The sequence below is a fragment of the Chelonia mydas genome, chromosome 5, assembly GCF_015237465.2.
Source record: "Chelonia mydas isolate rCheMyd1 chromosome 5, rCheMyd1.pri.v2, whole genome shotgun sequence".
Classification (NCBI taxonomy): domain Eukaryota; kingdom Metazoa; phylum Chordata; order Testudines; family Cheloniidae; genus Chelonia; species Chelonia mydas.
This window is the reverse complement of record NC_051245.2, coordinates 1,899,622-2,375,392: the sequence shown is the minus strand read 5'-3', so window position 1 is coordinate 2,375,392 and position 475,771 is coordinate 1,899,622. Positions and strand designations below refer to the sequence as shown.

At 44.7% G+C, this 475,771-nt stretch overlaps 1 protein-coding gene and 1 long non-coding RNA gene across 11 annotated transcripts; one reads left to right on the top strand and one right to left on the bottom strand.

The window, feature by feature from the left end:
* Nucleotides 1–31,553: 31,553 nt before the first annotated feature.
* Nucleotides 31,554–53,481, bottom strand: LOC122466067. Its single transcript, XR_006291288.1, has 2 exons — nt 52,869–53,481; nt 31,554–31,944 (listed from the first exon to the last, which is right to left on the bottom strand). It is a non-coding gene; the product is annotated as an uncharacterized LOC122466067 (long non-coding RNA).
* Nucleotides 53,482–56,091: 2,610 nt separating this feature from the next.
* Nucleotides 56,092–453,414, top strand: UNC13B (unc-13 homolog B). 10 transcript variants are annotated; one of them, XM_043546786.1, is made up of 42 exons: nt 56,092–56,359; nt 122,528–122,557; nt 125,631–125,730; nt 134,066–134,183; nt 135,358–135,481; nt 150,243–150,316; nt 152,501–152,558; nt 202,949–203,171; nt 209,810–209,935; nt 221,327–221,665; nt 224,653–224,743; nt 294,812–294,858; nt 305,496–305,574; nt 306,175–306,180; nt 307,193–307,267; nt 307,862–308,081; nt 323,170–323,397; nt 324,187–324,328; nt 337,833–338,002; nt 343,524–343,639; nt 345,899–346,062; nt 348,290–348,440; nt 349,770–349,838; nt 363,428–363,517; nt 365,225–365,359; nt 366,250–366,383; nt 367,343–367,428; nt 383,419–383,545; nt 390,133–390,229; nt 391,008–391,151; nt 391,786–391,863; nt 395,466–395,543; nt 406,521–406,609; nt 411,874–412,026; nt 420,499–420,622; nt 428,856–428,912; nt 440,405–440,485; nt 440,870–441,017; nt 445,259–445,315; nt 448,093–448,185; nt 449,934–450,093; nt 451,490–453,414. In XM_043546786.1, the coding sequence occupies exons 1-42, from the start codon at nt 56,338–56,340 to the stop codon at nt 451,773–451,775; spliced, it is 4,989 nt and encodes a 1,662-aa protein (XP_043402721.1). In that variant the 5' UTR covers nt 56,092–56,337; the 3' UTR covers nt 451,776–453,414. The 10 variants fall into 10 exon arrangements, with proteins under 10 accessions (XP_043402721.1, XP_043402722.1, XP_043402723.1 ...); XM_043546787.1 differs by lacking the exon at nt 306,175–306,180 and having other exon boundaries at nt 56,094–56,359; XM_043546788.1 differs by lacking the exon at nt 209,810–209,935 and having other exon boundaries at nt 56,096–56,359.
* Nucleotides 453,415–475,771: the final 22,357 nt, after the last annotated feature.

The following is a 475,771-nucleotide window of genomic DNA, read 5'->3' as shown; positions in this document are numbered from 1 at the left end:
CCACCCCTCCCCCCAGCCTCGCCCCGCAGCCCCTCCCCCCTGCCCCTGACTGCCCCTCCGCCTTCCCTTCCCTCAGCCCCTGACTGCCCCTCCTCCTACCCTAACCCTTCCCCCTCCCTCGCCCCCTGACCGCCCCTCCCCCTCCCCTCAGCCCCCGACCGACCCTCCCCCTCAGCCCCTCCCCCTCTGCCCCCGACCGACCCTCCCCCCTGCCCCAACCCTTCCCTCTCCCCACAGCTCCTCCTCCTCCCCTCCCCCAGCCTCGCCCCGCAGCCCCTCCCCCCTCTGCCCCTGACTGCCCTTCCCCCTCTTCTGCCCCAACCCTTCCCTCTCCCCACAGCTCCTCCCCCTCCCCTCTCCCCCAGCCTCTCCCCGCAGCCCCTCCCCCCTCTGCCCTGACTGCCCCTCCCCCCTACCCCAACCCTTCCCTCTCCCCACAGCTCCTCCCCCTCTCCTTTCCCCAGCCTCGCCCCGCAGCCCCTCCCCCCTCTGCCCCTGACTGCCCTTCCCCCTCTTCTGCCCCAACCCTTCCCTCTCCCCACAGCTCCTCCCCCTCCCCTCTCCCCCAGCCTCTCCCCGCAGCCCCTCCCCCCTCTGCCCTGACTGCCCCTCCCCCCTGCCCCAACCCTTCCCTCTCCCCACAGCTCCTCCCCCTCTCCTCTCCCCAGCCTCGCCCCGCAGCCCCTCCCCCCTCTGCCCCTGACTGCCCTTCCCCCTCTTCTGCCCCAACCCTTCCCTCTCCCCACAGCTCCTCCCCCTCCCCTCTCCCCGAGCCTCGCCCCGCAGCCCCTCCCCCCTCTGCCCTGACTGCCCCTCCCCCCTGCCCCAACCCTTCCCTCTCCCCACAGCTCCTCCCCCTCTCCTCTCCCCAGCCTCGCCCCGCAGCCCCTCCCCCCTCTGCCCTGACTGCCCCTCCCCCCTACCCCAACCCTTCCCTCTCCCCACAGCTCCTCCCCCTCTCCTCTCCCCAGCCTCGCCCCGCAGCCCCTCCCCCCTCTGCCCCTGACTGCCCTTCCCCCTCTTCTGCCCCAACCCTTCCCTCTCCCCACAGCTCCTCCCCCTCCCCTCTCCCCGAGCCTCGCCCCGCAGCCCCTCCCCCCTCTGCCCCTGACTGCCCCTGCCCCAATTCTTCCCTCTCCCCACAGCTCCTCCCCCTCTCTTCCCCCAGCCTCTCCCCGCAGCCCCTCCCCCCTCTGCCCTGACTGCCCCTCCCCCCTGCCCCAACCCTTCCCTCTCCCCACAGCTCCTCCCCCTCTCCTCTCCCCAGCCTCGCCCCGCAGCCCCTCCCCCCTCTGCCCCTGACTGCCCTTCCCCCTCTTCTGCCCCAACCCTTCCCTCTCCCCACAGCTCCTCCCCCTCCCCTCTCCCCCAGCCTCTCCCCGCAGCCCCTCCCCCCAACTAGGCACTCCCCCTCCCTGCAGGCCCCCCTCCCCTTCCCCCAGCCTCTCCCTGCATCCTCTCCCCCCTCTGCCCTTGACTGCCCCCCTCTCCCTCCCCCTGCCCCCAACCACCGCTCCCCCTCCTTGCAGCCCCTCCCCCACACTGCCCCGACCGCCCCTCCGCCTCCCCTTCCCCACGAGCCCATCCCTCTCCCTGCAGCCCCTCCACCACCTGCCTCCAACCTCCCCCTCGACTCCAGCCCTTCTCTCTTCCCACAGCCCCGCCCCGCCCCCGTATTCCTATTCCCCCACCTCCAAACAGAGCGGCTGGGGGGATCCCCACTCAGCTGGGCTCAGGTGCTGGAGCTCCCAGGTGAACCTGGTCGGCCTAGGGGCTGGGCTGGGCTCCGCCTGGCACGGGGCGGGGGGGAAGGGAGCTCCCTGGGGTAGCCTGGCTACTAGGCTGACCAGGTTCATTCGGGAGATCCACCCCCTAATGCCCCTCCCCACGGTGGGGTTCGCCCCACCCCCATTACCCCCGGGTTCCTCCCACCCTCATTACCCCCAAACTCCTACTTCCTCCCCCATGGTGGGGTTTGCCTCACCCGCATTGCCTCCAGACTCCCAGCCCCTCCCCATGGCAGGGTTCACCCCAGTCCTATCAGCCCTGGGCTCCCCACCCCTCCCCATGGCGGGGTTCACCCCAGTCCCATTAGCCCTGGGCTCCCCCCCTTTAGTCGTCTCTTTTCCAAGGTGAAAAGTCCCGGTCTTATTAATCTCTCCTCATATGGAAGCTGTTCCATATCCCTCATCATTTCTGTTTTCTGAACCTTTTCCAATTCTAATAGATCTTTTCTGAGATGGGGCAACTACATCCGCACGCAGTATTCAAGGTGTGGACATACCATGGATTTATACAGAGGCAACATGAGATTTTCTATCTTATTCTCTCTCCCTTTCTTAACGATGCCCAACATTCTGTTCGTTTTTTAACGGCCGCTGCACGTGGAGTGGATGTTTTCGCAGAACTCTCCACAGTGACTCCAAAATCTTTCTTGAGTGGTAACAGCTAATTTAGACCCCACCATTTTCTATGTATAGTTGGGATTACGTACAGCAGCTGTACAGCTAAGGACAGTTACTGGGCAGAAATACGCAAGCAGGGAACAGCTTTACTGGTGACATGCTCTGCTTCGGGGCCTGATCCAACGCTTATTGAAACCAGGGGAGAGACTGCTCATAAGGGCAGTGAGCTTGGAAACCAGCCCTAGAAAAATAGCCCCCACAGATGACAAGCACTCAGCCCAGTGCTCTAGATAGATAAGGTTATAGTCAAGAGATTGCAAATACAAGAACTTTCTCAGAATTGCTGCTGTCAAATGATAAATGCAACTAATACTGTCTCTCTCCTGCATGTTCGTAGAGCATCTAGAAAAAATGGAGCCTTGATTCCTTCACTGGGGCCTCTGCTGTAGGATAAATAATTTTTAGCACTTAATGCTGCCCCTTAAAAGGAAAGATTTAGATACCAAAACCAAAATAGCAAAAATGCCCTGAAAGCCTTCTCTGTGGGTCAGAGTTAAGGATATTGTGCTGTGGTGAAATATGCATTTCTTTGTCCTGGATAAGGATAATACATTCATGTTTATTGGGTGGGCAGTGTAAGGTTTGTGACACTTGTAGTTATTAATTTCTATGCTTCTAAATGCTTGGGTTTCGTGGTGATGTAATGGGTGAGTAAGCTGTTGTCAGCTAAGGTTGCTAAGTGACTTTTTTAAAAACATGTTTTTGGAATTAGGACAGGATTAAGGAGACTGGCTTTAAAAGCCCATTTTAATGGGATGGGTGTGACTGCTGAGTTACATCTCCTGGCTTTGTTTCTGGGCTCTTTGTTCCCTCTTCCTGAGCACACTGTAATTAGCACTGTATCCCCTCAGCTGCCCGTGGCCCTCACTCTGCTGATCTTCCCAGGTCTTTCTGCACTTTGCATTCCCCTGTTGCTTGGTTGCTCCCATTCTCATTCTGGTGCCATCCACAAATTTGATCCTGGTTGACTGTATGTTGCGCAATTAAGCAAACTAAGCTGCAGCCATGCAGGGAGCAGGGAGCTGCTTGGGAGCATCTGCAAACTTTGAGGGACAGGAAGAGTCATTCCTTAAAGCCTGACAGCTGCTCCCCGGAGCCCATTTACTGTGGAGTACTGTGTTTCTCCAGGACAATGTAGCCGGGGCAGCGTGTGCTTCCGCTTTCAGGCTGTTGCCAGCAGGGCTTCCCTTCGAAGGGCACGTTTGGTGAATGACACCATCCTGATGAGTTCGTCACTGGGTTAGAACCGCCCTGGAGCCGCCAGCACAGCCCTGACTGGCCTCACTGAGTCTTTTGGTGGGGTTGGGCGGGAGTTGCTCAGCCGGTTCTCCGGACCTGCCCTCCTGGCTTGCTGTTCCAGAAACTCATGCTGTAGGTTGTAGAAGGAGGGGATCTCCTAGACCAGGGGTGGGCAAACTTTTTGGCCTGAGGGCCGCATCGGGTTTCTGAAATTGTATGGAGGGTCGGTTAGGGGAGGCTGTGCCTCCCCAAACAGCCAGGCCCCCACCCCCTATCCAAGCCCCCCCGCTTCTCACCCCCTGATGGTCCCCCGGGACTCCTGCCCCATCCAACCCACCCTGTTCCCTGATGGCCCCCCGGGAACCCCTGCCCCATCCACCCCTCCCCCTGCTCTTGGTCCCCTGACTGCCCCCAGGCCCCGCCCCTAACTGCCCCAAGCTGCCCCATACAACCTCCCTCCTCCTTCCTGACTGCCCCCCAGGACCTCTGCCCCATCCAACCACCCCTTCTCCCTGACCACCCCCGGACAGGCAGCCGTACCATGCCGCGCAGCACAGAGCACTGGGTCAGGCCGGGTTCTGCAGCCCCGCTGCCCAGAGCATTGTGCCACGTGGCGGCGTGGCTGCAGGGGAGGGGGGACAGCTGGGGAGGGGCCGGGGGTGAGCCTCCCGGGGCAGGAGCTCAGGGGCTGGGCAAGATGGTCCTGCGGGCTGGATGTGGCCCGCGGGCCATAGTTTGCCCACCTCTGTCCTAGATGACCTGATCAGCTGCTCTAGGAAGGGCTGAAACCACAGAGGCTTGTGCCTTAGGCCTGGTCTGCCCACAGTTCTTGAACCAAGGGGTGATTCTTTTATTCAACTCAATAGTTAAATCAGCACATAGTTAACTATTGGCTGTTAGTTTGTTTGGTGGTGTGCTTGCTTGCCACGTGCCCGCTTGATTGAACTGTTTAGTGTGCTCCTTTTGGGGGGCTGTGTGCCCAGCGGCCTGCTCCACGAGGTTAAGCGCTTCCTAAGGAGGCTCTAGCCTGCCTTCCTTTGATCCCTGATCCCTTTCGGGTCGCTGGACAAGGGGGCGAGGCTAACGCTGGAAGAATGGGGGTTTAAAAAGCCTGCTTGTAAACAACCAAAGGAGCTAGCAAACAGGAGAGCTTTGTGAAGGGGTGTGGAGAGGGAGCTGGAGAGCCAGATAAACGTAATAAACATTCTCTAAACTTAGGCCAATAACGCCTCCCAAACAAAGCACACATAAAGAACAATAACCAAAACCAAACAAACAGACTTCTGCAAGTCTAATAAAGCAGGCAGGAGTCCAGCAGCAGAGTGGGGGCAGTCCAGTTTATTGCACTGAATGCCGCATGTAGGATTATCTGCCTTGTGGGCAGGTGCCGTTTGTGTGTGCATTCAGTGCAAGCAACTCATTGCCCTTCAGAAACCGAGTACAGGCGGGGCTGAACTGGAATAGCGAAGGGAGATGGAGAAGTACATAGACGAGACTTTACGGGACACAGTAGAACAGTCCCACCAGTGGTCTGACAGCCTCTGTGCTGCTGAGGAGAATGAAAGTCTCGGAAAAGGAGAGCATCACGTTGGTGCAGAGGGAAATTATTCCAGTTGGGAGTCTCCTTCCAGATGATGTCGTGGTATCCTCTTGCAGTGAGGGTACCTCACTTATTAGGAAGAGACAGGAAATAGTAATGGGGGATTTGATCATCAGAAGCATAGATAGCTGGGATTGCGATCATAGAATAAAAGAATCACAGAATATCAGGGTTGGAAGGGACCTCAGGAGGTCATCTAGTCCAACCCCCTGCTCAAAGCAGGACCATTCCCCAATTAAATCATCCCAGCCAGGGCTTTGTCAAGCCTGACCTTAAAAACCTCTAAGGAAGCAGATTCCACCACCTCCCTAGGTAACCCATTCCAGTGCTTCACCACCCTCCTAGTGAAATAGTGTTTCCTAATATCCAGTCTAAACCTCCTCCTTGTTATGTCACCTGGTACCACTGAGATCAGTTTAGATCCATCCTCTTTGGAACCCCCTTTCAAGTAGTTGAAAGCAGCTATCAAATCCCCCCTCATTCTTCTCTTCTGCAGACTAAACAATCCCAGTTCCCTCAGCCTCTCCTCATAAATCATGTGCTCCAGCCCCCTAATCATTTTTGTTGCCCTCCGCTGGACTCTTTCCAATTTTTCCACATCCTTCTTGTAGTGTGGGGTCCAAAACTGGACACAGTACTCCAGATGGGGGCTTCACCAATGCCGAATAGAGGGGAATGGTCACGTCCCTCGATCTGCTGGTAATGCTCCTACTTATACAGCTCAAAATGCCATTGGCCTTCTTGGCAACAAGGGCACACTGTTGACTCATATCCAGCTTCTCGTCCACTGTAACCCCTAGGTCCTTTTCTGCAGAGCTGCTGCCTAGCCACTCGGTCCCTAGTCTGTAGCGGTGCATGGGATTCTTCCATCCTAACTGCAGTACTCTGCACTTGTCCTTGTTGAACCTCTTCAGATTTCTTTAGGCCCAATCCTCCAATTTGTCTAGGGCCCTCTGTATCCTATCCCTACCCTCCAGCGTATCTACCTCTCCTCCCAGTTTAGTGTCATCTGCAAACTTGCTGAGGGTGCAATCCACACCATCCTCCAGATCATTAATGAAGATATTGAACAAAACTGGCCCCAGGACCGACCCTTGGGGCACTCCACTTGATACCGGCTGCCAACTAGACATGGAGCCATTTATCACTACTCATTGAGCCCGACGATCTAGTCAGCTTTCTATCCAGCTTATAGTCCATTCATCCAGTCCATACTTCTTTAACTTGCTGGCAAGAATACTGTGGGAGACCATGTCAAAAGCTTTGCCAAAGTCAAGGAATAACACGTCCACTGCTTTCCCCTCATCCACAGAGCCAGTTATCTCGTCATAGGAGGCAATTAGGTTAGTCAGGCATGACTTGGTGAATCATGGCAATTAGATTAGTCAGGCATTCACTTGGTGAATCCATGCTGACTGCTCCTGATCACTTTCTTCTCCTCTAAGTGCTTCAGAATTGATTCCTTGAGGACCTGCTCCATGATTTTTCCAGGGACTGAGGTGAGGCTGACTGGCCTGTAGTTCCCAGGATCCTCCTTCTTCCCTTTTTTAAAGATGGGCACTACATTAGCCTTTTTCCAGTACTCCGGGACCTCCCCTGATCGCCATGAGTTTTCAAAGATAATGGCCAATGGCTCTGCAATCACATCCGCCAACTCCTTTTGCACCCTCGGATGCAGCACATCCGGTCCCAATAGTCTTGTGCTCATCCAGCTTTTCTAAATAGTCCCGAACCACTTCTTTCTCCACAGAGGGCTGGTCATCTCCTCCCCATGCTGTGCTGCCCAGTGTAGTAGTCTGGGAGCTCACCTTGTTCGTGAAGACTGAGGCAAAAATAGCATTGAGTACATTAGCTTTTTCCACATCCTCTTTCACTAAGTTGCCTCCCCCATTGAGTAAGGGACCCACACTTTCCTTGACCTTCTTCTTGTTGCTAACATACCTGAAGAAACCCTTCTTGTTACCCTTAACATCCCTTGCTAGCTGTAACTCCAAGTGTGATCTGACCTTCTTGATTTCACTCCTGCATGCCCGAGCAATATTTTTATACTCCTCCCTGGTCATTTGTCCAATCTTCCACTTCTTGTAAGCTTCTTTTTTGTGTTTAAGATCAGCAAGGATTTCACTGTTAAGCCAAGCTGGTCGCCTGCCATATTGACTATTCTTTCTACACATCGATGAGCGGGAGAACCGCAGAGTGACTTGCCTGCCAGGTGCAAAGGTTGTGGGCCTCTCAAGACATCTAGATAACTTATGTGCAGTTCTGGGGAGGAGCCTATGGTCATGGTACATATAGGTACCAATGACATAGGGAAGGACAGGAGAGAGGTTCTGGAGGCCAAATTTAGGCTGCTGGGAAAGAGATTAAAATCCAGGACCTCCATGGTAGCATTCTCTGAAATGCTTCCAGTCCCATGCGCAGGGCCAGTTAGACAGAACTGCAGAGTCTCAATGTGTGGATGAGACGATGGTGTAGGGAGGAGGGGTTTAGGTTGTTTAGGAACTGGGGAACCTTATGGGAAAGGAGGAGCCTATCCAGGAAGGATGGGATCCACCTAAACCAGAATGGACTCAGACTGCTGGCATGTCAAATTAAAAAGGTCATAGGGGTGTTTTTAAACTAAGGGCTGAGGGAAAGCTGACAGTTGAGGAGATGCAGTTCAGACAGACACATCCCTTAGGAGAGGATTTATTGAAGAAGATGCTCTATACCCTACTAAAGAGGAGAGTGCAGTTGATAAAGTACAGTTAGGAACTGAAGAGAAACAGTCAAATGAAAGATAGACCCATTTGGGTGTTCCATTTTAACAAGTCTGTTCATAAGTCTGTTCTCTATCCCATTTATTTGATCAAATTAAAATAACAGCCCAATAATGCAAAGTGGGAAAGTTCTGGTGGTCCAGTTATCAACTGGAATAGTGAAATAGTTCTTAAATCTGTGGCTCCCAACTTTATGCTCCTCATTTACTTGTATTAAATTCAAGAACTTCACTGTATCCTACCTTTAGTTTGAAGTCAAGCTGTGGGATGACAGATAGCAGTAAGCGGGGATCAGTGGCAAAAAGCTCTTGTATTAGATCAAATACATGTTCTGACAAGTCACTTACTGAAGATTTTCCCAGTACCAGACCCTGGTTAAAAAACTAGAACACACACAACCACCAACCAACCAACCAAACAAACAAAGAAGCAAACAAAAAATGCTATTATTCTCTGCATTCTTTACCCATTTATTCAAGTACTGAAATTTTGTGGTTTTAAAAAGTATTCTGCCGATCATGTACTGGGCAAGAAAATGGCAGATGAAATTCAGTGTTGATAAATGCAAAGTAATGCACATTGGAAAGCATAATCCCAACTCTACATAGAAAATGATGGGGTCTAAATTAGCTTTAACCACTCAAGAAAGAGACCTTGGAGTCATTGTGGGTAGTTCTCTGAAAATATCCACTCATTGAGCAGCGGCTGTCAAAAAAGGGAACAGAATGTTGGTTATCATGAAGAAAGGGAGAGAGAATGAGACAGAAATATCCTATTGCCTCTGTATAAACCCATGGCACGCCCACAGCTTGAATACTGCGTGCGGATGTGGTCGCCCCATCTTGAAAAAGCTACATTGGAATTGGAAAAAGTACAGAGCAAGGTAATAAAAATGATTAGGGTTACGGAAAAGCTTCCATATGAGGAGAGAGTAAAAAGTCTGGGACCGTTCAGCCTAGAAAAGAAACGACTAAGAGGGTGTGTAAGAGAGCTGTATACAATCGTGACGGGTGTGGAGAAAGTGAGTAGGGACGTGTTATTTACGCCTTCATGTAACACACAAACCAGGCGGTCACCCAATGAAATGAACAGGCAGCAGGTTTAAAACAAACAAAAGGAAGTATTTCTTCACACAATGCACAATTAACCTGTTGTGAAGGCCAAAAGTATAACTCAGTTCAAAAAAGATAAATTCATGGAGGACAGGTCCACCAACGGCTATTAGCCAAGATGGTCAGTGGTGCATCCCATGCCCTGGGTGTCCCTAAATCTCTGAGTGCTAGAAGCTAGGACTGGACGATGGGATGGATCACTCCTTAAATTGCCCTGTTCTGTTCATTCCCTCTGGGGCACCTGGCATTGGCCACTGTCGGTAGACAGGATACTGGGCTAGATGGACCATTGGTCTGTCCCAGTATGGCCGTTCTTATGTACAATCCACACTGTGGACATGATTTACTGACATAAAGGTGCTTTATATCAGTATAGCTTATTCTCCCAAATGGGGATTAAGCTATATCGTGTTTATCCCGGTATAACTGCATTCACACTAGAGGGTTGTATCCCTTTAATTGTGTCAAACCAGGGTAGTTAAAGTGGTACAAAAGTTGTGTGTGGACGAGCCCTTGAAAGAGGCTGAAAGCTGCCGTGTAAAGGCGACCCATACTTGCTTCTCAGCAGCAGGAGAGGGAAGCTGGAGGGTGGTGGGCAATGAGGGAGGATGAGGAGATGGGAGGTTCATGGAGAAGCTAAGTATCCAAGGGAGGGTTTTGAGGGGTAAGAGCACAGGATGGGGACAGATCTTGAACCGCCTCTTACTGTAGTCCCGAGGAGTCAGCTGTTCTTTGGGGGTTGGGTTCCCTGATGGGTTGGGTTCCCTGATGGGTTGGGTTCCCTGATGACTAGATAAACAAGTGACCACTCACTCCTGTGGGCTGGACAGGGTCAGTGCCCCCCGCCCCTCCAGTGTCTATAGGCTACACCCAAAGAGGAGGTGTCTTTAGGAACCACTAGCCTCTGTAATGAAAAGTATGGCTCCTGCAGCCACCACTCTGCCCTAGAGCCAGCACTGTCCCCACCTCTCTGGTCTTCATTCTTCCCTGAGCATGAGGCTGGTGGTTGCATCCAGCACTGTCCCAGCAGAGCCAATTTGCCCAGCTGAGGTGGTGGCTCAGGGACAGTGCTTCTGTCTGGAGAGCTCAAACTCTTAGCCACCAAGCTTTGGCTGTCAGCTTTCCGACAACCAGGGACCAGCCCCCAGAAACAACGTCATGGGCTCTCCCTGCTTTCTGTCACTAACCCTGACACAGCTGGGCTGAAACCACACGAATAAGCTGCCCCTGGCGTCATCATGGGGCAACTGGCAGGATTTAATGGCCCAAGGGGCAAATATGGGGTGAGGCGTGATCAACATTTGTCGCCAGAGACAATACAGCCGCTCACCAAGACAACGTGCAACTCCCTGCAGTTATAGTAACTCTCTAGCATCACCTAATTCCAGACAATTTGACATAATTTAATTTCATGGTGATGGCGAGGGGCAGCTGGAAAAGGAGCATGTGGAATTGCCAGTTGGGATGAAGGGATTTGCATCTAATCTGACTAACAAAATTCCAGGTCCCAGTCAGAGTCATTAGGATTCAGAATGGGAAATGAAAAGGGGCCGTGCTATAGCCCAGCTCTGCCCACAATCCCAGAATTCCCCACACCACAATTTGTCCTTTTTTTACATTATTGTGACAAACACTCATTACTGCAGCTGGCAGTGCTGCTGGGCAAGAGGCAGCCCCTTTCTTCACTCTTGCCTGTAATAAGAGTGTGGTTTACAAAAGAGCAGTGGCAGATTCCAAGATTAAGATCCCACACAGTTTGGAAGAACTGGGCAGGCTACTGGCTCGGAGGCTATAAAGTGGCTGTAAGGGCCTCTCAGGGCAGGCAGAAAATACTTAGGGAATAGTCTAAGATTTAGCCACAGTTCCCAGACTGTCTAATCAATACGGTAATGTATTAGCATGTCTGTGTGCACGTCATACTGCCATCTTCTGGAAGAATCAGAACTGACCACATGTCCTTGTCCCTTTGCTGCGAACAAGTGGGGAGGATTTTCCTTCAGTTCAAGCGACCAGGGCCTGTGTGTGTGGAGCAGGAGGATTCCCACCACTTCTGGGAAGGCTGGAGTGGCCCTGGTGTGCGGCTGGCCCCGCTCGTGACGTGCTCGCACGTCAGTGAAATGCACAGGAACCCCGTGCTCAGGGCAGCTGGCTGGAGCATGCTGCTGTTCTGGTCCTGTGCCCTGCCCCCTGCTCTGCTGCACGAGGCGGCTTTGGGGAAGCACAGCTGGTGCCTTGCCTGTTGCTCGGGTGCTGGGTCTCCTCTGCAGGGCAGGAGCAAGGGCTCTCTCCTTTCATGTCACCGGTCCTGTGATTTCCCAGCGGTGCTGATCTCAGTGACCACGTGGGGGCGCTTGTCCCCAGGAACAGCCTTGTGTTCTCACCTAGGACAGCGAACACAGGCACTCCCACGGGGAAATCCTGGTGCAGGGGAGACAGTGGGTAGCTTTAACGCTTGTCAGTGGACTGAGCTGCAGACTAGAGGGAGCCTGGACCTGCCACTCACGTGAAAAGCCTCACACTGCCTTGTGTGAGCCAGCAGTTTCTCTGGGCTAGCTAGCACCAGATAAGAACGCCCCTCTTTCCCAAGTGGGGACAAGGCCAAGGAGGCCAGGGGGAGCAGAGGGGGAGCAGCCGGGCACGCGAGGAGCTGGGCAGTGCCAGCTGGAGGAGTGTCCCTGTGGGGAGCAGGTTGATGAGTTGATCACTGTGTAAAACAGCTCTCCCGGCTGCGTTGGCTAAGGGGGAGGGACCTTTGCCTTGTTCAGTGCAGGGGGGTTGTGCTGTCGGGGTTCTAGCCTGTGCACTGTGTCCACAAACCACGGCAGAGACTGACCTCCTGCTACCGAATCACCCCACTGGGGCAGCTGATGCAGCCTCCTGCCTCCAGCACTCTCGGATGGGGACAGCTGTGAGCCTTCGCTTGCTGTTTGGTGGGCCCTGTGAGCTGACCCTGGTGGGTCCGTCCGGTGCCTTGCGGGCAGGTGTCCACACGTCACAATCTCCACCGGTGCTGCTGGCAGCATCAGCAAGGACAGAATGGGCCCTGGAGACCGAACTCCTCTGCCGGGCCAGCCGCGGTGGGAGTGCCCTGGCGCGGGGCACAAGGCACCATCCCTCCCTCACCCCCTGCTCGCCGGTCTCGATTCCCCGCTGCGGCTCAGGCTGCTCCTTTGCTCCCAGGTTTTTCTTCCTTGGGGTTGGGGGTGAGGGGAGCCCCGCTGTACCTGCTGCTGAAAACAAAAGGGAGGAGCAGATGAACTCCATTCGCTGCCTGAGCCCGTGTCTGCCCCAGCGGCCGCGCTGCGAGGAGGCCGTGCTTGTCAGCGCTGCCTGGAGACATCCCCTCCCCGCGCACAGCCCGCCCCGCAGCCATCAGGCCAGGCCAGGTGCAGGCAATCAGTGCTGGACAGCAGTGAAAGGCAAACATCCCCTTGACGTCAGCCGCGCCCTGAGGTGACAGAGGCTCCTTGTCTGCGTTGACAGACAGAGGCAATAGATCCCCATGCAGAATAAACAGAACTGCCGCCAAGCGCCGCGGACTTCGCCCCGTTCCCTTTCACCTTTGGCGTGCCAGGGCACAAGACGGGATTCTCCATGGCTGCCGCATGGCTCTGGGGACCTGGGCGTTGGCTCTGCGGGTCGGCTGACGCGCTCCGTTGCCCCTTCAGGGGCGTGTATGGACGTCACCCTCTGGCACTACTCGGCTGCTTCGCGGCCTGGCCAGTTCGTGAGGCCTCGCAGTCACACGCAGGCGCCAGGGCGTTACGGTCGCATTTATTCTTTTGTTACAGAGCATCAGCGTGCACTGGAGGCTTCCTGCAGCCTTCGCTCCTCGGCCCAGGCTCCCCATCTGAGCCCCACCTTCTTCCCGTCCCTGGCCCAGCGATTACCACCCAGGCGCTCAGCAGCCCCCGACAGAAAGGTTCAAGGCCTCCAGCCGGGCCTGCCACCTTCTCCAGGCTGAGAGCACTGTCCCCAGGGGTATTTCCTGCACTGCTGCACACACCACCCGGCCGTGTGCGACTGGGCACAGCTTTGGCCACCTCGCCCGTGTGACTCAGTGGCCAGTTCAAAGCCCAAGGCTTGACCTCAGAGGCCTATAATGAGCTACCACAGGGTTCCCCCCATGGGAATAGTTTGTGGGGGCAGGTGGGATGTTACCTCTCCGAACTGGGCCGGCCGTATGGGTGGGTGACCACCCAGGGCGCTGTGTCTGTGTGTGTGTGTGTGTGGGGGGGTTAGGTTCAGTGTATTTAACTTAATGCACCAGAATGGGCCCCTGCCACTAGCCCCCTGACCCCTGACTTCCTCCTCACCCCCCTGCAGCCCAGGATGGTGGCTGTTTGGCGGTGCCGGTGGAGCCCGCGCTGCCGTGTGTCTCTGTGCAGCGTGGCAGGGAAGCAGGAGCCCAGCAGCCCGTGTCCCCGGCCCCAGGAAATCCAGCAGGGGCAGCCGCAGCAGCACCAGAAAAGCAGCAGCCTCAAGGCCAGCTGTGGCAGCCGGTTCCAGAGCAGCTGCAGCGCCCACGCTCAGGTCACCACAGCAGACAGCAGCAGGGGATGCCCCGCTAAACCAGCCAGTCCCCTGCCCCCCTTGCAGGACCAGCTGCCCAGGTAATGCATAGCCCGTTGCAGCACCCACCACGCCAGACCGGGGAGGGAGCCAGCGAGCCAGGGGAACTTGGCTTCAGCGTGTGTGAGCCATGCCGTGTGTGTGTGTTTGTGTACGTCGCTGGGTCAGCCCCCTCACACGCTTCGCATTGCTTGCACACTCACGGACAGGGACACACCCAGACACACGCACAACTCCACTCGCTTATCCGGTCTTGGCATGAGGAGCTACACCCACATAACCAACGGGAACGGAGACTGAGCCCTCAGGGTCCCTGGGCGAGACCCGGACAAACACTGGGCCAGTGCTAACCCCATGGTGGCCCAGCACTGCAAGCCTGGGGCAGGCATGGAAATTGTCCCCCACAAGCGGCTCCGTTGGCTTGGCTGGAGCTCCCCTGCCCCGAATATAGTAATCAAACGAGGCCTATGTTCCCCTCTCCCGCTGCCACAGCCCGGCAAACGCTGGAGATAACGTGTTCTCCGTCAAGGCTGGCACTGGGCGGGGCCGAGCTGGAGCCATTCAGAGCACCCGGCAGGACTTGCCTTGCCACAAAAGCCCCCATAGCGAAAGACGAAGCGTTCCAGAAATGAGAAAGAGCTGCCAGGCCTGGTGGGGGTGGGGAGCAGGGGCTGCTCCAGAGCCAGCCATGGGCAGCTGGGTGTGATCCTTTAGCGGTGACTGCGGCACTGGGCCCATCGGAGTCTGCCATGGACGCCCAGGCTCCCCCTGCCCAGCGTGCAATCCATGGCCTGCTGCAGCTGTTCCAGAGAGGGGGGCAGCAGACACCAACACATCGAGGAGCAGCATCAGCTTTGCTGGCATGGGAGGTGAGAGGGCTGGAGAATAAGGTCGGTGACGCTTGGTGTGGTTACCGAAGGGCCTGCGTTGGCACTGAGCTCTCTGGGTTGGGGCTCTGCAGCTCCCAACGCACAGTCCTGGGCACTAAGGAACAATACGCACGAGTGGCGTGACCAGACAGCCAGTGTGAAAAATCAGGACACTTTTTTTGAGGAGGAGGAGGGGCAGGTATACTGGCCTATGTAAGACAAAGTCCCTAACACTGAGACAGGCCTGATAATATTGGGACATCTGGTCACCCTGCATATGAGTGCGATGAACCTGGACTGGCCAGTAGGAGACCTTTGTTACCAGACTGCTAGTGTATTTATTGCCTTGAGCTGCGTGCAGGTAATAGGCTGACCAGATAGCAAGTGTTAAAAATCAGGACAGGAGGTGGGGGGTAATAGGTGTCTGTGTGAGAAAAAGACCCAAAAATCGGGACTGCCCCTATAAAATCGGGACATCTGGTCACCCTAGCAGATAATGGCTCTGGGGAGAATATGCCATCGTCTCAGAGGGCCCGGTCCGCCCGTGCTCTGAGTTCTTCTGGAAGTCCGGCCCATGCATGTCTTTGCCTGAGAGCAGAGGCTCCCGGACTGGCCCGGACGCCTGGGCCCTTTCGGGATGGTGTAATACTCTCTTGTGGCTGCAGGTGGCAGCATGTTCCAGTGTATTTAGACTAGGTCCGTGTATCTGAGGGCCCCTTGGGGAACTCCTCATCGCTTTGCTGTGCGGGCACAGGGCCTGCGGACCGATCTGCCCTGAGCGTCTTGCTGCAAAGCACTGCTCCCCCTCCTCCGCTCTGCCTGGAGCGTCACAGAGCTCTGCGCAGGGCGCACTCTCCGTTAAAGACAATGGGGTGGGGGGTGGGCATGTGTGCACAGAAGGGCTGGGGAGATGCTCTATCTGGACTGGCCAAACTGGCCCGGAGGCTATAAAATTGGTGCCTGGAAGTGGAGGGAGACTTGCACTGCAGCCCAAACTCCCCACAGCCACCCCCGGGGAGCACCCTCCCCCCGTACAGGGAGCCCTTTGTCACTTGACTTAGTGCAGTCGCACGTGTTTTCCCTGGGCTGGGATGTCCTGGCTGGGCCCAGCCAAGGGCCGTGCGGGCTGCTTGCCTGGAGCCTGAGGCTGGCACATACGTGGGAGCAGAGCACAGTTGTCCTCTGGCAAAAGGCAGTGCAGACCGCGGACCCTACAGCTCCTGGCACGCAGTGCTCCCACAGCGCCATCCGAGCGGAGCGCCCGGTGCACCTGCTGCCCACAGCGAGGCAGGCTGGCTTACCCCCGGCCTTGCTGGGCTTGGAAACCCCAACGGGTCCTGGCTGGGGTATGGCCGAGGCCTCCCTTTGGAGCTGCATGCTCTCTGATGCCATATGCCCTTGGGGGGGGGTGTGACCCCATAGGCTGCAAGGGGGACTTGTGCTTTGGCGGTGGTGACCCCCACCCCCGGAATGAAACTGTCCTCAGAGCGTCCGCCTCAGCCCAACCCCCCTCACTTGTGTTCCCAAGGGGGCTTTGATGCTATCTACTGGCTGCAGGGGCTCTGCTCCCCACCTTCCCCCTCGAGCCGTTCTGTGACTCCACTGGCCCTGGCCTTTCAGCACAGCTGCCTCGGGCTTGTTTTGTGCTACAGCTGCTGAGGGGAGCCTTTATCAGTGAAATTAGCGGGGGCGGGGGGGGGGGGGGGATAGAAATCGGTGCTCCACGCTGCAGCCCCCAAACCCATCGTTCCCCACAGGGAACGCTGCAGGAGCTCGGGTTTCTGCTTCTGCTCTGAGCTTGGCTGGGGTCCCTCCTGCAGCGCACTCTGGGGTTCAGCCTCTCCGTGCACGAAGAGTCTTGTGCACAGGGACGTTCCACCAGCCCCGGAGGATCTGCCTCCTCAGGCATTTGGTCCCGGGAGCTCCCAGGGCTCAGCTGCTGCATGGAAAATTCTGCCTGTGGAGGGCAGAGCTGAAGCCAGGGTGGCTCCTGCGCAGCGCCAGGCACTGAAATGTGTGAGCTGGTGAGACGGCTCCAGAGAAAGCCACTGCCTCAGCCAGCAAGGCCCTGCCCAGGGCACCATTTCAGATTCCAAAAGCTACTTGGGCACCTGAAAACTTCCTTGGGTTTTTTTTTTTTGCAGATGACAACTTCGATACAGTGCTCCTGGCAGATAATAATTTCTAATTCCTATATAAAGAAAGAACATTAAATAAACATTAGCCCCACTCAGCTCTAATACAAGATGTTCCGACATCTTGTGGCAATTCACTTAACGGACACTGGTTAGGTTTAAAAAACAAAAGTTATATTCTTACTTTGTTACTAACTCTTGAATACAACCATTGAAACAATTGTAGAAAAGCCTGGGTGACTTTCTATCACTTTTTTTGCAGTTCGTCAAGCTTGGAATAGATGATTTAACTTTTGGAAACATCCTACTAGGGCAAGGCACCTTGAGTTTATACTGCACCTGCCTGGGGCTGGAGGGGTGTTACCTCACTACACACAACAGACTAGAAAATGACTTTAAACAGGAGTGAAACTGACATTTTCAAGTCACTTTCACAGGATTGCCAACCGCAAACCTTCAAAAATCAAGAATCAGGCTCACCAAAAATCATGAGATTATGTAAAAATACTAGATTGGGTGTTCTTTTTATTTACATTCTGCTTTTTGGGACTTTAAGGAGCACTGGGGTCACATTTTGAAGCTTTCTCCACAGCCAGAAGGACTAGAAACTTCATTTTTCTTTAAGAAGGAAGGCTGAAATCATCACCTATCGCTTGACTCCAGGAGCTGGGGCTTTAAGGAAAACAATAATCATGAGAGTCATGACAAAATCATGAGAGTTGGCAAGACTAGTTACTTTCCAGAAGGCTCTTAAACACAACACTACAGTGACTGAGTTGCAGTTTTCACAGGAGAATATTTTAAATCAAACACCAAGAAAATTCCATGTTTTAAAGTTGGGAAAAAAATGGAGACTTCTGCGGTCTATCAGGGCAAATGGAGGCAGGAAAGGAAAATAAATAGGCACAGGAGCTCTGGGCAGCTCTTCCTTTTGAAAGAAAGTTGGAGGGTCAAATCTTCTAGTCCTTAATCAAGTAAAACTTCTATTGTCACCAGTGCCTTCACCCAGAGATATCAGGATCACAGTGAACGTGTGATAACGTGTGGTCAATAACTATACACTTCATACTTAAATATCTAAGCCATCTTATATGCACTGGCTCAAGGACCGGATTTTCTGGCATATTCTGAACAGTGCTGAGCACATAAATCATGCCCAGTGAATAAACACAAATCATGACAATAATGGTCATTTTTATGGACTCTTTTCAGAGTAGCAGCCGTGTTCGTCTGTATCCGCAAAAAGAACAGGAGGACTTGTGGCACTATAGAGACTAACAAATGTATTTGAGCATAAGCTTTTGTGGGCTACAGCTCACTTCATCAGATGGTCTGTAGCCCACAAAAGCTTATGCCCAAATAAATTTGTTAGACTCTAAAGTGCCACAAGTCCTCCTGTTCTTTTTATGGACTCCGTGGATGCAATTTCTGTTCTTTGTTATGGAATTGGCCTGAATACAGCTGAAACCCTAAGAATTTGAGGCATAAACACATCGGATACTCATATGACACTTTCTTATTCCTTCCTTTTCTCAAACTCAGAACAAAAAAGGACCAAGCAAAATGGTTTTCAGTTAAAATCTAAAACTGCACAGCAGGTATTGCTGTACAACCAGCCTGGGGCAGAACCTGCCACCCCTGGGGAGTTAGGTGCTCACCTCTCATCTGATTCTCATTCTCTTTCTTTCTTCAGCCTTCCTGACCTCTGTGCTGCTTTTGATACCGTCAGCCACGACATGGATCCCAACGATCTGGGCCGTGGGCTGGCGGCTCGGGGGACGGGCCGCGCCTTGGTTCTGCTCCCATCCACCAGAGGCCTCTTTTTCGCAGCATGCAGCAGAGAGAGCGGCTGGTCCAGTGGATTGGGAGCTAGCCCTGAGAGACCTCCCCAGCCCCCCCGGACTTCCTGTATAACCTCAGGTCAGTGCCTTAGGGACAGAGCTTCAAAGGTTTTTAGGCACCCAAAGATGTAACTAGGCATCTAGTGGGGTTTATAAAGCACCGAATCTTCTCGGTGCTTTTGAAAATCCAACTAGGTGCCTAAACAAGTCTTTGAAAGTCTGGCCTTTAGTCTCATTGTGCCTCGGTGCCCCATCTGTACAATGGGGATAACAGCCCTGCTCTAGCTCACCGAGGGGCTGCGACGTGAGGTGCTCAGATACCACAGTGATGGGGCCACAAAAGTACCACAGATAGCGTGGGAACTTCTCTATGCCACTGCTAGCCCTCCCCTGGGTTTTAGCCCTTTCTTTTCACCCTCACATCTCCCTCTGTTCTGAATGTAACCTTGGCTCAGAGGACTTGGCTGTATTTCTTCTGAGTCCGCTGCATTCAACTCCCACCCGGCAGAGGGATTCCTGTTGTACAGGTTTCAGAGGAGCAGCCGTGTTAGTCTGTATCCGCAAAAAGAAAAGGAGGACTTGTGCCACCTGAGAGACTAACAAATTTATTTGAGCATAAGTGAGCTGTAGCTCACGAATCCTTATGCTCAAATAAATTTGTTAAGTCTCTCAGGTGCCACAAGTCCTCCTTTTCTTTCTGTTGTACAGGTTCACTTCCAGATCCTTAATTTAATTACCAGCCTTTTCTTATCTTAATCACCCTGCCACTGTTTGTAAACAAAACATGGACTCCCTGCCCCAGGGGCACCAGCTGGGAGAACACACAATCCACACTTGTTGAGAGCTCTGCCTGGGAGCACACCTCCTGTATGAAAACGGGGGGGGGGGGGGGGCAGCCCCCCACTGCCCTACCTAATTGGTGTCCTTGGCCCTGCCCTCCAGGGATTCATCCCATGCCTATGACCATGGTGGGCAGGGTCTGACCATCCCGCCCCCCATCTCCCAAGATGCTCCGACAGCCCTTCCCTGAATCCCCGTGCAAGGGGAGGGGGAAGCTGAATTTAACCCCATGGTTACCAGGGAGTGCAATAATCCGGCTGTCACAGTTGCAGGACTAACTGTATCTCTTAGTGCATCCCTTGTGCCTTCACCTCTCCTGGGTGGAGTCACGCCCTTCTCCCACTCAGGTTGGACCTTGGGCTACTGCACCCTGTGTATCCAGTGGGGCTCGGTCCCTGCAGTTCCTCCCTGCGGGAGTCTGTGGCCAGTGGTGAACACCATGGCCCGGCAGCTTCTTACACCAAACTATGGTTTAATCTGAACAGCAGGAACAAAGCACAAGAGAAAAAGGATTTTAAAACAGTCTGTGCGCAGGTCCCCCTTCCCAAAAGCCCTGCCGGCTGTAGTGGGAGTCTACAGAGACCTAGCTTCTTCAGAAACCTCCAGCTGTGTCTGTGTGTCAGTCTGTTCCCAGAAACAGCTCTCCAACGCCCTCTCTCACCTCCAGACAAAGAGAGGCTTTTTAATGGTTTATGGTCCTGTCCGTCTGTTGGCTGTCAACTCTGGGAAAACAAGCTGTGTAAGGTGACTGGCACGCAGCTCATAGGAACTTCACAGGTAATAGCTCAGGTGTTGTCTCTTAAACACCTGGACGTGTTTCAAGGGAGGTGCTTTATCTTGAGTCATTGTTTTGCTGTCCTGTTTTTTTCTCCATAGCCCTGTTGATTTCACCTGTACATACAGTCATACACTGAATGCTCTGGTAACCAGGTCCCCTACACTGTTCATAGATCAGTACCGAGCGGCCCCATTTCCGTCACATCAGCTGCTATGCAATCTCCAGCCATTGGGAGGTCAACGCCTGCAAATAAAAGCCAGGAAAATTATCTGGGAAAAGTCACTGTCCTCCTGTGTGGGAACCCAGCTCAGGTACCAGCATCTGTCCACATCTGTTATCCCCACCCCTTCCTTCCACCCCGCCCGACGGCCCCCAATTCTTTCCTGTGCTGCTAACACGGTATCCCTCTTCAGCCTCCACACACGGTTCCCGGCCAGAGGCAGGAACACAGCGGGCTGCCGGGGGTGGTGGCACCAGGCTGAGGCCAGAGTGTCCTGTGATCACCGGTAGCGCAGTGCTGTGAAGGTGCAGAGAGAAGAGGATGGTAGAGTGACCACGGGGTAATAGTAATTAGCAGGCAGAGGGGAGCGTGACACATCGAATGGAAACAAAACTGCTCAACTGTGGCGTAGGCCCCAGGGGGCAGATTGTCACAGGCACCCACTTCCCCGCGACGCACTCCTGTCTGTGCCTTGAAACCTTCCCTCCGCTGCTAACAGAGGATCTTGCTCAGCGTGAGGGGCTGAGTCCGTGCGTTGGAAGTTCCAGGTTCTCGCCTCCCCCGGTGTGGCTGTGCTCTGCAGGAGAACGAGACGCAGAGAGACTTGCGGGACCGCAGAACGGAGAGTGTTTGTATCTACTCTGCTCCTTGGCACAGACGTTTCCCTTCCTCAATGTACTAGGACAACAGCCGCTGTCCAGCTCAAGGAGCAGGTTCTGGAGTAGTCTTTGCAGGTTAAGGGTCACAATACAATCATGAGTTTATTCAAACTGCTCCCAGCTTGTCTCCCGACCGTACAGGTCCTGTGTGTGCCCACATCCTGAGAGGATGGATACAGCTCCTGGAGCCAACCAGAGTCCCACCTACTTGTCTTAGAAAAGGCTTTCCCACCACCCGAGTGATACTCCCAACACCGATGGCCCTTTCTGCCCAGCAAACCCCCACCAACCAAAGAGAGGAAATTAATAACAACACGCCCGCCCCCCCACCGGCGGAACTGTTACCCTGACAAGGGGGAAGAGCCAGAGACTCCATGGAATCTGCTGGGGACTTTGCTATTGCTGTTGATTTTTGTGGCAGGTACCCAGATACTGTGGTGATGGGCGCAACAGAACCCACTGAGACAGAGAGAGAGAAATGGGTGCAGAGCCCAGCTGAAAATCCGCCCCGTAGAGCTGGTGCTTGGACTCTGCTTCTGGCTCCCAGGGTTTTGCTGGGCAGGGCGGGAGGGGAATCGCCTTGACTACTGCTCCCATCTGGATGTCCAACGATCATGATTGGTTCCAAGGCAGGTTAGAGGGCGTAGAAAGGGACGAATCTCTATGCCTGTTTGTTAGGGGGCTTATTCCTTCACCCACTTACTTCCCTGGTCCTTCTCGCATGAACAGAGAGCAACAATACCCGAAGTCCAAAGGTGCAAACAATTCGATGTTTATTGGGGTGAACTTCCAGCAAGCATGATTCCAGTTTCCTTCCTTAGTATCCTCCTTCCCAGCTCTGACACCAGAGCCTTACACCTGTGTCCTTATTCCCACTCCTGCCCTTAGCCAAACATGATTCCAATTTCCTTACCCCCATTCCCTGTTCCCATCTCCCCCTTTAGCAAAACATGATTCCAATTTCCTTACCCACATTCCCTGTTCCCATTTTCCCCACACACACCCACCCCCTCACTTCCTGATTGACTGCAGACTATATAGTAAAACTTGAGTTCTGCTTTGCTATACCTTAACCAATCATTTTCCTGAAATTTAACTAACCAATCCTAACATATTGTAACATGATTATGTAACCAATTATATCCCACCACTTTAATTAGTTTACACCCAGCAAAATTAATTATACAGCAGACAGGAACAATCACAGAACCAGACAGAGATTATACACACAAACAATAGCAAAGTGGGAACTATAATGACAAAACAATACAGAAGTGAGGATTTCACATCCCAGCTATTGATAAGTGAGTTCTTGCCAGACAGGATGCTATCAAACTAAGTTTCCTTTTACATCTTCTAGGCACTTCCCTTTCTCTGGAGGTGATAGGCACTGTCAGGACAGGACTGTATCCTAACAGCCCAATAGCACCTTCTTTCAATGAGACTAGTTTGGAATGTGAGGAGGTGACCGGTCGCTTCCCAGCTTATGGCTGCCTCTTCTGCTTAGCCAAAGGCCTTAGCCTAAGCACAGGGCCTCAAACTGTCACAGTAAGAGAAGGCCCTTACACCGGCAGACAGTGATTTTGATTCTTTCTTTTGTACCTCTATAACTAGCCAAGTGATAAGAATACACCTAAATTCTTAGAGTATAGGCCTTTACAGACAGGCCTGAATATCTATATCCTAACACTGTTCCTGAAATGCAGCCGCCTGGAGAGTAGATCAAGGCAGCTGGTTAACAAAGCACAGCAACACCAGACAGCAGCATAGGCCAGGAAGGGCAGGATCCATATCCCCATAGAGAGCTGGTGTGGGAGGGGGATGCGTTAGCTGCATTTCCACCTCCCTATCTCCATTGGCAGCTGGCCAGAACACCAGGTTTAGCACCTGTCTTGTGTGCAAAGTGCCCTGTGACTTGCAGTGCTTGGGGGAGGGGGCAGTGCCTTGCTTTTAGGTCTCCTCTAAAAGAGGATGAGAATGCCCCTGACTAGCAAAGCAGCCCCCCACTGTGCAGCTAGGCAGGGTGGGGAGTGGGGCTGGAGGCCCCAGTCTCAGCCCATCCTGCGCCAGAGGCTGGGAACACCCCAGTTCCAGCCCCATGTCATGCTGCCATTCTGTGTGGCGTCTGGCCAGGTCGGACCCACTGCTGGCCGGCTCCCTGACTAACTGCGCTGCTAGGCAGCCAGTGAGCCCCGCTGCCCTGCCTGGGAACCGAGAGCCTGGCCACAGCCCCGGAGCGGCCGCCGGGGTGGCAGCCCTGCTTATAAGCCCGGCCCCCACAGCAGCTCAGCAGCTGCTCACCATGTACCGCACCTATTGCGCGCTTGCCCTTGTTCCAGCCCCTGCTCCCCTCATGGCTTCGATCCATGGCTTACAGCTCCTGCTTCCTCCCAGCTCCGGCCTCTGCTTCTGTCCCTCTGGTAATGACCCTCAGCTTGTGTCCTGGACTTTGCCCACCCTGGACCCATCTCTAAACCAGTAGGCCAAACTCTTGCTTCCACCACTAGGCCTGACTGCCCACAGCCAGTTGGCTACACATTCGTCCTGTCCTCTGTAAAGGATATCTATGGCTTGTGTGAGGCTCCTGGCCTTGGACACTCAGGCTATAGGGTGCCTGAAAAATTCCTCACTTGAGCCAAGCCTGGGATGGTTCCTTTCTTTCCAGTGTCACTCATCTAGACACTGGCCCGGTCTGAGGCTCAGACTTAAAGGCCAGACAGGACCATCATGATCATCTAGTCTGACCTCCTGCACACCGCAGGCCACGGAACCTCGCCCACCACTTCCGATAACAGACCCCCAACCTCTGGCTAAATTACAGACGTCCTCAAACCAAGGTTTAAAGATTTCAAGTTACAGAGAATTCATCATTTATTCTAGTTCAAACCAGCAAGTGACCCATGCCTCACACTGGAGGAGGCGGCAAAACACCTCCAAGGTCTCTGCCAATCTGAGCTGGGGGGAAATTCCTTCCTGACCCCAAATCTGGGGACCAGTTAGACCCTGAGCATGTCAGTGAGACCCACCAGTCAGACACCTGGGAAAGAATTCTCTGCAGTAACTCAGAGCCCTCCCCAGCCAGCGTCCCACCGCCAGCCGTTAGCAGTCGCAGGTGGGCCATAGGCCATTGTAGGCAACCTCATCATCCCATCCCCTCTGTAAACTTATCAAGCTCACTCTTAAAACAAGGTAAGTTTTTCACCCCAACTACTCCCTTTGGAAGGCTGTCCCAGAACATCACTCCTCTGATCAGCTCCGGCGCCGCTCTGTACCTGCCTGAGGCTTGCAGTTTGGGGGGGCAATGCCACCCTCTGGCTCCCAAACTATGCCCACGTTAAAAAGTGTGTGTGGGGGCGTGACTCCATGGCCCCCATGGTTCTGGAACCGGTGGCCCACCCACTTCTACAAAGGTTCTGGAGCCCCTGTCTGGTGGCTGCATTTCTACTCCTCATTCTGTTTTGCTGCGTTCCCTCTCCCTGCATCAGCTTTCCTATCTGTAAAGTGGGACTCTGACTCAGCGAAGAGCCACGAGAATGATCAAAGAGACCGAGCTCCTTGTGTCTATTGAGCTTAAGAAAGAGAAGGTTTAGGGGTGACTTGATCACAGTCTACAAATACCTACACAGGGAACAAATATTTGACAATAGGCTCTTCAGTCTAGCAGAGGAAGGTCTAACCCAAGCAATGGCTGGAAGTTGAAGCTAGACAATTCAGACTGGAAATAAGGGGCACCTGTTTAAGAGTGAGAGTAATTAACGATTGGAACAATTTCCTAAGGGTCACGGTGGATTCTCCATCCCTGGCAATGTTTAAATCAAGACAGGAGATTTTTCTAACAGCTCTGCTCCAGGAATTATCGTGGGGGCAGGTCTCTGGCCCGTGCTATGCAGCGGATCAGACAGGATGATCGCAAGGGTCCCTTCTGGCCTTGGAATCTCTGAATCTCTACAAGTGCTTGGACTACCACAGACGTGCTAAGTGTTGTTAGGGTGGGTGCTTTCTCCTAGATTTACAGTTGTCTCCCCCATTCGGCCCACTCACCTCCCTGCCTCTGTCTCCATAGCCTGAGCATTGTCAGTGCACCAGCTCCGCTACGCAAGAGGCTCTTCTTGGCTAGATATTGATGATGCACTCAGCGTTTAATAAAGTCACCAGTGCCGAGGGGAGACAGCAGCAGAGTCCAGAGCCCTCTCAGGAACCGTGGCATGTGAGACCGCAGCAGGACACGGCAGAGTGTGGAACGAGGTTTGAATGGTTGCTGTTAATCAAAACCTTAAAATCCTGGAAGCAAAGCAGCAGCGGCACAGAGCGGGGATGGGGACAGGGCTGCTCCCGTCTCTTCATAGCCCGGCATGACACAGGTGTCTAGTTTCTGAATCTATCTCTTGAAGATAGTTTTTCCCCACAGGCTGTGAATAGGAACCTGCTCCAGCTTTAACAGGAGGCTCTGGGGAGAAGAAACATCAGCAGTTATTTGGTCTTAAACCTGGGGCATGGTGCTACTCAAGGAAGATGCCAAGGCCAGATGGGGCCCAGGAGAAGCAGAGGCAGGGGGCAGACTGGGAGGAGGAGTTCCATTAACGGCCACTGGTAAGAAGTTTTTGATGGGTGGGATTCCACCCAGGAGAGAGACACTTACAGTCTAATGCTCACCTGAGCAGTGGTGACATATTCCAGCCAGGATCTGGCAGCGGAGCGTGAGCAGCTGCAGTTACAGACACACGCACATACGCATCCCCACTGTCGCACACGTGCACAGACATGCCTGAATATGCATGTGCATGAGCACGTCTGCATGCAACACACACTCCCCGTGCGCACACCCAGACACGCGCGTGCGCAGTCACGGACACACCTGTGCACACACATGCACGTGCTAACACTACAGCAGATACCAGCTGGCTTATGGAACAGGAGGTCTCATCACAGATCAACTCCACAAGGCATTTAGCCTCCCCTAACCTAAACCTGGGACCCAGTGGGCTTTATTCTGAACTTTGGGCTGCCCTGGGGTCGTGGTCACCCTGGCTCTCTGGTGCCGGTGCTTCCCTAGCACCTACGCGCCTCACGACTCTTTCCACAAGTCATTCCCTGACGAAGGGAAACAGCAGCAGGCACCTCTCTCCCTGGGTGGCTGCAGCCCTTGCTCCGGTTGTGCCGAGTCCCCATGTGACTGCCCTTCATTTCAGCGAACACACTCAATCCCCTGCTCAGAGCCAGAAAGGATTGAGAATTAAACACCACAGAAATCCCCGCCAGCTGCCCCCCTGCACCCTGAGCTACTCCCCTGTCCACGCGCAGCCCCTAGCTACCCCCTGCACCCTAAGCTACACCCCTGTCTGCACACACAGTCCCTAGCTACCCGCTCCCTGCACCCTGAGCTACCCCTCTGCCCGCAGACAGCCCTTTTGTGGTGGTGATTTTACTTGTTTCCATGAGCTCTTATCAGAGAGGACGGTGGCCAGGTGGCTACTGGCAACAGATTCACTATATACAGCTCCCAAAAACTATGTTGGGGTGGCCAGAGTGGAGCCCACAGGCCCAATCCAGCCCACTGATTTCTACAAGGTGGTTCACGGGCCCCCTGACCTGGGAGGGGCAGTCTGTAAGGACTACAGGCCCCAGAACACCAGCAACGCCGCACCTTGATCTGAGCACTGGCCCCGGGATTCAAGTGGCTGCCCTCAGAGAGGACTGCAGCTGTGACCTCTTCCATTTTAGTTAAGTCAGGTGCGGCTGGCAGGCCCTTTTAGCTACGTGAAAACCCAGGGCTCAAGACAAGACAAGTTCTTACCCAGGGCTCAAGACAATGAGCTTGTCCTCCTCTCATAGGGAACTCCATTGAAAGCTAAAATCGCTAGCATGCTTTCCTGCCAGCCCCGACGTGGCAGCAAAAGTGCGTAGAGAGAAGAGACCCTCCTAAAGTCAGAAAAAAGAGCAAAAGCCTAACACCTGGAGTGTGGGTCTGGTACCACTACAAATGGGTTAAAATTCAGCCACCTGTTTGACTGGCCGCGCGGGGACAGGCATGGAACGACAGGAGTGGTCCACAGGAGAAAGCAGTGCCTCTCCCCCCAATCGCTCCTTTGTTTTCTAGAGAAGTTTGATCTTTGCTTTTCACCTTTGTGACCCCTGTGAGAGCAGCGAATGCTCAGAGAGCGTCCTGCGGTCAGGGGACAATGCGAGATTGCTAGTCCTTTTGGAGTTCCAGCTTTCTGGGACTTCCCTCTTGGCTGCATTTGCCTCCCATCTTTCTGCTTTGGCAGGGCTCTTGGGGACAATGGGATTAGCAAAGGGCTCGCTCCGGCCCCTCCAGTCCGGTTCAGCTTTCCTGCAGGTGTTGCTGCCAGGAGGACAACTTCCACTTTCACTCAGCAAGAGGAAATTAGATCAGTGGATTTCATGGCACTGGGAAAGCACAACAAATGGGACCTTTATCTCTGTCAAAGCTCAGACAACACAACTGAGATAAAGACCAGAGCGTAGAGAAACACACGCAGACTCTAGGGATAGGCACAATGTAGAGACTATTAACTATTCCCACACCCCAGCCTACGGCACAGACCCAGCATCATGTGATCTGTTACTCAGATGTCTCTGGGACTGCTGCACAGATCCTCACTCTGTTACCCTGAAGTTCCTGGAATAATTTGTCATGGGGTATGTCGGGGGTTTACTCACTCCTGGATGCCCCGGGTGGCTGCATCTGGGGATTAGCTCTGCCTGGTCTGACACCCTCTTCCTTCAGTTGCTTGCATCACCGCCCCTCCTGTTCTCTAGGAGTCACAGTGCTTCCTCTTCATGGCTTGGCCCTCCAGCTTTCCTCTTCTGGGGGTAACACAGTCTCACCGGCACGCTGTCCGGGTGCCATTCCAGGCTGTCTTCCAAATCAATACTGCCCCTTTCCCAGGGACTAGTAAGGGAACCAAGACCTACCCACTGCTCTGGATGCCAGCCCAGGGACCCTACAATCAGCAGTCAAGGTCTGCACCATCTCAATCTTCACGGCCATTTCCCTGGGCTTCTTCCTACTCCACCTTCTGCAGGCTTTCTTCTCCACCACCCCTCTAGGCAAACCCCTGCCCTCAGGGTCAGGGTCCCAGGGCTTCTGTCTCACCCCAGGTTTCCTCCTTCTCTCCTCACTAGGTCCAGAGAGCGACTGCAGCCAGCTCTTCCTGGCTTTACACAAGCACTGCCTATGCCTGCCCAGATGGGCTCCAACACCGTAACACTTACAACTGCCTTCCCCAAACAAGGACACTCCACTAGAGAAGTTAATCACATCATGGAACGAGCCACCTAAATACCCCAAGAGAACCTGCTTCAAAACAGAAATAACCCCCCTCTGAGCATACAACCCTACCTGTCACCTAGCTCCCCAGGCCGGGTATAATGAAGCAATTACAACCCATCCTCGATGGGGACCACATCCTGAAAGAAATCTTTCCTGAAGCCCCTCTTCTGGCCCTCAAACACCAGACCAGGACACACCAACTCAAAGCAGCCCCAGACCCTGACAGAACAGATGCAAAAGCTGCAGACATAACACTCTCCCTCCGCCCTGCAATACACCTTTCAAGATCCATGTGTCCTACACATGCCTATCACAACATGTGGTATACCTCATCCAGTGCATTAATTGCCCCAACAACAACTATGTGGGTGAAACCAGACAATCACTGTGCTCGCAACAGAACTCTCACAGGAAAATGATAAAAAACAAAACCACCCTGTCACCGGTGGGTGGACACTTCTCACACAGCGATCACTCCATATCTGACCTCTCAGTCCTCATCCTCAAAGGAAACCTGTGCAACACCTTCAAAAGAGGAGCCTGGGAGATTAAATTCGTAACTCTACTAGACGCTAAAAATCACAGACCCGACACTAGATTTATGCTTTATTACAATAATCTATAACCCCCACCCCTGCCATGACTTGAGGTGTTAACGGGCCACTTAATATGATTTCAAGGGACCATTCCAGGTGAATTACTTTATGCTTTTTGTGTGTGTTAGTCTAAGTTCTGTGTGAGCCCAGGGAAGGGGGGCAGGCACAGCTCACCAACACAGGGAGGAGGATCTCTAAGCAGACTGGGATTGGTTACTTCGCTGGAGATCAGCGGTTCTCAGACTGCTGTGGGACCCCGTTTTAATGGGGTTGCCAGGGCCAGCGTTAGACTCGCTGAGGCCCGGGGCTGAAGCTGAAGCCGAAGCTTCAGACCAGGGCAGCAGGGCTCGGGCTCCGCCCTCCCTGTTCTCTTTTATTAGAGACAGGGAAAGGAGAAAAGACAAAGCCTTTGAAATGTAACTTGTTAAGTGAGGCTTTTATTTTAACATCTTTCTTGCTTTTAGCTGTAGAGAGCTCATGTAGGGGGAACCCTCTGCCTGACCAGCCTTTCAGATGATATTACATCAGATTTTAACTGTCCTCTGCTGGAGGGGGTAGAAAAGGTGAGTTGAGCTGGAGCTGAAGTCCAATCCTTTTCCCTTCAAAATACAAGACCAACACACGCAAGAGGGGAGAGAAAAGACAGAAAATGCAGCTGCAGCCTCACCGCTGGAGAGACACAGGCCAAGCACACGGTCTGCGCCGTCTGTGATCTGGCAAACTTGGCCCAGCAGTGGGCTGTGTAAGGGATAGCTTTTAGCTGTCTTTCTGGTCAAGGGCTTGCAGCAGTGTTGCAAAAGATGGAGTTGTCTTGGCAGCTAAGCCAGACTCTTATTAAACAGAGGCAAAAGGAGAGAGAGAGAGAGAGAGAGGAGAAATAAGGTAGGAAAATGACACACACAGGAGGGGGTGACAGCCTAAGTTCCCTCTAAGCTGCACAGCCGGCTATCATGGGCCACGCAGGCAGGGAGATGTGCCTCTCCCCTGGCCCCAGAGCTTTCACGGCCGGGGAAAGGTGCCTCGCCCCAGGCTACTGTGGCAAGAGAGGGCTGGGGTGCATCCTCTCTGCCCGCTGCAGCCCTGGGGCAGCCTGCACCCCAAACCCCTCATCCCTGGCCCCACCCCAGAGCCCACACCCCCAGCGAGAGCCCTCACCCCCCCCAGCACTCCAACCCTCTGCCCCAGCCCTGAGCCCCCTCCTGCACCCCAAACCTCTCAGCCCCACCCCCACCACATGTCACCTCCATATTGGTGCATATAACAAAATTCATTCCACACATGGACGTAACCGCCAGCAGGGCCTAAAGCTCATGTCCCAGGCATAGTCATCGACTTCTGCTCGTGCCGGTGGGTGCTTGACCCCCCTCTGCCCCTAGCCCCACCCTGACTCCACCCCGGCCCCACCCCCCCCCATTCCAAACCCTTCCCCAAAGTCCCTGCCCCAACTCTGCCCCCTCCCTACCTCTATTCCCACTCCTTCCCCAAATCCCTGCCCCGGCCCTGCCTCTTCCCCGCCTCCTCCCCTGAGCATGCCACATTCCCACTCCTCCCCCTCCCTCCCGGAGCTTGCTATGCCGCTAAACAGCTTGGTGGTGGCAAGCACTGGGAGGTAGGCGGAGGAGCGGAGACGCAGCACACTCGGGGAGGAGGTGGAGGCAGAGGTGAGGTGGGGAGGGGAGCTTGGCTGCTGGTGGGTGCAGAGCACCCACTAATTTTCCCCCTTGGGTGCGCCATCCCCGGAGCACCCACGGAGTCGGCGCCTATGTTCCCAGGTGCTGTTCAGGATTTAACTGAAGCTGGTGAATGTGGCGATGTCATCAGTTCCCTCTGTCTGGCCCAGTGTGGTCAGGGTCCCTTTCAGGGGCAGGACAATGAAGGGCTGGGAGTCTCCTGGGAAATCCCAGGGTCCCCTGATGGTAAAGCATGCACCTCCCAGTCCACTCATCCCGCTGCTGCCACATGACCAGTGTCCTAGAACAGGTGACAGCCTCATCCCCTAAAAAGTAACCAATCAAAACACATGTGGGTGATTTCATCTGCAAACATTCCCTCCTATTTCTAGACTCTTTCAGCTCATTGGCATGGCAACTCCTGTCTCTGCAGGAGCCTTGCAGTCCCCTTATCACACTTCAAGTTAAACATCCACTTTGGACCAATCTGTTTGTCTCCCACTTTTGCTGACTTTCGTAAACGGTAACAGGCTAGTTGGACTTCTCTTACTGTGGACAGTGCAGAGTACAGAGCTCTGCGGAGAAAAAACATCTCATGCCCTTTTCTTGCTGCTTTACGAGGAATAAAGAAGGCCTGAAAGGTCAAGGTTTTCTCCTCCTTATTTCATACATTCGACACCCTGGCCTTGCCTGCCCTACTTTTCCCAGGGGACTGCCCAGATGACTCAGCTAGGTCTGGTATGGCAGCAGGGGTCAGTGGCAGTGAACCCTGAGAAACGGAGGAGGGAAGAGGGGGGTCGCTCATTTAAAACGTTGCTTTTTGTATTTGTTTTTGCTAACACATGTTTCACTCAAAGGCCGAGCAAACAGTTTGAAGACAAGGTCCCAAATTCACCTGGTACAGTCACCTTTAAGGACACTTATTACTGAATTGCAATAACGCCCAAAAGCCCTCATCATGGGCCAGGACCCCATTGTGCTGGGTTCTGTACAAACAAGACAAAAAGATCGCCCTTGCCTGTAAGATCTCACTTGGAAATATCCTGCTGAAAATTTCAAAAGGATCATATTTTCCAACAGACCTTGCTTTGGCTGGATCTCAGACTTACACAGATGTTACAGGGTTAAATTCATCTGGGTAACTGAAGTGTGGTGCACAGACCTATTCAATGCTGAGCTGCAGCCCACAGAAACGACAGATTCCACCTTGCAATGCTGCATCTTCTTCTGAACAGCGTGTGGGGACTAGTTTTCACAAACTCTGACCCAGTATTTAAGTCGATGACCGCTGCAATCTGCATGTGGAAAAAATGCAGGATGATGTACTCATATCATGTGAGGGTGATGAACTAATTTCCAATCCCTTAGCAACTAAGGAGGATGTTAAATAGCACCTACGAGGGATAATAATTTCCCAGTCAGATGGCCTAGAAAACTTGTACCAAGAGTCCTAAAAGAGTTGACTGATATCACCTCTGGCCTCTGATGTTAATTTATAAGAAAACTTGGAATCCTGGGGAAACTCCAAAAGACTGGAAGAGTGTGAATGTTGTGCCAATATTCAAAAAGAGCAAGTGGGATGACATGGGTAACTACGGGCCAGTTAACCTGACATCAATCCTGGGCAAAATGGAAACACTACTTACTCCTGACAGAATTCTGCATCCCTGCGAGGGCGCAGAATTCATAGGGCCCACATATTTCTGTGCCCCCCACCCCCGCCACCGCACAGAAAAATGCAAAAAAAAAAGAAAAAAAAAGAGTCTGCCAGGGGACATGCGCCTCTTCCACAGCAACCCAGGCAGAGTGTCTGTTCCAGCGTGCCTGGAGCAGCTGCAGAGACAGAGGATAAAACCCAGTGAAAGTTTTAAGGCTCCTACATTGCCAGAATGATGTAAAGGAGCCTTATTACAAAGGATAGGAAGGGAATCCTCAGCTAGGAAGATCTGTGGGCTTTCTCACTTTTTTCCTGTTCCAAAGTGGCACAATGGGGTTAGATTACAGCTCAGGATTTAGGTTACTTACCCATTAAAAGAAAAAAGAGAAAAAAAAAAAGACTTTTGAGGGCAAATAAAACATTTACCAAGCAGTCAATAAAATGTCAGAACAATCAGAACTAAGCACTTCCCAGAGTACCCAACCAGGTCCAGGACGATGATGAGCAAAACTGTATGACTCGTGTGAAAGTCTGAGCAATTTTAAATAACATTCAAGTTTTTTTCTGAGGGGGGGAGGTGGCTGTCCGGTGTTCTGTACTGTAATTTAAATGAAAATCCAGGATTAGATTAATAGAATCATAGAAGATCAGGGTTGGAAGGGACCTCAGGAGGTCATCTAGTCCAACCCCCTGCTGAAAGCCGGACCAATCCCCAATTAAATCATCCCAGCCAGGGCTTTGTTAAGCCTGACCTTAAAAACTTCTAAGGACGAAGAGTCCACCACCTCCCTAGGTAACCCATTCCAGTGAAAAAGTTTTTCCTAATATCCAACCTAAACCTCCCCCACTGCAACTTGAGACCATTACTCCTCGTTCTGTCATCTGCTACCACTGAGAACAGTCTAGATCCATCCTCTTTGGAACCCCCTTTCAGGTAGTTGAAAGCAGCTCTCAAATCCCCCCTCATTCTTCTCTTCCGCAGACTGGGAACAATCCCAGTTCCCTCAGCCTCTCCTCTTAACTCATGTGTTCCAGTCCCATAATCATTTTTGTTGCCCTCCGCTGGACTCTTTCCAGTTTTTCCACATCCTTCTTGTAGTGTGGGGCCCAAAACTGGACACAGTACTCCAGATAAGGCCTCACCAATGTCGAATAGAGGGGAACAATCACGTCCCTCGATCTGCTGGCTATGCCCCTACTTATACATCCCAAAATGCCATTGGCCTTCTTGGCAACAAGGGCACACTGCTGACTCATATCCAGCTTCTCTTCCACTGTAACCCCTAGGTCCTTCTCTGCAGAACTGCTGCCGAGCCATTTGGTCCCTAGTCTGTAGCGGTGCATTGGATTCTTCCGTCCTAAGTGCAGGACTCTGCACTTGTCCTTGTTGAACCTCATCAGATTTCTTTTGGCCCAATCCTCTAAATTGTCTAGGACCCTCTGTATCCTATCCCTACCCTCCAGCGTATCTACCACTCCTCCCAGTTCAGTGTCATCTGCAAACTTGCTGAGGGTGCAATCCACACCATCCTTCAGATCATTTATGAAGATATTGAACAAAACCGGCCCGAGGACCAATCCTTGAGGCACTCTTCTTGATACCGGCTGCCAACTAGACATGGAGCCATTGATCACTACCCGTTGAGCCTGACAATCTAGCCAACTTTCTATCCACCTTAGATTAGAACTGGAATGCAAGGTATTAGTTATAAAGAGTATGTAACTTAACTTTCATGTGTTTAGGAAATCATAGAATCATAGAAGATAAGGGTTGGAAGAGACCTCAGGAGGTCATCTAGTCCAACCCCCTGCTCAAAGCAGGACCAACCCCAACTAAATCATCCCAGCCAGGGCTTTGTCAAGCCGGGCCTTAAAAACCTTTAAGGATAGAGATTCCACCACCTCCCTAGGTAACCCATTCCAGTGCTTCACCACCCTCGTAGTGAAATAGTGTTTCCTAATATCCAGCCTACACCTCCCCCACTGCAACTTGAGACCATCACTTCTTGTTCTGTCATCTGCCACCACTGAGAACAGCCCAGTTCCATCCTCTTTGGAAGTCCCTTTCAGGTAGTTGAAGGCTGCTATCAAATCCCCCCTCACTCTTCTCTTCTGCAGACTAAATAAGCTGAGTTCCCTCAGCCTCTCCTCGTAAGTCATGTGCCCAGCCCCCTAATCATTTTCGTTGCCCTCCACTGGACTCTCTCCAATTTGTCCACATCCCTTCTGTAGTGGGGGGCCCAAAACTGGACACAGTACTCCAGGTGTGGCCTCACCAGTCCTGAATAGAGGGGGAATAATCACTTCCCTCGATCTGCTGGCAATGTTCCTACTAATACAGTCCAATATGCCGTTGGCCTTCTTGGCAACAAGGGCACACTGCTGACTCATATCCAGCTTCTCGTTCACTGTAATCCCCAGGTCCTATTCTGCAGAACTGCTGCTTAGCCAGTCAGTCCCCAGCCTGTAGCGGTGCATGGGATTTTTCCTTCCTAAGTGCAGGACTCTGTGCTTGTCCTTCTTGACCCTCATCAGATTTCTTTTGGCCCAATACTCCAATTTGTCTAGGTCACTCTGGACCCTATCCCTACCCTCCAGAATATCTACCTCTCCCCCAATCTTAGTGTCATCTGCGAACTTGCTGAGGGTGCAATCCATCCCATCATCCAGATCATTGATAAAGATGTTGAACAAAACTGGCCCCAGGACCGACCCCTGGGGCACTATGCTTGATACCCGCTGCCAACTAGACATCGAGCCATTGATCACTGTTAGGATATAGATATTCAGGTCTGTCTGTAAAGGCCTATACTCTAAGAATTTAGGTGTTTTCTTATCACTTGGCTAGTTAGAGAGAGATAAAAGAAAGAATCAAAATCACTGTCTGCCGGTGTAAGGGCCTTCTCTTACTGTGACAGTCTGAGGCCCTGTTCTTAGGCTAAGGCCTTTGGCTAAGCAACAGGCAGTCATAAACTGGGAAGCCACCGGTCACCTCCTCACATTCCAAACTAGTCACATTGAAAGAAGGTGCTATTGGGCAGTTAGGAATACAATCCTGTCCTGATAGTGCCTATCACCTCCAGAGAAAGGGAAGTGTCTAGAAAATGTAAAAGGAAACTTAGTTTGATAGCATCCCGTCTGGCAAGAACTCACTTATCAATAGCTGGGATGTGAAATCCTCACTTCTGTATTGTTTTGTCATTATAGTTCCTACTTTGCTATTGTTTGTCTGTATAATCTCTGTCTGGTTCTGTGATTGTTCCTGTCCGCTGTATAATTAATTTTGCTGAGTGTAAACTAATTAAGGTGGTGGGATATAATTGGTTACATAATCATGTTACAGTATGTTAGGATTGGTTAGTTAAATTTCAGGAAAATGATTGGTTAAAGTATAGCTAAGCAGAACTCAAGTTTTACTATATAGTCTGCAGTCAATCAGGAAGTGAGGGGGTGGGTGTGTGGGTGGGGGAGATAGAAACAGGGAATAGGGGTAAGGAAATTGGAAACATGTTTTGCTAAAAGGGGAAATGGGAACAGGGACACAGGTGTAAGGCTCTGTGGTGTCAGAGCTGGGAAGGAGGATACTAAGGAAGGAAACTGGAATCATGCTTGCTGGAAGTTCACCCGAATAAACATCGAATTGTTTGCACCTCTGGACTTCGGGTATTGTTGCTGTCTGTTCATACGAGAAGGACCAGGGAAGTAAGTGGGTGAAGGAATAAGCCCCCTAACAATCACTACTCATTGAGCCCGACAATCTTGAGTGGGGTGCCTAGAGTCAGGCATCCTAGTCAGCGTTTTGGCACCTAAGAGACCAAATTCTCAGAGGTGCTGAGCCCCCATAACCCCCACTGGCATTCATGGATCTGGACGCCTGACAGTAAGCACCCACATTAGCAAACACTGGCCTGGCCTTGGCCACTGAGCATTGGATGGCCCGTCTATACCAACGGAAAGATAGGAATTAAAGCTCTAGTAAAATAGAATTCCTGGGCCTACTGCTCCTAGTGCTGTTTGTACAGCGAGAGCGGTCCAAGATACAGGAATGCACAAGCTTTGTAGCACCACAAAGACACAACTGCTATTAAAGGAGCATCCCAACATCACTGGGGTGAGGGCCACATTGGCTCCACATGATGTGTAATAACAGGGTTGTGCAGCTGCCCTCATTTGTAACGCAGAGGTGCAGCCTGTGGGAAGTATGAGTCCCAACATGCAACAAGGGCCAGACTGGCCAGACCGCGATGGAGGATCACATGCTTGGATCTGTAGTTTACACAAACTATGGACCATGCTGTGGAGTTCATAGGTCAGACACGGCTCATAAACTGCTCCCGGCTAACCGCTGGATACTTGCGTTATATTGTGTTACCTGAAAGACTCCTGTCATGAGATCAACAGCAGCGGCAGGAAGTGAAGGTTCCTGCCCCAGTGCAGGTAAGCCCTGTGTTTTTGGAGTTTAGGATAATTGCACTGGGAAGAGTAAAATTCTGTTGACTCAAACCTGAATGGTTAAGAGTCATCTTTTGCTACCAAGCAGTTGTAATGCAAAGGTCAGCTCCTATGCAAGCCACTCCATTATGTTAACAGGTTTTCTCCGAGATGAAAGGAGCTGCTCTTGCCCAGCCTTTTGGAGCAGAGATTCATAATCCAAAGGCAGGCAGACTGCCTTGTGTATCTATCTTCTATAGCCATTGTATCAGAGTGCCTCACCATCTCTCACGTATTTACCCTCAGCACCCCAGGGAGGCAGGGAAGTGGTGTTGTCTCCATTGTACAGATGAGGAATTGAAGCACAGAGAGTAAGTGACACAGGGAGTGTATGGTGGAGTGGGAATTTAACCTGGGTCTCCTGATGCTCAGCTCAGTGGCCTAAGCACCATCCTTCCTCCCAACGTCACAAACTGAGCAGTGTTTGGTTTGGGAAATATCCAGATGGGAGAACTAGAAGGCAAAACCCAGCTGCTACAGGTCACAGAGCCATCTGGATCATTTGATAAACTGAGTGCAAGCAAACATGCATTTTAATATAGCTAAACGGAAGTGCATACACCTAGAGACAAAGAATGCAGACCACGGGGGACTGAATCCTGGGAGGCAGGGACTCCCAAGAACTGGTGCTCCTGGAGGATAGTCAGCTGAACATGAGCTCCTAGCTCGGATGCTGTGGCCAAAAGAGCTACTGTGATCCTTGGAAGCATGAACAGGGAAATCTCAAGCAGGAGCAGAGAGTTTATTGTAATCTCTGCATTTGGCACTGGGGTGACACTGGCTGGAATCAGTGTCCACCTGAGCACACCATTGTGGCCTCTGCTGTGCCCTGCCCCTGTTTCCCACTTCCCCAGACTCCATGGTCTCTTTCAGTCACAGCCCTGCATAGGGTCTGGGTATTTATTAAATGAACAAAGTTCTCAAACAAACACAAAACCGTCCATTCGCTCTTTCCCTGGTTCCAGCGACCCGCTGCACCTCCCTCACTGCAGGAGCTTCCCACTGCCTTTTTCCCTGGGACCATCTGATGCAACCCAGATGTGGCTTGTCCTGTGTAATCAGGGCTGGCTTAGCCCCAGGCTCTCTAGTCCACTGGCAAGCCACCCTGTTACACATCCCTTCTTGCCTGGGAATCTAGCTATGGCTGCGGCTTCAGTAAAGGCTGCCCTTCCCTCTGATTTAGCACTGAACTAATGGCCCAGGGTGCTGTTCTGAAGAGCTGGAGTGTTAAGCCCAGTGTTTTGGTCAAACTGCAACAGAGAACTACATACATTCTGCCTCCCTGCACTTCCATTTGTCTACGTTGGTTTTCACTTACTGGGCTTCGCTGTTGGAGGTGCTATTCTGTATCGGTGGTGATCTACACTGGAGGAGGGTTCAGTGTTTCAGTGGTTGGTGGAATGATCCATGTGTATAGCAGAGACAGTGTATATCCGTGTGGAGAGGCCTTTGAGGTCCTCTGAGTGTGCTAGAAATAGAAGGTTGCATTACTAAATAAATGGGGTAAAAATACCAGCTAAGCATGCTCACCATTTCCTTCCAATCTGTGAAGTTAAATGAGGGCTGTTTCACAAGATTTCTCTTCCCACAATGCTATTAGTGTTAGTAAAAAGTTTAGCTTACATTCAGCACTGAATTCCTGCCAAATGTCATTGGGTGAACGCAAAGGTTTTTCATCTTTAGAGCTTAGAGCAAAAAACTGGTCTGAAATGACTTTTTTGGCAGTTGCATAACAGGAAAAGGGTTTAACAGATGTAAATGCTTTTTGACTTAAAAATAAAGCCTCCTCTGGGATATGTTACATGCCAGGTTTCAGCCTGATCCATTTTTATAATGACAGAGCCATTAAATCCATAAAATAGAGGGTAACGGGGGAGGGGGGGAGAGAAGGAAAGGACAGTTTACCTCAAACCTAATGATAGCTGCACGACAGCTGCTTTAGTAAAGAAACTTTGTCTGGTCTACGCTAGGAAATTAGGCCAGGGTAACTGGCATAGGCAGTGTCTTCACTGAAGCACTACTGTGATGCAATTTTGCCACTATAGTGGTTTATGTGTAGACATACCCTTAGTAAACATGCAGCTGTAAAACAGCTGGCAAAGCAGAGTGGGTGGGTGCCACCTTTTCGTAATGAAGATGACTTTTTCAGCAGCAGTTGATTGGGGTCTGGTTGGTCCCAAATGATTAATTATGGCTGCTAGAGAAGATGAAGTGGGATATTGTTATAGGAATGCCAGTGATGAAGAGCCACATGATGAAGGCCAGAAACGTAGGGTTTTTCTCCCTAAACTATCTGCTCTGCAGCATGCATCTGAGGATCCTACTTAGACACCTTGGGCTAAATTTAGACTTGGTGTAAGCAAGAGTAACTTTCCTATTCTCACTGCAAATCTGAATTTGGCCCCTTATAGCCAGAGCCGTGTGTGTTGGCAGTAGTCATATTCTGGCCCCTATGGTTACAAGGGAAGCCTTAAAAATGAACCAGAATTACAAGTCACACATAGTTGCTTTCCTGAGTCAGCAGAGTGCGTGAAACAGTAGCTCAAAGAAGCGTGAGCTGCCCAGTTTATCTCACTGGGATGTTAACTCTGAAACCCAAAGAGGACAATTTAAATGTCACCACTGTTAATATTTCACTGCTGGTCACTTTGGCAGAAACATCCAGCTAATGTGCTTCTTCAGCAATCCCAAGCTGCCTTTCCATTCTACCACAGGTGCCAAAAGCCACAACTGCCCCCTACTCAGCTGCCAACACTTCCAGCTTCCCCACGACAACTCCCACACTGCAGTTAAACACAATCAAAGTAAAGATCTGTGGTACACGGAGGACTGAGACGTGTGTGTGTGCACATGCACGCAACCTAAAACGAATTGCATACAAAGTCAATATAGGGGGGACGCTGGGTTGATTGTATTATCTATTTTCATAATTAATACAGTAAAATCCTCCATTTTTTTAGTTTATATGAAGCTACCACAAAATTTCCAGCCTGCTGCACCAGAGCACAAGAGAAACCAGGGGGGCCAGGTAGAGAGTTTAGTCTAGTTTGCTGCAGTAGCATACACAAGGCCTTGCTTGTAGCTAGGAATGGTCTAGGTCAGCAGTTCTCAAACTGTGGGTCGGGACCTCAAAGGGGGTCATGACCCGATTTTAATGGGGTCACCAGGGCTGGCTTAGACTTGCTGGGGTCTGGGGTTGAAGCCTGAGCCCCACCGCCTGTGACCGAACCTGAGCTCCACCACCTGGGGCTGAAGTCCAAGGGGTTCATCCCTGGGCAGCAGGGCTCGGGCTTTGGCTTCAGCCCTGGGTGGCGGGGCTCAGGTTACATGGCCCCTGCCTGGGACTGAAGCCCTCGGACTTCGGTCCTCCTGCGGCTTTGGCCTCTCTGCTCGGGCCAGCAGGCTCAGGAGGGCTCGGGCTTTAGTCCCCCGTCCTGGAGTCATGTGGTAATTTTTGTTGACAGAAGAGACTCACGACGCAATGAAGTTGAGAACCCCTGCTCTAGGTATACTTAATCCTGTCTCAGCGCAGCGGGACGGACTAGATGACCTCTTGAGGTTCCCTCCAGCCAGACGTTACTATGAGCCTAAGAGTTTATAGACTGTGGTTTATCTTTCTGTGGATTTTATGGAGCCAGGATGGGAAAGGTCTTCATTGTTTAAAAAGTATTTCCCAGTTAGGGGAAGCATTTTTTCGTATTGCAGAGTTTGTATTGCTAAATAATGCCACCTTGTGTGAGAGCAAATCTGGGATTGGGCGACTCATGGGAGGGACACAAAGCAGGGCACCAGCTAAAGGGGGGCACGTGACCTCCCCATGTCTCCTCCTCATCTCGCCCCCAGCCTGGGCCTCTGCCCTCTCCCCAGCCCACGTTACCACAGGTGGGGGTGGGGGCTCTGTCCTCCCATTGCAGTGGATATGGATTTCAGGCGAAAGGAGGGCGGCCCCATGCCAGCAGCTCCTCCAGCGCGGCTGTACTGCCCCCAGCTCTTCCAGGCAGTTGTGTCTCCTGGGGTCTGTACAGCCCCGCAGGAGGACAGGGCTGGGGGTGGTACCGGTACCGCCACACCGGAGGAGCTGCTGGCACGGGGCGCTGGCTCCTGGCACTGGCGATCCCACGTTCTGCTCCTTTCGCCACTGCAGTTCCCAGGAGAGCCCTGCAGTTCAGTTCAGTGCCACGGGGCTCTATCGGGAACTGCAGTGGTGAAAGGAGCAGAACGTGGGGCCACCGGGTGGCCCCATGCTGGCAGCTCCTCTGGCATGGCTGTACCGGTACTGCCCTCGCCCCCAGCCCTGTCCTCCGGTGGGGCTGTACAGACCCCAGGAGACACAGCTGCGTGGAAGGGCTGGGGGCAGGGTGGGGGGCAGTACAGCTACATCGGAGCAGCTGCCAGCATGGGGCTGCCCGATGGCCACACGTTCTGCTCCTTTCGCCCCTGCGGTTCCCTGCTGAATGTGCCCCCCGCAGGCATCTGGGGAGGGGCATGTGACCCTTCTTGCCCCTCCCAGGTGTCGCCTTCAGGAAAGAGAAGAGAACGTTAAATAGATTTTGAAAGTCATATTCACCCCCTTGATGCTCCCACAACTATTTGTCAGTAATGCTCTAACCCCTCTCCCAGCCTCTGGTCATGGAAAAGATGAAGGGGAAGGACAGGCTTGTGGCTAACACACAGTCTTGGGAATCAAGAGCCAGTTGAGCAGAACTGTTGTTGATATGGAGAGAGCTCCATAGGTTCACGTGACTAGCTATAGCCTGTTATGACTTCCTGGCCCCAAAGGCCTTCCCTAATTTAGATTGCCTGTGCCAAGCCTGGAACAAAGATTTGTATAGATCCTTGAATCCTAGTCAATGGGAAAGTGCCTTGCATGACATCAATAGAGAGTTTTTAATCTATAATTAAGGTAATCCCGCAGAAAATTATATTTCATTCACACTGATCCCTGGATAGGTTACCGTGCACGGGCATTGCAAAGAGACTGCTGCTGCAGATGTGGTCTCTTGGAGCCCCACTGGCGCATGGCGTGGGACCGTCTCTGGATACAAGCCTTTCGGCTAGAAGTAGGTAGGAGGATGAACGTGATAAGGGATACTTCCTTAAAAGCTACTTTCCAGCGCTGTGGTTTGGGATACATCCAATCAGTTTGGAAACTCTCCAACTCATGAAAAGCTTGGTTTGCTGGCAGACTGTGTAGCCAAATGACTCTTGTCTACACAGCCCTGCAGACAAGAGTCATTTGGTTACACACACTGCCAGCAAACCATGGGGGTGTGAACTGTAGTGTGCACCAAAGTGCTACTCTTACTCTCTTGTCTGGACGATACGGGTGTGAACTAAAGGTACCTAGTTCGTGTTAATGCACTCCACAGGTCTATGAACTAGGTACCGTTTAGTTACACCCACATGGGAGAATTAGAGTAGCACTTTGGGTGCGTGCTGCAATTCACACCCTTGGAGTCTGAACTGTGTAGACAAGCTCCCAGAGAGCTTAGCTGGAAGAGCAGACTGCCTGCTCAGGGACAGAAGCTTGGCTCATTGACTTGCCTGACTTGACAGCTAAAGAGCAGGCAATGTTTCAGAGAAGGGGGAACTCAGACATATTTAAACAGATCTGCCTTCCCATTGTTTGTTCATTTGTCTTTGTTTTTTGTTCTCCTCCCCCACCCCCCCAAAATGAGAACACGCATTTTTTAAAAAGAGCCGACTGAACCACCTGAGGATACACATGGTATCCTCTGCACAGACAAAATGAGTCAGCGTAACACTATTGCATCTACATGTAAACTGCATGGAGTTTATTACACCTATCATAATCCCAGTTATAGCCGTTATTGTCTGTGGCGGTGAGTGGGGACGGCGAAATTCCCATATATCAAAATGGTTGTGCTGTATGACTGTGGTGATAAGTATCGTGGTACCAAGATGTGTTGTAGTTTCAAAAACTGGGCAGCATCATTTGGCCATTGATCTGTATTAAAGCAACGCTCACAAACTTCATTCCTAGTGGGGTCTCCTTGTGCTACGAACACACTAAATGACAATCCCCACCCCAGAGAGTTTACGTTTAAACTCAGGCCATGTCTACACTAGCGGGCTTACAGCGGCACCACGGGACCGATGCGGTTGCACTGCTGTAAGATCGCTCGTAGAACCGCTCTGTGCTGATGGGAGAGAGTGCGCCCGTCACCATCCTAAGACCAGCTCAACAAGCGGCGGTAGTGATGTTGGTGTGAGAAGCTCTCCCGCCGACATAGCGCCGCCCACACTGCCCTTTATGCCGATGAAATGTATGTTGCTTGGGGGTTGTTTTTTCACACCCCGAGAGACATACGTTTTGTTGACATAAGTGGTAGTGTACACATGGCCCAAGACACAAGTTGGTTTTTACAAACAAGCAGAGGGAAGAGGGTGGAAGAGGGTCAGATGATGGCAGATTAGCAGCACAATTTGTAGGGTTTTCCTAATAAAACAGGAGAGGAAGAATGGAAAAGTGGCTAAGGCTTGGTCTATACCACAAACTTATGGCAGTGTAACTATGTCTCTCAGTGATACGGAAAATCCACACCCTGGAGAGACGTAGTTATAGCAACCTAATCTTTGATGTTGACAGCACCATGGCAACAGGAGGGCTTCTCCTGTCAACAAAGCTACCACCTCTCGGGGAGTTGGAGTACCTAGGCCCATGGGAGAAGCTCTCCTGTTGGCATAGGCAGAGCCTTCACTAAGGGCTACAGCAGCGCTGTATGTGTAGACAAGCCCTTCGAGTCCCTCCCTGCAGCTGCACTGGGCCTCCGGGAGCAGACCCTCGATTGGTGTAAATCACCATCGCCTCACTGACTTCAAAGCAGCTCGACTGATTTGCACAGGGCTGTGGATCTGGCCCCTGTCTCTAAGATACACAGGAGCCAGATTATAAAAGGCTTTTTAGAATAATACCTTGAACTTCACTTGGAAACGGACTGGAAGCGTGGTATAGTGCACAGAGGGAACATGCGCCGATTACGGGCTGCTGAAAAGGAGGGGTTGGAACCCAGCCTTCACAATGATACATCCTTCACTACCGCCTACTGCGACACTTGATAACGGAACAAATCAGCACAAGACCTGTTACGTGCTTTGTGAAAGTGATGTGTACAGTGACTGTTGTGTGGGGGCAGAGGGGTGCTCCCATGCTCAGCTACCTTGCCACTGGCACAAAGCCTCCTGCAAGACACACTCCCAATGCATACAAAGGACAGCCTAAGTCCCCTATCCCTTTACATGCACCAGATATCATTAGCTCATCTCCCACCTTGTTTACAGGAACATTTCAGTTCTTCCCTCTCAGCATCCGGGAGAGAAGTTTAGTCATTGACACATACTCATGACAGACATATCTCTGTGAAGCAAACACAGAGTGGAGGATACTGTAGAATATGGGGCAAAAATTAACCCTTCTTTTACGTGTCCTGCACTTCACAAGAGTTTTTGTGTGTGTGTAAGGATTATCCAGTTACACAGCCCATTCTCTATATATAGAGCCCAGTATGTTCCACATTTAATCACCAGAGAGAACTTATGCTACAATTTAATAGTTTATAACTCAGTTTTTATATACAAAAATCTGTTGTTCCTCCTCAAATGCTCCATTCCAAACCTGAAACTTATTCTGCCAAATTGTGGTTATTAATCTCTTGGGATGATAAAACAGTGCTTTGACCCTGCAGTGACAAGTACAGTATAAATGCCTAGAATGACAGCGTGAGGGGTAGCCTGCCCCTTGAGGGAAGTACTCAGCGCTTAATTTGTGCCAGGGATGAGCCCCAGCACCTCTAGGATTGTCAGTTCACAGCCCCGGTGCCTTGGTCTTGCTGCATCAGTGATGGATGTATAAAAATTACTTGAGGCCCAGCACCTAATTGCTTGGCCCTGGCACTTCTTTCATTACAGATTAAACACTGGAAGTCCTGCCTGCTGGTCAGTCCACCCTGTCACTTGGCAAGGCTCTTTTGTTGAGAGGTAGGATTATAGATGCAAAGATCTGGGAGATATTGATAAGAAAAAAAGCAGTCCCAAGAGCAGCTAGGGATGGGGTGGAAACCCTGGTACTGTTTCTTTAAAGGCCCAGAGCCAGAAACCTTGCAACTCCTGAGGAAGCTCGTAGAAGGAAGGTAATATGGATGGGGGGTGTTCAGCTGTTGTGACCTGCACTGGATGTGCTATGTTTGTCTTTCTTCCACAGGACAGATGCGACTTTGTACAAAGTGCAAGCTGGTCTCCATACTGGAAGAGAAGGTTCAAGGTCTGGAGCAACAGGTATCGACCCTGCGTTGCATAAGAGAAACTGAAGATTTCCTGGACGAATGTCAGGATATGCTTCTACGGGCACAAGGTTCTGAAGATTCAGAGCAGGCTGCACATAGGGGACAGAAGGATGGTGAAGAAATTTGGCATCATGTGACCTCCAGAAGAAAAAAGGGGAAAGTCCATGTACCAGCACGGCAGATACAGGTAAGTAACCATTTTCATGTTCTCTCCACAGGTACTAATACGGAGAGTGGACCAGATGATACGTCTGAGGGAAGGGAGCAGAAGGAGACTCCGCTGTTTGGAAGGCATGGGATGCACTGTCCTAGGTTTGGGGGTTCCATGACCACCGCTCCCAAGAGAAGGAGGCGGGTGGTGGTGGTCGGGGACTCTTTCCTCAGGGGGACTGAGTCATCTATCTGCTGCTCCGACCGGGAAAACCGAGAAGTCTGCTGCTTGCCAGGAGTTAAGATTCGCGATGTGACGGAGAGACTGCCGAGACTCATCAAGCCCTCAGATCGCTACCCCTTCCTGCTTCTTCACGTGGGCACCAATGATACTGCCAAGAATGACCTTCAATGGATCACTGCGGACTACGTGGCTCTGGGAAGAAGGATAAAGGAGTTTGAGGCGCAAGTGGTCTTCTCGTCCATCCTCCCCGTGGAAGGAAAAGGCCTGGGTAGAGACCGTCGAATTGTGGAAGTCAACGAATGGCTATGCAGGTGGTGTCGGAGAGAAGGCTTTGGATTCTTTGACCATGGGATGGTGTTCCAAGAAGGAGTGCTAGGCAGAGACGGGCTCCACCTAACGAAGAGAGGGAAGAGCATCCTCGCAAGCAGGCTGGCTAACCTAGTGAGGAGGGCTTTAAACCAGGTTCACCGGGGGAAGGAGACCAAAGTCCTGAGGTAAGTGGGGAAGTGGGATACCGGGAGGAGGCACGAGCAGGAGGGCATGAGAGGGGAGGGCTCCTGCCTCATACTGAGAAAGACGGGCGATCAGCAAGTTACCTCAAGTGCCTATATACAAATGCACGAAGCCTGGGAAACAAGCAGGGAGAACTGGAAGTCCTGTCACAGTCAAGGAATTATGATGTGATTGGAATAACAGAGACTTGGTAGGATAACTCACATGACTGGAGTACTGTCATGGATGGATATAAGCTGTTCAGGAAGGACAGGAACGGCAGAAAAGGTGGGGGAGTTGCACTGTATGTAAGAGAGCAGTGTGACTGCTCAGAGCTGTGGTATGAAACTGCAGAAAAACCTGAGAGTCTCTGGATTAAGTTTAGAAGTGTGAGCAACAAGGGTGATGTCGTGGTGGGAGTCTACTATAGACCACCAGACCAGGGGGATGAAGTGGAAGAGGCTTTCTTCCGGCAACACGCAGAAGTTACTAGATCGCAGGCCCTGGCTCTCATGGGAGACTTCAATCACCCTGATATCTGCTGGGAGAGCACTACAGCGGTGCACAGGCAATCCAGGAAGTTTTTGGAAAATGTAGGGGACAATTTCCTGGTGCAAGTGCTGGAGGAACCAACTAGGGGCGGAGCTCTTCTTGACCTGCTGCTCACAAACCGGGAAGAATTAGTAGGGGAAGCAAAAGCGGATGGGAACCTGGGAGGCAGTGACCATGAAATTGTCAAGTTCAGGATCCTAACACACGGAAAAAAGGAGAGCAACAGAATACAGACCCTGGACTTCAGAAAAGCAGACTGTGACTCCCTCAGGGAACTGATGGGCAAGATCCCCTGGGAGAATAACATGAGGGGGAAAGGAATCCAGGAGAGCTGGCTGTATTTTAAAGAATCTTTATTGAGGTTACAGGGACAAACCATCCCAATGTGTAGAAAGAATAGTAAATATGGCAGGTGACCAGCTGGCTTAACAGTGAAATTCCTGCTGCTCTTAAATACAAAAAAGAAACTTACAAGTGGAAGATTGGACAAATGACTAGGGATGAGTATAAAAATATTGCTTGGGCATGCAGGAGTGAAATCAGGAAGGCCAAATCACACCTGGAGTTGCAGCTAGCAAGAGATGTTAAGAGTAACAAGAAGGGTTTCTTCAGGTATGTTAGCAACAAGAAGAAAGTCAAGGAAAGTGTGGGCCCCTTACTGAATGAGGGAGGCAACCTAGTGACAGAGGATGTGGAAAAAGCTAATGTACTCAATGCTTTTTTTGCCTCTGTCTTCACGAACAAGGTCAGCTCCCAGACTACTGCACTGGGCAGCACAGCATGGGGAGAAAGTGACCAGCCCTCTGTGGAGAAAGAAGTGGTTTGGGACTATTTAGAAAAGCTGGACGAGCACAAGTCCATGGGGCCGGATGCGTTGCATCTGAGAGTGCTAAAGGAGTTGGCGGATGTGATTGCAGAGCCATTGGCCATTATCTTTGAAAACTCATGGCGATCGGGGGAGGTCCTGGACGACTGGAAAAAGGCTAATGTAGTGCCCATCTTTAAAAAAGGGAAGGAGGAGGATCCTGGGAACTACAGGCCAGTCAGCCTCACCTCAGTCCCTGGAAAAATCATGGAGCAGGTCCTCAAGGAATCAATTCTGAAGCACTTAGAGGAGAGGAAAGTGATCAGGAACAGTCAGCATGGATTCACCAAGGGCAAGTCATGCCTGACTAATCTAATTGCCTTCTATGACGAGATAACTGGCTCTGTGGATGAAGGGAAAGCAGTGGACGTGTTGTTCCTTGACTTTAGCAAAGCTTTTGACATGGTCTCCCACAGTATTCTTGCCAGCAAGTTAAAGAAGTATGGGCTGGATGAATGGACTATAAGGTGGATAGAAAGCTGGGCAGACTGTCGGGCTCAACGGGTAGTGATCAATGGCTCCATGTCTAGTTGGCAGCCGGTATCAAGTGGAGTGCCCCAGGGGTCGGTCCTGGGGCCGGTTTTGTTCAATATCTTCATAAATGATCTTGAGGATGGTGTGGATTGCACCCTCAGCAAGTTTGCAGATGACACTAAACTGGGAGGAGTGGTAGATACGCTGGAGGGTAGGATAGGATACAGAGGGACCTAGACAAATTGGAGGATTGGGCCAAAAGAAATCTGATGAGGTTCAACAAGGACAAGTGCAGAGTCCTGCACTTAGGACGGAAGAATCCAATGCACCGCTACAGACTAGGGACCGAATGGCTCGGCAGCAGTTCTGCAGAAAAGGACCTAGGGATTACAGTGGACGAGAAGTTGGATATGAGTCAACAGTGTGCCTTTGTTGCCAAGAAGGCCAATGGCATTTTGGGATGTATAAGTAGGGGCATTGCCATCAGATCGAGGGATGTGATCGTTCCCCTCTATTCGACATTGGTGAGGCCTCATCTGGGGTACTGTGTCCAGTTTTGGGCCCCACACTACAAGAAGGATGTGGAAAAATTGGAAAGAGTCCAGGAGAGGGCAACAAAAATGATTAGGGGACTGGAACACATGACTTATGAGGAGAGGCTGAGGGAACTGGGGATGTTTAGTCTTCAGAAGAGAAGAATGAGGGGGGATTTGATAGCTGCTTTCAACTCCCTGAAAGGGGGTTCCAAAGAGGACGGCTCTAGACTGTTCTCAGTGGTAGCAGATGACAGAACAAGGAGTAATGGTCTCAAGTTGCAGTGGGGGAGATTTAGGTTGGATATTAGGAAAAACTTTTTCACTATGAGGGTGGTGAAACACTGGAATGCGTTACCTAGGGAGGTGGTGGAATCTCCTTCTCTAGAAGTTTTTAAGGTCAGGCTTGACAAAGCCCTGGCTGGGATGATTTAGTCGGGGATCAGTCCTGCTTTGAGCAGGGAGTTGGACTAGATGACCTCCTGAGGTCCCTTCCAACCCTGATATTCTATGATTCTAAGGTCGGATCAAGGGTCCCCTCTCCCCCAACCAATTGGGGAGGAGATTGGAGAACGGGACCAGCATAAATCGTGGTTTCCAACAAGTCCTCCCTCATAGCAGAGTAGATGCCTGCAGACAGAGAAGGGAGTAAGAAGGCTCCTACGAGGCCCTGATTTAGCAGGGATCAGACACCAGGAGAAGCCTGCTAAACCCTCTGAGCCTGAGGACTCAGTAAGGGCCAGTGAGGGACACAGATTGCAGCCCAGCTCCAGGAGGAGAGATGGGGATTCCTGCCATAAAGAGAAGACACAAAGAACCCTGAGGAGACTGGGAATGGAGCTAGGAGGGCAGGCGTCAGAGGAATGCTGAAAGCCAGAAGCACTTTTCATTTATTTGGGACACTTTGTCATTGCCCCTTTTGCATGAGATTTTGTAATATACAACCCCTAAGGAGGGTATTATTGAGTCAAGTATCAAAAGTGCCTGAAGTTATTGGCTTCCTGAGAAGGGAAACTGAGGCAGGAAGTACCTGCAGGGCCACAATAATTCAGCAGGAGGTGCCACAGGGCAGGAATGCCCTATGAAAGATACCGAAATATAGGCAGGATGTCATACGTGACCCTTTCAACAGGTTCTGCCGCACCCTTCTCACAGGGGCAAAGGGCCGTGGGAACAGCACACCCACATCAGACTGTCCCTTGCCCACTTTCATTTTGGGCAGCATGAGAGCCAGGGGTCTTGCCTATCCATATTAGCCCAACTGACTGGCACCACTTCAGCAAAAATAGTGCCTGCTGTCCTTTGCCCACCACTCAAGTTCATCACAGAAGTAAAAGCAAATGTAAAACAGTTTAACTGACAAAGCACCCAGCAGCAACTCCCCAAAAGGACCTTTACCCTCTTGTAAGTGCACTTCAGTGAGTAGCTTAGGTAATGTCATCTTGTCTCCAGAACTTACATATCCTGCGTTTTGTCCTTTTTTGATGTTTCAATCTAGCAACTAACCTGCAGCCACACCACTAGGGCTAAGGTGGGCCATCACTTGGGAACGAAGTGGCATTGGCCGGGTAAGTACACGTATATAGGAGATTTCCAAGACAACCCTAGAACGCAGCAGTAAGGGGTGGGCATGCTCCTTCCTCTGACTCATGCCCTCAGCAGGGTGCTAAATGGTATTGTGCAAGGGAGCAGGGGCAAGGGGGTATCTCCACGTGAGATGTAAAACTGAGGTCCTGACCATTTGTGGCTGTGCAAAGCGCCAAAGGATCATTCATAAGAGCAGAGGTGTTAATTCTGCTATCCAGTCCAAATTCCATTGTGGGTAATTACCAGACCTGTGTTAAATCTTTTGGCTTACAGCGAATTGTGTTTTGTGAAGCTAAACTAGTTAATTCACTTTGCACTCCTTGAAGGACTGCCTGGAACACAAACCAAATCCCAGACTTCTGAGAGATGTGGTGATTTCCACAACAAACCTGGATTCCCTTAGCAGAGGCTGCAGTGGCCTGGTGCCTGCTCTTTTGCAGCCACGAGCAAGTCATGTTTGGCCCACATGTCATATGTGAAGCTTATATAAATCAACTGGGGTTTCATTCATATGTTTTGAATGTTTTGCTTAACTTTGTTTTTTTTAAAGAGTACTTGTGGCACCTTAGAGACTAACCAATTTATTTGAGCATAAGCTTTCGTGAGCTACAGCTCACTTCATCGGATGCATCCGATGAAGTGAGCTGTAGCTCACGAAAGCTTATGCTCAAATAAATTGGTTAGTCTCTAAGGTGCCACAAGTACTCCTTTTCTTTTTGCGAATACAGACTAACACAGCTGTTACTCTGAAACCTTTGGTTTTTTTTATTTGCTTTGCCAACAAGAGGAACTGCAGTGAAAAGCAAATAGGAAGAGATAGCAAAACAGAGGCTCCATGCAGGGCTCCATCCTGCTCCTCAGGAAGCCAATAGGAGTTTTGCTCCTGATTTAATTGGGAGCAGGATCAAGCTCACCCTGTACTCTTACAGCTGGGGAGCCCATTAGCTCAGTGAATATTTTAAACACAATCTTCTCTCAAAGGACTGGACTATACAAAGAACCCTCACATAATAGCATTACCATAAAATGAAATTATCCTCCTTGCATTAGAAGCCCCACTGGGAGAGATGGTCAAAATTAGATTAGAGAAATGCTCATTATGCATATTATGAATAGCTGTAAGCTGCTTAAATAATCTTACATTCATCTAACACCTGGAAGGATCCCAAAGCCCATTGCTTTTGCTATTTTCATTTCCTTTAGTACAGTTTTCTCTCTGTAAAGTGCGAGGGTGTGGACTAGCTGGTCAATCTGTACCTGCTCGCCACAACCCAACTCACTTCACTGCATGTATTTAGGAACTACTCTGTCTGTTGGAGTCAACATTGTGCCATTGTTGCCAAGAAGGCCAATGGCATTTTGGGATGTATAAGTAGGGCCATTGCCAGGAGATCGAGGGACGTGTTCATTCCCCTCTATTCGACATTGGTGAGGCCTCATCTGGAGTACTGTGTCCAGTTTTGGGCCCCACACGACAAGAAGGATGTGGAAAAACTGGAAAACATCCAGCGGAGGGCAACAAAAATGATTAGGGGACTGGAACACATGACTTATGAGGAGAGGCTGAGGGAACTGGGATTGTTTAGTCTGCGGAAGAGAAGAATGAGGGGGGATTCGATAGCTGCTTTCAACTATCTGAAAGGGGGTTCCAAAGAGAATGGAGCTCGGCTGTTCTCAGTGGTAGCAGATGACAGAACAAGGAGTAATGGTCTCAAGTTGCAGTGGGGGAGGTTTAGGTTGGATATTAGGAAAAACTTTTTCACTAGGAGGGTGGTGAAGTGCTGGAATGGGTTCCCTAGGGAGGTGGTGGAATCTCCTTCCTTAGAGGTTTTTAAGGTCCGGCTTGACAAAGCCCTGGCTGGGATGATTTAGTTGGGGATTGGTCCTGCTTTGAGCAGGGGGTTGGACTAGATGACCTCCGGAGGTCCCTTCCAACCCTGATATTCTATGATTCTATTCTTTCTGTAACAGAGTTGGCAGCTCTAGTATTTGCTCCCTTTATTTTCTGCCATTGCTAGTTTAAAAAAAAATCTTAATTAGCAGGTATGTGCACGCACATATTTGGGAACTCCATACAGGTGAGAGCCTGTATGGACTAACATAGCAAACTACTGTCATTACATTAACAATACAAAATAGGGCATTGTCTGGTGTGTCTTCTGCCTCTGCTCCCACCTTGTGGTCCATGGAGAACCTTACCTCTTATCTGAAATGTTTGTGTTGCCAGAGCACTCATGGTGACACCCCAGTGGTGGGAGCGTTCAGAATCAGTCACACGATATAATTACTCACATGTAACTGTTAAACGTCTGAAGGCAGAAACTAAGAGTTCCATGTCACTTGGTCTGTGCTTCCAGCAGGAGATCAGGCTGGACCAGCCAGAGCTACAGAACGTGATTCTTCACGGCTATGCCCCCTGTGCCAAGTGGGTGTAAAACAGCACCATTCTGTCTTACATGCATTTCACTCCCACTTCGCATGGGTGGAAGTGTCTGTACACTGACCAGGGAGTCAGGCTCGTAGAACTGAGGGCTACACGCATTCTCTTCCCTTGGCAACAGATGAGTAGATATAGCTCCTGCTGAGGTAGAGGGGGGAGGTATTGTAGTGGGAAGGGGAGCACTGCTTACCAAGCACCCCATCATGGCCAAGGATTGCTTTGCAGGAACCTTTCCCTGTTAGCCCCCTCATGAACATCCATTAAGAGCTCCACAGAGGCTCTCTTGTGGCTATCCGCACCCCCATTCAGGGCTGACTTAATAACAGAAGAGGCTCAAACAGTCCTCAAGCCCCTTAATAACAAAAATGGTCCAGAAAGTCCCCCAAATAAAATCCATAACACAAGTGTATACTCAGCCCTGGTTCTTCTACCTCACACAGACCGCTTCCTCTGCCCCAGCAGAAGCCACCAGTCCTAGTGCTTTCTGGCCAGAGCTCAGCCCTCTGGACCTGGCTTCCTTCTTCTGTCAAATCACCTTATGCAGCTTCCTGCTGTTCTGTATAAGAAATCCCCTGCTCCAATAGAGGTGTGCTTCTCCGGGTGTGGCTATCCTCTGTGGTCCATCCCTTAAGGGTGGAGCCACGCTGTTATAGCCATAGAACCTGTTAAGTGCAGATTTAAACAGTGACTGGGGAAGGGGTGATCAACGCTTCAATTGCTGTAAGAAACAAAGCAGCGGAGTTCCAACACAACTATAGCAAAATCCCACACCTCATGTAGGTACACAGTTTGCAGGAGAGTCTGGCAGAACAGGTACTGAAATCACAAGAGAGCAGATTAGTGCTGAGTCTGATGCTGTAGCTAAACTGTGAATGCTTGGAGCCAAACATGAACAATGCTAGGCCAACAACTAGAGTGGTCAGACAATTAACATGACAGGATTCTAATAGAAAAGCTTGACTGTGGAACCAGCTGCAGAAGAAGGAAAAGTGGAATGGGTCTATCAATCATTTTGCTTGATTCAGCTGAAGACCTAGGCCTGGCCACAAACTGTGGGCTGGCTGCTCGATCACCAACTCCTATGGCATTGCCTTTTATCAACAGAGGAAATGCACCCAAGAGAATGTTAGGACTCAGTCCTACTGCTGTCAGCATGCAGCACTCTAAAGCATCCAACTTTTGCTCTCTCTGAGCAGGCTGACATCGAAGGGGGTTTCAGAGTTGGGCAATCTGCGCGTTTTCAAAAACGTGTTAAGTGGTTTGCTGTGGCATCACCACTCCAGCTTCCCTTCAGTGTGTGAGCAGGCACACTGGGGGGAGTGTTCAAATACTGGTGCAGCTGCCACTGGTTCAGAGATCTCAGATGGAAGGAATTATAAGACAATTGCTCTTCCCTGAAAAAGACAGGCCACTGATAGAAAGCGATCTGGATGGCTTGGTAAGCTGCGCACAAGCAAACAATACACATTTCAATATGGCCAAATACAAAGTTATACATCTAGGAAAAAAGAATACAGGCCACAATTACAGGCTGGGGGACTCTATCTTGGGAAGCAGTGAATCTGAAAAAGACGTGGGAGTCATGATGGATAATCAGCTGAACATGAGCTCCCAGCAAAAAGCTGTGGCCAAAATGGCTAGTGTTATCCTCAACAGTATAAAAAGGGAAATATGGATGAAGAGTAAGGATTCCCTTGTATTCGGCACGGGTGTGAGCACTGCTAGAATACTGAGTCCCGTTCTGGTATTAACAAATCAAAAAGGATATTGATAAATGGGAAAGAGGTGAGAGAAGAAGCATGAACATTATTAATGGAGTGGAAAATATGCCATACAGCGAAAGGCTCAAAGAGCTCGATCTATTTAGCTGACTGAAGAGAAGGTTAAAGAAGTTGAAGCTAGACAAGTTCAGACTAGAAACAAGACATACATTTTTAACAGTGAGGGTTATTAATCATTGGAACAATTTACCATGGGCTGTGGTGGATTCTCTATCACAGGCAGTTTTACATCGAAGATTGGCTGTTTTTCTAAAAGATCTTCTCTATTTCAAACAAATGAATGCCAGGAAGTCCTGGGGCGTGTGTGACCCACGTCAGACTGGATGATAACAATGGGCCGCTTGGGCCTTGGAATCAAGGGCAAACATGTGTCACCTGGCAAAATCCAGTCCCTTTAGGATTTGGAGCACAGGGGTGATCCCACAGCCTTGCTTCCCAAGGGAGAGGCTAACCCCACAGCTGCAGCCCTAGGGGGTGGGGTGGGGGGTTGGGATATCCATACAGCCCTGCCCTGTGGTGGTGGAGAATAGTGCCCCATCCACACCCGGGGGGAAGAATAACCTACCCAGCTCTGCCCCCAGAGGAATAATCAATCAGTTATTAATGTTAAAATACTGCTTGAGCCTCCCCAGCACCTCTTTCATTACAATTTAAGCAGTGGGAATAACCACAGGCCTGCCCACCCTCTCCAGGGAGAGACCAGACACCACTCACCCCCAGGGTAAGAATACCCACTCCCCCACCAGTATCCCCTGGGTTGGACTTAAAGCCTCTGGAGCTGTGGGCTACACTCCCAGGGGGCAGGGAGGTTGTTCTCCCAAGTCAGGGCTCCCAGGTGCAAGATGGGGAGGGGCTGCATCAGGCGTGTTCTCTGGAGCAGTGGCTCTCACCCTTTCCAGCCGACTGTACCCCTTTCAGGAGTCTGATTTGTCTTGCGTACCCCCGGGATTTCACCTCACTTAAAACCTGGTTGGCTTACAAAATCAGACATAAAAACACAAAAGGGTCACAGCAGAATATTACTGAAAAGTGATTTTCTTTCTCATTTTTGTGGTACAATTATCAGTCAGTCCATTGGACTATAAATATGGTACTTACATTTCAGGGTTTGGTCTACAGAGCAGTACCAATGAGTCCCTGTCTGCAGGAAGGTTTAGTTTGTACGGACTGCGCTGGCACTTTTCATGTCACTGGACAGGTTGGAAAACCCGGCAAACACCAGGTGAGTTGATGTGACCCCTGGAAGACCTCTGGGTATCCCGTGGGTACCCCTGCTGGAGAGGGGTGAGCCTGGGATGAGAGTTAGGGGGCAGCGCCAGGGGACAGGGCTTGGGTCTCCCTGAGCCTGGGGCTAGGGCGGGGCCAGGTTGTCTGGGGGCGGGACCGGGTGAGGAGTGTCCTCTGGGGGCGGGGCTGGGGCGGGGCTAGGGCTGAACCGGGGGCGGGGCCACGTTAGGATTGGTCTCCGGGGGGCGGGGCTGGGGCGGTGTCAGGGGCGGGGCCGGGTCAGGAGCCGTCTCCGGGGGGCGGGGCTAGGGCTGAACCGGGGGCGGGGCCAGATTAGGAGCGTTCTCCGGGGGGCGGGGCTGGGGCTGAACGGGGGGCGGGGCCGGGTTAGGAGCGGTCTCCGCGGGGCGGGGCTGGGGCGGTGTCAGGGGCGGGGCTGGGATACGGCCGTTCTCCGGGGGGCGGGGCTGGGTCAGTGCTGAGGGCGGGGCCGGGCTGGGGGGGGGGGTGTGTGTGTGTGTGTGTGTGTGTGTGTGTGTGTGTTCTCTGGGGGGCGGGGCGAGCCCCAGGTGGGAGGGGCCGACTCACCTGTCCCAGCCCCGCCCCCTCGGGCCGGGATTGGCCGCGGCGCTGCCCTGTGGAGCCGGCGATTGTCCCCGCGGCGCCGGGCGGCCCCTCCCCCGGGTCACGGCGCCGCCGCCCGCCCGGCCCCGCTCCGCGCCCTGACGCGCCGCGCCCCGGCCGGAGGGGAGGCGCTGCTGCTGCGGACGGTCCGGAGCCGCCGTGCCCGGGCAGGGGCATGAGGAGAGCGCGGGGAGCGGCGGCGGCGGGCGGCCTCGCGGGGCCGAGCTGAGGCGGGCCCGGCTGAGGGGAGCCGCGCGGGGCCCGCGCCATGTCCCTGCTCTGCGTGCGAGGTGAGTCCGCGCCGCCGCCGCCCGCCCCCGGACCGGGCTCGCGGACCTGCCCCGCTCGGGTCCCCGCTGCCCTGTGGGGGCCCCCCCGGCTCTCAGCACCCCCCCCCCCGGGGTCTCGCGGCGTCTGCTCGCGGGGCGCTGCCCCACCTGCCTGCTCCGCCGCGGGGGGCCGCAGCCCCTCTCCCCCGGCGGCCCCAGCGACCTGCCCCCCGGGGCGGGGGGAGCTCCGGGCACGGCCCTCTCCCCCCAGCCGTGCGCGGGCGGGGGGCGCGCGGGAAGGCGGGGGGCGCCTCTCCCGCGAGCCGGCTCCGGGCGCGTGCGGCGCCGCGGGCGGGGGGCGGCAGCGGGGCGCCAGGAAGAGGCGAGCTGCGCCCGAAGCCGCCGCCGCCGCGGCGCGGGTGTGTACGCGCCGGGGTGCAGGGACCCTGCCTCCCTTGGCCTGCGCGTCGCCGCAGCGCTGGTTTGGACAGTAGCGACTATGAAGACGAAACGGCAATCCTCATCAACTGGCTTCAGATGGGTCTCTCGCTCCATGCTGTACGGTCCCGGTCAAGCCCAGTCTCTGAACCGGCCCGTCCAGTGATTATGTAACACAGGGATTCTTCTTTGTGGCTGCTCTTTCATTGAGTGGTTGGTGTGCGATGTTTTTACACAATACGGTTTGCTCCGCTAGTCTGCGGGGTGGTGTGCTTGGTGATTCTTATTTGCATAGGAACAGTTTTCTCTCTTGGTAATAATGATCCATTGTTTTCTATTTGTGGTTGTACTTTTCAGTATACTACTTTCTTTCTTTCTTTCTTTCTTTTGTATTACTGGCTAAACACTGGCTGCTTGTACCTAACTCTGTCCACCGAGGACAGAACAGAAATGCAGCAAAGTGTTTGCCTCACCAGAGTGTTACTTTAGATTGAAGGTACGTTTGGTCAGGAGAGGGGCATGTTACTTCCACAGTGTTTAAAATAAACATAAGGTGAAACTCTAAAAATGTTAGGGGATTGAATATGCTCTGGTTAAACCAAGGAAATTTAGAGTGAATGCTGACACTGCCCTGAAATCTTTAGTAGTTCTAGGGCCCCATCAGTGTCCTATCTAAGCACAGTTCCAAGCATGTCACAAACATTGAGCGACTGTGAAGATTAATTGATTAAAGAGGTAGAAAACCAACTATTTCCCCCTATGTTATAGAAGGGAAAACTGAGGCAGAGGCATGAAATTCTCTTGTCAAGACTTCAAAGAGAGCCCCTGTATGTTGGGATTAGAGTGTAGGACTTCCTGATTCCTGGTCACTAGTTTAAACTGCTGGAAAATAGCTCTCACAAATCACTTTATTGTGCCTAGGTAGCAAAGCACAGATGGCTCAGTTCTGCTAAATTGATAGGAAATATACCAACCTTGAAATAAGAGAAAGATGATTGTCACTCTTAACTCTGGATTTCCTTGTTGCTGTTCCTTTGTGTCAACATCTGACATCATTTTATTAAATAGCTTTTTCATTTAATTTCCTTGTGGCAGTAATTTGAGTAATAAAAACTAAAATAAACAAAAATCTACATGAGTAGCAATAATCATTGTGATAGGTGTGTCTTAGTTCATTATTGCTGAGCTATCTCCATGCACCCTGTTATTTCTGCTTAAAGGAAAACAAACCTTGGTTGGCCTCGCAATTCATTCTAAATGTAAAATTCATCTGAATTTGGGTTTCTGAGCTCAATAGCTTGCTCACTTCCTGAGCTGGTAACAGTATAAGGTGGTGGTCTCATGCCTTGTGAAAGAAGCACTCTCTAGTATGCACGTAATCAACTACCTTTTTGCTGAAGGAGTCCCAGAGAGGTGCCAAAATATTCATATTTTGTATGTGGCAATTTTGTGCACTCTTATCAGACCCTTTGATTCATATGCTGTGTAAGACACTATTGACAGGGTATTTGAGCCTTATGCAAATGTAGCAAATATCTCTCCTATGATCTTTCATTGTGGCAATATTAGATATGAAAATTAGGTGTTAAATTTGGCTTCACATCTCTCTCAAAATAACAAAGCATCACAAAAATGTTCAGAAAACACAAACCTCTAAATTTGATCTCTGAACCAGTTTTTTGTTTTTGTTTTTAAATCTTTTTGAACATTAAAGCAGTATTTAAAACTGAAAGCTTCCCCAGTAATCTAAGCAAGGGTTGGAGGTGGCATGGAAAGTAAAGCCCTCTTCCTGCATACATTTAGTTAAGCATGTCCATTAATGTTTGCAGGGTGAAGGTCTTAAACTGTCTAAATACAAAGGCCATCATGACCCCAGACAATTTAAAGATGATGGAAACTTTCCAGGTATGAAAATATTAGAGGTGAGTCAGAGGAAACTGGAGTGGGAGAGGGCTGCTCTTCACTGTATGGGGCAAACCCTTGAAGCAGGAAAAAAAAATATTTTAATTGCTTTTTATAGTTCAGCTGGGTGCACATTAAAACAGTGATGGTGTTAACCCCTGAAAAACAGGATTAATTCTAAGGACTTGTTGCTGTCATTAACTTCAGTTCTGCTGCTGTAATACAGCATACATAGTTGGCTGTAATGAATGAGTAGTATTTTTTTCCGAACTGGCTACAAAAAATTTGACAACTGTTAAGCTGCTAGCATGCTGTGACTATTGTCTATAACCAGTATTGTCTCAATGTTTCTGTGTGCTCCCCCGTCCACCTGTCTCCATCTGTTCTCTTCAGAACAAAAAGACAGTCCCTGCCATGTTTTTGTACAGCACCTCGCACAATAATGGGGTCCTAAGATCACCCATTAGTTTGTCATTACCATGTTACATCATAGCTGTTGTCTCATATTAAATTGTAATTTTTCACTTTCTGAGGGTGGATTACACCGCTTATCAGATTTTCAGGCTGGCTTTTAATTTTATTCTGTTGGGCCAAAAAGACTGGAGGTGCCAAGAGGGTGAGTAGCTCCTTGATGCATCCCCTTTGAAGCTCTTCACTTCACACTCTTCTCTGTTGGGACCTTTGGATTTTCTCCTGCTGCATTCATATGCTAAAGCACAGAGAGAGACAGGGATTCTGGCTATCTGAACAGGCTTGATGGTCAGACTGGCTTTAAGTAGGGAAGAGAGATGACTTGATCAGCAGTAGTTTCTAGGTGTAGCTGGAGTGCTTTGTACTGAGGCTCCTGTTCTGGCCCTCAGAGTTAGTGCTGCCAGTGTGGCCGAGTTGTGGCCTCTGTGATGGAGCCTTATGTGCCTTTTGTAACAACGGCTTTGGCCCCAGCCAGTATCGGTGACTATTTTTGAAGCTCTGTCAATGCTCCAGGCCCCCTCATCTCAGCCCCTTCGGGAGAGGCAAATAGAAGATCAAGGTGCTGAGAGTTGTAGTAGTCTCAGAGGAGCTGGAAAACTCCCTTGGAAAATGTTTACTATGAAGGAGTACAAGGGCAAAGACTTCACAGGAAAGGACACAACCTTTCCTTGGTCCTTGCAGAAACCTTCACCTGTCTGAGCCGAACTTGTGAACTATCTTTGTCTGGATTCATTTGGTTGCTATTTCAGTGGCATCCTGTTGTGGACTAGTCAAAGTTTAGACTGGTGTCTCATCAGTCTCTTCTCCAGTTGATTTGGGTCTAGAGGCTTTTAAATATGTTAATTTAAAAAGCCCCCTGTGCTGTGCGATGCTATTGAGTCTGGCAAAGCAGATACAGTAACTCCTCGCTTTACATTGTAGTTATGTTCCTGAAAAATGCAACTTTAAGCGAAATGATGTTAAGCAAATCCAATTTCTCCATAAGAATTAATGTAAATACGGGGGTTAGGTTCCAGGGAAATTTTTTTCACCAGGCAAAAGTCTCTCTCTCTCCACACATATATATATACATGCACACAGTATAAGTTTTAAACAAACAATATAATACTGTGATGCTTGATTGTGAAGCTTGGTTGAGGTGATGAAGTCAGAGGTTGGGATATTTCCCAGGGAATGCCTTACAGCTAAGTGATGAACTAGCAATTACTGAGCCCTCAAGGGTTAACTCGTTGTTAATATAGTCTTAAACTCTACAAGGCAGCACAAATGGAGGGAGGGGAGACAGACATACATCCTGTGTGTGAGAGAGAAATGCACATTGCTCCTTTAAGTATGCTGACCCCACTCTTAAGTACACTGCCTTTTTAAGTTAATCAAAAAGCTGAGATGGTAGCTGCTGCCAGGAAGCTCCCTCCATCCTGAGCCCTGTCATGTGTCCCCCCTGCTCCATTAAAGTGGGATGAGTGGGGTGCAGGAGCAGGGGGGAGGGGGACACCCTGACAACCCCCTTTTCCAGCCCCTCACCCCACACAGCAAGCAGCAGGCTCCGGGGAGCAGCTCCAAGGTAGAGGGCAGGAGCAGCACATGGCAATTGGGGGAGGGACAACTGAACTGCTGGCAATTGATAGCCTGCTGGGTGGCTGCTGCCTGGGGAACGGGGAGCTGATATGGGAGCTGCTGGTCCACCCTGGTTCCAAGCCCCCACCAGCTAGCTGCAACTGGCTGCTCTTCCTGCAAGCAGTGGACAAAGCAGGTGGCTACCAAATGATGTTATAAGGGAGCATTGCACAACTTTAAATGAGCATGTTCCCTAATTGATCAGCAATGTAACAACGTTAACCGGCACGACTTTAAGTGAGGAGTTACTGTAAAAGCTAATTTTGAATCACTCTTCCTATGAGTGTAAGTTTCTAAAATTGAAGGTCATTTTCCTGATGATTGTGACTTCAGCTCATGTAGCAAGTAAACTTCTGGCTCCAGTCACTGATCAACTTTATGCCAGTTTCTACAAGTATAAGATAGTGTTACAGACTTATCAGAAAGAAAAGGAGTACTTGTGGCACCTTCGAGACTAACCAATTTATTTGAGCATAAGCTTTCGTGAGCTATAGCTCACTTCATCGGATGCATCCTGCGGTTACCAGCCAGTTATAGAAACCCGATAAACCTGTGATGTAATGTAGATAGTTCCTCCCTTTGGTTCCCCAAAGTTCAGGGACCATTCTTATCTGTGCCAAAGATTGCCAACTTTTATGCTGACATATTTATAACTGATTATACCTTTTGCTATATAGCAGATCTTACTGGATCTTACAGAGTGGTAGGCTACTTGCATTTCAGCAAAGCTGCTTATTAGGAAATACATGCCTCAACACATCTTAAATTCCAAAGAATTAATACTGATAAAATATAAGAATGAAAGATTTTTTTCAGAAAAAGAAACATATTGATTGATACTGCTGGATGGATTAGTAGAATATAATAGCTAGCAAAATAATCCTATGGGCTACAGGCTGCATGAGCACAAAGCTGCTCTTTGGCCCCTTCTTGCCTGGTCAGGGCTTTGTACACCCTGTCATGGATGGTGAGCGCTCTGTTTTTGCAAAGCATTATTGCTTGGATTTGGTCTTCGGGAGTGAATCCAGTTTCAGGCTGTCTATGCTCCAAGATAGGAGAGGCCAGTCCCCTTTGAAGGTTAGTTTAATTTTGGGATGTCCTTATTTAAATTGACTTGCTTTGATTTCTGACCAAATTACCATTCCCTCTAGCAGACTTGTGTTCTGAAGGTTCAGGCAGACTGTAGTCTTTGTAGATGTATGTGTATATAACGCTCATACATCCCTTCTTCTTCTCATTGTTGGCATTGGCCTTATACTACTATCCATTGGGATGTTGTTGCAATTATTATTTATCCAGGATGATATTACAACACCAATTTAACTATAAATTCTTTTATTATATCCAAAGGCCAGATGGTATTTATATAATTGCTAAACATGCCTAAAAGCCTAAATAATAAGCAATTTACTACATCCAAATAGTAGTAAAACATTTATAAGCATTTGATCAAGATACTTATGAACAGGCTAAACCCCTACTGGTCAGTTCCAGTGTGGTCAGGCTGTTAATACAGTTTGTTAATACTGTTAAGAGTTTACTTTTTTATACCCTTTAACAAACAAGCAATGGCATTGCCAATTATCAGACTATGGCTAAGGCCAGATGAAGCAATTTCTTATATAGCCAATTATTTACTGCATGTGGTAACCATGTTTTATTTCTATTACTTCAGCCCCAACCTTAAATAAGATGACACTGATATTTTGAAGGGTCACGAAGTTTGAACGGTTTCAGAGTAACAGCCGTGTTAGTCTGTATTCGCAAAAAGAAAAGGAGTACTTGTGGCACCTTAGAGACTAACCAATTTATTTGAGCATAAGCTTTCGTGAGCTACAGCTCACTTCATCGGATGCATACTGTGGAAACTGCAGAAGACATTATATACAGAGACCATGAAACAATACCTCCTCCCACCCCACACTCCTGCTGGTAATAGCTTATCTAAAGTGATCACTCTCCTTACAATGTGTATGATAATCAAGTTGGGCCATTTCCAGCACAAATCCAGGTTTTCTCACCCCCCCCCCCTTTTTTTTTTTAAAAAAAACCACACACACAAACTCACTCTCCTGCTGGTAATAGCTTATTCAAAGTGACCACTCTCCTTACAATGTGTATGAAAATTGATTTTGCTGTAGCTCACGAAAGCTTATGCTCAAATAAATTGGTTAGTCTCTAAGGTGCCACAAGTACTCCTTTTCTTTTTGCGAATACAGACTAACACTGCTGTTACTCTGAAACCTGTCACTTTGAATAAGCTATTACCAGCAGGAGAGTGGGGTGGGAGGAGGTATCGTTTCATGGTCTCTGTGTATATAATGTCTTCTGCAGTTTCCACAGTATGCATCCGATGAAGTGAGCTGTAGCTCACGAAAGCTTATGCTCAAATAAATTGGTTAGTCTCTAAGGTGCCACAAGTACTCCTTTTCTTTTTTTAGAAGTTTGAAATAACTCTTTTTCATGATCTCCCTTTTTTTGTCACATGGTTTGGGCCTATTGCTCATGCAGATATCCCAACTCAATTTAAAACCATAGTTCACTTAACTCTAATGTGGGTCTGTATTCCTACAGACATTCTTCGAGCTTCAAGAATGAGATCCTCACAGGTGATCGCTGCAGACTAGTGAGGATACTTCTACGGCAGATACATTAACTTGGCATTCAGGTTAATCTTTACAACCACAGAGGTTATAAAGTTAATTTACTTTGGAAATTAAAGCTTACATTTCATAGCTATTGATTGTATTGGCCTCAACACTCACCAGGGAAAACTTCCTATTTGCCAAGTAGATGAAGAGATATTAGTGGAAACTCTGACCTTGGTGGATTCATAGTAACTTTACTTCAAAGTTCAGGAATGCTGTTCTTATCACTGTGTAGCTTGATATGTTCATTCATTGCTTCCTTTCCCCCCACACTCCCAGTAGAAAAATGAAAGCCTTCTTGATTTGGTGGTGTTAGAGGCTGTTACTTTTCTTCCATCCCTTTAGAGGAAAAGTTTCTAGAAGGAGCTGAGGTACTAGCAAATGGAAACTGCAGACAGGGGTTTGCACTCTGCTATAGTACCTCACGGGGTAAAATATCTGAGAGCTCTTGGCCTGTTGCCCTGGAATGACAGATCCAAAACTGGGGATCTGGTGAGGTGAAAGCTTCAAGAACTGTTGCAGGTAAGGGATTTCTTTGATGCTGACATTCACTAACACTTATTGGAGGGTGCCAGTACTTATAAAGAAAACTTCTACTTTTTGTGGAACTGCTCTTATATGTAAAAGATTAAAAGGTGGGGGCAGGGAGTGTATCTTCCAATGTATTTGTACTGGGATCCTGCTTGGGTGCTATCATGAAGCGAATAATAAATAAAAGCTGAAATGAATAAATGTTCATTTAATCCTTGACAATTGCATCATATCCCAGGTATGTAACAAAACAAAACATGCTGTATGACTTCACATACTTACTATATCTGAGAATACTGGCACTTCAAAGAAAACTTCAGTATACTCTTGTCCAGCAGCAAACATGGGAGACAAGCAAAGTCCCGATACACAAGTACCACTGATAATTGGCATTAGAGACGCTGTGATTTAGACATGATTAGCATGCCAAAATCTGTGTGTGGTAGGTGAAAGGAGATGTATACCAAATTGGCAAATTATGTTGAAGCAGAAGCAGTCAATGTTCATGGATTGAAGTAAGGAGAGTGTTGGGGACAACTTCCTGGTGCACGTGCTAGAGGAACCAACTAGGGGCCGTGCTCCTCTTGACCTGCTGCTCTCAGAGAGGAAAGACTTGGTAAGGGAAGTTGTCAAGGTTCCTCCCCCACTCTGAACTCTAGGGTACAGATGTGGGGACCTGCATGAAAAACCTCCTAAGCTTATCTTTACCAGCTTAGGTCAAAACTTCCCCAAGGTACAAAATATTCCACCCTTTTGTCCTTGGATTGGCCGCTACCACCACCAAACAATTACTGGTTACTGGGGAAGAGCTGTTTGGACACGTCTTTCCCCCCAAAATACTTCCCAAAACCTTGCACCCCACTTCCTGGACAAGGTTTGGTAAAAAGCCTCACCAATTTACCTAGGTGACTACAGACCCAGACCCTTGGATCTTAAGAACAATGAACAATCCTCCCAACACTTGCACCCCCCCCTTTCCAGGGAAATGTTGGATAAAAAGCCTCACCAATTTGCATAGGTGACCACAGACCCAAACCCTTGGATCTGAGAACAATGAAAAAGCATTCAGTTTTCTTACAAGAAGACTTTTAATAGAAATAGAAGTAATTAGAAATAAGAAATCCCCCCTGTAAAATCAGGATGGTAGATACCTTACAGGGTAATTAGATTCAAAACATAGAGAACCCCTCTAGGCAAAACCTTAAGTTACAAAAAAGATACACAGACAGAAATAGTTATTCTATTCAGCACAATTCTTTTCTCAGCCATTTAAAGAAATCATAATCTAACGCATACCTAGCTAGATTACTTACTAAAAGTTCTAAGGCTTCATTCCTGGTCTATCCCCGGCAAAGACAAAATATAGACAGACACACATACCCTTTGTTTCTCTCCCTCCTCCCAGCTTTTGAAAGTATCTTGTCTCCTCATTGGTCATTTTGGTCAGGTGCCAGCGAGGTTACCTTTAGCTTCTTAACCCTTTACAGGTGAGAGGAGATTTCCTCTGGCCAGGAGGGATTTTAAAGGGGTTTACCCTTCCCTTTCTATTTATGACAGAAGTAGAATTTGGTGGCAGCCTGGGCAGCAGTGACCATGAGAGTGTTGAATTCAGGATCCTGACACGAGGAAGAAAGGAGAGCAGCAGAATATGGACCCTGGACTTCAGAAAAGCAGACTTTGACTCCCTCAGGGAACTGATGGGCAGGATCCCCTGGGAGAATAACATGAAGGGGAAAGGAGTCCAGGAGAGCTGGCTGTATTTTAAGGAAGCCTTATTGAGGGTGCAGGAACAAACCATCCCGAAGTGCAGAAAGAATAGCAAATATGGCAGGTGACCAGCTTGGCTTAATGGAGAAATCTTTGGTGAGCTTAAACACAAAAAAGAAGCTTACAAGAAGTAGAAACTTGGACAAATGACTAGGGATGAGTATAAAAATATTGCTCGAGCATGCAGGGGTGTTATCAGGAAGGCCAACGCACAACTGGAGATACAGCTAGCAAGGGATGTGAAGGACCTTACTGAATGGGGGGAGGAAAGCTAGTGACAGAGGATGTGGAAAAAGCTGAAGTACTCAATGCTTTTTTTGTCTTGGTCTTCACAGACAAGGTCAGCTCTTAGACTGCTGCACTGGGCAGCACAGCAAGGGGAGGAGGTGAGCAGCCCTCAGTGGTAGAAGAACAGGTCAAGGACTATTTAGAAAAGCTGGACATGCACAAAATCCATGGGGCCGGATCTAATGCCTCTGAGGATGCTGAGAGAGTTGGCTGATGTGATTGCAGAGCTATTGGCCATTATTTTTGAAAACTTGTGGCGATTAGGGGAGGTCCTGGACGACTGGAAAAAGGCAAATATAGTGCCCATCTTCAAAAACGGGAAGAAGGAGAATCCAGGGAACTACAGCCTTACCTCAGTCCCTGGAAAAATCATGGAGCAGGTCTTCAAGGAATCAATTTTGAAGCACTTGGAGGAGAGGAAGGTGATCAGGAACAGTCAGCATGGATTCACCAAGGGCAAGTCATGCCTGACCAACCTGATTGCCTTCTGTGATGAGATAACTGGCTCTGTGGAGGGGGGCGAAGTGGCGGACATGATATACCTTGACTTAAGCAAAGCTTTTGATATGGTTGAGGATGGGGAGTAGGTGGCTAGCCCTCTGTGGAGAAAGAGGTGCTTAGGGACTATTTAGAAAAGCTGGACGTGCACAAGTCCATGGGGCCGGTCGCGTTGCATCCGAGAGTACTAAAGGAGTTGGCGGCTGTGATTGCAGAGCCATTGGCCCTTATCTTTGAAAACTCGTGGCGAATGGGGGAAGTCCCAGACGACTGGAAAAAGGCTAATGTAGTGCCAATCTTTAAAAAAGGGAAGGAGGAGGATCCTGGGAACTACAGGCCAGTCAGCCTCACCTCAGTCCCCGGAAAAATCATGGAGCAGGTCCTCAAGGAATCAATCCTGAAGCACTTACACGAGAGGAAAGTGATCAGGAACAGTCAGCATGGATTCACCAAGGGAAGGTCATGCCTGACTAATCTAATCGCCTTCTGTGATGAGATTACTGGTCCTGTGGATGAAGGGAAAGCAGTGGATTATTGTTTCTTGACTTTAGCAAAGCTTTTGACACGGTGTCCCACAGTATTCTTGTCAGCAAGTTAAAGAAGTATGGGCTGGATGAATGCACTATAAGGTGGGTAGAAAGTTGGCTAGGTTGTCCGGCTCAACGGGTAGTGATCAATGGGTCAATGTCTAGTTGGCAGCTGGTATCAAGGGGAGTGCCTCGGGTCGGTCCTGGAGCTGGTTTTGTTCAACATCTTCGTTAATGATCTGGATGATGGGATGGATTGCAGCCTCAGCAAGTTTGCAGATGACACTAAGCTGCGGGGAGAGGAAGGTACGGTGGAGGGTAGGGGGAGGGTAGCAAGAGGGTCCAGAGTGACCTAAACAAATTGGAGGACTGAGCCAAAAAAAATCTGATGAGGTTCTACCAAGATAAGTGCAGAGTCCTGCACTTAGTGCATGGGATTCTTCCGTCCTCCTACAGGCTGGGGACCGACTGGCTAAGGGGCAGTTCTGCAGAAAAGGACCTGGGGATTACAGTGGACGAGAAGCTGGATATGAGTCAGCAGTGTGACCTTGTTGCCAAGAAGGCTAAAGGCATATTGGGCTGCATTATTTGGAGCATTGCCAGCACATCGAGGGAAGTGATTATTCCCATCTATTCGGCATTTGTTAGGCCATATCTGGAGTATTGCGTCCAGTTTTGGGCCCCACACTACAGAAAGGATGTAGACAAATTGGAGAGAGTCCAGTGGAGGGTAATGAAAATGATTAGGGGGCTGGGGCACATGACTTATGAGGAGAGGCTGAGGGAACTGGGATTGTTTAGTCTGCAGAAGAGAAGTGAGGGGGGATTTGTTAGCAGCCTTCAACTACGTGAAGGGGGATTTGTTAGCAGCCTTCAACTACGTGAAGGGGGGTTCCAAAGAGGATGGAGCTCAGCTGTTCTCAGTGATGGCAGATGAGAGAACAAGAAGCAATGTTCTTAAGTTGCAGTGTGGGAGGTCTAGGCTGGATATTAGGAAACACTATTTCACTAGGAGGGTGGTGGAATCTCCTTCCTTAGAGGTTTTTAAGGCCCAGCTTGACAAAGCTCTGGCTCGGATGATTTTAATTGCGGTTGGTCCTGCTTTGAGCAGGGGGTTGGACTAGATGAGCTCCTGAGGTCTCTTCCAACCCTAATCTTCTATGCATCTAAGGGAGGAACTATATAAGGAGTGTGTTTAGACCACTTAAGCACAGAAGTGGAAGAGCAAAAAATTAGGAGAAAGATTCCAATAATGTGAAAACTAAATCAGAGTTACTGGAAGCTTTAATTACTTTCAAAACTAAGTTTCTTGCATAGGTGTTGGAACTATGGGTGCTGTGTTGAAGTGGTTTCCATCATATGTAGGGTTTGAAAAATTGAAGTATTAGCTGGAATTGGGATAGAGGAAGGAAGGAAACTGAATGCTAAAATCCAAAATGCAGCCATTTTACTGCAACTTGAAAAAAGATGTTTTGAAAAGCCATGTAACTGAAAAAAGGAGGCAATTTCAAGAGCAGATGAATGCGGACTGTTAAACATAGAATGGAGACACACATGAGAGGTAGGCTAAATTAAAAAGGAAGCAAACCAGGTCTTATAACCCAAGGGAGGAAATAAAATGGCAATGGGAGGTAAGTGAGTGAGGTGTCTAAAAAGGCCCACATTTTGAAGTGGTGTTTTTGCTTGGTGTTTACCTCAGTGAAAAGGAAAATGTATGAGCAAACCTTGTGCAGGAAGCAATAGGATTAGTAAATAATAGTTGGAGGGGTCAGAAGCAAGTAGTTTAAAAAAAATATATATGAGAAGACTAAACATAAAAATCAGTGCTGGATGAAATGCACCTGAGGTTTAAAAAAAAAAACCTCCTGAAAGGAACTCCAGAGTACCTGGAAATAATATTTAATTAACCATGATTCATCCTTGTCACACTTTTTTTTTAAACTAAAAATTCCATCAGTGTTGTACTTTCTTTGCCTGATTCCACTAAACTCCCTTGGTTTTCCTACCTTTCATTCCCCAATCTTGGCTATCTACAATACTGCAATTTAAACTCCTCTTCTTTTGCCCTGACTACAGCTGCATCCCCTCCAACACAACCCTTGAAATCCCTTTAGTTACCATCTTTCAGTACATCACATCTTGGCTCCTATCTGTCATTTCAAAATGTGGCATAATTTCCCCTTACCTAAATTAGTGTGTTTTCTCTCTGTACAGTCTTCCTAATCCTCCTACCCTATGTGTTGTGCTGGTTTATGTGCTGCCTACCACTTATGGGGCGAATTAACCGTCTATCTCTTGTCTACCCAGTTCCCTCCCCCATCTTGCAAATATTTCCTTAAAACTCACCTCCTCTCCTCTCCTCTCTTTTCTATGCTGCTCACCACATCCATCTGCATCAGAACTGTTGCTTTGTATATGATATTATTGCATCAGTTACTTTGTATATGATATTAAAAATCTTCAGGTAGGGACTTTATCTTGTTTGTGTGTGTTCTGTGAAGTATGTATATTTTGCTGCTAAGGAGGGGTAAAATGTCTCTCAGTAGGTGAGATTTCCATTTATATCAAAATTAGCTAGGGGTGTTGGAATATCTTACTCTTTTTTGTTTTTATACTGTACAATATTAGCAAAAGTTAGTACATTAATGCATTTGTACACCTGTTAGAACCCCATGTGAAAATTCTGATGATGGAAGCAAGCATTGAAAAAATGGAAATGGATCCTTTTTAATTTTGCATTACTGAGCAGGACCGTTCACTCTGTTAAATCCCTTCTTGAAGTGGTATAGTGTTTGCTTTCAGTTAAGAGGAGAACTTTGATGCTCTTTCTCTCTTCTGTCATTGTGATGTTTGGCCATAGATTCTTCTATAGCCCATTAGCAAGCTTTTCAAAATAGACAGAATGAGGTCAGTAGTAACCTGTGTTCCATTTCAGGGGCTGAATCCCGCACTTGCCGTTTTTGCTGGCTTGGGAGTGAAGGTCTCTTAATTTGGGTCTCCAATGTAGCATGTTTATAATTAGCACTTTTAATACTAGCTTGTTTGAACAGATATTTTATTTTGAAGATACTCAAAATAAATACTACAAATTTTCTTTCTTGTGGAGATTAAAAGGGAAATAACAGTTGGACTCTAAAAGCATTGACAGAGGCAAGATGTAATTGAGACAAATAGGCGTATGAAAGAATAGCATCTGACAAAGTTGCTAGTGTACTTCTTACATGCCTCTTATCTTGAGGGAGGTCACATATTAGTCCTAAAATTACCTATTTTCCTACTTTTATTGGGAATTATCTACATGGAAAATAGAACAATGAAACTGAGGTATACGAAGTCCTTACAGTAAAGGACCAAATCCCATATTATTTCAAGTTTCCTGTCACACAAATGTTTCTGATATTTGGACCTTGGCAAATTGGGCTATGGTGCTAGAATGATTTGGAAAATAACTTCTAAAGTGTCAACTATTTTCATTCTGTCCTTAACAGAACAAAAGCAGAGTACTAACTGTTACAAATGGAATCTGGCTTCTGATACACTTTAGCTACAGGAAGTACAAAAATATATTTGTACATGTCTTAGGATGACTAATAAGTATTAACCTCTGTCAGGCCACTTTCACTCCTTTTGTTATTTAACATTATCATACTGGGGATATGGTCCTAACTCTCCCATAGAGCAGCTTGTCCTTTATCCTTTGATACTTTGACTTTCTTTTAGTAGGATAAATGGAGAAAAGATAATTAATCCTGTATTTTACAGTGTTATATCCCTGAACCAGTGTAATACCATGTACCTTTCTGTTACTGGCGGCTATAACTAGGTGCCTGTTCAAATGACCTTAGTTGGGACTTACGGCAACCATTTTTATTAAAACGTGTATATTACACACCCTGTTTAACTCAGAATTATAATCTGTATTTTTCTGCCTGCTATAAATTCCCTGTTCTGATTTGGTTTAAAAAAAAAGCATAAAGGTTTGTAACAAATGCGTGTTTTGTCATGTGAAATCTAGGCAAAATAAGCTCTAACTTTTATTTATTTATATATATGAACATTCCTCAGGGTGAGGTTATGCTAGCACCTATGATGCATTGAAGAGGGTGATGGTTCTGGGGTGTGTTTCATGCTGCTTGTGACCTTTAATATCCTTTTGTAATAGAGCACACCTGAACAAAAGTAACAGGATATTAGGAAAAAGATTATGATCTCTGCGGAACCTCATTAGAAACACGCACATTTGATGATGGTTCCTCATTGACAACCACTGTTTGAGGTCTGTCAGTTAGCCAGTTCTTAATCTATTTAATGTGCCCCATTGATATTGTGTAGTACTAATTTTTTCATCAGAATGACGTGTGGTACTAAGTCAAAAGCCTTATAAAAGTCTTAAGTATATTTCATCTCCTCAGTTATCTTTATCAACCCAACTTTGAATCTCATCAAAGAATGAAATCAGGCTTGCTTGACAAGACCTATTTTCCGTAAAACCATGTTGATAGCATTAATTATATTCTTATCTCTTAATTCTTTATCAATTGAATCCCATATCTGCTTTTCCATTATATTGCCTGGGATTGATGTCAGGCTACCAGGGCCTATGATTACCCATGTTGTTTTGCTTGCCATTCTTTGAATATTGGACATTAGCACTCTTCCAGTCCTCTGGAATTTCCCCCGTATTCCAAGGTTTATTAAAAATTATCAGTCGGCCAAATACCTTCTCCAGCCAGCTTTTCTAGAACTCTTGAGTGCACATTTTATGAGCCTGCTAATTTAAAAATGTTTATCCATAGCAGATATTGTCTAACATCCTCCTCAGTTACTAATAGACTGGAAGATAGTTCATCAAGCTCATATGATACAAGTACATTATCCAGCTTCTTTCCAAGTATAGAACAAAATTATTCGTTAAATGCTTCTGCCTTTTCTGCATCATTAACCATTTTACCTGTTTTCCTCATCAAGAAGATGGCATTGCCAGCAGTGGTGTGTCTTTGAACACATTACTGTGGCAGTCTCAAATTCACAAAGAGAGACTGCCAGTTAGTGAATCCCAGACATCTCTTCAGTTCTGTACAGTACACTTCTTTGCAGTAATGCTGTCCTTAATGTTTTGTGAAGGTGGTGACTTGGGGAAGAGATTCAAAGGAGTCCTAAGGAAGTTAGAACTCCAGCTCCCATTGAAATTCAGTGGGCTTTTGGGTACCTAATTCTGTTAGGTAGTCTAGAAAATCCCAGCGTCCACAACTGAATTTATTCAGTCATGGTGCTTTTTTCCTGTTCTGTCTAGTCAGAGGTGGGTCATCCACTGCAATTGCACAACTGATGGAGCAGACTTACTTTTAGGAATGTCACAAAAATAGCTTGTGCAAGAACTACCTGGGTGCAATTCAGCTGACAGAGATTCTCTTGTATTGGTGAGAGGGGCGTGTATATAAGAGAGACAGCATGACAGTGAGGTTCCAGAAGTCCTGCACTGAACTTACACCCCTGATTCTTTTTACTGAAACTGAGTAGGATTCTTATGAATTTAACTTATGTTTATTAGAACAGAGTAGTGGTGCAGAGCAGGAGGACGTGTCCTGTTCCAGTCTATCTGCAATCCAAAACACAGTGGATAAGTAACAAAAATTTGGCTACCAGCCTGGACTGTGTCCCTTTAAGGAATACTGGTTTTAACCTTATTACTTAAAGCTCCTGTGACTTAAACCTCTTAATTCTTTACAGCCCAATACTGTTTTCTAAACTGAATCTTGAGCATTTATACTGCTGAAGGAGAAGATTCTTGCACTTGAAACTTTTTGCAAAATTAGCAAAAATCCCTGTGCATGTTCTGTCAAAGTATTTGAAATGCTTATTTTCTTGCTCCATGTCAGAGTCCATCGCTTTGGGCTATTATTGTGGAGATGGAGGCTGTTTAAAATCTGATGTTCAAAGACTTACCAGGTGAAAGTACTCTCCAGTCCAGTTTTCCTCCAGATTAAGTCTAAAGAGTTAACTTCTTGCTCCCTTCTTCAGTAGAATGACTTTCCCAGAAAGAGAAGGAGTACTTGTGGCACCTTAGAGACTAACCAATTTATTTGAGCATAAACTTTCGTGAGCTACAGCCCACGAAAGCTTATGCTCAAATAAATTGGTTAGTCTCTAAGGTGCCACAAGTCCTCCTTTTCTTTTTGCGAATACAGACTAACACGGCTGCTACTCTGAAACCTGTTTCCCAGAAAGGAGAAGGGAAGATGACAGACTCTGGGTCTGAGGAATCTGAAGAGCTCTGTGTAAGTGTGAGGCTGATGGCAGTTCTGATCAAAATTGTAGGGTCAGCTGAAAACTGACAAACTCACAGCTGAAAGTCAGGCCAATTCACTTGTGTATTAGCAGAAGGTCAAAAGAGGCTGTAAAATGTATGTGCATGGGTTTGGTGTTTAAACTTAATAGAATTAATGAAATTTTGCAGGCACCTTTTTCACTTATCTGTATCTTGTTAACATTTTGCATTGTATATGACCCCCTGTATTTAAATGACCCTCCAAATGTGAAAAAGCCTTGTGTAATGCAAATGAAGGACTCTTTTATTAGAAAGGTAATGCATCTCAGGCACTTCAAAGCAAGTGGTCATTTTGTAGAGCATTCAGAGTTCAAAGACTCTAAAAGCATTCCCCTCTCTCAGACATCAAAGAAGGAGAAATCACATGATAGCTGTCCTGTCAGATTGTTCTAAGAGAATGAATATAAATATTGATACGAAGGAAAATCCTTCCTCTTTGGACTGTTTCGATTCTAAAGGGCAAAATGACTGAACAAGAATTCAGAGATCCCCAGAGTTATTCTGGGTAGCCCTGAGAGACTCTTGGAAACTAGTAGATTACTAGATCTCTGCTACCATTTTGTATTATAAACTGTGACTCACCTGTACATATTTTATCCCCTTTAACCTCTCAATAACTCTCATTTCTTTTTCTTAGCTAACAAACCTTTAGTTAGGTTTCAGAGTTACAGCCATGTTAGTCTGTATTCGCAAAAAGAAAAGGAGTACTTGTGGCACCTTAGAGACTAACCAATTTATTTGAGCATAAGCTATCGTGGGCTACAGCTCACTTCATCGGATGCATACTGTGGAAAGTGTGGAAGATCTTTTATACACACAAAGCATGAAAAAATGGGTGTTTACCACTACAAAAGGTTTTCTCTCCCCCCACCCCACTCTAGTGATCACTTTAGATAAGCTATTACCAGCAGGAGAGAGCAGCAACTGTCTCTCATGGAGAGGGCGATGGAAAAAAGAATTCTGGGAATTTCAATCTGTGACCCAGTCCCCAATGAAGTGATCAGAAAGCAGAGTGGAGTGCAGGACGTCGTTGTTGAGAGCAGGCATATAGCGAGGCTCACTGACAATCAATGGACTGCAGCTGTCACCGACTGGTATCCACAGGAACTGAAACAACCATTCGGCTGACCTCCAAAGAGATAGGAAGATTTTATTGTGAAAAGACATGGCCGCATGTGGAGAAGGAAGGCCAGTCGGGGTGAGAGGAAGAGAGCCAGAGCTCTGCTGTTGGAGGGGGTGTGTGTGTGTGTCCCCACCACCCGCTGCCACAATCGGATCCCGTCCGCAGCCCCAGTGACTCAGAGCTCCATGTGCCCCTGTGGCAGCTGATGGCTCTGGGTGCCCCAGGGCTGAAGCGGAAAATGTCCTAGAGGTCTATGAAAGTCATGGAATCTGTGACTTCAATTACCTTCATGACATAATCTCATTCTTACTAATTATAGAAAATACTGCCAGTTTGGGGTGTCTGCCCTGCTTTTGTTGGTCTGACCTGAGATCGTCACTCGTGGTCATTAGCCATTCCAGATGGTTTGACCGTAAGCTTGTCATTTTTGCCAACAGGAGTTGGCCCAGTAAAAGATACTCATCCACCTAGTCTCTCACCCACCTAGTCTCTCTAATGTTCAGGATCATCTTCTCTGAATATTTTAAAAGTGTGACTTAAAAGGGTATCTTAAACTCTAATAAACTAGAAATATTTTTTCTTTTGATGCTGTGCTACAAGATATTGTTAGAGGTGAATAGGAATGTCTGAGCAAGATAGAAGTGACCAGGCAGATAAAGTAATGTGTAAGACACAAAGGTCTGTTGAAAGACATGGGTATAGTATTGCAGTTTCCTTGGCCAAAATCATGGTACTCTGAAGGTGATTGTTTCTCTGTAAACTTAAGTAATGGTAACATCCATGTTCTTGGATCTGTGGCAGATTTCTTCATAGCCAACTATAGTTCCATAGTAGATTTCTCTTTTCTTTCCCCTGTTCATGCTTTCTGTGAAATGTGTTGTATCTCTACAAGGCTTAGATCCTGGCTTTTCCCACCTCAGAAATTTAATGCAAGACTCCAGGGGTTGTTTGAACTATAGTACCCAATCAAGATGCCTCATTGCTCTTGGTATTGTACGAACTCGTATGGCATGGTTCTTTTGGATTCTCTTCATTCATAAGCCTTTCAGAGTAATTTATCCACCATTCCTTAATCTGGTTCCCCTTGATCTCCGTCATTAAAGATGAAAGTGGAATACTTCAATCAATGACTTCAGGTCTCTTATTGCAGGTCTGTGCATTCATATATTTTTTTCACCCTCCTTCGTTTCAAGGCGGGCATATGAACCTTCTATGGCTTTAGCCTTCGCAGTTGCCACCTCTTTCTTTTGCTATCTTTTTGGGGTTTTTTTACTCCTGAAAATCCTGCTGTTGGAAAATTGTTTGCCAAAATTAAAGCACTTGTTTTCCTTCATGGCCTCTCAAAGTTTCCACCACCAGATTTCCCTAGGGAAGAAAGGCTCTTGCTTTTGTTTCACCAAACAGGCTTTTTGCACATTCTTGAACTTTACTTGCAATATTATTCCACCATTGATTCATATTCTCAAGAGCTAGCTGAATGAGAATTATTCTGTCACTTATCCTAGCCACAGCCACTACACGTTCCTGCATCACTTTGTCAAAGCTATATAATAATTTCTTATTCAACACACAGTATAGTAGCTTATAGCCATCACCAGTATCTCTTGCCTTTGCTTCCTTCCAACTGGCCTCTTGAGTGCAGGCAATCTGTACTTTCCTTTTCATCAGTGTCTGAGCCAGCTTTACACTTTGTTTCCAGTTAATGTCCTTATATTCCAAGATAACAGTCTTATTTTCTGGATTCTTCTTTGACTGTATTTGTCCAGAATGATGCAGTAGTCACTGCAGTAGTACTCAGATGAGGACACTTTGCTTTTGGGGAACGTTCTAGTTGTCATATAGGGCGTATAAAATACTAAAGCTTTCTTTGGTAAAGCTTTACAGCATTCTGCCACCCTAATGCTTGCCCTCCTCCTTTTTCAACTTAAGGCTGGTTATGTTGGAGTTTTTGTACACACAGTACTGAATTTATTTACAGATGGTCTGTTATCCTAGGATGTATTAGATCATTGGTTTAATGATCTATCTCCTTTGTATCTAGAAGTCTGGGTGAGAACGGAATTGGATTTAACTGACTGTTAGCCTATGCGATGAAACTAACTGAAAGTTTAATTCAGTTTTGAAGTTGTTGGACAGTTTACATTTTGTTTTTTTCGTTGTTGCCAATTTTTTCTTTAACTTTTGTGATGGCTTGAACTTTTTAGTGGATTCTTTAATAAAACTAGGGAAATACAGCACTTAGTCTGAAGTCATACAACAGATAAACTCCATAAAGCAAAGAAATAAGAGATCGTTTGGACTACATATTTATTTTACAAACTCCCTTAAATTGTATTGTAATCATAAATGTGGATTACACCAAAGCCATTCTATCCAAGACTGCTACAGTGTAAACCTGAAGACACTCAAATTTATAACCTAAAATACCTCTATAATTCTAGAAAAACAGGCACCAGTACCGTGTGGTTTTACGCTTCTTTTTATTAACCCCCCTCTCCTTGCCTTAAACTTTCTCTGTGGTGATGAGGGAAGTTCTGAAATTTGACTTCAGTGTTCTCTCCTATTTTAGATTATGTCCTGGCTCATATATTTCAATGTTATGAAGACAATGATCTAAGAAACATTTCTTTTCCATGAGGGACAATCTCATTAGGGTAACTTTAATGAGCTACATTTTAAATGAGTCAGGCTCCTTTATGTGTATGCAAGGAAATGGAGCGACCAGGTACTTGGCATTTCTATAATGCTTCTTGTTCAGGACTCTCAAAACACTGAAATAGCATTTCTTGCAACTTCTTTGAGTGGTATATAGGCATCTCCAATATACAGAAGGGGCTGTGGAAGCTAACAGAGGTGCACTGACTTGGCCTAGGTCACATAATGTGTCAATCACAGAACCATAGGATTAGAAGCGGCCACAAGGGTCATCTAGTTTAACCCCTGCAAAGATGGAGGATTTGTTGTCTAAACCATTCAAGACAGATGGCTATCCAGCCTCTTTTTGAGCTTTTCAATGGCAGGGCTTGCAAGGTAGTCAGAGCTCTGGAGTTCTAGAGCTGCTAGACTTGTTGCTGTTCTCTCTTCTGGAGTCACTTGGTGTGTCATAAATATGTGGGACTTGAGGAGTGCTTTACACCTTTCTAACACTTCCATGTTCTTTCATGTTATCAGTGCCCAACAGAAACCTATACGTGCACTGGTATTCACTGGAGGCAGTGGAGAGACCAATCGATCTCCTGTCCCAATGGTATCCACTATAGTCGTGACTGAGCAGGTCTCCCCAGAACACTGGGCCCCTCTCGTGGAAGAGGACTTGGCCTTCTCAGTGTCCTTGGAGGATTGTAGCAGATCATCCTCTCCTGGCGGTGACCCACCTCTTCTGCAGATAACCCAATGGGACACTGAAAGGCAATAATTTTGACAGCTAATATTGAGTTTTCTTTTAAGTATTTGTTGTGATTTAACAACAACAGTTAGAGGAATTCCTAGGGAGGAATTCACATGAGGCACCTGCACATCAGCGAGCTCTGCTCAAGAGCCCCCTAACTAGTATACATCCTCCTCACTATTCCTGCCAGCCCTGCCCATACTGGGCCCCTTGGAGGAATAAATATACATTCAGGAAACCAGCTGCCCAGATGACGTCCAATTAAGGTAGTCTTCACCTAAATGCCTCCCACGGTTGGCCATGGTACCAACTCTTCAACAAGCGGTAGTGGAGCAAGAGCTCAGTGAGGAAGACTCAAAGCACCAGTAACTACTTTGTCCCTGGATGAGGCAATCAAGCATCCATTCATTCCCTCTGCAGATTTACTCTTTTAAAACCCGATGAGATGGCTGGCAGACGCTCTGTTGACCTTCCCTCTCAATCCTCCAGGAAGAGGCAGCACAAGCTGCTAGGCATTTGTCAGCCTCTCAATTGGGCAGAATGGAACTGCCCATTAACGAAGGGCTTCTAGAGCCTGCTAAGGTCATTCCGATGTCTATCCCTGCTGCTTCTGTAAGCATATGGAAAAAAGTATGTAGGTACAGGCAAAGGGGTTTTGAGTACTTTTTCCAGCATCCCACTTTGGATCTTTGATCATCCATGCCACACAGGAATGATCTAAATGAGATCTGAGTGACCCCATGAGCAAAGGATCTGAAGAAACTGGACAATGGTATGGATCACTTGAAATTGCTCTGTTCTGTTCATTCCCTCTGAAGCGTCTGACACTGGTCACTATCTGATGACACTGAGCTAGATGGATCATTGGTTTGACCTAGTATGGCTGTTCTTATGACCTTTTTGGATGCAAAATACACTTGTCAGTGAGTTTACAATTAGAGTTGCCAGCTATCAGGCGCTCCTTGCTAAATACTGTCTGTCTTCTATGAGGCCAATTGTATTAATTGAGGTACAAGCTCGCCAATGACTATCAGGGGAAACTAAAATCCATCTTGACAGGATAGCTTACTGCCAGAATAGTGCTCCAGGAAGAACTGGACCTGCCAGACTTCTTGCCGCTGTGTGTGACATCTGTGATGACGACAATGAGATGCTCCTCCTAGCTATAGGTGTCAGGTGTTCCTTGTGAGGTCCAGGACCTTTCTGTGGTGCTTCCTAGGGGTAGCCAGGTATCTCCACAGTACCTCCTCGAAACTGTCAGCCTCTGGCAGCACAAGCACTACATTTTAGGCCCGTGCAAGCCTTGCTCTGTCTGTACAGCTAGAGATAAGTGCATGCCAATCCCCGAATACTCAGATCATGCCCTGCAACATCCAGCCCCTTATCCACTGAACGCTCGTGGAATTACCAGGCCTACTATTCCTACAGGAACAGCGCACACATTCTTGTAAGATTGAACTCAAGACCATCACTTGGCTTAACACCCTACCACTTGGATATATTTATAGTGAAAACAAGAATAAGTCTATCAAAAAATGGAGATTCCAGTAGTAATGAGTAAGCATACTAGAAGCAAATGGTTATGTGTAAAACAAAATCATAACATGCTTTTTAGAGACTAAACTTAACTAACAAGTTATTTTCTTGTCTAAAGAAACGTACCTCAACTGAAATTCTCTCCAGCATTTTCAGCCAAGCCTGGTTGAGATCCCTCTTTCATGAAGCAAAATTGCTACACTTCCTCAGTGAAGGGTGCCTGATCATCCTCTGTCTCCCAAATATAGAGGAGGAAACCTTTGATATAAATTTCCACATAGGATTTTCTCTCCCCCCCCCCCCCCCCCCCCAGCTCTCTATTTTTCTCTTTCTGATAGTTGTTTTCTGAAGTCCCCCTGCTCTTTCACTTACTTTCAGTTCAGATTGGTGATTGGTGACCCATTGTGAATGAGACAATACTTAATTTACATGTAAATGAATAGGTGGATAAATGTCTCTTGTCTGATAGAAAACCTGTTTTCACCTTTGCTGGTGACCAGTACCTTGACACAGACTTCAAGAACATATTTTCAGTGTGTATACTTAACTCCTTTCATATCTGTACATACACATTATCAAATCATTGTGAAATGTGACACACTGGCTTTCATCTGAGACCTCACATGACATTCTTTGGTGCACCAGAAGGTACATATCAGGCTCAAGATATTGTGTAACCCCTCTTCGCCCCTTGCCAGTTGGCATTAAGACGTTCTTGGGGCACACTTCCATTTCAAGGGAATGACTCCTCAACCCTGACCCTGACAAGGTGCTCGCTTTGTTAAAAGCTGCGAGAACAAGTCTCTGCTTGCCAGGGATGAGTCCCAGAGCTGATGTGTAAAAAGCACCTACAGAGGTCTCAATCCTTGTTTATGTACAGATCCCAGCAATGATGCCAAGAAGGTCCTTTGTAACAACTGAGGAAGTGCCAATGGTTCCTCTAGTTGCACTCATCAATTTCATCCCCCATAGCCCCACAGCATAGACAAGTTCTGAGGAAATAGATTTGATGGGACAGTCAAGAGCTCGTGTGGATCTAGCACCTTTCTTTCTGTTTGGCAATGGCCTTTACTTCAAATAAGCTTGGTCTGGGATTACCTTGGACCAGTGGGTCTTCAAGATTGTGAACAAGGGGTATTCCAGACAGTTTTCAGACTGTTCCAACTCCCTTCCCATCCCTTTTCAGAGACTTTTCTCATGAGGCGTTGCTTCAACAAGAATGTGACTCCCTATTACAACTGGGAGCAGTGGAAAAAGTTGCTCAGGAATTGAGAGGAAAAGACTTCCTACCCATGGGTGAGGAGCACACCTGAATCAGCTCCGGATCCATGGGAAGTGGTTTGCTCTCAAGACTTTCCTTTTGGTTTGATCTATCAGTGCAGATGGGTTCAAATAATATTTTAATTGCCATGTTTTGTTGATGCAAGGTGCCTCTTTGGCTATCCATTGTTTTCTGAAAAGAAACTGTTTCCTTATTACTGCCCAGAAGACTGGGATTGGATTTAGAAGTTACACCCAAACACAAAGCCTTAAGGATTTGGATGTGTGTATTGTCAGTTGTATTGTGGAAACGGATTAATAGAATTTAAGGCCAGAATGGGGCCATTGTGGTCATCTAGCCTGATATGCATAGCATAGGGCAGAGAACTTCAATGAATTAATTTCTGTTTTCAGGTTCAATAGCTGTGGTTGAAATATAGCAGATCTTTTGGAAAAACATCCATTCGTGATTTAAAAATCACCAGTGATGGAGAATCCACCACAGTCCTACATAAATAGTTCCAGTGGTTAATTACCTTCATTGTTAAACATTTGCATCTTTATTTCCAGTCTGAATATGTCTAGCTTCAATTTCCAGCCATTGGACCTTGTTAGCTGTGTGTGCTAGACTGAAGAGCCCATTATCAAATGTGTTCCCCATGCAGGTAATAACAGATTATCAAGTCACCCCTTAACCTTCTTTTTGGTAAAATAAGTAGATTGAGCTCTGTGAGTCTCTCATTGAAAGGATTAGAAAACATACCTTAAATCATTCTTGTAGCTCTTCTCTGAACCCTCCAATTTATAATGGACATCAGAATTGGACACAGTATTCCAGTAGTGGTTGCACCAGTGCCAAACGGAGATGAAAATAACCCCTCTTTCTACTTGAGATTCTCCTGTTTCTCCAAGGATTGCATTAGCACTCCTGGCTGTAGCATGACTCCGGAAGCTCATGTTCAGCTGATTATCCACTATGACACCAAATCTTTCATCCTCACTGCTTCTGAGGCTTAGTCACCCATCCTGTAATAAGGCCTACATTCTTCGTTCCTCGATGCATACATTCATAATTGGCTGTATTAAAATTAGGCTTGGAAGGATTGAGTTTTTATCAGTACATGTCGGTAAACATAAATTTTGCTACACACACTATTTCCTTTGATAATTGAAATGTACAGCTAGGCAAAATAAGAAATGTTGCTTGAGAACTTACTAGTTTGACTTAAGGAAATTTATTTTGTATATTTTAACGTGATGACAGTTTGTGTGTTAATGGTTACAAAATTATTTGAAAGTCAACATCTACTAAATAACTATTGTCTGACCCTCCCATGCTTCCTGGCAACTGTGAAAATGTAAATAGGAAAAAAATGCTTAAATCTGTAATTTTGCACAACTGAATAACTGTTGTTAAATCAATAACAAATACTTAAAAGAAACCTCAATATTAGCTGTCAAAATTATATAAAAATGTGAATTCTGCCAAGCCTAATTAAAACGCACATTATGATACATATCACTCTGTATCAGTGACCTGTCCTCTTCCTTCTTTACCAGTCCACCAATCTTTGCATCATTTACAAGCTTTGAGTTATTTTATGCTTTCTTTCAGGTCACTGATAAAAAATTTTAAATCGTCTAGAGCCAAGAACTGATTGTGGCAGGACCCCACTAGAAACACACCTGCTCAGTGATGATTCCTCACGTACAAGGTCCATTTTGAGACTGATCAGTTAACCAGTTTTTAATGCATTTAACATGTGCCATATTGGTCTTTTATTCGAGTTTTTTAATCAAAATGTTGGGCGGTACTAAGTCAAATGCCATACAGAAGTCTAAATATGTTCCATCAACATTACCTTTATCAATCCAATATGTCTAGTTTGACAGGATTTATTTTCCATTATCCCGTGCTGAGTGGCATTCATTATATTGTATTAGTCTCCTATAATTCTTGGAACAGCTGATATTGCACTCAATTATTTGCCTGGGATAGAAGGCAGGCTGAAAGGTCCATAACTACCTGGGTCATCCCATTTTAAATATTGGTACAACATTAGCTATCTTTTAATCTTATGGAACTTCCTTGTTGTCCTAAAAAGAAAAGGAGTACTTGTGGCACCTTAGAGACTAACAAATTTATTAGAGCATAAGCTTTCGTGAGCTACAGCTCACTTCGTCGGATGTATACGGTGGAAAATATACTGGGGAGATTTTATATACACAGAGGATATGAAACAATGGGTGTTACCATACAGACTAACAAGAGTGATCAGGAAAGGTGAGCTATTACCAGCAGGAGAGCCGGGGGGAGGGGGCAAGGGCAGGGAGACCTTTTGTAGTGATAATCAAGGTGGGCCATTTCCAGCAGTTTACAAGAATAGGAGGGGAAATAAACAAGGGGAAATAGTTTTACTTTGTGTAATGACACATCCACTCCCAGTCTTTATTCAGGCCTAAGTTAATTGTATCCAGTTTGCAAATTAATTCCAATTCAGCAGTCTCTCCTTGGAGTCTGTTTTTGAAGTATTGCCACTTTTAGGTCTGTAATCAAGTGACCAAAGAGATTGAAGTTTTCTCCAACTGGTTTTTGAATGTTCTAATTCTTGATGTCTGATTTGTGTCCATTTGTTCTCTTACATCGAGACTGTCCAGTTTGGCCAATGTACATGGCAGAGGGGCATTGTGGCACACGATGGCATATACCACATTGGTAGATGTGCAGGTGAACGAGCCTCTGATAGTGTGGCTGATGTTATTAGGTCCTCATTAGGTCCTGTATTTCATGTCTTCTGTGTATATAAAATCTCCCCACTATATTTTCCATTGTATGCATCCGATAAAGTGAGCTGTAGCTCACGAAAGCTTATGCTCTAATAAATTTTTTAGTCTCTAAGGTACCACAAGTACTTCTTTTCTTTTTACGGATACAGACTAACACGGCTGCTACTCTGAAACCCCTCCTTGTTCTAAGACTTATGAAAAATCAACATTAATGGGCCAAAGTTCCTTGGCCGTCTCCTAAAACTCTTGGATGCAAGTTACTTGGACATGTTGATTTAAAAATGACTAAATCCAGTAGCTGCTGTTTAACAAACTCCTGAGTTAATGTTGGACTAGAAAATACTTCATCGTTGGATATGAATAAATCATCTGTTTTTCCCCAGATACAGAACAGAAATATTTATTGCACATTTCTGCCTTTTCTGCATTATTATTGACCGTTCTACCATTTCCAACTAGTAATGAACCAATACCGTTAGTTTTTTTTTGTTCCTAATAAACTTCCTTATTATCCTAAACTCTGCTAGCCATAGATTTTTTTCTTGTGTCTGTTTCCCTTATCAGTTGTCTACAAGTAAATGAGCACTTGTGAAGGTGAGGAGTCTGAATACTTCTGTGTGTTATTTTGTATCCTGGAAGCCTTCTGGACAGGGATCATGCCTCTTTTCTTGCACAACACCAAGTGCAATGTGGGTAGTGTTGGACACACATTGTTGATGCTTCTTTTTGATGGCAAGAAATGTAACGTGTGGTTGCTCTGGTTGTTAATAGTGCCTTAATTTAAGTTTTGATTTAGCATTTAAAAGGGAATACACTTTAGCAGCTTTAACTCTAAATTAATGACATTTTCTGTGTGGGTTATAGAGTACAACCAGATGCAAATAACCTCTGACAAGTAGTTGCCTCGGAAATAAATGTGTGTCAACAGGTATAAACTAATAAGAAAACAAACCATGGGGAGGAAAAACTTGCACATGCAAAATACAGCTGGAGGTGTGTTTATTTTTTGGATTAGTCATTGAGTTTGTCACTAGGCAAATTGGGATTTGATGTAGGTGCAGTTTATCTTTTTATCTACACTCTAATTTTTCAACATCCTTTTTAAAATGTACACACCAGAACTGGACACAGTTTCCAGTATCTGTCTCACCAGCGCCGGATGCACAGGTGAAATCACCTCCATGCTCTTTAGCCATTGCAGGACGCTGGGAGATAAACTCCCTAAATTCCTCTCTTAGGTGGTTTCAGAATTCCATCTCTACCAGCCCATCCATTTCCCATTCTTATCGCCCAAACTTCAAAACGACAAAGTAGACCCTAAAGATGTCAAAAGGGCATTGTTAGCTCAAAAACTTGGGGACTTTCTGTGTTCAGGGATGTATATTCATCCCTATTGTGACCGAGCACGGGTTTCAGAAGGAGATGGTCAGATTATTATTTGTATTGCAGTAATGCCTAGGAGCCCCAGTCATGAACCATGGCCCCATTGTGCTAGGTGCTGTATGAAAGTGTAACAGATGGCTCCTGCTCCAGAGAACTTAGTTTGTGTAGAAGGCAACAGACAGAGGGTGGCTAGTAGAAAGACAGTGGAGGGGAGCTCAAGGAAATAATGAGACAATAAAGGTGAGCATGAAAGGCAGATTAGCTGCCTATGTGTTAACATTCTTATCGGCACCCTAGCAAAGGAGGACAGTGATGTGGCTTGTCAGATGTAAGCAGCTTCCTGATATGCTTGGAAGATGAGCAGTAAAACCTCAGATTTATGAACACCAGAGTTATGAACTGATGGGTCAGCCACACACCTCATTTGGAACCAGAAAATTGGGCAGCAACAGAGACCACACAAACACAAAAAAGGCAAATACAGTACAGTACTGTGTTAAACATAAACTACAAAGAAAATAAAGGAAAAGTTTAAAAAAAAACAAAAAAACCCAAACCTGACAAGGGGCGCAGGCTGGGTGGATGGCCTGGGGCTGTCAGAGCAGCGACCCGGGAAGCTGGCTCCTGGGCTTTCCAAGCTGCTGGGATGGCCCTGGGCTTAGCTGCACCTGCTGCTGCAATCTTTACGGAGGTCATGGAAAATCACGGAACCTGTGACTTCCCTGACCTCCATGAATGATTTGCGGCCTTAGCTATAACCCTTGTGCTAAACGTAGTGCCCTGTGGGTTTTCAGTGTTAAGCTGAGAGTCAGTTTATTTTTTGTCACTAGTATGTTGCCTTTTTCTCTTACTCATGAACTTAAGCAATTAATTTTAGTATTTCAGACTTGGGATATCAAGACACTTATTAATGAGTTTTGATGATGTCAGCGTTCAAAGTAAGCTGCTATTTTAGGGCTTTCTGCTGGTTCATTATTTGCTCTGAAAAATAAAGCAGCTGCTGCTTTTCCCCGAAGAGCTTCTCAGTTGCCATAGTACAGTGGAAAGTAACAAGGCGTTTGTCTCTGGCTCTGTGGCGGTTTCAGTAATGTTTACAGGTGGTGGTTGCCCCTTTTTCTTGGTTTTGTGTAAAAAGTTTTGGGATTCAACTTGATTTTATATATGCTTTAGAAAAGTAAAAGCCAAACCAAGTTTTTTGTTCAGGGGTATCTTAATTCAGTATATAATATAATGTGTACATGTTTGCCTATGTCAAAGATGCTCAAGAAGGTGTCAGGGTTGTGCATCAGTAGCTGTACCTTCATGTCGGAGAACTAATGGGCTCAGCGGATAGGCCTCTCCCATTGAAATGCAATATAATTCACTCAAACTAAAATAATGCGTAGGGGTGGTAGCACTGCCTGGCACTTCCAATTTGAAGACCCTGTTTTCAGTTGCTTATAACTTTGCCAAGCTTCAGCTGTTTGGGCTGAAGTTTTCCATGCTAGGTGTCTGCCTCAGGCTGAAGTTTTTAGAAAATCTGAGCCAGAATGGTTCAATTGTTTCCAAGAATGAGGCTAATGAAAACTACATTGTTTTACCCATGTTAAAAGAATTGGAGTGACGCCTTCTTCAGAAGGCTTGTACACCCCCATGCTTTGGAGCAGGGGCTTGACATTTGGCAAGGGGCGGCTTTAGTGTAAGGGATGTGCCTGTTGCCATTCCTGTGAAAATCCACCTAAATTTGGCCGTTACTTTGCAAAGTCTTATTGAGGTTTGCACGTGCTCAGTAGAGGCTTCCTCGATTTCAGGAGCTAAGTTCCCCCAAAATTCCTTCTGGTCTGAGTATGCTCCAGCCCAGGGCTCAACAGGACTTTCCTGCAATTGCAGCTCTGGGCTGAAGCGGGCTGTGCTGGATACAGGCACTGGAACTGAGCTGTAATGATTCCGCAGCTGGGCCCAGATGGTGTGGAGGAGGAAGCTTCCTGATTTGAATGCAGAGGGGACAGGAGCCAGGGTAAGTAGATTAGGACAAAGGAGCCTGGGGTTGGGGAGCTGAAACTTGAAATAAACTGGGAGTTGGGGTGGGAGTTCTGGGAATGGTTGAGCAAGAAGCCTGGGATGGGAGGCAAAAAGGGGGTGCTAAGAGGTGGAGGAGGAAGACTGAGATTGGATGAGGAGTCAGGGGAGACTGGGACAAGGAAGTGGGGGGCGGTAATTGAGATTTGATGAGTACCCTGCGGGGAGAAATTGGGGCTAGGAGCCAGTGGGAAGGGGCTGCAAATGGGGGTTGGGAGAGGGGGAAACACAGTTTGGATGAGAAGCTGGGAGGGTAAATGGGATTGGCAGGGCAAGGTGACTGACTGGGATGGAGAGTCTGGAGGGATGAGACTAGTGCTGGGCAAGGAGACTGGAAAGAGAAGCAGAGACTGGGACTGGCTAGGCGAGGAGAATGTGGACCAGGATGAGGAGTTAGGGGTGGGCAAGAGACAGAATTGGGACCAGGGCAAGTTGGAAGGAATGGGGAGAAGGGCTCATGTGTAAGGGGAAGGGGCAGAAGAGTCTCTGCCCACGAGAACGTACTCCCTAACAGAGGAATGACTCTGCTGTCAGCACATATCTGTGAAATCCCCTGGACAGGTGTCCCATCCTTTCTGTAATGCTAGAGGGTGACAACCCACTGCTGCTATCAGTTACTCCATTAACTCAAGTGGCAGAGGTCTGTGCGGTGGATCAAAAGGTTCCAATGCTCCTGCTGATCCATGTGGGTGTCAATATGAAACATGATGGAATTTGTTTTTTCAGTCTGCTTTTTAAAACCTAGGAAATTACACACACTGTAAAACTATATTAAAAGAACATTTAAGGTCACCAAGTCAAGCATTCCAGTTAGGAAGTGTCAGCATTAAGGTTACCTGTACTACCTTAATTCGGCCCCCTTGTGAATGCATTATGATACAGTCTTTAATTACATGATTCCATGCTGTTTTTTCCACGGGACCCCTGCCTCATTCAGAGCTTGACTTTACAGCATTAATAATCTTTGAACTTAGTTTTTGTGTGTGTAATATATGGGTGTGAATACACAATGTTTTGAAGTGGTATAATTGCATTGGCATGCTTTTTTGGGGTGGGGAGTGGGAGAGGTTGACACCATTGTCTGGGTTGTGAAGCTGCAAATGAGTTACACAGCCCATGCCAAATGACTGCCAGTTGACCCTACCACACCACAACATCTTGTATTCTTGATGTGCCATGCTTCACAGAAATATTGGTAGAAATGTTTAGAATATTTTAAACTTTTCACCCTTGGGGATTTCTCAGCTCTAAAGCCAGGTGGCTTATTTTACTGAATCTAACAGTAACAGTGCCCAGAGGTAACCTTCCAGAGCCTGAGGCAAGTGCAGTGTGTCCCATTCAAAATCTGGGAATCTCTCTTTTTCAGTGGTACAGATCTCCTCTTTCTGTCTCTGAAAGGTCATTAGATATCTCATCTTTAATCTTGGCACCGATGCAGGATTGGAGAGGCTATCTATCTTGGCATTAAACCAATGAAGTGTTTTGCGGGGAAGTCTTTGGTCTGCAGGGTTGTCAATCAGGTTTTTTCATGAGCAGGGAAGCCTTGAAAACAAAGGGATTTAAACAAAATCTAATCAGAAATTTCTCCTGAGGGGAACTCTTAAAGCACAACATAATTTAAGAAACAAACTCACCCACTTTGACTACAAATAAATTCTGGGGCAGCGTATTTTTTGTCTGATTTTTGACATCCAGGTTTGCCCTTTTATACATAGTAATTTGTGTGTGTTGTAACCTTTGTTCATGAATGCAGAATTCTAGAAAGAAACATTGCTAAATTGTTCAAATTCCTCTCTTGTGTTTGGGGAACCAGGTCACCTGGTAGAGTTGTCGGTTTGTGTTGCCAGCATCAGTAGGATTAACATCTCATAATCTCAGTGATTGAGTTAGAGATTTTGTTCCTGTCCTCACTGCTCAGTTTAAAGCAGCTGTTGGGCAGAAACGTAATAATGATTTGTGTCCCCTTCAATTGCACAACCAGAAATAAATACTACTTTTAAAAGAACTTGTCAAACACACAGTGAGGAAAACTTTCTAAGGTTTTCAAATGTTATCAGGTTAGAAATGTGGGTAATTTATATGGTAGTTTATATAGCCTATAATGAATTACAGGCTATATAAAGTGGGAGGAGTGGTAGATACGCTGGAGGGTAGGGATGGGATACAGAGGGACTTAGACAAATTAGAGGTTTGGGCCAAAAGAAATCTGATGAGGTTCAGCAAGGACAAGTGCAGAGTCCTGTACTTAGGAAGGAAGAATCCCATGCACTGCTACAGACTAGGGACCGAATGCCTCGGCAGCAGTTCTGCAGAAAAGGACCTAGGGGTTACAGTGGACGAGAAGCTGGATATGAGTCAACGGTGTGCCCTTGTTGCCAAGAAGGCTAACAGCGTTTTGGACTGTATGAGAAGGAGCATTGCCAACAGATTGAGGGATGTGATCATTCCCCTCTATTCGGCATTGGTGAGCCCTCGTCTGGAGTACTGTGCCCAGCTTTGGGCCCCACACTCCAAGAAGGATGTGGAAAAATTGGAGAGAGTCCAGCAGAGGGCAACAAAAATGATTAGGGGGCTGGAGCACATGACTTATGAGGAGAGGCTGAGGGAACTGGGATTATTTAGTCTGCAGAAGAGAAGAACGAGGGGGGATTTGATAGCTGCTTTCAACTACCTGAGAGGGGTTCCAAAGAGGATGGATCTAGCCTGTTCTCAGTGGTAGCAGATGACAGAACGAGGAGTAATCGTCACAAGTTGCAGTGGGGGAGGTTTAGGTTGGATATTAGGAAAACCTTTTTCACTATAGGGTGGTGAAGCAGTGGAATGGTTTCCCTAGGGAGGTGGTGGAATCTGCTTCCTTAGAGGTTTTTAAGGTCAGGCTTGACAAAGCCCTGGGTGGGATGATTTAGTTGGGGTTTGGTCCTGCTTTGACAATGGGGTTGGACTAGATGTCCTCCTGAGGTCCCTTCCAAACCTGATATTCTGTGATTCTAGGATTGCTAACTGGGAGTGCTGTAGAGAAATTGGGCAAGCCTGCTGCATTCTTATTTAGTTTTCTAGCAAATATGCAGTTGTGCCAATATTAATTTAGTAATTGCAAGCTTGTCACTCACTTCAAAAAACATCTAAACCCCCTCTTCTTTTAAGGTAAATCTCAGAAGAAATTATGTTCTCAGGATTTAAAAGCATCTCAAAATATCAGTGTGCATTCACCCTCCTTCCTCCTCAGAAAAAGTAAGGAAACCTGGGTGAAGTTCTCAGGAGGTCTGATTAGACATAATTATCCCTTCTGCCCTTGAGATTTATGAAACACATTGGTGAGGACAGACTGTAGTAATGACGGAGGCAAAGCTTAAAAAAGCCTCATCATGTCCCACCCCCACAATTTTAGAGGGACCAGAAACTTCAATGCTGTGTATGTTAATCACGTATCTTAGTTCAAAATAACACAACAAATAATACTTATTTCTGCCTTGAGTGCAAGGGAATGCACTAGAAGATCTCTTGAGATTCCCTTCCAGTCCTATGATTTTATGATTCTAAGTCAAAAATTCCATCAATCTAGCAGTTTATGAAGTTGGGGAAGGAGGGAGTAACCCCACTGAAGGGCATAAAGGTATTCTGCGAACACCTATACTCTTTTTATGAATTGTAGCTGAAAAAACCTCATGTTCTGTCAATTCACTAAGGGGATGTCTATAATCACCCCTTCATCTGCTGTCATGTGGGGAGATATACCTGTGCTAGCTTTAATACAGCTTGGGTGAAACACAGTTACAGCGAGGACATGGCGTCATGGGTAGCATTGTACAAGTAGCATGTACTACGATGATCTGAGCACTGAATGAAGCAAGAAATAAATATATAGTTATCAAGACCGGGGTCTTGTGGATCTGCAATTTGAACCAAATTCTGTTTGCATTTACTTCGAAGCAAATGTGAAGTAAGGGGCAGAACATTATTTTTCATTTGTATTACCACAGCGTCTAGGAATCCTAGTCATGGACCAGGGCCCCATTGTGCTAGCTTCTGTATACAAACAGAACAAAACCAAGGAAGTTTACAACGTAAGAATAAGAGGACGACAGATACAGACAGGCAGGCGTACAAGAAAACAATAAAACCCTACTGGTCAACATGATAGGCAGTGATATCTGCACACCAGCAGGCTAACCCTTGTCTAGTTTTTTTTGTAGACTACATGGCAAAGGAGTTTTAAGGACGCTAATGAAGAAACTTTGCTGATGTTTACAGGGAGTGCTTCTCAAGTGTATGGGAGAAAGCAGGAAAGTGCTTATTTGAAAATGGATCAAGTGGGCAATGGAAGTTGGCATTGTGTGCTGATCAGAGATGAGCATTGACAGCTTGATGGGAGAGGTGCCAGAGAGATGATCGGAAGGGAGGGGGTTGACTGAAAGCCTTGAAAATAGACAAGCTGCTTTCCTTTGATGTGATAGAGAAAGTGGAGTCAGTGGGGTGGGGGGATTCAAAGAAAGGGGTGACACAGTCAAAGGGACTGTCTAGGAAAATGATCTTTGCAGCTGCATTCAGAATGGATATGAGCAGGGAAAGTTTGCATTTGTCAAGGCCCGAGACAAGGATGTTGCAGCAACTGAGCTGAGAGTGTGGCTGAGAATTTTAGCTGTATGGCTAGATAGGCGAGGGAGTATCTTAGATGTTATCCAGAAGGAATTGGCAAGTTTTAGACAGTCTGGTTGTGAGAGAGTGAGAGGCCTGGGTTGGACACTTAATAGCAGAATAAATTGATTTAAATCACCAATTTTTAATCCTGATTTAAATCAGCAAGCAGGAAATCTTGATTTAAATAATAGATTTTAATCCTGTTATGTATTTGTACTTAGTTATTTTCCTAAGGAAAGGTTGATTCTCATTGGTGGTAATCATTAAAACATGTTGATTTACAACCAAAGATAGGCTTTACACTAATTTTGGTACTGCTTTTTGTTAACCATGAGGATACACTGTATTATACAGCTGAATATACATTTATTCAAAATTTTAATTTTTACATTATTATGTTAGATCAGAGGTTCTCAAACTGGGGGTCGGGACACCGCAGGGGTTGTGAGGTTATTACGTGGGGGGGTCGCGAGCTGTCAGCCTCCATCCCAAACCCTGCTTTGCCTCCAGCATTTCTAATGGTGTTAAATATATTAAAAAGTGTTGTTTTTCATTTATAAAGGGGGTTGCACTCAGAGGCTTGCTATGTGAAAGGGGTCACCAGTACAAAAGTTTGAGAACCACTGTGTTAGATAATGGTGAATGATGTATTTTTTACTAGATTAATTGTTTTACTTGTGATTTGTGTCAAGCACTATCTGGATGGAAATTGGAATTGAATTAAAATGTACAAAAACAGCATTCAAAATTTATTAAATAAAACTCAGTGTGCTGGATACATAAGGAAAAAAGTTTATGAAAACATGTTTTGCATTTAAAACTGATTTATTAAACAAAGGAAGTATTCTCTGTAGCTAGTGATTGCACTGGTTGTTTCTGGTACCATGTCCTTCAGGATTTTAGAACTGGTTGATCTCATCCTCTCACACCTCCATTTTTATTCCTAGATTAAAAGAATAAAGCAAGCTCTCCTTTTCTTTCAACTCCTAATTGCTTTCTCAACTTTGAATGAACTAGTCATTGGATCGAGCTAATCAACTGAAATGAAGCAAACATTTTCTCTGCACTTGCAGAAAAGGTTACTGCTGTCAAAAGCTGGATTAACTCTAAAACTCTCTAGTTCCAGATGCTTATTCCATAACTGTCATGAGTTCAGTGGTTTGACTTCCTTTAAAACTTCAACAGCAAACATGTGTTGCCTAAGTATTATTTATGTAATTTAAAATTATTTTAATAGATTATAGAATCACAGAATCATAGAACTGGAAGGAACCTCAAGAGGTCATCTAGTCCAGTCCCCTGCACTCAAGGCAGGACTAAGGATTATCTAGACCATCCCTGACAGTTGTTTGTCCAACCTGCTCTTAAAAATCCCCAGTGATGGAGATTCCACCACTTCCCTTGGCAATTTATTCAAGTGCTTAACCACCCTGACAGTTAGGAAGTTTTTCCTAATGTCCAACCTAAACCGCCCTTGCTGCAATTTAAGCCCATTGCTGCTTGTCCTAGCCTCAGAGGTTAAGGAAAACAATTTTTCTCCCTTCTCTTTTTAACAACCTTTTATGTACTTGAAAACTGTTGTCTCGGTCTTCTCTTCTCCAGACTAAACAAACCCAATTTTTTCAGTCTTTCCCTCATAGGTCATGTTTTTTAAACCTTTAATCATTTTTGTTGCTCTTCTCTAGATTTTCTCCAGTTTGTCCACATCTTTTCTGAACTGTGGTGCCCACAACTGGACACGATACTCCAGTTGAGGCCTCTCTCTCTCCACGGAGTAGAGTGGAAGAATTACTACTTGTGTCTTGGTTACAATACTCCTTCTGATACATTCCAGAATGTTTGGTTTTTTTGCAATAGCGTTACACTGTTGGCTCATATTTAGCTTGTGATCCACTATGACCCCCAGATCCCTTTCCGCAGTACTCCTTCCTACGCCGTCATTTCCCATTTTGTGTGTGTGCAACTGATTGTTCCTTCCTAAATGGAGTCCTTTGCATTTGTCCTTACTGAATTTCAGACATATTTACTTCAGACCATTTTTCCAGTTTGTCCAGATCATTTTGAATTTTAATCCTATCCTCCAAAGCACTTGCAACCCCTCCCAGCTTGGTATCGACTGCAAACTTTAAGTGTACTCTGTATGCCATTATCTAAATAATTGATGAAGATAGTGAACAGAACCTGACCCAGAACTGGTCCCTGCGTGACCCCACTCATTATGCCCTTCCAGCATGACTGTGAACCACTAATAACTACTCTCTGGGAACGGTTTTCCAACTAGTTATGCACCCACCTTACAGTAGCTCCATCTAGGTTGTATTTCCCTAGTTTGTTTATGCAAAGGTCATGCGAGACAGTATCAAAAGCCTTACTCAAGTCAATATCTACCGCTTCCCTCCATCCACAAGGTTTGTTACCCTGTCAAAGAAAGCCCTCAGGTTGGTTTGACATGATTTGTTTTTGACAAATCCATGCTGACTGTTACTTATCACTTCATTATTTTCTAGGTGTTTGCAAATTGATTGCTTAATTATTTGCTCCATTATCTTCCCGGGTACAGAATTTAAGCTGACTGGTCTGTAATTCCCTGCTGTTGTCCTTATTTCCCTTTTTATAGATGGGCACTATATTTGTCCTTTTCCCGTCTTCTGGAATGTCTCCCGTCTTCCATGACTCCTCAAAGATGATTGTTAATGGCTCAGATATCTCCTCAGTCAGCTCCTTGAGTATTCTAGAATGCGTTTGATCAGGCCCTGGTGATTTGAAGACATCTAACTTGTCTAAGTAATTTTTGACTTGTTTTTTCCCTATTTTAGACTCTGATCCTACCTCATTTTCACTGGCATTCACTATTTTAGACATCCCATCACCATCAACCTTCTTGGTGAAAACCGAAACAAAAGTCATTGAGCACCTCTGCCATTTCCACATTTTCTGTTATTGTTCCCCCCTCTCCCCCTCATTGAGTAATGGGCCTACTCTGTCCTTGGTCATCCTCTTACTTCTAATGTATTTGTAGAATGGTTCTTTTTATGTCTCTTGCTGGTTTGATCTCGTTTTGTTCCTTGGCTTTTCTAATTTTGTCCCTACGTACGTGTGTTGTTTGTTTATATTCATCCTTTGTAGTTTGACAGTGTTTCCACTTTTTGTAGGACTCTTTTTTGAATTTTAGATCATTCAGGATCTTCTGGTTAAGCCAGGGTGGTCTCTTGCCAGACTTCCCGTCTTTCCTACGCAGTGCGATAGCTTGCTCTTGTGCCCTTAATAATGTCTCTTTGAAAAACTGCCAACTGTCTGTTTTTCCTCTTAGACTTGCTTCCCCTGAGATTTTTACCTACAAACTCCGTGAGTTTGCTAAAGTCTGCTTTCTTGAAATCCATTGTCTTTATTGTGATGTTCTCCCTCCTACCGTTCCTTAGAATTGTGAACTCTACCATTTCATGATCACTTTCACCCAAGTTGCCTTTCAAATTCTCAACCAGTTCCTCCCTATTTGTCAAAATCAGATCTAGAACAGCCTCCCCTCTAGTAGCTTTCTCCACCTTCTGAAATAAAAAATTGTCTCCAATACATTTCAAGAACTTCTTGGATAATGTGTGCCCTGCTGTATTATTTTCCCAACAGATGTCTGGGTAGTTGACGTCTCCCATCACTACCAAGTCCTGTGCTTTGGATGATTTTGTAAGTTTTAAAAAAACTCCTCATCCACCTCTTTTTCCTGGTTTGGTGGTCTGTAGTAGACTCCTACCATGACATCACCCTTGTTTTTTACCCGTTTTATCCTTACCCAGAGACTTTCAACAAGTCTGTATCTTATTTCTGTCTCAACCTCAGTCCAAGTGCATACATTTTAAATATATAAGCCAACACCTCCTCCCTTTTTCCCCTGCCTGTACTTCCTGAGCAAGCTGTATCCTTCTATACCAATATTCCAGTCATGTGTGTTCTCCCACCACGTCTCCATGATGCCAGCTAGGTCATAGTTGTGTTTATTTACTAGCATTTTGAGTTCTTCCGGCTTGTTCCCCATACTCGCATTAGTATACAGACATCTAAGATACTGATTTGATTTCCCCCCCACCAATTCTGTCTGGTCTCTCCCTTAGTTCTGCTCTAACAGCCCATGCTCCCCCCTCAGATTCTGACCCTTCTCCCAGGTCTCCATGTTTTTGACTGACTTGTGGGCTTTGGTCACCTGCCCCTGTTGAACCTAGTTAAAAACCCTCCTCACTAGGTTAGCCAGTCTGTAGCCAAATATGTTCTTCCCCTTCTTTGATAGGTGGACCCCATTTTTTAGCTGTCCTCCTTCCTGGAACAGCATCCATGGTCAAGGAAGCCGAAGCCATCCTCACAGCCAGACATACTCCTCCAGGATGCATCTGTCTCTTCCCAGGCCCCTACCCTTGATGGGAAGGATTGAAGAGAACACTACCTGCGCTCCCAGCTCCCTCACCCTTACTCCCAGAGCCCTGTAGTCACTTCTGATCTGCTGAGGGTCATACCTTGCACTATCATTAGTGTCCACGTGGATGAATAGCATGGGGTAGTAGTCAGAGGGCCAGATGATCCTCGACAAATCCTCCGTAACATCTCAGATACGGGCCCATGGTAGGCAGCATGCCTCTCGGGATGCCGTGTCTGGGCGACAGTTGGGTGTCTCCGTCCCCTTCAGAAGAGAGTCTCCAACCACCACTACCCTACGTTTCCTCTTGGGAGTGGCGGCTATGATCCTCCCAGCCTTGGGGGTACATGGCTTCACCTCTTCAACCTTTGGGGGTGAATCCTCATCACTCGTTGCCAGGGCAGCATAACGGTTCTTCATCACCATGGGGGGGTGGGTTGGGAGTAGGGGTGGCGCACTACCTGCTGCCAGAAGTAACCAGCAGCCAGTGTCCTCCCTGTACCGGAGCTGCCGCCGCCGCCTCCTCCCTCAGTGGCATAACAGCAGTCCTCTCTAGCTGGAGTTTAAGCCTTAATATAGGTTGTCATAACTTCAAATTTTGTTTTAATAGATTTATTTTAAAACAGAAAAGTATATTTAATATTAAAAAAATCCAATTTTGATTTAAAAAAAATCATTGTCTATCCTACTCATGGGCAGAATGAATGATGTGCAGGAGTGTGCTCATTGAACAGTGAAGACATAAAATAGATACTGAATAGTGCTTCATTCATTCTGCGCCATTCAAATTGTAGTGAATGAGGTAGGAATCCTATGGGGACAAAAGATACATGACGACGTAAAGACTGTATTACAGACAGAAATTAAGGCTGTGTCAGCAATCTTAGCTTTGCCGTTTCCTGGCTTTTCAGCTTTAAGGTTCCTTAATGTAGTCTTCTGTATAGATTTTACTCAAAAGTAAAACTGCACAGAAATGTCATGAAAAATCACTTTGTCTCCTATTAAAAGGAGAGATGTCCTTTCTAAAAGTGAAAAGAAAAGGAGTACTTGTGGCACCTTAGAGACTAACCAGTTTATTTGAGCATGAGCTTTCGTGAGCTACAGCTCACTTCATCGGATGCATAGCATATCGTGGAAACTGCAGAAGACATTATATACACACAGAGACCATGAAACAAAACTTCCTCCCACCCCACTCTCCTGCTGGTAACAGCTTATCTAAAGTGATCATCAAGTAGGGCCATTTCCAGCACAAATCCAGGTTTTCTCACCCTTCCCCCCCACCCCCCCCACACATACAAACTCACTCTCCTGCTGGTAATAGCCCATCCCTCTTTGAAACCTCTCTTTATAATGCGCATGATAATCAAGGTGGGTCATTTCCAGCACTAATCCAGGTTTTCTCACCTACCCCCCAAAACCCCTCCAACGCATTATTAAGGATCTACAACCTTTCCTGAAGGATGACCCAACACTCTCACAAATCTTGGGAGAAAGGCCAGTCCTTGCCTACAGACAACCCCCCAACCTGAAGCGAATACTCACCAACAACCACATACCACACAACAGAACCACTAACCCAGGAACCTATCCTTGCAACAAAGCCCGTTGCCAACTGTGCCCACATATCTATTCAGGGGACACCATCACAGGGCCTAACAACATCAGCCACACTATCAGAGGCTCGTTCACCTGCACATCCACCAATGTGATATATGCCATCATGTGCCAGCAATGCCCCTCTGCCATGTACATTGGTCAAACTGGACAGTCTCTACGTAGAAGAATAAATGGACACAAATCAGATGTTAAGAATTATAACATTCATAAACCAGTCGGAGAACACTTCAATCTCTCTGGTCACGCAATCACAGACATGAGGGTCGCTATCTTAAAGCAAAAAAACTTCAAATCCAGACTCCAGCGAGAAACTGCTGAATTGGAATTCATTTGCAAATTGGATACTATTAATTTGGGCTTGAATAGAGACTGGGAGTGGCTAAGTCATTATGCAAGGTAGCCTATCTCCCCTTGTTTTTTTCCTACAAACCCCCCCCAAGACGTTCTGGTTAAACTTGGATTTATGCTGGAAATGGCCCACCTTGATTGCTGTGCACATTGTAAGATGAGCTATTGCCAGCAGGAGAGTGAGTTTGTGTGTGTGGTTTTTGGAGGGGTGTGTGTGTGTGGGGGGGTGGGTGAGAAAACCTGGATTAGTGCTGGAAATGACCCACCTTGATTATCATGCGCATTATAAAGAGAGGTTTCAAAGAGGGATGGGCTATTACCAGCAGGAGAGTGAGTTTGTGTGTGTGGGGGGGGTGGGGGGGAAGGGTGAGAAAACCTGGATTTGTGCTGGAAATGGCCCTACTTGATGATCACTTTAGATAAGCTGTTACCAGCAGGAGAGTGGGGTGGGAGGAAGTTTTGTTTCATGGTCTCTGTGTGTATATAATGTCTTCTGCAGTTTCCACGATATGCTATGCATCCGATGAAGTGAGCTGTAGCTCACGAAAGCTCATGCTCAAATAAACTGGTTAGTCTCTAAGGTGCCACAAGTACTCCTTTTCTTTTTACGAATACAGACTAACACGGCTGTTACTCTGAAACCTTTCTAAAAGTGGATTTTAAACTACGATTTGCAGATTTTAGCTTGGCATATGATAGACATTTCCATCAGTTAGTGCATCAGTAATGGATTTAACCTGAATTTGTTATCAGAAATTGAAAAAATGAACCATGTGAACATAATGTATAGAACATAACATAAGAACAGCCATACTTGGTCAGACCAAAGGTCCATCTAGCCCAGTATCCTGTCTTCCAACAGTGGCCAAGGCCAGGTGCTCCAGAGGGAATGAACAGGTAATCATCAAGTGATCCATTCCCTGTTGCTCATTCCCAGCTTCTGGCTAACAGAGGCTAGGGACACCTTCCCTACCCATCCTGGCTAATAGCCATTGATGGACCTATCCTCCATGAACTTACTTAGCCCTGGTCTACGCTAGGACTTTAGGTCGAATTTAGCAGCATTAAATCGATGTAAACCTGCACCCGTCCACACGATGAAGCCCTTTATTTCGACTTAAAGGGCTCTTAAAATCGATTTCCTTACTCCACCCCTGACAAGTGGATTAGCGCTTAAATCGGCCTTGCCGGGTCGAATTTGGGGTACTGTGGACACAATTCGACGGTATTGGCCTCCGGAAGCTATCCCAGAGTGCTCCATTGTGACCGCTCTGGACAGCACTCTCAACTCAGATGCACTGGCCAGGTAGACAGGAAAAGAACCGCGAACTTGTGAATCTCACTTCCTGTTTGGCCAGCGTGACAAGCTGCCGGTGACCATGCAGAGCTCATCAGCAGAGGTGACCATGATGGAGTCCCAGAATCGCAAAAGAGCTCCAGCGTGGACTGAACGGGAGGTACGGGATCTGATCGCTGTATGGGGAGAGGAATCCGTGCTATCAGAACTCCGTTCCAGTTTTCGAAATGCCAAAACCTTTGTCAAAATCTCCCAGGGCATGAAGGACAGAGGCCATAACAGGGACCCGAAGCAGTGCCGCGTGAAACTTAAGGAGCTGAGGCAAGCCTACCAGAAAACCAGAGAGGCGAACGGCCGCTCCGGGTCAGAGCCCCAAACATGCCGCTTCTATGATGAGCTGCGTGCCATTTTAGGGGGTTCAGCCACCACTACCCCAGCCGTGTTGTTTGACTCCTTCAATGGAGATGGAGGCAACACGGAAGCAGGTTTTGGAGACGAAGAAGATGATGATGATGATGATGATGTAGATAGCTCACAGCAAGGAAGTGGAGAAACCGGTTTTTCCGACAGCCAGGAACTGTTTCTCACCCTGGACCTGGAGGCAGTACCCCCCGAACCCACCCAAGGCTGCTTCCTGGACCCAGCAGGCAGAGAAGGGACCTCCGGTGAGTGTACCTCTTTAAATACTGTACATGGTTTAAAAGCAAGCATGTGAAAGGATTACTTTGCCCTGGCATTCGCGGCTCTCCTGGATGTACTCCCAAAGCCTTTGCAAAAGGTTTCTGGGGAGGGCAGCCTTATTGCGTCCTCCATGGTAGGACACTTTACCACTCCAGGCCAGTAACACATACTCGGGAATCATTGTACAACAAAGCATTGCAGTGTATGTTTGCTGGCGTTCAAACAACATCTGTTGTTTATCTCTCTGTTATCCTCAGGAGAGTGAGATATCATTCATGGTCACCTGGTTGAAATAGGGTGCTTTTCTTCAGGGGACACTCAGAGGAGCCCATTCCTGCTGGGCTGTTTGCCTGTGGCTGAACAGAAATGTTCCCTGCCGTTAGCCACGGGGAGGGGGGAGGTTGAGGGGGTAGCCACGCGGTAGGGGGAGGCAAAATGCGACCTTGTAACAAAAGCACATGTGCTATGTATGTAATGTTAACAGCAATGTTAACACACTGAAAGAGTGTAGCCACTGTTTTATAAAATGTCTTTTTAAATACCGCTGTCCCTTTTTTTTTCTCCACCAGCTGCATGTTTCAATGATCACAGGATCTTCTCCTTCCCAGAGGCTAGTGAAGATTAGAAAGAAAAAAAAAATGCACTCGTGATGAAATGTTCTCTGAGCTCATGCTGTCCTCCCACACTGACAGAGCACAGACGAATGCGTGGAGGCAAATAACGTCAGAGTGCAGGAAAGCACAAAATGACCGGGAGGAGAGGTGGCGGGCTGAAGAGAGTAAGTGGCGGGCTGAAGAGAGGGCTGAAGCTCAAATGTGGCGGCAGCGTGATGAGAGGAGGCAGGATTCAATGCTGAGGCTGCTGGAGGATCAAACCAGTATGCTCCAGTGTATGGTTGAGCTGCAGCAAAGGCAGCTGGAGCACAGACTGCCACTACAGCCCCTGTGTAACCAACCGCCCTCCTCCCCAAGTTCCATAGCCTCCTCACCCAGATGCCCAAGAACGCGGTGGGGGGGCCACCTGCCAACCAGCCACTCCGCCACAGAGGATTGCCCCAAAAAAAGAAGGCTGGCATTCAATGAATTTTAAAGTTGTAAACTTTTAAAGTGCTGTGTGGCATTTTCCTTCCCTCCTCCACCACCCCTCCTGGGCTACCTTGGTAGTCATCCCCCTATTTGTGTGATGAATGAATAAAGAATGCATGAATGTGAAGCAACAATGACTTTATTGCCTCTGCAAGCAATGATTAAAGGGAGAAGGGGAGGGTGGTTAGCTTGCAGGGAAGTAGAGTGAACCAAGGGGCGGGGGGTTTCATCAAGGAGAAACAAAGAGAACTTTCACACCGTAGCCTGGCCAGTCATGAAACTGGTTTTCAAAGCTTCTCAGATGCGCACCGCGCCCTCCTGTGCTCTTCTAACCGCCCTGGTGTCTGGCTGCGCGTAACCAGCAGCCAGGCGATTTGCCTCAACCTCCCACCCCGCCATAAACGTCTCCCGCTTACTCTCACAGATATTGTGGAGCGCACAGCAAGCAGTAATAACAGTGGGAATATTGGTTTCGCTGAGGTCTAAGCGAGTCAGTAAACTGCGCCAGCGCGCCTTTAAACGTCCAAATGCACATTCTACCACCATTCTGCACTTGCTCAGCCTGTAGTTGAACAGCTCCTGACTACTGTCCAGGCTGCCTGTGTACGGCTTCATGAGCCATGGCATTAAGGGGTAGGCTGGGTCCCCAAGGATACATATAGGTATTTCAACGTCCCCAACAGTTATTTTCTGGTCTGGGAATAAAGTCCCTTCCTGCAGACAGACCAGAGTTCCTGAAGATGCGAGCGTCATGTACCTTTCCCGGCCATCCCACGTTGATGTTGGTGAAACGTCCCTTGTGATCCACCAGAGCTTGCAGCACTATTGAAAAGTACCCCTTGCGGTTTATGTACTCGCCGGCTTGGTGCTCCGGTGCCAAGATAGGGATATGGGTTCCGTCTATGGCCCCACCACAGTTAGGGAATCCCACTGCAGCAAAGCCATCCACTATGACCTGCACATTTCCCAGGGTCACTACCCTTGATATCAGCAGATCTTTGATTGCGTGGGCTACTTGCATCACAGCAGCTCCAACAGTAGATTTGCCCACTCCAAATTGATTCCCGACTGACCGGTAGCTGTCTGGCGTTGCAAGCTTCCACAGGGTTATCGCCACTCGCTTCTCAACTGTGAGGGCTGCTCTCATCTTGGTATTCATGCGCTTCAGGGCAGGGGAAAGCAAGTCACAAAGTTCCATGAAAGTGCCCCTATGCATGCGAAAGTTTCGCAACCACTGGGAATCGTCCCAGACCCGCAACACTATGCGGTCCCACCAGTCTGTGCTTGTTTCCCGAGCCCAGAATCGGCGTTCCACAGCATGAACCTGCCCCATTAGCACCATGATGCATGCATTGGCAGGGCCCATGCTTTCAGAGAAATCTGTGTCCATGTGCTGATCACTCACGTGACCGCGCTGACGTCGCCTCCTCGCCTGGTATCGCTCTGCCAGGTTCTGGTGCTGCATATACTGCTGGATAATGCGTGTGGTGTTTAATGTGCTCCTAATTGCCAAAGTGAGCTGAGCGGCCTCCATGCTTGCCTTGGTATGGCGTCTGCACAGAAAAAAGGCGCGGAACGATTGTCTGCCGTTGCCCTGACGGAGGGAGGGGCGACTGACGACATGGCTTACAGGGTTGGCTTCAGGGAGCTAAAATCAACAAAGGGGGTGGCTTTACATCAAGGAGTATTTCAGGCAGGACTTCACGGAGGGCTCCAATAAGAAATGGTGCACCTAAGTTATTGTTCTTATTGGAACAAGCAGGTTGGTCTGGCCTCTGATTGATACATGGCTAGATTTACCTTGGTGCACCTTCTCTGTGAGTGACTGCGTGTGACCTAGAGGAATGAGTCCCCTAGACGGGGAGGGGAAGCAAATGAGTACAAAACAAATCTGGTCTATTTCTTGTTTTGATCCACTCCATCTATCTTTTACATCTTTGGCTGGCAGCAGACGGTGCAGAAGGACTGCAAGCCATCCACATCTCATGGCTGCTTGGCAGAAGACAGTACAATAGGACTGCTAGCAATCCGTATCGCCTGCCTGCTCACCATAAGACGGTTCAATAGGACTGACTGCAGGACTAAAGAGAATGACCTGGTCAAGTCACTTCTAATGTAGTCCCTGCACTCATGTCTGCCCAGGCGCTCCTGGCCGACGTGGCCAGGAGCACCTCGGACATGACGATGACGGCTACCAGTCCTACTGTACCGTCTGCTGCCACAAGGCAAGGGGTTGCTGCTGCTGTGTAGCAATGCAGTACCGTGTCTGCCAGCACCCAGGAGACATACAGTGACGGTTACCTGAGCGGGCTCCATGCTTGCCGTGGTATGGCGTCTGCACAGGTAACTCAGGGAAAAAAGGCGCGAAATGATTGTCTGCCCTTGCTTTCACGGAGGGAGGGAGGGAACGGGGGCCTGATGATATGTACCCAGAACCACCCGCGACAATGTTTTAGCCCCATCAGGCATTGGGATCTCAACCCAGAATTCCAATGGGCAGCGGAGACTGCGGTAACTGTGGGATAGCTATCCACAGTGCAACACTCCGGAAGTCGACGCTAGCCTCGGTACTGTGGAAGCACTCCGCCGAGTTAATGCACTTAATGCACTTAGAGCATTTTCTGTGGGGACACACACACTCGAATATAGAAAACCGATTCCTAAAAAAACGACTTCTATAAATTCAACCTGATTTCGTAGTGTAGACATACCCTTAGTTCTTTTTTGAACTCTGTTAGAGTCTTGGTGTTCACATCACCCTCTGGCAAAAAGTTCCACAGGTTAACTGTGCATTGTGTGAAGAAATACTTCCTTTTGTTTGTATTAAACCTGCCGTCTATTCATTTCATTTGGTGACCCCTAGCTCTAGTGTTATGAGAAGGATTAAATAACACTTCCTTATTTACTTTCTCCACACCAGTCATGATTTTACAGACATCAATCATATCCCCCCCCAGTCATCTCTTTTCCAAGCTGAAAAGTCCCAGTTTGATTAATCTCTCCTCATATGGAAGCCGTTCCGTACCCCTAATCATTTTTGTTGCCCTTTTCTGAACCTTTTCCAATTCCAATAGATCTTTTTTGAGATGGCGCAACCAGAACTGCAAGCAGTATTCAAGATGTGGGTATACCATGGATTTATATACAGGCAATATATTTTGTCGTCTTATCTATCCCTTAATGATTCCCAACGTTCTGTTTGCTTTTTTGAAACTATGGAAACTTGTCTTCAAAAACTATAAACATTTTTGTATAAAGTATTAGACAAAGGTAAAACATAATCTCTTATGTACAAGTACACTCCCAGTGGGTGAGTGTGTGCGCGCGCATGAACACAAGGTTATCCAGTGGGAACAAAAGTCCCAGTACTAATTTTGAAGGACAGTAGCAAAACCCAGCAAGGACAGTAGCTGGTCAAATACTTGAAAAGACATTTAACTTCCATAACTTCATAGTCTTATTCCTGTAGACTATCTTTTCAAATGAATGGAATCGCTGCATGCACATGACTATCCACTCATAGTAGATAAGATCATTCTCTTACACCTGGTAGGGGGAACAGAAGTAAAAAATTAGTGTTGGCATTTAAATGGCCATAATTAATTTTGAAAACTAATTTTTCAGCATGGTTGCTGGGGGATGCATAAATCTATGTTCCTGCTGTTTTTGTTGTCTGAAGATTCAGACAGCATTAATACTGCTTGCATTTTTAAACAAGATTGCTAAAAACTTCAATTAAAAAAAACCCAGCTTCTGTAGAAAATCTGCAATAATTCTACAGGAAGATGCTTAATAATCTAACTCCTGAAATTGCCTCACCCATGGAATGTTACTCTCCATTATAAGTATTTTGAATCACTTTAAGCAATATTTCATGTAGTGGAGATTTCTAGCTAGTAGTGGGGGAAATCAGAGTGCCATATCAAACTTTTTTCAATCAAGAAAAACAGTGTATCACTGAGCTGGTGAGTTAAATCAAATCTAGTAGCGGATTAACCCATAAACACAGTCCCAGATGTCTCTCCAACTGTCTGAATTGATTTAATCAGTGTAGGCTTTCTGAACACTTCTATATTTTGTGATTCTAATTGACTTCTGAACAAACCATTCCAGAAAATAGAGTTGTTTTCTTATCACTTTTAACTAGGCAGGTAATCAGAAGTATCCATATTTTTTTTTCACTGCAAAATATTTTTGTAGAAGCAGGGCCTCTATTTAAAGCCTCTGTAGTGAGAACTGAGTCTCAAAAACCTCACCACCGCTATTTTCCAAACTGTCCCTTTTTCCAACTGTGCTTCAAGGATAAAATCTTGATTTCTTGTGTTGGAGACTACAAAAGGTTTCCCACCTGGGATTTAAATTCTGGTCTACTTAAAGGGATCTAATAATCTCATTTACATTAAGAAAACATACTAATAAGATAGTTATCAATTAACAATGAAATTATATTTAAAAAAACTATTTAGGTGGCTTGTCAGGACACAGGTTATGGCATCTGGTTCTCTTTATTTAATCTAGATTTTCAAAAGGCGTTTAGACAAAGTTCCGTCATAACGTTAAGGAAACTAAACCGTTATTGGTGAAAGGTAAAATACTGCCATGAATTAGAAATTGGTTAAGAGGTGGAAAATAGGAAGAAATGATCAATTTTTGTCATGGGTTGGGGGAATTTAAGTAGGGTATCACAAGGTTCTATACCAGGACCAGTGGTGTGGAATATACTTACCAAGTTCAGGAAAATGGGTGAGAAAAGAGGTGGCAACCTATGCAGATGGCACAAAATTATTTAGGCTAGTAAAGAATGTGAAGAACTTCAGAGGGATCTAATCAAGTGAGGTGACTGGGCAACACAAATGGCAGATAAAATTCTGTGTTGACATATGTAAAGTAATGCACCTCGGAAGAAATAACTTCAACTACTCATATTAATTACTGGGATCTAAATAAATTATAATTCCTCCAGTTTTCATAAAACTTTCCAGAGTGATACCTGGCTATGTTTCCTATGTTTTGTGTGTGATGGCAGTCAAAAAACTAAATAAAATATTAGTAATATATAAGGAAGGGGATAAAAACACTGACGACCTTATGCTTTTATATAAACTTACTGAATGTTCTCACCTGAAATGTGCCATTCTATCTTCACAAGGATATCCTAGAAATAAAGGGTGTTCAAAGGTGAATGCTGATCAGATATTAAAGTGATAAGAACAGATATAACTTAGATAATTTTTTCACCTCAAGGTCTCAGAGACACAGACATGATTTTCATCTTGAGGCCAAAAGACTAAAAACATCAAGACACTTGATCACGGCCTTGGATAGGCCAAGAGACTACTTCCACTTGATCTTAGCCAAAGGCCACACTTGATCTTAGCCAAAGGCCCCACTTGATCTTAGCCAAAAGGCCGATAGGCAGAATAAGGAGACACTCATGTAAAGAAACAAGATGAATGAGAGGGGATATGATAGAGGTATATAAAATAATGAATTGTATAGGGAAGGTAAACTGTGTTCCTGTTTACCCTAGTAATACAAGCACAGACTCAGTGAAATTTAAGTGCAACACTTTAATACTGATAAAGGAAATGTTTATGACATGATTTATAGTTCATCTATTGAGTTTATTGCCACAAGATATCACTGAGGCCATACATTTATTAGGATTAAAATGGATTAGATATCTATAGATAAAGAGAACAGCCAAAGTTACATTAGATAAGATAAATCATGTAAATAGTCCTGTTTCAGAGAATAAGCCAACCTCAAAGTAATGGGGGGTGGGGGTTAGGAAATAAATAAGCATCTGCTGGTTCACTACATCTTATGAAGCATCTGGTTGATTGGGCAATCTGACAGAATACTAGACTAGATTGATCCCCGATCTCATCTGGACTGGCCGTCCTGTGTTCCTATGAAAACCTAGAAATCACTTCCCCTTATTCCTTAAATTGTCTGTCTGTTTCTAGATTTGAGCCTCCCGTTAGACTAGATCATTAGGAGTTGAAGGTCCTTCCATATCCTTATAATTCAAACTATTTTTCATGATTTGGAACAAGTTCTTGGATCTGAACTTGATGTTGTGAGTTGTATGTACTAGATATATCCCTTCTGGCACAGATACCTTCCTTGGGGTATATGTATTGTACAGGTACCTCCCTGGGTTGTGTGTAAGCTAAACTAACTTCTCCTTCAAAACCCTTCTTAAAACTCTTTTTGCCACAATGTCTACAAAATACTTGTCAACAGTTATGCTGCTGATGTGCTGAAACAGCTGCTTAGCTTGCTGATCAATAGTGTACTTTGCTTCCTTGTATGTATCCATCTGTTGTCTATCTAGGGACAGGGACCATCTTGTTTGTTTGTTTTGTACAGCGTCTTGCAAAATAGGGTCCTGTTCCATGACTAGGGCTCCTAGGCATGATGGTAATACAAGAATAGATAATATTATAATATACAAGTGGCATAGTCTCTCTTTTCACACTAAGGGTTCATTATAATTCCACAGAGGGCTTTGCCTTAGACAGTGACACCATCTGATGGGTTCAGATGCCATTTTTGTTGTTTTCATCTGTATGCTTTTCACTCAGATTGGGACCTCCCCAGAGTAAAGTTTATCTTCATGATGTATTGATTGAAGTGTTGTAATGTCCTAATTGGGGCTTCTCTTTAAGATGGCTCAGAATTTACAGCTGGGACAGAATTTGCTTGCTTAGGTATTAGGCAGTATTAACAATAGGAAACATTTTATATCACTTCTCCACGGTCTTAACTGGCCTTCCATTTGTTTCTGGGCATAATTCAAGGTATTGATTTCTATTAATGGTCTTAGATCCTGGATACCCAGGACTTTCTGTCAGCATGTACCTCAGTTGACCTTGCGCTAACAGGTGCTAGATTTAAATGTGTGGGACCTGGTGGCAGAGTGATCTTAATGTAAGGCCATTTCTCTGGAGTTTGTTTTCCCCCTCTCCTGTAGGTCCAGCAAAGCCAAAGTCTAACTGTAAGGGCATGATTAAAGCCTGCTGCTCTCCTCCAGTTGTAGGGGATGGTTCTTGGATGAGAAGGGTTTTGTTAGCAGAATTTTTTTGTTTTTTAGATATAGGCTAAGTTGGCTTTGCATGTTATGTGTATTCCCTGGTATAGAGACGGTGTGCGTTTTATATTTGATAGTATTATAGAAGATGTTTGTATTCCTTGAACTTTTTTTACTTTTGTCATTAACATACAAAAACTGAAAAAACATTTAGTAACAACCTACTAAACTCTCACTTCTGCACTAGTGTCCATAACTGTAAAACAGCTTTCACGTATCTCGCCTACTAATTCCACCTTCTTTAATCTGCAAAGAATCAAGAGAGCTGTAAGTCTCGAGCATCCTTTAGCATCTCGATTGTCCAGTGGCCCCACTGGTTGTTTGTTAAACTATTTAATGGGTAGGACAATAAAATCCCAAGATTAAATAAGAGAATTCTGTGTAGACCCATTCTTGAAGGGGGATTGACAGTACCAAACTTAGTAAAATATTGAGCAGCTCAGTTAAGATCACTATCCGCCTAGTACTGTGGTAACTCCAGTAAACACAGGGTGAAAGTCTAAGGGCTTGTCTAGACTGGAAATTTTACAGCACCATAGCTATTCTGCTGTAGTGCTTCAGTGCAGATATGACCTACTGACAGGAGGAGTTCTCCTACCACTCCTACACCACTCAGGGTGTGGATTTTTCACGCCCCTGAGCAATGTAGTTAAGCCAATTCAATTCAATTTTCTAGTGTAGACTAGGGCTCACAGGACTTTAAATATAAAGTTAGTACATTGACTTTTTTGACCTTAAAGATTTAGACCAACACAAGAGAAAACAATCCAGGTGTCATAATTAAGGCTACGATTTAGTCACAGAGGTCACGGAACTCATGGCTTCCAAAGACCTCCATGACTTCAGCCCTGGCTGCTTCCAGCCACAGGCGGTGGTGGTGTGGGGGGTGGCCTGGAGCTCCCAGCTACCCAGCATCTGCCCAGCCCCTTCCCATTTTATCATGGATATTTTTAGGAAAAAGTCAGGGACAGGTCACAGGCTTCTGTGACTTTTTCTTTATTGCCCATGACCGGTCTGTGACTTTTACTAAAAATATCCATGACAAAATCTTAGCTTTAATCATAATGAAATTTTAGATATGGAATTTGATACAGACAAGAGGTAGTCCCTTCCCCTCCTTGTGTATATCCATCAAACACAATCCAGAATTTATTTGTATTTTAGTGACTCCAGAAATTCCCAATGAGGATCCATTTTGCTAGGTGCCATTCCATACAAACCCACAGGAAGGCATACAAGGACAGAAAGAAGGGAACAGCCTTTAACTATCTTTAAAAATAAGAAGGAAACAGAATTTCATATCTTGGAGTTCAGAATCTTTTTTTAAATCTGTCTAAGCCACTGGTCTTCAGAGAGGCTGAAATTGTTTTGAGTCTAGAAATCTGGATTTCTACATGCAGAATTTGTTTAAAAATATTGTAAAACATTCCAGCACTATGTATAATATAAGAACTAGGGGCCACCAAATGAAATTAGTGGGCAGCAGGTTTAGAACAAATAAAAGGAAGTTCTTCTTCACACAGTGCACAGTCAACCTGTGGAACTCCTTGCTTGAGGAGGTTGTGAAGGCTAGGACTATAACAGGGTTTAAAAGAGAACTGGATAAATTCATGGAGGTTAAGCCCATTAATGGCTATTAGGCAGGATGGGTAAGGAATGGTGTCCCTAGTCTCTGTTTGTCAGAGGGTGGAGATGGATGGCAGCAGAGAGATCACTTGATCATTACCTGTTAGGTTCACTCTCTCTGGGGCACCTGGCATTGGCCACTGTCGGTAGACAGGATACTGGGCTGGATGGACCTTTGGTCTGACCCAGTATGGACGTTCTTATGTAACTGGCACAGTACTGGTATACATTTGGTAGCTTTCTGTTTGCAGACTTTCACTAAGAAATACCTAAGTGTTTGTAGTAGATTAGTGTCTGACCTCAATCAGAGTGTCTGTTGATCCCTGTATTACGTTGATGTGTCTGCTCTTTAAACATAAAGGTCAGGCACCTATGAATTTTTTTCTTATATAAATCGGAGTATAGGGGAACATTTGAAAGGTTATTTTTCAAGTGTGTTAAAGGCTTTGCTCTCATTCTGAGAGGGTAGGGATAGGATACAGAGGAACCTAGACAAATTAGAGGATTGGGCCAAAAGAAATCTGAGGAGGTTCAACAAGGACAAGTGCAGAGTCCTGAATTTAGGATGGAAGAACCCCATGCACTGCTACAGACTAGGGACCGAATGGCTAGGCAGCTGTTCTGCAGAAAAGGACCTAGGGGTTACAGTGGACGAGAAGCTGGATATGAGTCAACAGTGTGCCCTTGTCGCCAAGAAGGCCAATGGCATTTTGGGATGTATACGTAGGGGCATTGTCAGCAGATCGAGGGACGTGATTGTTCCCCTCTATTTGACATTGGTGAGGCCTCATCTGGAGTACTGTGTCCAGTTTTGGGCCCCACACTACAAGAAGGATGTGGAAAAATTGGAGAGAGTCCAGAGGAGGGCAACAAAAATGATTAGGGGGCTGGAACACATGACTTATGAGGAGAGGCTGAGGGAACTGGGATTGTTTAGTCTGCAGAAGAGAAGAATGAGGGGGGATTTGATTGCTGCTTTCTACTACCTCAAAGGGAGTTGCAAAGAGGATGGATCTAGACTGTTCTCAGTGGTAGCAGATGACAAACGAGGAGCAATGGTCTCAAGTTGCAGTGGGGGAGGTCTAGGTTGGATATTAGGAAAAACTTTTTCACTAGGAGGGTGGTGAAGCAGTGGAATGGTTTCCCTAGGGAGGTGGTGGAATCTCCATCCTTAAAGGTTTTTAAGGCCTGGCTTGACAAAGCCCTGGCTGGGATGATTTAGTTGGGGATTGGTCCTGCTTTGAGCAGGGCGTTGGACTAGATGACGTCCTGAGGTTCCTTCCAACCCTGATATTCTATGATTCTATGAGGACAGCAACTCAAATGGCAGTACTAGAAGAAAAATCTTTGTTTTGGAGTTTGATTTAATTTTAATTATTGTAGCATTAGGTAGCCGAAGAAATAAGATGAGACCACATCATGTTAAATTCCCACAACCTCAATGCAGCCAGAGCCATAACTCATAACTAGAGCCCCGTGTTTTTCACGAATGTGAAACAAAATGAAATTAAAAAATTGTATAACAAAACACCACCCAGGTTTGGCTTACCCATCCCCCTGTCATTAGAGGGGCAGGAGGCAAACTCGAGCAAGTGGTGTTCCGACCTGGTGCACAGGGTCACAGCGCCACTTGTGTGTGACACGGCTGCCCCCGCCTCATGACATCAGGTCAGCTGGGCGAAACCTGACGAGCGCTGCAAGCCCACGTGCCAGGAGAACAGAGCCAAGCCCAGCACTGACAGGAGCCTGCACAGTTTGGTGAGGACAGGACTGGCTCACTCTCTAGTCCCCAGCTGCTCCCAAGCCCTGCTCTCGAAACTGGGGTGGGCTTGCTCTCCAGGTGCTCCAGGGTCTCCCAGATTCCTTCCAGGGGGCATAAAACAAAATAACAAGAAATTTCCTTTAAAATATTAATTGTATATAAAAAGAAATTTCAAGGGGCTCTGCTTATAACTACATAAGAATGGCCATACTGGGTCAGACCAAAGGTCCATCTAGCCCAGTATCCTGTCTTCCAATAGTGGCCAATGCCAGGTGCCCCAGAGGGAATGAACAGAACAGGTAATCAAGTGATCCATCCTCTGTCGCCCATTCCCAGCTTTCGGCAAACAGAGGCTAGGGACACCATTCCTGCCCATCCTGGCTAATAGCCATCGATGGACCTATCCTCCATGAATTTATCTAGTTCTTTTTTGAACCCTGTTATAGTCTTGGCCTTCACAACATCCTCTGCCAAAGAGTTCCACAGGTTCACTGTGCATTGTGTGAAGAAATACTTCCTTCTGTTTGTATTAAACCTGCTGCCAGTTCATTTCATTTGGTGACCCCTAGTTCTTGTGTTATGAGAAATAGTAAATAACACTTCCTTATCTATTTTCTCTACACCAGTCATGATTTTATAGACTTCAATCATATCTCCCCTTAGCCGTTTCTTTTCCAAGCTGAAAAGTCCCAGTCTGATTAATCTCTCCTCATATGGAAGCCATGCCGTACCCCTAATAATGTTTGTTGCCCTTTTCTGAACCTTTTCCAATTCCAATAGATCTTTTTACAGATGGGGTGACCACATCTGCACACAGTATTCAAGATGTGGGCATACCATGGATTTATATAGAGGCAACATGATATTTTCTGTCCTATTATCTATCCCTTTCTTAATTATTCCCAGCATTCTGTTCCCTTTTTTGGCTGCCACTGCACATTGCGTGGATGTTTTCAGAGGACTATTCACAATGACTCCAAGATCTTTCTTGAGTGGTACCAGCTCATTTAGACCCCACCATTTTATATATATATATATATAGTTGGGGCTATGCTTTCCAATGTGCATTACTTTGCATTTATCAACATTATATTTCATCTCCCATTTTGTTGCCCAATCACCCTGTTTTGTGAGATCCCTTTGTAACTTTTTGCAGTCAGATTTGTATCATACTGTTTTACACCAGGGGTAGTCAATAGGTGGACCGCGGACCACATCTGGACTGCCAGATGCTTTTGAATGGACCCAGAAATCTTTTTATTGACTAATTATCATTATTGTTTTTATTATTTATCCTGGAGTCTGGACCTTGACTATACATTGACCAAGAAATTTGGACCTTGACAAAAAATAGAGTACTCCTGGTTCACATCCTTTTCCAGATCATTGATGAATATTTTGAACAGCATTGGTCCTAGTATAGATCTTTGGGGAACCCTGCTATTTACCTCTCCACTGTGAAAACTGACCATTTATGCCTACCCTTTAGTTACATTTAAATTTAATTTAATAAGGTCTCCCAAAGATATGTAGGAAACGGCCATATTTGTCACACTGAGCCAGAAACGGCTCTACCAATTTTGCCACCCCAAGCAGTCGCTGCCGAATTGCCACTGCCGCCGGAAGCCGCTGCGGTGGGAAGAGCGGTGGAGCTGCCGCCGAATTGCCACCTTGGGACACAGACTGCTGCCCCATTCTAAATGCCGCCCCAAGCACCTGATTGGAAAGCTGGTGCCTGGAGCCAGCCCTGCACTAAGCATAAGGCTTTGCTCAGTAATAAAGGTTGTGAAATACAGAAACATTAAGGGGTCTGTGAAAGAGGTAGGATATAGAATTCCTGGCACCCACATCCCAGGACACCTTCTGTTAGGTTCCAGGGTATTAACTGTATTGGAGTCTCTTGTGAATGACACCATCTGAAATGTGTGTAGGCATGTCAGGGCTGCAAAATGGATAAGCATCACACCAGGGCATGACACGTGGCAAGTATGGAGAAATGATGTATCAGCCTTGTTGCTATAGAATGAGTGGAGCAGTTGGGTACGTTCCTGTTCTTCCTGGACCCTTAAAGGTGCACCTGAGGTGAGGAATGAGACTACTGGAAAACTCCCAAAGAATCGAGTGGGCAGGCCTGCTGCCTGAAAATCCAGCAGATCAGGGAGCAAAAGGTGAGTTAAGGTTGGAGCTTGGGCTTTCGGTGGGGAGGGGAAGCCTAGCTTGGCTCAATTTGAGATTTGCTGTAATTAATGAAGCTTGAAGCCATTTGAGTCTTTCTTGGTTTATTTGGGAAAGGTTGAAGAAATCTACTCTGATCCCAAAGTAAATGTTTTCTCATGGTAAGAAAACACTGGTGAAAAATAACTGACACTTGAAAGGAGGAAATAGACAAATAATTCTGTTGCGGATGGATGTGAAAAGTAAAAGATGCTGCCCCTTCCAGACAGGCTGTGAGGAGAAAGGTGGCACTGACCTGCTCTTTCTTTTTTGGATGGTCGTAATACAGCACTGCTACATCTAAGGCACAAAAAATGCCAGCAAATCTTTGTTACTTTTTCCACTTGTCTTCAACTTTTTAGAGCTTGACTTAGGTCAGTTTGTTTAATTGATAAATATTGAATGAGCCACATGTCATTAAATTGAATAGTAGGTACATAGTCAATGTCTGATGGAGGAAACTGAAGAGTTGAAATGTACATTCAGCTGAAATTCCACTTTCTCTGTGACTGGAGCAGTTTAGAGCTGCCCCTGCTTTACGAAGGGTGGGGTTGAATGCAGACTCTGACCAACTCCTGGGCTGTTCCTTTTTGTGAATTTAAACATTTTGCCAGAGGTCTAAGTGAGATTTTTTTTTTTTGGTCACAGAATCTTAGTAATAGAAGGTCAGTGCCAGAATTTGCAGTCTTTAGGATTTGGGTTCTTTAGTCTAGACTAGTTGATTGATTGAATCTTAACCTTTTTATAATCTTGGCGAGTCTGTTCTAATTTTAAGCTGGATGCTTCTCAGATAGATCTCAGTTTTCTTTTTTATATTGTATTTTGGAAGAAACATTTGTTATATACAAATAATTGGCACAGTCCCTAGAAACTGGTGAGGGATCTGAAAGAGTAGGGATTATTTTAAAGATAGAATCCGTGGCAAAAGATAGAAAAGTACAATAAACTTGTAAGGATGGGGCATGTATTGGTGGGTCAGGGCAGTGGTTCTCAACCCAGGGATATGTGTATGCCTGGGGGTATCCAGAGGTCTTCCAGGGAGTACATCAACTCGTTTAGATATTTGCCTAGTTTTACAACAGGGTACATAAAAAGCACTAGCAAAGTCAGTACAAACTAAAATTTCATACAGACAATGACTTTGTATTGTTTTAATGCTATACACTGAAATTACAATATTCATATTCCAATTGATTTATTTTATAATTATATGGTAAAAATGAGAACATAAGCAATTTTTCAGTAAGTGTGCTGTGACACGTTTGTATGTTTGATTTTGTAAGCAAGTAGTTTTTAAATGAGGGGAAACTTGGGGGTACACAAGACAAATCAGACTCCTGAAGGAGGTACAGTAGTTAGGAATGGTTTAGAACTACGGAGTCAGGAGGCAGGCAACATTCCTGGACCTCTGACAAAAGGAAACTTGAAAAATTATGGAGAATATTCTCAATGGGGATTCTTCTTTCTGTTTCAATACTGTCCTACCTGTGCCACTTCCTGTATGCAGGCAGAGTATTTGGTGATTGGGTCTAATTTTGGAGTATAAGCAGGGGAGTTGTCTTTTATTTTTACACGTAAAGCACCATGCGCTCATACACTGCTATATAATGGAGCAGGGAAATCTGATACTTCTGTCTGTGACAAACTTACAAACTGAGTTAAATGCAAGTCTGATCTACTGCAATGCTACCGATTTTGTGTACAGTCGGGGACGTGGCCAGAGCTTCCTGAGAGAACCCAATATAATAGCATTGTTTTAATTTTTGGGGGGGAGGAGGGAAATAATTCAGGACTAAAGGTTTATATGAAAGAGCTGATGCTGGCAAAACATTTTTGCAAGCTTTTTGTTAAATTTAGTTGGAGACCACCAATTAAACTGTAGCTTCTCGCTGTTTCTCCCCCAGTACCCAAACCTGGTTTCAGATATTTTGTTCTTTTTCATGGAACAGATGTGGATTTTGTTGTGCAGTGTGGTGAATGACCAGCTCTGTAAATCATGTGCCGGCTTTAGTTGGAATGTAATCTTTTGGACATCTGCTCACTCTCTCTGTATCTATATCCCCGTATTTAGCAAAGCAAATGCAAAAGGTGAGCCTGAAACCACAAATTCTTTGAGAAATTCCATATCACATTTTACACTTTCCTGAATAAGAATGTGTGTTTCTTTTAGAAGCTATGATTATGGAGAGGAGACTGTTCTTTTGAGTGTGATCTCTGATCCAGTTGGTTTCTGGTGCTACAGTCCAAAACCATTCTCCCGATTTTGTGGTTCAGAAATACTATCACCACATTATTCTCTGTTATCAGCTTGCGCAGAAGAAGAATGGGGACAGTTTTAACATTTTTTCCACACACTTCTTTGTAATGAAGAGAACTTTTAGGCACTGGGGTCCAGTAATATTCTAAAGCTTGTAAAAGCTTCAGCCTACTAGTGGTTTCAAATCAGAAATGGGTAGCCTTTGGAATCTCACATTTTGAAATCTGGATAGTTGATAGGGTGTTAACTTTGTCTTCTAGTCCTTTCAAATAATACCAAGGTGGTGACAGACTCTGGCTAGTTCTTTTTGGGAGGCATTGGCTGTTTTTTCAGCAACCAGACCTTGCCACTAGTTCTTCCCTCTCCCATATACTTTGTGTCAAGATATCAGTTGATCTGTTGTCTCAATCAGTCCTGCAATAGATATGACCATATCCTTCAAGGGGAGGTGGACTGGAGGATTTTTACTCTAACAGGTCATCGAGTGACCCAAGGTACTTCTGCACCCCCTCTCCCTGGGACTAAATTCACTATGGTCTCTGCAGCAGGAAGGTGAGCATATCTTTATGGTTTTCATACCCAGATCGCTCACCTGGCAGCTCAAAGCTCTATTTCCAGACTACAGTTTCATCTCTTGTTTGCTAGCATTTGTTTTTCATTTTTTATCCCCCGCTGAGCATAGGAGGATTACCATTCAGCACAATTTCACGTTCACTCCTGAATGACAGAGCTCTCTCACGGCTGCCAAGTTTGCTGAGAGCTGCTGTTTGAAACAAAGTAGGATGTAACAATTACAGTTTCAAAATGCTGCATTCCCAGAGCTTAGAAGTGACTGAGTAACCAGTCTCTTCTACAAATAAGTGAGCAACGTTGATTTTTGGTGGGAGGGTTAATTTCTAATATTTTTACTTTGTCTGGGGTGATGCATTTACAGTCATGGTTGAGTCTCCATTTAGTGGATGGTCACCAGTTTGCTATATTGGATTGAACCTTTGGATCCCCCAGACTTTCAAGTCTGCTGGGTTTTGGTAGAGTTGGGTCATTGTTTCCATTTCTTGCTTCCAGGGCCCAATGTTCTCGGTGTAGACTTTGCTGGCACCTCTTCCTGGGATGTGGGACAGGGGTCCAACTGCCCTTGGCCCTGTAACCTGTGCGGAAACTCCCAAACTTCCCTGTTTGCCTGTGCACGCTTCCCCGAAGCTTCACCCTTGTGGACTTTCTTGTTTATAATTAAACTCTTTGGGGGACAATGTGACAGGCAAAGTAAGAAACACAGGCTTTCCAAAGGAACTTCTATAACATTCTGGGCTAGTCTACATGAGAAGCATCATAACAGCACAGCTGCACTGCTGTAGGGCTTCTGGTGAAGAAGCGCTATGCCGATGAGAGAGAGCTCTCCTGTTGGCAGTAAATCCACCTCTATAAGACGCTCTCCCACCAACATAGAGCTGTTCACACCGGCGCTTAAGTTGGTGTAAGTTACATTGCTCAGAGGGAGGCTTATTCACACCCCTGAGCAGCTTAACTTTACCGACAAGTGGTAGTATGTACAAGCCTCAGTTTACTCCTAGACAGCACAAGTGTTACCTAATCTAAGATGAAACAACAAAATATCTGAACGCAATTTGCCTTCAGTCCTCACCATTCCTAAGAGTCGTTGGGTCTTGGTCAGTGTCCTTGGGGGAAGGCAAAGTCCTTTTTGCTTCCTTTCCACTAGTTGTCCCTTCTCTTCCTGTTGTAGGTATGGCCCTTGAACTCAGAACCTCTCCTGCTTATGAACGCAGTCTTAGTCATTTAGTCCCGCTCAGACTGGATTTACTTGCACCACACCCTTGTTTCGTTGGGGTAGTGAAGTGGATAAGAGTAGTTAGCAAGCCAATAGTACTTGGGAGCCATCTGGTTGATTCATAGAGTCGAAGCCCAGAAGGGACCACTGTGATAATCTAGTCTGACCTCCTGTAGAACATGGGCCATAGGACTTTCCCAAAATAATTCCTGTTTAAACTAGAGCAGATCCTTCAGAAAACCATTCATGACTCAGCACAACTTTCTATGTTAGTTTTCCATAGGATGAGAAACGATGGTTGTTATGCATCACAAACAGGCCACATGTAGACCAGTTGAAACTGGCTCTCAACACAGGACACAAAGTAGTATCAGATAAAACATGAGGGTTCTAATTTACAATACAGGTTCAATCATAAGTGATATGAAAAAAATGAATTTAATTCCCTGAATTGTCACTAGGGTCACCAACTTTCTACTTCCACAAAACCGAACACCCTTGCCCTGCCCCTTCTGAGGCCCTGCCTCACTCCTTCCCCCTCCCCCATTGCTCACTCTCTTCCCCCAGCCTGCCTCACTCGCTCATTTTCAGCAGGCTGGCTCGGGGTTGGCGTGCGAGAGGAGTTAAGGGCTCCAGCTGGGGGTGTGGGCTCTGGGGTGGGGCTGGGGATGAAGGGTTTGGGGTGCAGGAGGGGGCTCTGGGCTGAGACAGTGGGTTGGGATGAAAATGCCTCTTTGGGAAAACCCCTCAACTAAGCCCTTAAGGATTTGGTGGGGAATTAAGCACAACTCTGCTTCCTTCACATGCATCCGACGAAGTGGGTATTCACCCATGAAAGCTTATGTTCCAATACGTTTGTTAGTCTAGAAGGTGCCACAGGACTCTTTGCCGCTTCTGCCTCCTGTATAATTTATATATAATTATTTAATTACATACAATTATATATATGTATGTGTGTACACACACACACACACACACACACACACACACACACACACACACACACACACACACACAGTGTGCATATAAAAATTGGTAGTGCCATGCCCCTGGGCAGGCTTTTCAGCAGCAGGGATTGAACCCACAGCCTCTGGAGTTTAAAGCATGAGGCTCTATTCTGCCTGATCTAAGATTCAGCTCTGTTAGCCAAGGCCAAAGTGGGCTTATGAACCTCTAATAAGTGGCTCAGAATAGTGGAGGACAGAGCACCACAGTCGGTGTAGAGTACACAAAACCTCTACCTCTCAGGCTAGCATCAGATAGAATTCCTTCTGTAAACCAGGGCAGAGGAGCCTTTACTAACAGAGCAAAAGGATCCTCCACTTTTGTTTGAGGCCCCAGTGTGTTGGCAACTCGAGACTGTACACTCTGTGGTACAGACGGTCACCTTTGTAATTGTCGAAAGCCACTAGCACGCTGTGGCAGTGGGTACTGCCATAATAGATAACTTCTGAGTCTCTGCGTTGGCAGTGGTTTGCTTCACTGCCAGCAGCAGTGGAATCTTACTATTCCTGACCACGAGGAAAGATCCACTGACATTTGGAGTTATATAATAACCTGCATCTCCCCCCTCTCCTTAACATTCCTTTCTCCTGTCATCCAGAAAAGAGGAGCAGAGTGTTAAAGGCAATTCAACATCACCTCACCCTAGAAGCATTGACAGAGGATCCTAAAGAGCACCTGTCTTCATACTTTGTCCCCATAGTCAGCTGGGAAGTGGGTAGACTGCCCTGTGCCAGATATGAAATTGTTAAGCAGCTTCAATACCTGTGTAGTTCAAAGAGGAGTTGATCAGCCACCCCAGGGATTCACCTGGAATCCTTAGACCTGCGTGGTGTATATCTGTTTGTTTGTACCAGTTGTTACACAGCATCAGCATCATCTGAGATTCCACCTTTGGGGAACAGTGTGCATGAGCTCACACTTTTTATATTACACATTATAGACACACACCTCTCAGCAGTTCTAGCCTTTAGCAGAACAGTTCTAGCTTCTGGTTGAAATATTCCTGTCCTGTTGTATGGAGAGAACGTTACATAGATCCTATCCTTTCGACTCGGAATATATACACTTGTAAAGTGTTTTTCAGTGTTAGGATGAGATGCTGGCAACTGACCTTTTCTTGTAGTTCTGTTCTGATGGTTCCATAACTGCCAGTATTCATTATTACTGTCTGTACACAGAAATATTTTGCTTGATGGTCAGTCAGTATGGCCTTCCAGCACAAGTGTTCTGTTCTGGAGAAAAGGTAATTGCTTCTTTAGTTCTCAACCCATTTTCACTCTCAGGTGCGTCTTACCTTTCAGCTGATTAGGTATGTTTTCTTGTAAATGCTATGGCATTTGTACTAGAAAAGTTAGCAGGAACTTGAAGATATTTTTTTTAGGTGTTCATACTTTATAGTGCCAGTGAGTCTGTGAGCTTGTCAAAGTGCAACATATGTAAAACCCCAACCAGTGAGAGATGGCCCTTATCCACTGGAAAAATAACATGGGTAGACTGTCTATGCATTTGGAAATGTACACAAATATATAGAATCATAGAATATCAGGGTTGGAAGGGACCTCAGGAGGTCATCTAGTCCAACCCCATGCTCAAAGCAGGACCACTCCCCAACTAAATCATCCCAGCCAGGGCTTTGTCAAGCCTGATCTTAAAAATTTCAAAGGAAGGAGATTCCACCACTTCCACAGGTAACACATTTCAGTGCTTCACCACCCTCCTAGTGAAAAAGTTTTTCCTAATATCCAACCTAAACCTCCCCCACTGCAACTTGAGACCATTGCTCCTCGTTCTGTCATCTGCTACCACTGAGAACAGTCTAGATCCATCTTCTTTGGTCCCCCTTTCAGGTAGTTGAAAGCAGCTATCCAATCCCCCCTCATTCTTCTTTTCCGCAGACTAAACAATGTAAATATGGTAACGTTATAATAATTATTCTTGCTTCTTAAACTATGTGAATTAGACATGTTACCTACTCCTTGAAGAAGCTATCAGTGTATCTTTTTTTTAATGACACGATGGTGCTTTCTTTCCATGTTGTCCCTTGTTCGTGGAACATCCTTCCTAAACTAGCTTTCTTGATTGCCACCCAGTCTTCATTGAAGATCCTCTTGAAAACCTTTTTTAAGGCCTGCTAGAAGCAAGTTTATAACTGTGTGCGCGCGCATATAAACAATTAAACTGTTTGTTCATGTGACACTATGCCTCATATTCTTCAGAGATATTGTTATGATATGAATATGGCATAACTAAGATGTGTTGTGTGTAAGATGGATCATGTAAGCTATCATTGGAAAGGTTGATTTACTGAATATGATTAGCCTATTTGTATGCATGTATCATTTTTGAATCTGAAGTTAAGAATATTGACTATGTAACAATTCCAAGTGGGCTTACACCTGGGGAACGTCTGCCAGACAGAATGCCATCAGCCTGGATGGGCAATTAGGGAGAATACTAGGACTTCGAAGATGCTAATCTCCCACCTTCCTGAGATGCTGCAAACAACCTTTGGCTCATGACTGCTTTGACACTGCAGAGTCATAAAAAGAAAAGGAGGACTTGTGGCACCTTAGAGACTAACCATTTTATTTGAGCATAAGCTTTCGTGAGCTACAGCTCACTTCATCGGCTGTAGCTCACGAAAGCTTACGCTCAAATAAATTGGTTAGTCTCTAAGGTGCCACAAGTCCTCCTTTCTTTTTGCGAATACAGACTAACACAGGTGCTACTCTGAAACCTGCAGAGTCATGTGATCATGTCACCTGGTACTGGACTCCATGTTGGACTACTAGTATTTTTCCACTAATAGAGAGGTGGGAATCTAATGGGAAACAAAGGATTCCTGCCATATGTAAATCCTATTAAGGCAGGGAAGTGAGTTAATCAGGGTTCATTCTTCACTGAATCCCTGCCCAGGATGACTGCTGGAAACATCTAAGAAACCAGGACAAAAGTTGGGGAGAAGAGCTGAGCCAAGGCTGGTTAGCCTCTCTAGTCCTAGCTGCATTTATAAGTGCCCAGCATCTTCTACTGAATATCAGACTAACACGGCTGCTACTCTGAAACCTGAATATCTTTAGATGACTGTAGAAGCGGTTGAAAACATGTAGGAAGAGCCAGAACCATGTGACCTGGCATCTCTGCATGGAAAAGATTTTGTGACAACTTTCAAAGTCTTGGAATTTGTTTTCATTCCTCACTGGAACAAAACCAAAACTCTTTGAATATTTTTGTGAAACAGAATTGTGTAAAAGATCAGATTTTTTAAAAATCATTTTTCTAACGCTCTGGAAATGACTAGAGTGTCTGTCATGGACCTCCGAAACCTTCCTGGTGGAATCAGATATGTCTGAGTGAAATGTTTGAGCTTAGATACAACATATTGAAACAAAAATACATTTGATCAAAAATGTCCCAACCACCTCTACTCTGTAGTCACCCACAGTTTGAGAATAGAACGTAGATTTTTTTTTTTCAGGATTGCTTCTTTAACTTACAAATTAGATGGTATGGAATACTCAAATGCTAATAGCTTCTGGTTTGCAAGAGACTTAAGTGCAGTTATAATGTGTATGTAGTCAATGATTTTCAAAGTACTGTACAAACATTAACTAATCCTCACAACTACCTTTCTGAGCTAATTACCCCAGTTTACAGGAGAAATCTGTGGCACAGGTTGGTTATAAAATGAAAAATGGGATCAGAACCCCTGTCACGCAGTCCTGTGTTGAGTGCTTGAGAGATCTTGTGTTGTGTAATGCCTAGAATAAAATGGTTACTATGACAAAATCACTAAATGTGTATTTTTTCTTTTCTTCACAGTGAAAAAAGCAAAACTCCAGGGGCCTCCAGGTAAGCTAGACTTTTCGTGCTCTAAACAGTCATTAACCTGTGAGGTTGACAGCTGCCTTCGCTTGGCCAACATTCCCAACCTTTCCTGCCCCAGCCAGTTCTTCTCTCAAGCAATTTTGTGCTTCTTCCATGCTACCCTTTATGAATGAGAGATTTCATGATGGAATCCAAAACAGGCACTACTTTATCCTCCCTCAAATTCCTCATTCAGACTCTCTTCTGCTGCGTTGCCTACGGAACACTGCTTGCTAACCGTGGCTGGGTGAGTGATGAGCTTCCTTCCTCTTCCTACTCCATTATTCTTACCAGCTCCCTCCACTCCAGCCAGTCCCTATGCCCTGCCCAAGGTGATGACAAAACTTGAATGCCTCCATCGAAAAAACATGTAAGCAACAAAATTGGGCCAAAGTCACCTTGTTCTCTGGCTTGTATGTTATAGGTCTCGTCCCCAACCCCTGTGCGTGTCTTCTAGTTCAGTGGTGCCCAACCTTATTACCCGGGAGGGCCACATAAACCCAAGCACAACCTTGTGTGGGTCAAACAGATTCTACGTATTTTAATAAGATTTTAAGTCATTGTATTGGTTTATATTTTTTCTGCTTGTTTTGTATGTATTTAGATATATTTTGTATGTATTTAGATAGGTTGCTTCTATGTACAGTATTGTCTATTTACACTCTTGTGTAAACTAACATGACGTAAATATTACAACAAAACGCAAATGAACTGGCTGTTAGTATATTGTATTGAAGCATGTCATGGATCTTATGAAATGCTCTGGTTATCTGCGTATGGCCCGTGGGCCATAGGTTGGGCACCCCGTTCTAATATAAACTCTCCCAATCAGAGACTCTCTCTGGATACAATAGTTTCATAGATAAGGCTAGAAGAGACCATTGACCTCCTGTATAGCATTTGCCATAGGGCTTTCCTGGATTAATTCCTGTTTGAACTAGAGAAACTATTAGAAAAACTGCCAGTTTTCACTTAAAAATGTTCAGTGATGGAGAATCCACCACAGCCTTTGGTCAGTTGTTCCAATGATTAACTGGAAAATAATGCCTGGCACAATGGGGTTCTCATCCTGACTGAACCCTTTGGGTTTTGCTGTAACAAATGTTTAATACTTTCTATTATCATAGTGCTTAAAGGCCCTGATTGGGGGCGAGAGTCCCATTGTGCCAAGCATTGTGTACACATAATGTAGAACACATTTAAAAAAAAAAAAAAAGCCCCTGGCCCCAAGAGCTTACAGTCTACAAAGTGATCCAGTATTGAGAATTGTATTCAAATATGAAGTACAGTAGCTGAATATTTCTACTAAAATGATCGGCAGTGAAATAGTACTGTTTACACATAAAGTATTAAATTTCAGAGTTAATTCCCTATATAAGATGAATGAGAGCAGTTCATACTTTCCCCAGAATTATTGTTTCCAGCAGTCTGCACAGTCAGTTTGTATTTTATTCATATTTTTAAAGATTATATTTGCAACAAGGGCTAGGCACTTAATTTTTAATGAAATGAAAACAGTTTCTGGAGCATAGTTATGTGGCAGCCTGAAAACAAAGGCAATTATGCAGTGATTTGTATGGTTGCATAATCTTTCGCTACACGGGACTCATGCTGAGCTGTGCATGGCTTCATTGACATACCCAGCATCTTATTGTGTGACAGTGGTAAAATTGGGAATAGAACCCAGAGTCCAATGACTCCCAATTTTGTCTAAACCACTGGACTATGCTGCTTCCCTGTCATCCTTTTGGTTCTGGGGTACTGTCTGACTTCACAATTCCCGTACACAGTAGGCGCAGTTACAGTCCATCACAGTTCTGATTTCTTGGCTAAGAGTGCAGAAATCTTCCTAATCAGTCTGTGTGGCCAATTGCTAGGATATGCTAGTGTAGCCTGCAGCACCAGTCTGCAGTTTTGATCATGAATCTGAGTAATAATGGACTATGATCTGACTTTTTTTTGAGAATAGCTATACTGGGACACTGCATTGCTTAAATATTTCCTCTTTTGAAATTTACACCCTGCTTGTTTAGTACATGACTTGTGCAGAGGTTGATGTGATTGGTTGAGTGCCTCAGGTAATAACTGCTCCTTAAATGGGAGCTTGTTCGTTCTCAGATTGCTGGGTGTTTAAACTTGATATCGGCCTACACCCACACATCTTTTCATTATGGCTAGTAAGGAATAAATAGCAGCTACAAAGGAGGTGTGGTTCGGAATTGTGTTGGGTAGAAATACTACAAGGTAATTAGCTTTTTTTCAGAGAGAGATATATTTTAAACTCAAACTGTCAAAACATGACAATGTGGCTTGTTCTTTTAGTACAGCTGGCTTAATATTAAGCTGCATAAATTTCAAAATCTATTTTTTCACTAACTTGTTCTCAGAAACCCTTATACATAGTGTCACAGAGGAGGATCCAGATTCATGAGAGTATCTTGGTTAACTTCAGACTGTGTCCCTCAGTGCATGTTGTACACATTTTTGGTTACTGCATCTGTTTAGGGATAGATGATGTCCTGGCCTTTAGGTCTAGTTTCCCCCACCTGCCTTTGGGCAAGTAGTCACTTGTATTTGTTTTTCTTCAGGATTTGATATTTTCTTTTAAAGTTGCTGTTAACTTACTGGTTTCAGAGTAACAGCTGTGTTAGTCTGTATTCGCAAAAAGAAAAGGAGTACTTGTGGCACCTTAGAGACTAACCAGTTTATTTGAGCATGAGCTTTCGTGAGCTACAGCTCACTTCATCGGATGACTTACTGTAGATGATCATAGTTTGTCCTCAGTTTAGAGAGAAAATGATTTTATTCAGTCCTGTATGAATCTCACCTCTCTCAGAAATTGAGGGTAACATTTTTGTGGAAGATGCAAATCCATGAAAGATTTTTTTCAAATACGTTTTCTTATGGACTTGATAAATAGCCAGAAAATGTGCCCATCGCCAGATAATGTGCCCACCAATAGCACTTTTTGTGTGTAGTATAACAACTAGCAGCTTTACAATGTTGATTTTGTAAGAGATAGTAATAGCAAAAAGTAATCATTTTACTCTTTGTTTAGATAAATTCAATACCTACGTGACCTTGAAAGTGCAAAATGTGAAGAGTACAACAGTTGCCGTGCGAGGGGACCAGCCCTGCTGGGAACAAGACTTCATGTTGTAAGTACGGTGCTGTACAACAACTAGATGTGCAGAGAGAGATCAACCCTTAAAAAAGAAATACCATGACCAACTGTTACTGATACAAACGGTTGTTTTAAGATTCTCTTACTGTTCTAAAATCAAGCACGTAAGTCGGGAAATGTCAAAAATGTACGCTGCCAGTGAAATCTGCCTCACTGTATGTATGTGTAATACAGTAATTTTAATTGTATAGGAGGGTTGCCAACTGTCCAGGATTGGTTTGGAGTCTCCCAGAATTGTCAGCAATCTCCAGGTGACTACTGAAAGCAACCTGGGAGATTTTAATAGGATATTTTAAGAAAATGACATTACATCAACATCTCCCGGAATAGTTTGTCAGAGTTAGCAACCCTATTGTATAGACTCCTGCCTCATTCATTATACAGGGTGGATGATGTACAGTGAATGAGAGGTGGCCCATGAGAAGATCTTTAATCTATGGAAAGGTTGTGAAACCTCTGCTGTCGGGATAGAGTGCTCACTGTGCTGTGGTAGGACCAATCCAGGGACTGACGTTCTCTAGAGACGCCAGATGGACTGGATTCCTGCTCTTGAGTCCTGTGCTTCGAAGCTGGCAATGTTGCGGAACCTCCTATAGCTTCAAAGATTTGTGACCCTTTGAGGCATCTGTAGGGAAGTCTTGTTTGGAGATCAGCTGCAATTGCATTAGTGCCTTTTAGCATGTTCTTCAGCTCCTTTCCTACTGCTTCCAGCAAAGGATCTGTTATTCTAAACTGCAGTTGTTAAAGCCAGATATAGTTCTCCACCACTGAGGGCTTTGATTTTTGTCTTGGATGCCTTGTTGGTTTGTCCTCTTCTCTTCAAGTTCCCCAGTGTCCTACTACATAGCCATGTGGCTGAAGCTGTCAAATGTCCAATACCCCTTAGAGATGATGAGGGCTTGTGGCTCTTGTGGTTCACGTGCAATGGTGATCTTAGTTGAGAGGGGTGTCTTTGGCCTCAGTTCTTCACTTGGGCATTGATGTTTGCATGTACCTCTGCGTATTGATGAGGCCTTGACAATTCCTTGACTGGGACTGTTTGCCAGTGTTTTGATGGCTTTGAGGGTTAATCTGAAGAGTTGTTGTATTTCCTTTGAAGTTTTGACACTGGTCATTCTTAATAGCATTGAATAGATCTACATCAGCCCCGTTTGGTAACGGAAATTTTCTGTTGGTTTACTGACACTGTAGTAAAGCTGGACTCCCAAGCTAGCTTAGTCCCCTTTGCTTTGAAGTGTTGTAAACCAGGTTTTGATTGTGGGATAAAAATACTATAAGGGGATCTTTGAAAACTGAACTGTTTGCAATACAGATAAACAACATTGGATTCTTTTTGGTTTTGGTTAAAACATACAACATGTTTTCATAAAAACCTCAAACATGAGAAAATCCTGTTTACGTATGTTCTTGTTTTTTTTTTTTAAAGAAAAATATTTGTGTGTGTGTGTATATCCCTTCTGCTAGGTGGAGTCAGCAGCAAGAAGGGCTGGGTTTGATCTCTAAGGGTTCCTTTTAATACAAAATAGAACCGACTTGAGCCCCCACCCAGTAATTTGGGAAACCTTAATATCAACCCTGGGTGCCCCTTGGAGGCAATGCTTCCCCACTTGCAAGCACCAACCCTGTGCACAAGAAAAGGGAACTTTTAATAAAAGGGAAAGGGAACCCAGCATTAATTTGGGAAAACACCACAATCACATTCAAAAGCACCTGACCCTAAGCAAACATGACCCTACAGTGCGTTGGGCAGTGTCCTTTGCCTCAGCTTCCCACCTTACGGTGGGAAGATCCAACCAATGAATGTCCCATTAACACATCACTCCCCTTTCCTTTTGCTGTACCCCGCTCACAGTTGGTTGTCCTTGGTTAGTACTGACCCAGAGTTCAGAGGTGCATTCACAGGGTTCACCTCCTACCCCGGGGTGCGGGAGGGTGTTGAGCAATGCCTCTGCTGCTGCCTCTGCAACTGGCTCACAGCTGCTGCCGTTGCTCTGTGGCTGCTCCTCTCTGCTGCTGCTTGTTGCTCCCGCGATGTCACGTTCTGAAGTTCTTCCGCTTAACTCAGGTCTTAGTGATTTCAGCCTCAGTGCTTAGTGATTTCAGCAAGTAGTGGGGAACTTCGCATTCAGTGCAGTCTCTGTGTTGTCTTTGACTGTGCCCATTCGAGGTCTAAGGCTTAGCCCCTAGCTCAGCAGTGATGTCAGCTCTAGGAATCACCAGCCAGAAACAAGGACTCTCAATTGAGTTCAATCAGCTCTGTCAAAAACGGAAAGGGGCAGATCAAATGGCATCTAGGACTCTTTGGGCAAAGTGTACACCACCAGGTCAGAATACCTGCCACCACACTACCCATTCTCTTCTTCACTGGGATTTGACATCCCTACTCCCTGCTTAGCAAGTGAGGTTCAGTTTAGGATTACCCCTCTCAATCAGGGCATGCTAAGTACAGTTTTCCTGCACTTTACTTACACAGTAAGGATAATAATATTTCATTATCCCTGCATTCAAATTTAAAAAATGTATTAAAGCCAATGTTAAAAAAATTATATAAAACACAAGTTAAGAAAAGTGTCTGTACATCTGGGTATAGTGCTTAGATTATCCCCAATACAAAGTTTGTTTTAAAAGTCATAAGATATACATAGTGCATAGCCAGCAATAACCCAAATTAAGGTTAATACATTTAACAATACAGTTTAAATATTAGTATCCAAGTATTTGGGTACATCACTCATGAAAAGTTATACAGAGTCTTGGAATCATAGAATATCAGGGTTGGAAGGGACCTCAGGAGGTCATCTCGTGCAACCCCCTGCTCAAAGCAGGACCAGTCCCCAACTAAATCATCCCAGCCAGGGCTTTGTCAAGCCTGACCTTAAAAACCTCTAAGGAAAGAGATAAGGAGGATTTTGTGGCACCTTAGAGACTAACAAATTTATTTGAGCATAAGCTTTCGTGAGCTACAGCTCACTTCATTGGATGCAAACAGATTCCACCACCTCCCTAGGTAACCCATTCCCACGCTTCACCACCCTCCTAGTGAAAAAGTTTTTCCTAATATGCAGCCTAAACCTCCCCCACTGCAATTTGAGACCATTGCTCCTCGTTCTCTCATCTGGTACCACTGAGAACAGCCGAGCTCCATCCTCTTTGGAACCCCCTTTCAGGTAGTTGAAAGCAGCTATCAAATCCCACCTCATTCTTCTCTTCTGCAGACTAAACAATCCCAGTTCCCTCAGCCTTTCCTCGTATGTCGTGTGCTCCAGCCCACTAATAATTTTTGTTGCCCTCTGCTGGACTCTTTCCAATTTTTCCACATCCTTCTTGTAGTGTGGGGCCCAAAACTGGACACAGATGAGGCCTCACCAATGCCGAATAGAGGGGAAGGATCACATCTCTCGATCTGTTAGTAATGCTCCTACTTATACAGTCCAAAATGCCATTAGCCTTCTTGGCAACAAGGGCACACTGTTGACTTATATCCAGCTTCTCGTCCACTGTAACCCCTAGGTCCTTTCCTGCAGAACTGCTGCCTAGCCACTCGGTCCCTCGTCTGTAGCAGTGCGTGGAATTCTTCCGTTGTAAGTGTAGGACTCTGCACTTGTCCTTGTCGAACCTCATCAGATTTCTTTTGGCCCAATCCTCTCATTTGTCTAAGTCCCTCTGTATCCTATCCCTACCCTCCAGCTTATCTACCACTCTTCCCAGTTTAGTGTCATCTGCAAACTTGCTGAGGGTGCAATCCATGCCAACCTCCAGATCATTAATGAAGATATTGAACAAAGCCGGCCCCAGGACTGACCCTTGGGGCAGTCCACTTGATACCGGCTGCAACTAGAGGTGGAGCCCTCGATCACTATCCATTGAGCCCGATGATCTAGCCAGCTTTCTATCCACCTTATCGTCCATTCATCCAGCCCATACTACTTTAACTTGCTGGCAAGAATACTGTGGGAGACCATCTCAAAAGCTTAATTAAAACTATATTTAGTTAGGTTTTTCCTCAAAAAGCATTTTATAAAAAAAAAAATTGTTTTTTATCCACACTGGCTGCTGGCTCCAAGGGATGAATGCTAGTGGTGATAAATGCTTCTATTTTCATGTACATATGTGTCCATTTTAAGAACTTATATGGCACCCATCACCATAGTATCTCATAATCTCTAACGCACTTATTCTTGCACATCCCAGGGAGGCAGGGCAGGGCTATCTTCCTCTTCTACATTTGGGGCTCGGAGGTGCAGACAGAATAAATGACTTGCCCAAAATCGATATCTGCTTTGGTCTGCTCTGGAGGAGGCTGTGTTTCTGTGGTTGGTGAAATATCCCTGTGTATGGATGAGAGAGTGTATATCAGTGTGTAAAGGACGTTGGAATCCTAAATTCACACTAGAAATGTAGTCTTTTGTAATTAAGCAAAGGAGTAAAACACCAGTTAAGCATGCATGAGGCACAGAGAGATGAAGTGTAGGTCTGCACAAGAAACTTTTTCCGGCATAACTGTCAGTTAGAGATGTGACTCTTTTTTTTTTAAACATTGCTATGCTGGAAAAAGCCCTAGTGGAGAAGCAGTTATACTGGCAAAAAAGTGTTTTTGCCGGTATAGCTTGTTTTTGCTTGCCAGTCCCCAGCCTAAGCTATACCAGCATAAGCACTTCTTGGTTGGTATAAGTGTGTCTACACTGGGAGGGTTCGCTGGTGTAGCTATACTGGCAAACCTTGCCTAGCATACTCAAGGACTAAGCCATTTGTCCAAGGTCACACAGGAAGTCTGTGACAGGCAGGGAATTGAATCTGAGTCTCCAAGCTCCCATGCTAGTCCCCAACCACTGAACCGTCCTTTCTTGGTATGTAAGCTGCCCCTGAAATCGCAGTTGCTACACTGCTTAATGTGGTAGAAAACGTTTGCTGTTTTGACATCACTTTATCTAATAATGCCTTGATCGATGTTGCAAGTATGCAGTGCATTTCTAAAGCCAGTTCTGCCTCTTGTTGACTTTGTTGTCATCTGTGGAATGTGAGAGGCATTTGGCTTTGATAGTCCTATCATCCAATCGTGTTAAACACTCTCCTCTCTGGCTGTAAAACGTGGACACTCTCTGTAGCAGGCACTTGACGCAATTAGAGCATTTTCACATGTGCTCTCTCTCTCTCATCTCTAACATCAGGTGGTCAGACAGGATACCAAATGTTGAAGTCCTGGACCAGTGCTGTATGACTAGCATTGAATCTGTAATCCTACAGGTGCAGCTTTGCTGGGCTGGTCACCTTGTACATGTGGTTGATATGTGACTCCCCAAAGCCATATTTTATGGACAGTTGAAAACAGAGCCCTGCGCAGCTACACAATTTACATCAGCAGAGATAAATCCGATATCCGTGGAGCTGCAGGGCTCTACTGGGTACCGCAGTGGCAAAAGCAGCAGCATGTCAAGCCACCTCTCAAAGGAGCCAGTACCCTGTGTGGGTAGCCCCTCTGGCGTGGCTATACTGCCTCCAGCCCTGCCCTCTGGGGGCAGGCACCAGGCTCATCGACAGCTGTCCCTGGTCGCACTAATGTGTGCAAGTGGCTTGCACACCCCCGGACAGGAGATGCAGATAGCTGTGTGGAAGGGACTCTGTGTGTGGACACATCTGCGGATCCCTCAACAGTTTACATTTGCACAGAAGATGCACTCAAACTGACTTATACATTGACTATGATGGGAGACTCCAACAATCCTAACCACTGAACCAGCCTTTCTATGCTCTGGAAAGCCCTAGATGTATGGGAAGGATTCTCCCTTCAATCCCTGGCTACTTCATCTAGATATTCATGTGGTGTTTTCCAGGGTGATTTAAGGGATACACACACCTTCATTTTGGATCAACGTTTTCACCCAGTGGCAATCTCATCTTCTTTGCTCATGAACGCCACCAGAGCTGCTCTCCCTTGCAGCCAGGAGCACAGACAGGCTGCCCTAAGGTTGCTATGCCACTCCCAATTAGTTGCTAGGAAACATAAAAGCAGAATGCTAGCGAAGGCTGAACATCATCACCGTGTTGCTCACGGCTTCACCCAGGCAATGGGACAGTGGTCCTGATGTTGCTCTGTCACACAATGTGTTTGCAGTATGTATACACTGTATATTACGCTGGTCCAAGAGAAATTAATTTTGTTTATGTTCATATTGCTATTTACCAATCCAGGTTCTCTAATTTTTTACTCTTTTATGAAGCTGGAGAAGGTGTATTGTAGCTTCTTCCCCCCAAGGAAAGGCTCCCTTAACAGCAAAGTGTACCACATTGACCTGTCCAAAAAAGTATTCTCAAATAGCAGAACAAATCAAAGGTGCTTCCTTGGCTGATAAAACTAGTTAGTGTTTTTAGTATTTTTTGTAGCTCTAAAACTCCTTGTAAAAGGCAGCAGTTCAGCTTCTGGCAGCATTATATGTGGGGTATTTGAGATTAGATTTTTTTTTTTCCCCCCCAGACAGAGCATTTCTACTTTGGTCTTTGGAAGCATTTTCTAGTTCGGAAGTAGCTTTTTAAACTGCTGGACATCACAGTTTGCTTTCTCTTTGCAAATATGAATGTTGGTTACTTTCTTCCTAGCCCTGAAACAGCATTAAAGCTTTAGATTTTAAGTCAGAAAGAAAAATAACTTTGATGTGAAATAACGTTTCTTGGTTTGTCTGTTCTCTGGTTTGAAATGATCCTTCCTCTAACCAGTAGATGGAGAAAGAGAGACACAGTTGAAGCCATCAAAGCAGTTCCTTTGCCTGAAATTCCTCCCTAAGATGGTTCACTGATTAGTGCCTCATAAAATTTTGAACAGAAGTTGGCTGGGGTTTTGCACTTGATTTCTTGATCTGTATGTGGAAGTTAAGTAGAGAGCTTTGTTTGGGATTCAATTCTCCAGTTTGGGACAAGTACCAAGATACTTTCAACAAGCTAATAATTTGTATGACAGCACTGACAGAGCAGGAAGTTACATTTGTATATGTGTAAGCACTCAGTTTTAAAAAATACCAACTATACCTCATTCAAATGCTAGTCTGAACACTGTTGAACTCAAAGCCTGCCTGTCCTGGGTCAAGAACCTAAGATGTGGAACTGAAAGGGAAAGCTGGATATTAACAGGTGTCCGCTTACTTTGCTGCAGGCATAGGGTTTACTTTTGTTTCAAGAGTATTTTTGTTTTTGTAGCCTATTTCCACCTGAGACTGTCTCAGAGGACCCTTAAGTTTGAAGTCTCTAGTTGTACAATTATTGATCTGTATCTGGGTGATGAATAAGTCAGTGAATAATTCATGAGACTCTTTAGCCTGGTGGCAATCGAGGGACAATTAACTATTTATAAGCCTTCCAAATTCCTTTGACCAACATTGTGTGGATGCACTCTGCCAAGCAAAAGGAACTATGTAGCAGTGCATCATTCCCCTGAAATCTGGTCTCAGAAGAACTGCAGCTGTACAAAAATGCTCTGAAGACGAGTGCTGAATGTTGTCCCTTCAGAGCACTCGTATCCCAACAGGGGGTCCCTGACGCAGACTGTAAGGCTTCCTTGCTGTTCACAAGAAGCAAGGTGCGGCCAATTTTTCCCTCCTGTGCTGGGAAGCCTAGAACAGGGCAATATTTCACAAAGCATTCCTGAGTTGCTGTTTACCTCACAGGAAAGGTGAGTATGACACCTGTAGGCTTCCTGTGTTGGTAGAGGACACAAAAGTGGTCCTTGGATTTAGGGGCTAGTGTTTAAACTTTCTCTCAAGTGGGCATGCTGGAGAGTGGTCTATACAAATTACTCACGCTGGGATGATACATCTGGAAGAGATGCACTGATGAGAGATGCTCCCTTTACCCATGGGGGAGGGAGGAAGTCCTTCCTATCTATACTCCTGGTAACAAAGGTCTTGGCCAATCTCAGCATATGAAGGTTACATGTCCCTACTAGACCCCTGCTGGCTGAGAATCGCATGACTGTTCCCTTCGTTAGGGATGGGAGTGGCTGATCCTTTCACACTGAGGGCGGGGACCGTAGAGAACCAGCCCAGGAATACAGAGAACCAAGTCACCTCTCTGTATTCCAGCCCAGGATCCCACCCCATGTGCTGTCGTCATGTTTCCTTGAGGCTGTGTCAGGTCCACCGGATGGATATGTGACTGCCTTTGGAAAAAGGCTGTAGCCTACTGTTAAATGCCTGTAGCTTAAGTGAGGTTATATGTTTACTTGTGTGCAAATGGTTGCCACTTACAGTCAGAAGCTGAGTTTACAGCTACCGTCTAGTTTCCCCTTAAACATTGCCTCTTCTCTTCTTCTTTTCTTTCAGTGAGATTAGTCGGCTGGACCTGGGCCTGATTGTTGAAGTATGGAACAAAGGGCTGATCTGGGACACGATGGTCGGGACCGTGTGGATTGCACTTAAGGCCGTCCGGCAGTCTGATGAGGTTAGCTAGCACAGAACACTAATGTGAAAGTGCAGTGTCAAGGTTACTATGCCTTAATGTAGCCACATGGTGCACATAACTACTGTATGCCAATTACAGGTGCTCCTGAGAAGCTTGGGGAAGTGTGTGGAAGGGGCCCTGTATTTTTGGATCACAGAGGCTGCTAGTAAGCCAAACAAAAATTGAATCTACTGTACATGCTTCTGAGGTCTCAGTTCTACAAATGTAAAAAGAGATCTAATTTTGTGAAGAACCTATAGCTTTGGTAGCTCACATATAGACCTCTCAAAAACTGATTTGTTAGAATTGTAACACTCATGGGAAAAATTGTAAAAATATTACTGCATAGCATGCTAACAGCTGAAATCTCTCTGTATTCAAGGGGCTGTTATGCGCCACCCTTGTAACAAGCACTCTGACCTTCACCTGGTGGCATGAGGACTTTTCCTTAGGAGTTATACTTAGTGCTAGAGGATACCTGCAGATTCACTAAATAAAGCCACAAAACATTGTTTACTATGAGTAGTGTTGGCTGCGAAGTAACAGGGATTTCCTAAATTCTGAAACTCTTCTGTTAGCTACCCAAGTAACAAGTTCTGAAAGCAGGTCTAAACTTACTCATTTATTTTCGTAGCTCCAAGCCCAGTGTATGTGGACACTATTTAAAAGAGAGAGATTTTACAGTGCTGGATATTATAGAGCCAGGAGATGGTAATTAACTCTGGCAGTAGGAGAAAATGGGCAAAAGGAGGTAGAGGGAACCCAGCCCCAACAAACTTGTTTGTGCTAAATTGTCTTAGGAGCCCCAGTTCTCCTCAGTGATTGTTGTTGAATACTCTATGCAAAATTCCCATCGGACGTGAGTAGGTTTGCTGCAGTTACATTTTAAATTCTCTTTTCCTTATCTTGGTATAAGTATATAAATGATCCTGCAGAATTTGTGCAGCCAAAGCTCCAGGGGAAGTAGTCAGCAGTGGGGTATGGCAATCAAAAAACTGGGTTAATTTTTAGGAGTAAAGACTAGAAGGGTATATTGCTAATCTTATTAATCCTGTTGGGTTGTTCCTGGGCTCCTTATCAGCAAATGTCCAATGGAATTCATTATATAAGGATGACTGCCAGGATAAAGTATCATCAGACCCAGGGACTTGAGTTCATGGTTTTTAATTTATAGGAAGGACCTGGAGAGTGGTCTACGCTGGAGGCAGAAGTCGTAATGAAGCATGATGAGATCTGTGGGACCAAAAAGCCAACTCCCCATAAAATTTTGCTGGATACAAGATTCGAGTTACCTTTTGGTGAGTTGTATTTTGGTGGCTTAACTGGAATGCTACAATCTGAGGGATAAACATTTCAGTGGAATTCTGTTTATATCGTTGTCATTGTTTATATTACAATATATTAGAACATAGAACATATGTTGTGCTCTCAGCCTAACTGCAGATGAAATTTCATATATGACAGCTTCCTTGTTAAATCTTTTGTTACCTAGGTGCTCAGCATAAATAAGAGGGATTTCTTTGTGCCATGAATCTTTAGCCTAGCGTGAGCTAAAGCTAGTAGTTGCTTTAGGTGTTTCAGGAGTGACACACAAGACACTTCATTTTGAAGCAGGGAGCACGTTTCAAACCACTTACCTGACAGTTGATTCATTCTAAATGGTGCAATAAATTGGAGAGCTGTGCAATTTATTTAATAAAGTACAAGTGCCATCTACAGCTCTCTGTTCATAAATAAAGTTGGATGTTTGTTTTGTTTGTATCCCAGCTTAATATCATCTACCCAACATCACAGGAATAACAGACTTCTATGGGAGCAGTTTTTCAGCTATATAGATGCATCTGGTTAAAAAAATACAGAACGTTCAAAATCAGCTAATTTAGAGCAAAAGCATCAGTCATAAAGAAATTACAGTATATCTACAGGGAAAAGTTAGATTAGAAAAGATTTAGTCATCTTAGTGGTCTGTATACACACAGGACTACGCTACTTCCTCCCCAAACCATAAGGGGCTGTTGGGAATGCTAAAGGCATAGGGACAACCTTAGCTCTTGCTTACTTGGTTATCTGATTGAACTTGCTAAGCGTTTTAAACTTGTTCATCAGTATAAGGTGACCTCTTCTATTCTAATGACAGGTTTCAGAGTAGCAGCCGTGTTAGTCTGTATTCGCAAAAAGAAAAGGAGTACTAGTTCACGAAAGCTTATGCTCAAAGAAATTGGTTAGTCTCTAAGGTGCCACTAGTACTCCTTCTCTTCTATTCTAGCTGTTTGACTCCTTTGCAGTACTCCTGTTCTTTTCAGATGGACAGTTATTCCACCAGAACATTTTCAGTTAGCTTTAGATAACAGAGAAGATAGAAGTATGATGTGGAATCAGTGTCTTTGGCATCATTAACACCGGGGAGAATCTTAATTTCTTGGTCCGTCTGAGATATAACTGACTTACTGTAAATAAAAGTAAGTGAACAGGTGACACTCTTGTGAAATAATTGGCTCTCAAACAAGAGGGAATTCTGCAATATGACAATGACTAGATTTGGACAAATGCAGTTAAAAACTATTCAACTTTTTTTGTGAATTGCCAGATTCACATTATGACCCCTTCTGTTGTCTTTTGTGAATATTTAGGTGAATGAGCTTTTCAGAAGGATGTCTGCAGAAAACCAAAGCAGCAAGAATACTTGTATGAGTGGGTGGGTGAGATTCTGTGGCCTGCGTTGTGCAGGAGGTCAGACTAGATGATCCCCCACTGCAACTTGAGACCATTACTCCTTGTCCTGTCCTCTTCTACCACTGAGAATAGTCTAGAACCATCCTCTCTGGAACCACCTCTCAGGTAGTTGAAAGCAGCTATCAAATCCCCCCTCATTCTTCTCTTCTGCAGACTAAACAATCCCAGTTCCGTCAGCCTCTCCTCATAAGTCATGTGTTCCAGACCCCTAATCATTTTTGTTGCCCTTCGCTGGACTCTTTCCAATTTTTCCACATCCTTCTTGTAGTGTGGGGCCCAAAACTGGACACAGTACTCCAGATGAGGCCTCACCAGTGTCAAATAGAGGGGAACGCTCACATCCCTCGATCTGCTGGCAATGCCCCTACTTATACATCCCAAAATACCATTGGCCTTCTTGGCAACAAGGGCACACTGTTGACTCATATCCAGCTTCTCGTCCACCGTAACCCCTAGGTCCTTTTCTGTAGAACTGCTGTTTAGCCATTCGGTCCCTAGTCTGTAGCGATGCATGGGATTCTTCCGTCCTAAGTGCAGGACTCTGCTCTTCTCCTCGTTGAACCTCATCAGATTTCTTTTGGCCCAATCCTCTAATTTGTCTAGGTCCCTCTGTATCCTATCCCTACCCTCCAGTGTATCTACCTCTCCTCCCATTTTAGTGTCATCTACAAACTTGCTGAGGGTGCAATCCACACCATCCTCCAGATCATTTATGAAGGTATTGAAGAAAACCGGCCCCAGGACCGACCCTTGGGGCACTCCACTTAATACCAGCTGCCAACTAGACATGGAGCCATTGATCACTACCCGTTGAGCCTGACAATCTAGCCAGCTTTCTATTCACCTTGTAGTGCATCCATCCAGCCCATACTTCTTTAACTTGCTGGCAAGAATACGGTGGGAGACTGTGGTAAAAGCTCGGTGCTTTTGTGCAGGACACCTCTCCTGTCGCATCCCTTCGCACAGCTCTGCATCCTCACACTCTCCTTCTACTTGAGTGCTGCTTTTCAGTTACCCAGAGTGAATACACATAAGGACCAGCTGTTGAAGAAGAGAAGTTATTTACCTTTGTAACTGGAGGTTCCTTGAGATGTATGGTCCCTATGTGTATTGCACTACCTACCCTTCTTCCCGTCTGCTGCGGCTCATTTTTGGATTTGCAGTGGAGAAGGAACTTGATGATCTCCTCGGTTGGAGGCTAAGGAGAACAAGGGCACATGAGTGGACTGACAGTGCTTTCAAAATTCTCCAATTCTGGGTGCATGGAGCGCATGCGTACACACAATGGAATACAGATAGGGACCATACATCTTGAAGAACCTCCAGTTACTATAAGGTGAGTAACTTTCTTTTTCTTATTTTTTAACTTTGAATGTCCTAATCACTAAACTGAACTAGTTACATAAACTCTGCACCTGCAGAAGAGGCTGCTGTTGTAAAAAGCAGAAATAGCACTTCAACAACTTGATTCTTATGTAGTGGCTTGGCTAGTGGTGTCTACCAGTTTCGCTTTCTTTAAAACTTTGGCAGCAGACGTAATGCATAATGTTTTATTTAATTTAAATGATTTTAATAGATCAGAGTAAGTTTAGGCCTTAACACAGGGTGTCATAATTCATAGGATCATGGATTCTAAGGCCAGAAGGGACCACTGCGATCATCTAGTCTGACCTCCTGTAGAACACAGGCCAGAGAACTTCTCGAAAGTAATTCCAGGATCAGATCTTTTAGAAAAACATCCAGTCTTGATTTTAAAATGGTCAGTGATGGAGAGTCCACCACAATTTTAACTTTAAATAAGCTTATATTAAAAAAAACAAAAAACAAACCCTGTAATTATTTTAAATAAAATCCAATTTAAATAAAAAAATCCAATTTTTGTAATTCAAAAAATTAGTTTTTATATACCATTGAACTCATTGACATAATTCAACTCTTTATCCTGTGAGTGAACTGCTCATTTACCTGGAGGAGAGGGATTGATTTTGGGGGGCCTTGTATTTGTCTTTATCGTGATCACTTTGCTTGCATATTGCATCACTTCTCCATGCATTAGACTGTGATCTCTTTTTCTGTGCTGGAAAAGTGTCTGGTGGAATTTAGACACTACTGCAACATAGATAATAAATCACCTTAAACTTTAGGGGATATGTTAGTTTCCTTCTATATTACTAATGAAGCAAGACGATCTACAGAAACTTGCTCGTTCTGCATTGCAAAAATTTCATCCTCATCTTGTATGAGTGTAAAGTAAAAATCCCTCATGTAAAGTGCTGATTTCTTTTTACAGCCAGTAAAGCAGTCACCTTAAAGACCTTTATATAGTAGAACAGACTTTTGTGTTTGATAAATGCAAAGTCCCTTATGTCTTCAATGTGATTTCGCCCCCCCACCCCATTCCTATATTCTCATCAAGAATTGAAAGCAGCACATTGCTTTTCTTGCTATTCTTTAAAAACACATTGCCCAATATATGAGCACAACATAAATTTCTGAGGAGCAGGGATTATAACACAAAAGTGAGAAAGTTAAGTGAATTACAATTCTTTTTTGACTTTAAAAATGTGTAAAATCCCAATTAGAAGATCCCTTTTAAGTCTGTTGACATATTTTAAAAAGTGAAATACTTGTTCCTTCATTTAACCTGCCAACTCCTGAGTTCAGAGAGTCTCTGAACCACTTGATGTCTCCAAGCAGCTACAGCAGCACTCTGTGCTCTTTTAAGTGGTGTGGTGCAGTCAGCTGTTGCAGGGTAATTATTAATTTAGGTTTTGTCAAGTACATTACATGAAAATCCATTCTCCTTCCGTTATCTTATTTCATTTGTTTGTATTTCTTCCAAGAATGCTTATTTCATAGTTAAGTTTTAGAGAAAACCTGTGGAGACACAAATTAAATTTGTTCTCTGTTCTCTGTATCGTGTCCGGGTCACCCATTTGGTGTTATGGAAATGTTTTTTCTTGAAGACTTTGCAGAACCCCAGAAGGAACACTTCTTTAACAAGCAAAAGATGTTGTTTTTTTTTTCTTGCTACTAGGCTTAAGGTATTCTCCTTGGCTTTCACCTCCGCCACCTTGAGAAGGCTTGAGGGTTCATCGCCCTACGTCCTGGGTAAAAACTTTTGGTCATGGTTCAGCTGCTAATAGTCTCTGTACTTCAGTTTCTCTGTCTATCGTCCGATGAAGCTCATGAAAGCTCATGCTCAAATAAATGTGTTAGTCTCTAAGGTGCCACAAGTCCTCCTTCTCTTTCTGTCATGTCGATGAAGCAACATTTCCGTGCTTCTCTCTGTTCAAACAGACACTCTGCTCCCTTTTTTTCTTTTTAGTCTTTCCTTTCAGGCGCCTAACGTCTGTGGGTTGGTCTGCTAGCCCATTGCTGTAGTTGCCTAGCAATAGCTTATGGCTTGCAGAGTCCAAGGGTTCGCTGTCCTTAAGAGTGAGATTTACAGCCCCAAAGAAGTGAGATTCAAGGCTGAGTGAGACTTTGCAGGTGCTGTTAGGTCATAGCTAAAGTCAGGGACTCTCCTCTTTAGTCCTTGGCAACATCCAACAGTCCAGGTTTTTAATCAAGCCAGCACTTAATAGTTTTAAAATGTGCATTGCTTAATATTGCATATGAAACACTTAAATGTCGTACTTCATACTAAAGTCTAAGGCACGTGAGAATTCTATATGCCATGCAAACCAGTGGATTTTAAGAAAAACAATTATTTGCTGGTTGGAACAAAAACCTGGATGGGTAGAGATCTCTGAGGACCAGAATTGTTATTACCTGATTAGGCACAGTGTCAGTGGACAAAACGAGTAACATTAAAAAAAACCAAACACTTGCTTTTATATAAACTTAAAAAAGAAAACTTTTGTCAATACAACAGTGTGTTTATTTTGCATATAACCATGCCATAGTAATGATCCATTTGAAAAACACTTTACAGTACAAATATTTGGTTTGTATATTATTGCTCATTTACTGTAAACTAAAATAAAATCAGATTCCAAAATAAATAAATGCAAAATAAATTAATTAAAATTAAATAATTAAAATAAAACACAGCCATGCAATACATTAAATGAATGTAAAAATAAAATAATTTAATTTAATTAATTTGAAGCTAACAAACCATAGATAAAGGATTCAGATTCCACATTTCTTTTAATATCTAATTTGGTTTCACAGCTTATTCATGTGCTTTGTTATAGTGCCATGTGGCCTGTTTTGCTGTTTTTATAACTTCTTTTGGTTGCTCAAACTTGCAACATGGCTCAGGAGTTGCCAGCTTCACTTGGATAATAGAGAACTGTATCCCATCTAGTCCAAGGTTTGGTCTGAATGGTGTCTTATTCTTTCAAACATGACTGAACACTCTCTCTTCTCCTGAATTTGAGTGGAGTAACACTAAGACAAGCCTGGCAAGCCTGGACAGTAATGGGAACTTGAGAAAACCACTGGGGCTTTTGACATGGCGAAGATATGCCACACAGTGTCCATCCTGTACTGCACAGAGGTGTTATATGTGTCAGTCTGTAGTGCTGCCTCATTCCATACACACTGAGTGATAGCTCAGGGAAGAAGGAGAATCTGGGGAACTACAGACCGGTCAGACTCAGCTGAGTCCCTGGAAAAATCATGGAGCAGGTCCTGAAGGAAACCATTTTGAAGCACTTGGAGGGGTGGAAGGTGATTAGAAACAGTCAACATGGATTCACCAAGGGCAAGTCATGCCTGACAAATCTGATTGCTTTCTATGATGAGATAACTGGCTCCATGGATCTGGAGAAAGTGGTGGATGTGATATATCTTGACTTTAGCAAAGCTTTTGATACAGTCTTCCACAGTATTCTTGCCAGGAAGTTTAAGTAGTATGGATTGGATGAATGGACTATAAGGTAGATAGAAGGCTGGCTAGATTGTCGGGCTCAACGGGTAGTGATCAATGGCTCCACGTCTAGTTGGCAGCCGGCATCCAGCGGAGAGCTCCAGAGGTTGGTCCTGGAGCCAGTTTTGTTCAACATCTTTATTAATGATCTGGATGATGGGATGGATTGCACCCTCAGCAAGTTCGTGGATGACACTAAGCTTGGGAGGAGAGGTAAATACTCTGGAGGGTAGGGATAGGGTCCAGAGTGACATAGACAAATTGGAGGATTGGGCCAAAAGAAATCTGATGAGGTTCAACAAGGACAACTGCAGAGTCCTGCACTTAGGATGGAAGAATCCCATGCACCGTTACAGGCTGGGGACAGACTGGCTAAGCAGCAGTTCTGCAGAAAAGGACCTGGGGATTACAGTGGATAAGAAGCTGGATATGTGCCAGCAGTGTGCCCTTGTTGCCAAGAAGGCTGTCATGGCTGAATCCCCACTCTGTCACTTTGAGTACAGAAGGTGGGGGCCCACAAGGATTTTAAAAATTAATACTTTCCACTCCAGGCTTGTATTAAGCTCCCAATGCTTATCTCTGACCTTGGCTTGCCACTAAATGTTGCCACCACCCAAATGCAAAAAACCCCTCCTTGGACCGAGGAAGGAGCACTTGGGAATTCCTCCCTGTAGGGTATCCTCAAGCCCTTTCTCCACCCCTCCAAGGAAGAGCTGAGAAAGAAAACAAAGGAAATTAGCTGTTGCTACCAGCTAATCAAACAACATGCAAACCTCTCAGGATCCCAAAAATCCAATCCTGTTCTTAAAAAAGATAAATTTTATTAAAAACAAAAAGGAAGAAAATACATCTGGAACTTAGGCTTTTGCTAGATTTTAAAAGAGCAATTCCAAAAATTAAGCATCCAAAATAGCTTTCTTGGGGATTAGTTTAAAGGTTACAAGCAAACGAAAGCATCTGGGGTTAGCACAGAAGAGTTCACAAGCCTTAAAAAATAAACGGAAATAAACCTAATTGCATCTTTCTAAACATTCCTAATTTACTTACGTATTTGGGTTGTTAAAAGTAGTTCTAGATATGATCTGATGGTTTTCGTATCTGCTTCAAACTTTACACAGCATTCCTGCTGCCTGTCTGTTTCGTCCAGAGAGAACAACAGACAAAGGGAAGGTTTATTTCCCAATTTAAAAAAGTTCTACCTTCCCATTGGCTCTTTTGGTCAAGTGCCCGCTTCCTTTTCTTTACCTGGGGGACTTTTAACCCTTTACAAGTAAAGCAAGCGGAGAACAGCTACCAAGAGGGATTTTAGAGCTAACTGGTTGGCTGGGTGTCGATCAAAGGGAGCTACCCTCGCTTCATTTATCACAAAGGTTAATGGCATATTGGGCTGCATTAGTAGGAGCATTGCCAGCAGATCAAGGGAAGTGATTATTCCCCTCTATTTGTCACTGGTGAAGCCACATCTGGAGTATTGCGTCCAGTTTTGGGCCCCCCACTATGGAAAGGATGTGGAGAAATTGGAGAGAGTCCAGAAGAGAGCAATGAAAATGATCAGGGGGTTGGGGCATATAAATTACGAGGAGAGGCTGAGGGAACTGGGGTTTAGTCTGCAGAAGAGAAGTGAGGGGGGATTTGATAGCAGCCTTGAACTATCTGAAGAGGGGTTCCAAAGAGGATGGAGCTAGGCTGTTCTCAGTGATGGCAGATGAGAGAACAAGGAGCAATGGTCTCAAGTTGCAGTGGGGGAGGTTTAGGTTGGATATTAGGAAACACTGTTTCACTAGGAGGGTGGTGAAGTACTAGAACGGGTTACCTTGGGAAGTGGTGGAATCTCTATCCTTAGAAGTCTTTATGGTCAGGCTTGACAAAGCCCTGGCTGGGATGATTTAATTGCGGTTGGTCCTGCTTTGAGCAGGGGGTTGGACTAGATGGCCTCCTGAAGTCTCTTCCAACCCTAATCTATGATTCTATGATAGCTGATTTCTACGTCGACTGGTAATCAACAAACTCCTCTTGCAGCTTCTTTATCTCAGGTGGAGAGAGATTGAACATGTGCTGGTATCTTCTAACGAAGTGCAACCTGTTCAAAAGTGCAGGGATTCTCAAACTATTTGTGCTGGGACCCCCTTTGAAAATATTTCAGGCTCTGATGACCGTCCCCCACTCCCAAAAGTGTTAGCAAATTATTGTACAGACTCATAAGTTCACTAAAAGAAGCATGTTGTTATCATCCCTGCAGTCAAAGGCACTGAAGCCTTTCAAAAAGTGTAAAGCAACATTTCTCAGGAATAAATATGTGGACTTTAAGGAACAAATTTTGGGGCGGGGGGGGGAAGGCAACAGGACATAGTTACGGGAGCTGGAAGCCTTTTCCAGTGATTTTGGTAATCATCGTAGCGTTGTCCAAGGGTTGTGGCTTTATACACAACTGTAGACAAACAAGTATCTGGACTCTTAATGTGAGGGGTGCTGCTGTTTTGAAGCCACACTTCTTTTGAATTGTGGCTCCAGGGAACTGAGGAAGACCCTTAAATTGTCCTCTACATTCAGTTTTGCCCAGTGTTGTTCTTTAAGCAAGTCAAAGCTGAAAAACCAGATTCACGTAAGTAAGTAGTTGCGAATGGGAGAAGCACTTTACTTGCTGCAGTTGGGATTTGGGGATAGTTTGCTTTGCTTTGAGGCTAAGATTGGAATCGTTGCTTCAGAATGGAATCACGTGAGATGTTGATCAGTTCCTCTGGAGCTTTCAAGGTGAGATTTGAATTTGGAGAAAACTGGTAGTCAAATGGGTTTCTTATGCAGTTAAATGTGGTTAGGTCACAATTGAGCCCAGTTTTTTAAATACTCTGTGCGAATGTAGGGAGGTGTTCAGCTCCATGTTCTTTTATATCCCCAATGGTGACATCACTGGCTGAGATTTCCAGGAGGTCATTCAGCGCTGAAAACATTTGACATTTTTTGTTGTCGACCTGACTTCCAAAGATTCAGTTTTTTAGTAAGGGCATGTATTTTGTCATTGAGTTTGAGGATGTTTGTTTGTTTCATTTCCTTGTAGTATTCAAAGAATTTAAACAAATATCAAAAAATGTCAAAAATGTCTGAGATAGGAGAGAGTTGCCAACCAACTATTTGATGTCACTTAAATGCTTCTTCAAGGTGGAATCCACTTCGGTCAGAAACACACACGTTATTTCTCAGTTCAAACAGGTGGGTTAGAACTCTTCCCCACGACAGCCAGTCAACCTCTGTGTGCAGTAATAAGTGCTGATGATCCAAGCCCATTTCTTCACACAGACTTTTAAAAAGTTCGGAATTCAGGGGCTTTGCTTTAATAAAATTAATGATTGCTACAGCTTGACTCAAAATGTATTTTAGATAGGGATCCATACTCCTACTAGCAAGAGGTTTCCTGTGAATCATGCAGCATGTCCACTGGGCTTCTGTGGTGGCTACTTTGTCTGCCGACAAGCCCACTCTTGGTACCAGACAGCTGTCATGGCATCAGTGCAGATCCCTACACAGCTATTCCAGTTAATGTGTTCCCCTGTTATAAAGGCATCAGGGAACTTAAATATTTCCTCTTCCCTAGTATATGTCAGCAGTGCCTTGAAGAGGAGAGAGTCATCTTTTACTCTGTTTTCCCAAGTATACCGAACATAGACCACTAACTGTGCTGCCCCTGAAACATTGGTGGATTCATCAATCTGTAAGGAAAAGAACGTGCTATTTTTAATCCTTTCCACCACCTGACATATTCTCAGTACAGTGACTCACTTTATCATTTGATGGTGGAGTAGAGCTCGGCTGAGTGGCAGCATCTTTGCCAATCATACTTTCTCATTCTTTTCGATTCAGGAAAAATAAGAGGTTTGGCGATGCTGAGGCTTTGCCCTGGTGCTTAAAAGTGAGAGAGCATAAGGTGCTTCCAGAGTTTTGGCTGTCACAGTTGCTGCTTTGCATAAGTTTTTTTGTTGCTCAAGTTCATGAAGGTTTCTTTCAAAATATTCCACAGACCTCTCCACCTATGTAGGGTGTCTTGTTTGTAAATGTTGCTGGCGTTTGTTTGGTTTTAGGCTATTGGCCAAAACTTGACTGCACAAAACACACTGCGGACTCGGAATGTCTTCTGAGCCAGTGTAAGTAAATCCAAATGCCAAATAAGAAGTGTAGTATTTTCTGGTTTTTGGTTTTTTCCCTGCACTTACAAATTCTGTTCTCTACCCTCTGTCAGCTTGAGCTCCCCTCTTCGTGCCATGTACAATAAAACGATCCATTGTTTTTACAGATTAGTTTATTTCAGATATTATAGTACTTTATTTATTTATTTAATGACTGACTGACTTATGCTACCTGTTTTTTCCTGATGTTAGAGTTTGGTCTGACGCTCTTCATACACTATAGAAGTGGTAGGCCACATTCTGTGAAAACAAGGGCCTTGCTTAGGGAAGTGACACAACCAGAATGGCCTTGTTCTCATGGAGCGCCCTGCTCTGAGGGCAGAGCGGAGAGTGGCTCTGCTGGCCAGAGGCTGTGAAGGCTGTGCTCCCTGCCAGCTGCTGCAGAGAAGTAATGGTGGCATGGTATTGTCAGACAGCTTTTCCACCCTTACTTCTCTGCTGCTGCTGGCAGGTGGCACTACCTTCACTGCTGGGTGCCCAGCCACCAGCCTGCGATCTCACAACCCCCTACAATAGTCTAGGGACCCCCTCTTGGGTTGGAACCCCACTTTGAGAAACGCTGGTCTAAGGAACCATCTACTTCTCAAGTGTCCCCTTGGTCTTGGAAAAGACTTCACTGTGTTGAACAAAACTATCCTGGTCCCAATACAGGGCTTTTATTTCTCAAGGTGTTTTCAGAAAGGTTTGAGCCTCACTTTTTAGAATTTCTTGGGGATATTCACTTTATAGATTTCTTCCTTTAGCCTTGCAGATTGTCACATTTATAAAGGCTGTGGCAATGAACTGAACTAGGGTTTTGTCACTTCCTATTGTAATGCAATAAAACCTTAGTCTTAACACTAAATATTTCCTTCAGGAGTTAAAGTGAATGTGCTAGCTGCTTTTGGTCAGAGATTCTTTTCAGACTGCTGCTGATCCCTTTCAATTTTTGTTTCTGGTATTTCCTAATACATCCCTGAAGCTGCCTATGGATTTGCAGGAGGTCAGTGTAGACCAGGGGTTGGCAACCTGCGGCACACGTGCCGATTTTTACTGACATGCTGCTGCCAGCTGGGGTCTGGGGTCCCGGCCGTCGGCCCCGCTCAGCCTGCTGCCGGCCTGGGTGAACGGAACCCCCGGCCGGCAGCAGGCTGAGCGGGGCCAGGGGCCAGCGGCCAGGATCCTGGCTGGCAGGAGCCAGTGGACGGAATCCCAGACCAGCAGCGGGCTGAGCCGCTCAGCCCGCTGACTGTCTGGGGTTCTGGCCACTGGCCCCCTGCAAGCCGGGGTCTGGGCCTCCAGCCCTGCTCAGCCCTCCTGCCGGCATGGGGTACCAGCAGCCAGCCCAGCTCTGCTCCTGGCCTGGACCCAGCACTCTGCAGCCCTTATAAAAAATTACACTACAATTAGCGTAAAAACTTGAAAACTTAAAAACTTTATATATTACAATAATTGTTAAAATGTATAATGTTAATAAATACATAGGTTTGATGAAACAAAGTAGTTGTACTTATGTGCCTGTGTTTAATTTGTGTTTTCGATGATTTACCTTCTAAAAAATCTCACGTCTCGCACCCCCAGAAAGGGCATCTCGCACCCCCAGGGGGTGCGTGCACCCCAGGTTAAGAACCACTGCACTAAACTGATAAGATCTGCATTTTAATTTAATTTTAAATGAAGCTTCTTAAACATTTTAAAAACCTTGTTTACTTTACAACAATAGTTTAGTTATATAATATAGACTTATGGAGAGAGACCTTCTAAAAACGTTAAAATGTATTACTGGCAGGCAAAACCTTAAATTAGAGTGAATAAATGAAGACTCGGCACACCACTTGTGAAAGGTTGCTGACCACTGGACTAGACAATCATAACGGTCCCTTCTGACCTTAAAGTCTATGAGTAAAGTCTATGAAGGTTCAAGCCACAGAAAAAAGGGAATTCCACCACTGTAAAAGTCTCTCGTTTTGTAACGACATCCCTGAAAATGTAAACTTATAAGTGTTATGAATATTAGTAATTTTCCTTCTTGTTTCTCTGTTTTGAAAGTTGTCATTTGAGTGCAGGTGTGTAATGGTGGTGAATAGCAGCTGGAGCAGTGCTGAAAACTTGTGCTGCCTCTGTTATCTAGGATGGACTCTGGTGCTTCCCCTTCCCCTCAAATTCCCCAGAAGAAAATTCCCTACTTTGAAATAAGAACAAAGGACCATTAGAAAGCAGACACCAAAGCTCAATGCTACTCTTTGTATTTGTGGTATTTTTTTTTAAATATATGTTATGCAAAAATGGTCCCTGTTTTTCTAAAGCCTCATTTTTAGAAGTGACAGGTTTCAGAGTAGTAGCCGTGTTAGTCTTGTTGCGAATTATACCCTACAGGTCACGCACAGGAACTGCTGCGAATTATACCCGACAGGTCACGCACAGTTTGAGTCTAGGCTGAGGCACACAAACAAAGTTCACAACTGCAGAGTTCCCAAAGATACTAAGTTTGTTACGCTCGAGCATGGTGCCCCCCTGCTAGTCAGGAGGGGACCCCGAATGCAGGTTATACAGAGATTATATACCTTTTAGGAAAGCACGTTGCCCTTGTACATCGGAAACCTTAGCCAACAGACAAACGGTTCCCTTACCTACCACCTATCCCTGCTAGGTACATTCCCCGTGCTAAACCATTACTTCAACTACACAACATGGTCCTAAAGCAATGCACCAGTAGCCTTTCTTATCAGGATGGGAGGCTCACATTAAGGCCAGGAGGCAGGGAGTTAGGAACAGACAAAGAACAGAAACCAGGAGTCGAGACAGGCTGGAAACAAGGGGGAGGGTTTTCACAGGAATGCAGTATCTAAGGAACACTCCTCCTGGTGCATGATGTGCTTGCTTTTAGACAATGGTGGGCCCCAAACCAAAATGGAGTCACATATGCTAACTTTTTCTTAACAGTCTGTATCTGCAAAAAGAACAGGAGTACTTGTGGCACCTTAGAGACTTGCTTATGCTCAAATAAATTTGTTAGTCTCTAAGGTGTCACAAGTACTCCTGTTACTTTTAGAAGTGTTGTCCTTTTGTTAAGTATTCTGGGAGAGGGCTCGGGTGAGATTTCACTCTAAACAGTGCATTTCCTTTAATATTGTGTTTCTCCTTGTTGGATTCTGTTCTGCATCCTGCTGAAGTTTCTGAAGTGACCTCAATAATTCTCTCTCACAGGGCTGCTTTGCGTTAAGCTGCAGCAGTCCCCGTTGCTGCTGATGTAGCTCGCTGCCTTTCCTTGGTACCGTCTAGATTCGCAGCTTGTACATTTGTCACTTTAATTGTAACTTGAGCATCATTCTGTGACATAGTGGTCCTCAGAGCACTCTCTCTGGCCTCCCAATGGGGGGTATATCTGCACTAATTCATCTCCCAAGCGCAAGTGACAGTCCCCTCCTCAAAAAGATGACCCTCTCTGAAAATGACAATTACACAGTCCATTATATAATGTTTTTTATTGTTTTAAATTTTGAAATAGAAAATAGTTACCCAAGCCACGGGTACTAAACTGTCAGCTGCAAACATCTAGCTGACAAGCACAAGCGTGTTAATTGTGTAACTGGACAGTTCAGCCTCTAGAAGTGGAAGGAGTGTTTTTAGTTTACCATAAAGTTAAACCTTCACTGCACAGTGGTGAAAACACAATCACTTTAGCGGAATTCATTCAGGTAACATCGATTGCCCCAGAAGAGCCAGTTTATGGCCTGCGAAGGAAAACTGGGGTGATTTTATCAGTTTGTAGATGCTTAGGTACACGCTGATGTGCCATGAATGAAAATATGCTCTCTAGACGGGGTAGTTAGAGGCATTGTTCTTCTGGGGTTAAGGGGAGAGAACTTGGGAGAAGAGGCCTTTGACCACATCATATTATGTTTCCAAGTGTGTAGCTGGTTCATGATTTTTTTTAGTGACTCATTATATTTATTATAATAGTATAAACCAGTCAGATTTTGCATCCTTCTTTTCTGCTTTGTGTGTGTTTTGTGTTTGGTTAGGTAGCGATAAACTAGAATGTTCACATACAGAGACCTGGAACTAAATTACTATTTAAAACTTACTTTACGTTTGATGCTAATAGAGGACATTTCAGTGAATTTCAAAATGAAGGCTGTCCTTGTGATGTGCTTTAAAAAAAATCCTGTTCTCTTAGAATGTCATCACTGTTTTAAGTGTTGCTGTTGAATACAAATTTATTTAAAAAAATAACTTGCTGGATAACTAATTTAGTGTGAATGACTGATGCCTTTGCTGTTGCTATAGATATCCCTGAGGAGGAAGCCAGATATTGGACCAAAAAACTAGAACGGATAAACTCTTTGGAAGATCGTGCTGAGGTGAGTAAACCTCACTTGAAACATGTGAACACTATAATTAAAGTAGGATTCTGATCCAAAATGCTCCAGAGTGTACTGTAGCGCTATGCAGAATTTCCATGACAGTTAAGTTTAGGTAATTACTATTGTTTTCCTTCATTCACAAGTTTTTCACTGAGCTGTTCACATTCCCTTATGTGCGGTGTTAATGCCAGCTAGAATAAGAGGCTGCAGCATGTGAAAATTGAGGGGAAATTGATTTTTGCATGATACTTAGGGCTTGTCTACACTGCAAAGTTGTCGTTTACACACGCTGACTTTTTAGTGACAAGGCTGCGTCAACGCTGACTTTTCACTAAAAGCTGTGTGGTGTAGACAAGCCCTTAGATTCAAAACAAGTGTAAAACTCTGGCTTTGCTAGACAGCAGGATGAGGCAGTTAGGAGAACAGTGCTGCCCCCAGACTATGTTTGTTGTTATTGAAAACCAGAAAAGGAACACTTCAGTTTCTTAGCTCTTTATGCAAAATATACACCAAGGACACTTGTCTTACTGAAGGTGATATTTATCTGGTTGATGGACTTAATTTCTTGCATTTAAGGAACTTGTTAACTCCAACAAGGGCAGGTGTAAACAGTGTTAACCAAAAGTATAATACGTTTCTCTACAAGAGAGTATTACTAAAAGGTCCTGTTGGTGATAGAGATGTAGGGTGTTGAAGTTTGGGGGAAATGTATTGTATCCTTAACTTAGCCTTCCTCGTTAAGTGTGTTAGTGGATTCATTGTGGAGATCAAGAATACTCAGGCAGAAGTTAAGTCTCGTCTCGAACTGTTTAACCTAGTCTCACAGCTGTGTTTAGGTGGAAAAATAGCTTGCATGTAGCTTCTTCTGGATTCAGGGATCCAGTAATAGCTCTAGAGCTGCTTGGTATCTGTGAACCTGGTGAAAAAGCAAGTCATGTGAACTTATAACTTTCCAGTAATTCTGCTGCAATATATCCCTCCTCCTGGGTTGAAAGCTATTGGTTTCAGCAGGGGAATTCTAGTGCCAGACACACAGTGGAACATAGGTGTCCTCTAGTGATTCATCAAATTCTTGGTAGATGAAGTTTGCATGAATTGTGATGCAATCCCCAATTCTTTTAGATGCCTTGTCTGCTCATCCAGCCTGTTCTTTCTCACTGTGCTTACCTATTCAGCTTCTTGCTAGTCAACTGAAAGTGCGTCCCTGTGTTTACTGCCTCATTTTTTGTGAAATAGCCCCGCTGGTGGTCAGTGTATGGCATTGATTGAGGACTCAATATTTCAAAACTTGCAGCTTCCACTGACTTTGGGGCCCTTTTTCCCAGCTCTTGGCTGATGAGGGTTTTGTTCTTGACATTTTGCCTAATAGGATTAGAAATTATTCTGCTTATCTTCTGTCTCTAGCTTCAGACAGATCACTGGATTGTTTTTGAATTATTGGTGTGGTACTGGGAGGAGGTGGCCAAAACAATATCATAAACATATCTCAAGGGAACACCTTTAATGCTGCAGCAGACCCTTTTGGAATAATCCAAAATTGGTTAAATGGAATCTCTGTGTACTCCAGTGTAGTGTTAAATAAAATGTAAAATCCTTCATGTTGTTGGATGTTTCCAGACTATGCTGAAAGAGTGTTCTGGGTATTGCACTGCTAATGAGCACGCTAATTATCTAGCTCTTTCCCAGTTCCCACATCCAGTACTGCATTCAAACACGGGTACCTCAAATTCATATTTAGGCATCTCATATATAAATTGCCGTATTCTCAGGCTCCTGAGCGCGCACACGTTCCACTGAAATCACTGCTCAGCAGCTCTGAAATTTAGACATTTATATTTTAGGTGACTAAATATGGATTTAGGTGCCTAACTTGAGGCCCCCTAGTCTGAAATTTTTTGTCTTGAGCTTTTAAAGTAGATAAGACTTTACCGAAGCCTTGTGTGCAGCCATTAACAGATATTTTGCATGGGATAGTGCCAGTTTTTACTTTTCTGGGAGCATGTTCTGTATTTGGGAATTAAGGAAAATATTATTTTGTACTTTAACACCTTCCCTCCCCCTCCCACTCCCCCACGCCGATATACTCTTAGAGCGTAAGCTTGTTATGTTCTGGAAATCCTGTTTTATGAGGTTACTTTCAATCCGTTATCTCTCTGTGCTCTTTCTTTTGTCTTTCCTTAGTATTCATTTTCAGAAGAAGTCCAGAAGAAACCATTGCCCACTGCTGCCTCCCAGTGTTGTAAGTATGACTTTATTTTCTCTCTCAACACTGTTTTCGCAAACGAATGTCGGTTCACTCTATGGTTAGTTAACATTGGCTGGTGTATCCGGGCAGAGTTCTCTAGTTAGAGCTGCAGTTAGGAAATGGCAGCCTGCGTGACATCTAGGTCTGATGTTAAACTAGTCATTTTTATAGGTCAGGAAGAATTCTCTAAATGTAGGCTTCTGCCGTAAAGAACCCTATGAATGATTTTAGCCGTACAAGATTAATAGTGAAATCTGAAACTCTGCCATTAACCTATCCTTGTTCTACCAGAGTAGTAGACATACAAGGTTTATGAGATCACCCGAAATGTTCAGATCTCTGTAGTAACAATGGATAATGGGAGAGTTAGATGGAATATATTTCAGACTTCACTCTGAGTTTTTTGTTGTTTTTTTCTGTCAGATCATTAACATGATTTTTAAGAGTATTGTATGGTAGTCTTATGCCTTTTTTTAACTGTGTATTTTTTTGAGGAGGAGAATATTTGGAGGCTGAAATCATGTCCGTGAACCTGTTAAAATGTAGTAACGTTTTGTGTATTATTCCTAATATTGCATTTATTCTCGGCATATTCTTTAATAAAGTGAGATGAAAAAAATTCATTAATGTTACTTGTTTCTGCTTTAACTCACTATTTTGGATCTGTTTCCTTTTTGGTACTTATGAAAATGTGAATGTGGAAAGTTTAGCACATGTTGTGTACTGATTGTTTTGCAAAATTATATTTTTGAAAAGCCATTTTTAGTTTACAGCAGAGAGGGGATATCTAATGTTGTAAGGTGAAAACGAAGTTGATACATCCTTTAATGGCTTGACCGCTTTTGGAAGCATAATAGGGACAGGGGAGGGAATGCTCAGGCAATATTCTCTATAACTATGCGCTCCCCTTCGTCCTGCACCTCAGTGTAACTCTTTGGTGAAGTACAGGTCAGAGTTCAGTCTTTTCAGGACTTTTCAGAAAGCATTACACAGAGTTAAACCTCAGGGCTATTGTATGTAAAACCCTGATAAATGGATGGTAATAGACCCCAGTCCATTTCAAAGGGAGAGCACTATACGCTTTCTCAGTAAAACAGACACTATTGTAAGTAGTGTTTGAAATACTATGAATCATTTTTAAACAAAAGCTATTTGACAGTAAATTTCTGATGTCCCTTGTACAGACTTACACCTTTTGTTTCTGTTACAAACATTCATATATAAGGTTTCAGCATAACGTTTTCTATACTTCAACACAGCATGTCCCCTCTGATCTTTTTTCAGAGGTCATTTTTCAGCCTTTATGCCATGAATGTAGTATGTAGTGTGTGTCACCTGGACTCTGCAGAGCTTGAGAAATAGGACTTCCAAGAAATCAGTCCTTCCAAGAAGTCTATAGTCTATAGTCTATAGTCTATAGTCTGTATCCAAAGTGGTACAGGGGTTGGGATCAGCATATAAAACATCCATTTCCTGGAGCTCGTTATAGGGCATCATCTTCTCTCCATAAGCCCAGCTAAGTCAGCCAAAATTCACAAACCTTCAACTCACTCAGTGCTGCCCCAGTCTCGCCCTCTAAGTGAGATACAGTCCCAGTTAGAGCGGTTAGCTGGTAGCTGAATGTAATTTCCACAGGCTCTGTAGCCTCTAGGGGTAACAAATGCTCCCCTGCCAGCTTTCCCTGTAGGTCCATAAAACATACCACAGTGATAGGTCCATCAGTGGCTATTAGCCAAGGTAATCAGGGACAACCCCATGCTCTGGGTGTTCCTGAACCTCTGACTGGCAGAAACTGGGACTGGATGACGGGATGGATCACTCGATAATTGCACTGTTTTGTTCATTCCCTTTGAAGCATCTGGCATTGGCCACTGTTGGAAGACTGGATACTGGGCTAGATGGGCCATTGGTCTGACCCAGCATGGCCTTTCTTATGATCAAACATTATTTTAATGGAGGGCTTCCCTGGTAAATAAAGCTGGAAGAGCACTAACCCGTACCCAGAGTGGTACAGAGATTGGGACCCAGCCCACGCAGTAGACACATCTCTTGGTCTTGCTTTGATCAGTCACTCAGTCCATAGAGCTGTCTTTAACTCCTGTATTTATAACCTTCCCCCTGCCCCCATTGCACTTTGGTTACGTCAGCACTCAGAGGGTGACTTGGGTGTCACCTGCCAGGTGGATTACCCACAGTGAAAACGTCATATAATACAGCATCAAAACAGCTACGGAGCATGTCCGGTAACTGCTGCACCCTGTTCTGGAAGTTTCTGGGACCCTCTAGATGAGTTGCCCTGCCCTGCTCTCTGCACATGTGCAGATACTCAGAATATCTGGCTAAGATCCTAGTCTCCTGCTCTGGAGCAACAAAGTGAAATGCTGCAGTATCATGTGGGTTACAGAAGCAACATAATAAAACTCATGCTCTGTCATTCAAACAAGTCTCCTATCCTCCGTTAAAATCCTATAAGACTAGGGTATTACACTCTACAGGTTGTTTATCCAATAGGCTGATTATGGGATCGCTACAAAGCTGTTAACATTAGTAAAGGTTAATTACTGTTTACTTTTTTTTGGACGGGAGAATTATCTGTGTGTGGTTTAATCATTTTGTCTGTAATATCTTCAGAGATTTTGAATATTTAACCAGTTAAAACATTCAGCTTTTCCCAGTCAGTTTTAGCTGAAAGCCCTACCGGAGAGTGTATCGAGCATCCCAACAGTGGTATCTAAAATAATTCCAAGTGCAGCTTTAAAAATTAAACAAATACTGTAGGTATTAAAACAGGAAAATAATCCTTAAAGTGAATCCACATACGGAAAAAGACAATTATCGTATAAAATTTAAAATCAACAAACTGAATTGAAAAAACTAAAATATTTAAGTTGGGATGACTTAGCCACCAGGCTCCAAACTTCAAAGGATCAAAGAAAAGCAGTACCAATGTAAAGTGGCTGAGGGGGAAATGTTCTTCCTGATCATTAAAATGACTTCGTGGCTTCCTTCAGTAGCAATACAGAAGATTCTCAGCAGTTGTGAAAGGCTCACGTGAATGATCTTTTCCAAATCTCATGAAGTGTGGGTGAATCAGGAGGAATTTTCATGTATCAGATAGCTGCACCTGTTTCCACAGCACAGCATTTATAAATTGTAAAGCTCCCATGACAAGCAGCATCTGCTGTGTATAAAGCTTTCATTTTATGTAAATCAAGGTTGTAAACATTAAAACTACAATTGTCATTTCTAGACCTCTTGCTAGTAGCCTCAATTTTGCTAGAAAGCAATCTTATTTATGAAACAGGTAATGTGAGGGCCTGATGTCGGATCACAAATCAGTTTTCATTGTGTTTAAAGAGAAAAATAAACTTATCAAACATTAAACATGCTATGTAACTATTCTTTCTTGGAACAATGGCATTTTGTAGCCTTCCAGCCAAATGGAAAACCTAGGAGGAAACAGATCTGTTAGCAGTCCCCAAAGTATTAAACAATAGATCTTGCATGAGTGATTAATTTGATTTGTCCTGGGCATGAAAATGGAGCCATTAGAAATGTGGCAATATAAATGTATACAGTAAGTGGCCAATCTTTTTGAACTCCCAGTAAATTCTTTATAGCACACTCCTATCTACTCTTTGTCTGTTGCCTTCAGTGGGAGCTATGAGTGCTCAGTATCGTTGAAAATCAGGCTACTTACATACCTAAATATGTAAGTGGTCCTCACCAAGTTCTGAAACTGTTGGCCTTGTATCTCTTGTTTTTACGTAGTAAATCTGTGGTTGCGCTGTCCCTCAGAGCACAGTGGGAGCCATGAGCGCTTGTACAGCTTCTGCACTGCCAGTATGCAACTCAGTACTTTGCAACAAAATAATAATAATAATAATTAAGGACCTTTAAGAGCTTAAATTTAAAAAGAAAAAAATCTAGGACAGACCACTTGTAATTCCATAGTGAAGGCTGAGTTGAGTTTTCCTTGTCAAAGAGGGATTCAGTCTCTTTATCTGTGAAATAATGTAGCCGATCCTGCGTAAAAATATAGCGCTTTGAGTATAGAAGGAATATTCTTAGAATTTAAAAATGCCACTGCTAATTATTTTGTGTTAAAAATCAATTTTAAAAAAGCACAATAAATTTAGCACTCATCAGACTCTTCTCCTAAATGAGCTCAATAATGAAATAGGAGACTTCCCAAGCTTCCCATAGAAATTGAGATTGGATCACACCCAAGATCTGTCCAGTTCAATATCCTGTCTCTGACAAGGACCAGCACCAGATGTCTCAGAGGATGGTGCAAGAACCCCAGAGTAGGCAGGATCTCCTAGAATCCTAGAATATCAGGGTTGGAGGGGACCTCAGGAGGTCATCTAGTCCCACCCCCTGCCTCTGTGAAGATCTTATTCTAACAGTGAAGAGACTGTCTTAAAACCTCAAGTATCCATATTTTAAATCCAGATTGGATGCCTTTCTAAAAGAGCTGTTCTAGTTCAAACAAGAAGTAATTCAGGGGTTGTCCTATTGCCTGTGTTATGCAGGAGACCAGACTAGATTATCACAGTGGTCCCTTCTGGCTTTACAATGTGTGAATCCTGTAGATAAAGCTCACTGAAATCTCATAGGTTCCACTTAAAGAAATAAACAATTGTTGCATCTAATTATAATTATAGACTGGGCCAGCGATAGTTCAGATCACTTTTATACTGGGCTTTCAGAGTTAACTCAAACAATCATGGTACTTCCTCCAGCTAATTTGTATGTTGCAACTCTATTGGTTGAAATGAGTCAGTGGAGTGAGGGGGGTGGTTATACACATCTCATTAGTAGATTACATGACCCTTAACTGTTACTGTTCTGCATCGGCTGTGTGACTGTTCGCTGGCTCCTCTGCTTTGTCAGTGTGGCGTTTCTCTGCAGTGGGCTGGATTAGGTTCACTGAAGCCGGACTCCTGGTGAGGAAAAACACCTCTGGGTGCATGAGTGGTGGTTTATGGTCGACTCTCACATCCCTGGTCTTCCATGCCTTCCTTATGGTGGCCATTTCTCCTCAAGGTGCAACTTTCTAATGTTGAAAGAGGGGGCATGACGGGATCCCCATGGTGGAACCTGGGACTGTAGAACCTCTGTGCCCCCTTACTTCACCAGTCTAGATTGTTTCTCTCAATGCCTTACTGGTGACAAGCAGCAAACCCCTCCAGGTGCTGTTACCACTCAGTACAACCTCATGTGGAGCCCCATACCCAGCCAGATTGCATGAATGCTCCCAGAGCCACTCAAGAATCACACAGAGAAAGGCACCAGCCAAATCCCCCCAGCTCCCAGCCTTGTACCATAGAAATCATAGAATATCAGGGTTGGAAGGGACCTCAGGAGGTCATCTAGTCCAACCCCCTGCTCAAAGCAGGACCAATCCCCAACTAAATCATCCCAGCCAGGGCTTTGTCAAGCCTGACCTTAAAAATATCTAAGGAAGGAGATTCCACCACCTCCCTAGGTAGCGCATTCTAGTGCTTCACCACCCTCCTAGTGAATTTTTTTTTCTTAATATCCAACCTAAATTTCCCCCACTGCAACTTGAGACCATTACTCTTCATTGTCATCTGCTACCACTGAGAACAGTCTAGATCCATCCTCTTTGTAACCCCCTTTTAGGGAGTTGAAAGCAGCTCTCAAATCCCTCCTCATTCTTCTCTTCCGCAGACTAAACAATCCCAGTTCCCTCAGCATCTCCTCATAAGTCATGTGCTCCAGCCCCCTAATAATTTTTGTTGCCCTCTGCTGGACTCTTTCCAATTTTTCAACATCCTTCTTGTAGTGTGTGGCCCAAAACTGGACACAGTACTCCAGATGAGGCCTCACCAATGTCGAATAGAGGGGAACGATCACGTCCCTCGATCTGCTGGCAATGCCCCTACTTATACATCCCAAAATGCCATTGGCCTTCTTGGCAACAAGGGCATATACCGTCTTGCACTGCTCAAGATCTTTTCTTGAGCAATGCAAGTTTATTGATTGGTTCACTACTTCATTAATGGAAAGTGGAGACACACCGGCCTTTGTAAACTAAACAGATTTACCAAGCACTTCAGTCAAACTCACTGGTAAGGATAAACATTAGAATAAGTTTATTGATGACAAAAGATGGATTTTAAGTGATAGGCAGAAGTCAGAGTGGCTACCAAAAGAAAATAAAGACAAGCACACAGTCTACATTCTTAACCTTATTAGACTAGGCAACATCTGGACTAAGCAGTTTTTCTCATCCCATTGGATACTGCAGGTTGGTTAGTCTTTCATATGCAGGCTCTCCCTGTTAGCCTGGGGACCCGTCTCCTCAGCTCCAGCGTTCCTGTTGCGTCCATCATAGGTGGGGGAAGAGACAGGACAAAACATGTGGCCTCTGTCCTCTATTTCATATCCTCCTTCCATGTGCTTGGAGATCATAAGTCCTGGCATATCTGGTTGGCATTGCTGAGTCACCAGGCAAGGTTGAGCAGTTCCTCTGGTGTGGCCTGAATTGTAACTCCCATGATGGATGATGGCTGTTGATGGTTGTTCAACCCCCGCCCAGCTGTTGGTTAGCTCCTTTGTTGTTTCTGGGCAGCTAATATCTGGAGATTCCCCAACTCACAGCATATTTTAGTGACAACCATACAATATCATCTCATAACATCATATGCACTAATGAGATATATATTTAGATAGAATAATGGTGTTCAGCAGATCATAACCTTTCCCATGATACCTTACGTGGCATGTTTATATGAAATATCACAATTATGTACAAATGGAGTACAGGGCGCTCCCTCTGAGGTACAGAGTGTCACAATGGGGAGCTATGATGAAGGAAGGCAGCATATGGGAAAAGGGATCTGTGTTCGGCAGATTGCCGCTATGCAGAGCAGGACCCTGGGTTGTGTGGGAGCGCAGTGTACATGCCAACGTCTCTGGCTTTCTAAAGGCTCTTTCTGCCACAGGTGCCTTTGTACCCACTATCTTGGCAGGCTGTGAAGCCGAGGCAGCAGTTGTATGGGAAGATCTTTAAATCCAGATTGGATGTCGTTCTAAAAGACATGCTGTAGCTCAGCCAGACGTTACGGGATTGACGCAAATGAGCATTTGCTGAAATTCGCTCAACTGTGCTGTGGATGAGGGCCAGTGTTACGGAGAAGTATCATGTTCCCTTCTGGCCTTATTTATGAATCTCTATTGATGCCTTGGCACAGAAGGGGACTGGGCTCCCTACCCCAAGTCCCTATTGGATGCACAGTCCTGGATGTCCCCAATACAGGACTCCCTCACATAAACCTCTTCCCACTCCAGGCCCTAGTCACATCCTTGCCCTCTCCCCTCTATCTTCAGCATAGCCACTAAATCACCTCTCTCCTCACATGGGGTACTCTTCCGCTGCTCACCCCCCATGCTCTGCACGCTTTTCTGCTCACCTTTCATTGCCTCCCTCCCCACAATGATAACTCTGCTCCGTAGTCATTCCAGGCAGTGAGTATACAGTTATGATTAGGGCGTATTAGACCCAGATGTGATTAACTATTTTTAGAGGGTGCTTTATAACTTTTTTCCCTTTTTGGCATAACTATAGTAGAGAATTAAGATTTTTTGGTGCATATGTGCCTTTCCAGACCTTAACATATTTGAATTTGTTTTTAATTTAACTTTAACTCTGAATTTCCTAATGCTTGTTTCTCGAAATAATTGCAGCACCCCCGTAATGTCTTTTACCAGTAATCTGGAATTAAAATTGAAAGAGCAAATCAGTAAGTTACACGGCTTTTATTTTATGGAAAAACACTGTTTGAAGTATACTAGCTTGCATGGAATCTTTATTTGATTACTCAGTTTGTTGAATCCCTGAATGCCAGACTCATTTAGCATTTTAGAAGGCAAGGATTTGTTGTTTATACATGTCCAAAACTGCTTCTAGCAATGTCAAATTCCATTATATTTCACCCCGAGTCATTCTACCAGTGTTTACATGCTGTCCACTTCAAGTCAGTCACGATGCAAACTGGTACAGAAAGAAGTGTTTGCTTTTTTAGAAAACAGTTTTAGTTTTCTCTGCTGGCAAATCAGCAACTGCAAATATTGTCTGTAACCAGGGAGTTAATAAATCTAAAATAGACAGAAGTTTCTCAGGAGGGTTCTTATCAAGACAAGCTAATTGCTTCCAGATTGTTTGGTAAATTTGTCCCTTAATCCTCAGGAGTCAGAGGCCTCACTGACAGTTATTCTGAGAATTCTTGTTCTTCCCTTCAGTGTGCATTCTCCCTCCATGTTTGTGCTTCTGTCCACTACCTGCAGATAGACCCTGATGAAACTTCTATTCTGGGTGACTGGTTCTCTGTCAGTCTTGTTCTGAGTTTACCTAGTGCGTAGTCGCCCTGTCCACCCAGATCTTGTGTTTTCTGCTGTGCGCTCCCTTCAGAGATGGGTAGAATGACTGACTGTTTGGCTGAGGTGACGATGAATGATAACAGTTCCTCTGATTATCATTGCTACAGCAAGAGGAAACCAAACCAGCCTGTCCCAGAAGATGAAAGGTGTGAGGAGCAGGCAGAGAAGTCCAGGCGAGAGAGAGGAATGGATCTTGGCACCCTTTGGAACACCTCTTTCTTTCTTCTCCGCCTTGTCTCTCCCCCCCCCCCCCACAGTACATCAGCAGCAAATCACTATTAAACGCACTTTCCAGTTTGTTTTTCTGGTGACGGATGGCTTTTCTGGTACTGCTTCTGTTTGGAGAAATCCAATAGCCCTGTAGGTGGCAGGAACTTGGGTAAATGTTACACAGTTAAAAGTATGGCAAAATATTTTGTATAATTTCCTTCTGATGACTGGAGTATAGAAATGTAGATAAATTCTCCAAGGCTCAGTTCTGGCCTACATGAATTTGATTGTGTTGATCTTTTTTTTAAAACATTTCAGAAAAAGCAAGTACATTTTGCAAACAACAAAACCATATTTATCTTCTTATTGAGCAACATTTTCAAAAGCTTCCAAGTTTCACCTTCAAAAGTGATGGGAGATGCTTCAGGAGCCTAATTCCTATTGGCTTTCCAAGGGACTTAGGAGCCCAAGTGTCCTGAGCCACTTTTGAAAATGGATGTTAAGATTCTAAATTGCTTAAATCAGGGGTGGGCAAACTTTTTGGCCTGAGGCCACATCGGGGTGCGAAACTGTATGTTGGGCCGGGTAGGGAAGGCTGCACCTCCCCAAACAGCCTGGCCCCTGCCCCAATCCATCCCCTCTGAGTTCCTGCCCCCTGACTGCCCCCTCAAAAGCCCTCCCATCCAATCCCCCCCTGCTCCTTGTCCGCTGACTACCCCTCCTGGGACCCCCGCCCCCAACTGTCGCCCCCCTGCTCCCTGTCCCCTGACTGCCCCCCCCGGCCCCTATCTGCCCCCGACAGGCCCCCAGGACTCCCACGCCCTATCAAACCCCCATGTTACCAGACTGCCCCAGAACCTCCGCCCCATCCAACCGCTCCCTGTCCCCTGACTGCCCCCTGGGACCCCTACTGAACTTTTTTACTGCCGTGCACTGCCAGCACCCCCTTACCATGCTGCTTACAGCGGCAGGAGCTTGCAGCCCCGCTGCCCATGCGGCAGCGAGGCTGCAGGGGAGGAGGGACAACAGGGGAGGGGCCGGGGGTAGCCTCGCTGGGCAGGATGGTCCCGCGGGCCAGATGCAATGTTCCCTCTAATTTTTGACAGGTAGTGTGCTCAAAAAATTTCTTCTGTGCAAATTTTTGAAGCAGAGTTCAAATTTGTGCGCCATGAGGCAAATGCGCCCAAGCGAGTTGTCAAGGTTCCTTCCCCACTCTGAACTCTAGGGTACAGATCTGGGGACCTGCATGAAAGACCCCGTAAGCTTATTCTTATCAGATTAGGTTAAAAACTTCCCCAAGGTACAAACTTTGCCTTGTCCTTGAACCATATGCTGCTACCATCAAGCGTTTTAAACAAAGCACAGGGAAAGAGCCCACTTGGAGACATCTTCCCCCAAAATATCCCCCCCACGCCCTACATCCCCTTCCCTGGGGAAGGCTTGATAAGAATCCTCACCAATTTGTACAGGTGGACACAGACCCAAACCCTTGGATCTTAAGAACAATGAAAAATCAATCAGGTTCTTAAAAGAAGAATTTTAATTAAAGAAAAGGTAAAAGAATCACCTCTGTAAATCAGGATTGTAAACACCTTACAGGGTAATCAGATTCAAAACATAGAGAATCCCTGTGGGCAAAACCTTAAATTACAAAAAGACACAGCTTATTTTACCAGCCATTAAACAAAAGAAAATCTAACGCATGTTCTAGCTAGATTACTTACTAACTTTACAGGAGTTGTAAGGCTGCATTCCTGATCTGTTCCCGGCAAAAGCATCACACAGACAGAACCTTTTGTTCTCCCCCCCCAGCTCCAGATTTGAAAGTATCTTGTCCCCTCCTAGGTCATTTTGGGTCAGGTGCCAGTGAGGTTACCTTAGCTTCTGAACCCTTTACAGGTGAAAGGGTTTTGCCTCTGGCCAGGAGAGATTTTTATAGCACTGTATACAGAAAGGTGGTTACCCTTCCCTTTATATTTGACACGAGTAAAATGCTTATAAATTTAAAAAGTTTTAATTTGAAATTTGTGATAGTTTTACACCATGTTATTTTATAAATGTCATTTTTAAATACTTAGAAAAAGGAAATTTAACCATTCTTCATGAAGCAGAAGTTAGTTTGAAGCATTATGCTTTGATCTTTTTTTATAGACAATCACGAGCATATATCAAACACACATCAATCATGATTATCAGTCCAAAGGCTTCTGCCCGTTGGTGTCCACTTTCACCTTTCATTCTATACACGTCTGAAAAGATTTTGATATTAAATTGTCTTTATTATATGTTTAAGTATGCCATTATGTCAATTTATATGGGTTTTCAGATAGACATCATAAGTTTAAAAAAAAGAAAAACAAGAGTTTGTGTTTTCCTAAAAAATATCAATAAATGATTATCACCCAAGAATAAGATATGTAATTATAAATGCATTTTAATTTCCTTATTGGTCAAAATGTCAAAAAATGCTTAACAAACCTTACTGTTTTTCCCTGCAATCTTTTTCGTTTGCCCATTAAATATAAACTCTGTCCAGATCTCAGTTCTCCATCCACCTGGTAACTCAATATAGATTAGCATGTCCAAATGATCTACTTCTAAATGATTCCGTAGTTTGTTTTGTAGTGTGTTCATTAAGCTAAAGCCACGCTCACAGTCTGCACTTGATGCTAGGAATGTTCCTCCAATATCCATCAACTTTACAAGATCCTGAAACTGTTCGTTCTGGTAAGCAAACTGTCCCCATATCTGGGAAACTTAAAACCAATTGCCTTTTGATTATTTTGGCTACTGCAAACGTGAAGTCATCGTACTGACTATCTTGCTGAAGTCTTTGTATTTTGAACATAGGGTTTTGACCTGATGAATTCCAAAATTGAAGTCGCACTTAACTATTGCTGCACAATCAAAAGCGGACCACTCTTGGACTTCATCCTCTGGAAACCTGTCTGCCAAATGTGCACACAAAATGTTTATGAAAGTTGTTACGGAACTGGTATCAATTTCATTATTTTCCTGAGTGCTCATATCTAAGAGAGCCTTAACTTTGTCACTCCATAAAACTGAATCTCCAAGGTCCTGTCTTCTGATCTTGTTCAGTTTACCTCGGGCAAGGTGAAATGCTTCAAGAGGTGTAAGGCCCCGTTCCTGGAGCAGCGTGGATAGTGAAGCCAGCTCCGACATCATTCAAACATCATTCAAAACTTCTAATGTTGTTTGGTGTTCCATGGTATTCAGCTTTTTGTGGCAGTATTTAGAAACTGGATCAGTATCTTTGTCTTGCTCAAAATATTCCAGAAGAGGATTATAGTTGCGAATAATTGCTCGAAGTGCAAAGTGCCTAGATAACCAGCGCACTTAACTGAGTAGCCTGAAAACTACTGACTCACATTCAGAAGCATCCACTATTTCCTGAAATTTGCATTTTCTCCTGGATGACCGACAGAACACCGTGTAGACAGTTCTCCTTAAGGTTTCGATGTCTCTTATCAGTATGACCTCTTTCCATGCATCAGAAATCCCCAATTTTTCCCAGTGTGCAACGCAATGTTGCTGGACTAAGTGTGGAATATCATGTTTCAGCTGAGCCGCCATGCCATTGAGTTTGCCCAACATCACGGAGGCACCATCAGATGTGAACATCGCCATTTTCATTTGATCAAGTTGGTGTTTTTTATAAAACTCTTTGATTGCAGATACTATTGAAACAGCATCACATTCTTGCAATCGTAATAGTCCGCCAAACGAAGTTTTGTAGTCTGCAGAATTTATGGATCTATATTTAGAGTATCAAGTATCTGTTAATGGATATATCAGTGCTTTCATCAACAACTAGAGTATGAAACGTTGCCGATGCTATTTCATGCATGAGGTCATTTTGGACAATGCAGTTGATAATTTCAAGAAATTCAAAAGCATAATTTTTACTTCTCCAGTTTGCTGGTATGTGTGCATGCTTTTCCATATGGTCATTAATATCCTGAACAGAAAGCACTGAGCTGTTCATTTTAGTAGCCAACAACACACTGTCAATAAGTACCTTGATTTCTTCTGGGTTTGAGCGCTTGCATTCAAGATTAATTTGCCTCCTCTGCTTTTCCGCTGGACTTTCAAGAATCATGCTAAGCAATTTGTTCTATAAGGAAGGGTTTTTGTTTCTAAGTCTTGTTACACCATCTATATGAGACTTACTTGACAGATGACGCTTTAAGAAATCCAACTTCCATACATGGTTCCACGTTCTTCCTGTTGAAAATTCTCCAGAAGCTCCGGCATCTCGACAATGTACACAAACCACTCTGTTGTCCTTGTCATATGTGAATATTTCATGAAGTTTAACAAGCATTACACTGTGACTTCAGTGTAACCATCTCTATAGTCTCAACCAGCCATCCAGATTTAAATGAAGTCGCTGTTCTTTTATGCTTTAGACCTCTAGACAGTGACATTTTGGGATTGATTTTTTTTACCAGATTAATTTAAAATTAATACTTTTTTATTTATATGGCTACTATTTCAATGTGCTTAACAGCGTGACTCAACAAAAGGGCAAACGGGAGATCATTCAGATCAGGATACCGGAAGTTTGTGCATAGCTCCGATCAAGTCCATGCATCTGCGGCAAAAAAAGCAGGAAAATGGTAAAACATCACGAGTAAATGTATGAAGTCCAATGCCTTTGAAAGATTTCAATCATGAAAACAACACTTACCTTTGTTCATTTCTGGGAAATCTTTGCAGTTCCTTAGCAACTATGGCCAGGCATTTTGACTTATTTGCACATACTTGAGTTTGTACACAGCCAAATGAACAGACTACAAGGAGATATGTGGGTCCCGACCATCCTGACGTGGTCAACGTTCCTAGTTCAAAATGCTTGCAGGGAGGGGTACGATTCATTGCCCTTCTTTCCCTTCCCCGCCCCTTGTCAGGTAGTAGAATCTGGCTGTGTTGATAGATGGCGGGCGAACAATGTAAAAAGTCGCCCGTTAATAGGGTGACCAGATCACAAGAGTGAAATATCAGGACACATTGGGCAAGCGGAGGTGGGGGGAGGAAGAGAGCCACACAGCTCCCCTGCCCTGCATCCCCTGAACCCACTATCTCCAGAGCCCTCCCACAACCGCCCCACATTTCCACCACAAATGCACAGTGCTGTGCACACCACCAACCCTGCCCAGCGCCCCCCCCGCCCACAGCTTCCCTACAGCTGCCCAGCACCACACACACAACCCCCCACTCGCTAGTTTCCCAATACACACAGATTTCTCCTTCCTCCCAGTGCCCTTCCCCACAGCCTCACCACCACAACTAAACAATGCCCCACACAGACCCCCAGTGCCCTGACACACAGAGATCTCCCCCACTGCCTAGCACCCCCAAACATAAAAACCTCCCCCATTGCCCAGCGCCCTCCACACCCTCACAGCCCAGCACCCCACTACAGACCTCCCAGACACTCACTCCATCACACCCTGCCCCCTTCCCTGGTTGCACTCACCAGCCCTGCTGGGAAATCTCTGGCTCCTAGGGTCAGAGCGGCGGGGGGAGGGGGGTCTCCAAACTCTCCACGTGCTGTGCCCACCCCAAGCGTGAGCTCCGTGGCTCCCATTGGTTGGGAAAAGAGCCAATGGGAGCTGCCGCAGCCGTGGAGCGGGGCTTGTAGGCGCTAGCAGCACGCAGAGAGGGCAGCTGCCGGGAAGCACCTGGCTCCTAGGGTGGGGTGGGGGAGCGGAGGGCTCTCTGCCTGCTGCTGGTGCCTGCAAGCCCCGCCCCCACAGCTCTGTTTGGGCAGGAGGGAGCTGATGCAGCACACGGAGACCCCCTCTGCCCCTGTGCCTAGGGGCCGCCCGCACGGCAGTCTCCTGCTGGCAGGTGGGCGCGGCGCTGGGAGCTGCCCCAGGAAGCGCTGCCAGGCCAGCCCCAGGACTTGGGCAGTGATGGTGAGCGGTCCCCGATATCGGGACAAAGGGCATCCTGATCCTGATGCACGGTCAGGACGCGGGACAAATGTGCACGCGGTGTTTTGCTCTGTGCGCAGGGTTTAGGATCTCTGTGCGTGTGCACACACGCACTGCTTAGAGGGAACGGTGGCCAGATGCGGCCCGCGGGCTGTAGTTTGCCCACCTCTGGCTTAAAATGATTCTGAACACTTTACCCATAGTGCATAAGAACATGTTCTTTATTTGCACTTGTGGAACTGGTGCTTCCTGGCATTGAGCTGTGCTGTCTTCTGGAGAGCAGTAGCCATTGGGGCCCCTCACCCCACCCTCTATCGCCTCACACAGGGTTCACAGTGTGTGAAAGGGGGAGTGCCCACCACTGCCCCTCAGTTCCTTCTTGTCCATTGGAGGTGCAGCAAATATGGACATCGCACCAGGTCCTTGATGCACATCTTGTTTGTTCTTCCTTTTCTTCTGCCTTTTCAGGGGATTTTTTTTGTTAGGTTGTTGGTTAGTACAAGTTTCTTTATTTAAAAGAGCAAAGAAGAAATGGTACCTATCTGGCATGGGTGCGTGTGAGGGCTGCCTCACTATGCTGAAGGGGAGTCTCCTTAAGACCCATCAGTTTAGTTTGGTAATGTGTAAATCCAGCATGGATTTTGGAGATTGGTTAGCCTAAGTTGTTCTGCCTCTGATTTAAGACTAGAGACCTGGATGCCGCTTAACTGGCTGACTGAGCCCAGTGTCAAGGTTCTAGCATAGATTATACATCATCAAAGTTCCTGGACCTTCTAGGATTGCCTAATCTGACGTCGAGGTTCCAGACATTATCAACACAGTCCTGAGATCCTGCTAGATTGACCTAATCTGACGCTGAGGTCCCATCATTGTTGACGTGGCAGCGAGGTCTCTACATCCCTATCATCAACCTAATCTGGTGTGGTGGTTCTAGCGCAGTCCACTCCAGTGAACCAGGAGTGGTTTTGTATCCACAATAAGTGGCATGAAGATTCTTGGAACCATCCAGGTTGATCTGGTCTAGTGCCTGGGGTGCTGCAGCTCCATGAGTCTCAAGTGAACACTTGATGAAATGATCTGGTGGCCATTATGCACAACATTGGCTTCACAGCCATCTGGGTTCCCTGAATCTGATGCCAAAGTTTTGGCCCCATTGAATGGTGTACCACCTCCTTGAAGTGGTCCAGCACCAGGGTAAGTGGTGTTAGGCCCCCAGATCGATCCAGGTTGACAATCTAGTGCTTGAGGTTCTGGCACAATTGAGGTGGAGGCCACTTGCCTGAAGTGGTTTTTTGCACAGTGTAAGCTGCACTACCATCCCTGTTTCCACGGGGTGCAATGATAAGCACCGGTGACTGAGTCGCTAGCTGAAGTGGTTCTGTACCTTGTCAGAGTGATTTGGTGTCCAGCATCAGCAATACCGAGGCTCATAGGTTTGCCCAGTTCAGCTGGGTCCAAGGCCAGTGCTGTTGACTCTCTGATGTGCCACTTAAAGGTGTGACACCTTACTCATGTGCCCGGAGGTTCTCTGAATTGTCAGGTTTGACTGATTCCAGTGCTGAAGGTCCAGCACCCTTGATTTTCTGGCACCATCAGTTCTGTGTTTGTCAGTCTGTGGAACTCTTTGCCAGAGGATGTTGTGAAGGCCAAGACTATAACAGGGTTCAAAAAAGAACTAGATAAATTTATGGAGGATAGGTCCATCAATGGCTGTTAGCCAGGATGGGCAGGGATTGTGTCCCTAGCCTCTGTTTGCCAGAAGCTGCGAATGAGCAACAGGGAGTGGATCTCTTGATGATTACCTGTTCTGTTCATTCCCTCTGGGGCACCTGGCATTGGCACTGTTGGCAGACAGGGTACTGGGCTAGATAGACCTTTGGTCTGACCCAGTAGGGCCGTTCTTATGCTCTGCAATTCAGTGCTGAGCATCCAGTACTGGAGGTCCAGGAGAATCACATGCAGTGGGTAACATGTGCTAATCAGGGAATTCCCTTGTCTATAGTACTATTTCCACATGGTGACCTGGGATGTTCACCTTGCTCTCCCGCCTTTTCAAGATTTGCGTACTCTGTCAGAGATGAAAGCTACACAGCAGGGTTTTGAGTTGAGAGAGCTGTTTGTGTAACAAACACAACTTTCTCCTTGTGATCAAGACCAAATACCCATCTGCTGGGGAAAAAATGTTCAGACAGATTCTTTGGACAGAGTTCTTGTATACCACCACAGATGTGCTTATTTTGGGGAAGTTCTATGGCCTGTGTTATGCAGGAGCCCAGACTAGATGATCAGTCATCCTTTCTGGCCTCGGAATCTATGAATGTGAACTGAGACCTAAGATTCAGATTATCTGTAAGCAAGGGTAGTAAATCTTGACTACTAGAACCATAGAATCATAGACTATCAGGGTTGGAAGGGACCCCAGAAGGCCATCTAGTCCAACCCTCTGCTCAAAGCAGGACCAATCCCCAACTAAATCATCCCAGCCAGGGCTTTGTCAAGCCTGACCTTAAAAATATCTAAGGAAGGAGATTCCACCACCTCGCTAGGTAACGCATTCCAGTGTTTCACCACCCTCCTAGTGAAAAAGTTTTTCCTAATATCCAACCTAAACCTCCCCCATGGCAACTTGAGACCATTACTCCTTGTTCTGTCATCAGCTACCGCTGAGAACAGTCTAGATCCATCCTCTTTGGAACCCCCTTTCAGGTAGTGGAAAGCAGCTATCAAATCCCCTCTCATTCTTCTCTTCCGCAGACTAAACATCCCCAGTTCCCTGAGCCTCTCCTCATAAGTCATGTGTTCCAGTCCCCTAATCATTTTTGTTGCCCTCCTCTGGACGTTTTCCAATTTTTCCACATCCTTCTTGTAGTGTGTGGCCCAAAACTGGACACAGTACTCCAGATGAGGCCTCACCAATCTTGAATAGAGGGGAACGATCACGTCTCTCGATCTGCTGGCAATGCCCCTACGTATACATCCCAAAATGCCATTGGCCTTCTTGGCAACAAGAGCACACTGTTGACTCATATCCAGCTTCTCGTCCACTGTAACCCCTAGGTCCTTTTCTGCAGAACTGCTGCCGAGCCATTGGGTCCCTAGTCTGTAGCGGTGCATGGGGTTCTTCCGTCCTAAGTGCAGGACTCTGCCTTTGTCCTTGTTGAGCTTCATCAGATTTCTTTTGGCCCAATCCTCTAATTTGTGTAGGTCCCTCTGTATCCTATCCCTACCCTCCAGCGTATCTACCTCTCCTCCCAGTTTAGTGTCATCTGCAAATTTGCTGAGGGTGCAATCCACACCATCCTCCAGATCATTTATGAAGATATTGAACAAAACCGGCCCCAGGACCGACCCTTGGGCACTCCACTTGATACCGGCTGCCAACTAGACATGGAGCCATTGATCAATACCCGTTGAGCCTGACAATCTAGCCAACTTTCTATCCAGCTTATAGTGCATTCATCCAGCCCATACTTCTTTAACTTGCTGGCAAGAATACTGTGGGAGACTGTGTTAAAAGCTTTGCTAAAGTCAAGGAACAACACGTCCACTGCTTTCCCCTCATCCGCAGAGCCAGTTATCTCGTCATAGAAGGCAATTAAATTAGTCAGGCATGACTTGCCCTTGGTGAATCCATGCTGACGGTTCCTGATCACTTTCCTCTCCTCTAAGAGCTTCAGAATTGATTCCTTAAGGACCTGCTCCATGATTTTTCCGGGGACTGAGGTGAGGCTGACCGGCCTGTAGTTCCCAGGATTCTCTTCCTTCCCTTTTTAAAGATGGGCACTACATTAGCCTTTTTCCAGTTGTCCGGGACTTCCCCAGATCGCCATGAGTTTTCAAAGATAATGGCCAATGGCTCTGCAATCACATCCGCCAACTCCTTTAGCACTTTCGGATGCAGCGCATCCGGCCCCGTGGACTTGTGCTCGTCCAGCTTTTCTAAATAGTCCCAAACCACTTCTTTCTCCACAGAGGGCTGGTCCCCTCCTCCCCATGCTGTGCTGCCCAGTGCAGTAGTCTGGGAGCTGACCTTGTTGGAGAAGACAGAGGCAAAAAAAGCATTGAGTACATGAGCTTTTTCCACATCCTCTGTCACTAGGTTGCCTCCGTCATTCAGTAAGGGGCACACACTTTCCTTGACTTTCTTCTTGTTGCTAACATACCTGAAGAAACCCTTCTTGTTACTCTTAACATCTCTTGCTAGCTGCAACTCCAGGTGTGATTTGGCCTTCCTGATTTCACTCCTGCTTCCCCGGGCAATATTTTTATACTCTTCTCTGGTCATTTGTCCAGTCTTCCACTTCTTGTAAACTTCTTTTTTGTGTTCAAGATCAGCAAGGATTTCACTGTTAAGCCAAGCTGGTCGCTTGCCATATTTACTATTCTTTCTACACATTGGGATGGTTTGTCCCTGTAACCTCAATAAGGATTCTTTAAAATACAGCCAGCTCTCCTGGACTCCTTTCCCCCTCATGTTATTCTCCCAGGGGATCCTGCCCATCAGTTTCCTGAGGGAGTCAAAGTCTGCTTTTCTGAAGTCCAGGGTCCGTATTCTGCTGCTCTCCTTTCTTCCCTGTGTCAGAATCCTGAACTCGACCATCTCATGGTCACTGCCTCCCAGGTTCCCATCCACTTTAGCTTCCCCTACTAATTCTTCCCGGTTTGTGAGCAGCAGGTCAAGAAGAGTTCTGCCCCTAGTTAGTTCCTCCAGCACTTGCACCAGGAAATTGTCCTACTTGTTGTTATCAAGGTCATCAGCCACTATCTACAATTTTGCTGCAGTCAAATGACTGTGTTGTTGGTAGATTTCCCCTTTCTTGGACTGGAATCAGGAATTCCTCTGTTTTTCCTGTTTTCCATCTGAGTCCATTGGTTCAGGAGATCTGTCTGCAGGCAAGTGATGGAGCTAAAATGTCATCACTAACCCTAACTGGCTGCTAGCAGTTTTGTCTTCCAACATTTTTGCTCTGATGTTAGCTCTGTTCTCCTGTTCACTGGAGATTTGCCTTCAGGCAGGGGTAAGAGTATAGATTTGAGTCTGAGTCTTCTCAGGGTTCAGACTGCTGACAAATTTGATAAGAACTTACTTCAGAAGTCTTGTGGAACCTACTGAAAATCAGTAACTTTTGACCAAGTAAGCCTCATGCTTGTAATCATAGAACTGGAAGGGACCTTGAGAGATCATCTAGTCCAGTCCCCTGCACTCATGGCAGGACTAAGTATTATCTGAATGGTTCCTGACAGGTGTATGTCTAACCTGCTCTTAAAAACCTCCAGTGATAGAGATTCCACAACCTCCCTAGGCATTTTATTCCAGTGCTTAACCACCCTGACAGGAAGTTTTTCCTAATGTCCAAACTAAACCTCCCTTGCTGCAATTTAAGCCCATTGCTTCTTGTCCTATCCTCAGAGGTTAAGAAAAACAATTTTTCTCCCTCCTCCTCATAACAACCTTTTACATACTTGAAAACTGTTACCATGTCCCCTCTGTTTTCTCTTTTCCAGACTAAACAAACCCAATTTTTTCAATCTTCCCTCATAGCTCAGGTTTTCTAGACCTTTAATCATTTTTGTTGCTATTCTCTGGACTCTCCCCAATTTGTCCACATCATTCCTGAAATGTGGTGCCCAGAACTGGACACACTACTCCAGTTGGGGCCTAATCAGCACAGACTAGAGTGGAAGAACTACTTCTCCTGTCTTGCTTACAACACTCCTGCTAATACATCCCAGAATGATGTCTGCTTTTTTTTTTTTTTTTTTTTGCAACAGTGTTACACTGTTGATGCATATTTAGCTTGTGATCCACTATGACTCCCCAGATCCCTTTCTGCTGTACTCCTTCCTAGGCAGTCATTTCCCCCTTTGTATGTGTGCAACTGATTGTTCCTTCCTAAATGGAGTACTCTGCATTTTCCTTATTGAATTTCATCCTATTTATTTCAGACCATTTTTCCAGTTTGTCTAGATCATTTTGAATTTTAATCCTATCCTCCAAAGCACTTGCAACCCCTCCCAGCTTGGTATCATCCGCAAACTTTATAAGTGTACTCTGTATGCCATTATCTAAATCACTGATGAAGATATTGAACAGAACCAGACCCAGAACTGATGCTGCCATCCATACTGCTTAGATTTGATTTTAGCTTCCACCCTCACATATTCAGAGCAACTGTCCTCCCTCACCTTATAATAGCTTAATTTTTGGGAGGGTTACTCTATGTAATGCTAAGGTTGCTTGAGATAATTGCTTTGTCTTGATGGCAGAGCCAAAGGAAACTGGATTTCTTAGCAATGTTATTGATGGGGTTGTGAGTGCTACAGGGTAACTGTATTCATTTAAAGAAAAGGAGTACTTGTGGCACCTTAGAGACTAACAAATTTATTTGAGCATAAGCTTTCGTGAGCTACAGCTCACTTCATCGGATGCATCCCTTCATACATCCGATGAAGTGAGCTGTAGCTCACGAAAGCTTATGCTCAAATAAATTTGTTAGTCTCTGAGGTGCCACAAGTACTCCTTTTCTTTTTGCGGATACAGACTAACACGGCTGCTACTCTGAAATCTGTATTCATTTAGCTGCTCTGGGAGCATTCACTCCAGTGCAGGTGTTTCTCTTGCTTTGGTGTTGGAGTTTTTGGTTCACGAATCTCTTGGGGCCTCTGATCTGCTATTGGTCAGACTTTCACCTGTACCATATCTCTGTGGAAACAGCGTTCCTTATAACCATTTCTATAGACTAGGGACTCAGTGAGATACAGGCCAAATAGCTAATCCTCATAAACCGTAGCCAAAATGGGAAATGTGATTTGGTTAGTGACCTCACCTCTTCCATTCTCAAGTCCTCTCAGCTTCCAGTTTATATGGGTCACTATCCTGTCTGTATTTCCCCATTTATCTTTTATACCCTTGTTATGACAGGTATTAATTCACCTGGAGATATCAGAAGGTATCAGTTAATCCGAAGATAGTATCTGTTTCATGCCTTCATGCTGTGTTTTACATACAGTTTGCAAATCTGATACTTGAAGCTTCATATGTGCCTAAAGCAAAAATTTGTCCCTCACTGAAGTCTGTTCTGGGAGAGCAAAATTCTGATTACTTCTAATACTCTTGATTTGCAGTCTAGAGCCAATTCATGTTTCGGTGGCTTTGCAGCTCACCTTCTGAGGGGGATGGTACTGCTCACTAATCTCTCGCAAGTGGAAATATGCAGAGGCCACTCAAAGAAAAAGGTTACAAAACCAATAACTGTTCTTCGAGTGTGTTGCCTCTGCATATTCACACTTTCCCTGCCCACCTTCCCCAATTCTTCAGACACTCGGGTCAAGAACTCCAAAACTAGGGAAGGAATTGCAGGATGTTTTGGGTCACCTCCCTTTGCGTTCTCTCATTGCTCTGAGAGGAGGAGGGGTGAGTGGCCCCAATGGATACTGCCCTTCAGGAGATTCCACAGCTAAGTGCCAGTCCCACAGCTGTGAATTTGCAGAACTGAGAGAGACAAGGTGCGTGAGGTAATATCTTTTACTGGACCAACTTCTGTTGATGCGAGAGACCATCTTTGGAGCTGCACAGAGCTCTGAAATGCTGAAGAAGAGATGTGTAGCTCAAAAGCTTGTCATGCACCAACAGAAGTTGGTCTGGTAAAATATACTACCTCACCCACTTTGTCTCTCTCATCTTTGGACCATCATGGCTACAACTACACTACAAACAGTATGCAGAAGTGACACTCTTGAAGCGCACAGGATACTTACTAGTAATCTCACTTGTTAATGTTCTTTCTAAACAGAAAATAAATCTTACCAGACTCAGAGGGCTAAACTGTATCCAAACACTGTTACGTAGGCCATTTTATATGTAAAGAGATAATAAAAGCAAATAGTACACTGGGAAATAATGTAATGTGCTACAGTGGCTGGAAGATGGCATCATTGTTGCAGAAAGACTGACTATAGGGGCATTCTAGGAGGCTCAGAGCTGTTTCAACATCTTAGCGCGCGCGCTGTCTCTCTCTCTCTCGCTTGAATAGGCACCTCTGTGATTGAAGAAAATGAAAATCGTGTGTTCGTAAAACTGCAGATGCATGCCTTATTTATGTGGATGACTAGTGTCCACAGACCCCTGTAGGCACTGTAAAAACACCTAGGAAGATGCCTCCTATCCAAAAGAGTGTTTTATCTACCTTAAGGCAAGACGCATGTATTAGTTTATTAAACAGTAGGAGGAAGTGTGGGGTAGAAAGACAAAATTACAGTAACAAAACAAATCATGAGGTTATTCAGATAAGTAACCTTGATGATAAAAAGGCTTCTTTGGTAGTGGTGGAATTTTTTATAGATGTTTTGACTGTCTGGGTTCTATCCGCTTTTTAGGTATTGAAAGAGAACTGGTAAGTCCACTTACCACTTTGCACCTGCCTGACTTTGTTGTTGAGTTCTTAAAGCGGAAATAGGCCAAAGCTCTGTAGAAAATCTCTTAACATTTGTTTGATATCCCTAATATTTGACAGTTTAGCCTGCGTAGATTTAAATTACTGAAATTGTTTTAATACAATTGTTTAAAAATCTGTTGGTCGTTCACTTATATGGCAAACACATTGAAGTTCTGAGTTTACTAAGCAAAAGTTATTTACCTTACAGCTACCAAAGATAATGCAGAGAGCAGTGGGCTAGGTAGCTGTGATGTTATGAGCAGTTGTAGAGCATACACAGAACTCCGGACCTGGCTTTAGCTTTTGAGTAAAGGTGGAACACTCATTCAGAGTTTTGCTACCAAAAATGCGTGCTAGTAAAAGTTTGTATGTGTAAGGTGACTAGTTAAAAACTAGTAACAGGTTTATTCTACACCTTTGCATTTCTTTTAAGAGTGCATCTCAGCAAGCTGGACATCATGAATGCATTAAGTACTGTACTGAAAAATTGTACGTTGATGGATTTGCTGGCATCTCACTTGCTACTGAGTTGCAAGGGAGGCCAGACCCACCACATCACTGCTGACACTCCTGATTTATTCTATCAGTTTAAAAGCACTTTACACTTTATTTTGCTTTTACAAACCCATCTGGGGTATATGCAGTGCTCCAAAAGTCTTTGTTTAAAAAAAAAAAAAAAAAAAAAGAAAGAGAAAGAAAAGAAAAAAAGATTCAATGAAGCTTCAAGGCTTTTAAAGAGCTCCAAATTACTTGGTCATATTGTGCTTCTAAACCTGCCAAGGTCCTACATCAGGGATACAAGTAGAGCAGCTTGGAAAGCAGAATTTTTGTCCTGTGAAAAACTTCAAGTTTGGGGGAAATTTTTAATCCCAAGAAGGAGCAAAAACTTAAATTTGGCAATATTTTGTTTTGAAAACACCAAAACATTCTTGCACTGGGAACATTTGAGTGTTTTCAAAACAAAAGAGCTCCCTGCTGCTGACCGGGGGAGTCTGCCAGGCAGACTGTGGGGAGACTGAGGGTTCTAACCAGTCTGGTTTCCCTTGGAAGTTTAAGCCAAATTGAGAGGTTTCCATGGAATGTTTCAAATCTCTTGAATCAGTATTTTCAGGTGACAGGTTTCAGAGTAGCAGCCGTGTTAGTCTGTATCCGCAAAAAGAAAAGGAGTACTTGTGGCACCTTAGAGACTAACAAATTTATTTGAGCATAAGCTGTAGCTTACGAAAGCTTATGCTCAAATAAATTTGTTAGTTTCTAAGGTGCCACAAGTACTCCTGTTCTTTTCAGATGGACAGTTATTCCACCAGAACATTTTCAGTCAGCTTTAGATAGCAGAGAAGATAGAAGTATGATGTGGAATCGGTGTCTTTGGCATCATTAACACCGGGGAGAATCTTGATTTCTTGGTCCGTCTGAGATATAACTGACTTATTGTAAATAAAAGTAAGTGAACAGGTGACACTCTTGTGAAATAATTGGCTCTCAAACAAGAGGGAATTCAGCAGTATGACAATGACTAGATTTGGACAAATGCAGTTAAAAACTATTCAACTTTTTTTGTGAATTGCCAGATTCACATTATGACACCTTCTGTTGTCTTCTTTATGAATATTTAGGTGAATGAGCTTTTCAGAAGGATGTCTGCGGAAAGCCAAAGCAGCAAGAATACTTGTAGGAGTGGTGGGTGAAATTCTGTGGCCTGCGTTGTGCAGGAGGTCAGACTAGATGATCATAATGGTCCCTTCTGACCTTAGTATTTATGAATCTATGAATATTCATTAGTAACCAGACTGGAAACACTTTGACCATTTTGAAAAGCTTATTGTTTGCACAATAGATTAAAATTCTTCAAATTCATGGATGATTTGCAAACAGAAAAAAGGTTTCAGAGTAGCAGCCATGTTAGTCTGTATTCGCAAAAAGAAAAGGAGTACTTGTGGCACCTTAGAGACTAACCAATTTATTTGAGCATAAGCTTTCGTGAGCTACAGCTCACTTCATCGGATGCATAAAAGTGAAAAATGCAGTAAGGATATTTTTATACACACAGACCATGAAAAAATGGGTGTTGATCACTTCAAAAGGTTTTCTCTCCCCCCACCCCACTCTCCTGCTGGTAATAGGTTATCTAAAGTGATCACTCTCCTTACAATGTGTATGATAATCAAGGTGGGCCATTTCCAGCACGAATCCAGGTTTTCTCTCCCCCCACCCCATTCTCCTGCAATTTTTGCTGTCTCTAAAACTTTGGATATACAGTCAGGGGAAGGGAGAATCAACACAATATAAGCTGACTCGACATGACCAATCAAATGGCCTGAAAAGCAAATGCCCATAGTGACCAGTTTGTAAACAAACTATAGGCTACAACTTGTTCTTACAAACTATTCTGTAAATAGCACAGTGGTAAAAATCATGACTTGTTCATGGATAGATTATGAATAGAAAAAATGTTAAATTTATGACTAATTCACTTTGAGTTAATAATTTGCCAAGAGTTAGTCACACCTGCCTATCTTCATTCTTTCTGCTGGGAGAGTTTGGTTTTCAGATGGCATGTCATCTTCGTGTATTAAACACATTAATATGAATCTTTTGGTATCAGCAATAAGGGTAACAGTTAGTTTGAGTTTTTACTACAGCAATGGAATGTAATTTGTTTTCTTAAATTTAATATGATTTAAACTGGTCATGAAATTACCACTAAAGCTATTCGTGGAAGCTAAAAGCATAGTTCTTGGAGTAATGAATTTTGCTCTGGAAGTCTGTTAAGATTGAAACCAAAATACAAGGATTCCTAATTTCCCTGAGAGTAGCAGTTCTACAATTGTAGAATTGATGTTGTGAAGGCCAAGATTATAACAGGGTTAAAAAAAGAACTAGATAAGTTCATGGAGGATAGGTGCATCAATGGCTATTAGTTAGGATGGGCAGGGATGGTGTCCCTAGCCTCTGTGTGCCAGAAGCTGGGAATGGGCGGCAGGGGATGGATCACTTGATGATTCCCTGTTCTGTTCATTTCCTCCGGGGTACCTGGCATTGGCCACTGTTGGAGGACAGGATACTGGGCTAGATGGACCTTTGGTCTGACCCAGTATGGCCCTTCTTATGTTCTTATATTTGTCATCACAGTTTTTGTATATAAAGGCTATCAGACTGTAATATTTAACCATCTACTGTATTCCAAAATTGTGTCCTCAAGAAGGAAAGAAATGTATAAAACAAGTGGGTTTATTTATGATTGCATCGGTAAGCCAAATAAAATCCTGTGTGCCTTGGTAATTGAACGGGTATCCTGTAATTGAAAAGACAGATGGCAGCTCTGTTTGATGTGAGTGCTATTTTGTGGACACAACTGGCATCCTGTTGTCGTGGAGAAAATTAACCAGTGCTCTTCTGCTAATTTCTCTTTGTGCACAGATATTAAGGGAGTTGTATTGGTTTGTAATAATTTAAGGGAAGTGCCTGCTAATCTGGCAATAACTTTTCCTGGTTTCAGACTTCACAGCCTTCAGTCTGAGTTTATGCGGCCCTGGGTCCAGTTAGTAGGAGGGGCCCTAACATTGGTATGCTGAAAATAGGTTCAAATTTTATATGAAAATTAAATGAAATAAAAAAACCACAAATCCACTCTTAAAGGATTAACTGTTGTGTCAAGTGGCAACAAGTAAATTATAGAGGAGGGAAAAGGCAGATACTCATGTCCCTGTCCCACCCCCATCCCCTGAAGCACATCACCTCCCCTTCACGCACCATTTCCCTTCTTCCATCTCTCATCTCCTTTGCCAGCTTCACCCTTTTCTCCTTACAGGTCAGCTTAGGTCTTGGGCCTTGTTTTGCAGTGTTTAAAAGCTGAACAGAGGGGAGAAAGGAGCTGATACTTGCAATGAAAATAACGTAAATAAACATAAATCTGAGAGCTTTTTTTCCCCCCTGGAGAGAAGAGACCTCCTTACCTGCTCGGGGGGAGGAAGGAGAGAGAGTAGAAGAGAAGTTAGGGTTTGTCTACATGGCAAGTTATTGTGCCAGAAGCCAGTGTGTGAATTTACAGTTCCCCCCACCCCAAGCTTGCTGCACGACAATGTCCTATCTGGACACTGCCTCAGCATACTGAAAGTCCCAGAGTGCAGTGCACTGTAGCAGCATCCACTCGGGACATTACTGCATGGCAAACTGGTGTGCTATAGATTCACAGCCTAGTTTGCTGCGCTGTAACTTGCTGTGTAGAGAAGCCCTGTGTCAAAAGGTTTTTAAACTCATTTTTCCCTTCAGATACATGGCTGCACTCTTAAGTTCTGCCTCCTGAGAACTTGTCATCGTGGCTGTTTCAGGAAGCAGTAATATTTGTGAGCAAAATCTATGTCCCTTTATCCAGAATGGTTTCAGAGTAACAGCCGTGTTAGTCTGTATTCGCAAAAAGAAAAGGAGTACTTGTGGCACCTTAGAGACTAACCAATTTATTTGAGCATAAGCTTTCGTGAGCTACAGCTCACTTCATCAGATGAAGTGAGCTGTAGCTCACGAAAGCTTATGCTCAAATAAATTGGTTAGTCTCTAAGGTGCCACAAGTACTCCTTTTCTTTTATCAAGAATGTACGTATTATTTATCCCTCCACGTCTGCTCCCCTTTTTTTAAAGGCTGGGGGCATAACGGAACAGAATCTGGGAAGCTCTGTTTGCCTTCTAAAGGGAAGTACTTAATCAACATCATCAAGTACATTGGAAATTCTAGTGCCCAAACTTTGCTGGTTAAACTTGATTAGACATTGTCTGCTTTCACTCAGCACAGAGCATTGGGATAAACAGTAAAACAGATTGAGTGATTTAGCAGCTTGAGTGTAAAAAGTGGACAGCAATAAATGGTAGCAGTCCAACAGCGTGGAATGCAACCCAGCCACTTCAACAAATGTGTAAATAGTAATGAAATGACATGCAGCACTTCAAATTAGACTGCATTAAATCTTCGTATTCTGCTACATTCTTCAGTGTCTCTGGTGATCCTGCACTCTGATCCGCGCTTGGCAGTGTGAAAATGTAGGAAAAGTTCTCCCCTGTGTAGTTACATAATTGAGACATAGAACAAGCATATGTTGTGCTCAACTAATTGTGGGAAGTTAGATGTATTTTATAAAATGTGTTAGTGAGAGGAGTGCTTTAGCTTTCAAGGGACCAGACTCTCAGCATTGCTTAATCCTTAACTGGAGGTTTATTTGAAACTAAATTTGTTGATGCTTATGACTCCAAAATAATGTGATCACTCAGATACATAATGTTGGTGTTTAATTAAAGCAGACATGGTAGCTGGTTTATTTAATCTCTCTATTTTAGAACTGATGAATTTTGCTATTATAATATCAATTATTAAGGCTAATCTTATGTGATGCTTGGATGTTTTCTAAACTGTAACTTTACATCTTTTACCTCCCTCTATTTCTATTAAAGTCAGGGTGTTGAATTTTAGCAAGTTTCTAACCTTTTAAATAAAATGTAAACAAAAGCCATACTTCAAAGGTGACCTGCAAGAGATTGTTTTTCAAAACTGAGCTTGTTGCTCATTTTGTAGCTCAAATATTTGTTGCCTTATGATGTATAAAAATGACTTGAAAGGCTTTTAAATTTAGTTCTGCATTTATTAACCTTCAAAATATCAAGAATGTCAACTTTGGTCTTTCCGGATTATGCTGAAGGACCTACTGCATGTCACACACATATATATGGTTAGCTTTAGCATTTGAATAGGAGCAGCAGATATGTTGAATCTTTGACATAAAGTCTTTCATCCAAATGTCAGAGTCTGAAGTTAAGTAGGTGTTAGTAAAAACAAAAGCAGAGTTTGAGAGAATCTGTGGCCATGTCTATACTACAAAATTTGGTTGATGCAAGTTACATTGGTGCACAGCTGCCGAAGTTTGCGTATTGCTCATGCATACTTGGCTGCTTGTAATCACCGGGAATTCTTGAGTTAATGGAAAACTTAGTGCATCACAGATAGTAGCACAGTGTGTCATGGTCCAGCATATAATGCCTTTTGGGAAATTTTCAGTGTTGTGGGATAGAAATGACTCACCCAAGGATCTCTGGGTCATGTTGCCAGCATGCAACTTTCTCTATCGCATGCCATTCATATCCCATAATTTTTGCGCCTTTGAAAAAAAACAAAACAAAACCCACAAGGCACTTTTTGGTATCTATCATCTGTGATAGAAGCATGAACCCCACAGAAATCTGCACTACACAGATGAATGTTGCAAATACAGGATCTTCACAATTCTCCTGTATTTGCAGACCCGGAGGAAGTATGTCAACAGTGGGGGACACGATAGTTTCTTCAAGGACAGCTTGATAAGGGACATAGTGAATACCAGTTCAAGGCTGTTGATGGCATTCGTGGGGCACTGGTTAGGGTATTGTAATTCAGCTTTCAGATAACAAGGAGTGGCTGTATAACTTTAGGATGTGAAAGAATGCATTCCTGGATCTTGTGCTGAGCTCACCCCAGATCTCCAGGCCATTGGCAGCAGAGAAGTGAGTGGTGATTGCACTCTGGAAGCTTGCAACTCTGGATTGGTATTGGTCAGTGTGAAATCATTTTAGGAGTTGGAAAATCCACAGTGGGGGCTGTTGTCATGCAAGTGTATAGGGTCATTAATCATCTCCTGCTATGCAGGACTGACTATTGGCAGTGTGTGGGACATAGTGCACAATTTGTATCAGTGGGGTTCCTGCACTGTGGTGGGATGATAAGGCATGCATATACTTATTTTGACACTAGCCCACCTTGCCACAGAGCACTTAAATAGAAAGGGCTACTTGTCTGCGGTTATGCACAAGCTGGTGGATCCCTGGGGATGCTTTACTGATATCTATGTGGGCTGGTCAGGGAAGGTGCCTGATGCTCACATCTTTAAGAACACAGGTCTGCTCAGGTAGCTGCAAGCAGGGACATTCTTTCCGAACTGGTGGATTACCATTGGTGACATTGAAATGCCAATAGCTATTTTGGGGTCCCAGCCTCTCCCTTTCTCCCCTGCCTCATGGTGCCATACACTGGTCATCACAACAGCACCAAGGAAAGATCCACCTGCCCGCTCAGCAGGTGCAGAATGACTGTTGAATATGCTTTTGGTAGATTAAAAGGATGCTGGTGGTGTTTACTCACTTGATTGGAGCTCAGTGAGAAAAATATCCCAATGGTTATAGCTGCCTGCTGTGTCCTGCATAATACTTATAAGGGAAAGGGGGGAAAGCTGCTGCCAGGATGGGGGGTAGAGGTGGACTGGCCATCTGCTGATTTTCAGCAGCCAGAAAGAAGGCTATTACAAGAGCTCATCATGGAGCTATTCATTTTGAGGAGTGCTTTAAAAGAGCACTTTAACGAGTGAGAACAGTAGCGTTCTATGCTGGACTGTTCTTTGGGCCTGGAGTTTTGGGTGCTGCTAGGAATTGGGTAATGCTTGCTGTACCTAGAACTAAGTGTTTTCCTGAAGCTCTGAATTATGTGGTGCTTGCTGTACATTTACTGGCACTGTGTGCTTTGAGTACCTCTGCATTCTGCAATGTGTATTCTGAACTAATAAAGGTAATTTTATTCTCCAAAAATAGAAATGTATCGAGTGGCAAAAATGGTGCAGAAAAACAATGTGTAAAAATACACAGGAAATGCAATACAAACCGTTAACATACATTAATGGAGTAGAAGTTTAAAATTGGAAAGATGGCAATCATTTCAGTCCACAAATGTCGTCTGTTGTGGCTGCACATACACCAGCTGTGGTTCTCACAGGTCACTGTATATGAAGCTATGGTTTTCCTAGTTTTCTGCTGGTGTGGAATGGTACGGGTAAGGATGTGGCTTGTGATGCTACGTGGTATGTTGGGAGTGGGGTAGGGAGTAGTGACCATGGAGTTCTTGAAGGACCATCAGAGGTGGGGAGTCCAGGATTTTTGGACCTTGAAGACAACCAGGTTCTACAGCATTTGAGTTTGCTCTCTGAGAAGACACATTATGTCCTGGTGCATTTCCCTATCCTTGTCCTCCTGGGACTCCTGGGCCGTTCTGTCTGCTCTTTCCTTCTCCGTGCTGTTGGTCATATTAGCCCTCCAGGGCCTATGTTCACGGTCTGATGCAGCACTGGCCTGCAGGATCTCACTGAACACATCCTCCTTTGTCCTCTTCTTTCTCCTTCTCGTCAGGGTCATCTGTTTTGTGGGTGTGGAAGGGGCAACCCTGAGGCTGCAGCAGCAGCAGCAACTGCTGATAAAAACAGACAGCTGTATCACAATGGAAAGAGAAGTTTCAAAAATCCCTTTCCTTATTACCATAAGCACTTTCAATAGGAAATGCTTATTGACATTTCTTTGAGTGATGTCCCTATGGGTGCTTCACTGTAGGTTTGGCAGCCCCTCTGTGCCTTGGATTGGAGATTTTCATCAGCAGTGCCCCTCTGATTGCACATGCGCACCTCCCCCCTCACACTGTGTGTGGGATGTATATAGAGTGTTGTGCAGTCTAACTGCCCCCAGTTCCTTCTCTACAGCCTTTGATCTTGGTCGGAACTTGCGGAAGACCCCGCTTCTCCTGTCCCCTCCGTAGTTAGTACCTTACCTGTTAGCTGTAGTGCAGTTAGTATTTTTCTTCTATTCTATTTTTTGTTTGTTTTTTCCTTTTCTTCAGTTATTTCATAGTTTAGGTTTCATTTTCCCACCGCTTCCCACCCAGGAAGCTTTTTCTGCTCTCCCTTATGCTTGGATCCCCCATGTTTAAGAGTTGCGTCTCCTGCGGGGCTGCTTTCCTGGTAACAGACAGCCACCCACAGTGCATTCACTGTCTGAGAGCAGGACACGTTCCAGAAAAGTGTTCCCACTGCCATGGCCTGATGGCCAGAGCCAGAAAAGACCGGGACATTCGCTTAAAATTTCTCCTCATGGAGAAACCACTGTGGCCTGCATCAGACCCAGGCTCAGATTCTCCCCGTGAGGCCTTCATGTTCTGCCAGGTTGTTTGCTGATCCTCACTCCCCTCGAAGAGAAAGTTGTCTCTTTCTCACTCAGACGAGAAGAAATGGGCTTCATCCTCACACTTCGAGGCACAGCCCACCAGAACCCTGTCCCCTGCAAGGTCAGTTGCCTCAGCAGCATCTGACAAGGGACATAGCTTCAGGGCCTGCCCGAGTACCTCCTGTATCGGAAAGAAGAAACTGTCTAAAGACTCTAAATGGGCAGATGTACAGCGCTCGGCACCGTATCTCATGTCTAGAGATCAAGACAAGCCAACTGCAGGAGCTATGGCACCAGCAAAAGTGCTGGCACCGGTGTCCATTTTGATACACTCGAAGCTGTTGGAACCATCAAAACTCTCAGCACTGGCCAAGTTGTCTGCACCAGCCAAGTCTCTGGCTCCATCTGCTGACACCTTAGGGGAATATATCCTTCGGCACTGAGTCGTACATCGGCACCGATGGTGCTTTTTCCTTCTCTACAAGTGTTTAGATACTCTAAAGACCTGCTGGTATCAGACACTTCTGAGTCACTTCTCCTTCGATGTGACCTTCCACCCTCATTTCCAGACTCATGACACTCCTCCCTTTCTGCCCCAAGGACAGCACCTCCCTTCCCCAGTGACAAGGAGGAGAAGGAAGGCTCCATCGCTCCCTTGTCTGCCAGACAGATCACACCTACTCATCCTCAATATGCACAGTCTTGGCATGGACCACCATGGTTGCAGCCTCATGTTCCACTTCCTCCACATTGGGCATATTGGGACCCTTGAGCCATGTACAGTGCACAATTCGAGAAACCCCCTGTGGAGGAAAGCCGGAGACCTACACCTCTCCCTCCTCCATTGGTCTCTCGCTCTCCAGAGATGGAAACTCTGCCAGTACCGACTGAGGAAGAGCAGGAGGAGGAAGCTCCTCTAATATTACCTTTTACTTCCTCTTCCCTTGACGAGGCTGTTGTGCTTCCACCCCCTACATCTGCCGACAACTTCAGACATTTTCAAGCCCCTTTTCCTGTAATGGCCTGGGACTTCCCTCCACGTAGGTCAGAGTAAATCAGTGTCCTCATACTAAAGGAGGTGTTTTGTGTCTAGTTTTGGGAGTGTTCTTTGTTTATAGTCTGTCTCTGGGTGAAACTTGTGGAGGGAGAGGAGGGGTTGTTTGCTGGGCCTCTGTTTTTTGTTTTAACCTGCATGTTGCTTTTTGATCATGGTAATTTTGTTCATACTATTTCCCACAAGGTGCTCAGCAACCTTTGGGATGGTGTGTATGGATTAACTTATTAATAAATGTAAGTATATTGTATCTTAAATGAGACTAGCAGCAGGCGATCTGAGTACAGCGAGTCTGTACAATCACTGGTTCACAAATGGGCTATAATTCTAATAACTATTCCGTCTGCACATGTGTGCAGCTTGATTGCTTCAGCCATTACAGTTCGCCTGCTATTTACCTGCGACAAATTGAACTTCTCCTTTCATCTAGCAGCTAATGGTTACTCAGTAGCCACCGGGCAGCTGTGGGCTATTGGACTGAGTATGATACTGGAGTTTAGGCTTCTGGATTTCATTCCCGGATATCAAGGCTATATGTAGGATTTGGTGATCTGGCTTCCAAATTAATAAGGAAGGGAACACCTTATCATGTGTTCTACCCTGTATCTGCAGACCTTACTCCTTTATAAAGAAAAAATAAATCGGTATGTGCTCCAAGTCCTACCATTTGCTTGCTCTTGTGTATTGTATCTCTGCCCTCCTCTGCTCCTCCTCTTGACTTTTATTTTCTGCATCTCCTCTCTCTTTCTTCACTTTTGCCTCTCGTCTGTTCCCCTTTCTCTGTTCCCTGGCTAGATCTCATTTGCTATCTGCTTCCATTCTCTCTGCCCCCCCAGGTCTATTCTTCTCACATTTTTTCACTCTGTCCTTTTCTTTCCTCAGAAATAGGCTCAGATGTCAGTAAAATGTATTCATTAGGCCTCTTCTGTTTTACAGAGACTTTTGCTGCCGACTGGGAAATGTCAGACAACAATGGCTTCCAGTTGCTCTTACCAGGCATTGGATTAGGGTCACACAAGCTTTTAGCCAGTTCAGGTTGGCAGGCTTCTGACACAGATAGGCATGTCTGTGCTGAAATTCTCACTCTGGCTTGTTCAGCCAAGTACTGGTGTTTCAGTGGCAGTTTTGTCACAGGTGTTGCTAGTGACTGAGATAACGTTTGACTTCTGGATGCAAGTCTGCTACACTCTGCACTTTGAACTTTGAACTAGGTTGAGGTTTATAGTTAATTGGATGTCAAGGTTCTTTCGAGTATTTAACTTTATTTGCTTAACTACTCACTTATTTAATTTACAGTTCTTTACTTATGGACTCAGTAAAAATACCTTCTAATTCACCACGTTTATTCAGGCAGTCATATCTACTCAGTTTACTGACACAATCTAGTGTTCCTAGGTTTTTCTATTCTTGCTAATTTTTGCAGAGCGTAAGCAGGAGTGACCTGGATTTGAGGCCTCAGTTAGTCACACCTATACAAACCCATTGCTTTCAATGGGTGTCCTTGAGGGTGTGATCTGAAGGACGGCCTTGCTTGGATGATTTAAGGGTCTAATTTGGCCCACAGAATCTTTATAACTGATGGAGAAGAGGGGGAGAGCCAGTTTAACTCTAATGGCTGGTCGACATGCAAACTTGTACCAAATAACACAAGATGATGATTAAAAATGGCTTCCCTTATTTCGGTGGAAGTTGTGCATGGATACTGATTTTCGCATAGCTAAAGTTGGGTTATTTAAAGGTTGATTTGTTACATTGTTTTAGCTAAAGTAAATGTTACTATTTGTAATCTGACATGTCTGCACAGAAACGTACACCTACATAACTAACTGTTTTAATTCATGTTTTTCTTTGCAAGTTTGTGTGTGGACTAGCCCTCGGATCTCAGCCAGAGTTTGCAAGGCTGGCAGTTAAGAGCAGGGGAAAAATCTTTGTTACCTGAGTGCACGTGATATGGAAATAATAGTCAATAAACATGGAACTGTCAAATCCACTTTCCAGACTCACTTTTTAAAGCACAATTGAACATTAATTTCTATCAGTATTAGCCTTGATTTTGTTTAGATGTGTATGCTGTTTATGTAATTCAAACTTCACTGTAAGAGGTCTGTACAGTAGTCAAATTATGTACCGCTTACCTTAACTACATCAAATTCTGACCTTGGTTAACAGTGTGCTTTAGAGGACAGAGCACCCAACTGGAAGTCAGGAAGTCCTAAGTTCTAATCCTTGTTCTGCTACTAACTTGTTGTGTAGCTTTGGTCAAGTTTCTGCACTGTGCTTTGTCTCAGTTTCACTATTTGCGAAATGGAGATATTTGCTTAGGTGTATAAGGGAGAAGTGTTTGAACTGTGTTCTGGATGTATAAAGTGCTATAGAAGTCCTGTGTTTTGGAACAGTATATTTCATTATAATGACTGAAGCTAAGAAAAGATTCTGCCCAGTATAGTTTGCACTCAGAGCAGCATTTCTGCACTCATCTTATGGTACGTTAATCTGCAGATCTCAAAGTGCTATTGCAAACAGGTAAGTACTATTATCCTGATTTACAAATGGAGACATTAATTCACATGCGGTGCTGGGAATAAAATCCATGTCTCCTGAGCCCTTAGTTCAGTATTCCCACTGGACCACACTCTCTCCTCTCTTGATTTTGTTTAATGGACAATACTGATTGGAATCATGGTAACACATGGGAATTAGAAAGTACAGAGTTCAGTGCTCCTGACTGGGAAGCAGTGTGTTGTAGATATGCTACCAATTGGTAATGGGAATATAATAGTTTAATAATCCTTAGCGTTCACATAGCGATCTTAATGTTCAGAGTGGTTTACAAACACCCCTGAGAGGTAGGTCAGTGAGCTAGTAAAGATGCAGAATGTTACAAATAAGTGCTGTTTCATGTTTAAGTTTTGCAAACTAAGACATTTTTAAATGCATTGGTTTATTTTTCTAAGCGTTCTTTCTCCACTCCTATTCTTTGCTGCCATTTATGTTACACCCAGGCAACTGGAGTTATTTCGGATGGCAAGAGCAGCCGAGTATGTAACAGTTTAAATTCTTGCAAGTTCCATGGTTCTGTAGCACTGTAGCATGCTCCAGCATGAGAATATCAGGGATATTCATGCATATAGGAAAACCTTCTCTGTTTTCTTTCCTTCTATGTTCATGGGAACTTCATGTTTGTGTGTATTAGCGTCCTGTTCCATCCTTGATTTTGTATTCGTTTTCTTGCTCTGGCCATGTGCTTGAACAGTCTATTTTATAAATTAGGATTTTGGGTGAGGAAGTCTAGCAACCAGTAGCAGAATTGGAATAGACCTCTGGGTCATACAGAGATGCAGCACATTAGCTGCCTGTACACCTTGTCAACCTTCACCCTTAAACAAAAGTTATTGTTTGTGAAACTGGCAAACAGAAGTGACAACCCTGTGGGTGGAAACATTATTTTGTGCCTTTGCCTTCATCAGCTACATCCTTTTAAATCAATGTAGAGCAGGGCAGGAAGACTGTGACCTCCATTAGAAAGTCAGTGTTTGCCAACAAATACCAAACCATATTTCCTTTTCTAAGAATAAGGCAAAACAGCTGCTTGAGGAATAACACTCTGGCAACTGATAAATGTGGACTCTGTATACATTAGAGATTTTTGTCCGTTAATTTGTCTGTTGTGTGCTTGCTTGCCCTGTGCCTCTTTGTGTGTGTGTGTGTGGGGGGGGGGAGGGGCTATACGCTGAACCTAGCGGCCTGCTAGGCAAGGCTGTGCTGCCTAACAAGGCACTAGTCTGCCATTCTTTGATCCCTAATCTCTTTAGGATCACTGAACAAGCAGGTGGGGCTAACTCAAGGAGAATGTGTTTAAAAAGCCAGTTCATAGGCAACTAGAGAAGTTAGTGAACAGGAGGAGCAAACGGGGGTGTTTTGTGAGATGGAGCATGAGAGCCAGATATACCTAATAAACATTCTCTAAACTTGGGCCAATAAACACGCCCCCCCCCCCCAAAAAAAAAAAAAAGAAAAACAAAATAAACAACAAAAAAAAATCACGTAAAGAACAAACAAATGAAAAAACCCCGTGAGACTAAAAACAACGCAGGCAGATGTCCAGGAACAGAGCGGGGGGTATCCAGGTTAATGCACTGAATGCAGCTTGTATGATTACCTGCCTTGGGGCCGAGGGCATGTGTGTGCATATGTTGCAAGCAGACCAAGTGTGGACTCTTGAGACCAGAGTGGCTGAATTGGAGGAAGTAAGGGAGACTGAGAGGAACACAGAAGACACTTTCTGGGATACATTTGAGTGGTCCCACCCCCACCCCTGGTCTGGCAGCCTCTGTGCTGTTGAGGAGGATGAAAGTCTCAGGGAAGGAGAACATCAAACTGGAGCGGAGGGAAATGATTCCATAGTTGGGACCCTCCTTCCAGATGATGTCATGGTATCCTCTTGCACTGAGGATACCCCTTGGAGGGGAGGGTACCCCAGTTATTAGAAAGAGGCACGTAATAGTAATGGGGGATTCAATTGTTAGAAGTATAGATAGTTTGGTTTGTGATGGCCGGGAGAACTGCATGGTGAAGTGCTGCCAGGTCTGAAGGTTGAGGACTTACCGAGACATCTAGATAGACTAATGTGCAGTGCTGTTGCTGGGGAGGAGCCAGTGGTCATGGTACATAATGGTACCAGTGACATAGGTCTTGGAGGCCAAATTTAGGCATCTAGGAAAGAGATTAAAGTCTCCATGGTAGCATTCACTGAAATGTTTCTAGTTCCACGTGCAGGGCCAGTTAGACAGGCAGAACTGCAAGCTCTCAATGTGTTAATGAGACAGTGGTATTCAGAAAAGGGATTTAGTTTCGTTAGGAACTGTGGAACCTTTTTGGAAAGGAGGAGCATGTATAGGAAGGATGAGCTCCACGTAAACCAAAATGGAACCAGATTGCTGGCATGTAAAATTAAAAAGGTCAAAGAGAAGTTTTTAAACTAAAGGCTGGGGGAAAGCTGATGTGCGGAGGAGCACATGGTTCAGACAGACATCCCTTAGAGGAGAATTTATTAAAGGAAATTCTCTATATCTTAATAAAGAGAAGAGGATAGAAATTGATAAATTACAGGTAGGAGCTGAAGAGAAACAGTCAAATGAAAAAGTCCTGTTCAGTTATATCATGTGAAGGCAGACAACTAAATAGTGACAAATTTTTTTAAGCATCTTTTATACAAATGCAAGAAGTCTTAATACTAAGATGGGTCAACTTGAGTGCCTGGTATTAAATGAAGATATAGATATAATAGGCACCACGGAAACTTGGTGGAATGATGATAATCAGTGGCACATGGTAATACCAGGGTATAAAGTATATAGGAATGACAGAGTAGGTCATGTTGGTGAGGAAGTAGCTCTATATGTGAAAGAAGCATAGCATCAAATTTAGTGAAAAATTTAAAGGACTCAAACTGTACTATAGAATCTCTATGGAGAGAATCATAGAATCATAGAATATCAGGGTTGGAAGGGACCCCAGAAGGTCATCTAGTCCAACCCCCTGCTCGAAGCAGGACCAATTCCCAGTTAAATCATCCCAGCCAGGGCTTTGTCAAGCCTGACCTTAAAAACCTCTAAGGAAGGAGATTCTACCACCTCCCTAGGTAACGCATTCCAGTGTTTCACCACCCTCTTAGTGAAAAAGTTTTTCCTAATATCCAATCTAAACCTCCCCCATTGCAACTTGAGACCATTACTCCTCGTTCTGTCATCTGCTACCATTGAGAACAGTCTAGAGCCATCCTCTTTGGAACCCCCTTTCAGGTAGTTGAAAGCAGCTATCAAATCCCCCCTCATTCTTCTCTTCTGCAGACTAAACAATCCCAGGTCCCTCAGCCTCTCCTCATAAGTCATGTGCTCTAGACCCCTAATCATTTTTGTTGCCCTTCGCTGGACTCTCTCCAATTTATCCACATCCTTCTTGTAGTGTGGGGCCCAAAACTGGACACAGTACTCCAGATGAGGCCTCACCAGTGTCGAATAGAGGGGAACGATCACGTCCCTCGATCTGCTCGCTATGCCCCTACTTATACATCCCAAAATGCCATTGGCCTTCTTGCAACAAGGGCACACTGCTGACTCATATCCAGCTTCTCGTCCACTGTCACCCCTAGGTCCTTTTCCGCTGAACTGCAGCCTAGCCATTCGGTCCCTAGTCTGTAGCGGTGCATTGGATTCTTCCATCCTAAGTGTAGGACCCTGCACTTATCCTTATTGAACCTCATCAGATTTCTTTTGGCCCAATCCTCCAATTTGTCTAGGTCCTTCTGTATCGTATCCCTGCCCTCCAGCGTATCTACCACTCCTCCCAGTTTAGTATCATCCGCAAATTTGCTGAGAGTGCAATCCACACCATCCTCCAGATCATTTATGAAGATATTGAACAAAACCGGCCCCAGGACCGACCCCTGGGGCACTCCACTTGACACCGGCTGCCAACTAGACATGGAGCCATTGATCACTACCCGTTGAGCCCGACAATCTAGCCAGCTTTCTACCCACCTTATAGTGCATTCATCCAGCCCATACTTCCTTAACTTGCTGACAAGAATGCTGTGGGAGACCGTGTCAAAAGCTTTGCTAAAGTCAAGAAACAATACATCCACTGCTTTCCCTTCATCCACAGAACCAGTAATCTCATCATAAAAGGCGATTAGATTAGTCAGGCATGACCTTCCCTTGGTGAATCCATGCTGACTGTTCCTGATCACTTTCCTCTCATGTAAGTGCTTCAGGATTGATTCTTTGAGGACCTGCTCCATGATTTTTCCAGGGACTGAGGTGAGGCTGACTGGCCTGTAGTTCCCAGGATCCTCCTTCTTCCCTTTTTTAAAGATTGGCACTACATTAGCCTTTTTCCAGTCGTCCGGGACTTCCCCCGATCGCCATGAGTTTTCAAAGATAATGGCCAAGGGTTCTGCAATCACAGCCGCCAATTCCTTCAGCACTCTCGGATGCAACTCGTCCGGCCCCATGGACTTGTGCACGTCCAGCTTTTCTAAATAGTCCCTAACCACCTCTATCTCCACAGAGGGCTGGTCATCTCTTCCCCATTTTGTGATGCCCAGCGCAGCAGTCTGGGAGCTGACCTTGTTAGTGAAAACAGAGGCAAAAAAAGCATTGAGTACATTAGCTTTTTCCACATCCTCTGTCCATACTTAAATAATATGAATATAGCAGTAAGAATATACTACCGATCACCTGACCAGGATGATTGTGCAATGCTCAGGGAGATTAGAGAAGCTACAGAAACAGAAAACCCAATAATAATGGGGAATCTCAACTATCCCCAGATTGACTGGGAACGTATCACTTTAGGGTGGGAGGTGTAGAGAGAATTTCTAGACACTACTGGTGACTGCTTCTTGGATCAACCAGTCCTGGAACCCACAGAGGGAGAGGCAATTCTTGATTTAGTCCTAAGTGGCACAGGGAATCTGGTCCAAGAGGTAAATACAGCTGAACTGTTCGGCAATACTGACCATAATGTAATTAAATCTAACATGTATGAAAGGGGGAAAATAGCAGAGACCCACCACCGAAGCAGTTAACTTCCAAAAGGGGAACTACCACAAAAATGAGGAGGCTAGTTAAATGGAAATCAAAAGAAACAGTCACAAGAGTGAAATGCCTCCAAGTAGCATGGAAACTTAAAAAAAGACTATAATACAGCTGAAACTATATGTGTACCCCAAATTGGGGGAAGGGGGAGAAGAACACCAAAAAATACCACCATGACTAAACAGGAAAAGGAGCTGTTACAGACAAAAAGATACTTTTTAAATAATCTATAAAGACACTATAAAATCATGAATGGTGTGGAGAAAGTGAATAAGGAAGTGTTATTTACCCCTTCGCATAACACAAGAACCGGGGTCACCAAATGCAATTAATAGACAGCAGGTTTAAAACAAAGAAGAGGAAGCACTTCTTCATACAACACACATTAAACTTGTGGAACTCATTGCCAAGCGATGTTGTGAAGACCAAAGGTATAGCTGGATTCGAAAAAGAATTAGATAAGTTCCTGGAGGATGGGTCCATCATTGGCTATTAGCTAAGATGGGCAAGGGTGCCACCCCATGCTCTTGGTATCCGTAAACTTCTGGCTGCTGGAAGCAAGGATTGGCCGACAGGGGATGGATCACTCTATAATTGCGTGTTCTGTTCATTCCCTCTGAAGCGTCTGGCATTGACCACTGTTGGAAGACCGGATACGGGGCTGGATGAACCATTGGTCTGACCCACAATGGACATCCTTATGTAGAGGGAAAACTTGTGGGACCTAACTTAGTGTGCTGTAACGGCCAGCAGACAGATCGAGATACAAATCCATCTCTAGTCAGAGAAGGAATTCCAACAACCAGGCAACTTGGTCTTCTCCTTTCTGGCCTGTGTGTGTGTGTGTTACTGTACATGGGAATCACTATCTGACAGGCATGCTAGATCCAGAAGGCATAAGGGTAGGAGGTAAGGGGAGGCTTTCATATGAGATAATAGGTGTTTTTCATCTCTGATTTCTATCACAGTAAATGATCTAATCCAGCCCCCTCTGGCCAAACATTCTCTTCAAGGAGGGTCTGGTCCAGTCTAATTTTAAATCACTTTAGTAATGGGGCTTCTACTGCTTCCCTTGAGCAGACAGTTCCTTTGTCTGTAGTTCGCTTACTGTGAGAAAGTATTTCATATTTGGCTTAAAATTTCTTTTGTTCAGTTTTATCTCATTAGGCTTAGTTATGCTACTTTGGACCAATATAAACTGTTCTCTCCTTAGTGTTTTCTCTATTCAGTCTGTCACTGGGGGGAAATACATTCATCTTAGTTTAAGCCATGCCCTCTATCCTGGGAGAGCTAATCTCTTCTATAGTGCTGCTGTATGTGAGTGGCGGCAGCAGGGGGGGAATTCCCTGTCTAACCCAAAGTGATTAGCTTATGACCCAAAGCATGAGGCTTAATTACCCATATCCTTCTTGAGGCTTACTTAAGTAAAATATTAATGGTCAATTATTTAGTCCCCTTATAATCCTGTCACAGTACTTCTCTGCACGTCCCCTTGTCGCAGAGAATTCCACGGATTGACTGTACTCTATGTAAAATACTATTTTCTTCACTTTCCTTAAACTTACTATCTTTTTGCCCATTGTCTGTTGCATCACACAGCATGCAGAGTAGAAACCATTTAAAATGTCAAAAAGAATGAGGAGGACTTGTGGCCCCTTAGAGACTAACAAATTTATTTGAGCATAAGCTTTCGTGAGCTAAAACTCACTTATCGGATGCATGCAGAGGAAAATACAGTAGGAAGATATATATACACAGAGAACATGAAAAAATGGGTGTTGCCATACCAACTGTAACAGACTAATTAAGGTGGGCTATTATCAGCAGGAGAAAAAAATGATAATCAGAATGGCCCATTTCAAACAGTTGACAAGAAGGTGTGAGTACCAATAGGGGGAAAATTAGCATGGGGAAATAGGGTTTTTTTTGTTGGAGAATTGCGACTTTTAGGTTTGAAATTGAGTGACCAGGGAGGTTGAAGTGTTCTCCGACTGGTTTTTGAATGTTATAATTCTTGACATCTGATTTGTGTCCATTTATTCTTTTGCGTAGAGATTGTGTAGGACCTAATCACATCAGCCACACCATCAGAGGCTCGTTCGCCTGCACATCTACCAATGTGATATATGCCAGCAATGCCAGTAATGCCCCTCTGCCGTGTACATTGGCCAAACCAGACAATCTCTACGCAAAAGAATGATAACATTCAAAAATCAGTCGGAGAACACCTGGTCACTCAATTTCAGACCTAAAAGACTCCAACGAGAAACTGCAGAACTGGAATTAATTTGTAAACTGGACACCATCAAATTAGGCTTGAATAAAGAGTGGGAGTGGGTGGGTCATTACACAAAGTAAAAATTATTTCTCCATGCTAATTTCCCCCCATTAGTCTCGTTACAGTTGGTATGGCAACACCCATTTTTTCATGTTCTCTGTGTATATATATCTTCCTACTGTATTCTCCACTGCATGCATCCGGTGAAGTGTATTTTAGCCCACGAAAGCTTACGCTCAAATAAATTTGTTAGTCTCTAAGGTGCCACAAGTGTACTCCTCATTCTTTTTGCTGATGCAGACTAACATGGCTACCACTCTGAAACATTTAAAATGTCAGAATTTTCCCAGACTTGAAGAAGAGTTCAGTGTGGCTTGAAAGCTTGTCTCTCGCCAACAGAAGTTGGTCCAATAAGAAATATTACCTCACCCAATTTGTCTCTCCGGAATTTGCTGGTGGCAGGGTGCTGTCCCAGAGTATGCCCCCTGGTGGCACAGCAGAACCCTGCAGGGACACCTCTGTTCCCTCTGGCTTCTCCCAACTAACTGATTCGCAGCCCTAAGTACTTAAAGTAATATTCCCCTTCCTGGAGTCCAATTAAGTCTTTATAAAAATAGTGTCTTCTGTGGCCCCTTCAGGTCCACACTCTACACCTAGTTAAGGAATTCCTTAGCCCACAGTCTTGAGGCTATGCAGTGGTTCAAGCTGGCTTCCCCAGCCCATCTGTAGCCAGGTTTCAGCATTGCTTCATGGAGCTTCCCTTCTCTCCTGTGGAGTCAGCTGACAGCTGGGTTTTATCCTATTCAGGAGGTAACTCCTTATTTAAACCTGGTTCCCATTGCCCAGCTTGTCTGCTGCTCCCTTAAAGAGGCCATGTCATGGAACAGGATGGACTGGCCTTGAGTTCCCTGCCCCCTCCTTAAAGGGGACAGACCACCCTGCTACGTTGCCACTTGCTTCTCTCTCTCTTTCCTGTGCTTGATGTTCCTGCAATAGGGTTGTTCTCTATGGGAAAGGTTGTATGCAAGTCAGACCAGTTAGGTGATATCCAAATACACCGCACTTCATAGAGCCTGCCAAACATATTGTGCCTCCTTACAGCAATGGGAACATAACCTCCTGTTTTGATGGAGCATTTGAGAATAAAAATGCCCTTTATTTTCTGGAGTTCCTTGCTCTTTTGGCAGTTCCACTTTTCCGGTTTGGTACACTTATTACATACTATTTGGTATGAAATCATTCATATTCATTCAGACCGTCCCCAATAAAGAAAGGTTTAAAACTCATACCTACGGTACTCTCTTCTAGCCTTGCACACAATTTACTGGATTTCTGAATGGCTAGGGAGATTTACTTTCAATAGGTATGGAGCGTCAATTAAGGAATAATTAGATTTTTCCATCTACTTTTAAACACTTCATTTTCATGTGCAACTCATGGGAGGGAAAGCTTTAGAAAGTACTGGCCTTCCCTTCAGTTAGGGATTAATATTTTTCCTCCTTTCCAGTATATTATAGAAGTTTACTGGAGTCAACATCCACTGAGTACATTCTTTTACCTGACAACTTCGTACATTAATTTGCATACAGTGTGAGCAGAAAATGGTGTGCAGGTACAATTCATGTCATAGACAGCACATTTGAAAGGGGGAGTAGGAGGTTTTGCTATAAGGTAATTGCCTTAATGATGTGTTGTTCTCTTGCGTCTTGCCGAGTTTAGCTGATCGTCTGGTAAGATGCTGCTGTTATATATGCATTGCTTCTGTCTCAAAGTAGGTGAAACTTCATCACTTTAAACCCGTTTGCTACAAATTCGGAGAGGAATCTGCATTATTCTCATGCCACTGTGAGAGTTTCCCAGTATTGCTGGGTAAGCTACTGTAAAGTGTAGATTGCTCTATGAAATTTATATTCCATTTTTTTGGAAATAGGGCCTTTCTCTGTTTTTCCTGTACTTTGAACTGGGTGTGCAAGTACAGTAGTTCCTGGAAAGTCTTCTCACCACAAAGTCTTCTCACTTCCCTTTTATAGGGAAGATGCTGACTGCTAAGCAGAGAACACAAGTACTCAGCTTCTTGGAAGATCTGTTGAATAAGAGATACTTGTTGAAAAAATGTCATCTCTGTTAGAGTATTAAATTAGAAAACTAACTTAATGGGAAGGCTACGATAGAAAAGGGCAAAAGCCAGGCATCACTGAACTATTTCGGTCACTTTATACTCAATCCAGATTGAAACCCAGGGATCTGGAAGCAAAGCAGAAGGTCTACACCTCTCACCAGAGCCTGGTTTTTAATGTGTGCCATACTGTGACTGCCTAAAGGATGTCTTGGCTATTTAACTGTCTTGATTCCATCTGCTTGTTTAGATTTTTTTTTTTACAGTGTCCAGCCAACTTAAATGGGACATGTCTCTGAAACTATTTTATGTATTGTTCTAGGATGAGGTTTTCAGGAGTGCTCAGTGTTGGCCTGCCCCTACTTCCCTGGAAGTCAGTGGTATTTTAACCCTGAATTTGGTAGGGCAGGCTTAGGCCAACACTGATGGCTTTTAAAATGCCACCCAGAATGAACACCTGGATCATCATAACGGAAAGATTAGAAAAAAGATAATCTCTGTTTTCATTGTGTTTTGGCAGCCTCTTGTGCATTGTAAGCTTAACTGTTTTCTTTCTTTAGTCAGTCAGGTTACTGGTTACTGTGGCTCTTTTTAACAACAGGGATTTAAAAACAAAATAAAAAATAGGAAAATTTGATTGTAAAATCCCCCAAATTGGAGGCTTAGTGGCAGGTGAAATATATGGAACTGTTAACTCATTTATTTCAAATTGACTAGATTTCAAGTTTCTGATGTCCCTTTAAGTGCCCAGTGATATAAAATAGCCTGGATAAACTAATGACCTGGAAAATTGAACTTAAACTCATTTTTGGCTTTCAAGTTTTTAACATAAGTGACCACATGCAATCAGTTTTAACTCTCCTTTGACAAAATATTTTTGCCCAGTGGGATGTTTTTGTAAAAGTGATGACTCATTCAGCAAGAAGTTATGGCCTCTGTATGCAGGAGGCGAGACTAGATTATAACAGCCACTGTTCCTTCATCACACTTTACTCTCAAATTTTCCCCAACAGTCACTTAAAGGTTTAAGAAAGCTGGAGTCATGTAAATGGCTCTTCTCTTTGGTGAGGGGGTGTGAGGTCATTGGAGTGGAATTCAAAGCACTCTCCCCCATCTCCATTGTCCTAGGACTTGGCACACTGCATTGCTCTTACCACTGCTTGCGATATCCTTAGGAGCGAGATCAAGCTTGGGAACTGGATCCCAACTCTCAAGGGACAGCACAAGAAATTGCCATTAAACCACCAGGCAATTCTAAACAAGTTGAAACTTATTCTGGGAGAAGCCCCTCCTTCGCAGCTGGCCCTGGGTTGAGGATTTTTATAGCCAGTTTCTCCCTCAAGTAATGGTGGTGCCGTCAACCCCCCAGAAAACAAGATTTTTAAAGAAAAACACTTGCCCAAACGTAAACCTGATTGACATGGCTGGGGCAGAAATGAGTTGAAACTGTTTTGAGACCAGTATAAAAATAACTAAATGCTCTCTGCCCTGTGGCAGTTGCATCAGAATTACTGTACTGATAAAAATAGGGAATTTGGAGTTGGATATGCCAGCTTCCCAAAGTTCACATGTGTACTTGCTGTCTCTTGTGTCTTGCTTTTTCTTTTCAGGCTCTAGATCCTTACTCTGTCAATCCCTCTGTGTGATGTGATTTTATCCAATAGCTTTTCATTATATATGTTTACTGTATGCATGAATATTCAGTTATTTATCAGAGCAGAGCATGCCTCTTCCCTTTCCCTTGGGTTTATCCCCTTTACACAGTAGGACTGTAGACTGAGAGACTGCATCCCCTGAGAGCTTTTGGTGCATGTGAAGTTTCCTAAACCAATTCCTTGAAGTCTTTTTACCAGTATGTGCCATTATATCTTTAGTTACTAACATACTGGTTTTCAAAGACTACCTTCTTTATGAAATGGCTTAGCGGGAATGGGAAAACTGACAGCAGCAGCATCCTCAGGCAGATGATGCTGTAAGTTATCCCATTCCCATTCATTTGCGTGAAGATTATTTTGCTAAAACATAGTAAGCATTAATACCTGTTCCTTTCTATTGAATGGATAGTGTATCTGCAAAACTGCTTCTGCAAGTTGTTGTCAGTCTCCTCCTCTTCTTAGGATGAATTAAAATCCTTTTAGTAACAAGAATATTAATGCACTCGTGTCACCGCCACCGCATCTTGCTAAACACTTCTGCTAAAGTAAAACATACTGCTGCCTATGTAAGAGACAGATGTTGATATCCTTACTCACACTGACTCGTCCATGGAACTACTCATGGAGCAAGGCACTGAAGTGGGGCTGCCTGTGCAATAAGGTGCTGTTCAACATAAGTAATTGAACTAGAATCTGGCCCTAAATTATTAGTATACTTGCCACCAGTCTTGCTTTCTAGTGGTGTTAACATCCCTAGACATACTGCCGATACTCAGGGCATTTATCAAAGATACAGTATGTGTTTGATGTAGCCTCATTGTTATCACTGGATTCTGGACTCCTATTCTTTAAAATTGCTGTCAATAAAACATGCTCTAACTTGGGACCCATGAGTCTACACATGTTGTGCATTAATGATGACATAGAGAAATCCTGGTGCCACGTGTTTATAAATACTTATATTCTATCAACTTGGATGATTAATGTATAAATTTAATCTACAATTTTACAAATGCTAAATTCCTGCTTTTGGAGAGACAGGGTGAGTGACGTAATATCTTGTATTGGGCCAACTTCTGTTGGGGAGGGAGACCAGCTTTTGAGCTGAAGAAGAACTCTCACCAACAGAAGTTGGTCCAATAAAAGATATTACCTCACTCGCCTTATGTCTCTAATACCTTGGGACCGACATGGCTACAACAACACTAAATTACCACTGTGATTCTCTCTGCGGGGAGAACCTCCTTACTGAGACGTAATGTGCATCACCATTGTTACAGAAGAGCAGAACATTTATTGGAACTCTTCAGAGTGGAGAATTTTACCCTTTGTACTGTAAGGTGGATTCTCTACAGTCAATGTAGTGAGCTAATGTCCTTTGAAAGACTGACCATACAAATGCATAATCGCGAGGTGGTTTAGTGGCGTTAACTGGAAAGTGTTATGCTGCACTGAGGGATGTCACCATTTCTTCATTATTCAATATGCCCTAAATTGAGGGGTTTGCAGAAAAACAGTAAGTAGTTGCCAGAGGGAACCCCAAATATTAAGTTAGTATAGAGTGAGACATACACACATGCTTCCATAATTATAAGTATGAGGTATAGTAACAGTGCCATTGTTTTAGTGTGATGCAAGTCAGCAGTGGTGACACTAACCTTCGAAGTAGCACTGTGTTATCCTTCTGAGGCTGGGGTCCCATTTTGCTAGGTACTGGGCAAACAGATAGATGACAGTCCCTGCCCCAAAGATTTAGGACTTAACTCGTCAGGGGTAGTCAGCACCATTGCACATCAGGTCATTAATTTTTACACAGCACGGCCGTACTGGTTTTGTTTGTTTTTGAGGAGTAAGCAGTTTTAAAATCCTTTTCTAAGTTGATAAAGTTTCCAAGACTGAGTGTTGTAAGGGGGAAATTGCTGATATTTTTTTGTTTTTGCTGCATGGTTACTCTGTTACTGTATTTTATGGGGTTCCAGTTTTTTTTCCAACTAGAGTGCAAGATTGGCACCTCTTTGGTTTTTAATGAATCCAAATAATTCAACGTAATAGCAATTCATTTTTTTTAATGTATGGAGACTGACAAGAACTGCATAGCATTAGTCTATTAAGAAGCAGAAGACTATATGCTATGTTCATTGAAGACAATCAAATTGACTAGATTTGATTTATGAATAGAAAGCCTGTTTGAAGGAGATTTCAACTAGATGTGCTGACATGTTCTCCAGTGGAGGTGGTTTTTGTTTTCTTCCGTGTCAGGATATTACTATACCTTTGCACTATATGAAGGGAAACAGATTGTTTCAGTAATAGCAAACCTTAAATTATATGAAACAATAGAAACTGTTAAGTCAAAAGAAATGAAAGCTTCAATGGAAAACATGTATCCATCTACTGTGGATAATTTCAATCTGGAATATCCAGAATTAAACTTCCATTTGTTTGTAAAAGAAATGGGGAAAGCAAACGAAGAAACCAACCTGTATTTTTATTTCCTTGCTCAGTCCCAATCAGTCTGTGCTGTGATGCTGGCTGATTGAGGCATGCATGAAGTATGGAATCAACTTCTCAGACAGAGCTTTGATTTGATTGTCCTTTCTATTCAGGCTTTGGCGCTAGTGGTGGTCATGAGGAATAATGGCTGATGGTTGTGATTTTTCTTTATTTCGAGCATGTTCGCAATGCACTTCAACTCCTTTATCACGGTTATCTATTTATTGACTGGAAACTTGCAAAGATAAAGTTGCCATACTGCACGGCCTAGTAGGAGCTTTATTTTTTAGGCCATGAACAGATGTCAGACTAGAACTTTAATTTTTCTTCTCTTTTAGAAGGGTTATAAGTTGCGATGCCTTTCAAGGGAGAGGTGCAATATGTGGAGGGAGCTTTTTTGTTGCGATGGTATTTATACAACAGACATTTGTGTTGACTTCTTGAAGTTTCTAAATGTGACGATTAACTGTAGCTACAGGAATGTGTTAAATGTAGCAATTACAATAAGAAGAAATAACTTGTATACCGGCAGAGTTACTCTGCTAGTTGATTTTGGCTTTCCTCTTGACTGACAAGCATATGATAGCCTTTCGATAATCTCTGTCCCTGAGAGAAATGAAACATTTTTGATATCGGTAAAGTATGTTGAAAGGAGTGATACAGTGATTGTAAACATGTAAAGGGAAACAAGTTAGAAGCTTTATTTAATTTCCTTTTCTGCTCCTCTGGTTTGATTGGGTTTTTAAAATCAGTCACTAGATGAGAGAGAGTAAAATAAAATCCTCAGGGCAGACTCAACTTCGCACAGGGGAATGTACTTCTCTGACAACTGCATTGTTTTTATTAGGGTTTTTGCAACTGTAGTAAAGGAATCCAAGAAAGTTTCCTAAATTAAAAGCATCTTGTGCTCCTATTTGTCAGCAGTGGTTGAAGGGAAAACAAAAAAAGTAAATGTTCGTCTATAAGGAGGTGGCAAATGAGAGAGAAGGAAAGGTAAACAGGGAACTCTTCAATATAAATTCGGAGAACATGAGATCACACTCTGCATTGCCTTTTTAGGACCCCAGCATTACAGAAAAGGCCTCTTAAAAGACTTTTTGCTTTGAAGTGTGAAATGGGTGCTGCTTGCCCATCTGAGTGGAATTGGTGAGTTGTGCTCTAACTACGTTTGTTTCTTAGCCTTGGAAGACCCTGATAGTGCAGTGGATGACAGAGACAGTGACTACCGCAGTGAGACCAGCAACAGCATTCCTCCTCCTTACCACACAATCTCACAGCCCAACGCTTCTGTGCACCAGTTCACTGTGCCCTCTCGCCTGCAGCAGCAGGGTGTGTCTCGGGACTCCTGCATGGACTCCATGCAGAGCTGTGATCTGGATTACCGGGAACGTATGGCCATCAGGTGGGTGCTGACTTTAAAACTGTAGCTCTTTCTCTGCCATTTGAAAGTTTACTGTAGATCCTGAAAGCATAATGCAAACTGATGAGGGACAGCCTAGAGGTTTTAAAAGTATTGTAATAAGACAGCACAAGGTATCCTCACCTGCCTTGTGAATAGACGTGCTCTTCTAGTCTAAATCTCCACCTTTGAATAACACAAGTACTGTGGCAGATCCTGCAGCCTAGTTTCATAAAAGAATTTTTAGAATGTGTTGAAACTTAGGAGCTTGATTGGTTCTATTTTTCCTTAAATAAATAAATAAAAGGGTAGAATGCTTGAAAATGTCATCTGGCAATTGTGTGCTACCTTTAGAAGCAAATGAAACTCAGTGTAGCAGTGCTGTCCTATGGTAAATTTCCTCTTCACTGGTGACAAATTAATTTTCTGTTTCACGTTAGCTGTTATCCCTCTATCAGCTGCTCACACAAAGATTATTCAAGGAAGGAGCCTTTGTCTCTTCCCTTTTTCCTACCTGTTAGCACATAGCACTGTTGCATAACATGGGTTTTGCCTCAGTGTGTACCTGGCGCTGTAAGAAAGTACGGGTTTATTGCCAGAAATTGATATCCCCCCAGATCTTTTTCAATTTAAGGTGGTGTTTTGCACATAGCAGAACATTATACAGTCTATGTGGTTCTTCTTTTGATCACAAATCAGCATTTCTCAACCATTACTTCACCCTGTCCAGCTCATTAGGTGAATAATAATAATAATCGTATTGCTTAAGAGCCCTAGTCGGGAACCAGGATGCCATACAAACACTTAGCAAGAACACAGGCCCACAAAGCTTACAATCTAAATATATGAAAAAGAACAGGTGGATGCAACAGATAGGCAGTGGGAGCACAAGGAGACAATGTTAGTGAGCTTGATAGGCATAGGTTTTGGAGAAATAGGACATGATGCTTTGATATACACTTCATGTGCTGAAATAATCTGGAAGGGAAGGGTAGTCGCTTGAACATATATCTACCAAAAAAGTGAGAGGTGCAGAGTTTTTCACTTTCTATATCAAACTGGTCCTATTCCCAAACCTTTGGCATACCTCCCTAACTGAGGGTACACTTGCATTCTGAAGTCTAGACATCAGTTGTTCTCATGGGTTGTGCTTATGTTTAATGGCATATCCTTAACTGTGGTGGTTTTATTATAGTGATCATACAGTTAACTCAGTCAGTTAGTATCTAATTAGAAATACCTTATTTTACCAGTAAAATTCAGCTTTTACTTTGTCACTGCTAATGGGACTTTGTGGTATGTGTATTTTTGTACTTTTATCTATAACAGTGTGATGTATTGTTCTCAATGCATTCTAGACCATTAAACACATAATCAGATTCTTTCTCATGCATCCTGTGCAGTAGATAAGTTACTACACATAGGACTTCCTATTCAATTATTTCAAACTCTTATTGTCATCTGTCCTTGCGCAGACGTGTCAGTGTGGCTTTGCTACATAGGCTTATTTTTTGCCCACTTTATCAAAATAGCATTTTTTTAAAAAAAATTCTAACATTAGGTGGCTGCTAGTGGATTTTCTGTGCGGGAAGGGGATTGTGTGTGTGGTGGTGGTGGGGATTGCTTGTGCTTGCTGTTTACATTGCGCCCAGCTCCAGCATCTGTTTGTAAATTCGCCGTTTGTTCACAAACCAGTACAATTAATTCAGGGGAGTCTGATGGCCTGTGTTATGCAGGAGGTCAGACCAGATGATCACAGTGGTCCCTTCTGGTCTTATAACCTGTAAATCTCTTAATCTCTTGGTTTCCAAATTTGAGTCCCAATAAAGAACTCCTTCTGCATCATTACTGGTGATTTGTCCTCCAGCTCTATGTGTTTATGCTTGTAATTCTTTTGCAGTGTGAGCTGAGTGATTCACATCTGCAAAATGCTTGCTTTTATTGCATCTTGAACTCTTTACCTAGGGAGATGGTAGATTCTCCATCATTTGCAGTCTTTGGGTCGAGACTGGATATCTTTTTGACGGATATGCTCTAGCTCAAACAGAAGTTATGGGTTTGAGGCAGAAATTATTGAGTGAGGTTCTTTAGCCTCTGCTGTGCAGGAGGCCAGACTACATGATCCCTTTTGGCCTTAAAATCTACGAATCTGTCACCACATCCTTGTGTTGGACAGATTTGTATTTCATTATGATTGCACATTGCAAACAAATCTCTCTGCCACTTCGCTTGCATACTGTCCTTTTGCTTTGGTATGAATTCTTAATTAGATACACTTCTGTTCTTTCGCTGCTTGCTAAGAGCTTGACTACATTAGGGGTTTTTGCACTGGTATAGCTAGACCAGTGCTGTCCCTCAGCATAGATGCACTGTACTGCTAAAAGCAAGGCTTGTGCTGGTGCTACTTTACCCCTGTGGGTGGTGATAATGCCTAGCTCTTTTCATCAGCAGATCCCAAAGGAGGTCAGTATCCTTATCCCCATTTTACAGTTGGGGAAACATGCTCACTGGGGGATTGCCCTAATCAGGCTGCATCTGTGCAGCTTCATGGCTATGAAAATCCAGAATGCAGACATGCTCGAATGCTTTGATTTGTGAAGAAGAATTTCCAAGGCCTCTGTAAAGGCCTGCTGTTTTTTGGAAAATCAGTTGTCCAGAGCTTGAACTGGTTAAAGAATTCTGTGATGAAAGTATGATTGGTTAGTTGTTTGAGTGGTTGCAGACATGTATTCCACTCAGGTGTGGTAGCGCCAAATGTACCAACATCAGAGGTTTTTCCTTCAGCAGTACTTGTGAGGGCAGTACACATGCCCTGTGTCTCCTTGTGGCTTGTCCTGAGATTATGTAATGTGGCATCCTGTCCCCCTTCAATTACTACTTACTGCCAGTGGCCTTAGTCGCAGCTATCCGTGTGTGAGGCTTTTCCTGGTGGTTTTTTCCCTCTCTGTGTTTGTCACCAAGTTTTTTTCACTTTGTGAATAGCTTTGATAGTTGTTAGTGGTACCTATAGTCTAGTTAGCTGCCTTCTGCCTCTGGAGTGGCAACAGACAGACCCTGGGACCCTGATTTTCCCTCAGAAAGAGAAAAGGGGTCACTCTGCATTTTGAAAACTGTCTCAAAAGAGGCTCCACAAGATGAATCAGGGATTCACTGGACATTGAATTCAGTACCTAAGGACACAGTTGTGACACTACCATTTTCGGTACCTTTGAGCCCACAGAAGTGGAATCGCTCTGCTTGTCTGTGCCACCCTCATTGCTACCTCAGGACTCAGTGGGTCTGTTGATACCACTTGCAATTCCAGGCCCTTCAACTTCTTCAACGCTGGGGCTAAGGTTGATGCCATCGACTTATTCAGTGCCAGTGATGAAACACATGCTGCCTTCAGCACAGGTGACTGTGGGCTTGGTATTGGTGCACTCCTGCTCTGTGGCACTGTCTGCATCCTCACCTTGGTGCCAGGGGCCTTAGATTCCCCTCTGAGCCTGCACAGACTCAGTCATGCTCCTCAGCACCGACAGGAAGCGATTTTCTGGACTTTTTGGCAACCTGTCCTGTACCAACAACACACCCATCCTCAGGACTGACTTCGCACTTTTCTTGTTGGTTTATGGGTAAGTCAGGATATCCTGTGACCCCAGCTCGGTGGCTTACGCCCATGCTCACAGACTATCCAGAGGGCTCTTTAGGTTCCAGTGTGGCGTCTTCTCCACATCTCGTCTCCTCCACGGTGGAAGAAATCTTGCAGGTCCTCTAAGCTCCCTGCAGGGGAAAGACATTGGTGCCAAGAGGGTTCCCATTCTTATAGCAATTACAAGCTATATTGGCCTCCTATGCTCTATTCCTTCTTGCAGTGTTCCTCCTGTGACTTGTGGAGAACTTTCCACTCTCACAGAGCTAGGACTCCACCCCAGTTGCAAGCAGACCTGCCTACCCTCAGAGGCATCAGCCTCTAGAGTAGCCCCCGCCGGGCTGTAGGAGAGTGTCCATCTTCTCGAGCCACAGCTCCCGGAGGACCCTTTGCCAGAGCAGCAACCACTCTCTCATGAGGCCACCTCACCTATACCAACTCCCTTCCCATCACGTCAGGCAGATCTAGGAGTCCTAGATTCCTCATCTCCCCTCTTAGCAGATTTTAAATCTTACCAGGATCTTCTCCAAAGGATTGCTTCAGCTCTGGTTATATGGGGAGAGTCACGCTGGCAGCTGTGGGGAGTTGCGGCGAACCTTCCACCTGCCCTGGCGGGGGGACCCAAGCAACCCCAGGCCAGGTGGAGGGACCCAGGTTCCCCACAACTGCCAATGCGGCTGTCCCCAACCTGGTTCTGGCCAGGGGGGCAGCTCGGAGCTGTAGCCCGGCCGCGATAAGAGCTGGGCAGGCAGCTGTGTGGAGCTACGGCGGACCCTCCACCTGCCCTGGGCATGGGGCCTGAACAGCCCCCTGCCCAGTGTCCCTGCCCCCTACGCCTCCTACCCAGGGCAGGTAGAGGATCTGTGCTGTGGTTCCTCACAGCTGCCTGCCCAGCTCTTACCATCAGCTGTGCACCGATACAAAATTTGTAACCACATCCACGCTGCTATTCGCAGAAATGGTCCAAGGAGATCCGCTTCCGCAGATGCGGATATGAAGCGGATACCCGCGGATTTGCAGGGTTCCACGCATGAGAGATCGGGCAGTATCAGCACAAACAGTATCTCTGTGGATTGCTTCCTGCATCCATTCAGCGTATGTCATAGCTAGTACTCCTCCTCCACAGATGAATCATAGAATATCAGGGTTGGAAGGGACCCCAGAAGGTCATCTAGTCCAACCCCCTGCTCGAAGCAGGACCAATTCCCAGTTAAATCATCCCAGCCAGGGCTTTGTCAAGCCTGACCTTAAAAACCTCTAAGGAAGGAGATTCTACCACCTCCCTAGGTAACGCATTCCAGTGTTTCACCACCCTCTTAGTGAAAAAGTTTTTCCTAATATCCAATCTAAACCTCCCCCATTGCAACTTGAGACCATTACTCCTCGTTCTGTCATCTGCTACCATTGAGAACAGTCTAGAGCCATCCTCTTTGGAACCCCCTTTCAGGTAGTTGAAAGCAGCTATCAAATCCCCCCTCATTCTTCTCTTCTGCAGACTAAACAATCCCAGCTCCCTCAGCCTCTCCTCATAAGTCATGTGCTCTAGACCCCTAATCATTTTTGTTGCCCTTCGCTGGACTCTCTCCAATTTATCCACATCCTTCTTGTAGTGTGGGGCCCAAAACTGGACACAGTACTCCAGATGAGGCCTCACCAGTGTCGAATAGAGGGGAACGATCACGTCCCTCGATCTGCTCGCTATGCCCCTACTTATACAATGTGCTTGGCTTAGTCAACAAGGGCCCAAGCTGCACCTGTGGCTTTCCTCGGGAATGTTCCCATTACTGGACATTTTATAGGGCTGCTGTTTGGTCCTCTGTGCATACATTTACTTGGTGCTGGGCTGTCACAGCCGCTTCTGATGGAAACGGTAATCGCTGTTCAAGTAAACGCCAATCCCATCTCCGAACTGTACTGCTTGGGAGTCACTTGAGTGGGATACATATCTACAACCACTTGAAGAAGAAAAAACAGTGACTTACCTGTTCTGTAACTGAGGTTGGTATGGACACATCTTCCACAACCCACCCTCCATCCCCTCTTCTTCAGTCTTAAACCAGCTTCTCCAGTGTGAAGGAACTGAGGGATGTCAGGGCGGTGCTGCTTTTATATAGCCCCAGTAGGGGTCATGAGGAGACAGAGGGCATGTTCACAGCCCCGACGGGTACTGCTAGGGGAAAAATCTCTGACACCGGTGCGTTTGGCACAAACCCAGCAGGGCACAATACACTTCTGCACCCACATCTTGAAGAAACAGCAGTTACAGAACAGGTAAGTCACTTTTTTCAATTGTTAAATTTCATAAGTATATCGGTCTGTGTGTAGGAAAACATTAAAGACAAGGCAAATCTGTTAAAAGGACTTTAGCAGCCTGTTTAGGTCCAAAACTACTTTCATTAAAAGTGAGCTGAATCTCAATCAGCCTCCTATTCAATCCATCTAACCACTTTTTTTGTGGCATGCAGGTCACCATATTATCTAAGTGCCCATGAGGATTTATGTCTAGATATCTGTTTTAAAAACTTCTCTAGAAATGAAAAGGAGTACTTGTGGCACCTTAGAGACTAACCAATTTATTTGAGCATAAGCTTTCAAGAGCTACAGCACGAAAGCTTATGCTCAAATAAATTGGTTAGTCTCTAAGGTGCCACAAGTACTCCTTTTCTTTTTGCGAATACAGACTAACACGGCTGTTACTCTGAAACCTCTCTAGAAATGCTGCATGAGAGAGCTTTCCTTTTCATGATGGTAGTTTGGATCCCCAGTCAGGGTGATCCTGGTCCTTTAAGATAAGAACATAGATTTTTATTTCCCTCTGCCCCAACCTGCCTAATATTTTTGTTTTGCTCTTTCTTAGACTAGCTCATGTTTTAGTCCCAATAATGATGTGACTCTAGAGTACCAGACTTCCTATCTGTGGGTTTTTTAGTTGAAATTTTATTTGCAATATTAAGTTTGGAATCAATATGTAACTACCTGTCTTCCTGCTCTTACTCTATTTACTTTCAAGGCGATATGATAGCATAGATTCCACTGTGAGTGGCCGATCTGACCTAGAATCTGCATCTGAGTCTAGTCAAATGACAAGCCGCCAGTACTCGCTAGAAAGCAGGCAGTCTCTAGATTTGTCCGATAGGTGGGTTAACCTCTTTACAGCTAGATGTTTGTCTAATCTCCTTGATGTTGCTGTTGTGATGTCATCTTGTGATATACTTCAGCCGACTTTCATTGTTTGCATGCCTTCACTGTATTTCCGAACTGTAGCTTAATGATGGGCTGATGTCATTGCTTATTTCCATTCCAGGTGTTGTACTTAAGTTTGTTTTTCTTTTTAGTGAAATGTAACATTTTTATAAAGTAGGGGAAAAACTCTTAATTGAATACATTTCTCACATCAGAACAGGTCTATTCCTTTGATGCCTAACTGTTCTGATTATTACTGTAGAGTCTACAGACTTTTTTCACACATTCACATGGCTCCCTTTGCATTCAATTGTGACTTGTGTGCACTGGATCCAAGCGCTGGGTCTGGCCCTAGGAGGCATCCTAATTTGCTGGTAACTTTGTAAAATGACTTATCCTCATTACTGGCTTTAAATGTCCATTATAAAAAATTACAGTAGCTATTTTCACAAAATAGATTCATTTTAAAGTAATGAGCACCTTTCAAATTAACAGAAACTTGCCTAATATTAGCAAAATATACAGTCCTTGAAATTCGAGTGAAAATGCAATTAACTGTTCGAGCATTCCTTAAATTATAACACCATAATCTCAAGACACCAAAATATATCTGAAGTTGCATTATAATAATCTTTCACTGATAGCTCTTCTACTTCAAACAGCCATTCCTTAATTTTTGTAGAAGATCTGTGTCATAATTGTTATGGAAGTTTTTGACCCTGCAGACTATTATGGTAATGTTTGATCCCTTGATTTAAGAAATGTTATATAGTCTCTTAGTGGATGATGATCTTTCAGTGTCTACACCATTGTATGTGTTCCATGTTTTATATTTCTTTTGTTAATACATTTAATTCACTATTCTTCTGGTCTTCTCATTTAAACTGTCCTTTGAAAAAAATTTTAACTTTCTTTCCTCCCCTTCACTCCTTCACCCTTTTTTTTTTGCCTTCTCTCCCTTTTTATTTTCATCTTTCGTCTATCAGACAAGGATCTCTAGTTAAAAGTGAAAAGGTCAGGATCATTCCATTTGATTCTGAAGTTGAAGAAGAAGAGTGGGAGAGTAACTATGAGGAGATAGGAAAACTGCTGATCGAGGAATTCCTAGAAAAAAGTAATAGAAATAGAAATTGTCAGGAAACAAATGTAAAGAAAACCCAAACGTACTCAAAAAAGGAGACTTTCAACCACCATGAAAGATCAAGATATTGCCAGAATGTGTGTGTGGAGTCAGGAACTTTAGATATTCCTAGATATCCTCAGGAATATGATACAATAGATAGGAGAAGGAAAAAGAAACTAAGATACAAAAATTTTGATGAGAGTGAACAAATAAGCCTACATTATAATGGAAGTCTACATTTTCCTGTGGAGAAAACAGTCTCTTTCAGTGGTATAGCAACTAGGTCTGAACCTAGCAGTGTTTTCCCAGTATATGAAGGAACTGAAAAATTTAATGGCTGCAGCATCGAAAATAAAGAACAGCTACCTGATTATCCAATTTTGCGTCCGTACAAAAATGGCCTAATGGTTAAAAGTGGTAAGTGGACCATCAAGCAGCGGGCAAACCATGACTGTGATGACACAGTTCACTTTCGCAGTGAAGAAGTAACAAATTCAGAACAACCAGTCAATACTTTTGTGCCATTAGATAACCTTGAAGAATTTGACAGCAGTGCGTCTGAGGAGCTTCAGTATTCACCTGTTTCAGATGATGAAATGGAAGAATTAGCTGTACTTTCACAAACATGGTACAAATCAAATGTTTGTCATCTTGACCGCTTCACAGATAATCATGCTGCAAATTCAGTATCTCAGTTGCAAAAGTCTAACTGTGACAAAAAACCTAGGACTAGAGGAGGCAAGTATGGCTATCCAGTGCAAAACTTGACGCTTTCTCCAGTTGAGGAGCCAAGTGAGGAATATGTTGATGCGCTGGATGAACTACAGTGTCTGGTAGAAACTGTATCTGAATACTTGGCTGAAAAGGAGGAAGAGATTAGCAAATTTGGTACTCTCCCAAAAGCGACAAATTCTGAGTGTGCGTCACTCATGCGGGATAATGCTGATAATTCAACGGAGAAATATGTACACCCTAATCAGGCAAAACCTGCTATAATGGAGCACAAAGAGAACAGCAAAGGCAAATCTGAATCTCTCCCAGACTTGTCAGGTGTAAAGAATACAGTAAATTCCTTATTTGGTTCTTTCACTGAGAAGATAGGCTCAAGTACAAAGCACTTCACAACCTCTGTTGAAAAGCTTGTGTCTTCAGCACCAGAGAAACCAGAAACTCTAAGCCAATCAGAGGGTGGAATCTCAAAGAGATACTCTAGTAAACCTAAATCTGAGCATTTAGCCCCAGAAGTGAAAGTGGAAAGTAAGGCTGATATAAAAGTTTCCATACATTCATTATTACCATCCCAGACAAGCAGTGACAAAGGTGTGCCTGATGCAAACTTCAGTAACAGAGAAGCCACTAAGAGAGAGGATATAACTTCTACAGCTCCTTGTCTTCAGGAGTCATCAGAAAACAACACCACGAGCCAGCAGCCTTCACCCCAGAATCAAAATTCAGTTATGAATTCAGTTTTAGGTATGTTTAATCCTTTAAAAATCTTCTCTGAAAAAGAAGTACCAAAAAAAGCAATCATAAAAGATGAGCAAACCAAGGAAGAAAGACCTCTTATAAGTGTTTCTGAGACAAACAAAAGTGAGAAATCCTCTGAAGAGAACACAATCACCAGTGTTGTTTCTGAAACTAATCAAAATGAAACTAAAAGTGAGGGAGAAGTTAACACAAGCAGCAATTCTGTATCCTCAATCTTTGGTAAACTTACAAACTCACTCAGTTCCTTTAGCTTGAAAGCCAATTTTGAGGGTCTAGTAGTACCCAAGCAGGAGGGTGGGCCACAGAAGTCTTCAGATTTTCATCATGTGGCATATCAGCCTGACATAATTGTAGAAGAGTGCATAAACATTTCAGGAAATCACTGTCCAGGTAATGAATTGGAAAACAAGCAAAGTGGAAGTAAAGTGGAGGTTCATTCACAACCTCCAGAGCAAGGTATAACATCTGATAAGTTTTTCAGTCCGCTCAAAAAATCCTTCAGCCAGTTATTGCTTCCTTCTGCTGAATCTGTGCAAAAAGAAGCCTCATCTGGACTCTCAAAAGGCCACAGATCTGAAGATGATATAAGACAAAACAGTTCCACAAATGAACATTCCTTCCCATTTACTGGTAAACTACAGATTCCTTTTTTTAGTGGTTTTGGTTTTTCAGACAAGCTGCAGAATACAAAAGAGAAAGGAAGCATCTTTCCTTCTTTGTTTAAATTTGCTTCTGCAGAAAACCTGGTAGCCTCAAAAAATCAAAGCAGTCAGAGTTTTAGTGACATAACTTCAGCGGTTAAAGATGAACACAAAAGTAGTTATTCAGGAAATGCCAAATTTTGCTCATTAAAGTCTACTTCAGTTCCAAATATACCAAATCATAAAGAGGAACCTATAAGAATAAAAAACACTCATAAGGAAAACAGTACATGTGCACAAGAAAATAGAAATCAAAGAAGTCCCTCGGCCACCTTTAAAGTTACACATACAAAGTGTGGATCTGTGAATGGTCAGGAAAAAAGTAGAAATATAAAACAGGATATGACGACAGCAGGACTAAACACAACAGACTTAAAATCCATGTCTTCTGGTGGAGAGAGAGACCTTAAAGGCATGGATGATACAAAGAAGAAAAACACACAACAAGGTTTGCTTTCGGGACGTTTTTGGTTTTCTTCTTCTGAAAATATTCCCAATAGGCAAGAGATGAATGTTAAAAATGAAAGGGACAACCAGAAAAACAGTTCACCCGGGTTATTTTCTGGGATATTTAAGTTTTCTTCAAGTGAAGATGTGTCTGACTGTAAGCAAGATGAGATGAAATCAAGTTCAGTAGGCCTCATGAAGTTTTTTGATAGAAGTGAGGAGTCTAACTTAAAAAAAAAATCCAGTGGTTCAGACATAACTTCTGATGCTGAAGGAATCCCTAAGGAAAAACAAGAAACTTCCAGCTTTTTGAAAAGTTTCATATTCAGACCAAAAGAGAAACTGCATGACACAAAAGTGATTGAATCTTCCAAAACTAGTGATCATTTAACCAACGTAATAGTAAACAAACCAGAGGAACACCATATTCCCTACTATGGGCGCTCTGCATCTCAGAATGAGCTGTGTTCTCAACAGAGGGTACAAGACTTATCTGGGAAATCTGTAATTGGCAGGCAAGTCCCTAACCAAGATATAGAATTTAAAATGTATCATACTCTCTTAAATGAAGGATCCAACGAATTTCTTAACTTTTCTTTGTTGGATCGTAAAGCCCATAACATATCGGAGCAGTATCCAACTTTTGAGGAAACAAGAAGTCATTCTAGCTTTGAGTGGGAGTATGACACGGGAGAATTTTCTGCAGACGCTCAGGAAGTAGCACAGCCAGTTTATTATGTCTTAAACCAGAACTTTGATGTACCTACTGAGTTTTTGGACTGGCCTGTGTCAAATGACACAGTAATGAATCTATGTAAAAAGGATGGAAATGCAAATGTTATCGACTGGAGAATAAATGCAAATTGTGACAGACAGAGTATAGATTTAAGTGGAATGTCATATGAATCCTTTGATCAGTTAGTGTTTCAAGAAGTCTGTTTAGAAGAAAATGACATGCGGGCAACTAGTTCTCTCAATGGAAATGGCAGTAATCTTACACCTTTTGAAACAGACTACAGCTGCTCATTAGAAGAGTTGCCTATGGACTTAAGCTACTCATCTGGTTGTGATGGAACTATGTGGACTTTAATTGACCAAGAGTCTATAAGTATGGATGAAAGTTTTGTGTATTCAACGTGCAGTCAGGAGTACGAGCACTGGCTGACGCTGCTTGAGCATGGTGTATGGTGGCCATCAGAAGATGGTGATTGTGGATACTACATGTACAGTGATGGTCAGTATGTCTATTCACTGCTCACTGATCCGACAGGACAGTATGTCTATGTATGTGCACCTGAAATGTACTCGCATCAAGAATATTGGAGCTATAACTTTCAGATGGATTCAATTCCAAGGGCAGTGTTGGAAGATAACATTGCTGTTTGTGGTTTCAAAGTCCCTCTTGGCAGTGAAGATGAACTATTGTGGTTTGCTGAAGAGGAGCAGCTAGATAATTACCTTATAAATAAGCCTCTTGATTTGTCTGTAGCTTTGCAAAGAAGTGATCAGCTAATGAACATGAATTTGGAGACCTTTTCACAAATGTTTGAAGAGTCTATTTATTACCAAAGAGAGCAGCCATTAGATTTTTCAGGTTATAAACTTCAAAAACTCAAAGTAGATTTTAGGCCTGAAAAGGAAAGTGGGTATTATTCAGAAGAACCTCCACTAACCCTTGATCTTAGAACACATTCCAAAGTGACTTCTAGTTGGATGTTAAATAAAGAGTTTGACATCAAGCAATCAGACAAAACCATGCCTATAACAACTTCTGAGAGTGGATCATTAGGATTTTTTGGCTTCCATCTGTTTCAGTCCTCTCATAAAACAGATGAACCTTCTGCATCTGCTGAAAGTTGGACAGAATTCAAAAAGACTGCAGAAGATAAAAAAACACCAGTGAACAAAGTCACATCTTTATTTTCTGCTTTGGGTGGCTTAATTGGAAAGGCTTCAGGTTCTGACATTAATGAGTTTTTGGAGGATTCTACCATGAAGACAACAGGTACACAGTCAAAATTATCTGGACATAAACATGATGATCTGTCATTAACATCAAAATTAGGGGATGATACACAAACTGGGCAAAAGACTCCCACTGAGCCTGAATTAGGGAGAAATGGTGCAACAGAATTTCATAAACTAGAATCTATTAGAAATGAAAAGCATGAATTTACTCAGACAAAAAACATCCATATGAAAAAACAAGGATTAACAAAATCATCTTCTCAACTAAGCCAAACTACTCCTGATAGCAAGGCAAATAGAGCAGATAAGACCATTAAGACAAGTCCAGTTTCAAGTCATCTTGGACCCCAAGTAAGTGGTGAGGAGCACAAGAAACCTCAGCGAAATCAGAACCAGTCGTCCACAGAGCCAGAGGAAACTTTATTTAAAAGTGCTTTGAAACTCTTTAGTTTAGGAGAAGATTCTTCTGCAAGTTCAACAGCTGAAAAAAATCAGGGTTCTGGATTTTTTGATTTCTTTAAAACACAGGTGAACAAAGGGCCGCAGCCATCAAATCTGGCAGAAAATGATAAAACCCTTCAGGAGAGAAAGGAGACTTCAGGTATTTCATCATTGTTTGGTTCCCTGGGGGATATCTTCAAAGGAGATGCAGTCTCTTCTCAACAATTGGCAAATGCCACTGTTCTACCAAAAACCGATAGAGTTCCAGTTGAGTTCAGAGAGAAATTTGAAAAGGCAGGCAGCCAGCATAGTAGCATGCAGTCCCTTTCTTCTGCCATTGTTGGAGAGATTAGAACAGAGACTCTGAACAAGCAGACCTCGCCTAGTCATAGTATACAAATGGAGCAACCAAGCAGAAAGGTAGAAGAGGAGAACAACGATCGCAAAAACTCTGGAAATGCATTGAACAAGCCAGTACACACAGGTCCCAGAATCGGTCAATTGAGAGAGCCCCCAGTGCAACATAGTAGTGCATCAGTGGTTATGCCAAAGCAACAAGGAGATAATCTTACGAGTGTCATACCTGATAAAATGAAACCAAGTAAGCCAGATCAGACATCTAGAGAGTCAGGGTTTAGTTTGCCTTTCAGTTTTTCAAATGCCACTGCTTCAAAATCACAGCCAGCACAACCACTCGGCAGGAGCATATTCTCATTCTTTAGTGGACCAGAGACCCCTACATCTTCAGCATCTGCTGCTAATCTTCCTAATGCCGAGCAGCTAGAAACAGAAGGGCTATTTAAGCTTCCCTCCTTCTTTTCGACTGGTCCGACAGTCAAGAAAAACGTGCCTCAAAGTAGTTCCAGCTTTAGTTTCTTCAATCTGACATCTTTTTTGGATGAAAAACCACAAACTCCTCCAGAGAAGGAAAACATTGCAAAACATGCTCAGCAAGCAAACTCTAAGCCATTTATGAAGCAAAGCGTTTCTGTTGACTCTAGTATCAGAGTTACCAGACAATCGGGGTTAGACAGTAAAAAAGAGGCTCCTGGTATTGTGGAGCCAGTGGTTCTCAAACAAGAGACTTTGAACAACTTCCCCAGCAATGCAAATGAATTAAATGTTCCCATAGAAGAGCGGTCAGTAGAAAGCGTTGCTGAAGTAAGCAAAGAGAGCAGTGTAGAAAAGCCTTCACAGGTTGACAGGAATGCCACAACAGAGCCAGTTTCTTCCGATCCTTGCCTTGAAGTTTCTAAGTTACAAGAGGACAGTGAGTCCTTTTCTCCAGGGTTTCAGGAGCCAAAAGAACATCTCCCAGACAGCACAGGAAAGGAAGAGTATATTACACCTTCCTCAGCTAAGGAAGAGTATTCATGTTCAAAAGGACAAACTTCTGGAAACGGGGGTGGCAGTTCAGTTTCAGATGAAAAAAACAATTTCACAAATTTAAATGACTTAAATGTTACCAACAGTGTATCAAAGGAGGTCATCTCAGAAGAAAAATTGAATGTACCCAAGCATAAATTACCTGGGCACAAATTACCTGAGCCTACCTCTGGACTTAGATTAAAACAGGCACAAGAATCAAAGTCTTTCTCAAAAATGCCAGAAACATCTCATTTGCAAAACACACCCAAGGAACCAGAGAATGACAAATCAGTACTGGATTCTTCAGTGGAAATATTTTCAAGCTTCATGACAAAAGTGAAATCTCCTAGAACTTTATCTGGCTTGTTCTCCCACTCTCAAACTCCAGCCGCTCCTAGTGCTCAAAAGAAAAGCCCCTCCTTTTTTGGTCTCTCTTCTCTCCCAAGTGGGCCATCTCCAACTTTCACAAATGATGTTTTTGGCATTTTTAAAGGTGCAAAAGAAACATCAAAAGAGGAGATTTGTCTGAAACCCATTGCCAAACCTCAAGAAAGCAGTTGTGGAAAAGACACCATAGGGTCAATTCCTATAAAAGATTCCAAAAAGCTAGAAGAAATATCCGCAGCCGAAGTGTTTGAAATAAAGACCAGCAATTCTCTGAAGGAAACTTGCCCATCAGACTCAGAAGAGAACTCCACAAAAGATTCTAGTATGCAAATAGATATTGGAGAAAATCAAAGACCTGAAACCAGTCAAGAGAAGTCTCAGCTAAATGCTTCAGAAATGTTGGTTTCATGTGAAGATCAAGTGCCTGAAGTACTTCAGTTGAATGCAAATTTACAGCCCTCTGTAGAGTTGGGGAATGATGACCTGTGCCATTCAGATTTGGACAGTGCAGTCGGTACAGAACAGACAATAATAACTGACCAGACATCTCTCGATTTGTGTCACTTAGATGTGGGCACTACACATGTAACAGAAGAACCAACAGAAGAAGTTGCCACTGAGGTGGATGTTAACTTCTCCCAGGTTGACCTTAATAGTGTACTTGAACTGGAATCCAGAGCTCTAATTGATGAGGCAGATGTAAATTTGTGCCAATCAGATCTGAGTACTACTCTTGAAACAGGAGTAGTCACTCCAGGGGATCAGGCAGATATTAATGCCTACCAGCCAGATGTGAATCGGACACTTGAAATGGAACCAAATGTTCCTGCAGAGCTGACAGAACATTTAACAATGAATGAAACGACTACAGGAGCAACTAGCCCCAAATATGATTTGAATAAACAGTGTGAACCAACGAATGTTCCTCTAGATGCAAATAGTACTAAACCTGTGTTTGAAATGCCAAGTATATCTGCTTTGTCAAAATTCAGTTTCATGTCGTCTTCTACGGAGGGTGGAAAGCTGTTTGGGTCCTTCTTCTCACAACAGCCACCTTCTGCAAGTAAAATTGCAGCAGAGCCAGGCCTCATGTCCAGTTTTAAGAAGTTTTCTTCAACTCTGTTTGAAGGAGGTAATGAAGAAAAAGTGAGTAAGACAGATAGTGTTCAAGGGGCAGTGTTTGGCAAGAAGCTAGATTTTTCATTTCCTTGGCAAAAAGACAACAAGGAGACCTCTGTCAAAAGGGAACCGGATTTGCTGCCACAGCTTTTGTCAGAACCAGATGTAAAGGTGCTGGGAACAGTCAGTGCCGATGAGAATTCAAAATCTGCTGTGTCTAATCAACTAGATGATCCAAATACTGAATCAAGTTTGTCTACTGAGCAGCCTGACATGGTGAATGCTGAACTTTCCGAAGAAGCGTCCGGAATCAGCAATATTGATGTGTCCAGCAAAAAGTTAAAAGACAGAGTTGCCGAAGAATCTGAAGATCAACAAAGCACAATTTCCAATAAACTGTCTCGTCCTCCTTCCGTGGAAGAGCCACCAGGAGAGTTACCACGTCAGCAGGTTGAGTCTGAACAGGAAGATCTTGTTTCTTGTCCTGACACAGTAGCGCTTCATCCTGGATCACAGGCAGCAGATCTGAATAGCACGGAACCATCAAATAAGAAAAGGCCAGTTACAAAAGCAGCATAATAAATGGTATCAAGCAATTGACCATTTATAATGCAAGTGCTCTCTACCAGTAGATATCAAACTTTGTGTTACTGTGCATAATTTAGTCTTATCCCTATTTATGATCAATTGTTTGTAGCATTACTCGTAGTTCACATTAGCGAATACTGTTGTGTAGTCAGTAGATTAAACACTAAGTCCTTGTATCATTTTTCTCAACTTCCTCTGCTCTCCTGTGTGTTTGTAAGAATGTAATTAGCTTACTCATGTGCTCCTTTTGTGTTCTGTCTCAGTGAATGAGTTGTTTTGAGTGTTGCTTTCAGTAGCCTTTCACAACTTAATTCTTTGCGTGATAAAAGTCGGGTACGTACAGAATGGTTTTGCTTACTTGTTTAGTGATTATGTTCACTGAAAAAAAACATTTGTAACACTAGATAATACTGTGCTGTGCCCAGAAAATTGTTATTTATAAAATAGATGTTTGGCCTTTAAATTGTTGAAGCTTGATTTGCCATTGTAATAATTATTACAGAAATATTTAGAATGTTTTCCAATTTTTCAGGCTTTTTAGTATTTCCAAAGGTGGCAATGAAGGTATTACAGGTTAAACTGTAAGGTTGTGAGTCATTAAAATCTCTACACAATCCTGCATACTTCAAGCAATGTAGGATGCTACTGAGTAAGGTTTGCAGTAGTTCATGAACCTCTATTTTGTCCTGTGTATATTCTAAATTATAATTGCCTCAGTCTCACATGGTGGAGATTTGCTGAACTCCCATTGGTGGGCAGTGAAAGGGAAGCTTGCTCTCCCATATGTCCCTATTGTTAACTATACTATGAACAGAGGAAATCAGATTCCAGGGCTGCCAATCCAGCACCAAATGCAATTAAAAAATGTAGCATATGTGAGAATTACGCATAGTGCATTAATTCCAAATGACCATCATTCATGAATCAAAATCTGTTCCCAAAGTGACTGTAACTGATCCATTGCTCGTGCACATTAAGGTCAAAACATTATCCCTCCGTATTAGGTGATAGAAAGTATTATACATATATACACAAGTAAGATGTTTTAGTAATCCTTTCTGAAGGAAATCTTAAAATGGAATTTCCTGACTCTGCATGTGAAATTTCCATCCCAAAATGTCCTAATTTTTACGTGCGGTTTTTATATGGAATCATTGCTTCCTAAAGAGTTCAGTAGGATTAAGATATATGCGCTCCTTCTGCTAAGAAGGATCCATCTTTCTGTTCACAGATTCTGGCAGCAGAACAATTAATGAGGTGGAAGTAAAGAGCATTTAAAATAGTGGAAGATGAGCGATCTTCCTTTCGGATTCCCACGCACACATTTCTACTCTTCTGTGTTGATTAGAATACCTTCATTGTTAACCCTGGCAGAATTTCTTTAGAATAGGGCAATAGTATAGTGCTGGTATGATTACTGTTACAAATTTGGTTAGCATATCAATAGGCACTGCATTTCTGTCTCTATTGCTATAGTACCTACAGTAGGTTTATGCCCAATTTCTGATGTAATTTAGATTAGTTCAGGGATTACAGTGGTTAGATACTGTGAGTTGATTATACACATCTAGCAAGCCAGAATATAGCCAAGCTTTGCACTAAATGTAGTGTCTTATAGTTTCCGTGCAGATTGTTAGTCACTAAACTTGCTGTTTGTTGCATGTTTCCTCCTTGCCACTGCCTTTTGACTTATTTATCTCTTACTCCCTCCCAGTCCTGCTGGAAGTAGCAGGTATGGCTCCTCATGTAACGTCAGTCAGGGAAGCTCTCACCTGAGTGAGCTTGACCATTACCATGAAAGTGCCCAGGGGTCTGAGCAAGAGGATGAACACCGGGAAGGGGAATCCAATCATTCCTGTCACAGCTCTGGCAGCTATCAGAAAGATGGCCAGGAGTGGCGCAGTGAGCAGGAGGAACACCATGAGCATCACAGCGAAACAACAGAGAAGGAAAAGGTCTGTGTGAGAGATGAGACAGCTCAAGATCATTCTGCATCCAAGTTAACCCCACAACTTGAGAAGCCCAAGGAGATCTCTGCAGGGCAGCCAGAGAGGTAAGTGAAGTGTACAGTATGTCGGTGTAAAGTAATGGAGATGTTGTAACTTACAGTGAAATCATACGCGCCAACGTTCCACTTTCCCCAGGGGTGCTTGACCCATGCTCCACCCCAGGCCCCGCCCCCACTCCACCCCTTCCCCCGAGGCCATGCCCCGCCTCTTCCTGCCCCCTCCCTCTCCCAAGCGCGTCCCTCCCTCACTTCTCCTCCTCCCTCCCAGCGCTCTCCTGCATGCTGCCAAACAGCTGATCCGCAGCGGGTGGGAGGTGCTGATGAGTGGGGCTGCGGGGGAGGAGGGCTTCCAGTGGGTGCTGAGCACCCACTAATTTTTTCCCGTGGGTACTCCAGCCCTGGAGCATCCATGGAGTCGGCACCTATGAGTGAAATGCTCGTTTTACTGTTGACATTTATGTCATCTGGTTAACCCCAGAGTTGGAAGCGAGTCTGCAATGTCCCCATCTTACACTCTTCCCAAACAAATCAGTTGATCGTATTGACATGCTGTATTCTGATAAATATCTTTATACTCAGTGAGAGATTTTTGGGAAATTTAAACTGTACTTACTGGATAGCTGAACTGCAGGCACCCTCCTTCAGTGACCTAGCAACTCATATGCAATATTTTTTTCCTCCATTCTTGATGAGGGGTATGAGAGGCAGGCCTGGAGCAGCTGGATTGCTACTGACTGGAAAAGCTGTGTGCTTATGCCCATACTAGCAAACCAAACCTGTTTAGTCTCAGCGAACCTTGTGGCAGGACACATGTCATCCGTCCAAACCTGAAAGGAATGGAAATAAGAAGTTCAGGCATTTTTTCCCACCTTCGTATTTCATTCAACACTACTGATATCACGTTCCCTAAACCTTTCGCTCCGGTCTCCAACAGCTATCAAAAAGCAATATATCAGCTTAATCAAATGTGCACTCTGATACAGAACCTTAACAGTGACCTCAGGGTGTTTTACCAGTTGTTCATCACATCTGACTGTTAGATATTCCATGCATTTGGGAAGCTAAACCGCCTTAACACTGCTGACGACAATTTGCAGTCCAGCACAGCTGTGAACAAGTGTCTTGTCCTACTGGAAAGCTGAAGAGCGGCTGATTTGATCATTTATGCCATTATAAATTGATCATTATTGATAGATAGTCTTGACCACTCACAGGGAAGAAATGTAGAGTTTATCTATAAAAATTCCTACGCTTGGAACATCATTTGCATAATCAGTGTTAGTTTTCAGTAACTGTAGCATTGCAATTGCCCTGTACTCTGACTGCCATTATTAGCCTGTCAGAATACAATGATTTGCATTATTATTGTAGGTTATTTCTCACTATTCATCATATGAATAAGAAAATTTCTCTACTCTGATTCACTGCTATAATTCCTTTGCTATTGGTCCTGTATTGTAATGTTTCAACCTTTTTGCCAGTGGTGAAGACAGCCTTTCATTCTTTATCTCACTTCAGCTGAAGCAGAAATAATCCTAGGCTTAGGACTGGTCTACACACAGGTTTTGTACCAACTTAACTATTTTGCTTAGGTGGGTGACTTCCTACCAAAATAGTTAAATTGGTCCAAGACCCTAGAGGGGATGCAGTTATGCTGGTATAAAGATGCTTTATTCCAGTGTAATTACTCCCTTGAATGTAGAGAAGGTTAAGGGGTGACTTGATTACAGTCTACAAGTACCTATGCGGGGAACAAATACTGAATAATGGGCTCTGCAATGTAGCAGAGAAAGGTATAACATGATGTAGATGCTGGAAGTTGAAGCTAGACAAATTCATTCTGGAAATAAGATGTAAATTTTTAACGGTGAGACTAATTAACCATTGAAACAACTTACCAAGGATTGTGGTGGATCCACCATCACTGGGAATTTTAAAATCAAAATGGAATGTTTTTCTAAAAGCTCTGCTCTGGGTATTACTTTGGGGAAGTTCTCTAGCCTGTGTTTTATATAGGAGATCAGACTAGATGGAACCTGTGAATCTATGAATAAGAATGAACTGTACAGATATAAGCACCTTTATACTAGTATAGGTAAATAGGTGCAATTTTTGTGTAGACAAGTCCTTATGTCAGAGACCTAAAAAGACATCACCACTACCAACAAAAAGACTGGTGAAAAAGAGAGCACCAAACTTTTCTAAAACTCTTATGGCTAACTTCACTCACCTCCTTCAGACTTGATCCTGCTTTTCTGTTACAAATCAGCAAAATTCTTTCCCCAGAAAAATGATTTGCTGTTTACATTGTTGTCAGTTGTCATGTGTGTCTGGCACTGTACAGACAGGTAAAGACCAGGTGCCTTCCCCTTAGTGCTCACCATGTAAATGGGAAATGTACAAAGGATGGACTAGTGCTATGTGAGGTAAGGGAGAGTGCGTAGACAAGTACATGGTGGGTTGTTGTGGTATAGAAGTATTATCAACTGGAGTGTTTGAAGGACAGATGTGCACACGCCCCACCAGTCGGGGTGGTAGCAGCAGCAATGTGATAAACTGCATTTATCATGCATCTGTGACCATGAACATCCCCTTTCTACTCCGTTTCTGCTGGGACTGCTTTTAACATTGCAAATCTCTAAGCAATTTGAGGCTGTTATTCTTTTAAAGCTACAAAAATATTTCTTTCCTTCACATGTGGAATTTCTCCCCCGAAAAGACCAGGAACGAGTTTCTCATTATCTTATAAGTCATCAAGTCTCAGAATAGTTGTTATATACTGTTAGAAAGCTAGGAGTTTCTCCTTCCCATAGTTGCTATTTCAGTCCAATGCCTCTTATCCCTAACTGCCCTAGATTGGCATCTCCTTTACAGGAGTATCTTTGGGATTGTATGTGGCTTTCTAATGTGCTGGATATTCATGTGCCTCTTCATCTGTATTTGCATTTGCACTCCAGTTCCTTAACAATATTGCCTTAAACCACTTTGTGGTTTTTCTATTTCTAAAATTGTTCTCATGTCTTTGTTTTAAGTTACCTTGATGAAAATGAACCCCCACCGTTTTCTCCCGCAAGAGCTTGCTGGCTCCGAGCTATTAACAAAATACGGCTACGGCTTCAGGAGGTAAGGTTACATGTTACTTCACTTTTTCCTCCTTTTCTGTGCTTGCTAATTTTTTAGACTGTGGCTGGAGACTCTTTGTGGTACACCTCATAGTTTTAGTTTATACTAGCAAAATTTCAGTAAACACATCATACAAAGCTGGAATCTGTGTATTGTACTGAGACCTGGCGTGTTAGAGCCACTTAGAAACAAATGCTGTAGTAGGACTGATAGGTCAGTAGCTGGGCACTTCCGAAGGGATTTTAACACAGAGAAAAAAGATGCAGGATCTGTGGAAGTGCTTTCTAATTTGTATAAAATGTATTTGAAACCAACAGACATGGCTGCTAGATAATTTGGGACTGAATTATTGATTATTTACTTTGACCAGTTCAAAATTCAGAGTTTATGTGTTTTTCAAACTATTATCAGAATCTCCTGTTAGCTCAGTATGATTGTTTCTCTTGTAGTGCACAATTGTTTCTTGAGAAGCTTTACATCAAACACTTTGTAAATCTTTAATTGATATTAATGGGTGTATATCCTGACATCTCTGAAAAAGTAACGGTTTTGTTAACCTTGTTTAGAAGTTTAAAAGGAACAGATTGGGAGGTTTTCTTCTGCATTTGGAATATTCTGATTTGAAAAGCATAAAAAGAGTTTTCGGTATGAGTTTTACACACTTTTATCCTGTGTCCAGACACAGAGAATATATGGTGTATTCAGTTTCTACTGATGGTAAGCTGTTGCCTGCTAGCAGAAGCACACACTTCATGTCTTCCTTTTATATGTGGTCTTTTCCTCTGTCTGCTTTGTAATGGTATGGGTGTTACAATTATATCTGCTTGAAGACTTTGATAATGTCCTGCATGGGATACAGTTGAGTTCCGCTAGTAGAATTTGTACCTGTTTCCTTCGTTTCTTTTGGAACTGTTTAAAGTATGTGTCTTGGGAGACAAAAGAGCTGTTTGTCTTGTTCTTCACAGTTCCATTTTTGGCTCACCTTAGTCATAATCCAGATCCCTTTTCCACCTAATTTTTGAGATCTATGGTGCATCAAATGTTGGTGCTTTTACTATTTTAAGGTCAATGAAGTAAGTTCATATTTTGGATTGGGCAAACTGGGTTTTTAAGAAGAATATGTATCAAACTTAGGGATAAAACTGGCAGGGCTTGTTGGGCACTGGTGTTGAGAAGAAAGGAAGCTTTTGTTTAACTGATGTCAGGTGGTATATATTTCCTGCATACAAAATAAAACAATTTAGTTCTGCCATAGAGTATGGAGAATATGACAAAATTATCCCTGCTGAAGAAAATGAAATGGATTGTAGCGCCTATACCAAGTACCATAGAGATTACCTTACGTCACTGTGTGCCAGTGGATCTCTGTCCTGATGTGGAAGGACCACTTACAGATGTGAGAGGCAAATTCTGTATCCATATCAATTCAAAGCTTTGACTTTCAGCTAATGTGATTGGTAAGCAAGCCAATGACTGATTATTACAATTCTGTTTTTTATAAAGTAGCACATGTCCATTACCCATTGACCTGAGCTGGCAAATTCCTCTTACAGATACTGAAACTAGTTGTAGTAACTTTTGTTTGCTAATCATCTGGGTAGGAATTTGAACCATTAACTCAGAGATAGAAAGGGCCATATGTGGTTATCAATCCCGCCTCCCACCTAGGAAGATATTAGCCCTTGTGTGAGAGTTACACATACATCCTACAGCATCATGAGTCAGTGAGATAATAAGAGTTTAATGTAAGATTTGATAGATACAAAGAGGTACAGTAAGTTGTGAATATGCAAATTACTAAAATGTCTTCTTCCAGTGTATACTGAGTTTGTCTCTGTGTGTGTGTTGGTTCGTTGAACTCCTTTGAATGGAGAGTTACAGATGAATCAAAATGTGACTTCCCCATTTCTTAGCTGGTTTGTCCCTGGATTACTGCAGTCATCTAAAAAGAATTAACTTTAATCATTCCAGAATAAAACGATGGTTTCCTGCCCAGCAAGGGCTCTGACTGAATCCTCGTACTCTCACACAACAGGCTTGTCTGTGCAGGGAAATTAATAAGAACAGCTATTGTGGTTACTTTTTCCGTGTAGGTACTCTTATTCTGGAATAAGAGTGTCTGCACAGGGAGCTCTTCTGGAAAACTGTTGTGCTTTAAATTCACTCTCTTCCTTAATCCAAAGTAATTGTCAAATGTAGATGAGCCCAAGAAACTTTTGAGTTAAGGCAAATTTGAATCTGATTTTTCCCTTATGTTAGTCTGCAAATTTAACAAAGGTATAGAATAGTATTTCTATTTCTTTTTAATAAAGAAAAACATTTAAAGACCCTATAGACATACTCCTGAGTACTGAAAGCACTGTAAACATTGCTATCCAGAAGCCATTTGTCCATTTTTTTTTAAAGTCAATTACTGCTTTGATATAGGGAAGGTGGTGTGAAATTTCTTCCCGTACTTCAGATAAAAAGTTAAATACATTGATTCATTCACTTTTGTTCTCAACTTTAGGCATTTAGGCCATGTTTTCCCTTGAATTTTTTTCTCATAGATGCAGTTCTCTCCAAAATGGTTTTGATTTGAAATCTTCATCTTTAGCAATTAAATATACACAATTATGTTCTCTTTCATAGTCATGTAACTGCATGGTCTGTCTTGATAATTGCTTCTATCGCAGAAACCCTCCCCCCAGATTAAGTGGCTGTTCTCCTCTTCCTTCTTGTTGATCTAATAAGGATCAGTCTTGTTCAGTCTCTCTTGCTGGATATTCACCAGTTCTGAAAATTGAGCCAGTTTTCTAGGCACCTGAATGGGGATTAGGGAGCTCAGCTTTAGGCACTCATTTTCAAAAATCTTGAAAACCTTGCCTCAAATAAAGAAATATCCCTAAACACCCGTTGAAGTCTTTTATTAAACTTGTTTCATAAATTTTAGATTCTATTTAATGTGTTAATTAAGCAGAAGGCATTCTCTAAATGTTTCTTAGTTTCCCAATATAGTCCTGCATTTCAGCCAAAGATTTTGTTGCCAGAATTTCCTCAGGGGTGCGATGCAAATTAATGATCAAATACCTGCTGCCTCTCTGCTACCTGCTGTGGGCTGTGTTTTAGTTTTTGGCAGAAGTTGCATTCCTATGCTGTTGCCACATTTTTAGTGCATACTAGTACAGAGAAACTTATAATATTAGCCTATTTAAGTTAATGCACTGTTTGTGAAAGGCACTGGATTGATAGTCTTAGCAAATGAAGTTGTATTTATCCACTGGACAATGAAGTGCAGTGTCAGTGAAAGCCCTTCCCACTCTGTCCTGTACTGTTCTCCTGTACTGGAATAGAAGGACACCTTCTAGGATTGTATAGGAAGTTCAGTCTCTTTGGCACTTCCCATTGTTGGTGAAGAATGGTAGGCAGGGTACTAATTAGTGCCAGTTGTGATGGTACATGTTGTGAGTTGAGCACTTGTCCACTTGAAACTGGACTGAGACCCACAGGTCAACAAACAGCGCTTTGAATGCCAACTACTTGCCATTATTAGCAATCTGGGTTGTATTTGAATTGGTGACCCAGAGGTGAAACTCTCCATATCCAATTCCCAAGCTCCTGACTATTCATAGCGTACTGACTTCTAATCGTTTCAGTGGAATTTGGTATATTTTTACTATTTTACTCCTGCTTGATCATTTTAAAAAAAAATCTTTGCAAATGTCTTTGGCCAGTACCCCAAAGATGATTAAGCTGTGCATTTCCCAAAGCATCCCACACGGTAACAGAGAAGTGAGTTTAAGCTCTGTATATTTCAGTTCTGAAAATATACTTTTCCTAAGGGTTGCCATAGATTTGTTGTCACATGGAGAATTTCATCTCCATCTGCAAGACTTTCGTGTTTGCCAGATATTGTATCTGGCAGGGTTTCCTCCATTTCTGAGAAATATCACAGATCAAATTATGCAATGCTGGGAAAAAATCTGTAGAGAGTTTCTCTGCTTTAACTTCCTGCTTTCCTCAAAGATCCCATTGGTACAATGGAGAGAACAGTTAGGATAGGGATTGTTTCTGACCTTATTACAGACTACCTGCATGACCTCAGGCACTTGCATTTACAATTACACTTAAGTTACATTTCATTTCTGTGTACTTCAGATCCTCATATGTCAAATGGGAATACTATCCCATACTTCATAGGAGTGTTGTGAGGATAAATCAGTAAATACTTGGGAGGTGCTCAGATACTAAAGCAATGGAGGATACATAAGTATGTATGTAGACTATAACCACACTCTGCCAGATTGTTCTCTAGCTAATGGGCAGACCAGTCTTGTGCAATAGCAGAAGAAATCTGCCAAGCAGAAACTTAGCCCACCATATGCCTTCACAGTGCCCCACCTGGTTTCATCACTGTCTCTGCTGACACAGCCTTTAGCAAAAGGTTGCTCTACTATGGTACTTAAGTAATCTGCATTGATTAATTATTTCCTTCTCACTGCTAGTCATTCTACAATGAGGAGAGAATCAGCAGATTTACTCTACTTGAAGGAGAGATAAATTTTATCTCCCGTCAGCACCTCAAAGGGTGGCATATCCACCGATTCAAATATCTACTCTCTCACTTCTTATATGGGAATACCATTTGTATTAAGTTTGCTCATCCTTATTAAGATTCTCTTAGAGACTTACCACCAATTTTTAACCTGATTTACATTGAACATTCATGGAATTACAGCTCTGGTAAAGGGATAATTTTCCATGTGTATACAGTGGTAATAGTTCTACATATTCATTAATACGTTATGAGTTGGAATAGCTTTGGATGGACTAATCTCTGATAGGAAAAGTCAGCAGTCATGCCCTTTTTGGAAAAGAGAAATTGAAAAGTAAGAGAAAATTTCACTGCCAGAAGACAGGATACTGAGCTAGATGGACCTATGGTCTGGCCCAGTATGGCCGTTCTTATGTAAGTCTCTTGGGAAGTAGCTTTTTGGCTAGAAAGCTTTTCCCAAGGACCAGTACAACTAGAAACCTTAATTGCTAACATGATTTCCTGTATGCTTCTCTAAACATTGTAGGACACTAACAGTCCATTTTGATTTCTTTTCACTGCCTACTAAAGAAAATACCAACCCTGAAATTATAGAGCGGGACACTTTTGTCCCATACCATGATATCATCTGGGTTGCACAGGTGTGATGAGAGCTAAATTTGACCCTAAATTAGCAATTACTCATTAGAACTGAACTAGTATAAAGTATTGATGAAATCTTGTAGGAAATATTTGCTTTTTTTGGTGAAAATCCTGCAGATAACTATTTTTTTGAAAAGTGTGAGAACTCACATATTGCGTAGGTGACTTTCCCATTAAGTTGTTCCACTTTTTGGTTTCTAGCTTCCTGTAAAACTGCAGGACCCAGATAATCTTGTATAAAATGGTGGGAAATCCTTCTGAGTTTCCTTTCTCAAGTTTGTGGAATTTTTCAGGATCACAGTGCCGCCCCCACCCCAATTTCACATATGTATGGGATGCTTTACATTGGTTGAGCCAAATTATAATGCCATTAAATGTTCTTACATTGGTTGCATCATTAGAATTCTTGTATCTTTTACATTCTTAAAAATACATTTATGCATAGCTGAGATGAGTGGTTCTCAATCTTTCCCATATTGTGACCCAATATTATAACACAGGCTTCAGAAATGCCCCTCTTGTGTAGCTATAAAGAAATGTAGGGTGATTATGACCCAGCCTCCAGGTTGTGAATCCCCATGTTAGATCACAAGTACAATATGTTCCACGATCTCTGGGCAGGTCTGTTACTCCACCGCAGTGCATTAGATAGTAAAGTAGAAGAAACCAATTCAAGTTGAGAATTAGGTTTCTACCCCAGAGCACATAAGATTGAAGTGACATCCCCATACAGCTCTGCCAATGCATCTCACTCCTGATCTGCACTACTCCCTGCTGTTTCAGTCTTTCGCTTCTGAACAGAGTGACAATTTGTGTCAAATAGATGGCTTTATGATATGGACTAGACACCTTATGTCTCATTACTGTCTCTGGATTCCCAGTTATACAATGTCTCCAAAAGTGCCTTCTTCCAAATCTGACTTGCTGCAAGAGTTCTCCACTCCTCCCGAGCAACCTGGTCACAGTAGTTCATGCATTGTCCACCTCCAGAAGGGGCATATATAACTGTTTGCCTTGGTCTGGATAAATTCATGAAGAAACTGCAGCAGGTGCACAAATGCAACTCCTTGAAAGGATGAGCTGCAGCGAGCATATTCTGCTGCTGCTCTTCAACCTGCATTGGCTGCGCAGTTATGACTCTACTTAATTCACTTCAGGGTTCCAGCAGTGGTATAGAAAGCCTTTATTGGGGAGATACCAAGGACTTGCCTCTTTCTAGGGCCCACTAGAGCAGTTGTATGTTACATTAAGATTAATGGAGCCCACATCTAATAATGGGAATAAACCCTCTTTACAGCAGCCCCTAGGCTGTGGAAAACCCCTATAATATTGGACGAGGCAACCATTGCCAACTTCAGGTCTAAGAATCTCCTCTCTCCCATTATTCTCTCCCCCCCCCCCCAAAAAAAAAAAAAAAGCAGAAGAAAATAGTGGCACAATCCATAGGTAGAGACCCACAATTAAATGAGAAGTAGAACAGAGGAGTGACTGTACTTTTAGGTAGTCCCCAGTGTGTTGAGCATTTGTGTGTAGCACCTGTACATAGTGCACATGGTGTTCTTCTTTAGAAATGCTGATAGACCCATCCAGTAGTGGAATAGATTAGTTACTCTACATCAGAACTGGGGTGGAGTGGGAGACACGGGTTGTGATTAGAAATCCTCACGTAACCAGCTTTTAAAAATAGTGTAGGCTTTCAGGAAAGCCAGACTTAACACTTCTTTTTAAAGACTTAGTGTAGGAGTAGGGGGTTCTGTTTCCCAGTTTTGTAAATAGATGAAACAATCTGTACAAGAAAAGCTGCACTACACTGATAGCAGTGGGTCCTGACTTTCAAAGTACAGGGCTTTAAAAAAAAACCCCTCCATCCCCCCCCCCCCAAAAAAAAAAAAAAAAAAAAGTCTAACAAGTAGCACTTGAGAGATCACAGAAGGAGCATGAACTATTAATATTGCACTAACGGACCCTTAATGTCATTCTTACAGTTTCAAAAACAAGCCGTAGCAAAGGCAGGAAACTGTTCTGGCATATGCTGTCTTTTTATCAGTTGTGCTGTTTGTCTCCATTTTTCCTGTTTTCCATATGTATATATGGATTTTGTCACACAGCATATTTTATTATGTGGAGCTGCCATGCATACTTCTGTGGAAACCTGTGTAACTGCATAAGATTGTCATTTAATCAGGAGCTAATTGGAGCCTTCAAGTACTGTGTATATGGATTTAAATAGTCAAGAGAAGTATTTTTCTGGTTTCTGTGCATGTTACTTATTGCAAAAACTGCACCTGGAGAACAGGCTATTATTAATCATGTTTACTACAGTCGTCGTGCCTAAGGACCAGCCAAGGTCAGGCCACATTGTGCTAGGCACTTTACAAACAGAGGAGTAGTAGTATTCCCTGCCCTGAAGAGCTTACAGTCTAAATAGACAAGACAAAGGTATAGGAGAAAGGGATAAAACATACAAGCTGAGCTATCAATGTGATGGTGGCATATGTCATGTTAGTTTTGTTGTTTTTGGGGTGTTGGGTTTAGTTCAGAGGAAATTACCTGAACAGAAGGACCAGGTGAGGGGAAAAGGGAGGGGGAGGAGGACAGAACAGGCGAGAAGAGGAAGGTATAAGGGACAGGTGTTGAGTGAGCTTGAGGTGAAGAAACTGGGAGATAGGGAGAAGGGCATTGGAGTAAACAGGCAATCAGGCCATAATGGCCACACCAAAGGTCCACCTAGCCCAGTATACTGTCTTCCGACAGTGGCTAATGCCAGGTGCTTCAGAGGGAATCATCAAGTGATCCATCCCAGGTTGCTCATTCCCAGCTTCTGGCAAACAGAGGCTAGTGACACCTAGCAGGGGAGGGACTTATCCTCCATTAATGTTTCTAGTTCCTTTTTAAACCCTGTTATAGTCTTGGCCTTTGCAACATCATTTGGCAAGGAGTTCCACAGGTTGACTGTGTTGAGTGAAGAAATATTTATTTTGTTTGTTTTAAACCTGCTGCCTATTAATTTCATTTGGTGATCCCTAGTTCTTAGAATCATAGAATATCAGGGTTGGAAGGGACCTCAGGAGGTCATCTAGTCCAATCCCCAACTAAATCATCCCAGCCCGGGCTTTGTCAAGCCTGACCTTAAAAATATCTAAGGAAGGAGATTCCACCACCTCCCTAGGTAACGCATTCCAGTGTTTCACCACCCTCCTAGTGAAAAAGTTTTTCCTAATATCCAACCTAAACCTCCCCCACTGCAACTTGAGACCATTACTCCTTGTTCTGTCATCAGCTACCACTGAGAACAGTCTAGATCCATCCTCTTTGGAACCCCCTTTCAGGTAGTTGAAAGCAGCTATCAAATCCCCCCTCATTCTCCTCTTCTGCAGACTAAACAATCCCAGTTCCCTCAGCCTCTCCTCGTAAGTCATGTCTTCCAGTCCCCTAATAATTTTTGTTGCCCTCCGCTGGACTCTTTCCAATTTTTCCACATCCTTCTTGTAGTGTGGGGCCCAAAACTGGACATAGTACTCCAGATGAGGCCTCACCGATGTCGAATAGAGGGGAACGATCACGTTCCTCGATCTGCTGGCAATGCCCCTACTTATACATCCCAAAATGCCATTGGCCTTCTTGGCAACAAGGGCATACTGTTGACTCCTATCCAGCTTCTCGTCCACTGTAACCCCTAGGTCCTTTTCCGCAGAACTGCTGCTGAGCCATTCGGTCCCTAGTTTGTAGCGGTGCATGGGATTCTTCCGTCCTAAGTGCAGGACTCTGCACTTGTCCTTGTTGAACCTCATTAGATTTCTTTTGGCCCAATCCTCTAATTTGTCTAGGTCCCTCTGTATCCTATCCCTACCCTGCAGCGTATCTACCTCTCCTCCCAGTTTAGTATCCTCTGCAAACTTGCTGAGGGTGCAATCCACACCATCCTCCAGATCATTTATGAAGATATTGAACAAAACCGGCCAGAGGACCGACCCTTGGGGCACTCTACTTGATACCGGCTGCCAACTAGACATGGAGCCATTGATCACTACCCGTTGAGTCCGACAATCTAGCCAACTTTCTATCCAGCTTATAGTGCATTCATCCAGCCCATACTTCTTTAACTTGCTGGCAAGAATACTGTGGGAGACAGTGTCAAAAGCTTTGCTAAAGTCAAGGAACAACATGTCCACTGCTTTCCCCTCATCCACAGAGCCAGTTATCTCGTCATAGAAGGCAATTAGATTAGTCAGCCATGACTTTTCCTTGGTGAATCCATGCTGACTGTTCCTGATCACTTTCCTCTCCTCGAAGTGCTTCAGAATTGATTCCTTGAGGACCTGCTCCATGATTTTTCCAGGGACTGAGGTGAGGCTGACTGGCCTGTAGTTCCCAGTTATTGTGTTATGAGAAGTAGTAAACGACACTTCCTATCTACTTTCTCTATACCAGTCATGATTTTATAGACCTCTATCATATCTCCCCTTAGCTGTCTCTTTTTCCAAGATGAAAAGTCCCAGTCTTATTTATCTCTCCTCATATGGAAGCCGTTTCATACCCCTAATCATTTTTGTTGCCATTTTCTGAACCTTTTCCAATTCTAATATATCTTTTTTGAGATGGAATGAGCACATCTGCACACGGTATTCAAGTATTCCCATCTAAAAGAGGAGTTCGTTACTGATTACTGTAGTTCATTGACAGTTGCTCTTCCCATTGGGTCTGAGATGATACACAACAAAGGATCCTACTTTTGTAACTGGGTTTTTTTGGGAGAGGCAGAAAATTGGGATCTCCTCTGAGATCATGTGTGCTGTTGCTGCTGCACGGAGGGGAATTGTCTGTGATACCAAAAGTGTTCTCTTCTGCTTAACAACCAGTGGGGCCACTGGATGATCGAGATGCTAACGCAGTACTCAAGGAAGATAAGGCCATTGCAGAGAAACTAAATGAATTCTTTGTATTGGGTCACAGCTGAAGATGTGAGGAAGATTCCCAAACCTCACCCATTCTTTTTAGGTTACAAATTTGAGGAATTATCCCAAGTTGAGGTGTCATTGGGGGAGGTTTTGGAACAAATTGATCAACTAAACAGTAATAAGTCACCAGGACCAGATTAGGGGTATGGAACGGCTGCCATATGAGGAGAGATAAACAAGACTGGGACTTTCCAGCTTGGAAAAGAGATAGTGAAGGGGGGATATGATAGAGGCCTTATAAAATCATGACTGATGTGGAGGAAGTGAATAAGGAAGTGTTATTTACTCCTCCTCATAACAAAAGAACTGGGCTCTCCAAATGAAATTAATAGGCAGCAGGCTTAAAACAAACAAAAGAAAAATTTCTTCACTCAACACATAGTCAACCTGTGGAACTCCTTGCCAAATGATGTTGCAAAGGCCAAGACTATAACAGGGTTCCAAAAGGAACTAGAAACATTAATGGAGGATAGGTCCATCAATGGCTTTTAGCCAGAATGGGCAGGGATGTTGTCCCTAGGCTCTGTTTTCCAGAAGCTGGGAATGGGCGACAGGGGATGGGTCACTTGATGATTCCCTGTTCTGTTTCTTCCCTCTGGGGTACCTGGCACTGGCCACTGTCGGAAGACAGGATACTGGGATAGATGTACCTTTGGTCTGACCGAGTATGGCCATTCCTATGTTCTTAATAGTCAGTAGGAGCAGATGAACCCCTTATAGAAATAAAAGATCCTCATTTCTGGCAAATGACCCTCCAGATAAGGATCTCAGAAAATAAAAATGTGGGTGCGGCATGTGAACAGGCTTTTCTCTCAATGGGATAACTTCCAACGTTTCCCAGGGTATTTCAGCAGCCTGTTCAGGGAAAGAATTGCAACTGAGCCCACCCAAATGAAGCTTCTGATTTTAGTTTTTGGAAGCTTTATTTTTTTTAAGAGAGTTTGAAAAGGGCCAGCAAAAAAGTCAGGCCAGCAGCAGACTTGTAATCTCTGTTGATGTGGTGGTAACAAACCTGTCAAAGTGGACGGGAATTCAGTGACTGATACAACCATGGATTGGTGTATCAATTAAATCTCAGTCTCCACTATTTTTTTTAACTTAGTTTGTTTTTAACATGCTTTGATATCACATAACAAAATACCAATTACATTATATAAATTACATTTATTTCTCTATAATTTGTCACCATACTTTTCAACTTTTTCTGAGTTTTAAAACCAAACTTACTTTCTTTCCACATAAAACAATCAATATCTATCTCTGCCACCTTAGCTTATTTATGTAATTTCTTATGAATTAATACTTTTTTATAGACCATTCTAAATGTTATCCCATTTTTTAAAAATCTTCCTGGTTTTTCTTCATCTCTCATTGTTTTGGTCATGGCAAATTGAAATACATACATATTTTTAGGGACATGTATATAAAGGGTACTCACAGGATTCAAAGGTGGCCACTTAGAAGTATCTGTAGGCCAGCCAGCATATTGTCTGAATTTTGTTATGCCTAGTTCAGGCCATAAGCCCTTTAAAACATGCACCATTCTCTACATATTTACTCCCGGTGGAATTCCGCATGAAAAAATTATGTAATCACATCAGTTTCAATTATTTTTGGTCATTTATTTCAAAATACCTGTCAGCAAGTATGTCTGTAACAATACAGATGACAAAAAAGATTTAGGAAATGTTTTTTGACAAATAGATTCCTTACTAGGTATATTAATACAGCACTCTGAGTAATAATTCTGTACCGCCTCCACCATCACCATGTGGCCCTGCACCTCCTTCCCCCCGTGGCCCTGTGCCTCCACTCGCATTCAGCACCTGCCCCAGTTTGTCCTCCCCTATTAGCCCTTATGAGCCCTGTCTGACCCCCAGTAGGCCCCCTCTGTCTCCCCATAGCCCCTGTCTCCTGACCAGGCCTGACAGGCGCTGCGAAGAAGGCAGGCTCTTTCTCTTCCCTAGCTGGCTGCTGCTGTCTTCTATTGCTACAGCACCCTCTGGCGGGTAAAAGGCAGAACTGCAGCAATGTTTCAGCAGAGCCTTTTTTCTGCGCAAAAAATTAATTATGCACACATGCAGTCGTGCAGAATTCCCTTGGGAGTAACATATTGTACAGCACTAAGCACACTGGTGCTTAACCCATGATCATAGCTGAAATCCCAACTTGGCTCACAATTGTAATAACCAGTGAATACATAAGTACCAGGAAGCATGACTTTCTCATTCTAACTTGAAACTGATCTTTCATCTTTATTTGAAAGGAAGGGTAGGCAGATTCAATGACTTGATAACACATGACCAGGATTGACATACTGAGGAGGGAGTGGCAGAAGGATGCTTCAGAATTTGCTTTCTAATTTGTGTCCACTTTGGGTACACCATGTTCTTCCCTGCCTGAGGCAGTAATCTGCCACTGTAACTCATTCAATTTAGTTCATCTTTTAATCAACTGCAGGTACAGTAAATTGCTGTGCATTCCCTGTGGGGTTTAGGTGACTCTTTTTGTGGTGGGTTTGTATCCTTTTATAGAGGTTTACTGTAAGTCATTTGCATTTTTCATATTAGATTTCTTGCTGATCTGAGAAGATGTCAGACTAGGTTGTGAGATTAATATTCATCGCCAGTGTAGGATTCAGACCTATTTTGTGGAGCTTGTCAAACCTCTACTGAAAGTGTAAAAGCTGTGTCTGGCTTCATTATTATTTGATAGTGGGACTTGGTGCTGTCAGTTATAATGTGACGCAGTACCTCATCTCTGTGTGGCGCACATGTTAACAAGATCTGCAGAGAAAGCGATGAAGAGAAATGTGTATGTGTGTACTTCACATATGAATCTCTAGAGGTTATTCAGTTATCTTTAACCAACTGGTGTCTGTCGTCTTGGATGGAATAATTTTATGGAGAGTATAATTCTATAGAAAAGATGATTACCATGTTTGAGCCCAAAGCTATAGTAGTCTTAAAATGTGCATTCTACATCACCCTGTTGTACAAATGAACAGAGAAACCATTTAGGCCTGGTCTACATTTAAAACCTGGGTCAATGTGGCTGTGTGGCTCATGGGTGTGAATAATCCACACCCCTGAGCACTATGGCTATGCTGACCTAATCTCTGGTGTAGATGCAGCTAGGTAGACTGAAGAATGCTTCTATTGGCCGTGCTACCATTGCTCTGGGAGGTGGAGTTCCTACAGGGATGGAAAAACCCCTTCAGTCTCTGTCGTCTATCTCTACGTGATGCGGTTACAGTGGCACAGCTACAGTAGCTCCCTCTTTTTATGTCTGCTCCTCACTATCCCCAGTTCATGGAATGCACTCCTCGTTCTTTTTCACTGAGCACCCACCTTTGTGTTCTGTTCTCACCTAAAACGCACAGAACCAGCAAAACGTTTTATACCAATATACACCATTCTAGTTCATTCCTTCTGCTAGGGTTCCTATGTGCCACATGTTCTCCATTTCTCTTAGTCTGTAAAATCAGTCTTCATTTTGTGTCTTGTGTAGTGCTGACTGCCTTGTTAGCATTTATTTGGACATAAGCTTTCGTGGGCTAAAACCCACTTCATCGGATGCATGCAGTGGAAAATACAGTAGAAAGATATATTTACACAGAGAACATGAAAAATGGGTGTTACCATACCAACTATAACAAGACTAATCAATTAAGGAGGGCTATTATCAGCAGGAGGAAAAAAAAACTTTTATAGTGATAATCAGGATGGCCCATTTCCAACAGCTGACAAGAAGGTGTGGGTAACAGTAGGGGAAAAATTAGCATGGGGAAATAGTTTTTACTTTGTATAATGACCCACCCACTCCCAGTCTTTATTCAAGCCTAATTTAATGGTGTCCAGTTCGCAAATTAATTCCAATTCTGCAGTTTCTTGTTGGAGTCTGTTTTTGAAGTTCTTTGCTGGACTATTGTGACTCTTAGGTCTGTAATTGAGTGACCAGGGAGGTTGAAGTGTTCTCTGACTGGTTTTAGAATGTTATAATTCTTGACGTTTGATTTGTGTCCATTTATTCTTTTGCGTAGAGACTGTCCGGTTTGGCCAATGTACATGGCAGAGGGGCATTGCTGGCACATGATGGCATACATCACATTGGTAGATGTGCAGGTGAACGAACCTCTGATGGTGTCCCTTGAATAGATATGTGGACAGAGTTGGCAACGGGCTTTGTTGCAAGGATAGGTTCCTGGGTTAGTGTTTTTGTTGTGTGGTGTGTGGTTGCTTATGAGTATTTGCTTCGGGTTGGAGGGCTGTCTGTAGGCAAGGACTGACCTGTCTCCCAAGATTTGTGAGAGTGATGGGTCGTCCTTCAGGATAGGCTGTAGATCCTTGATGATGCGCTGGAAAGGTTTTAGTTGGGGGCTGAAGGTGATGGCTAGTGGCGTTCCGTTATTTTCTTTGTTGGGCCTGTCCTGGAATAGATGACTTTTGGGTATTCTTCTGGCTTTGTCAATCTGTTTCTTCACTTCAGCAGGTGGGTATTGTAGTTTTAAGAACGCTTGATAGAGATCTTGTAGGTGTTTGTCTCTGTCTGAGGGATCGGAGCAAATGCGGTTGTATTTTAGAGTTTGGCTGTAGACCATGGATCGTGTGATGTGGTCTGGATGAAAGCTGGAGGCTTGTATGTAAGTATAACGGTCAGTAGGTTTCCGGTATAGGGTGGTGTTTATGTGACCATCGCTTATTAGTACTGTAGTGTCCAGGAAGTGGATCTCTTGTGTGGACTGGTCCAGGCCGAGGTTGATGGTGGGATGGAAATTGTTGAAATCATGGTGGAATTCCTCAAGGGCTTCTTTTCCATGGGTCCAGATGATGAAGATGTCATCAATGTAGCGCAAGTAGAGTAGGGGCATTCAGGGACGAGAGCTGAGGAAGCATTGTTCTAAGTCAGCCATAAAAATGTTGGCATACTGTGGGGCCATGCGGATACCTATAGCAGTGCTGCTAACTTGAAGATATACATTGTCCCCAAATGTGAAATAGTTGTGGGTGAGGACAAAGTCACAAAGTGCAGCCACCAGGTTTGCCGTGACATTATTGGGGATACTGGGAATGAGGGGCGATCAACAGGTTATCTCAAGTGCTTATATACAAATGCACAAAGCCTTGGAAACAAGCAGGGAGAACTGGAGGTCCTGGTGATGTCAAGGAACTATGACGTGATTGGAATAACAGAGACTTGGTGGGATAACTCACATGACTGGAGTACAGTCATGGATGGTTATAAACTGTTCAGGAAGGACAGGCAGGGCAGAAAAGGTGGGGGAGTAGCACTGTATGTAAGGGAGCAGTATGACTGCTCAGAGCTCCGGTACGAAACTGTGGAAAAACCTGAGTGTCTCTGGATTAAGTTTAGAAGTGTGTGCAACAAGAGTGATGTAGTGGTGGGAGTCTGCTATAGACCACCGGACCAGGGGGATGAGGTGGATGAGGCTTTCTTCAGGCAACTCACGGAAGCTACTAGATCGCATGCCCTGATTCTCATGGGTGACTTTAATTTTCCTGATATCTGCTGGGAGAGCAATACAGCGGTGCATAGACAATCCAGGAAGTTTTTGGAAAGCGTAGGGGACAATTTCCTGGTGCAAGTGCTAGGGGAGCCAACTAGGGGGGGCGCTTTTCTTGACCTGCTGCTCACAAACCAGGTAGAATTAGTGGGGGAAGCAAAAGTGGATGGGAATCTGGGAGGCAGTGACCATGAGTTGGTTGAGTTCAGGATCCTGACGCAGGGAAGAAAGGTAAGCAGCAGGATACGGACCCTGGACTTCAGGAAAGCAGACTTCGACTCCCTCAGGGAACAGATGGCCAGGATCCCCTGGGGGACTAACATGAAGGGGAAGGGAGTCCAGGAGAGCTGGCTGTATTTCAAGGAATCCCTGTTGAGGTTACAGGGACAAACCATCCCGATGAGTCGAAAGAATAGTAAATATGGCAGGCGACCAGCTTGGCTTAATGGTGAAATCCTAGCGGATCTTAAACATAAAAAAGAAGCTTACAAGAAGTGGAAGGTTGGACATATGACCAGGGAAGAGTATAAAAATATTGCTCGGGCATGTAGGAAAGATATCAGGAGGGCCAAATCGCACCTGGAGCTGCAGCTAGCAAGAGATGTCAAGAGTAACAAGAAGGGTTTCTTCAGGTATGTTGGCAACAAGAAGAAAGCCAAGGAAAGTGTGGGCCCCTTACTGAATGAGGGAGGCAACCTCGTGACAGAGGATGTGGAAAAAGCTAATGTACTCAATGCTTTTTTTGCCTCTGTTTTCACTAACAAGGTCAGCTCCCAGACTGCTGTGCTGGGCATCACAAAATGGGGAAGAGATGGCCAGCCCTCTGTAGAGATAGAGGTGGTTAGGGACTATTTAGAAAAGCTGGACGTGCACAAGTCCATGGGGCCGGACGAATTGCATCCGAGAGTGCTGAAGGAATTGGCGGCTGTGATTGCAGAGCCCTTGGCCATTATCTTTGAAAACTCGTGGCGAACGGGGGAAGTCCCGGATGACTGGAAAAAGGCTAATGTAGTGCCCATCTTTAAAAAAGGGAAGAAGGAGGATCCTGGGAACTACAGGCCAGTCAGCCTCACCTCAGTCCCTGGAAAAATCATGGAGCAGGTCCTCAAAGAATCAATCCTGAAGCACTTAGAGGAGAGGAAAGTGATCAGGAACAGTCAGCATGGATTCACCAAGGGAAGGTCATGCCTGACTAATCTAATCACCTTTTATGATGAGATTACTGGTTCTGTGGATGAAGGGAAAGCAGTGGATGTATTGTTTCTTGACTTTAGCAAAGCTTTTGACACGGTCTCCCACAGCATTCTTGTCAGCAAGTTAAGGACGTATGGGCTGGATGAATGCACTATAAGGTGGGTAGAAAGCTGGCTAGATTGTCGGGCACAACGGGTAGTGATCAATGGCTCCATGTCTAGTTGGCAGCCGGTGTCAAGTGGAGTGCCCCAGGGGTCGGTCCTGGGGCCGGTTTTGTTCAATATCTTCATAAATGATCTGGAGGATGGTGTGGATTGCACTCTCAGCAAATTTGCAGATTATACTAAACTGGGAGGAGTGGTAGATACGCTGGAGGGGAGGGATAGGATACAGAAGGACCTAGACAAATTGGAGGATTGGGCCAAAAGAAATCTGATGAGGTTCAATAAGGATAAGTGCAGGGTCCTGCACTTAGGATGGAAGAATCCAATGCACCGCTACAGACTAGGGACCGAATGGCTAGGCAGCAGTTCTGCGGAAAAGGACCTAGGGGTGACAGTGGACGAGAAGCTGGATATGAGTCAGCAGTGTGCCCTTGTTGCCAAGAAGGCCAATGGCATTTTGGGATGTATAAGTAGGGGCATAGCGAGCAGATCGAGGGACGTGATCGTTCCCCTCTATTCGACACTGGTGAGGCCTCATCTGGAGTACTGTGTCCAGTTTTGGGCCCCACACTACAAGAAGGATGTGGATAAATTGGAAAGAGTCCAGCGAAGGGCAACAAAAATGATTAGGGGTCTAGAGCACATGACTTATGAGGAGAGGCTGAGGGAGCTGGGATTGTTTAGTCTGCAGAAGAGAAGAATGAGGGGGGATTTGATAGCTGCTTTCAACTACCTGAAAGGGGGTTCCAAAGAGGATGGCTCTAGACTGTTCTCAATGGTAGCAGATGACAGAACGAGGAGTAATGGTCTCAAGTTGCAATGGGGGAGGTTTAGATTGGATATTAGGAAAAACTTTTTCACTAAGAGGGTGGTGAAACACTGGAATGCGTTACCTAGGGAGGTGGTAGAATCTCCTTCCTTAGAGGTTTTTAAGGTCAGGCTTGACAAAGCCCTGGCTGGGATGATTTAACTGGGACTTGGTCCTGCTTTGAGCAGGGGGTTGGACTAGATGACCTTCTGGGGTCCCTTCCAACCCTGATATTCTATGATTCTATGATTCTATGATACTGTTCCTGACGGCTTGTAGTCCATCTTTGTGTGGAATGTTGGTGTAGAGGGCTTCTACATCCATAGTGGCTAGGATGGTGTTTTCTGGAAGATCACTGATGGATTGTAGTTTCCTCAGGAAGTCAGTGGTGTCTCGAAAATAGCTAGCAGTGCTGGTAGCATAGGGCCTGAGGAGGGAGTCTACATAGCAAGACATGGCGTTGTGTTCTGCACGGCTGAGGTTATGGGGCAGGTGATGCTGCTTTTCCACAATTTCAGCCAGTGCATGTCGGCGGAAGCACTCTATGTAGAAGTCCAGTCTGTTGTTTCGACTTTCAGGAGGTGTCCACCCAGAACTGTTTTTTATAGTCTTGGTAGGAAGATTTCTGTGGATTAGTGTGCTGTTCAGAGGAGTGTTGGAAATATTCCTTGAGTTGGAGACATCGAAAGTAGGATTCCAGGTCACCACAGAACTATCATGTTCGTGGGGGTGGAGGAGCAGAAGGAGAGGCCCTGCAATAGGACAGACTCTTCTGCCGGGCTAAGAGTATAGCTGGATAAATTAACAATATTGATGGGTGAGTTAAGGGAACCACTGTTGTGGCCTCTTGTGGCATGTAGTAGTTTAGATAGTTTAGTGACCTTTTTCCTTTGTAGAGAAGCAAAGTGTGTGTTGTAAATGGCTTGTCTGGTTTTTATAAAGTCCAGCCGAGAGGAATTTTGTGTGGAAGGTTGGCTTTTTATGAGAATATCCAGTTTTGAGAGCTCATTGTTAATCTTTCTCTGTTTGCTGTATAAGATGTTGATCAGGTGGTTCCGCAGTTTCTTTGAGTGTGTGTGGCACAATCTCTCAGCATAGTCTGTGTGGTATGTAGACTGTAATTTTTTACCTTCAGTCCTTTTGGTATGATGTCCATCTGTTTGCATTTGGAAAGGAAGATGTCTGTCTGTATCTGTACGAGTTTGTCCATGAAATTGATGGATTTCCACTTTATACAGCTAAATTCAGTGCCTCGCATGGTGACAGGTTTCTCTGTGTGTGTGTGTGTGTGTGTATATATATACACACAGTAGGAAGACAGATATAGATATAATACAGTAGGAAGATTTATCTATCTTCCTACCGTATTTTCCACAGCATGCATCCGATGAAGTGGGTTTTAGCCCAGGAAAGCTTATGCCCAAATAAGTTCCTTCGTCTCTAAGGTGCGACAAGGACTCCTCGTTCTTTCTGCTGATACAGACTAACACGGCAGCGACTCTGAAACTTGTGGGGCATTCACAGTTGTAACCAGATCAGCCACACCATCACTGGTTCGTTCACCTGCACGTCCACCAATGTAATCTACGCCATCATGTGCAGGCAATGCCCCATGTACATCGGCCAAACCAGACAGTCCCTACGTAAAAGGATAAATGGACACAAATCAGATATTAGGAATGGCAATATACAAAAACCTGTAGGAGAAGACTTCAACCTCCCTGGACACACAATAGCAGATTTAAAAGTAGCCATCCTGCAGCAAAAAAAACTTCAGGACCAGATGTCAAAGAGAAACTGCTGAGCTTCAGTTCATTTGCAAATTTGACACCATCAGCTCAGGATTAAACAAAGACTGTGAATGGCTCGCCAACGACAAAAAACGTTTCTCCTCCCTTGGTGTTCACACCTCAACTGCTAGAAGAGTCTCTAATTCTCCCTGATTGAACTAACCTTGTTATCCCTAGCCTGATTCTGGCTTGCATATTTATACCTGCCTCTGGAAATTTTCACTACGTGCATCTGACAAAGTGGGTATTCACCCACGAAAGCTTATGCTCCAATAAGTTTATTAGTCTATAAGGTGCCACAGGACTCTTTGCCACTTAGCTGGTGGTGAACTGGATGATTGTAGCTGTTATGTCTCATCACAGAAGGGGATTGTACATTTATCTTACGCAGGCTCTGTATATCCATTCCAGAGCTTTAGTTTGGATCTAGATCCAGATGTAATGACTTAAAATAGTCCAATCTGGATGAGTCAAAAAGCTGCTTTATTGTGTCTTGGTCTTTGTTTGCTGCTCTGGCCAGGTCACATACTTCCTGTAATCCTTTCACTGGCAAAAATCATAGAATCATAGAATATCAGGGTTGGAAGGGACCTCAGGAGGTCATCTAGTCCAACCCCCTGCTCAAAGCAGGACCGATCCCCGACTAAATCATCCCAGCCAGGGCTTTGTCAAGCCTGACCTTAAAAACTTCCAAGGAAGGAGATTCCACCACCTCCCTAGGTAACGCATTCCAGTGTTTCACCACCCTCCTAGTGAAAAAGTTTTTCCTAATATCCAACCTAAACCTCCCCCACTGCAACTTGAGACCATTACTCCTTGTTCTGTCATCTGCTACCATTGAGAACAGTGTAGAGCCATCCTCTTTGGAACCACCTCTCAGGTAGTTGAAATCAGCTATCAAATCCCCCCTCATTCTTCTCTTCCGCAGACTAAACAATCCCAGTTCCCACAGCCTCTCCTCATAAGTCATGTGTTCCAGACCCCTAATCATTTTTGTTGCCCTTCGCTGGACTCTCTCCAATTTATCCACATCCTTCTTGTAGTGTGGGGCCCAAAACTGGACACAGTACTCCAGATGAGGCCTCACCAATGTCGAATAGAGGGGAACGATCACGTCCCTCGATCTGCTCGCTATGCCCCTACTTATACATCCCAAAATGCCATTGGCCTTCTTGGCAACAAGGGCACACTGCTGACTCCTATCCAGCTTCTCGTCCACTGTCACCCCTAGGTCCTTTTCCGCAGAACTGCTGCCTAGCCATTCGGTCCCTAGTCTGTAGCTGTGCATTGGGTTCTTCCGTCCTAAGTGCAGGACCCTGCACTTATCCTTATTGAACCTCATCAGGTTTCTTTTGGCCCAATCCTCTGATTTGTCTAGGTCCCTCTGTATCCTATCCCTACCCACCAGCGTATCTACCACTCCTCCCAGTTTAGTGTCATCTGCAAACTTGCTGAGGGTGCAATCCACACCATCCTCCAGATCATTTATGAAGATATTGAACAAAACCGGCCCCAGGACCAACCCCTGAGGCACTCCACTTGATACCGGCTGCCAACTAGACATGGAGCCATTGATCACTACCCGTTGAGCCCGACGATCTAGCCAGCTTTCTATCCACCTTATAGTCCATTCATCCAGCCCATACTTCTTTAACTTGCTGGCAAGAATACTGTGGGAGACCGTGTCAAAAGCTTTGCTAAAGTCAAGGAACAACATGTCCACTGCTTTCCCTTCATCCACAGAGCCAGTTATCTCGTCATAGAAGGCAATTAGATTAGTCAGGCATGACTTTTCCTTGGTGAATCCATGCTGACTGTTCCTCATCACTTTCCTCTCTTCGAAGTGCTTCAGAATTGATTCCTTGAGGACCTGCTCCATGTACTAATCCAAAGCTAATGTACTCAATGCTTTTTTTGCCTCTGTCTTCACGAACCAGGTCAGCTCCCAGACTGCTGCGCTGGGCATCACAACATGGGGAGTAGATGGCCAGCCCTCAGTGGAGAAAGAGGTGGTTAGGGACTATTTAGAAAAGCTGGACGTGCACAAGTCCATGGGGCCGGACGAGTTGCATCCGAGAGTGCTAAAGGAATTGGCGGATGTGATTGCAGAGCCATTGGCCATTATCTTTGAAAACTCGTGGCGAACGGGGGAAGTCCCAGATGACTGGAAAAAGGCTAATGTAGTGCCCATCTTTAAAAAAGGGAAGAAGGAGGATCCTGGGAACTACAGGCCAGTCAGCCTCACCTCAGTCCCCGGAAAAATCATGGAGCAGGTCCTCAAGGAATCAATCCTGAAGCATTTACACGAGAGGAAAGTGATCAGGAACAGTCAGCATGGATTCACCAAGGGTAGGTCATGCCTGACTAATCTAATCGCCTTCTATGATGAGATTACTGATTCTGTGGATGAAGGGAAAGCAGTGGATGTATTGTTTCTTGACTTTAGCAAAGCTTTTGACACGGTGTCCCACAGTATTCTTGTCAGCAAGTTAAAGAAGTATGGGCTGGATGAATGCACTATAAGGTGGGTAGAAAGTTGGCTAGATTGTCGGGCTCAACGGGTAGTGATCAATGGCTCCATGTCTAGTTGGCAGCCGGTATCAAGTGGAGTGCCCCAGGGGTCGGTCCTGGGGCCGGTTTTGTTCAATATCTTCATAAATGATCTGGAGGATGGTGTGGATTGCACTCTCAGCAAATTTGCGGATGATACTAAACTGGGAGGAGTGGTAGATACGCTGGAGGGCAGGGATAGGATACAGAGGGACCTAGACAAATTGGAGGATTGGGCCAAAAGAAACCTGATGAGGTTCAATAAGGATAAGTGCAGGGTCCTGCACTTAGGACGGAAGAACCCAATGCACCGCTACAGACTAGGGACCAAATGGCTAGGGAGCAGTTCAGCGGAAAAGGACCTAGGGGTTACAGTGGACGAGAAGCTGGATATGAGTCAGCAGTGTGCCCTTGTTGCCAAGAAGGCCAATGGCATTTTGGGATGTATAAGTAGCGGCATAGAGAGCAGATCGAGGGACGTGATCGTTCCCCTCTATTCGACATTGGTGAGGCCTCATCTGCAGTACTGTGTCCAGTTTTGGGCCCCACACTACAAGAAGGATGTGGATAAATTGGAGAGAGTCCAGCGAAGGGCAACAAAAATGATTAGGGGTCTGGAACACATGACTTATGAGGAGAGGCTGAGGGAACTGGGAATGTTTAGTCTACGGAAGAGAAGAATGAGGGGGGATTTGATAGCTGCTTTCAACTACCTGAGAGGTGGTTCCAGAGAGGATGGTTCTAGACTATTCTCAGTGGTAGAAGAGGACAGGACAAGGAGTAATGGTCTCAAGTTGCAGTGGGGGAGGTTTAGGTTGGATATTAGGAAAAACTTTTTCACTAGGAGGGTGGTGAAACACTGGAATGCGTTACCTAGGGAGGTGGTAGAATCTCCTTCCTTGGAAGTTTTTAAGGTCAGGCTTGACAAAGCCCTGGCTGGGATGATTTGATTGGGGATTGATCCTGCTTTGAGCAGGGGGTTGGACTAGATGACCTCCTGAGGTCCCTTCCAACCCTGATATTCTATGATTTTTCCAGGGACTGAGGTGAGGCTGACTGGCCTGTAGTTCCCAGGATCCTCCTTCTTCCCTTTTTTAAAGATGGGCACTACATTAGCCTTTTTCCAGTCATCTGGGACCTCCCCCAATCGCCAGGAGTTTTCAAAGATAATGGCCAATGGCTCTGCAATCACATCCGCCAACTGCTTTAGCACTCTCGGATGCAACGCATCCGGCCCCATGGACTTGTGCTTGTCCAGCTTTTCTAAATAGTCCCGAACCACTTCTTTCTTCACAGAGGGCTGGTCACCTCCTTCCCATGCTGTGCTGCCCAGTGCAGTAGTCTGGGAGCTGACCTTGTTGGTGAAGACAGAGGGAAAAAAAGCATTGAGTACATTAGCTTTTTCCACATCCTCTGTCACGAGGTTACCTCCCTCATTCAGTGAGGGGCCCACACTTTCCTTGACTTTCTTCTTGTTGCTAACATACCTGAAGAAACCCTTCTTGTTACTCTTAACATCTCTTGCTAGCTGCAGCTCCAGGTGTGATTTGGCCTTCCTGATTTCACTCCTGCAAGCCCGAGCAATATTTTTATACTCATCCCTGGTCATTTGTCCAATCTTCCCCTTCTTGTAAGCTTCTTTTTTGTATTTAAGATCAGCAAGGATTTCACTGTTAAGCCAAGCTGCTCGCCTGCCATATTTACTATTCTTTCGACACATCGGGATGGTTTGTCCCTGTAACCTCAATAAGGATTCTTTAAAATACAGCCAGCTCTCCTGGACTCCTTTCCCCCTCATGTTATTCTCCCAGGGGATTTTGCCCATCAGTTCCCTGAGGGAGTCAAAGTCTGATTTTCTGAAGTCCAGGGTCTGTATTCTGCTGCTCTCCTTTCTTCCTTGTGTTAGGATCCTGAACTCGACCATTTCATGGTCACTGCCTCCCAGGTTCCCATCCACAGATCTTCAAGTCTTTGCAAAACTATGCTACACCCTGTATTTCTGCTCTTTTTTTGTCTTCTACCTCTTCCTGGCTTCTTCACTCTATCCATGATTTACACTTAATAGTCAAGCCTGGACAATATCTTCCTTTATGTTCTGGACAGCACCTGGCACCTTATTTCTGGTATTTTTGCTGCTGCCTATGAGCAGAATAAGCATTTATGTTGCATGCTGAATTTCTCTTGACACCCTAGCTTTTGATAAAATGCCTGAAAATGAAGGCTTTATATGGTACCATGACGACTTGTGGGTACTTAAACCCAGAATATTTTTGTAATTCAGGAAGATAGCCTCCCACTACACTCAAAGCTACTTTCTCATATTTGTATACTTTCCCAGCCTACAATCTTAACAAGTTCAAAATATTTATTTCTAAATTACTATTGGAACTAAAATATGAAAAAGTGAGGTAATTATCAAAAGTCTCAAAAGAAAATGTTCCAATCATTACTTGGATTTGCTCCAGTTAATATAGAGTTTGTGGGTTGTAGTACATAAGACAATATATGCCCACTTTCAAGAAAACATTTTACACTTCCTTAATGTCAGGGGGCCAGAGTTTAGATAAATGTAGTGGTCATGCTTTAAAAAGTCAGCTTGTTTGTTGCAGTAGAGTTTAAGTATTTCTGACACGGATCGTTGTTATAAGGGATAAGGAGAGGTTCAGTGTAATAACTGTTGACTTGAAGGATGATCCCTGTGTTATGGGGGAAACAGCAGCAGTAACACTAATTAAGGTTGGAGCAGAGTTTCTCTTCAGATCTGATTTTTCTAAGTGCTGTAAGATCCATGTGCCTGGGCAGAATGCTTTGAAACTTGTTATGCCATATTAGGGGAAGAACTGGAGGGCACGTCATAGTAACTTGGATGGTACAACTAAGGGGACCCCAAAGAGGACCCCAAACCAGAAGCTGTCTCATGGACAGGCTGCAAAGCTCAGAAGGGAAATAGGAGATAAGCATCTCCTGTGACTAATCTTAAATCATACCTATCTCGCCTAGCTTTTGCAGAGTGTCAGACTAGGTACTACATGGAGACAGTTTCTTTTGTTCTAGTCTGATTTTCTCTCTCCCATTTAAACTTCATTTTTAATTGGACTGTTTGTGTCTCAGGCTGTTAAGGAGCTTCACACAGACTATCCCTGAGGCCTGATCTACGCTTAAAATTTAAATTGACATAGCTACAGCGCTCAGGGGTGTGAAACAGTGAAGGGTGCAGACATAGCTAGGTCGCGGGAAGAATGCTTCCATTGACCCAGCTACTGTTGCTTGGGGAGGTGACAGTCCTACAGTGGCACAAAGACCCCTTCCATCACTGTAAGCTGCGTCTGCACTATAGGTTATGCCAGCCTAGCTACGGTGCCTTAGCCATGCCGCTGTAGTTCCTGTAGCATACAAATGGCCTGAGAGGTGAAACAACCATCAGCCTTTGAGACCAGAAAAATTGGGGGACCCGTGGGTTGATTGCCACCAGCTAAAATGTTGTTGAACACAACTGTGTCCACATTGTGTGAAGTAGTGTTTAAAAATACATTGATGAACATGTTGGCTAACGTTTGCTAAATACAGTTCGGTTTTCTAAAATGAGTTATGCAGTTTTACTGTAGCCATGTTGGACCCAGGATATATGACACAGGGTGCGTGAAATGATGTCTGTTGTTGGACCAACTTCTGTTGGTGAAAGAGACAAGTTTTCGAGCTCCGTGTAAGCTCAAAAGCTTGTCTCTTTCACTAACAGAAGTTGGTCCAATAACAGATGGTACCCTGGCCCACCTGGTCTCTCTAACATGAGGCAGGTAAGGAAGGATATCTGGAGCTGACTATGTCCATGTTTCTTGGTCCTAAGGACATGGCCCTGGTCAGGGGAATATACTAGACCTTTTATTTGCTTAATTTTGTTCTGTGATTCCTGTGACTCACAATTTTTTAGTTAAAGCATGTAAAACTTGCACATTTTCTGAATTCACCCAAAGCTTTTAGGAGCCCCTCTGCACTCACTACTTCAAATGGGACTATAATTCCATTTCTTCCTCCCACTCATCTCTGTATATTTACTCCAGAAACTTTTGCTTCAGTCAGTGAAGTTGATTTTATAATTAGGTGTGTAGCTAAAATGTTGATCTCATGAAGTATCAAGACTACATATTAGATATCACTAAAAGAGAGAGAGATGTAATTTGAAAGAGGGAGCAGCAGAGGGAGAGTTCTCCTTGCATTAACTGCTCTCTTGCTGTCTATGTGCCTAAACATACTCAATTTGAACATGGGCCAGCAGTGTGATGCAGTTGTGAAAAAGGTAAATATCGTTCTGGAGTATATTAACAGGAGTGTTGTATGTAAGACATGGGAAGTAATTCTCCTGCTCTATTAGGCACCAATGAGTGGAGTATTGTGTCCAGTTCTGGGCATCACGCTTTAGGAAAGATGTGGACAGGTTGGAGAGAGTTTAGAGGAGAGCAACAAAAATGATAAAAGGTTGAGAACACCTGACCTATGAGGAAAGGTAGGAAAAACTGGGCCTCTTTAGTGTTGAGAAGACACTGTGGGGAACCTGATAAGTCTTTCAGTAGGTCAAGGGCTGTTATAAAGAGGACAGTGATCAATTGTTCTCCATGTCCACTGAAGGTAGGACAGGAAGTCATGAGCTTAATCTATAGGAAGGGAGATTTTGGTTAGACAGTAGAAAAAACTTTGATTCTCAGGGTAGTTAAGCTCTGGAACAGGCTTCCAAGGGAAGCTGGGGAATCCCTGTCACAGAAGGGCTTTAAGGACAGATTGGACAAACACCTGTCAGGCATGGTCTAGATTTACTTGGTCCTGCCTCAGCACAGGGGGCTGGACTAGACGGCCTCTCGAGCTCTGACATTTCTATGATTCTATAGGCCAAGTAAACTGATTGTAATTTAAGCAGCAATTTTATAACTGCTACTGGACTGCAAGCACCCCAGCAGGCAAAAGTATTGCAATGAAATGGCTGAATGCTAACAGGTCATCAGAGGGCAGTGTGGTGAATCTGCTGAGGGTCAGTCTGCTGACTGGACAGTGACAGGCCAGCTAGGAGGGGAGGGTTCTGGGGCCATTGGCAGGACGACTGGAGCCTCAGGGGAAGAGCAATAGAGATGGCCGGCTGTTCCTGCTGGTGGCTCAGGGAGGCTGAGCTGTGGTTTTCAGAGTTTTCTGTGTGCTGGAGGGTTTTCTTGGTCTAAGATAACTGGACATATGATTGTAGTGATCAGTGGCTCCATGTCTAGTTGGCAGCCGGTGTCAAGTGGAGTGCCCCAGGGGTCGGTCCTGGGGCCGGTTTTGTTCAATATCTTCATAAATGATCTGGAGGATGGTGTGGATTGCACTCTCAGCAAATTTGCGGATGATACTAAACTGGGAGGAGTGGTAGATACGCTGGAGGGCAGGGATAGGATACAGAGGGACCTAGACAAATTGGAGGATTGGGCCAAAAGAAACCTGATGAGGTTCAATAAGGATAAGTGCAGGGTCCTGCACTTAGGACGGAAGAACCCAATGCACCGCTACAGACTAGGGACCGAATGGCTAGGCAGCAGTTCTGCGGAAAAGGACCTAGGGGTGACAGTGGACGAGAAGCTGGATAGGAGTCAGAGTGTGCCCTTGTTGCCAAGAAGGCCAATGGCATTTTGGGATGTATAAGTAGGGGCATAGCGAGCAGATCGAGGGACGTGATCGTTTCCCTCTATTCGACATTGGTGAGGCCTCATCTGGAGTACTGTGTCCAGTTTTGGGCCCCACACTACAAGAAGGATGTGGATAAATTGGAGAGAGTCCAGCGAAGGGCAACAAAAATGATTAGGGGTCTGGAACACATGACTTATGAGGAGAGGCTGAGGGAACTGGGATTGTTTAGTCTGCGGAAGAGAAGAATGAGGGGGGATTTGATAGCTGCTTTCAACTACCTGAGAGGTGGTTCCAGAGAGGATGGTTCTAGACTATTCTCAGTGGTAGAAGAGGACAGGACAAGGAGTAATGGTCTCAAGTTGCAGTGGGGGAGGTTTAGGTTGGATATTAGGAAAAACTTTTTCACTAGGAGGGTGGTGAAACACTGGAATGCGTTACCTAGGGAGGTGGTAGAATCTCCTTCCTTGGAAGTTTTTAAGGTCAGGCTTGACAAAGCCCTGGCTGGGATGATTTGATTGGGGATTGATCCTGCTTTGAGCAGGGGGTTGGACTAGATGACCTCCTGAGGTCCCTTTCAACCCTGATATTCTATGATTCTATAGTGCAAATGCTGGAGGTGAAGTGGAGTTTGGCGTGGAGGCTGACAGCTCACGACCCCCCGTGTAATGACCTTGCGACCCCGTAAGGGGTCACAACCCCGAGTTTGAGAACCGCTGAACTAAAGCTTCAAAGTCAAATTGTGGCCAGCATGTCTGTTTCCTATATGTCCAATACGTATGATATATACCTTATATTCCTTTTTTTGCCCACACGCTGATGCTGCATCCATCCTTGCTTCCTGGATGAAAAAAGGAATTGATGCTTCGTACAGTGCTTGAAAGGGAGGCTTATTCTTTCATTTGAAGATGATATCTCTGAGATGCCTACAGCAAGAGGTTATTATGGTGCTATTGATTGGTTGCAATGGAAAACAGGGAGCGTTGATGACTTATTTAAAATCAATTGCGAGAAGAAAGGATGTGTCCTAGTTCTGCAGTTCACAAAAACAGAGTCTGCAGCCATGTCACCTTGGTTGTGATCATGCAAACGACTACAAACCTCTATAGTCATCCTACCTTTTCTTGTGCAGTTGTTGTGGAGGTAATTACCAAGCTCCAGCAATTCAAGCCCTTTTTGGTCAGGCTTCAGACTAAGTTGTGGCCCTGGTGCCACTGATAGATGGTCTCCTTGTGGCTGTGGAGAAGAGGATAAACCTGAATGCTTGTAGTGCTGGATCATCTACAACCTTCGCTGCAGTACGTTATTAGGTGGAGGAATTGCTTACTTTACAATTTTATAAGTAATTCGGTGCTTTACTCTACAGGAAGCTGGAATGACATGGAAAGATAACAAGCAATTTTTTAAAAATAGAATAATATAAACTGAATACACATCAAAGCATTTGGCCTTGATTTCTCAATTCAGTTTTGTCAGTTTTAATAATTCCCTACTGGCTCAGGTTTTAATTTTAGCCCAGCAGTGAATTAAAAAAAAAGTTATTTAAAGTGAGTAGAAATTTAATTTTTCTGCAGGAAGGTAAATAACTGACTGCAGTGAACCCTGATAACTGAATGCAGTACCCTGGATGTAAAGTCCATGCTATCTCCTGGGCTGTTTAGTCAGATCTGAGTTGCAGCTGTCTGGCCTTATGTGGAAAGTATTATTTCTGCCAATGTCCACCCTCCAACAAATAAAAAACCCAACCAGGCTTTAGGCAGAGACATTCCCCAGGTTCTCAAGGAGGAATAGATTCTTCTGCTGCTTGGTTAACTTCTTTTCCATTATTTCATAGCCATGTTTCAAGATTTTGGTCTGCAGTTCTGAGGTTCACATCTGTCTCTGTTCCCTGGAACTCTCATTAGAGTCTCAGTATTTGCTGTCATTTCATTCCTCAGCACCCTGCAGTCATTGAAGGACTCTCTTGTCCTCTAATGTTAACTGGTGGCAGCTGCCCACTGTCCATTAGTTAGTCCTAAACCATGTAACATCACTGAAATTCTATTTCATGTGCTAATCTTTGAAAGCTCAGGGTGCAGAGACCATCCTTCTAGTTATCCCACTCCCTTCAGAGCTCTCAAACCCTGACCAAAAGGACGTTGTCATCTCCCATTATGCTTCTCTCATATTGCCTCTTGAGTGCTGGCAGCTCCTGCCAACTAGGGAGTGAAGACTGAATCAGATCTGAACCTGGGTTGATTTAAATGGTTATACAATACTAGGACCGGGTCCCCTATGCTGGAGTCTTAAGAAATAAGAAATGATATGCATGCTGAAAGGCTCCGTCTTACAAATGTTTGCCAGGAGCTGGACACATTTTCTAATAGTCAATGAGAAAAATATGCTCAATTGTGATACTTTCAGGTTAGTTATTGTAGCCTTGTTCCCCTGGGAAAACATTTTCATTCTGTCCTGGATTTGTGTGCTGAGCTTTGAAGATGGTTAATGCTATAGAAATCTTGGATTGTATTTCATTTTATTTACTCCTCTAGGTAGTTTTCAGCATGGGTAAATGGACTTCGATCTTCATCTGAAAGTCATAGCACAGTATTCGGTGCATTTAGTATTAATCATTTCTATTACAGTGTAACTCAGTGGCCTCAATCAGATCAGGGCCTTATTATCTGCGGATTATTTGCGGATGATACTAAACTGGGAGGAGTGGTAGATACGCTGGAGGGCAGGGATAGGATACAGAGGGACCTAGACAAATTGGAGGATTGGGCCAAAAGAAATCTGATGAGATTCAATAAGGATAAGTGCAGGGTGCTGCACTTAGGACGGAAGAACCCCATGCACAGCTACAGACTAGGGACCGAATGTCCCAGCAGCAGTTCTGCGGAAAAGGACCTAGGGGTGACAGTGGACGAGAAGCTGGATATGAGTCAGCAGTGTGCCCTTGTTGCCAAGAAGGCCAATGGCATTTTGGGATGTATAAGTAGGGGCATAGCGAGCAGATCGAGGGACGTGATCGTTCCCCTCTATTCGACACTGGTGAGGCCTCATCTGGAGTACTGTGTCCAGTTTTGGGCCCCACACTACAAGAAGGACGTGGATAAATTGGAGAGAGTCCAGCGAAGGGCAACAAAAATGATTAGGGGTCTGGAACACATGACTTATGAGGAGAGGCTGAGGGAACTGGGATTGTTTAGTCTGCGGAAGAGAAGAATGAGGGGGGATTTGATAGCTGCTTTCAGCTACCTGAGAGGTGGTTCCAGAGAGGATGGTTCTAGACTATTCTCAGTGGTAGAAGAGGACAGGACAAGGAGTAATGGTCTCAAGTTGCAGTGGGGGAGGTTTAGGTTGGATATTAGGAAAAACTTTTTCACTAGGAGGGTGGTGAAACACTGGAATGCGTTACCTAGGGAGGTGGTAGAATCTCCATCCTTGGAAGTTTTTAAGGTCAGGCTTGACAAAGTCCTGGCTGGGATGATTTAGTTGGGGTTGGTCCTGCTTTGAGCAGGGGGTTGGACTAGATGACCTCCTGAGGTCCCTTCCAACCCTGATATTCTATGATTCTATCCTGGTGCTGCACGAATACATAGGAAACATCATGGTTCCTGCCTCAAAATTCCCACCTACAAAATGCAGCAGGTGAGAACCAACAGAGGCAATGGGCGAGGAAGGGTATGGGTAACAGCGATAGGAACATGTGGCTACTTAGAGCAGCTATGTGCAAAACTTGCAGAATCTCATTTTACTCCCATAAAACAGATGTTGTCCGGAATCCCTGCTGTCCAGCCATGATCAGCTGACATTTTTGCTGTAGGCAGTGAGGTAAGGTGTAAGTGTTGGGCTTGGAAGAAGGCAGGGCAGGGCTTTATGGCTTAGTATGGGTAGTTATTCCATGCAATAAGGAGCACAATGGAAGAAAGCACACAGGTTTTTGTGGAAGAATTGGTAAAGTAAATGCTCAAGGCTGGAATAGCTAAAAGAATTAGGTGCGTGGGTGAATATACAAAAAGGTTCAAGACCAAGTAAATAGAAGATGAGCAGACAGGAGGGGCTAAGATTGAGATTTTCAAAAGCTCCTAAGTCACTTTGAAAACGTCACCATTTAGAATGTGAAGAACTTTACAGATGCTGCATCAGTGAGTTGTTCCCCCATCAGAACTGAAGTGCCGTGGGGAAACCTGCACAGCTCCTGCTCCATACTCCAAGCTCTGAAGAGTGTTGCTCGCTCAATGGAGAACCAGAACCAAGAGAGGGAGGGTCTAATGCGAAGTACCTAAAACTATAAACATGAGCTTGCAGTGGATGTGGTGGAGAAGGGAGATCCAGTGGAAGAATTGGAAGAGTAGGATTAATGGCTAGAACAGGAGGCTGGAAAGGCTAGCAGCAGTGTTTTGAATAGACCAGCTGGGAACAAAGTCAGTGTCTGAGGAAGACCTTTTAAATTAAGTACTTCACTTCTCACAAAGTTCGGTTTTTTATTCTATGAGAATAAATCCCATTCTATGGGAATGAGTAGAAGAGAAGTCTTGATGTTTCAAAATAAATTAAGAAAATCATAGTTGTATATATTACACCCCCATGTCCTTTCTATTGTGTGCATGTGTGTGTTTTAACAAAGTGATTTTTATTTTTGGAAGCAGGAGATCAACATGCATGTCTTTTGAGTCCTGAATTCCTCAGACTTTTAACAGAATTGATACAGTCCTCTGCTGTAGGATGTAAGATGATTTTTATGACTGAGCTGCCTTCCAAGGGTGACGACATCTCTTGCAGCTAAATTAGGGTGGGTGGACAGTAGATGCTGCTGCTAATAATAAAAAAATAATCTGGGGGAAAAAATTTTCTTGCAATTGAGTAATTGCAGTTATCCCCAGCCCCCATATCTCCCCCCACACAGAGTTTTACAGAGCTACCATAGACTCACCCTGAGAGCTTTTCCAGTATGTCAGCCCGCTGTGCTGTGCTGTCTGCTCTCATGATTCCAGAAGAGTGTATTTGGTTTATTGTCAGATTGGTTCCATCAATTTCCATTTCCTTCTGAATGGATAATAACATGAAGAATCATTTCAAGTTCAGGAGTGTTGGTGTGTGAGGGAGAAAGGGAGGGTAGGGTGTTATGCGTAAGGCTTTAGGCAGGAAGCAGCCGAAGAGGAGGAGTAGAAGTAGCAATCGCTGCACAGCTTTCTCTCTGCCTCTTTTAAGTACAATATTTTCTGTTGAGTCACAACTGAAGATACAGTTGAAGTTTGACTGCACTTGGTGCTGGCTGGAAAAGGGAAAAATGAATTATGTTGCTGAACTAAGAAATTTCTTTTGAGGAATCCTCCTTGAAACTGACCGGATTCTGTGGATTTGTGGCTTTACATTTGTTGCCTTCTGTTGTTTTTCACTTTGGATATTTAGCAGCTGTCTGCATTTTTTAAATGTCTTCAACTTTACACTATTCCGTATCCCAGGGTTGAGGTAGAACAGGATACTTGAGATGCCTTTTACAATAGCATCTCCTTCCCAGCAACCTGTGACGGGACACCAAGAATTATGTGTTTATAATCTACATTGTGAAAGTTCATTGTCTGGCTAACCTGTAACAAGATTACAGATCCTTCCAGATTTGCTGCTTCTGTCAGAACATGCTGTTGTGCTTTATAGTTTTCTATTAATTCAGTGAATTTCCTTTTAATTTAACCTTTTATTTTTGTTTGAAGCAGTAAGGTAAGTGATTGGAACAGGTGAATTTGCTAAATGTAAACTTCAATTTGCCAGCAAGTACTACAGTTTATTGGGTCCAAGGAAAATTGCTGTGTATTTTTAAGTTGATTATATATATATATTCCTTATTTATGTAATATATTTTGGTGATATTACCCTGCTGATACAGTAGAACCAACAGAAGCTTACAGGAGTTAAACACACGTGCATTGAGAGGAGAACCTACTCCATAATGTGTGTATTCATAAGATTTATATTTTTACTATCTATACTCATTTATTGAAGGAGTCTTTAGCATTGGTATAGTTGAAGGTTGTGTCAGTGTTTATTCTGAATATCTTTGAGTTAGGATGGTTTATATTTCTGCTTGAACTTGGCATCAAAGATCTTTACTAAGGGAATAGTTGAGGGGAAAGTTTTTTTTTGTTTTGTTTTGTTTTTTTTTTAAATTAGAAAATAATTTTAATTTGATCACTTGAAAAGTAACTGGTTTGAGTAACTCAGTTAATGGTTTCAGATTCTTCTATGAATGCCAGTCACAGAAAAGGGCTCCCTTTTTAAAACCTGAAAATGTTTGCCATTGGCCTAATTTCATGGGTTGAAGAGCTTGTGAGCTGGCAAGGGGAGATGATGACTGGCATGAAGCAAGCATCAGGGATGCTGTACAGGCTTGTGAATCAGAGCAGATGGTGTGACAATTTCATATATCTTCTCACCTTCTATTTCTGCCCCTTTTTTATGGGCGACTCACTATTACTAATGCAGAAAGCCTTTCTGAGATGAACTTCCAGACTTAAAAAAGACTGGCAATGCTATTTATCTTTACATACAAAGGAAGAAACCTTGAGAAATAAATCTTGTTCAGTTTGAGCGCTCTTGGACTAAAATCCTTTTTGGCTGAGGCTTAGCAGGATGAGCTAAAAAGCAAGCATGTTCCATCAACTTTATATGTTCTCTTTCATAATTCATCTAAATGGCAATGGCTGCTGTTTGTCCCCTTAAATTGATCTAGACAGTCTTAAGTGGGCTTAATAATTTATTAAACCCCACCCCCTCATTGTAATGAAGTGTTCATTTCAATTCCCTTGCAAAGGAACAAATCCCTCAGCCCATTTTGAGGGTGGGATAAATCCCAGGAAGAATTACTGAGCAGGTTAGAGCTTGGCCAGGGATATGAGCTAGTGCCAGTCGTTAGCTCCAGCTGTGATAAGTACTGTTTAACACACAAGTTTGCATCTCCTAATTGCATCATTTTGGACTACCCAGCATTACCTACCATCTCCAACTGTGATTGACCTTGTAACCCACACAGTTTTCCACATGCATTGACAGCAAGCTGGAAAATCAGTTCCATGCCCTTTCCGGGAGCAATTCCAGTTCTGAGAAAAATCTTACTTCTCCTCTTTCATTCTGGTGGCTATTGTCAGAAACACTGGGGCTGCCTGGGAACTCAAACTGTTCCCTCTGCTCTCTTTATGGAAGCCAGTCTGTCATTTAGACTGCAAATGGGAGAAAGGTACAGCCTGTAACAATTCTCTTACTTGAAACAGAACACTTAGCATCCTTTAACCATTTCATGACTGTGCCTCTGTCTCTCATTGAAAGATATATCTAGGTTATTTGGAAGCACTGCATGCACATTCTACCTTGTATGTAACTGGAATGTTCAGAAGTAGTTTCAATGACCCAGTAAGTAGCTTCCTAAATTCTGGAATCCCAGGTGACTAGTCAGGAAAACCTGATACTTGTGTTTCAGTTGTTCGTGTCATTTCCTTTCAACCTGGCTTGTCAGTTGTAGTGCTTGGTCACTAGGGTTCTGATTTAGGTATGTCTGCTTTAAAGAAAACTTTCCTCTCTGATCAGATTACAATGCTCCTAGGTTGTCATTTTTACCTAAGGTCTGTTTGAGGGACCTGATTTATCCAGTCTGGTGAAAAATTCAATATACTTTAACATGAAGATTATGAAAATAAGAGAGCTGCTGAAATTAATTCCACTTAATCTGCTGTTTGTATTCAAACACTTGACTGCCCCACTTGCTACTGTATATCGGTAGAAGTAATTTTGCATGAGAATATGAATAAATAATCAAGGTTTTCCTCTTGTTTCTCAGGGCAGCCTTCTCATCCTCTTACCCTGTGCTGTGTCTTGGAAAGGCATTCTCAGGTCTGAAAGTATACTTTAGGATTTGTTGATTACTCAGGATCAGGCATGAGTTGCAGTGGTAAAACTCAAACCTGTCACTTTCATAGTGAGTAAAAAGAAAAGGAGTACTTGTGGCACCTTAGAGACTAACCAATTTATTTGAGCATAAGCTTTCGTGAGCTACAGCTCACTTCATCGGATGCATATGCGCAGTATGCATCCGATGAAGTGAGCTGTAGCTCACGAAAGCTTATGCTCAAATAAATTGGTTAGTCTCTAAGGTGCCACAAGTACTCCTTTTCTTTTTGCAAATACAGACTAACACGGCTGTTACTCTGAAACCTTTCATAGTGAGTGGCATTCAGCCCATTCCCATCTTTTAACTCCATGACAGCTCCGTTCCTTTGACTCTTGTCTACAAGTTGCTCATTTTTGGCCACTAACGAGCAGGACATCCTTACCCTCTTAATACATGTATTGCTTTACCACTCCCATCTTTGTTCCCTCTAAACCTCACACAAACAGCAATGTTAAAAGAATATTAGGGTTGCAAAGTTAAGCTCCCAAAAGTGAGGACATGTGAGAGATAGGGAGGATGGTCCAGTGGGCATGCCACTAGGTTGGGGGTAGGAGACGAGGTTGGCTTGTCCTTGTGCACAGAAATGTCCTGAACTGTTTTTCACATTTTCCAAACAAATCCATTCTTGGGCAAACCCCAGACCTGGAAAACGTCCTCCCGAAACGTTTCAGAAAGGGCTGAGGAACTGCAGATGGTGATTAGAACAGAAACAGTTTGGAACTGTAACAGTCACTGCAGTTCTTGCTCTTATACAGTAACAAACACTATTATTATTAAAAAAGGAACTGACATGTATAGTAAAACTGTCTCTCACAATCCCTTACTTATAATGTTGCTGTTTCTCATACTTTGTGCAGCATCTACCATTCTTTCACTTTGATTATAAATGCTATGGGCATGTTCCCTTTTTAAAATTCATCTGTAAAGTGCCGTGCACATCTTCTCTGTCACTTCAGTAGCAGTAATGTCCTCCAGGTGAACGAGTTTTCAGATTATTCTCTCTTTTAGCAGTACTTAGTGCTGCTGCCATGAATCCAGACTCACTGAGCCGTGTAATTTTTTTTAAAAGTAATTCGTATTATGACTCTAAAACAAGTGGCAATTTCTATTACTTATTGGAAAATCAAGTTTTGGAAGAGAAGAGGTGTTAGAAAAAAGCAAAGAAATACGAAGTTGCCTCCCTCAAGCGCTGCCTAATCAAAGCCTCAACCTTTTCTTGTCAATTAAAATGTAGCCTGCCAGTCTCCAGAGATGGCACTGCCAGCAACACTGCCTGTAACTGTTCCACACCACTCAGTCAGACCCCGTTGTTTGAGTCTTTATTGAAATCCTTTCAGCAATGAGTGTATTTAAGATTCTGTAAAAATTCTCAGGAGGAAACAATGTTGCAGCATGTAGAAGAGTGCTGGCCAGAGGTTGCTATGGCAGCCTTAACTATGAGATTCCTTTCTCTTCTTCATGTCAAAATCTTGCAGTTACAAAGTGTCCTGCATTTCAGCAGGTATTTCTTTACATTTACTGATGAGGTAACGTATCAATTATTTCACCTCATTGCTTTTCTTATTTAATCGTTAGCACAGGTAATACAGAACTTTAAGCATTTTCAAATACGTTTCATGTGAAGTCAGATACCGTGGCTCAGGGTGCATTCTGTGGGAGCCCTGGTAGATGAAAGACTGTTCCAAAATATTTCTCCTCCGCTGGAATTTGTTGCCCTCTTTGAGCCCCTTCACCATTCTAGTGTTGCCTTGATCATCTTTCATCACATTCAGACTAAGTCTTCTAACTGTATTGGGGGACTGGGGTGGGAGATACGTCTTAAAGTACAAGGCTTCTGAAAGCTTCTTGGTCAGATCAAGTCGGGTCTGAGGACACATGCTGGCAATGGCTTATCAATGGCAAAGAATAGGCCGCATTCACTAGGACTGACTTCTCTTTCCTGGAGCCACTCGGTGCTGCTGGAGAAAGATGCTGTAAAGCTGCTCCTCATGCTCTGCACTGTATCCGTGCAATGGTTGACAGAGGGACTGAGCTGGGGTGAAGTCAAAGCCACTGCTCAGCCCAAGTTGCAACGAGGTGTTTTCCCTTGGGGAAAGCCAAGATCCTCAGAACTGCACTGTGAATGTAAAGCCCTTGTACGTTCCCGAATGTCGAGCATGAGTCTCATCATTGCATCTATTCGTTTTCTTCTTTGGACCTTTTACACTTTTGTTTATCACCCCAGTGTGCTTACTGCTTGTGTCCCCCTGATTTTCACTCCTGCTTGTTCTGCTGTCTTATATCTATAGGGCCAGAAGAAAATTAATTTGTGGCATTCATACATTATGGGGAGACATTCAAAGACTGAAATGGGAGCTAGGTACGCAACTTCCATTGGCTTTCACGAGTGTTAATTCACCTCATTCCTCAACATTTTCACTTTTTAAAAAGTTTGTCTTCATCCCTGTAGAGCTCAAAAAATCTGGAGAGATTTTGCTCAGACTTTGGCCAGAGGTGAATTTTTTGGTAAGTTTGAGTGGTGACTTCCACCATATGACACATGAAGCAGAGTATCCATCTAACAAGGGGCCCTGCTATATCTAGAAAAAGGTCAGGGTGCAAATATTTTCTCTCTTTAGAGACTAGGCCTCCTGTTAGTTGTACTGGTGTTGAGTCAGACAGTAGAGGTTTCAGCTGTGTCCCTCAGTTCAGTTCATCATGATTTGGTCATTGGTCTTATCATCCAGGTCTAGATTGGTTTTCCAGGAATTCCAAGTTCTTTCTGATTTCTCATTTGCAGTGGCATAGGCTCACTCTTGGATGCATTAGTTGCTGGCAAGAAATGGTCTTCTCATTTATAGTTCTTAAACTCGTTTGGGTGTATTTAGTCTGGCGTTGTGGCTGAGCTTGTGAGGTCTTACACTCAATTTGATGGCATCTGTCTCTGGTACGGTGGAGCGCACATTGGAATTGGGGGACAGTAGTATAGTGGGAGATGGACATGGGGATACAGAGCCCATGTCTGGTAAGATGGGGTGAATGGAGAGTCTGAGGGGGCCCACAAAGCCCCTGTCAATGGGAGATAAATGGTTTTGGGGGAGGGAGGAACAGGGGATACACAGAAGCCCCTGGCATGAGGGAGGCGGTGGGAGGGTTGCAGAGAGTCCCTGAAAGAGAAGATGAGAGGGTGATGCACAGGGAGCTTGTGGGGAAGAATGGAGGGATGCAAGGAGCCCCCGGTGAGTGCAATGAGCTTGGCCTGTAGAAGCAACAGAATGTATGACCTGCTAGCCTGAAAGGGGTAAGATACTTTCTTCCCAGTGGCAACGTTTCATTGAATCCTGTTTGCCTCTGGATGAAACTGAAAGGTTTTACCTTCTGTGTTTCAGTAGGATGAAGTGGTATATGAATTGTCTTTGAAACCTATGAATGGAATTCTCCCTCAGCTTGAGCAGACCTTCCTGTGTTCTGCTCTGGCCACTTCATAGCAGTCTTTTGGGAAATACCTCTTTCATGTCTGTTCTTCCTGGGAAAAGCTGTCTAGTCATTATTTATTCCTGAAGTCAAGTTAATTCCTTTCTTCCTTACTTTGACAAATTGCCACTCCATAATGAGAATCCTTAGGAATATGTGTAATTACACAGTTCTGTGGTGTTTGCACTGGACTGGCATCTTTGGAGCTGTTGCAGTTTCTTGAGTAAGGGCTTGTCACAGGGCCCAATCACTGCAGGTGGCGCCTGCTGCTGGCCTCTGTGGCGATCAGCTCTTTCCAGGTCCAGTTCCCCCCACTTTTATTGCTCGCTGCACTCCGTGCGACTCAGGATGCTCTGTCTTTGTGACTTGGCTCTCCAGCCAGTCCTTGGCCCTCGTCTTTTCCTTCCAGTGTATTAGTGTCTTTCCATACCAACTGTTTGAGGCAGTCTCCTCATGCACTGCCCCGAGGATGCTGGTAGGGGAACCCAGGCCCGCTCACTGCTCCAGGTTCCATTACAGGGACCCTATATCTGCATCGGTGGCCTGCTTTCCCTTAGACCCTGTTGCTCCTTCCCTGGACTCCTTCCTACAGCTTCTGGCTCTCCCCTCTCTGGGTGTACCAGCTCAAATGCCCTCCTCCCAGGGCGTAAGTGCAGACAACTGCACTCTGTAGCCTGAAACACGTCTCCCCACTCCCATAGAGTGACTGTACACTACAACTCTGCAGCCTCTTTCTGTTGCCAGCCTCTTGGCTTTATCCTAACCCCGCCTCCTTCCTTCTTAGCTAGGCTCTGTTGTTACCATTCAGGGGATTACTTAGACCACCTAATTCCACTCACCTATGCCCTACCTGGTTAATTAACCCCTTCCAGGCTGGTGTGTGGTGAACACCCTATCATGGTGCTCCACTAGAAAAAAGCCCCATGTAATGATCTGCTGCTCTTCAGTGTATTACAATAGTGTTTCAGCCACAGACAGATGAACTGAAAGCAAATTCCAGCTTTCATTGTTTTTTGGTATCTAAAGGAACAATCATTAAACCACTGTGGCAGTGTTATAGCTGGATGCAAAGGAACACTATGTGGTGAACACCAAGCATAGTGAGGGAGTCTTTGCAACACAGAAATCCTTCTCCCCATCATTAAAGAGAAATAGTTTTACACAGCAGAAAATCTTCGGCATTAACATCACTATCTGTGTATGAATCATAGAATCATAAACTCATAGACTTCAAGGTCAGAAGGGAACATTATGATCGTCTAGTCTGACCTGCACAATGCAGGCCACAGAATCTCACCCACCCACTCCTGTAACAAACCCCTGACCTATGTCTGAGCTATTGAAGTCCTCAAATCGTGGTTGAAAGACTTCAAGGTGCAGAGAATCCTCCAGCAAGTGACCCGTGCCCCACGCTGCAGAGGAAGGCGAAAACCCCCCAGGGCCTCTGCCAATCTGCCCTGGAGGGAAATTCCTTCCCGACCCCAAATATGGCGATCAGCTAAACCCAGAGCATGTGGGCAAGACTCACCAGCCAGACACCCAGGAAAGAATTCTCTGTAGTAACTTAGATCCCACCCCATCTAACATTCAGTCAGAGGCCATTGGGCATATTTACTGCTAATAGTCAAAGATCAATTAATTGCCAAAATTAGGCTATCCCATCATACCATCCCCTCCATAAACTTATCAAGCTCAGTCTTGAAGCCAGATATGTCTTTTGCCCCCACTGCTCCCCTTGGAAGGCGGTTCCAGAACTTCACTTCTCTGATGGTTAGAAACCTTCGTCTAATTTCAAGTCTAAATTTCCTGATGGCCAGTTTAAATCCATTTGTTCTTCTGTCCCCATTGGTACTGAGCTTAAATAATTCTTCTCCCTCCATGGTATTTATCCCTTTGATATATTTATAGATAACAATCGTATCTCCTCTCAGCCTTCTTTTGGTTACGCTAAACAAGCCAAGCTCTTTGAGTCTCCTTTCATAAGACAGGTTTTCCATTCCTCGGATCATCCTAGTAGCCCTTCTCTGTACCTGTTCCAGTTTGAATTCATCTGTCTTAAACATGAGACCAGAACTGCACACAGTATTCCAGATGAGGTCTCACCAGTGCCTTGTATACTGGTACTAACGCCTCCTTATCTCTACTGGAAATACCTCGCCTGATGCATCCTAAGACCGCGTTAGCTTTTTTCACGGCCATATCATGTTGGCGGCTCATAGTCATTCTGTGGTCAATCAATAATCCGAGGTCCTTCTCCTTCTCTGTTACTTCCGAGTGATGCATCCCCAGTTTATAACAAAAATTCTTGTTATTAATCCCTAAATGCATGACCTTGCACTTTTGCCTATTAAATTTCATCCTATTACTATTACTCCAGTTTACAAGGTCATCCAGATCTTCCTGTATGATATCCCGGTCCTTCTCTGTATTGGCAATACCTCCCAGCTTTGTATCATCCGCAAATTTTATTAGCACATTCCCGCGTTTTGTGCCAAGGTCAGTAATAAAAAGATTAAATAAGATTGGTCCCAAAACCGATCCCTGAGGAACTCCACTGGTAACCTCCTTCCAGCCTGACAGTTCACCTTTCAGTGTGACCCGTTGTAGCCTCCCCTTTAACCAGTTCCTTATTCACCTTTCAATTTTCATATTGATCCCCATCTTTTCCAATTTAGCTGCTAATTCCCCATGTGGAACTGTATCAAATGCCTTACTGAAATCGAGGTAAATTAGATCCACTGCATTCCCTTCATCTAAAAAATCTGTTACCTTCTCAAAGAAGGAGATCAGGTTGGTTTGACACGATCTACCTTTTGTAAAGCCATGTTGTATTTTGTCCCATTTACCATTGACCTCAATGTCCTTAACTACTTTCTCCTTCAAAATTTTTTCCAAGACCTTGCATACTACAGATGTCAAACTTAACAGGCCTGTAGTTACCCGGATTACTTTTTTTTCCTTTCTTAAAAATACGAACTATGTTGGCAATTCTCCAGTCATACGGTACAACCCCTGAGTTTACAGATTCATTAAAATTTTTTGCTAATGGTCTTGCAATTTCATGTGCCAGTTCCTGTAATATTCTTGGGTGAAGATTATCTGGGCTCGCCGATTTAGTCCCATTAAGCTGTTCAAGTTTGGCTTCTACCTCGTATGTGGTAATATCTACCTCCATATCCTCATTCCCATTTGTCGTCTTACCATTATCCCTAAGCTCCTCATTAGCCTTATTAAAGACAGAGGCAAAGTATTTGTTTAGATATTGGGCCATGCCTAGATTATCCTTAACCTCCACTCCATCCTCAGTGTTTAGCGGTCCCACTTCTTCTTTCTTTTTCATCTTATTTATATGGCTATAGAACCTTTTACTGTTGGTTTTAATTCCCTTTGCAAGGTCCAACTCTACATGGCTTTTGGCCTTTCTCACTTTATCCCTACATGTTCTGACCTCAATAAGGTAGCTTTCCTTGCTAATCCTTCCAATCTTCAACTCCTTGTAGGCTTTCTGCTTTTTCTTAATCACCTCTCTGAGATGCTTGCTCATCCAGCCTGGTCTACAACTCCTGCCTATGAATTTCCCCCCCTTTCTTGGGATGCAGGCTTCTGATAGTTCCTGCAACTTTGACTTGATATGTATGATACTTGGCTCATGTACATAAGAAGCCACAACTTTTGGTCTTTACTTTCTTCTGCCCCACAGAGAGACTAACATTCTACATTGTAAATCTCTGTAACTGTGCCTGAGTAATTTAAAAATTTAGTGTTTAAAAAGATTATTCTTAAGTGACTTGAAGAGGTAACTACGTAATTGATGGAGAAATATAGCCTGAACAAACGTTATCTCCTAGGTCAGTGCAGCTCCCTGAGGGAGTAGTTAAATCGTAAAAAGAAAAACGCTACATTTTTTTATGGGCTAAGGCCTGAACACTCTCACTTTATTAAACCAAAACATTTTTTCCTAAGAAGAGTGCAAAAAAATTATGAAATGGGAGAACTTTTATCTTTCAGCATAACTCTGTCTGACTAGCCTCTTTGGAGGTGAATGTTACATTTTGGAATGAAAACTACATTGGGATGCTAAATTCCACCAATGGAATAATGCGATTTGTAAACTGAAGTGCTGATACAACTGTGGAAGTATCCTTCCAGTATATACAACCTTAATTATGGCAAAGTAAATTGATCTAATTAATACAAACGTGAGTGTTGGCAAGCATTGCTTTGTCCAGATGCAAGGAATCCTCCCTCCTGAAGAAAAGCAGAAGGGTAAAATCAAAACCAAAATGTATTAATTGAAAATATTAGAAAATGGTTAATAAAAATGAGAATGTTATATGAAAAAGTGGACCAGTTATAGTCGTGGGGTGTCGTTAGAGGGGGATGTATTATGGGAACGAGTTTCATAGCCCAGCTTTGCTGTAGACATATAGAGCTCTGGATAGGTACTTTGTAAATTGAAATAAGTAAATACTTTTTTTGATTTTTTTTTTTTTTTTAAATTTACATCTTCAATGAACTTTGGGTTTGCCCCTCATTCTATGAAAGGGCTCCCACTGACTTCAGGGGACCTTGGGTCAGGCCCTAATACAGGCCATAACCTCAGTGCAAATAAAACTTAAGCATTTTGATACTCCTGTGCTTAGTACGCTGTATAGCCACATAATGCGAGATATATGGGATCAGTTACTGGGCCCGCTCTCTTGGCTAGGAGTACTGCAGAGCGAGTACATGCTACTCTCCAAAGGAGGTGGAGTGTAGTGTGTTTACAAAGACCCCTGGGAAAAGCTCAGATTTTGATTCGTTATGCAAGCAGTTGACCTGGTGCTGCTCAGCAAAGTAGCATCAAAATGAAGCAAAGGGAGATTGGAGTCCCCTGTTGTGGATTGAATCGTGTATGAGACACATAGCAGTTGTGCCAAGCACCAGGTTAGCTTTGTGTTGAGCTTTCAGGATGGAGATTAAGTGCTTGTGTAAAGTGTAGGAGAGGCTTGAGTTTACTCTGCTGGTAATTCAAAAGAAGAGGAGAAGCTCCCTTTAACTCTCCCTTCCCCTGCTTTTACAGAAGAATTCTAGACTTTCCACTCAGAGGTAATGACATTACAGTAAGCCTTCATTCTCAGGAACTGGTGTATGGGCTAAAACTGCACCCCAAAGGCTTTATTTGTTGGTAAAAATATTAATACTTAGGCAGTAGCGGGACTTCCAGAAGCTGGGACTGGACGACGAGGGATTAATCTCTCAATAAATCACGCTGTTCTGTTCAGTTCCTCTGAAGCATCTGGCACCAGCCACTGTTGGAGACTGGAGACTGGGCTAGGTGGACCATTGCTCTGACCCAGTATGGCCAGTTTTATGTTGTGCTCAGTAATTAATTATGTGCTGTTTGTCCCAATGCACTGTGGAATTATTTTTGTTTAAAATAATTGTTCTAGGACTCAATATTTATTAGAAAATGAGAGGCATTTAGTATCGCTCCTACACTGACCAGCTGTGCCACATGCTGTCCTGATTAGAGCACATGCCTAGGAGAGAAGGGATAGTACAGCGGTTAAGGCACTAGCCTGAAGATTAGGAGACCTAGATTCAATTCCCTATTCGACACATACTTTGTGTGACCTTGAGCGTGTCTCTCACTGCCTCGGTTCCCCCACCTGTAAAATGGGGATGCTGAGGCGACACTAAGGGCTTGTCTAGATGGCAGGTCACTGTGCGGCATGTCAGGGTGTGAATCTACAGTGCACTGATGGCACTCCGAGACTCTCAGCATGCTGCAGCAGTGTCCATGAGGGAATGTAGAGTCACACTGCTTTAGAGTCACACTCTGGTTTGCTGCTCAGTACCTTGCTGTGGAGACAAGCCCCAGGACTGTGTGGTGCTCGGATAGTACGCTAATGGGGGTCAGACGAGCCTTAAACAGATAATATAGTGTTAATTTCCTTTCTGGGGGATGGGTTTGATCCTGGAATGATCCAGTGTAAAATCCAGAGAACTGGAATAAGAATGACATCATCCTGTCAGCTCAGTCAGTTTGTTCATAATCTGTATATGGCATATATTAAATGTAGGTTAATTTGGGAGCTTGTAAGCTTTTCATGTTTCTTTAGCGTTACTTTCTTATTTTAACATTTATTAAAATAATGAAAAAGTTTTATAGTCCCAAAACTATCATCCAGTCTGTGCTGCTGCATTATGTCAATCTCAGTGATTCCTTGGGGATTGCTGATACCGAGCAAATTTAAACTTGATCTTACTTCCCTTTGAAGCAAGAAAGGGTGAAGATGGTGGGCCCAGGGAGAAGGGACACCTGCAGAAGGAGAATCCTTCATATTTCGGGGACAGAATTTTGTATTCAGAAGGGGTAGCTACTTTTGTGGGATTTGCAGTTGTAGCCGTAGAAAAGGCATGGTCACACGTTGACTCGTCAGAGGGCTTTGGATTCTTTGGTATTTTTTTCCTCCTTGTGGAAAGGGAGGTAGAGAGGGAGAGAAATTTGCTTTATTAAAGAATGCCTCACGTAGAACTGGTTGTCAGTTCAACAGCTGAAATAAGTGCATTATGGTAGGAACATTTGAAAGAATAGATCCTCTTTCTAACTGGCTTTATGTGGATGCGATTACTTTTTATTATATGCGGAAAATTGCCTTGTATTTTCTGATTGGAATGCAATATTTTCCTCTCTTTTGGTAGCTGCTCCATGAAAGAATAAACCCTGGATGTGCGTGTGCGCGTTGGGCAGTGACTGATGTATGCTTGTACTGCTATATTGTACTATGGAGAAACACAGGTGCAGCTGCTGCTGATGTTTGTTAGCAGTAGATTGAAAAGGCCGGAACACGATATTCTTCTTCTGCACAGAAAATCTGTTCTAAAAACTCTTGGCCAGGAAGCAATTCAAGAAGCAAAGACTCCACTTGTATCTGAGGGACAAAATGAAGAGACTTCTGCAAGGCCAAGTAAATGAGATCTCAGTGAGTCCGAGTCACCAGCTTTCCCCAGTAGAAATTGAAACAGACATGTATGTTTGTGGGATAAAGAGGAAATCCACAAGCACTGAATTTTCTCCTCATGGAGTGGGCTTTGCTCAGGACAGGAGAAATGGTTCTGGGGAGATGAGTGACGTCTGTGTTGGTGAGGTGGAACTTAACTGGGATGGCTGTGTAAAAATACCATGCTCAGTTCAACGGAGTCAGCAAGACTTAGGGGGAATATCATCTGAGGGTACTATGCAGCCTATTTGTCAGAGCAAGGGTGTAATATCTGAGGGGCAGGACCTTTCTACCCTTAGTATTACCATGAGTTGGAGAGAGAGCACTGAGAATGAAAATAAGCTTCCAGCATACAACAGTAAAAGCCTTCCACCAAGAGACCATTCTGCAGATGTGATTGAGTACATTGTCAAAGAGTTACAGGGGATAAGTCGCATCCAGACAGAGATTGCAGAACTCCGGCAACACCTTACCTTGATAAAAGGCTCAGTGGATGAAGTGTCCAGCTGTGTAGACACGGTCTTGAGTGAGATAGAAGGCTTACAGAGTGGTTCCACTGCCAAAACCTCTCCCATCGCACACACCAGGGAGGCATACAGAGCTGTACGCAAGGAAGAACCAGTGTTATACTTTTATGGTATCCCAGAACAAGATGGTGAAAACACTATGGAGCTCATTTGCAGCTTTTTGTCTGAGTACTACTGCTTGAATGGTATCCAGTGTAGTAAGTACATAAAAGATGCTTATAGGTCAAACGCAACTCCAGGCAAACAGTTAGTACCAAGACCAGCAATTGTGAAAGTTGCAAACCCTGAACAAAGAGATTTCATTTTACAGAAGTCTATTCTCATGCAAAGCACGGGGGTCAGGATTGTTGCTAGCGAAGAGGAAAACCAACAGACTGGCCAAAGGGGCTGCCGAGCAGATCCACTCTCATTACTGCAGCCTGGCGTCAAGAAAAATCACTGGAGCTCTCTGAACTGTGATGAAGAGGCTCAAAGAGCTGGTGGTGATGGGCACCTTCAAACTGAATCTTACCAGGTTAGGTACAAAAACACAAGTAGAAAAACACAGTGTCTAGGGGAGAGAGTTGGTTTTACACACAAGTCAACCTTAGCTAAGAAAAGTAACTTGATCTCTGAACTTGAGGTAAAAATGGGGCAAGTATCGCAAATTATAAACAACTGTAATGAGCAAACTTCACAAAAGAGTGACTCTCCTCTGCCTGTTCTCCATGTTTCCCACACACCTCAGCAAACTCTTCAGGTGACTCGTTTGCCCAAAACAGATGAAGGAAATTCCTGCCACTCCCCAGAGACCTCAGATCACACCAGCCATATACATGCTTTATGTGATGGAAGAGAACTTGGGCTTGACACTGAAAATGTGACTAAGAACTGCTCTTCCCCTTTAGAGGAGGACAAAGCTGAGGGAATAACTACAGGAGAAAATGAAATGGACTGTAACACCATGCTTGAGTTCCTCAGTACAGAGCAAATAAATCTTCTCTTGGAAGATCAGTCTACGGGTGCTACAACTGTAAGCAGTGTTCACACAGCAGATAAACTAGCTGATAGTAGTGATACGCTGAAAGATATGGTCCAGATAGATCTGAATGACCAAGATCAAACTGACCAGGTCTTTAGGGATGTGTTAGAAAATTCCCAGTATTTTCTTGACCATTCCCAGGATAACATTGATCTTGTGGACATGAAGTTTTATACTAACAAACTTGGGAAAGCTATTCATCATTTTAGATCAGCTCTACAGGTGGTGTTTCACAAGCTGGAGACCAGTGACTCTGAAGTCCTCCTGGAAAATGATACCAGCTTCCAAATGGAACATGATGGTAGACTTACGCTGAGTGGTGCAGGTGTCTGTGGTAGCTCTGATAACTTTACAGAAAGCCCCCCCAGTCAGTCTTCTGAGAGCCAGGCCAACACATCTGCAAACAGTGAAGCTGTAGTTCAAATGCAATTTGTTCCTTCCAGGCTTCCACCTGTCCCTCATGAGTCTCCTGTCCCTAATTTGGTGTTGAGTTCTGACTCGGAGATTTATGCTGGACAATCCCTACCTTCTGGTGAGATGGTGACAGATGCTAGCTCTCTACCTGAGCAAACAAAGGAGTACAGACCCATGAGCCTTGAAAAGGTGTGTGCAGAGACTATCTACCTGAACAAGTGCATCAACAACTTCAAAAATGTGCTAAGGGAAAAAAGACAAGTGCGTAGGAGACTTTTAAAGGACCTCGCACAGGAAGCAAGCTTGATTTCGACCGATGAAATGAATTCAGGTATATTAAAAAGTTTTAATTTTTTTTCTAAAGTCTACTATTACTATAGCTGGATATGCAATATTTAACTCGGTGGTTGAACTACTTATTAAAATTCTTTATAGGTGATTTGTAAATGGTTACAGATACAAAGTACATATGATGTAACAATATTGAGTCAATTAAAAAAACAAACAAAAAAATCCGCAATAAGCAATCTATACCATATGCTAAAATTCAAACTATGTAATAATGCATTACTGAAACTGCTGTAAAATGGAATACAAATGATCAGGCTTCATATTCTTTTTGAGGATCCTAATCATGTATCTCCAAAATAGCAGGTGTTTTGGGGTTTTTTGTGTTGTCCTCTGTGACCAGGTTCTTTCCCAAGTTACAGTAGTTACAAAATCCAATAAGAAAGTGTTTTTCAGCTATCAGTACTTAGACTTGCCAGTTTCAGGAGTGGAACTGTTTAGTAATGAATGGGTCCACGCTTCTCCAGGTGGCTCCATCAGTGATTAGCAGAATAGTAAATGTTAAACTAGCCCCTGTGTACCATGCTTACAGTGAAATGACAGGTGAAGCTGAAGCCCATGTGCATGGATAGTATGATTTTACGTTTCTGTAATTTTCTGAAAGATCTGTCCATGAGGTGAGACCCCAGGGAAATATTCCAGTATTGCTAACAGGGATTTGGGAGCCCTAATGTAGACAGGTCACCGACTGTTACAAATGCTTTAAACATTCTGTTGGTTTGATCTGCTCTGGCGCAGCATTAACATCAACTGGGGTAGCCAGATACCCGTCTAGGCGAAGGCTCCCGTACTGGTGGTGGAGATGAACTTGTGGTAGCAGTGGTAGGGATTAAAAATAAAATCCCTTAACATCGACAATGGCCTTGGCTTTGAGATTAAGATTGTAAATATAACCAGTACCAGAGATCGAAAGTAAATAGAGGATAGTGTTTACTAATGGCGCCCGTGCACTCAGTGTACTGAATAAGTAAGCAGTAATGTCTGTGTAAATCACTCAATTTCCTCACCGCTTGGTTCTCATGTAAGACTGCATTATGTTATTCGAAGGGGAGGTAACAAACATACAGAGTCAGATACTCAGTTGGTGAAACTGGTGTAGCTGTGTTGACTTCAGTGGGGCTGTGCTGATCTCCCCCAGCTGAGAATCTGGCCCATAGAGCTGACCTATTAACAATGATCTGGTAAAATGAAGCCTTGCAATCCTCACTGTGTCCAGACCTCTAACCTAGTCTAGTTAGAAGTCAGGGGATAAACTTTCTTAACCTCAAATCACTATAAAGCCCAGGAAATGTTGGTGAGTTGTAGGGTGAAGAGGCTTCTATATTCCAGAGACTGATGGAGGCAGAATGTGTCTGAACCCTGTTTTGAAATACCTATTGATTTCCTTATTTTAAGTCATTGTGATTTATCTACAATAGCTTTTTTCATTTTTCCTTTTGTAGTAAGTCATAAAAAACTGTTCAGAATAAAGAAAAGGAGTACTTGTGGCACCTTAAAGACTAACCAATTTATTTGAGCATAAGTTTTCGTGAGCTACAGCTCACTTATGCTCAAATAAATTGGTTAGTCTCTAAGGTGCCACAAGTCCTCCTTTTCTTTTTGTGAATACAGACTAATACGGCTGTTACTCTGAAACCTGTTCAGAATAAGGAACTGTTCAGTACATCAGGAAATGAATGCCCTTTCCCCCTCCCAAAACAGTTCTCCCTCTCAAGTCTTAACTTGCCTATGGCTTTGAACCATGTTTTTCCTCTATCATAGAATCATAGAATATCAGGGTTGGAAAGGACCTCAGGAGGTCATCTAGTCCAACGCCCTGCTCAAAGCAGGACCAATCAAAGCAGTTATCAATCAATATTTGACTTCAGTAGTAGGTAGCCTTCTCCAATGATGTAAATTACGCTGTTTTAAATTAATAGTTCCCTTTTTTGTTTCATGTGTATTCTTTATTGGAGGATTTATTAAAACAGAATGTTGTGATATGTGTTGCCTCAAGCATGAAAAATCCTTCGAAGAGTCTGTGCTTAGCACTTACCAGTTTGTTTTCCAAGGGAACACTCAAAAAACTTTCAAGATGACGGGGGAATAGCTCTCTTTGAAAGATGTTTTCTAAAACTGTTAATTTTATTTCATACAAAAATAAATGTCCCTACTCTTCTTTGTTTTCACCTTTTTGGATTTCAAGGTGCTCAGGTGTACAGCATCTTCAGATCCAGAAAGTATGGGGAAGAGGGAGTGCTTTACAAATAAAATTTATTTTATTATGTCTAACTTTAGGATATAACCAAAACATACAATCTTTAGTTCTGCTGGTTTTATTGTTTGCAGTTGTGCAACTAAAGTTTAAGCAATTTATGATGCCCAGATAAGTATAGTGTAGTATAGACTAGGGCGGTCAAGCGATTAAAAAAATTAATTGTGATTAATCGCACGATTAAAAAGATTAATCTCGCAATTAAAAAATAATAGAATACAATTTATTTAAATATTTTTGGATGTTTTCTACATTTTCAAAAATAATGATTTCAGTGACAACACAGAGTACAAAGTGTACAGTGCTCACTTTAGATTTACTTTTGATTACAAGTATTTTCACTGTAAAAGAGTATTTTTCAGTTCACCTCCTAAAGTACCATAGTGCAGTCTTTGTCATGAAAGTGCAACTTACAAATGTAGATTTTTTTTTTTGTTACATAACTGCACCCAAAAACTAAGCAATGTAAAACTTCAGAGCCTACAAGTCCACTCAGTCCTAATTCTTGTTCAGCCAATCGCTAACACAAACAAGTTTGTTTACTTTTATGGGAGTTAATGCTGCCCTCTTCTTATTTACAATGTCACCAGATAGTGAGAACAGGCATTCGCATTGCACTTTTGATCCTGGCATTGCAAGGTATTTACATGCCAGATATGCTAAACATTAATTTGTGCTAAAATTCATGCTTTGGCCACCATTCCAGAGGACATGCTTCCATGCTGATGACACTCGTTAAAAAAATGTGTTATTTAAATTTATGACTGAACTCCTTGTGGGAGAATTGTATGTCCACTACTCTGTTTTACGTGCGTTCTGCCATATATTTCATGTTATAGCAGTCTCAGATGATGACCCAGCACATGTTGTTCATTTTAAGAACACTTTCACTGCAGATTTGACAAAACACAAAAGGTACCAATGTGAGATTTCTAAAGCACTTGACCCAAGATTTAAGAATCTGAAGTGCCTTACAAAATCTGAGAGGGACGAGGTGTGGAGCATGCTTTCAGAAGTCTTAAAAGAGCAACACTCTGATGCGTAAACTACAGAACCCGAACCACCAAAAAAGAAAATCAACTTCTGCTAATAGCATCTGACTCAGATAATGAAAATGAACACGAGTTGGTCCGCATTGCTTTGGATTGTTATCAAGCAAAACCCGTCATCAGCATGGATGCATGTCCCCTGGAACGATGGTTGAAATAGGAATGGACATATGAATCTTTAGTGCATCTGGCATGTAAATATCTTACGACGCCAGCTACAACAGTGCCATGTGAATGCCTGTTCTCGCTTTCAGGTGATGTTGTAAACAAGAAGCAGGCAGCATTATCTCCTGCAAATGTAAACAAACTTGTTTGTCTGAGCGATTGGCTGAACAAGAAGTAGGACTGAGTGGACTTCTAAAATTTTAGAGCCTGCTTTGTTTTATTTTTGAATGCAGCTTTTTTATACATAATTCTACATTTGTAAGTTTAACTTTTATGACAAAGAGATTGCACTACAGTACTTGTATTAGGTTAATTGAAAAATACTTTTTTTACAGTGCAAATATTTGTAATAAATAATATACACTTTGATTTCAATTACAACACAGAATACAATATATATGAAAATGTAGAAAAACATCCAGAATTTTTTAAATTTCAATTGGTAGTCTGTTCTTTAACAGTGCAATAACAGATCCAAGTTACCCGGGAAAGAATTTTCTGTAGTATCTGGCTGATGAATCTTGCCCATATGCTCAGGGTTCAGCTGATCGCCATATTTGGGGTCGGGAAGGAATTTTCCTCCAGGGCAGATTGGAAGGCCCTGGAGGTTTTTCGCCTTCCTCTGTAGCATGGGGCACGGGTCACTTGCTGGAGGATTCTCTGCTCCTTGAGGTCTTTAAACTACAATTTGAGGACTTCAATAGCACAGATATAGGTGTGAGGTTTTTTTGTAGGAGTGGTGGGTGAAATTCTGTGGCCTGCGTTGTGCAGGAGGTCAGACTAGATGATCATAATGGTCCCTTCTGACCTAAATATCTATGAATCTATGAATTAAAACTGTGATTAACTGCGGTTAATTTTTTAATCACGATTAATTTTGAGTTAATCGTGAGTTAACTGCGATTAATTGACAGCCCTAGTATAGACATATCAAAGTGTTCAAATCCCGATAGTAGGCAGTGTGGTCTGGAGGAAGGAGAGCGTGCTTGAGTGTCAGCACTCTTGGACTATAGTCTGACTCTAACATGGGCTTCTTAGACAACTTTACATGTCCCTGCAGCTCCCTGCCTCCATTTCCCCATGTGTAAAATGGGGATAATACAGCATAGTGATGATGTAAAGATCAATCAGTGTTTGCACAGTGCTTTGCATATGTAAAGGGGCATCAAAGTGGTAAATTATTATTACAGTTGCTCTAGTACATCAGGTGTAGTATGTGTTCTTGGTGCAGGAAACTGAAGTGTTTTGAGGGAGGCTTGGCATGAGCAAAGGAAGTGAAACTGGGTGGAAATCAGATGTAGGGAGGAGCAAACTTTTTTTTGCAAAATAGTCTGGAACATGAGGGCAAAGCTTGAAGTTGATGTGGAAGTGGAGAGGAAGCTAATGAAGTGAGGGGAGGTGGTCAGAACAGGAGGAGAGGGGGAGATGGGTTTGGCCCCAGTGTTCTGAATAGCCTGGAGCCAGTTAAGGATGATGTAAGGAGGCCACATCGGTTTGCAGTAGGTGAAGCGAGAAGATGATGAAGGTTGTGGCCAAGGTCTTAGAGGGCATGAGAAAGTTAATCATAAAATCTGTTCTATTAAAATGAGATTGATCTGGTGTTTGTTTTCTCAGGAGATGTTATAATAGAGAAGAGGAGCTGCTTTGAGGTGCTATGATGCTCTGTCTTCACTACACTTAGCTTATTATAGATTTCTGAGTCAAACCCTGTTTTTCAAGGTCACCATACTCAGAATGCAGTGAAATATGCCTTGCCAACTCATGCCTGTTGACATCTCATTTTAAAAATAAAATGTTTCTGTTTTTACAGCCTTTATAACTGTCTGGGTCAGCTCCACTGGTGACCTAGTCCCTCCTGCCTGCCTCTAAGCAACTCTGACCTTGAATTATAGTTGTTTATATCTTAGTTTGAAAGTTAAGTTCAAGATATTTAATAGAGACGTCTGGTAACTGTGCAGCGAAGGACAGAAATAACCTGGAAGGTATTAATAAATCGTTGTGTGTTCTGGTGAAGGAATAATTGGTGTAAAGGTTTAAATTACTTATAGTTGTACCCAAATGCAAATTACCTGAACAATTTAGAACTTGGCAGATGTATCTAAATAGTGGTTCTTTCAGTTGAATTTGAATACAAAGGAATATCCTCTGACAAATTGAGGAAGCTCAAAATTGAACAAGTCAGTTAGATGGAGTTCTGTGGTAAGGGTTGAATTAAGTGTTAGTTTTTGGTGATGGCTGGAGGGCAAATGATTCTAGGCGGGGCTGGTAGCATGGCCTTTTATTAAGGGTATCTGACGCTTCCCAGTAAATGACTTTGTTTTCAATTGCTTATAACTTTGCCGAACATTCAACCAGTTCGACTGATATTTTCCATCCCAGGTGTCTGCCTGAGGCTGGGTTTTTTTTTAAAGCCAGAACTTTCAGCCTTTTCGAAGAACAAGGCTAGTGGAAAATACATTTTGCCCACATTAAATTCTGGTATTTTTTCTGCTCCATTGCCCCATGTTTTGTAAGTTGTGAGGGGGTGGCCTTCGTTTCTGGGACGTACCTATTCCCATCCCCTTTTATAAACAATCCCTTAAACAACAAAAAAAACCTGTCCAAATTTGGCCAACTTACAGGCCTTTTGAAAAACTTGAGTTCACACATGCTCAGTAGAGCATTGTTATATTTTAGCAGCTAAATTCCTCAGACTCCCTCTGCATTGAGCATGCTCCAGCCCCAGGGCTGAACAGGATTTTCCCTGCAATTGCAGCTCTGGGCTGCTGTGGGCTGTGCCAGGTCCTGGTCTGGGCACCTGAACTAAGAGCAGGGAGCCTCTCTCTCCTTGTTCTAAATCAGTGGTTCTCAGCCGCAGGTCGTGGCCCCCTAAGGGTCTGTGAGCCCTTTCAGGGGGGGCGCGGAGCCCTGCAGCTGAAACCTAGTTCCCCCGAGCCTAGGGTGACCAGACAGCAAATGTCAAAAATCGGGACAGGGGTGGGGGATAATAGGAGCCTATGTAAGAAAAAGACCCAAAAATCGGGGCTGTCCCTATAAAATCGGGACATCTGCTCACCCTACCCAAGGCCCCCCCACCCCAGCCGGGAATGGTGCAGGGGCAGAATCCAGGAGCTGCACTGGGATCCCCTCTGGCCTGTACACAGCCCCTAGCTACCCCCTGCCTGCATACAGCCCCTAGCTACTCCCTCCTGGCATCCTGAGCAGCTTTTTGAAACTTTTTGAATTGAGTCCCCACTTTGAATTATATTTTTGCTTGCGTCCCCCCACAGCCCGGACAGGCTGGGTGGCCTCCTGAGTGAGTCAGGGGATGGAGGTGGCACTCCCTCCTTGGACCCTGCTGTGTGGCATTGGCTCAAGCCCCGCAAGCCCTTGCCCTCTGTCCCCCAAATAGAAGTAAAACTATGCCTATGCCCAAGTGTGCCCCTGGGGCAGGAACCCCGTGCTCTTCCTTCCTCCCTCCCTCCCCCCCCCCCCCCGCCACACTAGGCCCTGGCGTTTTTATAGCATGTTGAGGGGAGCCTTGGCAAGAAAAAGGTTGTGAACCCCTGCTCTAAATGACTCCCTGCTGGGCCAGGCAGCATGGAGGAGGAAGCTACCTAATTTGAGTGTAGAGGAGACAAGAGATGGACCTGTATGGGGAGAGGGGGAGAATAGGTTGGCATAAGGAGCGCATGTATGTGAACTAGGGTTGGCTGGGCAAGGAGATTGGAGTCAGAAGCAGTGGGGTAGGGGAGGGAGGTCAGGGGAGATAGAGCTGACGAGGAGATGGTGTGCAGGGGAGAACTGAATGACTGTGCAAGGAGAGTGGGACTGGAATGAGAAGCTAGGGGTGGGAAAGAGCCAGGATTAGTACAGGGACAAGTTGGAGGAGGTGAGCAGAAGATGCCATGTTTGGGGGAATGGGCAGAAGAGTCTGTACCTATCAGTGCACACTCTTTTCCAGAGCCTAGAATGGACCCCCAAATTCCTGAGTTTTGCCATTCCTCTGCTGTCAGCAAATATCTGTGAAATCCCCTGGCAGTGTCTCGTCTCTCTCTCTAATGCTGGTCCACATAATAATAATACTATAACCTAGCTTGAATATATCACTTATCTGCCTGATACAGTCTTAATTCCATGATCACATACTGTTTTTTTTTCCCCTCACCAGATACTTGCCTCATTCAGTGCACAAGTTCATAGAATCATAGAATATCAGGGTTGGAAGGGACCTCAGGAGGCATCTAGTCCAACTCTCTGTTCAAAGCAGGACCAATCCCCAACTAAGTCATCCCAGCCAGGGCTTTGTCAAGCCTGACCTTAAAAACTTCTAAGGAAGGAGATTCTATCACCTCCCTAGGTAACGCATTCCAGTGCTTCACCATCCTCCTGGTGAAAAAGTTTTTCCTAATATCCAACCTAAACCTCCCCCATTGCAACTTGAGACCATTACTCCTCGTTCTGTCATCTGCTACCATTGAGAACAGTCTAGAGCCATCCTCTTTGGAACCCCCTTTCAGGTAGTTGAAAGCAGCTATCAAATCCCCCCTTATTCTTCTATTCCGCAAACTGGGAACAATCCCAGTTCCCTCAGCCTCTCCTCTTAACTCATGTGTTCCAGTCCCCTAATCATTTTTGTTGCCCTCCGCTGGACGTTTTCCAATTTTTCCACATCCTTCTTGTAGTGTAGGGTCCAAAACTGGACACAGTACTCCAGATGAGGCCTCACCAATGTCGAATAGAGGGGAACGATCACATCCCTCGATCTGCTGGCAATGCCCCTACTTATACAGTCCAAAATACCATTGGCCTTCTTGGCAACAAGGGCACACTGTTGACTCCTATCCAGCTTCTCGTCCACTGTAACCCCTAGGTCCTTTTCCGCAGAACTGCTGCCGAGCCATTCGGTCCCTAGTCTGTAGCGGTGGATGGGATTCTTCCGTCCTAAGTGCAGGACTCTGCACTTGTCCCTTGTTGAACCTCATCAGATTTCTTTTGGCCCAATCCTCTAATTTGTCTAAGGCCCTCTGTATCCTATCCCTACCCTCCAGCGTATCTATCTCTCCTCCCAGTTTAGTGTCATCTGCAAACTTGCTCGGGGTGCAATCCACACCATCCTCCAGATCATTTATGAAGATATTGAACAAAACCGGCCCCAGGACCGACCCTTGGGGCACTCCACTTGATACCGGCTGCCAACTAGACATGGAGCCATTGATCACTACCCGTTGAGCCTGACAATCTAGCCAACTTTCTATCCACCTTATAGTCCATTCATCCAGCCCATACTTTTTTAACTTGCTGGCAAGAATACTGTGGGAGACCGTGTCAAAAGCTTTGCTAAAGTCAGGGAACAACACGTCCACCGCTTTCCCTTCATCCACAGATCCAGTTATCTCATCATAGAAGGTAATTAGATTAGTCAGGCATGACTTGCCCTTGCCCTTTCTTCTCATTGTTCAACGTGTGGCCCCAGACCTCATTTGCTGCACATTATTTAAGCCCTGCTCTAAAAACAGAATTATTAATTTTCTCATGGCTGTTCTACAGCATGCATCACTATCATGTTTGAGGGTTTCACAAACATTAATCTATCTTCACAACATCCATGTGAGAGGAGGGGGTATCAGACCCAATTTAAAGATGGGTAACTGAGAGACAGAGATTCAAGTCAAAAGTATATCCTAATTTTGGTTGCCCAATTTGAGATACATAGGACCCTATTTTTCAGAGTACATTATATCACCCTTTATATGTTCAAAGCACAGCTCCCATTGACTTCAGTTGCAGCTGAGAGTGCTCAGCAGTTCAGCAAGTCAGACCCCAGGTCTCAAGTCAGGCATCCAGAGAATGAGATGCACATAATTAAGGCTAAGTTTTAGTCACAGGTATTTTTAGTAAAAGTCATGGGTAGGTCACGGGTAGTAAACAAAAATTCATGGCCCATGACCAGTCCATGACGTGTACTATATACTCGGACTATAAATCTTGGGGTGGGGAGGGGGATGGATGGTCTGGGGGGGCGGGTGGCAGCACATGGCTCGGGACCCCCTACTTGTGCTGGGGGGAGGGGGGTTGGTGGGGCTGGCAGATTCCTTACCCAGCTCCTTGCAGCTCTCCGGAAGCGGTGACATGTCCCTCCCTCAGCTCCTAGCTTCATGTGCTTTCCAGGCCCAAGCACCGGCTCCGCAGCTCCCACTGGCCAGGAACTGTGGCCAATGGGAGCTGCAGGGGCAGTGTCTGTGGGCAGAGGCAGCACGCGGCGCTAGGAGCTGAGGGAGGGACATGTTGACACTTTTGAGGAGTCCCCCAAGGTAAGCGCCGCCTAGAGCCCTTACCCCATCCTTCACCTCAACCCCCAGCCCTGAGCCCCCTCCCACACCCAAACTGCTGCTACTGCTGCTGGGGGGGGGGCCGAAACTGCCCCAGCAGTGGCCATTGCAGTTGGCCCAAGGGCTGCCCGAGCTGCTCAGGCGGCCCTTGGGTCGCCACTGCAGAAGTCACGGAGGTCCTGGAAAGTCACAGAACAGTGATTGGCTGAACAAGCAATGGGACTGAGTGGACTTGTAGACTCAAAGTTTTACATTGTTTTGTTTTTGAGTGCAGTTATGTAACAAAAAAAAAAAAAAAAAATCTAAGTTGCACTTCCACACTAGAGAGATGGTACCGTACTTGTATGAGGTGAATTGAAAAATACTATTTCTTTATCATTTCTATAGTGCAAATATTTGTAATAAAAAATAATGACATTAAGTGAGCACTGTTCACTTTGTATTCTGTGTTGTCATTGAAATCACTATATTTGGAAAATGTAGAAAAACATCCAAAATATTTAATATATTTCAATTGGTATTCTGTTGTTTAACAGTGCAATTGAAACTGTGATTAATTGTGATTAATTTTCTTAATTGCGGTTAATTTTTTTGAGTTAATCACGTGAGTTAACTGTGATTAATTGACATCCCTACAATTTTTTAACAACTTTTTTTGGTTCACTGAAGGAAAAAAAAACATTTTATTTTGGGTAGGCCCCAAACTAATTTAAATAAAAAAAAAAATTCTGTTTGTCCACCAAACCAAAAAGAAAAAGGGTCATTTGCCCAAGTCTACAAGGAACTCCGTGACAGAGACAGGGATAGCATCCAGTATTCCAAGGCAGCCTTTAGTTATCTTAACTGGGAAACCATCCTTTCCCTTCCTTCCATCCCCTGTCTTATTCATTACACACATTCCACTTCTATGGCAAATGAGGCAGGGGTCCTACAGACAACAGCCTCCCTTCACTGCACACCTTGTATTCATGTCCAGAATCTGGTCCATTCTGTGTACTCAACGAGGCACTGTTCCTGTAGAAAAAATAATTTGAAATCATGTAATTAGAGGCTGTATCATAATGCATGTGCACTAAAGAGCTGAATTCTAGAATTTACTAACTTTTGAGTGCTTGATTTTGCAACCTGTAATAAAAATCTTTTAATAGTTCTGTGTGTATAAAATATATAGTTATCCTCTTTGTGGCCCAGTAAAAGCAACAAATTAGTCCAGCTGTTAGAATTGGTTATCCCAGTTTTCTCAGATTACTAGCGGATCAGGTGTGATATTTCGGAATGGCCCAATGTCTTTAAACTTTCGTGACATTTTAGCAATACAATATACTTTGTGCCACCAGCTTATGGCAACCAGGATCATTCCTGAAAACTGGGGTAATAATATTGTACTGTTGCAGTGTATTACAGTGCATTGCCTGTGAAGATCTCAGAGATACTGTGTCAGTGTTTTGTGATGCAGATTCAAGGAGCTGGATAAATTCATATGCTCATACTGGTGTCCAGCTTGGTTTCCATAAAGTCAACATTAAGATAAAAACACCATTGAATATTATGCTTGTGAAGACTCTAATGATCTTACACACACAGATTTTTTTTTAGCTAGTCCATCAAGGGTAGTTGCTCAAACATAGCCTAAAACTAAATTAGCATTTTATTTGAATTGAAAACTGTATAGAAGTCTGTGCATTAAATTTTTCTGTTGCAATATTTTGATTTTGTAGCCATACATATCCTGATCCAGAAACTCTGCTAAAAGCATAAGCTTTAGCTGCATTCTTGCTTGTCATTTGCATAAAATGATTTTACTTTCAGTGATTGAGTTAAAAGTAGCTTGTCTGTTTTAATACTCTTAGTGATCACACATATGTAATTTACACCCTATATAGAGCAATTTTACAAATTGTTTTAGCTATTCAACTGATTGCCCCTAGTTGCTATGAGGACTTGACTTAGTGCTTGTTTTCTCTAAAGTCATTTGATTCCTTCATACAGACACAGAACTATTACACTGTAAGGTTTGTGAAATGGCTCTTTGTATACCTACAAATCACTGTGAACTAGAAGTGCAAATAACAGCTAAAAGTTTGCGTGACTCCTACAAAACTTCACTAATGTTGGAATGGTCTTTTAAAGTACAGTACTGCTTTATTTTCTTTTTGGGAGCCTAGTTTCGCTGTAGGGAACCCTCAGATTTTTTTTCATAAAATAAAAATCTTATTAAAAACAGAAATGGTCTTTGTTTAGAAAAAGTCACAAAGTAAAATTTATACCATGGAGACTGCCATTTTCTGCTGACAGACAAAAAGAAAGGGTAGGAAGAAAGGAAGACTTTGGTCTTTTAAATCAAATATATAAATACACAGACACCTAAAGGAGTATACTCTCTAAGAAATTCCTCTTGAAGCTTCAGCTTTTCTGTGACCAAGAATATCTCATTACACAGTTGTTGCCATTTTCTGATTAACAGAAAAATTAGGAAAGGAGGAAGCATGTTTCCTGATTTCAGTATTTATTTTTCCCCATTTATAAAGTGCCTAGCCACGGTCCTAGAAAAAAGAAAAGGAGTACTTGTGGCACCTTAGAAACTAACCAATTTATTAACACGGCTGTTACTCTGAAACTGGTCCTAGAAAAGCCAGGGAAAGCAGATGAATCTTGTAGCCTGCCTTGAAAAGGCCCGCACTAGGCTGTTGCAGACCCCATTAACCATCCTTAGGCTCCACCTAAACCCTCTGACATAGAATGTGTTCTATCATTAGGATGAAGAAGCTGGGAAGTGAAGGGAGAGAAATAAGAAATGCACCTTCTTTCTGTGATAAATGGTGCAAGTTATCTGTGTACGTGTGAAATTCCTGCTCGCTGTCTGGTAGTAAAGTAATACAAGTTATGCAGGAAAATGGCAGCATCTTTGAAAAGACTGAGAAAGTGGTAACTGCCTGCTATTCTGGACCCCATTTTGAAAGAGAGATATTTGTCCTCCAGGATAGAGCTCTAGCCTGCTGTGGCATGGGGAGAGGAACACTGTACCCAAACATCCTAAAGCTTCCATCCCATCTTTGCTGGAAGGGATCTTTACTGGCTTCCACTGCTTCATTGCACTGCCACTCCTTGTGGTTGCACGCTCTGTAAGCACAGCAGGTGTACGGGTTCTCAGAGATTACGAGTTTGTAATGCTTCCCGGGCTTGAAAGCACCCCAGAATGTATTGAGCAATGAGATGGTGCTTACCCTGCAGAACTCTGAATCGTTGTTGCAAGTCTCGTGGTGGTTGTGTAGGTAGGGATGGGAGCTCTGTTGCTGTTTAGCTGTATGAGGTAGGAGGCACTGGCCATATGAGTTAGTGTTGTTTTCAGGTGAGATGGAGAGGATGAAAGAGGGATGGAGAAGTGCAGCTAGGAGAAGATTGGGGGAAAGAGTAGAAAGAAAGGTAGGGATATGAAGGAACGTTGGTAAATAACACAGCAGACTGATGGATGCGCTCTCTCACTCCCCCATGTCCACACACACAAGTGTATTTGCATACGTTTCATAGCGTAATGACCTCTGCAGTGGCTCATTCACGAGAGCCAACCTTTGGCAATATGCTAATAGCTGATGGTGCCACCTAACTGAAAATGGCCTTTATGGAAAAGATAAAAGGGCCTCTCCAGCAAGGTCAATACTACTTGGGGAAGCTGTACTGGTGCACTTGCAGGCAAAATTCAATAACCTTACGTCAGGGGGAAAAAGTAGTTGAAAAATGCAAGTTTGAAAAATGTTCACTGCGGTTTTAATAAATGGGACCATTTTACCCCTCTTGATTTTCTTCAGCCTTCTGTTGCTTAGGCATTTGATCTAAATACAATTAATAACAGAAGATAGACTTATCCTAGGAATATGTCAAGTCCAGACTAATCGCCCTGGGACTGTTTAAGAGGGTCTTGCCTCTTTGGCCTTATCCGGCAGGCAAGCATGTAAAGTGTGTGATACAAAATTCTGAGAAGAAAATCGGATTATGAAAAAGTTTGTCTTTTTTTTAATGAAAAGGGAACTGAAGCCTTTTTGTTTGTTTAAAAACAATTTAATATGCATAAGAACATGAACCCCGATGTTAAAGCTCTAACTAAAACTTATCCACGTTTTAGCTAAATAGACCTTAGTATGTAAATGTTCCAGACAAGCATGTGAAAAGCTTCCCACCACACTAACAGCTCTTGGACTCTCAGCAAAGGTTTATTCCACTTTTCAAAGTTCTGTCGCAAAGTCCATGGTAGAAATCTACTCTAACTCTGTTCTTCTCCTTCCCCCCTTTTTTTTTTTGCAGAAGGAAGTAGAGGAGAACTTCAGGTTATACATACTGTATATTCTAACCAGTGTGTCTCCTCCTTTTCTGAAGCTCCAATGTGTGTGCATGCCCTGTCTAATTGTAACCAGTTGCTTCAGCTGAGGCTTTCAGATTCTTCCGGAGTTTAGCATGTTTTGGTTTTCAGAGGAATCGCTAATAACGTGTATGAGCAAAGAAGAGTCTGTTCAGTGCGGGTTGCCTCCTAAGGAAAAAATATTCATACTTTATAGATTGAGAGATTCCTGAATGATACTCTGTGATCTGTGTGCATATACACAGGTGCAACATTAGCAAAGGGTAAGTGGGTTCAATGTAAGTGTTTTATCTAGTGTTTTCTAGTACCCCATTTACTTCCTGCACCTCTTGATAAAGTGAATGGTTCCAGTCCACACTCTTCATCACTAGCATCACTTCATTAATCTCTCAATGTTTTCTGTATAATTATTGCATTTAAAAGCTGAAACTACCATTTATGGGTTGTAATAATACTGGGGTCAAGCAATGTTACATGAACTGGAATACAGGTTTGCTGTAGATTCCTATACCGATTCCTTAGCTACTGTACTGTATATTTTCCTTGGAATTACCGTGTCTTGTGTTCCAATATACAGTGTAAAGGATACAACTGTGCCATCTGTACTTAGATGTATTTGCTAATCTGAAACAGTTTGCTCTCCAGTCACAGGACCTATGCTGAGATTTGCATCACTGCTTGCTGCCATTCAAGTACACAGACGGTACTGGGTTTAACTGTGTGATAAATCTTTGAAAAATGTTTGTTCCCCTCTCTCCTCTCCCTACCCCCAGTGCATTTATGGAGTTTTTCATGGAGTGCCAGGCAATTTCTTAGCTTGTATTCTTAACTTCTAGTGCAGAGGAAATTCTGCCTGTCTTAAAAACCTTTCATTCCTGTTTCAGTTGCCATTTTGGTTTTCTTCATGTCTCACTTTGGGTTTTTTTGAGTCAGTGCCATGTGGGCTAGGTACTCGTTGCATTATTTGCTTTTCATTAGTTTCTGTGTCTTGAGCAAAACCGGCTTCCTGCAGCAGTCTGAACTTCACATGGTCATTTGGCTTGTATGTGGAACAAATCTCCTGAGGTGTCATAGTTCCCCGAATTCAGAAGTTTGAGCTTTAAGCTTTAGCTTAGTCACGTGTGTATCAACTGCTTCATATTACTGCACATGACAAATAAAAAGCGAAATGTCTCGTATGTAACATTTTCTCTGAGGTAAATCCTCTGTCATCTTCCTCCTTTCATGTAAAAGCATCAGATACCTGCCAGGCTGCTGAGTCTGCCACATAGAGAATTGTAATTGCCTGAATTTGGTTATCCTCCAGCTGCCCCTGGGATGACAACCTTTCAGTCAGTTGCTTAAGCTAATGCCATTGTTACATTACGGTGAAGCTTCTTTGCAGATACAGGGGGCGTGGATGAAATAGTCACCTTTTGCTTTTCTGTAACTTTGAACATCATGTGTAAAAATGCGTGAGTGATCAGGTCAGGTTAGTTGGAATCTTGGTCCAGTGTTTAATGACTGTGACCACTTTGCTCAGTCTGAGCTCACCAATGCCTCTGAAAACACACGCTCGGAGGTTCGGTAGGGGTGCTGACACAGTCACTCCTATCTTAGCGTCTTGGTCCTCCTGATCCTTACAAAAACAAATTTAGACATTGGCATTTTTTTTTCAATGTTAATAATTTAACGTACTTATACACAGGTAAGGACACATTTAAAAAAATAATTTTAACCGTGGTGCTTCTTCAACCATTTATGTATGGTGGTTTTACATATCAATATGGTTTTCACTTATGCTGATAACTTGGCTGATGCAATGTTTACGAGGAATAGAAGATTAAATGGGTTTTAAAAATCATGGTTATTGGTTGGTAGGAGAACTGTGAGTTATAGCTTAAGTAAATGCTACTGGGTGTAGTGTTCACTACTGTAAGTGGTCCCATGGTTTGTGTGGTAGTAAGCACTATACCTGGTAAAAAGAAAAGGAGTACTTGTGGCACCTTAGAGACTAACAAATTTATTTGAGCATAAGCTTTCATGAGCTACAGCTCACTTCATCAGATGCATTCAGTGGAAAATACAGTGGGGAGATTTATATACATAGAGAACATGAAACAATGGGTGTTACCATGCACACTGTAACAAGAGTGATCAGGTAAGGTGAGCTATTACCAGCAGGAGAGCGGGGGGGAAAAAGCCTTTTGTAGTGATAATCAAAGTGGGCCAGCAGTTGACAAGAACGTCTGAGGAACAGTGGGGGTGGAGGGGGGGAATAAACATGGGGAAATAGTTTTACTTTGTGTAATGACCCATCCACTCCCAGTCTCTATTCAAGCCTAAGTTAATTGTATCCAGTTTGCAAATTACTTCCAATTCAGCAGTCTCTCCTTGGAGTCTGTTTCTGAAGTTTTTTGGTTGAAGACTTGCAACTTTTAGGTCTGTAATCGAGTGACCAAAGAGATTGAAGTGTTCTCCGACTGGTTTTTGAATGTTATAATTCTTGACATCTGATTTGTGTCCATTTATTCTTTTACGTAGAGACTGTCCAGTTTGGCCAATGTGCATGGCAGAGGGGCATTGCTGGCACATGATGGCATATATCACATTGGTAGATGTGCAGGTGAACAAGCCTCTGATAGTGTGGCTGATGTGATTAGGCATTCTTACAACTACAATACCCACCTGATGAAGTGAAGAAACAGATTGACAGAGCCAGAGGAGTACCCAGAAGTCACCTACTACAGGACAGGCCCAACAAAGAAAATAAGAGAACGCCACTAGCCGTCACCTTCAGCCCCCAACTAAAACCTCTCCAACGCATCATCGAGGATCTACAACCTATCCTGAAGGACGACCATCACTCTCACAGATCTTGGGAGGCAGGCCAGTCCTTCCTTACAGACAGCCCCCCAACCTGAAGCAAATACTCACCAGCAACCACACAACAGAACCACTAACCCAGGAACCTATCCTTGCAACAAAGCCCGTTGCCAACTGTGTCCACGTATCTATTCAGGGGACACCATCATAGGGCCTAATCACATCAGCCACACTATCAGAGGCTCGTTCACCTGCACATCCACCAATGTGATATATGCCATCATGTGCCAGCAATGCCCGTCTGCCATGTACATTGGTCAAACTGGACAGTCTCTACGTAAAAGAATAAATGGACACAAATCAGATGTCAAGAATTATAACATTCAAAAACCAGTCAGAAAACACTTCAATCTCTTTGGTCACATAGCTGAAGTTGCGTAACTTAGATCGACGACACCCCCCCCCGCCCCCCCCCCCCCCCCCAAGTGTAGACCAGGGCTAAGTGTTTTGTATTGACTCGAACTGTCTTGTAACTAGCAGCCTGGCCCAGGCCCGTAGCCGGCTGCTGAATCCTTTCCCTTTCATGGGAAAGGTGCGGTGCTACCTTCTGACAGCAAACTGCCAGGCTCAAGGGACAGCGCTCATCAGTTCTGGTAATTCCACTCTAACAGCGCTGCAATCTGACATCTCTGCCCTCGACAGGCGAATGTAACTCTCTGCAAAATGTCACTAGGTGCTGTAGGGTATATTGTGATATGTTACGTTCTCTCTCTGCTGTGGTAGCACCTCCTGAGGTACGTCTAACTTCAACTAATCCTAGCTGCAGGAAATGCAGCTTCCAATCCCTTATTGTCGGGCAGATTTTAGAAATATTAAATATTCTGGACACTATTTATGCTGGTGTTTTAATCTCTTGAAAACTGGCTAATTATATTTAGTACACCTCTGATGAGCTAGTCAAATACTTTTTCTACCACTCTCTGTATCTGAGAAGTTATTTTCAGCAATAAACCACTGTTAATTTGCATTTAACACATTTGGTCCTTGATTCCAGTGGAAAAATTGCTTTTTCACTCCTGTATTACTGCTACCAGAACATTGAATTCATATCTTCAGCGGGCTTGACAATCCTATTGATTTAACTATATGCTTTATTGCATCTTCTCCTGAAGTTTATAGGAAAAGTGTGGGAATTATTCCTGTACTCTGTTTTTCTGCTTTGAAAGGAAATACCTGTTTATACTGTTCTGTAGATTTTTATGGTCCCCTTGTGTCCTCACTCTGCATTGTCAGATCACCTCAGTGGGACTGTAGAGGTATGGCTTAGGTGAGAGGGTATTGATGGCGTGGCTTCAATGGGGGCACCCAGGAAGTTGTGAAGAGGTATAGCCCCCTCAGAGGAATGCTCCTTCCCTCTGCAGATGCCCCAAGATCTGTGAGGAAACTCCACTGATCTTCAGATTTCAGTAGGGCTGGAAGCTCCTGCTTCTTGCTTGTTCTGCAAGCCTTCACAATCATGTATCATCAAAATTGGGATACATTAAAACTTATATATATTTAAATCAATGGAATGAGCAAGGCATGTGCCAAACTTAGTTTGAACTATCTGACTTTGTTGCAACATTTGCCTCCATCGTTTCTTCATCTGTTTAATCCAAGTTAGACTGTACGCTTTTCAGGATAGGAGTCTTGTTTTCTGTCTAGACAGTGTCATGCACGCCAGTGGAGCTATAGAAATAATAAATAACAGTAAGGAAATTGGACTTCTCGCCCTGAGAGGTTGATGATTCAAACTGAGTGGAAACTCGCTATGTTTTCTCAGTACCTTCAGGTCTTCCATGGAGGGTTCTTCATGAGTATATGATTCTGTCCATAATTTCTATGTTATGCCCACAGGAAAGAAAGAGAAGAATCTTCCCTTCTGATGCTGTCCTCTGTTTTCTATCCATTATTTGACTGGAATGTACTTGCTGACAGATGTCCCTTTACATTGATGTGGATTCTGGAGAGGACATCCACTTTTAGAGAAAGGGTGCCTGTTATACTAACCATCTTTGCAATCTCCAAAGATAATGATTTACACTTATGTTTTTCTTTTCTGTACACGTGATTTATATACTGTCAGCAAATTAAGATTCATACTGACCTAAAATAATCACTCTTAAATGTTATGATCTCTTCCACATACCCCAATCTTACCATTAGAAAGTAGTTATTCAGCTTTGAAGATGAAGTTCTGGAAGGGCATGAGCTAGGGTTACCAACTTTCTAATCGCACAAAACTGGACACCCTTGCCCCACTTCTGCCCTGCCCCTTTTCTGAGGCCCCACCCCCTCACTCCGTCACTCACTTTCCCTCACCCTCACACATTTTCACGGGTCTGGGGCAAGGGGTTAGGGTGCGGGGGGTGGGGTGAGGGCTCCCACTGGGGGTGTGGGCTCTGGGGTGGAGCCAGAAATGAGGGGTTTAGGGGGTTCTGGGCTAGGGCAGGGAGATGGGGGGTGAGAGGGGATGAGGGTTCTGGCTGGGATGTAGGCTCTGCAGTGGGGCCAGGGATGAAGGGATTTAGGGTGCAGGAAGGGGGCTCAGGGCTGGGGTGGGAGTTAGGGTGCAGGAGGGGGTTCCAACCTGGGGCAGATGGTTGGGGTGTGGGAGGGAGTTTGGGGCGCAAGCTCTGGCCAGGCAGTGCTTGTATCAGGCGGCTCCTGGAAGCAGCCGGTATATCCGGCTCCTAGGCCCAAGGGGCAGGGAGCGCTGCGTGCTGCTCGCGCCCATGTGCTGCCTGTGCCCTCAGGTGCCGTCTCTGCAGCTCCCATTGGCCATGGTTCCTGCACTTAGGACCTGGAGGGATGTGTCGGCTGCTTCCAGGAGCCGAGTGGAGCTAGGGCAGGCAGGGAGCTTGCCTTACCCCCACTGCGCTGCAGACCAGACTTTTAGCAGCCCGGTCAGCCGTGCTGACTGGAGCTGCCAAGCGTTTAGATGTTTGCCTGCATGTGTGTGTTCTCTGTGTGCTGTCCCAGCTCTGTGCAGATAGTTGGCAGAGCAGACCTCAGTCAAACTGCCCAATGACCACAGGATCCATTAAGATACGAAGGCGCCTAGCCAGGTTTATTGTCGACAAAGCATGGTAATAGCAGCTGGCAGACTCTACAAGGATACTAAGATGTGTGCCCGTGACAATGGACGCAGCTCAGTGAATGGCAGGACTTTCCATTCCCCCCTAGGCTGACTCTCCCTCTGAGACTCCATTTTATACATCAGTTACAAACAAGTTACATATTACCCCTCTGAGGTAGTTAATTGACACCCTCTGACATAGCCAGTTACCACCCATCACACTGTCATCCAGACCTTATCTTTAGGAGGGGTCAGCGTGTTCCTATTATCTTTGGAGAATGTGCTGGTATTGGGGTGTTCTGGTACCACCCTTCTGCAATGTGTTTGCATGTGTGCTCTGTGCTAGCACCTCTTAGGAATGTGCATTTTCGCAATATCAGCCCTGTTCTTGCCAAAATCTGTGAGCAGGGCCTTCCTCTTGCTCACAGCCTGACTTTGCCTTATCTCAGCAAAGCTTTGGCCACTACTTTATCTCAGGCCTCATACCAGCCTCTGATACAAGGGCTCATGTTTCAGGCTTATGTTACTACTACATCAGGGTCCCTTTTCGACTGGGTAGTCCGGTCAAAAACTGGACACATTGCAACCTTAGCATGAGCCCCAAGAGTTGGTTAGCAATAGACAATAAATGTACCTTTTTTTCTCCAGGTATAGTTACAGTAAACAATTTCCCTCTGCACAGCAAATTTTACTGGTCCTTTTAGGTACATAATAAATATTTAAACCCTTCTCAATTCTTATGTCATTCCATTGAGGAATTTTTATAAAAGCAAAGTCAAACGACATTTTGCCCACAAATGTATGTTCCTTACACTATTGTAAGAGTGTGGCTTGAACTGACACAAGCCAGATGTGATACTGAAAACCTGACCATAGTTTACCCCATTGTGCCTAGGGATTGCAGCTGTCCCGGTTCTCAGCTGGGCACCTCATTAAAAAGTGAATGTCCCTGTATACCCTGTGGAGTACAAAGCTTTTGCACATTAACTTAAAGGTGGAGTTCTAACAGCAAACTGAAGTTTTTGTTTTGTGGATTAGGAAGGCCTTTATATTTGTGCATGAATAAAATCACAGTAGGTTGAGGTATTCCCCTGCTAAGTAAATCAAGATCACTTATGTTTGTAGCTTCATTCTGTCCCTCATTTGTGCATTTCTTACAGCTTGTTTTTAATTTATAATATTCAAATATAAATGTACTCCTGGTGATCTAGAGCGATAAGGAATTCTTTGGCTGGGTGGGGAAGGCTGGAGTTGCTCTTCTGAGCCTCCTTTTGAAAGGGGAGTGCACTGAACAGGCTCTTTTGGTCCCTCTTTAGGTGTTTGATGAGATTCCATCAACTGTTTGTGTATCCCCATGACCTGTCCCGCCTTGCTGCAGTCATTTGAGGTGTTTCTGGAAATGGAGTGTTTGTGTGCATTTACCTGCATGAAGTGTGCTCCATTACACCTCTCCCCAAACCTTATCCTGCTGATTTATTTCAGGGTCTCTTCTTTTGGAAGCTAACTTTGTTTCTTTTTCATCATTTAAGGGTCAAGATGATGGAGATCCATCAAAACCACCTTGGTTCAAAGAAGGGTAAGTGGGGTTTTGGACTATTTAATTTTCCATTTTAATTGTTTCATGCTATTTTGTGTCTCATTTCACTTAAGCAAAAGTATAAGCGACATCACTCTACAAATTGTTTTTAATGATTCTCTTCAAATTGTAGCACTTTAAGTCATAAAGATGACCACACCGCTTCCAAGAGCAGGATGCTGATATGTTTTCACAGCCTCCATTTAAATTGAGAGGGAAGTGACATAACAATAGTGTGTATTGTGCGGCTGTTCATGTTGAGACCTGGACTCAAGTACTATGTTGGAATGGCTACACCTTGTTTATAAAGTGCTATATGCAAACGTGTATGGTGATCATAAGTATTCATAGTCCTTTCTATCCAAATGGCAGTGGTCAAGTGCCTAAAATCTTAGAGGAGGCTTTGTATACTATCTTGTTCTGAGTCAACCAGGTAGCTGGCCATATTGGAAAGGAAAAACAGCATCTCAGAATAAACGTTGAGTTCTACTGGTGTTCAGATGCCTTGTCCTAGCTCCTGATAAAATGGACCTAAAGAATGTTGTGAAACTATCCTATGAGTGCAGCAACGATGGCAAGTAGAGTAAGCTGATAAAACTGGAGGGACTAGGCAAAGCTTTGCAAAATCTCTTTAGCTCAATAATGGCCACAACTATTAATCTGTAGCTCGTCAGCGTGAGGTGAGTTGCAGTTTCTTCACTGTGTAGTATGCTAGCCACAGCACCTGGAGCTGGCAGATTTTGATTACAAGTTAAGTCGGCGTGATACTTTGCATATTGGATGTCACCACTGTAGTTTCTTCATAATGAATTCGAGTTTCTTCAGGACAAAGACGTGGACACATTAATGCTGCTTGAGTTTTGTGTGTGTGATATTTGGATAGAAACATATGGCTTTGCTTTGTTTTTTCATTCACTGTCGTTGCATGTGTACAGTACACAGTAAGCACTGACGTGCAGAAGCAGCTTTGTCCTGAAATCTCAGCACAATATTGGTTCTCCCTGTGTGTAAATTAGATTTCATAACATTGAAATAGGTTTTCTTAACCAAACATTAAGTTAAACCGAATAAGGCTTCATTTTACAGCTCTTTACTTTTTAGTAATTGTTTTGCAATGTTGGCTCTGCCATAGAGAGCTTCTTGCCACACCTGCAGAAGCCTAGTGCTGCCTAGCAACCTCCTGCTTCCCAAAGGAGCCCAAGACTCTGCCGAGGAGGTTGGTGGAGAACTGGCAATTAGCGGTAGCAGAAGATAGTGATTTATTCTAACTATAAACAACACCTTCTACTCCCTTTTTAACAAGGAGTTTGTATAATATACCAGTTCACACACTTAAGATGATTTGCTGGCCTGAAGAGTAGAAATTATACTTTTTGAAATAATTACTGATTTTAAATGATTTTTGTATTAAACAAGACTTATACTATTCTACACAATTTAAATTTGCGTCAGACAAAATAATTCATTTAACATTTCTTCATTATACCCGAAGTGTGATGTTTATCCAAACTGCAGTTTATATACTGTATTCTGCCACATAAAGAACTTCAATAAAAGATGGCTCAGGTTGAAAGGGTGTTAATGCCTAATACAGCTAACACTGAACCAAATGCTTTGGTTCTGGGAATGGGCAACAGGGGATGGGTCACTTGATGATTCCCTGTTCTCTTCATTCCCTCTGGGGCACCTGGCATTGGCCACTGTTGGAAGACAGGATGCTGGGCTAGATGGACCTTTGATCTGACCCAGTGCGGCCGTTCTTATGTTCTTATACGACGAGAGGTCTAATAACATATTTAAAAATGCATAAGAATTATTTTGGTGAATTCTATGTCTTGTGTTATGCATTAGGTTAGACTAGATGATCATTGTGGTCCCTTTTGGCCTCAGAATCTATGGAAGTGCCACAATCCACTCAAGCTTTATTTTGCCTTAACGTCTGTTGATGAGTGCGACATGCGTTCGAGCTTACACGAAACTTCTCTCTCACCAACAGAAATTGGTCCAATAAAAGGTTTTGTCTCACCCACCTTGTTTCTGTAGTATTAAAATAGACATGCACATTCTCTCAATGGGTACGCTTCCAATACAAAATAAGTATTGATACCAAATATTAAAAAATTCAGGTAAAGCTTCAGCACAAAATATTATTCATGTGCAGTAAAGTATATAACGAAACAATATGTTTATGCAAAAAATCAAAGATTCCATTTCTGCTTATACACGGACGCTATTCCATCCATCAACAGATCACGCTGTAATAAAACTCCTACAAATATTACATATGTTGCTGAGCAGTAAGATCCTCCTACTTTTATATCTGCAATGTGCATGTTAGCAAAACCGTGTGCACTGTGCAAGTGTCAGGGCCCATAATGTGGGCTGTCAGACCCAGGAGTAGAGTTAGGGTCATGGTCATGCCAAGTGTCAAAGTCAGAGTCAGCAACTGGGGAGATGTGAAAGCTGTCTTCAGGTGTTCAAAGCATTGGTGGGCCTCCAGTTGGCAAACCCCACAAACCTTTGGATGTCTCAGATGATTCAGTGTTTGGCCCAACCTCAAATTGCAGACACGTTCTGTGGGTCCATCCATAGTCTGTCTGCTGACAGGATGAACCCCAAAATCTTGATGGATGATTGGTCAAATGCATACTTTTCCAGTTTTCCGTATAAACCATGCTAGTGCAATCGTTTGAGAACTTCGTGGACATGGTGGTCGTGGCTTGCTGGACTACTGGAATAGAATCATAGGACTCGAAGGGACCTTGCGAGGTCATCTAGTCCAGTCCCCTGCATTTATGGCAGGACCATAATTATGTGTGTGTGTGTGTGTGTATAGAGAGAGAGAGAGAGAGAGAGATAAAATTAAATTAAATAGCCTCTGAATATGCTATTACAAACTGAACTAGGATATTCTGCTCCTCTGAGGTCCAGTTTGGTGAACACCTGAGCTGACCGGACTCAGTCCAGGTCCTCTGGGCTTACCGGTAAGGGGTACTGATTGCATATAGTTATTATGTTCAGTGCCCTGTAGTCTACACAAACTCTCAGGAGCAGTCTTTTTTGCGAGAAAGAGTATTAGGGCTCCTGCAGAGGAGGTAAATAAAACCTTAGCTAGGTTTTCCTGAAGGTACTCACTTAACGCTGCCAGCTCTGGTTTTGACATAAATATACATGCCTGAATAGCACGTTAGCTCTGGGCTGAAAGTCAATGGGGCAATCATAAACACAATGTGGAAGTAGTGAGTCAGCTTTCTGTTTTATGACAATATCCTGGCAGTCTTAGTATTTTGCAGGAAGATGTGGTCCATTGTATGGTTTTTGGCATTTCTAGGTCTGACATGGTTGCTGTTACGTGGGGGAATGTCTGGGTTGCCAGAGTGGTACCCTCAGTCTTGGTTTCTAGGGTTTTGAGTTCTTGAACAGGAATGCAACTCTCCCTACAGAAGCTGGATTGGAAGGTAATGAATATGGTGATTGTGGTGGTAAGCCAGCATGCCCCTAAAATCATGGTGAAATGTGAGGAGGTAATAAGGTTAAACCGTATGACTTTGTGGTGCTCCCCTGTCACCACTTCCATCAGTGCAGTCTCCTGTGTAACAAGGCCTGATGCCAGCAGAGACCCACCTATTGTTTCTACCACGTCCGGTGTAACCTTGGGTTGTAGTGGGAGACTGGGGATCATGACGGTGGAAAAATCCATAAAATTGTCCCCTGCTCCCGAATCAGTCATTGTATGGGAAAGTCCTGCTCAACCTGCAGGATCTGCAATTTCAGGGAAATCTGTAGAAGTGGAGGTGGAGGAGGAACTCCTAGTTTAGCATAATCTCAGGATTTCTCCCTCGTGGTACCCAGGCTTGGGTTCATGACTGGGTGTGAAGTTAGTCTCTTCACTGTCATCAGGTTAGCATGGTTTTTGACAGGACGCTTGGGTACTGTATGCCCTGCTCCTCCCTAATAGAGGAAGAGGTTTTCCCATCTTTGGAACTCTTGTTCATCCAATGATAGGCGGGGACAAGCTCACTTGGTCCTGAGGGCTGAGCCTTAGGTAAGTGCGTGAGGTAGGAGGGCTCCTCCTACATTCCAGTAGCCATTCGTGCAGTCTGGTGCCTATCCGGATGCACAGGCCCGTGAAAGCCTCTTAAACTGGTGTGGGAGGGGATCCACCTGGTCTTTTAGTTCTTCACAAAGGCCATGCCGAAATGGATGGAGGATGGCGGCGTTCCAGGTGGCATCTACAGCCAAACATCTGTACTGGCAACATAGGAAGGGGCTGACCCCAGGTTGGTTGTGTTTTTTTTTTTTTTTTTTTTTTTTTGAAACTTTGGTAAGGCAGTCTCTGCTGTGTGGGCTTTGTGAGGGTCATTGAAAAATACTGGCAAACGCTTGTAAGAACGAATCCCAGTTGGTCAGTACTGAATGATTCTGTTCTAAAAAGGAAGAGGCCCATGCCAGAGCCTAACTGGTAAGCAGGCTCTATATTAGCCCCTACTTTGACTTGATCTGTTGACATATTTTTGGGATGCAGCATAAACAGGAGTCTGCATTCGGTAATGAACCTGTGAAACTTACTGCAGGTCCCATCATATCTCTCCAACACAGGCACTCTGGGGCTGGTCATCCGAGCCAGTGTTGTACGAAAAGCTGAGTGGGTACCCACAACCGCTCTGAGTACGGTAGCTTGCTGCTGCGAACGATTTCTCATCTGTAGATGTCATACTTGGTCCTTCAGTTTCTAGTTTTCTGCCTAGAGGGCAGTGATCTTCTGCTGCCGATTCACAGGCCCCTGGAGTGACGATGGAGCAGAAGCCCTCGTGGTGTCTGTGCTCCCACTAGGGGTTCAACGATGAGTCCTGGAGGAGACTGAGGTTGATCTGAGCAAGCTGTCACGGCCCATAAGATGCATAGTCTGATCCAGTGGTCAGAGCCTTGAGTAGTGTTGGGGTCGTGCTCACACCAAAAATCAAAGCCAGAGTCTGAGTGAGAGGTCATGCCAAGGGTCAAAGCTGGAGTCAGCAGCTGGGATCCGGGCAAAGAAGCAGGAACCAGGAACAAGGTGTGGGCCACTGGAACAGGGACGAGGTGTGATAGCGGGAATAAAGCAAGATAGCAGGGGCAGGAGGCAGGGACTTGGTCTCAGAGTCTGGGCAGTAAGTGGCCTAGTGACTATTTGCTCAAACAAGGGATAGGACTGGAAGAGGAAGCTTTACACCCCGTGATGTCCAGTCACCAGTCTGCTGGTAGTCATCTGACCCTGCTGAGTCAGTAAGCATAGCCTCTGGTGACGGGGTATTGTCAGCAGCTCCCTTGTCAGCCCTTGTAGCCTGGTGCAGAGGGTACAGCTCCCACTCGCCTGCCCCATGGGCCTGGGATTGAGACATGGTGCTAGACAGCAAGCACCATAGTTCAACAACCAAACAAGCTGACAAAGTTAAGATTGTGTGAGAGAGGTGAAATTTGGTTAGCTGTAAATCATCAAAACCACTGCTTCTCAACCAGGGTATGTGTACCCCTGGGGGTATGCAGAGGTCTTCCAGGGGGTACATCAACTCATCTAGATATTTGTCTAGTTTTAAATTGGCTACATAAAAAGCACTAGCGAAGTCAGGACAAACTAAAATTTCATATGGACAATGACTTGTTTATACTGCTCTATATACTATAAACTGAAATGTAAGTATAATATTTATATTCCTATCAATTTATTTTATAATTATATGGTAAAAATGAGAGAGCGAGCCATTTGTCAGTAATAGTGTGCTGTGCCACTTTTGTATTTTTGTCTGATTTTTATAAGCAAGTAGTTTTTAAGTGAGGTGAAACCTGGGGGTATGCAAGACAAATCAGACTCCTGAAAGGGGTACAGTCGTCTGAAAAGGTTGAGAGCCACTGATCAAAATGACATTACAGCAAACCATACACTCTAAAAGCACAGGAATCTTCAGTAACTATTTCGATTTATATCACTAATTTTGCCCTATTGGTTCATGTAGTTGCCCATTCCTTTCCAGCCTCTGCCAGTCCATCTAGATGCTTATATGGCCCCAGTCGCCCTGGTATCTGAGTGCCCCCCAGACATTTGTGGTGGTGTCCCCATTTTCCAGCTGCAGAAAAGGAGGCGCAGCAACTTGCTGAACATATCGGAGTTGTGTGACAGAGCCAGTGTGATGAGGGTCAAGAAGGACAAGCGCAGAGTCCTGCACTTAGGACGGAAGAATCCCATCCACTGCTACAGGCTGGGGACCGACTAGCTAAGCAGCAGTGCTGCAGAAAAGGACCTGGGGATTACCATGGAGGAGAAGCTGGATATGAGTCAGCAGGGTGCCCTTGTTGCCAAGGAGGCCAATGGAATATTGGGCTGTATTAGTAGGAGCTTTGCCTGCAGATCAAGGGAAGTGATTATTCCCCTCTATTCGGCACTGGTGAGGCCACACCTGGAGTATTGCGTCCATTTTTATCCACCCACTACAGAAGGGATGTGGACAAATTGGAGAGAGTCTAGTGGAGGGCAATGAAAATGATTAGGGAGCTGGGACACATGATTTATGAGGAGAGGCTGAGGAAACTGGGCTTATTTAGTCTTCAGAAGAGAGGAGTGAGGGGTGATTTGATAGCAGCCTTCAGTTACCTGAAAGGGGGTTCCAAAGAAGATGGAGCTAGGCTGTTCTCAGTGGTACCAGATGACAGAACAAGGAGTAATGGTCTCAAGTTGCAGTGGGGGAGGTCTAGGTTGGGTATTAGGAAACACTATTTCACTAGGAGGTTGGTGAAGCACTGGAATGGGTTACTGAGGGAGGTGGTGGAATCTCCATCCTTAGAAGTTTTTAAGGCCCGGCTTGACAAAGCCCTGGCTGGGAAGATTTAGTTGGTGTTGGTCCTGCTTTGAGCAGGGGATTGGACTAGATACCTCCTGAGGTCTCTTCCAGCCCTAATCTTCTATGATTCTAAGTGCCTTAACTCTAAGGCTATCCTGTACTTTAGAACTGATTATAGTATACATTCCTAACAGAATTTGTTCAGTTCCATTAATGATTCCAAAGTGGTTGGAAGATGCAAGGTTATATACAAATGTTAACTATTTTTAGATTCAGAGATTATAAAGACAGGAGGGGCCATTGTGAGCATCTAGTCTGATCTCTCATATAACACAGGCCAGAGAACTTCCCTTTATTCCTGTTTGAACTAGAGCAGATCTTTTTAGAAAAACTTGTAATCTTGATTTCAAGATTTCCAGTGATGGAGAATCCAGCATAACTCTTGGTGAATTGTTCTAATGGTTAATTAACCTCACTTAAGGTTAAATTTTTAATTTCCAGTCTGAATTTGTCTAGCTTCAACTTCGAGTCATTGAATCTTGTTATGCCTTTCTCTGCTAGATCGAAAAGCTCTCTGTTATCAAATTTCTATTCCCCAAGCAGTTAGTTACTGGTAGCGATCGTCACCTCTATCTTCTTTTTGATAAGCTAAATAAGTAGAGCTCCTTCAGTCTCTCACTGTAAGGCATTTTCTCCAGCCCTCTAACAATTTTTATGGCTCTTTTCTGCGCTTTCTCCAACTTTTCAACATCCTTTTCAAAGTGTGGACACTGGAAATGTACACAGTATTCTAGTATTGGTCTCACCAATGCAGTACACAGAGGTAAGATAACCTCCCTCCTACTCAGTATTCCCCTGGTTATACATTCAAGGATCACGTTAGCTCTTATTGCATTGCCCTGGGAGCTCATGTTTAGTGGTTTGTTCACTACGACCCCTAGATCCTTTCAATGTCACTGGTTTCCAGGATACAGTACTCCATTCTGTAAGTGTGGCCTACATTTCTCATTGTATAACTTTTTGCATTTGGCTGTGTTAAGACACCTTTTGTTTGAATGGGCCCAGTTTATCAAGCAATTCCAATCACTCTGTATGACTGTCCTCAGTATAATCAGTTCTAACCACTCCACCACTCGTTGTCATTCAGAAATGTTACCAGTAGTGATTTCTGTATTTATTTCCAGATCATTGATGAAAATGTTTAATAGCATTTGGTCCAGTACAGTGGTTCCCAACCTTTAACAGCCTGTGAACCCCTTTCAATAAAATGTCAAGTCTCGCAAACCCCCTCCTAAAAATGAATATTTCCAGGTATTTTCTCCTTTACCTGAGTATAAATTATAAAAGCAGTGATCTTGGAAATATAAAATTTGTTTTAATGACATGCTTATTACACACTATTATTATTTATCATTACAGTATTTTTATTACATTATGAAAATGGCAACACTCTTCCAAGATCTCACTTTCTTAGCTTGTATCACTTTGAATAAGCGTGTTATAAGACAAGTCTCTTAGGTTTCATCAAGGAGTATCAAATGTGAAACAGCATGAAGATATTAAGAAGCCAGCTCAGAGTTCCTCCTACACAAGCATTCAGGTCTTGAGCAGTCCAGGCAAACAACATATATTACAACAAAGCTTAAACTTGTTCTTCATAATAATTTTAAAAACAATACTAGCCGCCTATTTAATTTTAAAAACAGCAAAAAATGTCCACCCCCCTTTCCATTTCTTATAAGGAGTCTTGAAGTTTAAATCTCCTCATTGTGACAGATATGCTTGCTTTGATCTGCTTAGCTCTTGGAAGTCCAGGGGCTCTGGGCTGCTGCCCCCATGCTGCCCGGGGTCCCTAGGGACAGCTCTGTCCGCCATTAGGGAATTTCCCCCCAAGAACCCCCTGTAACATTTTGCAAACCCCAGTTTGGGAACCACTGGTCTAGTACCATACCCTGTGGGACTCCCCTAGAAACATCCCCATTTGATGATCATTCTCCATTGACAACCACTTTTTGAGATCTGTCAGGTAGCCAGTTTTTAATCCACGTAAGGTGTGCTGTATTGATGCTGCATAATGCGCATTTTAAAATAAGAATGCTGTGCAGTACTCCGTGAAATGCCTTAGAAAAATCTAAGCCTGTTACATCTACAGAGTTACTCCTATCTGCCAAACTTGTAACCTCCGAATGGTGGTTGTGCAGTGGCGGGAAGTTTTAAAGAAAAAGGCTCCTGTGTAGCGTGGCTGTGGAGTTTTCAGCTCATTCCCAAGAGGGACTTAGAAGCACACATCCTTTAAAGGGCCCATGGAGGCTCTGTCATGGCGGTCCATCCCTCTTTTATGGAGGAAATCAGGATGTTTGCTTTAGAAGTTCTGTTTTTAGTTTAACCACAGTGATTTTAAAGGAAAGCACATTTGTTCACAGCTAGTGCTCTGCGCTTTTGTAGTTAGCATACTGCCTTCTACTTGGTGTTGTGTAAATGCATGCAGTGGATTTAGTGAGCCACTTAACTCTCAGTGACAAGCCACTTTGAGCTCAAACTTACATTTGCCTAATATCACTTAATAGGATGATTGTGATTGTTTTCTGCACCAAGGAAAACGAACGGTACCATTTAATATTACACGCTATAAGCGTTGCCAAAGAAATGACTCTGGTTTTCATGGAAAGAACGCAGCCATTCACTCCACTGCCGACTTTACTAATGAATGGCTGGCACTTCAGTGTGGGAGTCTATAATGTTTTAAAATCCCCCTCTCTTTATATGGAAAATGTTTGAAATTTAAAGGCGATGATTGTTTCTGTTACAAGAATCCTGCATTGGTCAGGTAACTTGCATGGAAAAGAGAGAATACTAAAAACTATTTATTTTTGGAGAGGAGAATCTTTTAAGTTTTGATTTAAAAAAAATCATTGCATCTCTTCTGGATGCTGTAAAATGAATATAATTTTACCATATTGTAGCACTTGTATTGCTGTTGTCTATGAATCTTCATGCCTCTACCTGTCAGCTTAGTGATAGTCCTTGGTGATGAAATCCCTTCTTGCCCCGAGGTTTGGAATATTAGAAATAGCCTTGGCATCATAAAAATAAAAAAACTAGAGAAATGTTTTCTCCTTTTCCCCAAAATACGGAATTTCCCCCCAAAATCCTAAAGGCCTGAGTCCCAGGACTTGTGTTCTGCACTGATGTGAATGACAGTTGGCTATGACCTTTAGGCTGGTCATTCTCCCTTTGGCACTTTCCCACCTTATCTACCTCTCTCTCACACTGTAGCAGTGTTCTGAATACTGGTAGATACACAAAAAATGACAGGAGGCTGGAGTGTGTCTGTCTAGAGTTTGAAGTGTTGCTGCCACAATTGTGTATGATTACTTCTGGCATTAACTCTGTCAAAACTTGTGATTTTTTTCTGAAGAGATCAAAACTGATTTCATTGGGAGGGGCGGCGAAGAGAGGGGATAAGAAGGAGGCCAACATGGTTTCCAAACCTCGAAGGACTTTTATGACATGAAGCTCAAAACAGCAGCAGTAAATTGTGGATGCAGCTATACCAAAAGAAAGCAGAGTGCTTCTCAGCATTTAAACTTGACACGGTTATTCATTGTAGGGTTTAGCATTTTCTATTTGTTACTGAGTCACATTTCAATGTATTAATCCTTCAAGTGTCAAGATTGATTCCTTCTATTTACATTGATTACTTTATTAGCAGAGTGATCAATATTTGCAGGAGGCCATGTTTGGTTTCTACAGGATGTTTTGTGACAGTATCCTACTGTGCCATTTCTGTGACCTTATTAACACATTTCCCCCGTGTACTTCCAGGCCTGCAGGTGGTCTCTATGGCATTGACAGCATGCCTGACCTACGTAAAAAGAAACCAATTCCACTTGTCAGTGATTTGGTAAGATTTTTCTTTCTATGAATATAATAATTGCTGTAGTCACTTTGTGCCTTGGGGCACAATACTGTTTATTACTCCAGTTAATTTATCTCCAACCTATGGGTAGAATATGAAAACGTCTAGACTGGTGTTTCGGAAAAATACTAGGCGCTAAGAACGTTCGAGAGAAATAAATCTGCCGACTGTTTCTTCATATCTGTACACAGGACTTGTTGTGCTCCTTGAAGGTTAAAAATTCCTCCCATCACTGAAACCTGTTCGCCCACTGTTACATGTTCCAATAGAAACCATACAGTGAGGTCAGCTTGCTTTCTTACACTGATGGCATGTCAGATGAGTGTAACTTTTATGGATGGTGTTTGAATATTGTATCAGGTACAGCTAATACATTAACACTTGGGAGAAGTTGTGAAATCTCTAACCTCCATACACTGATATCTAAATGTATTCTATGTAAAGATAGAGAATTTGGTTTGTTCATCTGGCACGTGCAGAGGCTAGGAGGGTATGTTTTACTAACTGCTTGTATCTCTGGGAACTTTGTAATAATGGAATTAACCTATTATACTTCTTTTGTATGCTTTCACACTCTCTCTACAGGTTATGGTAAGTGGCGCTAAAAACTGTCCACCACGTCTTTACCCGAAGTAAAGATTTTTTTTACTTTACTTCCCCTCCAATGTTTCTGCTTTTTTATTTTGAATGCTGCCATACCACAATGCATGCATATGCCTCACTCTGGCCCACCAGATCACTGACTGAATGAACCTTTTCAGTCTTCTCTCAAGCATCATAAATCAGAGTAAAAGATGGCTTCTGAGAGGGTTAGCTGGCTTTATTAGAACCAGCAACATCATCTCTTATTTCCTTGTCTGCCTTCCTATAGCTAGAGTAGTTTGCTGGAGGACCTAATCTGCTTATCTAGCCTTTTAGATATTGGTTAGATGGCAGTGGCAGGTGCTGAAAAAACAATAACCTAAGAAATGTAAGATTGCAGTCCCTCCATCAGATGTAATGTGAAGGTAGATACTCTGAGAAGCAATGATGATCATTATATTCGGTGATTGCCACTGCATGTGACACACAGACACATTCGAACACACTGCCCTTCCAATCCCATAAAGTCCTTCAAGATTCTAGTTTATCCTCCTCATTCTGACCCAATCCAGCCATCCCTGTTTGGAGCTCTTTCTAGGTGACAAGGCTGATAATTTGATGTCCTTTGTCTGAGTGAACTTGAATGTAGAAGCTGGAGCATGAGTTTAGAACACTGTGTATAAACCTTGTCTGTTTCAAGGATGCAGGAGAGAATCCAGTTTTCATCTACACTTCATACAGGGGAAAATAATAAAATTCACTCCACAACAAAGTGGATTGGGGCAGAAGGAAACATAAACTGTTAACAAGTTTTATGTATTTAAAGTACACACCCTGACTCACTCTGGGGTAAGGAAATTACATTTGGAATATGTAGCAGAGGGCTGTTGACTTGTGTAGACTTTCTGTTCAGTACCGTTGCTGGTAGCAGAATCTTCCCTTTTGTGCATGTACAAATATGTGACCTCCAGTGAATTTGTGTACACTTTTGTAATGAATAACAGACACTTTTCCTTCTCAGTCATTGGCTCAATCCAGGAAGGCTGGAATTACCTCAGCAATGGCCACTAGAACTTCTCTTAAGGATGAAGAGCTGGTAAGTAGAGTTTATTTGTTCCCCGGGGCCTTTCCTAAACAAATTAATTGGGGGGCTGGTTCTGTGAATATTCAGATTCTTCTTGGAGTATCAGATGAGCACTGCAGGACGAGGAGTCTAGGTGTAAAGCAACAGGTATTACTTGGTTTTTAAAAAAATGTGTGTCAAATACGATGTCCCAGATAGAACCTTAGAATAGCATGTAAGGGTCTGATTTCTGCACGAAAACATGCCGAGTAGAACTTTATGTAGTGTACTATTACACACAGACCTGACTTCTCTTGCTCTCTGAATGTCATTGGTTATGGTTTATTTAAAGTAACTGCAAAACTGATTTTGAAATGGTGTTTTCTGCACATCATTTCTACAAGGTCCTCTGGTTAGCATGCTTGGCTACCTCAGTCATGGCTCCATCAGGCATAACATGACAGGCGTTGATGACTTAATCTTAGCCTTTTCTCTTTTTCATTCAAGAAAAATGATACATTCCCTAAAGAAAACAGTCCCATCATCCCAGGATAAGACTCTCTTGCTTAAACAATGCATGTTAACAGCATCCTAATCCCAGACATTGCTTATGTTCTTGTATTGCAGAAATCTCATGTATATAAGAAGACCCTGCAAGCCTTAATTTACCCTATCTCCTGCACAACCCCTCACAATTTTGAGGTGTGGACAGCTACGACTCCTACATATTGCTACGAGTGTGAAGGGCTCCTATGGGGCATTGCACGGCAGGGTATGCGCTGCACTGAATGTGGGGTCAAATGTCACGAGAAGTGCCAAGACCTGCTCAATGCTGATTGCTTACAGAGTGAGTGGCTTTTCCTTGTAACATTTTGACAGTGGGGTGGGTGGGAACGGGGAGAAGAGGGGACTGGAGAAGAGCCATTTGCAAACAAGTTGTCCATAGTCTTTTCCAAACTGTGCACATATACAGAATCTCGTAATTGACGGTTTGTTTAGATTCGTGGTAGTCTAACGACTAGTGAAGTCTCTCAGCTTCTATTAAAATGACTACACATTTTCTGAAATAAATGAGATCTCGAAATTGTGCTCTACACTGCTGCTGTACTGCACAGCCACCACCCTCTTGCAGACACATGCTCTTTCCAAGGAGAGGGAGAGATGGACTTGTGTTTTAAGGCACTGGTCTGAAATACTATAAAGGAAGGTACAATTCCTGGTTGTGCCACAGACTTCTCGATTGACCTTGAGCAAGTCCTTTAATCTCTCTGCCTCAGTTCCCCATCTGCAAATTTTGAATGGTAATATTCATGTGCCTTACAGGGTTGGAGAGTGTTTGTTATGATGAATCCATTAATGTGGAGAGGCAGCTTGATCTAGTGGGTAGGGCACTGGACTCGATGTTCCGAGCTTGGCCACTCCTGCTGCGTGACTTTGAGCAAGTCACTTCTCCTCTTTGTGCCTGTTTCATTCTCATCCTTAGTTTTAGAGTGCCAGGTGTTCAGGGCAGGCGTTGTCTGTGTGTACACAGCACAATGGGGCACAGATCCTACTTGGAGCCTTTAGTCACTACCTTCATACAAACAATATGTTTGAGATGCTGGTGTCCTAGAGCAAATGAGGGCCATGTAAGAATCTACATAGACGTATCACTAGCGAGATGGGATATTCCTTATGAGTCAGTTAATTTTATTATTTCTGCAGCACCTCACAACTGCATGAGGCTTTTCAGAACTGTTAAAAGGGCCCTGCTACAAGGAGCTTACATTATAAATTAGATATAATACACGCAAAGGAAAGGTTTAAGGGATACAGTAGAGAATGAACCTTAACAATTATTTGGAGTGCTTGGAACAGATCGTTATTTTTATTACTACATGTAATTAGGTTAGGAAAGATTAGACTTTTATCGATAAATGTTGGTAGATATCAATTTTCTCCATACACACACAAACCAAGGAAAAACTGTTTCTATTAATGATGATCAAAATTTACAGATAATCTAAATAAGAAAAATGCTTCTTGAAAACTTTAATATTAGTTTTACATAAGGGATATTTACTTTGTAAAGTGGACAGTTTGTATTTAAACCTTATAAAGCTTTAACTATTTGAATCTGTCCCCACTGTGATAAATAATTGTCTAACCCTCCTATTGTCTGATCCCTGCTTACTTTACAACTGTGAAAATTTAAATTAATAAAAATGCTTAAAATAAACATTGATGTTATCTGTCAACATTATACAAAAATAAAAAATGATTTTTGACCAGCCTATATATAATTCTGTTTCTTAATGTGATCTTTAGTTTAGAAGTATTAGATCAGCCACAAAAGCACAATATCTTTAAAAGGACATGGGATGAAAGTTCCTGTCAGACATCTTAACTCCTGAGTTGGAATGTCTGTCCCTGTGGCAGGAGTGTTCATGTTTACTCTGGGTTTTCATGGTCAGGTTTGTTTTGTTCCAGTTTGTTTCTGCAATTTACCAAAAAGCCTTGTTAGTTGTACAGGTGGTCTTCAGTGTTGAGATGAAGAGCCATTGAAATCCTTGCACATTAGCCATTGTTAAAACATTTGCATCTGGAGATAATTAAAATGCATATGCACGGTACTGTGACATTTTTATAGCATGGTGCCAGTATAAAAAGAAGTTTGAACTCTAAGGAGAGCCAAGGAAAAATTGGTTGGTAGTAACCCGAAAAGATGAAATAAGACATTGAAAGGTTGAGATAATGCGATTAAAATCAGCATTTAAGAAAGGGCTAAGTACTTAGGGAATGCAGCGAAAATTTCATACAGAGGATAATTCTTGTATGGAATAGAAGCAGCAATTGGGAATGTATTTTAATAAATTGCTATCCATAGACTTGAATGTAAAAAATGGAGAACAAATGGAAGAGACACACACCTGTGTGAAGCTAAAGTTGTGGCCACCTCCTGTCAAAATCTAAGGCTACGTCTACCCTGCCCTGCAGTTTGGACTTCGGAGGAGTGAATAGCAGTGTACATCTAAGGGCTGCGCTGCACCTGCCCCATGCAGATGCTACAGGCGCAAACTAAAATGTTCCTAGTTTGCATTAATAAAGTCGTCTTTGAAGAGGACTATGTTAACATGAACTAGGAACTCTAGTTTGCATCCTTGGTATCCATACAGGGTAGTTACAGTATAGCACTTTGGTTTGGAGTAGTAATTCACACCCCTTTAGTCTGAACTGTGCGGCGGTGTAGACACACCCTAAGCGTGTGATACTTCAGTGAATAGGGTTGTGTGGAGAGTGGTGACCAAGTACAGCGAGCTGGAGATCAGGAAACATTTAGGGTGGGGGGTAAAGTTACCTTGTGTAGGAAGGAGAACTTTGGAGAGTTCATGTGGCCTCTGTGGATTTAGTTCAAAGGCGCTCAGTAGCCCAGTAGTGGAGGGAAACTGATGCAACAGGGCAGACATAATTGATGGGCTAGTGTAACTGTGCGCAGACTCACCGGCGGTGCCTCCTGCTGGTCATCTCAGGGAATTAGCGTTCCAGCCTCCGGAGCACCCTCTTCAGGCCGGTGTCTCGCCTTGCTGCTGGCTCCTGTGTCCCTCCCAGGGGAACCTGCCGCTTTCACTGGGTGCTGCCCTCCGGCAGTACCCCACAGTTCTGGGGCTCCCCCTCCCAGGGGAACCCCCCATCCACTATCCCTACCTCGCCTCAGTTGTAGGCTCCTGCCAGTCACCAGCTAGTCCCCGCGCCCAGGGGCAGACTGCAGTATGAGCCACTCATCACTGGCAAGGTTGGGTTTGGACCTGCTGCCTCTGCCTACCCGTGGCTGCCCCTGCAACCCCCGTACCTAATAGGCCTTCCCAGGCCTGCAGCCTGGGGCTTTCCTTGGCCAGAGCTCCCCGGCTCCCTTGACCTTTCCCCAGCCCTGCTCCAAACTAGGTCCTTTATTCAGGTCTCTGCAGCCAGGTCCCTCCCTCTCAGAGCTAGAGAGTGTGTCTTTCCTGCTCCTGGCTTCCCTGGCCTTTATAAGGCATGGATTCACCAAGGGCAAGTCATGCCTGACTAATCTAATTGCCTTCTATGACGAGATAACTGGTTCTGTGGATGAAGGGAAAGCAGTGGACATGTTGTTCCTTGACTTTAGCAAAGCTTTTGACGCTGTCTCCCACAGTATTCTTGCCAGCAAGTTAAAGAAGTATGGGCTGGATGAATGCACTATAAGGTGGATAGAAAGCTGCTAGATTGTCGGGCTCAACAGGTAGTGATCAATGGCTCCATGTCTAGTTGGCAGCCGGTATCAAGTGGAGTGCCCCAAGGGTCGGTCCTGGGGCCGGTTTTGTTCAATATCTTCATAAATGATCTGGAGGATGGTGTGGATTGCACCCTCAGCAAGTTAGCAGATGACACTAAACTGGGAGGAGAGGTAGATACGCTGGAGGGTAGGGATAGGATACAGAGGGCCCTAGACAAATTGGAGGATTGGGCCCAAAGAAATCTGATGAGGTTCAACAACGACAAGTGCAGAGTCCTGCACTTAGGACGGAAGAACCCCATGCACCGCTACAGACTAGGGACCCAATGGCTCGGCAGCAGTTCTGCAGAAAAGGACCTAGCGGTTACAGTGGACGAGAAGCTAGATATGAGTCAACACTTTGCCCTTGTTGCCAAGAAGGCCAATGGCATTTTGGGATGTATAAGTAGGAGCATTGCCAGCAGATCGAGGGACGTGATCGTTCCCCTCTATTCGACATTGGTGAGGCCTCATCTGGAGTACTGTGTCCAGTTTTGGACCCCACACTACAAGAAGGATGTGGAAAAATTGGAAAGAGTCCAGCGGAGGGCAACAAAAATGATTATGGGACTGGAACACATGAGTTAAGAGGAGAGGCTGAGGGAACTGGGGTTGTTCCCAGTCTGCGGAATAGAAGAATAAGGGGGGATTTGAGAGCTGCTTTCAACTACCTGAAAGGGGGTTCCAAAGAGGATGGATCTAGACTGTTCTCAGTGGTAGCAGATGACAGAACGATGAGTAATGGTCTCAAGTTGCAGTGGGGGAGGTTTAGGTTGGATATTAGGAAAAACTTTTTCACTAGGAGGGTGGTGAAACACTGGAATGCGTTACCTAGGGAGGTGGTGGAATCTCCTTCCTTAGAAGTTTTTAAGGTCAGGCTTGACAAAGCCCTGGCTGGGATGATTTAGTTGGGGATTGGTCCTGCTTTGAGCAGGGGGTTGGACTAGATGACCTCCTGAGGTCCCTTCCAACCCTGATATTCTTTGATTCTATGATAAGGCCTACTGGGTCTGTTTGGGGCTTGGCCCCCAGCTGTGGCTGCTCTGCCAATCAGCCCAGCTCTTCCCCTGCCCCAGCCCTCTCCCAGGGCTATTTTAAACCCCTCTGGGCCCGAGCGGGTGTCCACCCCGCTACAGCTAGCCAGAGTGTGGAAAGATGCTGAAGATAGGAGGGTAGCTGAAGGTGGAGAACATAGTATCAAGAAGAGGAGGGAACAGACACAGAAGGAGCTGCAGAGAAATTGGAGAGGTGGTGATGGATCATAATGTTTAGGTGTACCCTTGGGATAAGCACACAAATATTAGGGCTGAAAAAAGTCTCCCGTGAAAAGGCTTTCTCATGAGTTTTCCAGTATTCCTGAAGGTAGAATACACACACTCTCACTCTCTCACTCTTTAGATAGGGTATAGGTTGAGTTTGAGGAATGAGCAAAGGTCCCAGCTGGCTTACGCATCTCTAATCATAATAGGGATTCCTGCAGGAAAAGCAAGAATTGAGATGAAATAAATCTGAGACTTTGAACTTTCCCAGCTGCGTTAAGATCAGATGTGTGGGGCTTTCTTTTAGCAGGAATCCTTATTCTGACAGTTTGAGAGCATGCTCTCTAAATGTAGTTTCGCTTAATTCCACATAAGTCTATAGGATAAAGTTACACAAGTAAAACGGATTTGCAGTGAGCAGGGTCATGAAACAAATGCCATTTTTTGGATGCTACCTTGAAATTTTGAGTAGTTGCCTGAGGTTTTGTCCTTTTGAGTCAAGAACTCCTGTACTTGCTGAATGAAATAAGACTATTGGACATATTGTACTGATACTCAGAAACCAGAAAGATATTGAGATTCTGTGGAGATCTGGGTTCAGATTTGCTCTGCATAGTTTCCTCCTTTCTAATCTAAACCAAATCTAGTTTTTGTTGGTTATATTATGGTAGTGCTTAGGGGCCCTCGGTTGGATTGGAGCCTCATTGTGCGCACTGTACAAACACTGGTAGAAACAGTATCTGCACTGAAGGCCTTATTACCTCAGAAGAGACATAAAAGTGAAGGAGAGGGAAAATATCAAAGTACATAAAGTTTTTATCTACTATTAACCTGTCAACATATATTTTTTGCTGCCTATCCGTAGTAGATTGGCTGATTTCTTGTAGGCGTCATGGAAAGTGAGGGTAGCATTTTTTTATGGATCAGTCCATGGAGGACATTCCAAGCATAGGGGATGTTGTGGAAGAAGGCATGCAGCTGTTTGAGGGATAATCTGTCTGGATTCTTATATGGTAGTTGTCACTGTAGCATCTGGTTTATAGCTGGTATTGACATCAGTCTCTTGTTTCCAAGGAATACAAAGTTCCAAGTTCTGTCTTCTACAGGTATTTATAATAAGCCTATTGCTGTAATATGAACATTAACGTACTTACATATGTATATAATTAATTGGTCAAGAGAAGATATTCTCTCATCCCCTTCTATTGCCATTTTCAGATGGGCTAGAAGTTTTTTCCATTAGTACTCCCATTCTTCCTTCCTTTCTTTTTATCCTCGGTTCACATCAGGCTATTGTTGAAATCCCTAAGGGAAAGCTACTGGAAAAAGATGGCTTTTATCCCTTGCACTGAACATGGCATTGGCACTATTAATTGTAGTAGTGCCCAAAGGACCCCCAAACCCCAGATATCTTTGTGGGAGTAGCTGGAAAATGACTGATATGAATGGGGAAGCGAAGGTTGGGGATGAGTGGCCATGATGCTAAGAAATGAGGGTGGAGAAGGTGTGGGAGCAGAGTTTTGAAGGGTTTTCAAAGTGAGGATGTTCTGATAGTAAGATCCTCATTGAAGGAAGTTGCACAACCATGGACCAGCCACTGAGAAGGCCCAGTGTCTTACTCCTGTGTCTGATTTTTCATGCTATTAATTCCATCCTGCCTGAGGATTACAACTAGCTCAGTCATTTGAGGGTCTTAAAATAAAGAATCAAGGTCTTAAACTGAATCTTTTATTGAATAGGAATGTGGCATGCATGATGCTGGGGTCATGTGTTATTGCTGGTCTTTGCTACTCGGAAGACCAGCCACTGAACATTACACCATCTGGAGCTTCCCTTATTGCCATGTACTGCAGTCATCAGCTCATAGCTAGTGATGCATGGATTGCTGTGGCTATGTTGGCATCTGACAAGAAGGGGTTTAGCTTCCAGGTCAGATGAAAACAGTGTTAATTACTTCTGACTTCTGATGCCATTTGGGCTCCTGGAGCTCAAGTTCACTTTTAACTTCTTCAGACAGTTTTTGATTCAAGATTGGAAGCCAATAACATTTTTTGTGAATAGGAAACTTTTGCTTATTAGACTCTGAACATATTATAACCTCAGAAATTGGCTCTGAAATTGGATAGTCCTGTGTGATGGGTATGTTTGCAGTCGTGATAAAATTTAATTTTCCATGCTGAGCAATGATTAAAGCACCAAGGTGATGAAGCACCTGTTTGCTCCCAATATTCTGTTTTGGGAAATATTTGCACAGAATGAGTAAGAATATCCTTACTTTACATTTTAATGTCTATTTTAAGTTCTAAGAACAAATAATTTCCAAGCATCCTCCTCCTACTGAACAGCTGTCTTTTATACCACCAATGCTGCCGTCTTGATTTTTTTTCCATTAAACTGCCAGTGCTGTTATGTTATGCTTTGCTAATAGTTGTGATCAGTCACGGTATGGGTCAGTCTGTGAGTGGATGCAGAGGGAAACCAGACCACTGTGCCTCCACTCCCGGATTGACCCATACTATGACTGGATTCTAGAGAGTGCGTTGGGGACGTCCAAACCCATTTATAGGGCACTGAGCATCTCAAGATCTTGTATGTTCTTCAGGCCTTTGAACTCTGTCACTGCAGTCATTCACTGGAAGAGAGTTTATTCTTATACAGCAAACCTTGCAAGAACAAGCAGGCCTTAAAGTTAGGGAATTGTCTATCATTTATAACAAATCATTTACATTCACGTCTGGTGTGGTCAGTGATTGCTTCCAAAAGTAATGCTGAAAAACAGAACATTTCCACCCATGCCACTGAAGCTCTTAGGGACTGGATTGGATTGCAAGTTATTTCCCGTAAAGTTGGTAAGTTTTTTAGTTCATTCTAGATTTCAGAATCCCAGATAATGCTGATAAAATTGGACTGTTTGCCTTTTTGGTTTCTCTCAATAAGATTGTGTGTTCTAGGCCAGTTACCCAAGGATTTTATTGTGTGTGTATATATATGTAGGGGATAGTGTATGCCCTGTGACTGAAAGCCTTAGTCATGTTAGAGTTGCTTTGTACTTTGTATTTGAAGTTCAGAGTATTGCCCTTTGGATCATTTCAGCTCCATATATCTTTACTGAATGTTCAGTCTATAACTGGATCGTTGGCTGATACAAGATATCACTGTGGGACGAGGTGAGAGGTGCTTGCACATCAGACTGTGGGGATTACTGAGACACTTAGGGGGTTATGCAAGGGGTACAGGGGGAATTGTTACAGCCTGCTTGCAGCACAAGGGAGCCTTGTCTGCCTGCTGAAGGAAACTCACACAAAACTACTGGCTGTTGACAACCCAGGTGCCCCGCTCCGGACTCCACAAGTCCCTGTCTTTCCATCTGCAGGCTAGCAATTTGCACAACCCAGCCCCCAGGCTCCTTGTGTGAGTCCTTGGGACAAAGCAGAGAACATGTGGCTAAATCTATAGAGATAAATTAACCCCAGAGTTCTTCTGTGGTCCCAGGGCAGAAGTCCCTCCCACCTGTCTCTATACTCAGTCAATAGCCTCTGAAAATTTTTCCATATCTATATCATCAATGCTTTGTGTGAATCACTTCCCAATATCACCTGTTAGCTTCATGAAGGAGTTGACCACGTTCTCAGATCCTTAGGTATTCCTATGATCCAAAGGCTTTTGTCTACACATAAACCTTCATTGGTTTAATTAAATGTATATTTTTAAAGCAGTTTAGTGTTAGATGCAAGATTGTGTATAGACACCATGATCGGGGTTTAAGTAGTTTATTTCAATTTAATTTTATCCAGTAAAAACAGATTAAGCTAAACCAAAATAAGACACTCTTAAACTGATGTGTCCACACAGAATTTTGCACAGATCTAACTAAATCCAGTTTAAAAACACACCCTTAGTAAACCACTGCAAACTTGTGTTTAGGGTAAAGTCTGATATTCCTGTTTATCTAATAGAATCAAAGAATCATAAAAATGTATGGCATGAAGGGACCTCGAGAAGTCATCAAGTCCAGCCCCCTGTCCTGTGGCAGGATTAAATAAACCTAGCCTAGATCATCCCTGACAAGTGTTTGTCCACAACCTCCCTTGAAAGCCTATCCCAAAGCTTAGCTACTTTTATAGTTAGAAAGTTTTTCCTAATATCTAACAAAAATCTCCCTGGTTGCAGATTAAGCACATTACTTTGTTGCCCTATCTTCAATGGACACGAAGAACAATTGAACACCATCCTCTTTATAACAGCCCTTAACGTAGTTGAAGACTACTATCAGGTCCCCCTAAGTCATCTTTTTTCAAGAATAAAAACACCCAGTTTTTTAAATCCTTTCCTCAGAGATCAGGTTTTCTAAACCCTTTTACCATTTTTATTGCTCTTCTCTGGACTCTCTCTGGTTTGAACTTTCACATCTTTCCTAAAGTGTGTCGCTCGGAATTGGACACAGTACTCCAGCTGAGGCCTCACCAGTGCTGAATACAGTGAGACATTTACTTTGGGTCTTACATACAAAACTCCTCTTAATACAGCCCAGAATGAGATTAGCTTTTTTGAAATTGCATCACGTTGTTGACTCCTATTCAATTTGTGATCCAAATGCTTTTCAGCAGTACTGCCACTTAGCCAGTTATTCCCCAGTTTGTACTTGCACGAATCATTTTTCCTCTCTAAGTGAAATACTTTGCATTTGTCTTTGTTGAATTTCATCTCGTTGATTTGACACCAGTTCTCCAATTTGTCAGTCATTTTGAATTCTAATCCTGTCCTCCAAAGTGCTTGCAACCCCTCCCATCTTGGTGTCCTCTCTAAATTTTATAAACTGTTATTCTCTAGTTTGTCCAGTCTGTTGCTCGTGGTGGTATTTTCCTTAATTCATGGCTCAGATCTAACTGATGCTAACTTCTTGTGAGCAGTTAACATAACTATGAAATTTATTGGGGAATGATAAATCTTGGGGCCATCATTACTATCTCACGCTTCTAGGAAGCTTTTGGATTTTGGAGATGTGTAGATGAGCAGGATTTACATGTCGGACTTCTTTGGTTCGACTTAGTAGTTGAATGCCCTTAAAAGATTTTATCTCCTGCTAGCTTCTTGTATTTGTGATTGGTGTGTAATAGCTACTTCACCTCCATTCTCTCTTCTTATGGTCATTCACCTTAATTTTGAATTTGCAGCCTTTCAAACATTTGTAATTTTTATAGCTACAATATTCTAAGTGGGAGTTTTTCAAAGACACGTCGCCTATAGTAATGCCAGAGATCAGACTAGATTATCATAATCCGCTCAAAACACCATGTGGGACCTTCCTGCAAGGACAATCACAAATGCTGTTCCTCCAGAGATAGTCTCCAAGTCATCCATTGTCTGTAAGGTTACATCAGCACTGCAGGTGGGAGTGTGCATCTCAGCTCTAGTAGACACACATGCTAGCTCTGCTCAAATTAGTGTGCTAAAAATAGCAGACTAGCTGGGGTAACAAGGGTGCAGCTCAGGCTAGTTGCCTAATTACAAACCTGCCTAGGCCCCCTAGCTATGTACTCGAATGGATAGCCCGAGCCAAATACCCGTGCTACCTCCAGCTACTCTGATATTTTTAGTGCATTAGCTCAAGCAGAGCTAGAAGTGCTGTCTATCTGAGCTGGGAAACACACTACTAGCTGCGGTGTAGATGTACCCTAAGACTGGAGAAGGATGACCACATACTGACATTGGTACCAGTGGTCAAACTCACCCAGAGCCCAAGATATATCTTAAGGGAGGAATTGGCATCTCCTTCTGAGACTTTGGGACACCCCAACCAGCATGAGGGCTGCACCGTTCGAAGACAATATACTCAACATCCTCGCAAGCCTATGCAGTTTCACTGTGATGAAGTAGGAACCCCGCTCTCCCACATTCAGAAAGTGTCCCTAAAGAAGGGATACTAGAGGATCTCATTTGGAGCCCTATCTCAAGCAAGACGTCACTGGCTCTGGACCAGCCAATGTCAACCTTGGCCAGAATCCTTACAATGTGCCACTTTGGCCATGTTGGCCTTATTGAGGACTATTTCTGCACAGGTCCCAGATTCCCTCCCAAGCACAAAGGAAGAGAAGGAGTGGTGCCATTAGCAAGGCCCTCCATGTTAGAGCAGGATATTGGCCTCCACAAGCAACTTGAGGTTACAACTGAGGGACAGGAGCAGAAATGTCTGTTGCCTCCCAAAGCGCCTTCCTTGTCGTCGTCGTCATCAGGTGAGAGAGTAACACCAGTGCCAGCGATTGATTTCAAGTCATCCCAGGACCTCTGGGTTGTGAACTGTCAGGCTCCATTTACAAAATAGAACTTTCTCTCCTGGGAAACAGCCACTTTCTTCTTGAAACTATAGTAAAGAAGAGAATTGTCAGACAGATAGATGAACATAATTTGTAGGGGAAGAGTCAACATGGTTTTTGTAAAGGGAAATCATGCCTCAACAATCTACTAGAATTCTTTAAGGGGGTCAACAAGCATGTGGACAAGGGGGATCCAATGGATATAGTATACTTAGATTTTCAGAAAGCCTGGAATTCTACCTCAATTAATCCATTAATTTGCCCATTCTACACAAGGAGAGAAGAAGTTACATGCTGTGGATGTTTCAGAGCCCTACTTTATTACATCAACATAATGAAACCATTCAAATGTGTCTTCCTGTTTATTTCTGGCTATAGCCAGCTGTTCCAAAGGTCTGGCCATCTCATTACAGAGAATATCTAAGTGGATAACACAGTTTACCTTGTCTTGCCAGTTGACTGGTGTACCTCTCCCACTGACGATCAAGGCTCACCACTGCAGATATCAAGTGACATTCTCTGCCTGCTTCAGAAATATGCCAATAGCCAAAATCCACTAAGCGTGCTATGGGGTAACCTCCACCTTTGTCAAATATTACATACTGGATTTAGCCACTAGATCAGCTGCCAAATTCAGGACAGCAGTACTACGATCTCTTTTTGACTGATGCAGCTGAAACTCCTTATTTTCACCCTCTTAGGGGCATACGGATTGCCAGGCACATACAGTGTGATCCATTCTGACACTGACTACAAGAAGAAACTATGGTTACTTATCCTTGTAGCCTGATTCTGGGACAAGAACCTTATCTTCTGATCAGATTAATATTCTTGTTTATATATAATGTGTATGGGTTATAGCCTCGCCAGTTAATCTCCTAAAATCAGGCAACATCCTGTAGTAACTGTAGTTCTTTGAGGTGTCATAGTCAGTGTGGATCCCATTAGGCTCCATCCCTACTTTCAGAATTCTCAAATCTTTGAATTGCACAGAATCTGAGGGAAGGTTGCATTTGCGGTGCCCTTTATGCCATCACACACGAGCACGAGGAGGCACAAGGCTTGTGCATGGCCCTGAGAGACATTGCTATTAAAAAAAAAAAAATCTGATCTCGCACGCATGTGCAACTACAGTGGGATCTACACTACCTCCCTCTCGAAGAACCACTATTACTATGGAGCAAGTGACTGTACTGAATCATAGAATCATAGAATATCAGGGTTGGAAGGGACCTCAGGAGGTCATCTAGTCCAACCCCCTGCTCAAAGCAGGACCAATCCCCAATCAAATCATCCCAGCCAGGGCTTTGTCAAGCCTGACCTTAAAAACTTCCAAGGAAGGAGATTCTACCTCCTCCCTAGGTAACGCATTCCAGTGTTTCACCACCCTCCTAGTGAAAAAGTTTTTCCTAATATCCAACCTAAACCTCCCCCACTGCAACTTGAGACCATTACTCCTTGTCCTGTCCTCTTCTACCACTGAGAATAGTCTAGAACCATCCTCTCTGGAACCACCTCTCAGGTAGTTGAAAGCAGCTATCAAATCCCCCCTCATTCTTCTCTTCTGCAGATTAAACAATCCCAGTTCCCTCAGCCTCTCCTCATAAGTCATGTGTTCCAGACCCCTAATCATTTTTGTTGCCCTTCGCTGGACTCTCTCCAATTTATCCACGTCCTTCTTGTAGTGTGGGGCCCAAAACTGGACACAGTACTGCAGATGAGGCCTCACCAATGTCGAATAGAGGGGAACGATCACGTCCCTCGATCTGCTCGCTATGCCCCTACTTATACATCCCAAAATGCCATTGGCCTTCTTGGCGACAAGGGCACACTGCTGACTCATATCCAGCTTCTCGTCCACTGTCACCCCTACGTCCTTTTCCGCAGAACTGCTGCCTAGCCATTCGGTCCCTAGTCTGTAGCTGTGCATTGGGTTCTTCCGTCCTAAGTGCAGGACCCTGCACTTATCCTTATTGAACCTCATTAGGTTCAATAAGGATAAGTGGACAGAGTTGGCATGGGCTTTGTTGCAAGAATAGGTTCCTGGGTTAGTGTTTTTGGTGTGTGGTTGCTGGAGAGTGTTTGCTTCAGGTTGGGAGGCTGTCTAAGCGAGGACTGGCCTGACTCCCAAGATCTGTGAGAGTGAGGGATCGTCCTTCAGGATAGGTTGTAGATCTTTGATGATGTGCTGGAGAGGTTTTAGTTGGGGGCTGAAGGTGACGGCTAGTGGCGTTCTGTTATTTTCTTTGTTGGGCGTGTCCTGTAGTAGGTGACTTCTGGGTACTCTTCTGGCTCTGTCAATCTGTTTCTTCACTTCACCAGGTGGGTATTCAGAGTAACAGCCGTGTTAGTCTGTATTCGCAAAAAGAAAAGGAGTACTTGTGGCACCTTAGAGACTAACCAATTTATTTGAGCATAAGCTTTCATGAGCTACAGCTCACTTCATCGGATGCAGTTTTAAGAATGCTTGATATGAGAAACTGCTGAGCTTGAATTAATATGCAAACTAGATACCATGAACTTGGGTTTGAATAGAGACTGGGAGTGGCTGGGTCATTACACATATTGAATCTATTTCCCCATGTTAAGTATCCTCCCACCTTCTTGTCAACTGTCTAAATGGGCCAGCTTGATGATCACGACAAAAGTTTTTTTCTCCTGCTGATAATAGCTCATCTTAACTAATTAGCCTCTTACAGTTTGTATGGCAACTTCCACCTTCTCTGTATGTATATCTATATCTTTTTACTATATGTTCCATTCTATGCATCCGATGAAGTGGGCTGTAGCCCACGAAAGCTTATGCTCTAATAAATTTATTAGTCTCTAAGGTGCCATGAGTATTCCTGTTCTTTTTGCGAATACAGACTAACACGGCTGCTACTCTGAAACCTGCCATTTTAACAATGTTCCCTGTTCCCTTTCCCTCTAGCTGGACAGTGTTTTTAGAAGGAATCTCCTCTTTTTGACAGTCTTAGGTTATGGTAATTTCCCTTTTTGGGGAAAAGAGAAAAAGTGAGTTAAGATGGGCTGGGGCTGTTAAAGTCTGATCCTGTTTCTAGAGAAGACAAAACAAGAGAAATGAGGGAGAGAAGATGGGCAAAGATAGAAAATGCAGCTGCTGTCTGGTGCTCACTTTCACTTGCTGCAGTTTCACTGCTGGAAAAACACAGGTACAGCGCCTGGTCGTCTTAGCCACCCCAAGACCTGGCACCGTTGTGCAAGAGTTGGGCTGTTTAGGGCATTGCTTTTCCTTGCCTCTCTGGTCACAGGCTTACGGCAGTATTGCAAAATACGCAGCCTGAGCCAGCCAAACCAGACTTTTACTGGACAGAAGGAAAAAGGAGAGTGATAGGGAAGAGAATAAGTAAGAAGGGGAAGGAAAAGAGTTCATGGGAGGAGGGGTCGCGATGGAGAGAACACATCATCTCACATACCAGATAGTGGTTTGGATTCAGTCGGAGCCAGTGGAGGTGGCAGTGTCATCTAGGTGCCTTGCTTTGGCCTGGTCTGGTCAGAACATGTCTCAGCATTAGGATGGTGAAGGCCCAGTCGTGTTATGGTAGACCCTGGGGTCCCAGGAGTTGCTGGGATTGTTTCACCAATTTTCCTCTTGATCTCTCTTTTTCAAAAGGACCTCAAAAGATAGTGATGGGCAAAATAGCCCTGTCCCTTCATTATTTTATCCACCAATTAAGCTTAATTTCCAGCATACAAATTTTGGTTTGCTAATTTTCCATTCCCACACTTTTCTCATTTACAAGGCATGATCTTCACACAATCCTTGAATTATCCCAGGAGGCCACCTTGTTTGGACTAATTCTGTCGGTCTCCCTTTTGCACCTTTTCCTATCAACATTTGTTGTTATTAGGGTTATTGTGACATTTTATGACTGTCACTCACTTTTCACAGTTGGGCTCCCAATTAGGTAAATTTGTAGTCCCAATTATCACAACATATCTTCTCAACTGATTTTTTTTTAATATAATAAACTTGATCTCTGTCATCATGATTCTGTAACATAACATATATGATTTCCTCATTGTTTACAAGTTTTTGGTAACTGTTCCATGCCTTATTGTACACAGGAGCAGCAGAGAAGAGCTCTAAACATGGAGCAGAGGATCGGACCCAAAACATCATCATGGCCATGAAGGATCGCATGAAGATTCGGGAACGGAACAAGCCAGAAATTTTTGACTTGATCAGAGATGTTTTTAGTGAGAACAAATTAACACATGCTCAGCAAATGAAAACAGTGAAACAGAGCGTGCTTGATGGCACTTCCAAATGGTCAGCTAAAATCACTATCACTGGTAAGCTGAAGCTAGAAAATTCAGACTGGAAATAAGATGTAAATTTTAGCAGTGAGCATAGGCGCTGACTCCGTGGGTGCTCCAGAGTTGGAGCACCCACGGGGAAAAATTGGAGGGTGCTTTGCACCCACTGGCAGCTCCCCACCCATCCTGCCCCCCCCAACCCCAGCTCACCTCTGCCTCCGCTCCGCCTCCTCCCCTGAGCGCGCTACTGGGTCCTGCTTCTCCCCCCTCCCTCCCAGCGCTTGTGGCGTGAAACAGCTGTTTTGCGCGGCAAGCCTGGGAAGGAGGGGGCCGGAGGGGGAATGCGGTGCTCTTGGGGGAGGAGGCGGGGCCGGGGCAGGTATTGGGGAAGGGATCCAATAGGGGCAGGGAGGGGCGGAGTTGGGTGGGGGGGCGGGGCAGGGGGGATGTGAGCTCCCACTGGCGCTGACAAAAGTTGGTGCCTGTGGTAGTGAGAGTAACCATTGGAACAAGTGACCAAAGGCTGTGCTGGATTCTCCATCACTGACCGTTTTTAAGTCAAGACTGGATGTTTTTCTAAGAGATCTGCTCTAGGAATTATTTTGGGGCAGTTGCATGGTCTCTGTTATACAGGAGTTCAGACAAGATGATCGCAATGGTCGCTTCTGGCCTTGGAATCTGTGGTTCTCAGTGTTAAGCTGTCACTGGTGAGCATTCCTGTGTCTGAGGAGCGTAGTGCAGTAAGCTGTTCTGTCACACAGTACATGCACACATCTTTTAGCACTGCAGGCTTATAGCAAAACTTTATTATTATTTTCTCCACAGTGGTTTGTGCTCAGGGTCTGCAGGCCAAGGACAAAACTGGATCCAGTGATCCATATGTGACGGTTCAAGTTGGCAAAACAAAGAAGAGAACTAAAACAATTTTTGGGAATCTGAACCCTGTTTGGGAGGAGAAATTCCACTTGTAAGTACTCACTGAATATCTGCCCCAGTCTGATCCATTTATATTGTCTGTATTTCTTCACGAGCATACCTTTCTCTCCTGTATCTGTACGTGGTACTTCACGACTTGTAGTCGTGTCTGTGTTTTGTCTGTTTCTGTTTTACATAGTGGGTGCTCATAGCATAGTCTGTATAATGATATGTACTGAACTATACAAAAGTGTGCAATCCATTTTGCCTCCACTTCTTGTTCAATAGTTCATAGATTCTGTATCTACTTTTAGCAATATTTGTATAGAAAGTTGTTGTTTAGACATCCCCAGAGAGGGAAGAAAATCCTTAATAGTTTGAAGACTTAACACTGTTCCTTTATAATAAACACACTTTGAAATTCTTTAGAAAGGTAGCAGTAACACACACACAAAAGAAAAGACCTCACCATTCTTTTCATTGTTACTCCTTGCTGTGGTGTTTGAACTGGCTTGTTAGCGCATTGGGGAGTAGCTTGTCACTTATTTTTAAAGCTACTTGCTCTCCTACAGTGCTGTAAAAATAAAATAATGATAACTTGAGGGATAATCTGTTTACAAGATTATCAACCTATTTTGGGCTAAATTTAAAATAAAGGCTGCTTATATGGCAAATAAGCGCCAAAGGCTGAGTCAGTGAGCCCAGGATATGGTTATCGAGGTAATAAGAAGCACTGTCAAGTTATAGTTACTCATTTTAATTAAATGTAAAAACAATAAATGGGAAAAAAAAAGCTTCTGAAAATAAAGTGGACTGCGAAGATTCTGGATCCTAAATTTTTTTTAGCTAAAACCTCTTTGTCTCCTTCTTATCATCAAATTATCAATCCGTCTCTCCCTCTCCCTTTTCTCTCTCCTTCTCTTCTTTTCCGCTTTCCCCCACTCCTTCCCGCTCTAGGTCAGCAAGGCTCTTCTCTGCACACTGAAATATATTTGTTTGCATTGTATTTCAAAACTGAGTTTGTGACCCCCAAGCCTGTCTCTACCGTGTACAATGAAAACAAAAAATGAGATTCTTTTATTTTAACATTATTAATCCAAGGTAAAGTTATTACCTCCTAAACAGGAACTACCGTAGGTTATTATTGTAATAACTCTAGAATCAACATAGCAATAAGTCTGCCTCCATCTATATTTGTGTGAGTGCCATTAAAATCTTGATTTATGGCAGTGTCGTTACCATGGTATTTACAAGTATGTTCCAGTCTAATTTTAGGGAATATAACAAATACTGTGGTAAAGATAATACAATGTGATAAATTTCAGTGTTTTAATTGTGCCACTGTACAAGTTTTATGGAAATATCCATGATTCAGCCAGTAATATGAAAATTGATCTTAGTGCAAACATTCATTCTAGTATTGCTAGGGGACAGAGCACCAAGAAGGATGAGGTGTTGAGAGGAGCTGAGGAAAGTGGGATTTAAATAGACAAGATATTGAGGTTTAAGGATGCTGAAAAAGAACTGTACCAGGTTCAAGGTGTTCCTAGGTGTTGCAACTGACCTTGTCGTGGATAAAAGGAGAGCCATTTTTAATTGTCTAGGACACAGGAGTCTATCTTCTCAGAGATTTAGATCAATTGCAGACATGCTATTTATGCTTGGTGCTTATGGATTCCTTCTGCTGATGACTCTTCAAATGCTGACCTTTCCTAGCATTCATAATCAGAGCCTAGCTGTTGAACATATGCTACACAGCTTGACCAAAAACATTCTTCACTGAGAAATCTCTCTCCCAAGGAAGCTTATCCAAGAGAAAAATCATCATTTTTTTAATAAAGAAATTATTTGTTAGATCTTATAATCAAAGTGAGGAGCTTATATCAGTTATTGTAGAGGTTGTGATAGTACCTGCAATGTACTAGGCAAGATACAGTTCCTACCTTAAGAACTTATGGTCTGAAAGACAAAAAATACCCAAGGGAGACAAATCTAACCAGCAGAGGGGTCAGGTCAATGTGTTGGTAAGTTCTGCTTCCATTGGTTTTTGCACAAGTTGGTTTCATTGGGTTTTCATTGGTAGCAGAGGGGCCAGGTCAGAGGGTGGTCAGTAGGTTGGTAGTTCTACTTTCATTGGTTTTTGCTTTCTGTTTGGTTTATTGCATGAACTCTTTACAGCTTTCCTCTCCAGTGATTACTAGCTGGCTAACTTCTCAAAGGTGTCTTCATTCAACAGAAGCACAATTAAATGCTCTTTTCGAAGGTTTATTACAAAGTAGGATGTCTGTCTGTCTAAGTGATAAAAAGTTTAGCCATTTTAGGGTTCCTTTGTAACCCTTGATGTGATGCAAGGTGGTGTATGTACAACTGAATGCCCTATTCTTTTCATGAATACAAGAAAATTCATGGAAGTGTTCAGAAACTTAATCGTCAATGCTGTTTGTAAAGGCTTGTCTACACTTACAGCGTTGCTGCTATAGTACTTAGTGAAGACACTACCTGTGCCGACAGGAGAGCTGCTTCTGTCGGCGTGGTTAATCCACTGCCACAAGAGGTGGTAGCTATGCTGATGGGAGAAGCCCTCTCCTGAGGCCTGGTCTACACTGGGGGGGGACTCGATCTAAGATACGCAACTTCAGCTACGAGAATAGCGTAGCTGAAGTCGACGTATCTTATATCGATTTAGAATCACTTACTTCACGTCCTCGCGGCGCGGGATCGATGGCCACCGCTCCCCCATCGACTCCGCTTCCGCCTCTCGCCGTGGTGGAGTTCCGGAGTCGATGGCAGAGCGATCAAGGATCAATTTATCGCGTCTACACTAGACGCGATAAATCGATCCCCGATAGATCGATCACTACCCGCTGATCCGGCGGGTAGTGTAGACATGGCCTTAGTGACGTAGTGATACTGACATAAGTTGGTAGTGTAGACCAAGCCTAAGAGTGGAGTACCTATTCCAAGTACGGTTTTCCCGTGCTTGTTAGAATAAGGCGAGACAAGGTGCATACGAGTAAACTCCTTGGTTAAAGGTGATCTCCCTCCTTTCCTGTATGTTTCTTTTCTCTGAAAAAAGAACATATGGCCCAGCCTGGAAATTCAGGTTTAGAACCATGTTTCCAAGAATAAGACTTTGGGATCTTTTTGGGTCTACATTCCCAAATCAGTACTGTGTGGAGTACCTATTGCATTCCCAAATCAGTACTATTTTAGACCATTACCTGCCTACATTGCCACAGGATTAGCATTTAGATTAATGACCAGTTCTCAGAGTGCATTTACATCTCTGAGAGTAAGCTATTTGATAGAGCAGGTAGTAGGCCATCCTCGTTGCCTGCTAGAAACCTCTAACTGCCTCCACATCCATTACAGAAAGTCCTGAGGAATTTAATAGGAATGAAACCAAGTGAGTTTCACAGACATTTAATAAGCTTCTATTGAAATTACTCTAAAGACCTTTAAAAATGTGAGATTGATCCCTTCCTACTGCACAGTTACATTTGATTGGAAATGTATGGGGCATGCACTTTATTTCTATGTGTGTAGTGTCTATCACAAGGAAGCCTATATCCTGATTGTTATCTGTGGCCACTGCCGCACAAGAATAAATGGGATATTTTGAACTATCCAGTTTGATTTTAAGGCAGGATTCTAATTCTTCGTTAGATTCTATAAGATGGTTTAAAGCGCTCTAGGAAAGTTTAGGAGTACTTGTGGCACCTTAGAGACTAACAAATTTATTTGAGCATAAGCTTTCGTGAGCTACAGCTCACTTCATTGTATGCATGCAGTGGAAAATACAGTGGGAAGATTTATATACACAGAGAACATGAAACAATGGGTGTTACCATACACACTGTAACAAGAGTGATCACTTAAGGTGAGCTGTTACCAGCAGGAGAGCGGGGAGGAGGGGGGGGAGAACCTTTTGTAGTGATAATCAAGGTGGGCTATTTCCAGCAGTTGACAAGAACGTCTGAGGAACAGTGGGGGGTGGGGGCGGGGGGAATAAACATGGGGATATAGTTGTACTTGATGATGCGCTGGAGAAGTTTTAGTTGGGGGCTGGACCCATCTGGACCCATGGAAAAGAAGCCCTTGAGGAATTCCACCATGATTTCAACAATTTCCATCCCACCATCAACTTCAGCCTGGACCAGTCCACACAAGAGATCCACTTCCTGGACACTATGGTGCTAATAAGCGATGGTCACATAAACACCACCCTATACCGGAAACCTACTGACCGCTATTCCTACCTACATGCCTCCAGCTTTCACCCTGACCACACCACACGATCCATCGTCTACAGCCAAGCTCTGCGATACAACCGCATTTGCTCCAACCCCTCAGACAGAGACAAACACCTACAAGATCTCTATCAAGCATTCTTACAACTACAATACCCACCTGTTGAAGTGAAGAAACAGATTGACAGATCCAGAAGATTAGCCAGAAGTCACCTACTACAGGACAGGCCCAACAAAGAAAATAACAGAACGCCACTAGCCGTCACCTTCAGCCCCCAACTAAAACCTCTCCAACGCACTATCAAGGATCTACAACCTATATGAAGGATGACCCAACACTCTCACAGATCTTGGGAGACAGGCCAGTGCTCGCTTACAGACAGCCCCCCAACCTGAAGCAAATACCAGCAACCACACAACAGAACCACTAACCCAGGAACCTATCCTTGCAACAAAGCCCGTTGCCAACTGTGCCCACATATCTATTCAGGGGACACCATCATAGGGCCTAATCACATCAGCCACACCATTAGAGGCTCGTTCACCTGCACATCCACCAATGTGATATATGCCATCATGTGCCAGCAATACCCCTCTGCCATGTACATTGGTCGAACTGGACAGTCTCTACGTAAAAGAATAAAAAAACACAAACTGGACACAAATCAGACGTCAAGAATTATAACATTCAAAAACCAGTCGGAGAACACTTCAATCTCTTTGATCACTTGATTACAGACCTAAAAGTTGCAAGTCTTCAACCAAAAAACTTCAAAAACAGACTCCAAGGAGAGACTGCTGAATTGGAAGTAATTTGCAAACTGGATACAATTAACTTAGGCTTGAATAGAGACTGGGAGTGGATGGGTCATTACACAAAATAAAACTATTTCCCCATGTTTATTCCCCCTCTCACCCCCCACTGTTCTTCAGACGTTCTTGTCAACTGCTGGAAATGTCCCACTTTGCTTATCACTACAAAAGGTTCCAGCCCCCCACCCCCCAGCTCTCCTGCTGGTAATAGCTCACTTTAAGTGATCATTCTGGTTACAGTGTGCATGGTAACACCCATTGTTTCATGTTCTCTGTGTATATAAATCTCCCCACTGTATTTTCCACTGCACGCATCCGATGAAGTGAGCTGTAGCTCACGAAAGCTTATGCTCAGATAAATTTGTTATTCTCTAAGGTGCCACAAGTACTCCTTTTCTTTTTGCGAAAACAGACTAACATGGCTGCTACTTTGAAACTAGGAAAGTTTATATTTTCTATTCAGTTCTTTTTGGAAGGGCTGATGCAGAGCACCCGCATCTATGTAGTGAAATTACAGGTATAGTGTTTAGGAGAAATTCGATAAGGAACAAAATTTCCTTTGAAAGGCAAAGCCCTGTGCTTGCTGAGAGGCTACTTAACCCCTGTTTAAAGCATATGATTATTGGCATCATTTGCTAATGTTTGGAAAAGGACCCAGTCTCTAATGGATGTGGACACTGGAAGTTGCCCTATGTACAATAGGACAGCTCTGTATCTCCTGTCCTTGGCACAATGCAAATTGTTCACTTTAAAATATCTTCCCATGGAAACTGCTTTGTGCTACCCAGCTGGGTCTGATCCTGAATGGCAGGTATGAAATCATTCTGTCTGGAACAGATTACGTTGTCACTGGGCACTTTGCAAAGTGTGTTTATTCCTTCACTGCGAAAGGGTATGGAGCTTAGAGTGGTTGCTTTGCCTCCCTTCAGTAGATAATCAATATTATACTTAGACACACACAGCCACAAATAATATACTTCATCACGGCTATTGCTTCAGGAATGGCACTGCTACATAGTTAACTACTGTGGTGTCACCCACAGCTTCCGTTTGGTTCCGTAATTGTCCTTTCAGCAGCCTAGCCTATTATCATGCTCGGCACCTTTCAGTCATCTCTGTAGTTACATGTGATTGTTCCTCTGAGTTCTGTGTTTACCCTGCCCCTTTCAAGACCGTTACATCTGATGCTTGCTCTGCCTCTGTTGTTCAGCTGCATCTTGATGACCGTGGAACCTTTCAGTTGTGTTTCCTCATCCCCTGTGCCTGGGCCTTAGTTGGATGAAACCAGTAGTAAAGTAAAATCATATTCTGTCTACACGGCAATTAGACACACGCAGCTGGCCTGTGCCAGCTGACTTGGGTGAAGGGGCTGTTTAATTGCAACCTCTGAGACCCTCCCACCTTGCTGGGTTCTAGAGCTCGAGCATCATCACAATCCCAAATGCCTACGCCCCTGTCACGGAGTGTGGGGGAGTCCAGGCCCTGCACCCCTCTTCCTGGGATTCACTGAGACTCTCAGCCAGCCAGTAAAACAGAAGGTCTATTGGACAACAGGAACACAGTCCAAAACAGAGCTTGTGGGTACAACCAGGACCCCTCAGTCAAGTCCTTCTGGGGGAGCAGGGAGCTTAGACCCTAGCCCTGGGGTTCCCTGCGTTCCTCCACCCAGCACCAAACTGAAACTAAACCCCCCCCCAGCAGGTTCCCTTCTGCAGCCTCTGTTCACATTCCTGGGCAGAGGTGTTACCTCCCCCTCCTGGCTCAGGTGACAGGCTCTCATGTCTCCCATCCCCAGGGCACATTCCCAGGTCAACACTCCCCCGTCCCTGCTGCGTCACATCGTCACAGCCCCAGTTAAATAGAACCAAGCCCCATGAACCCGTCTCGGCTGGCGGGATTTTGAATTGCAGTGTAGACATACCCATAGTTTCCCAGCTCAGTGACCCCTATGAAATTTGGATTTCAACAGTGGAGTTGATGCTATGCAGCAGTGCCTAGGAGGAAGCTGGGATAATGTAGTTAGAGATTAAGTGGTTCTGAGCACTGCTTCTGCCTTTTGCACTTTGAAGATTTGTTTGTGTAATGACAGCAGCAGAGATAGGTAACAGCAAAATGGTTGTACTTGTCCCTCTAAAACAGGGGTTGGCAAACTTTTTGGCCCAAGGGCCACATCTGGGTATGGTAATTGTATGGTGGGCCATGAATGCTCACAAAATTGGGGGTTGGGGTGCAGGAGGGGGTGAGGGCTCCAACTGGGGGTGCGGGCTCTATGGTGGGTCCAGAAATGAGGAGTTCAGTATGTGGGAAGGGGCTCTGGGCTGGGGCTGGGGGTTGGGGTGTTTGGGATGGGGACGAGGGCTCTATCTGGGGGTGCGAGTTCTGGGGTGGGGCTGGGGATGAAGGGTTTGGGGTGCAGTAGGGTGCTCCGGGCTGGGACCAAGGGGTTCGGAGGGTGGGGGGGATCAGGGCTGGGGCAGAGAGTTGGGGCGTGGGAGGAGGTCAGGGGTGCAGGCTCCAGGTGGCGCTTCCCTCAAGCAGCTCCCAGAAGCAGCAGCATGTCCCCCCTCTGGCTCCTACGTGGAGGTACAGCCAGGCAGCTCTGCATGCTGCCCCATCTGCAGGCACTGCACCTGCAGCTCCCATTGGCTGTGGTTCCGAACCAATGGGAACTGCAGCGACGGCACGTGGGGTGGCGGCAGCGTGTGGAGCCCCTTGGCTGCCCCTATGTGTAAGAACCAGAGAGGGGACATGCCGCTGCTTCCAGGAGCCATGGTATGAACGGAGTGAGGCAAGCCCCTGACCCCGCTCCCCGACTGGTGTGCCGGAGCAAGGCAAGTCCTGGACCCTGCTCCTCGGCAGAAGCTCGAGGGCCAGATTAATGTTGGAAGGGCCGGATGTGGCACCCGGGCCTTAGTTTGCCCACCCCTGCTCTAGAACAAATGAGTTTAATACTGGTAGGAACAGAAGACTTATTTCTTTGTTCTTTTGGGATAATTATTTGTCAAGGAGATCTTGCCAAATCTCAGGGCTTTTACTCCATGGTTGTCATCCTTGACCTCTCAGCTGCTTTTATACCAGGGATCGGCAACCTTTGGCATCAGGGTAAGCCCCTGGTGGGCCGGGCTGGTTTGTTAACCTGCTGCGTCCGCAGGTTCGGCCGATCGCAGCTCCTACTGGCTGCGGTTCGCTGCTCCAGGCCAGTGGGGGCTGTGGGAAGCGCCGCGGACTGAGGGATGTGCTGGCCGCCCTTCCCGCAGCTCCCATTGGCCTGGGATGGCGAACTGCAGCCACTGGGAGCTGCGATCGGCCGAACCTGCAGACGCGGCAAGTAAACAAACCGGCCCTGCACACCAGGGGCTTACCCTGATGGGCTGCGTGCCAAAGTTTGCCGATCCCTGATTTATACTCTTCTCCTGCCCTGGTTCTCTGATCTCTCAAGCCATCCCTTCCTCATCTCTTTTGATTGTTTCTCTGCCTCCCTCTCTCACTGTCATGGGGATTGCACTAGGCTCTTTCTTCTGCTCCCTTCGCTGTACCATTTGTTATGGTGACCTCATCTGCTTAGATACAATTGCCATCTTCACACTGACAACTTACGCAATGGCCTCTCCACCCTAACCTGTCTGTCTCTCCATGTGCTTAGCTGGCCTCTCCTTTTAAAAGTTAACATGGCCAGAAACACTGGCTCGCTGTTTTCCCCATCGCTGTTGACAACACAACTATCCTCCCTTCCCCAGATCTGTAAGTGGGACGGCTTGGACTCCACCTTCTCTCAGCCTGCTCATTCAGGCTGTATCCAAACCTTGCTGCTTTCTCCCTCGAACATCTCTGAGTCACTCTTTCTGTTTCTCTACATCATTACAACTCCCTCATCCCGCATCACCTCAGATAGCTGCCTCTACCCTGGTTTTCCAGACAACCACCTTGCTCCCCTCAGATCCATTAAAAACTCCTGCAGAGAGCCCGTCTTCCTGCTTATCTGCTCTGTCCTTTCATGTCCTCCTCCATCTCCTTCACGCTGTCATCAATGCCACTCTATATTATCCACCTCTCTTACAAACACCTTTTTCACTTTCTTCCATGCCACCCTTTATGTGCAGGAACTCTCCCTGTAACACTAGCCTGTAACGGTATTACCCTGTTCTCCTTCAAAACTCCCCTCCACAGCCACTGCTACCATGATTCCTAAAGGAAATACAAGTCCCAAATGGCTGTATAAGTGCTCGCTAGGCATTTCAGATATTTATCCTTTTAATTTTACCTTGTAACTTATATTTTTTAAATGGCTCAAAATCATTTAGCTATGTGCTTAGCTGGCCTATTTAAATCTATGTAAATATTCCTCTTTCCCTTGTCCTCCCTCCCCCGTTCCTTCAATTGTTTGTTACACCCACAAGTTTCCTCTTGTCTTAAAAACACTGTAGGTAGAACTGAATAGGGAAACAGTTTTTGTATCCTGGAAGAATTTTCCATTTTTCCAAAATGTTTCCTGCCAGAAATTGGAACAAAAAGTCAAAATCTTGAAAATGTTCACAAAGAGATAATACAGGATTGGTTTTTTTTTTTTGATTGGGTCAGTTGAAATGTTTTATTTCAGTTTCAACCTTTTTAATTAGTTTACTTTTTTAGACTATAAATAAGCTGAAATTTTGAATTAAAAAGTTTTGAACTGTAAAATGGAACATTTCATTTAAAAAATGTTGAAACTGGATGTTTTGACAATTTCAAAACATTTTTTCCAAAATGTTGTTTGAATCAGGAAATTAATAGACGCCGACCCTTCTCCACAAACAGTTTTTGTGTCAATGAAATTGCATTTTCTGATAAATATTTTGTCAAAAATTCCTTACCAGCTCTAACTGTAAACTCTTCAGAGCAGGGACCGTGTCTTCCTCTGTGTTTTCACTATACTAAGCACAATGGTGTCCTGAGTCTAATTTGGCCATCAGAGCACTACAGGAATTAAAATAATAAATAAATGATAGTGGCATAAGCCAGGGAAACTCTTATTTGTGAAAAGGAGGCATTAAGTCACAGTTTCACCAATTTCCCTGCCTCCCATAAGAACGGCCAGACTGGGTCAGACCAAAGGTCCATTTAGTCCAGTATCCTGTCTCCCGACAGTGGCCAATGCCAGGTGCTTCAGAGGGAATGAACAGAACAGGTAATCCTCAAGTGATCCATCCACTGTCGCCCATTCCTAGCTTCTGGCAAACAGAGGCTAGGGACACCATCCCTGTCCATCCTGGCTAATAGCCATTGATGGACCTATCCTCCATGAACTTATCTGGTTCTCTTTCGAACCCTGTTATAGTCTTGGCCTTCACAACATCCTCTGGCAAGGAGTTCCACAAGTTGACTGTGCATTGTGTGAAGAAATACTTCCTGTTGTTCGTTTTAAACCTGCTGCCTATTAATTTCATTTGATGACCCCTAGTTCTTGTGTTAGGAGAAGGAGTTAATAACACTTCCTTATTTGCTTTCTCCGCACCAGTCATAATTTATAGATCTCTATCATATCCCCCCTTAATCGTCTCTTTTCAGCTTGGAAAAGTCCCAGTCTGATTAATCTCTTCTCATATGGAAGCTGTTCCATACCCCTAATCATTTTTGTTGCCCTTTTCTGAACCTTTTCCAACTCCAATGTATCTTTTTTGAGATGGGGCGATCACATCTGCACACAGTATTCAAGATATGGGCATACCATGGATTTATATAGAGGCAATATGATATTTTCTGTCTTCTTATCTATCCCTTTCTTAATGTTTACCAACATTCTGTTCACTTTTTTGATGGCCACTGCACATTGAGTGGATGTTTTCAGAGAACTATCCACAATGAGTCCAAGATCTTTCTTGAATGGTAACAGCTAATTTAGACCCCCACTGAAAATACCATCTTGGAAGCAGTTTGACTCATTTCATCTTTTTTTATTCATTTTTTACCCCCTGGTTTTTGTACATTATTTTTATTGAAAATTTTTATTTTAAATAATTCAGTACAACTAGACAATCGAGGTGAAATGTCACAAACAATCACAATAAAAACACTCCAACTAATATAAATATATTTAAAAAAGAGAAAACAGGAACATAAGAAGTGCAGCAAGTGCTGGAGAGTGTTAGAGGGGTGCTGCTTCCTGCATTATGGGAACGTTTTATATCACTGCGATATATGTTCAGACTCCACAAGACTGGGTTTATGCTGTTTCAATTTAAAAGTGAGCATTGTCCTTCATCTCCCAGACAATAAACGTGTTCGAGTTGGATCCCAGAGCTCTCGTTTCTGTAGAAGTGGGGCTGATATCAGCCTGGCTGTTTTGGTTCAACAGTAACAAAGACTGCAGATTCTATAGGTGTACTCTGCCTTAAACCCCGCCTCCCCCCCCTCCCCCCCGCCCTGCCCCACCACCTGCCTTGTCCCCCCAGGTTCAGGTGTTTAACAGCACAGAGAGCTCTGGTGAATCACTCTGGTACAGAGCCAGGAGAGGAAATACAAAGAGGAAGAAGCCCCACAAAAATAGTAGCATCCCTCTGGGAAAGGTGTGTATGGTAGAGACAGTAACAGTCTTGAGGTGTACAGATCCAGTTGGTACCACTGAAAACTCTCACGTAACATTCTGCGGTGATTGTGGTGCTGCGCGGTCCCCTGTTGTAAGTAAAGAAAGAGAACACCGTTATTCCAGGTACCTCGTGTGGTGCATGTTCAAGTTTAAAAGGCGCATAGTGCAGATCAAACTAGGTCAAATCAGCTTGAGTATCTTCCTAAAGAAGCAGTACCTTTGACAGACTGTAGTAGAGGGTCGAGACCTAGGGCCAGGTTAATAGAAGTCCTTAGGCACCGAAAAATGCTGTCAGTGGGAGTTAAGGACCTAACTTGCTTAGGAGCTTGTGAAAATCCCATTGTGCATGTCTGTCTCCATCTTCGGGCAATTAAATACCTTTCCAAATCTGCCCCTAGGACATTGAGAGAGTTTTTTATAATATTTGTTTTGGTTATGAAGAATTTTTAGTGTGTAGCCTCTTATTCTGCTGGGCCTACAGAGATGGCAACATGCCCAAATAGGTTTGAGAGCTAGAGGAAGAGCCAACAGTCTTAGCATCTCCTCTTCAGCACACCATGCAACAAATCATCTTAAACACCTGCACATGTTTACATGTGGGAGGGAAAGAATTAAAACCAGGGAAATATTGATTGAAACATTGGTTTTCTGTCTTCTAAGTGGTACTTTGAATCCCTTGAGGAATGCAGAATGGATTGGTTTTCAAACAGCAGCAAACGATCAGGACAACCTCAAATTGCCTCTGCATTTCTCCATTTCATTCACAGTGAGCTCTTCTGCATTAGCTGTCTGTTAATGAATCCTAAAACACAATAGATGGCAATGGGAGACCAAATGAGTTCTTGGTAGGGAACATGTAAACACCACGGTTGCTGCCACATTTCACTGACTTGGCTTAGCAAATCTCTTTTGACCCATTTCTTCATTCTCTCTCCTTGTTCATTCTCCCCCTGTTGCTTAGCAACAGATGCAGTAGGTTTGAAAAGGCTAGAACATAGACCGTCAGCAGGAATTGCCATATTTTCAGGCACCCCCTTTTTTTTTCTGGTGCGGCCAGACATTTGTAACGGTTATGATGAGTAATCACCCTTGTCATGGTTTTATATGAGCATTCAAATTGCTTTATCACATCACATGCCCAATAAATGAGCAAAGCTTTTGTGACAAGATCTCTCTATTCGCTGTGTCACTATAGCTTTTGAGTTCTCTCACTTCCTCTGTGTGTTGTGCAGGTCACCTGCCTGTTTAGGTTTTAGGATACCTGAGTTTTTTTTTTCTCGGCATCAGATCAGATGTGAAGCTTCAACTGAGAACAAAGCTGCCTTTTTGAAGGAGATTTCTTTAGTTCCCTGCCTGGGGCATGTTGTAGCTCTTAAATACCAACTTCGTTAGAGTTGCTGTTTCCCATCCCTTCCTCCCACACAGAAGCAGTATTATATCATCTCCCTGACTGTGTTGTTTTGTGCATTAATACACTGTTGCTTTGCTAGTGACACTAATAAAGTCTCAAACAAAATTAAGTTAATGGCCTCCATTTGAGTCTTCTTTGGTGAGGAGAGGAGAATGGAGGAGAGAGTTCTTTGTTGTTTAACAGAAGTTTGAACCTCTGACTAATACACTATAATCAAATCACTAAGCGGCATGCAGTATCCTCTAGCAGTCCCTGGTAGTGGTCAGGGTCCTCAGAGTTTTGTGGCTACATTGTAGCAGAAGGCCTTCAAAAACTCTGTAGCACAATTCCTGTTGAGTACTTAAATTTTATTTACATCTCGCATCCTTCATCATCAGCTGCCAATGTGAATGAACATCTATGAAATGAATACCACTAAACGAATAGCAGAGAATGGTCAGTCATGCTGTAAAACCATGCATTCTACACCCTTGGATTCTGTGGCTGGTCACCCATCTGTATTTACTTGTCTTGTTCACAGTGAGTGCCATAACTCCTCGGATCGGATCAAAGTGCGTGTCTGGGATGAGGATGACGACATTAAGTCTCGTGTCAAGCAGAGGCTGAAACGTGAGTCGGACGATTTTTTGGGGCAGACCATCATCGAAGTCCGCACACTGAGTGGAGAGATGGATGTATGGTACAATCTTGGTGAGTAGCTTTTCAGTCCTCTAATTTAGATTACAATCCTTGGTATAGTTTACAAATGTATGGAACTTTCCTTACTAAATTAGGCATGTTTGGGTTAGGAACTCTCATAATCCTGTGCGTGCATTAGTGTAATTTCCAAAGAACATGTGACTTTGAAGAGTTTTGGGGGTATGTTGCGGGGCAGGCTATCAGGTGGTGGTCTTCCCAGTGAAAAACATTGGCCAATACATGCTCTTTGGAGAATCATAAAGGCAGAGTATTTTCTCTTTGCAAGCATTATAAATCACTAGAGCTGGGTGAAATTTTTTCCATGAATAGTAGATTTGCTAAAAAATTAAGTTTTGGTTGACCTGAAACTATTTGTGAATTTGACACACGTGCTAAATAGTTTTGGCCACACACACACTTTTTTTTTTTTTTTTTTTTTTTTTGAGATGTAGGGGCCATTCACAAAATGGGGGAAAGAGGAGGAGGTGGTGATGGTGCGCCCCCCCCCCCCCCCCGCTGACAGTAAGCGGGTGAGTTGTATCTGAGCAGTGACAGTATGTGCACGTGGCGATGGGAAAGAATTTTGAAGATTACGAACTGCCTTCATCCTAATGCTGCTTCTGCTGCCTCTCACAGGGCCCCAGATCTGTGTTTCTGGGAGGGGGAGCAGTGTCTCCAGAGTGGCTGAAGGAGAAGCTGCTTTTAAAGAACTGAGTTTGCGGATGGAGTAGGGACAAACTCTGACATCTGTACTGGGCTGAAATTTTCCTCTGGCCTCCCCAGTGGGCCCAGTGATGATTATTCTGTACAGCTGTGTGGGAGATGTAGGTTCAGTTTTTGTTTTTAGACTCTCTTCTGTTCTGCCTAGGCTGAGAATGGAGGAGAGAGTTCTTTCTATTGTTTAACAGAAGTAAGAGGGCTTTGGGGATGGCAGATTGACTGAGGAATGGGATATGGCATCTTTCACCTGTAGGTCACCAGTTCAAATCCACCCTCAACTGATAGATAACTGAAAGTTTTAAGCATTGGAGAACTGTTCACTGGCCTATAAGAAATAAATTATTGAATTTCAGTCCACTTCTTAGCAGACACATGTGACCCTTAGTTGGAATTAATTTGTTTGTTGGGTGCTTACTTCGTGAAACCAGAGTCTGAACTCCTCTCTCATCCTATGAGGTGCTCCCTGTGGGTATGAGATGCCAGGGCCTATGTTGTACCTGTACTGTGAATAAACAGGCTTTCAATCTCAAGGGCTGTTAGATGAGCACATTTCACCAAGGCTGGTTTATATTTTAAAAAAAAAATTAGAAGCAGGAAAGTGGGGAATCTTGAAGGCTCATATGAGGACACAGAGGACATCTTAGTGGCGGATGTTTCTCCTCATAGCAAGAAAAGTTAAGTAAAGCTCAGAGGAGTTAGTAACTTATTAAAGATGCTGTTTCCTTGCAGAGTGTCGGAAAAGGCACAAAGGACCAGGCTGGCAAAAATAAGATGGCCATACCCCAGACATTGTGGATTCCCACTGTCCCTCATTTTAGTGGTCAATTAATTGAGCAGGATTGGGAGGTGGGAGTTCGTTCCAAAAAGATCTGTAGATGGAATGAAATAGTTCATTCTGTTAAGTCTGTATGAAAGGCTCCTTTAGTGAATTCTGACAGAAGAGTAGTTTAAAGACAGTGTAGTCCATTCCACTCTCAGAAAGTCCCGCTGGTTGTCAATGTGCAAAGAAACTCAGCACTCAATAATTCTAACCCTTAGCACTTTAGTCATCTATACTGGGAATTTGGTTTTTGATTTTTTGATTAGCCCAGATTAGGGATGCAGGCAGATATATTTTTATGGATTTCTGAAGTTATAACAGACTTCTTTATTTACTGTACTACAAAGGAGCATTCATTTTTTAAATTGTTGCTGGGGTTAATGGGCAGCCCGTGTGGGTCAGTAGTGTTGTGGAGAAGTGGGTTTGAAGTCTGGAAAATTGGACCTGAGGCATGTTACCTTCTGTTGCATCCTGGCCACGTTAATGCAAGTGATGAAGATGGTAATCAGGGGGTATAATGTCCTCACATTCTAAAGCAGTATGTGCTTACCTGGTGGAAGCATTTAACACCTCTATTTTTAGCATCATTAACTGTCTGTCTTGTGCAGCAACAATTGAGGAACATTCAATTCTGTGTAGAGGAAAATGCTCTGTTAGACACATCAGTTCTGTTGCAGAGCTCGAGACATATGTTTGAATTTGGGACAGGCTTGATTGCCAGCAAATATTTCTAATGCTCTGATAAATTGTCGTTAGTAGCTTTTAGTCCTTTCCTGCCACAGCACTGTTTAGCATCAGAGACGTGTGACAGAGGAGTGGCTTACGATTCAATTCACTGTGTTCCAACGCTTGAAGAGGCAACTCCTTCTTGTTCCACGAGTTCATTACTCCTGTCGTTACTGTAGAATTAAGGGGTTAGAAGGGACTGCCAGTGCCAATATGCAGGATTTGTTGTGTCTAAACCATCCAAGACAGATGGCTATCCAGACTCTTTATAAAAATCTCCAGTGAAGGAGATTCCACGACTTCCTGAGGAAGTTTATTCCATTGTTCTACTGTTCTTACAGTGAGGAATTTTTTCCTGAGATTTAATGTAAACATACTATACTATAGTTTGAACCCATTGCCTCTTATCCTGCTCCCTATGGCAAGAGAGAACAACTTTTCTCCATCTTCTGTTATAGCGGCCTTTCATGTATTTGAAGACAGATCTCATGTCTCCCCTTAACGTCCTCTTTTCCAAACTAAACATACCCAGTTCCTTCAGCCTTTGCTCCTATGGCTTGAATTCCATCCCTCTGATCATCCTTGTCACTCACCTCTGGATCCTTTCCAGTTTCTCTACATCTTTTCTCTCTCTACATTGGTGACCAAAATTGGACACAGTACTCCAGCTGAGGCCAAACCAGTGTGGAGTGGAGCGGTACTATCCCCTCCTGTGACTTGCATGCTATGCCTCTGTTGATGCAACCCAAAATTGCATCTTTTTTTTTTTTTTGCAACAGCATCGCATTGTTGACTCATGTAGTAGTAAAGGACTTTGTACTGCAAAGTAATTTAAGGGAAAAAACATTTTTGGGTGACAAGAATGAGATCTTTAAATGTGTTTTCTTGATTGATTCCTTTGAAGACATTTTCATCGTTAAGTGTGTTGTCCAGAGAGTTGGGCCTGGAGTTGACCAGGAGTATCCAGACTTTGCTCAAATATGGATGGTATGCAAGTAGCCTGATGGCCATACCTTGTGTGCATCAAATGGAGGAGTTTGCCGTGGTGCTTATTTTTAGTATGACAATGTAGAATCGTAGGACTGGAAGGAATCTTGAGAAGTCTTCTAGTCCAGTCCCCTGCACTCATGGCAGGACTAAGCCATGTCTACACTAGAGAGCTTACAGTGGCACAGTGTTACAGTGTTTGGCTTGTGATCTGCTATGACCCCAGGTCCATTTTCGCAGGGCTCCTTTCTAGGCAGTCAGTTCCCATTTTGTGTGTGTGCAACTGATAGTTCCTTCCAAAGTGGAGTACTTTGCATTTGTCCTTATTGTAGTCTGTCGAGACTCAGATGGTATCCGTAGCCCCTGTTTGCCAGAAGCTGGGAATGGGCAACAGGGGATGGATCACTTGACGATTACCTGTTCTGTTCATTCCCTCTAAGGCACCTGCCATTGGCCACTGTCAGAAGACAGGATATTGGGCTAGATGGACCTTTGGTCTGACCCAGTAGGGCCATTCTTAGGTTAGGTCAGAACATCTCAAATCAAAATACATTTTTGCATGCTGAGACTTGTAGTCTCCACAGACTATAACGTCTATATTCAAGTTAAGAGCCATTGGAGAGCTCTTGGGCTGGATGCATTTGTCCTTCAAGTCATACCTTGGCCACCACTACCATAGGGGTAATGTTAACAGCATTCTACAAGCAAGGACCAAAACAAAGACGAACTTCAGTGAGTGGTATTTGCGCCTTCTGCCTATGGGAACCCACTCTGCTCTACTCTCTTGTAATGGTGACAAAGACATGCCCGGCATAGCCACATAGGTATATTACCCCTGTGTCTGACCGTCTTCTCAGTGTGTCCCGGAAGGGGGTTGTGTGGGGTCTCTGCTGGAAGCTAAGAACTAGCTGACTGTCATGGTTATTGAATGATGTTTGTATAGGAAGGCTTCGGGATAACCCAATCAACACTGAGAACTGTGAGCATCCCTGGGGCCAGCCCTGTGCACCTTGACCAGGTGCAGGCCTCAAGATTTACAAAGATGAAAAGAATCAAAAGTGTTTGAATAGGGGAATCCCTGGGGTGACAGACAATGGTCTCTAACTGTGTAAGAGATGAAAAAAGAGCACAAGTTGTTACCCATTCCAGCAGGGGTGTCTCAGGAAAGGTGGATCCCAGGTTTCAAAACTGAACAAGTGCTGGGTGGACTAACCTTTGGTAGCCTAACACCAGGGAAAAATAAACCTGTGGGGTTGGTGGTGCAGTGGCTTAGAATATCCTGTTACCTGTAGAGACTGGATTCCAATTCTCATGTGTGAAACAAGTAGAAATAAATTGGCTGGGATTATGGTAGTCTCCAACACAAAACCACCACAGAATCTGTCTTAATTGTCCCTTGGTGCTGGAAAGCCAAGGTGCAGAATTCCACAGGGTGCTGCAAACCTGTTTAAGGGCCTGGACTGGTATAACAAGCACTTTAGCATGTGATCGAGGTACATGGGCAGAGCTATGCTCTTAATCCAACTGAAGTGAGGGTAAAATGTTCTGAAGTGCTCAAGTCCCCTTTTCGGAAGTGACTTAGGAACCTAAGTCAACGAGACTGAAAACCTGTCTAACAGCAGTATCTGAATTTGCACTAGGGAACCTTTAGTGTACAGCTGCAGGGTTCACACGGGCAGTTAGTGTGTGGCACTTTGGGACGCTGTGGATTTACACACCAGCTTGCCACAGAGTGTTCATGTAGTAGACATGCCCTTTGACGCCTACACGTCTAAATCAACTCTGAAAATGGGCTGTAGTCTCCTAATCACATAGTTGCTTTTGAAAGTTTAACCCTTAGTTCCTTAATTTCATGGTCACTAAATTCATTCTCAGATTCACACACCCTCTGAAATAAAGGGTTTCAGCATGTTCTTTGGCTTTTCTGATTCAATAACCTGCGTGTTAGTTGAGTGGCTGTCCTGTGCCAGTGGAGCTAAAGGACTGCGTTTTAATTATTTTTTTTATGCGTTGAATTGCGCATGTCTGAAATACGCATGTAGTTATCCCAGTTGTGTGTGAGACGGCGCAAATATGTCATGGCACGTGTGTTCATTTGGTAAATGCAAATTTACACGAACACTTTGAAAAAGACGATATTGAAGGGTCGTATTTCACTTCAAAGTCAGCCTGGACTTCCACGTGTGTTTTCCTTTTACTGCGTTGTGCTGCTGTGGCCATAAGAGCTAGTTCCTGTGCAAAGAAAAATATTTTTAACTTACTATTTATTTTTCTTTCTAGAGAAAAGAACCGATAAATCTGCTGTATCTGGTGCTATACGCTTGCAAATCAATGTGGAAATAAAAGGAGAAGAGAAGGTGGCTCCGTATCACATTCAGTATACATGCCTTCACGAAGTGAGTAAGCCAGTGGTGGATAGTGGTAGTAGTTATGCATTCTCTGTCCTAACCCCTTGGCTTGGTAATGTGGTATATGTCCGTGTCTTCTTCCCCATGAACTCTCTCAGCCTGCTTATATAAAGACCATAGTCTGTCCAGTTGTAACTATAAGCCCTTTTAAGCGCATTAAGATGTGGCTAGCACTGCCTGTTTTAAGAAAGCTACAAAAGCTTTGCCCATGTACAAGGTGGGATATCTCATCTTGGATGGGTTGTGAATAAATTGTTAATTGTCTTCTGAAATATTTTAGGGTATCAGTCTTGGGGGTGAAGCCCCTCTATTTATCCACTGAGCAGGCGGAGTGCAAACATTGGCAGTATAATCTTCCCCCACACTGCTGCACTACTTTACTACTACGGACCATTAGGCAATAGAGGATAATCCAGCATCCATGGCTGTTCAATCCTTGGTGTCTCTTGCGGTGGGCAAAAGTGGGCCAGATACCTCTGGGAGGTGGAAGAATAAGGATAAGAGGTGTCAACTAAATGTAATGGGCTGGCAAGCAGGTGTTACGGTCAAATCATTGCTTTTTAGTTCAGTGGCAACTCTGCTTCTCTAATTGTCTGGATTTTTTCCCCCTTCTCAATATGCAGGGTCATTCCCTTCCTCCTTTTGAAAGATCATTTCTTTCCTTCTTTTATCCAATGTTTCTGTATATCACAGACAAAACTGAGATGCTTTGCAGCTAAAATAATTAGATCGGGAGAAATCATAGGTTAAAGCAAAAAGTCCTGTGGCTCCTAATTAGAACATGAGATTTTTCATCACTTGATTTACACACGGAGGAGGCGAATGTCCTGAAGGCTTATGTATCTGTATACGACATGAGTTGGAGGAACACTGAGAAATATGCTGAACTGCGCGTGTGTTGATTACTATACAGCAGCAGTGGGTGAAAGCCTTTCCAGTGTAACTAGATGAGGCTGAAGGTTGGAATGAATAAGGGTGCGTAGCTGATTCTTTTCTGAGCCCAAGTCAGTTGGGATATCGTTAGAAATATCCCTTTTTCCAAAGATCATAATGATCAGAATGTTTGGCAAATAATGAATGCCTGGGAAAGGACCGTTACATTAGTTTAAACAGTTCGTCCGTTTTAAGTAATTTTTATCTCCCCTACAGAGCCTTTTAAGTTTCAGGAGACCAATCAGTCTGAGATTTCGCTGGCGGAAGAAAATACTTTATTGCATCTTTTACAAAGTCCTTACTTCAAGAGAACTTTCATTGCAACCAGTGGGAATTCCCTTGGAGTAAAAGTTGCACAATTTGGCCCACTGAGGGAGGTGCTTTTTCCCCCAAGGGCCTTGCAATCTAATTAAATTACAAATGTAAAGTGGAGTGTTAAACCTTCGAAGGCTTTGTTCTGCACCTCGTTTTAGGCAATGTTACAGCTTGTTCTTTGTGTGACTGTTGTTAGCTTGAAACTTTGGAGGGCAAAGGCTTGTGGCTGCATAGTGAAGTTTGTTGTGCCAGAATGATTAAGGAAGCTGTAGAATCATGGTGAAACGCTGGCTAGCTTTCCATTCTGAGCACCTCAGACCATGGGGATCATTGTGAATGGTCCATGATGTGACAGAGAAGCTGAAAAAGCATTAAGCCAATTTTTGCACAGTTCTGTTAGGTGGTTTTACTATGGGCAGACTGCATCTGTATGATTCGGGTGCATGGCAGACATGCAGTTTGTGAATCAAATATGCTTGTGAAGTTCCATCCATTTTATTTTTATTTCTTTAGATTTATACAAAGTCACATTAAGGACATATCCAAAGTTGCACATACCTTTAACAATTATTTGAAACCACAGCTTGCAGTTTCCCTTACCTTCAGTACTGAGGTGTGGCCCATGGGGGCGGTGACCTGTAGTTGCAGGCCTCACGCTTGTGTTAAAGGTCTGCTCCACTTCATGCACATTGGGTTTGGTCCTGGGGGCAGGTTGTCCATGCTGTCCTTTGTTAACGTAAATTTGAGCACTGATGGAATAGCTAAAGCGTTATTTCCTCAGAGTATGAGTGAGTTATTTATATTGGTAGGTGAAATTGTAGGGATGAATCTGAGGAATCCTGTCATGGATGCTGAGGAAGAAAACTGAGATATATTAATAAAAAAGCAAATAGGTGTTTCAGATGTTCTGTCTCCAGGGTGGTTCCAAGACGGTCACATTGCGCTCAGCCTTAGAAGCTTCCAACACATCAGGTTTAATTTAGTTTGTTTCCATTTCAGAACCTCTTCCACTATCTCACAGACATTCAAGGGAACGGGGTGGTGAAGATCCCTGATGCCAAAGGAGATGATGCCTGGAAGGTGTATTTTGATGAGACAGCCCAAGAGATCGTGGATGAATTTGCAATGCGTTATGGTATAGAAACAATATACCAGGCTATGACGTAAGTTACTCTCCATGTGTTCCTCATACTGAACCCTTGCTGTAGTTAATTTATTTAATCTCAAAGGGAAGAGTTCTAAATATGTTGGGTACTCAATATTTTTAGGATAGCTGGCATGGCCTGCGATTTCACATCTGGCTCTGCTGGCTACTGTCCTTTAGGTTTATTGTGAGTAGGAAAGGGCCGTCATGCTCTTAGCTTAGCTTCCTCAAAAGATAGAAATCAGTGGGTGAAGAAGGATCAGGATTGAGGGACTCGGAACCCACAGCTGGCTGATAGTCCTGCCCCTTGAATTTCAAGTCTGAGCAGCCGTATCCGGTGGTGTTGATGTAAATAAGCATGAGCTTGATTCCCAGAGGTAAACCATTGATGGTGTGAGATTCTGGGTCCTCCATTAATTGACCCCTGAGTTATTTAAAATGTGTCTTCCCTACGCCCAAATAAAAGCGTTTAGTGGGGATGAGGAAGAAGGGTATTTGTGACCCAAATTTAACACCAGTGCTCTTTCATGGTGATCAAAGAATCCTGGGTCAAGAACCAGAACAACCAGTTTTTAAGTAGGAGGATTTGCCGAAGGCGATGACCTGGTTTGCTCTGTTTGAAACCAGACTGTTCCAATTCTTGGTTTCCTGGGGGCCTTTCCTAAACACTGAGCTCTGACTTGGGTTCCTAATGCACTCTGCTTCTTCCTTCAGACCACCATTTGTATTGCATTTGCTTTTTGTCTTCAGTTAAATATTGAATGTGGCAGATTAGCTTGAAGAAACTCACCTTTGAAGTTGAAGTTTCAGTTCTGGGGCATCCTGAAGCCCTTGCACTGAATGCATTCCACAGATAGTTCTCCATGCACATACCTTCATTTTCTGCCAGTTGAACGATGATAACCCAAGTGGAAAGGAATTACTGAAATAGAGCTGTGCTAGGCAGCCCCCAGGTGTTCTTTGCTCACATATAGTGTTTATGGGTTACGATTAGAACCTACGTTTCATCAGTTATGCTACATCTTTAAGAACTGCTAAAAAGTACATCCCTTCTCAAACCCTGATAGCAGCTTTCTGCTGGGAATTGGGCTTTTCAGTTTTTCAGAAGAATTGAAGTAGTTTGAGATCATTCTTTCTTCCATAAACGTATCTGTGAAAGACACAGGTAGAGAGATGCAGGTCTGTCTGTCTAGATTTTTATACAGTACTAGTTGAGTGCCTGAACTACCAGTAGGCCAGCAAGGTACCCACCATATCCAACTAATGCAATGCCATGTATTTATCTGAAACATTGATTCTTAAATATTTTCATGTAAAGCCCTGTCAATTTACTTGGAAGGTGAGTAGCATGGAAGCTAATGACTGCGTGTTGCCTAAGGATGACACAGAGATTATGATCTGTTTCATGTTTAAAAGAATCTCTCTGGAATTTGTAGCAGAAGTTCTAACAAGTTTCTGACACATGGACACTCTTCTCTTGTGTTATGTCTTATAATATTAGCCCTTTTTTAAAGGGCTGTTTTTCCTAATTTATACCAGCTTTTCTTTGGTTGTTTACTTTAATCACTCCTCAAGGCCAAATGCTGGTGGAATAATTTTAAGATTTCCTGTAAGAGATTTCCTTACACTTTAATAAGAGCAATTATATGAGAAAATGCAAATGAGACAACATACTTCCTGCAGGATGACAGGATTAGCCCTAAAGAATCAAAGAAATGTCTGTAAAGCACAAAGATAGTGGTATGCAGATCCTGCTGCACTCAAGGCAGGGAGTGTGTTGCAATTCCTGCTGGCACGTCACTTAGGAAGTTACTGACTATTGGAAGGAGCAGTATGCTTTGCAGGTCTCCTTGCATCAGGCATTGTCTCAGAATCACTGTATCCTGGAGCAACAGAAGAATCTCAGGATTGGACTTATCAATAAATTGCCAAATTGAGAGGCTATTATGTAATGTTTCCAGGGCCATGCTAAAAGTATTTATTTTGCTACTACCAGCTGGTATCTTTGCAGAAAAGTCAAGTGTTGGGACAATGGAGACTTGTCAAGAAGTTGAAATTCTGGATTACAGCTACAGCTCTCATTGATATGGTACTTTGAGCCGTGTGTTGCCAATATTAATGGGGTGGAAATAGCTGAAAGAATCAACTCTATAGCTCTGCTTTTCCCCGAGGACCAGAAATAACCTTGTAAACTTTAGAGCATCTTTGTGTCTTCTCCATAACTGACCTTGCTTATGCTGTTCCAGGCACTTTGCATGTCTGTCCTCCAAGTACATGTGTCCAGGAGTGCCAGCTGTGATGAGCACCTTACTGGCCAACATCAATGCCTACTACGCACACACTACTGCATCTACAAATGTGTCTGCTTCTGACCGCTTTGCCGCCTCAAACTTTGGGGTATGTTTCAGTGTTAACTGTCCTGCTATGCTACTGTTACAGTTTTACTTGCTTGGTTTGCTTATGGCTTTCGTGGACGTTAAAGTGAATCACTATTTCTGGTTAAGGAGCGTTATGTCCTTGGATGGTGCAGTGAGACTCTTCTGTATGAAGAATTAACACAACTGATGTGGTCTTGGTCATCCGTACTAGATACTAATCAATATAATGCATTGTGATGCTTGCATCCTGTGCTCCAGTAACACCAGAGTACAAATGGTGTGGAAATGAGCAAACTGTATTGAACGCTGCGTGAGATACTGTAAATAATGTATACCGTGGGATGTGATGGTTTCAGAACTTAAATTAGCAACTTCTTTAAAAGTCTGTCTCCAAACAGCTGCTGCACTTGCTGTTTGTTTATCTCAGGTTCTACTCTGTTGTGGGGGGAACTCAATACTGATTTATTTAGACATGGATTGTACTGTCCAGTTCCCACTGCCCTCCCGTTAAATTGTTTTCCCTGTAATATGCAGTAGAGCTTGGGTTTTTTAAGGTTGTCAGAATGGGGTTTGGGACAAGCCATGCTCTGTTACGGGGGAGAGCACATCTGACTGAAGGGGAGATTGCTTCTGTGCCGAACAAGCACCTGCCAGAGGTTGGGCCCCAATTAAGGCAGAGATTGGAGCTGGACAAAAGATTTTAAATGCATGTTTCAAGCACCGAAACGATTCACAATTTCAGGTCAACCTGATCATTTTGGTCACCCCCCCCCCCCCCCCCCCCCCGAAAACAAACATTTGTTTTGAATTGACATTTTGTTTTGAAAAGGTTTCAAATGAAATGAAATGTTGGCAGTTTTTTGTTTGGCAAGAAAAAAACAAAATCGAAAATCTAACTTACAAGAGCTAGGGCTCGTATCACTGGTTGGAACCTGTTTGGGAATAAGTCTTTCTTTTAAATGTGATCATTATGTACCTGCAACCATGCAGATCAATAGCTGGAATTCATACATCAGTTTCAATAAGTTTATTTGTGGTCTTGTATTCTCTCTATACTTGAATGGTACATATGTCTCCTTTAAGTGATGAAGGGGAATTTTCCTGACCCTTCTAATGTTATACTGAAATTACTATTACATCAAGTTTAGGAGTAAATTCAGAGATCTGAAGCAAATATTATCTTCCCTCCAAGTTTGCACAATAGAATAAATCCATTAAACTTCCTCCCACTCTTCTGTGATCCAGCACTAGTTCTCGGGCAGCACTCTCGTTATTGGGAGTGTTGATTAGGTCTAATTTTCTGTGATGGAGAATGAGGTTATTTACTATATTTTTTCCCGACCAACAGAAAGAAAGGTTTGTTAAACTGCTGGACCAGCTGCACAATTCACTCCGTATCGACCTCTCCATGTATAGGGTAAGTGCCTATAAATGGTGTATTTTCGGGCTCTCTTGTGTAGAGCATGGATTTTCTCCAGTGAATCTCCCTATTTTGGGCATTTTTGTGACATATGGAATCACTGTCATGCACTAATTCTTCAGATACACAATTAAACCATTCTGCTTCTTGTATGTTCACCACCTCAAGCCCTTTGATCAGCACTTGGAAATAGTCTGAGGGTTGAGAACTGTGCTGACCTTTGCTACACTCCCAACATACTGTCAGAATAAACTAGTCCCTTTGAGTTAAATACCAGCAGTAACCCCAAGTGGCCTGTTTGAAGGACATACCTACAAAATAAGAGCTGCTCTGTGTCACAACCTGGCCCAGTCTCTGTTGGGAGTGGACCCAGCAACTGGGTCCCATGTGCTTCCAAGCCTACTGGGGCTGGCCAGAGTTTGGTCAGTGTTCCAGCTTTGGATCTGTAAGGGCACTCCAAGGTTCAGTCCCCTTGTCTGAGCCCTTCCTTGGAACATGGGACTCTCCATTGAAGCCACCCCAGACCCTGGAACAAGTCCCTCAGACCACCCAAGCCTCTAGTTGCATAGCTATGATCCATGAAAGTTCCCCCTAGGTTGTGGGCACTCTGGTTTCCAGTTTAACCCCTTCAGGGAAACAAGAAACACAGGTTTAGCAAAGGGATTTACTAATCACAGTCAATTTACTCTTAAAAAGCACTAAAGTTAAAGATCTTTGAAAAATAACAAAATTCCTGAGATGCACCCATCCCCCATAGCCTGATCTCATCCCGTCTGTGAGTCTGAGGTCTTGTCAGCATTTCAGACTAAGCAGATTCCCTCCTGCCTTCTCTGTCTCAGCCATCATTTTGTGTAGGTGGCAATGAATGGCCACCCTTTTCATGCAATCTCTCTCTCTCTCTCTCTCTCTCCCCCTCTTTTTGCCATGTGCTCAGCTGAAAAGCTTGTCTCTTCCTTCCAGCCTCTGTGTAGAAAATCCATTGTTCCCTGGGGTTGGGCCAGAAGTTGAGAGAATCAAAATTGTTGGCCCTAGATTGCTCTATGATTGCTTCTGCTCAATTGTCCCTGAACAAGATGTCAACCACCTTTCCTGGTCAGAGTAGCCATTCGGGATATATCAGAATAGATTTGCCTTGGGCAAGGGCTACTCATGTTCAGCACAAGGAGAAAATGGATGTTACAATAGAAAATGGAGTTCACAATTCAATACAGAAATATCTCATTCTGTCATACTTTGCACTTAGCACGGGAGGATACGGAGACTGAAATATACACAATCTATTATAACATAATTTGGGATCAATATTCAGCCAGATCTTAATTGGTGCCGCATTTCTGATTTCACTATTCAACATATTGCATGTCTTTATTTGTGGCTAATCTGCGTTTGTTGCATGTGTACATGGCGGGGAAGGCTGGAAGGGCGACTGCAACCAATGTTGTTTAAAAAAAGATCTTTAGAAAAGCCTGTGTGTCTCAACTTTCAAGAAAAGCTGATTTCCAGTAATGTCCTGTGGTGCTTGGGGGTTGAATTGTAGTCTTTGTGTTCTGAGTGGAGAGAAATCTTTTGACAGCCACCCTGTGTGCACACAAGACACATTCTAATTCTGTTAGAAGTACCACTGGGAAGCATATAATTATAAATAGTAGAATGATACTCTTTATGATTGGGGGGAAAAGTTAATCCTTGGATAAGATGTTAGTTCATTCTGCCAAAAATAGTAATATAGTGTGAGCGCTGTGGCAAAATGTAATTAGATCTGATTTGTAATGTCGAGAGTTGATTGCATAAATGGGTTCATAATAGATTTTTCTTACAGAACAACTGATGTTCTTTCAAGGATAGCAAAAAGAAAAGGAGTACTTATGGCACCTTAGAGACTAACCAATTTATTTGAGCATAAGCTTTTGTGAGCTACAGCTCACTTCATCGGATGCGTACTGTGGAAAATATAGAAGATCTTTTTATACACACAAAGCATGAAAAAATGGGTGTTTACCACTACAAAAGGTTTTCTCTCCCCCCACCCCACTCTCCTGCTGGTAATAACTTATCTAAAGTGATCACTCTCCTTACAATGGGGTGGGGGGAGAGAAAACCTTTTGTAGTGGTAAACACCCTTTTTTTCATGCTTTGTGTGTATAAAAAGATCTTCTATACTTTCCACAGTATGCATCCGATGAAGTGAGCTGTAGCTCATGAAAGCTTATGCTCAAATAAATTGGTTAGTGTCTAAGGTGCCACAAGTACTCCTTTTCTTTTTGCGAATACAGACTAACACGTCTGTTACTCTGAAACCTTTCAAGGATAGCTCTGACATAAGTCATCCTCTGACAATTAGGGGTTTTGGAGCATGTTATGTTGGCATGTAAAAAATAACAAGCATATTACATACAAGCCAGTTATTGCTTTCTGTTTATCCAACTCTCGCTTACTAGCTTACGTAAGGCAGAAGAAAATGAGTCTAGTTTTGAGTGTGTCCTGTTTAAAAATCTTTGCCAGATGTTTTGAGCCATGAGTACCTCTTCAGTTCACAACACTAACCCAATGATTGTAACTAAATCTTGTTTATAGAAATTTTTGTTACTGGTGAGTGCTCCAAGCACAGGGGAGGGCATGCACATGTTAGCTTGAAAAGGGGGTTGCCTTCACAGGCTTATTCTTAGCTATTCATGCAGCTCACGTTGAATCCTACCAACTTAAATTAGCTGCTTTGAATTAATACCTGAGCGCCCCATCTAGTGCCAGGAGATAACAGATTGGATCTCTCTGCAACTCCTCTGTTGTAATTATTTTGACAATCAGTGCAGATATCAATAAGGTGTCTGGATGAGGTTGACTTCGCAGCAAAACCAATGAATGCATTATAAAGGATATTTCCATCCACTCTTCTGTTGTAACTGCATCCCACCCGCCCTCTCGAGCATGTTAAGGGCTTGTCTACATGAACCTTCAGTTCATGGCAAACTGGGGTGTAAATCTACTCCACATTACTCTACTGCACAATGCGAGTCCATGGGGACCCTGCTGCCGCGCATGTGTAGAGTTGTTCTTCAAGTGCTGGTGCCTATTTGTATTCCACTGTGGGGTGCAGGTGCTCTATAGGCGTCTGAGACCAGAAGATTTTTGCTAATCGTGTCCTCCAGTCTGTGCCTGTGCAGTTCTCCACGTGCTGTTTACTAAGGGTATAAAGTGGCCGTGTGGACCAACCGTATTTCCAATTTCCTTCTGCTACCTCTGGTGTGTGTTGGAAAGCTCCAGTGTCCAGCAAATTTGCTTCCTTCCTAATTACCTGAAAATAGTTATAGAATAGTTTATAGATTAGGAGTTGAGAGTTAGTATAGTTAGTGGGACTCTTCCCCCCCATCTTCCTGTCTGTACTCTTCGAGGTGCTGATTATGCCCAGTATGATGGGATGTTCACCCCCTACTACCCTAGAAGGGGTTGATGGGGCTGAGAAGGGATCAATTAACCAGATAGGCCACCTATTTCCGCACAGCTGTAGCCTAAGTAACACCTGAATGATGAAGGAGCCATCTGAGAAGGAACAGGTGGGACTAGGATAAAGCCAGGAATTTGGCAGCAGAAAAGGGCTGCAGGGAGGGATTCGGCAGCCCACACTCTGGACATTAGAGAGGGAAGGAAGGAAACTGGTACTGAGAATTCCAACCAATTTGACTCTAACGGTGCAGACAGAGACCAGCCTTTGTTCCCCCTCTTCAGGGGACAAATTTACCACCCAGCAAATCCTCCTTGTCCTGCAAGTTGCTGAATCACCCATCCTTTCAGGCGCCGTTATCTCCACAGACGTCTGTTTTTTCCCAAGTGGCTACATGGAGGTCTTTCTTCCCAGACTGTCTCCCAATCAGGGTATTGCTAAATTAACACTACCATTGGTACTTACGGACACCCATTCCCTGATACTGTAAACTAACAGAGAGGCGGCCAAGCAGCTGAGTCTATCGGCACCACCCATGGAACAAGATCCTACCTTCTCATTTGATAGCATGAACGTGGGTGAGAGAATGCCACCTCCCACAGTCCAGACAAGGTATCAAGAGTCTCATGGGCTCCATAAAAGTCATACAGAATGGATTATCTTCCACATGAACTTAAGTACCCTATGCCTTGGGATGCACCCCAACCACCCTTTGACCAATCCTGTTGGTCCTACTGGGTCCATATACATGTTGCTCTGAATCGATTTGTTCGAGATAGGACTCGCAGCATCACTCTCCTCAGATAGAGGAAGCAGACCCTCCTCACAAGCTGACAGAAGAGAAGAATCCAGAGACACCTCCAGAACTGCTGGGTCAGTCAGGATTCTCGTTCTCGTCCCTACGTGAGGCAGTTATGCGTACCTCCTCTTCGCCTTCTGATGACATCAAGCAATATTAAGACCTGCTGAAGAGGGTTGTGGAGATGCTCCAAATTCCTTTAGAGGAAGTAATATCTGTCACAGCATGGGACCCAGTAAAATCTCATTGCCTATTAATGAAGCAGTATTGGAACCAGCAAAGGTGGTGTGGCACACATCAACCATGTGTGCCCCACCCTTAAGTGGGCAGAGAAAAAAAAAACTTAGTCCCAGGCAAAGGGGTGGAATTTTTATTCACTCATCCAGTGCCTAAATCCTGGGTAGTCCAAGCAGCCTCAGAGAAAAGCCGACAGCACCAGTTGAAATCTGCTCTTCCAATAAGGAAGCTAAGTGCTTGGACTTAGTTGGTAGAAAGGTCTTTTCCTTCTCCAGCCAAAACCCCAGGGTAGCAAATTGTCAGGCACTTACAGCCAAGTACATCAAGTGAACTACAATAAATTGACAAACTTTTCAGATAAACTCCCCAAAGAGCTCCAGGGATAGTTTTTGAAGCTCTCATTGAGGAAGGAAAGCTGATTATGAGATCATCACTACAGACTACTCTCGACACAGCTGAAATGACCTCCTGGTAAATGTCCACTGCAGTGGTTGTGATGAGAGCATCATTGCTTCGGTCATCCGAGTTCCTGAGAAAGGTCCAGTCTACTATTGAGGACTCAGCCTTTGAAGAGACCAATCTTTATAGGGAAAGGACAGATGAGTCCCTTCATTCATTAAAAGATTCTTGGGCAACCCTCCATTCTCTTGGGATTTATACACTAGCACCCAAGGAGAAGTTTCATAAATTGCAACCTTCTAGACAAAGTACAACTGTTTGTCCATCACAGACCTTACAAACTCCCAAGGAAGTGTCAGAGGCTACAAAGATTCAGGCAGACTGTTTTTCCTGCTTCTATCATAGAATCATAGAATATCAGGGTTGAAAGGGACCTCAGGAGGTCATCTAGTCCAACCCCCTGCTCAAAGCAGGACCAATCCCAAACTAAATCATCCCAGCCAGGGCTTTGTCAAGCCTGACCTTAAAAATATCTAAGGAAGGAGATTCCACCACCTCCCTAGGTAACGCATTCCAGTGTTTCACCACCCTCCTAGTGAAAAGGTTTTTCCTAATATCCAACCTAAACTTCTCCCACTGCAACTTGAGACCATTACTCCTTGTTCTGTCATCAGCTACCACTATCCCCCAAACCCAGCAGTCAACAAGGAAACCATTTTGACGGGTCTGCCAAGAGCTGCAAACCAACTCTACTACCAAATTTTCCTTCCCTTAGCCCATTTCTCCAACAACTGGCAAAGCAGCGCATCCAAGAAATGAGTGCTTTTTATCGTCCATGTAGGATACACAATAGAATTTTTCTCTCCCTTTCCCCCTCCTTTATCCCTGATCCCTCTTCAGGGATCACTCTCATGAAGGAATGCTCTCTCAGGAAATAAGACTCCCATCTGCAACTGGGAGCATGGAGCCTGTTTCTCTCCGATACCAATGAAAAGGGTTCTGTTCAAAATATTTCCTGGTCCCCAAGAAAAAGGGAGGGTGGAGACCTCTCTGAGATCTATGGCAACTCAGTGTCTGCATCTGAGCAATGCACTTCAGAATGGTAACTTTGGCAGCAGTAAATCCTATCATTGACCAAAGGAAACTGATTCACAGCTCTCAACGTGAAGGATGTCTTCTTCCACATAGATATCCAGCCTGCACATGGGAAATTTCTCATGCTCACCTTGGATTCTAACCATGACCAGTACAAGGTTCTTCCCTTTGGCCTGACCACAGCTGCAAGGGTTTTCAAAAAGGTGATGGCAGTTGTGGCAGCTCACCTCCACTGCAAGGGAGTTTTGATTTTTCCATATCTCAGTGCTGGCTACTGATGGGCCGATCTCTCCAAGGAGTCCAATCAGCAACAGCGGCTCTCCTCAAGCTGCTGCTGTGATCACTGGGCATCTCTTTAAATGAAGAGAATTTAGTGTTAAATTCTACTGCCTGTGGGACAACTATCAGCACAATACTGAACTCCATCACAGCAAGCGCATACCTTCCAAGAGACAGATTTCTCACCATGAAAGCACCAGTCACGTGCTAGTCATGGAGATTTGGGCTACTACACAAACATCAGTTCGGGAGGGTCTTGCTTTCTTAGGGCATATGGCTGCCAGCGCTTATGTAACACCATTCACAAGGCTTCAACTTCATGCTTTCCGAGCCTGGCTCAAGACAGTATACATCCCAAATGGAGACAGCATAGAAGATCATTCCTCTGAATACAAAACTCACTAAACAGATGGGAAAGCAGCTATCGTGTGTATGGAAGTCCCTTTCACTCCACCTCCACCAGAGAAGGAACTAATTATGGATGCCTCCCTGTTGGGCTGGGGCACTCACCTGGACAAACATACAGCACAGGATGCGTGGACTCTTCGGGAGTCCAAGATACCAACTTTTGGAACTGTGAGCTGTCTGCAGATCTTGTGAAAGTTTCCTAACATATGTGGCAGTAAGTTATGGGCAAGTACAGTTGGACAACATGTCAACAATATTCTGAATCAATAGACAAGGTGATGCGAGATCTGTGCATGGAAGTTGCCAATCTGTGGATCTAGTGCATCCCTCCCTGTGTCACTCTATCAGCAGTGCACTTCCCAGGATACACGCTATGCTTGCGGACAGTCTCTGCATCATCTTGTCCAAAGACCATGAATGGGAACTACGCAGCTCAGTAATAGAGCGTATTCCACCAATGGGGATGTCCGATGTGCAACTTGTTTGCAACTCTGAAGAATTCAGAATGCAGGACCTACGCTCCATGGGTGCACAAGGTCAGGGCTCCTAGGGGGGTGCATTCCTCCGGACTTGGTCAGGAGCTTATGTATGTTTTCTCCACCCATCCCACTCTTCCGTCATGTGCTGAGAAAGATAAAACACAACTGGGCATCAGTTATCCTGATTGCTCCCAAATGGCCCCAATAGTTTTGGTACCCCAGCATTCTCCAGATGTCAGTGTTACCTCTCATAACAATTCAATCCTTCCCTTCTTCCCAGACCTATTAACCCAGAACGAGGGCAAGATACAGCACCATAACGCAGCCTCATTCAACTTCATGGCCTGGTTTTTGGATGGATGTGGAACATCATGTTCAGAGGCTGTTCAAACGATCTTCAGCAGCAGCAGAAAGGAATCCATTAGAAAGTGTTATTCCTCAAAGTGGAGACAGTTCACAGTCTGGTGTCAACAGCAACAATTAACCCCTGAGAATTCGGACATTCCCTGCATTCTGGAATATCTATTTTCCCTTTAACTCTCAGGGGTTTCCCCTTAGTTCCATTTGTGTTCACTTGGCCTCTGATACTGCCCACCCCTCCCTAATCGACCACCATTCAATTTTCTTGCATCCAGTTATTCTGCACTTCCTAAAGTGACTGATCAGAACCTTCCCACCCTCCAGCAAAATGTACATCAGCATGGGACCTTAATTTAGTCCCGGCAATATTAACAAAGACCCCGTTTGAACCAATGACCATATGCTGTTTGTTCGCCTTTCTATGAAGACTACATTCCTCCTCATGACAACATCAGGTCGGAGAGATGGGGAACTCAAAGCCCTAATGGCTGATCTTCCTTACGACTATTTTTCATAAGGAAAAGGTCTCGCTGAGATTACCCAAATTTACAACTCAGATGATCTCAACTTTTAATTTAAACCATATAATCTGTCGTCTCACCAAAGTCTCACTCTACCAGCGAGGACAGGAGACTTCATACTTGGGATGTGCAAATAACCTTAGTGTTCTATGTAGACAGAGTAAGATCTTTTGGAGATACCCCAGACTGTTTATATGACTTTCATAATGCATGTGAGGTGAAGTGATTTCTGCATAGAGGCTATCCAAGTGGGTCTCCAGCTGTATCCTGCTAAAATACAAAGTGGCCGGAATCCCTCATCTGCAAGGTATCAGAACCCACTCCACAAGAGCACAGGTAGCTTTCCTCAATGAGGTGCCTCTGCTGAAATACCTAGAGTTGCAACTTGGAGTTGAGTTCACAGCTTCACAAGACGTTCTGCTTTGGTGCAAGCTTCAGCAGCTGATGCTGCAGTGAGCTCAGCAGTTCTCCAATCATTGACTTCTATAATGTCCTTGCACCCTCTGCCATAAGAAATAATGCTTGTCAGTCACCCACAGGAAATGCAGATAGGGACCAGCACTCAAAGAAGGAGAGGTTATTTACCTTTCAGTAACTTGCGTTCTTTGAGATGTGTAGTCCATATCTGTTTTCCACTATCTGGCCTTCTTCCCCTTTGTAGGACTTGTAGTAACAAGGGAAACCTGAGAGGCAATTGGTCCACACTGCCACTTAGTGTGTCTACAACACAAGGAGGAGAACTGCATGGGCACAGCCTGGAAGACACTACTAGCAGAAATCTTCCAGACTCAGATACATGGAGCGCAGGAACACCCCACAGTGGAATACAGATAGAGGCCACGCATCCTGAAGAATTCAAGTTACAGAAAAGTAAGTAACCTCTCCTTCCCCAGTAAGCTTTGATCTATCGCGTTTTGAAATGGGAGTAGATCAAAGTGCACTAAGGGCTTGTCTTCACTACCGAGGTAAGTTGACCTAAGTTATGCTACTCCAACTACGTGAATAATGGAGCTAGAGTTGATGTAGCTTAGGTCGACTTACCCCATTGTCTTCACTGCACTGCATCAATGGGAGATGCTCTCGGGTTGACGTCCCTTACTCGTCTGGCACAGTTGGAGTACCATGGTCGACCGGAGAGCGCTCTGCCATTGATTTAGCGGATCTTCACTAGACCCACTAAATCAACCCCTGCTGCATCGATTGCAGCAGCGTTGATCTCCCTGTAGTGAAGACCAGCCCTAAGGAACTGTTAGCGCTCATCAGCAGGGTCCACATGGACGCTTAGCGTGCAGCAGGCTTATGCAGGGTAGATTTATACCACAGCTTACTGTGAACTAAATGTTTATATAGCCAAGCGGTTAGCATTATGTAGCTTGTGATATTCTGCTTTGTTTTTCAAAGAAATATGTGCAGATGACTGTTCGAATATATCACATCCTTATGAGTGCAAGAATGTGCCCAGGAGCCTGAGCACTGAGAATGGGGTTTGGGACAAAGTAATGAGATTGTAGGGAAAGGATGGACACACCAGCTCAGGAACTGAGGATATTCTATTGCTTGTGGGGGATCACTGAAGAAAATCACATTAAGGGTAATGAGCATACATTGCTTTGGAAAAGAGAATTAAATATTTAATTTTATTCAACTAAGGTCCAGGCAATAGAAGGTGAAATGCCTAGGTACTCGGCTACTATGGCAATGGGCACAGTATGCGAGAGAGAACTAGACTGGAGTTAAGACTGTGTTAAGGGACAAACTTTAAGGTTTGGCGCTACATCTCTTGATAACAGTTGACTTGATCGCGGTCCATAATTATGTGGGAAACAAAAATTTGATAATGGGCTCTTCAATCTAGCAGACAAAGCTTTAACACGATCCAATGGCTGGAAGTTGAAGTGAGAAACACTCAGACCGGAAATGTGGTGCACATTTTAGAAGTGAGGGTAATTAGCCGTCGGAACAACTGACAAAAGGTTATTGTGGATTCTCCGTCACTGGCAATTTTCAAATCAAGACTGGATGTTTCCATAAAAGATTTCCCTTAGTTCAAACAGGAAGTAATTCAGGGAATTCCTATGGCCTGAGTTTTGCACAGTGTCAGATTAGATTATCAGAATGGTCCCGTCTGGCATTAGAGTCTATGAATCTTGGTAGCTGACATCTGGCTATGTGAGAGGATTGTAAATGGGATTCAGATCTTCTTTTCTATATCACTGGAAATCACAAATCCCACCACACCCGGCGTCCTTATTGGCTGTCTCCAAAGAGCGGCCAAAAATTGAGCTGTGGGGAAAAAAAAAAAGCCTTCTCAAGCAGTTAGCTTGAGGTCAGGCTCCAGCCCAGAACTAGGTATGTTGTCAGGGGAAGGTGAGGAAGCATGCTCTGTTGCTGCTTCTTCTGTACTTGTTCTATGGGGAAATAAAGGCCTTCTGGCCTGAAATGGAACCAGATCACTGGATAGTAAAATTAAAAGCTTGTAGAGCAGTTTTTAATTAAGGGCTGTGGGAAAGCCAACAGGTGCAGAGGAGTACATGGTTCAGACGGAGACATCCCTTAGGGGAGGATTTATTAAAGAGGCTCCTCTATATATAAAGAAGAGAGGACAGAAGTTGATAAAGTACAGGTAGGAACTGAAAAGAAACAGTCAAATGAAAGAGTCGTAGTCAATTACATCACATGAAGCCAGAGCACTAAATATTGACAAAGTTTGTAAGTGCTTCTATATAAATGCAAGAAATCTAAATACTAAGATGGGTGAACTTGAGTGCCTGGTGTTAAATGAGGATATTGATATAATAGGCATCACAGAAAATTGGTGGATTGATGATAATCAATAGGACACAGTAATACCAGGGTACAAAATATGCAGGAATGATGGAGTAGGTCATACTGGTGAGGGTGTAGCTCTGTATGTGAAAGAAAGCATAGAGTCCAGTGTAGTAAAAATCTTAAATGATTCAAACTGTACTATAGAGACTCTCTGGATAGAAATTTCATGCATGACTAATAAGAGTAAAGCAGTAGGGATATATTACCGACCACCTCACTAGGATGGTGATTCTGAAATATTGAGGGAGATTAGAGAGACTAGAAAACCCAGTAACAATGGGGGATTTCATCTGTCCCCATATTGACTGGGAAGATGTCACCTCAGGGTAGGTTGGAGAAAGAAAATTTCTAGACACCATCAATGACTGCTTCTGGGAGCAGCTAGTCCTGGAACCCACAAGGGGAGAAGCAATTCTTGATTTAGTCCTAAACGGAGCACAGGATCTGGTCCAAGGAGGTGAATAGAGCTGGACCGCTTGGTAATAGCAACCGTAATGTAGTTAAATTTAACATCCTTGTTGGGGGGAGGAAATACCAAAGAAACCCACCACAGTAGCATCAAACTTCAAAAATGAGGAGGCATAGGCTAAAGGGACATTCAAACAAACGATCACAAGCTGCATGGAAACTTTTAAAATACATCATAATAGAGGCTTCAACTAAATGTATACACCACATAAAAAATAATATGGCGGAGACCAAAAAAAACCCCTCCACTATGGCTAAACAGAGTAAAAGAGAAGGTTAGAGACAAAAAGACATCCTTTAAAAACTGGAAGTAAAATCCCACTGAGGAAAATAGAAGGGAGCATAAACTCAGGCAAGTCAAGTGTAAAAGTGTAATTAGGCAGGCCAAAAAAGAATTTAAATAGCAATTAATAAAAGACACTAAAACCAACATCAAAAATAAATTTAAGTACATTAGAAGCTGGAAGCCTGCCAAACAACCGGTGGGGCCATTGGATAGCGGAGGTGCTATAGGAGCACTCAAGGAAGACAAGGCCGTTGTAGAAAAGCTAAATGAATTCTTTGCACTGGTCTTCACTGCTGAGGATGCGAGGGAGATTCCTACACCTGAGCCATTCTTTTTAGGTGACACATCTTAGGAACTATCCCAGATTGAAGTGTCCAGTAGAGGTGGTTTTGGAACAAATAGATAAATTACACAGTAATAAGTCACCAGCATCAGTGGGTATTCACCCAAGAATTCTGAAGGAACTCGCATATGAAATTGCAGAACTTCTGTACTAGATTGCTGGAGGATGGCTAACGTAACACCAATTTTTTAAAAAGGCTCCAGAGGCACTCCTTGGTTGAAACTTTAATAAAGAAGAGAATCCTACAAGGATCTCTACTGGGACCAGTGCTGTTCAACATATTCACAAATGATCTGGGAAAAGTGGGTAAACAGTGATGTGGCAAAATTTGCAGAGGATAGAAAATTACTCAAGATAGTTAAGTCCAAAGCACACTCTGAAGAGTTACAACGGGATCTCATAAAACTGGGTGAATGGGCAACAAAATGGCAGATGAAATTCAGCGTTGATAAATGCAAATAATGCACATTGGGAAAAACATCATACCAACTATAAATACAAAATGGTGGGGTCTAAACCAGCTGTTACCATTCAAGAAAGATATTGGAGTCATCATGGATAGTTCTTTGAAAACATCTGCTCAATGTGCAGTGGCAGTCAAAAAAGCTAACAGCTTGCTAGGACCCATTTGAATAGGGATAGATATTAATACAGAAAATATCATAATGATATATAAATCCATGGTACACCCACACCTGGAATACAGCATGCAGTTCTGGTCACCCTGTCTCAAAACAGATATATTAGAGTTGGAAAAAGTACAGAGAAGGGCAACAAAAATTAAGGTTATGGAACAGTTTCCATATGAGGAATTCAGAGTAGCAGCCGTGTTAGTCTGTATCCGCAAAAAGAAAAGGAGGACTTGTGGCACCTTAGAGACTAAATTTGTTTCTCTAAGGTGCCACAAGTCCTCCTGTTCTTCATATGAGGAATGTTTCAGAAGACTGGAACTGTTCAACTTAGAAAAGAGATCACCCCTTCACATAACACAAGGCCAGTGGTCACTCAATGCAATTGGCATGCAGCAGGTTAAAAGCAAACGTAAGAAAGTACTTCACGCAATGCAGTCAATCTATGGAACTTGTTGCCAGGGGATGTTGTGAAGGCCAAAACTATAACTGGGTTAAAAAAATAATTAGATCAGTTCCTGGAGGACAGGTCCAACAATGGCTATTAGCCAAGATGGTCAGGGACACAACCCCATTTTCTGGGCGTTCCTAAGTGTTTCACTGCAAGAAGCTGCAACTGGACGACAGGGGATGGATCACTCGATAATTGCCCTGTTCTGTTAATTCCCTGTGAAGCGCTGAGCACCTGCCACTATTGGGAGTCAGGATATTGGGCTGGATGGACCATTGGTCTGACTCCGTGTGGCCGTTCTTATGATTATCAGTCTGCTACCTTTCATGAACACTAAATTCACATGAAGAACTTTTTAATGAAACAGATGAACTCTTGTAGTGAAAAGGTCTTACCTTGTTCAATGTGAAGACCTTTATTTACTGAGCATGGTTTTGAGTGATAGAAGCTCCTGGGCTGGATACATTTCCAAGGGTTTTTAACATGTTTATTCTGAATGGGCGGGAGAGTTTGTGTGGACGTCTGATTGCTCTTTCAGGTGTGGCTTCACTTTTATGCCAACAGAACAATTTCCCAGCCAGCAGCCCTGAGCGGTTACAGGACTTGAAATCCACAGTGGACTTGCTGACCAGCATCACGTTTTTCAGAATGAAGGTGAGGATTCATCACAGCGATAATATTCCAGTGTGTGTGTGTCATTGTCCTATACTATTCAGAGAAAAGCCTGCTTACTGCAATGAAGAACTAACCCGTTATTCTCCAAAGCCAAACGCTTTTCTGCGTGGAAATGACTAGTCACAGGCAACAGTAATCTTGTGCTGCCCACGTAGTAAACGTAAACATACTTATCAGTGTCACAACTTAATACTCCTAACTCTGATGCAAAATAAATACTTTTCATCATCAGTAATCGCAAAATCCTTCTGACAAAGAAACATACAATTTGTCTGTACCCAGGTAGGATATGTAATTTTACCATTTATTGACTTATAAACTTTTCCTGTAAAACTACATTTCCAGCCTTATCAATAAACAACAATTAAGTCTGTACAAAAACTTCTATGGTCTGATAAATATATTAAGCAATAATATTTCTCATTTAACTGTATCTCTCAAAAGGAAATATATACCGAAATTAAGATAACGCAAATAATTAATTGATTAATAGAGAGTCATGGCGCACAGGTAAGGTTGTTGTGCAATAATGAAATGTCTTTTTTGTGCTTATATTTGTTTTTTATGAGGGCAGCATAAGATTTGATATCTTTAATTATTCATTGCCTTGTTTTTAAATGCTTGGTTTCCGAAGATGATGTGATGGATGAGAACACAGTTGTCACTTAGCCATCTTCACCTTTTTTTTTTAATGAGTTTTCATTCATGGCATTTCAAAATGTGCTTTATCAAGTCTGACTGTAAGTTCTTCAGGCAAGGAACATGTTTTATCTCTTATGAAAACGTACCAGATAAACTAACTAAATGTCATCTTATAGCGTGTGCTGCATTTTGAAAGTCCCCATAATCCATACAAGATTTATGTAAAATGCTAAAGTTGTTTCCAAACTCTGCTTTCTACTTAGAACAGTTAGAAATTAAAAAAAACAAAACAAAAAAAACCAGGACCAAATGTAAAACCAAAGTGTGTTCCAGGACATGATCTTATCCCAGATCTGATGCTTGCAAAGCCTTTTAGAATAGATGTGCATTGTGAGTGTGAGGTAGAATAATAAGTATAAAGCAAAAAGAATGAGGGCTGCAAGAGGGAAAAGGCTGTACACGTCTGCACACTATTATTAATGGCTCTAATCAACATTTTAAAGTTGTTAACAAAGAGGTCAAATGAATTCCTGAATTAGAAGGAACCATTGTGGATTTTAAAAAATAACATGAGACGTTCTGGGAACTCTTGGCTGATCAGATGTCATGAGCTCTGATGGAGTCTTTCTCTGGACTGTCTTTTGCAGTGGGAGAGACTTTGATGTTTGCGTCCTGATTTCATGAAGAAGTCCCTTGAACCTCACATAGCAGTACTGTGTGCCTTGCCCTTCTAACCTATGTTTCTAGATACAGCTGTCTAGTCTAGCTCCTCATCTGGCCCCCATGACTGTAATATCGGAGTGCCTCACAATCTTTAACGCTGTTTATGCTCCCAACACCCCTGTGAGGTAGGGTTGTGCTGTTATCCCTGTTTTGCAGGTGAGGAGCTGAGGCTCAGAGACACTAAGTGACTTGTCCAGGTTCGTAGGTCACTGAGGCAGCACCGGGAATTGAACCAGTCTCTCTCGAGTCCTGGGTTAAAGCCCTCTTCCTCTTACGACGCATGAGCAGTATCTCTCTAACTTTATCCCTGCTTCCTGCCAGGTTCAAGAGCTCCAGAGCCCACCTCGAGCCAGCCAAGTAGTAAAGGACTGCGTGAAGGCCTGTCTCAACTCAACCTATGAATACATCTTCAGCAATTGCCATGAACTGTATAGTCGCGAGTACCAGACAGATCCCGTGAGTAGGTGGATAGATGTGCAAAAATCAAGGCTGAGTGGCTTGAGATAATGTAGTAAATAATATCTGAAGATAAACCAGCACAGACTAAATTTTGTGGCCTGTGATCTTCTGAGTGCACATCAGCTGTAGCCAATTGATGAGCATTGATTGCAGTGAATGAAAGAGGATGATTGTTTTACTGTCACTAATTGCTTTAGAGATCATTTTCAAAAACCACAGATGTTTTATTCCATGATTGGAGCAGTTTATTGAAAGAGTAGATTTGATATAATGTTCATTCAGCAACAGCTAATTAGAACGCATAGTAAGCTAACAGAAGGAATATGGTTTAAATTACATGAGTCTTCAGGCACAGCGTTCTATCTTGTTTTACTGAATCTAGTTTACCTCTTGCGTATCGTGCATGGTGGTTGGTGCAACTCTACACTATAGCTACATCGATCCAAATTGTTCCATTTACCGTAATGTGCAGATGGCATGAAGAGATACATTGTTTGTCATTGTGGATAGATTAGTAAATATCCGTGATCCAATTAGAAGTGGTTAGAAATAGAAGTAGCTAGAAATAGTTTAGGCAAGAAAGCACCTCATGAGATGTCCAGAAACAAGTCCCTGGTCCCAATGCAGTAAACAAGAAAGAAATGGCCATTTTAATGCCAGAGTTACGCGAGGCTTGCCTTTTAGCAGCATAATCTGCATTTTATGATATTTTGTGTTAGATCAGGTAGCTTGTCAAGACAGAGCCATAATTATGGAACCTTCAGAAGAAAGTGGCAAAGGATGCAGCATGTGCAGTTCACAGGAAACCCTCAGAGGTTTATAATATAAATATAAGAAGTCATATTTGTTTAAATTCAGTATTCAGTTTCTCACGACTTCCTTTCCAGAACAAAAATCAGGACCTTCCTCCTGAGGAACAAGGCCCCAGCATCAAGAACCTGGATTTCTGGCCTAAACTCATCACTCTCATAGTTTCCATTATAGAAGAAGATAAAAATTCATATACCCCTGTCCTGAACCAGTAAGAATCCTCCATGTTCTTTATGGCTAATACTAGAAGTAAACTCTTTGTCTATTGTGTTTTATTTGTGAAACTGTCTTCTATCTTTTCTGTTATTTGTGTATTTATAGAGAATACTTATCTTGTCTGTCTGTCTTTCTGTCTTATTTGTCTGTCTATATAAATAATTCTTTTTGATTGGGATGGAAGAGTTTCAAAAGGTTCAGTTTTGATGGAGTTCGAACCCATACACCTTGGTTATTACAATCCTGAACTCAGTGAGACACCTGAAAATGGGGTGAGAGTTGTTTTTTCTTGTACAGTTTTCTGGGATGCACTTTTCTAACACACATACTTGGTCCTGTGGTGACAGCACTTTGTGCTGTGATTTAGGTGTGTCCATGTTCTATGCTGAACTGAGAAAGTTCAGTGGGTGGGGATGGCTTTGTTCAGGGCAAAAGGATCCACTTCTTCTCTTTGGGGAGGAAGATGTCAGATACTTTCCATTCAGATGTCTCCAGCAACCCACCATGTTTCCTGCAGACAAAGGGGCAGATTACACATTCGGGATTTTGCAGGTGCACCTGTTTAGTGTTAGCCTGTTGGCAATGTTGCACACTAATCCCAACAGTGACAAGAAACCTAGTTTTGTAAGGGGAAAAGAAAAATGGTATAAGAGGGATAAACATTTTGACATAATACGACAGAATTATAGTATGCAGCTACTTCTAGAGAACAGCCATGCAATAGCTAGTCTTGTAGATTAAAAACATAGTTACAGTAGCAGGAATATTTTCAATCTGTTTAATCTATAGCACAGAGTCCAGTTGGCACTTTCCAGATATCTGCCTTTTATCTTCACAGGATGAAGGAAATTTCTGTTGTGTTGAATCTTTCAGTAGATAGATTAGCTCAGAGCTGAATGAAAATGCCCCTTATTCTTAAACTATTAAAGCCTTATCTCTGTTTCCCCCATTCAGGTTTCCTCAGGAGCTCACTGTTGGGAAGGTCAGTGCTGAAGTCATGTGGAGCCTTTTTGCCCAGGATATGAAATATGCCATGGAAGGTAGGAGAATGTTGGGATTTCTCACTACTGTAGGCTCTTGCCCTGTGATTGCTAACTTTTTGTTCCTAGTCAATAGCATGTGAACAGCACTTAAGGAAAAGTCTGACATGGTGATCGTTTTGTATAACCGTCTCAAGTAGGTTTCCAGTGCACATCAGAAATGCTGTTTATATGCCAGTAGGAAGTGGAAAGCTGGACCGCACAGCATTTTAATCCCTAGAAAGCTTCAGTCATCAAAACCTCCAAACTGCAATCAAAAAAGTAAATGGAAACTGACAGTTAGCTTTCCCAAGCAAGTTGTACGCACTGCAGCAGGATTATCCTATTTCCTCTGCTTTTGACTGCTCACTTGATAACTTGCTGGACAGAGTTGCTTGGAGCGGAACTTGCAAACTAATTGTTTTTAAATTCCCATTAATTATCTGAAATATTTGCAATGGAAGCCACAGAAATGAAAACTGCGCCGTGGTGGTGTCCTAGTGTAGTGTGAGGTTCTGCAGTGAGCAGCAGAAGTTCTTGAGAGGTTTCCCACAACCAACCATCTGGGAAATCTCTGCTTGTGCTAAATTCTCTGTGAACACTACCTCCTCTACAGTAACTAACAGCACAAGATGCCCAGACTTCATCCAGGAGCCTGAGAAGAGTTTTCTCTCTCTCTCTCTCTGTGTATATGTATATATATATATAAAAAAAAATAGAACAGACTTCAGCCATCCTCACCTGGAATATGATGGAGCTACAGCTTGTAGTGTTTGCTGATCTCAGCACACTACGGTCCATCTTCACTCAAGCAGACTGGTGTTGAAATCTACTCTTGGTATTAATCCTTGGGACATACAGGAATAGGAAGGTTCTGTCATTCCGTCTCCCAAAACTCCAGCACAAGTCTCTCTCCCTCAGTGAGTTAAGTGATGCAAAGGCAGGCAGGCAGATTATCCTTTTCAAACCTCTCAATGTGAAGGCAGCTCAGTGTAAGAAACACCTAAGAGGCATTTGGTGGGCTCCTAGGAATCTGGTCTCCATTTTCAAATAGTCAAGGCAGACTCATCCATAGGAGTTGTATCATTTCCAGAAATGGGGGTTATGCATACAGAGGCCAGGTCACTCCCAGAGCAGAGTCCTCTTATTTCCAGCACTCCTTTTATTCTTAAAGTGTTAAGAGTTTACTGAATTTACCTTCTATAATATTTGGACCCAATCTTGCCAGATGTAGAGTGCATTCAACTTCCATTGCCCTATATCATCTGCATCTGATAATCCATGTATGCTGTATTTATTGTTCCAACACCTCCAGTTGTCACTATCAAAATGGCCCCCAAACCATTTGTTCTTTCTTTATCTGATTTCAGTGAGTTAGCATTAGTGGAACGGTGGACAGCCTGACAGAGGGAGGGGTTCGGGTTTTCCACACCATCAGCACAGCATAGGCAGAACCTGTGCAAGCTTTCCTGACCAGTATCCTTCAAGTGTCAAGGCTCATTTAACCTGCAGCCCCTTGGTTATCAATTGAAACCATAGGGGAAAAGATGCTGTTCCCTGGGTCACTGCTGCACCTGGCTTGTGTCTTTCCAGCCTGGAAGGGTGCTGCGAATGCCCACTTTATTTTCTGCTTTGTAGCCACATATAAATCTACTGTGGCAGACTAATGCATGGCCACTTTATGTTGTCTTGTCTCTGATAGTGTCTTCTCTCTCCACTGGTCCCTTCCTTGGCTCCTCTGTTTACATCCTTTCTCTGAGTGTTCTCATTGGCTCACATGCTTTGAGCCACTCTCTTGATGCTTGGTGATTCAGCTCCCTTCATCAAATCCCACATCTCTGCTTGTCTTTGGCATTTCTGTCTCTATGTCTTTCTACTGTCCATCAGTTACACTTACCATGGCCAGCACTGAGCTCCTTGTCGTCCTTCCCATTCCCCCATTCTGTCACTGCTAACCACAACATCCTTCTCCTCCTTTCACCGAAGTGCAGCACCTAACTGCCATTTTTGACTCCTCCCTTAGCCCTCAAGCCCATTAAGTGGAGCCTGCATGAATAAAAAATTTGTATCCGCATCCGAACTGTGTGCCTCAAAAACGGTCCATGGATATCCGCGGATTTGCAGAGCTCTACTGTTCAGGACGCAGGTGCTAACATCATCTTCCTTGCTGGTCATTCTGAGCATATCGTCCCCCTCTTTGAATCCCTCATTTGGTGTCTGTTTCCCCGTATCAAGCTTACACTTCTTGTCCTTACCTTCAAGGTCCTTCACAACTGCCCTGCCTTACTTGTCTGCTCTTCTCTCATGCTGCTACTAGCCTCATTCAGCCATTTGTCAGCTTCTCTCCCATCTCCACACCTTCTCCTATGTTGCCCCCTGCATGGTTTTCCCAGAACCTATCTGTACAACAACTACTCTCTTCTCCATCAAATCCCTCCTCAAGACTCACCATTGCTTTGATGCCTATAGAAGAAGTGCTCTAGCTCAACCATAAATTGTGGGCTGGATGCAAGGATTGCTGGGTGAGATGATGCAGGAAGTCAGACTTGATTGTCCCAGTAGTCCCTTCTGACCTTAAAATCTGTGGAGAAATCAGCTGATTAATGATGACTGGATTGGGGAGCAGACAGAGACAGCTGATGTTTAGCTATTCATGATAAAATTTAAAATGTTTTAACTGTAAATCAAATGCATATCTGATATATGTCTATAACATGTCTATGGTCTATATTTCTCTCCTAAGTCTATGATCATCGTAGATTGGAAGCTCTCAGAGATCCTAAGGGCCGAGCCACGTTCCCAACAACTCCTACCGCTTTTTTTCTCCACATTATTTTGAAATTCTGGTCCTTCCATTCCAACCTGATGGGTTACATTTCCCTGTCCCCTTTCCCCCACACACTGGTCACCTCCCACTTCGACTGCTGGAACCTCCCCCTCTCTGCCCTCCCATAATCATTCCTCTTCAGGACATCCAAAGTGAAGCTGCTAAAAATTTTATTTATTATTAAATTATTCTGTCTTTCGATCTGACTGAATCTCTCCATTGGATTGATAGTCAATCCAGTGGAGTCAATGCCATGCATAACTCTGCTTCCTGGTTCTTCTCTGAATACTTTGTCCCTCTTCAGTCCTTTCACTCTGCCAGTGACCCACTCCCTCTTGATGCATCTTCCATGCTGTCTCACAGGTGGAATGCCTTCCCAGTCACTTCTGGTACAAATCCTACCTACAGGCCCACTTCTTCTGCAAAGCCCACAATACAAACGCAGTAATGCCTCCTCAACCACAATATTATATTGGAGGAGGAGAGGATGAAATGATTATAATATTAAACAGCCTAGGCTCGCACACCCTCTGGGTTTTGGTAGTGCATCTGTTGTATTAACTTAGATGGAAGAAAGGGCCGAAAGTATTAACATAACCCAGTCACTGTCCAACGTTAAACAGTGTTAAGCAAGGTCTCGGGCTTGGCATACAGAGACCTCAGTCTGCTGAGTGCCATGGCTTAAACACCATTAGACATCCTCTTAACTTTTTATTAAAGATAAAGAAAAGAAGGAAAAACAGTTAAAACATTTGAAATGTGTAGAATCATAGAACTGGAAGGGACCTCCGGAGGTCATCTAGTCCAGTCCCCTGCACTCATGGACTCTAGTCCAGTCCCCTGCACTCATGGCGGGACTAAGTATTATCTAAACCATTCCTGACAGGTGTTTGTCTAACAGTGGTGAAACACTGGAATGTGTTACCTAGGGAGGTGGTAGAATCTCCTTCCTTAGAAGTTTTTAAGGTCAGGCTTGACAAAGCCCTGGCTGGGATGATTTAACTGGGGATTGATCCTGCTTTGAGCAGGGGGTTGGACTAGATGACATCCTGAGGTCCCTTCCAACCCTGATATTCTATGATTCTATGATAACCTGCTGTTAAAAAATATAGTATTAAGTAAGGCTTCCATTTTCACAGCATCCCTTTTTCCCTTTCCCTTTAGCTGGAGGGAGTTTTAGAAAGAAAAAACCCTTGTATGACCGTCTCCTTAGGTGGTATCCAAGATGGTGATAACTGTCTCTTTGGGGAAAAGAGAAGAAGTTAGTTAAGACAAGCTGGAGCTGCTGCTGTTAAAGTCCAATCCTGTTTCCTTCTGGTGGTGGTTGGGATTCAGCTGGTGCTGGTAGCGGGGGTGGTGTTGTCTGGGTCCCTCTGTCATTAGCTCGGGTCAAGTCAGGATGAGGGTGATAAAGGCCCGGGGTCCTAGGAAGCAGTGGGAGTGGCGGCCGTGATGATCAAGCTCGCACCTGTGGCCACTGTCTGTTCTTCCTCTCCCTTACCCCCAAGTCTCTTTCTTTAAAGACCCACAAAGGGAATGGTGTGTGGAATAGCCCATTCCCTCATTATTTTGTCCATGAATTAGACCTACTATCTGACATACCAGTTTTGGTTTATTAGTTTCCGGTTCCACATCTTCTGTTTTTATGAAGCATGATTTTAACATAGCCATTGAACCATATCGCTAGTCCTGTTTGTTTAGACTTAGTTTATCATCTCTCTCTGTACCATTTTCCATCAGTATTTGCCATTACAGGTTATTGTGACATATTATGAACTGTCCTATGCTTTTGATGATAGAGTTCACAATTAGAGTAAATTTGCTGATCCAGTTATCACAATGCATCCTAGCACCAATCTCAATATCTTCTCAATTGTAAGTTTCTCCGGTGAGAACTGGCTTGCAGTTGTGTCTTGTACACCCCCTGGCACAGTGGTGCAGGAAAATAACTGTAAGGGGTACACACATGCAGAGCCCCCCTTTTATAGGGTGGTCTTCGGTGTGGCCTGTGGTTGGTACAGGAGAAGTTAGTGGACTGAGAAGGATTTCATGGTGAGAAGCTAAAGGAAGGCTGAAGAACAACAGGAGGTAGTTCTGTATAATTGTACCTTGACCATGCATATGGTTCAGTAGGCCTGAAAACTTTGTAACATGTATTAGCCTTCTTCTGCATGTGGCTCTTTGAAAGATCCTGCCTTGTGGAGATTCTAGTTTTCTAAGTAAGCGTTACTCTGAATGCTCTTTAATTTGCCTTCTACAAGCCTACAACAACTGTAATCAAAACTGGCTTTAAACTAAATTCAATTATTATAGTTCTTGTTGCCTTTGTTTTAAACTCAAATGTTGAAATTAGCTCATAGCTTTCAATGAAAAATGCAAATTTAAGTAAAAAATGAACTTATGTAAAGAGCGAAGAGCAGACTTTATCAGTCTCGATCACTGGACTTGGCTCCCCTCTAGTCCAGTTGTTGCACAGCTGTACCCTGAGATTCTGAACTCCCGAGCATTGTCAGTATCTGCTGTAATCCTCATTCAGTCCTCTTGGTGTAATCCGTCTGTCCCAGGGCAGTGTGCATTCAATGCGATCGAGCAGGAGGGCCCATCTCTACGACAATAGCAAATGTATTCTGTGGAAGATAGATTTGTGTGTGTGTGTGTCCTTCCAAAGTACAAATACATGCTCTTAACTGTTTTCATGATGTTTTTCCTTGTGTGTCTGTTCCTAAGTTCTGGATAAAATGAGCTCACTCAACTCACCAAGTGGTAAGTTCCTGCCTTTCAGTAGAGTTTGTAGCTGTGAGTAGGTAAAGAGATTTTCCTCCCCTACCAAAAGCATCCTTGATACAGTCGACAGAGCTGTAGCATATTAAGCTCTAACGCTAACTGAACCTGATCTGCCAAGAGGGTTCGGCAAATTAATTGATGCTGTGGGAGCTGGAGACGACTGCTGTTCAAGAGATTTTTTTTGCCAACTAACTTCAAATGTTGGTTGGTAGCGATGTCTCACATGCCAAATAATTCTAGGAGGAATCCCCCAGTCGGGGCCCATGAATCCGCTAAAAGTAGGTGAGATCCACTGAGGAAGAACTTTAATTTCTGCTGCCTTTCTGAGAGCACCTAGAAGCTCCAGCTCCTGCACAATGCTGCTGCCTCCTGTATCCTAAGTGATACAGGTTGCCATGATGACCCTGGATCCCCTTTGCTCAGCACTGGCTTTGCCTTTGCTGCCAGCTGTAATGCCAAGTGATGGTTTTAGTGGAGAAATAGTCTCGGACGTGACTACTGGGAACTGTCTCTGTCCCACCTTCCATCTTGATAATCAAAGTCAACAGGGATGTTTCTGCTGCTGTTTCCTAGGATGAAGCTTTCTAGAAGGAACAGCAGAGTGTTCTGACTTGGAGTCTCACCGGTGGCATTCGTTTTTCTTTGTCAGTGAACCAGAGTCAGGGTTTGGCCTGAATATCTGTCTGTCATAGATACATTATGTGGCCCCCATTACGGTAGAATCGAAGTGCTGCGCAGCCTTTGACATAGTTATCCTCATAACATCCCTGTGAAACAGGGACGTTCTTTTTATCTCTTCTTTATGGATGGAGAACTGAGGCACAGGGACATAAAGTGGCTTGTCCAAGGTGTCATATGCAGCCCATGGCAGAGCAGGTCTTCCAAATCCTGGGCTAGGATGATACCCCTAGAGCATCGTTCCTTGAACCACAGGGTAAGGCAGATCAATATGTTATAGGACAAAAAGGAGAGTAAGGGATGCTCTGGCGAAAGGTTGCTGCAGTTAAGCCCTTGAAGGGTAAGGAGGTAGGCAAGTTAAAGGGGAAATTATTAAAATATGATGTGTTAAATGAGGTTGATTTTTTAAAATAGCAAATTAAAAAGGAATGTGGACACAGGATGGGCATTAGAGCCCCGTGTCTGAGAATGAGGACAGGAATCTCACTCTCCAGACGGTGCCTGCTGTGAGCTTAAATGATGAGTTCAGTAAAATCCAGGTAAGTAATATGTTTGACAGGTGGCTCTGCTGGTGAGTCTGAGGAGCTGTATCCGTGACCTTCCCTCCACACCCCAGGCTGCAATAAAGATGATGTGTTGTAGAGGCTCTGATGTACACTGCTAAGGGGTGCTATGAAGCACACTAAGGTAGATTTATGGAAGGATTTATAAAGAAATGTGACACATTATAACTTAATGTAATGTAGACATGGATGTGGGGTGAGAATTATCCTTCCCTTACAATCCTCACTCATTGTCTAGGGGTGGGCACCTACTCAGGATCAGTAAAGAGTGAATTCACCTTGAAATTAAAAGAAGAAATCTTGTGCACACAGAACAGTGTGGGGAAAATGTGAATGGTAAATATTGAGTGTAAAAGGAATGCATCCAGGAGCTCTTTACTCTGTTAGTGAACAGGATCTTTTGGTAGGAAGCAAGAGAGTGCCTACAGGAGATGCATAGCTTTAGAAATCCCAGGCGTTTTTTCTTCTGTTTTCCACCATCCAATCTAAATTATTATGAGGAGGACATACCAGTTTCTAGTGACTTAAGATCTAGGAAATACCAGGTTGAAACTAGTCCTTGGGATTTCAAGCCCTTAAGACTTGTCAGTCATGGCGCCTGGTGGGCCTTTATGTAGGGGACATGAGCTGTTTCATTTTTGAAGAGACACTGTGAACTCAGTATGTCCTCAAAACAGCACAAGTGAACAAAAGAGCTAACCGGAGAGAGGTGAAATGACTGGTTTCTCTAATTGTCCAGAGCATTGTTGAGAAACACTAGTTCATGTAGGCAGTGAACTCAAGGGTGAAATGGTCAGTCAGGAAGTAAATTTGCCGGCAGTATAAGTGCTCTCGGGTTTGGAAAGATGCTAGCTCTGAACACAAGCCTCTCCCGAAGTTTTCTTTTCTAGCTGTGTCTGTACAGCTTTCCACAAACGCCTGGTGTGCAAGTAAATGGCAGTGTTGTTTGTATGTCATACCTATGTAAAGGAGACCAGAATTCAGGAAACCCACAGCAAGCTAGGCACCGATCTTGGAGAAGTATGTCTGACAAAGCTCTTTAGCAGCATTCTCTCCGTGGCTGTTTCACAGACTGCTAGAGATGTCGTCTTGTCTGAAAAACAACATGATTTGGGTTCACACAGAAAAGATGTTGGGGAGGGGGATATAAGGTGGCAGCTCTGAGTGGTGAGAGTTGGCTGGTTGCACGATTAACCTGCTTAACAGCTGACCTGTGGCAAACAGTTGCCGCTCAACATGGATCATTAGAGGTCCCTCAGTCACACAGAGGGCAGCTTCATGATCCAGAGAGTAGAGACTCCAAGCAAAGGGGAATGCAGCTCTGTTTTCTACCAATAAGGCAGTTGACTGTGACAGTAATAGAGAAGCTGCCAGCCATGAGGTATGGTGCTTGTTCAGTTCTGGGCCACCTCAGAGCTAGAAAGATGTTGGTAAGTTGGAGGGAACTTGGATAAGAACAGGATGAAGGGACTGACAGATCTGAAAGAATTAAATATGTATAGGGTGATCAAACTACTACTAAGGGGGAAGAGATTCAATAACTGTGCACAAGCATTTGAGTTATGGAAACACCAGAGAGAGGGGGATATAGTTCAGGGTCTCTCTAAGATTTTTATCTTTTGATATAATGGAATTAAATTGACTAAAGAAAGTATAGGTTATATATCAAGAAAAAAACAAACGGCGAGATGTATTAGACTGTGGAATCGTCTGTGTCAAGAATGTGATTAGACAAAGCACTGGAGAACATGCTGCAAAGAAGCAATCCCATGTGAGCTCTCATGGTGGACTGGATGACCCTAAGAGCTCGTTTTCAGCTGTAACATCTACAGTATGATTGTATTCCCAGGGGAAATAAGAGACCTTTGTAGAACTCTTCTCTGTTCTTGTGGTTTGCTGAGGATGAAACACAGCAGTTGTCAGAAAATATTCATGCACTTTTCCATTAGTCCTGCTGCTAAGCTCTTTCATGTCTGGTAGCTACAGCGCATAAGTCCACTAAGATCTCCAACTCCTACATGTTTCCTACTTAACACGTTTCAGAAGAAGCGAAGGGTATATGCTAATGGGCTGGAGCACAGGTTGCTTTAAATAAAAGGTACAAGAGCACAATTCTGTCTGAAAAAGGAAATCGCGGGCATGCTGCCAGCATAGCTCTGTGCTGCGGGCTGTCTCTTATCGTCAGTAACTTCTGAAATCCTTCCCTTTATCAAACGGGGAGAGGTGACCAAAACCTGTAGCCAGTCTCTGGAAGGGGAGAGCAGCTGGTCATGATGGAGGTAGCTGCTAAGGGGCAAGAGGTTTTTGGTTTCAACGGATTTCTTTGATCTCCATCATGTTTGTTTCTTCCTGTGGTTCACTTTTGTCTCTCCTCTGTCACAAGCCCCACCTGTCTTTCGCATTCGCAAAGTCCTCTTTTATGGTGGTAAGTTTTCATCATCTTTTTATTTTTTAGTTCCCTTAGTTTTCTTAAGTCAGTGTCACCCTCTCTCCCTCTTGCTGCAGATTGTGTTAGAGGTCAGTCCCCAGGATTATGCTTCTGCTGATGTCATGCATCTTCCTGCTCTGCATTTTAGTAGCATTTTATCCTAGACCAAACAAAAATATTTTTGGAAAAGACTTGGATCCGTGACTCTGCTAATTTTAGTTTCTCTGCCTTTAGTGCATTCTCTTGTCTGGCTTATTTTGGGCAAATAGATTTGGCTTTATCCTTCCTGATTCTGCCTCCAGAGAGCCCTTCTATAGGAGTCACAGTAGTTGGGAGCAGGGGATAGCTGTAGAATTCACAATGTTCCAGAGTTTGTGTGTAAACACCCCAGCCCTTCTAGTCACCCCTGCATTCCCCTCTACCCGCACGCCAACCCAGTGACGCCTGCATTCCCCTCCATTCTTCTGCTTTGTAATTTAGGATAAAATAGTCCTTAAATAGTGCAGTTAGGGAAATTTTAGACTTGTAAGTGTTAGTTCTTTTTCGAGTATTGGTGCCTATGTGTATTCCACACCTGGGTTCCGGTGCACACCCTGCGCCTGAGTCTAGAGATTGTAACGGGTAGTGTCCGTTGGCCCGTACATGCGCAGTAGATCTCCTTGTGCTCCCAAGCGAGGGTACAAGCCGCAGTGCAGGTCAACGCTCTCTCAGTTCCTTCTAATGCCACATGGTCTGAGTCAGAATCCAGTGTCCTCTCTTTCAGAAAACCTGTAAATAAGATTGTAATTAGCTATTCTTTGTTAATTTTAGTGTGGTTAGTGTAGATTGTTTCCCCAGACCGGGAACTCCCTCCCCACAATCAGGGACTATGCCAGACTCTTGAGCTTCAAAAACTGCCCTAGATCCTTCTCCGTCAGCAACAAACCAACACTGCTTCTACTGTCTGGGTGAGGGGGGGACGTTTCAGTGAAGTGCAGCATTTGTTGGCTGTTTCCGCTAAGATCGTGAGTTTGACCTTAGAAAACTCTTACTGGAGAAGGCTATGAAGCCCTCTCGGATCCAGGCCGGGGAGACACCCCCCCCCCGGCCCTCCCCGGAACATTGGCCTCACCAAACGAGCAGCACCCCTACAAGCACGTGCTTAGAAGTGGAGCCCCCAGGTTCTAAGCCTCATCCAGGCCTTTCTGCCAGTCACTAAACCCACACCACTATGGGATCTGAACCTTGTGCTGTCAAAGCTCACTAGACTTTGGTTTGAATCCTTAACATCATGTTCCGTGTCCCACCTGTCCATGAAGGTGGCATTTCTAGTGGACATCACTTCAGCCAGGAGGGTCAGCAAACTGGGAGCCTTCATGGTGGACCTACCCACCCACCCCCCATTTAGAGTATTTCAAAAGGACAAGCTGCTGCTAGAGATGCAGCAGTTGGATCTGAAGTACTGCATGCATCTTTGTTGCTGGCTTCCTCACCCCCACCTCCGATCTGATAACTGTTTGTCAATCTCCCACGTGTAGAATACACATAGGAACCAGCACTCAAAGAAGTTGAGTTACTTCTTTGTAGGTACTTACTATAACTGGAGGTTACTTACTATAACTGGAGGCTCTTTGAGATGTGAGGCCCCATCTGTATTCTGCTACCTGCCCTCCATCCCCTCTGCTGCGGATCTGATTAGATTTGCGGTTAGAAGAGGAACTGAGAGGGTGTCGACCCGCACTGCTTCTTATACCCTCACCCAGGAGCACGAGGAGATTCACTGCGCACATGTGGGCCAGCAGACACTGCTTGCTAAAATCTCCAGACTCAGGTGCATGGTGTGCCTGTGTACCCACATGTGGAATACAGAAAGGGGCTGCACATCCCGAAGAACCTCCAGTTACAGTAAGTAACCTCCACTTAAAATGTGTGTGTTGGCTGTTTTTGTCAAATTTCTACTGCTCTGGGATCACCAGGGGCCTGGCCTGAGACATTGTATCCCTTGAGATCACAGGCTTTAAGAGGTGTTCCTCTTGCCCTGTTGCGCTCCCTGTTTTGGTTGAGTTTGAGGAGGGGTCTGAGCCAAGATGCGACATCCCAAGTCACTTGTAAAAGTGCCCAGTAGGAAAAGGCAAAATGGCTTAGGATCCGTATTCTTCCCGTGGAACCTAACATAGTCAGGTCAGTCCTATTTGTGGGGATGCCCCTTGGAACTGTCTGGCAGACCCCCATAACCCCTCTGAAGGATCTGCTGGAAGAGATGTTGCATTACTCAGACCCATCTAGCATTTCCAATATTCTCCCCAGAACTGTCATCTCTTCAGTACTGATGACAAGTTCCCAGCTCCGGGAAGACCTGTTTTGGGGGCCGATTAATGCTATACTTGGATTCAGGGATCACTGGTCCCTGCTGGATCTGAGGTGGGTGCTGTCGTTCTCTCAGTTCCAAGGTGGTGGGTGCCATGTCATTTTTATGCAGCGCCACCTTGGTGAGTTTTTTGGGCAGACAGCTTCAGAGTTCAAGCCCCATTCAGGTTTTACTCCACATGGTTTCTGAGTACTTTGGTGTTCGTCCCTTTGGGCCTCCACGTCTTGGGTCAGCAGCTCCTCTTAAATGCCGGTGAGGGGTCCTGCTCCGTGGGCAGTCTTCTCCAACAGAAAAGAAAAGGGTCCTTGGGAGTCCTTTGGCTGCCTCCACTGGAATCTCAGGATCAGCAGTTAGTTACTCCTGGGGACATTCTGCTCCAAAACATTAAAAATTCTGTGCACAATATTTTAAAATTCTGCAAGTTTTATTTGTCAATAAATAAATGCAGAGGCTCCTGCATGACAGTGGGGAGCACAGACCACTGGCTGCACGAAGGTTGGAGATCACTGTGCAGCCTTTCCACCCCTCACTCCGGGGACACGGACTCAATGGTGAGGCTACACCCAACCCTGACACAGCACAAGACCTGGGCCTGCCCCAGAAATATCCTGGGGCACCTGTGCCAGGTGCAGCTGGTGTGGGGCAGGCAGGATCCAAGTGTGGAGGGGCTCAGTGTGGGGGGATCCAGGTGTGGGGTGAGAGGATTCTGTGTGGGACAACCTGGATGCAGGCAGCTCAGAGGGGGGTGGTCTAGGCGTGTGTGTGTGTGTGTGTGTGGGTATCTGTATACACAGAGGCTCTTTGGGGCGGGTTTCAGGTGCTGGGGCAATGGGATGCGGCAGGGGTTTCCAGGTGAAAGCGGTTGGGCCTCAGCTGTGGGGGGTCTCAGAGGGGGGCTGGGTGCTGGGGGAGTGGGGCTTGGTGTTCTGGGGGGCTGGGTGCAGCTAATTGGGGTCAATGGCATGGGGATCTGGATGTGGGGGCTCAGGGGGGTGGGGCTCAAAAGGGTGGGGGGTGGTCTAGGTGCAGGGGTGGGTGTCCAGAGGCAGGGGATCTGTATGCAGGACGCTCCAGAAGCAGGGGTTGAGGTTCAGTGGGGTGGGGTTCGGGTCTGGAGGGCTAGGAGGGTTCTGGATGTACAGGGTGCGGCTTGGCAGGGGTGTCTGCGTATGGGAGGTCCGGATGTGTGGGGGTTGGGCAGATGGGGGAGCAGCTCCCTGTACGGTGACCCCTCCCCCGCAGCTGAGGAGTGATGGGGGCAGGAAGCAGGGACGATGCAGAGCTTCCTGCAGCTCAGGGAGGTTTCTGGGGGTGAGTCTGACACAGCCCCAGCCACTCCTTCCAGGGGAAGAGGAAGTCCTGTTCTCTCCTGCCTCCAGCCTAGCCAGCACTAGGAGCTGATCCCAGCTCAGGCTAGGAGCCACTGGCTGGGCTGTCCCCAGCCCTGTGGTGATTTACCTCTCTGCTGGCTGCTCTGGGTGCCTGAAACAATGTACCTGCGCAGCTAGGGAATGGTGCATGACTGCTCTTTCAGCTTCCTTTTGCTTTCCTGTCAGAAAGTCATTTTTCTGCGGGGAAGCAAAGAAATCTGCAGGGGACATGAATTCTGCACATGCGCAGTGGCGCAGAATTCCCACAGGAGTAGCAGTTCCACATGGTGTGGACTCAGACGCTTTTATGACAGAAAAACAGCGGGATATAACTTGTGCCATGCCTGCCTTGTGCGGGCTTTCCTTGCACCTTCCTCAGAAACAGCAGGAGATAGAAGACTCAGTTAGATGGACAACTGGTCTGATCCATTGTGGCTGTTCCTATGTTCCTGTGCTGAAGGTCTAATTTTTGTTTGCCAGGAGTGTCTCAGAGCTGTAAGTCCTGATGGCCAACATCTTATGCTGTGTATTGTGCAAAGACAAGGTGATACCTAGGCCTCCCCCCAAACTTCTGACTAAACTGTATCAGATTTTCTTTTTTCAGAGTAGCGGCTATGTTAGTCTGTATTTGCAAAAAGAAAAGGAGTACTTGTGGCGTCTTAGAGACTAACAAATTTATTTGAGCATGAGCTTTTGTGAGCTACAGCATCCGATGAAGTGAGCTGTAGCTCACGAAAGCTTATGCTCAAATAAATTTGTTAGATTTTCTTTTATCAGTCTGTCTCATGGCCTGTGCTTTTCCCATAGCCACATATCCATCTTTCATAGGGGAGGTAACACATCTTGCATCTCAAGCACTACTGACCTCTACTTTGACAGGGCTTGTCATTAGAAAGTTGTATGGTCTCCTTGTCACCTGTGGAGAAAAACTTACTGCTCAAGCCACTTCATCTCAAATGCATCCAGTTGTGTTATAAGCTGGCAGCTGCTCCTACGCAAGAATGACTCTCTGCTCTGTCAAGTAGGGCGATGGCAACCCCTGTAGTGCTCCACATCAAAATGAACAAAGTGCTGATTGTCCACTGATTTCCCTCTCTCACTGGAGGCACGGAGTGCATACTTGTCTCTTTCCAACTCCAGTCTGACTGCTAAACCCCCTACATATGTCTTTACTTCTGCACTTACTACTGAGAGAGGCCAGTAGGTCAGATACTCTGAGGTGGGGCTCCTATCCTCCTTAGGCACTAAGGATATCATAGCTTCATTAAGCTAAGGCATATCTACATAAGCAATTAGACTATGGGAGGTTAAGTCTGCCCTGCACTCGCCTGCTGCAGTCTAACTACTGTCCACATGTCCACCCCTATTCTGACACATGTTAACAATTTGTTAATGCACTTTCAGCTGGTCCCATTTCCAAGAGACTAGCCCAAAGTGCTCTTATAAACTATTAACGCACATCAGCTGGTGCACGTGGACCGTTATGCTGCAGCAGGCTGGGGCAGGGTAAATTCCTATCTCAGCTTGCCAAGTGCTCGTGTAGACAAGCTCTAAGACACAGCGATGCTCTTTTTCTTCACTTCCAAGAAAAAGGTCACTTGGAGTGAACGGGTCACATACGTGTATAAAGTTTGGCCATCAAACCAACTGTGGCATTGGGAAAACTCAGATCCAGGGAAATCTCTGCAGCTTGGACTCACCTCAAATAAAACGCAGTAAGAGGCTTCCAAATGCAGCAGGTGTCCCTTTGGAAAGAGGATTGTACTCATGGACTCGATGGTGGTTAAAACAAAGCACCAGTCTGATAGAGAAGTATCTTTCATAATATCCCAGAAGGGAATAGGGATGTTTCTGGCGGCTGAGTTTTCCAAGATGTAGCAAAATCTCTCATCACTTGCTAGTGAAGGTAAGTGGTAATGGTGGAACCTCTCTAAAAACAAGTGATGTGAGAACATATTTAACTACTAAGACAAAGCTCAAGGATAAGTTAAAGTATAGGCAGGTTGTTTCCCACTCGAGGCTTGACAAGCAGGCAAGTCTGCCTTAAAAGCAATTGACTGCTTTATGGGCAGCCCGTATAAAGAATTTGGGGGGTGGGGGTGGGGGCGTAAAATGATCATAATGGCCCAACCCCAGGGAGCAGGTGACCCGGGGCCTTCTGCACCAGTCCGGCTGGAAATGCTGGGAGGAGGGAATTGCTGATTGAGTCCTGGGCAGATGAGGGTACAAGCAGTGCAGCTGAGAACATTTCCTTAGCCCCTATGACTTGTGGAGCTGACTTTGTGCCACCGCAGGATGGTGGAGATACAAAGGAAGAGAGTTGCTTCCTCATGAGGCATCCTTCCTACACGAGCAAGAACTGTTTTTTCCTGATGATGAAGTGTCCCCAGTGCACTGAGCCAGCAGTGGCCTCCTAGTCCTTCACCTCTGCTCTGCAGAGACTGAGCCAGCTGAGTCTGGGAGGCAAAAGATGCATGTGCTGTAGTGATGAAAATGCCTAGCAGAGCCCCTGTAGAAATCCACACCTACTCCATATTAGGACATCACTAACAAATGAAGATACGGAACTTAACTCTCTCTGCCCTCCTCTCTTGGAGGCTGCAAGATAGTATATTTGTTACCACCATTTAAATCTAGGAGAACCCAAATGCCATCTCTAGGAATTGTATTATTTCTTTCTTAGGACGACAAAATCCAGAGCTTCTAATGTGAAGAGGAGGACAGGCCATAAGAAATCATTCTCCTCTTATTGTCATGACAACCAGAAATTCTTCTATTTTTGAAGTGTTAGATGGAGCTGTGCAAAATTACTTCAGAACTCAACCTGCTGATCTGCAAAGAACCCCCAAATGCTGTAGAAATCCTAATTGCTGAAATGTCATGGCATTATAGGCATACCTCACGCACCAGTACCTTAGCACATTGCAGATGTGTTGTACGCAACCCTGCTGTGACCAGTGCAGCTGGAATAATGCTAATTTAACATACCTGACTGCTTATTTTCTTCCCAACAGATCATGAGAAGCACAGACTATGTAAAAGTGCAGACTATATGAATTTGCACTTCAAAGTGAAATGGCTGTACAATGAGTATGTTCGCGATCTGCCTGCCTTCAAGGGGAAAGTGCCCGACTATCCAGCGTAAGTCAGTTGTATTCTCTGTTATAAATTCCATTTCTTGCCCCATCTCACACCTTCCTTAGGGTGATCTTTACCTTAGTCTTCCTACCTTTCCAGTCTTTACTGCCTCTACACTTCTTTCTGACCATGCCGAAAGCCTACTAGCCTTCTCTCAGCTATTCTTGCTATTGGTCTTTCTCCTCCTTACATACGTGATTGTTTCATCTCATTGTACAGTATGTCTCAACTCAGTCTCAAGAGCCAAAGTATTTAGCAGAGGGTTGGACCTTGGGATCTAGGTTGGATTTGGGGGCATTTCTATGGCATGCTTACAATCTGTGATCTGGTTACATTGGGGTGGGCCTTGTAATTTTGACTCTGTAATCAACGGTTAAACGGCAAATGCTCTGTTTTATCAAACCTTGGCTTCCAAGCACTGTCTGAGTGGCCACCCCAAGTTCCTGCCAGAAGCTGGAGCTGCTGCTAGGGGCTGCCGCCTTTTTTTTTTTTTTTTTTAATAGGCACCCTCCTTAGTAAAGCAGTGCTGGTGTCTTTAGATTAGACTCCAATAATGGCATCTTCCCTGAGCAAGGCGCTCACTTAGGTCCTCGCCGCCCCGGGAGCAATTCCGCCCCACTTCCTGTTCTGATGCGTTTTCTCTTTAGTAGAGGTTGCAAAGGGTCTGACTTGAATAATTTGTTTTCTGGGGTTGATTTACTGGGTGAGCAGGCCCATCAGCTGATATCAATCTGTCCTGCAAAGGGCAGAGCTGATTCAGTGCAAGCTCACCTTGGGAGAATCCCATGAGTTTCAGCATGAAATACTGCATTCAACAAAGGGCAAAGCAGAGAGCCTGGATCACATGATCTATATCCAGGGAGGCCAGTGAGGATCACAGTTATACAGTGTGTCTGTCCTGCTCTTTAATATGGAGCTGTAGTTGCTGGTGACTACAGGTCCCAGATTGCAATAATCAACCTTGTCCTGAGCAACCTGGCCTGTTGCTGCGGCTTGTAGCTGCTGCGCAACACCAAGGAATTAAAAATAAGGGCATGTGCCAGCTAAGCTGTATTATTAAAATTAGGCATGGCCCTTGGGCTCCTAGCAAGTTGTCAGCGCGGCCCTCAGATGAACACAATTTGAGCATGCCTGATCTACAGGGCATCACTCGAATTTGGGACACCTGATATAATAACCAGTTTGAACTGTGGGCCTTGGGAACAGATCAGCAGAGCAATGAGAGGCTGCATGGTCATGTGGACAGGAGGCCGGCCTGGTTTCCTTTCTTGGCTCTGCTTCTGAGTCAGCGAGCTTTGGGCAGGTCACTTGATTTCTCTGTATTGTGTCTTAGTTTACAGATCTGTAAAATAATGGTAATGATGCTTAGCTATTTTCCTAAGGAGCTCTGCGATCTATGGGTGAAAAATGTGACCGGAGTGTCACTAAGCAGTAATATTCAATGATCTAACCTGCTGGCTTTGTCTGTGCGGTATCTCTATAGAGTTCCTAGTGCCCTGGTGTATGTGCAGTCTCCAGTAACCTCTGCTGCTGATCAGTGCTAATATTTAACACTAAGCATGTAACCAAACACATCTAATGACTATTTCAACCATCTCCCTTACCTGTCTGCGCTCCTACGCCCACCCCTTCAAAAATACCACTGGGGCTAACCATAGCAATGAGTTAGTTTCTATTTTATGAAATGCAAGTTCATTAAATACAGAAGATACTTAAAATTCTCTGCTTCAGCTTCAAACCTAGTAAACTCTTTGAGACCCGTCAAAACTCCACTATCCAGAGAGCCAACTCTTACACCTCGGAATGGACAGGAGACAGAGCTCAGACCCATTTGCCTTATCCCATACCTGGCAGTGGGGGAGAACGCTTTCTGAGTGATCCATTTCTGATGGCCTTGCGGTTGGGTTGAAAATAAAGTCAAGGTTTCTAAGTGCTGACTCTTAAACCCGTCACTCCCCTTGCTTTCAACAATCCAGCATCAATTTCTGAAACTGGGTAGAAATGCAGCCAGCAGTTGAGCATTAGAGCTTCCTCTTGTCCATCACAGAAGTCAGCGGAAAGATGGAAAATATTAATTCCCAAAAGCATGAACTTCTTATTCTTTGTCCTTTCAAAATGCTTAATATATCATGTTTTTTTCTAAATTATATACTTTAGTACGCATCAAGTAGTGTGATTGTACCAGAGACGAGCTCGTCTCTGGAGGTAGAAGGCATTTCTGCCTTTGATATCGTGATTTACTGTGCACGTGTTTGGCCCAATCTTGAAAACCCAGGCTCTGTTTTTGCCCCTGTAACTTGCATGGTTAGTTGAAAACACTGTTTAAATGTCTCAGTACCTGAGTTGTGGAGGCAGCCAGGTACCTAGGCATGTAAGCCTTAATTTTGTCTGCAAAATTCTGGCCATAGAAGCAGAGACCAGGTTCAGGCCAGGCTGAAACTGAAGCCCTTTGCCTTACATTATATCTGTAACACACAACAATAGGAAATTTCCATTCAGCCAGAAGACACAGCTCCCATTCATGGCGTAGGAGAGCGCACTACACTGAAGAGTTTATTCCAAACCAGAACTCTCAAAAGGGCTGTAAAGACTACATAGTCAAGCCCTCCAAAGTCAGGGTGTGATGCCGCCTGCATATTCATTAGGTCAATCTGCATTGGCATGTTACCAGACCATCATTTCCACAGGAGTGCTGCGTCACTTGCTGTGTGAGTTCATAGATTCTAAGGCCAGAGGGGACCATTATGATCATCTGGCCTGACCTCCTGTATAGCACAGGCTAGAGTGTTAGATAGTGCGAATAAGTTAAAAAGGTGTGGCAATTTCTTTTAGATCACTTACTAAAACAGGCAGGAAGAGGAAGGCAATTGCTCTCTACCAAACAATATGTAAAAATGTGTCTATGAAATTAATTAATTTTAAAATAATTTTGTTGATGAATGTAAAGTAATGCACATTGGAAAAAATAACCCCAACTATACATACAATATGATGGGGGGCTAATTTAGCTACAACTAATCAGGAGAAAGATCTTGAAGTCATCGTGGATAGTTCCCTGAAGACGTCCATGCAGTGCACAGCGGCAGTCAAAAAAGCAAACGGGATGGTAGGAATCATTAAAAAAGGGATAGAGAATAAGATGGAGAATATCTTATTGTCCTTATATAAATCCATGGTACATCCACATCTTGAATACTGTGTACAGATGCGATCTCCTCATCTCAAAAAAGATATACTGGCATTAGAAAAGGTTCAGAAAAGGGCAACTAAAATGATTAGGGGTTTGGAACAGGTTCCATGTGAGGAGAGATTAAAGAGACTAGGACTTTTCAGACTGGAAAAGAGGAGACTAAGGGGGGATATGATAGAGGTCTCTAAAATCATGAGTGGTATGGAGAAAGTGAATAAGGAAAAGTTATTTTCTTGTTCCCATAATATAAGAACTAGGGGCCACCAAATGAAATTCATGGGCAGCGGGTTTAAAACAAATAAAAGGAAGTTCTTTTTCACTCAGCGCACAGTCAACCTGTGGAACGCCTTGCCTGAGGAGGTTGTGAAGGCTAGGACTATAACAGGGTTTAAAAGAGAACTGGATAAATTCATGGAGGTTAAGCCCGTTAATGGCTATTAGCCAGGATGGGTAAGGAATGGTGTCCCTAGCCTCTGTTTGTCAGAGGGTGGAAATGGATGGCAGGAGAGAGATCACTAGATCATTACGTGTTAGTTTCACTCCCTCTGGGGCACCTGGCATTGGTCACTGTTGGTAGACAGGATACTAGGCTGGATGGACCTTTGGTCTGACCCAGTATGGCCATTCTTATGTTATCCTTAATGTTCTCTTAGCATAGTTCTCTCTCTGGAGTTTCTGGTGGAGGGGGGTCTTAAAAGAACCCCCCTCCCCAAAATTACCCTCCCTTTTTGCCAGGCAGTCTGGCTAGACAGCAAAACACCTAGATGACCGTGAATTTGTAAACCATTATGCTGGAAGTATTATGCATCCCATCTATGGCTAGTGGCTTTGTGTTCTCATCACTGCATGTGGCACACTTTCTGAAGTGCCCTTATCTCCTTCTGTGAGTGTGCAGTGAATGTCAAAGGCGCAATACGCAATGGCTGGTAAGGGATAACCAGTAGGCAGTTCTGCCTCCTTCTGTGCCATAAGCAGCAATTAGTAAGTAGCAAGCAGCCTGTGTCATTCATTGAGCTGTAACTTTCTGGGGCAGTAAGCAATACAATACAGTGTGCAGCTTGCCACTCAGGAGCTCTGCAGGGGATGGGAAACTTGCTAGCTACCCTCTTATAAACTACCTCTGTTTCCTTAGTACCTGAGCTCTCTTGTAAAAAGAATGAGTCATGGCTTAAAAAGCACTATCGTTATTTAAAAACCAAACAAAACGCTCAAATCAAGAGAGTCCTGCAGCCCATGCACAATCCATGACTTTCAAAGCCTCAGAACTGCCAGGTCAAAAGCAATTTAACTGGAACATGGAAAGACCTTGTCTCTGTGAGGGAAATTTTCCCATCATTGCTAACATAGGTCAGCGTGGCTGACAGCTTTGTTGGGTAGTGCTGGTGTAGGCAGGCTGCTGCTGGCATTTAACACTGTGTCAGTTACAATTTCCAATATTAACATGGATGTGCTGTATATGCAAAGATGTTAGGAGTATTTAAGGCTACCCAGTATTTAAGGCTGCTCTGCGTTTGTGCGCTCGCTCTCTGTCTGTCTCGCTCTCGTGTCTCTCACGTTATTTCACATTCTTTGCTAATTCAAGCAGCCCATAATTAGCACCATTTGAATGAGCTCCATGGCCTGTTCAGAGAAGGTCGTACTCTACTGTGAAGCTCATGTAATACACTTCTTATGGATTGAATTCACACACGGGCCCTTTTTTCCCTTGTTTGTGAATGCTGTTTGGTAATATATGAAAGTGAGATTTGCTGCAGCTGCAGTACTTAAATACTTACATAGAGAAGAGCTGTGCAATGAACTCTAGAGAGACATTTAATTCAGATGAAACCTTAAATGCTATGCTGCTTCTTAAACACCACCGAAAACCTCCCCTATCTATTGTCCTGATGCTTTCAAACAGCAAGAGAATGGGGTCTGGCTAGCTCAAGGGATTGCTGATGGGATACAGATCCTTTCTCTTCCTGTTTGCTGGTTCAGATCCAGCACATCAGTCCTGGTAGCTGTCTGGTGCGGTGAGTTAAGAGTCTAGTCCAGTTCCAAGTGGATAAATGTCCCCACTTTAATTGTAAAGCTACCTCCTTGGCACAAAAGGGCACCCATTTTTAACAGGCCCAGTTTCCGGAGCCCTTTCCATCCTGCTATGCTACTCTCTCCCCTCTCCAGGATAGGAGATGGGAAAGCATGGGGGAAGCTTGTTCTCCTTTGCCCGTGTTCCACCTGTTCTTGGGATTCATGGAGCTCCACTCTAGGGTGGGTCACTCTGGACCCTTTCATATGCACTAAATTCACTTGCACTCTCACAAGAGATAAGTCACCATGGCACTGCTGATTCTGCATGGGCTGGTGTCTCCTGTGGGGATAGTATAGTGCCACCAATCGGACGTTAAGCTCTGGTTACTCAAGCGTTCTCCCAGACTGTTAACGAATTAGCATGCCAAAGAGTCTAAAAGACTGGATCCAACTTGGAGAGCAGTTGTGCCTTTGGGAGAGAGGATGCCAGGCTACCCTACGGAGGGTATGGGGCAGCAGAGAGCAGCACCAGAGTGGAGAAAACTGCCTCATCTGGGATCTGCCTCCCCCAATTCCCAAAATATGTTCCTGCACCTGGAGACAAAATGGCAGGAGGCCCAGGGAAGCCACTTCCTTCTCTCTTTCCTTATGCAAATGCCCCAATGCAGATCTAACAGCGAGAGCTGCAAGCTCACACAGCAAGCTTCTCTTCCCAAACCTGTATCCCTTAGCTCGTCCCTGGGAGCATGTGTGGTTAAATTCCTCAGAGCCACTGGTAAAATTCTCACGAGCCCAGTGAGCACACGGTTCTCGGGGAGGGGGAGAGAGGGCTAGTAATGCAAACAGGAAAAGAGAAAAAGGAGTAAAAACATTGAAAGCAAAACCAGAACCAAGCTACTGAAGGGGGAGAGAGCATGAGCAGAGGTGGAACAGTGCAGAGAGAGAATGAACGAAGTGGGTGAAATGGTAGCAACTGTACTGAAGCCCGTGGTTATGAGGGGCCCAATCTGACAATCCAGTGCTCAGGGGGTCAGGCGAGATTGTGGCCTACTGCTCCTGCCACGGAAGCAGTGTGGGCACATGTGTAAGTACACCTGTGTGTGAGGGTGCTGCTGTCCTTCAGATCCTCCCTGGGGAAAGCCAGCTGGGCACCCGGGCAGATGATGATCAGCTTTCAGACTGGCTCGCTAGAGGGTCAACTGCTGTCTGGCAATAAATGTAACCAATAAAGCTGGGGAGAGGAAAGCCAGGATTTTTGCTGTTTTGAAGGCATTTGAATCACTGAAAGACTCATCGAGTGCTGAGAGGTGGGAATGCCACAAGATTAGTAGTTGTGACTAGGCCCCGCGTTTCACACTGTAACTTGCTCTCCTTCCTCTCCCTGTGGCAGATGGTTTGAGCAGTTTGTGATGCAGTGGCTGGATGAGAATGAAGATGTTTCCCTGGAATTCCTGCATGGAGCCCTGGAGAGAGATAAGAAAGATGGGGTACGTAGCTGGATTACTGTGCCCAGGAACCAAATGTTACCACAGCAAATTCAGAAGCCTGAATGCGGATGCAGCCATTTTAGCTCACTGAAGAAATGGGAATCTCCTTTATCTTGAGACTTTGTCCCCAGGTCCTCAGGAACCGTTTTAACCTAATAGGGGCTGCAGAGCAATTGGTTTACAAGTGGTGCTGCTGCTAATCTGTGTCAGCAAGAGGCTTGGTATTCTCCCACATCCCCATGCCTGTGAGAGAAGTCATTGAAACACATGAATCTAGGGACTTGTCTAATCGTGACAGTGAAAGTGACATTAATCCATCTGTTCTTTAACCTCACCGAGCACTCCCGGAAGGCGCTGCTGTGCTGTACATAGCCTGTTTGAATGTGGATGCGAGCCCTCATTTATATTTCTCCATTTAAAAAAAAAATTTTGTGCGTTTTCGTTTCCATGTTGCTCATTAAATGAACAGGCAAACGATGCATTTCATGAAAGGTCTCAGCAGTGTAATTGCCAATCCCAGGTGCTGAGTCATGTCCCTTCCTGGTTTAGACTGCAATTGCCAAAGGGAGATAGGTCTCATAGGTCCTTGAAAATTAGGTTCCAAACTTCTTTGGGACCCTTTGAAAACTCCTTCATTAATTCTGGGGTGAACATATTCTGCTTTGCAGCTGCCCAGTGCCCACGCAGCAGACAAAGGACAGATACCTGGGAAATACCAGCTGCCTCTCTCAAATCAGTACAAGACACTCAGAAATTACTGTGTGTGTTTTTTGTTTAGTTCCAGCAAACATCTGAGCATGCTCTATTCTCCTGCTCGGTGGTGGATGTCTTCACACAGCTCAATCAGAGCTTTGAGATCATTAAGAAGCTGGAGTGTCCAGACCCTATGATTGTTGCTCACTATATGAGGAGGTTTGCTAAGGTAACAGCACTAGCATTTAGCTCTTCATCTGCCTTCAATTGTATGGAGAACTTTAAAGTACTTTTAGGGCTTCTTATTTTTGGTTTTAAACGATAAAAGCTGATAAAACATCCCCTGTACAAAAAATAAAAATTTAGAAAACATTGGCATTTCTCCAGTAAACACCAGAAATGCTTACATGTATCTAAGGGCCTGTCTATGTGGAGCGATAACACACACCACAAGGGGGTGATTTCCAAAGCACACTAATGTTTTGCACATTAATTGGTCCATGTAGACCCTGCTACTGTGTACTAAAGGGTCCCTAGTGTCCTTTAACATAGTACTGTTTGAAACAGTACTACATTAAAGTGCAGTGAGGAGCATTACAAAGAGATTATTCATTACAGTATACACAAAGAGAAAGTCCTTAAAAAGTCTGATTATCAGACATCTGCATAAAACGCTCAAATTGCTTAAAAAAAAAAGCCACCCAAAAATGAAATTAATGAACCCTGAAGAACAGAAGCTAAGAGTTTTGAAGAATCCTGTCTACTCTAAGTTATTGGTTTGATTTTATTTTCGTGTTCTTCTGCAAACATCCTGCATTTCTCAGTCGAAGAGCAGAGCGTAACATTCACTGTTGACTTTGCAGACAATTGGGAAAGTGCTGATGCAGTATGCTGACATTCTCTCCAAGTGCTTCCAGTCCTACTGCTCCAAGGAGAAACTAGTGAGTAACATTTGATTTCCCCCCTCCCCACCTTTAGAAACCCAGGCATCATTGAGCCGCTCTGCAATAGCTTTAAAATAGCAGGTTAAAGAGTCCTCATACTGCAGCTGGGAAGCCATAAACCTCGTCATTGTTGCTCATGTCATCAAGCCCCAGGAGTTTTATGGAGTTAATTTCATTTTATAGGTGAGCAAATCAAAGTTAAGAACATAAGAAAGGCCATACTGGGTCAGACCAAAGGTCCATTCAGCCCAGTATCCTGTCTACCGACAGTGGCCAATGCCAGGTGCCCCAGAGGGAGTGAACCTAACAGGTAATGATCCTCTCGCCTGCCATCCATCTCCACCCTCTGACAAACAGAGGCTAGGGACACCATTCCTTACCCATCCTGGCTAATAGCCATTGATGGACTTAACCTCCATGAATTTATCCAGTTCTCTTTTAAACCCTGTTATAGTCCTAGCCTTCACAACCTCCTCAGGCAAGGAGTTCCACAGGTTGACTGTGCGCTGAGTGAAGAAGAACTTCCTTTTATTTGTTTTAAATCTGCTACCCATGAATTTCATTTGGTGGCCCCTAGTTCTTATATTATGGGAACAAGTAAATAACTTTTCCTTATTCACTTTCTCCACACCACTCATGATTTTATAGACCTCTCTCATATCCCCCCTTAGTCTCCTCTTTTCCAGTCTGAAAAGTCCAAGCCTCTTTAATCTCTCCTCAGATGGGACCTGTTCCAAACCCCTAATCATTTTAGTTGCCCTTTTCTGAACCTTTTCTAAATCCAGCATATCTTTTTTAGAAAAAAGAAAAGGAGTACTTGTGGCACCTTAGAGGCTAACCAATTTATTTGAGCATAAGCTTTCGTGAGCTACAGCTCACTTCATCGGATGCATACTGTGGAAACTGCAGTATGCATCCGATGAAGTGAGCTGTAGCTCATGAAAGCTTATGCTCAAATAAATTGGTTAGTCTCTAAGGTGCCACAAGTACTCCTTTTCTTTTTGCGAATACAGACTAATACGGCTGTTACTCTGAAACATATCTTTTTTGAGATGAGGGGACCACATCTGTACGCAGTATTCAAGATGTGGGCGTAGCATGGATTTATATAAGGGGAATAAGATATTCTCCATCTTATTCTCTATCCCTTTTTTAATGATTCCTAATTGGGCACTTGCTGTGTGTCAGTCCCACCACACCTATGTCAGAGGGTTTACTCTCCATTAAGGAGTGGGAAATAAATGTTCCAGTCGCATGCACCTTGTAGACTCTGCTGTGATTCCCCTCCCTCCTCAGGCTGCAGCCGCACATGGAATTGTTGAGAGCAGAGATTCCTGTCGGGCTCCATGCTTGCACAGGGTGCTTGGCCACGTGACAAGGCGATGGCCAAGGTAGACTCTGCCTGACATGCTGGGGCTTGGACTCTTCTCCTCATCTTTTCATTCTGAACCTGGGGAACTGCTTTATGGCTGCTGCTATCACCTTTTTCCAGGGCCCTTTGGAGTGAGGCATCCACCCTATTGTCTAAATCTTGTTTTACAGCCATGAAAAGAAATGGGTGTGGGACACTCTTTGTAGATCTTTATACTATGTCTGTATCCCATTTGGCTTTCACAAACACTTCCCAGTTTAGTATCCCCTACTTCAAACTAACTTGTTGTTCAACCCCATTTCTAGATCATTAATGGTGGTGGTAAATAAAACTCTGTGTCTGAAATCTGGATGTCTGTCACATGCTGTTCTTGACGCTCTTCTTTAATGAAGCCAGAGGAATGCTCCAGCCTTCTCTTAGCAAATGGGCTTTCTCCCTTTGTGCTCATGTAATTCAGACTCTGTCAGGACATGGCACCAGAGAAGTCACACTCCGATCACAGTAGCTGTAAACGGGGTGATCGATAAGTGCTCCAGCATTCCAGGTGTCACTCGAGGCCATTAGTTGGTGTATTTTTTTCCTGTGCAGTTCAATAGGTAATGCAGCTGTGGCTGCCCCAAGAGAGTGAAAGAACAAAAATAATGTTGTTCACTCAATTTTCATGTGTTTACCAAGACTTTCTCCCCTTTCTGCTGCAAGTGCTAATTGTTTATACAGGTTTCATTGTTTCTACCCATAATTATTTTCTTCAAAAGAAATAATTTCCCACCATTTTCTTGAAGTAAAGGCCACAGCATGCAAATGGCTTCCACCTGTTGTGTTCACAAATGGTTCAAATCTCCTGTAGTTTCTGAACAGTGCTCTGTGCTGTACCCAACCCGGTAGCCTGCCAGGGATGCGTATAGAATTGGCATCCGTCCATGTTCGGGGAAACTTAACACTGCATTCCCTAAGTTTTCTTTCGCTAATGGCACGCACAAACAACAGTGAATTACCCCAAAGAGACTGTGAAGCCAAAATAGTCCACATCTGATCCATGCTGGTGTGGTGGAAACCTTAGCTTAAACCTGGAAGGAAATGCCCATTGTGTGCCCCAGCGTGTAGACATATCCATGAATGACAACAGATGGGACTGGGACACCGCCATCCCCCAGTTCTGTTCAAGAGGGATGGTCCAAACAAGACAAGCCATTCCACTTCTGTGACCTAGAACTCAGTCAGTCTGCTAGATGCTCCTTTTCTTCAAGACCCACGTCGGTGACCTTCCTTACTTATAGATCAGGCAGGAGTTTCCCCATATATGGACAACTGGAAAGCACCCTTAGAAAATCCCTTGATTGGTAGAAGTAGGGTTTGGCAAAATATAATCCCCTATATAGAAAAGCTTCCATTCAACTGGAAGTCTGGCGCTCTCATGAGGAGTGTTATTGGTGCAGAGGATCATCATTCATGGGTGTTTGACTATTTGATCCAGTGGGGAGCTGTTTCCTTGTAGCCGGGCGGATTTGCTCATACGTCAGGGCACTTAAAACAGAAGATGCATATCGTCCCCTTCGGATTAATGCCACTTCACCATGGCCTGGCAGTTTTCTAGGTCAGATATCTGCCTCTATGCTACAAATCCTCCAAACTGCTACTGGATGCTATTGTCAATTCAAATGTCCATGGGTACTGTGCTCAGAGGAGAGATTCTGAATGAGGCAGACTGAGACGGATCAGTGCATACCTTCTCCCTTCAGCCCTAGCTGAGTCCCACGCTAGAGATGTTTGGGATCTGCTACATAGAGTCCCTTAATTGCAAACGGGGGAGCTTGAGCAGATACATTTTTCCCCCTCACTGATGCATGAATTTCTGGGAGCGGCCACTTCGTTGAGCTGCACCTCCTATGATCTGTATGCAGTTCAGATCTGCACAGGTCAGAGCTGAGAGCCTGGGGTGATGTCAGATGGACTCTTGCAGGAGGGCAGCTGCCAGTTGTCTACTTGATCAGCCAATTGTCTACTGGAGCAACCCCTTAACCACTGATTGGCATGTCTGCAAGCAGCTGCCCCCTTTCCTGGTTGGAAAGAGGGACTTTCCTCCTAAGCTTTGTTAGCACTGAAATCTGCCCCTGCCCTTCCTCTTCATTTACATGCTGGGGGGATGCTAGCCCTGGCTATGCCAGTGAAAGGACAAATAGTGTTGTCACCCTAGTCAGTAACAAGACTTTGCCATTGCCTCCTTCAGCCCTGCATCCTGATGAACAACATCCAGCAGCTGAGAGTGCAGCTTGAGAAGATGTTTGAGGCCATGGGTGCTAAGGAGGTAAGAGCACTAAAATTGGCTACTCACGCCCATAACTACTGGGTTACCTAGAGCCTCCGGTAAAGGTTAGGGCCCCATTGCTGTAGGTGCCGCGCTCTCAGCGTGAAAGGACAGCCCTTGCCCTGAGAATCTTTGTCTAATTGAACACAGCAGCAGGGCTTTCAAACAACAGACCGGAGCGGGGGGGGAGGACAAGGGAAGTAGTAATGAGACAGTAAGAAGAACATGCATTAACGTGGGCACAACAAGATGTTTTCAAGTCTGTTTTTTTAGGAATGTCGACAAACTCTCCCCGTTATGGGCACAAGTCATTTTGTGCAGTGTGTAAAGGAAGGTCAGTAACTTGGTCGGGAGTAAATGACGTACATTTGATATAGTCTAAAAAACGCACGTGCTGTGTAATTCACCTGTCTCATTCTTTGGGTCACTAAGAAAGTGTTTGCCAAGGTAGATTTATTGCGCTGTTCCTGTGACTCTCTTGTTCAGAGGGTAGCAAGTTTCAGAGACGTGAAAGAATTTTGTTTCAGTTGCTGTTTGTGAAGAGAGGATGCTCAGCTATAATGTACATCTTTTTTCCTCTCTCTCTCTCTCTCTTTTCATTGCTTTTCAAGACTCGGGATGATGAAGAAAAGGACACTGATCATGTTAGGAAAAAATCTTTTTCAGAGCCTCAGGGCATTTTCTTTAGCTGTGACGTGCTAGACCCTGCGCTGTCATCTGCACGCCAAGGGGAGAGTTCAGGGGTGGTGTTTCACTGAAATGCAGTTCAGCTTTTTGACTCTGCACCGTTGTTTCCAAGTCTCTCTCGTGCTCAGTGGCATAATTCTAAGAAGTGACAAATGCTTGTTTTTAAAAAAAAACAAAAAAAAAAAACCTGCTAAATGTTTCACTGGTTAATGCAAGGATGACAGCAAAGAGGTTTTCTTCACAGTGGAGCACAGTTCTCCTCAAACGAAATGTCCCAGCAACCCAGACTTCTGTGTTGCACGGGGTGCACCCAGCTTTGATATTACATCAGTAATGGCCACAAAGGGCCAATTTTTCAGAACAATTGCTCCCATGATTAAACGTATGTAAATGGTTTTATGAAGGCATCACTCACATGTACAAGGGGTCACCACTAAGAAATCAGCATTTGTCAAGTTACCCAACAGTGCTATCAGATAGCCACAGTATTTCCTTATACTTACAATGGGAAATTACATAGTATCTCAAATGGCTGGTGGTAAACTGTATTTAATGACAATATAAACTATTTCACTTAGCCTGGGTAAGATCACCCTCTAGGAAAGGTGCATCTTTCAGCACAGAATCTCAACAATTCCTATCCCAGCACTTTCCCGGTGAGTTGAGAAATCATAGGGGGGGGTTTCAGCTTGCACCACAGGTTCACAGGAGAGTCCTGTGGCCAGCACTGGGGGTGTGCAAACCTCTGCATTTTCACACTCATTCCTAATGCTGCATAATGACTCAGCACTTCATGAGCATACAAGATCACATAAATGAAATAACAAGCGCATGTCAAACTGTTTGGTGTAAGGTGCAGTGCAGTGTGTGTAACGTACTGGAGTGTTTAGGGTACATATGTTCTGCACTCCGTCTGTGGTACACTAACACTCCACCTCTGTCCAGACAGTCGGTGCTCAGGGTGCTGAGACTCTAGCTGGAACAGGAATGCAGATCTCACCTGTGATATCACACGGCAATCATCCAGAACAAAACTACATTTATACAAAAACTCATGACCTTCCTGAGCTCCGTCTGCTGCGAGCTTCTCCCTCCCAGCCCAGCTTGTCCCTTTGCAGCATCCTCCATTGAAAGCCGCCTCCTGCAGTGACACGAAAATGGCTGAGAAACTGACACTAAACTGGGAGGAGAGGTAGATACGCTGGAGGGTAGGGATAGGATACAAAGGGACCTAGACAAATTGGAGGATTGGGCCAAAAGAAATCTGATGAGGTTCAACAAGGACAAGTGCAGAGTCCTGCACTTAGGACGGAAGAACCCAATGCACCGCTACAGACTAGGGACCGAATGGCTCGTCAGCAGTTCTGCAGAAAAGGACCTATGGGTTACAGTGGACGAGAAGCTGGATATGAGTCAGCAGTGTGCCCTTGTTGCCAAGAAGGCCAATGGCATTTTGGGATGTATAAGTAGGGGCATTGCCAGCAGATCGAGGGACGGGATCGTTCCCCTCTATTCGGCATTGGTGAGGCCTCATCTGGAGTACTGTGTCCAGTTTTGGGCCCCACACTACAAGAAGGATGTGGAAAAATTGGAAAGAGTCCAGAGGAGGGCAACAAAAATGATTAGGGGACTGGAACACATGACTTATGAGGAGAGGCTGAGGGAACTGGGATTGTTTAGTCTGCAGAAGAGAAGAATGAGGGGGGATTTGATAGCTGCTTTCAAGTACCTGAAAGGGGGTTCCAAAGAGGATGGATCTAGACTGTTCTCAGTGGTAGCGGATGACAGAACAAGGAGTAATGGTCTCAAGTTGCAGTGGGGGAGGTTTAGGTTGGATATTAGGAAAAACTTTTTCACTAGGAGGGTGGTGAAACACTGGAATGCGTTACCTAGGGAGGTGGTGGAATCTCCTTCCTTAGATATTTTTAAGGTCAGGCTTGACAAAGCCCTGGCTGGGATGATTTAGTTGGGGATTGGTCCTGCTTTGAGCAGGGGGTTGGACTAGATGACCTCCTGAGGTCCCTTCCAACCCTGATATTCTATGATTCTTCAGTGGTCTCCCTGCAGTGTGGGATTATACAAGGAGGAGGAGATGTGCTGGGAACTCTGGCTCAAACCCTGTGACTCTCAAACCTGGGGAGAAAAAGAATGCAAATGACATGGTGAGCAACTGGAATATAGTTTACTCAATATATTAGAAAGTTTTCCTGGGAGTGAAACTCTTTGCTACATGCTGTTTGTTCACTTCATCCACTTGCCACTGTTCACCAGAAATACTTCATTTAACTTGTGCCGAGTACCTGAAATAGCTGACCTCCCCAGGGTTTTCCTCTTGGAATGCATTTAGTACTTTGCTGCATAGATTAAAACCCTGCCAGATCCTCTGTTCCGCTAGCCTAGACTGCCTTGTTCTAGTTTATTTAGTGGCTACTCTGACAGTGACTAGTCCTGGCTGGTGAATATCAGTTAGTGAGAGGACGACTCTGAAAATGGAGATAATTATGTGCTCTGGAAATACCTCATCTTGTGCAAAGTTTTTGTCCTCTCCTTCAAGAAGGACAATTACTTGGTGTTTACAAGAGGTGCATACAGCATCCATACTTCAAACAATGGTTGGCACTAAAATGTAAACATTGCCCTCACTGCTGTCTAAAAAGCAATAAGAGGAGCTATTTCCCTGTAAAGAAAAAGAAAATGTTATGGTGAGGTCACATCAATGCTCTAGTAAATGTTTATTTTTGTGTGTTACCCAAGGTATTATGGCCGAATGAAAGCACCCAGGCAGTTTTCCTGTAATTATACTAATAAATTAGGAGTTGCAGGTAGACAAATCATGGAAGTTAGGAGTTGTAGGTGGTGAGAAAGATTCAATGAATTTAAAATAGCATGCACCTTTGACTACTTCAGCTGCATTCTGTTCACCTAATCCATCCACACATGGAGTACTTCTAATATTACAAAGCTCTGAACAGGTTTCAAATAGTTGTTCCTTCTCTTCCCAAGTGTGAAATCCTATTCCTGCCTGCATTCCTTGTACTCTCCCTAAAACATTACCCAAGGATATCAGCTGTGGGATAAGGCAGCATTCAGCCCTAAACCCCTGGGCGTAATACCCAATATCTTGTAGCCTCAATGGGTCACAAGCTGGAGCACAAAAGATCTGGAAAATCCTCCTTCCAGTGTGGTGTACTGCCCTGGTTTCCCACCTTGGAAGATCCCAGAGATTCCCTCATTCAAACTACAACATTATACTTGATTGAAAAGCTCTCTTAGATCATTTTTAGAGTTTTATACCACTTTATTTTTCTCCCTTTGAGCCTGTGCAGTGGATCTCATGCTGCTAGGACAACTTGACTTAGAGGGATACAAATATTATCAATATAGCTTCCAAAAACCTCTCCCAAATGTTAGGTGTTTGGGGAAAAATAGCGTTTCTGAAATTATTTGTAGTGGTAAAAGCATAATACACAATGATGTTGTGGTGTAAATGTTGTAGGCACAGATTCTATGGTGATGGCAGTCATATATGTTCACTGATGTCACTGACATAACTTTGGAGTAACTTGTATAATTCAGGTTTCAGAGTAGCAGCCGTGTTAGTCTGTATTCGCAAAAAGAAAAGGAGGACTTGTGGCACCTTAGAGACTAATCAATTTATTTGAGCATAAGCTTTCGTGAGCTACAGCTCACCAGATTGGATGCATTCAGTGGAAAATACAGTGGGGAGATTTATAAACATAGAGAACATGAAACAATGGGTGTTACCATACACACTGTAACAAGAGTGATCACTTAAGGTGAGCTATTACAAGCGGGGGGGGGAAACCTTTTGTAGTGATGATCAAGGTGGGCCATTTCCAGCAGTTGACAAGAACATCTGAGAAACAGTGGGGGATGGGAATAAACAAGGAGAAATAGTTTTACTTTGTGTAATGACCCATCCACTCCCACTGTATTTTCCACTGAATGCATCCGATGAAATGAGCTGTAGCTCACGAAAGCTTATGCTCAAATAAATGTTAGTCTCTTAGGTGCCACAAGTACTCCTTTTCTTTTTGTATAATTCACTCATCCCTTCACAAATGCATAATGTTTTTCTGAAAGCTCTGCTCTAGGAATTATTTTGGGGAAGGCCTCTGGCCTGTGTTACACAAGAAGTCAGACTAGATGATCACAGTGGTCCCTTCTGGCCTTGGAATCTGAATATCTTTGAATGTGGCAGTCATAAAGTCATGCAAGTAAAGCATTCATGCCACCTGTGCTGTTTTCTCTTCACCCCTCATGTTGTTCTACAGACCTCTGCTTGGGAATGGTACAAACAGTCTGACAGTGGGCAGTGTAATACTTTCTATTTTCGTTCGTCAGGAACGACTTTGCAGCCCACTCCTACCTTCTTCTGCCTTTCACAAGTTATGCAATCATTAACTTCTGCAGGATAAAAAAACCCATGTACTGCACTGCCCACTGTCACGAATTCTCGATATGCTGCACAAGCCCAATTAAAAGGTGTAGAAACTTAGATTTTTATGAAGTACAAGCCTCTCAGGGAAAATATCCGAGAAGAAGGATATTTACAGTAGAACATCAGAGTTACCAGAATTACAAACTGACCAGTCAACCACACACCTCATTTGGAACTGGAATTACACAATTAGGCAGCAGCAGACACACACAAAAAAGCAAATACATTACAGTACTGTGTTAAATGTAAACTACTAAAAAAATAAAGGGAAAGCAGCATTTTTCTTTTGTATAGTAAAGTTTCGAAGCTGTATTAAGTCAATTTTCAGTTGTAAACTTTTGGAAGAACATCCATAATGTTTTGTTCAGAGTTACAAACATTTCAGAGTTATGAACAACCTCCATTCCTGAGGTGTTCATAACTCTGAGGTGCTACTGTATTGAGCCTTGAGAATAGGGTCTTCATTAGACTTGTCTTCCTCCAGTTTTCATGCCCTTGGCTATCAGCTAAGCTGTATGAAAAATGCTCCAGTAAAACATACTCTCTTCTTGGTGTTCAGACAGATTTATCCCTCATTTTAATTGCTCAGTCACCTGTGTGACAAACCCCAGGATAGCTGAAGAACAGCCTTGACTTTGTTGTAACAGCTGTGGGAAAGCATTCCTTGGGTCCAGGCTCCTGCTAAGAGCTTCTTATCCTGCTGAGTTCTTCAGTCTTGTAAGACCTCTGTCAAATCCATACTAGAGTTAGAAATGCATACTGCTGGCTTTGCTCAGCCCTCCATCTTCTCCCTTTCCTGAAAGGTAGGGAGAAGTGAGTGATCCTTGGGACCATGTGACATAAGCCTGGGATAAAGATAAAAACCAATGTATTGTGTCTTTTTAAAGAAGGTCTCAATCTGTTTTAGCTTATCAAAAAGAAGTGAGAGGTGTCTTGATTACAGTGTATAAGTACCTATGCAAGGAGAAAGTGCTGGTACCAAAGGGCTTTTTAATCTAACAGCAAAAGGCATGACAACCATCAGTAGGTGGACGTTAGTCAGACAGAATCAAATTTAGAAATAAGGCCCAAATTGTTACCAGCAAGGGGATTAACCATGGGAACAAACTGCCGTGTGCATTGGTAGAGTCTCCATTTCTTGATGGCTTCAAATAGAGACAGGATGCCTCGCCTCTGAAAACACAGATAATACGTTCTGGCTTCATGTGTAAGGTGGGTGTTGAGAGTCTCCATTCATTGTCTGGACACTGCTTTTAGATCCTCAAACAAGATGCTGTAGAAGTGCCAAGTATTAGTACTACTAGAATTAGAGCATTTGTTCAGAATTAATCACCATGTAGTCTAGGCTGTCTCATGTTTCATAGAAAGAGAACATTTTTATTAGCTTTCTTTCTCAGTGTCACGCTCCATGCACCCAGGGTGAGGGAGATTGCAAAATTCCATAAGGCAGTGGAGTTCCAGCTTCCAGCAGAAATGCCATGGTCATGATATGCATTACAATGCGCCAACTTTCTAATATTTCTTGCTGCTCCACTCTGCAAGCCAGGTTTATTGTGCAGTCCAAGTGGCATTTCCTGTTCTCATGGATAGCTGGTACACTTGACATTCATTGACGAAGCAGCAAAGTAGATATTAGTTCCTTCAGGAACCTTTATCAGTGCTTCACCATATTGGCAGAGAAGAGTTTCCAGCTACACTGAAAGCTGAAGGAAGTCTATGAAGGACTGTAACTTGTATCTAATTCAGATACAGAAAGAGTAGGCACCAGTCTCATGCCCTTTTAATGGACCTAAATCACGTTCAGTTAATCCCCTGCAGTTTGTGTGGAGCCAGGGAATGCCAATACCAGCCATTAAGGAGCTAGTTAATACATTATCTAGACTTTTCCTCCTTATGTGTTAGTAGCTGTTCAGAAGAATCAACATCTCCATAATGACAAAGGACTTTTCTGCAACTGAGCTGAGAAATTCAGCACCACAGCTGGTTTTCCTTCCACTATCACTTAGTGACAGGTTTCAGAGTAGCAGCCGTGTTAGTCTGTATCCGCAAAAAGAACAGGAGTACTTGTGGCACCTTAGAGACTAACAAATTTATTAGAGCATAAGCTTTCGTGGGCTACAGCCCACTTCATCGGATGCATAGAGTGGAACATATAGTAAGAAGGTGTGTGTGTGTGTGTATATATATGTGTGTGTATATACACACACACACATACAGAGAAGGGGGAAGTTACCATACAAACTGTAAGAGGCTAATTAATTAAGATGAGCTGTTATCAGCAGGAGAAAAAAACTTTTGTAGTGATAATCAAGATGGCTCATTTAGACAGTTGACAAGAAGATGTGAGGATACTTAACATGGGGAAATAGATTCAGTATGTGTAATGACCCAGCCACTCCCAGTCTCTATTCAAACCCAAGTTAATAGTATCTAGTTTGCATATTAATTCAAGCTCAGCAGTTTCTCCTTGGAATCTGTTTTTGAAGCTTTTCTGTTGCAAAATTGCCACCCTTAAATCTTTTACTGAGTGGCCAGAGAGGTTGAAGTGTTCTCCTACCGGTTTTCGAATGTTCTGATTCCTGATGTTGTGTCCATGTATTTGTTTGTGTAGAGACTGTCTGGTTTGGCCAATGTACATGGCAGAGGGGCATTGCTGGCAAATGATGGCATAGATCACATTGGTAGATGTGCAGGTGAACGAGCCCCTGATGGCGTGGCTCATGTGATTAGGTCCTATGATGGTGTCACTTGAATAAATATGTGGACAGAGTTGGCATCAGGCTTTGTTGCAAGGATAGGTTCCTGGGTTAGTGTTTTTGTTGTGTGGTTGCTGGAGAGTATTTACTTCAGGTTGGGGGGCTGTCTGTAAGCGAAGACTGGTCTGTCTCCCAAGATCTGTGAGAGTGAGGGATCATTTTTCAGGATAGGTTGTAAATCTTTGATGATGCGTTGGAGAGGTTTTAGTTGAGGGCTGAAGGTGACAGCTAGTGGCATTCTGTTATTTTCTTTGTTGAGCCTGTCCTGTAAAAGGTGACTTCTGGGTACTCTTCTGGCTCTGTCAATCTGTTTTTTCACTTCAGCAGGTGGGTACTGTAGTTTTAAGAACGCTTGATAGAGATCTTGTAGGTGTTTGTCTCTGTCTGAGGGATTGGAGCAAATGCGGTTCTATCTTAGAGCTTGGCTGGAGACAGTGGATCGTGTGGTGTGTCCTGGATGGAAGCTGGAGGCATGTAGGTACTTAGTGGCTACTAATGTGTAATGAGGAAAAAGCTAGAAACTTTTTTAATCAGTGTCAGTAGCAGTCTTGTGAATCACACCTGAAACAGGAGGGCGGGGGATCAGTTTAGAGGAGAGTGAGTGCTACAGGGATCTGAATTTGGGTCTGCAGCCCCTTGGCCAGAAGCACTGTAAAGGCCTGAGTGTTCATCCCCTAGGTGAAGTGTTGCTCCCAGATATCCTCTCTAGCCAATGCAAAACTTGGTGATACTAGGATACCGGGGAGCCATGTTCTGCTCTCTGACGGGAGGGCAGGGTCACTGCTACAAGAATAAAGTAGTAAGATGCAGCCTGAATGCACTCAATGCATCCTCTGTGGTAACCATGTTCTGAGAGCCCCTAGCCTCTGTCTGCCAGGAGATGGGAATGGGCGACAGGGGATGGATCACTTGATGATTCCCTGTTCTGTTCGTTCCCTCTGGGGCACCTGGCATTGGCCACTGTCGGGAGACAGTAGACTGGGCTAGATGGACCCTTGGTCTGATCCACTGTGGCCGTGCTTATGTAACTTCCCACAGTAAAATAACTCACCAGTTGCACAGGGCATGAGCTCAACATTCCAAGGGTCAGGAGTTGCAATGTACCGTCGCTGTCCTAGATGCGGACCTAAAAAATCCTGTGGATTCAGTACGGACACAGCCTGTAGCTATAGAAGAAATAGCAGAATATAAGGAGTGGTGGGTGATCAGTACCAGTCCTGCTGGCTTGCATTAGAAGAGAGCTGATTCTCTAGTTCAGCTGGCAAAGCATTTGTCTGAAATGTCACAGTGAGTCAGGCTGATCCTGAGTCCCACTCCCCCAGGCGGTGGGCTGAGTTCAGAGGAGTAATGGTGCTGTAAATTACACATTCAGCATTGGAGACTCTGTAAACTGATGGGGTCTTACATGCCTGGGAAATGGAAGGGGGCCAGGTGGTAGAAAGAAAAGCAACCACTAGGAGGCTGTATACCTAGCTTTGTCACCTGTGAGTTGGGCCCAAAGCCTCTAATTAGCATTGTTAGATCGGGGGCTATCTTCGTTGCTGTCTGTGTGGAGAAATAAGTGCACAGGGAATAACATTACAAACTCACATTAATAAAGCAGGAAAGTCACTGCAGTCAGCGCTTCACTCCTGAGACTCATAAATAAACCAACAGCTGCTGTTTCTTTCTCTGTTTTTGAAAGCAGATCTAGAAGACTGGTAAGCACACTTTCTAACACCTGTTAAAATCTGGATTTTCCCAGCTAGTTTACTAAAGGGAAAGGAGTGAATCCCATTCCCAATCTCTGAATTTCCCTTGAGGCTTTCCTTTCTCTGATAGATGCTAAAGAAAACAAGCAGGGCTCCAGTACAGAATGGGGTAGCAGGAACTCCTGTTGTGCTTAATTCCTGTCTAGCTCCAATACTGGGATTTAGCCTAGAAACCTAAGCCCCTGAATTCTAGCCACCGCACTGCCATTGCAACAAGTGAATGTACAGGAGGTCTAAGTTGGAGGGCAGGCTGGAGTTCTAAAGTCCCAATTCACAAACAGCAGAGGCATTTCATTTATGCTTACGAACCAGAAGCGCTGATGTAACCAGAAGTGATCCTATCTCACGTTCACACAGCATTTCCAGTCCAGAGGATCCCAAAGCACTTCACACACTCTGCATGTGCAGGCATCGCTGCCCTGCTGAAATGCAACCACCTAAGGCTGGAGAGTGGCAACCACCAGCATCAGGCACACTGCACAAATGCAGAAGAGGGAAATTATGGGCTATGGATCATGGAGCAAACCAGGACTCTTAGGGCAGGGGTCAAGAGATCAGTACCGTTCATGCAGTACAGACAGGATCTCAGGGTTTAATGTGTCAGCTGAAAGACTCGCACACAGTGACCTTGACTGTATCGCAGTCTGACTCAGGAGTATTCAGGGCTGATCACTAAGGGGCCAGATCTTCATGTGCTCAGGGTCCACAACATATTTTCCAAAGTGCTCAGCACATAACCACTCCCTTTGTGACACTTACTGCCAGATTTTCAAAAGAGTGGGGAACCTGTGGCCTTATTCCCCATGCTCCACTGAACTGCAGCCTGAAGTCTGTGTAATGACTCTGGCGGTGGAAGGTGACGCAACTACTCTCAAATTCACACACGGAGAAACAAACCCCAGTGAAAAGCCCCACTTTAAAGAAGCCAGTCTTAAATTAAACCTATAGCCCCAAGGTGACTCAGAACCCAAAGGTATATATCGCAGTAACACAGCACAGTCTGGGTTCTGTGCCGGAAAGGTTTAAATGTTTCTTTATTTCTTAACTCCACAAGTATCAGGAAAAGGGATGACTTTGAGAAGAGGTGGCGGAAAGTAGGAGCCAAAGTAACGTTTGTTCATGGCTCCCAAGTTCTATGGGGAAGTCTCTAGAGCAGCTGGCCATGAACTCTACAGTGGTGCCTGGGAAAGGATGCTAGTATACACATTTTGAGGATATTTCATGTGCTTTTCTACCATTTAGTCAGCACTGGGTGATGGTGCTTTGGGGAACAGCAAACCAACCTCGACTTTCCAGCTAAGCTCTCTCCTTTTGTCCACAGCTGGACCCAGAAGCAAGTGACAATCTCAAAGAGCTCCAGGTGAAACTGAACAATGTTTTGGATGAACTCAGTGTTGTGTTTGGTAACAGGTGAGAACATCTAGCTTCTATAACCATAGAAACATTCCTTTCCTTCCACTCCAGCTGCATCTCTCGTGAGACTGAGATGAAAGTAAAACACATGGCAATTGCACACTGTGTTTCTGTTTTAAATCAAATTCATGGCCCTGAATTTGCTCAATTCTCCATCTGAAGAATTGAGAAACTTTCAGAAAATTGTATCTGTTGTGTTCATTGCTCTGCCTGGGAACAGAACATCAGAATCTGAATTGTGAAATGTATTTGGATTACATATATTGCTGATCCTGCTGCTAACAGCACTTGTGTCTCTGGGAGAATTGAGCCCTGCTCTTCTTTGCTCTGAAAGCAGTTTCCAGTTCAACATTCAGAGAGTGATATTCCTGTTTAAATGCAAACAGTCTGTTAAAGCATGTAACAGCTGAATGCTTTCTGATTGTTAAATGAGGATTGAAATTGGAAGGAAACTGGCTTAGCGTTTGTGTTTCACGCTGAGACCCAGTACTCTAATGTTGCAAAGGTGGGCACTTTTTTATAGGCTGGTCAGTCATTGTCGGGACAAGCACCAAAAGTGTTGCTAGTGGCAATTAAAAGCTTTATTTACAAATCATAGATACAAACTAACTGTGGCAAGGATTGTGCGTCAGCTCTCGCAATCATACAGTGAGCACAAAAGTTGCAGCTTAAGCAAGAATGGAAGGCTGAAGACACTTCCCCTCTGCTGGATGTTCAGGCCTCTGTCGGGAGGCATGGATTGAGTATCAACTGGCCATGAATATTTTTAGCCTGCAAATTAGAAGAAGGTTTCTAACCATCAGAGAAGTCAGGTTCTGGAACAGCCTCCCAGCAGGAGAGGGGGGGGAAACAAGCTAACTAGTTTTAAGGTGGAGTTTGATAAATTTATGAAGGAATTTATAGGCTGGGGTGGCCTATGATAGCAGGAGGCTGGACTTGATGAGCCAGGAGTTCCCTTCCAGTCTTATGTTCCTAAGTAAAATGTCCCCCGACTGATCCAGTCTATTAATCTTTGAAAATAACTATTCCCCACGATAAGGACTGTTCATCTCATCTATGCCCTGTAAAAAGATTAATGCAGGCACATCCAGTAGTGTAGCTCCCACCTGGGTGGTGAGAATAAAAGCTCAGCCTGACTGCTCTGCTTCCCATCCATACATTTGTAGTATTTATGATCATCAGTTACTTTGTGGGACTTGTTGACACACAGCTGCATTTTCAGCATATGAAACTGGTAACTAAGTGTGTAACTCCCATTGCTATTCATGGATGGTGGCAGCAGGAGATGGGGAGATACGAACACATGGAACTGAGTCAATGACATTCATAATTAGATGGCGGATAAGTGAGAAATCATAATTAGTGGGTTAGTATTGTTATCTCACACTTGTCTTCACAGTACCAATGTTACAAGACAATTAGGGTGGACTCTTGGCATTTGAAAATGTAATTTACAGAGATTATGCAGGATCAGCACACGTATCAGGGAGTGTTTCAGAAACATGTGCCAGCAAGAGAGAGAGATTAACCAGTCAATGGGGTTCAGCTGCTTCATTTATTCAGAAGTGATGGCATCAAATTAAAAGTGGAAGGGCAGCTTACTGTGCAAGACAGACCTTCTCCTCAGGGATGTAACTGAGAGGTAGCGTAGGTGTCCTCGCTAGAGTAGAAAGTGTCTGTACAAATGGCAACTCCTGGGACACTTTGCACCTCTTATGCATCAGATCTGAGCTTTTTTCATGTTTGAGGGATAGCTGCAGTGGCTGAGGAAACAATGACATCTAAATTCCCTGCTCCCTCTGTCCTGAGGAAGCGCCATCACAGAGCACAGGATGATAGAGCCTGGTTTGGTCAAAGAGCCATATTTAGTGCATTACTGATGGACCAAATATAGTCTTCAGTGCAAGGATGGATAGTGGGAGAGTAATTCACCCCAAGGCATGATCCCACACCCACCTCTTCCCACCCTCACGTTGGCTTCTGGAAGGGCTGTAGGTTTCCAACACTGCATAACAAACAATACTCCCACTCCAAGACCGGTCGGGGAGGGCCTCCGTGGCAGCTCGGATATTCCAGTACATTGTCTTCAGGAGCCTAGGTACAGATTCAAAGGGGAAGAGATGAGCTTTCTCAACAGCAGGCCTGGAGCACTCCCTTTGCTATCTACAGAGCCCCGCTTTGCTGTACCGTTCCCCCAGAGAATGGGGGGCAAAACCCCACAGCATGTGTTGTGCAAAAGTAACATCCATGACTAAACCTAGAGCAAGCTGGAGAACCACCTGCCACCTCACCACCTACCAAGACAATAGGCACCTTAGACATAGATACCAACGAAACAAGCCTTAATAAAGATTGGTGGTTGGTATGGAGCCACTTGTGCAGCTGAAATGGCCATTCTGTAGAAAAAATGAAATTAAATCAATAAATCAGTGTCTCACATGGTCTCTGTCAAAAAACAGGCAATCCCTTCTCTGCATCCTGGCCTGGTGTGGTTCTATCCTTAGAACACCCTTAATCCCGTTCCACGCATCCCAAACATAGTAAATGTAATTCCAAACACACCTAGGTCGGGGGTTCATATTTCAGTAGATCAACAGTGTGGAGACGCTACTGCTGCATTACCATCCTACTTAGTGTAACACTCCACATCAGCTTTTCACACGTAATAAATACTCCAGGTTTTATAGCTCAGAGGAAACATAGCAAGGTTTACACCTAACTGCAGGTTAGATGATGTTTGTTCTTGGAGGAGAGGAGAGATGGCATATGGACCGAGGAATCCTGGAATCCTCTCTGTTGGTGCCTGAGAGACTGACACCCATAGCTCACTGCAGTGACTGCTTTATGCTGGGCTACCCCGTTATGTGGCAGTTTAGGCACAGAGTAAGATGTAGCTGCCAACACTTAATGTTTTAGTTATGTGACCCTGCAAACCAGGAATTCTTGGGTTTCGGTGACTTGGCGCAACTGCATGGTCATTTTCACGGAAAATGGTGTCTTCCCCTGTGTTTGGAAACCTCCACTTCCCTGGGCCAGCTGGAGGAAAGGGTCCAGACCAGAAGACTCAGCTCACTGGGGCTAAAGGAAGCAGCTGCTGTTGGAACCTGAGAAGCTGACAATTTCTTGTTTATATACAGCCCACCCCATTCCCAGGCACAGATCCCTGCAATATGAGGCCTCTCATAGAATTTAAGATCAGAAGGGACCATCATGATCATCTAGTCTGACCTCCTGCATGACTCAGGCCACAGAATCTCACCCACCCACTCCTGTAACAGACCCCTAATCTCTGGCTGAGTTACTGAAGTCCTAAAACCATGATTTACAGACTTCAAGTGACAGAGAATCCACCATTTATACTAGTTTAAACCTGCGAGTGACCCGTGCCCCATGCTGCAAAGGAAGGCGAATCTATGCCGCAATCTGATCTGGGGGGAAATTCCTTCCTGACCCCAAATATGGCAATCAGTGAGACCCTGACCTCTGGGCGAGACCCACCACACTCTGTACCGTCAATCTGATCGAGCTGCCTGTGTGCCCACAATTGGCTGCTGCAGTGTTGCATGCTGGCACTCTGCTCGAGTGCCACACCGGGGCGTTCCCACTCTCTCGAGCTCTGCAGCGGTGTCTGAGAGGTGAACGTGAGAATAGAGGCAGAACAGAAAGAGAGGATCCTGGCTCTGGGGTTGCTTCAATGGAGTAGGATGCTAGAAATCAGCAGGACGTTTTGATGCACTGGGGGGAGGCTGCTCCATGGTGGGGGAAGAAGGCAGTGGGAGGGTGTAGGTGGAAAAGTCAGTGGGGCACGGAGCATAGTGAGTAGCAGAAACCGAGGGTGCATGTTTGAAAGGAGAGAGGCCCACCTATGCCACAGGTGCCCTGCTGATTCGACACTATAGGAAATCAGGCCCCTTATTTAGGTGCCCAAATATAGATTTAGGAGCTAGCTTTAGAGACACACACACACCCGCCCCCATGTTCGGCTGATCTGGTGGGGTAAGGGGTGTTAAACCTTGGCTGCAACCCCTAGCACTTCTTACATGTTCAAGACCCTACACAACATTCATTGAATGCCACACTTACCGTCTATTGTCAGTAATAATTGCCTTAAATATCAAGATGGGTGAGGTGGTACCTCTGATTGGATCAGCTTCTTCAGTAAAAGATTTGACCTCACCCACCTTGTCTCTCGAATACCCTGGGACAAGCACAGCTACAACTATGTTGCCAACTTAAATGTCACGGCATTTCCCTGTATTCCCAGCTGATGTGCTGAAGGCTCTGCTGCAGTATTCCCCACATTAAACCACTACATTAGATTCTTCTGGACTGTCTGCAGCAGTGGTTCTCAAACTTTGGTGCTGGTGACCCCTTTCACACAGCACACCTCTGAGTGCCACCCCCCTCCCCATAAAGTAAAAGCACTTTTTGTATATTTAACACCATTATAAATGCGGGAGGCAAAGCGGGGTTTGGGGTGGAGGCTGACAACTTGCAACCCCCGCATGTAATAACCTTGTGACCCCCTGAGGGGTCCCGACCCCCAGTTTGAGAACCCCTGGTCTGCAGTAACTAGGTTGGTTGCCATCTACTGATAGTGGTTGTGACAAGCTAATTTCCCTAATGGACGTACCTGTCTACCCTTGGGAGTTCCAGACAGTTGAACTCCCCTAACCGTGGCATGTCACTTCAACAGAGAGACAGACATTGTTCACTTGGCTAGCCAAGCCCCAGTTACAGTCTTGACACTATGTATAACCCGGCCCCTCTGGCACTGGGGATTGTTTCAGTCAGCACGTGTCTTTGCTGCTGAGCACCTGTGATTTTAACTGTCTATTGTGAGGTCTGGCAACGAGCTGCATTTATGTGTCTGTCCGCAGTGCACTGAAGTTGAGCACTGGTTATGCTTCTGATCTGCGTGAAGTCATAGACTGTATATACCAGACACAGAACAGTATGCTTTTAGTTGGGTGCAGTTGTAATTCTTGCAAAAAGAAAGGGCAGCTTTTTAATTAAGTGAATGAGTTTATCTCCAACGCAATGAGACCATGTGTAGGGATCCTAGTGTCACTGCTGATATTCTACACAGTTGATTACCCTGATAGTGTGTCCTTCTTAACAACATTGAGAAGGAAGCAATAGGGAAGGTCTTGGATGGAATCAGGAGGAGTATTGCATAGTTAGTGAGTGCATGTTATGTTTTCATGTGCAAGAGGTGATAGCTTAGCCGCTGAATAACCTTGCTTTTCTCGTCTGTCTAGCTTTCAGACCCGTATTGATGAGTGTGTCAAGCAGATGTCAGATATACTCTGTCAAGTGAAAGGGACCGGAAATATCCCTGCAAATGCCAGGACCACAGTGGCGCAAGATGCGGACAATGTCCTGAGGCCATTAATGGACTTCCTGGATGGAAAGTAAGAAGAGCTCAGTTCTGTATTCATACTGCCATAAAATCTCTAACAGATTGGGAGGGGTTTCTTCAGCTTTCTGGATGACTCCCTCGAGACATCTTCTCTATCAGAGTCATCCCGGAGGGTTTTTATCTTTGGAAAAGAGGCGGCTTCTGGATGACGTATTAGACTTTCTCGTTTTGAACGTGTCAGCCAGCAGATATGATATGGTGTTTCTGTGAATCCCATGACATTCGCCAGGTATAATTTGTGATTTTGTTGTATGAGAGATGGTTTATTTTGTTGCATTTGTACTTGAGTCATTCCAACTTTTCCTCGGGTTGGATGCTGAAAGGGACTGTGTGCTTCATAGTTAGCATGCGTACACAGAAGCACTTTTACATCCATAAAGCAATTTCCATGCTTTACCTAACTACTCCTCGGAGGCAGCATCACCTTCTATTGTGGGAAGTAGAAGTGGGAATGTTCATGACTTCTTTCCTGTCCACAGCAAGTCAGAGGCAGAGCCTGGATTATTCTTCCTGTCTGTCCTATAGAGGAGGCAAGTTCCTCTAAATGCTGCCTGTGTCTGGCTAGCATCACCTCTTCGTTGCCTGGGTTCCGCTCTGGCCAGCTGCTCTTCACCCAGCTGAGGATTTTGGCTAGGCCTTGAGAGACCTGGGAGAGGGTTGTGTTCATGCTGGATATAAAGGAGCGGAGTGTTGTCTATGTATTGGTGGCACTTCAGCCACTGTGTTGTGTCCTCAGCTCTCCCAATGGCTTCCTATAGATGTAGCCCCGTGGGACTCTGCTGGTGAGTCTGATCTCTCTGCGCCCTTACATTGGCACGGGGATGGTCAGTGAGAGGCAAATAAGGAAACTGATCAGGACTGTTCCAGGCAAAAGGGAGTGTAAACAGAGAACTGATGCTGAGGAAGGCAGCTATAGCCAAGCACAAAATTGAAGCCAAGAAATATCTTGATGTGTTTCTGGAGAAGGGTGTTGAGGGCTCTCCTGAGAGAAGCAGGAAAGTGGGTTTCAAATCAGCATTCAAAGAGCCCATCCGTTGGGCCACATGGACTTTTCCTGGCCCTACAATCAGTATGTTCGCTCTTCTGTGGGAATGGGCTCTGCCAGGTAGGAATACTTGGCCTTCTCACTTGGGCTGTTGCTTAGTCTTCTATCTGTGGTGTCTCACTCAGATACACGTGGCTAGTGTTTGGAAAGAGAGACACAGCTGAGCTACAGAAGGACACCAGTGTGCACCCTCTACAGACTTGTTACAGCTGAACATGTGTTCCTTGAAACTAGCAGTGCCTCTGCCTTTGGACTCTGGGGGTACTTTGTTCCATTAAAACTTTACTTTTCATCTCTGGCACAAGGAGAGGAAAGCAAAGCAAAGTTGTGCACCCGCCTGGTCTCTGATTTCCAGCTGCAGCAGAGGTCTCAGAGGAGATGAGGAATAGAGCTCCAGCTAGGATCTCTCATGTAAAGAGAGCACGTATTTGAAAAATGAGGAAGTTTCGTTTCTGTGACTAGGAGGAGTACAATAGTCTGGAGGGTGTAAATACTCCACAGGGAGTCAAAGTACTGAGTGGGAATGTGATATTCCTGACCCGTCTTTGGGGCACTGACTTCGGTACCTACCTCAACGCCAATGCAATCATAGAATCATAGAATATCAGAGTTGGAAGGGACCTCAGGAGGTCATCTAGTCCAACCCCCTGCTCAAAGCAGGACCAGTCCCCAACTAAATCATCCCAGCCAGGGCTTTGTCAAGTCTGACCTTAAAAACTTCTAAGGAAGGAGATTCCACCACCTCCCTAGGTAACGCATTCCAGTGTTTCACCACCCTCCTAGTGAAAAAGATTTCCTAATATCCAACCTAAACCTCCCCCACTGCAACTTGAGACCATTACTCCTTGTTCTGTCATCAGCTACCACTGAGAATAGTCTAGAGCCATCCTCTTTGGAACCCCCTTTCAGGTAGTTGAAAGCATCTATCAAATCCCCCCTCATTCTTCTCTTCTGCAGACTAAACAATCCCAGTTCCTTCAGCCTCTTCTCATAAGTCATGTGTTCCAGTCCCCTAATCATTTTTGTTGCCCTCCTCTGGACGTTTTCCAATTTTTCCACATCCTTCTTGTAGTGTGGGGCCCAAAACTGGACACAGTACTCCAGATGAGGCCTCACCAACGTCGAATAGAGGGGAATGATCACATCCCTCGATCTACTGGCAGTGCCCCTACTTACACAGCCCAAAATGCCATTGGCCTTCTTGGCAACAAGGGCACACTGTTGACTCATATATCCAGCTTCTCGTCCACTGTAACCCCTAGGTCCTTTTCTGCAGAATTGCTGCCGAGCCATTCGGTCCCTAGTCTGTAGCGGTGCATTGGATTCTTCCGTCCTAAGTGCAGGACTCTGCACTTGTCCTTGTTGAACCTCATCAGATTTCTTTTGGCCCAATCCTCCAATTTGTCTAGGTCCCTCTGTATCCTATCCCTACCCTCCAGGGTATCTACCACTCCTCCCAGTTTAGTGTCATCCGCAAACTTGCTGAGGGTGCAGTCCACACCATCCTCCAGATCATTAATGAAGATATTGAACAAAACCGGCCCCAGGACCGACCCTTGGAGCACTCCGCTAGATACTGGCTGCCAACTAGACATGGAGCCATTGATCACTAACCGTTGAGCCCGACAATCTAGCCAACTTTCTACCCACCTTGTAGTTGCATCCATCCAGCCCATACTTCTTTAACTTGCTGACAAGAATACTGTGGGAGACTGTGTCAAAAGCTTTGCTAAAGTCAAGGAATAACACGTCCACTGCTTTCCCCTCATCCACAGAGCCAGTTATCTTGTCATAGAAGGCAATTAGATTAGTCAGGCATGACTTGCCCTTGGTGAATCCATGCTGACTGTTCCTGATCACTTTCCTCTCCTCTAAGTGCTTCAGAATTGATTCCTTGAGGACCTACTCCAAGATTTTTCCAGGGACTGAGGTGAGGCTGACTGGCCTGTAGTTCCTGGATCCTTCTCCTTCCCTTTTTTAAAGATGGGCACTACATTAGCCTTTTTCCAGTCGTCCAGGACCTCCCCCGATCGCCATGAGTTTTCAAAGATAATGGCCAACGCCTCTGCAATCACATCCGCCAACTCCTTTAGCACTCTCGGATGCAACGCATCCGGCCCCATGGACTTGTGCACGTCCAGCTTTTCTAAATAGTCCTGAACCACTTCTTTCTCCACAGAGGGCTGGTCACCTCCTCCCCATGCTGTGCTGCCCAGTGCAGTAGTCTGAGAGCTGACCTTGTTCAACTTATTGGACCGGGGAAGCGGCTGGACATCTGCTTGCTTCTCTGAGGGTCGCTCCCCCATTGCTTCTGAACAACTTTGAGTGTCCATCGGCATCAAGCCTGGGGTGGTCATCCCCCTTACGTTTTGTTCTTCAGACACCAGTCTAGAAGGTGGTCAAGACCACCTTCTGATCTGGATTGATACTGGGATCTGTATTGTTCGCTCAGTGGAGACGGGTTCTTGGTTATTAATGCCATGCCCTTATCCTCAGCAGCCTCCGTGGAATCAATGAGCGATTCCTCGTTCTATAAATCCGAATCCTCCACCTGTTCCTGGGCCAGATAAGCTGACCAGCCGGTGGTATCCCCTCCTCAGCCACCTACATTGCAAACTCAGACGGAGGCATCTCCCTTAGAGCAGGTACACATGGTTCCACATATACAAGAACCAGTACTGCACCAGGAGGTTCCAATGGCTCCTTTGCTTTCATCCTCCTCATTCAATGACTCTGCAGTGTCGGAATCTTCCTCCCCTGGCCCTGAAGATTTTAAGGAACATCAGGAGCTCTGAAGTTAAATAGCTTCATGCTTTCATCAAATCATAGAGTATCAGGGTTGGAAGGGACCTCAGGAGGTCATCTAGTCCAACCCCCTGCTCAAAGCAGGACCTAATCCCCAACTAAATCATCCCAGCCAAGGCTTTGTCAAGCCTGACCTTGAAAACCTCTAAGAATGGAGATTCCACCACCTCCCTAGGTAACCCATTCCAGGGCTTCACCACCCTCCTAGTGAGAAAGTTTTTCCTAATATCCAACCTAAACCTCCCCCACTGCAACTTGAGACCATTACTTTGGCTATACAGGCTGAGTTTGTGCAGGAAAACAGGCACAAATTGGTAGACATTCTTCAGTCTTCATCCCAGGGAGAGTAGCTCTCCTTATTAGTGAGGTACTCTTGGAGTCCTCCTAGATTTGTGGAATACCAGAGCTGCTTTGACACCTATGGCAAAGCATGTGGACAAGAGTTATGTTCCTGTGCATGGGGTTCGGGCATTTTTATTCACATCCTGCTCCCAATTCAGTTGTCATGACTGCAGCCAATGAGAGGTCATGACAAGATAGGTACAAGTCTATACCCAAGGACAAGGAAACAAAGAGGTTATACTTCATGGGCCGAAAAATATATTGCCTTCCTCCTTGCCAGATGTGTGTTGCAAACCAGCAGGTGCTGCTGTCCAAGTATAGTTTTTTGAACTGGGACTTTGTAGCCAACTTCATGGACAAATGGCCTGAATCTTCTAGGGAGGAGATGATGGCGTTTATCGCAGAAGTTTCATCTGGTCGCTAAGACATTTTTGTAGTTGGCAGCTGCAACAGCAATGTCCAGTGCCAGAGTTTTGGTGTCGGCGATTAAGATGAGAAGAGCACCACCGTTGCAGAATTCTGGAATAGTGCAGACATCCAACAGAGCATGGAAGACCTGCCCTTTGACAGATGATTTTTATTTTCTGGTAAGACAGATGAGAAGTTGCATTTGTTTAAGGACTCATAAGCAACCCTGCACTCTTTGCATCCGATGAAGTGAGCTGTAGCTCACGAAAGCTTATGCTCAAATAAATTTGTTAGTCTCTAAGGTGCCACAAGTACTCCTTTTCTTTTTGCGGATACAGACTATCACTGCTGCTTCTCTGAAACCACAAAAAGGTGTCATTTTAGAGGTCAGCAACAACAGCAATACCACTCAAAGTATTTTAGACAGGCACCATAACAACTGAGGCACCAGGACTACTCCAGAAAGGGCAGTAAGTCCCACAAGAGAAGGTCTTCTGGATCTGCTTTCACCCAGCCAGCTCGTCCACCTTCACCTTTGGGAATGCAGCCTATTTGACTATTAAATCAAGAGCACCATACCACTTGTGGATGTTTCAACACCATCTCTTCAGTCTGTAGGCAGGCCGTCTCGCTTCTGCAGTGCTTGAGAATCCACAGCAATGGACAGATGGGCCCTAAGCATTGTGGGGTTCAGTAATGCTGTACAATTCCTTTCCATTTCCCCCTCCCTTTTCAGGGACCCTTCTCATGAGTCACTGCCTCTTCAGCGGATCCAAACTCTTCGTGTTCTGGCAGCTGTGGAGGAGATTCGTCATTATCGTCACAGGAAGGGATTTTATTCCCAGTATTTCCTGATCTCCAAGTCCAAGAGAGAAATGAGACTATCCTTGGTCTCAACCAGTTCATCAAGTATATGAAATTCCACATGGTTACCTTGACTACTATGCTCCCTGCCTTGATTCATAACTGGTTTGATGCTCTTCATCTTCAGGATGCTTATTTCCACATTTCAGAGTAACAGCCGTGTTAGTCTGTATTCGCAAAAAGAAAAGGAGTACTTGTGGCACCTTAGAGACTAACCAATTTATTTGAGCATAAGCTTTCGTGAGCTACAGCTCACTTGCATCCGATGAAGTGAGCTGTAGCTCACGAAAGCTTATCCTCAAATAAATTGGTTAGTCTCTAAGGTGCCACAAGTACTCCTTTTCTTATTTCCACATTGTGATTTTCCCAGGCTATAGAAAGTTCCTGAGATTCCACGTTGCTGGCCAGCATTACCAGTACAGCGTTCTCCCCTTTGGCCTGTTGTCAGCTCCATACATCTTTATTAAATGCATGATGGTGGTAGCGGCCTACCTAGAAGGAGGTGAATTCATGTCTTCCCATACTTGGACAATTGGCTATTGAGCTGCAGATCAAGGGAACAAGTCCTTAGTTGTGTCCAATTCATGCTGGACCCTTCTGATTGTCAAGGGTTGATTTTGAACAAAGAAAAATCAATATTGAACCCCAAAAAATCAAGTCCACATATGTCTGGGACTACTGGGCCATATGGCCACACACACTTACATGGTGCAGCGTGTAAGATTGTCTCTTTGCCCTCTTCTGCCATGCTTCAGGAGGGTTTATCGCCCCAGTTGATGCTCATTGGACAGGCTTACCCAAGTAGCCTCAGATTCACTATATTAGTGGACAGAACAATATGTGCCAGAGGGTTCCGTTTGCCCATCCTCCACCAACCAGAACAATAGTCACCGATGTCTCCATAATAGGTTGGGGAGTGTATCTAGGGAAGTGAAAGATTCAAGGTTTGTGGTCAGAGTAGAAAGCTTCCAGTCATATTAACATGCTGGAGCTTCAGGCAATATACAATGTGTATCAGGCCTTTTGAGATCAGAGCTGGGGAGCAGCAGTTCACACATTTGCAGACAATACCACCGCAGTGTATTCGGTGAACAAGCAGGGATGAGCCCACTACAGCTGGCTTTGTCAGGAAGAAACTATGCCCACGGTGGCACATTTATCAGGCTCTCAAAACCAGCTGGCTGACCATCTCACAGGTTTTTCTCAGCAACCACAAGTGGTTACTGAAGAGCAGCAGAGTGAGGTCCATTTTCACAGAATGGGGCATTCCTTCCATCGACCTCTTTACAATGAAGGGCAATATAAAATGTCAGTTTTGTTCCCAAGTGAGGCTCAGTCCAGGGTCCCTAACTGATGCTTTCTATCTGAACTGGGGAAGAGACCTGCTGTATGCCTTTCCCATTTCCCTCTGATTCCTCGGGTTATCCTCAAACTCACATTGGACCATACTAAGTTGATTCTTATTGCACTGGCCTGGCGAAGCAATGTTGATTCTCCTGGCCTTCTCAGTGTGTTAGCTCAGCCTCCTAAATCTCTCCGTTTCCTGCCTGACCTGCTGACCCAGCACCATGCCCAGGTTGTTGTTCCAGCATTTGGCAATCTACACTTCACAGCGTGGATGATACTTGGCTAAATGAGGAGGAAGGAAAATGCTCAGAAGCAGCTCAGATAATAGCGTAATATCTGCCTCATAAGCTGTGGTAATACAGGAAGTTATCTACCTGGGAGATCATCTGTGAGGAGACTGGCTGACCCTTCATCTAAACCCCAAAGGTAGCTCAGACTATGCCCCCACAGACATGGACCCATTAGACAAGACCACAAGCAACACAGATCACGTTTCTCAGTGATATCTCAATAGTGAACGTTTGTAGGGCTGCTTCTTGGTCTTTTGTACACACTTTAGCTAGGTGTTATGCTATTACCAGATGCGAACTTTGGGATGGCTGCTCTGCAGTCTCTATTTAAACAGAGTCTGCAGCCTTGGATTTTGGATTGAAGAAACTGAGGGGGATTAGGTGGCATCACCCTCGGACAGTCAGGCGACGGGCTAAGACCACAGTTCTCTGGCTTCGGTGTGCTGGATGCCTGTACCCCTGAATGGAATACACATCTGCACCCACATCTCAAAGAACAAGTTACAGTACAGGTAAGTAAGTGCCCATTTTATATGGAGTGATGCTACGACGCGTCTGACCCTCTTATGCTTAACAACCTATCCCACTCTGTATTTAACTTGAACACTCTGGTTTGCTTCTCCAGACCTGAAGAAGAGCTCTGTGAAGCTTGAAACTTGTCCCATGCACCAATAGAAGTTGATCCAATACAAGATATTACCTCACCTACCTTATCTCTCTCATATCCTGGGACCAACATAATTATAACACTGTCTCATCCACTCATTTTATATAAAGTCTACACCTAGCCAATAGATAAATCCTTGTGTTCCTGTGTCCCCATCTCCCTGCGTCTCTAAAAGAGAAGCTCTAGACAATCCAGAGTGATTGTGGAGTGTTTGCTGGAGATCACACTAGCAGAGCATAATGGCCCTCTCTTAGTGTAAACTCACCTGCTGGGTCTTTCCCTATTTAGACGGATGAGCCCTTTGGGGCAGGGTGCTTCTCCTATTTTATGTGTAAGCATCCAGCACAATGGGGCCCTGATCCTGTGTGGGGCCCCTGCAAGCTACCATAATACAAATAAAAACTTTGTATTTCTCTGGATGTTAAATAGCAGTGGCTGAATTCTTGGGCACAAAAATCCTGTTCTGTGCAAATGTCTTAGTGCTAAAGCTGAAGGAAAAAGCAACAGAAAATGTTACTTTAGCAGCGCTGTAGGCAAAGGGAATGCTGCCTTTCCTATGAGACGTTAGGTAAGAGTTAACGTAAATTGTTTGCTAGGTGAGGCATTAAATCTCACCCACACTTCCACTCCATTTCTCCTGCAGACTGTGCTGCTGGAACGGCGGTGTTTTAATTAGCTCTTGCTCTCTCCTTGCAGCCTGACGCTCTTTGCCACGGTGTGCGAAAAGACGGTGTTGAAGAGGGTGCTGAAGGAGCTGTGGAGGGTGGTGATGAATACCATGGAGAAGCTGATCGTGCTTCCTCCACTCACAGACCACACGGTAAAGCGTAACCTTCTTCCTTACTCAGTGCAAAGCCATTCTCATTCTGCCATATAACCCCGTCTGGGTAGTGTGGTCTGCAGACCAGTCTGTTCTGAAGGGTGAGCTTGGAAAGGAAAGCCGTGGCCGTAATCTAAGAAAGTAAAGAAACGGCTTTATTGGTAATGGGATCTTGAGGCAGAGAGAGCGCTCTCCCAGCACAGCATCCGAGATGCTGGAGTCCAAAGGGTGACTGCCAAGTGCACCGAATTGTTGAATAGGAGGAGTCTGCAACCTTTTTCAGAGGGCAGCACACATCAAATTACCTGGTGGCTGGGGCTGACTACACCGGGTTAGTTCAACCATGGAAACGCTTTTACTTAATGAGCATTAGCTCCCTAGGCTGGGGAGTGTTTTTCTCCTGTTACACATGGTGAATTTGGGGTTGCTCATTAATGACACTTTTAGGCTTTATCATCCCTACTGAGAGGGGCAGTGTTTCTGTCTCCGATTGCGGGGAGTTGTTTGAAGCATGACCAGGATACACCTGATTTCAAAGGTAGATGTATATAAGTGTTCAGCTGCAGGGACCAATTGGATTAATGTGTGTCATGAACTGCAGTGACCTGTTAATGATGAAAAATTAGCCTGTCCCCTAATCCTGGTGAGCTACAGAAGCAGATTACATTGCAATCCCAGATATCCAGCTGCTTCCTAGGATGGTGTCCAGTCACAGGCAGAGTAAACTCCTGGCCCTGGGTTATAATCTAATTGTTTGGAAATGGTCCAGAAATATTACTACTTGTCCACATTTAAGCAGGCTCTTGGCCTTGGTTTGGTGTACTGAATGGCTCTTCTTGTTTGTCACTGGTTTCTGGTATGTGTTGAAAGGTGTTCAGGTCATGGTGTCTGAAGAGGTGGTGGAGACTTGCATCTTGATGTAAATTTATTTGTCTTGTGAGAGGGAGGGCCCTTGTCTCACCCTTAAGGATACTGTAAACACCAGAGCTGTATTGCACACAGTGAATCATACCTGCCAAGCAAGAAACTATTGCAAGGGATCTGAGGATCAAACTATGGCCTTCTCTCTATGTTCAGGTTTTAAGTGACCATGTTTGTGTTTCTTTAATCAGTTTCATTTGTGTGCTGGATTTAGAATGGAGAAGATAAATAACTTTAAGGGAGGGGGGGCATGTGTGTTTTCTAGGCTACTTTTAAGCTGCTGTGGAAAGAGTCTGTTAGTAGATATGCGGAAGCCTGAATGTAAGAGCAGCCTTATTATGATCCTAAGAATCCCTTCTAACCTGAAGAGATGAAATAACAGCTTTCCTAGGGCACCAGGGGAAGGAGCTGCTTTGGGCTTTTATGCCAGCCCCTTTTGAAGTTCCCATACTGAGTGGGAGGAAAGCACCTGATGCCACATTTCCCGCTGAAAGGCAATACATAGCTACTGCTTGCAACCCTGCTGGAAGTCACCACAGAATAGCCATTCTGTGATACTCCATATGGCTTCATCTTACCTTCTCTGACACATTCAAAATGGAGAGGCTATGAAAAGAAGCCCGAGTCCTCTCCTGCTTCTGCAGGATTTCTCCCATTGGGCAGGAAGTGGCTCTCTGACAAGAGAAGCTAGTCAGCTCATGGGATGTAGGTTATAATGGAATTGTAACTCATCCGTTGCTTTCACACCTCTAGGAAGGCAGGCAGCAGCAAGTGTCTTAATAACACACTCCAGTCACTGGCTCATAAGCCTGTGGGTATTGAGTTTCCATGGATTTCAAGACCAATGGCAACATGAGCTGCAGTAATTCAGAGAGCAATTCACATACCTTACCAAGTATAAGTAAAGATCAACATTTAATTACAATACTGTCTCTCTTGGCTGAGTGGATATATGGGGTTAAGTTTCTGGAACTCAATATTTTTAGGCCTCTGAATACATCTCATTATATTATATTATCAAAGCTAATGCACATTTCTTTCACCTTCCCTGCAGTAGAGTGCACCCCAGCCCGACACTGTGTGGCTGCACAGGTCAGTAACCAGATGCATGATTCACACATGGACGGACAGCTCCTCAGATCTCTCTGCCTTATTTGCCATCATTCTCATTACACAATCAGCAGCTACTGCCCACCCAGCTGATGGCCAGAATTACACACAGTCCTACTGCGTTTCCTTCTGTGCCCCGAGAGAGACCTGTCTCCCTTAAACGAGTGCGTGATCTGGAGTAGACACAAGATTCAGCCTCTCTAGGGCATGTCTACACTCCTCTTCAAACAGAACTACATTAGTGCCAAGTAAGGACCTTTACATTCACACCCACAGCATCCACATGGAGGAGTTACAGCACAGCCCTTCAATCTGAACTGCTGTTCACACCGTTCTAGACCAAACTGCAGAGCAGTGTAGATAGATGTGCCCAAGGCTTCAGGATCTGATTTTACCTCTCACTTTCAGAATGGCTGATTGCAGCACCATGTCTGTTATGCAAACAGATCCCCTGAAGTGGATGGCAGTGCTGCTTTAGCAGTCAGCGGGGCCAGGGGAGAAACTGTTCTGGCAGGCGGGCTGCTAGCACTCCTTATGGCCTGTGGAGATAAATACAACCTCTCTGTGGCATTAGCCAAGGGCAAGGAATTCCAGGTCTGCTCCTGTAGCGAGTGTGTGGGGAGGTGGTTTGCCTTAACTTTGAGCCAGATGAGCTAAATCAGCATCTCTGCATGAGCCCTGCTGGAAAGTCAGATTCTGCATAATGTCAGGGTCCTCGGAGAACCACTTCCAAATACGAGTCGCCTTTCCTGGCCCAGGTTAAAAACGAGCTTGTGATCGCTTAACGTAGCAAAAACACCTTAGAAGAATAAATAATCTTTGATTTTAATGGGTACTATACAGAAGCTCTGCTTGTCAGATAAAGCCTGTTAACTAGACAAACACAAATACTGCCAATAATCAAATCTAAAGACTGTCTGATCTGAGAGCCCAACACAGACCTGAATGGAATAAATCTGCCTCAAGGCAGTACTTCATGCAAGCTAAAGCACTCGCAAATTAGTGTCACATAAAGAAATAAACCTGGGTACTAACAAGTTCTTTACAAACAGAAAGACTGTGGAGTTAGTCACCGTCTACAGACCTGTGTATTGTGTCTTTGTGTTTTGTTACGTATGTCAAATCAAGTGTCAGGACATGTTCAACTTTAGTCTCTCCGGTGCCACAAGGACTCCTCGTTCTTTTCGCTGATACAGTCTAACATGGCTACCACTCTGAAACCTGTCTTCAGAGAGTGTAAGTCAGCATTGCCCCATTGACTGTCAGCAGCTGAGAGCCCTGCCTGAATGGCTTTTTTTAAAACAATCAAACCATGAACAGAGATTTTAATTATCCCCAGGCTGCAAACTATAGCTGTATTATGTCAGTGACAGGTGCAGGTATGAAGACCAAGTGAATTTCCTTGGAAAGCACTAGGAAAATTAGAACTGCTTATATCCTGTACCACTCAGAACTATGGGTGTCACCAGGCAGATGGCAGTGCTTCTTGTGATGGCCCATTCTCTCTCCCCATTTTCCTCCATGATGCTTTAACCACTTTGTTCTGGGGATCACCAGGAAATACTTTTGTGCTAAGCACCTGATGTCAAAGGGTTAAAATATAGTAATGTCTGTATAACGTGTGGAGGTTCTGCTGCTTCCAGGGATTGCTGCTGAATTCAGATTTCTGCAGTGACAGTTGGAGGGTTCATTCCCAAAGTGATGCACATGGTACAAGGTGTCTTGAGAGAGTTTTGTGGTGGGATGTTTTCTTGCATGGATAAACAGCCTTTTGAGGAGCCGTAGTATCTTGTTTACAAGAGTGTCATCAGGCAAAGACAGGAGCTGTCCATGTTATTTCATTTAGGCAATCCCAACTTTGATGACAAACTCATTGTAATAACGGAATAACTTCTGTTTGCAAACATATGCTGACAGAGATTGGCATTGACTGACAGGGATAGTGCCTAGTGGGAAAGAAAAATTGGAGAGTAGTTATCTGAGCAGCTTTGTTCCATGAAGCATTCTGAGTCACTGGGTATTGCTCAGTGTTTCAGACCTGGCCTACTTAGGAGACTGCTGCAGGAATGCTACGTGCCTTGGCTGGCTAATGTTGTTATTCAAACTTGTATTGAAAAATTCCAAAGAGGAATGACAGAACTGAACTGTGATATATTAATATTTAAATAGCATTTTGGGGCTGCTCATTTAAAATGTCTTGTAACTTTATTTAGAAATAGTGTGTGCTCTTCTGCTTAGCTCAGCAGGTGCTGAACCTTAAGAACCTCTTGTAAGTAAAAATGAACTCCAGAAATCACACAGCGTTTACCATTTGGCCATCAATACAGATCAAAACCCTAAGTGCAGTCACACGCATCAGTCAGGTATTGCAGTAGTGAGATTAGTTAACAGCACCTTGTAAAAGCTACTAGGATATACCTTTGTTACTCCTGGGGTAATTCTGCACCACTGCGGGTGCATAGAATTAACATCCCCCACAGATTTCTTTGCTTCCCCACAGAAGAATGACTTTGACAGGGAAGCAAAGAGAATCTGCAAGAGTGGTTACGCACCACTCTCTAGCTGCGCAGATACATCATTTCAGGCACCCAGAGCAGACAGCAGGGCTGGAGGCAGGGGAGAAGGGCATTTCCTCTTCCCCTGCAAGGAGTGGCTGGGGCTGTGTAAGACTCACCCCGAGAAACCTCCCTGAGCTGCAGGAAGCTCAGCATCCTCCCTGCTTCCTGCCCCCATCGTTCCTCAGCTGTGGGGGGAGTGGTCACTGTATGGGGAGCTGCACCCCCATCCACCCAACCCCCATGCATCTGGACTTCCCATACCCAGATACCCCCGCCAAGCCTCGCCCCGTGCACCCAGAACCCCTCTAGTCCTCCATATCTGAACCCTAGCCCACTGAACCTCAATTCCTGCATCTGGAACCCCCCTGCCTTGGGACCCCCACCCCTGTACCCAGACCACCCCCCATTGAGCTCCCTGCACTCAAACCCTCACCCTGGCAAGTGCCACACCTCTGCACCACCCTGAGCCCGCACATCCAGACTCCATGCCACTGACCCCCAACTAGCTGCACCCAGACAGGTTTCAGAGTGGTAGCTGTGTTAGTCTGTATCAGCAAAAACAATGAAGAGACCTTGTGGCATCTTAGAGACTAACAAATTTATTTGGGCATAAGCTTTCGTTGGCTATAACCCACTTCATCAGATGAATGGAGTGGACTAAAACAGTAGGGGGGTGTGTGTGTGTGTGTGTGTGTGTACACACACACACACAGAGATGGGAGTTGCCAAGTGGGGGGTCAGTGCTAACGAGACAATTCAATTAAAGTGGAAATGGGCTATTCTCAACAGTAGAATACCAAGGGAGGAAAAATCACTTTTGTAGTGGTAATGAGGCCAATGTAAACAGGGTGGCCCATTACAAACAGTTGACAAGAAGGTGTGAGTAACAGCAGGGGGAAAATAGTTTTTGTAGTGACCCATCCACTCCCAGTCTTTATTCATGCTTAATTGGATGGTGTCCAGTTTGCAAATTAATTCCAGTTCTTCAGTTTCTCATTGGAGTCTGTTTTTGAAGTTTTTTTGTTGAAGAATTGCCACTTTTAAGTCTGTTGTTGAGTGTCTAGGGAGATTGAAGTGTTCGCCGACTGGGGTTTTTGAATGTTATAATTCTTGACATAAAGACACTCAGTTATGTGCCACAGGCAGAGAATGGGAGAGACTGAGATGCACCAATGTCCAAGACCCCACAATGGCAGAGAAACATTGAAGTAAGATGTATCCAGATAATTCCAGCTAGTGACCCGCACCCCCACATGGCAGAAGAAGGCTAAAAAAACCCCACAGATCACTGCCAGTCTGACCTGAGGGAAAATTCCTTCCTGACCCCATATATGTGATCAGTCAGACCCTGAGCACGTGAGCAAGAACCAGCCAGCCAAGCATCTGAGAGAGAGACTGCTCAGTGCCACCTCAGAGCCCTGACACTCCCCGTCCAATGTCCCATCTCCAGCTGTGGCCATCCCTGATGCTTCAGAGAGAAAACAAAGCACATACCGCCAGAGAACCTGAGGGACAGGGATCCCTTCCTGACCCCTGCAGGAGACCAGCTGGAGTCCTGAAGCATGAGCTTCAGAACATGAGACATAAACCAGAAGGGCCCCCCAGGGCTGCCAAGCGCTGTCCCCTATCATCATAAGAACGGCCATACTGGGTCAGACCAAAGGTCCATCTAGCCCAGTATACTGTTTTCCAAGAGTGGCCACTGCCAGGTGCCCCAGAGGGAATGAACAGAACAGGGAATCATCAAGTGATCCATCCCCTGTCGCCCATTCCCAGCGTCTGGCAGCACAAGCAACCCCGTCACACAATTACACACATAAATTTGTCCAGCTTTCTCTTAAAACTAATTAAGTTGTTTGCCCCACTGACCCCTCTTGGGAGGCTGCTCCAGAGCCTCATTCCTCTGATGGTTAGAAGCATCATCCTAATTTACAGCCTGAATTTGTTCCTGGACAGTTTATCCGCATTTATTCTTGTGCCAACACTGTCTTTCAGCTTCAGTAGCTCTTTGCTCTCCTTGGTGTTTACCCCCCTGTGATGTATTGATACAGTGCAATCAGATTCCCTCTTGGCCTTCTTTTTGCTCAACTACACCAGCCAAACTCTTCCCGACTCTTAGCACTGGGATTGTTTGTTTTGGTGGCTCTTGCTGTGGAAGTATGTGAGAGAGAGAAGGGATTACTGAAGTAAGGAAGAGTAGTGGGTAAAGGGGTAGGGAGGGGAGGTGGTGAAGGAAAATAATGTACAGTGTGAGGGGCTCATTAGAGATATTTGGAAACAGATGGGCCTTGTGGAAATTACCGAGTACACCAACAATCCCAAGGGCAGGGCTAGCTTCACTGGAATTCCTTTTGAAGTGGTGTATGGTGTTCGTTAGGAAAAGTAACTGAAACAAAATTAAACAGTGGTGCCCTAATTATCATTTACTGGCCCAGAGGGACAAGGGTCCAGTTCCCCATTCCAGGGGACAATCCTCCCAGAACATTTCAGCCCTCACTGAGAAGAAAGGGGGAAACTCAACTGGAGAAGTCTGGACATTTACAGCCTCCTCCCCACAGCACCTGCCAGAGTAGCCTGGAAGAGTGTGCAACGGAGAGCTAAGGGAATTCATGACCAGTGTGAGGGCAGGTTGGATTCCTCAGGCTCTCCGCTGAACAGTTCCTTTGGGTCAGAGGTAGGAAAAGAGGTGGGGAGAAAACACAGGGGGAGGAAGAAAATCATTTCAAGCACACCCCGTAAAGGATCTTAGGAGTAAGGGATGGCGATCACTGTCTGGTTGCTTGCAGCCTTACTAATTTTGTTTAGTACTCCAGTACCCAGGTGACAGGTGCATTGGAGAAGGGTGGAAAGATGCTATGGCAGAGGGAAAGGAATGGCGTCCTCCCCTCTGTCTCTGCCCAAGGATCAGTATTCATTGTGCTGCAGTGTATCTGGCTCCAAGTCACATTTCCCATCTCCAGGGCTCCAGCTTCCTTCCTTGTTGCGTCATTGTTCAGAGGACACAAGTAAACCATGGTGTGGGAACGGGATGTCTAGGTATTGATCTGTTCGTGTTTGTGAATAAGGAATTGTTATAGTATTCCAATAGACTGAGCCTGCCTGTCTTCTGCCTGAGATAATACACTAAAAAACAAGCAAATCAAATTGTGGGGCTAACGTGCTTAACCCCACTCTTCAGTTGCACTGTGCTGCATGTCTACACAAAAGTTTTAACTAATAATGTGATCTGCGCTTAGTTTGTCATTAACTCCATAAAAGCTTTTCACTCCCAGATCCTAAGGTCTGGTTATAATTTTGTAGGAGAGCTTCAAGTCTAGGGTAATACAATGTCTTCACAATCTATTTGTGGGTAATCCATCTAGATGTGTAATCGGTTTAAACAGGTGGTTTCTGCAAGTAAGAGCTAGCAGTGTACCAGTCTGCGGGAACTCCGTATGTGGCTGTCCACAGGAAGGCTGCTCTTTACCCTAGCTAACAAATGTATTCCTTGGAAATGGAGGAAAATAAACTAGCATGACTGGCACTGGGTTTGTTATATCAAGATCAGTGGACCAACTTGATTTGCACCTTTTTCCTTTACTTGCTCAAAAATCGATTTCTAATCTTTCTCTCCTTTCTTCGACTTTAACTTCTTGCAATCATAGGGTACGCAGTTGATTTTCAGTGCTGCTAAGGAACTGGGACACTTGTCAAAGTTGAAGGTATTGATGTTGTGTGTGGCTTGCATGTATGTCCTTGTATACAAACATGAAAGTGCAGTAGTGCATAGCATGCGTTTTGTGTCTCCCCCCCCCCCCCCGCCGTGACTGGCAATGTGCACCTTAGAATACATGCTACTAACGTGTGCTACCCGTAGATTTACTGCATGGCTTTTCATTTACTGTAGATTGAATTATTTCCATGGTCAGTATAACAAGTGAACAATCGGGTCATTTATTTTAAAATGAAAAAGAAAGAACACTTTGCGAATCCATCCAATTCCTCTACCTGTACTTGTGCAATAGAAAATGCCGAGTTTTCGCTTTGAGCTCTTTTATAAATAGTAATCAGCACTTGCAATAAATGAATATCAATGGGAATGTACGCTGCATGAACTATTGACGAAGGAATAGTTTCTGAATTTTACTCATTGATAGGAAAATAACTGTCACTTCTAGAGCAGAGCTGAACTGTGCCCAGAAATTCTGACTGCGTAGGCTCCCTTTTGCTGGAAGTTGGCATTTAGCATGTGCTTTGACGGCACCTTAGCTGACACGCGTGTCACTAAGTCACGCTGCCGCATGGTGAGCCAATCAAGCATTGCTCCCGGGATCACAACAAGAACGATATGCAAATAGAGAAATTGAGATGCTTTATACCTGTCAGGCCCTTCTGAATATGATTTAACCTTCCTACAGAAAAACTTGTGTGCAAGAGAAGCTGCAAATAAGGAATCGCAACACACACAATTATCAGTTGTGCAGCAGGGAGGATTGGCAGGACGCTGAACTTGGTACAAGATGCTGATTGTAGAGCGCTTTCCAATGCAAAGAGCATTTTTCTGACTGAATTAATGCATTTTTAAATGTTCCATTAACACGGTTTCCCTGCCACTAAAATTCAGTTGCGTTGTGCGTGTACCACATTTGTTACACTCATTGACACAAGATGTTAATGGACTGTGACTGTGTCTGTTTCGTTTCTTCTCCATCCATGTCTACCCTCCACCTCGGGACCGTTATCTCTTTCCTTGCAGGCACCTCAGTTTTTCAGGAGCCCCTCGGGCTCTTCTGCGGCAGAACTCAAAGCTCAGATTCCTGTGCCAGGGACTGTGCTGTGCTACTTTGCCTGCAGCTGCGAGGCAGCTAAGCTGTCTTCCTCCTTTTGTCCTAGTACCTCTGCTCGCAGATTTCAGAGGTAGCTCAGCAGACGGGCAGCAACTTCGCTTCAGGCAGCCAGCTGGCCAAAGGCTCCAAGAGGATGGGGGATAGTCCTTGTCTTCTCAAGTCACTGGGGTCATATGAGGGCCTTTGCGACTCGTAAAGCTGCTCTGAACATAAATCTGAAATGGTACATACATTCTGCTAACTGCTATTGCCTGAAAATCTGGTGGGCATAAGTTCAGTGAAATGCAATTTTTTTTTGTACAAAGGACTTCATTTTCAGAATTGCACATGCCTCATTTGCACAGATGCACATTCAGTGTTCCTGTGCCGCCCCTGATTTGCATGCCTATGTACTTACGTGCGCACAGAAGTCTAGGATGACAGGGGAGGTGTCCACTGAAATTCAGTTATGTGCATGTTAGCTGCACACAAAAGTGTACATGCACTCTTCTCTATCTGTCCCAGAGGCACTAGTTCTTCTTCGAGTGACTGCTTATGTGCATTCCAATGGTGCGTGCACGCGCCACGTGCACGATCGCTGGAAGGTTTTTCCCCTAGCAGCACCCATCGGGTCGGCTGTGGAGACCTCTGGAGTGGCACCTTTATGGTGGTATATATAGGTCCCTGCCAACCCGCCACCTGCTCTAGTTCCTTCTTACCACCAGTGACGGTCGTTGGAGCAGCTCAGTCTCTTGCATTCGCAAGTGCCTACCTCGTGGTTCCCTTTTCTTCGATGTACATAGTTAGTTTGTTTTATACTAGTTTGTAGTTAATTGGACTTATTTTAGGGGGCTTTCCCCCCACCCTAGTTTCCCCAGGCACCGGGGCATGCCTCGGTCGCAGGGGTTTAAGACGTGTGAGAGGTGTGCGAAACCTATGCCCCCAGGCAATCTGCACACTGCCTGTCTCAGTTGTTTAGGAGAGGACAGATAAGTGCCCAATTTGCAGGAGCTGTAGACCCAAGACTAAGAGAGAGCGGGACTATCGTTGAAGCTCCTCCTGATGGAGTCAGCCCTTTGCCCACAGCCGGCACCAGAAGCTGCACCAGCATCATTGGTGCGTAGCGCCCCGGCCTCGGTGCAGGATGTCCTGGCACCGAGGAGGGACTCCTCCAAGGAGCACTGGGGGTGCTGCTCCCCAACTCATAAGGCCAGTGCCCCTAGGCAGCATTGCTCACAGTCCCTGGTGCCGCATAACAAAAAGAAGGCGGACAGAGATCATTCCCCCATCAAGGAGCTGCGAGGGGACTCCAGCGGGGTGCGTCCTCCGGTGTGACACCTATGGTCTGGGCCGCAAGACCCGGCACCGTTGACTCTGGCCCCCACAGGAGGCCCATCGAGTCTGGTGTTGGTGTCCTTCCTGACTCGGGAGGATCTGGAGGAAGAGCTCAACCTTCCCTCCACGTCGGACACTTACGAGGTAGCACAGGACCTCATTGCCATGATCGCGCAGTCCCCGGCACCGCATGTCCATGCACCGGCAGCGGCTGCAGCATCTATCCCGGGGCCGCATATGTCTCCAGCAGCTTTTACGGCACCAATGGCAGCCCCACCTCTGGTTCATCATTGTGGCAAGCCTGCGATGCTACCGCTCCGCTTACCATCTCCCCAGTACCACTCCCTGGCACCATCAGGCTCCGCCCCCCTCATAGTCGAGCAGACTACTTGTCCGAGTCAGATGCTGAGTCTTCTGTATCTTGATGCAGCCACTACCTCTCCCGGTCCCAGCACCGCAGACCAGTGGAATCATCAGCACTGGCAGTCGCCTGGCCGCCTCCGTGGCAGAACCCAGTACAATGGCCTTTTTGGACCCCTTGGGCCTACCATCATGCTCAGGGCTCCAGGCCAGTGTCAGTGGCATCTGCACCCCGTGCCCCCCACTCCCCAGCAATGTTGCTGGCTCGCCACACCCCCAGGCTCCTGAGGACCGCACATGAGACAGGAACTCTGGGCTGTCACGCTCAGGCACAGCACCTGGACCAGTGCCATCAGTGACACTGGAGCCACCTCCAGTCACGGGAGGCTCCGAGGTACCTGACCCGACCTCTCAAGAGCCCGAAGGGCAGGAAGACCCTGTCCCATGGGCCACCGCCGCCTGCTCGCCAGATGAGGCGGTGGCGGGCACCACCACCACACTATCAGTGACGGACGCCAGGACCTCCTTAGGAGGGTGGCCCTAAACCTCTGTCTCCAGACAGAGGAGGTCATGGAGAAGTCTGACCCAATGGTGGACATCCTTGCCCCAGAGGTGGCTTTGCCCCTAATAAGAACAATCTAGAACACCACTAAGGTGCTCTGGCAGACTCCGGCCTCTATACCACCCACCGCTAAAGGGGTGGAAAGACGCTATTTTGTGCTGCAGAAAGGGTACAAACACCTTTTCACCCACCCCCAACCGGGGACTCTGGTGGTTGATATGGCAAATCACAAAGAGAGGCAAGGACAGCCAGGTCCCGCATCTAAGTCATGGGATTCTAAGAAGCTGGACCTTTTTGTCCGGAAGGTCTACTTGATATGGGGGCTCCAGCTTCAAGTGGCTAATCAGCAAGCAGTACTCAGCCCCTATGCTGTCAACTCTTGGAGCTCGTTGGCAAAGTTCCAGGAGTTGCTCCCGGCTGACTCGCGCAAGGAGTTTAGCGCACTCGTTGAGGAGGGCAGGGTGGTCTCCAGAACCTCCCTCCAGGCCATGTTAGACGCAGCGGACTTGGTGGCTTGGACCATGGCCACCGCCATGACAGTGAGGCGCAGTGCGTGGGTCCAGGTGTTGGGAATACCACCGAAGGTCCAGAACACAATCCAGGGCCTCCCCTTTGACAGTGCAGGTCTGTTTGCCCAAAATACGGACTCTTGCCTCCACAGCCTTAAGGACTCGTGGGCGACTTTGAAGTCTTTGGTGATCCACACCCCTGCACCTCAAAGAGCCTTTCAAGCCTCACTCCCCCTGTCCCTCTTCTACTCTGGGCCTCCTAGACTAGACTCGTCATGGAGACGGGGCAGAAATAACAGGAGGTACTTGTTACAGTCCTCCTCAGGCCAAGGCAGAAAAGGACCTAGGGGTTACAGTGGACGAGAAGCTGGATATGAGTCAGCAGTGTGCCCTTGTTGCAAAGAAGGCCAATGGCATTTTGGGATGTATAAGTAGGGGCATTGCCAGCAAATCGAGGGACAAGATCATTCCCCTCTATTCGGCATTGGTGAGGCCTCATCTGGAGTACTGTGTCCAGTTTTGGGCCCCACACTACAAGAAGGATGTGGAAAAATTGGAAAACGTCCAGCGGAGGGCAACAAAAATGATTAGGGGACTGGAACACATGACTTATGAACAGAGGCTGAGGGAACTGGAATTGTTTAGTCTGCGGAAGAGAAGAATGAGGGGGGATTTGATAGCTGCTTTCAAGTACCTGAAAGGGGGTTCCAACGAGGATGGATCTAGACTGTTCTCAGTGGTAGCAGATGACAGAACAAGGAGTAATGGTCTCAAGTTGCAGTGGGGGAGGTTTAGGTTGGATATTAGGAAAAACTTTTTCACTAGGAGGGTGGTGAAACACTGGAATGCATTACCTGGGGGGGGGGGGGTGGAATCTCGTTCCTTAGAAGTTTTTAAGGTCAGGCTTGACAAAGCCCTGGCTGGGATAATTTAGTTGGGGACTGGTCCTGCTTTGAGTAGGGGGTTGGACTAGATGACCTCCTGAGGTCCCTTCCAACCCTTATAGTCTGTGATTCTAAGGCCAGGGTTCAGCCAAACCGCCCCCGGCCCAAAGTCAAACTTCTGAAGATGCGCCCAAGGACGGAGCATCAGTTTTAGTCTTTGATCCTTACCCCCACTTTGTGAATCGACTCTCCCTCTTCTACTGTGCTTGGTCCCAGATCACGTCAGATCGCTGGGTCGTCAGCACGGTAGGGGGTGGGATATTCTATCCAGTTCTGTTCCCTCCCACCCACCTTCCCCATCCCTCTTCAGGGACCCTTCTCACAAACAACTCCTCTTGCAGGAGGTGCAATCGCTCCTCACGCTAGGGATAATAGAGGAGGTTCCTCAGGAGTTCAGGGGCAAGGAGTTCTACTCCCGCTATTTCCTCATCCCCAAGGCCAAGGGGGGCTCCGGCTTATCCTGGATCTGCGAGATCTCAACACATTCATAAGGAAAGTGAAGTTTCACATGATCCCTCTGCCCGCCATCATTCCTTCGCTGGATCCAGAGGACTGGTACACTGCCATCAACTTGAAAGATGCATACTTCCATATATCCATTATCCTTGCCCACAGACGATTCCTCAGGTTTGTAGTCAGTGGCCAGCACTACTAGTTTAGGGTGCTCCCATTTTGGGCTCTTGACGGCCCACCGGGTATTCACCAAGTGTATGGTGGTCGTGGTAGCCTTCCTCCGCAAACGTCCGGTGCAAGTGTTCGCGTACCTGGACGACCGGCTTGTCAAGGCAGAGTCACAAGCAGAAGCCCCAGAGCCTGTCTCTGGCCCAGGCCACATTCTGCAGGCTGGGCCTCATATTGAATGTGCCCAAATCCACACTGGCCCTGACGCAGAAAATAGAGTTCATAGGAGCTCTCTTGGACTCCACGCAGGCCAGGCCATTCCTGCCCGAGCTGCGCTTCCAAGCACTCACGGACGTTATCGAAAACCTTCGCCAATTTCCCACAACCAAGGCCAGGAATTGCATGAAGCTATTGGGGCATATGGCAGCCTGCACATACGTGGTCCAGCACGCCAGGTTATGCCTTTGGCCCCTCCAGGCGTGGCTGGTGCGGGTGCACAGGCCAGGCAGGGACCCACTGGACACGATAGTTACCTTCCCTGCTTGCAATCTCGAGTCTCTCCGCTGGTGGTTGCAGCCACAAGTGGTCTGTGCAGGAGTACCCTTTGCCAAACCCCAACCTACGCTATCCGTGGTCACGGACGCCTCGGCGCTCGTTTAGGTAGTGCACCTGGGCAATACCAGAACCCAAGGCCTATGGTCCCACCCAGAACTATCGCTGCATATCAACGTAAGGGAGCTGAGGGCGGTTCGTCTGGCATGCCAAGCGTTCCAGGCCAACCTGCAGGGCGCATGTGTGTCGGTGCTGACAGACAACACTGCAGCGATGTTCTAGATAAACAAACAGGGTGGTGCTCGCTCCCCTCCCCTGTGCCAGGAAGCCCACAAGCTGTGGGATTTTTGCATCGCCCACTCGATACACCTAGAGGCGTGGCACCTTCTAGGAGTGCAAAACGAACTAGCCAATCGCCTCAGCAGCTCGTTTCATGGTCACGAATGGTCCCTCAGGCCAGACATTGTGCACTTGATTTTCCAGAGCTGGGGCTCTCCCTACATAGACCTGTTCGCGATGCGGAGCAACAGGAAGTGCCAGCAGTTCTGCTCCTTCCTGAACCACAGCCCAGGCTCCTTCATGGACGAGTCACCTGCTGTATGCATTCCCGCCCTTCCCTCTCATACACAGAGTCCTCCTCAAGGCTCGCCGGGACGCGGCTTCCTTGATCCTCATAGCGCCAGCGTGGCCCCGCCAGCACTGGTTCACCATGCTGATGAACCTCTCAGTGGACAGACCAGTCGCCCTTCCTGTGTGCCCGACTCTAATCACACAGGACCACGGCCATCTGCAACACCCCAATCTGGAGTCCCTCCACCTCATGGCATGGAAACTCCATGGCTGAACCCTCTTGAGCTCCAGTGTTCGGATCCAGTCAGGGAGGTCCTGCTGGGAAATAGGAAACCCTCCACTCGATCCACGTACCTGGCAAAGTGGAAGCGTTTTTCCATCTGGTCTTTGCAGAGGGGAACTGAACCACAGCTAACTCCAATTCCCCTTGTTTTGGACTACCTGTTATACCTCAAGCAGCAGGGGTTGGCAATATCATCTCTCAGGGTACACTTTGCTGCCATTTCGGCAGTGTGTAGGTCAGTCTTCAGTAATCCCATGGTGGCTGGTTTCTCAAGGGCTTGGACCGTCTTTATCCCTAGGTACGACAGCCCGTTCCCCAGTGGGACCTCAACCTGGTCCTGTCCGCTCTCATGCGGCCCCCTTTTGAGCCCATGGCAACCTGTCTTCTGTCCTACCTTTCCTGGAAGGTGGCCTTTCTCATGGCCATTACCTCAGCTAGAAGGGTATCCGAGCTCAGAGCGCTGACTTCCAAGACCCCCGTAAGTCTTTTATAAAGACAAGGTGCAGTTACGCCCTCACCGTGCGTTTCTGCCAAAGGTAGTCTCCCAGTTTCATGTGAACCAAGACACGTTTTTTTACCTGTGTTCTTCCCTAAGCCCCATGCCAGTAACAGGAAGCGCATGCTCCGTTCCCTGGACATTAGGGACATGTGCCCTAGCATTCTACATTGAGCGCAGAAAGCCATTTCGTAAGTCACCACAGCTCTTTATTGCAATTGCAGAAAGGATGAGGGGGCTCCTGATCTCATCCCAGCGCATTTCATCATGGATCACGTCCTGTATCAGGACTTGCTACAGCCTGGCTAACATTCCAGCCCCTCTGCTCACGGCGCACGCCTCGAGAGCGCAGGTGTCGTCCGCAGCATTCCTGGCACAGGTCCCTCTCCAGGACATATGTAAGGCAGCAACGCGGTCTTCCATGCACACCTTCACGTCACACTACGCCATCACCCAATAGGCGAGGGACAATGCAGCCTTCAGCAGGGCAGTGCCGCTCCGACCCCTCCCCCAGGGAAACTGCTTGGAAATCACCTATTGGAATGCACAGGAGCAATCGCTCGAAGAAGAAAAAAGGTTACCTGCCTCTTGTAACTGTTGTTCTTCGAGATGTGTTGCTCACGTCCATTCCAAATCCCGCCCGCCTCCCCTCTGTCGGAGTATCCGGCAAGAAGGAACTTGGCAGGCGGCGGGTCAGCAGGGACCTATATACGCCACCATAAAGGTGCCACTCCAGGGGTCTCCACAGCCGACCTGACTAGGGGAAAAACCGTCCGACAATCGTGCGTGCAGCACGTGCACATACCTATTGGAATGGAAATGAGCAACACATCTCGAAGAACAACAGTTACTAGAGGTGGGTAACCCTGTTTTCTAATAGATAGATAGACCACTGCATCCACATGAGCTTTGTCCGAAGAGCAAAGGTTCCAAAGGGGTGTCGGTTCTGCAGGCCTGAGTAGCTGTAATCACTATATATAAGACTAAAAGAGAGAGCACGAGTGAAAGGCCATGCTGAGCCACCTTGGCTTCTCTGCCGCTTGACAGGGTGCTTAGGAGATCCGAACCACTCCTTGCATTTTTAATACAAAAAGGAAAGTGTAAAGAAAGTCCAGGGGTGTCTAGTAACTCAGCTGAAAAACTCAAGCTGGCAAACTGGACAAGCATGGTCTCTTGTCCTGATCATGAATCAGTTCCTCATGTGTTTTAGAGTAATGTCATGGTCCAAAAAGTGACTGTGGAAATGGCACCTTGGTAATATGCATACTTGATTCCCAGGTATCTTCTAAATGTCATCTGCTTGGTTTGCTGAATGGAAACAAGTTTTTCCTGCTCTCTGTGCTTGAGCCCATATACAGCATCCATGGAGCAGAGTGCTTGCAGGCTGCTCTGCCTCCCATTGTCCCAGAATGGCCAGCTCAGTTCTGACTCCAGATCTTTGTTGCTGATGCTGCTGTCTGAAGCAAGGAAGAATGCAGCTGGCTTTTTCATGTGCTGATCGCAGCCGTGCTGGCAGACAGTGAAATTGTGTTCTCACTTGAAATCTTTTTATTGCGTTTGCAAAGTGCTCCTGGCTTGCAAGGCCACACCTCTTGCACTCTGTTATGGAAGAGGTGATGGCTGATGAAAATAAGCTGCATATGTAGGAGATGAAGATCATAGGCAGCTCTTTGACTGCAGATGTTGCGGTGAAGCTCTTGGGCTAATAAATCCACGTGTCACTGTTAAGTAGAGCTTACCCTGAAGAACTCCATCTGGGAGCAGACACGTGTTACTCCCCAAATGGTAACATGGACCAAGATCCGTCTCAGTAGCAGCTCAAACGTCAGAGAAGAATAAGAGTTTCCATGGTTTAGGAGAAGGAAAGGCTGATCTCCTAATATGGGCTCAAAAGGTAGGGAATCTCCCAACTTGCAGACAGGGACATAGGAGACATTTCAACAGGACTTAGCACCAGATGAGAGAGCTGCTCTATGTCCTGGAAATACAGCTACCTTGATTAAACAAGCCCAGTCCCAGGATAGGGTAGCCGGGTGCTCTAGATGAATGAGATGTTTATTCTGAGACTGACTGAAAGAGAATGCTTTGCCCTCTGTGTACAGGAATGTGAAACAGCACCAGCTTCAACTGAGCTACTCACAGCTCATAAGAGAAACCGAAGGAGAACTCCTGCTTCCGCAGCAGAAGGGATGCTGTGCAACACTGGCCATTGCCGGGAGAAGAGACTGCTGTGGTCTCACTGGGTAGCTCCACACATTGGTGCTGCTCTGGGATGCAGCAAGGAAGAGAATTAGAACCTGCTGAATGGCAAACCAATAACTGTGTGAATCCTAAACCAGAAGCACCTGCCCTACCCTGAAGCTCGGCATGCAGGCAGAGATTTTCAATTCAGAGGTCTAAAGTTTTGGCTCCTTCCATTTATACGAAAAGACCTGACGAAGTGGGCTGATTTTTTTTTATTTTCTTCCCCAAAGCATGGAGCACCCAATAGCTCCACTGGGCATCAGCACTCTTGAAATAGCCCAATAGCCACTGGGCACCAGCACTCTTGAAATACAGGCTACTTAGGTCCTGACTATTAGCCAGGATGGGCAGGGATGGTGTCTCTAGCCTCAGTTTGCCAAAAGCTGGGAATGGGCGAGAGGGGATGGATCACTTGATGATTCCCTGTTCTGTTCATTCCCTCTGGGGCATCTGACAGTGGCCACTGTTGGAAGACAGGATAGTGGGCTAGATGGACCTTTGGTCTGACCCAGTCTGGCCCTTCTTATGTTCTGTATGGACGTAGGAGCCTAACTTTGTTTGAAAATCTGGGCCACATGAATCTAGGCCAGCTGCGTGCACATGTTCAGCGTGAGGGCTGAACATATTACTTCGCAAAGGTCAAGGGGCCCCAGTCTATATTTAACTAAAGGCGGAGCCAGGCTCAACCAGATAACAAATGGAGCATCAGCCAGGCCAGCCTCTGGAACCAGCACCTGGCAGTAAGAGAACATGAAATGTACCTATCTTTGGTCATTATGAAGATTGACTGGGCTCCCGTGGCAAGTGTTAGAAATACAAGACAGGAACGGGTAGCTACATCATGGCTCTGTTTGCTATGAAAGGTGCAAATGGCCAGGCAGGCATGTCTCCCTGAAAGGTGTAATGCAGCAGTCCACATTCCCAGTGGAAAAATGTCTGGGTTTTGATAGACCCCAGTACATTCACGAAATGCGTAGTGGCGATATTGTGTGTAGTAAATTGCATTGACTGCTTCCCCTACATACTGACCACGAATGCTGCTGCTACTAAAATTCTAAACCTCTCAGCAGCTCAAATGGCCAACCCACCTGCTGGAGAAACTCTCCTTTACCAATATGCCCCCCCAGAATGTAGAATTTACCCTCCAAACTTACACTGGCTTGAGGCCCAGCCTGCAAAGAGATAATACTTGGCCTGGTGACAGGTCTGCGGGTTGATTGTCTCATGACACTTAAGAACTAAAAATATATTCTGTTAACAGTGTATTCTAACAGATGGACAATTAGAAAAGGAAGATTTCCAGGGGGATACACAGCACTGATTTTTAGTTGTGGTAGGTCCCAAAGTTTCTGTATTTTAGCTAATTTTTAGAAGTTTATAGACGGTATTACTCTTCTTCCTTGGATCTGTACTGTTTCACTCGGCACCAAGGCAATCAGCCTGTATGCATGGAAGCGTATGAAAAATACAGTAGGACCAATAAATTTTTTCCCCAAAAAAATCTCTCAAGCAGTTTTCCTGTCCAAGTTGAGACACACAGAACGTGTCACTGTGGCCTGTGGTTTGAAGGTTCTGTTAGTAGTAGTTTTCGGGCGAGCTGCATAATTCATGAGTGACCAGCAGATTTGTCATTTGGGGCTTTTCATGAAACAGGGCTGCAGAGTACAAGCTTGGATTAAAATGCAGTCTGTCACCACGGTGCGTTTACCTCCTTCCCTCTTGAGGAACTTGAGGAAACTTTTTTTTATCAGTCGCCTCAAAGGATGATTCTGAAAGGGACCCTATCACTCTTTCTTACATAGCTGTATCAGTGCCCCAGCCAGAGAGCCCTGTGTGAATCCAGTGCACCTGGCTTTACTGGGGCCTTTGCCGCTAGAAGTATATTAATGTTTGATCTGATGGTTCTTTTCAGGATCACATGGTGAGGGAAGAAACTAGAAGTCTCACTCCAAAGCAGTGTGCGGTTCTGGACCTGGCTCTGGATACTATCAAAGTGAGTGACACTCCCCGGACGCTGTTCTGGAATGGATAGTACCTGGCACATAGCTCAGTGAATGATCAGCAATAAGGCACCAGAATGACTCAGGGCTACCAAGTATGTTGCATAAACCCACTTCTGAAGAGGTGCCTAGTTCAACACCTACACGGCACTCAGGTCAATAGTACGATGGAGCCAGCATATTTAAGGTTGTGTGTGCTTGCAGAGTCAGGGTCTGACAGGGATGGGAGAGCTGTTGGGGTGAGGAATCAGCCACTGCTGCAAAAAAGGCTTCACGAAGGTTTCCGCTCCCTCTGCTCTCGGAGGGGCTGCCAGCAGCTTGTCCGTTGCTGGTAGCGGTTTCCCTTTTACGTTGTTGCTTTTGCTCTTTGCTCTTAGCAATATTTCCATGCTGGTGGGAATGGTCTAAAGAAAACCTTCTTGGAGAAGAGCCCAGACCTGCAGTCGCTCCGCTATGCGCTGTCCCTCTACACTCAGACCACGGACACTCTCATCAAAACCTTTGTCCAGACACAGACAGCTCAGGGTAAGGCTCTCTTTTGTCATCAGGTGGGTTGACTAAAGCTCTCCAGTGTGATGTTAATTGCCATGGCTTGCACTACTGGTTTGCAGCGTCTTTGGCAGTCACACTCCTGGAAACATGACAGTTTCAGAGCTTCTATTTGCTGGGGTTTTCCTGCTCAACATTTATATCTTGAGGGAACAGAAATATGTGCAAATTTAACTCTTGGAGGTTTTCTTGCCTGACGCTAATTTCACAGCCAAGCTCCTGGCACGAATGTTGGTAAGTGATTGGGGGGAAGTGATTTGGAGTTATTGTACAGGGAGTTGTACTGTTTTTGGAGGAAAAAGAAAAGGAGTACTTGTGGCACCTTAGAAACTAACCAATTTATTTGAGCTCACGATGAAGTGAGCTGTAGCTCTCGAAAGCTTATGCTCAAATAAATTGGTTAGTCTCTAAGGTGCCACAAGTACTCCTTTTCTTTTTGCGAATACAGACTAACACAGCTGTTACTCTGAAACCTGTTTTTGGAGGGTCATTCCAAGCAGGCATCAGCCCAGAAGCGGACCACACGTAGGTCATAGGCCACTCACCAGCAGTCCAGACGGTTCGGACTAATCCTGGTTGACAGCAATGCTGAGAATCACAAGGAGGAGGACACTTCATTACACGAATAATGAAGCTGAAAGTCTTGCTTTGTGCACAGCCAGTATAGGATATGCTACCTAGATTATTACGTATCTTCATTGCTGGAGGGAAAGACACAGCAGTAGTACAAGTTATTTACTACGCTGCTGTGATGGCCCCCTGAGAGTTTTGTGGAAGCCATGGTAACACTGCCACATTGCCCCCCAATACTAATGTGGCTAATGATTTGTTGCTGTGGATCTCACAGCTGTTCAGAAGCAGTGGTCTCCTTGTTTCTGCACAGAATAGTATCAGTCCATAGCCAGAGGACGTTCATTGGCCACCTGTGTGGTTTTGTGATTCTTGCTCATCTCTGGAGAAGGACATGAAAACCAACGTAACTAACACTAGGCTAAGATTATATCTTAAAGTTATAACCTAAGATTTCAGGTTATACCCTGATTTAAATGCAGTCTGTGGGGTGGGACCTCCCATTCCAATGTTGCTGTTAAAAGAAAGTGATGGCTAAAGCCGTGAGAGTCAGACCTGCCTGGGATCTCCATACAGTCCCCACGCTGCAAGCTGTCCCAAAGCACAAACAATGCAAGAAACTCTGGGGAGGTCCCTTGCAGTCTCACCACTAATAGTCCAGTCCTCCCTGCACGCACCAGTCCTCCAGCAGCCTTGGGTCCCCCAAATCATAACATCTGTGCTCTCATGCTGCCCTGACTCTGCCAGCATGACTCTGCTACCAAGTGTGGGGATTGGAATGGAGAAATGGAAGAAGCTCTTCTAAAACATCTTGTTTGCTGCTGTATGGAAGGGGCTAGTCAAAATCTGAATTTTAGAGTATCCGCCTCTCTCTGCTTGGAGAATTTGATGGCAAAGAGGCAGAAGCAAGAATCCTTTTAAAGTCAAATAAAGTGTCCTTCAGGCAGCGTTCTGTGGGACTGAAACGCACACACTTACAACAAACACCCTTTCTTTTGAGATCTAGAACAGTGGCTCTCAACCTTTCCAGACTACTGTATCCCTTTCAGGAGTCTGATTTGCCTTGCGTACCCTCAAGTTTCACTTCACTTAAAGACTACTTGCTTACAAAATCAGACATAAAAATACAAAAGTGTCACAGCCCACTATTAGTGAAAAATTGCTGACTTTCTCATTTTACCATATAATTATAAAATAAATCAATTGGAATATAAATATTGTACTTACATTTCCGTGTATCGCATAGAGAGCAGTCTAAACAAGTCATTGTATGGTTTCAGAGTAGCCACCGTGTTAGTCTGTATTCACACAAAATGAATGCATCTGATGAAGTGATCTGTAGCGCACGAAAGCTTATGCTCAAATAAATTGGTTAGTCTCTAAGGTGCCACAAGTCCTCCTTTTCTTTTTGCAAATACGGACTAACACGGCTGCTACTCTGAAACCTCTTGTTACAGTGTGTATGCTAACACCCATTGTTTCATGTTCTCTGTGTATATAAATCTCCCCACTGTATTTTCCACTGCATGCATCCGATGAAGTGAGCTGTAGCTCTCGAAAGCTTATGCTCAAATAAATTGGTTAGTCTCTAAGGTGCCACAAGTCCTCCTTTTCTTTTTGCAAATACAGACTAACACGGCTGCTACTCTGAAATTAGTCTAAGGTGCCACAAGTACTCCAAGTCATTGTATGAAATTTTAGTTTGTACTGACTTCACTAGTGTTTTTTTACGTAGCCTGTTGTAAAACTAGACCAATATCTAGATGATTTGATGTACCCCGGGAAGGCCTCTGCATACTCCCAGGGATACACGTACCCCGGTTGAGAACCACTGATCTAGAAACACAATGCATGTAAATGTTTCAAAGTTACCTAAAGGATCATGCTACTATCATCAACAAGGAAAACACTCCTGAAGCTGTATCTTTGGAAAGCAACGTTGACATCTGGTGGCCAGACAGAGTAAACACAAGATGCCTTCCGCGATGAACTCCAGTGAACAAAATCCTCCAGACGCTGGAGTGAGGGAAATGAGAAGGGACCCATCTTGTTATTAGGTACCCACACTTATGGTAGAGTCAGTTTTGTGGCTCTGTCAGAGCAAAGCACTTCCCAGTCCAACAAGATGTATAACACAGCTGCCAGTTTTGGCTGGACATATTCCTGGAGGTTTCCTCAAATGACATAATGTTTAATCCCTGGAGACTCCCGGACAATCCTGGAGGGTTTTCAACCCTAAGAATGAACCAAGCTCCTAAATCCTTCTGATTTTGCATTTTGTCTACTTTAGCATAGCTTTTCACTACTGATGCCTTCATCCGTGCCACATGAAAGCAGTAGACTTAACTAGGTCTTATGCCCTGTACATTGTCTAGATATTCCAGGCTGTGGGATAACGTTCCGCATTGTCATACCACACTCAGTTATGCTGACCTGCAATGTTCTGGCTGCACTGATGTGGTGTCAATACAAGAGGAAAGGGACATTCAACTAAACGGAAAAGTGGCAAATTCAAAACTGATGCAAGAAAATACTATTTCACACAGTGCAGTGTTAGCCTGTGGAATTCGCTGCCACAAGATATTGAGGCCATGTGTGTAACAGGATTCAAAAAAAGATTAGATATTTGTGTAGATAACAAAAATGTCCAGAGCGGTTACAGGAAATATTGTTTTGAAAGAGGCTTGAGAGGGAGATAAACCGCCAGCTTCAGAACACAAGCTAAATGCACTACTGGGGGGTTAGGAGGAAGCTTTCTCTCAGTGAAGTTATCCCATAACTGGCGGCTGTGAGGTCACTTCTCTGAAGCAGTGTTGGAGATGGAGCACTGGGCTAATTCAGTCTGGCAGTCCCCATATTGCTGTATGCTGTACCCTAGAGAGTTCTCGAGGTGGGGAGCCCTTGAGGACTTCGGGGGAGGGTTTGAGCCAGGCCTTCTGGTGACCAATTTTTCGTAGCAGCATTGAAGAAGCTGTGAACTGAGTCCTCTTTGGCTACAGTTCAGTTCCGGGCCCTGTGCTGGGATTGGACCTTGCAAACATGTCTGAATAGCCCCAGACTATAGAATGATTTGGAGAACTTGGGCATGCATCTGGGGGGCAGGGGGAACAGCACCGGTGTTTAGGGCTGATTCCTGCTTTACAGAGTTCTCTCTAGCTGGGGTTTCCTCTCACGTTCTTCAGGCCTCCCATAGGCTTGTAGTAGGGAGTGGCTGAAAAAAGTCAGTGCTGTGCTCCTGTAACTCTGTGCGTGAGGCGTCTGCTGCCCCTGCTGCCCCTCCGAACGGCTGTGCATGGCAGCCGCTGAGGCACTCCAGCCCCCTCTGACTGCAAGGGCTTCGAGAGCACAAAGCTATCAGACTTCCAAGCTAGAGCGCTTGAGGATCAGAGCTCTGTGTACTGCTGCCAGCAGCGCGATTCGTAGCCCTCGCAATGCTAACCCGAACGGACTCCCTGGCTTGTAGAAACAGCATCGCTTTCCAACCCTGTGTTGGTGCAGCAGAGCGAAGGGTATATTAGTCTATTAAGAGCGAGAATATTTGACTTCCTTGAGTTGTATTTGTCTAAGTGTCACCGCTGACTGGATTGTAATTCACACTCTTTTCTCTTTGTCCTGCCTGCTCCTTGCCTTTTGAATTCATGACTCAGTGCATGATGGGAAAGGTATTAGGTTTACCGCTAATGAGGACGTTCTTCCTGATAAGGGTATGTTCGAGACTAATGCTGTTACCATAACAACATTAGCCAGCTGCAAACTTCCCTTGCTTTTGGAAACCCGTTCCAGAGACCTGCCTCCCTGTAGCTCCCCCTAGAACCTAACCCCTTGTGGGCTGCTTCCACCCTACAGAGAGCAGCGCCGCGGACTGTGTGACTGACTGCTTGAGCTTGAGATTAATTCACGGGAATGTGCATTCTGTTCTGACAATAAAGGGTTAATAAACAGTCTTTGCCAGATGCTACAGGCTGCCCTTACCCTCTGCTATGCACGACCTATGGCTGTGTGGTCACTACTAGATGTGCATGCTCACGCTGCTGAGGCAGGTTCTTCCTGGCACGTGGTAATGTGTAATACATACGCGAGGGTAGGGCTCAGCAGAAGTGACTGACTTCGAGGGGGAGCTAGAAGTCCTGCCACTCACTCGAATCTTGCTGGGTTTCAGCTCTCCAATTCTTGTACGTTGCCCAAAGCTTTTGGGTTTTGGTTTTTAAGTGAAAACGTATCTGTAACGTGTTGCACTTGTGATCTCACTGTACAGCCCTCACCTTCACATATCACAAATCTAGCAAGATTTCCATGCCCAAGTTTTAATTGTCACCACCACCAAGAAATTAGTAAATGGTGTAGAATGTTTATGCCTATTTGCCATCTACAGATATTCCCAGCCCTCTGTGTATAAGAGCTCTTCGGATAAGAAAGCAGGATCTTCCTATAAAAAGCAACAGAGTTTAGACAGACAAGCCCCAAACTGAATCAGCTTTAAAATTAATCGGCCAGATTCTGCTCTCACCAGTGTAAATCAGGGAGTGGCTCCTTCAGAGTCTGTCAGGTTACACTGGGGTAAATGCAATGCAGATCAGGCCCAATGTAATTTTGGTAAAACACGGTGCATGCTCCCCAAAACAAGGGCCATAACATTGAAAAATGCCAGCTTCATTACTGGATAGCTTGCCTGCAGCACAGCTCTGTGCCTTGGGTTTCTTCCAAAGCAGAGTCATGCATGTCACTCAGTTCCTGTACTCTGAACATTCTCTAGGTTTCTGTGGGCAGGAAGGGCATTGAAATATACAAAGTCCCTGAAGTGACTGGAGGGCAGTTTTCTTTGTGGTTTTTCTATATGTAGAGAGAGAGTAGCCAGGTTACTGGCATTTTTATTGATATATATCAACAAAAATGCCAGTAATCTGGCTACTCATCAGAACAATGCTGGAAGAGAGTGAAGGAGCAATACATGCCAACAAACCAAGGCAGGGGCTAAAATTAGACCCTCCCCCCCCCCCCCCCCCCCCCCCCCCCCCCCCCCCCCCGCAACCTTGATAGAGTGTTTACATTCTGTTCCTTCCTCTCTGTACTTAGTCAGTTTCTACTAGTGCACGGTCTGGTGATCGGGAGAAGATACATTCAAGAAAACCCACTCAGCCTGTTCGTATCTTAAACGAGTGTTTAGAGCTCCCAGGGCATGAGAAATAAATTAGAGCCTTCAGGTGCACTCCCCAAAAAATCAATTACGGTTCAAGATGCATGAACGTATGTCAAGGTGCCTTGGTCCGTGCGCACTCACGCCTGGGCCATGCCGTACGCACGTCAGGAAATGGCCTACGTTTGTTTACATCCTCCTCTTTTAAAATGACTGGGCGATTGCTGCCTACAGAATACCCTTCAGGCATGTGAATTCAGTCATACATTAGAGCAGTGTTTCTCAACCCTTTTGTGCTGGTGACCCCCTTTGGACTTAAAAAATGGTGACCCCCCTCCCTTAAGCTTGGTGGCTCGGGCTTCAGCCCGGTTCAGGGCTGAAACATGTAAATTAGCTTTGTGGGGCCCCAGGCAAGTTGCCCTGCTTCCCACCCCTAACACCAGCCCTGCTTGCAACCCCCCATAATCCCTCTTGCAAACCGCCTGGGGGTTGTGACCCCCAGGTTGAGAAACACTGCATTAGAGCATTGAACCAAATTTTTTTTTGCTTTCTTTCAAATTTTGTCCTGAATTTCACTCAAACACAACATAGCATGAGAATTTTAAAGCTCATTTTACCTCTGTCCCTTCCCCGGGCCTGTTCTATTAAAACATGGTACCTTTTCCTTTATGAAACTACTCACTGGCTAACTGAAAAAGGAAAGTTTCTAAGCAGCTTGTAAACTCTTAACTTTCCTCATAGTCTTATATGGCTCATAATGGTCTGAAGGGACTCCTCTCTTCCTTGGGGGATGGAGGCAATGGGAATCGTAGCTTTTATCCAGTGTGCAGGTACAGAATGCTGTTTGGAAGACTGGACATGTACTTTGGCTCAGAGCAAATTTAGTATCAATCCTATGTCCTTATCCTTTGTTTCCAAACCTTCCCCCCTCTGTTTTCACTAGTTCTATTTGCATGGAGGGAAAATGGTGCTTGACCCGAGTCACAGGAATGCCTGCATGTGTGCAGTACCTTGGTAGGAACTCATTAGCAGATGCTCTCTGTTGGGATCCATTGTAGGTTTTCAAGGCACTTCAAAAACCATGCTTTAATCCCTCTTAGTGTGAAATCTTTGCAGTATAATTACTTTTATAATCTGTTCCCAAAAGTTGTAATGTATGTGGTGTGTGTTTGGCCTACAAATGTGATGTTGGATCGACCTTTGAATTAACATCAAACTAGAAGGGTCTGCAAGGAAGCTGGTAGATGGGGTAACTTACTGCAAATGGGGTATTGCCTTGCTGAGCACATAAGCTGAAGCTGGGTGCCAATAAACTAATCTTTCGGTGTTTGTCAATCTTTGCATCAGGTTCTGGTGCGGATGATCCCGTGGGTGAAGTGTCCATACAGATCGACCTGTATACGCACCCAGGAACTGGTGAACACAAGGTCACAGTGAAAGGTATAGTAAAGCAGGAAGCTTTGTATATAGCTGCTCAAGCATTGCGGGTGCTAACCTCTGCCCAGCAGGAATGAACTGGTACTACTGTACTGCAGTGCCCATGCTGTAGGCTGGCATATATCAGTGTATCTGATTTTGTCCATTCTGTGGGTAGAATTAACAATTGTACTAAACGAAGAACAAACCTGGGCTCCCATCTGGACTAGCCAGAGAAACGCATCATGATGGCAGTGGTGTCCCAGCTCACCCAGTCACCTGGTGATCCACAGTTCTCTCCTTTTTGAAAGTAATTTTGTGGAACACACTCAAGTCAAATACACGGCTCTCATCAGGCCTGCAGATATCCCACCATACTGCGGTGCTGTGCACAGCAAGGCACAAAATAACATTCGTTAAGGAACCATTCCATTCACTGAGCCACCAGAGAGCAAAGTCTGTCCACGTTCAGGACTAAGCCAAAAATCCCTGATGACCAAATGGGCTCCTCGGGAGCTATTCCGAAAATAGCCATGACACTGATTCAGCTGAGGCTACCCCTTCCTCCTCCCTCTCCATGGCTCCTTCTTCGCCCCAGCCTACATGGGCGGGGGTGGTATTGACCTAAGATACGTAACTTCAGCTACACTATTCGCGTAGCTGAAGTCGGCGTATTTTAGGTCGACTTACCTGGCTGTGAGGACGGCGGCGAGTCGACCGCTGCCGCTCCCCCGTCGGCTCCACTTCCGCCTCTCGTGAGCTGGAGTTCCGGAGTTGATGGGGAGTGTGTTTGGGGATCGATTTATCGCGTCTAGACGAGACACGATAAATCGATCCTCAATAGATGGATCACTACCCGCCGATCCGGGTTACTTTCTCGCGAGCCTATGTTTGCTGCCTTTAATTTGTTTTCTTTATTTCTTCAAATGTATAAAAGTCTCTCTAAGGCCCCCATTCCACAGAGTAAAATCCACACTGTAACAGTGGGGTTCCCTATACATAAATGTCCACCATCTCTCCGCACAAAGGCCTGGGGGAAAAGGTGAGTTTTACAGTGTGTCTAGAGAGCCAACAGATTTGGCCTCCGGTGGCTGGGTGTGGAGGAAGAGCTCTAAGGCTGAGAACCCGTCGCAGAGAAAACCTTGCCAGAAGCTGCAGCTCATGTGGCTCACCACTAGCCATAATATCAGAGCACTTTCTTTTCCCCGAGTGACGACTCAAACTCACCCCACATAGGACTCCGTGTTACACCAGTTAGAGAAGTGACGGTAAGAAGGGAATCGTCTTGTTTATAAAAATCAAGAGACCCAAGTGTGTCTGCTCTCCCCAGCTAAATTCAAGGAGATAGACACTTCAGTGGGAGGCTCGCCCACATTTGGAATGGCAAAGGGGTGCTGCAGATTAGCATTAAGGTGCACCGTCAGAGCTGTGTGCCTCAAACTGGCTGCCTGCCTGCCTTCTGCCGATTGCAACTATTACCAGCCTCTTGCTTTCCTGAGTACGGAATTCCCTCCACAGAACTTTAAATCGTGAATAAAAACCATGTAATTTGTTCAGTAAAATAATATATCCCAGCCCCATGTGAGTTCAGGACTGATCTCTTTCAGATCAGAGCCTCTGAACTGTGAAATAAGATCAGCTGGGAAGCCTTTAACCAGAGGAGTTGTTTTGTGTGATCTTTGAGGATAGCTCAGCATTAAAATCTGCCTAGAGCAGTTTGAACAGATGAACCTTTCTGCAGAGGAGCCTCTGATTTTCTCTCTCCTGTCTAGTTGTGGCAGCCAATGACCTGAAATGGCAAACATCCGGCATGTTCCGCCCGTTTGTTGAAGTCACTATGATTGGACCTCATCAAAGTGACAAGAAAAGAAAGTTCACAACCAAATCAAAGAGCAACAACTGGGCGCCCAAATACAACGAAACCTTTCACTTGTGAGTACGAAAGAGGGGCTGAGGGTCTGCCTTGGGAAGCACGCGCAGAGCACAGATCACATGTCGCTGCTAAGTGCAATAGAATGACCTGTTGGTGTCAGTAAGGTAACCGGAAGCAGCAGGTGCGTCTTAGTCAGGTCCAGTGTTTTGGCATGAGGAACCAATTCGTCATGACAGTGCTGAATGGCTGCTGCTGCTGGAACACTGATTTCAGGGACAGATGTGTACAATTCATGGCTCATGTAAAGAGCATCTGTCTGTTATAACCTTCAGACATGCGTATTGTGTGTGTTGCTGCACATCAGCCTGCTTTATGAGGATCCCTTATTTTAATGAGTCGTCGCTTTTGTTGGTAGAGTTAAGGCTGAAATTTCCTCATGTGATAGCAAAAGTCTTCCCATTAGTTTCCATCTTTACTAGCCACATGGGACAAGCAGCCCTCTAAACCTGTTCCGAGGATACCATCTTCTCCCATGGCTAGAAATGCAGCAGTTCTAAACACTGAATATTGAACTTCTCAACTGGCCTTTCATTAATACAAAGGGCCCTGCCCTCTGAAGGTCTTACAAACGGAGCAGTAGACTAGTCCTCATTCAACTCCGTAGTCCGAATGAGAGAGGTTAAATATAACTTGCAAAGGATTTTGGAAAAAAATGGAGCTTGTCACTTTTTTGCTGCTTTGATTGTAAGGAAGGCTGGAAAAGGGTTTTTCCAAAATGTGGCGAAGAGGATTCTGCTCTTTTTTTAACCTTAAAAATATGAGGAAGGTTAAATCCCTGGTTTTGCTGGGGGGGCTTGCTGCGGGGGAGTCTTTGGGATATCTATTCTAAGCTCTCACCATCACTGAACAGGGGCCTCCTCCAAAATGTCAAGTTGTGAGGGTCTCAACAAAAACAATGGTTTAAAAGAGTCTGACTAAAAATCCCTTCTCTCCGTAGCTCAAATTTTGCTCTCTTGACTCTTGTGACATCATCATTTTACTAGTTCTCCAGTTATCATAGAGTACTCCAGGCTAAACAGGACCTGAATTTCTAATATGAAAAACAAGGAAAAAGGTGAAAAATGGAAGTCAGGTTGTCTTAATCCCTCATAAAGAAACAAAGAATGGCCCCTTTTGTTTTCTTCGTAAAGCACCTTTACTGTGTTCTGCTTTGATGAAGATTTTCTTTGGAAGTGAAGATTCTGTGGCAGGCTCAGAGCCCTAAAATGTGCCCAGGGTGATGGCACATTCCTGTTGTGACAGCTCTGGGAGTTGTTCCCCATGTAATTGCCATGACTCTCACTAAATAAATGTGACTGTATAACATTTTTAACAGGATTCCCTTGTTGTAAGGGGATATAAGGAGACCGTATGCTTCTTGCTTTAATTTGAGTAATTTGTGCCTGTCATTTTCAGCATATTGGGGAATGAAGACGGCCCAGATGCCTATGAGCTCCAAGTCTGTGTGAAGGATTACTGCTTTGCTCGGGAAGATCGGGTCCTGGGGATAGCTGTGATGCAGCTCAGAGATATAGCGGACAAAGGAAGCTGTGCTTGCTGGTGCCCACTAGGGCGTAGGATTCACATGGACGAGACGGGGCTCACGGTCCTGAGGATTCTTTCTCAACGAACCAATGACGAAGTGGCCAGAGAGTTTGTCAAGTTGAAATCTGAGTCCCGCTCCACGGAAGAAGGCACCTGAACTGAGCTCTGAACATTCCCCCTCTCGTTTTCCTTGTGCCAATATGTGCAAGTGTTCAACCATTTTCTTTTCTTAATTACAAAAGGTTTTTCACTTAGTCTGTGTTAGCTCCAATAGTGCACGTGCCGTGCAGGAAACAAATCCACCAATCTGATGTGAATTATTTATTTTTAGTGGCTGGGTAAGGCATCCTAGAGAACGAGACACACACTTTTTAGTTAAGATACAAATTGTGCTTTGTACAAAATGGTTGTCCGTCAGGGCTGGGCACGCTGGGTGGTGTGGAGATGGAGCGCTGTGATGTGATCCTCTGGAATTGGCAGACATGAAATGTCTTCAGAATCAAACCATGAAACAAACCACTCAAATGTGCTGGGAGGAGAGCGATGCTTTTGGCTGCTGGGAAAGCGCAGTTGTTCCCCTTACTGCCAAAGGAGGTTCTTGTGTCGATAGTGCCAGTACATTCCCACATGACACGCGGGCACCTCAGCATCAGCTTCAGAAATGCTGCTTGTTTTTTAGACACTGCAGCTAGAATGAAGTCTGACCAAGATGGTGCTGTCATGAGCAGAGTCAGCAAAAGCCAGTCAAGAGCCCGAGTGCCCAAGCCTTTGCCCAACTGAGAGCTGCAAAGACAGCTAACCAGGAGCAGACCACAGCTGAGCACACTGTCACTAGTTGGTGCAGCCGAATCGTTGTGAAATGAGGGCTGTTGCAGGCTGCTAGATTCCACGAGCCATACTCTGAGGACCTCTGTCCCATGGAGCAAGCACTATGGTGATGACAAATTCAATGGCTGCTCTGTTGTTTTTAACTTCAGCACTGTACTATTATTAGGTTTTTGACATGTAGCAAACACGGGGGGGTGGATTTCAGTTGGTGGTTCAATATTTACAAGATTTCAACCGCATTTGTTTCCATGGAGTAGCTGAGGATTCCTTGCTATATACCCTGATGCAATGGCCTGTCTGGGGCAGATACAGCCAGATCAGAAAGAACTCTGTCCATTCACACAGGCTGGGGAGGGAGGGATCTCTCTTGATCATGAGGTTGCTGTTGGCCATGCAGAGGATGGTTTGCATAAGTATGACTGTCCGTCATTCTGTGAATTCATGTCACCATGGGAAATATTTTTGCACTAGATAAAAGGCGTGTCCAATTTGTTTCTTGTAAAAGGAGAAGTCTTGAGCAAAGATGATTACTGAATTGCCTTTTAACATATTTCTTAGGTTGGGAGACAAAGATTAGGATTTGTACTTGAGACTTCTTTTCATTCCTATTTGCAGCCAAGTGAGCACTGTCACACTCTGAAAACGGAAGGTGGAACAAGCCAATCCTGGCACATAATGTACTGTAACACTGTCAATAAAGTCAAGGACTGCATATTGGGTGATTTCTTTTGTATTTTATTTTCTATTTTTCTTGGACATTTGTACAGCTGTATGATATGAATCTTGTACTTCACAGGCCTGCTTGTAGAGTTCTCAGAGACTGCATATCTGCTTTGTTATTGTCTATAGATGTCCTATAATAATGATCTTCAAAACTCCAAGCTACTGTTATGATTTTTAATCATTGTCTGTGCCATTGTTTTAGGAAATGATAGTACAGTCTTTAATAAATTATCTTTTAGCAGCGGTCACTTCTATGCTTTTTGCCTATGACTCAGCCTGTTCAAAACTCATAGTCTCTTTGGTGCTGCAAGTTCTCAACAAGGATATGAACTGTAATCGGTAAATCCTGAGCAAGGTGGAGAGATGCTCAGGACTGAAGGGGATAGGAGAGGCTGTATGAGATTTTCCTCTGTTTATGATGTTTGAAACACAATTCAGTTGAGTGCTCTGTGTTGTTTCACTTGTGTTATACAATGTGGGTGTCCTCACAGAGACCACTTACCTGATTTGTATCCCCTGGCTGCTTTACTCGCCTGTCTGTTCTCTGGAACCTGGAAGGACCAGATCAGTGTAGCTACTGTGATTGTATCAGGCAATGGGATCTGGCCTGCTGGAGGTTGAATTTTCCCAGCTATCTATGGCTCTCTACGCCCTGCTGGCAAGCTGTGATGTGCATTCATTTGTTTTCTATCTGTTTTCCCTCTGGAGTAATGGCTGCACACCCCTTGTAGAGGGCCAACTATTCAAAATAAAAATGGAGGAGAAAGCTGCCCCCCAGGCCTGATTGATCCTTCTGTTAGGCAGCCTCAGTGGAATCACCTTAACCGCTTCCAGATTTACCAGAACAAAGCCCAGGCGATGAAAGTCAGCACTCATCACTGTGCTGAGAGAAGGGAGAAGCATTCAAGTGATTTGCAAACTCATCTTCAGTTACTCTGTGCGACTAATCACATCACTCTGTGTCACTCTGGTGTTGTTTCACAGTCTGACTATTTGGAGTGTACTAACTAGTGCTAACTGTTGCAGTGAGGACAAGCCCAGAGTGACTGGATGAGCAGCTGCTGTGTTGTGCTAACCCAGGCTTTAGCCTGCAGCTGTGTCCCCACTGCATTAAGTGTCAGCACCACTTGATCTTCAGCCTTTCCCCGACGGGCCAGCTCAAGTTTTTAAAGCGCCACTTACCTTGACCTACGCATAGACTCGTAGGACTGGCAGGGATCTCGAGGGGTCGTCCCGTCCAGTCCCCTGCACTCATGGCAGGACTAAGTATTATCTAGACTAAGCAGTTCTCAAATTTTGGGTGAGGATCCAAAGTGGGTCACGACCCCGTTTTAAAGGGGTCGCCAGGGCTGGCATTAGACTTGTTGGGGCCCAGGGCCCAAACCCAAGGCATTCAGCCCTGGGTCGTGGGGGCTCAGGTTACAGGCCTCCTGCCTAGGGTTTGAAGCCCTTTGGCTTTGGGCTCCCTCCCCCAACCCCGCCCACCCAAGGCAGTGGGGCATGGGCTTTGACTTTGCCCCCGCCTGGGACGGTGGGGCTCGGGCAGGCTCAGGCTTCGGTCCCCCTCCTGGGGTTGTAGAGTAATTGTCCGAAGGGGGTCGCGGTGCAATGAAGTTTGAGAACCCCTGATTCTAGACCAGTGGTTTTCAAACTGCGGGTCGCGACCCAGTAGTGGGTCGCAGAATGTCAGGCAGTGGGTTGCGGCAGCTCTGGTCGCAGGCATCAATAGTTTTCTTCAACTGGGTCACCAGAAAACGTGTTTAAAAACCACTGATCTAGACTGTCCCTGACAGGTGTTTGTCCAACCTGCTCTTAGAAATCCCCAGTGATGGAGATTCCACCACCTCCCTAGGCAATTTATTCCAGTGCTTAACCACCCTGACAGTTAGGAAGTTTTTCCTAATGTCCAACCTAAACCGCCCTTGCTGAAATTTAAGCCCATTGCTTCTTGTCTATCCTCAAAGGTTAAGGAGAACAGTTTACTCCCTCCTCCTTGTAACAACCCTCTATGTACTTGAAAACTGTTATCATGTCCCCTCTCAGTCTTCTCTTCTCCAGACTAAACAAACCCAATTTTTTCAGTCTTCCCTCATAGGTCATGTTTTCTAGATTTTCATCATTTTTGTTACTCTTCTCTGGACTTCCTCCAATTTGTCCACATCTTTCCTGAAATGTGGCGCCCAGAACTGGACACAATACTCCAGCTGAGGCCTAATCAGCGCAGAGGAGAGCGGAAGAATTACTTCTCCTTGCTTACAACACTCCTGCTAATACATCCCAGAATGAGGTTTTCTTTTTTTGCAACAACATTACACTGTTGACTCGTGACAGACCCAGACCAGTGGGGTACAGGAGTCTGGTAGAAGGCAAATACACTGGCCACTGGATGAATAGTTTTCAGTTCCCTGAGTGACCAGAGCAGGGGCTGCCCTAGAGCAATCAGGAACCCGCTAGAATCAATTATGGCAGGTAGACTAATCGGGACACCTGGTTTAAAAAGGACCTCCCATCAGTTAGTGGAGGGGTGCAAGGAGCAGGGAGTGAGAAGGCGTGCTGCTGGAGGACGGAGGAGTACAAGCGTGATCAGGGTTCAGGAGGAAGATTCTGCTGTGAGGATAAAGACGGTGCTGGGGGGAGGCCCTGGGGAAGTCGCCCGGGGAATTGTAGCTGTCACGCAGCTGATACAGGGGACATTGTAGACAGCTGCTATCCACAGGGCCCTGGGCTGGAACCCGGTGTAGAGGGCGGGCCCGGGTTCCCCCTATCCCCCCAACTCCTCATCGGACACAGGAGGAGTTGACCTGGTCTGTGAGCAACACCAGAAGGGAAGGTCTCATTTGGAAAGGGGTCAGGCCTGTCCCCGACCCGCTAGGCGGATCAGCAGAGACTGCGGGGATTGGTCTCCATTTCCCCCATGCTGGCCAGCAATGAGGTTAGCTGAGCGAACGGCAGGTTTGAGCCTCTAGCAGAAGTGGCCAAACTGAGGGCTGCTGTGAACCTCTGCGGCGACCAAATCCGCCAAAAAGCGCAGGACCCCCCAAGGCAGAGGAGGAACTTCGTCACACTCATATTTAGCTTGTGATCCACTATGACCCCCAGATCCCTTTCCGCAGGGCTCCTTCCTAGGCCGTCAGTTCCCACTTTGTATGTGTGCAGCTGATTGTTCCTTCCTAAGTGGAGTACTTTGCATTTGTCCTTATTGAATTTCATCCTATTTACTTCAGACCATTTCTCCAGTTTGTCCAGATCATTTTGAATTTTAATCCTATCCTCCAAAACACTTTCAACCCCTCCCAGCTTGGTATCGTCGCAAACTTTATAAGTATACTCTGTATGCCATTATCTAAATCATTGATGAAGATATTGAACAGAACCAGACCCAGAACCAGTCCCTGTGGGACCCCACTCATTATGCTCTTCCAGCACGACTGTGAACCACTGATAACTACTATTAGGGTGACCAGATCGGGACACTCCCAATTTTGGGGTCTTTTTCTTATATAGGCTCCTATTACCCCCCACCCCCGTCCCGATTTTTCACATTTGCTGTCTGGTCACCCTAACTACTACGTGTGTGTGTCTGATATTTTTACTGAAGAGAGAAAGCTCTTTGCATCCATTCAGATCCAAACTGGACTTGCCAGTTCTCTTAATACCTGTGAAAGCTGCTGCTATGTCTACCCAACCTGGGAATTACACCTCCCAGCTGCAGTGTAGATATACCCTGTGTGTCCGAGTCAGGTGAAATCCTCATATAACGATGGGATGTTTAGAGTAAAGAAGGGTTACTTGCCTCACAAAAGGATCAGATATTTGTGTTTCATGCTCCTTTAATGCGTAGAGGAATAGCATATTAGTGACCTTTTTTTTTTTTTTGGTCTTTTCTCCACCTTTTGCTTCCCTTGCTTTGTTCCTTGACTTTCTTCCCATTCTCTGGAATTGTACTAATTCTCCTAGCCCCATGTGGGCAGACTCAGGCCTGGTTTACACCTAAAAGTTAGATTGACCTAGCTACATCACTCAGGGCTGTGAAAAATGTCATGTCTTGTGCGACCTAACCCCGAACCCCTGTAGATGCAGCTAGAAGAATTCACTGCAGCGATGGGAAAACTCCTGTAGTGTAGCCGTACGCTCAGCAAAGAGGCTGTCCCTCTAGGTCAGGACTGAAGGCACCTTGGCAGAGCAGCGTGCAAGAAGCTTACACAGCTGCTCTGCCACTGTCCTGTGGATAAACACTTGGTGCTTCTGCAGACACTTCACAGCTATTAATTCATAAAGCCTGAGATCGCTGTGGGGTAGGTGTATGCTGTCCCTATTTGACAGAGCGGGATCACTGTGCAGAGAGGGGAAGTGACTTCACCGATGTTCCACCTCCAGTGTGAGGCGGTGCTGGGAACAGAACCCACAACAGTAGGCCAAGCTTCCTGTCAGCAGAGAACTTCAGTGGTCAGGGTGGTCAACAGTAGATCTGACTTCACAGACCAAAGCCTCTCCCCGTGTTTTGTGCTTTGCTACTGGTAGTTTATATCAAACAGCCTCCACCAGGGAGGGTAAAGAGGGAAGAATCATTTACAGGCTCCCTAGGTAAGGGCTATAAACAAACACAAAAGTCGGGAAGGAAAATTGGACTGGGCTAAAAAATACAGAATGGAGCAACTCAGAGAAACTGCCCAACTAAACCTGGATTGAGCTGTGCAGTACCGGTGTCCCTAATTAAAACCATCACACAGGGTTGCTCTTCCCATCAGTCTCTGTCTTCAAGAACTGAAGAAGCTGCTGCAGTCAGAGCCACAGCCTGGCCTGCTAGTCACCGAAGTTGGTCCAGGAAGAGAGATTCTCTCAGGACCTTGTCTCTCCGCTCCTTGAGAGGAGCAGTTCAGCTGTTCGGATGAGTCCTCCGACCACTAATCTACTCACTTGATTAGTTAGGAATGTTGCTTCCACTCCAGCCAGTCTCCTCTAAACTCTGACCTGCCCTTGTCGGAAAGGTTCTAGAATCTGATTCCTATTTGTTTCCATGGCAACTTTTATATGTTCACACACAACATCCTGGGCTGTCTGGCCATTACCTCTGGTAATGTTCCCGGGGCTCATTACAGCAGTTGTGCAGGGAGTTTGGGTCTCGTACCGGGAGAAATCTTATGTCTTGTATCTCCAATTGTTACATAGCTGGAGGGAAAGATTTGTCTTATTTTTTAAGGTGGTTTGTGTACTTGATCAACAGACAGAGAAAGGGGCTTAGTACTGTGCTAGGCACATCCAGAAGCTGCTGAACGGTGGCTCACCATCCACTGTCTAACGTATTGGATACAGGACAACTTCCATTTATTGTCTGCGATGTCCGTGCAGGCACTGATCTGCCCAGCCGGCCAGTGGAAGGGCACTCCGGAAGGTGCAGCCCTCACCGAGCAATGGCCAGTTTACATGCCTGAGGAGGGCTCGGAATGTCTCCTCTCTTTCCTAGACAGCATCTTTAGCCGGGCCCCCTTCTCTTTTCTATTCATATTTTGTACCAGAGGTGGGCCCTTGAGCTCCTGGCTGGGGAAGCTGGTCCCCGGCCCCTCCCCTGCTGTTCCCCCTCCCACCAGCGCTCTGGGCCTGCCACTCCTGCCAGGGAGCGTGGCAGGCTCCAGCCTGGCAGCGGGGCTGCGAGCACCTGCTGCTCTGGTAAGGGGGTGGGGAGTGGGCAGGGGTCCTGGGGGGCAGTCAGGGGATGGGGAGCAGGGGGCGTTGGATAGGCATGGGAGTCCCGGGGGGCCTGGCAGGGGTGTGGATAGGGGTTGGGGCAGCCGGGTGACAGGGAGCAGGGAAGGGGGGGTTGGATGGGGGTGGGGTCCTGGGGGGGGCGGTTAGGGACGGGGGGTTCCGGGAGGGGGCTGTCAGGGATCAAGGAGCAGGGCGGGTTGGATGGGTCAGGAGTTCTGAGGGGGGTCAGTCGGGGGTAGGAAGTGGGAGGGGATGGATAGGGGGCGGGGGCCAGGCTGTTTGGTGAGGCACAGCCTTCCCTACCCGGCCCACCATACAGTTTTGCAACCCTGATGTGGCCCTCAGGCCAAAAAGTTTGCCTACCCCTGTTTTTTACGATGAGGAAAATAAGTCTCTGTCCATCTGCAACCTTCAGAAACCTTTGGTCTAAAGCCATTTGACCTGTTTTTTCTAGCTCCCTGCCTTGATCCTTCATATATAAGGAGAAGGAGGGTGGCATTTGAGTTCTGATCCAGTGGCTACACAGCTGTTGCTGAAAAGCCAATGCTGATTTAAGCCAGAACTAAAAGTGGCCATGAGACTGGCCAGACTGGGTCAGACCGGCGATCCACCAAGCCCACTATTCTGTCTTCAACATGCCAGATGCTACAGGGGGAATCATTGAGTGACCAGTCCCAGCTTCTAGCAGTCAGAGGCTTAGGGACACCCAGAGCTTGGGGTTGTGTTCCTGACCATCCTGGCTCATAGCCGTTATTGGACCTGCCCTCCAGGATAGAACTCATCTCACTCTTTTTTCAACCCAGTTATACTTTTGGCCTTGACAACATCCCTTGGCAACAAGTTCCAAGGTTGATTGTGCGTGGTGGGAAGAAATATTTCTTTGTTTGTTTTAAACCTGCTGCCTGTTAATTTCATTGGGTGACCCCTGGTTCTTGTGTTCTGTGAAGGGGTCAATAATATTTCCCTCTTCACTTTCTCCACACCTGTCATGATTTTATAGACCTCTCTCAGATTCCCTATTCAGTCATCTCCTTTTCCACACTGAACAGTCCCAGTCTTTTAAATTTCTCCTTGTATGGAAGCTGTTCAGACCCCTAATCATTATTATTGCCCATCTCTGTACCTTTTCCAATCCTAATATATGTTTTTTTAGATGGGGGTCACCAGAACTGTACACAGTATTCAAGGTGTGGGCGTACCATAGATTGATATAGTGTCATGATATTTTCTCTTATTATCTATCTCGTTCTGAATGGTTCGAAACATTGTTAGCTTTTTTTGAGTGCCGCTGCATATTGAGCAGATGTTTTCAGAGAACTATTTTATACTAGTTTATACTTCTCCTTTGTGTAGCCATTTGTCAACCTCCTGAGTCCTTATTTGGCATTTCATATTCCTGTGCATGGTGTCAAACCTAGGTCAAGTCATTCTGTTTCACCGGAGGAGGAAGCTCTGCGGACGATCACAATCACAGATGTAATAAACCCACAGAAACTAGAGCAAGATTTTGCTCTCAAATTTTGGCATGGGGCAGCTGAATGCTCCTTTATAAAGAATTGGGAAATGTAAACAATGCCTGGTTTTACAGTAAAGTTCTTTGTTTGGCTTTTTTTCAGCCAGTTTTTTCCCTAAGCCTCAGAACACCGTTCCTGAGCTAGGATCCCTCAGGCACTGAATATTGGCTCCTGGCAGGTGGTAACAGTTACCTTCAGCAAGTTGGAGATGCCAGTCCATGCTGGACACCACCCTGTTACATGACATTCAGCTGACCCAGGCTGTGATTTGTCCGGACCATCTTTTTAAAGTTGATGAACACTCTGATTGTCTGTACAATTCCTGAGTGAGTCACATGGGTTTCTCAGGGGGGAGCTGGTACTTGAGTCATAGAAATTAGAGCTGGAAAAACCAAGTTGCGCACATCTCGCCTATACCACCAGAGGCCAACGTAGGTTCATTCCTTACAGTCTCTTCTCCAAGGAGTGTCCCGTGCATTTCTAAATGGCTGAAGTGCTGGGCTATCAGTCACTGTCATTAGGCGCCTGTATTTCTGTGTTTGTTCTACAGTTGAGTAGTGCTAATAGAAGAGATGCTTTGTCTTTTCAGTAAAGCAAAATCTTCACTCTGCAGTTTATAGCAAACTTTTGGGCATATTGCATGACTTATATCTCAGTATACCTAGGGACTATTCCATGCAGGGTATTTAGTTCTGATAGTGGTTTGTAAAATAACCCAAAGTCTATGCAATCCAAAAAGTAACAATCTATGAATGAAATGGAAACCTCAATCTGTAAAGCAGAGCTTCATCCACCTTGTAAGATAATGGCTCTGTTTTCCCTTTGTGATTTGTGCCCTGAAAGTCCATCAGAAATGGCGGAAAGCCTCAGCTCTTGAATGGGATAATGCTATGTCCACTTGCTTATTAATCAAACTGAGATGGTAAGGTAGCCCAACGTCCTGCTTCTGGCTACTGTAAGTCAGTGGATACGAGCCACACCTCACAACAATTATCTGAACATTGATTGCCATTGTAGAACTCTGCACTTACTTCCAAGCTGCCAGGGACAGCTATGGAGCAGCCAGCTGGTTTGAGGCAATCTCACATCCCTGAAATTTTGTCTGAAATGTTTGGGTTAGAGTTAGTTGTAGCTTTGAATCACATGGAAACGCATTGGGAGTGGAAAAATGTCTGAAATTTTGTGTGGAGGAAATTACAAGAAGAAGAGATGCAGTGGCCATGTTTGCTATTTTTGCGCTTTGTGAGCAAGGAGAGGGAGAGAGCTATGTTACATTAAAGGATGTTGCTGCTCCTTCCTTCCTTCTCCCTAAATTCCACCCCATCAGCACCCACTTGTACTCACGGGTCCATCTGGCTCTTATGCGGTGCACAACTCTCCCCAGTTTAATGAATGAGAGTAGTGTCAAATCAAGGATAGTAATTTTGCCAGCTTGTGGTGCATACAATGGTAATTAGGCCCAAGGAAAGGGGACACAGATTAGCATAACTCAGCAGAGAATGCGAGCAACAGGGAGCTTAGACAAGGCCCTACGTACCTGCTGTATGCACACAGCAGCAGCCGAGGGACCAGTCAAGCCTGTTTCCCTCAGCTCATTTCCCCGTTGTGTACCAAAGGCATTGCTGAGTATGACCTATGTGCTGTGCAGAGTCAGGGAAATGCTGATGCCCCAAGGAAAAGATAGCCCTAGATTCACAGAGTTTAAGGCTAGGAGGGATTAAACCCAGGGTTGTGAGTTCAATCCTTGAGGGGGCCATTTAGGGATCTGGGGCAAAAATTGGGATTGGTCCTGCTCTGAGCAGGGGGTTGGACTAGATGACCTCCTGAGGTCCCTTCCAACCCTGATATTCTATGATAAGTCTATGATTATTAATCATCTAGTGCGACCTTCATAACACAGGCCATAGTTTCACCTAGTTACTCCTGCAGTGAACGCAATCACTTGTGTTTGACTAAAGCATCTTCCAGAAAGGCATCTGGTCTGGATTTGAAGACATCAAGAGATGGAGAAGCCACCAGTCTCCTTGGGTGTTTGTTCCAAGGGTTAATCACTCTCCTGATCAGGCATTTGTCCCTTATTTCCAGTTTGAATTTTTCTGGCTTCAGTTTCCAGCCATTGGTTCCTGTTTTGCCTTTCTCCAGAGGCAAAGACGCAGCAGGTCCAGCAGCATGAATGAGACCTTTTCATCCTGGTTGCTAACAACGATTATTTCTTATCGTGGTAAATGTGGAGGCAAAATTACTGACCCGTACAGTGACCATGCATTCTCCCCACAACCCCTTCTTTACAGCTGGACACAATTTTCTCCTGTACCCATGTGACTTCCAGACTGTTTCTTACTCTCCTTTCAGCCTTTCGAAGAATTCTCTGACTCTCCCGGATCATTCTTGCCCTTCTTCCAGCACTGGTTATGGAATTTGTTTTTAATACAATACTCAGCTTTAGCATAATCAAGCCAGTTGAAAGAGTATGTAATTAATTAGCCTCCCCATAGCAAAACCACATGGCCATCTGGGGTAGTGATGATGGGGAACTTCATCTTTAGGGCTTTAGGGCTCACTTTGGCTTTTACCCTGACAACCAGAGCCTCATAGGCCCCTCAGAGCCTCATCCCTTCAGCAGACCCTGTGACAGAGCCTCCCCTGTTGCATTAATGCCTTTTGGGGGAAGGGAGAACTGGGGACGCTTGGTCACTGTTGTATGAAACATTTCTGCAAATTATTTAATGAGCTATTTTGCATATCTATAAATAAAGTGCATATAATTATATGTGTGGATTTAGTGCTGGTGCAGACATGGGCTTGATGGCCCTGGGAATTAAGTGCTTTGTTTATCTACCGGACCGCAGCAGGACAAGCTTCCCACACACTTTGCTCTGTCAACATGCCTAAATCCCGATCTGTGGCTTGAACGTCCACCAGGAGTAACTTGTTCTCTATGGCCCTCTCATTTTTTAGCTCTGCCGCTTTTACAAAGCATGGTGGTGAGCTTGTGATGGGGGTCCTGGAACTGAGACTGGTGGAGTTCAATGAGCACCTAGTGCTTAAACTGCTTGCAAGAGCTCGGCTTTAATATAAGTCTAGTTCATCAATTGGCTGTGCAGAACAATAACAAAAGCTTCCCCGTACCACACCCAGACTCCATCTGGGAAGCTCAGCCTTTAAAGGTACAGACCCCCAATATCACAAGACTCACGCAACTAAGATAGGGGCCACCAGCCATACATTAGATGGGATATGGGAACAGCCTTCAGTCCCTCTGGAGCTTGACTGGAGGCAGACTGATTGCTTAAAATGGACAGGCTCTATAACCCATTACCAAGGTTCTCCCGGATTCTTAACTTGAGAGGGTGCCATAGAGAAATATATGTAGATTACAAATAAAAGTCCTTTTCTACAAGAACAATCAGGTTGCAAAGTCAAGTATTCAAAAGTCAGGAAATGTCAGAATTAACGTTACCAATGCACCTTTAATTCTGCAGCCTCATGCATATGCTTTATGACACAGTCTTTAATTACATGTTATCTATTCCTGCATGGACTGTTAGGATTTGAACTCGGGACCTTCAAAGCCATAGCACAGACCTGTACTATTTGCACTAAGGGAGTAACTGGAAACAGGACTGGGTGGTTCTCCTATCCTGACACACACTTTGCCAGTGTGTTACACTGCTAAACAGCCGTATAATGGTGGGTCTCCAGATTCCTGGGTTCTGCTCCTGGCTGTGGGAGTAGTATGTTAGAAAAGGCCAGGACCATCCAGGTGTGCATCTCCTGGTCAGAGCGTGCACCCCACTGCCTCCTTGCCAGGATAATCCTGTCCGTTGGTTTCCTAGTAGGAACCTCACAGCTGCATTTCAAGCAACTCTGTGTTTTTAAAGTATTCTTTGTCTCCCTTATCCCTGCCCTGGCTGGTCAGGCCTTTAGTTGCTTTTTATCCAGACCCTCCCTGATAGGTGTTTGTCTAAGAGCAGGTTAGACAAACACCTGTCAGAGATTATCTAGATAATACTTAGCTCTACCTTGAGTGCAGGGGACTCGATGACCTCTTCCAGTTGATGATTCCCGGGTGCAGTCCTCAGTTTTGCCCAATCAGTTTAAAATACTGTCCTCCCATTCTGGGATTACAATAGTCTTTTCCCTGTTCCTGTAAGTGCCTATGACAGGGCCCTGTGAGTAGCAGCACCTTGGTCCCTGAGGTTGCTGCGGCACTGGGAAGAGTACAGGTGTAAAGGGAACCAATTAACTCGTTGGTGTTGGGGATTACCGACAGGCGGGTGGCAATTGCTGGGCTAGTGAGGCAATTGGCTCAGTAGCTGGGAGGATATAAGTGGGAGGAAGAGGAAGCAGGGGGAAGCTCAGAGGGTGAGAGAGAAGGCTGTGGGGGCAGCTGTTTCCCCGTCACCTGAAAAGCAAGGGAAAGAACCCAATTAGTCATGTTCTGCACCTGGGGGCAGTCACTAATCACCTCCTGGATAGCAGACTGATCCCCTTTCTCCCAGCAAAGCACACTACAGGGAATAGCTCTCTCTCTCTCTCTCTCTCTCTGCTTTTCCCCTTTGGGCTGGCGTAATATTGGGGTTTTGCCCATCTCAAAGCATGAGGAGGTGGGATGGTTCTCTGAATTTAGGGACTGTCCCACAACGTTTAGGGCAGGGGACAAGCTAACTCGTCTGAGAAATCCCATAGTTAATTGGAGGGGAAGGACCAAGCTCCCCGACTCTAGGACTGGTGGACAGAGAGCCTCACTGCCCCATCCAGTGTCATCAACCCAAAGTGGTCAAAATACGTGAGTTACACCCACAAATAATACAGTGGAGTTCTGTTTCTTTGCTTGCTAGATTTGAAGCCTTTAGGAGGCCTTTGGGTCATGTTTGCAAGCTTTTCTCCATAACCACAATGACGAGAAACTTGTGGGGTTTTTTGTTTTGGTTTGGTTTTTCAATGGAAGCTCAAACTCTTGCAGCTTCCCATGGCTACTGGAGCTGGTGCTGCCAGAAAAACACCAAATATCACGAATTAATCGAATCATAGAAGATTAAAGCTGGAAGAGACCTCAGGAGGTCATCTAGTCCAACGCCCTGCTCAAAGCAGGACCAATCCCCAACTAAATTATCCCAGCCAGGGCTTTGTCAAACCTGACCTTAAAAACTTCTAAGGAAGGAGATTCCACCACCTCCCTAGGTAACCCATTCCAGTGCTTCACCACCCTCCCAGTGAAACTGTGTTACCTAATATCCAACCTAAAACTCCCCCACTGCAACTTGAGACCATTACTCCTTGTTCTGTCATCTGCCACCACGGAGAACAGCCGAGCTCCATCCTCTTTGGGACCCCCCTTCAGGTAGTTGAAGGCTGCTATCAAATCCCCCCTCATTCTTCTGCAGACTAAACAAGCCCACTCTTCCTGACCCTCAACACTAGGGCTGCCAATGTTGTATTTGAAAAATGAGGGACTGTTTTCTTAGCACCCCTGCCCCACCCTCCTCCTCATATTATTTATTATTAATAATAATCAGCAGTCCCCCACCTTCGCCAGGGGCTGTTCCTTGCTGCTTTTTTCAGCACTCAGCAACTGCCGATCTCATTGCGCAGAGATGGACAAAATGGACAGCCCTACTCGACACCATGAACCCAAGGTGGTTTTCGGGGCGGCCGGCCTGTATGGCTCTGGCTTCCCCTTCTCTCTCCTGCCGCCTCTGGCTGCTGTCCAAAACCTACGGTGCCCCCGCCTGCCCGTGGGCACCGCTCCCCCGGCGCGGCAGGGCGGGTGGGCGGCACACGAGGGTTCCCGCCCTGCCAGCAGAGCCCTGCCCCAGACCTTGCTGTGGAGCCAGGGCCTAGGCCTGGCCAGAGCACTGGCCTCCCCCATTCCCAAGCGGGGCGCAGTGCCCCGGGGAGCCCAGGCCAGCTGGCAGGCAGGGGGCACCTGAGCCAGCCCGGTCAGGTAATGGGGGGTTGTAGGGTGAGGAGACACTGGGCCTAGCTGAGGGGCGGCCCAGGCGGTAAAGGGCGGAGGGGAGCGAGCTGCCCGTCCCGCCCTGTCTGTGGCGTTGGGGGATGGGCTTGCCTTGCCACCGGCCCTGATTTTGCCCCATCCTCACGCTGTGGCCCTGAGGGTGAATCTGGGTCCGTGGCACTTTGGAGTTATTGGGGAAAGGGGGTCACGGGGCGGTTTTGTCAGCACGAGGCCTGAGACGAGCCCCGTGCGGTAACCGGGGCGGGGGCTTTCTCTGGGGAAGCCTAGGCCCACGGCACGCCCCGGCTGCTCTGGGCCACTGCAGGCGCTGGAGCAGGGTTGTCTCCGCGGAGGTCCACGGGCACGTGGATGCGGTGGGGTCCGTGTGGAGCTGCTCAGAGTCGTAGCCCCCGTCGGAGCCTGGTGGACTCGGGCTTTATTTGCCTCCGCACTAACCTGTCCGTGCGTCCCACGGGTTCATTGCCCTCACGCCGACCGAGCTGCCAGGTTTGGGTTGCAACCGCAGCAGGGGAGCGCCGGCCTTGGACAAAACACCTGTTTGAGCTGCAGCGTGAGGGAAGAAGGTTCGTGGTGGTATTTCCGTTTGTCTTAGGTCTGTAAGGGTTTAGTGAGGGGCCTGACCTGAGGCGAGGAGGCCAGGTAACAGGTTCTGGGGGTTACTGGGTCCAGACACAGTAAGGGAATAAAACTGGAGCAGTAAATAGAAAGTAACTTTCTCCATTCCCTTTGAAGCCTTCCTGAAGTGATTTTTAAAGCGAGCCCCCTTGGAGAGAAAAGCAGCTCTGTGAATTGGAAATTCAGATTCTTTAAAGTTCCCTGAGAATTAATTTCCATCTTCTATTAGCACCAAGTTTAGAGGTCTACGCAGGTGAGCAGAGAGCCTATCACACTGAACCTTTCTCTATCCTGAGAAGAGAGGAGATAACGAGCAGTTTGATAACCTTGCGTAGCACTTCCAAATGCTCAGGCATCTAGTACGGGGCAGTAGCAGGAGCCATGACAGCATATTGCGCTGCTTCTGAGCAGGTGATATTCTGGGCAGCAGTGTGGAGAGGACAAGATACAGGTGCTCAGAAAAATGCAAGACGTGGGAAAAACCTTAACTAAATGGGCCCTCTGCTAAAACATCATTCATTAATGATCTGGAGGATGGTGTGGACTGCACCCTCAGCAAGTCTGCAGATGACACTAAACTGGGAGGAGAGGTAGATATGCTGGAGGGTAGGAATAGGATACAGAGGGCTCTAGACAAATTAAAGGATTGGGCCAAAAGAAATCTGATGAGGTTCAACAAGGACAAGTGCAGAGTCCTGCACTTAGGATGGAAGAATCCCATGCACCGCTACAGACTAGGGACCGAGTGGCTCGGCAGCAGTTCTGCAGAAAAGGACCTAGGGGTTACAGTGGACGAGAAGCTGGATATGAGTCAACAGTGTGCCCTTGTTGCCAAGAAGGCCAATGGCATTTTGGGATGTATACGTAGGGGCATTGCCAGCAGATCGAGGGAAGTGATTGTTCCCCTCTATTTGACATTGGTGAGGCCTCATCTGCAGTACTGTGTCCAGTTTTGGGCCCCACACTACAAGAAGGATGTGGAAAAATTGGAGAGAGTCCAGCGGAGGGGAACAAAAATGATAAGGGGGCTGGAACACATGACTTATGAGGAGAGGCTGAGGGAACTGGGATTGTTTAGTCTGCGGAAGAGAAGAATGAGGGGGGATTTGATAGCTGCTTTCAACTACCTGAAAGGGGGTTCCAAAGAGGATGGATCTAGATTGTTCTCAGTGGTAGCAGATGACAGAACGAGGAGTAATGGTCTCAAGTTGCAGTGGGGGAGGTTTAGGTTGGATATTAGGAAAAAAAATTTCACTGGGAGGGTGGTGAAGCACTGGAAATGGGTTCCCTAGGGAGGTGGTGGAATCTCCTTCCTTAGAAGTTTTAAAGGTCAGGCTTGACAAAGCCCTGGCTGGGATGATTTAGTTGGGGATTGGTCCTGCTTTGAGCAGGGGGTTGGACTAGATGACCTCCTGAGGTCCCTTCCAAACCTGATATTCTATGATGTGTGACCCTTTCCTGACCTTCCTCTTTTCTGCTCTCCATTCAAACTGCATTGAAGGTTTGTACATGAAGATATTGTTAGAATTATTCCTCTCTTTCCCATCAGTGTGACACTACTTTTGTTAAGTATCAGTCACCAGTGCTCAGGTTCATGGGTGTTTTTTGGAAACCATTTGTAGGTGACAAATCTGAGGAATTGCACAGATTGAAGTGTTACTAGAGGAAGTTTTGGAATTAACTGAGAAACTGAACATTAACAAGTCACCGGGACCAGATGGCATTCACCCAAGAGTTCTGAAAGAACTCAAATGTGAAATTGTGGAACTATTAACTACGGTTTTTAACCTGTCCTTTAAATCAGCTTCCGTACCCAGTGACTGGAAGATAGCTAATGTAACGCCAATATTTGAGAAGGGCTCTATCCTCACCTGGTGTAAATAGCATAGTTCCATTCATGACAATGAAGCTACACAGATTTATGCCAGATCAGGATCTGGCCCTTCATCTTTTATTCTACAAGAGAGAGACTGACCCCCAAGCAGTCTGCTCTGCGTCTCCTTTGGATGGAACTTTAACTTGAGCTCCCACCAGCTCAGGGAAGACATGAAAGATCCCAGGGCACTTTTTGTGAGAATCTGGGTTAGTTCTGGCATCCTTTGTCAAATTTCTCCTCCCTTGAATATAAATATTCAGTGACTGTGGTGCACTGAGCTGTGTGAAGTGTTAGCTATAACCCTCCACCCCAGAACCAGCTGCAGTTTAGTGGCAAAGTAATTCTTGTGTATACCTTTTGTGCAGGGCAGGGTTGTCTACCCATATTCATTGCTGTTACTCCAGTTTTATACCATTGTTGCAGTGTGGTGGTCCCAGGCCCTTTGCAGTAGGTATTGGAGTTTGTTTTGTGCATTCTTATTGTGCAGAATCCCTGATGCCAGCAAGGGGCAGTGAGGGATTGTACTGATGGCCTTGGCCAGATGTGCTGGTTTAAGACTCAGACACTGGCATCCTTTCTTCACTTAAATGTCCTCGTTTTATTTTAAATAGTGGTGAGTGCACTGACAGTTCATCAGCCGGAGGGAGTCAGTTTGTGCAACAAAACATCCGGCGTGGCTGAGAACAAATCAGACAGAATTAAACAAGACAGGGAGGCCTTTTAAATTCTAGCCAGTAACAATAACCGCATGTCTATAGAACCAAGTCTCATGTTGTTCCTTGGTCCGTTTGTGGCTATCTAGCATTAAATATCAATCAGGGTGCATCTGCTAGCACGTTCCTGAATGGGAGACTTTTAAGTTCTGAAAATGAGTCTGTAGAACTGAATATACATGGGACTTTCCCCCAGGGATCAGGATCACACCTTCTAAGGCAAAACAATGTTGCCTGTTGAGGATACTCTCCAACCTTCATAATGTAGAGAGCTCAGTAAATGATCGAGTTGAATAGTCAGGGTTATGGGTTCTTACATTCCCCCCGGTTCTACAGAACCCTGTGTCTGGCTCATATCATGGGTGGCAGCAGGATCCTTCTCCTCTGTGGCATTTAATCCTTACATGTGTGCGCTTTGCGTCTTAATCAGCCCGTTTGAACTGATATTTGTATCTGGCTGCTCCAGTCTTTGTTTAGGCCTGTGCCCACCTTCATCCAAGTGCTTTCATTGCTGGGCACTCAAAGGGGGTGGGGTGTGTGTGCATTGTAAATTGCTATGTATTAATAACTGATACTGGCATGGCTTTGCGTTGGCATGTTCCAGAGACTAAAATAGACATGGGTCTTGCCCCAAAGACACTTTTGGAGTTAAAGGGTTGCCTTGTTGGTGGAGTGTTAGAGTTTGTATTTCATAGAATTGGAGGATTAGAAGGGACCACCAGGGTTATCTAGTTTAACCCTTTGCCAAGATGTAGGATTTGTTACATCTAAACCATCCAAGATAAATGGCTCTAGCCTCTTCTTGAAAACCTTCAGTGAAGGAGATTCCATGACTTCCCTAGGCAGTTTGTTCCATTGTCCTACTGTTTTACAGTTAGGAAGTATATCCTGAGATTTAATCTAAATCTGCTGTGCTGTAGTTTGAACCCATTGCCTCTTATTCTGCCCCCTATGCAAGAGAGAACAACTTTTCTCCATCTTTCTTATGGCAGCCTTTCAAGTATTTGAATCATAGACTATCAGGGTTGGAAGGGACCTCAGGAGGTCATCTAGTCTAACCCCCTGCTCAAAGCAGGACCAATCCCCAATTTTTGCCCTAGATCCCTAAATGGCCCCCTCAAGGATTGAGCTCACAACCCTGGGTTTAGCAGGCCAATGCTCAAACCACTGAGCTATCCCTCCAGCTCTCATGTCTCCACTTAATCTCCTCTTTTCCAAACTAAACATACCCAGTTCCTTCAGCCTTTGCTCCTATGGCTTGCATTCCATCCCTTTGATCTTCCTTGTCACTCACCTCTGGATCCTCTCCAGTTTCTCTACATCCTTTTTATACAGCAGGGACCAAAATTGGCCATAGTACTCCAGCTGAGGCCTAACCAGCACCAAGTAGAGGGGTACTATCACCTTCTGTGACTTGCATGCTATGCCTCTTTTAAATCAACCTAAAAGTGCATTTGCTTTGTTTTGCAACAGTATTGCATTGGTGACCCAGGCTGAGGTTGTGATCCACCACAACTCCTAGATCCTTCTCAGCAGTACTCAGCCAGTTAACCCCCTCTGGGTTTGTGCATTTGGTTTCTCTGAAGCACCTTACGTTTGTCTTTGTTAAATTTCATTTTGTTGTCTATAGAGTAGTTCTCCAATTTATCAAGATCCCTTTGAATTTTAGTTCTATCCTCCAAAATGCTTGCAACCTTCCCTCCTCTCCCCCCTCCCCTTTGTGTCATCTGCAGATTTGATCAGGATGCTCTCTACTTCTACATCTAGGTAATTAATAAAGATGTTAAATAACACTGGACCCAGAACAGATGCCTATGGAACCCCACTTGAGACCTCCTTCCTAGCTGACGTCATTCCATTAATAGTTACTCTTTGTTTGCGGTTTAATCAATTATGTATCCACTTAATGGTAGTTCTACCCACCCCACATTTCTCCAGCTTACTTATGAGAAGTCAGGACACTTCAGGGGAATGTAAAGTTATTTAAATGGAGTGTATCAGCTGATGAGCAGCGAGCTCATGAGTCAGTGACTCCCACCATTCCCTCTGTGTCAGAGCGACTGTCTGAGCATAGCACCTCTGAGTTTCAAGAGCCTGTTTCCTAAAGTGAAATACACTGATGGTGTGAAATACTGAAGAACGCACCTGTGCTTTAGCATCACCCCTTCAATTAGGGAGGCCTTGTCCACCTACTTGGACCAGCAGGAGGGCTGTATCATGGTTTAGTTCTGCACTTGCAGCCATCCATCACTGTTGTGTAGAGTCCCCTTGTGATAGGGAGCTTAGGGCATATGGCACTGGCAGGGCCAGGAGCACTGAGAAATCTTGACAGAGGCCCCTACCTTGACCTTTTCTCCTGGCAAGTACATTACACTGCAAACGCTTACAGTGGAGGGCCCCTAATATAGCAAAATGTTTGTAAATGTTTGAAACTGAACAAACATGGTCGGTAATCAACACACCAACAAGAAACAACGTTCAGTGCAGATAAGAAAAATAAATCTCTGGCACCATCAGCAGAGCAGAAACCAAAAGGCAAAGGCAGGAGTGAGGGAGAGGCCAGATCTGTCAGTTCCCTTCCCTGCAAAATACACTTTTTAATCTCCTCTGTTTGGCAGCTTCTGGAGATAAGGCTAAGAGGAAGTAAAGGGAAAAATGAGCCGTGTGGGTGGCTCTAGCGAAATGAGTCTTTCCATTAAAGAGCAGCACTTGTACTGCCTTTTGCCACGATTATTGCAATTAAAGCGAACCCTTCCTTTCAACTGCAGACACAGATCTCCTTCTTGTGGCTCGTTGGCTCTGACAGGCTGAATGGTTTAATCTCAGACTGCAGTCATGGCTCCAAATTTTGAGGCTACTGCTAATTTTAAACTGACTTTATTTTTGGCTGTGTTACCGAAACACCGAGGAAAATAAACAATGGTAATTCTCAGAAAGAAAAGGAGTACTTGTGGCACCTTAGAGACTAACCATTTTTTCATGCTTTGGGTGTATATAATAAGATCTTCTACACTTTCCACAGTATGCATCCGATGAAGTGAGCTGTAGCTCACGAAAGCTTATGCTCAAATAAATTGGTTAGTCTCTAATGTGCCACAAGTCCTCCTTTTCTTTTTGCGAATACAGACTAACACGGCTGTTACTCTGAAATGGTAATTCTGCAAACTGACCCAGACTTTGTGTGAGTTTCCGTACCAGCATGTTGAGTCGTAGCCACAGCACCTGATGGCATCATTTTAAGTGGTGAGCATGTTATTGCTAATTTTAGCCTGGAATCCAGCAGGGCCGTTGGAACCATTTGTATTTGTCCTTAAGGTGGAAGAGATTACTCTTGTGAAGAACAAGAAATGGAACCAAGGAGAGAACTGGATATTGACAAGAGAAGAGCTTTGTCCGCTCATTCAACCAGAGCCTATAACATTTGATAAGTGATTCCCAGCTTTTTAAACGTCTTTCCTGGATGCCTTGAGTCAGCCCTTCCTTAGGCTGTGGAGACTCTGATTCTATCTCAGATAGAATCATAGAATCATAGAATATCAGGGTTGGAAGGGACCCCAGAAGGTCATCTAGTCCAACCCCCTGCTCAAAGCAGGACCAAGTCCCAGTTAAATCATCCCAGCCAGGGCTTTGTCAAGCCTGACCTTAAAAACCTGTAAGGAAGGAGATTCTACCACCTCCCTAGGTAACGCATTCCAGTGTTTCACCACCCTCTTAGTGAAAAAGTTTTTCCTAATATCCAATCTAAACCTCCCCCATTGCAACTTGAGACCATTACTCCTCGTTCTGTCATCTGCTACCATTGAGAACAGTCTAGAGCCATCCTCTTTGGAACCCCCTTTCAGGTAGTTGAAAGCAGCTATCAAATCCCCCCTCATTCTTCTCTTCTGCAGACTAAACAATCCCAGCTCCCTCAGCCTCTCCTCATAAGTCATGTGTTCCAGTCCCCTAATCATTTTTGTTGCCCTTCGCTGGACTCTTTCCAATTTATCCACATCCTTCTTGTAGTGTGGGGCCCAAAACTGGACACAGTACTCCAGATGAGGCCTCACCAGTGTCGAATAGAGGGGAACGATCACGTCCCTCGATCTGCTCGCTATGCCCCTACTTATACATCCCAAAATGCCATTGGCCTTCTTGGCAACAAGGGCACACTGCTGACTCATATCCAGCTTCTCGTCTACTGTCACCCCTAGGTCCTTTTCCGCAGAACTGCTGCCTAGCCATTCGATCCCTAGTCTGTAGCGGTGCATTGGATTCTTCCATCCTAAGTGCAGGACCCTGCACTTATCCTTATTGAACCTCATCAGATTTCTTTTGGCCCAATCCTCCAATTTGTCTAGGTCCCTCTGTATCCTATCCCTACCCTCCAGGGTATCTACCACTCCTCCCAGTTTAGTATCATCCGCAAATTTGCTGAGAGTGCAATCCACACCATCCTCCAGATCATTTATGAAGATATTGAACAAAACGGGCCCCAGGACCGACCCCTGGGGCACTCCACTTGACACCGGCTGCCAACTAGACATGGAGCCATTGATCACTACCCGTTGAGCCCGACAATCTAGCCAGCTTTCTACCCACCTTATAGTGCATTCATCCAGCCCATACTTCCTTAACTTGCTGACAAGAATGCTGTGGGAGACCGTGTCAAAAGCTTTGCTAAAGTCAAGAAACAATACATCCACTGCTTTCCCTTCATCCACAGAACCAGTAATCTCATCATAAAAGGCGATTAGATTAGTCAGGCATGACCTTCCCTTGGTGAATCCATGCTGACTGTTCCTGATCACTTTCCTCTCCTCTAAGTGCTTCAGGATTGATTCTTTGAGGACCTGCTCCATGATTTTTCCAGGGACTGAGGTGAGGCTGACTGGCCTGTAGTTCCCAGGATCCTCCTTCTTCCCTTTTTTAAAGATGGGCACTACATTAGCCTTTTTCCAGTCATCCGGGACTTCCGGATACTTATCTAGTTATCTGGCCCCCATTACCATAGTAACTGAGCCCCCCACAGTCTTTAATATATTTATCCTGCCATACCCCTGAGGGCTTGGGAAGGATCATTATCCCATTTTACAGGTGAGGAAACCAAAGCACAAGAGGTGAAGTGACTTGCCCAGGGTGTGTCCATCTGCAGCAGAGCTAGGAATGGAATCCAGACATTGTCATTGGATTGTTTGTTAGTTTTTTAAAGCCTTCTCTCTGTTTTAGCGATTTCACATGTTGTTAGGAACATAGAGAAGGAATTTTATTTATCTTAACATGATTGTCTCCCTTTCATTCTTACCTTTCAACTCACTAACTTTCAGGCAGCATTTTTAAAGCCTATTGGTGGCTGATCCCTGTCAGTCAAACTCAGAAAAAAGGTGGTGGGAACATCCCTCAGAACAGATCGAAACTCCAGAAATCAAATGACCAGGTGGAGGCTGCATTTCTAAAGTGCTGGCGGTTTCAGGAGAAACGCTGGGCTGTGGCTGTCAGCCACTGAATGTTTTCTGTCTTATGGTTTCATGCCGCCACCCATCACTCTAGTAGCTGGGCATGTTTAACTGAACTCTCCCCCCAGCCAACTCTCCCCTTTCCAAACTTCTCCTTGTGGAGAGAGCCTTAAATGCATCCGATGAAGTGAGCTGTAGCTCACGAAAGCTTATGCTCAAATAAATTGGTTAGTCTCTAAGGTGCCACAAGTCCTCCTTTTCTTTTTGCAAATACAGACTAACATGGCTGTTACTCTGAAACCTGTCATTAAATCAATCTAGTGCCAAAGACTGAAGTGCCAGCAAGACACTCTGACCTGTGAGTTAATTTTTATTTGCATTACAGTAGTGCCCAGAGGCCTCACTCAGGTCCAGACCCCATTGTGCTGAGTGCTGTCCAGACCTAAAATAAAGAATGGTTCCTGCCCCAGCGGGCTTACCTAAATCTCAGTGGCTCTTTCTCACTAGCACATATTTTCTTCTGTGGCCTGACGGGGAAGATCTGTTTTCACTTTTGAAGTTCTCCATTGAAGCTGTGGCCCAGGAACCAAACCAGAGTCTGCTGAGAATGCAGAAGGTTGGGCACAGGATCTCTCCCCCTTGCTGCAAGCTGTGTGCAGGAGTGAGGTTTTTCAGGTGGTGTTTCTCTTACATGAAATACAGAGTCCTGTTTCGGTGCCTATGGTATTAATATCTGATGTCATACAAGAGTCCAATGATCAAT

Excerpts from the sequence above, each read along its gene's own strand:
- UNC13B (XM_043546784.1), top strand. The coding sequence starts at position 270,860 with ATGAAGAGACTTCTGCAAGGCCAAGTAAATGAGATCTCAGTGAGTCCG. Across the intron at positions 363,518-365,224 it reads TCACGTTTTTCAGAATGAAG|GTTCAAGAGCTCCAGAGCCC; the intron begins GTGAGGATTCAT and ends GCTTCCTGCCAG. Across the intron at positions 365,360-366,249 it reads GCGAGTACCAGACAGATCCC|AACAAAAATCAGGACCTTCC; the intron begins GTGAGTAGGTGG and ends CTTCCTTTCCAG.